Source organism: Salmo salar, chromosome 01 (assembly GCF_965601325.2).
Source record: "Salmo salar chromosome 01, fSalSal1, whole genome shotgun sequence".
Lineage (NCBI taxonomy): Eukaryota > Metazoa > Chordata > Actinopteri > Salmoniformes > Salmonidae > Salmo > Salmo salar.
This window is the reverse complement of record NC_138291.1, coordinates 72873559-73450274: the sequence shown is the minus strand read 5'-3', so window position 1 is coordinate 73450274 and position 576716 is coordinate 72873559. Positions and strand designations below refer to the sequence as shown.

Here is a 576716-nt window from a genome sequence, read left to right as displayed (position 1 = left end):
TTTTTTAAGCCCATAACCATGTGTGTGAGGTGTATACTTTTGTTTCAAGCAGATTTGTTTGACTACCAAGAAACACTGTGTGACCCTGATTTAGTCCACTGCAGTAAAAGGTTAAATTGTTTTTCCCCCTCACCCATCTACACACCATACCCCTTAATGACAAAGTGAAAACATGTTTTTAGACATGTTTGCTAATTAATTGAAAATTAAATACAGAAATATCTCATTTACAGAAGTATTCACAATTACAACCCTGTGTCAATACTTCGTAGAAGCACCTTTGGCAGAGATTACAGCTGCAAGTCTTTCTGGGTAAGTCTAAGTGTGACATTAGTGCTAGTACGAACTCAGACCCAGGAGCAGAGAAACACAGCAGGCAGAGGTAAGGGTAAATCCAGAATATTTTCTTAAGGTCTTCATAGCAAAACAACAAATCAAGGGCACACGAGAACACTGCCCAAAACATGAGACCTGAGCAACTGGCCCAGTCCAGAGGAACCTAAATAGTCATCCAGCAGGTGATCCCAATAAGCCCAATCAGGGTCACCTGGATACTAGAAGTAACCCAAGGGTGCTCTCCAGTGGCAACCTCAGGTACTACACTCCAGGGAGAAAACCTGACCTGTGACACTAAGAGCTTTCCACACCTGGATTGTGCAACACTTGCCCATAATATTTTTGAGAATTCTTCAAGCTCTGTCAAATTGGTTGTTGATCATTGCTAGACAACCATTTTCAGGTCTTGCCATAGATTTTAAAGTAGATTTAAGTCAAAACTGTAACTCGGCCACTCAAGAACATTCACTGTCTTCTTGGGTTATTGTCATGCTGAAAGGTGAATTAATCTCCCAGTGTCTGGTGGAAAGCAGACTGAACCAGGTTTTCCTCTAGGATTTTGCCTGTGCTTAGCTCCATCCGTTTATTTTTTATCCTGGAAAAACTCCCCAGTCCTTAACGATTACAAGCATACCCATAACATGATGCAGCTACCACTAGTCTCGAAAATATGGAGAGTGGTACTCAGTAATGTGTTGTATTGGATTTGCCCCAAACACAACACGTTGTATTCAGGACAAAAAGTGTACATCTTTATTACTTTAGTGCCTTGTTGCAAACAGGATGCATGTTTGGAATGTCTTTATTCTGTACAGGCTTCCTTCTTTTCACTCTGTCAATTAGGTTAGTATCATGTAGTAACTACAATGTTGTTGATCCATCCTCAGTTTTCTCCTATCGCAGCCATTAAACTCTGTAATTGTTTAAATTCACCCTGAGCGGTTTCCTTCCTCTCCAGTAACTGAGTTAGGAAGGATACCTGCATCTTTGTAGTGACTGGGATACACCATCCAAAGTGTAAGTAATAACTTCATTATGCTCAAAGGGATATTCATTGTCTGCAATTTTGTTATCCATTTACCCTTATTTGCGAGGCATTCAAAAACCGCCCTTGGCTTTATGGTTGAATCTGTGTTTGAAATGTACTGCTCGGCTGAGGGAGCTTATAGATAATTGTATGTGTGGAGTACATAGATGAGGTAATCATTCAAAAAGCATGTTAATCACTATTATTGCACACAAAGTGAGTCGATGCAACTTATTATGTGACTGGTTAAAGGTAATTCAACACATCAGGTATCCACTTCCTGTCAGAAAATGTCTCAGGGTTTTGCCTGCCAAATGAGTTCTGTTATACTCACAGACACCATTCAAACAGTTTTAGAAACTTTAGGGTGTTTTCTATCCATATATAATAAGTATATGCATATTCTAGTTACTGGGTAGGATTAGTAACCAGATTAAATCGGGTACGTTTTTTTATCCAGCCGTGAAAATACTGCCCCCTAGCCCCAACAGGTTAAGCATATTTTTACGCCTGAACTTATTTAGGCTTGCCATAACAAAGGGGTTGACTACTTATTGACTTAAAACATTTAAGCTCTTCATCTATTATTCATTTGTAAAAATTGGGAAAAACATAATTCCGCTTTGACATTATGGGTAAACCAGTGAAGAAAAAAATATATATTTAATCAATTTTAAATTCCGGCTGTAACACAACAAAATGTGGAAAAAGTCAAGGAGTGTGAATACTTTCTGAAGGCACTGTAACCCTGATTGTATGTCTGACGCTCTACAAATGGCTAAAACTGGCCACATGGCCCGAATATATATATATATATATATATACATACACTGCTCCAAAAAATAAAGGGAACACTTAAACAACACAATGTAACTCCAAGTCAATCACACTTCTGTGAAATCAAACTGTCCACTTAGGAAGCAACACTGATTGACAATACATTTCACATGCTGTTGTGCAAATGGAATAGACAACAGGTGGAAATTATAGGCAATTAGCAAGACACCCCCAATAAAGGAGTGGTTCTGCGGGTGGGGACCACAGACCACTTCTCAGTTCCTATGCTTCCTGGCTGATGTTTTGGTCACTTTTGAATGCTGGCGGTGCTTTCACTCTAGTGGTAGCATGAGACGGAGTCTACAACCCACACAAGTGGCTCAGGTAGTGCAGCTCATCCAGGATGGCACATCAATGCGAGCTGTGGCAAGAAGGTTTGCTGTGTCTGTCAGCGTAGTGTCCAGAGCATGGAGGCGCTACCAGGAGACAGGCCAGTACATCAGGAGACGTGGAGGAGGCCGTAGGAGGGAAACAACCCAGCAGCAGGACCGCTACCTCCGCCTTTGTGCAAGGAGGAGCAGGAGAAGCACTGCCAGAGCCCTGCAAAATGACCTCCAGCAGGCCACAAATGTGCATGTGTCTGCTCAAACGGTCAGAAACAGACTCCATGAGGGTGGTATGAGGGCCCGACGTCCACAGGTGGGGGTTGTGCTTACAGCCCAACACCGTGCAGGACGTTTGGCATTTGCCAGAGAACACCAAGATTGGCAAATTCGCCACTGGCGCCCTGTGCTCTTCACAGATGAAAGCAGGTTCACACTGAGCACGTGACAGACATGACAGAGTCTGGAGACGCCGTGGAGAACGTTCTGCTGCCTGCAACATCCTCCAGCATGACCGGTTTGGCGGTGGGTCAGTCATGGTGTGGGGTGGCATTTCTTTGGGGGGCCGCACAGCCCTCCATGTGCTCGCCAGAGGTAGCCTGACTGCCATTAGGTACCGAGATGAGATCCTCAGACCCCTTGTGAGACCATATGCTGGTGTGGTTGGCCCTGGGTTCCTCCTAATGCAAGACAATGCTAGACCTCATGTGGCTGGAGTGTGTCAGCAGTTCCTGCAAGAGGAAGGCATTGATGCTATGGACTGGCCCGCCCGTTCCCCAGACCTGAATCCAATTGAGCACATCTGGGACATCATGTCTCGCTCCATCCACCAACGCCACGTTGCACCACAGACTGTCCAGGAGTTGGTGGATGCTTTAGTCCAGGTCTGGGAGGAGATCCCTCAGGAGACCATCCGACCACCTCATCAGGAGCATGCCCAGGCGTTGTAGGGAGGTCATACAGGCACGTGGAGGCCACACACACTACTGAGCCTCATTTTGACTTGTTTTAAGGACATTACATCAAAGTTGGATCAGCCTGTAGTGTGGTTTTCCACTTTCATTTTGAGTGTGACTCCAAATCCAGACCTCCATGGGTTGATAAATTGGATTTCCATTGATTATTTTTGTGTGATTTTGTTGTCAGCACATTCAACTATGTAAAGAAAAAAGTATTTAATAAGATTATTTCTTTCATTCAGATCTACGATGTGTTGTTTAAGTGTTCCCTTTATTTTTTTGAGCAGTATATATATGTGTGTGTGTGTGTGTGTGTGTGTGTGTGTGTGTGTGTGTGTGTGTGTGTGTGTGTATATATATATATATATATATATATACCAAGACCACTAGCCCCACTTCAAGTTCCTGAAGGTTTTACTATGTGTGTTGGTTGTGCATTGGTGGGATTGATGGGGTGGGGGTTCTTGGTCTTGTTGTGGTTCTTTGTCATGGTGCCAGATGGAAAGCCTGATACCACGGTTCGGTACAGAACAGGACATTTGTCACAAAACAGGAAATGTGTCCTCCATGTGCAGTAGCCTGAATCCACCTTGTGATTGCTTCTCTTTCTTTCTTTCTTTCTTTCTTTCTTTCTTTCTTTCTTTCTTTCTTTCTTTCTTTCTTTCTTTCTTTCTTTCTTTCTTTCTTTCTTTCTTTCTTTCTTTCTTTCTTTCTTCTCTCTCTCTCTCTCTCTCTCTCTCTCACTGCATGAGGGTTATTCTGGGGATACCAACCACAGAGAGAACCCTCCCCTTTCCCTCCACCCACGCATTTGCCCCCATATTGGAAACTTCTGCAGAACACACGCAACCCACATGTGAGGATGCACAAAAACACAACAACAGATACAGAAAAAAAGAGACTCAATAGGGCTGTCAAAAGAACTCTGTTTTCTGAGGTGAACAAAATAATGCTTCATACCAACTATTGTTTTCTTTCCATTTTGAGCAGTTAATGCTTTTGTTGACATTCTAAACATATTACACCAAATAGAAAATAAATGGAGTTCGGTCAGCTCTGAATTTAAATATAGTCATCTACATACATAATGTATTACATATACTATGTGATGAGTTGGTTTGGAGCTAACCTATCACTTCTATCGGCTTTATGGAAACGTTCCACATAATGAAAAGTGCTTCAAATCAACTATTGTGCTTGAGCAGGGAGTACAAAAGGCTACCTCTAGAATGACTGTCAGAACCTTTTACTTTTCAGTTGGAAATACAACTGAGAAAATTATATCTTCCAATGTCAATCACATCCAATGCATATGTATACGCATACAGTACCAGTCACATGTTTGGACACACCTACCCATTCAAGGGTTTTTCTTTATTTTTTACCCCATTTTGGGGTAAATATATATATATTATTTTATACATATATTTGTTTAATATATTTTCCTTCTTTATTATTTTCTCCTAACCCTGACACCCCTCCCCTAATTGGAATAAACTAATGGACAACAATATTTAGGCTTCTACTTCCAGTTCATACATACACTATATACATTTTAAGGACACAGTATATTTGGTTTGTTTTTAGTCCCAGTTTTCAGCTACACTCAACCCCTCCCATCTATCTCTGAAGACCATCCAGTTTGATTTATATTTGCCATATATTTTTCCACTGTGCTGTGATGTTTCACAAAAGTTCTGAACCTTTCTATTTTCATAGTTTCTATAGATTGCAAATTAAGGATAAACATTTTTGGTAAGAGTATTATTATATTATTGATCGATTGACTATGACTTTTCAAATCACACAGCAGTGTTTTTGCAGAGTTAACTCCAGGTAAATGTTGCAATTTTTCAGCCATTCCTGAACCTGCAACCAAAAACAAGCTACATATGGGCAGTACCATCTAATAATTCTGTCTCTTTGCAGCAAAATCTGCAGAGCTGGGATGGTTGTACCCCCCATATAATATAAATATAATAATATTTCAAATAACTGAAACTGAGAGGTTGTAATCTGAATGAAGGGAAAAAGGCCATTCTTGAACACGAGGTGAGCCATTCTTACTAATCTGCTAGAGAACAAGTTCGGATATACAGTAGCAGTCAAAAGTTTGGACACACCTACTCATTCCAGGGTTTTTCTTTTTCTACATTGTAGAATAATAGTGAAGACATCAACACTATGAAAAAACTATGGAATTGCACATATGGAATCATGTAGTACCCAAAAAAGTGTTAAACAAATCAAAATATATTTTATATTTGAGATTTTTCAAAGTAGCCACCCTTTGCCTTGATGACTTTTACGTCTGGATGATGTCACTCTGTGTAGCTGAAACCAGAGGCATCGTTCATATATTCATGCTGTGTTTGTAGTGAGAAGTGGGCATTTACCATCATAGAGTTGGATAGAGGACTGTAGATGGATAAAATCTGTTTTGGGATAGACATTAGTGATGTGAGTTTTGCAAATGATTAATTTCTTTTGAATTACTCTTTACTGACTTCATGATATGATTTTCTGAATGACTCGTTCATTTTAGTCTTTCGTTTGATCTGCTAGTGCTGCCCGCAATGAGTCCTACAGCAGGATTATTACACGCTCCTCCGGTTCAGCGGCTCCAGAGAGGTGCTCCGACCACCAACGGTCTGTCATATGAATGCAGGAAAATAAATTAATAGCATAAAGAAGAACTCATAATTGATTGCATGGTGTCTGCAATTACTTGATTATTGAATGTTATGATGGACACAGCTTCGTAGAACAAAAGCACACAGCCTCTGCTCAACAAACTCAAACTCGAGAATGAATCATTTTGGGGGCTGTAGTTCGCGATTGACTGTGCTTACCACCTTGCCTAGCTACCCAGACTACTTGCTACGGCCAAACATTACACCCCCGGACGTTATTTCCTTCTTCGCAATTAAAAGTATGTGGCAAATGACAGCGCAGCGGAAGAGTCAAGCAATGCATTACACCAAGCGTAGTTCACAATCTAGTCTGGTTGCAGCCTCAACTAGACCTCGTTTTAAATGTATCAAGAAATAATGTAATTTGTATGTCTAGCAATCAACAAATGTAAATTGTTTAAAGCACATGTTTGCAAGTCTCAATCACAAATGACAACTCCAAACTCCAATGGTGTACAACATATGAACGAGAGGCTTACAAAAACAACTCTTTCGAGTTTTCAGAGATCTCATGATTCCATCCGGGTCATCACGAGGGATCAGCCAATTAATTATACTTGTGAGCAAACATTCCATAACTGTAGCTGGCAGTAAATAAATCGGCATCCTTGGATGTATATCTGTTCAAACAACACACTCTAGATGACAGTATGAACCATTTAGTTTGTTTGCTAACTCATAGAAGTAGTAGAAGAAAATGTACTACTTCAAAATGGGGATGGCCTCAATGGTGCTGTAGGTGCTCTCGTCGACGCCATAATGGGACACATATAAAGATGATATCTCTATCAATCTCTATGTTTACCACATACGACTGGGGAACAAATCTATTTTAATGGCCCTCCAACTGTTAATTACTAATGGGAAACTCATCTTTTATCCTTGATTATTGACAAAATGAATGACTAAACTTAATGACTAATATTTTTAAGCCCACGGTTTATCATAATTATTTATTAAAAGATCTGTCAGCGTTATTTTGCGAAGGGGGCACACTGACTGGACCAGCCAAAGAGTAGGCCCTACCCTGCTCTGATCTCCCTAAAATCAAATCAAATCAAATTTTATTTGTCACATGCGTACAACAGGTGTAGGCCTTACAGTGAAATGCTTACTTACGAGCCCTTAACCAACAATGCTTTAAGAAGTTAATAAAATAAATAAGTGTTAAGTAAAAAAATAGATAAGGCCGGACACAGTTGAATTACTGTTTATCGGATGCCCCGCCTAACTTTTCTCCACACACCGAATAATTTTTTTTATCAGATATGTTATTTTTTGGCCAATATATGCGGCTCTTTGTTTATTATGCACTGTCTGCTCTCCCTTGAGGCTTTTCCCAAGTTCACGCCCAAGAGACCAAACAGCCTCAGATCACCTGCTCAGATCATGTTCAAGCCTCAGATTGGACAGTGAAACACACACGCTCGCACCTGCAGGCGACGTGCAGATCTTTCGTTTCTCTCTCAGGCATTCATGGCTGACACGGAACCCAAACCGGCTGTGCGCGTGCGGCATCGTGCGCTATCTTGCATGAATTTATTTTGTCCCCCTACACCAAACGCGATTACGACACACAGGTTAAAATATCAAAACAAACTAATGACATTAATTTGGGGACAGGTCGAAAAGCATTAAACATGTATGGCAATTTAGCTAGTTAGCTTGCATTTGGTAGCTAATTTGTCCTATTTAGCTAGCTTGCTGTTGCTAGCTAATTTGTCCTGGAATATAAACATTGAGTTGTTATTTTACCTGAAATGCACAAGGTCCTCTACTCCGACAAATAATCCACACATAAACTGTCAACCGAATCATTTCTAGTCATCTCTCCTCCTTCCAGACTTTTTCATCTTTGAACTTATATGGTGATTGGCATCTACACTTTCATAGTATTACCACGACAACCAGCAAAACAGTTCGTCTTTCAATCACCCACGTGGGTATAACCAATGAGGACATGGCACGTGGGTACCTGCTTCTATAAACCAATGAGGAGATGGAAGAGGCAGGACTTGCAGCACGATCTGCGTCAGAAATAGAAAGGAGTTCTATTTTAGCCCTTGGCATCGCAGACGCTCATTGGCGCACGCGAGCAGTGTGGGTGCAATGATTGAATAACATGGATTTCTAAATGTATTTTGCAACGCTCGCGCACACGACGGGTCCGGTCTGGTCAGCATGTTAAGCTGATTCATCTATTAGAAGTGATTAATAGATTAATAGACGAAACAACAATGTCATTTAACCAATTGACTGGCCAGAGATCAGGACATTCATCAGCGAAGACGCAGTGCAAGCTGATAGTATTTTGGACAACCAAATTAAACTCACAATGATTGATGAAATCGAAGTGTGTCAGCTGTATGGTGATTTACGATTTATAATTTACATTTTACTGGTACTACCAGTAGTAGTAGGCCAACCGATAACACCACGACGGAATGTGTTTGAAGTAATGATGCTCCGCCGAGAAGAGCTAGCATGTCCAGCAAAGTACATCGGCAGTGGCACGCACACACATAGTGCAGATCAGCAGGTGGGGGCTTTTCGTGGCAGCCAGACGAGACAATCGAAGGAGGTTGCTGTGAGCAAAGTTACAGGGCTTGAATTTAGTCACGCTTGCTCTATATAGATTGATGCTTCTAATTGTGCATGTTGTAAACAACAACAAAAAAATGTATGACTAAAGGTTATACTCTATGGCTGGATTTATGTATTTTTTCCCAATGCTACATTCATTTGTCAGACCTAACTTGATTGACCCTCTTTCTACAAGGCCTAGTCTATGAGAGGCCTAATCATATTTGTATGAATATTTTGTTAACGCCTAGGCTTTAGGGATGCTTTCAGGTAATTAACTCTTTATTATGCATCAACATTTTAATTTGATTAAAATTATTTATTGTCAATCATTTTTGAATTTGTTAGGCTATACAATTAAGTAGATTAATGAACTGATAATACATTCATGCATTACTTTTTATATTTTTGAAAATAACTTTTGAATATGATAGAATTTTGCATTCTATTATACATCCTATGTGAATAATGTTCATTAATGTTAATTTGTGTATTAATAATAATAATCAGAAAATCAGTCTGAAATGTTATATTTCGCCTATTGGACAATGTGGTAAAGTACTGTTATTCCTTATATATATATATATATATATATATATATATATATATATATATTATATATATATATATATATATATTTGTATTTTTTTCACTCTCACGCCTCACTTTTCTGGGGGGGAAATCCGTTAAACAGTGAGTCAATTTTGTCTGGCCTAAGTAAAAAATTGAAAATAAAAGTAACAAATAATTAAACAGTAGCAGTAAAATAACAATAGCGGGGCTATATACAGGGGGTACCGGTACAAAGTCAATGTGCGGGGGGGCACCGGTTAGTTGAGGTAATTGAGGTAATATGTACATGTAGGTAGAGTTAAAATGACTATGCATAGATTATAAACAGAGAGTAGCAGCAGCAGCATAAAAGAGGGCTCTGGGTAGCCCTTTGATTAGCTGTTCAGGAGTCTTATGGCTTGGGGGTAGAAGCTGTTAAGAAGCCTTTTGGACATCGACTTGGCACTGCGGTACCACTTGCCGTGCGGTAGCAGAGAGAACAGTCTATGACTAGGGTGGCTGGAGTCTTTGACAATTTTTGGGGTCTTCCTCTGACACTGCATGGTATAGAAGTCCTGATGGCAGAAAGCTTGGCCCCAGTGATGTACTGGGCCGTACGCACTACCCTCTGTAGTGCCTTGCGGTCGGAGGCCGAGCAGTTGCTATAGCAGGCAGTGATGCAACCAGTCAGGATGCTCTTGATGTTGCAGCTGTAGAACCTTTTTTGGATCTGAGGACCCATGCCAAATCTTTTCAGTATCCTGAAGGGGAATGGGCTTTGTCGTGCCCTCTTCACGACTGTCTTAGTGTGTTTGGTCCATGATAGTTTGTTGGTGATGTGGACACCAAGGACCTTGAAGCTCTCAACCTGTTCCACTACAGCCCTGTCGCTGAGAATGGGGGCATGCTCTGTCCTTCTTTTCCTGTAGTCCAACAAATCAAATTATATTTTAGATTTGAGATTCTTCAAAGTAGCCACCCTTTGCTTTGATGATAGTTTTGCACACTCTTGGCATTCTTCATGAGGTAGTCACCTGGAATGCATTTTAATATATAGGTGTTCCTTTGTTAAAAGTTAATTTGTGGAATTTCGTTCCTTCTTAATGCCTTTGAGCAATAAAGAATTTATATTACAGTATGTTAGACTTTAAATTTACAGACAGTCTCAGCTTGGTCACCAAATAATGATATATATATTTTTTAAATCTAGTATTGTATGCATTTCAATCCAACAGTCTTATTGTAACCTGTCACATTGTTGGCAAGCATGGCCATTACGACAAAAGCCAGTGCCAACGTCAAAAGGCATTCTTACTAGGGCTTTGAACATGATTATCATAGTTCACCTCATGTGGCATGTAATTCATGGAACTACACTGTGTGGCACATATGATCCTGGGGTAAAATTCCGTTACTCTGAACTGAATGCTTAATATCATAAAATACAGACAAGGAGGCTGATATCAATCATTGAACCAACTTTAATTAACATTCTTAAGTGCAGTGGTATAAAAACAAGGATTACAAGATGTGTATAAAGAATCTAACATGAAGTATATCATGTCTACTCTATCTCATGTCACACTTTCACAAAATGCCCTGGAATGGCTGCAGTGTAAGACAGTCAAGTGGAGTAACAAGTGTCACACCACCAAATTCCTCATTGTCTATGTCAGTTTAGCTACTGCATACCAGCTCTCCTGCCTGTTGGGGTTGAACTTTCCTAATCTGTCAGTGTTTCCCTTGAATCCTGTCTCAGTTCAGTCAGTGCTCATCCTGTCTGCTATCTACTTGCAGTACAGGTCATACTTCAGTTTAGCCCCCAGTTTAGTCCCTGCCAGGTGCTTCTCAAATGCTGTATCCATCTCCTGGCTTTGGGCTGGGCTGAAATGGTTCTTCCAGTCTCCTACTTCACCTGGGGAGGAAATACCCATTAAACACACATGAGCAAGACTAAAACACGTGATCAATGTAGAGCAAGTACATAACATAAGTTATCTTTAGATTACAGTTATTCATAGATTACAGTTGTTCATAACATAAATGATCTTTATATTACAGTTATTCATAGATTACAGTTGACCTAGTCTTTTAGGTAGTGTGAGGTAACCAACATATTATAAAATATAACTTTGCTTGATGATAAGATTACCTCAACCTCACACCTAAGACATGCAGTATACTGTAGTGAATGTGCATGGCGAGTATGAAACATACAGTATAATTACACAAATGTAACCCAGAAATCCCAGTCCACCAAGTTTAACGTTGGTGGTGTGATAATCATGTATGAAACTAACTAAACAAGTGTGCAACAGGCTTTTAGGAATGTGTATGGAGTGTGCTCTGCTATTATTATCCATTGTGATCAGTGGACAAAGCTGACATATGATTGCATTATATAACTAGCAGTCAATTAGATTAGCAAGTGGGAATGTTTTTTTATTTTTATATTTACACATTTGCGATCTCAATTAATCCTAATACACAATGGATAATATTATAAGTTGTAAAAAAAAAAAACTGTATTTGTATCCCTTAATAAGTTTCAGTGTGCTCAATATCACATATGCTGTAGAGGGCCATATATGACCCTTGGCCTGCTATACATGCGTGAATATCACGTATAAGCTGTTAAACTACCGGCCTAATGTTCAAAGACATGCCCAGCATGAGGCTGTCTGTTCAGCACAGGCATGTTAAGGTTGTGTGAGGTCATGTAGAAAGAGAGAAAGAGAGAAAGAGAGAGAGAGAGAGAGAGAGAGAGAGAGAGAGAGAGAGAGAGAGAGAGAGAGAGAGAGAGAGAGAGAGAGAGATATGTTCTCCTATGCTACCTATATCATACCTCTGCAGAGTGAAACAACACAAGTCAATGAACGACAGACTATATACTGCACTGTATTTAGGGGTAACAGTCATGGTTTGTTAGGCAGACAGACAGTAATTGATTAATGCATTCATCTTATAGGAGGTTACCAAAGGTTATTAGCTTTCTCTCCCTGAAAAGGACAAGGGTTGTTTTAGGAGGACCAGGAGACCTGAGACACGAGTCTGTATTTAAAGTTGACAGACATCATATATAGTGCCACATTTTCTGTCTCAGGTGGGTGGGATTAAACAAACACAGTCACTCTGGAACAAAGCTCCCTCATACAGCCCTCTCTCTCTCTCTCTCTCTCTCTCTCTCTCTCTCTCTCTCTCTCTCTCTCTCTCTCTCTCTCTCTCTCTCTCTCACTCTCTCTCTCCTCTCTCTCTCAACACAAACACCTTTCCTGAACAAGACGTTGCCCATCTGGCCGTGTGAGTCATTGGAGCTCTCCTTCATAGCGTTGAAGGTGCTCTTCTCTGCGATGGCCTGGATCTGAGGATCACTGAGACTGAAACCAAAGAACTCAGAGACCCTTCGCACACCTTCACTCAGGTCCTGGGTGGGTTACAATTAACAAGACAGAATGTAAATGACAAAAAGCAAACCTATCAAAAATATGGTCTGTATCCAAAACACAAGGAATGTTTGATACCTGTTTTAACTCCTCAAAGGTGACTATTATCACGTTAGGGTCATCCATTCTCTTCTCCCAGCCAAGTACATGGTCGAAATATGAACCCCAGGGAACTAGGAATAGGCACATACTATTCTGGTGAGGCTTTGTAATGTATAGATAGATACATCTCTTACTGTAATACCAATGACTCAAGTTGTATTTTTATATAAAGCAAACCCCAAAATATAAACCCAATGTTCATAAGGGCTCTTCAGACTATATACTGCACTGTATTTAGTTCATAAGGGCTCTTTATGTACCTTTTCCACTCATAAACTCTGAGAAGAAGCGGTCCCAGGACTCGGCAGTGGGTAGAAATGGGTTTTTGTTGGAGAAGTGATAGAAGGAAACCACTGTGTCTTTCGGGTTCCTGAATATCACCAGCATCTGTTTTTGATCAACAGAAGACCATAACATAATAATAATAACAGTGTATTTTTAGACTGATCCAGGCAGCCTGGTCTCATAGACTAGACGCAACATAGTAAACAAACATCACTCAAATATGTATGATATGTTATGTTTGGTGCGGTTACATAACACAAAGGTTAATATATACTGCTCAAAAAATAAAGGGAACACTTAAACAACACAATGTAACTCCAAGTCAATCACACTTCTGTGAAATCAAACTGTCCACTTAGGAAGCAACACTGATTGACAATAAATTTCACATGCTGTTGTGCAAATGGAATAGACAACAGGTGGAAATTATAGGCAATTAGCAAGACACCCCCAATAAAGGAGTGGTTCTGCGGGTGGTAACCACAGACCACTTCTCAGTTACTATGCTTCCTGGCTGATGTTTTGGTCACTTTTGAATGCTGGCGGTGCTTTCACTCTAGTGGTAGCATGAGACGGAGTCTACAACCCACACAAGTGGCTCAGGTAGTGCAGCTCATCCAGGATGGCACATCAATGCGAGCTGTGGCAAGAAGGTTTGCTGTGTCTATCAGCGTAGTGTCCAGAGCATGGAGGCGCTACCAGGAGACAGGCCAGTACATCAGGAGACATGGAGGAGGCCGTAGGAGGGCAACAACCCAGCAGCAGGACCGCTACCTCCGCCTTTGTGCAAGGAGGAGCAGGAGGAGCACTGCCAGAGCCCTGCAAAATGACCTCCAGCAGGCCACAAATGTGCATGTGTCTGCTCAAACGGTCAGAAACAGACTCCATGAGGGTGGTATGAGGGCCCGACGTCAACAGGTGGGGGTTGTGCTTACAGCCCAACACCGTGCAGGACGTTTGGCATTTGCAAGAGAACACCAAGATTGTCAAATTCGCCACTGGCGCCCTGTGCTCTTCACAGATGAAAGCAGGTTCACACTGAGCACATGTGACAGACGTAACAGTCTGGAGACGCCGTGGAGAACGTTCTGCTGCCTGCAACATCCTCCAGCATGACCGGTTTGGCGGTGGGTCAGTCATGGTGTGGGGTGGCATTTCTTTGGGGGGCCGCACAGCCCTCCATGTGCTCGCCAGAGGTAGCCTGACTGCCATTAGGTACCGAGATGAGATCCTCAGACCCCTTGTGAGACCATATGCTGGTGCGGTTGGCCCTGGGTTCCTCCTAATGCTAGACAATGCTAGACCTCATGTGGCTGGAGTGTGTCAGCAGTTCCTGCAAAAGGAAGGCATTGATGCTATGGACTGGCCTGCCCGTTCCCCAGACCTGAATCCAATTGAGCACATCTGGGACATCATGTCTCGCTCCATCCACCAACGCCACGTTGCACCACAGACTGTCCAGGAGTTGGCGGATGCTTTAGACCAGGTCTGGGAGGAGATCCCTCAGGAGACCATCCGCCACCTCATCAGGAGCATGCCCAGGCGTTGTAGGGAGGTCATACAGGCACGTGGAGGCCACACACACTACTGAGCCTCATTTTGACTTGTTTTAAGGACATTACATCAAAGTTGGATCAGCCTGTAGTGTGGTTTTCCACTTTAATTTTGAGTGTGACTCCAAATCCAGACCTCCATGGGTTGATAAATTGGATTTCCATTGATTATTTTTGTGTGATTTTGTTGTCAGCACATTCAACTATGTAAAGAAAAAAGTATTTAATAAGATTATTTCATTCATTCAGATCTAGGATGTGTTATTTTAGTGTTCCCTTTATTTTTTTGAGCAGTGTATATATATTTTTTATATATATACTGTGTATATAATTTTTTCAAGGGGTAGATCAGCTTTAATATTGCAGATAGATTGTAGCTTCCATCAATGTAATTGTCTGCATAATTTCCAATTCCCCATATCTTTTTTTTGTAAATATATACACTACTGTTCAAAAGTTTGGGGTCACTTAGTAATGTCCTTGTTTTTGAAAGAAAAGTAAACAATTTGGTCTATTAAAATAACATCAAATTGATCAGAAATACAGTGTAGACATTGTTAATGTGGTAAATGACTACTGTATCTGGAAACGACAGATTTTTTTATGGAATATCTACATAGGCGTACAGAGGCCCATTATCAGCAACCATCACTCCTGTGTTCCAATGGCACGTTGTGTTAGCTAATCCAAGTTTATAATTTTAAAAGGCTAATTGATCATTAGAAAACCCTTTTGCAATTATGTTAGCACAACTGAAAACTGTTGTGCTGATTAAAGAAGCAATTCAACGGGCCTTCTTTAGACCAGTTGAGTGTCTGGAGCATCAGAATTTGTGGGTTCGATTACAGGCTCAAAATGGCCAGAAACAAAGACCTTTCTTCTGAAACTCGTCAGTCTATTCTTGTTCTGAGAAACGAAGGCTATTCCATGCGAGAAATTGACTGGCGGTTGGATTGGGGATGGAATCCGGAGGATAGGCTGGCCGACGACCCAATAAAAGTGCAGAACGCCTTCCAGAGCTGAGACAAGAACTGAGGACCACGGTCGGAGACAATGTCCTCTGGGAGTCCATGGATCCGGAAGACGTGCTGCACCATGAGCTGATCCGTCTCCTTGGCAGAGGGTAGTTTGGGGAGAGGGATGAAATGGGCGGCCTTGGAGAACCGATCCACTAACGTCATATTGACGGTTGCAATCAGAAGGAGGGAGCCCAGTGACAAAGTCCAGAGAGGTATGGGACCAGGGATGATGAGGGACAGGTACTGGCTGAAGGAAGCCAGAAGGAGCTTGCCGTGGAGTCTTGTTCTGAGCACACACAGTGCACGCGGCGACAAAGGCAGAGACGTCAGGAACCATTTTGGGCAACCAGAAATGTTGTCGGAGGAAGGCTAGGGTTCGATGGGAACCTGGATGACAGGTCAGCCTGGCGGAATGAGCCCATTCCAGGACCCGGGACCGGACTGAGTTTGGGACAAACAACCAGTCAGTCAGGCCCCCTTCAGGTTCAGGCTGGGAGCATTGTGCCTTGCGAACCAGGGTTTCAATACCCCAACCCACTGAAGCCGCAAGGCATATGAGGTAGGGAGAATGGTTTCGGAGACCGAGGGAGTGGCAGAGGAACTGTATAGGTGGGAGAGGGTGTCAGGCTTCATATTTTTGGACCCTGGGCGGTAGGAAATAGTGAAGTTGAATCTTGTAAATAACAAAGCCCACCGGGCCTGCCTGGACCAGGCGCTTGGCTGTACGGAGATATTCAAAAAAATGTATGGCCAGTTCAAACAAAAAAAGTCTGTTCTGCTCCTTCCAACCAGTGCCTCCACTCTTCCAGGGCCATCTTGACAGCCAGAAGTTCTCGGTTGCCTACGTCGTAGTTCCTTTCTGCCGGATTGGGACGATGGGACAGGAAGGCACAGGGATGGAGCTGGTCCTGGGCAGATCGCTGGGACAGGATTACCCCCACTCCAACATCAGAAGCATCAACCTCTACCACAAATTGACGACACGGGTCCGGATGGACAAGGATGGGTGCAGTGGTGAACCGATGCTTCAGGTCCACAAAGGCTCTGTCAACAGCTGGAGACCATGTGAAAGGTACTTTGGGAGAGGTGAGTGCAGAGAGGGGGGCCGCCAGGGTGCTGTAGCCCCGAATGAAACGATGGTAGAAGTTGGCGAACCCCAGGAAACGTTGTAACTGCACCCTGGACGTAGGTTGAGGCCAATCTACCACTGCTTTCACCTTTTCAGAATCCATTTGGACATTTCCATCAGCAATGCCATATCCCAGAAAGGAGATTGTAGAGCGGTGGAACTCACAAACAACTGGTTCTCCAGGAGGCGCTGAAGGACTTGTCTGAGATGGAGAATGTGTTCTTGGGCAGACTGGGAAAAATCTGGATGTCGTCAAGGTAGACGAACACAAAACAATTTAGCATGTCCCGGAGCACATCGTTTACCAGGGCCTGGAAGACAGTGGGGGAGTTTGTGAGTCCAAACGGCATGACCTGATACTCATAATGTCTGCTGGCTGTGTTAAATGCTGTCTTCCACTCATCTCCTTCGCATATCCGAACCAGGTGGTAGGCATTCCGAAGGTCCAGCTTGGAAAAAATGGTGGCCCGCTGGAGAGGTTCAAAAGCCGAGGAGAGGAGTGGTAGGGGGTAACGATTCTTGATCGTTATATCATTAAGACCCCGGTAGTCAATACACGGCCGCATGGTCTTGTCCTTCTTCTCCACAAAGAAAACCCTGCACCGGCAGGAGATGCAGACGGACGGATGCCTCCAGTAGCCAGATAATCCTCAATGTACTCCTCCATGGCCTTGGTCTCCGGACCGGATTGAGGATATAGCCGACCATGTGGTGGTGTGGTGCTGGGGAAGAAATCAATGGCACAATCATAAGGACGGTGCGGGGGAAGATAAGTAGCACGTGCCTTATTGAATACCTCCAGGAGGTCATGGTACTCAGTGGGAACAGCAGAGACATCCAAAGCTTTGCTTATGCTCTGAAGAGGACATCTCGGGGACGGCTGTGCCGCTTTAAGGCAATGGGAATGACAAAACGGGAGCTTGTGGTCCAGTCAATAACAGGGTTGTGTTTTTGGAGCCAAGAAAATCCCAGAACAACAGGAGCATGGGGTGAATCGATGAGGAGGAACTGTATGGTCTCACTGTGGTTTCCTGAAACCCTTATCTGAATGGGCACTGTGCTATGGGTGACTCTTCCAATTGAATTTCCGTCCAGTGCCCTTGCATCCATGGAGACAGAGAGAGGTTGAGTGGGAATACCTAATTCAGAAACCATGGTAGCATCCATAAAACTTTCATCAGCCCCAGAGTCAATGAGCACCCGGAGAGACTTAGACTGGTCTCCCCACAGCAGAATCACAAAAAAAGGTGTACGGGTGATGGGAATTAGGGAACTCCCAGTCTGGCTCACCAGAGTACTTGTACCCACTAGAGAAAAGGGTTTCTTGACAGGGCAGGTGGCTATATAATGTCCCACACCTCCACAGTACAGACAACAGTTAGAACTCAGCCTACGTGAGTGTTCCCCAACCGATAATCTAGCTCTTCCCAGTTGCATGGGCTCTGGAGTATCCATCTCACCTGTCGCCAATGATTCTCGAGGAACCTCGGGTGTTTTCGGCTGTCCTCGGAAATACACACTTTGGGCATTTCCGGATTCCTTAGGGCAGACGAGTGTTCCCGATGAACAAGAGTTCCCGAGGACCAACCTCTTCTCACACCGGTGTTCTCATAAGCGAGCTCATCCTTTATCACCTCCGAGAGCCCGTGGAGGAAGGTGTCTAACAGAGCCTCCGGATTCCAGGAACTCTCGGCGGCCAATGTGCGGAAATCTACTGCGTAGTCTGCCACACTACCGGAGTTCTGACGTACCTGCAGTAGTTTTCGAGCCGCCTCCCTCCTGGGCACCTGGAAAATCGAAAACCTTCCTCACCTCTGCCATAAATTCCTCCAGGCTATGGCACACAGTGGATTGCTGCTTCCACACAGCTGTCGCCCAGGAGAGCGCTCTTCCGAACATTAGCGTGATTAAATACGCTATCTTCGATCGGTCCGCTGGGAACAAAGAGGGCTAGAGTTCGAAAATGAGGGAGCACTGGGAAAGGAATGCCCTGCAGGTACCAGGATCACCTGCATAACGCTCCGGAGGAGGTAAGCAGGGTTCTCAGGGAGCCGGGTAGGTTGAAACAATCCACAACTAGTAGAAAGGTTACTGGGTGGTTGGGAGGTCTCAGATGTGGCGTGCTGCCTATGAGCTACTTCACGGATTTGCTCCATTATCGCCTTAAACCCTTGGTCGTGCCGTTCCGTCAGGGAACGAAGCCCTTCCAAAAGGTGCCGAAGTAGCTCCTCATGCCTCCCAATGGTGGCTCCCTGCAGGGAGACAACATGACCGAGCTGATCCAAGTCTGCTGGGTCTGTCATGGCCAGTTCGTACTATAAGGGCACAAGGCGAGACCCAAATGCAGACACAGGAGGCAGATGGTTGCGCTCCAATATTTATTATGACAAAAGGGGTAGGCAAAAGGCAGGTGAGAATTCAGGCGAGAATTCAGAAACCAGGTCAGAGTCCAAACAGTACCAGGCTCGAGGTCTGGAGCAGGCAGTGTGATCAGGCAGGCGGTCTCAGATTCAGGACAGGCAAGGGTCAAAACCAGGAGAGAGAGAAATGAGAGACTGGGAAAGCAGGAACTGAGAAACAAGAACGCTGGTTGACTTTACAAACAAGACGAACTGGCACAGAGAGACAGGAAACACAGGGATAAATACACCAGGGAAAATAAGCAACACCTGGAGGGGGTGGAGACAAGCACAAGGACAGTTGAAACAGATCAGGGCGTGACAATTGGAGTAAACTAATGAACAACAACACTTAGGCTTCTACTTCCAGCTTATACGTACTATAAACATTTTACACAATCTATTTTACAATAATTATCTTTTGTTTGTTTGTACTCCAATCCTTCCGCTACCCTCAACCCCTCCGATCTATTTCTGAAAACCATCCAGTTTGATGGTTCTATTTGCCATATATTTTTAACTGTGCTGTTTCACAAAAGTTCCGAGCCTTTTTTACGGACACGGTATATTTTATAGAATATTACTTTAAGGCAAAACCAAAAGGAAGGTGGTTGGATGGGTAAGCATATAACGCGAACATTTAGAAATCCAAAGGTTGCATGTTACTACTTTTTAGCTACTTTGCAACTACTTAGCATGTTAGCTAACCCTTCCCCTAACCATAACCTTAACCCTTTAACCTAACTTCTAACTTCTAACTTCTAACCCTAACCTTAACCCCTTTCCCCTAGCCTAGCTAACGTTTGCCACAACAGATTGTAATTTGTAACATATCATACGAATTGTATTTTTTTGTTGTTGAGTTGAGTGGAGTGTGATTGTCTGCTGAATATTGTCCTACGTGTGTATGTTTTGTGCTTTGCTCTGTCTACCATGTTCTCTGTACAGTTTGTTCTTTGCAGTGTATATATTTATGTCTGTGTGGTACTCTGTCTGCAGAGAAACACTAGCTCTCACACTGCACAGGAAAAGCTTTGACTCTTACATAACAAGGGAATTACAAGTTGTTGTTTGGAGGAAGTTGTGGTAGAATTTCATATCACTCATATCAAAAGAGGAAGTTCTGTGGGCCCGAAGCATAAAAACACTGCTGGAAAAATAAACATGGTAATCGTGAGTTCCATCACAACAACACTTAGATACCAGGTTGAAAGTACATACCTTTGTTTTCTTTGTGGTGAAGGATGCAGGAATGTTATCTGGGTGCATGTGTGTCCCTAGAAATCTGGGGGACGGTGCTTTGTGAATAACCTGCAAGTTAGACAAGGCGTCCATTTAACGCTACATGAGCCACGGAATGCTTTTGCTCTTACGGTCATATACTGAACAGACACTGTGCATACAGGCATGTTATGTTGTTTTAGGCATAGGGGATCACAGGGAACCAATGTAAGAACAGTTACACACTCTTCAATCCTGACACAGCTGGCCATACAAAACACTGTTATATTATACCATCTCACTATATCCTCCATGTTAATTGCATTCGGTGTGAGAATCATGGGTGTATACTGTATACCACTCTTGTTGGATGAAGTTTAAGGTCTAGCTGTGCTAACATTTCCACACACAAGGGCTCATGAGGGCGTTCATTGGAGGCCACTCACAGCACGTGTTTGTAATTCACTAACATTCACTCATGGGCCTTAGTGGATCACAGCATGATTGCAACACATGCATCTAATTATTGTGACTAGTTACAGAACAGTAAAATGACATTATTGTTTGCCTGTGTAACAGATGGGGATCTGTGAAACTCACTCCTCAGCCTGAAGTGTCTCCACTTGCGCTGGTGAAGAGAAAGCGTTTCGGTGGCGCGACCTGTGTAAGATGCTTCAGGGGCGCAATCACATGTGTTTGCAAGGCAGAGGTCCTGGGTTGGAGCCTCTGTATGAGCCGAATCATTAGGAGCAGTACTTGCTAAGCAAGCAGCGTGATATCCTTTACACCTGACTGTTTGTGACATAAGTAGCATAGAGAACAGTGTCCTGACCTGACGTTGTGTCATGAAAACCTACTTTATGGACCTAAAGTGGGCTAAAAACTTCCCAATATAACTACAGCACCTCTTTATGCTACAGGGAATGTGTGCATTTGTGAACCATACAACCCCACACAACACATACACAGCATACCCAATTATTACACACAAAGCATATTCCATTATTTACACATTTTATTTATTTGAGGCAGACAAACCTGCAGTGTTGCTAAAACTACAGGGGAGTCAAGCAGTATAACACACCTGCTGCATTTCTGGCCCAAAGAACTCCATCAATGGAGGGATTTGGGACTCTGCTTTCTCACCAGTTGCTGCTGCCAGTATTTTACGAAGCACCGCCACCATCCAATTAAAACCTGCCAGAGACAGTGAACATTCAGGTCCATTAACATTTGAGCATAAGAGAAAGTTTTTCAATTTACACAAAGGGATCAGGAATAGAAAGGGTTAGTGTCCTTTGATATTCTTAAAAATGTTTCCCCACATTTCACAATTAGGCAAGAGTGAGTTCTAAGTTATTATCCCAAATATTTGTCATGTGAGTGGCAATCCGCTAAGGAGCAGTTTCCCAGAGACAGATTAAGTCTTGTCTTGGTATAAAAACCATTCTCAATTGAGAATCTCCATTGAAAGTTAATTTTAGTACAGAACTAGGCTTATTCTGGGTCTGGAAAACCAGCCCTTAGTGTTTTGTAATATCCATAAAATGGTTTCATGGACTGTGAAAGATACAGCTAAAAAAGAAACAGGGCTAACATCAATGAGGCCGTTTGAGGCTAAAAGGGGAGACAAGGTAAAGGGTGGGACACACCTTCAAAATCAGGATTTGAAATATACTCAGAGTGCTCTTTGCACTTTCTAAATTGCCCTTTACAATTTGCATTTTCCTTACAAGATTCTTTGAACGGTAGGCTATGTATGCTTTGAACTGTTTGAACTGTGTACTGAAGATTCCAAAAGGACCAAAGTAAAAGATATACCTTTTTTATACACCAAATTAACAATGTATAGGGCAGGCAGAGCCACGGGAGGTAGTGGTGCTTGGGGGTGCAGTAGCACCCCCTGTAGTGAAATGGTGAAATGACACCACTCCCTGCAGAAGAGGTGTAACAATTTGTGTTGTTGCAATGAAAACGACAAAACTATTTTTCCTTTGCACTATTGCTATAAATTATACTAGGATTGGGGTAAGGGAGAGAGAAAAAACATGGGATATTTATATAGGGACCCCATTCTTAGGGGTGCTCCCGAGTGGTGCATCAATCTAAAGCGATGCATCTCAGTGCTAGAGGCATCACTAAAGACGCTGGTTTGATTCCAGGCTGTATCACAACTGGCCATGATTGGGAGTCCCATAGGGCAGCACACAATTGGCCCAGCGTCATCCAGGTTATGGTCATTGTAAATAAGAATTTGTTCTTAACTCACTTGCCTAGTTAAATAAAGGTTAAATAAAATAACATCTCTGCATGGAAAGCTCTCAGCTCTGTTTTGTAAGTGGTGTGTTCATGATCTTATCTATTCTGTTGTGGGGGTTTGGAGTCGGAAACACGCTCTTCTGTACAACAGACAGTTTAGTTTGAGTTGAGTCGGGTTTCTCTCTCTCCCTCTGTTCCTCTCTCATCTTTTGCTCCCTCTTCTTTTCTCTCCCCCTTGTGGTGGATATTAAGTGATCTGGAGCATGCTCACAATAGTTTTCCACTTATATTTTCTATTAGTTTACAATTCTAAACTTGGCTAAAATGGGAACAATATAAAAAAAGGAGGATGAATTGCATAGCTGTCCATTTGTGCTCAGTTTAAATTGTAACAATCTTGTTTTTACTAATTTAGTTACAAAACCCATCTAATTTTCTCTCTCTCTCACTCTCGTTGTAATTATGCACTACAAAGACATGTACGGTCTGTTCACAACAGTCTATTTTGTTTTGCAAAAAGTCATGAGGTAAATTAACTTAGGCTGTAGTGAATACTGTTACCGAATATTGTCGGTAACTATGATTAGGCTACTCGTCACATTAGGAATCGTATACTATTGTTAGCCTGCAAGCGCTTTATTATAAAGGTGATTTTTTAAAAGATGATTTGGAGATAAAGTTTGGAAATGAAGGTCTCTTCAACCACATAAAATATGCACCCAAGCCAAGCTGAAATCTTATCAGAAACACGTTGGGTCTTTTTCACAGCTTTCTATTTCCTTACAACCAGTCAAATTGATGTACATTTTTAATTTTGCACAGAAAATCTTTCCCATCATTTTTTTTGTCATTCCATTTTCTCCCAGGTCCCTAAACGTCTTTGCTCCACGCAAGAAGCAGACATGACAGAGAAAACTTTACCAATGTCAACTAGATTGAAGTATTCATTCTATAATTTATGACATTATTCTTTATTTAGTCTAGGGAAACATATAATAACAGTAGAGAAGCTGCATGTATATGTATTATATACAAGTTGACTAACAAATAGCTTACCAAAATGTTGGAAATTATGAGCAGAAACATATAAAATGTAGTCAATTTTTATTTTTGCATCCCCTGTCAAAAAATCATGCCGCCATCTCTGACTAGCCTACAGCGCATTTTCTGTATATGTGGGTTAGGGTCAGGTGTGGACTTAAGATTTTCACTTCATCAGTTGCGGATGGGTTATTAGCAATTGCGGGCTGTTGAACAAACAGCTGACCCGCACACCACTAGTGTGTGTGTTATTTTGTCACGTCACTACGTGTACCTGTGTGTGTGTGCAATGTGCATTTGTGTGTTTGTAATACACATTGAGTCTGTATGTGTGGGTATATACCAGTATGTGTATTACGGTTAAATTAAAGATATATAATACATTCATAACACCTTTATTAAACTATTCATAACCCGCTTTGTGAATGTTGCAGTATCATTTATAACAACCTGTATAACACATTTATACAATATCATTCATAAGGAACCTTCAAAAGAAAAGTATTTCTTTCATTACAGCATTACAATTTATTTTATTAGAAATATATTGTGGGGGTGAGCTGGACAGTTGCTGGTGTTACTGCCTGTGTTAGACCTGCTGAGCTAAAGCCAAGTCATTAGCTTGTGGAGCTAATGCAAGTCTCAGGCAAGGTTGCTCGACATATTACAATGACACCAATTGCACTGGTGCCCTCCAGACCTGGGTTTATATAGTATTTGAAATCTTTCCAGTACTTTGAGGGTTTGCCTGGAGTGCCAGAAGAATTCGCACTTTTGGCACTATTCCATTGGTTCCATTGCGCCAGGAAAGCACAATCATCAAGTACATTGAGTTAAAGCATTTGAAATATAGGGCGAACAATTTACACCCACGTCTGGCTTCATTGTGGACTTGAGCCAGGCATATAAACCCAAGGAATATATACTGAACAAAAATACTGTATGAACTCAACATGCAACAATTTCAATTATTTTACTGAGTTACAGTAAAATCATTAAACTGAAATAAATTCATTAGTCCCTGATCTATGGATTTCACATGACTGGGCAGGGGTGCAGCCATGGGTGGGCTTGGGAGGGCATAGGCCCACCCACTTGGGAGACAGGCCCAGGCAATCAGAATTCGTTTTTCCCCATAAAAGGGTGCACTGAAACGATCCCACAGGTGAATAAGTCGAATGTGGAGGTCCTGGGCTGGCATGGTTACACGTGGTCGGCGGTTGTGAGGCCGATTAGACGTACCGTTAAATTTTCTAAAACAACATTGGATGCGGCTTATGATAGAGAAATTAACATTCAATTCTCTGGCAACAACCCTGGTGGACATTCCTGCAGTCAGCATGCCAATTGCACACTCCCTCAAAACGTGATACATCTTTGGCGTTGTGTTGTGTGACAAAACGGCATATTTTAGAGTGGCCTTTTATTGTATCCAGCACAAGGTGCACCTGTGTAAAGATCGTGCTTAACACTTTTTTGGTTACTACATGATTCCATATGTGTTATTTCATAGTTTTGATGTCTTCACTATTATTCTACAATGTAGAAAATAGTTAAAATAAGAAAGACCCTTGAATGTATCACATTTTAGGGAGGACCCAGATGCAGACAGTGTCAAAGTAACACAAGTTTATTACTAGATCAGGGGCAGGCAAAACGACAAGTCAAGGGCAGGCAGAGGTCAGTACTCCAGATCAGAGTCAAAAGGTACAGAACGGCAGGCAATCTCAGGGGCAGGCAGAGGACAATAATCCAGGGCGGTGTGACAAGGTACAGAACCACAGGCAGGCTCAGGGTAGGCAGAATGGCCAAACCGTGAAAACTAGAAAACAAGAACTATAGAAAAAGACAGGAGCAAGGGGAAAACCGCTGGTAGACTTGACGGACAAAACAAACTGGCAACAGACAAACAGAGAACACAGGTATAAATACACTGGTGATAATTGGGAAGATGGGCGACATCTGGAGGGGGGTGGAGACAAGCACAAAGACAGGTGAAACAGATCAGGGTGTGACAGAATGAGTAGGTGTGTCCAAACTTTTGACTGGTACTGTAGACCTTCTCCCTGTGCACACCCTCCATGAATATTGCAACACCAACGTTTGATTGAACATACATTTTGTGAGAAACGTAATCATAGTAATGTTTGTTTGTTTGTGAGAGAAATCTGATATTGCTGCTAACAACTGAAGTTTGTCTTGAAGGACAGATGTGTGGAGCTCTTAGACCTTAAGATGTTGTTTGGAAATGATGTAAGCCTATGGAGATTGTGCTATTTTTGTGGCTCTGAAACTAAAATAAATTGTTGCATCGCTTCAGTTGTCTGTCCTTGATGCAAAGAACCTGTGCTTAGTTTAGTCCCAAGGACCTCACCTTGTGTATAAAAAGGTGGCGTATTGTCTGCTAGTACAGGAATAGATATGTGTAAATCTCCCATGTTAGATTGGGAGTAGCGTGATTGAAGTCTGGACTTTGCCTGTGCCTCTCAAGGACTTTCACATTCTTATTCTGAAGCCATTCCAGTGTTGCTTTGGCTGGATGCTTGGGGTTATTGTCCTGTTGGAATGTACATCTTTGCCCCAGTCTAAGGTTGTTTGCCCTCTGCAGTAGGTTCTCATTAAGGATTTGCCTATATTTGACTCTATTAATTGTTCCCTCTATCCTTACTAGTCTCCCAGTCTCTGCTGCTGAAAAGCATCCCCATTGCATGGTGCTACCACCACCATGCTTCACGGTAGGGATGGTGTTAGACAGGTGATGATCTGTGCTGGGTTTTCTCCAGACATAGTGCTTTGCATTCAGGCCAAAGAGTTCAATTTGTCTCATCAGACCACAGAATCTTTTGCCTTATGATGTCAGAGTCTGTCACTTGCCTTTTTTCAAACACCAGGCGTGCTGTCATGTGCCTTTTTCTCAGGAGTGGCTTCCGTCTGGCGACTCTCCCATAAAGCACAGATTGGTGAAGTGCTCTAGACACTGTTGTCCTTCTGGCAGGTTCTCCCATCTCAGCCAAGGAACTCTGTAGCTCTGTCAGAGTGGTCATTGGGTTCTTGGTCACCTCCCTGTGCCTGACTAAGGTCCTTCTTGCCCAGTTGCTCACTTTGGTCGGACGGCCAGCTCTAGGCAGTGTCTAGGTAGTTCCATATTTTTTCAATATCCCAATGATGGAGACCACTGTGCTCTTGGAATCTTTCATCACTCTAGAAATTGTTTTATACCTTTCCCAGATACTGTCAGAGTTCCAAAAGTATTCGAAAGTGACTATACAATGAAGTTCAAGGAACTGTCCTTAGATCTCCGAGATAGAATTGTATCTCAGAGATCTACGGACAGATCCTTGGACTTTGTGGTATAGTTTCTGCTCTGACATGAACTGTCAACTGTGGGACCGTATATAGACAGGTATGTTTCTTTCTAAATCCTGTCCAAACAATTGGATTGGCCACACGTAGACTCCAATAAAGTTGTAGCGACATCTCAAGGATGATCAAAGGAAATTGGATGCACCTGAGCTCAATTTGGAGTTTCATAGCAAAAGGGTGTTATATACTTAGTGCCATGCAAAAGTATTCATCCCCCTTGGCGTTTTTCCTATTTTGTTGCATTACAACCTGTAATTTAAATCGTTTTTTTATTTGGATTTCATGTAATGGACATACACAAAATAGTACAAATTGTTGAAGTGAAATTTAAAAAATCACTTGTTTCAAAAAAAATTTTTTATAATAATGGAAAAGTGGTGCGTGCATATGTATTCACCCCCTTTGCTATGAAGCCCCTAAATAAGATCTGGTGCAACCAATTACCTTCAGAAGTCACATAATTAGTTAAATAAAGTCCACCTGTGTGCAATCTAAGTGTCACATGATCTGTCACATGATCACAGTATACATTCACCTGTTCTGAAAGGCCCCAGAGTCTGCAACACCACTGAGCACCACCAAGCAAGCGCATGAAGACCAAGGAGCTCTCCAAACAGGTCAGGGACAAAGTTGTGGAGAAGTACAGATCAGGGTTGGGTTATAAAAAAATATCTGAAACTCTGAACATCCTACGGAGCATCATTAAATCTATTATTAAAAAATTGAAAGAATATGGCACCACAACAAACCTGCCAAGAGAGGGCCGCCCACCAAAACTCACGGACCAGGCAAGGAGGGCATTAATTAGAGAGGCAACAAAGAGACCGAAGATAACCCTGAAGGAGCTGCAAAGCTCCACAGCGGAGATTGGAGTATCTGTCCATAGGACCACTTTAAGCCGCACACTCCACAGAGTTGGGCTTTACGGAAGAGTGGCAGAAAAAAAGCCATTGCATAAAGAAACAAATAAGCAAACACGTTTGGTGTTCGCCAAAAGGCATGTGGGAGACTCCCCAAACATATGGAAGAAGGTACTCTGGTCAGATGAGACTAAAATTGAGCTTTTTGGCCATCAAGGAAAACTCTATGTCTGGCGCAAACCCAACATCTCTCATCTCCACGAGAACACCATCCACAGTGAAGCATGGTGGTGGCAGCATCATGCTGTGGGGATATTTTTCATCGGCAGGGACTGGGAAACTGGTCAGATTTGAAGGAATGATGGATGGCGCTAAATACAGGGAAATTCTTGAGGGAAACCTGTTTCAGTATTCCCGAGATTTGAGACTGGGACGGAGGTTCACCTTCCAGCGAGACAATGACCCTAAGCATACTGCTAAAGCAACACTCGTGTGGTTTAAGGGGAAACATTTAAATGTCTTGGAATGACCTAGTCAAAGCCCAGACCTCAGTCCAATTGAGAATCTGTGGTATGACTTAAAGATTGCTGTACACCAGCGGAACCCATCCAACTTGACGGAGCTGGAGCAGTTTTGCCTTGAAGAATGGGCAAAAATCCCAGTGGCTAGATGTGCCAAGCTTATAGAGACATACCCCAAGAGACTTGCAGCTGTAATTGCTGCAAAAGGTGGCTCTACAAAGTATTGACTGTGGGGGGGGGGGGGTGAAGATTTATGCACGCTCAAGTTTTCAGTTTTTTTGTCTTATTTCTTGTTTGTTTCACAATGAAAAAATATTTTGCATTTCAAAGTGGTAGGCATGTTGTGTAAATCAAATGATACAAACCCCCCCAAAATCTCTATTAATTCCAGGTTGTAAGGCAACAAAATAGGAAAAATGCCAAGGGGGTTGAATACTTTCGCAAGCCACTGTAAATAAGATATTTCTGTATTTAATTTTCAATACATTTCAAAAGATTTCTCCAAAAAAAATTCACTTTGTCATTATGGGGTATTGTGTGGATAATAAAATCATATTTAATCCATTTCGAAATCAGGCTGTAACACAACACAATGTGGAATAAGTCATGGGGTATGACTACTTTCCAAAGGCATTGTATATATGTGGTTAGTTGTTATATTGAGTAGTGTCAAATAAGTGCATATATTTGTCCTATAATGAAGTTGCATGTTCACAACAGAGAATACAGCACTCCTTCTCTCCATATGAAGTTCCTAGTCAGACTCTTCTTTCACTTGTTATTAGTAACCTTTATTCATGTAGTTAAACTCATCTGTTTCTCTATGACCGTGTAGAAGTGGGAACATGACCATCTCAGTAGATGGCAAGGTGTAGGTGTATTCAAAGAACATCTGGATTCTGTGTCTTGATATTGTGGCATCTGGATCAAAATGATCCTATTCCGATCCTTTAAAAAAAACTGTCTCAAAATCGGATAAAAAAAGGGGATTACACAATCCAGATCATTATTATCCAGAATAAATATTTTTAAGACTAGGCCCTGAGGCTTACCCGGTGCTCCCAGACTGTTGCATAAATCGTGTGTCAGGGGGTTGGGTACCGTGGCAGCAAAAATACAAACTTCCTTTGTAATTATAAATAAAGAGCTATTCAAAGGATGTTTTATTTTGAAAGTTCCTTACGAATGATTTTGAATAAATTTGTAATAACGGTTGTTATGAATGATATTGCAACACTCATAAAGGTGTTATAACTGGTGTCATAAAGATGTGTCGTGTCTTTGGCTATGGCGGATTAAGTGATATGACATGCTATTCTATAAAATCATTTCTTTGTAATTAATATTACCTGATTCAGCTAATCATGTAAATGTAATTATCTAGAAAGTCGGGGCACCACGAAAGAGTGTTTATAGAGCTGTTATCTTTCGAATAAACTCTTAAAGACCTAGTAATATTTTACATCAATAGCAGTCAATATTAATCGTCACCTTATTTCAGTCTCATCTGAAAGTTGTAAATTCTTGGTTATCTCCACGAACCCTGGCTAACAAGTTGAATCAGCAATACAAAATTGGGTTTAATTATTTATTTACTAAATACCTAACTAATCACATAGAATTACATATACACAGAATGCAAATTATGTTATACAGAAAACGTCCCTGGTGGATGGAACCTGTATGACGGCTGGTTACACAAAGAGTCCAGTGTGGCTCAGTTGGTAGAGCATGGTGTTTGCAACACCAGGGTTGTGGGTTTGATTCCCACGGGGTACCAGTACGGAGAAAAAATTTATGAAATGTATGCATTCACTACTGTAAGTCACTCTGGATAAGAGCGTCTGCTAAATGACTAAAATGTAAATGTAGGCTTGAATGAAAGAGCGGGAAGACTGAGGAACAAAGGGAGAAGCTATGCTATCGTAAATACAGTATGCATTCTAAATTACCGCCCATTTGGAAAAGGAAAATGCAATAAATATTTACTCTGAGCTGCGCTTCGGTAAGCTGGCCATGTTGGCCAACAGATATCTTCCTGTCCTCGGGAAGAATGTCACTGGTGGTAAATTGGATACGTTGTAGTATCGTCGTTGTGTGTTAGACTGGGTAGGTCGTCCGTCCTTTCCTAGCCCACGTTTACAGTGGCCGCTGCTAACTCAACGACTAGGAGGTATCACTTCTGTAGTGAATAAGAGTTCAAAGTTCATACCATTCACAACCAAAGCTCACGCTGAGGTTGGCTTCGTTCTGTAGTTATTATCTGAATCCTTCTGACATCGGACCGTCGCCCTAATGTACCCGGAACAGAAAGTTATTCGCCCTTTTAACGCAGAGGCTGCAGGCCTCGCGTACTCGGAACAGAAGGTGACATTTTCGTCAAGGGCTTATATAGTGGAGGGAGAGAAGGGTGTGTTTCATAGTTTATAACCAATGTCTCTTCACAGGGGCGGGCCACTGATTGAGCAGAGCTCTAACCATATGAAAACTCAATTCTCTCATTTGGAAGCTAAAATTACATTTAATCTTTTCACAAATAGTGTCATATTTAAACATTTAAATTGCACAACATTTCCATGTGAATCTGATAACTAGAATGTGTAGACTTTCCCAGATACAGTTTATGTCGTCCTTTCATCAGTCAGAATGTCTCAGATGACAACCGAACTGATATCATATTCATTAAGTACCAACACATATTTTCAACTGGTTCTATTACCGAAATGTGGTTCCTTTCCCCCCACTTGTTTGATGTTCCCAGACTCTCTGTGTTTAACAAAGGCTATTCAAGAGTCCTTCAGTAGAGTCAGAGAGAGAGGGAAGGGAGAAAGGTATTTATGGGGGGGTCATAAACCTTACCCACAGGCCAATGTCATGATAGTTGTTATGTATACCCCCTTCATATAAAGTGTTACCTGTGCTTCTGTGTGTGTGTGTGTGTGTGTGTGTCTGTGTGTCTGTCAATGTGTGCTTGTGCGTGTGTGTGTAAGAGAGCGCATTGGTTTGTGTGTGTATTTTCAATAGGTGGAGAGTGGTATGTGCATTCAAATAAGGGAAATGATACATACCATTTTTTATTTTAGTACGGTATAAGATGATCGGTTGTACATACTTTGGCTATTAATCCAAAAAGTTGTTACATGGTATTACATTAACCGGTTTTATTACATTATAAATATTAAAGTTATTACATGAACCGTTGTTACAAGGGGGCCTCTATGTCTGCAGCATGTAGAGTGGCCTGTGTTAAATTCAACATTCATCAACACTGATTGCTTATCTTAAATCGCTCTATAGTGTGCAGAGGAAAGAACTGACAAAGCGAGCAAAACTGGCTGCAAATTTGGGTTTTAATAGCAAGGTTAAAACCAGAAACAGACTTTATTGCAACCAATTTTGCCTGCCGGGGAGGCCCTACCCCAAAGCACACAGATCATATTCTGAAAGTCCAAATGCTCAGAGGCCCATCCATTGTGAAATTGAATTATAGGTCACTTTTGTAAGAGAATACCCCAAACCCACTCAGCAAATCAAAAACCTTTTGTATGACTTTGAATACACGCTGCAATAAAATGGCATACACTATGAGCTATGAGTAAGACAACACTATAAGATGAATTGTCCCAATTGTATAATGAACTTGAATTTTGAACCTTATGTAGGTAAGGCCATAGAGTAGACAACTGAAGACCAAGAGGAACACTCCTTATTTTACTGATTAAACTTGATATAATAGTAAAATCAAATCAGAAATCGAATCATATTGTATCTGTCACATGTTTCGTAGACAACAGGTGTAGACTAACAGTGAAATGTTACTGACGGGTCTTTTTCCAACAATGCAGAGTTAAAGATTAAAAGATAAGATACAAAATAAAAATGTAAATAGTGACACTGTGAATAACGAGTAAAAATAACATGGCTATATAGTGAATGACTACTAGAAAAGGTAAATGCTTAATCAATATGCCCATTGCCCAAGGGTGACCATCTAAATGTTTAACAGTATTTTCACATTCAAATATTTTTGACTTACCACATTTGGGATATGCAACTAACATTACATCATCTGCTCTTGCTTCCAGCCTTTCCATAGCCTTCAGGTTCTCCACTGGACTCATGATGACAGGGTACAGCACTCCATTATATCTGTACAACTTATCCTCCTCCTTCATATCTTTAGCCAGTTCCATTTTGGCTGAGAAAGAGCTACTCATTTTGGATAATACTGCAGAAAATCTCAAGGTAAAGAAAATTCAGTTTCCACCGCTAACAGGCATCCAGTGTATTTGTGCAGCTGGACGGCCACGAGCTCCGCTCTGTGTATGAGTGTGGGTGTGTGAATGTGGGTGTGTGTGTGTGTGAGAGAGAGAGAGAGAGAGAGAGTACAGTAGGAGGAGAAGGAGGCATGTCCTTCAAAGATAGCGCTTGTGTGAGAAGCAGGAGTTTCCTGGTTTCTGTAGGGGAGCATGGAAAATCTGGTGTCCTGTGTGATTGATGGGGAGATGCCTGTGCAATACAAACCAGATGGGAGGGACTGCTAGAGCTAAGACTACAGTAGATCATTGAATGGAAGGAACTATTTGGGTAGGGTATCCAAAGACAGCTGGCCAATATCTGTCCAATGTTGCATGGAAGTAAACTATTTCTATTACATAATTTTCTTTCCTAAGCGTCTAAACAACACCGTTCTATCTGACAGTGAACATACTGTAAATGAATCACTTTGAGAGAATGCTGTGTATCCCTTGCTACACATTTTTGCCATTATGTAAATAGGGAGTGTTTGAAATATCTCAGATGTTGAAATGTCCTGCCACAAGTGTTTTTTATAAACAATACCTATGTGGATGTATTTCCCTTAGAATCTAGTGGCCCCTATAGCTTCATCCACTCAAAGGCAAAAGTAAAAACTGTTGCCTCATTCACATTTTTTACTGTCACTTGATTAACCGTTTCTGTACAATGTGACTATTCATGCCTATAGAAATAAGCAAATAAGCTTCCTCTCTGGCCTCCCTCTCGGTTTCACTGCAAAGTGTATCATGCTGTAATCTCAGTATGCATACATCATTAATTATCCCTTTTAGGTTGTTGTTGTTGGACTATTCTTTACTGAGACATCCATACAGGGAAAATAAAGACACCCGATCAACCCATAAAAGCCCAAAACAGGCCTAGTTTATTTAGGCCTAGTTGTATGCGGTACAGGCTTAGTGGTGAAAGTGTGCATTGGATGAGATTTGAACATGATGTGATATGTTATGACTGTGGTTATTCTGACCCTGCTGATGTACCATCGACAGGACCGATACTCTTTTTCTGGATGACTTAGACAGGTTACATACTGTATACCACCCACCCACCCACTCACACAGAGCACTATAATGAAACGACTCAAGTGCACATAACGGTGTTTTATCACCAAAAGCTGCACAGCACCCAGACTCTAACTCACCTTGACACATGTCAAAGCCTATTGGAGAGAAAGCGGTGACTGCGTTTCAAAAGATGAGGTCCTCCTTTCCAAGCAGCCAGTCAGGAGATGTGCCCTGTGCTAAACATAAGAAGCTCTAGCAGGCCTCCAGTCTCTCCAAGTGACTACAGGACTTACAACGGCTGGATGACCAAGTGAATCCAGTGAGTGCGGATGTGAATCTGAACAGAAACAACACAGCCTTCTCCCATAGCTCTGCAGTGTTGTAGCAAGCACATAACACTGTGATAACCTGGGGAGAAATAATGTAAACCGACTGTATGAGGTGCCGAGATACAGAGTGAAATACAGAGTAACAGTAGAACCAAACTGAACCATCACTGGCATGCAATTGTTCAAGTTCATGGATCACTCAAAATTGTCTCCCACTGCTGACAAGTGTTTGGCAGTCAAGTTAGCCTTGATTCACTGTGAAAGCCCATTTGTGTGGGACTGTATTATGTAAAGACAGTAAAAGAGAGATACATTGTCTGTATGAGGGAGTCAAAGGTTTAAGGATCTGCTAATATTGCTCTTGTATTAGACAAGAGCTGTTGTCACCCAGCTGAATCACATAGCCTGCTGTTGAATAATCATTCAGCACTTTGCTTTGTGTTATGTGTATTATTTGTATTATTATTTTAAGTCTTTGTAGCTGCAGAATAATGCTTACACCCACACTATGTGTTTCCAATTATACAACAAGTTAAGTTGCTGGTCACACGCAACGTGATTATATCTTCTATTTTATTACTGCAGAATCCGAAGAATGTAGTAGGCACATGACTATTGTGGTGGTCAACCAAGAAAAAAGGGGTGTGAGCAGATCTGGGTCCAGATTTACTGGGCTTTTGCACCTGTTCAACTTTTCTTTGATATTATTTCTAGAATCAATAATTAAAAAAAAATAACAATTAAGGATGAAAGACTCATATAAACACAGTTTCATGTTTGTTTGTTTTTCATTGTTATCTACTTGGTTGGTCACATATTTTGCTAACTATTTGTGTAAACTAAATACTATATAGTACTGTTTTTTTATGTTTGTGGAAACTATAGAGTCCATGAGCAATATCTACAGCTATTTAACTATTGACTATGTAATGGTGTTGATAACAAGTGGGTTGGGCCAGGTGGTAAAACACTGACAGACCAGTTAGGCAGCTTGTTGAGATATACACTGAGTATACAAAACATTCAGATGAGGTCCATAGTGCAGTGGCATATACTTAAAAGGGCTTCAGTTTGTGCTTAACAATCCAATCTACTGTTATGTTTTGTATATCCCCACGGTATATAATACGGTTTACAGAGAAAGTACACAAACACCAAAAAAGTATACTGTTTTTGTTTTAAGTAAGGTGATCTCCTTCTCATGTCATACCACAGTGTAATTACTTAACACTAACTTTCCTTGTTGTCTTATCAAATAGCATAGTAGCATCTGAACCTTTGTTGAAGTGTTTTTCATTTACTGCCCATGTGGATATGCCTTGTTTGACACTGTTTCCGCATATGAATGAGGGAGTTCGACTAAGCTGAACCGGTGTGCACCGGGCTATGGCTCATGACATGAATGGGCGATTTGTTGTGGCCTGTTCCACCTGTGCCCAACGCAAGTCCTCACGACAGCAATTGGCTGGGTTGCTCCAACCTCTGCCCATCCCCAGCCGGCCCTGGTCCCACCTGTCCGTAGACTTTATCACAGGATTACTTCCATTCCAAGGGCTTACTACTATCCTGGTGGCCGTTGATCAGTTCTCCAAGGCAGCCCATTTCATTGCCTTACCCAAGTTGCCCTCAGCGAAGGAGACTGCTGATCTCATGATTACCCATGTCTTTCGACTATACAGACTTCCCCACGACATCGTCTCGGATCGTGGGCCCCAGTTCATCGCACGGTATTGGAAAGCCTTCTGCTCCCTGTTGGGGGCGTTAATGAGTCTCTCCTCGGGATTCCACCCACCCGCCAAACGGAGCGGGCCAACAAGGAGGTTCTGGTTTGCGGGCCGGGAGTCCGTACCTTTGGGGGGGGGGTACTGTCACGCCCTGACCTGAGAGAGACGGTTTATTTCTCTATTTTGTTAGGTAAGGGTGTGGGGTGGGCATTCTATGGTTTATATTTCTATGTTTTGGCCAGGTATGGTTTCCAATCAGAGGCAGCTGCCTATCGTTGTCTCTGATTGGGAACCATACTTAGGCAGCCCTTTTTCCCTCCTTGAGTTGTGGGATCTTATTTTTGTACTGCTTTGTAAAGCCTGCAAGACGTGATGGTCGTTTTCCATTGTTTATTATTTTGTTTAAGTGTTCAGAGTTAAAATAAATATCAAGATGAACACATACCACGCTGCACCTTGGTCTACTCCTTTGGACAACCGTTACATAACCACTGATTCCTCGTCTGGTCTCTTCTCTGCACCTGGGTCCAACCTTACCACGTCACACTTTCCTGATGCCTATTAATCATTTTATAAAAATGTTTATTTTCCATCATTCACACTATGAAAATAGATACTTGATACAAATAGGCTATCCAATATCATAGCTTAGGCTACATGCTATTGCATAAACACACAGACAATAGGTCATACATTGGTTACTGACATGATAGAAAAGTCCCTAGTGGGCTAAGCCGATATGACGTCTTGGTAGACAAAGGAAAGAGGGTGGGGACAGCTCAAGAGCGGGAAACTCAGAGAGTATTCACTGTAATACAGTTGATAAGTACACTCCTGAAATGCTAATATTTTTAACATGAACAGCCTCTCATTCGAAAATAAATAGCAATTTACATATCTACGAGTGTATGCCTTTGTTGTCCCTCTCTGTGATCACTGGTCCGTCTGCTGGATAGTCAGTCGACAGAAAGCCTCTGAAAAGCGCTCCTCTCTGTTCTCATGGGGAAGTTCAGAACTAGATTTGTTTTCTGCTTTGGTGGCCTCGTACAGTGTTGCACATAGTCATGACCCCCCCCGCCCCCCCCCCGCCCCCCCCCCCCCCCCCCCCGCCACAATGAGGCTCACCATGGGTCTGGGCTAGTATTCCCCCCTTTTGTGTCTCGTGACCCCCCCCCCCCCACCAGCGGTTGGTGTTGGAATCCAAGGCACAAAGGAAAAGGTCGGACCCTATGTACGAGTTGTCAGCGGCCGCGTTGTTATGAGAATGGCTGTAACCTTTCAACCAAATCTCCTGGTGTTTGTGCTTCAAAACGCTCAGTGGCTGTCGAGGCTTGTCATCACAGCGTCTGCGTGTGACAACCTCTTCAGTACCTGCGAACTGAGACGAGGATATCTGTCTGTGATATCGCAAAGTGTTTCACCAGTGGGAGTCATCGGGTCAGTTGCTGGACTGATGCCATTAGTATCATTGTAAGGGCTGACAGTCCCCCACAAAGTGGAAGATGTATCATCGGAAGCAGAGTACACTCTGCACGTCGATGATTTACTTGCTGAGACGGCCGCACTGCTTGCGGAAGTGTCTGAAGGGCAAGAGAAGTTCATCTCAACTTCAGTATTGCATGACTTCAAGGAGGAGGGAAGTTGCTCAATCACAGAGATTGCTGGCTCTAAAGCATGAAAATAATGGACAATCAGGTTTGCTGATTGAATGTGTCAAGATATCTTAATATCTCCTTGGATCGGATTCTGCACCAAGAGGTTTTGAAACGTCTTTTTCCCAAGGGGTGCTTTCGACAGATACCCCTTGTGGATGACTGCGTTGCATTTAGCATTGGGGGAAGACAGTGTGGTTAGTGAGGAAGGCACTGTGACCTGTGAACATACATGGTTGGTTTTCCAATCCATCAGTGGGAGTAACCGATCCATCAAGTCTGCACCGAGCAGCAGGATTTCAGATTTGAGACTGATTCGAGTCTATAGACAAAGCTTGTGGGCTTGTTCCTTGATCGAGCAGGCCCTGGATAGGGTGTTAATTCCTGCAGACCTGGTGTCTGGCAATTCCCTGTCTGGTCCTTGTGACTTATCTTTTACCCTTTTCTCAAATTTTTCTCGCTTTAGTTCTTCACGTAGTGGAACTTCTAAAGAACATTGGTCTACCTTTTGATCATCCTTTAACCCTTTGTTACCCTTGCGCTCTAACACTTGGTGTGTGTTGGGTGCAGGAACATAGCGAACATGTCCATTGTAGCGGAAGTTTTTTCGATGGAAACGTACTTTACAGTTATTTCGACCGCGGTGGTTATTGGAGTCACGGTTTTGCGGTAGAAAACGTTGTTGTGCGTCATCTCTCAATGCTGCAATACCTGATAATGCACCCTCTAACCGGAGTAAGTGCTCCTGGTCAAACTTCAAAACCGAGTTGTCAGGGCTTAGCGTGGCGAGCTTTTGATGCCTCAAAAGCTGTGCTTGCAAGCTCTCTGAGTTGTAAGATAGGCAAGCCAACATGGGCTGTAGGGCCCAAGTAGTCAATGAAGGTGGGATACATGTTTGGCAGAAACATTTGTTTGAATTGTAACAGCTCTTCCATTCCTGTTTTAGTGAGTAGGCCAAAGTAAGCTGAACGAAGCCTATGATTGTAAGCTTGTGGGTGTTCATTCCGAACTTGTTTGGCCATGTTGGCCAGTGAGCTATTGTGTTTTTGAGTCGCAGAACCACTGAATTCTAATTTCAAAGCTGTGGCAAGTTTAGCATAGTCGTTTAGCATGTGTTGCTGTTGTAGATGAATGAACCTCGTCACGTGTCTATTCGACGTTCACTTCAACAGGTAAACCAACGTCAGAACTCGTAGTGTTCGGGTAGCTATGCAATGCATCCTCTATGTCAGTTAGGAATGTCTCAGTATCGTTTGGCTGACCTGGAACGGGGTCAAAGGTGGGGAAATTTTGGCGAGTTTGTCAAGACATTTCGCGCCAAGCGGGTGGAGAGGGTTGGCTTCATCCTGTGGGGAAATCGGGGCCGAAAGGCCAAGAGGAGAAGCCAAGCTTTGTCTTTGTTGGCGAAGAGGCGCCATATTACTCAGTGCCGAATGGCCAAGAGGAGAAGACTGAGGGACACATGAGGGAGGCAAAGTCTGAAACCTTTTATCGTCTTCACTCATTTGAGCACCGGGCTCCGGTTGCTTGGTTGGGTTGTCACGCTGTAGCGTGTGACCGTTCTGGAATTCCACCAGATTGTACCTAAGGGTGGTATTCTGCTGCATTGCAGAGTCTACTTGAGTCCTGATATTGGACACGTGAGTGTCGCACTTGCCCCTTTCGGTCTCCTACTCATATGTCATGGTTTGCAGATAGAGGTCTTGAGTATGGAGCGAGAGATTCAGTGATGATATTTCCTCCGCTTGGTTAGAAATCAATATTTCCATCTTTATCACCTGAGTTCTCTCATCATTCATTTGGTCAGCGACTTCAATGAGTTCTGCTGATCTGTCATCCAACTTAGTCATTGTGTTCATTAACTGATCGGCTTTGGTCTGCAGCATTTGCAGTAGAACATTGTTACTTTGAGTAACGTTCAACAAAACTGCATGCATGTTATCAAGTTGCACGGTTCTGTTTGTAGATAACTCATCAGATTTATCTAGTTTGGCCTGGACATCGTCCTATTTAGTTTTGGCTAAATCGAGTTCTTCCTGTAGAATATGATTTTGTTCCAGTAGAAGACAATTTGGTTGAAGAGTTTGCGCTTGTTCGTCATCATAAGCTTTTGCAATTACATTTAATTGTTCAGTTTTCTTTGCTAAGTTACCGGAACTCGTGGTAATTTTAGACAACAGATACGCCTATGGCCTAGCCACGCTGTCTAAGCGTGGTAGACGGAGATGATTATCGCTGGGTCAGCTAATATCTCCTCAAATTTCAATCGGCTGGCCCTATGTCCTTGCTTGAGAAATGAATAATGACCGAGTCTACCCGCTTCTGAAACACGAGAAACAGAAATAGCACGTTTGGCCCAACGCATCTATTTGTCAAATTTCTATAATTAGCTGGATCGTGTCCTAGCACTAGAAATGTAATGTAACCCTACACTGACTATGTCAGAGAAACAACACGGAGGCAACCTCCTAGTATTGTTCAAATGTCAACACACGCAACCAAAAATTCCTGTCTACAACTCCGATGTTGTATAACATAATCTGGGTGCATAATGCAATCTGCTTTCCAATTTTATATAGACTGAATCAAAATAAATGCCTCATTCTATCTTAGATTCCTCGCACGATTCCAGCGCGCCATCCGCAGTCAGAAGGAGCAGGCGGATTGCCAGTGAAGAGACGACGCCAGGATGCTGGCCTTCTAGGCAGAGTTCCTCTGTCCAGTGTCTGTGTTCTTTTTGTTCTTTTGCCTATCTCAATCTTTTCTTTTTTATTGGTCAGTCTGAGATATGGCTTTTTCTTTGCAATTCTGCCTAGAAGGCCAGCATCCCGGAGTCGCCTCTTCACTGTTGACGTTGAGACTGGTGTTTTGCGGGTACTATTTAATGAAGCTGCCAGTTGAGGACTTGTGAGGCATCTGTTTCTCAAACTAGACACTCTAATGTACATGTCCTCTTGCTCAGTTGTGCACCGGGGCCTTCCACTCCTCTTTCTATTCTGGCTAGAGACAGTTTGCGCTGTTCTGTGAAGGGAGTAGTACACCGCGTTGTACGAGATCTTCAGTTTCTTGGCAATTTCTTGCATGGAATAGCCATCATTTCTCAGAACAAGAACAGTTTGTGGGCACTGCTTGTCACTGTTATAGTGCAATTAATGTATTGTTTAGTGTTGTTTAGTGTCTTTGCTGGCATGCATCTAAAAAAAATGTTTGGAAGTTTGCCCCACCAAGATTTACATGTTAAAAACGCCACTGGGTATATGGCCAATATACCATGGCTAAGGGCTGTTGTTAGGCAGACGCAACACCCAGAGGTGCCTTTTTGCTATTATAAACTGGTTACCAACATAATTATAGCAGTGAAAATAAATGTTTTGTCATACCTGTGGGATAGGTCTGATATACATCGCCTGCCAGCCAAAGACCAATTTTTTAATACTGTTTACATGTGAACGCAAGTACGTTGAAATTATGTTTTCAAATCGTTGAAATGACCTGAAACGTCTTTTCAACGAAAACCGAACGTAGACGGACATCTTTGTAGTCGTCTTTTAAATGACATAAAATATACTGTCTTTTCAACTTTCAACCAAAACCGACTGTAGATTGGACTTCGGGCATAGTCTTTTCAAGGACATTTTGCTAGGTAATTGTATGTGTCGTGTACAGTTCATGGATCATAAAAAGCCCTAACAATTTTCAAATGTCAACTTTAATCACGATTTTCTCAACAAAAAAAGACAGACTTGGTCAAAAAATATATAATTGCTACATTTCCAACATTGATCGCAACTATGTTGGAAATGTGTATGTCAATTTTTCTTATCAACCACCAACATAACTACAATTTTCTTTCTAACAGAAAGTGGGCTTTCAATTTATCATTCAGAGATCTGTGATTTAATTAAATTAGCGTTTTTGTTTGCCACAAACTGTATTTTCTCGACTTCCGTTGTATTACGCGCTGAAATCACTGACTTCTAAGCGTTGTAAACAATCTTCTTTTGGCATAGCCAAGAGCTAACGTTACATCACGATTATATTATTTACAGATCTGTGCATTTGCGCAGGCTTTCGACAGTTCAATCGATTCATTTTGTGGCTGAAGAGAAAAAAAATGGCGATGGACGGTGGCATGTCCACGTCTCCATCAGGACTATCGTATCACAATGTTGGGGACTTTTACCCCAGGAAATTCGGTTCCAAGCCGGACGTGGTGCCATCCGGGGTGACCGAGAGGAAAGTTGGTCCCCTTGATAAACCTGACATGGTGGCGGTGGACGTTGTCAACATCAACGACTCAGGTAGCTGCTAAAGTTACCGGTAGCTAGCTAGCTAGTTATGTTATGCTAGCTAGCCAGTGCAATGCAATTTAGTTGGGGTAACTAGCTAGCTGCCTAGGCACGTTTAGCTAGCCCCATATACAGCTGTGAAGCCTCTTTCCACAACTGTGTGTCGCTACTAGAGAACTAGCTAAATCTTCACTTTAGCTAGTGTATTGTTATTCATTGCCAAGACAATACTTGCTCTAGAGTTTACCTGAAGTCCGGGGCAAGGCTAACTAACGTTAACGTATCTAGCTAACGTTAGCAATGTTCTATCATCTAACGAATGCTATGTAACATTGTCCTTTGTATATTTTTTATATATACTTGTGTACTTTTTGTATTGATTTGTTGATAATAATAAAAAGTACAATAAGACAAATAGATATATATATAGATAGATATATCTCAAATTTTAAAAGTTTAGCTAGGCCAGGAAACCAAAGCAAAGATGGTGGATAAATTAAGATGTCCCACTCAGGCCGTTTACCATAGGAAAAAAAGGGTAAGTTCTGGTCTGGTTAATAACCTGTTTGCTCTCACATAGGCACAATTCCATTAGAATCTGCGTCTGGTCAGAGAGGGTCCACTCCTGTCAAAATCTACTCACGTAGGAATACGGCGATTCTGCTTATTCCCGCAGTTGGGACAACAACTCCCATTGTTAGGGTGGCGAGAAGACCATCTCGTCATTATATACACTATCTTTGGTCTGCTTAGTTCATTGACTGTATGTGAACCAGAAAAAATGAGGGAGTGGGATGTCTCGCTTCCTCTTTCGTCTCTGACCGAAGCAGATATACAGTTGAAGTCGGAAGTTACATACGCTTACATACGAGTCATTAAAACTAGTTTTTCAACCACTCCACACAGTTCTTGTTAACAAACTATAGCTTTGGCAAGTCGGTTAGGACATCTACTTTGTGCATGACACAAGTAATTTTTCCCAAAATTGTTTGCAGACAGATTATTTCACTATATCACAATTTCAGTGGGTCAGAAGTTAACATACACTAAGTTGACTGTGCCTTTAAACAGCTTGGAAAATTCCAGAAAACGATGTCATGGCGTTAGAAGATTCTTATAGGCTAATTGACATAATTTGAGTCAATTGGAGGTGTACCTGTGGATGTATTTCAAGGCATACCTTCAAACTCAGTGTCTCTTTGCGTGACATCATGGGAAAATCAAAAGAAATCAGCAAAGACCTCAGAAAGAAAATTGTAGACCTCCACAAGTCTGGTTCATCCTTGGGAGCAATTTCCAAACGCCTGAAGGTACCACGTTCATCTGTACAAACAATAGTATGCAAGTATAAACACCATGGGACCGTGCAGCCGTCATACCGCTCAGGAAGGAGACGCGTTCTGTCTCCTAGAGAAGAACACCGTCCCAACCATGAAGCACAAAATGGCAGCATCATGTTGTGGGGGTGCTTTGCTACAGGAGGGACTGGTGCACTTCACAAAATAGATGGCTCCATGAGGAAGGAAAATTATGTGGATATATTGAAGCAACATCTCAATACATCAGTCAGGAAGTTAAATCTTGGTCGCAAATGGGTCTTTCAAATGGACAATGACCCCAAGCGTACTTCCAATGTTGTGGCAAAATGGCTTAAGGACAACAAAGGCTAGGTACTGGAGTGGCCATCAAAAAGCCCTGACCTCAATCCCATGGAACATTTCTGGGCAGAACTGTAAAAGCGTGTGCGAGCAAGGAGGCCTACAAAACTGACTCAGTTACACCAGCTCTGTCAGGAGGAATGGGCTAAAATTCACCCAACTTATCGTGAGAAGCTTGTGGAAGGCTACCTGAAACGTTTGACCCAAGTTAAACAATTTAAAGGCAATGCTACCAAATACTAATTGAGTGTATGTAAACTTCTGACCCACTGGGAATGTGATGATAGAAATAAAAGCTGAAATAAATCATTCTCTCTACTATTATTCTGATATTTCACATTCTTAAAATAAAGTGGTGATCATAACTGACCTAAGACAGGGAATGTTTACTAGGATTACATTTCAGGTATTGTGAAAAATTGAGTTTAAATGTATTTGGCCAAGGTGTATGTAAACTTCAGACTTCAACTGTAGCTAGCTAGGTGCCTTCAGTTTTTAAACCTTTTCCATCTGCATCCATTTTGCACGTTAATGTTACGACACGAAGGAGAGAATTCCCTTACAGTCGTAACGTTATGGCTAAAGCTAGGCATGCATTAGACACACAAATCTTTACATCGGGGGGCACTTATGCAAATTGTCTTCATAATCTTTTCATCCTGACGTCTATGACTGGTGTGCTCACATTACACAAGTTTTCTCACATTGTGACCTGTCAATCAAAATGATATAATAACACAAGGAATAAATACACAATGAGTAACGATAACTTGGCTATATAGGCCTACACTGGGTACTAGTAACCGAGTCTGTGTGCAGGTGCAAGGGGTAATTGAGATTAGATATGTAACTGTAGGTAGGGATAAAGTGACTAGGCAACAGGATGGATAAAAAAAAAACAGTAGCTGCAGCATATGTGATGAGACAAGAGTTAGTGAAAAAGGGTCAATGCAAATATTACTGGTAGCTATTTGGTTAACTATTTAAGTAACTATTTAGAAGTTTTATGGCTTGGTGGTAGAAGTTGTTCAGGATCCTGTTGGTTCCAGACTTGGTGCATCTGTACCATTTTCCATGCGATTGCACAGAGAACAGTCTATGACTTGGGTGGTTAGAGTCTTTGACAATTTTTTGGGCCTTCCTCTGACACTGCCTGGTATAGTTCATTGATGGCAGGGAGCTTGTCCCCAGTGATGTACTGGGCCATATGCACTACCCTCTGTTAAAGGTCGACCGATTTTATGATTTTTCAACGCCGATGCCGATTATTGGAGGACCAAAAAAAGCTGATTTTTATTTATTTCTTTGTAATAATGACAATTACAACAGTACTGAATGAACACTTATTTTAACTTAATATAATACATCAATAAAATCAATTTAGCCTCAAGTAAATAATGAAACATGTTCAATTTGGTTTAAATAATGCAAAAACAAAGTAGTGGAGAAGAAAGTAAAAGTGCAATATGTGCCATGTAAAAAAGCTAACATTTAAGTTCCTTGCTCAGAACATGAGAACATATGAAAGCTGGTGGTTCCTTTGAACATGAGTCTTCAATTTTCCCAGGTAAGAAGTTTTAGGTTGTAGTTATTATAGGACTATTTCTCTCAATACCATTTGTATTTCATATACCTTTGACTATTGGATGTTCTTATAGGCACTTTAATATTGCCAGTGTAACAGTATAGCTTCCGTCCCTCTCCTCGCTCCTACCTGGGCTTGAACCAGGAACACATCGACAACAGCCACCCTCGAAGCAGCGTTACCCATGTAGAGCAAGGGGAACAACCACTCCCAAGTCTCAGAGCGAGTGACGTTTGAAACCCTATTAGCGCGCACCTGCTAACTAGCTAGCCATTTCACATGGGTTACACCAGCCTAATCTCGGGGGTTGATAGGCTTGAAGTCATAAACAGCGCAATGCTTGAAGAATTGCGAAGAGCTGCTGGCAAAGCGCACAAAGGTGCTGTTTGAATGAATGCTTACGAGCCTGCCTGCTGCCTACCATCGCTCAGTCAGACTGCTCTATCAAATATCAAATCATAGACTTAATTATAATATAATAACACACAGAAATACGAGCCTTTGGTCATTAATATGGTCGAATCCGGAAACTATCATTTCGAAAACGAAAAGTTTATTTCAGTGATATACGGAACTGTTCCGTATTTTATCTAACGGGTGGCATCCCTAAGTCTAAATATTCCTGTTACATTGCACAACCTTCAATGTTATGTCATAATTATGTACAATTCTGGCAAATTTAATTACGGCCTTTGTTAGGAATAAATGGTCTTCACACAGTTCGCAATGAGCCAGGCGGCCCAAACTGCTGTATATACCTTGAATGTTAGCAGGCAATATTAACTAAATATGCAGGTTTAAAAATATATAGTTGTGTATTGATTTTAAAGAAAGGCATTGATGTTTATGGTTAGGTACATTGGTGCAACGACAGTGCTTTTTTCGCAAATGCTCTTGTTAAATCATCACCCGTTTGTCGAAGTAGGCTGTGATTCGATGAGAAATTAACAGGCACCGCATCGATTATATGCAACGCAGGACACGTTAGATAACTACACATGGTTGATGATATTACTAGTTTAACTAGTGATTATGTTAAGATAGTTTTTTATAAGATAAGTTTAATGCTAGCTAGCAACTTACCTTGGCTTCTTGCTCCCCTCGCGTAACAGGTAGTCAGCCTGCCATGCTGGCTCCTCGTGGAGTGCAATGTAAGGCGTTGGAGCGTTGGACTAGTAACCGGAAGGTTGCAAAAACGAATCCCCGACTCCCCCCCTGAACAAAGCAGTTAACCCCCGTTCCTAGGCCGTCATTGAAAATAAGCATGTGTTCTTAATCTGACTTGCCTAGTTAAATAAAGCTGTAAAAAAAAAAATTGGGGGGGGGGGGGGCAAATCGGTGGCCAAAAATACCGATTACCGATTGTTATGAAAACTTGAAATCGGCCCTAATTAATCGGACATTCCGATTAATCGGTCGACCTCTACCCTCTGTAGCACCTTGTGGTCGGATGCCTAGCAGTTGCCATATAGTCAGCGGTGATGCAGCCAGTCAAGATACTCTCAATGGTGCAGCTGTATAACTTTTTGAGGATCTAAGGGCCCATGCCACATTTTTTTCAGCATCTTGAGTGGGGAAAGGCGTTTTCATGCCTTCTTCACGACTGTGTTGGTGTGTGTGGATCATTATAATTCCTTAGTGATGTGAACACAGAGGAACTTGAAGCTCTCGACGCGCTCCACTACTGCCCTGTGGTTGGGGGCGTGCTTGGCCCATCGTTTCCTGTAGTCCACGATCATCAGTTCCTTTGTTTTGCTGATGTTGAGGGAGAGGTTGTTGTCCTGGTTTGTGGTGGTAAATCGACAGTTACAAAAAATATAGATGATGAACTCGCTCGGTAAATAGTATTGTCTGCAGCTTATTATGAGGGATTCTAACTCAGGCGAGCAAAACCCCAAGACTTCCTTAAATTTACAGATCACGCCCCAGCAGACACACACCTCCCCCTTAACTTTACCCGTTGCTGCCGTTCGGTCTAGACGATGTATAGAAAAACCATCTAGATGTGTATTATCCATGTTCTTGTTCAACCATGACTCCGAGAAACATAGGATATTACAAGTCTTCAGGTCCCGTTGATAGGATAATCTCCAACGGAACTCGTCCAGTTCTCTAGTGATTGTACGTTCGCCAATAGAAAGGAAGGTAGAAGCGGTTTATTTAGTTGCTGATGTAGTCTCGTCAGACAGCCCGCTCGTTTGCCTCTCTTGTGCTATGTCTTCCTCTTTCAAGTGCAGGGGATTAGGCCCTAGTCCAGAAGGAGCACGTCCAGAGATGCTGACTCATTGAAGTAGAAATATTCATCCAAATTGAGGTTAGTGATCGCTGTTGTGATGTCCAGAAGCTAGTCATATGAAATTATGGCGGAAATATGATGTAAAAATGACAATCAGCTTAAAAAAACATTCAAAATGGAAGAATTGGTCAGGAGCCCGTAATACTGCAGCTATCTACTGCAGCTTCATCTTCCATTGTCGCATCGTAGCACCCCCTCGCTGCACAAGATACGACCGGAAATTTCTGGCATGCCAGAGAAATAATCGGGACTTAAGATACGGATCGGCAGAGCGCGAGTCCCATAATTGCACGTCTTTCACTTGCTCACATTATGCGACCTACGACATCTTGGTTGTAGCCTACGACGTTAGGATGTACCTGCAGTCCCCGGAATTTGTTGTGGATCCCAAACTGGCTCCTCAGTCGCGACATCCCGCTAGCTGTCTAGAGGATATTGGACTGTTAGCTTATTCTGCCAATTGACCTGGACCCCTTTTACCATACGAAGCCCTGCTGATCCACGATGACTGGTCTGCAGACGTAACAGCACGAGGGGGCTACAACAGACTTTCTACCATCGCAACGTCCCTCTAAGGCCCTTCTGTTAGCTTGCTATCCCCGGCCCGCTAGCTGCCTGAATCACCGTGTCTCCGGCCCGAGCCACTCACTGGACTCCTGTGGTTCCTCGGCTACGCATGCCTCTCCCTAATGTCAATATGCCTTGTCCATTGCTGTTTTGGTTAGTGATTATTGCCTTATTTCACTGTAGAGCCTCTAGCCTTGCTCAATACACCTTAGTTAACCCTTTAATTCCAACTCCCACACATGCGGTGACCTCGCCTGGTTTAAATTATGTTTAGAGAGACAATATCTCTCTCATCGTCACTCAGTGCATAGGTTTACCTCCACTGTATTCACATCCTACCATACCTTTGTCTGTACATTATGCCTTGAATCTATTATATCGCGCCCAGAAACCTGCTCCTTTTACTCTCTGTTCCGAAAATACTAGACGACCAGTTCTTATAGCCTTTAGCCGTACCCTTATCCTACTCCCCCTCTGCTCCTCTGGTGATGTAGAGGTTAATCCAGGCCCTGCAGTGCCTAGCTCCACTCCCATTCCCCAGGTGCTCTCATTTATTGACTTCTGTAACCGTAAAAGCCTTGGTTTCATGCATGTTAACATTAGAAGCCTCCTCCCTAAGTTTGTTTTATTCACTGCTTTAGCACACTCTGCCAACCCGGATGGCCTAGCTGTGTCTGAATCCTGGCTTAGGAAGACCACCAAAAACCCTGACATTTCCATCCATAACTATAACATTTTCCGACAAGATAGAACTGCCAAAGGGGGCGGAGTTAGCCTGCAGAGTTCTCCTACTATCCAGGTCTGTGCCCAAACAATTTGAGCGCCTACTTTTAAAAATCCACCTTTCCAGAAACAAGTCTCTCACTTTTGCCGCTTGCTATAGACCCCCTTCTGCCCCCTGCTGTGCCCTGGACACCATATGTGAATTGATTGCCCCCCCATCTTTCTTCAGAGCTCGTGCTGTTAGGTGACCTAAACTGGGACATGCTTAACACCCCGGCCATCCTACAATCTAAGCTTGATGCTCTCAATCTCACACAAACTATCAATGAACCTCCCAGGTACAACCCCAAATCCGTAAACACGGGCACCCTCATAGATATCATCTTAACCAACCTGCCCTCCAAATACACCTCTGCTGTCTTCAACCAGGATCTCAGCGATCACTGCCTGTGTCCGTAACGGGTCTGCGGTCAAACGACCACCCCTCATCACTGTCAAACGCTCCCTAAAACACTTCAGCGAGCAGGCCTTTCTAATCGACCTGGCCCGGGTATCCTGGAAGGACATTGACCTCATTCCGTCAGTAGAGGATGCCTGGTTATTCTTTAAAAGTGCTTTCCTCACCATCTTAAATAAGCATGCCCCATTAAAAAAATGTAGAACCACGAACAGATATAGCCCCTGGTTCACTCCAGAGCTGACTGCCCTTGACCAGCACAAAAACATCCTGTGGCGTACTGCATTAGCATCGAATAGCCCCCACGATATGCAACTTTTCAGGGAAGTTAGGAACCAATATACACAGTCAGTTAGGAAAGCAAAGGCTAGCTTTTTCAGACAGAAATTTGCATCCTGTAGCACAAACTCCAAAAAGTTCTGGGACACTGTAAAGTCCATGGAGAATAAGAGCACCTCCTCCCAGCTGCCCACTGCACTGAGGCTAGGAAACACTGTCACCACCGATTTTAAATCCGCGATAATTGAGAATTATAATAAGCATTTTTCTACGGCTGGCCACGCTTTCCACCTGGCTACCCCTACCCCAGTCAACAGCCCTGCACCCCCCACAGCAACTTGCCCAAGCCTCCCCATTTCCCCTTCACCCAAATTCAGATAGCTGATGTTCTGAAAGAGCTGCAAAATTTGGACCCCTTACAAATCAGCCGGGCTAGACAATCTGGACACTCTCTTTCTAAAATTATCAGCCAAAATTGTTGCAACCCCTATTACTAGCCTGTTCAACCTTTCTTTCGTAATGTCTGAGATCCCCAAAGATTGGAAAGCTGCCGCGGTCATCCCCCTCTTCAAAGAGGGAGACACTCTAGATCCAAACTGCTACACACCTATATCTATCCTACCCTGCCTTTCTAAGGTCTTCGAAAGCCAAGTTATCAAACAGATCACCGACCATTTCAAATCCCACCGTACCTTCTCCGCTATGCAATCTGGTTTATGAGCTGGTCATGGGTGCACCTCAGCCACGCTCAAGGTCCTAAACGATATCATAACCGCCATCGATAAGAGACATTACTGTGCAGCTGTATTCATCGACCTGGCCAAGGCTTTCGACTCTGTCAATCACCACATTCTTATCGGCAGACTCAACAGCCTTGGTTTCTCAAATGATTGCCTCGCCTGGTTTACCAACTACTTCTCAGGCAGAGTTCAGTGTGTCAAATCGGAGGGCCTGTTGTCCGGACCTCTGGCAGTCTCTATGGGGTGTGCCACATGGTTCAATCCTCGGGCCGACTCTTTTCTCTGTATACATCAATGATGTCGCTCTTGCTGCTGGTGACACTCTGATCCACCTCTATGCAGACGACACCATTCTGTATACTTCTGGCCCTTCTTTGGACACTGTGTTAACTAACCTCCAGACGAGCTTCAATGCCATACAACACTCCTTCCGTGGCCTCCAACTGCTCTTAAATGCAAGTAAAACTAAATGCATGCTCTTCAACCGATCGCTGCCCACACCTGCCCGCCCAGCATCACTACTTTGGACGGTTCTGACTTAGAATATATGGACAATTACAAATACCTTGGTGTCTGGTTAGACTAACCTTTCCTTCCAGACTCACATTAAGCATCTCCAATCCAAAATTAAATCTAGAATCAGCTTCCTATTTCATAACAAAGCATCCTTCACTCATGCTGCCAAACATACCCTCGTAAAACTGACTATCCTATCGATTCTTGACTTCGGCGATGTCATTTACAAAATAGCCTCCAACACTCTACTCAGCATATTGGATGCAGTCTATCACAGTGCCATCCGTTTTGTCACCAATGCCCCATATACTACCCACCATTGCGACCTGTATGCTCTCGTTGGCTGGCCCTTGCTTCATATTCGTCGCCAAACCCACTGGCTCCAGGTCATCTATAAGTCTTTGCTAGGTAAAGCCCAGCCTTGTCACCACAGCAACACCCACCCGTAGCACACGCTCCAGCAGGTATATTTCACTGGTCACCCCCAAAGCCTATTTCTCCTTTGGCCGCCTTTCTTTCCAGTTCTCTGCTGCCAATGACTGGAACAAACTGCAAAAATCACTGAAGCTGGAGACTCATATCTCCCTCACTAACTTTAAGCACCAGCTGTCAGAGCAGCTCATAGATCACTGCACCTGTACATAGCCCATCTGTAATTAGCCTATCCAACTACCTCATCCCCATACTGTTATCTATTTTGTTTATTTTGCTCCTTTGCACCAGTATCTCTACTTGTACACTCATCTTCTGCACATCTATCACTCCAGTGTTTAATTGCTATATTGTAATTATTTCACCACTTTGGCCTATGTATTGCCATACCTCTGTTATCCTACCTCATTTGCACACACTTTATACAGACTTTTTTTTCTATTGTATTTTTGACTGCATGTTTGTTTATTCCATGTGTAACTCTGTGTTGTTGTTTGTGTTGCACTGCTTTGCTTTATCTTGGCCAGGTCGCAGTTGTAAATGAGAACTTGTTCTCAACTTACCTACCTGGTTAAATAAATAAAAATCATGGCAAAATCGCAGTTAAACTGTCTAATGTATGGCCAGTTTAAACTAGACTAACCAGATTATTGGTGACATTTTGAAACCCATGCATAATCAGACATGCGTCGTCCTGGTATCTTGAAAATAAAGTTAGATTAAACTTCACTTTATATACAGTCCATATCAGTCATCTGTTGTTTTTCATAACCACATACTTTCTTTGCAGATATCCCAATCCACAGAAAAAAGCAAGAAACTGACACGTATTTGCTGGTAAGTTTTCCTTTTTCAAGACACCAGTTGGTAGGGTCTAAAGCAGGGATGTCGAACTCGTTTTGCCACATTTGGTCTTTAACGGGGTCCGGAGGGCCTTACTGAAAAAATGTGAGAAAAAAATGTCCTCCATCCATTATTTTTGGCATTTCTGATGCTCCCTGACTTTATAGCTTTCATTTAGGTGATTTATTAGCGAGCTGTACACGGTCAAGAACATTTCCACACAACTCAGTTTTGATTTGGTTTCAGTCGTAAAGTATATTGAGTATGTCTCCCCCCCCCCCAAAAAAAATGGCATATGTTTGACACCCCTGGTCTAAAGCAGAATTTTGTTTTACAGGCAGCCTACTGTAGCTAAATACGAAGGATACACACTAGATGGTGGTGCTTCTCTCTGAGTCCTTAATCTCACATCCTTCCATTTGACTGTGTGTTTGTGTGGTACCCACAGGGCACTATACACCCATTCCGGAAGTCGCACAGATCCTTCTTTGGGAAACTCTCTCAAGAATTCCGCTTGGTGACTTCAGACAGACGGGTAAGGAATTAGTAAGGGGTGTGTGCATGCGTGTACATTAACATGCCACAGAGACAACTGTCCCACAGTGCTCTTTGTTTTGGAATTCCCCATCCCTGTAAAATGACCCTTACTTTATTATTGCATTATTCTGGTAAGCTGTTTACAGTGGTGGAAAAAAGTATTTGATCCCCTGCTGATTTTGTGCGTTTGCCCACTTACAAAGAAATGATCAGTCTATAATTTTAATGGTAGGTTTATTTGAACAGTGAGAGACAGAATAACAACAAAAAAATCCAGAAAAACGCATATCATAAATGTTATAAAATGATTTGCATTTTAATGAGGGAAATAAGTATTTGACCCCTCTGCAAAACATGACTTAGTACTTGGTGGCAAAACCCTTGTTGGCAATTACAGAGGTCAGACGTTTCTTGTAGTTGGCCACCAGGTTTGCACACATCTCAGGAGGGATTTTGTCCCACTCCTTTTGCAGATCTTCTTCAAGTCATTAAGGTTTCGAGGCTGACGTTTGGCAACTCGAACCTTCAGCTCCCTCCACAGATTTTCTATGGGATTAAAGTCTGGAGACTGGCTAGGCCACTCCAGGACCTTAATGTGCTTCTTCTTGAGCCACTCCTTTGTTGCCTTGGCCGTGTGTTTTGGGTCATTGTCATGCTGGAATACCCATCCACGACCCATTTTCAATACCCTGGCTGAGGGACGGAGGTTCTCACCCAAGATTTGACGGTACATGGCCCCGTCAAATGATGCGGTGAAGTTGTCCTGTCCCCTTAGCAGAAAAACACCCCCAAAGCATAATGTTTCCACCTCCATGTTTGACGGTGTTCTTGGGGTCATAGATGGTGTTCTTGGGGTCATAGGCAGCATTCCTCCTCCAAGCACGGCGAGTTGAGTTGAAGCCAAAGAGCTCCATTTTGGTCTCATCTGACCACAACACTTTCACCAGTTGTCCTCTGAATCATTCAGATGTTCATTGGCAAACTTCAGACGGGCATGTATATGTATTCTTGAGCAGGGGGACCTTGCAGGCGCTGCAGGATTTCAGTCCTTCACGGCGTAGTGAAGGTGACTATGGTCCCAGCTGCCTTGAGATCATTGACAGATCCTCCCGTGTCGTTCTGGGCTGATTCCTCACCGTTCTCATGATCATTGCAAGTCCATGAGGTGAGATCTTGCATGGAGCCCCAGGCCGAGGGAGATTGACTGTTCTTTTGTGTTTCTTCCATTTGCGAATAATCGCACCATCTGTTGTCACCTTCTCACCAAGCTGCTTGGCGATGTTCTTGTAGCCCATTTCAGCTTTGTGTAGGTCTACAATCTTGTCCCTGACATCCTTGGAGAGTTTGGAATCTGATTGATTGATTGCTTCTGTGGACAGGTGTCTTTTTTATACAGGTAACAAGCTGCGGTTAGGAGCACTCCCTTTAAGAGTGTGCTCCTAATCTCAGCTCGTTACCTGTATAAAAGACACCTGGAAGCTAGAAATCTTTCTGATTGAGAGGGGGTCAAATACTTATTTCCCTCATTAAAATGCTAATCAATTTATAAAATTTTTGACATGCGTTTTTCTGGATTTTTTGTTGTTGTTGTTCTGTCTCTCACTGTTCAAATAAACCTACCATTAAAATGATAGACTGATCATTTCTTTGTCAGTGGGCAAACATACAAAATCAGCAGGGGATCAAATACTTTTTTCCCTCACTGTATGCATAGTCACTTTACCTCTACCTACATATACATATTACCTCGACTAACCTGTGGTTCTGCACATTGACTCTGTTCCGGTACCCCCCCCCCCCGTATATAGCCTCGTTATTGTTATTTTATTATTGCTCTTTAATTATTTGTTATTTTTCTATTTTCTTAAATTATTTTATTTTTATTAATTCATTTGTTTACTTCAGTTTATTTAGTTAATACTTTCATAACACCTATTTTCTTTCTTGAAACTGCATTGTTGGTTAAGGGCTTGTAAGCACTGTAAGGTTTATCTACACCTGTTGTATTCGGCGTATGTGACAAACAAAACTTGATTTGATTTGTGGAGACTGCTCTCCCTAGAAGCTGTATGGAAGAGACTGGGTTAGATTCTATAGGACCAGAGAGACTGATCGAGGTAGAGCCAACGGAGTTCACTTCACATGCATGGAGAGGAGACTAAGTTTTCCGAAAAGAAAGTTCCTTTGGCAGAGAAAGTGGAGAGTGGTGTCTTTCTTCATAAGAGTGTGATGATGTGTGATTATTTATGTTAGGCTCACTGTGGCTTGATGCTGGGTGTCTGCTCCATCCATGCACTAGGCAGTGGGAGTCTTCCAGACTGATGCTGCTGTTGACCTGGCAGTAAAACTCTTCTCTCCTTCTGTGCTGCTGAGTAGCCCTCTATACGTCTGGATTAAAGCTGATGAAGTACTTGACGTAGGCATATTATCTACAGATGATATTTCAGCGACAGTATTCTGTGACTCAGGGAGGCTGATGTTCCTGAAGGTGTTTGCGAGTGTCACTCCAATGTAAGATTTAACCTAGATATGTGATTTCTAAAGAACAACCCTCAGGAAAAAGATGTGCAGACATGTTTACTTGCAATACTTCCTTCACCCAGAGGGTGGCAGTGACATTTCATGGTTCCCTGCTTTCCCAGAAAGCGTGTGTGTGTGGGGGGGGGTGGATGTGTTGGGCAGCATGCTGTTGCTCTGTTTGCACACAGACACAGGCACAGCAATCTACAGGGCCCTGAAGCTGCAACAGGCCCACACACACACACACACACACACACACACACACACACTTCAGCTCCCATCTCTATCCCTGGCTCTGGCTGTCACAAGACGCCCTAGCCCTGTCATAACACGGTGCACTGCAGTAATTGTAGATTTCACAGCACTCCAAGGACAGCCACTGACTCCAACACGAAGTGACAGACAAAGACGTGGTGGATAGCCTTGAGTTTGTACCGTCCTCACATTTTTGCTTTCCGTCTTGTACGTGGTTTGTCTGCAACAAAGCCTTCCCTAAATTGGCAAATTAACAATACAATATTATTACATTAGCCCAACTGACAGTTAGGTTAGGCAATGCCATAACATAACCTAACATCCACCTGCATTAGCTATTAATACACCACTCCAAGCAATCCTATAGATCTAAATGAATTCATTGGTTTAGAAAGCTCTGGTTAATGTTCTGTTTGTGTTTTAGTCATGGAGAATCCTGGTGTTCGGGATGCTGAATGTTCTTTGTACTGGCTGCCTGCTGATGTGGTGCAGCTCCACCAACAGTATGGGTGAGTACTCATCTACATGACACAGTGTTCCACACAGCCAGCCAGGCAGAGTTAGCCTAGAGGTTAGAGGGCCCACTGAGTAAACAAGGACATCTATGGACTACAGCTTTGGATACTACGTAGTAGAGTACATCAGTGAGAACACTATGTACTGACATTGTTCTGATACTGTGCTCAGACATAATTCTGTTCTCCCTTAAGTTCTTCACCTAGGGCCCTTGCAGTTCCCACCATTATAGTGATTATTCTCCAGCTTCCTAGATCCACTCATGATGTCACGTATCCAGAGCGAGAGAGATCCCATATTACAGAGTCCTGCTGACCCATAGGAATAGTAATTAATCTACTATGTTCTGACCTCCCACCCCCACGCAGATTAGATCTCTGCAGGTGTCGCAGTGTTATTGTGATAGTGTGTTCAGGGCTCTAAAGTGCGACCATTTTGGTCACATATGCTCCTAAATATTTTGCTATGCGGCTTGGAATTTTAATTTGGGAGGACCAGTGTGCCTAAAAAGAAAATCATCTAGATGTAATGATGCAGAAAACAGGATCTGTCAGAGTCTAGGTGATGTGGGTAAGGCAGAGTCGCAGGACACAGAGATGAGTAATAATAGTAACTTTACTCAAAAATAATCCTGCAACAAGGAGAAAGAAAATCCAGAATCACATAAATGAGACAACTGACAACAATAAACACTCACAAAACCATGATGGCTCCAGAGGGTTAAATAGGGAAATAATTAAAACGAAATGGGAGCCGCTACCTGACCAAAGCCCCGGAAAAACCTCTGGTAGTAGTTGGCAAACCCTAAAAACCGCTGCACCTCCTTTACTGTGGTTGGATTCGGCCAATTACGCACGGCTGAAATGCGGTCCTTCTCCATCTCCACCCCTGTCGCGGACAGGCGGTACCCTAGGAAGGAGACGGACTGTTGGAAGAACAGACATTTCTCAACCTTGACGTACAGGTCATGCTTCAACAGTCGACCAAGCACCCTGTGCACCAGGGACACATGCTTGGCGCGTGTAGCGGAGTATATTAGAATGTCATCTATATACACCACTACAGGTCCCTGAAAATCTCGTCTACAAAGGATTGAAAGACTGAAGGAGCATTCATCAACCCGCACGGCATGACAAGGTACTCATAGTGCCCAGAGGTGGTACTAAATGCCGTCTTCCACTCATCCCCCTCCCGGATACCCACCAGGTTGTCAGCGCTCCTGAGATCCAATTTTGTGAAGAAGCGCGCCCCGTGCAATGACTCTGTCACACTGGCTATGAGAGGCAGCGGGTAACTGTACTTCACTGTGATCTGATTTATACCCCGATAGTCAATACACAGGCGTAAACCTCCATCCTTCTTCTTCACAAAAAAGAAACTCGAGGAGGCAGGTGAAGTGGAAGGCCGACTGTATCCCTGTCCCAGAGATTCGGCGACATGTGTTTCCATAGCCGCCGTCTCCTCCTGTGACAAAGGATACACGTGACTCCTGGGAAGTGCTGCGTCTACCATGAGATTTATCGCACAATCCCCCCCGTCGATGGGGTGGTAATTGAGTCACCTTCTTTTTACAGAAGGCGAGAGCCAAATCGGCATATTCAGGGGGGATGTGTATGGTGGAGACCTGGTTTGGACTCTCCACCGTAGTTGCACCTATGGAAACACCTACACGCCTCCCCGAGCACTGACGTGACCATCCCTTGAGAGCCCCCTGTTTCCACGAAATAGTGGGGTCATGATTGGCCAACCAGGGATGCCCTAACACCACAGGAAACGCAGGTGAATCGATCAGAAAGAGACTAATTCTCTCCTTATGATCCCCCTGCGTTATCATACATAGTGCAGCTGTGACCTCCCTGATCAGCCCTGACCCTAAAGGACGACTATCTAAGGCATGTACAGGGAAGGGCAGATCAGCAGGAACAATGGGGATCCCTAATCTAATTGCAAATGAACGATCAATAAAATTCCCAGCGGCACCTGAATCTACTAGCGCCTTATGCTGGGAATGCGAAACAGGAAGCTCTGGGTGAGTAGGGTGCCCTCTGCAGCCGGGAATGCCCCCCCCGGTCCCCCTCATAGCAGCACCTCCTAGCTCCATCGGCGTCGGATCTGAGGTGCTGGAAGATGGAACTGATGAACCCCGATCCAGACGTCCGCGGGAGGCCAACAGGTTATCCAGTCTGATGGATAGGTCTACCAGCTGGTCAAAGGTAAGGGTGGTGTCCCTACAGGCTAGCTCCCTACGAACGTCCTCGCGTAGACCACACCTGTAGTGGTTGATCAGGGCCCGCTCATTTCATCCTGCCCCAGTGGCCAGATTTCGAAAGTCCAGAGCGACGTCTTGTGCGCTCCTCATCCTCTGTCTGAGATGATACAAGCGTTCCCCCGCCGCTCTCCCTTCAGGTGGATGATCGAAAAAAGCCCGAAAGTGGCGGGTAAAATCCTCCTAATTGTCCAACGTCGGTCCTTCCCTTCCCCAGACTGCGTTGGCCCATTCGTGTGCTCTACCAGTCAGACAGGAGATGAGGGCGTTTACACTCTCGCGTCCCAAAGGAGCTGGGTGAACTGTTGCCAGGTAGAGCCCAAGCTGGAGTAGGAACCCCTGGCACCCAGCAGCCGTTCCATCGTATACCCTCGGGAGCGCGAGCCGAATCCCACTGGATCCAGATGGAGGGATGGACAGCGGTGTGGGTTGTTGTGGGAGCTGGGGTGATGATGATGGGGTTGCTGGAAAAACCCCTCTCTCCCAACGCTCCATGGTTTGCAGCACGCGATCCATGGCTGTGACGAGACTTTGCAACATAGTCGCGTGCTGCTGGACGTGCTCCTCCATAGGTAGAGGAGGGCTGTGTGCACCTGCTGACTCCATTGAAGGTGCGTGTTTCTGTCAGAGTCTAGGTGATGTGGGTAAGGTGGAGTCAGGCGCAGGACACATGAGTAATAATAGTAACTTTACTCAAAAATAATCCTCCAACAAGGAGAAAGAAAATCCAGAATCACATAAACGAAACTGACAACAACAAACATGCACAAAACCATGATGGCTCCAGAGGGTTAAATAGGGAAATAATTCAAACGAAATGGGAACCAGGTGTGTACAATACAGACAAAACAAATGGAAAAAGAAATGTAGATCGGTGGATGCTAGAAAGCCGGTGACGTCGACCGCCGAACGCCGCCCGAACAAGGAGAGGCACCAACTTCGGTGGAAGTCGTGACAGGATCCCTCATTCAAATCAAATGTTATTTGTCACATACGCCGAATACAACAGGTATTTACCTTTACGTGAAATGATTACTTACAAACCCTTAACCAACAATGCAGTTTTAAGAAAAATAAGTGTTAAGTAAAAAATAACATAGTTAAAGAGCAGCAATGAAATAAGACTAGCGAGGCTATATACAGGGGGTACCAGTACAATGTGCGGGGGCACAGGTTCGGAATCTTATGGCTAGGGGGTAGCAGTTGTTAAAAAGCCTTTTGGACCTAGACATGGTGCTCCGGTACACTTGCCGTGCGGTAGCAGAGAGAACAGTCTATGACTAGGGTGGCTGAAGTCTGACAATTGTTAGGGCCTTCCTCTGACATTGCCTGGTATAGAGGTCCTGGATGGCAGGAAGCTTGGCCCCAGTGATGTACTGGGCTGTACGCACTACCCTCTGTAGTGCCTTGCGGTCGGAGGCTGTTGCCATACCAGGCAGTGATGCAACCAGTCAGGATCCTCTAGATGGTGCAGCTGTATAACTTTTTGAGGATCTGAGGACCCATGCCAAATCTTTTCAGTCTCCTGAGAGAGAATAGGCTTTGTCGTACCCTCTTCGTGACTGTCTTGGTGTGTTTGGACCATGATAGTTTGTTGGTGATGTGGACACCAAGGAACTTGAAGCTCTCAACCTGCTCAACTACAGCACCATTGCTCGGTCCTCCTTTTCCTGTATTCCACAATCCTCTCCTTTGTCTTTGTCACGTTGAGGGAGAGGTTGTTATCCTGGCACCACACGGCCAGGTCTCTGACCTCCTCCCTATAGGCTGTCTCATCGTTGTCGGTGAGCAGGCCTACAACTGTTGTGTCGTCGGCAAACTTAATGATGGTGTTAAGTGACTGCTGCTACTCGCTGTTTGTTTGTTACCTATGCATAGTCACTTCCCCTCCACCTACATATACAGATTACCACACCTGATGTGGTGTACTCCTCAATGTCATCGGACGAATCCCTGGAACATATTTCAGTCTGTGCTAGCAAAACAGTCCTGTAGCTTAGCTTGAATGGAAAAATTGAAATCTTTGTGTAAAACAAACACAATTTGAAAACAACCATGGTACCAATAATTGCTTCTAATACACCAAATGTATGTCCTTGAACTCATTTTATTTTAAAATCACACAAAGAAGAAGATAAGGATAATATAGTTGCTAATGGCAGCCTGCAGTACCCCGGTCGGCCTTCAACTTGACTACGTCACTTCCTGAAGTAAACTGTTATGTCAAATTGTTATGTCTCCATGAAATACAATCTTAACCAATTTAATATGGCTTCAATGCGCTATTGAGTCTTCACATTGTAATGAATGGTGTCACGTGATCAATGGCTTTGTCCATTCATATATACAGTCATTGGTGTGTGGTGCTCGAATGTCTAGTAGGGCTGGGCGAAATGGCCAAAATATCCTATCACAATATTTTTTATGTTTTATGTTCAAAATATGCTTCATGAGTAGTGCATGACCCTAATGTGGCAACAAATACATTCTAAGTGGTTTTAATGGGACTTTCTCTCTGCTGATAGTTTTATACTGTTCAATCAAAATGTTCAGCATTTTCATCCATTTCTGCATTTCCTTCACTCATTTATCATTTCCACACTGGACCACATTTGTTTTGTCTTTGTATGCCTCTAATTTGTAAAAAAGTAACTTAATCAGAATAATTACTGTGTGTACGTTGTAGAAGCTTGTGGATGTTGTTTTCGCTGTGGGATGTCTGGTTGGTGCTCAGACCGGAGCAATTCTGTAGTGGGCTGGAGCGTTATTATAGTGTGGCAGTGGGGCAAATTACATTGAACCAAAATATAAATGTAATGTGTTGGTTTCATGAGCTGAATTAAAGATCCCAGCACAAAAACTTATTTCTCTAAAATGTTATGCACAAATTTGTTTACATCCCTGTTGGTGAGCATTTCTCTTTTGCCAAGATAATCCATCCATACGACAAGTGTGGCATATCAAGAAGCTGATTAAACAGCACGATCATTACACAGGTGCACCTTGTGCTGGGGACAAAAGGCCACTCTAAGGCCACTTCTCAGGGAAGCTCATCTGTGTGCTTGTCATCCTCACCAGGGTCTTGACCTGACTGCAGTGCAACATCGTAACCGACTTCAGTGGGCAAATGCTCACCTTCGATGGCTACTGGCACGCTGGAGAAGTGTGCTCTTCACAGATGAATCCCATTTTCAACTGTACTGGGCAGATGTGTGGGCTAGAGGTTTGCTGATGTCAGCGTTGTGAACAGAGTGCTCCATGGTGGAGGTGGGGATATGGAATTGGCAGGCATAAGCTATGGACAAAGAACACAATTGCTTTTTAACTTTGGCAATTTGAATGCACAGAGAGACAATGATGAGATCCTGAGGCCCATTGTCGTGCCATTCACCCGCCGCCATCACCTCATGTTTCAGCATGATCATGCACGACCCCATATCGTAAGGATCTGTACACAATTCCTGGAAGCTGAAAATGTCACAGTTCTTCCATGGCCTGCATACTCACCACACGTCACCCTTTGAGCATGTTTGGGATGCTCTGGATCGACGTGTACGACAGCGTGTTCCAGTTCCCGCCAATATCCAGCAACTTTGCACAACCATTGAAGAGGGGTGGGACAACATTCCACAGGCCAGAATCAACAACCTGATCAACTCTATGTGAAGGAGATATGTTGCACTGCATGAGGCAAATGCTGGTCACACCAGATACTGACTGGTTTTCTGATCCACACCTAGGATTGTTGCGGTGACCATATTACCGCCACACACCGGCCATCACAAGTCATGGAGGCAGTCAAATTCCACATGACCGTTTAGTCACGGTAGTTGGGCATCTCCAATCTCTGATGCTGCTGATGGTCATTAGTAGTCTACCAAACTTGCTAACTGCCTGGTACTCAGCACTCTATTGTCCCTCTAATCACTCTGACATCAATGCAAATATAAGAGAAAATCTAATCAAACACTTCATGAGAGCTCATGTTGCGCAACATTTCTATAGGCTATCCAATTGCCGCTAATAGAAAGAGGATTCCATCAGGTTTCTTTAGGCTAGGCCTACTATATTAAGCACATTGATTATATTTACAACAGGAGAATAGCCTACCTTGCTGGCATGAAAATAAACCCCCCCGGGAAAATCGTCCTCAATTTGCTATTTAAGTGCAGGATGACATGTATTTTTTCAGGTGCGTGATAATGGTCCATTCTAAATCAAAACAGATGTCACACATATATTATTTAGTATATTTAAAGACAATATTAAATCAAGAATTGTCTGAATAGCCAATTTTACCCTATCACTTGTGAATTACATATAACTTGTGAATGATTCCCAGTATAAGAAACAATGCCTTTTTTTTGTTGCAACTTGTTCAACTAATAGTCACACACCTCATGTAGCCTAGCCCATAGGCCTGTATGTTTTGATAAGGTTTGTATAACTTCTTAAAATTAAAGCACATTAATCTGCTTTACAAGGGGTGTAGTCTAACTGGCATGTATAAGCAGCACGTGAGTTTGAAGTTTGGGGAAGATCATATTCACCATAAAAATGCACCTTTATAATAAAAGCATTACGTGCGTAATTGCATTTGCGGTCACCTTTGATAACCTTGTTTTCTGCTAATGGAACATTCGTGCTTATAACCTACTACCATGTGTGCATTTCTACGCTTATAATGTGAAGAAATTACCTCATAGTTAATCAATATTTTAAGCTAAATGTTCTGTTACGTCAGCCACATTGCATAAAAATGTTTTTTTTTTAATGCTAATAGTTGTATTAATTTGGGATCTATCGCATCCCACAACTTTCCCAGACTGTTTGGAATATTTATTTCTCACACAGAATAGAATAGGTTGAGTGAGAGAAGCTTTGGATTGCGCAGCACACTCAGGGAGAAGGGCACAACGCAGCACTCCGGGCCTCAAAAGGCATGGATTATTTTAGGGTGCATTATGGCCACGAAGGGTATGCGGCTGTGAAGTTCAAGTAATTATCAAGTGCTGGTGAAATTGTGAATGACAGACTATTGGAGTGTGTACAGCCTGCGCAAAAAAACAAAGCAGAGCTCATGCCTTTCAAGCAACTTTTTTCAAATCATCATTAGTCACATCGTGCACCCTTACAATGTATTAAACATCAAAACATATAGCCCAACGTTTGTAGAACAACTAAAGTTACATTAATAACTCTAAATTAAGCATGTAGGAGTACCTATTTCTTTGTTAACTGCTCATCACAGAAAAGCTGCATGTGTGGACTCCCTCAAATCGTTTTGAGAAAATGTATTTTTTTTATTCAGCTTTGTTCAATTGTATTCTTCATACTATAAAATAATGCAATGGAATTCTAAGCAAATATTGTCTGATAAATTAACTAGTGTAGCTCACAGCCATTTGGCATAGCCACATCAGGACCTAACATAAGGACAACTCGGAGTATGCTGTTCTTCTGAAATAGACATTTTCTTCATATCATGCTTCTTTAGACCGGTCTACAATAAATTATGGATTTATTGTGAAGGTGTAGCCTGTATTACATGGATTTATTAGACTTATTAAAATGGCTTGAAGGTTACAGTATGTGTGGAAGCCAGGAGATGCTAAATGTGTTTATGTTAATTAACGGTCAATTACCGTGAGACTGTCTGTTATTTGCTTGACAATCACCGGCCGACAAAATTCTGTGACCGCCACAGCCCTATCCCTACCCCTACCTTTTTAAAAACAAATCTGTGACCAACATATGCATATTTGTAAGCCCAGTCATGTGAAATCCATAGATTAGGACCTAATTCATTTATTTCAATTGACAGATTTTTCTTTAATGACCTGTATCTCAGTAAAATCTTAAATTGTTGCATTTTTATTTTTGTTCAGTGTAGCTCTCTTCCACATCTCAAGATGTTTTCCAGTCATTGCATAAAGACCCTGATGTGGCGCTCTGCGCGTTTGGTTTCTGGTTCATTAGATTCCCTTCCCCTCCTGTCCTCTCTTTCCATCCCTCCCACTTCATAGTAAACAATGCCACCATTACAGCAAAGCTACACTACCTCCAGCTGCTGCTGCAAAGGAGATGTACGTTTGTCATACTTGCGCTGTACTGCCTCTGGTGCCTTGGGTGGACTTTAATTATTCCAGGAGAGTGTAATAATCATGACCTGAGGGACGGTGTGATTACGAGAATCTCTAATTGCGTTTTATATGATAATACACCAAGGCCATGCAGCAGGGAACCACAGAATGCGGGGTTTGCATAATCAGGCCATCATTTATCCTGTCAGCGGCTATATAGTCACAGGGAGAGGAAGAGTGAGGGAGGGCTGTTAGCCTGGTCTGAGAACAAGTCTGAAGTCCCCATCAGCAGCACTGAGCCTCGTCACTGTGACTGGTCTTAGCTGTGAATGTAGCTGCTTGGTTGTGAGACAGCGGCTTACTGAAGAGATCTCCCGTTGTAAACTTGAGCAGGATCTGTGTTTCCATTACAAATTCCTTGCAGATTGGCTAGAATCAATGTTCACTCCACAGAGTTTGATGCAAACCGGAGGGTGACGCGGCCTTCACTGATCTGTAAAGTTCAAGCTCAGGGTTTGTCGTTAAGCGAGATAATGATTAACTAAGATAAAATGATCTCATTGTTCCACTTTCCAATTCAGTGACACCCTCTCTCTGACTTTTAGGTATACTTAAAGTACATTTCATAAAGCGGTTGTTAAACAAGCGTTCACAACGTTACTTGGAAGAGAACACACAATTAACAGTGACATTGCAGGCTATTACTTGGCTTACCATGTATGGTGAATAGAATACATCTAGGCCCTGCAATAAACTAGTGCCCTCTCCAGCTGCCTCACATTACAGAAACAGGAGATGGGGCAGGAGCCTATGTGCTGTTCTGGCTCGGGTGAGGCTACTTACTTATTTAGGTCACATTTTTTTTATATCGAGTGTCTGGATGAATCGAGAACACCATAAATTGAAAAGGTGGCCTATCCCTTTAAGATGCCATTACCAAGAAGTCTTGAAAATTCGAAAGGAAGACAATGCACTGCAACCAATTTTCAGTTTGTTTCTCATCTGAAAAAAAAAGAGCGCTTGATCTCTTTGATCTCATTATCCTCAGCAGCTAGCCTAATAGCTATGAAAAATAGTGAGAAGATATTAGCTTGTAATTTACTGAATTGTTGCCAATTTTGGAAGAATAACATATGCTTTTTACTGAGACTTTTATAAGGTAGCTACCAGAAATATTTGTACATGTTTTGACCCGACGAAGATCTTCTGGATCAAAATGAGATTAAATGGGGAAAATATTTGGCATCAAACAGTGTGTAGGCCTTTGTTCTTTTCATGTATGTACCATTAGCCCAGCACCTAAGTTTCTTGATGGATGTGCGTATTACCACAACCATTTCTTCAGCTGAAAATGTTCCCATTCGATAGCAAAGTATTAGATTCGATTTTTCATTGTCGGATTTTCACAGAAATGTCCTTTACATACAAGAAAATGCACTGTGATATGGTGAAAGACATGGCATAGGCCAGGCATAACATCAAACATTCACAATAATAATGACCGCTTATGTCATGGTTTTAGAAGCTTTTGATAGGCTAATTGACATCATTTGAGTCAATTGGAGGTGTACCTGTGGATGTATTTCAAGGCCTACCTTCAAACTCAGGGCCTCTTTGCTTGACATTATGGGAAAATCAAAAGATATCAGCCAAGACCTCAGAAAAACAATTGTAGACCTCCACAAGTCTGGTTCATCCTTGAGAGCAATTTCCAAATGCCTGAAGGTACCACATTCATCTGTACAAACAATAGTTCACAAGTATAAACATCATGGGACCACGCAGCTGTCATACCGCTCAGGAAGGAGACGCGTTCTGTCTCCTAGAGATGAACGTACTTTGGTGCGAAAAGTGCAAATCAATCCCAGAACAACAGCAAAGGACATTGAAGATGCTGGAGGAAACAGGTACAAAGTATCTATATCCACAGTAAAACGAGTCCTATATTGACATAACCTGAAAGGCCGCTCGGCAAGGAAGAAGCCACTGCTCCAAAACCGCCATCAAAAAGCCAGACTACGGTTTGCAACAGCACATGGGGACAAAGATTGTACTTTTTGGAGAAATGTCCTCTGGTCTGATGAAACATAAATAGAACTGTTTGGCAATATGACCATTGTTATGTTTGGAGGAAAAAGGGGGAAGCTTGCAAGCCGAAGAACACCATCCCAACTGTGAAGCACGGGGGTGGCAGCATCATGTTGTGGCGGTGCTTTGCTGCAGGAGGGACTGGTGCAATACACAAAATAGATGACAACACGAGGAATGAAAATTATGTGGATATATTGAAGCAACATCTCAAGACATCAGTCAGGAAATTAAAGCTTGGTCGCAAATGGGTCTTCCAAATGGACAATGACTCCAAGCATTCTTCCAAAGTTGTGGCAAAATGGCTTAAGGACAACAAAGTCAAGGTATTGGAGTGGCCATCACAAAGGCCTGACCTCAAACCTATAGAAAATGTGTGGGCAGAACTGAAAAAGTGTGTGTGAGCAAGGAGGCCAACAAGCCTGACTCAGTTACACCAGCTCTGTCAGGAGGAATGGGCCAAAATTCACCCAACTTATTGTGGGATGCTTGTGGAAGGCTACCTGAAACGTTTGACCTAATTTTTAAAGGCAAATACTACCAAATACTCATTGAGCGTATGTAAACTTCTGACCCACTGGGAAAGTGATGAAAGAAATAAAAGCTGAAATAAATAATTCTCTCTGCTATTATTCTCTTCAAATAAAGTGGTGATCTTAACTAACCTAAAATGGGGAATTTTTACTAGGATTAAATGTCAGGAATTGTGAAAAACTGAGAGTAAATGTATTTGGCCAAGGTATATGTAAACTTCCAACTTCAACTGTATGTAAGTAGCACAGGAATCCTCTTACATTTGGGAACTTTACATTCCTATTGATCAAACAACCATGAAAAGGTAGGCTATCTCTCCCTCAGTTATGCACATCAACAATATCAACAACTAATGCTTGCCACAGCAAGATGAGCTAAAATCTAACAAAGGAACATTTAGATAACCCCTCAAACCTTTTCAGTTAGTTGAATGTCAAAATTGCACTGATAAACGATGGGGAATTGTAGCTTATTTGTCCTTCTGCAGCTTGCCTGCCAATGCATGCTCGTCCCAACCAAGCACGCAAGCTATCTGGCTAATATTGGCTAGCTAGCTACTTCCAGAAACAAATGAGAGAACACCTCACTGACCATTTTACCCTGACAGAGCTGGTTAGGCTGTTTACATGTTATCTAGAGTGTTCATGACTAACTTTTACTTTTTCTGCCTACGTTTACTGACAACGGTCATATTGAGCTGGTTTTGCGCTTGCGTCACTTCATTAGTTATTCTGTGCTCTGGAACACAGACGAGTGTGCTCTGAAATTGGGGTAGATAGCCAGAGTGAATTTGCAAATGAAAGAGATGCTAACTGGATAACAGTTGTTCAAGTTCTTGCTAGATACCCAAATTACCACTGATAAAAAACGATATGAGGGGGAAAAAGTCACTCACCCACTCCTCCAATGACATGACATTCTCCTAGCAGCTAGCTAACTAACGGTAGGCGCCGTGTTTTTAGCTTGCTACATAAATAAATACGCTAGCCTATTAGCCATGTTATGACTGACTGGTGATCATTGCCCTTCGTAGTTTGATTGTATTGACATTCTAAGTCATTGAAAGTGAAACAGTCCATCCCGAATGGAGGCAACAAACAATGTGCCAGGCCAACTGCGATTTACAACCTGATAGTCCCAAAATATTGCTGTCAAGAAATGTATTGGTGAATTATATTAATCATGCATTAAACTGATTCAATTTTTTCTGCCAACAATGCCTTTGTGTATGTCATGGAATGTTGAGTCAAATATTTATTTTTGAGGCAGTTTTCAGCAGACTTGTTAGCCTGGCTTTTGCCAATACCGTGACACTGTTGTACCAAGCAGTGATGCACTCTGGATAGTGGAGAAGAACAAGTTCAGGATTTCTGAGCTTGCCCCAAAAGACCTCAGCCTGCAAAGAAAGTACATGCATTGTTGCACCTTAGCACACATAGTCCACATGGACACTCCATCTCAGGTCATGGTCAACATGTACTCCCAGATATTTATACGAGTCGACGTGCTGGATCTGTTCACTGTGAATGATGACCTGGTTCCGGTCAGCCACTGACGTGGGGTCAAAGATGACGACCTGTGTTTTCATCTTGACCAACTGAGTTCCGTCACTGAGAAATGAGTGATCGAAGTGAATGAGGTGTTGGTTAATGTCCAGTTCTTTCATTTTGGCTAGTAGAAGGTGTGGTTGCATGGTGTTAAAGGCAGAGGAAAAATATATAAAGAGTGCTCTGGTGTAGGTTTTTGGTTGGTCAAGGTGTTTCTGGATCAGGTGTGTGAGGGTGGTCACTGCCTCCTCTGTACTGCGCCCATTTCTATAGGCAAACTGGTAGGCGTCCACATCCCTATCCGCAGAGATTTTTAAGTACCGAACCACTATTCTCTCCGGAGATTTGATGAGCACTGAGGTTAGGGCCACTGGTCAGTAGTCATTGTGCTCCATGGGGCATGGCTTTTTTGGGATGGGGATGATGTGAGATGTTTTCCAGGTCTGTGGTATTGTGTGTGAGTCGAGGGATAACTGGGAGATGGATTGCCAGACTGGGCCAAGCTCCTCAGCGGTCTTGAGGAGGAGTGGGCTCACATTATCTGGTCCTGAGGCCTTCCTTGGGTTCAGCTGTTTAAAAACCGTTGTCACCTGCTCTGTGGTAATTATGATTTCCACTGCGTCAGAGGTAGGGACAGTCTGTAGGACTACAAAGTAGGCATTTGTGTGATTTTTGGATGTCGCCGAGCAGCGCACGGCAAGTATCCGATAATGGTGTCTTAAAGGGTGGTGTTGGGAGGTTTCCAGAGGGGAATCTAAATTGTATTTCCTTGATTCTTAGCATCCTCTGCTCGCCTCTTCCTCAAATACATTGTGTGTGTGTGTGTGTGTGTGTGTGTGTGTGTGTGTGTGTGTGTGTGTGTGTGTGTGTGTGTGTGTGTGTGTGTGTGTAACTTATCCTAAAGTGGTGAGCTGTTCCGTAGCCTTTCAGAATAAAACAATTGAGTCTACAGGATGCTGTTTGGTGTTGTCAGCTGGTCCAGATCAAATTTTGCACCGGTAGGCTAGATACAATTTCAAGCTGTTGAAAAATGCTTTCATTTGATATGCACATTCCTCTTTTGTCAACACTTCTTTTAGCTGGATCAATACTCGCTGGGGAATGTGGGTTGTGTAGGTCATTACAGACAAACACAAACTGACTGCACAAAGTTATTGTTTTCAAGGCCAATGATCCTCTAAGTTTATTCCCTTCTTATACTGTGTTTGTTTACTATGCCAATTATTCTGCTAAATTGATACGGGGGATTATACTGGAGGATTATAGAGGGTTACTTTTAAGCATTTTTAATGGTCCTTTGTGATTTCTGGAAATTCAGGACTTTTCTGCGTTGATGGTGTTATGGAACATGGACACACACACACACACACACACACACACACACACACACACACACACACAGAGGTTAGTTGATCAGTGTGAGTGTGTTTTCATGTGGTAGGTTATGTTTGTTTTTGTGTTAGTTGGTGCATCTGATGTCTTTCTGCTCCTTTTATATCAGACAGCCTCCTGTCAGAAGCACTAGTCTCTGGGACTGTGTGTTCCCGCTGTACACCGTATTTCTACAGCTGGGGGAAGCCAAGCGAAAGGAGGTCAAGTGCCTGTTCTGCAGGCTTATAAACACCCCTCCTCCTCCCTTATCCTCCCCATCTCCATCCTTCCTCCTGCTCAGGGAGCGAGAGAGCTGAATGAAAGGGTTTACCCTGTCGGACAACCCCCCTAGTCTGAGCTGCTGGCCCAGTGTGGCTCTCAGGAGACTGGCATGGTGGCAAACTCTATGCAGATGCCTCCCAAAAAAATATGTGGGTAAGAGAGTGTGACTGACAGTGATGGAAAAAGAGAATGTGTGTGGCACTTGAGACTGAGCTTGTCCTCGCTAGGCTCTTGCAGCATGTGTGTGTCCAACTGTCCATGAGTTTGTTTGTTTGTCAGTGTGTGTTTGTTTGTCAGTGTGTGTTTGTTTGTCAGTGTGTGTTTGTTTGTGTACATGTGCGGCTGTGTGTAAGTGTGTGTTTTCGGTGAAGGGAGAGTTGGTTAGTCCCCAGGCCCCTCCTGTTCTTCCACGTTAGAGCACAGCTGGTGAAGCCATTGAGTCCCACAGGGCTATGAGTAAAGGGAACAGTCCTACATTCAGATTCACTGTCTGTTCCAAATGATTCTCAGCTTTGCCTATAATGAACTCACTTACTTTATTCCCCAAACGACCACATCAGGAAGATCACATCTGCTTTACTTAGAATGTGTCTAAGTTAAGCACACCGTGATTTAAAGGTAATAATCACTCCATGGGGTTAGCTTTTTTCATAGACATGTAGCTAATAGGCAAGAACTAGGTGATGTCGACAGTACAGTCGTGGCCAGAAGTTTTGAGAATGACACATGTTAATTTCCACAAAGTTTGCTGCTTCAGAGTCTTTAGATATTTTTGTCAGATGTTACTATGGAATACTGAAGTATAATTACAAGCATTTCATAAGTGTCAAAGGCTTTTATTGACAATTACATGAAGTTGATGCAAAGAGTCAATATTTGCAGTGTTGACCCTTCTTTTTCAAGACCTCTGCAATCCACCCTGGCATGCTGTCAATTAACTTCTGGGCCACATCCTGACTGATGGCAGCCCATTCTTGCATAATCAATGCTTGGAGTTTGTCAGAATTTGTGGGTTTTTGTTTGTCCACCTGCCTCTTGAGGATTGACCACAAGTTCTCAATTGGATTAAGGTCTGGGGAGTTTCCTAGCCATGGAACCAAAATATTGATGTTTTGTTCCCCGAGCCACTTAGTATCACGTTTGCCTTATGGCAAGGTGCTCCATCATGCTGGAAAAGGCATTGTTCATCACCAAACTGTTCCTGGATGGTTGGGAGGAGTTGGTCTCGGAGGATGTGTTGGTACCATTCTTTATTCATGGCTGTGTTCTTAGGCAAAATTGTGAGTGAGCCCACTCCCTTGGCTGAGAAGCAACCCCACACATGAATGGTCTCAGGATGCTTTACTGTTGGCATGACACGGGACTGATGGTAGCGCTCATCTTGTCTTCTCCGGACAATCTTTTTTCCGGATGCCCCAAACAATCGGAAAGGGGATTCATCAGAGAAAATGACTTTACCCCAGTCCTCAGCAGTCCAATCCCTGTACCTTTTGCAGAATATCAGTCTGTCCCTGATGTTTTTCCTGGAGAGAAGTGGCTTCTTTACTGCCCTTCTTGACACCAGGTTATCCTCCAAAAGTCTTTGGCTCACTGTGTGTGCAGATGCACTCACACCTGCCTGCTGCCATTCCTGAGCAAGCTCTGTACTGGTGGTGCCCCGATCCCGTAGCTGAATCAACTTTAGGAGACGGTCCTGGCGCTTGCTGGACTTTCTTGGGTGCCCTGAAGCCTTCTTCACAACAATTGAACCGCTCTCCTTGAAGTTCTTGATGATTTGATAAATGGTTGATTTAGGTGCAATCTTACTGGCAGCAATATCCTTGCCTGTGAAGCCCTTTTTTGTGCAAAGCAATGATGACGGCACGTGTTTCCTTGTAAGTAATCATGGTTGACAGAGGAAGAACAATGATTCCAAGCACCAGCCTCCTTTTGAAGCTTCCAGTCTGTTATTTGAACTCAATCAGCATAACAGAGTGATCTCCAGCCTTGTCCTCTTCAACACTCACACCTGTGTTAACGAGAGTATCACTGACATGATGTCAGCTGGTCTTTTTGTGGCAGGGCTGAAGTGCAGTGGAAATGTTTTTGGGGGATTCAGTTAATTTGCATGGCAAAGAGGGACTTTGCAATGAATTGCAATTCATCTGATCACTCTTCATAACATTCTGGAGTATATGCAAATTGCCATCATACAAACTGAGGCAGCAGACTTTGTGAAAATTAATATTTGTGTCATTCTCAAAACTTTTGGCCATGACTGTATGTTCAGTACAGCTAATGTATGTCCTCATCTGCCTCATCTTATGTCATCTCTTTAGAGCTACCATCCGTCCGAATGAGTTAATCTAATAGCGGCGTCCGGTTTTGTTGCTGTTAAATAAAGAGGAGACTGTAGTAAGACACCTAAGACATTCCACTGACTGAGATCCACCCTGACAACAGAAGCCTATCCAAGCCAAGTCTGGCCAGAGATAGTGTATTCAGCTCAGGGTTGGAGCAGGGAGCTCGCTCTCCTGTCTCCAGGGCAGGGGACGACATCACTACAAGCTGGTGTGAAGCTCCTCAGGGGCCTGTCCTTGTACCCCTATTCATTTCTGACAGCCTACTTAAAGTATAGAGTTCCAGTCTCCATCTGTAGCCTCGCGTTACACAAGCCTATTCCTTATTGGAAAAAAAGATGTGCTGCTCACCCATGTCTTCCTATTCACAGAGGGCTACATCCTACTAGCCTCATCCATCAGGATTCAGTGTAGCCTGTCACTCTGACAACAGTAGGGCCACCTTGTATATGGGGTGCTCAATTACACTAAACTTTGGAATAGGTGAGAATTGACGGGCTAGGTAGTTATTTTATATTCTTGATGGCAACTAGAAATGTCTTTAGGCTCTGCGCTGTGAAACACCAACTGTCAAGAGTGAACAAGTGAGAAATCTTTACATAGAACCTGAAAGCAGCTTTTTAAAGTTGTGGTTAAAACAATAAAAATACAATCTCATTACAATTCTGTGGTTACAACCTTGACCATTATCAGAACACTATCCTCCTAAATCAGTCGTGTACCCATCTTCACTTTGTTTCCACTGAATGGTGAATAAAAATGTTGATCTCAGAGGTTTTCTTTCAAGCAGTTACTCCATTTATTTAGTGGTCTGGTGAAAGTTTCTTAGTGAGAGCTGGTAGTCACAGCTAGCTTCAGGTTTTGGTTACTGATGGGTCAAGTTTGATGGTCAACTCTCTCTCATCAACAGTTGTGTTTTTATATATATGTGTATGTATGTATGTATGTATGTATGTATGTATGTAATATATATATATATATATATATATATATATATACATACATACATACACACACACACACACACACACACACACACACACACACACACACACACACACACACACACACACACACACACACACACACACACACACACACGTGTGTTTGTGTGCAAAACTATATGTGGTGTGTTGTGACACACTTCTCCCCCCTGGGCCACTAAGGTGTGTGTTTGTGAAAGTTTAAACAAAATTAGGATTGTTAACGTTTATAAGTAAATTAATAAATTGTTTAGGGATAAAGTTATTTTTTTTACAAATACCTAATACAATACTGTAATGTTAGTAGGAGGTGATATGCATCTTTCAAGTTATTTGCCACGGATATAAAGTGCTCCACACGTCATTGTCATTATTAACAGAAAAATGGCAGAGTGAGACAGGGAAGCGACAGCAGCTTATAAGACAATAAGTTCAATAAGAAGGTGGTGAAATACAAACTTTGCAATTGAGTTACGGTGTCAGTACAGGTGCAATGCTTAACCATCTGGAAGGGAGGCACCGTGAGCCCCAAACCGTTGCTGGCAGCAGCGCAAACCCCCAACAACAGACATTAGACAGGCTCTTCACACAAAAGTACGATAAGGGATGGAGTGAGAAAATCACAGTGCTGATTACAGAAATTATTACATTTATGTAGCCATTGTCAATGGTAGAGGATGTCGGCTTCAATGCCCTGAGGGCATATCTAGAACCAGGCTACCAGATGCCATGTCGAAAAACTGTGTGGAGAAATAGTACAATGATTGCTCTGCAAGTCCAAAGTGCGAGCTCTCAAACCACATACGTGGCGTTAACAGATTGTTGGACGTCTATGAACACAATGTCATACATCGCTGCAACGAGCCATCACATCGATGAGAAGTGTGACATGAAGTCCCATGTACTGACCACTGTGATCATGGAGGAGAGGCACACAGCAGGGAACCTAAAAACGGCATTAACTACCATTGTTACTGAGTGGGTGGGGGACAGCATTAAGGTGAGTGCCGTCTGGTAGACATGACTGCGGTACATTGAACTACGTTGCCCCCTAGCTGTCACATGCAGGACCATATCTGCATTTTGAATTCACCATCGAAATCACCAGTAGATGGTGATAGCGCAGACGTCATCCACGTATTCCTCTGGAAAAACCCCGATGGCGCATGAAGACGGAAGTATTTGAATTTGAAGCACGTCCTATTGCTGGAGGCCAAAACGTCCATCCATTTTTTGGTGTTGCTTGGCCGTTCTGGCGATTTGGTAATTTATCATTTATATAGGCTTTCTAGGGTAGACCAGGGCTTGACTTCATGCTCCAGATCGAATTGTGGGGGCCCTGGAATTCACATCATGTCATGATTTTTTTTCTTATCAATTAAATTATAAAAAAGGGTAGTTTAAACATTTAATAAAAATCAAATTTTTCACATCCCGTGTGTGTGTGTGTGTGCGTGCTCTCAACGCTATGTAGCAGGAAGCCCTGAGTGTGTTTCCCTGGTCAGACCAGCAGCAGCTTCCTTTGCACGGCTCCCGTTTCCCCTGCCAGGTGTTTCTATGTAGTAAGTCAATAAAGCTTTTAGTTTACATATGGAGCGATTTATTGTTGTTTTAATGTGCCGCGTCGACAGACACCCGAGATGCCCCGGTCGATGCGTGTTTCTCTGCACAATTACAGTCCACACAGTTGCAGTTAGCAAATCTCTCCTATCTGAGATACTGTGTGTGTGTGTGTGCGCTATGGGTGTATACTAAGGTTGAATATTTTCCAGATATTTTACAAATGTTCCATCCCAAGAAAAATCACTTTTCTCCGGGTTAACCTGGTATTTCCCGCCCAAACCGGAAGTTTCACTTTAAAGCATATAAATAGGCTTTGATCGAAAATTCAAGTCTGATGAGCCATACATTAAATACATTTTATGAGCCCTACATTAAAGCTTTTTTATGAGCCCAAGCCCAAATGATTGTTCCATTATCCAAGAGAGCATATAGCTACATCTATGGGCTTTGATGTTTTTCTGTCAGTGTACTGCACATTATGCACGACAGAAAAACATAAAAGCCCATAGATGTAGCTAGCTATATGCTCTCTTGGGTAAAGCTCCAGTGGGCTAATCTTTTTGAGTGTGAATTGTATTATCTGGACTGGATTTACGCACCTCTTTCAAACCATGATAAAGCTGAGAGAACATGCAATTCTGGTGCAGGACATGTGGCCTACAAGTTACAAGTAGAGGTCGACCGATTTATAATTTTTCAATGCCGATACCGATTTATTGGCTGATTTTTTTATTTTTTTTATTTTATTATTTATTTATTTATTTTGGGGATTTTTTTTGTATTTATTTTATTTTTACATTTTTATTTATTATTATTATTATTATAAAAATTTTTGTAATAATGACAATTACAACAATACTGAATGAACACTTTTATTTTAACTTAATATAATACATCAATAAAATCAATTTAGCCTCATAAGTAATGAAACCTGTTCAATTTGGTTTAAATAATGCAAAAACAAAGTGTTGGAGAAGAAAGTAAAAGTGCAATATGTGCCATGTAAAAAAGCTAACGTTTAAGTTCCTTGCTCAGAACATGAGAACATATGAAAGCTGGTGGTTCCTTTTAACACGAGTCTTTAATATTCCCAGGTAAGAAGTTTTAGGTTGTAGTTATTATAGGAATTATAGGACTATTTCTCTCTATACCATTTGTATTTCATATACCTTTGACTATTGGATGTTTTTACAGGCACTTTAGTATTGCCAGTGTAACAGTATAGCTTCCGTCCCTCTCCTCGCCCCTAACTGGGCTCGAACCAGGGACATATCGACAACACCCTCGAAGCACCCTCGAAGCATCTTTACCCATCGCTCCACAAAAGCGAGCAGAGCAAGGGGAACAACTACTTCAAGGTCTCAGAGCGAGTGAAGTCACCGATTTGAAACGCTATTAGCGCACACCCTGCTAACTAACTAGCCATTTCACATCGGTTACACCAGCCTAATCTCGGGAGTTGATAGGCTTGAAGTCATAAACAGCTCAATGCTTGAAGCACAGCGAAGAGCTGCTGGCAAGTGCAGGAAAGTTTGAATGAATGTTTACGAGCCTGCTGCTGCCTACCATCGCTCAGTTTGACTGCTCTATCAAATATCAAATCATAGACTTAATTATAACATAAGAACACACAAAAATACGAGCCTTAGGTCATTAATATGGTCAAATCCGGAAACTATCATTTCGAAAACTAAACGTTTATTCTTTCAGTGAAATACAGAACCGTTCCGTATTTTATCTAACGGGTGACATCCCTAAGTCTAAATATTGCTGTTACATTGCACAACTTTCAATGTTATGTCATAATTATGTACAAGTCTGGCAAATTAATTACGGTCTTTGTTAGGAAGAAATGGTCTTCACACAGTTCGCAACGAGCCAGGCAGCCCAAACTGCTGCATATACCCTGACTCTGTTTGCACGGAGCACAAGAGAAGTGACACAATTTCCCTAGTTAAAAGAAATTCATGTTAGCAGGAAATATTAACTAAATATGCAGGTTTAAAAATATATACTTGTGTATTGATTTTAAAGAAGGGCATTGATGTTTATGGTTAGGTACACATTGGTGCAACGACAGTGCTTTTTCCGTGAATGCGCTTGTTAAATCATCACCCGTTTGGCGAAGGGTGATGTGATTCGATGAGAAATTACAGGCACCGCATCGATTATATGCAACACAGGACAAGCTAGATAACTACACATGGTTGATGATATTACTAGTTTAACTAGTGATTATGTGAAGATGTGAAGAGTTTTTTTATAAGATATGTTTAATGCTAGCTAGCAACTTACCTTGGCTTCTTGCTGCACTCACGTAACAGGTAGTCAGCCTGCCACGCAGTCTCCTCGTGGAGTGCAATGTAATCGGCCACAATCGGTGTCCAAAAATGCCGATTACCGATTGTTATGAAAACTTGAAATCGGCCCTAACTAATCGGCCATTCCGATTAATCGGTCGACCTCTAGTTACAAATGTAGGCTAGCGAATTTGATTTTAATTTGGAAATATAATTTGGCCTATTGTTAGCCTACTAATTATGAAGCAGATATGCCTTTCATAATATTTCCCCTAATGTTATTAGCCTACCTCTTTCTCTCTCTATTGTTGCTTCATTGCTTTCTCGCTTTCAACAGTTAAGTGAAATACGTTTCATTGTCTTTATTTTCATCATTCTAATGACATGCTTGAAAAATATAGGACTAGAATTAGATGCAGACGGCTTTCACTTCTCTTCATGGCCTTCCGAGTGGCGCAGCGGCCTAAGGCACTGCATTGCAGTGCTAGAGGCATCACTACAGACCATGGTTCATTCGCAGGCTGTGTCACAACCGGTCGTGATCGGGAGTCCCATAGGGCGGCGCACAATTAGCCCAACGTCGTCTGGGTTAGGGGAGGGTTTGGCTGGAGGGGTAGGCCGTCATTGTAAATAAGAATTTGTTCTTTACTGACTTGCCTAGTTAAATAAAATTGACGATTGAATGGTTATGTGCCTGGATAAATAACTGCTATAGCCTACCGCTATCGCGCGTTTGCTCTTCTTTCAAACTACCCGTGAGTTCTATTGGCTGCTGTATTTAACATTCAGAAAACAAGAGCTAGCGTCCCTCTTCAAATAGTCTATTGGTAAAAGAAATGCTACAAAAAAGAAATGTCCAGCAAGCTATTCTAGTCTAGCTTTTCCTGCATGGGACTCCAAGAGCTAAGGAGTGTTTTATTTTATTTTTTTAGGAAGAGAGGCCAACGGAACATAGGTAAATGCATATTGCGCAATAGAGAAGCTATGTTAGAAACGTATGCATAACCCATTAGTCATTAGCTGAATATAAGGCTAATACTGCATTTAATTTATTACCTGAAAGAGGTATATAGGACATCTAGATAAATCCTGTTCAAGATATCTATCTATTTTGGATGCAATTAGAATGGAATTGATGCAGAGAGAGAGAGAGACTGCTCACTCGTGCTCTGATTTAAAGCAATAATATTTGAGTGATATGCTGTTTTTAAAATGTAGGCCTACCTGTCACAAGAAAAAAAGTTACCATGATGAGATGATAGGTTTACATCCATTGTAAACTGCACTCCCAACTGAGATGGGCTGTCTGTCCCCACCATGAGCATTGATGATTTGATCATGCAGACTAGTTTTGGGCGGTTGATCTTGGAAACCGGGTTCCCGCCATTCAACCCTAGTGTATACCTGTATGAAACTGTGTCTATGCGCCAAGGCAGTTAGGACCCAACATGGCCTGGCCGAGAGAAAGGTAATACACAACAATGGTCCAAAGGCCCCTTTTAACTTTTGCTTATCCTCCGATAACCAGGCAGCACTTAATGCCGTTAATGGATTTTGTTCCCTGGGGTGGGTGCGACTGATGGGCTGGGGCTAGGGGGTGAGGATGGGGCTGGGATTGAGCTGGGGCTGGGATGGCAGAAAGGCATGGGGCACAGTCAGCCGATCAGACTTGTTTGGGCTTCTGCTCTGCAGACATCATTAAATATGCAGCTCCCGGGTCATATTCCTCCACTCTGCTTCTTCCCTTTTATCTCCCATTGATCAGGTCTACAAACATACACAAATGACCTTTAATCTGGACACGTTATGCTTCACATATTGGGTTCAGCTCCGGAGGGAGCCGAAGTTATGACTAATGTACTTGTGCTGCATGATACCAGACAAGTGTTTTGAGTGCCAGTGTTTGTATCCATGATATTTGGAGGGAAGTCTATTTTAAAACAAAAGAGACCAGAGACAGTCAGGTGGGTCAGTGTATAAACCGCTTAGCGTTAAACTCATTCAGACAATTGGGTAGGATATGTGTCCTAACGGACGCAGTGTGTCGTGAATAGAACACTGTGTGATGGATGTAAAGTACATTGTAAAGGCGCTGAGCTGATATGGCCGGAAGAAAATCTCACCCTCTATTGTTTTATTAAACATGGTCCGTCTTCTAATCATTGAGTGAATAGCCCATGCCTAGCACCAGGGCTCATCCAATTGGATAATTTATTTACCAATAGGCAAATCTAGCCTATGTCCTTCCTGATGTTCTAGTACATTCACATGATTAAAACCTAATGTTAAAATGCCTGCACCACAGTGGATTTTATAGGATCGGGCTACAGTTGCAAAGCCATATGGGATGATACCCTATTTGAGGTGATCTCATATACCTGTTTGCTCTGGCAGTGACACAGTGTTGAGCCGTCACTGTGGCAGCGTGGCCTGGACAGAACAAGCAAAGCTCAGTCAGTCCGATAGATCCACTGGGTGAACGGATAATGGATTACGTCAACTCAATTTAGTCAACATGGTAGAGCAGTGTGAAAACAAAATGTTCCTCTCCATGCAAAGCTTTGCTAATCTCTCCATCATATTCGGCTTACATAAAGCCGGGTTTGCAGGCTGGCGGATATCACTCTGCCTCCACCTCTGTCTCCTACTCGTCATCCATCATACTGCTTCTCTACAGCGCCCCCTAGGACCAGGGAGTTTACTCCCAGTGTTTTTTTAAAGTCTAGACACATTGGGGAGCAGTAGGAGGCTGGAGACTGGTTAAGGCCTGTTCACTGAGTCTATTCACAATTACTGGCTGTGTCTATGTGCATGCGTGGGAGTTGGCATTTTAACTTAGACACCACAGCTACACTGTCATCTCTACTGGATGGGAATAACACCGTTTTTGTCAACCAAAGGATATTAATGTTTGTGTGTCCGTGAAATGGCTGGAACACTAAGGGTGTTACGACTGATGTATCATTATACAACATTTGTCTTGTTGATTGACAGTATATATTTCTGTTTCTCACCAAAATAGGCTATATTCTTTCAACTGGTGTATTGCAGCTACCAGCTTCATACTTAAACGTGTTGCAATAGCTTTTACAGAGCAAAAAAGTATTTCCTTGATTTCTATTACAATAATTTCAAGTAAAATATAGCACTCACTGATCATCTGTTTCTCTTTCATTTCAGCCTTAACTGCATTCACGTACCTCACCATCTTCGATCTCTTCAGGTGAGTAAGTGGGAATCCCGGGGTTCATTATGTTTTGTCAGCGCTGTCTGAAGAAGTTTTACACTAAGCTAAATTGTGTACCTAACATTTGTGTTGAGCTCTTTTTACTGCTGTGCAACTGCTTGTGTTGAGCTATTGTTGTTAGTCATGATGACTTATGTGTGTGTGTGTGTGTGTACCTGTTGGCCCACAGTCTGATCACCTGTTTGCTGAGCTCTTGGGTGGCAATGAAGAAGCCTAGTCAGCTCTTCTCTTTTGGGTAAGTCCATTAGCACACTGATTCTACAGTAGCCCCCACTGTTAATCTTTATTTTAAAAATGTAGTCATTAGATGATCGTGTTTCCATTGGCCTGTATTGATTATTAATAATATGTGGTGTTCTTTTGTGGTGTGTATGCATTAATGCATGTGATACAACACTTACATACCAACACACAGCTTAGGTTGTTTAAGCCCCTGGGGGTACGACGACTACTATGGATCTGTCTCCGTCTGTTCGCACATTAGTTTACAAAATAACTCTGATTGGCCCAAGGGATGCTGTAGTAATCGACTGAAATTCCAAAATTTGAACAAGCATATCTCCTGTCCCATTTGAGCTATTGTCATGAAATGTTGTACACCTATTCATCCTCTCATGAGCAGCAAGTTTCCCGTTAGGACCTATAAACTCCGGCAATTAGATTTTCTGGCAAATTATACTTTTTGTCCCCCACAATTGTGGGGAATAGATTTAAAAAATATATTATGCTGTTGCTCTTCCTTCCTATATGATTTGATGACACTACATAACCGCCTGGTATTTTGTCACAAAACTTTGCACAATGTGCAAATGTCGCTATGGCTTGCCTGGCCCCCAGAATTGCTGCTTTTAGATATATTTTTTATAACTGATATTCAGATTTATAACACCATTTTGCAACAGCTCTGACATATCTGCCTGTTCACTTCTTTTCGTTGTTATGAAATCAGAAACCTTGGTTAATTTTTAAAGACTAACTAAAAATGTCTTGACTGGCGTTAGGCAAATTAACATAAATGTGCATGCATTAGATATTCTCAACTTATGTTTTTTTGCGAGTACTTGATAATAATTTAAAGTGAGTACTCACAGTGAAATGATTTAAAATGTCCTAGGAGTGTCTTACATGCCTAGTGTATAGAGACCGTTTACACTTATGCAAACGATCTACAACAGTGGATCGATGTGAATATTTCAGTCAATTCATTGACATGGGGCCATTCTGTTACTTTCAGTTTAGTCTAGCGAGACTACTATCAGTATAACTGTCTCTCGTCTGCCCATAAAAATAAATGCTGTTTTATATCAATGCTTCTTCCTATCAAGCAGTGGAGTCCGTTCTCTGACATCCCGTCCATTTTGAGCTATCAAGTTTTGATTTCCAGTGAGGGGAAAAAATATTGAATTGTTTTTTGTCTCTCTCTCATTAATCCATGCAACATACATTTTAATAATTGTCACTAATTGGGGGCGCAGGACAACATGTTTACTGTTGCCTTGATGGGGTACGACAGTTGAACTAAGCTCATGAGGCATTTATAAGTTATTTTCTTCAGTAATCAGTGGGTACATATAAGTCAAAAAAAATTATGTAGCAACTGCTGATTGCCCCTTTACAGCTGGAAAGGCTTTGACATTGGTATAAATGTACAAGGGTATATGATCACATACTGAGATATGGAATTTGAGATGTATTTTTCCGTGCCTTTACTTTCAAAATGTTAACCCACCAAATTTTGTGAAACAGAAAGTAGAATATTTTATAACTGAAAATACAAAGCTGATCCCAGTTGTAATTTGGGGTTTTTGGTTAACATTATTCAGAATGATTTTGAATATATAGGAAAAGCGTATTCATCATTTGTTTGTGGCCGTTTTGTTCCCACAGTTTTTGGTCAGGTTTAGGATGAGATCATTGATATGGATTTCCCTCCCAGTGAGTTAATGGGTTCACGAAGCTCTCTGCTCAGCCCCTAACAGCAGTACACTTCTCTGCAGCTCCCTGACATCCAGGGGACCCCCATTTGATTTAGTTAGTTATAATTTTAACATGGCATAAATCATGGCAGAATGTGTAGAATTTCATGAAATTCGCTTTAAAACAGCAAATGTTTCTCTCCACCCCATGGCAAGATGTGTAGAATTGCAGGAAATTAACTTTAATTTTAGGGTGGGGGGGCAACCAAATCTTGCTTAGGCCCCCCCAAAAGGCTCACAGTAGTACAGTACTGGGAGCCACGCTCCACTTCTCTCTCTGCTCAGCCCCTAATGCAGTATTTAGCATTTTATTTGGATCCCCATTAGCTGCTGCAAAGGCAGCCGCTACTTTTCCTGTCGTCCAAACAGGAACAAAACAATATATCGCAACAAAACAATAGTCTACACTTCTCTGTGAACTTGGCTAGGCTTAGCGCGTGGAGCTGGGGGGGGGGGGTCAATATCGAGCCTTTGTTTTACAGGGGTGTGTTTGGGTTCAACTAGAGGGTCTGTTTGCAGTTCTGGCAAACACCAGAGTGACCCAGTGACATTTGGATGTTGGCTTGACGGCCCCACAGAATGGGACATGGCACTCTGTTGCCCAAAACAACCCATTAGGCTTCATTTTAGGGATATGTGATGCCTCGCCCTCTTTGTGTTCTGCTTTTTGTGGCCAGTGTTTTGGTGTGTTAGCAAAACAGAAGTTGGGTATGCAACATTTTACACATATGAGTTTTAATCTGACATTCTAGTTGCCAGTAGACATCAACCCAACTTATGTACATTAGTATTGTGGTTTGTCTTTCGGTTTTGGGCAGACCACTGAGACTGAAGATGGCGTACTGGTTTGTATCCCGGTCAGGGGAACAGTTTTTGAAGATGAATGGACATTTGTTATCTAGGATTAAAATGATACAGTAGCACTTTCATTAAGGCTTACAGGGAATTGTCCTGTGCGTCATATCACCCAGTCCCAAAACCCATACGTTGTATGTTGCTTTATTTATGGACATCTGTTGTTGTTTCACAGAATGTTTATATTTACCTCTCTGTTGAGGTTTTCATAAGACACAATGAGATCAGTGACAAATGTTTTTTTTTTAATCTATTTCCAAGGATTTTACTAGTCTTTCAGTAGTTTAAATGAAAATGCATGGTACAAAGCACCTTCTCTGATGTCAGTCATGTGTATTTTCAGTTATGTCGGTTTGCTTGATTGCTCATGTGTTGTGTGTTTTCTGTGTTGGTGTGTGTTCGGTAACACTTTATTTGGATAGTCAGGATAGTCCATCTGTAGATGCTATACAGATGGTTATCAGACCCAGTGCCAGGATAAAGTCACTAACCGGGGTAGTTGAAATCGGCGAGGGGGCAAATTTTTTTGGGCTTCTTGCATTGGAATTATATTGAATTCTGCTTATATTATCATGCTACACCACAATCAACGTAACATTCAAATGCCAAGACTCCGAGATCATTGAGTGCTTTTGAAAGCTGTAGCTTATCTCTGCTGCGCTGTATCAGAACAATGGACAGCGCCCTACAGCTAGGCCGTTTAGGTAATGAATATAGGCTACAAGATAGATAGGGTAATTCACCTATTACAAACAGCATATTTGAATGCAGCTGTACACACAGCTGTCTTACCAAAATAATGAAAACTAGAATACTGACAACTGCGAATGCAAACCGAACAAAACAGCGGTGCCAAGTAGTAGGCCTAGTAACAAAATATCAGATCAAAAAGGCATGGCAATCTATATTTAGGCTAGTTACATTAACAGTAAACAAACGCAGTAAACAAAAGGTGAAGGGAGATCCAAATAACCAAAACAGCCTACAGCCTACTACAGTGAGATGCAGCCAGTAGGGCTGGGTGGTATACTTTATTTTACTATCTACAGTGGCTTGCAAAAGTATTCACCCCCCCTTGGCATTTTTTCTATTTTGTTGCCTTACAACCTGGAAATAAAATTGATTTTTGGGGGGTTTGCAATCATTTGATTTACACAACATGCCTACCACTTTGAAGTTGCAAAATATTTTTTGTGAAATGAACAAGAAATAAAACAACACAAACTGAAAACTTGAGCGTGCATAAATCTTCACCCCCCCCCCCAAAGTCAATACTTTGTAGAGCCACCTTTTGCAGCAATACCAGCTGCAAGTCTCTTGGGGTATGTCTCTATAAGCTTGGCACATCTAGCCACTGGGATTTTTGCCCATTCTTCAAGGCAAAACTGCTCCAGCTCCTTCAATTTGGATGGGTCCCTGCTGGTGTATAGCAATCTTTAAGTCATACCACAAATTCTCAATTGGATAGAGGTCTTGGCTTTGACTAGGCCATTCCAAGACATTTAAATGTTTCCCCTTAAACCATTTGAGTGTTGCTTTAGCAGTATGCTTTGGGTCATTGTCCTGCTGGAAGGTGAACCTCCATCCCAGTCTCAAATCTCTGGAAGACAAACAGGTTTCCCTCAAGAATTTCCCTGTATTTAGCGCCATCCATTATTCTTTCAATTCTGACCAGTTTCCCAGTCCCTACCAATGGAAAAACATCCCCACAGCATGATGCTGCCACCACCATGTGGGGATGGTGATGAGGGGTTGGGTTTGCGCCAGACATTGCGTTTTCCTTGATGGCCAAAAAGCTCAATTTTAGTCTCATCTGACCAGAGTACCTTCTTCCAAATGTTTGGGGAGTCTCCCACATGCCTTTTTGGCAAACACCAAATGTGTTTGCTTATTTTTTTCCTTTAAGCAATGGCTTTTTTCTGGCCACTATTCCGTAAAGGCCAGTTCTGTGGAGTGTATGGCTTAAAGTGCTCCTATGGACAGATACTCCAATCTCCGCTGTGGAGCTTTGCAGCTCCTTCAGGGTTATCTTTGGTCTCTTTGTTGCCTCTCTGATTAATGCCCTCCTTGCCTGGCCCATGAGTTTTTGGTGGGCGGCCTTCTCTTGGCAGGTTTGTTGTGGTGCCATATTCTTTCAATTTTTTAATAATGGATTTAATGGTGCTCCATGGGATGTTCAAAGTTTCTGATATATTTTTATAACCTATCCCTGATCTGTACTTCTCCACAACTTTGTCCCTGACCTGTTTGGAGAGCTCCTTGGTCTTCATAGTGCCGCTTGCTTGGTGGTGCCCCTTGCTTAGTGGTATTGCAGACTCTGGGGCCTTTCAGAACAGGTGTGTGTGCATGCGTGCCTCCCTCCCTCCCTCCACTGGGGCCCCCCACAGGTTGGGAAACGCACAGTATTAAATAGAGCCATGACTACATGGAACTCTCTGCCACGCCAGGTAACTCAAGCTAGCAATAAAACCAGTTTTAAAAAAGAGATAAAAGAACACCTTACTGCACAAAGGGGAGTGTGAAGGGGGACAGCCATTTTATATCAATCATATTCAATCAAATTCATTTATAAAGCCCTTTTTACATCAGCAGATGTCACAAAGTGTTTATACAGAAACCCAGCCTAAAACCCCAAACAGCAGGCAGTGTAGAAGCACAGTGGCTAGGAAAAACTCCCTAGAAAGGCAGGAACCTAGGAAGAAACGTAGAGAGGAACCTGGATCTGAGGGGTGGCCAGTCCTCTTCTGGCTGTGCCGGGTGGAGATTATAAGAGTACATGGCCATTTATGGCCAGATTGTTCTTCAGGATGTTCATAGATTACCAGCAGGGTCAAATAATAATCACAGTGGTTGTAGAGGGTACAACAGGTCAGCACCTCAGGAGTAAATGTCAGTTGGCTTTTCATAGCCGATCATTCAGAGGTCAAGACAGTAGGTGCAGTAGAGAGAGGGAGAGTAAAACAGCAGGTCTGGGACAAGGTAGCATGTCCGGTGAACAGGTCAGGGTTCCATAGCCGCAGGGTTCCATAGCCGCAGGCAGAACAGTTTGAAACTGGAGCAGCAGCACAACCATGTGGACTGGGGACAGCCAGGAGTCATCAGGCCAGGTAGTCCTATGGCATGGTCCTAGGGCTCAGGTCCTCCGGTAGGGGAGAAAGAGAGAGAGAATTAGAGGGAGCATACTTTAGATAGGACAGGAGAATTACACGAGATACAACAGATTGACCCTAGCCCCCCGGTACATAGACTATTGCAGAATAGATACTGGAGGCGGAGACAGAGGTGGACCCCCAGACAGCCCCCACACCACTAGAGGGATATCAACAGACCACCAACTTACTGCCCTGACACAAGGCTGAGTATAGCCCAGAAAGATCTCCTCCACCGCACGAGCCCGAGGGGGCGCAAAACCGGAAAGGAAGATCACGTCAGTGACTCAACCCACTCAAGTGACGCACCCCTCCTAGGAACGGCATGGAAGAGAACTAGTAAGCCAGTGACTCAGAACCCGTAATAGGGTCAGAGGCAGAGAATCCCAGTGGAGAGAGGGGAGCCAGCCAGGCAGAGACAGCAAGGGCAGTTCGTCCTTGCCGTTCACCTTCACACCCCTGGGCCAGACTACACTCAATCATAGGACCTACTGAAGAGATCTTCGGTAAAGACTTAAAGGTCGGGACCGAGTCTGTGTGTCTCACATTGATAGGCAGACCATTCCATAAAAAATCAGCTCTATAGGAGAAAGCCCTTCCTCCAGCTGTTTGCTTAGAAATTCTAGGGACAATAAGGAGGCCTGCGTCTTATGACCATAGTGTACGTGTAGGTATGAAAGCCAGGACCAAATCGGAAATATGGGTAGGAGCAAGTCCATGTAATGCTTTGTAGTTTAGCAGTAAAACCTTTAAATCAGCCCTAACCTTAACAGGATTCTAGTGTAGAGAGGCTTGCACTGGAGTAATATGATAAAATAGTATGGTTCTAGTCAAGATTCTAGCAGCCGTGATGATCACTAACGGAAGTTTATTTAGTGCTTTATCCGGGTAGCCGTAGAGCATTGCAGTAATTTAATTGAGAAGTGACAAAAGGATTGATTGACTTTTATGCATCAATTTGGACAAAGAGTTTCTGATTTTTCAGAAATCAGAAACGAAGATGGAAAATAGCTGGCCTTGAAATATTCTTGATATGTTCGTCAAAAGAGAGATCAGGGTCCAGAGTAATGCCGAGATCCGTCAGTTTTATTTGAGACGACTATACAACCATCAAGATTAATTGTCAGATCCAACAGCAGATCTTTTTGTTTCTTGGGACCTAGAACTAGCATCTCTGTTTTGTCCAAGTTTTAAAGTAAACATTTGCAGCCATCCACTTCCTTATATCTAAAATACAGGCTTGCAGTGTAGGCCATTTTGGGGCTTCACCATGTTTTATTGAAATGTACAGCTGTGTGTCGTTCGCATAGCAGTGAAAGTTGACATTTCATTTCCGAATGACATCACTAAGAGGTAGAATATTTAGTGAAAACAATAGTCGTCCTAAAACAGAACCTTGAGGAACTCCGAAACGTACAATTGATTTGACAGAGGACAAACCATACACAGACACTGACTGATATCTCTCAGACAGATAACTAAACCAGGCAAGAACTTGTCCGTGTAAACCAAATGGGGTTTCCAATCTCTCCAAAAGAATGTGGTGATCGATGGTGTAAAACACTGCACTAAGGACTAGGAACATAAGGACAGATGCAGAGTCTTGGTCTGACGCCATTAAAAGGTAATTTACCCCCTTCACGAGTGCAGTCTCAGTACTATGATGGGGTATAAAACCAGACTGAAGCATTTCGTATACATGATTTGTCTTCGGGAAGGCAGTGAGTTGATACACAATAGCTTTTTCAAAAAATATTGAGACTAATGGGAGATTCGATATAGGCCAATAGTTTTTTACATTGTCCAGGTCAAGGTTTGGCTTTTTCAAGAGAGGCTTTATTACTGACACTTTTAGTGAGTTTGGTACACATCCGGAGGTTATGGAGCCATTTATTATGTTCAACATAGGAGCGCCAAGCACAGGAAGGAGCTCTTTCAGTAGTTTAGTTGGAATAGGGTACAGTAAGCAACTGGAAGGTTTAGAGGCCATGACTATTTTCGTGAATGTGTCAAGATGCAGGATTAAAAAAAACTTGAGTGTCTCAATTAATCCTAGGTCCTGGCAGTTCTGTGCAGACTCTGGACAACTGAGCTTTGCATGTATATCAGATTCAAAGAGGAGTCCGTAGTTTGCTTTCTAACGATCATGATCTTTTCGTTGAAGAAGTTCATGAATTCATTACTGCTGAAGTGAAAGCCATCCTCTCTTGGGGAATGCTGCTTTTTAGTTAGCTTTGCGACAGTATCAAAAATAAAAGTTAGGTTGTTCTTATTCTCCTTAATTAGGTTGGAAAAATAGGCTGATCGCACAGCAGTGAGGGCTCTTCGATATTGCACGGTACTGTCTTTCCTAGACAGTGTCATTTCCATAAACATTTTCTGGAAGATTGCTTCAGGGCTTGGGTATTTTCTGTATACCATGGAGCTAATATCTTATGACAAATGTTTTTAAAGGTGCGACTGCATCTTGGGTATTGCGCAAGGTTAAATTTAGATCCTCAGTTAGGTGGTTAACAGATTTTTGTGCTCCAACGTCCTTGGGTAGGTGGAGGCAGTCTGGAAGGGCATCTAGGAATCTTTGGGTTGTCAGAGAATTTATAGCATGGCTTTTGATCATCTTTGGTTGGGGTCTGAGCAGAATATTTGTTGCGTTTGCAAACGTAATAGGATGGTGGTCCGATAGTCCAGGATTATGAGGAAAAACATTTTTATCCAAAATATGTATTCCTCTGGACAAAACTAGATCCAGGGTATGTCTGTCACAATGCGTAGGTCCGGAGACATGTTAGACAAAATCCACTGAGTCTGATGGCTGCGAAAGCCTTTTGGAGTGGGTCTGTCGACTTTTCCATGTGGATATTGAAGTCACCAAAAATTATTATCAGCCTTGACTACAAGGTCCAATAGGAATATTCAGGAACTCAGTGAGGAACGCTGTATATTTGTATTTTTTTATTTTTTTTATTTCACCTTTATTTAACCAGGTAGGCAAGTTGAGAACAAGTTCTCATTTACAACTGCGACCTGGCCAAGATAAAGCAAAGCAGTTCGACACATAACAACACAGAGTTACACATGGAGTAAAACAAACATACAGTCAATGATACAATAGAAAAATAAGTCTATACACAATGTGAGCAAATGAGGTGAGATAGGGAGGTAAAGGCAATACATTTGCCATGGTGGCGAAGTAAATACATATAGCAATTAAAACACTGGAATGGTAGATTTGACAGTAGATGAGTGTACAAAGTAGAAATACTGGGGTGCAAAGGAGCAAAATAAATACAGTAGGGGAAGAGGGAGTTGTTTGGGCTATTTATAGATGGGCTATGTACAGGTGCAGTGATCTTTGAGCTGCTCTGACAGCTGGTGCTTAAAGCTAGTGAGGGAGATGTGTTTCCAGTTTCAGAGATTTTTGTAGTTCGTTCCAGCCATTGGCAGCAGAAGCATATGGCCCAGAAGGCCTGTAAACTGTGACAATAAAACGTGATTGAGAAGGCTGCATAGATTTCATGACTAGAAGCTCAAAAGACGCAGTCATTTTTTGGGGTTGGTAAATTTTGTTGTCAGAAATGTTAGCAACACCTCCGCCTTTGCGGGATGCATGGGGAATATGGTCACTAGTGTAACCAGGAGGAGAGGCCTCATCAGGCTTGAGCCATGTTTGTCAGGCCAATCACATCAAGGTTATGATCAGTGATTAGTTCATTGACTATAACTGCCTTGGAAGTGAAGGATCTAACATTAAGTAGCCCTATTTTGAGATGAGATATCAGAATTTCTTTCATTAATGAAAGGAATGGAGGAGGTCTTTATTCCAGTGAGATTGCTAAGGCAAACACCGCCATGTTTACTTTTGCCCAACCTAGATCAAGTCACACAGATGCTGTTTTAATGGGGGATAACTGAGCTGACTGCACTGACTATGCTAGTGGCAAACTCCACTAAACTGGCAGGCTAGCTAACAACCTGCAGCCTGGCCTGCACCCTATCTCATTGTGGAGCTAGAGGATTTAGAGCCCTGTCTATGTTGATAGTTAAGATGGAAGCACCCCTCCAGCTAGGATGGAGTCCGTCACTCCTCAGCATGTCATGCTTGGTCCTGTTTGTGGGTGAGTCCCAGAAAGAGGGCCAATTATCTACAAATTCAATCTTTTGAGAGGGGCAGAAAACAGTTTTAAACCACCGATTGAGTTGTGAGACTTCTGTAGGGCTCATCACTCCCCCTAACTGGGAGGGGAGAGGGGGGGGGCAGAAACAATTACTTAATGCCAACACATCTTTCTAGCTAATTTACACGCTGAAGCTATGTTGCGCTTGGTGATCTGACTGTTTCATTCTAACATCATTGGTGCCGACGTGGATAACGATCCCTATACAATCTACACTTGCAATTTTGGACTCAGCCAGCAATCGCTTCAGATTAGCCTTTACCACGGTAACCCTGCCCCCATGATCGCTGAATGTTTGTTTTTATGTCTAATATTGTGGGTATTGGAGTCGCCCAATGACCTAGGGTTTTCAATTTGCCAGAACCAATGGTGGGAGGCTTTGGCGACTCAGACCCCGTAACCGGGGGAGGGGAGACCTGAGAAGGCTCGGCCTCTGATTCTAACTCGTTGCTTAATGGGGAGAACAGGTTGAAAGTTTCTATCAGCTAAATGAGCGACTCCGGTTGAGCATGCCGACAGCATTTCTTTCCAGTAGCCTTGAGAAAATTGTCAGACTGCGTGGACTGTGCGGGGGGGATCTATACTACTATCTGTACTTACTGGTGGCTTAGACGTTGCGTCTTCCTTTCCTACACTTAAATTACCCTTACCCTCAGACTGCGTGGACTGTGCGGGGGGATCTATACTACTATCTGTACTTACTGGTGGCTTAGACGTTGCGTCTTCCTTTCCTACACTTAAATTACCCTTGCCTAACGATTGCGTCTGAAGCTGGGCTTCCAGCTCGGCTATCCTCGCCATAAGGCGGTAGTTCTCCTGCATATTATGAGTACAGCGTCTGCAAGTAGATGGCATAGCGTTAATGTTATTACTTCGCTTTTTCGGCTGGTGGAGGTTCTGTAGAACCATGACCAGATAAAGCGTCCGGGGTGAAAAAGTTGAGCGAGCAAAAAACTAAGACGTTGGTAAATGTGTTAAATGCAGAGTTTTGATTAAACTGTTAATATAAGTAATAAAAAAAATAAAAAAAAACATTTGTCAGGTAACCAAGTAGCAACAAATAGCACAGCAGCACGGATACAATCCGGAAGTGTGACATTTTGTAATTTGCACTATACTATGTATTAGACCTAGATATTGTGTGTATGTATTGATATGTAGGCTATGTGTGACGTTTTAAATGTATGTATTTCAGTCCTTGACTAATAATGTTTCATGTGGACCCCATGAAGAGTAGCAGATGCTTTTGCAATGGGAATCCTAATAAATACCAAAGCATATTTAGAACTTGTATTATTCAAAAACATTCAAAACCATCATACCGTCAATAATGTGAAAAATATTGTGATATGATATTTTGGCCATTACGCCCAGCCCTAGCAGCCATGTACAGCTCTCTTGCCAAATAAATAGGCCTATACAGGCCCGCTTCAAGCATGGAAAATCATGCCACTCGCTCATGAGTTCAGCAACACGTTGTGATATGGCACAATACACTTCTGTGAATCAAATTTGACCTACATAATCAATTAAGCAATGCCACCCTACCATAGAAACGTTTCCATTATATACAGTTCAATTTACAGAAACGGAAACCAATAGGCTATCAAGAAAACCATAATATCATCTGCAGTAACCAAGTGTTCCAGCCACACTCTTCCTATGAACCAGTTGCTATAAATGAACATTTTTGGATAGAACCTGCGGCTGGGGTAGGATTCTAAGCTAACCTGGGCCTTATTCACTTAGCCTACCACCGAGATGAGAGATAAGAAGCGTTTTTTCATGATTTTTGTGGAAACCCAAAGGAGTCCTACCTAACCGCCCAGTGGCTTTCCGTAGCCCCCCTACACACACCACGGCACGTCCTGTCCATTGTGCTGACACAGCGCAGAGGAGATGCAGAATTTTTTTGCGCCAACCTGTCACTCATTTTAACTGTTTTGCTATTTTTATAAAGGGACATAAAACTAAACCGAGGAGGCTGTGCCCCCTTTAGCACCCTCGTGGAACTGGGCCCAATGGTCATACGATTAACAAACTATCTGTTGATAAGCAATTGCTTGTTATGGTTATGGCTAGGGTTAGAATAAGGGTAAAAGTTAAGTTTAGGGGTAGGATAAGGGTTAGGGCTACGGTTAGTAGTTAGTTAGTTAGTTAGTTAGTTAGTTAGTTAGTTAGTTAGTTAGTTCATTGAAATGTTACTGATAGTCTTTAGACTGCCTACAGATGGACAATCCAAATAAAGTGTTATCGTGTGTTCCTCCAGATTTGAGCGGCTGGAGGTCCTAGCTGTGTTTTCCTCCACGGTGCTGGTGCAGCTGGGAGCTCTGTTCATCCTGAAGGAGAGGTGGGTGGAACCAGGGTTTACCCCTGTTTGTGACAGGGGATGGAGTGGGGTGGGGGACTGGGGCTTCTGAATATTTCAGAGCTGTGGGAATGTCTCCTCCTGCCTGTGCCCACACCTAGGCCCAAGCGCCCAGAATCAGGGTTTATCCAGCGGTCACGGCTCAGGCAGGGAAGGGGTGAGGAGGGGAGTGAGTGCTGCCAACTAGTACATCAACCATGTGTGTGTGGCCCTTAATTCCAATAGCATAGAGAGTAAGAGCGAGCGAGAAAGAAACAGACTGAGTGGGGTTGTATGAGGAGAAGATGTATGTTTGTGTTGATGTGTGTAGGACATATTTCAGAGCTGTGGTCATGTTTGCTCCTGCATATGTCCACACCTTAGCCTGAAGCACACATTATAGAAGACATGGTTTATCTAAAGGTCACGTTTCTGGAAGGGGAGGGGAAGGATGATGATGTTACACCGTCACACAAGCATGTGTGTAACAAGGCTTCCAGTATTCAGAGAGAAACGGAGGGGGAGGGGAGGGCAATATGAGAGAATACATACTGTGTATTTGTGGTAAATGTATGGTAAATATAGACTGGCTGCATGCCTTCTTCCCTCCATGCCACCATGAATACTGGACACAGGTTTTGATCGTCCACCTTAAAAGCGTGAAGTTGATGTTGTCATGTTTACATGTCGGAATTTATCCTGTTGAAATATGCAAAAACACTTCTGTATAGCCTTGAGGGGTGTTTCTGATGGCTGTTGTCACGGTGAGTGGTACTAGTGTCACTATCAGACTTAATCAGCCATTTAGCTCCCAGCGTGTCCTGGCCGTCTATTATATCACTCTGCTTTAACATCTCAGCACAGGCAACAGTTTTTCCCGGTCAGGTCACGTGGTACTTTAAAAAAATATATATTGTTTTGTTTATTTACTTGTCCCATATTGCCCCATGTTTCTGTGTGACAGTTTTTCTTCCCTTCTGTTATTTTGCCAGTCTGGAGAGATTTGTGGAGCAGCCGGAGGTGCACACGTAAGTAGGCCCCGGTCCAAACACGCACGCCCACGCACCCCTGTTCCACACACACACTCCAGGGAGAACATCAGCCCAAACAAACATCACAGCTGGGTCTGGGTCCAGATAGAATTAGCCTACCGTTCCTCTCATCCCTCTAAACTGAACGCAATGGGATTCTCAACTAATCAGTTTGCCGTCCCTCGCTGCAGCTGCACCATCCTGGGTCGCCATTATGAAACAAAGATTAGTAGTTTGATGAAAACATGACCGACTTAAACCCGTCTTCGTTGACGAGATTACCTTTCAAAGCAGTGGAACATTGGAGATGTGATGTTGAGTGTAATGCAGGGCAATATCACTAAAACAACAGATTATTATCAGTGCTGGGCAGCAGGTGCCAGCCAGGCAAGTTCTAGGTACCAGAACACTTCATCTAGTGGAGAACATCCATTTACACTGCAGCACCAACTGAATTCCTCCAGCATTAAAATCTGCCTCTATTTGGATGTTTATGTGGATGTTTGTGTTTTGGAAACGTTTACACGTATTTGTTTTCCATTATGATTCACTTATTTCACTTCATTGGGAAAGTGTCATGTATTCCAAATAAATGTTAGCAATAATATTGAAGTCAACGGAGACTACTGTACAAGCCATGGAGAGTATGTGCTGTGTTTGACATGTTACAAGTAAGTATACATCTATGTTGTACTGATAATGGTCCTCTGTGTGTGTAGGGGTCGTCTGTTGGTGGGGACCTTTGTAGCGCTGTTCTTCAACCTGTTAACTCTGCTCTCTGTGAAGAACAAGCCATTTGTCTATGTCTCAGAAGGTAGGTCAACTCTGACTCTCCTCACCTCTCACTGCCTAGTATGCCTGAGGTTATAATAAACTGCTATACTAACTTACTGTGTGTAAAAAGAGGTTGACAATATTAGTGTCAATAATAATATATAATAATATATGCCAATTATAATGCATCATTATTGTGGTTCATTCTGGGATACTGTCAGGTTTTCAGCTGTTTTTGTTAGTAATGGATTCCACGCGGTCATTGATAATCAATTATAGCTGTAGTACATGCCAGTCCTAGTACCATGGTGCCTCTCACTGTCCCTGGTCCTGCTGTATGTGGCTCTGTCTGCTGCAGTCTGGCTGTAATTCCCTGAGCTGCCAGCAGGGGGCCTGGCGCTACACGATGCCTGTGGCTGCAGTGCTCCATTAAGCAGGGCCCAAGCTGTCATGGCTCACTGTTTGTTTGTAAATCCTCATTGACACAGTTATGGACTCTAGGACAATCCAGACCCCAGACTAGTTGACCCTCTAAATCTGTCTGCCTGAAATCCAATGAGACTTTTAATGTTATACACCGTGTACACACAGCCCTGGGCACATCATTTGCACTGTCTCTACTCTTGCCCAAGATTGAACCAAGTATTCAGAGAAAAAGTTTGCTAGGGGGGATGCGGTAAGGCGAGAGAAAGAGATGAGAATGGCCATAGAAGAGAGCCAGAATGAATGAATGGAGGGAGACGGGAGGAAAACACAATATCTGGAGATCACACAGTCAGCACTTGACCTAGTAGAGGCCAGCATAGAAAGCTGTCCTTCCTGTCTTTGTTTGTTTGTTTTGAGCCCAATGTTTACGACACAAGCAAAATGTTGTCTGTGTCCCCTTCGCCTATGGTTTGTGCTGTATTAGTGTCAGCTCCGATTTGCCCAATGTTTTTGATTGGTCCAGATGTGGTCCATTTGGTCCATGGCCTCTTAGAGACTGTATAGCTTTGCTCTTATGTAATTAAGGGCTTTAATTGAGCAGTATGCTCGATTAGGAGCACTACGACTGTCTTGCCTTACTCCTTTGCCTTTCATTGGAATGACCTAATCTGCTCGAGAAACATTATTAGGACTCGAGACAAGACTCAGATCATGGACGACTTGTCTTCTCTGTCAGCCTGTCTGTCACCCAGTCACATGCCACAGAGAAGAGCTCTGAATGGCTCTGGTTGTACCTCTCTCCACCAGTCCTCTCCTTGGTTTGGAAGGATTTCTTCCTGTGTTTTGTAGTGCACCGTGACTGATGGTTTTCATGTTAGTATGCACATTTAGATTGTGCTGTTTGTGATTGATTAGTTGTGGTGAAGCTGTACATTGGGTAAATTTTGTCTGGGTCATTCACTTTACCCCACACTCAAATAAACAAGGCTAAATTAACAGGCTAACTTCATTTAACATCTCATTGCCAGGAGTGCATTAGTCAGGCTAAAGGCACACACACACACACACACACACAGTGAGTGCAAAATTGTATTATATAAGCATGTTCCAGACGGCAGAGCCCTGAGGCAGCCAGACAGGCTGCCATATCATAAATAAGTCACTCTGCTAAAATGGTTCATTCATGGAGTAGGCCCAGCAAAATTACCCTTCCTGTGGCTTTACTCAACACCGTCCCCAGAATGGGGGGTGGGTTTCATGTGTTACTCTGACTGTTTTTGTACACTAAGATGGTTTGCATTATGATTATGAATCATTGTTTTTATTCATAATGATTAGTCATTTATTATTCAAATGAATGTTTATAGACATAAACACCTTTATAATGCTGTAACGGAAATGGGGCTATGGACAGTAAACTTGAGAGGATTGCTTATCTGTTGGTTAGCGAGCAGACTTTCTAGGACTATTCCTGTCTCCATCACAAGCACCTCAGACTCATATCCTTAAGAAGCGGTACATGATACTAGGGTTGGGGTATTTTACGATTGGATCGTCTATAGAACTTTTCAACTGTCACATCTATAACACGTTCTACGCTACATAACCAAAAGTATGTGGACACCTGCTCATCAAATATCTCATTCCAAAATCATGGACATTAATATGGAGTTGGTCCCCCCTTTGCTGCTATAACAGCCTCCACTCTTCTGGGAAGTCTTTCCACTAGATGTTGGAACACTAGATGCTGTGGGGACTTGCTTCCAATCAGCCACAAGAACATTAGTGAGGTCGGGCACTGATGTTGGGCAATTAGTGTTCCAATTCATCCCAAAGGTGTTCGATGGGGTTGAGGTTAGGGCTCTTTGCAGGCCAGTCAAGTTCTCCCACACTGATTTTGACAAACCATTTCTGTATGGACCTCGCTTTGTGCATGGTGGCATTGTCCTGCTGAAACAGCAAAGGGCCTTCCCCAAATTGTTGCCTCAAAGTTAGAAGCACAGAATGGTCTAGAATGTCATTGTATGCTGTAGCGTTAAGATTTCCCTTCACTGGAACTAAGGGGCCTGAACCATGAAAAACAGCCCAAGACCATTATTCTTCCTCCACCAAACTTTACAGTTGGCACTATGCATTGGTGCAGGTAGTGTTCTCCTGGCATCCGCCAACCCAGATTTGTCCATCGGATTGCCAAATGGTGAATTGTGATTCATCACTCCAGACTCTTGGCGCATGGGGATAGGCTTGTATGTGGCTGTTCGGCCATAGAAATCATTTCATGAAGCTCCTGACGAACAGTTCTTGTGCTGACGTTGCTTCAAGAGGCAGTTTGGAACTCGGTAGTGAGTGTTGCAACTGAGGACAGATTGTTACACTACCCGGAAAAAATCTGAATCCACTAATTTCAAGTGGTGTCCACATACTTTTGGGGGTCAATGGAGAATGTTTGTTTTCCCCAATTTGTGGCCATGGTCACGGGAAGTCCTTCTTATGATATGAAAAGCAACTCGGAGTATGAACAATGTTTGACAGCCATCACCAATGGTGACGACATTGTGATGTCACAAACAATGGTTTAGCATATTTGAATTTGACTGCAACTCCTGATGAAACTGAGTATTTTTGTCTGTAATAAAGCACTTTTGTGGGGGAAAAACTCATTCTGATTGGCCTATGCCCTCCTAGGCCCGCCCATGGCTGCGCACCTGCCCAGTCATGTGAAATCCATGGATTAGGGCCAAATTAATTTATTTCAGTTGACTGATTTCCTTATGTGAACTGTAACTCAGTAAAATTGTTGCATTTCTATTTTTGTTCAGTAGAGGGTAGAAAGAGCAGAGAGCACCAAAGCAGAGCAAAACGTCAGATAGGGTCTAACATGTTTTATTCCATCCTCTCCAATGTCGAATTATCATGGGCCTTTTGCAGCAGCTTATTGTTTTAAAATCTTAATTTCCCTTTATCTCCCCAATCTCCAGTCGATTTTAATGTGACTTGTTGGCCTAGGCATACCCTACTCTTTCATGATCAACCATCTCAGAAAGTTGTTTAGTAATAATGAGAGAGATAACAAACAATTTCAAGATAGACTTAACAAACCTGGTACGTTTCTGCTTTAGTTGAAGTGTAGGCAAATAAATTGTGCCCTTGGAAAATCCCTCCTTGCAAACCAAACAGCCAGTAATATAGGCCTACGTATAGGCTACTGTCAATAAAAGTTGCAGTAAATGTTTATTTCACAAATTAAACAATATAAACTCATTTTTCTAATATTGTCGAAGTGTTTATTAATGTCCTTGAATTGCTCAATGGACAATCGGCATAAGCTCCCATAACGCTTTTAAATAGAATTTTCAATAGCTTACACATTTTGCATTTACAGTGCATTCAGAAAGTATTCAGACCCCTTGACTTCATCCACATTTGTTACGTTACAGCCTTATTCTAAAATGGATTTTAAAAAATGTTCCTCATCAATCTACACACAATACTCTATAATGACAAAGCTAAAACAGGTTTTGGGATTTTTTTGTTGCATATTTATTAAAAATAATAAACAAATACCTTATTTACATAAGTATTCAGACCCTTTGCTATGAGACTTGAAATTGAGCTCAGGTGCATCCTGTTTACATTGATCATCCTTGAGATGTTTCTATGACTTGGTGCAAGTCCACCTGTGGTAAATTCAATTGATTGGACATGATTTGGAAAGGCACACACCTGTCTATATAAGGTCCCACAGTTGACAGTGCATTTCAGAGCAAAAAACAAGCCTTGAGATCAAAGTAATTGTCTGTAGAGATCCGAGACAGGGTTGTGTCGAGGCACAGATCTGGGGATTGTCTGGAGCATTGAAGGTCACCAAGAATCAAATCAAATGTTATTTGTCAGGTGTAGACCTTACCGTGAAATGCTTACTTACAAGCCCTTAACCAACAATGCAGTTCAAGAAAGAGTTAAGAAAATATTTACAAAATAAACAAATGTAAAAAAAAATAAAAAATCTAATCAAATCAAAAAGTAACACAAGAAAATTCCATAACAATAATAAGGTTATATACATGGGGTACCGGTACCAAGTCAATGTGCGGGGGTACAGGTTAGTTGGAGGTAATTTGTAAAGTGACTGTGTGTAATGTGACTATCGGTGTAAAAACAGAGGATGGGGGGGGGTCCATGTCAATAGTGCGGGTGGCCATTTGATTAATTGTTCAGCAGTCTTATGGCTTGGGAATAGAAGTTGTTAAGGAGCCTTTTGGTCCTAGACTTGGCGCTCCGGTACCGCTTGCCGTGCGGTAGCAGAGAGAACAGTCTATGACTTCGGTGACTGGAGTCTTTGACAATTTTTTGGGGGCCTTCCTCTGACACCGCCTAGCTTGGCCCCAGTGATGTACTGGGCCGTGCACACTACCCTCTGTAGCGCCTTACGGTCAGATGCCGAGTAGTTTCCATACCAGGCGGTGATGCAACCGGTCAGGATGCTCTCGATGGTGCAGCTGTTGAACTTTTTGAGTATCCGGGGACCTATGACAAACCTTTTCAGTCTCCTGAGGGAGAAAAGGTGTTGCCGTGCCCTCTTCACAACTGTCTTGGTGTGTTTGGACCATGATAGTTTGTTGGTGATGTGGACACCAAGGAACTTGAAACTCTCGACCCACTCCACTTCGATGTCAATGGGGGCCTGTTTGGCCCTCTCTTTCCTGTAGTCCACGATCAGCTCCTTTGTCTTGCTCACATTGAGGGAGAGATTGTTGTCCTGGCTCCACACTGCCAGGTCTCTGACCTCCTCCCTATAGGCTGTCTCATCGTTGTAGGTGATCAGGCCTACCACTGTTGTCATCAGCAAACTTAATGATGGTGTTGGAGTCGTGTTTGGCCACGCAATCGTGGGTGAACAGGGAGTACAGGAGGGGCCCAAGTGTTGAGCATCAGCTTGGCAGATGTGTTGTTGTCTACCCTTACCACCTGGGGTCGGCCCATCAGGAAGTCCAGGATCCAGTTGCAGAGGGGAGTGTTTACTCCCAGGGTCCTTAGCTTAGTGATGAGCTTTGTGGGCACTATGTTGTTGAATGCTGAGATGTAGTCAGTGAACGCAGTGACCTCCATCATTCTTAAATGGATGAAGTTTGGAACCGCCAAGACTCTTCCTAGAGCTGGCCGCCCGGCCAAACTGAGCAATCGGGGGAGAAGGGCCTTGGTCAGGAAGGTGACAAAGAACCCAATGGTCACTGACAGAGCTCCAGAATTCCTCTGTGGAGATGGGAGAACCTTCCAGAAGGACAACCATCTCTGCAACACTCCACCAATCAGGCCTTTATGGTAGAGTGGCAGACAGAAGCCACTCAGTAAAAGGCACATGACAGCCCTCTTGCAGTTTGCCAAAAGGCTCCTAAAGGACTCTCAGACCATGAGAAAAAATATTCTCTGGTCTGATGTAACCAAGCGTCACGTCTGGAGGAAACCTGCCACCATCCCTACGGTGAAGCATGGTGGTGGAAGCATCATGCTGTGGGGATGCTTTTCAGCGGCAGTGACTGGGAGACTAGTCAGGATCGAGGGAAAGAGGTACGGAGCAAAGTACAGAGAGATACTTGATGAAAACCTACTTCAGAGTGCTCAGGACCTCAGACTGGGGCAAAGGTTCATCTTCCAACAGGACAATGACCCTAAGCAGACAGCCAAGACACCGCAGGAGTGGCTTTGGGACAAGTCTCTGAATGTCCTTGAGTGACCCAGCCAGAGCCCGGACTTGAACCCGATCGAACATCTCTGGAGAGACCTGAAAATAGCTGTGCAGCGATGCTCCCCATCCAACCTGACAGAGCTTGAGAGGATCTGCAGTGAAGAATGGGGGAAACTCCCCAAATACAGGTGTGCCAAGCTTGTACGGTAGTGTCATACCCAAGAAGACTCTAGGCTGTAATCGCTGCCAAAGGTCCTTCAACAAAGTACTGAGTAAGGGTCTGAATACTTATGTAAATGTGATATTTCAGTAAAAGAAATAAAACCTGTTTTTGCTTTGTCATTATGGGGTATTGTGTATAGATTAATGGGATGGGGGGACACACAATTTAATCAGTTTTAGAATAAGGCTGTGACGTAATAAAATGTGGAAAAAGTCAAGGGGTCAACAACAATCAGATAAAAATGTATTATTTCGCCTAGAACATACTTTATGATACTTTATTAACTAATAGGCCCATTATCCTTAAGCTATATGCCTTTTGCCTATCGAACTGTAAAAATCCTAAATATATAAACCGATAAAGCAAATTAGTATTTATAACATTCTTTATAGCCTAACACATGAAAACAAATGAACATTCGCTTATGCATTCGCTTAAAACTAACAGGCCTATTTGGGTATGCCTTTTTCCTATCGAACTGTACAAATTTTAAATACAGGCCTGCAAGTTATAAAATACATTAATTAAGTTGTGTAAACAAAATACGAAACAACCTAAATTAGTTTAAAAAATATATTTTTAAGCTTTGATGGAACATTTTTGCCTTGTCTTTCGAATAAGATGCATGCATCTGGATTTGAATATAGGCTACATTTTAAAATTAAATCATAAAGTGCAACAAGGAACCATTAGGTCTAGTTGTTTTTTACCATGTCTTAGGCCTTCCGAATATCATAGCCACAAGAACTAAGGGTGCTGATGATGTTGCAATTGGGAAAAAATATAATTTAAAAAAATGACTTGGTGTACTAGGCCCTTTTATTACTCCTGTATGAGCGGAGAAAAATACTCCTCAGCAGAGTGGAGAAAAATACTCCTCAGCAGAGTGGAGAAAAATACTCCTCAGCAGAGTGGAGAAAAATACTCCTCAGCAGAGCGGAGAAAAAAAGCAATAGCTTTGGATTGCACATTTGCAACTGTTTGTTATCAATTTATTAACGTTTTGTGTTTTTGCGCATGTACATGATTTATCAGTACAAATTAATTAGAGCATAAGACTATAAGACTATGTCCTGTCCCTTTTGCCACACCAGAGTCCCTTTCAGAGAATTTTGTCGTACAAAATCTGGACCAAACATTTAGCTTTGCTTTGCAAATTTGGATGTTCTGTGTCCTGTCATCTCAGAGTCAGGGAGAGACATGTTCAAGGAGAGCAAACACGCATACACAAACACCCCAAAACTCCTGGTGTGGTCAGGCTTATGTGGGGGAGTGAAAATTGGATTTGGGGAAGGTTTTTTTGTAGTCTCTCTCAATGCCTCTCTCACTTATCTGCCTAAACCACAGTAAACTAGCCAATATGGGCTGAGAGGTTTGCTCTGTAACCATTTGTGTTTAAACATCACAGATGGCGGTGGGATACTCTAAAATCATATATGTGCCCTCCCCTGGTCAGTCGTCTGTGATTGTAACCCATCCTGCGGGATGGACAGCTGAGGACACACTCTGCTTGCTGATCAAATGGCACTCGGCTCCTGTTACCGCCACAACAATGGCCGCTGTGGAGGAAGATATATGGGAACAGACTGCAGATAAGGGCTGCTAGAGTGATGCTCTTTCACTGTGTTGATGTGTGTAATTCTGACCCCTGTCTTCTGTCTTCTCTCTTTTTTTCCTCCATCCCTCATTCTCTCCCCCCCGCACCATCCTCCCAACAGCTGCCAGCACCAGTTGGCTCCAGGAGCATGTCGCAGACCTGAGTCGAAGGTAAGATCCTCTTTCAATGAGTCATCCTGCTGTATTGATCCTCCTTGTTTTCCCCCTGTAGTCCAGAAGTGGACAGTTTCCCTCCCAAGCATCCCTCAGGAAATGTATGCACCACAGTGTATGTGTGTAATGTGATTAGCAGTCTGTCCCAATCAAACTGAGGCTAAAGGGTAAATAGACACACAGAACTACCCTACGCCTTGACCCTTTTTCTCTCCAGATGAAATCCTGCGACTAGTGAGGTCCGGTCACCCGACAACCTGTCCGCTCAACCCCATCCCCTCCTCCCTTCTCCATACCATCTCTGGAGACCTTCTCACTTCCCTCATCAACTCATCCCTGACCACTGACTGCGTCCCCTCTGACTACAAAATGGCCCGAATCACTCCCCTCCTAAACTAACACTTGACTCCTGACGTCAAAAACTACAGACCTTCTTTATTTTCTTTCCAAAACACTTGAGCGTACTGTCTCTGACCAACTCTCTTGCTATCTTTCTCAGAATGATCTTCTTGACCCTAACCAGTCAGACTTCAAGACGGGTCCCTCAACCGAGACTGCTCTTCTCTGTGTTACGGAGGCTCTCCGCACTGCCAAAGCTGACTCTCTCTTCTCTGTTCTCATCCTCCTAGATCTATCCGCTGCCTTCGACACCGTAAACCGTCAGATCCTCCTCTTCACTCTCTCAGGGCTGGGCATCTCAGGCTCTGCACACTCTTGGATTGCATCGTACCTGGCAGGCCAATCCTACCAGGTGACGTGGAGACGATCTATGTCTGCACCACGTACTCTCACTACTGGTGTCCCCCAAGGCTCAGTTCTAGGCCCTCTCTATACACCAAGTCACTCGGCTCTGTCATCCTCACATGGTCTCTGCTATCATTGCTATTTGGATGACACTCAACTACTTTTCTCCTTCCCCCTTCTGACACCCAGGTGGCGACACGCATCTCTGCGTGCCTGGCATATATCTCCGCTTGGATGTCGGCCCACCACCTCAAGCACAACAACACAGAGCTACACTTCCTCCCGTAGAATGCCTGCCCGCTTCAAGACCTCTCCATCACGGTTGACAACTCCATGGTGTCCCCCTCCCAGAGTACAAAGAACCTTGGACAACACTGTTGTTCTCTGAAAACATCAAAGCAGTGACTTCTGCAGGTTCATGCTCTACAACATCCGTAGATTATGATCCTACCTCACACAGTAAGCGGTGCAGGTCCGAATCCAGGCACTTGTCATCTCCTGTCTGGACTACTGCATCTCGCTGTTGGCTGGGCTCTCCGCTTGTGCTCTCCGCTTTGTCTTGCTCACATTGAGGGAGAGATTGTTGTCCTGGCTCCACACTGCCAGGTCTCTGACCTCCTCCCTATAGGCTGTCTCATCGTTGTAGGTGATCAGGCCTACCACTGTTGTCGTCAGCAAACTTAATGATGGTGTTGGAGTCGTGTTTGGCCACGCAATCGTGGGTGAACAGGGAGTACAGGAAGGGCCCAAGTGTTGAGGATCAGCTTGGCAGATGTGTTGTTGTCTACCCTTACCACCTGGGGTCAGTCCTCCTGTCTGGACTACTGCATCTCGCTGTTGGCTGGGCTCTCCGCTTGTGCCATCTGCAACTTATCCAGAACGCTGCAGCCCGCCTGGTGTTTAAGCTCTCTCATGTCACCCCGCTCCTCCACACACTCCACTGGCTTCCAGTCGAAGCTCGCATCCACTACAAGACCATGGAACTTTCCTACGGAGCAGCAAGAGGGACTACCCCTTCCTACCTTCAGGCTATACTCAAACCCTACACCCCAACCCAAGCACTCCATTCTGCCACCTCTGGTCTCTTGGCCCTCCCACCCCTACGGGAGGGCAGCTCCCACAGCCCAGTCCAAGCTCTTCTCTGTCCTGGCATGCCAATGGTGGGACCAGCTTCCCCCTGAAGCCAGGACAGCAGAGTCCCCGCCTATCTTCCAAAAACATCTGAAACCCTACCTCTTCAAATAGTATTTTAAATAATCCCTCAGCATCCCCCTTGCACCCACTTTCGTGAACTAACACTCGCACTTGTCTCCCCCCCTTTACTAGCGCTGACTTTGCTGATAGCTACTTTATTGAGGAAAAATGTGCTTACTATGAATGTGATATGTGGGTGTCCGTCCCACTTAGCTGTCTTAAGATGAATGCACTCTGTAAGTCGCTCTGGATAAGAGCGTCTGCTAAATGACTAAAACATTTCAAAATGTATGTAAAACATGACATGGGGTGTAGTAGTATATTTTTTTCAGCAAGATGTTAGGGAGTGGCTTTTTCAGGGAAACATATTGGCTTAATCGATTGAGCTTCTTGGAATTATTGTAAGGTATCTGGACAGCAAGGGCCGGTCTCATGTCTTTTCCAATGGATTACAATGACCCCCTCTGGCGAAACCTGCCTGTAGAGGTCAGATGTGAAACTCTTATCTTTCCTTTCACCTCCTCCATATTGTGCTGTGTGTCCTTGCCCTGGGGTTAAGACCTGATGGATACTCTCAGGTCAGCCACTTCCTGGCCCTCACCCCTGGAGACCCTGTGCAGGGCTGGGGAGAGGCTTGACAGTGAAACTCCACCCCCTACACCTTTCCGCCCTCATATACTAGCTTCCAGGATGATGAATCGCCTCACTTGTTTTGTCTGAATAATGGATGTTGGTGGGTTTTGTTTCAGTCCAGAGTGTTGAGATCATTTTGCACCTCTACTTTCTCTGCTGGTGCCCCGGTCTGGATTATGTCACTCAGGAAGTGGAAAATGACAAAAGGCTGAGTCATGTTTGGAGTTGGCGGACTCATTGAAAAATAACCCTCCCTTACCTCCTAATGGGTTAGGTGAATGAGCAGCGGAGGGTCATGTGAAACAAGCCTCTAACTCATTGCAGGTCCAGATATATTTTGCTTTCCATTATGCAGGTGTTCCCTCATAGCTATAACACCCTGATCTCCAATAATATACCAGTAGCACTCTATGAAACAAAACTAGGCCTAAATAAGATAGATTATGAGAATCAATCTAAAACCCCAAATATTATTGAAGTGGCTTTCTGTCGCATTCTATCCTGAATAGTAAAAGGCACATACAATCCCACCCACTCTCCAGGTTACTTAGGGCAAAAGCACCTAATATACATTTTAACAAATTTATTGAGAATTCATTACAGAAATATATAATTTACATAACTATCCACACCCCTGAATCAATACATGTTAGAATCACCTTTGGCAGCCATTACAGCTGTGAGTCTTTCTGGGTAAGTCTGGAAGAGCTTTGCACACCTGTATTGTACATTATTTGCACATTCTTTTTAAAATTCTTAAAGCTCTGTCAAGGTGGTTGTTGTTAGTTGCTAGACAGCCATTTTCAGGTCTTGCCATAGATTTCTCAAGCCGATTTGAAGTCAAAACTGTAATTAGGCCACTTATGAACATTCAATGTCGTCTTGGTAAGCAACTCCAGTGTATATTTGGCCTTGTGTTTTAGGTTATTGTCCTGCTGAAAGGTGAATTTGTCTCCCACTGTCTGTTGGAAAGCAGACTGAACCAGGTTTTCCTCTAGGATTTTGCCTGTGCTTGGCTCTATTCCGTTTCTTTTTATCCCCCAAAAAACTCCCTAGTTCTTGCTGATGACCTGTATACCCAAAACATGATGCAGCCACCACCAAGCTTTAAAATATGAAGAGTGGTACTCAGTGATATGTTGTGTTCGATTTTCCCTAAACATAACGCTTTTTATTCAGGACATGAAAGTTAATTTATTTGCCAAGTGTTTTGCAGCTTTACTTTAGTGTACTATTGCAAACAGGATGCATTGAATATTTTTATTCTGTACAGGCTTCTTTCTGTGCACACTGTAATTTAGGTTAGTATTGTGGAGTAACTACAATGTTGTTGATCCATCCTCAGTTTTCTCCTCTCACAGCCATTGAACTCTGTAACTGTTTTAAAGTCACCATTGGCTTCTGAAATCTCTGAGCGGTTTTCCTTCCTCTCCAACAACTGAGTTAGGAAAGATTTGAGGAGTTTCTCCCATTCTTCTCTGCAGAACCTCTCAAGCTCTGTCAGGTTGGATCGGGAGTGTTGCTGCACAGTTATTTTCATGTCTCTCCAGAGATGTTCGATCAGGTTCAAGTCAAGGCTCTGGCCAAGCCACTCAAGGACATTCCGAGACTTGTCCCGAAGCCACTCCTACGTTGTCTTGGCTGTGTGCTTAGGGTCGTTGTACTGTTGGATGGTGAACCTTCGCCCCAGTCTGAGGTCCTGAGTGCTCTGGAGCAGGTTTTCATCAAGGATCTCTGTACTTTGCTCCGTTCATCTTTCCCTCAATCCTGACTAGTCTCCCAGTCCCTGCCGCTGAAAAACATGCCACACCATAATACTCTCTCCACCATGCTTCACCGTAGGGATGATGCCAGGTGTCTTCCAGATGTGACTCTTGGCATTCAGACTAAAGAGTTTAATCTTAGTTTCATCAGACCAGAGAATCATATTTCTCATGGTCTGAGAGTCCTGTAGGTGCCTTTTGGCAAACTCCAAGAGGGCTGTCATGTGCCTTTTACTGAGTAGTGTTTTTTGTCTGGTCACTCTACTATAAAGGCCTGATTGGTGGAGTGCTGCAGAGATGGTTGTCCTTCTGGAAGATTCTCCCATCTCCACAGAGGAACTCTGGAGCTCTGTCAGAGTGACCACTGGGTTCTTTGTCACCTCCCTGATCAAGGCCCTTCTCCCCCGATTGCTCAGTTTGGCCGGGTGGCCAGATCTAGGGAGAGTCTTGGTCCCGTGTGGCTCAGTTGGTAGTGCATGGTGTTTGCAACGCCAGGGTTGTGGGTTCGATTCCCACGGGGGACCAGTACGCGGGAAAAAAATTATGAAATATATGTATTCTACTGTAAGTCGCTCTGGATAAGAGCGTCTGCTAAATTACTAAAATGTAAAAATGTAATGTAAATGTTGGTTGTTCCAAATGTCTTCCATTTAAGAATGATGGTCACTGTGTTCTTGGGCATCTTCAATGCTGCACAAATATTTTGGTACCTTTCCCCAGATCTTTGCCAAAATCCTGTCTCGGAGCTCTACGGACAATTATTTCACCTCATGGCTTGTTTTTTTTTTCTCTAATATGCACTGCCAACTGTGCGACCTTTATATAGACAGGTGTGTGCCTTTCCAAATCATGTCCAATCAATTCAGTTTACCACAGGTAGAATCCAATCAAGTTGTAGAAACATCTCAAGGATGATCAATGGAAACAGGATGCACCTGAGCTCAATTTTGAGTCTCATAGCAAAGGGTCTGAATACTTATGTAAATAAACTATTTCTGTTTTTTGTTTTTATAAATTTGCAAACATTTCTAAAAACATGTTTTCGCTTTTGTCATTATGGGGTATTGTGTGTAGATTGATGAGGGAAAGGAATATTTTAATACATTTTAAAGGTAAGGCTGTAATGTAACAAAATGTGGAAAAGTCAAGGAGTCTGAATACTTTCCGAATGCACTGTACACCATCCCAAAGTGTAATTAACTTCACCATTCTCAAAGGGATATTCAATGTCTGCTTTTTTATTTTTACCCGTCTACCAATAGGTGCCCTTCTTTGCGAGGCATTGGAAAATGTCTCTGTTCTTTGTTCTTGAATCCGTTTTTGAAGTTCACTGCTTGACTGAGGGACCTTAAAGATAATTGAACGGAGATGAAGTAGTCATTAAAAAATCCTGTTAAACACTTATTGCACACAGTGAGTCCATGAAACTTATGTGATTTAAAGCACATTTTTACTCCTGAACTTATTTAGGTTTGACATAACAAAGGAATTGAATACGTATTGATACTATTATTAATAAAATATTTTTTTTATTCATTTGTAAAAATGTATAAAAACAATTCCACTTTGACATTATGGGGTACGTTGTGTATGCCAGTGACACAAAATCTAAATTTAATCACTTTTAAATTCAGGCTGTGTTACACAACAAAATGTGGGAAAAATCAAGGGATGTGGATACTTTCTGAAGGCGCTGTATAACAGAGTAAAGTTATGATTGTTCTGAATAGAAAGCACAGTGGACAGGATGTCCCGGACTGATTTGAGTCATTGTTTCATTATCTGCTGTAATCTTGTCATCCGTGTCTCTGGGCCTCACCACCCTCCCTGGTGTTTGGTGGGTAGACATTATATAACCCTCAGAGCTAGTCCACTGTGTACTATTATTTGGGCAACAGCGTTTAGCCTGTATTTATAGCCGACCGACATCATATCAAGTGTTTGTTTGTCTCACCGTAATCCCACAATTTCTGTCTCCAGTGGGTGGGATTATACAAACTGTCACTCTGGAACAAAGCTCCCTCTATCCACACAGTGTTCTCTCTCTCTCTCTCGCTCTCGCTCTCGCTCTCGCTCTGCAGTGCCGGACGCACAGACTGTGCAGACAGACGGCCGTGGAATCACACGACCCTGTCCCTAGTACTCAATTATATCAATGCAGCAGGGAGATTTAGGAGATTATTGGGATTGTAAATCCTGCTTCGCACTCACCCCCCCCCCCCCCCCCCCCCCCCCCCCAAATGTTGGCTTCAAATTAAGTGACCGGAGGTCGAGCTTCTTTAGGTTAATGGGTTTTCTTTTCTTTTTTAAAGATAATGCCTAGTTTTTTTTTTATTGTGTCCATGTTGGACACCAGTGGACTAGTATCCATGCATGTTTAATAAGAGGTTGACACTGGACAGGGATGCAGTTTAAAAACACTATATAGAATTCATCTTCTCAGTATTTATCTAATCATGACCTATTTCAAATAATATTATGCTAAGATCTGAATACATCACTGCAAATAAAAAAAAATAAAAAAACGGGCTAAATGTCAGTGCATGATTTCACACTGGCTAAATGTGAGTGAACTCATTGCCCTCTACTCCCCCTACTGATGCTGATGAGTATGATGTGTGGTCTCAGAGACTGCGATCCCCAGTGTTGGCAGCACTCATCTGTCTGAGGAGGACATCACTTCATATCATATCATCACGCCTACTCTGATGGTTACACCTCCTAATGCACTGCATTAACATCTCTGATTAAACACAAATAACTGATCTGTAAAGCATGCACATTGCCTCATCACCACACAACTGTAAGATCTGAGGTGGTTCCACTCACTATAGGGATCTCGTTTTTATTTTTGTGGAATGAGAGCAATGCTGAAAAGCGACACACATGAATGCTTAATTGTACATGAATTGTATCACAACGGCATAATGAACGGCTAGCCATTTGAATTAGATCAGACATTGGTCATTTATGAACAGGACGAAGCACATCCCAAAAAGAAAATATAATCTGATCCAAAAACACACCACATAGAGAGAACACAGGATGAATGCATCCATCCATCTGTCTGTAAAATAATACATTGAAGAGTTGGGTCCCAAGAATATACACTACATGGTCAAAGTATGTGGACACCTGCTCAACAAACATCTCATTCTAAAATCATGGCCATTAATATGGAGTTGGTCCCCCCTTTGCTGCTATAACAGCCTCAACTCTTCAGGGAAGGCTTTCCACTAGATGTTGGGGACTTGCTTCCATTTAGCCACGAGCATTAGTGAGGTCGGGCACTGATGTTGGGCGATTACGCCAGTCGGCGTTTCAATTCATCCCAAAGGTGTTTGATGGGGTTCAGGTCAGGGCTCTGTGCAGGCCAGTCAAGTTATTCCACACCGATCTCAACAAACCATTTCTGTATGGACCTCGCTTTGTCCACAGGGGCATTGTCTTGCTGAAACAAAGATTTCCCTTAACTGGAACTAAGGGGCCTAGCCCGAACCATGAAAAACAGCCCCAGACCATTATTCCTCATCCACCAAACTTTACAGTTGGCACTATGCATTGGGGCAGGTAGCGTTCTCCTGGCATCCGCCAACCCAGATTTGTCCATTGGATTGCCAGATGGTGAAGCGTGATTCATCACTCCAGAGAACTCCTTTCCACTGCTCCAGAGTCCAATGGCGGCGAGCTTTACACCACACCAGCCGACGCTTGGCATTGTGCATGGTGATCTTAGGCTTGTGTGCGGCTGCTCGGCCATGGAAACCCATTTCATGAAGCTCCCGGCGAACAGTTATTTTGCTGATGTTGTTTTCAGAGGTAGTTTGGAACTCGGTAGTGAGTGTTGCAACCGAGGACAGAAGTTTACGCACTCGGCAGTCCCGTTCTGTGAGCTTGTGTGGCTTACCACTTCACAGCTGATCCGCGGCAGCTCTTGCAGGGCAGAAATTTGCCGAACTGACTTGTTGTAAAGTTGGCATCCTATGACGGTGCCACGTTGAAAGTCACTGAGCTCTTCAGTAAGGCCATTCTACTGTCAATGTTTGTCTATGGAGATCGCATGGCTGTGTGCACGATTTTATACACCTGTGAGAAACGGGTGTGGTTGAAATAACCGAATCCACTAATTTGACGGCGTGTCCACATACTTTTGTGTATGTATATTGTATATTACTGTTTCATATTTCATAAATTCTAACATCAGTAAAAAAAAATGTTTCTTCCACTTTTACATTAGAGTATTTTGTGTAGATTGTTGACGAAAAATGGCAATCATTTTAATCCCACTTTGTAACACAACAAAATGTGGAAAAAGTCAAGAGGTGTGAATACTTTCTGAACACACATTGAACAACACAGCAGCTTTTCAGCATGTTTTGTTATTTCCTTATAACCAGAAGTCGATGAAGAACGTTTGTTTTCCAAAATTTGTGGTCGAGGGGAATTCTTTCGTATGACATGAATTCCCGACTCGGAGTATCAACAATGTTTGACAGCCATCGTCGATGGTGACAGCATCGTAATGTTACAAATAATGGTTTAGCAATGGTTTAGTACAAGCATTTCGCTACACTCGCAATAACATCTGCTGACCATGTGTATGTGACCAATAACATTTGATTTGTTTTGAGCATATTTCAATTTGACTGCACCTCTGGAGTCTGGCACTGCAGTGAGCACACCAGCCACCTGGACATCTGATGAAACTGAGGAGTATTTCTGGCTGTAAAAGCCTTTTGTGGGGAAAAACTCATTCTGATTGGCTGTGCCTGGCTCCCCAGTGGGTGGCTCCCCAAGTGGGGCTATGCCCTCCTAGGCCCACCCATGGCTGCGCCCCTGCCCGGTCATGTGAAATCCATAGATTAGGGCCTAATGAATTTGTTTCAATTGACTGATTTCCTTATATGAACTGTAACTCAGTAAAATAGTTGAAATGTCTTGCATTTTGCATTTATATTTGTGTCTAGTAGATTGTAGAAGAATATTAATCACTTAGTCTCAGCATTATTAATATTTTAACTTTTAAGAAGATGTGTATATTACAGGTGCTTTCTGTGAGTCCCTGTCTTGGATTGTTTGTGTGATTTCTTTGGTTGCCCTTTGGTAATGTGTGTTGTCACTTTGGTAATGTGTGTTGTCACAGTAACTCTAACAAGTTTAGACACGTTTGGAGCATCACCGCAGGGTTGAATGGCTCAGTATAGTAATTTTATTTTTGTGTTTGTATGTTTTCAGCCTGTGTGGGATTATCCCTGGTCTCAGCAGTGTCCTTCTGCCTCGTATGAATCCCTTTGTCTTAATCAACGTGGCCGGAGCGCTCTCACTCTGCATCACCTACATGCTCATTGAGATCAAGTAAGTCCTCCCCTCCGACATGGTGTAATGGAATTAGTTAGTGGATTCGGGGAAGTTATAAATCAGTATTGTTGAGGATTCTGGGAAGTTATAAATCAGTATTGTTGAGGATTCGGGGAAGTTATAAATCAGTATTGTTGAGGAATAATGTGTACTCTGAATTGTGTTTCCACAAAGCCCTCATTATCGACACCGACCACTTATCGTGGGCATTTGCTGATATCACTCATAATGATAAGTTGCCTATACTAGAGAAATGTAAAGTTTTGAAATGAAGTAAGTCTGCTTGTATGTAAATAGCCTTGCACGAGCCGCTCATAGGGCAGGACCCTGAGGCAGCTTAATGTACATGTACACACCCTGGATAGAAAGCTAGTCTATCGCACGGCCTTACCCTCAATCTATCTCCTTAATGCTGCAGGTATTAAGGACTGTGGGCTGCAGGGGCTCAGGGGCGGCAGGTAGCTTAGTGGTTAGAGCGTTGGGCCAGTAACCGAAAGGTTGCTGGATCGAATCCTGAGCTGACAAGGTAAAAATCTGTCGTTGTGCCCCTGAACATGCAGTTAACCCACTGTTCCCTGGTAGGCCGTCATTGTTAATAAGAATTTGTTCTTAAAACCTCTCTAGGCTAGGTGGGACGGTAGCGTCCCACCTGACCAACATCCAGTGGAAATGCAGGGCGCCAAATTCAAACTACAGAATTGTAAATATTTAACATTCTTGAAAATACACATGCAATGTGTCAAAATAAAGCTTAACTTCTTGTTAATCCAGCCGCGGTGTCAGATTTCAAAAAGTCTTTATGGCGAAAGCAAACCATGCGATTATCTGAGGACGGCGCCCCATCATACAAATGCACAATCATTTTCAACCAGGCAGGTGGCGACACAGAAGTCAGAAATAACGATATAATTCATGCCTTACCTTTGAAGATCTTCTTCTGTTGGCACTCCAATATGCCCCAGAAACATCACAAATGGTCCTTTTGTTCGATAAATTCCTTGTTTATATCCCCAAAATGTCAATTTCTTTTGCCGCGTTTGATTCAGAAAAACACCGGTTCCAACTCGCACAACATGACTACAAGTTATCTGTAAACTTGGTCCAAACATTTCAAACAACTTTCCTAATCCAACCTTAGGTATGCTAAAACGTAAATAATCGATAACATTTAAGACGGAATATACTGTGTTCAATAGCGGATAAAATCAATGTGGAGCGAGCTACAGGTCGCGCGCCGCAAACACGAGTCCACTTGGCTTTACACTCATTCTGAATCGCCGTACTTCTTCATTTCTCAAAGGAAAAACATCAACCAATTTCTAAAGACTGTTGACATCTAGTGGAAGCCATAGGAACTGCAACCAGGTGCCTCATAAATCTAGTTTCCCATAGAAAACCAATTGAAAACACTGAACTCAACAAAAAAGAATCCTGGATGGTTTGTCCTCTGGGTTTCGCCTGCCAAATAAGTTCTGTTATACTCACAGACGTAATTTTAACAGTTTTAGAAACTTTGGAGTGTTTTCTATCCAATTATATGCATATCCTAGCTTCTGGGCTTGAGTAGCAGGCAGTTTACTTTGGGCACGCTTTTCATCCGGACGTCAAAATACCGCCCCCTATCCCAAAGAGCTTAACTGACTTGCCTAGTTAAATAAAGGTTAAATAAAAATAAATTTAAAAAATGCTGAGTGCTAAGCAGAGACTCATCAGGTTTTTACAGTCTTTAGTATGACTCGGCCGGGGATCGAACTCACAGCCTTCCAATCTCAAGGTGGACACTAACCACAAGACTACAGTACTGAGTTATATGGATGATTGTGAGTAATGGTGGTATACATGAATGTTATAAACGTATCGTTATCATGATAATTCAGTCAGTTTATCGTGATATGGATTTTTGTCCATGTCACCCAGCTCTATCCTGACAGCTATATGCTCCTAACTTAATAACGTACTAATATTATCTATTATGAAGTACCTGATGATTTTCTCTCTCTCTCTCTCTAGTAATTACAATGCTGTGGACACAGTTTCGGCGGTGGCCATCGGCCTCATGATCTTTGGCACCATGTATCCTATGAGTGTGTACAGCGGGAAGGTGCTCCTTCAGGTAGGCTATTCAAACATGTCCACAGTCTAAATTGAACTGGATCATTGATTCTGTGTAGGATGTGATGTGGATCGCACAACTTTACTGTAACTCAACACAGTAAACTCTTGGAATGATTGAGTTATGTTCTGTCCGGATTATGTTTGGCTTACAGTGGTTCTTCCTTTAAAAGTTGCAGCACGTCATTTAAGTGTCAGCCATTGATGCTATAATGACGCAATTTACCACAATCTGCCACCATCTACCACAAACGGTTGTGGCATAAGCTCAAAACTTTTAAAGGAAGAAGCACTGTACACTGTTGGGGCGGCAGGTAGCCTAGTGGTTAGAGAGTTGGGCCAGTAACCGAAAGGTTGCTGGATCAAATCCCCGAGCTGACAAGGTAAACAGCTGTCGTTCTGCTGCTGAACAAGGCAGTTCACTGTTCCCCGGTAGGCCGTTATTGTACATAAGAATTTGTTCTTAACTGACTTGCCTAGTGGTTAAAGGTTAAATAAATAAATTAAAGAGAGCATGTTCTTTGATGGACCTTAGCTCATTACTCATTAAAGGGAAAATCCACTCAAAATTATATTTTGAGATGTTTTTTCTCATTAGTCAGTCCATTGTTGATACAGTCCCAAAATATTTTGCATGTCAGCAGTCAAGTTTTCAAGATATTGGACTTTTAAGAAGCAAAGGCCACATCATCATGATGATGCAGAATGCAGGAGACATTTTGGGACTGCATCAACAGTGGACTAATGAAATAAATACTAAAAGAGTTTTTCTCTGGATTTTCTGGAGCGCTGTGTTTTGAACAGAGACACTCTGGTGACTCACACCCGGCTGTGTTCTGCTCTGTCCTCTTTAGACCACTCCCTCCCATGTCATCGGACAGCTTGACAAACTGCTCAGAGAGGTAAGAACACTCAAGTGGGGGTGATGTTTTTGTTGTTTAATTAACTATTGAAATCGGATGGGATGTCAATTAAGGACGGTTTTAACTAGGTGGTATACAGCTACGGAAGTTACTTTTTTGTAGCTGGTTAGGAGAACTTAGGCAGCGGGTTTGAAGAATTAACGTAGCAGGTTAGGTGAATTAGGAAAAGGGTTAGCTAAAATGCTCTCCTAACCTGCTACAAAAAGTAACTTCTGGTCATAGTTGTACACCATCTAGACAAAAGCAATGAGGATAACTCTAGTGAATTGTGGAGAGGAGATAATCCTAACAATAAAGGGAAAGAGGAATACCTAGTCAGTTGTACAACTGAATGCGTTCAACTGAAAGGTGTCTTCCGCTTTTAACCCAACCCCTCTGAATCAGAGAGGTGCTGGGGGCTGCCATAATCGACATCCACGTCATCAGCACAACAAAGCGTAATGTCATGTCCAAATGGAGCTAAAGTTAGACATGAAATACAATGTTAATACCGAGGCATATGAGGTGGAATACATGTAAATTATTTACATAATACAGGATATTTACACAGTGATCAAACCGTTTACAGAAAACATTTAAAAAATGTTTTTTTTCCCCCACCATTTTTGATGGTCCAACAACTCTTGAGTTGTTTAGTGCCATGGTTGTGGAGGGCAAAGTGCTGAAAGCGAATGGGAACATCTCATCTTTGCTCCTAATGGCAATCAGTGATGTGTTTGCTGAGGGTTGTCCTCTTTTGACCTCTTTCCTATTTTTCAAGCCTGTTGCACTTGCTAAATAAGGCAGTTGAAATGTGTTGCGTGTACCATGTGTATTGAAGCCAATTTTTGTCTCTGCTTTGTATGTATTTATTATTGAAGTGTATTTCACGGTGTGCAACAACTTGCAATGATTCCCTACCATGTTTTAAAATATATTGTGCCCCTTGGGATCCTATTGTGCCACTCTATCAATATTATAACTAGAGCCAGTTATAGTTTTTTCAGACCATGCGAGTTGATTGGGACTGGTCATACGATCAGGTTAAACTGGTCCCCTCATGGCAGAGACTCTGTTAGACCCCTACAGAGATTGTGGCGCGGTCTGCATTTTCCTTGATGCGGTCAGATCCCGCAGATTATTTGGAAACAGACGTCTTTCTGCTTTATATGCCTTCCTATTGTATTAAAAGCACCTCTTTGTCGCGTTATTCACACACCCTCAGAATTTCACTGCTTCAAGTTCAGTAGCCTTCCTCTCCTAGTTGGGTGTGCGAGATCATGTGCGCCAGCCTTATGTGTGGTTTCAGTGAAGTAGAGTAGGTACTGATCACCCAATTGTCCCGCTCCTTAAAGGTAGGCTATAAAATGTAGCTCAAGAGAAAGTGCAAGTGTCCACTCTGCTCTCTTCAAACTACATCTAGCCTATTGGTTGATATAGCCCAGTAATACCTACCGATAGCCAAATATAATGGGCCATGTGACGTACGAATCTTAGGTATTTTTGCACATTTTGATACTGCCTATAGGGTGCAGAATGTCAGGGACCATGGCTGGAAAGTAAGCTGCGTCACATACGCCTAAAATAACATTGCGGGACTGCGGTTGGGTTCGGGACCAGTTATTGCGGGAGCGGGTGGGAGTCAGACAGAAAGCCAGTGGGAGCAGGCACGAGCAGACCTCTAGACTGTATGTACTGCTGTATGTGTGTAACACTGTACTTGTCTTCCATCAGGTCTCCACTCTGGATGGGGTCCTGGAGGTCCGTAATGAACACTTCTGGACGGTGGGCTTTGGCTCTCTGGTACGTCATCATTGTTCTGTCCCTGCTGTCTCCTCATTATACCCAGCAGACTCCCAGCGTAATGCGTCATGCTCTGTTAGCTCTGCCTCTAGGAGAAGCAAGGCCATGTTCTTTGATTCCCATTGTGAAGACAGAGTAGTCACACAAAAAGACGACAGTAGTCACGTCGTACTCCAATACAGGGAATATGGCATAAAGACAGAAATTGAGTCATTCTGGTTTCATTGAAACGCCTGAGCTGTGAATTATTAATGTTGTTTCACGTAGAATAACTTAAATACAGATTCTGTCTGGACTGCTGCAACGTTAAATCTAATTCAATGAAATAACACTTATTTGCACTCTGCATAATAGCAGTATAATGCAATGGTAACATTACGCATTTACAGCATCACTGCTGTCATATCGATAAATAGGCCAGCTTCCTGGCTGCACTTGTAGATTCCTGTGTAGACTAAGTTTATACAGTGGTGTTGCTGCTGTGCTCAGTTGTTGTCACACAGTTCTGGGTTGTTCTCACACTGTTCTCTCCAGACTGTATGGCCTAGCGTACTGCCAGTAGAGCTAGAGGGAGAGAAAGGGAGAGAGAGAATGTGGTGTAAACACACAGACTCACGCTTTAACTCCTTGTCTCCTCCACTGGCTTTGTGTGCAGGCTGGCTCTGTCCATGTCCGAATACGCCGGGATGCCAACGAGCAGATGGTGCTGGCCCATGTGACCAACCGTCTCTTCCCCCTCGTGTCCACGCTGACGGTTCAGATTTTCAAGGATGACTGGATCCGGCCTTCCCTCATGGCCGGAGTGCTCCCAGCCAGCACACTCAGCCCCTCTGACCACGGGGGCCTGTCCAGCTTTGTCCCCCCTCCCCCCAAATCCTCTGAGGACATGGACCGGCTCACCTCCACCCCATCCAAACCCAGCAGCCCACCGCCAGAGTTCTCCTTCAACACCCCGGGGAGGCATGTCCAGCCCCTGGTGCTTCCCAGCACCCAGCACCAGAGGCCCTACAGCATGGGCCTCAACTACGGAGCCTCCCCCTACACCAACATGCTCAACCAAAACCTAGCCCGGCCGGGGAGTGGGATGGGTATGAACCTGGGAATGGGTGTAGGGATGCCTTCATCACAACAAGGTTTCAGAACTGCCTTAGGCGCAGCGCCACAGCGATTTGGAATCAACCCTCTCCCATCACAGTACAGCCAGTACAGACCCTGATGTTTAGAACATGAGGTATAGAAGTGGGATATTCAGAGAGAGAATATATTATGGTATTTATTTTGATGGGACCTGGACATACATTCTGACCTTTGGTGGATTTTCTATCTTTCTATATTTTTTTGTACTATTCTTCAAAAAGCAAATGAGTTGAAATGAACTGTAGGCATGTGTTCTGTATATGATATGCCAGTTAACATGTTTCTTCTGATTGGGAATCGTGGTGGAGCTCTATGGCTTTTGTGTGCTTTAAACCATTCATTGACTTTCACGCTCATAGGACTTGTTTGATTACATTAACTATTATTCCCTTGGTAAATGGTCATCACAAGATGGTCAGCTCAGCCGTTCCTACCTGGAGTAATATTTGTAGGTAGAAAACGGTGACCTAATGCGGGGGCAATACATAATGGGGTAATTAGACTCTTTATTATGTTTTGCCACATAACTGCTGCATTAATGGCATCAATTTGTTACACTAATGTTTCTTAATGCCAACCTCATTGTGAAGAAGTGGTCTGTATTATGCCTTTTCACCTTTAATGGAAAACAAAAACTGTTATTTTCCGTATAGTCTGCAATAAATTAAACGCAAATGTACTGTACTTGCCCTATTATTTGTCACTTACTCTAACTTTCTAAGTCAATGTCCATTGAAAGACTCTCCAATGAGTTTGGCGACTCAGCGTGGGACGTGAATTATCCTAGGCATATAGGTCTGTCTGGATTGGAGTTTGGGTATAGGAAATGAGGTAGGCCTACATAAATGTTCCAACATAATATCCTGACCGAAGCTTTAAGACGTTGAGTAAAAAAAGACCCACCCTGGGCTACCTTTTGAGTGTTGTTGAGAGTGAATAGGACCATAAAGAAAATGTAAGTGTGGGATGAAAGTTTGGCGTTTAATTTAAAACAAATCTGTTTTGTATTTCTCTTTTTGTTTTAATTCATGTTAACAGTAATTCATACAAAGTGTGTTAAACTAATTTGGACATTTTAATTTATTGGCAAATGGTTAAATAAAATCAGAGCATAAGACCATAACTAAAGAAATGGTAATTTTCCATATGGAAAAATTGTGACTTGCAAGAAGTTAAAACTTTTGATTGAGATGTTGAGAGTGAATGTTGAATAGTGAAGAGGCCCATAAAGAAAATGTAAGTGTGAGATGAGTCTGTTTAATTTAAAAATCTGATTGTATTTCTCTTTTTGTTATAATTCATGTTAGTAGTAATTCATGCCTCCCAGGTGGCGCAGCGGTCTAAGGCACTGCATCGCCGTGCTAGAGCGTCACTACAGACCCGGGTTCGATCACGTGCTGTGTCACAATTGGCCCAGCGTCGTCCAGATTAGGGGAGGGTTTGACTGGGGTGGGGGGTGGGCTTTACTTGGCCCATCGCGCTCTAGAGACTCCTTGTGGCGGACTGGGCGCCTGCAGGCTGACCTCTGTCAGGTGGACGGTGTTTCCTCCAACACATTGGTGTGGCTGACTTCCGGGTTAAGCAGGCGGGTGTTAAGAAGCGCGGTTTGGTGGGTCATGTTTCAAAGGACGCATGACTTGATCTTTGCCTCCTGAGCACGTTGGGGAGTTGCAGAAATGAGGCAATATCAAAATTGGGGAGAAAGAGGGTAAAATACTACTACAACAAAAAATACATACATACATACATACATACATACATACATACAGTACCAGTCAAACGTTCGAACACCTACTCATTCAAGGGTTTTTATTTTTACTATTTTCTACATTGTATAATATATCTTAGATTCTTCGAAGTACCCACCCTTTTCCCCCGATGACAGCTTTGCACACTCTTGGCATTCTTTCAACCAGCTTCACCTTGAAGGAGTTCCCTCATATGCTGAGCTCTTGTTGGCTGCTTTTCCTTCACTCTGCGGTCCAACTCATCCCAAACCATCTCAATTGGGTTGAGGTCAGGTGATTGTGGAGGCCAGGTCATCTGATGCAGAACTACATCACTCCTTCTTGGTCAAATAGCCCTTCCACAGCCTGGAGGTGTGTTGGGTCATTATCAAATGATAGTCCCACTAAGCGCAAACCAGATGGGATGGCGTATTGCTGCAGAATGCTATGGTAGCCATGCTGGTTAAGTGTGCCTTCAATTCTAAATAAATCACTGACAGTGTCACCAGCAAAGCACCCCCACACCATCTCACCACCTCTTCCATGCTTCACGGTGGCAACCACATATGCAGAGATCGTCCGTCTCACAAAGACACGGCGGTTAGAACCAAAAATCTCAAATTTGGACTCACCAGACCAAAGGACAGATTTCCACCTGTCTAATGTCCATTGCTCGTTTTTCTTTGCCCAATCAAGTCTCTTATTGGTGTCCTTTAGTAGTGGTTTCTTTGCAGCAATTTGACCATGAAGGCCTGATTCACGCAGTCTCCTATGAACAGTTGATGTTGAGGTGCCTGTTACTTGAACTCTGTGAAGCATTTTTTGGTGGGCTGTAATTTCTGAGGCTGGTAACACTGCTGAAGAGGACAAGTTCATTAGAAGTAACACTGGGTCTTCCTTTCCTTTAGCGGTCCTCATGAGAGCCAGTTTCATCATAGCTCTTGAAGGTTTTTGCGACAGTACTTGAAGAAACTTTAAAAGTTCTTGACATTTTCCAGATTGACTGACCTTCATGTCTAAAAGTAATGATGGACTGTCATTTCTCTTTGCTTATTTGAGCTGTTCTTGCCATAACATGGACTTGGTCTTTTACCAAATAGGTCTATCTTCTGTATACCATCCCTACCTTGTCACAATGCAACTTATTGGCTCAAACACATTCAAAAGGAAAGAAATTCCACAAATTAACTTTTTACAAGGCACACCTTTTAATTGAAATGCATTCCAGGTGACTACCTCATGAAGCTGGTTGAGAAAATGCCAAGAGTGTGCAAAGCTGTCATCAAGGCAAAGGGTGGCTACTTTGAAGAATCTCATATCAAATATATTTTGATTTGTTTACTAAATGATTCCATTTGTGTTATTTCATAGTTTTGATGTCTTCACTATTATTCTATAATGTAGAAAATTGTAAAAATAAAGACCCTGGAATGACTGGTTGTGTATGTGTGCATGTATGTACAGTTGAAGTCGGAAGTTAACTTACACTTAGGTTGGAGTCATTAAAACTCATTTTTCAACCACTCCACAAATTTCTTGTTAACGAACTATAGTTTTGGCAAGTCGGTTAGGACATCTACTTTGTGCATGACACAAGTAATTTTTCCAACAATTGTTTACAGATTATTTCACTTATAACTCACTGTATCACAATTTCAGTGGGTCAGAAGTTTACATACAATAAGTTGACTGTGCCTTTAAACAGCTTGGAAAATTCCAGAAAATGCTGTCATGGCTTTAGAAGATTCTGATAGGCTAATTGACATCATTTGAGTCAATTGCAGGTGTACATGTGGATGTATTTCAAGGCCTACCTTCAAACTCAGTGCCTCTTTGCTTGACATCATGGGAAAATCAAAAGATATCAGCCAAGACTTCCACAAGTCTGGTTCATCCTTGGGAGCAATTTCCAAACACCTGAAGGTACCACGTTCATCTGTACAAACAATAGTATGCAAGTATAAACACCATGGGACCACGCAGCCGTCATACCGCTCAGGAAGGAGACGCGTTCTGTCTCCAAGAGATGAACGTACTTTGGTGTGAAAAGTGCAAATAAATCCCAGAGCAACCGCAAAGGACCTTGTGAAGATGCTGGAGGAAACAGGTACAAAAGTATCTATACCCACAGTAAAACGAGTCCTATATCGTCATAACCTGAAAGGTCCCTCAGCAAGGAAGAAGCCACTGCTCCAAAACGGCATAAAAAAGCCAGACCATGGTTTATAACTGCACAAGGGGACAAAGATTGTACTTTTTGGAGAAATGTTCTCTGGTCTAATGAAACAAAAATAGAACTGCTTGGCCATAATGACCATTGTTATGTTTGGAGGAAAAAAGGGGAGGCTTGCAAGCCAAGGAACACTATCTCAACCGTGAGGCACGGGGTGGCAGCATCATGTTGTGGGGGTGCTTTGCTGCAGGAGGGACTGGTGCACTTTATAAAATAGATGGCATCATAAGGGAGGAAAATTACATGGATATATTGAAGCAACATCTTAAGACATCAGTCAGGAACTTAATGCTTGGTCGCAAATGGGTCTTCCAAATGGAAATAACCCCAAGCATACTTCCAAAGTTGTGGCAAAATGGCTTAAGGACAACAAAGTCAAGGTATTGGAATGGCCATCACAAAGCCCTGACCTCAATCCTATAGAAAATTTGTGGGCCGAACTGAAAAAGTGTGTGCGAGCAAGGAGGCCTACAAACCTGACTCAGTTACACCAGCTCTGTCAGTAGGAATGGGTCAAAATGCACCCAACTTATTGTGGGAAGCTTGTGGAAGGCTACCCGAAACATTTGACCCAAGTTAAACAATTTAAAGGCAATGCTACCAAATACTAATTGAGTGTATGTAAACTTCTGACCCACTGGGAATGTGATGAAAGAAATAAAAGCTGAAAGAAATAATTCTCTCTACTATTGTTCTGACATTTCACATTCTTAAAATAAAGTGGTGATCCTAACTGACCTAAGACGGAATTTTTACTAGGATTAAATGTCAGGAATTGTGAAAAACTGGCTAAGGTGTATGTAAACTTCCGACTTTAACTGTATATATATATATAAAATACTATGCCTTCGGAAAGTATTCAGACCACTTTACTTTTTTGTTGGCTTTGTGTATTGTCTTTCATTCCAGTATATATGAACACACTTGATTAGTTGAATCAGGTATGTTAGTAGGCTTAGACAGGGGGCGTAGGAAGGCCTCTGACATGTTTAAAAACGGTTAGTTTCTAGTGACTTTTGAGAAAAGAATATAGACAAATCTTAACTTACAAATCAGCAAATTTACAAGGCTAAGGGGGGCCTTGCTGAGGTTGTACTATGAACACACCTGCTTCAACGAATCAGCCTGCCCTTGATTAGTTGGGCTGGAAAAATAAAGCCTGCATGCCCTGGGGGTTCCAGGGATCAGGATTGTAGAAAATTGCTCTAGATAACATTCCAGTAGAGTGATGGCTAACATTACCTTGGTTCTTGAGGAAACCCCTTAGTTAATAAAGGCAGCCAAATTCTGCTATATTTTTTAATTTACCAATAAAATTAGCACTGAAAAAGATCTGATGCGAAACGATCTGGTGTGATTGGTCAAAAGACTGATTAGTAGAAAAAATATTACAGTTGGGCTTCCTGTGTAAACACACCCTTAGACCACTTAGAACCACTTACTCAGACTGTAGTTTTATCCTAAAATCTCCTTCTTGGATGACTCATTCAGGTGCTAAACAATACTGGAAGTTATATCCTCAGTGCTGCTTGAAAAGCAACTGACTGGGTTGTTTTCCAATGCATCATTTGCACAGTTTTAAAGTGATTATTCTGTCAGGCCAGAATACAGACCATATACAGAGCATCCTCGAAGCAGCAACACCTAAGGCTACATTTATTTTGCTCTAAATGCCTGGCTCTGGTTGCTTGAGGTGGCAGGTTGCCTAGCGGTTAGAGCATTGGGCCAGTAACAAAACGGTTGCTGATTTGAATACCCGAGCCGACAAGGTGAAAAATCTGTCCATATGCCCTTGAGCAAGGCACTTGACTCTAATTTGCTACAGTGGTGCCATACTACTATGGCTGACCCTGTAAAACAACACATTTCACTGTACCTATCCAGTGTACACTGGGCGTACAAAACATTAAGAACACCTTACTAATATTGAGTTGCACCCCCCCCCCCCTTTTTCCCCCTCAGAACAGCCTCAATTCATCAGGGCATAGACTCTATAAGGTGTCGAAAGCATTCCACAGGGATGCTGGCCCATGTTGACTCCAATGCTTCCCACAGTTGTGTGAAGTTGGCTGGAAGTCCTTTGGGTGATGGACCATTCTTGATACACACGGGAAACTGTTAATTAAGCGTGAAACACCCAGCAGCGGTGCAGTTCTTCGCAAAAAACTGCGCCTGGCACCTACAACTACTATACCATACCCCGTTCAAAGGCACTTAAATATTTTGTCTTGCCCATTCACCCTCTGAATGGCACACATACACAATCCATGTCTCATCTGTCTCGAGGCTTAATAATCCTTCTTTAACCTTCCTCTTCCCCTTCATCTACACTGATTGAAGTGGATTTAACAAGTGACATCAATAAGGGATCATAACTTTCACCTGGTCAGTCTGTCATGGAAAGAGCACGCGCGTTCATAATTTTTGTACACTCAGTGTATGTGACAATAAATATTTGTCATGTGTGAAAACTCAAAATTATAGCGTGAATATTTCATAGGTCTCATATGTTTTGTTTTTATACCAGTGTTTATGAAATCGCATTAAAATAGTATCTTGGTTTATCAGATCAATTTCTCACACATAATGCCTTCAGTTGCAATGATTTTTATAAGAGTGCTTTTTAATTTGAGGTCATTTCTGGTAATGGGTCTTTGGTATATTGTCTGGGGATGTGTGGTTGTCCATATTCATTATGTATTTCTGAATTGTCATTATCTACTTCACACTTATCAGTGCAATTTGCACTTCACGTCTGTTAAGTATAAATTGTTTAGGCCACTGCAGCTCTCAACTGGCACAGATCGACTGAATAACTATATAGATTATTTATTCTGTTCTGTGCCATTTCTGTTTAGTAGCAGTATTTATTGGGATCCCCAATTAGCTGCTGCCTTTCCTGGGGTCCAAACAGGAAACAAAACAAAAATACATAATACTACATCATCTCCTGCTGCCTCTGCCTCACGAAAGAGGAGATGGCTCCTGCCCTATGAGCCGTTCTGGTTCGCACAAGCCAAGGGTTTGTGCAAGGCCACCCACCTACATAATACAATAAATACATAAGTACAATACAAAATATATAAAAATGGCTGTCTGCACAGTCCTCGCTGTGCCGTAAGGTGTTCTTTTATCCGTTTTTTTATCTGTTTTTATTGCTAGCATGAGTTACCTAGGGTAGCAGAGAGTTCCATGTAGTCATGGCTGTCTTTTAATACTGTGCATTTCCCAGCCTCTGTTCTGGACCTGGGGACTGTGAAGAGTCCTCTGATTGCATGTCTTGTGTTGTGTCCAAACTGTGTGCCAGCTGCTTGAATGGTTCCAAATCCGAATACAATTTGTCAGCGAATGTCTGACATCTAAATACAGTGTTGAAGAGATTTTCGATGTATTGATTCCATGGCACATGGTGGGTTGAGTGGTTTGCTGATGTCAACGTTGTGAACAGAGTGCCCCATGGTGGGGTTATGGTATGGGCAGGCATAAGCTAAGGACAACGAACCCAATTGCATTTTATTAATGGCAATTTGAATGCACAGAGATACCGTGACGAGATCCTGAGGCACATTGTCGTACCATTCATCTGCCGCCATCACCTCATGTTTCAGCATGATAATGCACGGCCCCATGTTGCAAGGATCTGTACACAATTCCTGGAAGCTGAAAATGTCACAGTTCTTCCATGACCTTCATACTCTCCAGACATGTCACCCACTGAGCATGTTTGGGATGTTCTGGATCGACATGTACAACAGCATGTTCCAATTCCCGCCAATTTCCAGCAACTTCGCTTCGCACAGCCACTGAAGAGGAGTGGGACAACATTCCACAGGCCAATCAACTGCCTGATCAACTCTATGTGAAGGAGATGAATTGTGCTGCATTAGGCAAATGGTGGTCACACCAGATACTGACTGGTTTTCTGATCTATGCACCTACTTGTTTTTAAAGGTATCTGTTGCATCCTAAGATGCTGGGTTCTTTTACTGAAGACTCCAAAGCGTACTTATAACAAACGGAACAGATTTATTTAATGTTCTCCTTAACACATTACAGTCGTCTACAGTACTCTCTACAGTGTCTTCAGCCCAACTCTCCAGTACATCACTGAACTTGTACTTCCCTTGCATCTCGTAATCCAATCACTTCAATGCAAGAACAGAAACCCCATTATCATTTGTTAATTCAAATAACTCAACCCCTGCATACAAATCCCATTGGCTATTTGCAACCATTTCACCTCTAAACTCATTAACACATAATACATTTCTCAATACACCACACTCCCTGGAAATTCTCACTTCCTTTGAAAACATCCTTAATGAACATCATGGGTTTTCCAAAACAGTTTTTCACTTACCAACTCATATACAACCTGTTTACAGGCCTTCTGACCCTTTTTGGCCTCTCATTACGCTCTGGGCCCTCAGGCCCCGGGCCTGGCACAATCTGTGTCTCTGTATGCGTGCCTGTCACGGTCGTAGTTCCCAAGTCCCAATCAGAAATGTTCCACTCTGACACATTCAGGTCTTCTCTTTCATTGTGTTGCATCATCATTTGATCCACATGCTTCTTACACAATTTTCCCTCAGTCTGCACTAAGTAGGTTACAGGACCAAGTACCCTTTTCACAACCCCGGGTACCCATTTCTCTCTCCTCCCCGGTAATCTCGAACAACACTGTTTGCTCCTACTGAAACAAACGAAGACGCTTGCACACCCCGTTGTCCTGTATCTTACACGGAACCCAAACCGGCTGCAAGCGTGCGCCATCGTGCATAAATGTATTTTGTCCCCCCCACACCAAACAGGATCACGACACGCAGGTTAAAATATCAAAACAAACTCTGAACCAATTACATTAATTTGGGGACAGGTTGAAATGCATTAAACATTTACGGCAATTTATCTAGCTAGCTTGCACTTGCTAGCTAATTTGTCCTATTTAGCTAGCTTGCTGTTGCTAGCTAATTTGTCCTGGGATATAAACATTGAGTTGTTATTTTACCTGAAATGCACAAGGTCCTCTACTCCGACAATCCATACATAAAACGGTCAACCGAATCATTTCTAGTCATCTTTTCTTCTCTTGACTTTATATTGCGATTGGCAACTTTCATAAATTAGGTGCATTACCGCCACTGACCTCGTTCGTCTTTCAGTCACCCACGTGAGTATAACCAATGAGGAGATGGCATGTGGGTACCTGCTTCTATAAACCAATGAGGAGATGGGAGAGGCAGGACTTGCAGCACGATCTGCGTCACAAATAGAACTGACTTCTATTTTAGCCCTTGGCAACGCAGACGCTCGTTGGCACTCGGGAGCAGTGTGGGTGTAATAATTTAATAATATAGATTTCTACATTTATTTTGCAACGCGAGGACAAGCGACGCGAGCGGTGTAGTCAGCCTGTTAGACTGCATGTCAGCTGAAAAGCTGGGTTTAACCAGTGATAACCTTGTTCTAAACTGTCGTTTTAGGAACAACTCTGCTGGAGTTTTTCCAGTTGTGGCATGTGGCGTATTCCTGTAGGCAAACAGTAAGTTGTCCACACTATACTGTACAGACCGTCCTGATGACTTGTCCTTCTCTAGAGCCTGTTTCAGATTCTGTACAAGTCGCTCTGCTGCGCCATTTGAAGCTGCATGATACGGAGCCGACTTGATGTGTTTCACCCCATTCAACTGGAAGAATGTCTCCATCTCTTTTGACACAAGCTGTGGCCCATTGTCTGAAACACACCCCTCAACTAACCCATAGGCTGAGAACATTCCTCCGGAGTGTCTCTACCGTGACTGTAGCTGAAGTATTACTAATACACTTTACTTCTGGCCAGCGTGAGTTTGCATCCATAACTACTAAGAACTGGTGCTTTCCCATTTGAGCAACATCTATATGGATGCGCTGCCAGGGCCTCTCAGGCCATTTCCAAGGATGCACTGGTGCAAGGTTTGGCATATGTCTCTTAGACTGACACACCTGGCATCTTCTTACCATGTCTTCTATGTCTGAGTCTATCCTGGGCCACCAAAAGTGTCTCCGTGCAAGAGCTTTCATTTTTGCCATGCCCCAGTGGTTTTCATGTAGCTCCTTCAGTAGATCCCTCTGTAGAGTAGCTGGCACGACCGCTCTCATACCCAATAACACACAATCACTTTCTACAGTAAGCTCATCCCTTCTCCCCCAATAAGGCTTTAGTTCAGGATCAGTAACATGGTTAGGCCACCCTGTAAGTGTGAAGTGCTTCACTTTTGCCAAACCCTTGTCCTTCGCAGTTTCCCTGGCTATGTCCTTAGCTAAAATGGGAAGTACATCTAAAAATGACACTCGATAGTTTGGATTGCTCTCTGCCCCCCCCCCCCCACCCTCTATCTTTCTGTAAGAGCTCTGTCATAGGTTTGTTGGGAGTAGAGAGATTCTTCATGAACTTGCCATAGTAGGTAAGTAAAGCCAGATATACTCTGAGCTCTGTCACGTTTGTTGGCACTGGAGCCTTTGCTATGGCTTCAGTCTTGTCCTGCACTGGATGTAGCCCCTGTTCGTCTATCCTGTGACCTAAGCAACACTAGACTGAAAAAATGCAGACTTGTCCCTGTTTACTCTTAACCCAAGCTCTTGCAGCTCTTTAACACTGCTTCTACGTTCTGTAAGTGGTCCTGCGACGATTTCCCTGTGATAAGAATGTTATCTATAAAGCACACAACCCCAGGTAAACCCTGTATTACGTTGGTCCATAATACGTTGGAATATAGCTGGAGCGCTTAGTACTCCATAAGGCAGTCTATTCATCTGGTATAAACCCTTCAATGTGTTTTTAGTCAGGAAATGCTTTGACTCTTGAGCTACCTCCACTTGCTGGTAGGCCCGTGTAAGGTCTAACTTTGAACTGTTTACCCCCGGCTAGAGTATCAAACAAGTCCTGCGTCTTTGGTAAGGAGTATTGGTCTTCTCCACCCATGCATTTACAGTCACCTTGTAATCATGACATATTCTGATACCCCCGTTTGTCTTTGGAACACAAACTATAGGTGCTGCCCATTCACTGTATTCCATGGGTGTGATCACTCCTTGTTTTTCTAGCTCTGTAAGCTGTTTGTCTACTGCCTCTCTGAGTGCATAAGGCACAGGTCTAACCTTACAAAACTTTGGAACAGTTTTCTGACACTTGAATGTTGGTTTTAACTCCTTTTACCACACCCAGTTCATCACTAAACACCTCTGCATATTTATCACACAGCTGCTGCAACTGGGTCTTCTGACACATTGTTCACTCTTAACCAATCTAATTTGAGGTGCTGAATCCAGTTCCTCCCCATTAGCGTAGGACCCTTCCCGTTTGACACTAATAGAGGTAGTGCTAACAGCTGAGCACCACATTTCACTTTAAACTCCAACTGTCCCAATAACTGAATTGGCTGAGCTGAGTAAGTTCTCAAAACAACATCACATGGTTGCAGTTTATGCTTCTTAAATCTGCTGTTGTACAGCTTCTCTGAGATAATAGACATGGCAGCCCCAGTATCTACCTCCGACTTGATCTTTTCCCGTTACATCTCACCATGACCATGTAAGGTTTCACGTACTCACAGTCACGATCACTACACACAGTAAAAAGTCCCAAGTCCTTTTCTGACTGGTGATTTCTGACTGTGCTGGAGCCTGCAGGCAATAGCAGTTCGGCCTCCTCAACTTGATCTGTTGTCAAGTAGCGTGTTCCCTTCACTGGACTAGAGTGTGCTGTTTGAGAGCGTTGCTTAGAAAATGTGCTGCTCCCCGCAGATACTCTCCCCCTCCTAACCCTTTCAAGATGTCCGGTCTTCTGGCACGCTCTGCATTGGAACTCCTTGTAACGGCAGGTCTGCTGTGTATGTCCTGTCCCCAAACAACGAAAACAGGGCTTTGACGTCTCCCCCCTCTGGTCTGACATCCACTGTTTCTCCCTGTCAGATCCGGGTCGATGCCCCTCCCGTTTTGTGGTCAACTGATCGGTTCTCAACTGAGTCGGTGTCTGCTGGAATTTCTGCATACTCTGGGCTGTGCACTCGAAGTTGTTGACAATGTCCAATACTTTTGCCCATGTTCAATTCTCCCCGTATGCTGCGCAGCTCTCATCTTGCCCTCAGCTCCTTACTGGCAACTCCATAAACTAGCTGGTCCCTCAGCTGCTCCTCTAGTGCAGCCCCAAACTCACATGTAGCCGCCAGTCCGTTTAGCGATGCTATATACTCAGCTAACGTCTCTCCCGCTCAACACGTTCCGTTTTGGCGCATAAAAGTCTCTCAGAGCTGAAATTAGCTCCTGGAAGCTAGCCTGTCCCGGCTTCTTCAGCGCTACCAAATCTTTCAGCAGCGTAAACGTCTTTGAACCCACGACTGATAGAAACACCGCTCTTCTGTGGTCGTCAGCTATCTCGTTGGCCTCCAAAAACTGCAAAAATCGCTCCTCATATGTGCTGAAGTTCTCGTTAGCCTCATGTAAACACAAACCGGTCTCACTACTGAAAAGTGCCATAACTCTCATTAGCCCACGCGCCGTTTCTTCCCAGCTAACCAGTTAATTTACTAACGGTAGTACTAGCTAACTTTCTAGCTCGTTCACTCAGTTGGTCATCAGTAGTCTGAGGATTTTGCCTTAGAATTCCGTTATCCTCGTCGCCAGTTGTTGCATCCTAAGATGCTGGGTTCTTTTACTGAAGACTCCGAAGCGTACTTATAACAGACGGAACAGATGTATTTAATGTTCCCCTTAACACATTATAGTCGAACACTCTCTACAGTGTCTTCAGCCCAACTCTCCAATACATCATTCAACTTTTACCGCCCTTGCACCTCATAATCCAATCACTTCATTGCAAGAACGGAAACTCATTGTCATTTGTTATTTCAAATAATTCAATCCCTGCATACAAATCCAATTTGGCTATTTGCAACCATTTTACATCTAAACTCATTAACACATAATACATTTCTCAATACACCACAGTATCTGTGACCAATAGATGCATATCTGTACTCCCAGTCATGTGAAATCCATAGATAAGGGCCTAATTGACTTAAATTGACTGATTTCCTTATATGAACTGTAAAATCTTTTAAATTGTTGCATGTTACATTTATATTTTTGTTCAGTGTAAGTGCAACACGTGCTGCTCTGTTCTGGATCAACTGCAATTTCCATATGTCCCTCTTTATGGTGACTACACAACTGGGCAGTAGTCAAGTTGCGACAAAACTAGGGCCTGATGGACCTGTCTGGTCGACTGAGATGTCAAGAAAGCAGAGAAACACCTTATCATGGACCGATCTCTTCCTATTTTAGTAATCTTTGAGTCAATATGTTTTGACCATGACAGCTTGCTATCTAGGGTTAAAACCAGCAGTTTAGTCTCCTCAACTTGCTTTGACAGAATGTCATCCAAATCAGTTTAGCTCTTGTGGATGTTTTTTTTTAAATAGCAAGGTGTTATTATTTGAATAGAGCTGTGCTTCCTGAAATGTCTACGCTACCTTGAGGTGCACTAACAAGTGGTGAAAGAAGCTCTTGGTGGGGTGTTAAAAGGGCCACAGCTGGTGTGAAAACTGTTGCTAGCCCTAAGCGAACAACCCACGCCTCAGATATGCTATGAAAGCTTAGCTGTCACATTGGATGAAGGGGGGAAAAGCTACACAATACACTGTGAACCAATCCCAGGGAGGGAGTAATTGTGATGCCAACAAATGTTATCACCTTTCACCCCAATGCCCATGGAAATGGTGAAAAAAAAGAAAGCTTTTCTGCAGAAAATGTATTGTCGGAATTCCCGTTGCTTCCTCTCTTACTCATTATTTTAGGCACTTTCATCCAAGCAACTTGTTATCATGTGACTCCCAACCCCTAACTGTATTGCTTTACTCTCAATGTGTATTGGAATAGACCAATTGATATCATAATCTGATTGCCTGCCAGTACGTAAGAGAAGTGGACAATGCCACCACTGTGTTGGACACACTTGACCTTTTTACTCAAGTTCACTCTGAATAACTTTACATCATGTCTTGCTGCCCGACTGCATCTCCATCTAATGCATTTGTGAAGATAAAATAGCGCATTCCACAAACTGGGAACTTACAATTATCCAACAAAATTATTGTATTTTTCTAAGCTATACATTCCCTTCATTAGACAACATCTGCCTGTTTTGTCAGAAGTTTTACGCAAATGACTTTTCCCACTTGTGACTCAATAGAGATCTCAGTGTTTGGTTCCAAATCTGAATACAATTTGTCAGCGAATGTCTGACGTCTAAATACAGTGTGGAAGAGAATTTCGATGTATTGATTCCAAGGCACATGGTTTATGAACTGGCACAAAAAAACAACACTTGATTCAACACTTTCAGTTTATCAATTGAAATTATTATACAAAATTATTGCCACCAACAGAGTGCTATATATATGGGGTATACAACAATCTCAGCTCTGTACATTTTGCTGCGAAGTAACAGAACCACTAGATCATTTATTCTGGTATTGCCCCTATGTAGATTGTTTCTGGTCACAGGTAAAATGAACCTTACAAATAGCAGTGTTGGGCCATTTGGAGAGCCATACTCCGTCAATAAATAATATAATAATACTCGTAGGAAAGGTTTTCATCTTTAGCTCACAATCTGTGGATACTATATGATTAAAAAGGTTCAAAATATATGTAAAACATCACAGGACAATTGAAAAATATATGGCACATAGAAACCAAACGAGGATGGTCTATGGTGATAGGTGGGATGGGCTGAGAGTGGCTGAGGGGTGGGATTAAGAGTTTATGTTTGGTAATGTATTATTGTTATGTGATTGCTTTATATAAAAGTACCATGTATGCAAAATGTATATGTAAAATGTATGTATATGTAGCAGAAAAAGGGTAGATGGGTTAATAAAAATGGAAACAAATAGTGTTAGAGAGTCGGTCCAAGGTCAAAAAGAAGAGGTTTAATGATGAACCAGCACCACTCTCCTGCTCACAGTTCTCATTCAAGAAAAATGAATCCTCTACAGACAAGACAGAATGCTAGTTCATTTTAACTGTGGGATTTGACTAATGGGAGATGAGATCAGAATTTTGTACCTGCAGTCACTGCCCAGGTGTTTTGACTGCACCTGCACCCATTGGCTGTGCCCACTCTAGTCTACATGTCTCTTTTAGACGGTTTATTGTCTTTGAGCATTAGATCACGGAACAGGAGGGTGGTTGGAAAACGTTCCGGGACATTTCCTCCACCAAACCTGATCCACAGGAAGCAGAATCCTTATCCCCATAGTTTAGGATAAAAAAATTACCAATGGATGAGAGCCAGTGAAAAGGCCCCTTTTGACACCACCCTGTTCTGGATTGCCACTAAAGCAGTGTGCCGCAAACCCAGTTCAGCCCGTATGCTGTGCCTGTCCAGGAATGTGACAGGAGGGGAGTGTTTCCATGATGGCTGCTGGTGGAGCCTGAAAACTCCTAGCTCTGTTAGGGGTTCCTCCTCTCAACCTGAACAGACACAGGGCACTAAAAGCCCCCAGCCAAGCCCTCTTCTCAGTGTGTTCTCCACGCCTGCCTTCCACACAATGCAAACTGCCCACCCCTACTGGTGCAGAGACAGTGTGTCTGTTACTCGCTGCCACTAATGACCTCCTGGGTGCGCTCAGATCAGGGTCACCAGCTCGCTGAAGCAGAACCATGCATGTCAAGAATGCAGAGGCCTCAGCTCCATAAACCTACTCATGTAGGGACCCCTCTCCCTGTCCTCACTGTACACATGTACATCCCTTTAGTGTCTCCCATACAGCCCCCCACAGTGCACTTAACGAACAATCAAGAATGCTGAATAGATTTCCGTGATACGTGGGATTTGGTAATTCATGTACGTTTGGTTTTGCGTTATTAGCAAAGACTGCATGCAATTTTCAATATTAATGCATGCATTTGATGCATTGCACTACATTCAGTGCAAGCTTAATATTTAGTGCAAGCTTATTTATCTATAGTCCCTGGTTACAACATGCAAGGTAGTAACCCCTAGCCGTGTGTTTGTTTGTGTGGATAGTGCTGGCAGATGTGAAGATTTGACTGAGCGTTTGTGTAACATGATGTTGGCTCATGGATATGGCATCGAGTTGGTTTATAACACATGATATGGGCTAATGACTACATGTACAAGTCTGTGCTGATATGGCAGAACTTTTGCATGGAGGATGATGCCAGTCAGTGACTTACTAGCTCTTGACAAAAATGTTAAATCTGTTAACCTCTTCCTTTTATACATTCTATTAGCAATAAAGCGTTATATCTGCAGCCTTTAAGTCATTGCCGAAATGTTCACAAAGAGAGATTGTCACAGTGTAACAATTTTTGTTTCTTGATATACAACAAAAGTCACATACATAAACTTGCCATTTCTGGTTGTATTTCAAAGTAGCCTACTCCCTGGAGCTGGCTTGGTTACCCCTAGGGTACCAGACCAGTATAGCATGTGAAAACATTGATGTAGGTTGATATGACAACATACTCTGAGGGGGGAGGCAGCCTGGTGTAAGGGAGAGTACCATTTAAATGTCTTCCCTACAAGTTGTAAATGTTACATAACAAGGATTAACCTACTTGGAGGCTATAAATATAAGTGTACACTCTGTACAGACATTTTAGATCAGTGCATCTGTGATGGTTGAGATATGTCCGTACGGTCCTAATGCTTTATTGGATTCAAATTAAAATATTTGAAAAATCCTCTCTCCTGTTTAGGTTGTCTTTTCGCTTCAGATCTGGTTAGAATCAAGAGTTTGTGGATCAGAGTCTGGTTCAGTGGGTAAAACTTAACTCTGGATAGACTGGAGCCATATACTTCCCTGCATGAGCCCTACGCACTTCAACTCTGTCTCTTTTCTTCTGCTCCTATCCTGTCATAAAAATAAAATAAAAAAACGTAAGGATTTATGAATTCTGTTCTCCTACTATATATATATATATATATATATATATATATATATCAAGAGTTTGATCCAGACAGGACTTGACGTGCTACTGTAAAGGTCAAATGCAGAGTGGATTAACCATTAAGAATACAATTAATTCGGAAAGTATTCAGACCCCTTGACTTTTTCCATATTTTGTTACGTTACAGCCTTATTCTAAAATGTGTTAAATATTTTTTTTTCCCTCATCAATCTACACACAATACCCCATAATGACAAAGCAAAAACAGGTTTTTAGACATTTTTGCAAATCTATAAAAATAAACTGAAATATCACATTTACCTAAGTATTCAGACCCTTTACTCAGTAATTTGTTGAAGCACCTTTGGCAGCGATTACAACGTTGAGTCTTCTTCGGGTATGACTCTGCAAGCTTGGCACACCTGTATTTGGGGAGTTTCTCCCATTCTTCTCTGCAGATCCTCTCAAGCTCTGTCAGGTTGGATGGGGAGAGTCGCTGCACAGCTATTTTCAGGTCTCTCCAGAGACGTTCGATCGGGTTCAAGTCTGGGCTCTGGCTGGGCCACTCAATGACATTCATTCCACATGGAGTGGCTTGTCCCGAAGCGACTCCAGCGTTGTCCTGACTGTGTGCCTGGTTTGTTGTCCTGTTAGAAGGTGCTGCTGAAAAACATCCCCACAGCATGATGCTGCCACCACCATGCTTCACTGTAGGGATGGTGCCAGGTTTCCTCCAGATGTGACACTTGGCATTCAGGCCAAAGAGTTCAATTTTGGTTTCCTCAGACCAGAGAATCTTGTTTATCATGGTCTGAGAGTCCTTTAGGTGCCTTTTGGAAAACTCCAAGAGGGCTGTCATGTGCCATTTACTGAGGAGTGGCTTCCGTCTGGCCACTCTACCATGAAGGCATGATTGGTGGAGTTCTGCAGAGATGGATGTCCTTCTGAAAGGTTTTCCCATCTCCACAGAGGAACTCTGGAGCTCTGTCAGAGTGACCACCGGGTTCTTGGTCATCTCCCTGACCAAGGCCCTTCTCCCCCGATTGCTCAGTTTGGTCAGGTGGCCAGCTCTTGGTGGTTCCAAACTTCTTCCATTGAAGAATGATGGAGGCCACTGTATTCTTGGGGACCTTCAATGCTGCAGAAATGTTTTGGTACCCTTCCGCAGATCTGTGCCTTAACACAATCCTGTACCGGAGCTCTACGGACAATTCCTTCAACCTCATGGCTTGGTTTTTGCTCTGACATGCACTGTCAACTGTGGGACCTTACATAGACAGGTGTCTGCCTTTCCAAATCATGTGCAATCAGTTACATTTACCACACATGGACACACATCAAGTTGTAGAAACATCTCAAAGATCATCAATGGAAACAGGATACACCGGAGCTCAACTTCGAGTCTTATAGCAAAGGGTCTGAATACTTACAGTTAAAGTCAGAAGTCTACATACACCTTAGCCAAATACATTTAAACTCAGTTTTTCACAATTCCTGACATTTAATCCTAGTAAAAATTCCTTGTCTTAGGTCAGTTAGGATCACCACTTTATTTTAAGAATGTGAAATGTCAGAATAATAGTAGAGAGTGATTTATTTCAGATTTATTTTCAGAATTCCCAGTGGGTCAGACGTTTACATACACTCAATTAGTATTTGGTAGCAATGCCTTTAAATTGTTTAACTTGGGTCAAACGTTTCAGGTAGCCTTCCACAAGCTTCCCACAATAAGTTGGGTGCATTTTGGCCCATTCCTCCTGACAGAGCTGGTGTAACTGAGTCAGGTTTGTAGGCCTCCTTGCTCGCACACGCTTTTTCAGTTCTGCCCATAATTTTCTATAGGATTGTGGTCAGGGCTTTGTGATGGCCATTCCAATACCTTGACTTTGTTGTCCTTAAGCCATTTTGCCACAACTTTGTAAGTATGCTTGGGTTCATTGTCTATTTGGAAGACCCATTTGCGACCAAGATTTGACTTCCTGACTGATGTCTTGAGATGTTGCTTCACTATATACACATAATTTTCCTCCCTGATGATGCCATCTATTTTGTGAAGTGCACCAGTCCCTCCTGCAGCAAAGCACCCCCACAACATGATGCTGCCACCCCCGTGCTTCACGGTTGGGATGGTGTTCTTCGGCTTGCAAGCCTCCCCCTTTTTCCTCCAAACATAACAATGGTCATTATGGCCAAACAGTTGTTGTTTCATCAGACCAGAGGACATTTCTCCAAAAAGTACAATCTTTGACCCCATGTGCAGTTGCAAACTGTGGTCTGGCTTTTTTATGGCGGTTTTAGAGCAGTGGCTTCTTCCTTGCTGAGCGTCCTTTCAGGTTATTTCGATATAGGACTCGTTTTACTGTGGATATAGATACTTTGTACCTGTTTCCTCCAGCATCTTCACAAGGTCCTTTGCTGTTGTTTTGGGATTGATTTGCACTTTTCGCACCAACGTACGTTCATCTCTAGGAAACACAACGCTTTTAAAGGCACAGTCAACTTAGTGTATATAAACTTCTGACCCACTGGAATTGTGATACATAAGTGAAATAATCTGTCTGTAAACAATATGTTTTAAAATGACTTGTGTCATGCACAAAGTAGATGTCCTAACTTTCCAAAACTATAGTTTAACAAGAAATGTGTGGAGTGTTTGAAAAACAAGTTTTAATGACTCCAACCTAAGTGTATTTAAACTTCTGACTTCAACTGTATGTAAAGAAGGTGTTTGTTTTTTATTCGTAATAAATGTGCAAACATTTTTAAAAACCTGTTTTTGCTTTGTCATTATGGGGTATTATGTGTAGATTGATGAGGGAAATAAATGTATTTAATCCATTTTAGAATAAGGCTCTAACGTAACAAAATGTAGAAAGTCAAGAGGTCTGAATACTTTCCGAATGCACTGTACATTGTGTGTTGACAGACTCTTCATTGTGCTTAGTTATGAATTGCAGTATGGCTCACATTTTGATGCTTTTAAAATATATGATTTAATAGAAAGTAGTTATCTGTAAACTATGATATTCTTTAGATTCAAACCATTTCATCTTAAGTCATTACGGTAGGGCTCATTCCAAATCTTGACAGATTTACCTCGAGGGACTCTATCTTGAATTATGAAACGAGAGGATGTGAGGTTGTGTCCTCTCATTCCGAACTCCAGTGCCTCTCCTCTCTGTCTGGTTGACTGGGCATGTGAGCCTTATGCTCTGTGTCAGAGTGGAGCCACCAGGTCGCCCAGTGGGACGCTACAGGACCCAAGTCAACCCTGTCTGACTGACTGCCTGGCAGTGTTTGGCTGTGCCTCTTTCCCCTAACCCACCACAAGACCGTAGATAACCCATCAGCTCAGCTCTCACCACTTTTGTGCCTATCAGTTTCTGGGATGAGAGGTGCTCTTACCAAAAGAGAAGGAACTATGTGACATGATATTGGATTGGCTGACGTGTGAAATCGAGGGCCTCATGGCTATGCTGAGGCAGTGTCATGACGACACAGGCATTAGTGAGAGGAGCCTGAACCCTGTGAGTACAGTTCACATACTTTCCCATAGTTTGGTTTCTACTTGTTTCACTTCAGGTGTTGGCTTATATCACTCACCTGTTTAAATGCTTGGTATGGACATGAACAAGTTAATGTACAGTGGGGGAACAAAATGCAGATTTGACCATGTACTTTCTTGCGGCCATGTATTTATACATTGTACAAATACAGCGGATATAAAAAGTCTGCACACCCCTGTTAAAATGCCAGGTTTTTGTGATGTAAAAGAATGAGACAAAGATAAATCATGTCAGAACTTTTTCTACTGTTAATGTGACCTATAATGTGAACAATTCAATTGAAAAACAAACTGAAATCTTCGAGGGGGAAAAATGAAAAATAAAAACCTTACAATAACCTGGTTGCATAAGTGTGCACACCCTCTTATAACTGGGGATGTGGCTGTGTTCAGAATTAACCAATCACATTCAAACTCGTTTTGTCCAGCAAACGTTTTGTCCAGCAAACATCATAAAATATTAAAGTATTCCGCTGATGATGTTTGCTGTGCTGTCAGAAAGCACATTAGTGTCTGGTTTGGAGTGTTGTCCAATACTCTACTCTTGTATAAGTGGTGTTTATGGATGGTAATTAGTACGATGGAGTTTAGGGATTGACCTAAGCATGGGGCCTAAACTTGTGACGGTGTGGGGTGTCCTTTCAACTGAGCATTTGGCAATCTCCACTTAACCTCCAAAGCCTCTCAGTACTTTAGCTAGTTGCTAAATGATTATTACAACAGACACAAGTAGACAGAAACATGCATCCAAACTCAGGCTGAGATGACAATGATAGAATACATTTCTGAAATAAAATGTTTTGAAACATACCTGAGCAGATTGTAGTGGTGTGGGGTCAGTAAAGAGCACTCTCGCCTCCGGACAAAACGAGTAGAAGACCTAATGGCCCAATACATTGACAGCCATGACACTGCTCAAATCAAATTTTATTGGTCACATATGTAACCGATGTGAAAACGTTAGTTAGTTAGCGGTGGTGCGCGCTAATAGCATTTCAATCAGTGACGTCACTCGCTCTGAGACTTGAAGTAGGGTTTCCTCTTGCGTTGCAAGGGCCGCGGCTTTTGTGGCGCGATGGGTAACGATGCTTCGTGGGGTGTCAGTTGTTGATGTGTGCAAGGGTCCCTGGTTGGAGCCCGGGTTGGGGCGAAGAGAGGGATGGAACCTACACTGTTACACATACACACGGTTAGCAGATGCTATTGCAAATGTGGTGAAATCCGACAGTGCAGTAATATCTAACAAGTAATCTAACAATTCCACAACAATTACCTAATACACACAAATCTAAGTAAAGGGATGGAATAAGAATATACAGTTGAAGTCGGAAGTTTACATACACCTTAGCCAAATACATTGAAACTTAGTTTTTCACAATTCCTGACATTTAATCCTAGTAAAGATTCCCTGTCTTAGGTCAGTTAGGATCACCACTTTATTTTAAGAATGTGAAATGTCAGAATAATAGCAGAGAGAATTATTTATTTCAGCTTCTTTTTCTTTCATCACATTCCCAGTGGGTCAGACGTTTACATACACTCAATTAGTATTTGGTAGCATTGCCTTTAAATTGTTTAACTTGGGTCAAATGTTTCGGGTAGCCTTCCACAAGCTTCCCACAATAAGTTGGCTGTATTTTGGCCCATTCCTCCTGACAGAGCTGGTGTAGCTGAGTCAGGTTTGTAGGCCTCCTTGCTCGCACATGCTTTTTCAATTCTGCCCAAAAATGTCTATATGATTGAGGTCAGGGCTTTGTGATGGCCACTCCAATACCTTTGTTGTCCTTAAGCCATTTTGCCACAACTTTGGAAGTATGCTTGGGGTCATTGTCCATTTGGAAGACCCATTTGCGACCAAGATTTGACTTCCTGACTGATGTCTTGAGATGTTGCTTCAATATATCCACATCATTTTCCCCCCTGATGATGCCATCTATTTTGTGAAGTGCACCAGTCCCTCCTGCAGCAAAGCACCCCCACAACATGATGCTGCCACCCCCTTGCTTCATGATTGGGATGGTGTTCTTCGGCTTGCAGGCCTCCCCCTTTTTCCTCCAAACATAACAATGGTCATTATGCCCAAACTGTTCTATTTTTGTTTCATCAGACCAGAGGACCTTTCTCTAAAAAGTACGATCTTTGTCCCCATGTGCAGTTGCAAACCGTGTGCAGTTGCAAAAGGCGAGAAATCGGCAAGAAACTGAAGATCTCTTACAATGCTGTATACTACTCCCTTCACAGAACAGCGCAAACTGGCTCTAACCAGAATACAAGAGGAGTGGGAGGCCACGGTGTACTACTGAGCAAGAGGACAAGTACATTAGAGTGTCTAGTTTGAGAAACAGACGCCTCACAAGTCCTCAACTGGCAGCTTCATTGAATAGTTCCCGCAAAACACCAGTCTCAACGTCAACAGTGAAGAGGCGACTCCAGGATGCTGGCCTTCTAGGCAGAGTTCCTCTGTCCAGTGTCTGTGTTCTTTTGCCCATCTTAATCTTTTCTTTTTATTGGCCAGTCTTAAATATGGCTTTTTCTTTGCAACTCTGCCTAGAAGGCCAGCATCCTGGAGTTGCCTCTTCACTGTTGACGTTGAGACTGGTGTTTTGCGGGTTCCATAACAAATCTGCCGTTTCCAGCTACAATAGTCATTTACAACATTAACAATGTCTACACTGGATTTCTGATCAATTTGATGTTATTTTAATGGAAAGAAAATGTGCTTTTCTTTCAAAAGCAAGGACATTTCTAAGTGGCCCCAAACTTTTGAACGGTAGTGTACATATGAGATGAATAATGCAAGATATGTAAACATTATTAAAGTGCCTAGTGATCCATTTATTAAAGTGCCAAGGATTTCAAGTCTGTATGTTGGCAGCAGCCTCTCTATGTTAGTGATGGCTGTTTAACAGTCTGATGGCCTTGAGATAGAAGCCTGTTCGATGGTTTGTCGGAGGGCATAGCGGGATTTCTTATAAGCATCCAGGGTAGAGTCCCGCTCCTTGAAAGCAGCAGCTCTACCCTTTAGCTCAGTGTGAAAGTTACCTGTAATCCATGGCTTCTGGTTGGGGTATGTACGTAGGGTCATTGATTTGCCAAATGGAGGTCGAGGCAGAGCTTTGTACTGTACGTGTCTCTGTGTATGGAGTAAAGGTGGTATCAAGATTTTTTCCTCTGGTTGCACGTGTAACATGCTGGTAGAAATGAGGTAAAACGGATTAAGTTTCCCTGCATTAAAGTCCCCGGCCACTTGGAGCACCGCCTCCTGTGTGAGCATTTTCTTGTTTGCTTATGGTTCTATACAGCTCGTTGAGTGCGGTCTTAGTGCCAGCATCGGTTTGTGGTGGTAAATAGACAGCTTATGAAAAATATAGATGAAAACTCTTGGTAAATACTGGGGTCTACAGCTTATCATGAGATACTCTACCTCAGGCGAGCAAAACCTTGAGACTTCCTTAATATTAGATTTTGTGCACCAGCTGTTATTTACAAATAGACACAGACTGTCACCCCTTGAGGCAGCTGTTTTATCTTGCAGATGCACAGAAAACCCAGCCAGCTGTATGTTATCCATGTTGTCGTTCAGCCACGGCCCGGGGAAAATTAAGATATTACAGTTTTTAATGTCCCGTTGGTAGGATAGTCTTGATCGGAGCTCATCCAGTTTATTATCCAATGATTGCACGTTGGCTAATAGGACTGATAGTAGAGGCGGATTACCCACTCGCCATCGGATCCTTACAAGGCTCTCTAACCTACGTCCCCAATATCTCTGTCTCTTCTTCATGCGAATTATGGGATTTGGGCCTTGTCCGGTGTCTGAAGTAAATCCTTCTCGTCCGACTCATTAAAGAAAAAATCTTCATCCAGTGCGAGGTGAGTAATCGCTGTCCTGATATCCAGAAGCTCTTTTCGGTCATAAGAGATAAAAGTTACAAATAATGCCAAAAAAACACACACAATAGCACAATTGGTTAGGAGCCCATAAACGGCAGCCATCTCCTCGGGCGCCAGTTACAACTGTCAATGTTTAATGCCCCTCTTTTACCCCATGTTCCATGGTATTCACATGGTTCAAGGGGTATAGCATTCTCCCCAGGGTGGGAGTGATACAGGTTATGGGCCCTGTTGGCAATTGGTGGTTGGTAGCGGAGTCGAGGGAACAAGCAGGGTTGGACACGACCATGCTATTATCCCACACACAGTCTGTGGTTCATCTGAACCCCCGAAATGAGCGGTCCTTCTCCAGCTCACCGCTTTTCATTCCTGGGAATTAGATTTGATTACGAAACGCCCCGGTCTGTTACCACAGATGGGGTTAGTTTTTTCAGAGTCCCATTCCAAGTTTGGTTAAAAAGTGCTTTGTTGCCAGTACCAATGACTGGTTGGTAGGTTAACCTCCATGATAAATAAAAAATAAAATAAAAATCCTGGTTCTATTTTTAATGTATGTGTTCTGTTGCTGAGTGCTAGCCGGTTACTTGAACGCATCTTACCAACTGAGTGAGGCGTGTTGTGACAACAGTTTCTTGTGCATCCCCCATGCTTCTGCAGCGTCATCACATCGACTTTTCCCAAGGCCTCAGTGCCTGTTTTGAGGGAGGAAATATCCTCCAGTCTCCAGAAGCAGGCAATCCTGTCAAAGATCCAGGGAGACTGTTACAGCCGGTATTTACTGGTTCCAAATAGGGACTGAATTTTGCATCCCATTCTAGACCTACAGTATGTGCCCTCAGCAAGCACCTCAGCGTCTACAAACAAATGCTCACGAGCCGCTGGCTTTTACAGCCGATTGGCTGGGGGCAGCGGTGTCAATGGGGCAAGAAGTGTTACACACAACCATGCTACTATCCCGTATTCAGTCTCTAGGCTTCAAAATAAACCAGAAAAATAGTTGTCTGACTCAGTCTCAGCGCATTTCGTTCCTGGGTCTCGAGCTAGGCTCACTCGTGTATTACAATTTTCTATCCCCCCGTAGGGTGTCCGGATTCTGGCTCTGCTTACCCAAATTTTGGCTGGGTCACACAGTGCATATTCACAATTTCCTACGTCCTCCTGTGGATGATGGCTTCAGTGATGGAAGTCATTCCCCTGGGTCTATTGTTGATGAAGCCCTTGCAGCACTGAGTGCTAGCCACTCACCTGGACACATCTCACAGCTAAGCTGGTCGCTTCGGGTGTCTCTGTCAGGTCCACAGGCCGTGGCCCAGTGGTGTGACCCTCTGCTATGGTCAGGGGGCTTCCAAGGGCTAAGTTGTATTCTGCAAGGTGGTCACAACAAACACATCCCCCCAAGGGTTGTGTACACTGTATGGAGGCAACTCGATTTGGGGGAATGGACACTGGTGCAGAGCACACAGCATATCAATTACCTGGAGCTCCTAAAGGTGTATCTGGTGCTCAGGCGCCTCCCCATGCTTTTGTCGGGCCGGCTTGTGCTGGTCAGAACGGACAATATGTCAGTGGTGGCGTGCATCAACAGACGGGGAGAGACTCTCTCTCCCTCCTAACCTTTGCTTGCTCCCTATTGCTGGGGAGCAGTGTGCACATGCTCTCGGTTCGGGCGACGCATGTCCCCGGTTGCCTCAACTGCAGATCTTTTATCGAGGTGGGACCCTCTCTCTCAGGAGTGGAGGCTGAGGCCTCCCGAGTGGCGCAGTGGTCTAAGGCACTGTAGCCTCACTACAGACCTAGGTTCCATCCTGGGCTGTGTTGCACCCCTTGGTTGTGCGATTCCTGAAGGGTGTACGTTGTCTCAGACCGGACTCTAAACCTATTGCACCTACATTGGACTTTGCACTGGTTTTGGAGGCCCCTTTGAGCCTCTGGAGTTGGTGCATCTGAAGACCTTCTCCTACAAAACCTCCCTGTTCATGGCTTTGGCCTCAGCTAAATATGTTAGGGACCTTCTTTTGCTTTGGAAGAGCAACGGAGGTTACATGCCCTGTGTCTGGTGCGAGCTTTACACACGTACATTGAAAGGACCCCGGGATTTCTGGTTTATGTGACCAGCTTTTTGTCTGTTTTGCTAATCCAGCTTGCGGCAGGGCGCTCCCTAAGCAGCGTCTCTCACATTGGAATGTGAAGGCACCCAACCAGGGGTCTTGCAGCGTCTTGGGCGTTTAACTATAAGAGATATTTGTGCTGCTGCAAGTTGGGCATCATGACACACTTTTGTGATGTTTTATCACGTGGATGTCACTGCTCCCAGTGTAGCCCACAGGGTTCTTACGGCTAGGACAGGGGAAAGTCACTAGACAGTGCGCCATGTGCTCCATACCCAGACTGCTGCATCTGTCGTAGTCAGGTCTGGGTAGTCTGCCATAGGCTGTTTTAATTTAGTATCCGTTGGGGTCAGCTGGGGGCGTGATTATATTTCCCCATATTATGTTATACCAAAGTTGACTAACTGAAAGGGAACGTAATGTTATGGCTGTAACTACTGTTCCCTGAAGGAGGGAATTGAGGTACCACACCTGTTTGGCCCCGCGCTGCCCGTTCCTGGGCTCGGTGAAGACCAGAGGAGCACGTAAGCCCCACTCTCTCTACTCTCTTCAACTCCAGAAATTGAAAATAGGAATGGGGTTGCCATAGCTCTGGGAGAACGCTAGAAAGCTTAATTCACCGGACGTTATGCATGCTAGCCGACGTTAACCAAGAGGGTCTTTAGTCTAAGCTAGGCTAGCTAGCCTTTGACCGCAGCACGATCAACCTAATTTTATCAAATTTGATTTAATTGATTTGATTTGATACCCAAGAAACTCCACCATGAGGAGGCAGGAATACCTAGTAGTAGCTAGCTCGCTATGCTAGCCTGATCTCCATCATTCTTAAACAGAAGAAGTTTGGAATCACCAAGACTCTTCCTAGAGCTGGCCGCCAAGCTGAGCAATCTGGGGAGAAGGGCCTTGGTCAGGGAGGTGACCAAGAACCCGATGGTCACTCTTACAAAGCTCCAGAGTTCCTCTGTGGGGATGAGAGAACCTTCCAGAAGGACAACCATCTCTGCAGTACTCCACCAATCAGGCATTTATGGTAGAGTGGCCAGACAGAAGCCACTCCTCAGTAAAAGGAACATGACAGCCCACTTGGAGTTTGCCAAAAGGCACCTAAAGACTCTGAGATCATGAGAAACAATATTCTCTGGTCTGATGAAACCAAGATTCAACTCTTTGGCCTGAATGCCAAGCATCATGTCTGGAGGAAACCTGGCACCATCCCTACGGTGAGTCATGGTGGTGGTAGCATCCTGCTGTGGGGATACTTTTCAGTGGCAGGGACTGGGAGACTAGTCAGGATCAAGGGAAAGATGAACGGAGCAAAGTACAGAGAGATCCTTGATGAAAACCTGCTCCAGAGCACTCAAGACCTCAGACTAGGGCAAAGGTTCACCTTTCAACAGGACAATGACCCTGAACACACATGAATGGCTTCAGGACAACGCATGAATGGCTTCGGAACAAGTCTCTGAATGTCCTTGAGTGGCCCAGCCAGAGCACAGACTTCAAGCTAATCGACATCTCTGAAGAGACCGGAAAATAGATGTGTAGCAACGCTTCCCATCCAAACTGACAGAACTTGAGAGGATTTGCAAAGAAGAATGGGAGAAACTCCCAAAAATACAGGTGTGCCAAGCTTGTAGCGTCATACCCAAGAAGACTCAAGGCTTGTAATCGCTGCCAAACATCTCTGAAGAGACGTGAAAATAGATGTGTAGCAACGCTCCCCATCCAACCTGACAGAGCTTAAGAGGATCTGCTAAGAAGAGTAAGAGAAACTCCCCAAATACAGGTGTGCCAAGCTTGTAGGGTCATACCCAAGAAGACTCAAGGCTGCAATCACTGCCAAAGGTGCTTCAACAAAGTACTGATTAAAGGGTTTGAATAGTTATGTAAATGTAATATTTCAGTTATTTATTTTTAATAAATGAACAACATTTCTAAAAACCTGGTTTTGCTTTGTCATTATGGGGTATTGTGTGTAGATTCATGAGGAAAAAAACCTATTTAATCAATTTTAGAATAAGGCTGTTACGTAACAAAATGTGGAAAAAGTCAAAGGGCCAGAATATTTTCCAAATACACTGTATGTTGTCTGCAGTGGTCTGGTGAGCCTCTCCGATAGAATAACAAAAACCAAATCTCATGAGTAATCAATAGGTCAGCTCTCTGAGGATGCTATCATTCATGGATGAGCTGACTCCCACCACCTACTGTAAAGTGCTAGATATGATTCATACACTGAGTATTCAAAACATTAGGAAGACCTTCCTAACAGGAAGTTACACCCACAATATGTAGACATATTGTGACAGTTTCATTTATTTGGTCAATTTTAATAAATGTGGCATGTATTTTAGGTGGAATTCAGTGTCTGTTGGTGCTGTTTAATATGAGGGAGGACGCTCATTTTTTTATGAGCACGGCCTTATTTCTATTACAGCATATTGGATAACTGTCAGTCATATTCCATTCACCCAGCTCAATGTAACATTGATAGGTATACTCAAATTTTCTCTATACCCATCATGAGGTTGCTACAACCTAGCCTATGAATGAAAGTTTACAACAGGTAGAGAGAAATTGGAGTAATCAAGGTGACAGACATTGACACATTCAATACCGCCTTGCACACTCTTGCCTGCATCTAGCTGATCTATGGTTATATCATTAGTTAAACAGTTGCAAACAAGTTTCTATTGGACAAATTCAGGTATGTTTATCCCCGTTTTGTTCTGTTCGTTTCCATTTAAGAAATGTTTTTCAACAGAATCGGCGGAATGAATGCACCCCTGATTACACGCAAACAAAGTTCTCTTTCATAGCAGCCACATACAAACAGCATGATCCCTTTGATCGTTGTATTCCTTCTCACATCTATGCTCTCCTCCTTTCACCTTTTCCCTTCGCTTGTGGACTTCAGTACGCAACAGATCAGCTTTCTGTGACCAGGTGAAAAAACCGCTACACACAGCCTTCATCGTTGTCACCATATTAACGTCATAGTCAACATAGCTACTAGAACTAACGCGTTAGTAAACCTGCTACAATCATGCAGTACAGCGTACAGTTAGCAGCAAGCAGTTTAGCAGTTACACCCCAGTGGCAATAAGTTAATAAAATCAAAAGCTTACCTTGACTTGGAAGAGTTCCAGTGTTGGATAGCCATGGTCAGCTAGCTAACATAGCACCCCTCTTTGTTTGAGTAGGCTAAACTAGTTAGCTGCATTCGCTAAGTAAGTGAAAAAAATGCTACAAAATCTCTCTCTCTCTCCCTTGCTTCTCCGTAATATTTCTTTCTCTTTGAGTCAACTACTCACCACATTTTATGCACTGCACTGCTAGCTAGCTGTAGCTTATGCTTTCTGTAATATATTTTCTCTGATAGTTTGTTTGGGTGGACAACATGTCACTTCATGCTTCAGGAACTCTGATAGGTTGAAGGATGTCTTCCGGAAGTTGTCATGATTACTGTGTGAGTCTATGGAAGGTGGTGAGCACCAGGAGCCTCCTAGGTTTTGTATTGAAGTCATTGTACACAGAGGAGGACGGAAACTAGCTATCCTCCTGCTACACCATGATGCTACCCTACAGAGTGCTGTTGAGGCTACTGTAGACCTTCATTGCAAAACCATATGTTTTAATCAATGATTAGGTAACATGAATACATTTAGTAGAGTTTTATTTTTACTGTTTCACTATTTTTATGAAATTCACTGAGGAGCATGGTCCTTCCCTTCCTCCTATGAGGACCCTCCACTGGTGTAATTGGGCTATGACCATTTTATAAACATGTTTACTAACAAAACGCCATTTATATCTTTGTGAATTCCATATTTGAAAGTTACAAATGAATAGGGTAATTCGGGCTCCCGAGTGGCACAGTAGTCTAAGGCACTGCATTTCAGTGCAAGAGGTGTTACTACAGTCCCTGGTTCGAATCCTGGCTGTATTGGAAGTCCCATAGCGAGGCGCACAATTGGACCAGCATCGTCCGGATTTGGCCGGGGTACGCCGTCATTGTCAATTTGTTCTGACTTGTCTAGTTAAATAAAGGTTACATTTAAAAAAAGAAAAAAATGGTATAGGTATTAAATAAATTGTAGCATATTGCTTTGAAATGAAGAAAGACTGTATAATTCACCTCTCAGAAACATGAAAATTGTAGGCCATGTCATCCCACGTCATTGATGCTTATGAACGGGAAATGCGGACATCGATCATTTCACTGCACTTGTATCAAATGCCATGCATATCGAACACTCCCCGGACATTGCACATTTTAAATGAATTTACATATGTTTAGACTATTTATTTATCTTTATTATTTATCTTTTATCCACAGAAATATAAATTGTTGAAGCGTAATTGCACCCAGAACAAATTACACTATTCTGCCTATTTCAATCATTTGAAAATAATTAATTAGGCTATTTGGGTTGATGGTCTTCACAGAAAAACACTTTACTGTGGTTTGCATTGAAATGTTTAATCTTTGTTTAGATGTTGCCCTTCATCTTGTTATATTCAATAACAATATCTGACTACTGGATAGGATATGGGATGCTGTTATGGTGTAGACTTTACTTTTCCATGTAGCTATAAAAATGTGTATTTGTTTCTGTTCATAAAACAAATATTTTGATATACTAGGCTACATACACTGAGGGTACAAAACTTTTCCCTCAGAACAGCCTCAATTTATCAGGGCATGGACTCTACAAGGTGTCGAAAGCATTCCACAGGGATGCTGGCCCATGTTGACTCCAATACTTCCCACAGTTGTGTCAAGTTGGCTGGATGTCCTTTTTGTGGTGAACCATTCTTGAAAAACCCAGCAGTATTGCAGTTCTTGACACAAACAGGTGTGCCTGTCACCTATTACCATACCCAGTTAAAAGGCACTTAAATCTTTTGTCTTGCTCATTCACTCTCTGAATGGCACACATACACAATCTATGTCTCAATTGTCCCAAGGCTTAGAAATCATTCTTTAACCTGTCTCCTCCCCTTTATCTACACTGATTGAAGTGAATTTAACAAGTGACATTAATAAGGGATCATACCTTTCATCTGGATTCACCTGGTCAGTCTGTCATGGAAAGAGCAAGTGTTCTTAATGTTTTGTATACTTAGTGTAAATGGAGGCTGCTGCTGAATTAGTTGAGATTGCAGTGCGTTTTCCTCCACAGTTGGTGCAATACTCCCTTTATACTGTGGAATGACTGGGCAAGCTTCAACAATCATACAGTACAGAGGTTAGGAAAATGGGATAGTGGATAGTAGTGATGGCGCTGTAGATACTCTAAAGGGTACATTCGGATACCTGAACACACCTGAAGAACACTCTTTGTCTTTTCACAATATTTGACCACATTCATCACTGTTCTATTGTTGTCGTGACCATCTTATCTGGAGGATTACATTGTATGTGTTTGTTGAAAGGAAAACATGCATTCCGAATATCCTGTACTCTCTGTTTATGTCTGCTTACAGTATGTTTACTCTCTGCTTATGTCTGCTTATGCCCAATTCATTGTATTGTTACAGTAACATGGGATAATGAAACTGTCTGTTTTCATTACAAAATTGTCCCGCTTTCACCAAATTCTGTTATCATCTAAATATATGATTACAATTGTGAAATAAATGTGCTAAATGTATGTAATATATAAGCTGCTTTTGGTTGTTTCATGATGTCAATGTCAACAGGGCAGTATAAATCCTGCAATTCTCATTTGTCAGCAGGATGTAAGTCTTAGTGTGTGTGTGTGTGTGTGTGTGTGTGTGTGTGTGTGTGTGTGTGTGTGTGTGTGTGTGTGTGTGTGTGTGTGTGTGTGTGTGTGTGTGTGTGTGTGTGTGTGTGTGTGTGTGTGTGTGTGTGTGTGCTGCCGATTCGAGCAATTTGGTATCCTACATAACATGAGACGCACTACATTCCTCTACACAGCACATGTAATCTATTGTTTATTGCTGTATAATATCAAGGCCTGTTATACTGCCAGACGGGTGCCAGTGCTGAACTGAAGAAAAGCCTGCACACACTGTATTGTAGCTCTAAACGAAAGCCAAAACCAAGTGCTTATAGAGACTTATCAGATAATGTACAGTACCAGTCAAAAGTTTGGACACACCTACTCATTCAAGAGTTTTCATTTATTTTTACTATTTTCTACAATGTAGAGTAATAGTGAAGACATCAAAACTATGAAATAACACAAATGGAATCAAGTAGTAACCAAAAAAGTGTTAAACAAATCAAAATATATTTTAGATTCTTCAAAGTAGCCACCCTTTGCCTTGATGAAAGGTTTGCACACTCTTGGCCTCCTCTCAACCAGCTTTACCTGGAATGCCCTTCCAGCAGTCTTGAAGGAGTTCCCACATATGTGTTGGGTCATTGTCCTTTTGAAAAACAAATGATAGTCCCACTAAGTGCAAACCAGATGGGATGGCGTATCGCTGCAGAATGCTATGGTAGCCATGCTGGTTAAGTGTGCCTTGAATTCTAAATAAATCACAGATAGTGTCCCCAGCAAAGCACCAACAACTAAAAATGTAATGAGTACGTGTGTCCCAAACTTTTGACTGGTAATGTATATGAAACTAGAGTGAATACGAAGCTTCATTAACAGTCTAGGATTTAAATGCCAGCCTTTGATGTTTATTTCAGGTAGTGTCGGACATGTACAGTTTGTTTTACAGAAAACTAATATTGGCAGAATGTAGTTCATATTTGTAGCATTTCTATATGATGAAGAGTCAGAGACTGTGTTTTTTTGTACCCCTGCTTATCGTATGAGTACATCTATCAGAATAGGTATTTAATTTCTGCAAGACCAGTTGAAAAGGATGTACACAAATGACGCTCATTAGACAGCTCAGCTGTAGAGACGGGGTTAAAGGAACGTTTTTTTAGCTTTTGTGATTTGATTATTCAGCCGTTGGTGGTAGCAGGCCACTAGCCGCACGCCATGCTAACCCAGCTGCCCGTCTGTGAATGGACAGTGCCAGGCTGAGTGAATGTATGTAATAAATGACAGTAACAGTATCAGGAGTCTAATCATGGCTCCACAAGCCAGTGTTACTGGACATCAGCTCAGCACCCTAATGGAGGTTGCACACCTAAAATGGCAGGTAGATCATGTGCTTCTTCTCTTCTCTCTTTTATGACTACAGTGATCCCTGTGTTCCAATGCAATTCACATTTTACATCCATAATTATAAATGTTCCCTCATTAGGCCTATAACCACATCTGTGCTATGATGTGCCTGCAAGTATTTATATGCTGTTATTTGTTGGACAGTGTTTTTTTCTCTGTTATGAGCTGTGTGTTCATCCTGTGCTGTGAATTTTTTCACAAGGGTGAAGGCACAGCTGTGTTTGTGTGTGTGTGCTTATGTGGGCAGTACTGTTTATTTGTGTATGTGTGTGTTTACAGTTTGTTTCTGTGAAACGGCATAATGTTACGGTACAGTGGAGTGTGTGTGTGTGTGTGTGTGTGTGTGTGTGTGTGTGTGTGTGTGTGTGTGTGTGTGTGTGTGTGTGGGTGTGTGTGTGTGTGTGTGTGTGTGTGTGTGTGTGTGTGTGTGTGTGTGTGTGTGTGTGTGTGTGTGTGTGTGTGCTCAGTCAATGTGTTCTCTGACTTGTGTTCACCTCTGTTCTGCAGACTGTTACGTTAGCCAGGGCTGTTTGCTATTCCCTAAGCAGAAAGACTTCCATTAGCTCTGATGATCACATGTATTATCACTGATTAGGAGGCAGGGGAAAAGGCTGTTTCCCCTTATTGCTTTTTCCTTCATTTATTTAGGCATATTCATCCTTTGATTGTCATGGATTGCAGATGTCCCAGAAAACGGAATTATGGTGATTTGATGGTGATTGTAAATAATAGTACTCCACTTGATCTTAAGTGTACTTTCTGTCTTACTATTTAGGGCAAATGTAAAGGCAGTGTACTGTCTCCTGCTTCCTACTGGAATGTAGTCTGAGAGGGTCACAAGAAATAGGACTAGACTGCAACTTCTACATTAGTACCACTGCCAAATGCCAAATTTGACCCTTTTTACCTAGAGTCAAGATCTTCAGTGACTAGTAAGCTAGGTCTAGAGGGGTACTGTATATCAGTAGCAGTGGTGTAGTGGAGGTTAAATGCACGTCAATGCCGTTTACTCACCTTTTTTATTTTGCTCGACCGTTTACGCACCTTTTGCAGAAAAATGCATTTAAAGTATAGGTAGCGTTACTTTTTCACAGTGACCGGCGATCAGAGTTTACCCATCATTTGTTTTACCACTACATAACTGATCAGTAACCAACCCATTGCCAAACTACAGGTGTGAAGACATTTGACAATCAAAAACAAATAGTGAAATCTCATAGTAACTTGGGTGCCTGCTTCACTGCTTTTTCGCTGTGTTGTGCTGGTTTTCTGGTTGGAATCAAGTCAAGAAAATGAGATAAGGGAAACTTTTGTTCTATTCAGGGGTCGATACCGCAATTGCGGAGGTCAATAGCAATCACAGTACCTGTGTACATAAATAAGGTCATGACATGCATAAGCCAGAGGGATTTTCTGAGGGAACATGCTCTATAATTACCAGAATGCCGGTACAAAATGCTTCGGGAAAACGTGTATGTTTATTTGGATTACAGAAAAACAGAATTCTGTCCTCCTGAGGGACATATAGGTTTAAAAGCTTACTTTGGTATATGTGATATTTTTGAAAGAGGGGTAACAAAAGCTCGGGTCACAGGGCACCTCCAGTCTCCCAGCCTAGGGAACTAAATGCACTTATCAAAAGAGAGAGAGAGAGAGAGGGGGTGGGTGTGTGTGTGTGTGTGTGTGTGTGTGTGTGTGTGTGTGTGTGTGTGTGTGTGTGTGTGTGTGTGTGTGTGTGTGTGTGTGTGTGTGTGTGTGTGTGTGTGTGTGTGTGTGTGTGTGTGTGTGTGTGTGTGTGTGTGTGTGTGTTTAAATAAATTATTTTAAATCCCAATGCCACAGTTTTGATGAGTGTTTACCCAAATTAGTACAACAGACTCTTCCAATAGGGGCTGAACTATAGAGAGATGTTGAGAGTGCCTTCGCTGCCTCAGAGGCAGATGGAATAGGTTACAGGGATGCACTGATCACAGGATCCTGTATGGCACTTTACCCGCACAAGGTTTGAAAACATTGAGAGAATTATATTTTACAAACAGACCATCAACGAACAGTGAAAGGTGAAGACACTTTTATGGAAATGAGTTTGAATGTATGTAGTAGAGGGGGGATAATGTTGCTGTTGAAAGCAAAAGGAGCAAGAAGGCTAAACTACCTTAGTTTCAGGTATTGATGTATCTGCGCATCATTATGTGATGGTCTGTAGCTAGTAATGCTAACTGGGAAGTTTCCATTGAAAACAGGCAATTATTCAGGAGAAATGACTTGAGAGTGTTGCAGCGGTTGTGTGGAGGACGAATCTGAACCCACAGGGCTTCTAATCTGATCCAGTAAGATTGCAAAGCCGTTTAGTCTTGAATTTGACTTGAAGGCGGCTTTGCAGTATGTCAAAACAAGCGCAAGTTGTACAAATAGACATTTCTGAGTGGTGTTTACACATAACAAATATGTCCTTGACCTTGTGTCATTGCCCTTACTTCAGGTGTGACAGTTCCCTGCTTATTTCTGAGTGAGAGGAGTAAACAAAACTTTCAAGAGGTTATCCTGAAGAGGTCACACATAACCTTAATCAGAATCGGTTGTCTTTACTAACTCCTGCTTAAACTATGGATCTATGGATTATTATGAAAGGTTCTTATTATTATTGTTTTGTGTGTGTATAAGTGTGTTTTTCATTGTAATACATATGCCCTTGACTTTGTTACGTCTTAGAAATCCCACATAGGCTTTCTGGATATTACATGGTGAAACATATAATCTTTATAATTCCAGATAATTTACAATTGAAACGTTATTTTATAAGGGGTTGAAATGCTTTTGTTTATAACAGCATGCCCTTCTGAGATTTCTATTGTCACATCTCTTATATGACGATGAACATCATGATCGCTTTGTCAAAGACCAGCCCTATAGTAATCATACAGCCAAGCCTGATCGAATGCATATGGATCTCTTCCTTAAGAGCCACAGAGGGTTGTGATGGCCTTTCCCTGTCATTATATCCCATTTATGGCCATTCATGTCTCTGCAGAGCACCAGGGAGTCTTAATCCGGGAAGTCCAGGCTTGTCCTCTCTTTACAAATGGAGGACATCAAAATGGACACCAATTAGGAAGGAATAAGGGGGCTAAATCCTGTGCAACACTGTATGCAAAACTTAAAAAACTACTCTCAATGAGTAGGTTAAGTACAGAACTGGAGAATACATTGTACTCATGTTGAGAACATTGTACAGGTCTGCGGTATATAATCTAATGGACATACAAATGACCTATATTTTGATTCACTGTGTGATGGCAATAAACTAGAGGTTCCCAAACTAGGGGTGGAAACCCCATTTGGTGTCGCCTGATATGTAAATGAGGTCGTGGGAGAATTCCCAAACACCACCCCCAGAATAATATATATGCAGTGCATTCGGATAGTTTTCAGACCCGTTGACCTTTTTCCACATTTTGTTATGTTACAGCCTTATCCTAAAATGCATTAAATTTGTTATTTTTATTATCAATACCATATAATAACAATGCGAAAACATGTTTTTACATTTTTGGGCAAATGTATTAAGTATTCAGACCCTTTGCTATGAAACTCGAAGTTGAGCTCAGGTGCATCCTGTTTCCATTGATCATCATTGAGATGTTTCTATAACTTGATTCGAGTCCACCTGTGGTAAATTCAATTGATTGTACATGATTTGGAAAGGCACACACCTGTCTATTTAAGTTCCCACAGTTGACAATGCATGTCAGAGCAAAAACCAAGCCATGAGGCCGAAGGAATTGTCCGTAAAGCTCAGAGACAGGATTGTGTCGAGGCACAGATCTGGGGAAGGGTACCAAAACATTTCTGCAGCATTGAAGGTCCCCAAGAACACAGTGGCCTCCATCATTCTTAAATTGAAGAAGTTTGGAACCACCAAGACTCTCCTAGAGCTGGCCACCCAGCCAAACTGAGCAATCTGGGGAGAAGGGCCTTGGTCAGGGAGGTGACCAAGAACCCGATGGTCACTCTGACAGAGCTCCAGAGTTCCTCTGTGGAGATGGGAGAATCTTCCGGAAGGACAACCATCTCTGCAGCACTCCACCAATCACGCATTTATGGTAGAATGGCCAGATGGAAGCCACTCCTTAGTAAAAGGCACATGACAGCCCACTTGGAGTTTGCCAAAAGGCACCTAAAGTCTCTGAGACCATGAAAAACAAAATTCTCTGGTCTGATGAAACCAAGATTGAACTGTTTGGCCTGAATGCCAAGCGTCACGTCTGGAGGACAGCTGGCACCATCCCTACGATGAAGCATGGTGGTGACAGCATCATGCTGTCGGGATATTTTTCAGCGGTAGGGACTGGGAGACTAGTCAGGATCGAGGGAAAACTGAACGGAGAAAAGTACAGAGAGATCCTTGATGAAAACCTGCTCCAGAGCACTCAGGACCTCAGCCTGGGGGTGAAGGTTTACCTTCCAACAGGACAACAACCCTAAGCACACAGCCAAAACAAAGCAGGAGTGGCTTCAGGACAAGTCTCTGAATGTCCTTGAGTGGCCCAGCCAGAGCCTGAACTTGAACCCGATCTAACATCTCTGGAGAGACCTGAAAATAGCTGTGCAGCAATGCTCCCCATCCAACCTGACAGAGCTTGAGAAGATCTGTAGAGAAGAATGGGAGAAACTCCCCAAATACAGGTGTCTCAAGCTTGTAGTGTCATACCCAAGAAGACTTGAGGCTGTAATCGCTGCCAAGGGTGCTTCAACAAAGTACTGAGTAAAAGGTCAGATTTGAAAAAGTAAAAATAAAAATTCTAAAACCCTGGTTTTACTTTGACATTATGGGGTATTGTGTATAGATTGATGAGGATTTTTTTTTCTCATCAATTTTAGAATAAGGCTGTAACGTAACAAAATGTGGAAAAGGGAAGGGGTCTGAATACTTTCCGAATGTACTGTATATACAGTAGCAGTCAAAGTTTGGACATACCTACTCATTCAAGGGTTTTAATTTATTTTTTACTATTTTCTACATTGTAGAATAATAGTGAAGACATCAAAACTATGAAATAACACATATGGAATCATGTAGTAACCAAAAAAGTGTTAAACAAATCAAAATATATTTTTGACATTAGATTGTCCAAAGTCGCCACCCTTTGCATTGATGACAGCTTTGCACACTCTTGGCATTCTCTCAACCAGTTTCATGAGGTAGTCACCTGGAATGCTTTTCCAACAGTCTTGAAGGAGTTTCCACATATGCTGAGCACTTGTTGGCTGCTTTTCCTTCACTCTGCGGTCACAGTCATTCCAAACCACCTCAATTGGGTTGAGGTCAGGTGATTGTGGACACCAGGTCATCTGATGCAGCACTCCATCACTCTCCTTATTGGTCAAATAGCCCTTAGACAGCCTGGAGGTGTGTAGGGTCATTGTCCTGTTGAAAAATAAATGATAGTCCCACTAAACGCAAACCAGATGGGATGGCATATCGCTGCAGAATGCTGTGGTAGCCATGCTGGTTAACCTCTTATCGCCAATATCCAATGGTAGCGCCTGGGGCGAAATACGAAAAACCTTAAAAATGCTATAATTTAAATTTCTCAAACATATGACTATTTTACACCATTTGAAAGATAAGACTCTCCTTTATCTAACCACATTGTCTGATTTCAAAAACGCTTTACAACGAAAGCAAAACATTAGATTATGTCAGCAGAGTACCCAGCCAGAAATAATCAGACATGTGGTTAGATTAACGAGAGTCTTGTCTTTAAAATGGTGTAAAATAGTCATATGTTTGAGAAATTGAAGTAATAGCATTTCTAAGGTATTTGAATAACGCGCCACAGGATTCCACTGGCTGTTACGTAGGTGAGACGATTTCGTCCCACTGGCCCTAGAGAAGTTATAGAAATTATAGACTTTAGTATTCTCTTTGTTTATTTGAGCTGTTCTTGCCATAATATGGACTTGGTCTTTTACCAAATAGAGCTGTATACCAACCCTATCTTGTCACAACAGAAGTGATTGGCTCAAACGCATTCAGAAGGAAAGAAATTCCACAAATGAACTTTTAACAAGGCACACCTGTTAATTGAAATGCATTCCAGGTGACTACCTCATGAAGCTGGTTGAGAGAATGCAAAGAGTGTGCAAAGCTGTCATCAAGGCAAAGGGTGGCTACTTTGAAGAATTTCAAATATAAAATATATTTTGAATTGTTTAACACTTTTTTGGTTACTACATGATTCCACGTTTTATTTAATAGTTTTGATGTCTTTCCTATTATTCTACAATGTAGAAAATAGTTAAAAATAAAGTAAAACCCTGGAATGATTAGGTGTGTCCAAACTTTTGACTGGTACTGTATATTATAATATTATCTTTGTATCTCAAATTCATTGTAATGTGGTTAACCTTAAAAATGCATATTATTCAAATCTAAAAGATAAAATTCAACCACACCCTTAGCTCATGGAAAAACTTCACCGTTGAACTTGAATCATTCCCTCAGGGAATGGCTAGGTCTGCTATGCTATGAAACCATAAACTACTGCAGAGACTTTGATATTATCGGCTGCAATTGATATGGTGAAAATCATTTTGGGAGAGGCAGAGGCACATAAACTCACATCAATACCTTTGTCAGATAACACTGTTAAACGAAGAACTTATGCTATTGCTAGCTATTAAGAGTGAACTCTGACTGAACAACTCAAACTCCCCAACTTATGCTCTCCAAATGGACGTTAGCTGTGAGCAGTGCTTAACTTGTGTCGAAGCTGTCCGGAATGCCGTACCGGCACTTCTATACTAAACAATAATATACACGCAAGATGTAGTGTTGTTGTTTCATGTTTCATGAGTTGAAATTTAAAAAAACACACAATTTTTCCATACACACAAAAATATTATTTATCTAAAATTTTGTGCACACATTTGTATCCATCACTGTTAGTGAGCATTTCTCCTTTGCCAAGATAATCTATCCACATGACAGGTGTGGCATATCAAGAAGCTAATTTAACAGCATGATCATTACACAGGTGCACCTTGTGCTGGGGACAATAAAAGGCTACTTTCAAATGTGCAGTTTTGTCACACAACACAATGCCACAGATGTCTCAAGTTTTGAGGGAGTGTGCAATTGGCATGCTGACAGCAGGAATGTCCTCCAGAGCTGTTGTCAGATAATTGAATGTTAATTTCTCTACCGTCAGCTGCCTCTTCCAACATTGTTTATTGAAAATTGATCAGTACCTCAAACCAGCCTCACAAACTAAGACCACGTATAACCACTCCAGCCCAGGACCTCCACATCTGGCTTTTTCACATATTCTGATTGGCAGGGCCTGGCTTCCCAGTGCGTGGGCCTGGTTGCCAAGAGGATGGGCCTATTCTCTCCCAGGCCCACCCATTGATGACTGCACACCTGCCCAGTCCTGTTAAATCCATAGGTTAGGGCCTAATGAATTTATTTAAATTGACGGATATACTTATATGAACTGTAACTCAGTAACATCTTTGAAATTGTTGCATTTATATTTTTGATCAGTATAATTTTGGGGGAATTGTGTACCAACTTCTATATAAAAACAAGGTAGCCTAGGGCAGCGGATACCCTGCCGGGTAGGAGCGTTGCGCCAGTTACTGAAAATTTGCTGGATCGAATCCCCGAGCTGACAAGGTAAACATCTGTCGTTCTGCCGCTGAGCAAGGCACTGTTCCCTGGGCGCCGATGACGTGGACGTCGATTTGAAGGCAGCCCTCCGCACCTCTCTGATTCAGAGGGGTTGGGTTAAATGCAGAAGACACATTTCAGTTGAATGCATTCAGTTGTACAACTGTATAGGTATCTCCTTTCCCTTTATATCGCTGGCCCAGATTCACACACCGAGGCAAACATGTCTGATCAAGCGGAATGAAGGAGGGATCTTCATTGAATAGCAATGTAGAGTGGCATTAATTTCCTGATTACGCATTTTTTCACGTTTATTTGCCGCTAGTCTGTGAATCACAGTAGATTGTTCGAGATTGCGCACATTGTAATTACTTTCATAATTGTTGATAATGTAATTAATGAAATCACACTTTTAAATATGATCAATCAATTAAAAAACGACATATCAGCTATGATCGGAATTACTCTTCAGTGCATGTCTGTGGTGCTGCGTGTGTGCCAGCATGAGTGGGCCTTTGCACCAGGAGAGAGAGAGCGCGACATTTCAGCTGCAGGTATAAAATGACAGAGAGACTAACTAGATCATCAATTCAAAACATAACTTGTTGTAGTTATATCGCTAGTTAACTATAGCTAACTAAGCATTAATTTCGTTGTTGCCTTTCCACGGGTACTGTAGAGCCTAAATAAATCGGCACCGTTGGAAAACTGGGATTCCCGTCTATTAAACAGTAGCCATGTAATTGCGACAACGTTAAAAATATTCTAATAGCCTAATTGACAAATAACTTGCTGTGCATAGATCTCCCCCGAAACAATATTTGAGCCTTATATATAAATATGTCAAGTTAGATACCTTGCTTTGAAGTAGCCTACCTTGTCCATTTGAACCTTGATTGTTTGAATGAGGGAATCCTTTTATAAAGACAAAAGTATTTGGTTGTAATGTTGAAAAAACCTGCACACCTAGGAGATCTTCAGATGGAGGGTTGACCACATGTTGACAACCTGTGACTAACAGTGCAGTTATATATATATTTTTTGAATTTTTATTTCACCTTTATTTAATCAGGTAGGCTAGTTGAAAACAAGTTCTATATATATATATACATTTTTTTAATTGAACCTTTATTTAACTAGGCAAGTCAGTTAAGAACAAATTCTTATTTACAATGTTATATGTGGGGGGCTAAATGCCTTGATCAAGCACACAACCGCAGGAGGTGGTAGGTCTACATGGGATCAGACACAGCAGTGTTTCACTGTCAATAATGCTTATGTTTTCATGTAGGCTATAATAATAGTCATGAAGATTTGGTCAAAAGTCATGGAGAAGTCATGGACAATGTGTATAAACCATTAACAGTGAATAATCAGAGGTTTCTATTGCATAATGTCATTTGCGAATTTCAGTGAACATAGTCTAATGGACCGACATGGGAAAAGTGCGCACTGTTGATCACGCCCTCCTGACTTTGATTAGCTCAGATGCGACTTGCATTAAGCACACCCATCTCATTAGTGGTGGTGAGTTAAGATACATGGTCAGACTCATTTGCAATTGACTGTCATAGCCCCACATGAAAAGTGATTGTGATTTGAGAAGTCAATCAGAAATAGCCTACTGTTAGTGTTTTTCAACTGACTGCCATAGCCCAAAATAAAAAAGTAAATGTTTGCTGTTAATTACATGGTAATTAAATAGTTGGAGTCACGAGAATTTTCAGATATCAAAATGGGGTCGTGGGCCCAAAAAAGTTTGGGAACCCCTGCTTTAAACTGTCACATGGCCAGCCATGCAGCACAGGCACAGCTAGACAAACTCCCAGTATCCTCAGAAAAACAATCATTATTTGATCAGTTTCAATTTACTTACTTGAATTGTGGGTATTAAATGCTGATGGCACACATCAGAGTCAAATACTTTCTAGAGAACAAACTTCACGTCAGGATAGGCAACCAAAATGAATAATTCATGTATATGTGTTATATTAAACATAGAGGAGGGAGTAAAATGTAGGCAAGCAATAAACATTTCAGAACAACTACTAGTCGAATAAGACATGGGAGAGATGACGAATTTTGGCAGAGATTTATTTATAGACTAATACACTTGAAACAAATAGCCAAACCGGAAACTGCAGACATTACTAGTGTCTCCCCGCGATCAAACCGACATAAAAATAAAAATAAACGCAGCCTAACATGATCACTGACAGCTGCCTTGAAGGACACAAATAAAACATGCTTTCTGCTACTAAGATCAGTGAAATGTTGGCTAAACTGACAACGGAGTGAAGAGCAGCAATCTCAACTAGCAAGCAAGTCGCAGCAATGAAGAATTGAGTGTGTGCGCGTTCACGCGGAGGAGAGGGGGGATTCTGACAGGGGTACATTTCGGCACCACACCAGTCTTGTGGTCTTGTCTATTTGGTCTCCTTCGCGACGCGTTCCCTGAAGTATCGCGATGTTGTGCCTCCGTCTGAAAACGTATTATATTCAACAAACAGTGAAAGGGGAAGAAACGTTCATGGAAATCGGTTTGAATATATTTAGTTAGAGGGGGGATAATGTCGCTGTTGAAAGCAAAAGGAGCAGAAAGGTAAACTAGTTTCAGGTCTTCTTGTATCTGTGCATCATTATGTGATGGTATAGCTAGTAATGCTAAATGGGAAGTTTCCATTGAAACATAAGGCAGGAGAAATGGCTTGAGAGCGTTGCGGTGGTTAACGTGACCAGCGGTTGTGTGGGGGACGAATCTGAACCTACAAAGCTTCTAATCTGATACAGTAAGATTGCAAAACTGTTTAGTCTTGAATTTTATCTTGACTTTAGGGCAGCTTTGCACTTTCTCAAAACAAGCGCAAGTTGTAAATAGACATTTATGAGTGGTGTTTACACAACAAATACACTACATTGCCAAAAGTATGTGGACACCTGCTCCTCTAAAATCTCATTCCAAAAGCATGAGCATTAATATGGAGTTGGTCCCCCTTTGCTGCTATAACAGCCTCAACTTTTCTGGGAAGGCTTTCCTCTATATGTTGGAACATTGCTGCGGGAACTTGCTTTCCATTCAGCCATAGAGAGCATTAGTGAGGTCGGGCACTGATGTTGGGCGATTGGACCTGGCTCTCAATCGGCATTCCAATTCATCCCAAAGGTGTTCGATGGGGTTGAGGTCAGGGCTCTGTGCAGGCCAGTCAAGTTCTTCCACACCGATGTATGGATTTCGCTTTGTGTACAGGGGCACTGTCATGCTGAAACAGGAAAGGGCCTTCCCCAAACTGTTGCCACAAAGTTGGAAGCACAGAAACGTCTAGAATGTCATTGTATGCTGTAGCGTTAAGATGTACCTTCACTGGAACTAAGGGGCCTAGCCCGAACAATGAAAAACAGCCTGACCATTATTCCTCCTCCACCAAACTTTAGAGTTGGCACTATGCATTGGGGAAGGTGGTGTCCTCCTGGCATCCGCCAAACAATGATTTGTCCATCGGACTGCCAGATGGCAAAGTGTGATTCATCACTCCAGAGAATGCGTTTCCACTGCTCCAGGCCAATGGCGGTCATCTCATGATCTCTTTGTCAAAGACCACTCCTATAGTTATCAGACAGACACCCTGATCAAATGCCTATGGATCTCTTCCTCAGGAGCCACAGAGGGTTGTGATGGCCTTTCCCTGTCATTATATCCCATTTATGGCCATTCATGTCTCTGCGGAGCACCAGGAAATCCAGGCTTGTCTTCTCTTTACAAATTGAGGATATCAGAACGGACACCAATTAGAAAGTAGATCGGAGATAAATCCTGTGCAACACAGAATGCAAAACTTAAAACACTTCTCTCAAGGAATAGGGTAAGTGCAGAATACATTGTGCTCATTTTGAATTTTTTTGTGAACTTTGTTCAAATTTAGTTACAGATTTGAAGGCCTGCGGTATATAATCTAATGGACATACAGTATGATTTATCTACATGTTGATTGTGTGTGATGGCATTAAACTGTCGCATGGCCAACTATGCAGCACAGGCACACCTAGACAACCTACCAGTTTCCTTAGGAAAAACAATTATTCTTTGGTCAATGTAAATTGACATACTTGAATGGTGATGAATAACATTATGGTTGCACCCTGTTTGGCTGACAGGACAGGCGGATTATTATCAAAGCCCATGGCTGTTTGCTTAACCTGCTCACCCACCCCCTGCTGAGGTCAAGGTGCCCAGCTACGCCCCGTCGTTACTACGATTAGATCACAAGTTGTCAAGCACACCAGGGGAGGTCTTCATGATGGGGAGGTTGTGTGACTCTGAACTGCGGAATCAGGGGCGGAAATCCCGGGGGGGACACGACCCCCCCATCCTGGGAAAAATATGATTTGTCTCCCCCAATATATCACTGAAACATAACTATGTAATTTAAATAATATTAGTAATACGCAATGAAAGCAATTGTGCTGATTATAGACACTTAATAGCGCGTTTTAAGTTTCAAAAGATTGCGACCCCCCCACCCTTTGCCTCACAATGGTTTGATCCACTGCCAGTTCCTTAGCTTGCTAGGTAATGTAGAGGTCATATCTACTGTCTGAAAGGCACTCAATGCACGTAACTGACGTGAGGTTAATCCAGTCAATCGCGTGCACACACTAGCTGAATATGCAGAGCTAGCGCGCAAATATTAACTATTAAGCTAGCTAGTACCTATTCCATTTATGTGGCGTCGTCAAAGATGGAATCTTTGCTATCGTCAATTTATTCCAAGATCAGCATGCATGTAAGTTAGTGCTTCAAAGTCCCTGTGATAAGGTTAGCGATAAACTGAACAGAACTACACTCTCTTCTACCATTGTTTTAAATATATTTAATGGTCTCGTTGCAAAAGCTAAATTGTCGCAAGGGAACTTTTATTTATATATTTTATTTCACCTTTATTTAACCCGGGTAGCAAAGATTATAGCAAACACCACTGAATTGGTGCTCGCTAGCTTTGCAAATTCAGCTATTGTTAGAAGCCAGCCAATATGAAACAAACTATTAAAATTACAAAAGGTTGCAGCATATGTTGTGTAAATGGTGAACTCATACAGCTGTCAACTCTTGTCACTGCAATCCGTTTCACATTTGATAGCTACTTTTTAGATCGAAGCCCATATAGAATGATAGAAGATAAGATGATAGAAGCCCATCTGCTACTGTAAATAACCTACATACTGTGTGTGTGTAGCCAACCAGGTAGAAAAATGGCAGAAAAATGGCAGAAAAAAGACGGACATCAGAGTATTTTTCAGTACACCAAAACGCAAAGTAAGAACCCTAGTAGCCTAATATCTCAAAGACTAGTTGATAAAATGTTCATAAGAAAGAAATGAAATTCTAATGGAAATGTTTCACAATGATGTCATTAGGCAGAGCAGGCAACAGATGGCACACAGACAGCAGAGTTGGGGACAGATATGCAGGGACAGACTGGCAGAGACAGGGAGTCTCAGGTAAGTTTGTTGAGTCTTTGTTTGGCAACATTATGAAAGGTTCTCAATTTTTTTTACTTGTAAAATAGGAACATAATTGGAAAATGCCATGGATACCCCCACTCCCTCGGTGACTGAACTAAGATTTGTTAAAGGCAATGGTATTGCTGTTGTGATTAGTTGTGTAGTTTTGGGTACCGGTAGTTAGGAGTACGGCAAACACCTTATTTCTTTGGTTCCTCAATATACATTTACCATATTAAACGTAGGCTATGTGTTACAGCACTACTTTTGGTGTCCCTTTCAGGAATTGCTCTTGAGAAAATGTAATGTAATTGTCCCCTCCAAAGTTGATATCAGATTTTCGCCCCTGTGCGGAATAGATTCTTTCTACCTGTGCTCAAGGAGCTACAGTATGTAAGGAGCTACAGTATGTGAGGCCCTGGCCAATTTGGTAAAGGGCTGTCTGCACTTGCAAAGTATTCAATTTGAACAATTACAGCATTCATCAGAGCTAATGAATCTCTGATTAAGGCCTTGAGGCTGAAATGTTAGCGATGAATGAAAGTGATACTTTACCAGCGCAGTGAGTGGAAGCTTAATTTCTTTTAATATAATTTCAACATGTCTGAGGCACATACTGAAACATCCTTCAGGTGTGCTAGTATATTTAATTTTCAACAGGTTATCCTAGCTAACAACAAATGTTCCCGCAACTTTAGACAACGTTCCCTTAAGGGTCTCATTAGGTAATTAACTAATGTTTACCTCGAAATGATCCTGTGATGTGCAAGTAATGTTTCCAAGAGACCATTCCCTTAATGTCAAATAGAACTTAGCCAGAACGTGGTACCATTTTCTCAGAATTTAAGATATTAATGTTCTAGACACGTTTCATGGGAACATTGCAAGAACATTCATGTGTCCAGTTTCAAATCAAATCAAATTTCATTGGTTTATTGGTTTTCTGTGGGTTAGGAGAATATTCCATCAACGTCCCCCCAAACATACACAGAACATAGATGTCATGTTCTCAGAACATAAGATATTAATGTTCTAGACACATTTCATGGGAACGTTGCAATAACTTTTGTGTCCAGTTTTCTGTGGGTTAGGAGAATATTCCATCAATGTCCCACCAAACATACACAGAACATAGATGCCATGTTCTCAGAACATAAGATATTAATGTTCTAGACACGTTTCATGGGAACGTTGCAATAACTTTTGTGTCCAGTTTTCTGAGGGTTAGGAGAATATTCCATCAATGTCCCACCAAACATACACAGAACATAGATGCCATGTTCTCAGAACATAAGATATTAATTTTCAAGAAACATTTCATGTGAACTTTGCAAGAACTTTTCTGTGTACCAAAAAAGCGTTCTTCCCCCAAATATGTGTTTCATTACACATCACGCCTTGTTACTTTTGCCGAGCCAATCAAGGCTCTGATTGGTGAACTACTGATCCATTCATAGCTTATTGTCACACACAGCGTTTTTAACATAGTGTTTTCACCTTAAATATCTGACACACTTTGATATACATGATTACACTGTGCATGTTCATTTATATAGTAATTACTATTCAACAGTCCTGACCTCAGATTTGAACTTACAACCTCTTGGTTAATGGTATGCCAATCTTCCTTCAACGGCACTATGTCCGTGTCCTGTATAAATTAATCGGACCATTGATTTGATTTACTTATTTCAGCAATTTAAGGGCTTTCAGTATAGTTGTCTAATGTTGGTGAGGCATGTTAATGACACCCCTGAATCACTGTGATCAATAAGTGGAATTTAGTGTAGTTTTAACAGAGCTGAGATTTACTTCAAAGTGCCAACATTAGACAACTATACAGAAAGCCCTTGAATTCTTGAAATAAGTAAATCAAATCAATGATGAGAATAGTCAGATTAACCAATACCTGACACGGACATGGTGACCTACCGGGAAGATGGGAGTACAGTGAACCAAGAGGTTAGGTTGTGAGTTCAAGTCCCAGAAGAGGACATGTTGAATAATAATTACTGTGTAAATGAACATGCACAATATAATCAAATATGTAAATTGAAAACATTACGTTAAAAGCACAGTGAGTCTGAGTATGAGTCTGAGTATCCCTAACCTCGCCAACAGACAAAGAGCTATGAATGAATCAGCGGTTCACCAATCAGGGCCATGATTGGCTCGGAAATAGTATCAAGGCATGGTGTTTAATTAAATATTTTTTTTGGGGAGAACGTTTCTTTGGAACAATCAGGCAACATCCTGACAACTGCAACGTTCCCATGAAACGTGTCTACAAGATTATTATCGTGACAACATGACAACCATGTTCTGTGTATGTTTGGGGGGACGTTGATGGAATATTCTCCTAACCCTCAGAAAACTGGACACATGAATGTTCTTGCAACGTTCCTATGAAAAGTGTCTACAACAATAATATTTGATGTTCTGAGAACATGAATATGTTATGTCCTGACAACATGGCAACCGTGTTCTGTATATGTTTGGTGGGATCATTGATGGAATATTCTCCTAACATTCAGAAGACTGGACACATTAATGTTTTTGCAATGTCCCATGAAGCGTGTCTAGAATATTAATACTGTAAATTCTGAGAACATGGCAACCACGTTTGACGTTAAGGGAATGTTCTCCTAACTTTAACGCCAAAACATGCTAAAAAAGGTTATCTGAAGGTTTTTGCTAACATAGATAGAATGTTCCCCCTAACTAATGGAAAACTGGACACTCAAACATTTGGGGAACATTATGGGTAACATTACAAAAATGTAGCTTGGGTGTTACAATGCATGCGCTGCCCTGAATGTTTTGTTTGTCTGTCCTAGTTTAGGAGCGCTAGTCTCGCAATACCAGACCTCAACACTATATTCTCGTTCAAGAATTGCAGACACCTAGAAGGCCTGGAGTCGAGGTGGCGAATTTGGCTCTCTGAAAACCTGACAATCCTGTCATTCTGCAGAGATACTGAAGGTGTATGTCTGTGATCTAGCTCTGTAAGATTGGACCATCTCTTCTTGTTGTTTTCAATAATTGGGTCAAGTATTTGACATCTGCGTTAAGCCACACCCCCAAAATAATGGCTTTGACTGCTAAAGTAATCCTAGGTATTTGTCCTACCATTCACCAAAGTATTAGCCTTAGAATCCTGTCTTACACGGAACCGTGCATAAATTAATTTTGTCCCCCCACACCAAATGCGATCACGACACGCAGGTTAAAATATCAAAACAAACTCTGAACCAATGATATTAATTTGGGGACAGGTCGAAAAGCATTACACATTTATGGCAATTTAGCTACTTAGCTTGCACTTGCTAGCTAATTTGTCCTATTTAGCTAGCTTGCTGTTAGTAGCTAATTTGTCCTGGGATTGTCACGTCCTGACCAGTAAGGGGGTTATTTGTTATTGTAGTTTGGTCAGGGCGTGGCAGGGGGTGTTTGTTTTATGTGTTTCGGGGTTTTTGGTTTATGTTCTATGTTAGTATATTTCTATGTTTGTTCTAGTGTGTCTATTTCTATGTTTAAGTTTCTTGGGTTGACCTTCAATTGGAGGCAGCTGTTCCTCGTTGTCTCTAATTGAAGGTCCTATTTAGTAGGGGTGTTTTTTCCTGTGTTTTGTGAGTGGTTGTTTCCTGTTTTGTCTATGTTGCACCTGACGGGACTGTTTACGGTCGTTTTGTTGTTTGTTTGATTTTGAGTTAAATAAAAGTAAATATGACCACGTCACACACCGCGTCTTGGTCCCCATTAGACGACAATCGTTACAGGGATATAAACATTAGGTTGTTATTTTACCTGAAATGCACAAGGTCCTCTACTCCGATAATTAATCCACACATAAAAACGTTCAACCGAATCGTTTCTAGTCATCTCTCCTCCTTCCAGGCTTTTTCATCGTTTAATTTATATGGTGATTGGCATCTAAACTTTCATAGTATTACCACGACAACCGGCAACAGTTCGTCTTTCAATCACCCACGTGGGTATAACCAATGAGGAGATGGCACGTGGGTACCTGCTTCTATAAACCAATGAGGAGATGGGAGAGGCAGGACTTGCAGCGCGATCTGCGTCAGAAATAGGAATGACTTCTATTTTATCCCTTGGCAACGCAGACACTCGTTGACGCACGCGAGCAGTGTGGGTGCAATAAATGAATAACATAGATTCCTAAAAAAAAAATGCACCGCGAGCGCATGCGACGCGAGCGGTGTAGTCAGGCTATTAGCACACTAAAATATAGCTATAAAATGTAGGAGCTACACATTTGCCGTTTTTTTTCAGCAAATAAATGTCTGAGCCCCATATAAGCCACTCGATGTAGCTCCAATTGTAGCCATTGGCCATATAAAATGTTGATACTTAGACATCAGTAAGTGTCTAACATCACATTCCATGTTTTGTCAAAAGGGAGTGTAGCATTAGCCCCCAGTGTTGCATCGGTTATTATTCACTGGAATATGTGGCCAACTGTAGTGTTGGCGAACATTATAATCCACAGAATTAAAGCCTCCTGTTATCTCCAATCATTATCCCTTCACGTGTGCCTAACATTAGTGACCTATGTAAGCCCCTATAGTGGCATTAAGTATCACCTCAGGTTAAGGAGTTGTGTCTAAGTAAACAGAATGTAGCTATGACTAGAATGGTTACAGCTGGCATGTGGGTAACATACATGCTAGGCTAAAGTAGACCCTTAGCTGAAGTATTAACTGTAAACACTTACTTTATCCTCTACAATCTGAACACCTGTCTTTTTGTGAGCATTGAACAATTAGAAACAAGTAGGCCTATAGATTGTTGTTTTCTTAGGGTAAATTACCCTATTTCATAGTTTTCTGAAATTATGATAATCGAAGTCACCTACAACCTCAGAGTATAAAGATTTATCACAGACATCATTTGACTTGTTTTTTCATAGGCAAAATAATAAATAAATAACATCGTGTTCAATTCGTCACCATTGTTTTTAGGTAAAAAGTGTTAATGGCAGTTGATAGCATTGGCAAGTATGCAAATTGACATTTTCTCTATTGATTGCAGGCCTATAATCAGTTAAGATAAATTGGCTAACATTTGAGTATATATGATCTGGAAATGTTGTAGGCCTGACTGCGTAGTTTAGCCTATGCATCTGCGGCAACAGTGATGAATAAACATAATTTTTTTCGTGGGCAATCCTTCACGTGTGATGTGCGCTCAGGAGGGCATCTAAAGTGCTTATTGTAGCTTTGAGTGGTTTGGAATTTTTATTTTACTGTAACGTGTCATTTTTTGGTAAACGCCTTAAATATTAAGTCAGTTAAGAACAAATTGAATAGCAAACAGTGTATACAGTATTTATGTAAGCTATATAATTGTGAATTCAAATCACATAAAGGTGTAATATTCCAAGGTCAGATTTTTTATCAGCATATATACAGTGTCTTCAGAAAGTATTCAGACCCTTTGACTTCTTCCACATTTTGTTTACGTTACAGCCATATTCTTAAAAAAAAAATGATTTAACCTTTATTGAACTAGGCAAGTCAGTTAGGAACAAATTCTTATTTTACAATGGCGGCCTACCCCAGCCAAACCCTCCCCTAACCCGGGCGACGCTGGGTCAATTGTGCGCGATACCCTATGGCACTCCCGATCACCCCCGGTTGTGATACAGCAACCAGGGTCTGTAGTGACGCCTCTAGCACTGAGAAGCAGTGCATTAATCCGCTGCGCCTCTCGGGATTCTAAAATGCATTACATTTAAAAAAATCCTCAGCAATCTACACGCAATATCCCATTATGACAGAGCAAAAACAGTTTTTTTACATTTTTGCACATTTATTAAAAGTAAAGAATAGAAATACCTTATTTACATAAGTATTCAGACCGTTTGCTATGAGACTCGAAATTGAGCTCTGGTGCAACCTGTTTCCATTGATCATCCTTGAGATGTTTCTACAACTTGATTGGAAACTCCCCAAAAACAGATGTGCCAAGCTTGTAGCGTCATACCCAAGAAGACTCGAGGCTGTAATCGCTGCCAAAGGTGCTTCAACAAAGTACTGAGTAAAGGGTCTGAATACTTTTACAAATGAAATATTGCAGTTTAATTTTTTTTATACATTTGCAAAAAATTCTAAAATCCTGTTTTTGCTTTGTCATTATTGGATATTGTGTGTAGATTGATGGGAAAAACCTAATTTAATCAATTTTATAATAAGGCTGTAACCGAACAAAAAACAAGTCAGAAGGCACTGTACATAGACTTACACAGTTCAGCAACCTACTTAAAAACAGCTGTGCAGTGCTTGGTTACGCAACTATCAACAAAAACATTTTAATGCTGAAGCATTAGTTTTTCATTGATGGAATTGTGTTTCTCTTTACTTCAAATGGCACCTTTCTTTCCCCAGGATGACGATGGGGGCAGACGACATGTTGTAGCTGAGACTGGTCGCATTCCCCTGCTCAGACATTGCGTGCATCAACCAATGGTTGTGTGCCACGTCATCGATTGTGTCATCAGCTGTGTCATCAGCTGCTGTAACATATGATGTGATTAGCTGATACTTAAAATACCTATCGTGACAGGTGTCAGCAACGCCTGGGCAGAGGAACACAGGCAGTATCTGTCATTCAGCTTGCCCTTAACCCTAACTGTTTCCCACACAGCTTTAGTGAGAATCCCAACTCTTCCGCATTTCATCTCCGCCCACATTCCTGCCCATCCACCTTCGCAGTGCCAGGGAGCATAACGGTCTCAGACATCACTGTTTGTATGCTAGAAAAGATCTCTACCGACACAGTGTCACGTCCTGACCAGTATAAGGGGTTATTTGTTATTGTAGTTTGGTCAGGACGTGGCAGGGCGTGTTTGTTTAGAGTGTTTCCTGGTTTGTTGTGCTATGTTCTGTTTTAAGAGGGGGTGTTTGTTTGGAGTGTTTCGGGGTTTGTTGGGCTATGTTCATATTTAAGAGTGGTGTTTGTTTAGAGTGTTTCGGGGTTTGTTGGGCTATGTTCTTTGTTAGTCTATTTCTATGTTCTAGTATATCTATTTCTATGTGGTGCTTGTTGGGTTGACCTTCAATTGGAAGCAGCTGCTCCTAGTTGCTTCTAATTGAAGGTCCTATTTAAGAGGTGTGTTTTCTATGGGATTTTGGTGGGTAGTTGTTCCTTGTTTAGTGTTTGTGCACCTGACAGGACTGTTTCGTTTTGTTCTTTTTTATATACGTATTTAGTTGTTTCTCCTTCTTCAAAATAAAAAGAAGATGAGTATACATATTCCCGCTGTGTTTTGGTCCAATCCATACAACACCCGTGACACACAGTTTAAGCTCTTTCAGCGGTTATGTACAATCTATAACATTATTACAGCTTATTGTGAAATAGACACAAATTACTTATTCGGGAATACTTCGTCTTTTTTTCCCGTGTGTATTACACACATTTTCTTCTGTACAACGCATTTCATGTACATTACACAGATTCCAATTTGTTGTGGCTAACGTTAGCTAGGCTAGCTAGGTGGCTAATGTTATCTAGGCTAGGGGTTAGGGTTAGATTTAGGGGTTAGGGGTAGGTAACATGCTGTTTAAGTAGTTAAAGAGTTAGATTAAAGGGTTCAGGTTAGGGTTAGAGGAAGGGTAACATGATAAATAGTTGCAAAGTATCTAAAAAGTAGTTAGTAGTTTTATTAATTAAATAAAATGCTAAAGTTGACCATGATGAGATTCGAACATGCAACCTTTTCAATAAGCAATTTGTGTTTATATCACAATCTGTGATACTGGGTTGACAATCTCATCAACTTTTCATTCCAGCTGTCAAGAGGTCAATGCTTTCATAACTACAAAAGCTTGGAGATTAGCCTTGAGTGAGCAAGATTTACCCATGACTTCAAGGCTTTAATGACTTTAAAGTTATCAATAAATTAACCAATGTAGAATAATAACAATAAGGCTGACGCTTAACAGACATTTGGAAAACTATAAGGAAAAAATGCAGGAAATGTGATGGTACAATAAAATATAATTGTTTGTGGCATTTTGAGGTTATAAGCAAATCAATGTTTCATTAACGTTATCTTCACCAACACTATGAAGCCATTAAAAAAAAATAAAAAAAAAATATGAAAGATTAAGAACTGTTGGCACTGAAAACGGGGTCCGGCAAAGAGTATGACTGCTTTACATCTGACAATTTGCGTGCCTAAACTCGAAGTACTTTAAAGAAGATGGGGTTTGTAAAAAACGAGGGAAATAAAAGCCTGCATACATAATAAACTGAAATGATGAGAAGAAGTAGCGTATCAGCCACCATTTGTTCGTGTAAATGCAGAACTCTAAACAAAGAAAGCTCAAATGGAGCGACGGGGAGGGCTTAGTCCAGAAAGTGGAGGCATCTCTGAAAACCATTAAGATTGGAGTTTTGAAAATAAAGCCAGTGGAAGATTGAAATAATTGTAATTAGAAAGGACTCTGTGTGCCAGTGATCCATGCTGACTATTAGTGTTGTCATGAAATGCTGCAGATGCTACTGCGCACTGGCACCCTTGCATCTTTGCCAGTTTAGGGAAGGTAATCTCGCCTGGGTGTACATGCTCCCAGAGCCAACAGTGGGTCTATGATTCTGCACGCAATCATTACCAGGGGCGGGGGGAAAGGTGTCTGTACATGGAGGTTTAAGCACATAGATTTCTGCTTGTTTGTTTCAAAATAATGCAGAAATGCCTCACAAAATCCAAGCTAATGTTGCAGGGTCACTGATGTTGTTAGTGATATAGACTGCGGGTTCAAGATGTTGACCTCAGCCAAAGCGCATTGAGTTTGTGCTAAAATGGCAGAGACCTTTGAAAGAAAATGGACAGTGAAATAGCATGGATTAGTAAGATTCTGGTGCTACAATTCCCGCACCCAAATCTTTTTAGTTATCCAAAGGCAATTAATTATATGATTTATGTTAGTAATTTAAACAATTATATAACAGTGGAATCACACTGATTCTCAATTAAGCTAAATGTTTTGACACAGTTCAAGGATATTTGATATTTTAAGTGTATCAAACATTGTAGTGACAGGAAGACAGACATCATATTACAAATCTTATTCATATGCCGTGTATACTAAGGCCCAAGCGGTTCAGTTTTATGTTGTCAGAATACTTTTCTGCGGTGACCATTGCATTCCCCACTGTGATATAGTGCTGGATAATATTGACCGAAATATAGTGGATAATATATTGTACAATATGTATGTTTCTTATAGAACCAAAAATATATGAAACCCCTAAACGTTTCTATAGAACCTGTTTATAGGGTTCTTTGATCAGAACCCGAAGGATTCTTCTTCACTGAACCAAAATGTGTTCCATTTAGAACCCTGTATAGTGCCATTTATGAATTATGGCTACTACTCATAATGTTTTTTGCTAAGAATATAATAAACAATTAAATAACGGACAAAATATTTTATTGTCATTATATGCAAGCATAGTTTGGAAATATGCACTGGTGGCCAGAGAGTCATCTCTTTGTTTGAATGATGGCCCACATCAATCTTGTTACCAACTCTGGCTGACTTCTTTATGGGACAGTACTGTATGGGTTGTGTCACGGTGTCGTAGGGATTGGACCAAAACGCAGCAGGAACGTGTAAACTCATCTTAAATAAGGAAAACAAAATAAATACGTATACAAAAACAATAAACGACACTAAACAGTCCCGCCAGGTGCACAAACTAAAAACAGGAAACAACTACCCACAAATCCCATAGAAAAAACACCCCTCTTAAATAGGACCTTCAATTAGAAGCAACAAGGAGCAGCTGCTCCCAATTGAAGGTCAACCCAATAAACACCACATAGAAATAGACATACTAGAACTAACATAGAAATAGACTAACATAGAACATAGCCCAACAAACCACGAAACACTCTAAACAAACATCCCCTGCCACTCCCTGACCAAACTACAATAACAAACAACCTCTTTTACTGGTCAGGACGTGACAGGTTGTTGCCTGGCAGGTTCCTGTATAAAGAGGAAAAAAGGAGCAAAAACATGAATTAATCTGCCAAAATGAATACAAAATACCATGCAGACATATAATTATTATGATGTAGATTAGAAGAACAATATACATGCTGTTGTTTCTGCCAGACTAAGCAAATCATAGTGTGTTAAAGTCATGTAATGATTAACTTGGCTATTGAATCACCAAGACTTATTATACATAATTTAGATACATACCACCTCTGTCAGCCCATCACCTGCATTCAACAGATGTTTATCTAGCCTAGCTATAGTTTGCCATATGACTTTTGGTTTTATATATTTAAATTAAATAATAAAGTTTGCTTACCTTAATAAATTGAAAAATAACATGCTTATTTGTAGGCTATTTGCAAGTTCAACTACCGTCCTGTTGCATCGCCATAATGGAATGGCAGTTGGGTTTTGAATCAGAATGGCAGTTAAAATTTGAATTGACCTGTTACGTTCGTGGTTTGAAGGATCGGACCAAAGTGCAGCGTGGTAGGCGTACATCTTTCTTTATTAAATGAACACCGAAACAAAACAAAATAAACGTAATGTTCAGTAGGGCTACACAGCACAGTACCAAAAACAAGATCCCACACCTAAAGGTGGAAAAAGGGCTGCCTAAGTATGATCCCCAATCAGAGACAACGATAGACAGCTGCCTCTGATTGGGAACCAAACCAGGCCAACAAAGAAATAGAAAAACTAGATTGCCCACCCTAGTCGCACCCTGACCTAACCAAATAGAGAATTAAAAGGATCTCTAAGGTCGTGACATGACATGACCAAAAGGTTCTATCTAGACACCCTTTATATCTATAAGTGTATGCTTTTATTAAACACATCCTTTCCTCTTGCTTCTAGCTAGCATTTAGTTTGCAACAGCACAGCTTTGTATGAACCTTGCAGTTTGCCAATCCGACATTGGCAGCAATGTTGCAAAATGCGAATTCGATCTCCCCCTGGCAAAGATAGTTAATGTGGTCAGATGTCAGCTAACCATTTTTCTGACCAGGTGAAATTATGCAGCATCATTAATGTGGACATGAATGTCAATGCAAAATAGCTCAAATAAATTTAAAGGGAGCTAGTTAACTGTAATTTCAGAGTTTGATTTGACTGTGTTAGCTTTTGTTAGCTGTTGTTTGCTAAAATCCACATTACATTCAAGGTTATTTGCCTTCACTGGGTATACAGTGTCTTCGGAAAGTATTCAGACCCCTTGACTTTTTACACATTTTGTTACGTTACAGCCTTATTCTAAAATGTATTAAATAAATAAAAATCCTCAACAATCTACACACAACACATCATTATGACAAAGCAAAAACAGGTTTTTACATAAGTTTTCAGAACCTTTGCTAAAACACTCGAAGTTGAGCTCAGGTGTATCCTGTTTCCATTGATCATCCTTGAGATGTTTCTACAATTTGATTTGTGTCCATGTGTGGTAAATTCAATTGATTGTACATGATTTGGAAAGGCAGACACCTGTCTATATAAGGTCCCACAGTTGACAGTGCATGTCAGAGCAAAAATCAAGCCATGAGGTTGAAGGAATTGTCCGTAGAGCTCCGAGACAGGATTGTGTTAAGGCACAGATCTGGGGAAGGGTACCAAAACAATTCTGCAGCATTGAAGGTCCCCAAGAACATAGTGGCCTCCATCATTCTTAAATGGAAGACGTTTGTAACCACCAAGACTAGAGCTGGCCACCGGGCCAAACTGAGCAATCGGGGGAGAAGGGCCTTGGTCAGGGAGATGACCAAGAACCCGATGGTCATTCTGACAGAGCTCCAGAGTTCCTCTGTGGAGATGGGAGAACCTTCCAGAAGGACAACCATCTCTGCAGCACTCCACCAATCAGTCCTTTATGGTAGAGTGGCCAGACGGAAGCCACTCCTCAGTAAAAGGCCCATGACAGCCCACTTGGAGTTTGCCAAAAGTCACCAAAAGACTCTCAGACCATGAGAAACAAGATTCTCTGGTCTGATGAAACCAACATTGAACTCTTTGGCCTGAATGCCAAGCATCATGTCTGGAGGAAACCTGGCACCATCCCTACGGTTAAGCATGGTGGTGGCAGGGACTGGGAGACTAGTCAGGATCGAGGCAAAGATGAACGAAGCAAAGTACAGAGAGCTCCTTGATGAAAACCTGCTCCAGAGCACTCAGAACCTCAGACTGGGGTGAAGGTTTACAACAACCCTAAGCACCCAGCCAAGACAACGCAGGAGTGGCTCCGGGACAAGTCTCTGAATGTCCTTGAGTGGCCCAGCCAGAGCCCAGACTTGAACCCGATCGAACATCTCTGGACAGACCTGAAAATAGCTATGCAGCAATCCTCCCCATCCAACCTTAAAGAGCATGAGAGGATTTGCAGAGAAGAATGGGAGAAACTCCCCAAATACACGTGTGCCAAACATGTAGTGTCATACCCAATTAGACTCGAGGCTGTAAGCGCTGCCAAAGGTGCTTCAACAAATTACAGAGTAAATGGCCTGAAAACAAAAATTACTAAAAACCTGTTTTGGCTTTGTCGCTATGGGGTATTGTGTGTAGATTGATGAGGGGGAAAAACAACTATTTATACAATTTTAGATTAAGGCTGTAACGTAAAAAAATGTGGAAAAAGAGGTCTGCATATTTTCCCGAAGGCAGAACCTTTTTTAGTTAAAGGGATCGTTAATCTCATCCAAAGAAGTAAAGGGTTCTATATAGAGCCTCAAATAAACCTTTTTTCTGAGAGTGCTGGGTAAGCAGGAAAATTATTATAATAGTATACAGTACAGCTATTAATATCATGGATAGTCAATACTGATCATGTATAAATGTTATAACTGACTAAATTAAGTTACTATTTTCTGACTCCTCTTCTTGAAATCAGTTTGATCAATAATGTTAGGATTTTCTTAACGTGTCTATATGTAGTGAATATTTTATTGTCTATTTTTCATTCATAACATTTATAAATAATGAAAAGAAATCTACTGATAAAAAGTATATATTCTTCAAAACAAACCCTATTCTGATGTATTTTTCTCTGAAATGTCTGTTTTAGAGAAATGTAAAGTATGTGTTGTTATTGCAGTTAGCTTTCTACCAATTTTGTATTTTCTTATTCATTGATTGGTTCACATGTACTATGGGAAGTAGAAAACATAAACAATACAACAAATATGTCATGTTGGTGGGTGGTTTTGGGTGTTGAAGAAAGTAGTTTTACACAATTTCAGGTATGTCTAACTTCTTTAAAACATGTATAAATCCACAAGGTATATACCCAAATGCATTACACCAAATGAAATGAAATGTTGCATGATTCAAAGAATATCCAATGTTTTCATTGGGTTAAACTACATTTTGAAACTATAGGCTATTTTTATGGTTATCAACATTAATTCCGTATCTTTCCTCATGTTTGTCTTTAAATTACTTCAGTAATGCACTCTAACTTCCATGTGTCTTAACATGCGCTTTCAAATGAATTGGACATGGACTTCGCGTTCATAAAGACAAACTTTGAGTCAGCAAGTTCATGTATCAACACATTGTATCAACACACCTATTTTTCAGGTATGTCAGTCCATGCTAGATGTAGACAATGTGTACTTATTTTGTGATGTATTGATGGATATCTGATGTGTGTCAGTTGCCTACAATTTTAGAGCAATACAAAAAGTCTCTCAGATGATATCCTGTAATACGTCTCCACTTCGACTCGCACTCTCTCCCTCCGCTGAGACATGACCATCAGTCCAGTAAAAAAAAATGTAAAAAGTCATTTCAATTTATGCTCCAATGTGCTTCACAAGTAATAGGCTACAACAACTGACCTATCACCAGTGTTATCATAGAGCATAGCTTTTTACTCAAGTTTTGAAATATAAGGGACTCTTCATTATTTATAATAAGTGGCAGGCCTGTATGGAGAGAATCTGAGCTCTCTTATTATATCTAGAAATAGGCAAATGCATGAAACAATATTTATTTCCAGTCAATGTAAATAGCCTGTCATTTTTTGGAATTGAATTTAATTGGAAATAGAACTTTGCCCTGTGCTTCTCCATCCATGCACTATAGTTATGCCCTATAGGCTATTGATAATGTAATTGATATCACACAATACATTGTACTTGATCTCCTGCACCCAGCAGAGAATTGCACTCGGCTTGCATTTTGACTCATAAAGAGATCTGGACTAAGAAAAGGTTGTTGACCACTGTTCTAGTCTATTGTGATTATTACTGTTATATCGGGGTATTATGTTCTAGTCTATATAGGCTATGGCTGCCTATTGTGATTATTACTGTTATATCAGGGTATTATGTTTTAGTCCCCTAGTCTATTAATTATATGCCTGTTGTTTATTATGTGTAGGTCTATGTGAGTTGCATGTTAAATGCAAGAGTCATGGACTATTTGGTCTGTAATGCGGAGTCACCTTTGTTGTGTGCGATTGATTATAGTAAGGTTTAGGGTAGGCGATGCTTTTATGATAATTTGGGCATTCAAATCATAGTTACATTTTGTCCCACCAACATTTTTGCTGGCCCTGCCATTAACGGATTTCTGCCCACACCACTGATTCAGTCGAATCTTTCTTGAATGTACACCCTTGGTTTCTAATAAGCCTATCGCCATGGATATTTGTCAAGATTTGTTACTGTTATAACATTTGTGCATAAGCCTACACCTGTTGTATTCGGCGCATGTGACAAATAAAATGTGATTTGATTTGAATAGGCAAGTTGTTTTTACTGAGTCGATCTAAGAAAGTCTTAAATGTGAACTCCATGCCATTGCATCATTTGTGGTAGCATTATGAATGACATTCACCATCATAGCTCAATATTGTTTGATTTACAAAGCTTGTTCCACTTTTATGATTTTTCACCTGCAGTAACCCTCCCCCTCAGTCCTCCAAAACCCAACCTAAGTAATGTTTAGGATGGAACTAGAAGCTACAGTGTTCCTTTAAATGTGAGAACAATTTCTTAGATGTCTAACTTCAAAGTCAGTATAGAACATTTTTGGAGAAATTCATATTTTCTGCTTTGTGTCCTTGAGTATTCGTGAATGTTTTTCATTCATTTAATTTGCATGCTACATATCACATTTCAGGTAGTCCGTCACAATTTATATTAAAAGAATGGATACCTAATCAAAATCACGTAATTTCATACTGCAAATGGGAAATTTGAAGAAACGGTTTTGTTTTACTGATTCACAAAAAGTGCATTCTTTAAAGGGCAATTCCGCCACTTTTCAACCTCATATTCATTATCGACTCCAGCACCACACTAGTGTGAAAACTTCGAGTTTATATGATCTGTGCTTAAAAAGATTAGAAGAAAATGCTTCTCTGACATCACAGGGTAGGATTCAAAGTAAGAAAAACGGTGATTTTCAAAACCTTCAATGAGTTTTAGCCAGAGAGAGGGTATTTTCTTGCTCCCTACGACCGAAAATCTCATAGCGTTTGAAAATCACTGTTTTTTAAAAATGTTTTAAATGTTGATGATGTCATCGGGTATAACTTTATATTTGTTTCTACAAAACATAGAAATGTGCTGTTTTCACATATGTAGACACTGGTATTGTGCTGGAGATAATGAAAATCAGTTTGAAAAGTGGTGGAATTCCCTTTAAGTGTTTGTTTTCAGAGTAAAACATTTTTCAATGGTAACTTCTAATACTTCATGTCTGTCTTAGTTCTTCAGAGTGTATAGTTTCTAAGTCTGATATCCCATTGATATGAAATGGCTGCTTAGGCTTCTCAGTCAGTCATGTGGAAAGTCTTAAGTGCCATGGTATGATTTTTTTTAACTATCCTATCAAACAGATGGTAGGTGGGTATACATTATGGTAGACAAAATATAGCGAAATATTGAGGGACGTCATTCAGTGTGGGGTTAGATCTTATCTTTAGCACTTTTATGTCTAAGAAAAAAACATGATTCTATCACTAACGAAAACAGTATGATGATCATTGTTGAGAAGTAGATGTTAACAGGCTAAAAGCGTTTTTAATGGACCAAAGATACCTGCAATCTGTTGTTGACGTCTAAAATAAATCACAGATATACAATGCCTTCAGAAAATGATCATACCCCTAGACTTATTTCACATTTTGTTGTGCTACAGCCTGAATAAAAAATTGGTTAAATATCAATTTTGTCTCACCTATCTACACAAAATACCCCATGATGACAAAGTGAAAACATGTTTTTAGAATTTTTAGCAAATCTATAGAAAATGAAATACAGATATATCTAATTTGCATAATAAGTATTCACACCCCTGTGTCAAAACATGTTTGCATCACCTTTAGCAGCGATTACAGCTGTGAGTCTTTCTGGGTAAGGCTCTAAGAGCTTTGCAAACCTGGATTGTACAATATTTGCACAATATTTAAAACATTCTTCAAGCTCTGTCAAGTTGGTTATTGATCATTGCTAGACAGACATTTTCAAGTCTTGCTATAGATTTTCAAGAATATTTTATGTCAAAACTGTAATTAGGCCACTCAGGAACACTCAACATCATTTTGGTAAGCAACTCCAGTGTATATTTGGTCTTGTGTTTTAGGTAATTTAGGTGAATTTGTCTCCCAGTGTCTGTTGGAAAGCAGACTGAACCAGGTTTTCCTCTAGGATTTGGCTTGGCCTGTGCTTAGCTTTATTCTGTATCTTTTAATCCTAAAAAAACTCCCTGTCCTTGCTGATGACAAGCATACCCATAACATGATGCAGCCACCACCATTCTTGAAAATATGAAGAGTGGTACTCAGTGATGTGTTGTGTTGGATTTGCCCCAAACATAACGTTTTGTATTCAGGACATAAATTACATTTCTTTGCCACATTTTTTGCAATTTTTCTTTAGTGCTTTATTGCAAACAGGGTGTATGTTTTGGAATATTTGCATTCTTTACAAGCTTCCTCCTTTTCACTCTGTCATTTATCTTAGTATTGTGGAGTAACTACGTACAATGTTGTGGATCCATCATCAGTTTTAGCCATTAAACTCTGTAACTGTTTTAAAGTCACCATTGGCCTAATGGTGAAATCTCTAAACGGTTTCCTTCCTCTCCGGCAATGGAGTTAGGAAGGACACCTGTATCTTTGTAGTGACTGGGTGTATTGATTCACCATCCAAAGTGTAATTATTAACTTCACCATGCTCAAAGGGATATTCAATATCTGCTTTATTTTTATCCATCTACCAATAGGTGCCTATCTTTTCAAGGCATTGGAAAACCTCCCTGGTCTTTGTGGTTGAATCTGTATTTGAAATTCACTGCTCGACCTAGGGATCTTACAGCTAATTGTCCGTGTAGGGTATACAGATAAGGTAGTCATTCAAAAATCATGTTAAACACTATTATTGCACACAGAGTGAGTCCCTGCAACTTATTATGTGACTTGTTAAGCAATTTTTTACTCCTGAACTTATTTAGGCTTACCATAAAGGGGTTGAATACTTATTGTGTCACGCCCTGATCTGTTTCACCTGTCTTTGTGATTGTCTCCACCCACCTCCAGGTGTCACCCGTCTTCCCCATTATTCCCAGGGTATTTATTCCTGTGTTCTCTGTTTGTCTATTGCCAGTTCGTCTTGTCATGTCAAGTCAACCAGCGTGTTTTTTCTGTGCTCCTGCTTTTTCCTTGTCTCTGTTTTTCTAGTCCTCCTGGTTTTGACCTTTTGCCTGACCTTTTGCCTGACACTAAGCCCAACTGCCTGACCATTTAGCCTGCCCTGACCTTGAGCCTGCCTGCCGCCCTGTATCGTTTGGAACTCTGTTTAATGAACTTTTGCCTGTCCTTGACCTGCCCCTTGTTGTTTAATAAATATCAGAGACTCGAACTATCTGCCTCCTGTGTCTGCATCTGGGTCTTGCCCTGTGTCGTTATAGTACGAACTGGCCATGACTGATCCAGCAGACTTGGACCAGCTCTGTCACGCTGTTTCCCTGCAGGGTGCCACCATTAAACAGAACCTTATGGAAGGGTTCCAATCTCTTGCGGAACGCCACAACCAGGAGTTCAAGGCGTTAATGGAGCAGTTCTGTGAATTTTCTCACAGGCAGTGAGACCAGTGGTGGGTTTTTTCAGCCTACCCCGGTTCCCAGAGAACCCCGCTTACATCCTCTGGAGCGATAGGCTGGGGATCCTGGAACCTGCCGGGCGTTTCTTTCCCAGTGCTCCCTTATTTTTGAGCTACAGCCATCTTCGTTCCTTTTGGATCGGTCGAAGATAGCGTATCTTATTATGCTAATGTCTGGAAGGGCGCTCTCCTGGGCTACAGCTGTTTGGGAGCAAGAATCCGTCGTTTGCGATGATCAGGAAGACTTTATGGTGGAGGTGAGGAAGGTGTCCGATTTTCCAGTGCCCGGGAGAGAGGCAGCCCGAAAACGACTGAAATTACATCAGAACTTCGCACCTTGACCGCCGAGAGTGCCTGTAATCCGGAGGCCATGTTCGATACCTTCCGTTACGGACTATCAGAGGAGATAAAAGACGAGCTAGCAGCTCGGGAGATACATTTGGACCTCGATTCCCTCATCGCCCTTACCATTATGATTGATGGGCGTCTACAGGAACACAGGAGTGAGAGGAGGTCGGGTCTCGGTAACACTCATTCATCGGCTGCTGCTTGCTCACCTCTGAAGGAAGCCGGAAGTCCCAAAAGGCTGCATTTCTGAGAAGATTTCGAAGCCACCCGAGTTCCCTCGAGAATCATCGGCGACGGGTGAGTTGGATACACTGGAACCTATTAAACTGTGCAGAGTTAGATTATCGCCTAGGTAACGTTCATGTAGGCTAAGCTCCAACGTCTGTATTGTGGTGCTGCGGGGCATTACATAGCCACCTGCCCAGTAAAGAGACCTGACTCATTAGTTGGTACGAGTACACTGGTGAGCCAGACTGGGAATTCTCTAATTCCCATTACCCCATACTCCTTTTTTGTGATCCTGCTGTGGGGAGACCAGTCTAAGTCTCTCCGGGGATTCATTGACTATGGGGCAGATGAGAGTTTTATGGACGCTACCCTGGTATCGGAACTAGGTATCCCCACTCAACTCCTCTCCGTTCCCATGGACGCCAGGGCACTGGACGGCCGCTCATTTGGAAGAGTCACACACAGCACAGTTTTCATTTAATATACGTGTATCTGGGAATCACGTTAGGTATCTGGAAATCACATTGAGTCTCCCCGCGTTCCTGTTGTTTTGGGATTTTCTTGGCTCCAGAAGCACAACCCCGATATTGACTGGATCACGGGTTCAATCCTGGGTTGGAGCCCATTCAGTCACTCACATTGCCTGAAGGTGATGCAGCCTCCCCCGGAACGTCCACCTCCAGGTTTAAGTACGGCCTCGGATTTCTCTGCCATTCCCGCAGAGTACCATGACCTGAAGGTTTTCAGCAAGGCTCGTGCTACCTCCCTTCCTCCACATCGTACTTACGATTGTGCTATTGATCTCCTCCCGGGCACCACAATGCCTCGAGGCCGGCTATATTCGGTGTCTGCCCCTGGGACCAAAAACATGGAGGAGTACATTGAGGACTCTGGCTGCTGGGAGCATTCACCCTTCTGCCGGCGCAGGGTTCTATTTGTGGGGAAGAAGGATAAGACCCTGTGTCCATGTATCGATTACCGGGGCCTCAATGACATCACGGTAAAGAATCGTTACCCTCTACCACTCCTCTCCTTGGCTTTCAAACCTCTCCAGGGGGCTACCATCTTTTCCAAACTGGACCTTCGGAATGCCTACCACCTTGTTCGGATATGCGAAGGAGACGAGTGGACGATGGCCTTCAACACTGCCAGTGGACACTATGAGTACCTGGTCATTCCGTTTGGACTCACCAACGCTCCCGCTGTTTTCCAGGCCCTGGTCAACGATGTGCTCCGAGACATATTGAATTGTTTTGTCTACCTCGACGACATCCTGGTTTTCTTTCGTTCTGCCCAAGAACATGTTCCCCGTGTTCGACAATTCCTTCAGCGCCTCCTGAAATTTCAGTTGTTTGTAAAAGCAGAGAAGTGCGAGTTCCACTGCTCCACTATCTCCTTTCTGGGATACGTCATCGCTGAAGGGAATGTCCAGATGGATCCGGAGAAGGTGAGAGCGGTGGTGGATTGGCCCAACCCACGTCCAGGGTGCAGCTACAACAGTTTCTGGGGTTTGTTCATTTCTACCACCGTTTCATTTGGGGCTACAGCACCCTGGCGGCTCCCCTCTCTGCACTCACCTCTCCAAAGGTACCGTTCACATGGTCCCCAGCAGCGGACAGAGCTTTTTTGGACCTTAAGCAGAAATTACCTACTGCCCTCATCCATTCGAATCTGACCCATCAGCTTGAGGTTGACGCTTCCAACATGGGAGTGGGGCCGTACTTTCCCAGCGATCAATCCAGGACCAAAAGCTTCCCTGTGCCTTCATGTCCCATCGTCTCAACTCTGCAGAAAGGAACTATGATGTTGGGAAATGGGAACTCCTGACTGTTAAGATGGCTCTGGAGGAGTGGAGGCACTGGGTGGAAGGGGCGGAACATCAATTTTTGGTGTGGACTGACTATAAAAATGTTGAATATCTCCGCACTGCCAAGCGCCTTAACTCTAGGCACCTCTTATTCACCAGGTTCAATTTCACCATCTCCTACCATCCAGGGTCCAACAAGCTTGCCTAGAGTCTCTCGCCTATACAGTTCCGCTGAGTCTCGCCTGTATAGACCATCCTCCCTGTCTCATGTCTTGCAGCTTCGGTTGTCTGGGGTATTGAGGCCCTGGTCCTCAAGGCCGGACCCTGGGGGGGCCCCGATTAACCAGATGTTCATCCCGGATTCGTCCCAGTCTCAGGTCCTGGAATTTGCTCACTCCTCCAGGCTTACCTGTCATCCTGGTGCCTGTTGAAACCTGGCTTTCCTCCTACAATACTTCTGGTGGCCCACCGTGGCTCCTGATGTCTCGGCCTTCATCACCACATGCATGGTGTGTGCTCAAAATAAGACTCTGCGGCAAGCTCCGTCTGGCCTCCTTCAGCCACTCCCTATTCCTCATCGCCCCTGGTCCCATATTTCCTTGGATTTTGTCCCTGGGCTTCCCCCGTCAGATGGCAACACCACCATCCTGACGGTGGTGGATAGGTTCTCCAAAGCTGCTCATTTCATCCCTCTCCCCAAGTTACCATCAGCCAAGGAGATTGCCCAGCTCATGGTGCAGCACGTCTTCCGAATCCATGGACTCCCGGTCGACATTGTCTCTGATCGGGGTCCTCGGTTCTCATCCCAATTCTGGAAGGCGTTTTGCACCCTTATCGGGTCGTCGGCCAGCCTGTCCTCCGGGTTTCATCCCCAATCCAATGACCAGCCAAAGAGAGCCAATCAAGACATGGAAACGACACTTCGGTGTCTCGTCTCTAGTAACCCCACCAGGTGGAGTATGCTAGGAACACTCTTCCCTGCTCGGCCACTGGACTCTCACCCCATGGTGCACTCGAAGGGAATCAACCCGGAGCAAGAAGTAGAAGTCAACATACCCTCAGCCCAGATGTTTGTCCGCCGCTGTCGGCGTACCTGGAAAAGAGCTCGGTCGCTCTTCTTAAGACCACCTCCAGGTACCGGCGACAAGCAGACCACCACCGGACTCCGGCTCCCCGCTATTGTCTCGGGCAAAGGGTAAGGCTGTCAACACAGGACCTGCCCCTCCGGGTGGCGTGCCGCAAACTCCCCCCCCCCCTTTTATTGGTCCTTTCCCCATCTCTAGAGTCCTTAGTCCCACTGCTGTTTGTCTGCTGTTACCCCGTACCCTCCATATACACCCTACTTTTCATGTGTCCAGGATTAAGCCCTAGTCAACCACGGGCAGGGGTTTCCAGTACCTGGTTGACTGGGAGGGTTATGGCCCGGAGGAGAGGTGCTGGGTTCCGGCTAAAGACATTCTGGACCCGGCCCTCATCGCCAACTGTCACCGCCAGCACCCTGGTCTGTTTCACATGTTTTTGTGATTGTCTCCACCCACCTCCAGGTGTCACCCGTCTTCCCCATTATTCCCAGGGTATTTATTCCTGTGTTCTCTGTCTGTTGCCAGTTCATCTTGTCATGTCAAGTCAACCAGCGTGTTTTTTCCATGCTCCTGATTTGTCCTTGTCTCTGTTTTTCTAGTCCTCCTGGTTTGGAACTTTTGCCTGCCCTGACACTAAGCCCACCTGCCTGACCATCAGCCGGCCCTGACCTTGAGCCTGCCTGCCGCCCTGTACCATTTGGAACGCTGACCTGTTTAATGAACTTTTGCCTGTCCTCGACCTGCCTCTTTGCCTGCCCGTTGTTGTTTTAATAAATATCAGAGACTCAAACCATCTGCCACCTGTGTCTGCATCTGGTTCTCGCCCTGTGTCGTTATATTTTGACTTAAAATATTTCAGCTTTTTGTTTTTAATTTATTCGGAAACATTTCTAAAAATACAATTCCACTTTTACATTATGGGGTATTGTGTATAAGCCAGTGACACATTCTCAATTTAATACATTTTAAATTCAGGCTGTAACACCTAATAGGTCTATAAACAATACTGTATTCATAAATGCTACTAATAGTCAGCTGGCATATGTAAATACAAGTTAAAATTCGTCATTCGTTTGAAATTCAACCTATTTTAGCCAAATATTGTTGTGAAATAGATGGGGCACAGTGGTCCAATGCATTCCAGGGCAATATTTCAGCATCCGAACTGACTCCGAAAGGATTAACATGATCTCGCTGAAGTTCAAATGATGTCTCCATTATACCAATTTCACATGAAATGCTGAGATGATATTAATTATATTATACATTGGGACTGTAAGTGAATATCACACACATGTACTGTGTATATATATGTGTATATATACAGTAGCCCATATATACTGTTTATGACAGCCCTATATATATGGTTCATTCTACAGAAGTGATTCAAATTACTGTCCACAATCAAATAAACTATTTTAAAAACACAGGAAAATAATTTGTTTTTATTGTCACATACATCAGATAGGTGCAGTGAAATGTATTGTTTTACAACGTCAGCCATAGTAGTATGGCACCCCTGGAGCAAATTAGGGTTAAGTGCCTTGCTCAAGGGCACATCAACAGATTTTTTGACCTTGTTGGCCCAGGTATTCGAACCAGGGACCATTTGGTTACTGGCCCAACACTCTAACCGCTAGCCCTTAATTAAAACATTAAAAGACTAGAATAAGGCACCATAGAACTGATTCCAATCCAAGTACCAATGCCGTTTGTCAAACTCCAGGCAGTGCTATTGTCAGATGCCATGAAGATATATCTCTTTGGCCACACACCCCAGTGGTGGTTTGAAAAAAACGTAAACATATGCAGAAAAGTACCTCATACCTAATGTAAAATATGGTGGTGGATCTTTGATGTTTTGGGGCAATGCTAACTTCCACAGGTCCTGGGGCCCTTGTTAACGTCAATGGCATCATGAACATTACCAAGTATTTAGACATTGTATGCAAAAACCTGGTTGCCTCTGGCAGGAGGCTGACACCTGGCAGCAAGTGGATCTTCCAGCAAGACGATAACCCCAAGTTTACTGAAACCATCCACTACGTGCAAAGCATTGAGCAACAGAGTTGAAGGAAAACTTACAGAAAGTCCAACAATAAACGGGCGTTTGGTTATATAACAGCAAAAACGTAATTTATACAGTTATGCTAACGTTAGCTAGCTAACCAAATGCATATGTTTATCTGAATCCCTCTAGAATCAACACAATGATTTTAGCTAATCAGAACAGAACTTCCATTCCATTTAGCTGTTTTTGCTGTAGTTTTCAGGTCAAAAAATTAAACAAATGGTCAAAAAGTAGCCTACTGTAGCAGCTTGTGACTAGTTCATGTTGAACATGTATAAGAAGTAAGCATAGGCTAGATCGAATAGTTACATTAGGTTTTATATCAGATCTGGCTGAGATGTTGTCTGAGAATATCGTTTTTTGTGTGATTTCTAACACTATAATAAAAATATATATTATACAACCTAATGGAATTTTAAATTAAAACATCTTATTTCTATTATTTTACATTTACATGTACAGTTTAGTAATTTAGCAGACGATCTTATCCAGAGTGACTTACAGTAGTGTGTGTATACATTTTCATACTCTCTGCATTGTTGGAGTAAGTAAGCGTTTCACTGTTAGTCTATACCTGTTTTTTATGAAGCATGTGACGAATAACATTTGATTTGATTTAATCTTTAATTAGGTTCAAATTTGAATTCATTATAAAATGGTGATTAATGGTAGTTAACTACAGACACATATTGTTATCGTTTGACACCAGGGTAACTCGAGTTAACTTTTTGTAATTTTAGTGCACTAATTTTTTTGCGCAATTAATTGCATTGTCTGAAAGCATTGAAAATAAAATACATAATCTATAGACTACGGTTAAAAAACAACGCCAAAACAAGTTGACATTGAGGTTAAAGAAAGTGTGCTTTATCAATATACCTGTTTTTGCATGACGTTAGCCTTACTTTGGACAAAATCCAAGAGGTCAATAATTATTGTAGGCTTCTTACATAAAATCGGCTCTCAAGTTGTTTCTGCAATGAATGCCTTCCTTCTTTGAGCCACTTGGTCCAATCTGTGTCGTCTACTGATGCAGGTGTGTTGTCTGTATTACAGACGCTTATTTAAGTAGGCAACTCAGTTAAGAACAATTGACCCGACTACGCTGGGTCAATTGTGCGCCGCCCTTTGGGACTCCCAATCACTTGTTATAGCCTGGATTCGAACCTGGGTGTCTGTAGTGACGCCTCGAGCACTGAAATGCAGTGCCTTAGACAGCTGCGCCACTCGGGAGCCCTCAGCATTCATCCAATGTTACATGACAAGTAATCGGGTAAATCCTTGCAGAACAATTGGTTTTACAATGTCTAACCCAGAGGCAATGTAAGATTCCCAAATATGAAGCTTATATTTCTACTTGTTTTGTCCTGTGGAGTGAGGCCTACTGAAGCCTCTATGTGCGAACTTCGGGGGAGTAGGGACAGCATTGATTTTCCGACTTTAAAACCATTTGAATTTTGTAGCCGACAATTTATATTGAAAAGCTTTTATCTGGCTATACGTTGTGTACTGTTTCTAGATATGTTTTAAGGCAAATAATTGTTTAAGGCAAAGCTATAGTCTGGAATATCTTCCTGATAAGCAGTTTGTTTGTTTTCTTCTTTAACTACTGTAGTAGCACTCACGTTTAGGCTGTGTCAATTGAATAACGGAGGAATTATTTCAACTGATCCATAATAATAATGTATCTAAAGTGTTTTGTGAACGTATCTAAAATGTTTGACCTTTCTCGAGAATATAGGAGCTTGGAACAGTTCCATTCTGATATCGTTAGCCTATACTTTAGTAGAAATGCAATAATGCATGTAAATTGCGGAGGAACATGACCAAAGTAGTCAACAATATTAGTTTTATCTAATGTGCTATATGAACAACAAACATAAGGATGATTACTCCAGGATAGAGGTATTTTCATGCACACTGGCAGTAGCCTAATCTTGCACGCGTTGTAGAACTAAAACAATTGCCTACTTCTATCAATGTGGTGCGCTAATTCTAGCCATATAATAGGGAAACATATTTGTATTGATACGGTGTAAGTGAATAAATCCTCAAAATAATAGTTATATTCACAGGTTCACACATGTTCGTGTAGCCATGTTCAGACAGCCCACACCATCAGCAGCATATTGCTTGACGCCAGAACAATGCATTCCTCACGGTCCAACTTGGTTATGTTTTGTAAAGTGCTAACGACATGGATATAAAATAATCCTGAACACAGGGAGAATATTATTGTTTCTATCCATTTTCTATAGCATATAAGACATAGATCCTACCCTTTGTGTGATGTCGTGCTGTTCTCGTCACATCAAAGTTCCAATGCATCATTCTGAGGGTTTATTTCATTTTATTTCCTAATATGGTTTCACTTTCTCTACGTTTTTGTCTTCAACAACCTTTCTGAACATTAGGGTACGAGCCCCCGAAACAGGCCTTCTCCCACATCTAGGTCCTGGCTACTCTTGAGTCTGTGTAGCCTATGCCTTTGCCATTAGGCCTATTTTTGGGGGGGACATAGTCCTAGAAATTAAATGAATGATTGAACGGAATGTTCGTTTTGAATAGTGTATGTAAAATAGGCCTACACTCTTAGAAAAAAAGGTGCTATCTAGGGTTTTCTGTCCACATAGAATAACCCTTTGAAGAACCCTTTTTGGTTCCAGGCAGAACCCCTTTGAGTTCCATGCAGAACCCTTTCCACAGAGGGTTCTACATGAAATCCAAAAGAGTTCTACCGGTTATCCTATAGGGACAGCCGAAGAACCCCTTCGGTACCCTTTTTTTTAAGAGTGTATATGTGGTCCAATCACACAAAGAAATGTGATCTGCACATATTAACCCAACACTTTCGGACTACTTTTGAGTCCATTATTACACTTTTATTTGTACCCTATATTTTACACTTTTTGTGTGAGGCTTGGGTTAGTTATAGACCTATTCGGTCCTTAAACGTGACATTAACCCTAAATCATCCCTGCCTTACCCTAAACCCTGCAGATTGGGTGGAATCATTGTAATATAGGCCAAAATTAATGACAACAAATCATGAATATGTCGCTTCTGTCCAAATGGTTGTATAACAAAACAGGCCTATAGCTCTACACTGTTGAGATATTGTGAGAGCTTCATTTATTTGGTAAATTTAATAAAAAAATGTGTCATGTATTTTGGGTGGAATTGGGCTATGCCATTTTGTACGATTTTGTTCTAACAAAACACAATGAATTTATGTTTATGTGAATAAAATATTTGAAAATTATAAATGAATAGGCATAGATATTAAATAAATTGTAGCATATTGCTTTGACATTAAGAATAGCTGTATACTTTGTCTCTCAGAAACACAAACTGTAAGCCATGTCACCTGACGTCATTGTTGTTAATGAATGGGAAATGGTACATCGATCCTTTCACTGCAGCTGAATCATATGCCATGGTAATCGAACGCTCTCCACACATTGCACATTTCAATTGAATTTACACATGTTTAGACTATTTATTATTTATCTTTATTATGTATATTTTATCCACAGAAATATAAATTATTGAAGCGTAATTGCACCCAGAACAAATTACCCTATCCTGCCTATTTCAATAATTTGAAAATAATTCATGAGGTTACTTGGGCTGATTGTCTTCACAGAAAAACACATTATTTGTTGTTGGGACAAGCATAACATATTATATTTATTTAGATTTAGCCCTTCACCTTGTTAGATTCAGCAGCAATATCGGACTATTGGATAGGATATGGGATGCTGTTATGGTGTAGACGCCCAATTTGATGTGAATTTGCACATTTTTCATGCAAGCATAAAAATGTGCTTATTTGTTTATGTTGATAAAACAAGGCTACATACATTACATACACCTTCCTAATATTAAATTGCACCCGTTTTTGCCTTTAGAACAGCCTCAATTCGTTGGGACATGGACTCTACAAGGTGTCGGAAACGTTCCACAGGGATACTGGCCCATGTTGACTCCAATGCTTCCCACAGTTGTGTCAAGTTGGTTGGATGTCCTTTGGGTGGTGGACCATTATTGTTGAGCCTGAAAAACCCAGCAGCATTGCAGTTCTTGACACATTCAAACCGGTGTGAATGGCAGCTATACTATTTCCCATTCAAAGACACTTAAATCCTTTGTCTTGCCCATTCACCCTCTGAATGGCATACGTACACGTCTCAATTGTCTCAAGGCTTAAATCCTTCTTTAACCTGTCTCCTCCCCTCCATTTACACTGACTAAAGTGGATTTAACAAGTTCCATCAATAAGGGATCATAGCTTTCACCTGGATTCACCTGGTCAGTCTGTCATGGAAAGAGCAGGTGTTCCTAATGTTTTGTACACTCAGTCTAGTTTTCCTCTGTCTATAGCGTGTCTGAATGTATAACAGTATGTCTACATTAGGTTTGTGTGGTACTTCTTTCATTCATGATAGCAAACTTATTGCAAACTTGTAATGTCTTACACTTTAATCAAGTTAATTTTTCATACAGCAACAAAAACAGACAATACTCACATTAGGTAGGCCTATTCTAACAACAAAAAGTGCAAAACTTTGAAATAACATTTACAAAAAAAATCGTCAACATCGAAAATATAACGTTAAACTATAGTATTCCCAGTAAAGGAACGAAATTTGTCAAATGTTAGGCCAAAATGTGTCAAATGTAGCCTAATTGTTATTTGTTGTGTTAATCAGCGCATTCTTCTCCAGTAGCCTATTAATAGGCTACCTTTTTGCTAGTAAATAGGTCTATTGGGTAATGAAAGCTTAACTGCTTATTACAATAACAACGCTGGATGTTATTTATTTGGATCAGCGTTTGCCAAACTGTGGTAGTGTAAGCCCACCCCAGTGTTACGCAATCCAGATTCAGGAAGTAGATTATCATTAATGAACTTGTTGTTGTATTTGTTTGAATAGACCTAGGCTAAGCTATATCAAACTATTTTTCTCAGAATGTGAGGTGGAATCCTAAGGTAGGCTAATTTACAGTTGAGTAAAGTCCTAATTTACAGAATAAAGTAGCACACAATAGCAAATGGTCAGAAGACATGTTTGTAATTTTGTCAGGGCAATAGCTATAGGACGCTGGTAGACCTTATACATCGTAATTTGGGTTTAATTATAAAAGGTAGACGTGACTAAGAAAACATTGGGAACCACTGATTTAGAAGTGAAATACTATATTGGTGCTGATATTATAGGCTACGCCGGTTTGCCAAATTTGTACTTGATGTAGCCTAATAAAACTAAATGATCAGACAATTAAAGGGATGTATTGCGGGCCTGAATAAGTAACCTATAACACCGTATCAAGCATGGCAAGTTTCAAGACAAGAGGAACTGGTTTTAACGAGAAACTGAAACGTCTAGTGCTTTATATGAAAGATGGAAACAAATGCGAACAAAGGGTCAGTCACAGGGCATGCTATTATAAGAGGAGACCTGCACTGTCATGCACTGTTGTATCTTATAATCTACATGCGCTCATTATGGCTCGATCAACAAAACAGAGGACAAAATAGGCTATAATTAACTTATGAGTACACACAAAACTCCACTTCTCTCTAAAATGTGTTGCATACATTACAGATATAGCGTTAGCCTAGATTGGAGTCTATAGATGGAGAACCTGAGAAGACATAACTTGTAGGCTTTTGTTTTATCCCGCGTGTTTTATTAACCCTGATCTTTATAAGGCGTTTTCCCCAAAAAACTATTTCTAAATTAATTATTATATGAATAATGAATAATGCTGTATGTTTTTTTCTTCAATACTGATGAATACACTGACAATAAAATGTAAATACAGTGTTTAATAAATAGCCTACCAAACATAAATAAACGATTCAAAGAATTACAATCTTTGTACAAGATATAAATAGCCCGAAATATAGTTACATTTGGCAAGTCTAGTTACAGTTTAAACCCCACAGGTAACGACTTTTGTCCCTTTAACGCAGAAAGAATACATCGTTGCACTTCAGGATACATAGCCTAATATGGCCATATTTGCTTTGACGAATTGTCGTTTCTGACCTAATTAGTGATCACTGTTCGTTTACCCCTATAATTGCCATTTCTATGGTGCTTTTATTTGTCCTTCCCATGTTGTAGTTGTGTCATCAATTTAAGAAAGCATTTGGAGTGACCCTCTTTTGATGTGACAACATTCCTGGAAACCCGCTAGAAACTCCCGGTGAAAAAGACGGTAGGGACGTTCTAAGTGAGTCCGAGAGCAGTGTTTGTGGGGAGCTCGTGGGTACACCGTAGCCTTGCGCGCTCTGCTGGAGATGCGGCGACTGATGCTGACTCCCTGAGACAAAGTAGCCACTCTGTCCGGATAATAGACTAGACGTGCTTACACCGTAACCGTTTGACAAGCCCAGAGCACCGACAGATCCACTTAGATGGCGGGTAAGGTCCCCATTAGTCAGCTGCTCCACCCCGGGGAGTAGGGACCCATACGCGTGCCCTTGGTTCAGAAATCCTGCTGATGATCCATTGTAGTGGGGATGGTGCAATGATAAAAACGGCGAGATTTGCCAATACAGAGGGTTGTTTGCCCTGTCGTTTATTCCCAAACCAAGAGGCGAGAAACGCATTCCACGTTTCATCGCCAACTTGCCCCTGGAGGTAGCAGAACGTCTCCGAAGTTTCCCGGTAGTTCCACCAATAAACACATCATCGCTCGAAGGGTCCAACATCCAGTAGTTCCCTTTGCCCGGGTCGTCGTAATGCCTTGGCACTTTCACAAAACACTTATTGAGGCTTAGGTTGTGTCGGATAGAGTTTTGCCAGCCTTGCTTGTGCTCCCGGTAATATGGAAAGTTCTTCATGATAAACTCATAGATACCGTTCAGAGTCAGTCTCTTCTCAGGACTTTGTCTGATAGCCATCATAATCAAGGCGTTGTAGCTGAATGGCGGTTTATCATATTTCCCATTTTTGCTAGGCTCTGTCGTCCGCAAGGTACCCTCGTCTTCCTCCTTTTGTTTCTCCCGGTCCAAAGGTGCAGATTCCATATCAGGATCCAGGGATTTTTCCGAATCAGACCCCGAAGAAGCAGTGTTTTTTTCCGGGAGCACAGAGTCCTGTTTGTCACATTTTGAGGGAAGCAGCAGACTCTTGATACTAAATGAAGTAGATCGGTGCACCATCGGCGGCTCTTTCTGATCTTCCATGCCGGACACTGACAAAAAAATGATTGGGCTTTGTGTTTAAAAAGGAAAAGGTAAGACGCAATCGGATCAGGACATTGCATGCATGAAGGAACTTGTAGGATAGAGAGTTAGCCGGGACTGGGATGTAGAAATGACTAATTAAGGAGGTTCCGTCTTATCACTAGGCTACAGGGGAGGAGCCTGTAACTTGCAGATTTTTATCCCTCTTTCCCATTCGATATCGTTGAAACACGAAATAGACTTTCAGTACACATATAGCCTATAGAAAAAACATTTTCGTAAGGATTTGACTGGACGGCTGTATCCGTTTACCCAATGGCGTAGTGCAGTTTTACGGCCCGTTCTAAAAGCTACTTTTCTGTCATTCTAAAAATAAAATTAAAGGATTATGACGTGTTAATATGCTAATAATATTTTATGTCAATGCTATGGCAAAAAAAAAATCGCTAGCTAGCTAACCAACAACTGTAACGATGTATTTAAGAGACAAGTGCTCATTGTGCAAATGTTAGCTATTTATGTTATTTTTTTAAATCAACATTAGACGAAATATAGAAATATATGTTGTCAACACTAAGCCAACCCCCTCTGTTTTGCCCCATAGTTGGGCATGCTCAGTTTTGTTGCTAAACAACCAACCCATCTGGGTCAAGATACAAATTTGCAGTTTTATAACTAACTTATCTCATGATATTTCACACATTTTGCCATGAGGCTGAGAGAAAATATTGCCGTTTAAGATAATTTCCTGTAAAATAAAAATAAATAAAAATGCATGGCTCATGACGTGTTCATATAGTCTAATATCTCGAACACAAAGCTACGCGTGTGTGTGGCGTACGTGCATGCTCGTGTGACTATTTCTGTCTATGTGTGGTGTGGTGTACGCGTCAAAGTGTTCGTCGTAGTGAGCCCTGTTGTATTGAGGACAATGGTGGTTTGCATAGGCTACAATGCATTTAATACTGCCTTGAGCATTGTGGATGCGATGCAATCATACTATTGTTCTGAGTACTGGACATGTCAGATGCACATCAAAGAGCCTACTCAGGCTGAACCCCGCTACTTGAGCGCCTCTAGTGTTCTGGGATGTTCCTGCATTGAGTGCGCACTATTTTAGCAGCTTGCAGGCCGGTTTTGTGACTAAATATAGGCTAATTGACTACAAACATAACATTTGGTGCTACTAACGAGCTGTGTAGCCCTATGAGTAACACGTTTGTTTTGGTCTATTCACTTAAAATAGAATTGCCTGTGATGCAGACTTGACTTGAACAAATAAGCAACAGCCTTCATTTGTTTTCGATCTCAGAAACTTTGTTTAGGACTGCGTAGATGCCGATACAACCAGGGTTAAAACTATAATTTTTATGGTTTGTTAATTTGTACTTGTATATACATTACAATTTAGGTAAATGTTATCTCCCATTCTGAATATTAATGCATTACATTAGATTTTAGTGACATTGTTAACTTAACGCAGACCTAATGATGGTATACAAAAACTAGTAAGGTTCGATGCCATTACTAATCATTACTAGTAGGCCTACTTTTGTTCATTGAATATTTGTGAACTTTTTAATAATTATCATAGGCCTACCATTAAAATAGTGCAATTTTATATGATTGTTATTATTAGTGTGTGTAGTAGTAGTAGTAGTAGTAGTAGTAGCTCAGTTGGAATAGTAGTCTTTTATTTTAGTTTTTTGAAGTATTGTTTGCACTAATAAAGTTTTGCCCTCATTGTAAAGTTTTCATAACCAAGATTATTATCATCCTTGTTATTATAAAAGTAATATGTACTATCATGGTACATTGAGGTGTCATTTTCACTTAGGAGATTTCTTTCAAATGTATTACCAACTTTAAATTACATTGAATTGGAAGTAATATTGGCTGTTAGGATTGATAGGATTGATGGTTCACCAGAGGTATTTTTTAAGAGGTATTTTAAATTATTAAATGTTGCGTTTGGGTAAATTAACCCCTTACCAATTACAGTGTCAAGGGCTTTGAAACCTGGTGAAGAACTACAATACAAAACATCTGAAATGCTGGGGTACTGTCTCTGTGCTTCCATTGTGTCCAACAATACCTTGATACTGTAAGTGATGCGGCTCCACTAGTAGGCCTTTGAGGTAAGAATGAATAACAAAACAGGCCAAGGACTAGAGGTTGTCTGAAATGATTGTGAACAGGTTTGGGTGTTATGTAAAATAACACATTTCCTGTCTATATTTAAGAAGTTTAGATATCAATTCAATGTTTCTTTTTATTTAAAAAGATACATTGTGGAGATTATATTACGTTATTGAAACTATAATACATGTTTACTGTATTATAAATATATTGTACCTATCATTTGTGTAATTAAACTTTCCTTTTGAGGAAAAACACTATGGGATATACTTCCGTACATTTTGTATCACTGAGGTAGGCCTAAGGCTTTTGATTACATTGCAATTGGGAGTAATATGTGTTGATTTTTAGTTCATGCAGACATTGTTTGTGCTGTATGACAGCTGAGACAAAATCCTCCATTTAACAAATCTCAAACACAGACCCCAACAAATCTAATCTTAAGTGATGAGAAGCCGATATTGCCCCCTTTGTTTAGGCCTGTCAAACAGCAGCAGGTGTTATAAGGCTACACTTACTCAGTCTAAAGGACTGTTATCTAACAGAAAGGCTGAAGGTAATAATACCTATATTCACTCCATGTTGGTCTTTGAGGCGGCAGGTAGCCTAGTGGTTAGAGTGTTGGGTCAGTAACTGAAAGGTTGCTAGATCGAATCCCTGAGCCGACCAGGTAAAAATCTGTCATTCTGCCCCTGAACAAGGCACTGTTCCTAGGCTGTTATTGTAAATTAGAATTTGTTCTTAACTGACTTGCGGTACTGTTTTTGAAGCAATGGGCCTCAGAATCTTGCAATTGTGTTCGTTGTCCGTAGCTTATGTGTGCCCATACCATAATTCCACCGCCACCATGCAGGTACTCTGACAACGATGACATCAGCAAACTGCTCGCCCACACGACACCATACACACTGTCTGTCATCTGCCCGGTACAGTTGAAACTGTGATTCATCCTTGAAGAGCACAGCGTGCCAGTGGCCATCAAAGGTGAGCAGGTGAAGAAGCCGGATGTGGAGGACCTGGACTGGCGTGGTTACATGAATGCCCACTCTCTATTGCTATTCAATGAAAATTCTGACTTCCTTCGCCTTTTTTGCCTTGGTGTGTGAATCTGGGCCAGCAACAGGCTACTTTGTTTTTATAGAGGAGCTGGTACTTAATTCCCCAGGTGAAGAAGCCGGATGTGGAGGTCCTGGGCTGGAGTGGTTTCACGTGGTCTGTTGTGAGGCAGGATTGACGTACTGCCAAATGACGTTGGAGGAGGTAGTTTATGGTACAGAAATTAACATTCAGTTCTCTGGCAACAGCTCTGGTGGACATTCCTGCAGTCAGCATGCCAGTTGCACACTCCCTCAAAACTTGAGACATCTGTAGCATTGTGTTGTGTGACAAAACTGCACATTTTAAAGTTACCTTTTATTGTCCCCAGCACAAGGTGCACCTGTGTAATGATCATGCTGTTTAATCAGCTTCTTGATATGCCACACCTGTCAGGTGTATGGATTATCTTGGCAAAGAGGAAATGCTCTCTAACAGGGATGTAAACAAATGTGTGCATAAAATGTCAGAGAAATAAGATTTTTGTGCGTATGGGACATTTCTGGGATATTATATTTCAGCTCATGAAACATGGGACCAACACTTTACATGTTGTGTTTATATTTTGGTTCAGTGTATAATCACTCTGGTTTTAAATAGAGATACGTCTATTTTAGAAAAATAATTTGACATTAACCTCAGTCAAGTCACTACATTACCATTGTTCTGTAGGGAAACACCTAAATGTTTCACTGTAATATCTCTACTACCACACCCTACATCAGTGTGTTACCACAGACTGTCAATTGACAAATGTTGGATAAAGTCAAGAAATCATTTCCATTTTCCCCAGCAATCAATTATTCCCCAGCTGCACAGATTAAAGCAGTATTGCTACAGTACTATTTAAGAGCAAGTTTTAAGTGCGAGATTAATATTTTTTGGTGTCACTAAACATGAACTTTGCTGGCACTCCTCTCATCCACTTTAAATCATGTGTTCACAAGAGATGGAGAGTGAGGACTTTGGAATAAAGTCATGTATGAGAGTCCGGTCAGAGAGGTTATTTTCTTCACACTTAGTGTTTTATACTAATTTGTGCTATTTCATTTATTGGATCCAATGTCCCCTTTACAAATCCTGGGAGTTCTGTCCTTTTGTGTAAAAAATTGGGGTGGTAGCAGAGTTTTACAGGTCTTTTAGATTTTATTGTTTTGAGTGAATTTAAAAAACATTGCATTCTCTAACTTTTCAAGTGGCTTCACAAACCTGTGACCCGTCAACCTTTTAAAGTGAATATGAGAATGTCCTATCATAATGCCACATTCACTACATAGAAACAAATTCTGGCATTGTCAGTCGGAAAAGTTCAAACAAGTTCAAACACAGCTTTACTAGATTGCAAGGATAGTCTTGATGGACATGAAAGAAAAAGACTCTCTGTCAAAACATTAGTCTGGCCCATCAAACAGGACATCTGTGTGCCAGAGCACCCCCTAGGGATTCTTGGAGGATCTACCATTAAATACTCTTAAAGCCTAACCTAACACACCAACGCCAAATTAAATCAGGTTGAATCGCCAGCAGTTTCGGGGTCATTCTAAGTTTACTGCTATTTATAGAGCCGAGGTAAGGAGCCTTTTCCAGGGCTATGATGGTAACGCCCCTACACAGCTTGCCTGATTACTTTAGCTCCATCAGGGCTGGAAGAGACACAACGCAACAAACCAGGATGTTCCCACAGGGAAGTTATAGCTACCGTACACAGAACATCCCATTGTGGGCTTTCTCCTGCTCTAAATCCGGTCTGTGTTGTCACACTTGCTCACATGAATGGGTTTTGTGTGTGAGTGTGTGCACAGATTTCACAGCAACACCCCACACATAGTCGTACACACACACACACACACACACACACACACACACACACACACACACACACACACACACACACACACACACACACACACACACACACACACACACACACACACACACACACACACACACACACACGCTGATAGAAGATGTTGTGGGAGTTTATATTGGCAGATAAAGTAGAAGTGTGTCTCAGCAGTAACAAGGCTTCAAGCTTAGGTTAATTGTCTGGAACGCCTCTAATAGAACATGAGGCTAGGTCATTTTAGGTCGGGGAAGCTATTGTTTAATCACCTCTGATTGAGGTTGGTTCCAGGGCTACCGCAGTGTTGCTCTAGCTTATTGAAGAAACAGCTAAAGTTTTACTCCATTTATTGTGGTCTGTTTAGAACTAATATTTGTGATTGTGTTGATGTTGGTGATTGGCAGGTTCTCTATCCTGGGTTAGAGGTTAATAGGTCAGTTTGATGAAGTTCAGAGGCTTCATAAAGGTTCATATTACGTTCCTGGCTAACTGCCCTATTTAAGGTATGTTCAGGAGATCGTTCTTGGAAGTAATTACTGATACGAGTCACTCTGATAGTTTTAATGTTTATGCATAACTCATTATAAATACTTGTAAATGCTTTATTAATTATTACATGTGATAGATAAATGCATATGAGTTGTAATGCTTATAGCTGTAAATGTTTACAAATGATTAAATACTTAATTACAAATTATTTATAAATCACATTTTTATTCATAAAAATTATTATGAAGGAATATTTAACAATTAATTCACAAATTACCTCTTTTAACCCAATTGCAGCATGTTTACATTGAAGTCCAGCTTATCTAATTGTTCCTGTTCTGTTTGTTGATGGAGAGTTAGCTTAGCTGTATTACCAGACAAAATGTTCCTCTTGTCATATTGATTATGCAGACACATTTAGCTAGGACTGGTGTGGCTGGGGAAAGCGCCTCTGAAGCCAGCCGTATACCCTGATGTAGCCTGGGGGCTATGGGAGCAGGGGCCGCTTCCAAGTCAATTGTCCTCCCTGCTGTAAGTCAATGCCAATGGGTGCATACAAGTCTTCATTAAAGACCATACGCACTGTATTACATAAAAAAAATGGCTATGATGAATCATGCAACTAGGCCAACTATTAAGCCTATAGCTAATTTACATAATCACTGTAATGGATTTAATTTAATTAATGTATTGTTTATTGAACGAGGATAGTCCACTCAATAACAATCACAAGTGTTTTTCACGGAATCCTTGGATCCAACTGAACTGTATCTCTCTCTACATTAGTCAAGGCAAACAAGACTGAAGATAAGAGATGTGTACTCCAACGCTGCGCCATTCACATGAGTTACTCACTGCTTTAAAACAGAATCCATACTAAGGCCATGTTTAGACAGGCAGCCCAATTCTGTTATGCACTAATTCATCATTTGACCAATCACATCAACTCTGAAAAAGATCTGATGTGAAAAGATCTGATGGGATTGGCCTGTCTAAACGCAGCTTAAGCAACATAGACAGAGGCAAAGTTCAGAAGCATTATTCTCAGAGCACTTCAGCAACTACTGTACATAGTAAATCCTGCGTTACTGTATGTGTTCAATATATCTGACAGTGAGGAAATACAAACAATCCTCAATATAGAAATAATCCCTATTATGTTTGGATTCAATGGAATACAGTTTATGGGATATACTCTTTGGGGTTTTATGTGATACCTTAGTGGAGGACCATTACACCACATTACACCAGTTTAGCTTTATATCATTGCAGAGGATCAAAAGATGGATTAGAACATGGATAGACTACTTTCACATATATGTGTGTGTTTGAAGCATTGTGGCTTTTTACTGGTACTCCAAACATACAGTCTATGACAAAATCTATCATAACATGTTATTGCACAATTTACAGTACCAGTCAAAAGTTTAGACATACCTGCTCATTCAAGGGTTTTTCTTTATTTTGACTATTTTCTACATTATAGAATAAAATCAAAGACATCAAAACACATATGGAATCATGTAGTAACCAACAAATCAAAATGTACTTTATTTTTGAGATTCTTCAAAGTATCCACCCTTTGCCTTGATGACAGCTTTGCACACTCTTGGCATTCTCTCAACCAGCTTCACCTGGAATGCTTTTCCAGCAGTCTTGAAGCAGTTCCCACATATGCTGAGCAATTGTTGGCAGCTTTGCCTTCACTCTGCGGTCCAACTCATCCCAAATCATCTCACTTGGGTTGAGGTTGGATGATTGTGGAGGCCAGGTCATCTGATGCAGCACTCCAACACTCTCCTTCTTAGTCAAATAGCTCTTACACAGCCTAGAGGTGTGGTACGTCATTGTCATGTTGAAATACAAATGATGATCCCACTAAGTGCAGACCAGATGGGATGGTGTATCGCTGCAGAATGCTGTGGTAGCCATGCTGGTTAAGTGTGCCTTGAATTCTAAATAAATCACAGACAGTGTCACCAGCAAAGCACCCCCACACCATCACACCTCTTCCTCCATGCTTCATGGTGGGAACCACACATGCAGAGATCATCCATTTACCTAGTCTGCGTCTCACAAAGACACAGAGGTTGGAACCAAAAATCTCAAATTTGGACTCATCAGATCAAAGGACAGATTTCCACCGGTCTAATGTCCATTGCGAGTCTCTCCTTCTTATTGGTGTCCTTTAGTAGTGGTTCCTTTGCAGAAATTTTACCAAAAAGGCCTGATTCACGCAGTCTCCTCTGAACAGTTGATATTGAGATGTGTCTGTTACTTGAACTCTGTGAAGCATTTATTTGAGCCGCAATTTCTGAGGCTGGTAACTCTAATGAACGTATCCTCTGCAGTAGAGGTAACTCTGGGTCTTCCTTTCCTGTGGTGGTCCTCATGAGAGCCAGTTTCATCATAGCGCTTGATGGTTTTTGCGACTGCACTTGAAGAAACTTCAAAAGTTCTTGACATTTCCCAGATTGACTGACCTTCATGTCTTAAAGTAATGAGGGACTGTCATTTCTCTTTGCTTATTTGAGCTGTTCTTGCCATAATATGGACTTGGTCTTTTACCAAATAGGGCTATCTTCTCTTTACCACCCCTACCTTATCACAACACAACTGATTGTCTCAAACGCATTAAGAAGGAAAGAAATTCCACAAAGTAACTTTAACAAGACATGTTAATTTAAATGCATTCCAGGTGACTACCTCATGAAGCTGGTTGAGAGAATGCCAAGAGTGTGCAAAGCTGTCATCAAGGCAAAGGGTGGCTACTTTGAAGAATCTCAAATATAAAATATATTTTGATTTGTTTAACACTTTTTTGCTTACTACATGATTCCATATGTGTTATTTCATAGTTTTGATGTATTCGCTATTATTCTACAATGTAGAAAATAGTCAAAATAAAGTTTGTGTCCAAACTTTTGATTGGTACTGTATATTTCATCATTGGGAAACATAAATGTTCTCGCTCTGTGTCCAGTTGAGTTTATTCAAGAAGACAATGCAGTGCAATGCAATCAGTATGATTTCAATCATAAAATGGTTAATGGAAACACCTGAGAGTATTGACAATTGTTAAATACAGATTCTGGTTTTGAATAATATGTGATATGTACGTTTGTTGACAAGATGGAAGTGGTTTTGTGATTTTAGCCTATACACAATCCACCCACAATTATATCCACCACAAACCCAGCGACAGCATTTTTTTACTACGACCTAACGTAGCATAATGTCCTAGTCTGAACAGTCAGTACCATTGAAAGACTTTGAACTGCTGCAGGTGTCTTTTGACAAGTCCGTTGCTGTTCATGGATGTGCCCTAATTCTCTCCTCCCCCTTGGGTTTGTGTACACTAGCGCCTAGTGTTCCCGTGTCCTTTACAAAGGTCAATTTGGCTGCTTTGGTTGGCCACACACTTCCTCCCTAACCAGCCTCAACCCCAGCCTGAGCGATCATCAGACACATCAGGGAGCAGGCTCCCGACCAGGGCCAACTGCATATCATGTATTTAATGGAGCTCTATTTCCTTATCCTTTGTTATGTAAAGTCATTGATGTGTGTGCGTGCGCCGGTGTCAGTGTGCATTTTTGGTTTGTGTGTGTGTATTCGTGTGTTTGTATGTACTGTGTGTGCGTGCGTGGATGCACAGGGAGGGGAGATGGACTCTGGCCACGGATGCATTCTGTTGGATGATATTACTAAAACGAGCCGACATGTTACACAGCAGACATGGCGTAGCTTTGCCTTTCAGCTCAGCTCTCTGCCCCCGTGCCTGACAAGGCTTCAGGGATCACCCCAGTCCACAGCGAGGCGCAGAATAGCACTCGACATCTTTCACAGACGCTGCAAAGAACACTGCGACCTAAAAACCCAGCTCACAGAAAACCCTGCATTCCAAACAGAAGAGTCATCCATGTGTGAACACAGTGAACACACACTGAAATTCGATTATATCACCACTCTCCAATAATTTAGCAAGACTGTAAAATTGTTCCCTGTCGCCTGCAATGTGATGAGGGGGGGGGGGGGGGGGGGTTGTTATGGAACAGTAGAGTAAATATTTCGATAGGAGCGATCATCGTTGTTTCATGTGACGATCCTCAGCTGTCAGTTCTGCTGCTCGTCTGTCTCTTTCTCTCTTTATCTGTGGGTGGTAGGATGTCTGTGTCTGTTTGCCTGTGCATTGGTGTGTATGTGCACGCCTGCCTGTCCAGTGGTATGTGTCTGCGCACGCGGGTCTGTGTGTATGTGTGTATGTGTGTTTGTTTGTATTCCAGCCTCTTTCATTTTGTGCTTATGGTAATTATGCTCTGGACTTAGTCACAAAATAGCTCGTTTGTAGAGGCTAATTAGATGAATATCAGATGCAATCTTGGTAGCTAACCACCACAACCCTGCAGCTGTTTGCTAACTTTAAGCTTCATCTATACCTGCAGCTGTCTAGCACTTGTCTGAGACTACCTGATATACCTGCTAACATGAGGCTACCTATCTGAGCTATCGGTAACTACAATACAGCGTTAACCTGGGGCTAAATGATAACTAGGGCTCTCTGCCAACCTGGGGCCCCTTAGCTATGACCTGCAGCTACCTGCTGACTCAGAAACATGAGGAGAACTGGACTCCTGACTGATCTTTGCCTGCAGCGTCAACCTCACATTGACTTTGAGGTCAAAAGTATAAATAGCACAAATATGCCGTTCCTAAACCTTGGAATGAATTTCCATTCCAGATCCCAGAAAATAAATCCTCCCACCCACATTGACTCACATTTCCAAACCCAGTCAATACGCCATTATATTCTAAACTATTGATACTCTCCGGTTTAGAAAAGTGAACCTCCTTCTTTAACCTGTCTCCTCCCCTTCATCTACACTGATTGAAGTGGATTTAACAAGTGACATCAATAAGCGATCATAGCTTTCACCTGGATTCACCTGGTCAGTGTATGTCATGGAAAGAGCAAGTGTTCTTAATGTTTTGTATAGTCAGTGTATATAACACACAGAGCCTTTAAGACAGATCAGCGATGGGAGGGGATGATTGGCACGGCATTCTGTTCACTTTTAGAAAGGGTTGAAAATGGTTAGAACATTTTCAAAGTCCATATTTCAATGCAAAATAAGACTGTTGTTCCTACTGCCTTACATTTTCTTCTTTCACTCTGTGGAGCTTTTACTGTGTTCAGAGCCTTGGTTAGCATGGAGTGTTTTTTCAATGCAGTAGATAGGGGTGTAGGACTTACATCTCACAGATCATGTCTGCAGGCCCCTGTACCTGGCCGACCACAGTGCCCTTGTTGGTGTTCTTCACCCAGCCACACAGACCCAATCTCAGACCCTCCTTTTCTGTGTACTGTAGAGAAGATGAGAGAGAGAGAGACAGCAATGAACACGATTCATACAGTCATGAGTGATATCACTAGGCACTATACTGTTGATTTTTTTTATTATTATTTTTATTTCACCTTTATTTAACCAGGTAAGCTAGTTGAGAACAAGTTCTCATTTACAACTGCGACCTTGCCAAGATAAAGCAAAGCAGTGCGACAGAAACAACAACACAGAGTTACACATGGAATAAACAAGTTGGCATCTCCTCTATGAAAGTGCGAGGGGTGGGCACTTAATTTAGCAGAGTAGAATTGTTATTCTTTTCATTTGACTGAAATTCAGTTATAGGGTCTTGTAGGAGAAACGTACCATTCTGAAACAGACCCCTACAAGAAACAGAGAAAACGTGATTACTGACAAATATAATAGGCTATATCACTTATTAGCTTAAACAGTTGACTGAGTCTTCACTTATGATGATAGGTTCCATATTGACTGTACTAAGAATTCTGTGGGTGTAAACAAATAACTAACTGCAGGATTGTAAACAAAATGTGGGTGTAATAATGCAGCAGCAAGCTCTTAGGTTGTTAGAACATGTAGGCTATGTGTCATTGAAGGCAAGTGTAAATCAGAGACTCTTAACAAGCAAGTGTTACTTTGCTTATTTAGTGAAGTGCACTACGCTTAAAAATACACAGAGCAATGGACACTTGCAAGAACCTAAATTAAGAAACGCAGATCATTTAACAGTATGGTCACTCACGACGGGAATACTGTGCAATGAATAATTACAAGCAACTTGAAGACACCAACCTTGGACATGACCAAATATCTCAAAATCTACGGAACACAATTTTGCACCAGCTGCGTCATTGGACATGGTGAATTTAACAGTTGTCCAGAATAATGTCAGGAGGAACTGGCAACAGAAAAGCTTGAGCCACTTTGTCCACTAGATGGCAGACATACCATCCTGTCTCATTTGGCCCACAACTCTATTGCTGTTTTTAGGCATATTTCCTATAACACTCATATCTTGGATAACCATGGTAAATGCCAGCCGTCGTAAAAAAAAAGCACACAAGAAAAACAACGTCAATTGCCAAAGTCTGTATTAGTGAGGATGTTAGTGTTGAAAAAGAGCATTTGGGTGAAGGTTCAGCAAATGACTGGCTGGATGGAAACAAGAGTTGATTTGATAGATCCCCCCGGGTCTGAAATGACATACAAACAAACATAACCTACTTAACCTGTAAAATACAGTCCAGAGCGGCAATATACCCAACACATACAAACAAATACATCAGATGCACACACACAACAAACACACAGATATTGATACACATCAGAACAGCAAAACAGTAAAAACTCATATTCTTTTCAGAAAACATCAACACACACACACACTCAATGCCATCAATCATGTTGGATCACTTAAACCCATGCAGTGAAGGGCTTTGGAGCAGTCTTGTCTCAGCTTCCTCCATTGACCAGCTACTCTACATCTGGGTGAGCTTGTTTGCTTTTGCAGAATTTGGCCACTGAAAATGTTAAGCTGTTGGATTTCAACAGACAGACTTGGATTCGGAGTGGCAGGGTCCAAGATGTGTTTCAGTGAGCCAATGTGTACAGACAGGAAAACACCAAGCGATCAGCAGATGATGTCCCCTAAGCTTCTAATGCCAGTCCAGAACACACAGTAATCCACAGAGAGCTCGTTCTATCAACACATACATGCACAGCTGGCCGGTCCCCCCCCCCACCCCACCCACCACCCCACCCACCCCTCCGGTACTGTGGCAATTAGCCAGGCAGAACCTGGATCCGTCAGTAATGTAATACCATATCCCAATGATGCAATAACGATTGTGGAAACATAACGTGATTTAAATAGAAAGCTTTATCAAATCAGATAACATGTTCAAATTTTTGTCCAGCACATGTTGGGCACAATGCCCATCTGATTCAAAGGGATAGGAGAAATGTAAACACATTAACACAGAATAAGAGCAAATGACCTAAGCAGGCTACTGTATCCGTTGGCAAATGCAGTACTGAATAAAATAGATCATTGTGGACTGTGAACCTAAGGATGGTATTTGCTGTAGGGAGAGACAAGTGGATGTTCTGGGTTTGAGCATAAAGATTCACTTTTCTAAACCAGAAACTATCAGTTATAGTTTAGAATATAATGGGGCAATATTTATGCAATGCATTTTTAATACTGGAGATGTTGTACAGTATATGAGCTTTTATTTGAATTTGGAGGTAGTAGTAAATATGAATATACTGTATTTGAATGGAAATATATTCCCTTGGATATGTGACATGAGTATTGACTGGGTTTGGAAATGTGAGTCAATGTGGGTGGGGAGATTTATTTTCTGGGATCTGGATTGGAAATTCATTCCAAGGGTTAGGAACGGCACATTTGTGCAATTTATACTTTTGCCCTCAAAGTCAGTGTGGTGTTGATGCTGCAGGCAAAGATCAGTCAGGAGTCCAGTTCAGCTCAGCTCATGTTTCTGAGTCAGCAGGTAGCTGTAGGTCATAGTGCATTCGGAAAGTATCCAGACCCCTTCACTTTTTCCACATTTTGTTACATTACAGCCTTATTATAAAATGTGTTTTTATTCTCATCAATCTACACACAATACCCCATAATGACAAAGCAAAACCATTTAATAAAAAAAAACAGAAATACCTTTATTTACATAAATATTCAGACCCTTTGCTATGAGACTCGAATTTGAGCTCAGGTGCATCCTGTTTCTATTGATCCCCCTTGAGATATTTCTACAACTTAATTGGAGTCCACCTGTGATAAATTAAATTGATTGGACATGATTTGGAAAGGCACACACCTGTCTATGTAAGGTCCCAAAGTTGGCAGTGCATGTCAGAGCAAGAACCAAGCCATGAGGTCGAAGGAATTGTCCGTAGAGCTCCGAGAGGATTATGTAGAGGCACAGATCTGGGTAAGGGTACCAAAATAGTTTTTTCAGCGTTGAAGGTCCCCAAGAACACAGTAGCCTCCATCATTCTTAAATGGAAGAAGTTTGGAACCACCAAGACTCTTCCTAGAGCTGGCCCCCGACCAAACTGAACAATCGGGGGAGAAGGGCCTTGGTCAGGGAGGTGAGCAAGAACCCGATGGTCACTCTGACAGAGCTCCAGAGTTCATCTGTGGAGATAGGAAAACCTTCCAGAAGGAAAACCATCTCTGCAACACTCCACCATTCAGGCCTGACAGTAGCCAGACAGAAGCCACTCCTCAGTAAAAGGCACATGACAGCCCGCATGGAGTATGCCAGTAGGCACCTGAAGGACTATCAGACCATGAGAAACAAGATTCTCTGGTCTGATGAAAGATTGAACTATTTGGCCTGAATGCCAAGCGCCACGTCTGGAGGAAACCTGGAACCATCCCTACGGTGAAGAATGATGGTGAGAGCATCATGCTGTTGGGATGTTTTTCAGGAACGGGGACTGGGAGACTAGTCAAGATTGAGGAAAAGATGAATGGAGCAAAGTATAGATCCTTGATGAAAAGCTGCCCCAGAGCGCTCAGGACCTCGGTTCACCTTCCAACAGGACAACAACCCTAAGCACACAGCCAAGACAACGCAGGAGTGACTTTAAGACAAGTCTCTGAATGTCCTTGTGTAGCCCAGCCAGAGTCTGGACTTGAACCCGATCTAACATCTCTGGAAAGACCTGAAAACAGCTGTGCAGCGACGCTGTGCAGCAACATAATTGCTGACAAAGGTGCTGAGTAAAAAAAGGGTCTGAATACTTATGTAAATATGATATTTCAGTTTTTTATTTTAATACATGTTTTTACTTTGTCATTATGGGATATTGTGTGTAGATTGATGAAGGGAAAAAAATTATATAATCCATTTTAGAATAAGGCTGTCATGTAACAAAATGAGGAAAAATTAAAGGTGTCTGAATACTTTCCGAATGCACTGTAGCTAAGGGGCCCCAGGTTGGCAGAGAACAGTAGTTATCATTAAGCCCCAGGTTAACACTGTATTTTAGTTACCGATAGCTCAGATAGGTATCCCCATGTTATCCGTTTATCAATATCAGGCAAGTGCTAGACAGCTGCAGGTCTGTAGGAAACTTAAAGTTAGCAAACAGCTGCAGGGTTGTGGTGGTTAGCTAGCAAGGTTGCATGGGTCATTTATCTAATAAGCCTCTACAAACAAGCTATTTTGTGACTAAGCATTCTTTTCAGACGTTTTCTGAATATAATATGAGTTTTACTGCTGTGCTGTTCTGATGTGTATCAGTATTTATCTGTGTGTTTGTTGTGTGTGTGCATCTGATTTACACGTGTTTGTATTTCTTTGTGTGTGTTGGGTATATAGCCGCTCTGCACTGTATTTTACAGGTTAAGTAGGTTATGTTTGTTTGTATGTCATTTCAGACCCGGGGGGGATCTATCAAATCAACTTGTTTCCATCAGATAATGCCAGTCATTTGCTGAACCTTCACCTAAATGTTATTTTTCATCCTCACTAATACAGACAATTGACTGTGTTTTGCTTGGGTGCTTTTTTTCCAATGGCTGGCATTTACCATGGTTATCCAAGATATGAGTGTTATAGGAAATATGCCTAAAAACAGCAATAGAGCTGTGGGCCAAATGAGACAGGATGGTTTGTCTGCCATCTAGTGGACAAAGTGGCTCAAGCTTTTCTGTTGCCAGTTCCTCCTGACATTATTCTGGACAACTGTTAAATTCACCATGTCCAATGACGCAGCTGGTGCAAAATTGTGTTCCGTAGATTTTGAGATATTTGGTCATGTCCAAGGTTGGTGTCTTCAAGTTTCTTGTAATTATTAATTGCACAGTATTCCCGTCGTGAGTGACCATACTGTTAAATGATCTGCGTTTCTTAATTTAGGTTAATTTCTTGCAAGTGTCCATTGCTCTGTGTATTTTTAAGCGTAGTGCACTTCACTAAATAAGCAAAGTAACACTTGCTTGTTAAGAGTCTCTGATTTACACTTGCCTTCAAATCAAATCACATTTTATTGGTCACATACACATATTTAGCAGATGTTATTGCGGGTGTAGCGAAATACTTGTGTTTCTAGCTCCAACAGTGCAGTAATATCTAACAATTCACAACAAAACACACAAATATAAAAGTTAATTCCATTATTTAAGAAATATATAAATATTAGTACAAGCAATTGACTAAAATACAGTAGAGTACAGTATATACATATGAAATGAGTAAAACAATATGTAAACATTATTAAAGTGACTAGTGTTCCATTATTAAAGTGACCAGTGATTCCAAGTCTATGTATATAGGGCAGCAGCCTCTAAGGTGCAGGTTTGAGTAACCGGGTGGGAGCTGGCTAGTGATGGCTATTTAACAGTCTGATGGCCTTGAGATAGAAGCTGTTTTTCAGTCTCTCATCCCAGCTTTGATGCACCTGTACTGACCTTGCCTTCTGGATGATAGCGGGGTGAACAGGCCGTGGCTCGGTGCTTGATGTCCTTGATGTTCTTTTTGGCCTTCCTGTGACATCGGGTGCTGTAGATGTCCTGGAGGGCAGGCAGTGTGCCCTTGGTGATGCATTGGGCAGACCGTACCACTCTCTGGAAAGCCCTGCGGTTGCAGGCGGCGCAGTTGTCATACCAGGCGGTGATACCGCCCGACAGGATGCTCTCAATTATACATCTGTAAAAGTTTGTGAGGGTCTTAGGGGCCAAGCCAAATTTCTTCAGCCTCCTGAAGTTGAAGAGGCGATAATGCACCTTCGTCACCACACTGTCTGTGTGGGTGGACCATTTCAGATGATCAGTGATGGGTACGCTGAGTAACTTGAAGCTTTTCACCTTCTCCACTGCGGTCCCGTCAATGTGAATAAGGGTGTGCTCTCTATGTTGTCTCCTGAAGTCCATGATCAGCTCCTTCATTTTGTTGACGTTGAGGGAGAGGTTATTTTCTTGGTACCACTCCGCCAGGGCCCTCACCTCCTCCCTGTAGGCTGTCTCGTCATTGTTGGTAATCAGGCCTACTACTGTTGTGTCATCTGCAAACTTCATGATTGAGTTGGAGGCGTGCGTGGCCAAGCAATCAAGGGTGAACAGGGAGTACAGGAGGGGGCTGAGCACGCACCCTTGTGAGGCCCCTGTGTTGTACCTTCACCACCTGGGGACGGCCGTCAGGAAGTCCAGGACCCAGTTGCACAGGGCTGGGTTCAGACCCAGGGCCCAGAGCTTAATGATGAGCTTAGAAGGTACTATGGTGTTGAAGGCTGAGCTAAAGTCAATTAACAGAATTCTTACATAGGTATTTCTCTTGTCCAAATGGGATAGGGCAGTGTGCAGTGCAATGGCGATTGCATCATCTGTGGGTCTATTGGGGCGGTATGCAAATTGAAGTGGGTCTAGGGTGTCTTCCCGGATCCTTAACTAGCCTCTCAAAGCACTTCATGATGACAGAAGTGAGTGCCACGGAGCGATAGTAATTTAGTTCAGTAACCTTGCCTTCTTAGGTACAGGAACAATGGTGGACATCTTGAAGCAAGTGGGGACAGCAGACAGGGATAGGGAGAGATTGAGGACGCGGCTAGGAATGCCGTCTGGACCCGCAGCCTTGAGGGTTAGCACACTTAAATGTCTTACTCACGTTGGCCACAGAGAACTAGAGCCCACAGTCCTTGGGAGCAGACCGTGTCAGTGGCACTGTGTTATCCTCAAAGCGGGTGAAGAAGGTGTTTAGCTTGTCCGGGAGCAAGATGTCGGTGTCTGCGACGTGGCTGGTTTACCCTTTGTAATCCGTGATTATCTGTAGACCCTGCCACATACGTCTCGTGTCTGAGCCGTTGAATCGCGTCTCCACTTTGTCTCTGTACTGACATTTTGCCTGTTTGATTGTCTTATGGATGGAATAATTACACTGTTTGTATGTGACCATATTCCCAGTCACCTTGCCGTGGTTAAATGCGGTGGTTAGCGCTTTCAGTTTTATGCGAATGCTGTCATCTATCCATGTTTTTTGGTTTGGGTAGGTTTTAATAGTCACAGTGGGAACAACATCCCGTATACACTTTCTGATGAACTCAGTCACCGTGTCCGTGTATATATCAATGTTATTCTCAGAGGCTACCCGGAACATATCCCAGTCCGCGTGATCAAAACAATCTTGAAGTATGGATTTTGATTGGTCAGACCAGCGTTGAATAGACCTTAGCACGGGTACTTCCTGTTTGAGTTTCTGCTTATAGGAAGGGAAAAGCAGAATGGAGTCATGATCTGATTTGCCGAAGGGAGGGCGGGGGAGGGCCTTGTAGCCATCCCGGAAGGGAGAGTAACAATGGTTGAGTTCTTGTAGTGCGAGTACTACAGTCAAAGTGTTGATAGAAATCCTCAGCCACAATAAATGCAACCTCAGTGTTAGGTACATCTCTAGGAAGAGGGGACGCAACACCCTGCTACAACTCAACTCCCCGTGGAGTGAAATAGGTATGGGACTGTAGGTGCGAGTAAGGATGACGAAGGCAGAGAATTTACCGTTTACTGGGAATTTATTCCGTCACACGGTAATTTTGGGGAAAAGGGGCTGAACGGAACCAAAGCAAAGAAAGTAAATATCAAAGCCCCCTCTCCTACCTTACCTGCCTACCCACTATTTACCTAACTAGCACCACCTGGTGCACTAACCAAAATACAAGGGGATGGTCCACCCAGGTCTTACCTAGTGTATATAGACAGTAAATACTACGGGTTATGTATGCCCGCAGGCCTCTTTCCTAAGCACTCCCTAGGTGCCTTCCCCTTCCCCCCTGGGAACAAATGAAACAGAATAATACAAACAAGTTCAACAATCAAAACAGACCTTTGGACATAAACACACCTCCGCAGGACAGCTACAAAATACTTCACAAAAAAAAACTCTGAGAAACAACTAACTCAGGACATTAAAGAAGCTCTCTCTCTGAGCAACAAACACAGAACATAACCAAACGCTCTCTCTCAGCAACAACCAACACAGGACATATCAATCATCAGCTCTTCTCTCTGCAACAACCAACATAGGACATACTAATCATCTCCCTTCTGAGCAACAGAACACTGGCTTATATAGCTGGATAAGGAGTCTGTAATGGGATACAGCTGTATCCTGACAAGGGGGCAGTGTCAGCTCCAATTAGCAATGGGGCCGACCAATCAGCTGCTTGGGGGAATTTCAGGAAGCCATCCTGAAACACACATACAAACAAAACCACAACACAGAAACTGGGGAACGTAACACTCAGGAAATGTGGTTTCCACTTTGTCCAGTGTAGTTCCTTGAGGGCCGTCGTGGTATCAGCTTGAGGGGGAATATACACAGCTATGACTATAACTGAAGAGAATTCTCTTGCGAGGTAATAAGGTTGACATTTCATTGTGAGATATTCTAGGTCGGGTGAACAAAAGGACTTGAGCTCCTCTACGTTATCACAATCACACCATGAGTAGTTAATTATGAAACATACACCACCGCCTTTCTTCTTCCCGGAGAGTTCTTTATTCCTGTCTGCACGATGTACTGAGAACCCAGCTGGATGTATGGACAGGGACACATAGCATAATGATTCTAACAACCTAAGAGCTTGTTGCTGCGTTATTACACCCACTGTGAACCTACGGATGGTATTTGCTGTAGGAGGAAGCACATGGATGTTCTGGGCTTGAGCATAAAGGTTCACTTTTCTAAACCGGAAAGTATCAGTTCATGTTTAGAATATAATGGGGTAATACTTATGCAAATACAATTTTTCTACTGGATATTTTGTACAAGAATTGTATTTTAATTTGAAAGTGGTAGTAAATATGAATATATTTTAAAGTAACTGTATTCCCTTGGATAAGTAATATGAGTATTGCCTGGGTTGTGAGTCAATGTGGGTGGCAGGATTTATTTTCTGGGATCTGGAGTGGAAATTCATTCCACAGGTTAAGAAATTGCACATTTGTGCTATTTATACTTTTGCCCTCAAAGTCAGTATGGTGTTGATGCTGCAGGCAAAGTTCAATCAGGAGTCCAGTTCTCCTCATGTTTCTGAGTCAGCAGGTAGCTGCAGGTCATAGCTAAGGGGCCCCAGGTTGGCAGAGAGCTCTAGTTATCATTTAGCCCCAGGTTAACACTGTATTCTAGTTACTGGTAGCTCAGATAGGTAGCTACATGTTAGCCGGTATATCAGCCTGAGACATGCGCTAGACAGCTGCAGGTATAGATGAAGCTTAAAGTTAGCAAACAGCTGCAGGGTTGTGGTGGTTAGCTACCAAGATTGCATGGGTCATTTATCTAATAAGCCTCTACAAACAAGCTATTTTGTGACTAAGCATTCTTTTCAGATTTTTTCTGAATATAATATGAGTTTTACTGCTGTGCTGTTCTGATGTGCATCAGTATCTCTGTGCTTGCTGTGTGTGTGTGTGTGTGTGTGTGTGTGTGTGTGTGTGTGTGTGTGTGTGTGTGTGTGTGTGTGGTGTGTGTGTGTGTGTGTGTGTGTGTGTGTGTGTGTGTGTGTGTGTGTGTGCATGTGTGTGCATTCATCTGATTTACACGTGTATTTATTTGTATGTGTTGGGTATATAGCCGCTCTGCACTGTATTTTACAGGTTAAGTAGGTTATGTTTGTTTGTATGTCATTTCAGACCCGGGGGGATCTATCAAATCAACTTGTTTCCATCAGATAATGCCAGTCATTTGCTGAACCTTCACCTAAATGTTATTTTTCATCCTCACTAATACAGACAATTGACTGTGTTTTGCTTGGGTGCTTTTTTTCCAATGGCTGGCATTTACCATGGTTATCCAAGATATGAGTGTTTTAGGAAATATGCCTAAAAACAGCAATAGAGTTGTGGGCCAAATGAGACAGGATGGTTTGTCTGCCATCTAGTGGACAAAGTGGCTCAAGCTTTTCTGTTGCCAGTTCCTCCTGACATTATTCTGGACAACTGTTAAATTCACCATGTCCAATGACGCAGCTGGTGCAAAATTGTGTTCCGTAGATTTTGAGATATTTGGTCATGTCCAAGGTTGGTGTCTTCAAGTTGCTTGTAATTATTAATTGCACAGTATTCCCGTCGTGAGTGACCATACTGTTAAATGATCTGCGTTTCTTAATTTAGGTTCTTGCAAGTGTCCATTGCTCTGTGTATTTTTAAGCGTAGTGCACTTCACTAAATAAGCAAAGTAACACTTGCTTGTTAAGAGTCTCTGATTTACACTTGCCTTCAATGACACATAGCCTACATGTTCTAACAACCTAAGAGCTTGCTGCTGCATTATTACACCCACATTTTGTTTACAATCCTGCAGTTAGTTATTTGTTTACACCCACAGAATTCTTAGTACAGTCAATATGGAACCTATCATCATAAGTGAAGACTCAGTCAACTGTTTAAGCTAATAAGTGATATAGCCTATTATATTTGTCAGTAATCACGTTTTCTCTGTTTCTTGTAGGGGTCTGTTTCAGAATGGTACGTTTCTCCTACAAGACCCTATAACTGAATTTCAGTCAAATGAAAAGAATAACAATTCTACTCTGCTAAATTAAGTGCCCACCCCTCGCACTTTCATAGAGGAGATGCCAACTTGTTTATTCCATGTGTAACTCTGTGTTGTTGTTTCTGTCGCACTGCTTTGCTTTATCTTGGCAAGGTCGCAGTTGTAAATGAGAACTTGTTCTCAACTAGCTTACCTGGTTAAATAAAGGTGAAATAAAAATAATAATAAAAAAAATCAACAGTATAGTGCCTAGTGATATCACTCATGACTGTATGAATCGTGTTCATTGCTGTCTCTCTCTCTCTCATCTTCTCTACAGTACACAGAAAAGGAGGGTCTGAGATTGGGTCTGTGTGGCTGGGTGAAGAACACCAACAAGGGCACTGTGGTCGGCCAGGTACAGGGGCCTGCAGACATGATCTGTGAGATGTAAGTCCTACACCCCTATCTACTGCATTGAAAAAACACTCCATGCTAACCAAGGCTCTGAACACAGTAAAAGCTCCACAGAGTGAAAGAAGAAAATGTAAGGCAGTAGGAACAACAGTCTTATTTTGCATTGAAATATGGACTTTGAAAATGTTCTAACCATTTTCAACCCTTTCTAAAAGTGAACAGAATGCCGTGCCAATCATCCCCTCCCATCGCTGATCTGTCTTAAAGGCTCTGTGTTTTATATACACTGACTATACAAAACATTAAGAACACTTGCTCTTTCCATGACATACACTGACCAGGTGAATCCAGGTGAAAGCTATGATCGCTTATTGATGTCACTTGTTAAATCCACTTCAATCAGTGTAGATGAAGGGGAGGAGACAGGTTAAAGAAGGATTTTTAAGGCTCGAGACAATTGAGACATGGATTGTGTATGTGTGCCATTCAGAGGGTGAATGGGCAAGAAAAAAGTTTTAAGTGCCTTTGAACGGGGTATGGTAGTAGGTGCCAGGCGCACCGGTTTGTGTCAAGAACTGCACCGCTGCTGGGTTTTCCACGGTCAACAGTTTCCTGTGTGTATCAAGAATAGTTCACCACCCAAAGGACATCCAGCCAACTTGATACAACTTGTCACATGCGATGACGCTGGAGAGACGAAGCAGGTATGGGAAGTAAAACATTTAATAAAGATGGGCATGTAACGAGACAAAAAGACAAAAACAATACAGCAGCGGGGAACAGAACTGGGGAACTGACAAATATAGGGGAGGAAATGAACAGGGGATAAGTGAGTCCAGGTGAGTCCACTAACGCTAATGCGCGTGACGAGTGAAGGCAGGTGTGCGTGATGGATGGCAGGAGTGTGTGACGAAGGCCAACCTGGCAACCTCAAGCGCCAAGGGGAGGAAAGAGCGGAAGCAGACGTGACACAACTGTGGTAAGCATCGGAGACAACATGGGCCAGCATCCCTGTGGAACGCAACTCAATATTAGGAGAGTTTCTAATGTTTGGTATACTCAGTATATATTTCCACACTATGAGGTTGGAATAATACTGTGAAATTGAGAAAATTATGATAATGCCATTTTGGCGTAAGAGCTATTTGAAAAGAATACCTGAAATTTCAGCCTGTTTTGGTAAAAAAAAAAAATTCTACAATTTATTTATATAGCTCTTCTTACATCAGCTGATATCTCAAAGTGCTGTACAGAAACCCAGCCTAAAACCCCAAACAGCAAGCAATGCAGGTGTAGAAGCACGGTGGCTAGGAAAAACTCCCTAGAAAGGCCAAAACCTAGGAAGAAACCTAGAGAGGAACCAGGCTATGAGGGGTGGCCAGTCCTCTTCTGGCTGTGCCGGGTGGAGATTATAACAGAACATGGCCAAGATGTTCAAATGTTCATAAATGACCAGAATGGTCAAATAATAATAATCATAGTAGTTGTCGAGGGTGCAACAAGTCAGCAACTCAAGAGTAAGTGTCAGTTGGCTTTTTCATAGCCGATCTTTGAGAGTATCTCTACCGCTCCTGCTGTCTCTAGAGAGTTGAAAACAGCAGGTCTGGGACAGGTAGCACGTCCAGTGAACAGGTCAGGGTTCCAGCAGGTCTGGGACAGCAGGTCTGGGACAGGTAGCACATCCGGTGAACAGGTCAGGGTTCCAGCAGCACGGCCAGGTGGACTGGGGACAGCAAGGAGTCATCATGCCAGGTAGTCCTGAGGCATGGTCCTAGGGCTCAGGTCCTCCGAGAGAGAGAAAGAAATAAAGAAAGAGAGAAAGAGAGAATTAGAGAGAGCATATTTAAATTCACACAGGACACCGGAAAAGACAAGAGAAATACTCCAGATGTAACAGACTGACCCTAGCCCCCCGACACATAAACTACTGCAGCATAAATACTGGAGGCTGAGACAGGAGGGGTCAGGAGACACTGTGGCCCCATCCGATGAAACCCCCGGACAGGGCCAAACAGGCAGGATATAACCCCACCTACTTTGCCAAAGCACAGCCCCCACACCACTGGAGGGATATTTCCAACCACCAACTTACCATCCTGAGACAAGGCCGAGTATAGCCCACAGAGATCTCCGCCACGGCACAACCCAAGGGGGGGCGCCAACCCAGACAGGAAGACCACGTCAGTGACTCAACCCACTCAAGTGCCGCACCGGGTAGCCGGAAAGTAGAGCATTGCAGTAGTCCAACCTAGAAGTAACAAAAGCATGGATTAATTTTTCTGCATCATTTTTGGACAGAACGTTTCTGATTTTTGCAATGTTACGTAGATGGAAAAAAGCTGTCCTTGAAACAGTCTTGATATGTTCTTCAAAAGAGAGATCAGGGTCCAGAGTAACGCCGAGGTCCTTCACAGTGTTATTTGAGACGACTGTACAACCATCCAGATGAATTGTCAGATTCAACAGAAGATCTCTTTGTTTCTTGGGACCTAGAACAAGCATCTCTGTTTTGTCCGAGTTTAAAAGTATAAAGTTTGCAGCCATCCACTTCCTTATGTCTGAAACACAGGCTTCTAGCGAGGGCAATTTTGCGGGCTTCACCATGTTTCATTGAAATGTACAGCTGTGTGTCATCCGCATAGCAGTGAAATTTAACATTATGTTTTCGAATGACATCCCCAAGAGGTAAAATATATAGTGAAAACTATAGTGGTCCTAAAACGGAACCTTGAGGAACACCGAAATTTACAGTTGATTTGTCAGAGGACAAACCATTCACAGAGACAAACTGATATCTTTCTGACAGATAAGATCTAAACCAGGCCAGAACTTGTCCATGTAGACCAATTTGGGTTTCCAATCTCTCCAAAAGAATGTGGTGATCGATGGTATCAAAAGCAGCACTAAGATCTAGGAGCACGAGGACAGATGCAGAGCCTCGGTCTGACGTCATTAAAAGGTCATTTACCACCTTCACAAGTGCAGTCTCAGTGCTATGATGGGGTCTAAAACCAGACTGAAGCATTTCGTATACATTGTTTGTCTTCAGGAAGGAAGTGAGTTGCTGCGCAACAGCTTTTTCAATTTTTTTGAGAGGAATGGAAGATTCGATATAGGCCGATAGTTTTTTATAATTTCTGGGTCAGGATTTGGCTTTTTCAAGAGAGGCTTTATTACTGTCACTTTTAGTGACTTTGGTACACATCCGGTGGATAGAGAGCCGTTTATTATGTTCAACATAGGAGGGCCAAGCACAGGAAGCAGCTCTTTCAGTAGTTTAGTTGGAATAGGGTTCAGTATGCAGCTTGAAGGTTTAGAGGCCATGATTATTTTCATCATTGTGTCAAGAGATATAGTACTAAAACACTTTAGTGTCTCCCTTGATCCTAGGTCCTGGCAGAGTTGTGCAGACTCAGGACAACGGAGCTTTGGAGGAATACGCAGATTTAAAGAGGAGTCCGTAATTTGCTTTCTAATGATCATGATCTTTTCCTCAAAGAAGTTCATGATTTCATTACTGCTGAAGTGAAAGCCATCCTCTCTTGGGGAATGCTGCTTTTTAGTTAGCTTTGCGACAGTATCAAAAATAAATTTCGGATTGTTCTTATTTTCCTCAATTAAGTTGGAAAAATAGGATGATCGAGCAGCAGTGAGGGCTCTTCGACACTGCACGGTACTGTCTTTCCAAGCTAGTCGGAAGACTTCCAGTTTGGTGTGGCGCCATTTCCGTTCCAATTTTCTGGAAGCTTGCTTCAGAGCTTGTGTATTTTCTGTATACCAGGGAGCTAGTTTCTTATGACAAATGTTTTTAGTTTTTAGGGGTGCAACCGCATCTAGGGTATTGCGCAAGGTTAAATTGAGTTCCTCAGTTAGGTGGTTAACTGATTTTTGTCCTCTGACGTCCTTGGGCAGGCAGAGGGATTCTGGAAGGGCATCAAGGAATCTTTTGGTTGTCTGAGAATTTATAGCACGACTTTTAATGCTCCTTGTTTGGGGTCTGAGCAGATTATTTGTTGCGATTGCAAATGTAATAAAATGGTGGTCCGATAGTCCTGGATTATGAGGAAAAACATTAAGATCCACAACATTTATTCCATGGGACAAAAGTAGGTCCAGAGTATGACTGTGGCAGTGAATAGGTCCAGAGACATTTTACATTTACATTTTAGTCATTTAGCAGACACTCTTATCCAGAGCGACTTACACTAGTGAATGCATACATTTCATACAATTTCATACATTTCTTTTTTTTTTTTTTTTTGTACTGGCCCCCCGTGGGAATCAAACCCACAACCCTGGCGTTGCAAACACCATGCTCTACCAACTGAGCTACAGGGAAGGCTATGTTGGACAAAACCCACTGAGTCGATGATGGCTCCGAAAGCCTTTTGGAGTGTGTCTGTGGACTTTTCCATGTGAATATTAAAGTCACAAAAAATTAGAATATTATCTGCGATGACTACAAGGTCCGATAGGAATTCAGGGAACTCAGTGAGGAACGCTGCATATGGCCCAGGAGGCCTGTAAACAGTAGTTATAAAAAGTGATTGAGTAGGCTGCATAGATTTCATGACTAGAAGCTCAAAAGATGAAAACGTCGTTGTTTGTTTTTGTAAATTGAAATTTGCTATCGTAAATGTTAGCAACACTTCCGCCATTGCGGGATGCACGGGGGATATGGTCACTTGTGTAACCAGGGGGTGAGGCCTCATTTAACACAGTAAATTCATCAGGCTTAAGCCATGTTTCAGTCAGGCCAATCACATCAAGATTATGATTAGTGATTAGTTCATTGATTATAACTGCCTTGGAAGTGAGGGATCTAACATTAAGTAGCCCTATTTTGAGATGTGAGGTATCTCAATCTCTTTCAATAATGGCAGGGATGGAGGAGGTCTTTATTCTAGTGAGATTGCTAAGGCGAACACCGCCATCTTTAATTTTGCCCAACCTAGGTCGAGGCACAGACACGGTCTCAATGGGGATAGCTGAGCTGACTACACTGACTGTGCTAGTGGCAGACTCCACTAAGCTGGCAGGCTGGCTAACAGCCTGCTGCCTGGCCTGCACCCTATTTCATTGTGGAGCTAGAGGAGTTAGAGCCCTGTCTATGTTCATAGATAAGATGAGAGCACCCCTCCAGCTAGGATGGAGGGGAGCACCCCTCCAGGCCAGGCTTGGGCCTGTTTGTGGGTGAGTCCCAGAAAGAGGGCCAATTATCTACAAATTCTATCTTTTGGGAGGGGCAGAAAACCGTTTTCAACCAGCGATTGAGTTGTGAGACTCTGTTGTAGAGCTCATCACTCCCCCTAACTGGGAGGGGGGCAGAGACAATTAATTGATGCTGACACATCTTTCTAGCTGATTTACACGCTGAAGCTATGTTGTGCTTGGTGACCTCTGACTGTTTCATCCTAACATCGTTGGTGCCGACGTTTTGGTGGGATGGAGTTGTAGCCTGTCTGGCGACATCACCAGGCGGTATAAGTTAATATACCAATAATAAAGACAGTTTCAAACCTCTGCCAATAACAGATAGGGATCTGTAACCTGAAAACTCCCATTAGGCTCATCCAATTAGGCCCCTAACTCAGACCACTCCCAGACAGTCCTAGCAAAATTGTTGCTTGAGAAATTGCTATTTGCTAAGACCATTTTGACCATTTTAATTGAACAAAATAACAGTAAGGTACTTAATTGTTATCCAGAAATAATTTGATATTGAGATAAAAACGGCTGCATTGGGCCTTTAATAAGGGCTTAACTTGGGCAGGAGCTCACTTGAGCTTTTCTACTGCTTGAGCTCCTATTTCACTTATAGAATATTAGCTCAAAAGTATTGTGTAGCTCCTGCACCTAAATGTAAACAGTACCAGCACCCAAAATGAATACCGGCACGTATTTCAGTCCAAGTCAAGCACTGCCTTTAATGTTTTTCTGTTATTATACCAGCAGGTGGCACTATTACCCTATATAGACCAGTTCCAGCATTCCATAGTCGTGTTATAGCGGAAGCTAAACTCAATAGAATTTAGACTTTTTGGAGTCACACTTCACTCAGTGATTGTTTTTACAATCCTCACAATCCTCGAGTCTGTCTTGCCCCATAGATATGATTGGCTTTATTTTCCTCTGTTCTGGTGGGCAGGGCAATCACAGACCACTGCCTGCACATTCTGTAATGATGAGATACCGTTTTGGCATAGCCTTCCACTAGAACGTCCTGATACATTCAGTTTCTCTGGGAGAGAAATATCACACTATTCAAACTGCATTTTCCTTCCAAGTTAAGTGCTATTATCCAGACCTATTATTTTGACTGATCTTTGTGTGTTGGTGTGATATGAGCTGTTAATTGTTGTTGTTGTTGGTGTTGGCTCACACGTAAGGTGATTACTATGGCTAATGTGTTTCTTATTGTCAGAGTTTGTCACAAATGTTCCCTTTGAGAGTCCGTTTGGGGAGGTGATGGAAACCTGCGACTGTCTGCTCTATTTCTCTTTTTCTACATTTTCTTCCTTCTCCTCTCTCAACACTGCTCTTTCGTTCTCTTGCTCTCTCTCGTTATCGCTCTCTCTTGCTCTCTCGCTCTTTCTCTCATCGATTGGCCAGGGAGTGAGTTTCTTGGTAGAGATAATCTCACCGACAGGACTGGGGTCCGGGGGTTGGTCTCTCATCCAGATGTGAATCTGATGTCATCGGGGTGGAGGCAGGTCACAGAGATGACCTCATAATCTCAAGTGTGTTCCACAGAGAGCTATGAGAAGCTGCTCCACACACCCACCCAGCCGCACACCCTCTCTAATGCTTACTGTATCTCATCACTACGCCCAGAAATTCTTGTGACTAAACACACACACATACACACACACGTTGTTGATATACTGTAGGAGACAAAGTTTTCACAGATCAAAATGATTTTAGTTTTTAGTTAACTTCCGTCTTTCAAGACCTCTGTCAATGTGAGCCAAAACCGAGCTTTACATCTTTTCTCTTTAATTGGTGTAGAGCACGCTCTTTGGAAATGCCAAGCCTTCACAGATCACACCTCCCCTTTCATGAGGGATACACATTGCTGTGTGCGTGCGTGCAGGTGTTTGTGTGTTGTTTTCTTTTACGACAAGTACATGAGTGTAACAGCTGATCCTGTTTCTCCACAGACAGTTGAAGCAGAAAAAAACAGAACAGTGTCTTTGGGACTCAGCAGGGGTCATCTCTTCCTGAGCTCAGCTCTGTTGAGTGTTCTGGGATCAGTGACAATGCAAACGAAACCCAAGTGCCTACTCACAAGGTCCAGCTGTGCATGCTGCTATGGTAACAGTGTCATTCCTGGGCCATAAAACCTCTATTTAAAGAGCCCTAAAGGAATTATCCCCAATTTACGCTGTCTGGTGAGGAGAGAGAGAGTGGTTTGGCCAGTATCAGTCAGCTTTTGTGTTCCCTAATATGACATGATTTCCTTCCTAATTGTTATTTTAGGCCACAGAATTCTGGGTGGATGGATGAACTCGCCCTACTATTGTGCCCAGATCATATCTGCATGGCTGCTGCATCCATCCCTATTGAGATAATTCAATCAGCCATACAGCTACGATGTATTCTACTCAGATCATCAACAAGATTATTTCTTTAACAAGGTTGACAAATAATCATGTCTGAAGCTATTGGACAGTATGCAGCTGAGCTCTTGCCTTGAAATAGAGTGTTTTTGATTTTCTCTGAAGCTATACCCAGTATCCCCGGCGACAGGTAGCCTGGCGGTTGAGAGTGTTGGGCCGGTAACCAAATTGTCGCTGGGTCGAATCGCTGAGCTGACTAGGTGAAAAATCTTTCTGTGCTCCTCCTGTAAATCGCTCTGGATAAGAGCATTTGCAAAATGACTGAAATGTACCCACCCACGTACCTGCATTTGGCCTTTTTTCCCTCATTTTCCACTGCTCTTTCCCTATCCTACTCTGTTCTGTGTTTGGATCATATTGCTTATTGGTATGTCAAAAATAACTTATATGTATAGAACAGCAAAGCCACCACTGAAATCAAGCTAGAAGTAGGCTGTATCAGACAGGGAGTGGCATATTGTTTTTATGTGTCACACACAGGGTTCTCTCATCCTTAAAATCAATGAAAGTCATCACAGAAAGCACATGTGTTCCTGGGTGTGTTTTGTAGACTGCGAGAAAGTGGATGGTGTTTTCGCGCTCTGTATCAGTTGTACCATGTATGCAGCACTGTGGGACTGACCTGCTGCCTGCTATAACTAATATAGCTCTTCTCTCTCCTGAGTCGTGTGACCCAAATCAGAACAACTTCTGTGTAGGAAGAGACCTACAAACCACCACTAGGAGGGAGGGAGGGATGATTGTTCAAGAGAGGGAGGGAGAGTGACAGAGGGAGAGGAAATTAGAGAAAGCGAAAGGGAGAAACTGAAAGATGGATTAAGGGAGAGAGAGGGAGGGAGATTGAGTTCATCTATACGAGATGATGAGAGATGGGGATAGAATGAGAACAAGAGAGGGAGAAGCAGAGGGTGATGAGGGAGGATGATAAAGTAGTTAGATGGAGGAACAGGGCAGTGGAGGGGTGTGGCTGTAGGTGCCACTGTTTTCCCCAAGGTCTCTGTCCATGGCGGCTGAGATCGCTGGTCAGCGAGTGGCACGGCGGGGACACAGATGGTCTGGATTCTGGCTCATTTAATCCCTCTTAGCCCTGTTTTGATGGAGCCCCAACTAAAGCCTTAGTCCTCTCTAAAGCTCTCTATAGGAATGCCACTACGCCCCCTATTCACTGCAGCTATGTGTAATGCACTGCATGCAGCTGTTGGGCTGATGACTGTTTGGGGACAGGGGTTTTCAGCCTGTTATGAAGCTCAGACTGGCCCAGATGTTTCATTTTGACCTCCTCCTGCTCCAATGGTAAGATTTCCTCTGGAAGGGTTTTGGATAAAGCTGCTGTTTAGGATGCTTTATCTCTTAGTGAACAAACATCCATCAGTCAGTAAGGAATCGATGTTGGCACAATTCTAGAACTGACACTGCTCATCTCATACCCTCTTCACATTCATCACTCAGAGAACACACACTTCCCTTAGAAAACACACACACCCTACCATACCTAAGCTCTCGCATGAGGAATTCCTCTGTATATGAATTCAGAAGTTACAGAGGGGCGATATTGTGCTTGTATGAACAGTACATATGAGGTCAGTATATCCCCTCCTGCTAGAGCTCCCTCCCCCTGCGCTCTCCTCCCATAAGCTCAGGGACTTTCAAGCGTTCATACTGGGAGCATGTTGACATCAGGGATGTGGCTGTGTTCAGAGTATCAGCCACTCCCACAGATGGCTAACTCTCACTTACATCAAATGTACATTCCATAATATTTCCTGCTGCTTATTGCTCTTTTTAAATCCTGAAATGTAAAGTATTTTACCAATTGGAAGACTAGGCTACAATTGAAGGGTACAGTTCGAATCAGCCATCCCACATTATAATCCATACATATTAACATAACATAGTTTGTTTTATTTTACTGTGTCACCCTGGATCTTTTAAGCAGGAAATGTTCTAGCTGGCCTGGCACTGTTAGTTTTTAATCGCTTTGGTACTGTTTTGAATCTCTTTGGTACTCTTCACAAGTATGTGGTACATTTTCACAAAATTCCACCCTGGTCACACTTGTAAAGCATCCATTCTTCTCATTACATTTCACAATACACATATATTTTGACTCAATGGTTGTGTGGTGAGAGATATTTACAATCAAAATGAATAAACAATGACCGGTTTTGAGTGAAACATTGGTTTAATCACCAAACTACAACATGACATCTTTTCAATTTAGTAATTTTAATTACCAGTTAATCCAATAGCAAACAATTCAATATGTGTTTCAAATCAGCCTTAAAAGTACTATGCTACAGTACTGTAAATTACAGTAGATTACAGTTCACATTAAGCAATACACTTACAGTGCCATCGGAAAGTATTCAGACCCTTTGACTTTTTCCACATTTTGTTAGGTTACAGTCTTATTCTAAGATTATATCATTTTCCCGCCTCATCAATCTACACACAATACCCCATAATGACAAAGCAAAAACAATTTTTTAGAAATGTTTGCTAATTTATAAAAACTACGAAACTGAAATATCCTAATTTACATAAGTACTCAGACCCTTTATGCAGTACTTTGTTGAAGCACCTTTGGCAGAGATTGCAATCGAATCTTCTTGGGTATGACGCTACAAGTTTGGCACACCTGTATTTGGGGAGTTTCTCCAATTCTTCTCTGTAGATCCTCTCAAGCTATTTCAGGTTGGATGGGGAGCTTTGCTGCACAGCTATTTTCAGGTCTCTCCAGAGATGTTCGATCGGGTTCAAGTCCGGGCTCTGGCTGTGCCACTCAAGGACATTCAGAGACTTGTCCCGGAGCCACTTGTGTGTTGTCTTGGCTGGGTGCTTAGGGTTGTTGTAAACCTTCACCCCAGTCTGAGTTCCTGAGTGCTCTGGAGCAGGTTTTCATCAAGGAGCTCTCGGTACTTTGCTCTGTTCATCTTTGCCTCGATCCTGACTAGTCTCCCAGTCCCTGCCACCACCATGCTTCACCATAGGGATGATGCCAGGTTCCCTCCAGACATGATGCTTGGTATTCAGGCCAAAGAGTTCAATGTTGGTTTCATCAGACCAGAGAATCTTGTTTCTCATGGTCTGAGAGTCTTTTGGTGCCTTTTGGCATTCTCCAAGTGGGCTGTCATGTGCCTTTTACTGAGGAGTGGCTTCTGTCTGGCCCCTCTACCATAAAGGCCTGATTGGTGGAGTGCTGCAGAGATGGTTATCCTTCTGGAAGGTTCTCCCATCTCCACAGAGGAACTCTGGAGCTCTGTCATAGTGACCATCAGGTTCTTGGTCATCTCCCTGACCAAGGCCCTTCTCCCCCGATTGCTCAGTTTGGCCGGGCGGCCAGCTCTAGTCTTGGTGGTTACAAACTACTTCAATTTAAGAATGATGGAGGCCACTGTGTTTTTGGGGACCTTCAATGCTGCAGAAATCTTTTGGTACCCTTCCCCAGATCCGTGCCTCAACACAATCTCGGAGCTCTATGTCTCGGAGCTCTACGGACAATTCCTTCGACCTCATGGCTTGGTTTTTGCTCTGACATGCACTGTTAACTGTGGGACCTTATATAGACAGGTATCTGCCTTTCTAGATCATGTACAATCAATTAAATGTAACACACATGGACACAAATCAAGTTGTAGAAACATCTCAAGAATGATCAATGGAAACAGGATGCACCTGAGCTCAACTTCGAGTCTTTTAGTAAAGGGTCTGAATACTTACAGTAAAGAAGGTGTTTTTAAAAACCTGTTTTTGCTTTGTCATAATGGTGTGTTGTGTGTAGATTGTTGAGGATTTTTATTCCCTGTAGCTCAGTTGGTAGAGCATGGTGTTTGCAACGCCAGGGTTGTGGGTTCGATTCCCACGGGGGGCCAGCACAGAGAAAAAATAAAGAAACAAAATGTATGAAATGAAATGTATGAAATGTATGCATTCACTACTGTAAGTCGCTCTGGATAAGAGCGTCTGCTAAATGACTAAAATGTAAATGTAAAATGTATTTAATACATTTTAGAATAAGGCTGTAACGTAACAAAATGTGTAAAAAGTCAAGGGGTCTGAATACTTTCCGAAGACACTGTATACCCAGTGAAGGCAAATAACCTTGAATGTAATGTGGATTTTAGCAAACAACAGCTAACAAAAGCTAACACAGTCAAATCAAACTCTGAAATTACAGTTAACTAGCTCCCTTTAAATTCATTTTAGCTATTTTGCATTGACATTCATGTCCACATTAATGATGCTGCATAATTTCACCTGGTCAGAAAAATGGTTAGCTGACATCTGACCACATTAACTATCTTTGCCAGGGGGAGATCGAATTCGCATTTTGCAACATTGCTGCCAATGTCGGATTGGCAAACTGCAAGGTTCATACAAAGCTGTGCTGTTGCAAACTAAATGCTAGCTAGAAGCAAGAGGAAATGATGTGTTTAATAAAAGCATACACTCATAGATATAAAGGGTCTCTAGATTTAACTGCCATTCTGATTCAAAACCAAACTGCCATTCCATTATGGCGATGCAACAGGACGGTAGTTGAACTTGCAAATAGCCTACCAATAAGCATGTTATTTTTCAATTTATTAAGGTAAGCAAACTTTATTATTTAATTTAAATATATAAAACCAAAAGTCATATGGCAAACTATAGCTAGGCTAGATAACAAAGTTGTATTAGAATTTGAGCACCATTTGTAAGGTAAGCTAACTTTGCCCTCTAGCTGCCTAGCAAGACAGGAAAAAGTTAGGCTACTTTAATTAGCCACTTTACAAGATAGCTAACAAATAAACATTTTTTATTATGGAATATGCCAAATAGAGCTAGCTACAGACCCAGCCTGACATTAGCTAATTGTTACTTTTATTTCAGTTGCAACGTAGGTGTACTGTCTAATCAAATGTCCGAAATTAAATTCAACAAATTAAATTTAAATAAAACCTAACATTTAGCACACATTCATTTGCATCAAATCTGTCTTGAGCATTTGGCCATAAATTCTCATCCACATCAAAGTGAACGTTGTTCATGCACCGTGTGAAAAAGCTTTTGTCATGGCGAATCCAAGCTTGACATTGGTCTGCATTGATGTCGTCGTATGCCTCATCCATGGCCAGAAGGAGGGTGGCAAACTCATGGGGATGGCAATTGTATACCTTCCACCTCCAATTCCTCAAGTGGGTTAAGGAAAGGAGACTATGGAGGCAGGTGAAGGGTCACGAATCAGGGATGGGCCCGAAACCATGCTTGAACCACCTCTGCATGGTGGAATCTGACATTGTCGCACACAATGACATCGGTGACCCCTTCACCTTGACAGGTCTGATCAATTTCATTGAGAAACTGTCACGTTCTGACCTTAGTATGAGGTCATTTTTCCATAGTAGATTGGTCAGGGCGTGACAGGGGGGTGTTTTTGTCTATGTATTTTGGGTTTTCTGTTTTCTATGTGGGTTGTCTAGATTGTCGTTCTATGTTGTATTTTATATGTTGTGGCCGGGTATGGTTTCCAATCAGAGGCAGGTGTTTTTCGTTGTCTCTGATTGGAAGCCATACTTAGGCAGCCTGTTTTTCATGGGGTTTTGTGGGTGGTTATTTTCCGTTTCGTTGTTTGTATCGTTGTTTGTACCTGACGGGACTGTTGTTGGTCGCTTTGTTATTTTGCTGTGTTTTCATTAAGTGTTTTCATTAAAAGTAATATGAGCACTTCACACGCCGCATTTTGGTCTCCTTTAGACGACCCTTATTACAGAAACAATGAGGTGTGCAGCTTTGTAGGATCCAAGTAATGGCCTATGTCCTACCACACCATCTTCAGAGATAGCTGCGCACATGGAGATGTTTCCCCACGTTGTCCAGGCACTTGAACGGTCGCCCGTTGGCGGATGAGGCTCATCATTGAGGCTCATCATTTCCACCACTGCCGGTCGGTTCACACACGGCCACATCCATGGGGTCTTGTCAATCCTGAGGGTAGAACAGTGTATACTGTCAATAGATCATACTGTAACATGTTTTGTGAATTTACATGCATTACAATGTCATTTACTGTACATGTAATTAGAAAGCATAGTGCATATCCTGCAGACTTACCTGTTTTCTTGACGAAATGTTCTCATGATCAAATTGACAATTGATCTTCTCAGATTGGGGTGAACTAATCGGGCCTCTGCCATGGTAAGGCCTCTGTTTACCATATGATCAACAACGATGGCCCGGACTTTATTAGATACAACAGTTCCCGCCGTCTGCTTCCCTCTCTCTGATGTCCACCTCTCTGAGGGGCCCCTTGTCCACGAGCCATTTGATTTCTTCCTCTCCCTTGCTGTCTATCCTGCTCCATGTTGAAAGAAAGTGCAAGTGTTTACACACACCCTTCTATATGGTGACCAATTGTGGTTGCCCCTATGTGAAATCAATTAGCAATAACAAGTGGTTATTATCTATGGCTATCATGTATCATACATGTCATTTTATTTTATTTATTTTTATCGAACCTTTATTTAACTAGGCAAGTCAGTTAAGAACAAATTCTTATTTACAATGACGGCCTACCCCGGCCATACCCTAACCCGGGCCAGTGATTAACCATTAAGCGCAATTGGATTAAGTGATGGTCAAATGTATTTAAACAAATGAGAAGAGAATCATATGAAATGTATTGTGAGCATTGCATTGTGAAAAGTATTTCTAGATGAAATGACTAATTAGGTTTGGTGAAAAAGTTACTGTGGGATTTTTTGTGTTTTACTTAGTCAATTGAAAATATGCTTAAAGTTTTGATGATCTGTTTTGAGTTTTGTACTAAGAGTTGTTCAATTTTACCACATACTTGTGAAAATAGTACCAAAGCGATAAAAAAAAAATTGTAACCTTGGCAGAGTATTGGAAGTCCAACTTCATTATAAACCATACACAGCCATTAGCCAGCCAGGCCCAGTTAAGATTGCTCCAGATTGCTCTCCAGGAACAATGCAATGCCTTAGTTTATTCTGCAGCAGAACATTTTTTTTAAACACATTGAATTCCTTCTCATCCATTGGTCTATGTTATCTCATTTCCTCAAGTGTGTGGGAAAAAGGAAATGTCCTTTCCTCTAGAGGCCTGGTCAGTCAGGCAGTCAGGCAGAGTGGATGCAGTGGGTGGTGCTCACTCAGAGACCAGGCCATTATTATCAACCCACCATCACATGGTCAACGTTAGGTCTTGTTATAGCAGCAAATACAGTCATTGCTCTCTCGTCGCTCTCGCTCTGTCTTTCTCTCTCTCTGAAACACACCACATTGTTTTCTTCTCATGTGCTTATTAGATCAGTTCACACAGTCATGTGCTTCTAAATTGGGATAATTCACTTATTAGGGGGTGGACTGGCGGGTAGCTTTGCTTGAGAGGTTCAACCTACGAGTCAAAAACATCAAAGTCCATCTATTACCAGGACAAGAAGAGCAAATGCTTTGAACAAGGAAATAGCCACAGACACATCATATAGTAGATAGACAACCCTCCTTATGCTCATACTCTTTTGGGTTCAATCCTCCATTTTATTTTGCAGAGTGAAGTCAGTGGAGATGAATATTTACCTGATGCAACGGGCGACTTAGAGCTAACCTCTAAGCCCTGTGATTGCTGTCAAATCAGCAGTCTGTGGGCTGTGTGCGACACTAGAGCAGAGCGGAGCAGAGCGGAGCAGAGAATGCAGATGGAGATGTTGCCTCATCCCTCTCTCTCTCCCTCATCTCGCTCTCTGTCATTGAGGCAGCTGTCGGTCAGCCGGCACGCTATGGGCAGCTATTGCGTTGTGTCTCTGTGATCTGACTGAACTCCCGTCGCACCAGACCGTGCTTCAGGATGACCACATGTGGTGCACTGATCCTCTACAATCTCTCCACTAATCTACACAGACTAGGAAATAATGTAGCCCATATTGGCCATGCAGCGACTTGAGTGACAGGGCCTCAGTCTCCAGGGCTTGACCTACATGCTGTAGAGTAAGCTCGCTGCCTGTTGCTCCTCACTGAGGCATGTCTCATGGTCAACTGAGGTTTAGACTTAAGACAGTGCTGAGTTATATAATTCAATTTACTTGATTATGTTTGTGTTGTGCTTTTCCCAAAGTCATTTGTCATAGAGAACACTAGAGATGGTGCCAAGAAAAACTGCCTCCTATGCACTGTACCGAGGCTGGCTGGGGCTTGGACTCAGGCTATAGCTGAATCATTTGTCTTTGCTGACAGAGGTTAGGATCATGTTGCTGAACCATTTTTACCAGTCGGCTGAAACAGAGGTTGAAGTTTTAGTGAATGCCCACAGCTGTTAACAGATGACAAAAATCCCAGTTTTGCAAGGGATAGGAGGGACTATATTATAGTGGATACAGTCGTTCTAGTGTCACCCCCATGGGTTGGCTTTCTTAGAAAGCCTGCATTGCCTGTGTCCATCTGACATGTGACAAGCCTTATTTGGCCTAGGCACTGTTTGCTGAACAGAGGGGTCTCCAGAAAACCTCAGACTCCCTGCTGTCTAGAGCGTGTTCAAACTCTCAAATTTCATTTTAGCAATGGAATGTATGTTCCCAAGCTATAGAGAACATGGTTAGCTGTTGAGATGAGAAACATGTAGTAGCTTATGTTAGAGCAAATAGCCAACACAAGAACAGAGCAGAGTGATCATTCCTTATGGGAAACAGAAGCAGTGTGTTGCCTCAAAAAATGACCATCATTGACATGAGGGTGGTGGATAACAGAACGTCTCTTTCTTTCCCTTCTCTATCTTCCTAATTGCACAGGAAGGTGTGGCTGAGTAAGGAGGGGAGTCCCAGCTGTCGCATCACCCGAGCCTCGTTCTCCAATGAGAGATCCATTGACAAGGTGGAGCTCTTTGGCTTCAAGACACGCTTCTGAGGAACTCCCTTCATCCAACACCATACTAACCACACCCTCTCCAGTGCTTTTCCCACATCAATGTTACCTACTGTCTCTGTGGGTACAGTAGTATCCTTACCCATACCACCTTATGTTTCTACATGTATTGTTTCATTCCCAACCTTTCTGAAAAATACATAAAAAAATGTCAAGATTTTTTGAGATGCCAAAATATATTATGCAGACAGTTTGGAATTGTGTGACAATGTTTTAAGTAGAAGCTCATCCAAAAGTTGTCTTTTTCTCATAAATGCATTCCCCGTCTGAACATTTTGAATGTTACATTCAGGCTGGCAGAGCAGCATATATTGTCAGGCAGCTTTGTGCTTTGCAGATTCTCAATGCTTTTCTTCTAAACATGTAATGCAATAAATAAAACCATTCAAGCTCGATGTTATTGGAATTCAATACAAATGCACTATTAAATAGTTAATACAAGGGACACATTTTTTTTTTTGTCCCTTTAAGATAGCGCCTACCTGGTCTCCTCTGGTCCTGAATAATGTTGTGTAAGGTCACGTGATTGTTTACCTAATCCAATTAAACACAGAGAAATCCAGCCAGTCAGACTGCACCATCACGCTGAGTTGCCAAGACACAACTGGCCAAGTCAGGAGTATTGAATAACCCATTAGAGTTTGTGTGTGTGCGTGTCTGCTAACGTGCATGTGTATCAGTGGAGGTTGCTGAGGGGAGGACAGCTCATAATAATGGCTGGAATGGATTAAATGGAATGGGATCAAATACATGGAAACGTGTTTGATACCACTCCATTCCATTCACTCCATTCCAGCCATTATTATGAGCCGTCCTCCCCTCAGCAACCGCAACTGGTGTGCATGCTTGTGTGTGTGTATGTGCGTGAGTGCGCGTGCGTGAGTGCGCGTGCATGCGTCTGCATGATTTTCGGTTCATCAGTATTTATCTCCATGGCTCTTGCACTTTCTTTCTCTCGCCCAAATCATCTCTCTCTCGACACTATGTTGTTGACTACCAGCTGCCCCTACCCTGACCCCTCTCTACCTTGCCTTGTGCCAACACCATCTTGTCATCACCCAGTCAAGTCTACCTGAGTAACATCCATTCAGGTCTGCTTTTTGCCCAGCATGCAGTATGGTGGTAAATCCCCCATGTGAGCAGGAGCAGGGCAAAATCCTCTTACCTGACAGAGAAACTTGATTTAACCCAAGGGCTTATGATCCAATATTGAGCCCAGAGTCTCCTACTGCTCTGCATGGGAATACAGTCTCAGAGAGAGAGAAGCATACTGTACCTGAGCCTCTCTACACAGCAGGACCCCTCCAGGGATAATGATGCTTGTTATAGATTTAGCGTTATCTAATTATGGTGTAGGGGCAGTGCGTTATCTAATTATGATATATGGGCAGTGCTTTATCTAATTATGATATATGGGCAGTGCTTTATCTAATTATGATATATGGGCAGTGCTTTATCTAATTATGATATGGGCAGTGCTTTATCTAATTATGATATAGGGGCAGTGCTTTATCTAATTATGGTGTAGGGGCAGTGCTTTATCTAATTATGGTGTAGGGGCAGTGCTTTATCTAATTATGATGTATGGGCAGTGCTTTATCTAATTATGATGTATGGGCAGTGCTTTATGTAATTATGATGTATGGGCAGTGCTTTATCTAATTAGGATGTATGGGCAGTGCTTTATCTAATTATGATGTATGGGCAGTGCTTTATCTAATTATGATATAGGGGCAGTGCTTTATCTAATTATGATATAGGGGCAGTGCTTTATCTAATTATGATATATGGGCAGTGCTTTATCTAATTATGATATATGGGCAGTGCTTTATCTAATTATAATATATGGGCAGTGCTTTATCTAATTATGATATATGGGCAGTGCTTTATCTAATTATGGTGTAGGGGCAGTGCTTTATCTAATTATGATATATGGGCAGTGCTTTATCTAATTATGGTGTAGGGGCAGTGCTTTATCTAATTATGGTGTAGGGGCAGTGCTTTATCTAATTATGATATATGGGCAGTGCTTTATCTAATTATGATATATGGGCAGTGCTTTATCTAATTATGATATATGGGCAGTGCTTTATCTAATTATGATATATGGGCAGTGCTTTATCTAATTACGATATATGGGCAGTGCTTTATCTAATTACAATATATGGGCAGTGCTTTATCTAATTATGATATTTGGGCAGTGCTTTATCTAATTATGATATATGGGCAGTGCTTTATCTAATTATGATATATGGGCAGTGCTGTTTAATGTCATAGACAGACAGACAGGTTTAGAAAGTGGGGGCTTCTTGGTCAATGACTAAGTGTTTAAGTGCCCTTTGAAGCCTCATGTGAAGGTTTTTTCCTGGTCTCAGATGATTGGATAAAAGCCTTTAGTCTCCCCCACGCCCCACACCCCACCCTTCAGACAGAATCTCATATAGTAAAGATCAGTGGCACACTTAAAGTGACCAGGTATCCTAAGCAGTCCCATTTCCTCCAGTCCATTAGTACACTTGGGAACGGGGGTGTAATGGCCACTTAACAACAGGATGGGATGGAGAGACTGACCAAGGTAACTTCTTGATACAGCAGTATGATAACCCCACCAGTGCACACACATCACACCCACACAAGTCTCACTCATGCTTCAATGTTCAGTCACAATATGCTCTCCATCCACTCATAACAGTATGTTATACACTGAGTGTCCAAAACATTAGACTTTCCATGACATAGACTGACCAGATGAATCCAGGTGAAAGCTATGATCCCTTATTGATGTCACTTACTACATCCACTTCAGTCATTGTAGATGAAGGGGAGGAGACAAGTTAAATAAGCATTTTTAAGCCTTGAGACAAGTGAGACGGATTGTTTTTGTGTGCCATTCAGAGGGTGAATGGGCAAGACAAAATATTTAAGTGCCTTTCAACGGGGTATGGCAGTTGGTGCTAGGACAGGTCCACCGATTTGTGTCAAGAACTGCACTGCTGCTGGGGTTTTCATGCTCAACAGTTTCATGTGTGTATCAAGAATGGTCCACCACCCAAAGGACATACAGTCAACTTGACACAACTGTGGGAAGCGTTGGAGTCAACATGGGCCAGCATCCCTGTGGAACGTTTGACACCTTGTAGAGTCCATGCCCCGACGATTTCAGGCTGTTCTGATGACAAAAGGCGGTCCAACTCAATATTAGGAAGGTGTTCCTATTGTTTTGTACACTCAGTGTATAACTCCTCAGTCTAAAGAGCTGTCTGTCCATCGTTTTTTACGGTACAGTGTTTGTGCCTGATATATTGCAATGCTCAGTAAATCATTCCTAACTGTGTCCAGTCCAAAACACACCACCTTTATGATATTCTCAGTACCCTCTCTCCCAGTGTGAGTAGGCTGGGTGCGATACGGAGTGTGTTGCCATGCCACCCATTCCCAGGACCTTTCTCACTGGAGCCTCTGCAAGGACAAAGGAGGAGGCCCTGTGATTGGAGGCGGCCAAAAGCAGTGGATTTATGTCCCCATGTGAATAGGACATGCACCACTAGAGAACCACTCATTTAGGCCCCAATCCGCTACAGTTACATAACCTATGCAATCCCCCATTCAACGCGGTCTTCAGCCTTTGTCTGTATGGTGTGGTATTTATCCCAGTCCTGGCGTTTCCATGACAATGAGTCAGCGGTGTGTCATTGATTCACAGGCTGTGGATTGTAACTGTACGTTAATAGCCACCAGTGGTGCTCCCACATGGAAACAGTACAGTGGCAACTCTCCTCTCTGGAAAAAGCTATCCATCACTAATGGGGAGAAAAGGGCACATTGCTGCTTGTGTCGTGGCTACAGTGTAGGAGTACACACTTCCCATCCACACACACACACTAAATAGGACTGTGAACATACCCGCTCTCACATACAGTACATACAAAAACAAAAAAGCCCACACATCCTCCTACTCACATACTATAAAATGTGACAAAACACTATTATATAACAAAAGCTATACAAGGGACAAGGGGACAGTCTGTAGCCCATCAGGTAGGATATCAACTTGTTGCATATGTTTATAGTAACAGCCCTATATCCCCTCACCATGGAGAAACCCTCTGTAGTTCGGTAGTGTCTGACTGTGTGCATTGTTCAGTGTTTGGCTTTCATGCTTATTAGTCTCCCACAGTCTGTGCCATCACTGACACAAAGCCATGCTGCCTGAGGGCCAGTATTTCATTACCAGTCATTCTGTCAAAGGTCCTCACTGAAAGCCCCCCATCTGATTGCATCAACATAGAACCAGCTCCAACATAGAACCAGTAATTATGTTATATTCAGCCAAATATCTTAGTTATATTGTAAGTAAATGTATCGACCATCATCTTGTTTCTATTTTTGAGTAATGCAGTGATATTCCACTATCATGCCATCAAATGCCCGCTGGCTTGAAGCCAAGCGCAGGCGGATGGAGGCAGAGAGAGAAAAGAGGAGAGGAGTGATCAGAGTGGATCAACACCGTGCACCCAGACCACCCACTCTCTTCACTCAGCGCTGCGCCACGTCTGAAATCAGGCGTAGAATATCTGCCCCCTCGACCTCTTCTCTCTGCTCTTCTCTTCTCTCTTCCTCTTCTTTCTCCTCCTCCACTTCACACACAGGCCACTTCCACGGCAACCAACAGAGCCAACTCGCACCAGTGGCCATGGTAACCAAACCATGTGGAAGGGTTTCAGAGAAACTAGAAGTGCTGAGGCCTTTTCCATCCTGTCTCTCTATCTCCTAGCACTCCATACAAAATGGCTTCGCAATCAGCTACTACATAATAAAGGAGCTAGGATCTGATGAATATCTCACAAAGAATTATATTGATCATATTGTTGTGTGGGTAAACTCAATGGCAATGCAGACTCTTAATTGGAAAACTGTGCTAAATCTTTTTAAGCGGTAGAAGAAATCAAATCAAAGCAAATGTTATTTGTCACGTGTCGTAAACAACAGGTGTAGACCTTACCGTGAAATGCTTACTTACCAGCCTTAACCAACAATGCAGTTTTAAGAAAATATTAGCTAAGAAAATATTTACTCATTAAACTAAAGTTAAAAAAAAGTAACACAACAAAAGAACAATAATGAGGCTATATCCAGGGGGAACCGGTACCGAGTCAATATGCGGAGGTACAGGTTAGTCGAGGTAATTGAGGTAACATGTACATGTAGGTAGGGGTAAAGTGACTATGCATAGATAATGAACAGCGAGTAGCAGCAGTGTCAGCAGGGGCGTCAATGCAAATAGTCTGGGTAGCCAGTCTTATGGCTTGTGAGTAGAAGCTGTTAAGGAGCCTTTTGGACCTAGACTTGGCGCTCCGGCACCGCTTGCCATGCGGTAGCAGAGAGAACAGTCTATGACTTGGGTGGCTGGAGTCTTTGAGCCTTCCTCTGACACCGCTTAGTATAAAGGTCCTGTTACCCTCTGTAGTTGCCATACCAGGCGGTGATGCAACCGGTCAGGATGCTGTCGATGGTGCAGCTGTAAAACTTTTTGAGGTCCTGGGGACCCATGCCAAATCTTTTCAGTCTCCTGAGGGTGAATAGGCGTTGTCATGCCCTCTTCATGACTGTGTTGGTGTCTGTGGACCAGGGTAATTCATTAGTAATGTGGACACCAAGGAACTTGAAGCTCTCGACCAGCTCCACTACTGCCCCGTCGATGTGAATGGGGGCGTGTTCAGCCCTCCTTTTCCTGTAGTCCACGATCAGCTCTTTTCTCTTGCTCACGTTGAGGGAGGTTATTGTCCTGGCACCACACGACCAGGTCTCTGACATCCTCCCTATAGGCTGTTGGTGGTCAGGCCTACCACCGTTTTGTCATCAGAAAACGTAATGATGGTGTTGGAGTCGTGCTTGTGTAACAGTATAGCTTCCGTCCCCCTTCTCGCCCCTACCTGGGCTCAAACCAGGGACCCTCTGCACACATCAACAACTGACACCCATGAAGCATCGTTACCCATCGCGCCACAAAACCCGCGGCCCTTGCAGAGCAAGGGGAACAACTACTTCAAGGTCTCAGAGCGAGTGACGTCACCGATTGAAACGCTATTAGCGCGCACCCCGCTAACTAGCTAGCCATTTCACATCGGTTACACTTGGCCACGCAGTCGTGGGTGAACAGGGAGGACAGGAAGGGACAAAGCACATGAAAGCAGGGCATCACTTAGTGGTGTCAAAACATTGAGAAAGTTCCCCCTCACTCTGTACTGTTTGTACACTGCTCTGATTCATTGCTTATGGAATGAGTCCGATTTATGCCAGACTTTCCAACCAAATCCCATTATTTCACTGCTTTGGCTGACAGAAGCGCAACATGACCACAAAAACACTGTCCTTTCTCGCTCTCTATGGGTCCCTCATTACCAGTGACCGAACATTTTCAGTGCCTCCACAGTAAGCTCAAAATGACACCAATTATTATCCATCCTTACCATCTATGTTTTTACCTTTCTCTCTATATTACCATACATCGGGGGCGGACATCGTCAACACATCACTTCACCTGTCGTCAAGAGTGTGCTGAGAGGAAACGGTTGCTAGGCAACTTACAAAAGTTCCCGGCTAAGGCCAACTTTCTTGTATCAACAGTTTACAGGGATTTCATTGTGGGGGCGGTATTAGTAAAGCTGAGAATATATATTGTCACCTTGCTTGAGCTATCATTTGAATATACAGTATTTTGCTTCATCTAAGTCTATTGTGCAAAAACAAAGCTGGGAGCAATTACTGAACATTTTCTATGCTGTAAACTATGTGGAAAATGGAGTAGGCCTTTGTTCTCTCTCAAGTCTGACCTAAGGCAAAGTAATTTTCTAGTAATGTGGTTCAGACTAAAGAAAGGCATAACCAGCCCCATGTTAGCTTGGTTTGATTGATTGCTTTGACATGGGTGATGTTTAATTCCTATTCACTCCTATTTGCTGTTGGACAGAAGACAGACCTCTGGCCTTCTCACAGTCTCTCGTTTCATAACAAACATGGCGGTGCCTGTTCACTATGGTGTCTGGTGTCTGAATGGAAATACTCTATGTCATCATGAACGCTGCTGCCTCCTTAAGCTGACCAGATCCAATTCAGCCAGAGAGAATTCTGGAATTCAAGGTCATCCAGAAAAGTTATCTTGAGAAATAACTTGACATGGTTCTAACTACATACTGTAAGAAGGAACAGTGGTAATCTCTTCAAATACAATATCTATCTACAGTACATTAAAAACAGTTTAAACATTGTTCCGCTATCAGATTTTCTTCAGAAAGTATTCAGACCCCTTGACTTTTTCCACATTTGGTTTCGTTACAGCCTTATCCTAAAATATTTTCCTTATCAATCTACACACAATACCACATAATGACAATGCAAAAACTTTTTGGGGTGCAAATATATTAAACATTTAGAACTGAAATAACTTATTTACATAAGTATTCAGACCCTTTGCTATGAGACTCGAAATTGAGCTCAAGTGCATCCTGTTTCCATTGATCATTCTTGAGATGTTTCTACAACTTCATTGGAGTCCACCTGTGGTCAATTCAACTGATTGGACATGATTCTGAAAGGCACAGACCTGTCTATATAAGGTCCCACAGTTGACAGTGCATGTCAGAGCAAAAACCAAGCCATGAGATCAAAGTAATTGTCAGTAGAGCTCCGAGACAGGATTGTGTCGGGGCACCGATCTGGGAAAGAACGCAGTGGCCTCCATCATTCTTAAATGGAAGAAGTTTGGAACCACCAAGACTCTTCCTGCTGGCCGCCAGACCAGACTGAGCAATCGGGGGAGAAGAGCTTTGGTCATGGAAGTGACCAAGATCCCGATGGTCACTCTGACAGAGCTCCAGAGTTCCTCTGTGGAGATGGGAGAACCTTCCAGAAGGGTAACCATCTCTGCAGCACTCCACCAAGCAGGCCTTTATGGTAGAGTGGCCAGACGGAAGCCACTCTAGTAAAAGTAAAAGGCACATGACCGCCCGCCAAAATGCACCTAAAGGAGTCTCAGACCATGAGAAATAAGCTTCTCTGGTCTGATGAAACCTAGATTGAACTCTTTGGCCTGAATGCCAAGTGTCACATCTGGAGGAAACCTGGCACCATCCCGACGGTGAAGCATGGTGGTGGAAGCAGGGACTGGGAGACTAGTCAGGGTCGAGAGAAAGATGAACGGAGCAAAGTACAGATAGATTCGTTGATGAAAACCTGGGCGAAGGTTCACCTTCCAACAGGACAACGACCCTAAGCACACAGCCAAGACAACGCAGGAGTGGCTTCAGGACAAGTCTTTGAATGTCCTTGAGTGGCCCAGCCAGACCCCGGACTTGAACATCTCTGGAGAGACCTCAAAATAGTGGTGCAGCAATGCTCCCCATCCAACCTGAAGAGCTTGAGAGGATCTGCAGACAAGAATGGGAGAAACTCCCCAAATACAGGTGTGCCAAGCCTTTAGCATCATACCCAAGAAGATTCGAGGCTGTAATCGCTGCCAAAGGTGCTTCAACAACTTACTGAGTAAAGAGTCGGAATACTTATGTAAATGTGATATTTCAGTCATTATGGGGGTATTGTGTGTAGATTGATGAGGGTAAAAAAACGTTAATACATTTTAGAATAAGGCTGTAACGTAACAAAATGTTGAAAAAGTCAAGGGGTCTGAATACTTTCCGAATGCACTGTACAAAAAAAGTGTCAAAAAAATAGAAATCTCAAGGAGACTCATTTCTAAACATGACATCACTATCCTTTTTGTATTAACCAAGTGGCAAGGTATAGCAACAACAACAAAGCAGTGGTCCTCAAATGGACTTAAGCATGGACTTGTCTGGTAGCAATTACTGCATTGTTTTGTGATCCAGCTGTGAGGCCATAGGACTAGAATTACTCATACTTCCACAGTGAGCGCAACATCCACCACAGAGCAACAATGGCTTGTCTGTCTGAGTGTTGCTGTCACTGACTCCACAGCAGGAGGGACGATATACTGCCTGCTGGACAGTTCCAGGACTACAGCCAAGATGGCTTTTCCTGGTAAACACATTGTCATGACAACCATACTTCGATCTAGCCCAGAGATGAGTTACAAATGTTACCTTTCCTTCTGTATTCATTGAAAGCATAGTACGCCTACTGTAAATGATGTGAAAATACTTTACATGCATAATGAGCAGGACAATGTCTGAATAAGTTACTGCAGAGACGGAAAGGCACGTTAACAGACTACATATAATTCACTCCATGTAAAGAGGTTGGACCCTGTCCACTCAGACCCTTCAGCGTGCACATGCACGCACACGCCCCATGTGAGGAAATGGGATGTCCTGACCCAAGCTTGTCTCACTTTCTCAACTCCAGATGTTGGAAGCAGAGCATGCTTATCAGAACCAGAGACGTGAGAAAATGGTGGTCCAGAGCTATACCTCATACGGAGCATTAACAAACACACACCTCTCCTGCTGTAATACCTCCAGCTGACACCAGGCCTATGGCCCTGTGTGTCACAGTACCACTGACTCTGCAGTGGACTCATTTGTTGAGTTGTTATACTTTTGTATGACTATTTTTAACAGTTTTCTATATACAGTATTTGTGATATACAAAACACATACGGTGGGAATCTTGAAAGCTTCTTGTGACCGTGTCAGAGTTGCTTCACGTACAGTGTTTCCTGTCATCAAATCAAAAAAATCGAATCCAAATCAAATGTATTGGTCATATACACGTGTTTAGCAGATGTTTTTGCAGGTGTAGCGAAATGCTTGTGCTTCTCGCTCCAATAGTGCAGTAATATCTAACAAGTAATATCTAACAGTTTCACAACATATACCCAAAATACACATACATCTAAGTAAAGAATGGATTAAGAATATATATACATATATGTCAGAGCGGCATTGAACTAAGATACAGTGGCATAGTATAGAACATAGTATATACATATGAGATGGGTAATGCAATATTTACACACAATTAAAGTGACTAAGATACCGTAGAATAGTATATAGTACAGTTTCTACATATGAGATGAGTAATCCAAGATACGGAGACATTATTAAAGTGGCTAGTGTTTAATTTCCTTAAACAGATTCTGAGATACAGTCCATTAATTTACAGTACCTGTACCTCATTCACATGTTTAGGATTTCAGTGTTCTCGCTATAACCCTTTAATGCACTAAAATGATGGCTAAACATTCGCTAATATTTTTTATGTCTCTCTATTTTGATGGAGAATAAACAAGGAAGCTATTTCCTAGAGACATAATTGGATTTATTTTTTGGAAATCTTTCTTCTGGGCTGCTGTCATGACTCCTACCGTAGGTAGCTCCCCCTCCTGTTCGGGTGGTGCTCGGCGGTCGTCGTCACCGGCCTACTAGCTGCCACTGATTCCCTTTTCCCCCTTTCCGTTTATTGTGTGCACCTGTTTTTGTTTTGGGCTGATTAGCCCGGCTATTTTAGCCAGGAGGCCCGCCTGCTCTGTGTGCGGGATTATTTGATCGTTGTATAGTTTGTGAAGGCACGCTCATTGTGGTTTGAGGTGCGAGTGCGTATTTTGCGCCGACCTGTTTTGTCCCATGTGTTTGGGCACTTTGTGTGCGCTCTAGTTCGCTGTTGGGGCGGATTGTGTTTTGCCGTTGTGTGTTTAATAAATAACACCACCCTGCATTCTCTGCTTCCTGCTCCTGACTCTGCACCCACTACGCCCAAGCATTACAGCTGCCTGTATTTCCTTTGGGGTTTTTCTATAACACGCCGTTTTAAAATCTGTCTATAAAACATAATCTACATCTGAATTTATCATTAAACCATGGAATCTTCCAAGAATTTCCACAATTATTTCCAATGTGTAGGCCCCTTTAGGTTCCATGGGTCGACTCTGGTGACTCTTTAGTACTCACACGATTTTCTTTGGCTTGAGCTTTTACCAGTCCTGATTTAATTTAGTTGAATCATTCTCAGCTGGTATAAATGTATGTAACATGATACATTTAATTAACCCTTCCCTTTAAACATGTCAATTTCACCCGCAACTGAGTTTTTAATCACTAAAATACTATTTAACAACATTTTTCCCACCATGACCCTTCATCGAGTCCTCTAGGTATGGGTAATAACCTTGTAAAATGACATAACAACAACAATAAAACACTACTCTGTACTTCACCTGTAGTTGACTTGTATTTGACATGCAATTTGTCCTTTGACCTTGACCTTTGTGCTAGAGATGAATGGTTTTCTGTGCAGTAAAGGTCTAACCACTATGATCACAAGGATATAAGTATGTTATCCTTGTGATGTTCAGAGGCCGAGGGACAGATCTGAAGTTTGGCTAAACTTTTGCTAAAAATTTCATTTCATTAAATGTCATCATTTGATTGATTTACGACTTTGGTAATCAAACATTTTGATCAACATTTTGGGTCAGTTGGGTCTAAAAACGAAGGGTTAAAAAGCCTATGAAAGAGGACATTCCCGGCACAGGAGGTTGGTGGCATGTAATTGGGGAGGATGGGCTCATAGTAATGGCTGGAGCGGAATATGTTTGGCTTCCATGTGTTTGATGCCATTCCATTTACTCCCTTCCAGCCATTATTATGGGCTGCCCTCCCCCCAGCAGCTTCCTGTGATTCCCAGCTACTGGAAAATACATTTTGGGAGGTTAAAACCATATATTTATGATCTTGGTGTACTTACTGTACTTACTATATGGGTCAAATTGATCAGTGGTCAATACTTTAATGTACTACTTAAGTCGTTTTTGGGGGTATCTGTACTTTACTATTTATATTTTTGACAACTTTTACTTTTGGAACCCTTTTTTATAAGTGTAGTAAAGGGTTCTTCGGCTCTCCCCATAGGCAAACCCTTTTTGGTTCCAGGCAGTTGGTTCCCTTTCTGGATCCAGGAAGAACCCTTTTGGGTTAGATGTAGATCCCTCTGTAGAACGGGCTCTACGTAGAACCCAAAAGGGTTATTCAAATGGTTCTCCTAAGGGGACAGCTGAAGAATCCTTCTAGGTTCTAGATAGCACCCTTTTTTCTGAGTGCACTTTTTACTCCATACAATTTCCCTGACAGCCAAAAGTACTGGTTACGTTTTGAATGCTTAGCAGGAGAGGAAAATGGTCCAATTCATGCACTTATCAAGAGAACATCCCTGGTCATCCCAACTGCCTATGATTTGGCAGACAACTAAACAGACATGTTCGTTTGTAAATTATGTCTGAGTGTTGGAGTGTACAAAACAAACAATGGTGCCGTTTGGTTTGCTTAATATAAGTGTGAAATGATTTATACTTTTACTTTTGATAGTTAAGTATATTTTAGCAATTGCATTTACTTTTGATACATAAGTATATTTAAAACCAAATACTTTTAGACTTTTACTCAAGTAGTATTTTACGTGGTGACTTTTACTTGAGTCATTTTCTTTTAAATTACAGTATCATTACTTTTACTCAAGTATGACAATTTTCTACCTTTTCCACCACTGAAATTGACCCGGAACATAACTCGTGTGGCATATAGCTTTTTCGAACATAAGGGCAGTGTTGAATTTCAGTGGCAGCACAGCGATAAAGATCGCAATAAATCCTACTTTTATTTTCAAACAGCTCAATTATATACCCTAAATGACGCCTGTGGAGAGATGTTGACAAGTAGCGTTGCGTAGAACCCACTTGGAGTGTGAATGAGACCTTGCGGGCGAAATCTCCGCCCCTTGTTGAGATTGTGCTGCAGTTGGCAGTGCTGTTGCAGCAAAGGAGGTGGAGAGGATTCTTCCATCAGGATTCTACGTTTTTGTCCTCGAGTCTCTGGCTTCGTGCTGTTTGCAGGCTTCTCCGCGGTGAAGTTCATTGCGAATTTCTTGATTGGTAAGTTTGATTATTTTATTGAGATAGGCTATTGGTTTGGTGCTCTTCTCGTTAATCTAAACTATGCGCAGATTAGGGTGCGAATAATTGTTTGATTGTATCTAGCATCAGTTGCAAAGATATGGAAACCGGACAGAATTGATTTTATATCAACGTTGCTAGGGATGCAATCATACGTTGAAGTTGGTTCCTGTTCTTCTATTTACCCCGTAGAAGTTGTTTTTGCTTGGAACGCTATCAGATTTCTATTGTATTTGTGCAGCATAGTGTTTTTGAAAAGGCCATTCAGAGCTTGAATCAGTTAGCCACTTCGCAATCACAGAAGTGCGTCATGTTAATATGGAGGGTTAAGAGTGTATAGATAACGTTATACACACAGGAGCCTACTGCCTTTTGAAGAGACGCAGGCGTAGTCGCCCTGTATGTAGACAGATTGCAACGCTAATTTCAAACCAAACTGAAATTGTGACATTCAAAGCAAAATCATAGAATGTATTATATTAACTGTGCGTAATGATATTGAATTGGCGCCTAGATGTCATTATATCTGTATAACTTGAATCCATTATGTATAAGATATTATAGGCGATATGTATCCCTCACTGTAGGCATATGTCACATCTTAATCAGTGCTCTACGCTACATGCGTCTCGAGGCTACCCTTTTATGTTGTGTCGAGTTAAAAACATTCAGCGACTTCATGTCATTTGCACAATTTAAATCACACCCGAACTGCTAAAACGACCAGTTGGTGGCAAAATCACCCATTTGCCTCACGTCTTCACAGTTTGGTGCCAAACGGGGTTGTCTCTATATTGAGCGAAGTGGGCTTTGAGGCCTTTTAATTGGTTACGAACGCCTTGTGATTATGAGACATCAATGGGCTTTGCTCGCCCGAGTTGCACTGACTGTCGTGATGCAGTTCGGTCGTAAATCATTGCTCTGCTGCAGCATCACTATTGCGAGTAAGCGGGCCTCTTGCTATTGAATATTATTATTTACCACACCATTTCACAAACCCGTTATACCCATTTAGAGTATGGGATACTGCTCCATTAAGCCATCCAAGAGAAAACAGTAATGCGCATAGGCTACAAGTCAATAGGTCTCTGCTCAGTTGTTAGGACGGCTAGCATCATAGGCCATTGGCCTACTTGTGAATCATTGGTGATAGTTTATGGTTCGCTGTGCTCTAGTATGAGTATGACTGTGATTAGAATGATCAAAGAGTGTATCTCTCCATTTATCTCTCTCTGTCTTTGCCTCCGTCTTCTCTCTTTTTCTACCTATGAACCAGAGCAGTATGTGTTGCAACAGTATTTAGTGCAGACACTGGGTAGTGCAGTTTCTTTGGACTTCGGACCCCCCTGCCAAAAAAATGTAATAAAATTGAATACATCAGCCCGACAGCCACTCAAAGTATAGACTACTGATCACTGTCCATGGTGCTGAAATTGCGACATGTCTATGCGACTACTTATCAAATCGATGATGGGCTTTCTGTGGTGCCAGGGCATGTACCCTATAGCTTTGCTTTAGCTAATGGATAAATGTTTATTGGTAGGCCTATTGGGTGATTATTTTCTCATGTTAAGCCTAACGTTTCACAAAACTATAGTGCCTCAAGGCTGCGTTTTAGACTGCTGTCTGGTGGCAATAATGTAATAATTTGTTCATAATTAAACCTGGAATTTCAAACATTGCAGATTGTAAAATGTATTTTTGATACAAAAGCATACTAATCAGCAACCAATAGATTAAAAATATATATATACAACTGTCCTGTATAGCCTACCTAAACCTGCATTACATAAGTCGTTCTTGCACGCTCTCCCAGCTTGGATAGAAAGTTGTTGTGCATAAAACCAGTTTATTATTGCCAAATAAAACACTAGCTTACTAGGGATTGTTTCATTATGCAGTGTAACCTACTATCTATAGTGCCTTCAAAGTATTCACACCCTTCAACTTTTTCCATATTTTGTTGTGTTGTGCCGGAATTTAAAATGGATTACATTTAGATTTTTGTCACTGACCTACACACAATACCCCATAATGTCAAAGTTGAAATGTTTTTTTAATATATTTTACAAATGAATTAAAAATGAAAAGCTGAAATGTCTTCAGTCAATAAGTATTCAACCCCTTTGTTATGGCAAGGCTAAACAAGTTCAGCAGTAAACATTTGCTTAACATGTCACATTATACGTCGTATTTAATACATTGTATTTAACATGATTTTTGAATGACTACCCCATCTCTGTACCCCACACATACAATTATCTGGTCCCTCAGTCGAGCAGTGCATTTCAAACACATATTCAACCACAAAGACCAGGGAGGTTTTCCAATGCCTTGCATAGAAGGGCACCTATTGGTAGATTGGTATAAAAAAAAGCAGACATAGAATATCCCTTTGAGCATGGTGAAGTTATTAAATACACTTTGGATGGTGTATCAATACACCCAGTCACTACAACGATATATGCATCCTTCCTAACTCATTTGCCAGAGAGGAAGGAAACCACTCAGGGATTTCACCATGAAGCCAATGGTGACTTTAAAACAGTTACAGAGTTGAATGGCTGTGATAGGAGGAAACTGAGGATGGATCAACAACATTGTTGGTCTCATGTTTCATGAGCTGAAATTAAAGATCCCAGACATTTTCCATACACATAAAAAGCTTATTTCTCTCAAATGTTGTGCACAAATTTGTTACATCCCTGTTAGTGAGAAGTTCTCCTTTGCCAAGATAATCCATCCACCTTACAGATGTGGCATTTCAAGAAGCTGATTAAACAACATAATCATTACACAGGTGCACCTTGTGCAGGGGACAAAAAAGGCCACTCTAAAATGTGCCGTTATGTCACACAACACAATGGCACTGCTGTCTCAAGTTTTGAGGAAACGTGCAATTGGCTTGCTGACTGCACAATTCTCCACTAGAGCTGTTGCCAGATAATTTAATGTGAAATTCTCTACCATAATCCATCTCCAATGTTGTTTTAGAGAATTTGGCAGTACGTCCAACTGGCCTCACAACCGCAGAGCATGTGTATGGCGTCGTGTGAGCGAGCGGTTTGCTCAGTTCAACTTTGTGAACTGAGAGCCCCATGGTGGCAGTGGGGTTATGGTATGGGCAGGCATGAGCTTCGGACAGTGAACACAATTGTATTTTATCAATGGCAATTTGAATGCACAGAGACACCATGACGAGATCTTGAGGCCCATTGTCGTGCTATTCATCCGCCACCATGTTTCAGCATGTCGCAAGGATCTGTACACAATTCCTGGAGGCTGAAAATGTCCCAGTTTTTCCATGGCCTGCATACTCACCAGACATGTCACCCATTGAGCATGTTTTGGATGCTCTAGATCAACGTGTATGACAGCGTGTTCCAGTTCCCGCCAATATCCAGAAACTTCGCACAGCCATTGAAGAGGAGTGGATCAACACTTGAACCCGATCAAACATCTCTGGAGAGACCTGAAAATAGTTGTGCAGCGACACTCCCCATCCAACCTCACAGAGCTTGAGAGGATCTGCAAAGAGGAATGGGAGAAACTTCCCATATTCAGGTGTGCCAAGCTTGAAGTGTCATACCCAAGAAGACTCTGGGCTGTAATTGCTGCCAAAGGTGCTTCAACAAAGTACTGGGTAAAGGGTCTAAATACTTATGTAATTTTATTTATTTTTTTATACATTTGCAAAAATCTCTAAACCTGTTTTTGCTTTGTTATTATGCGGTGTTGTGTGTTGATTGATGAGGAAAAATACGACTTCATCTATTTTAGAATAAGGCTGTAATGTAACAAAATGTGGAAAAAGTCAAGGGGTCTGAATACTTTCTGAATGCACTGTACATCTCCACATATCTCCTTTAAAGTCAATCCAACACAGAATTTCCCTGTGAGTGGGTTTGGTTTCCCCATTAGTGGGTCAGGACTGACTTGTATAGCCACACTCTAGCCTCTCCATCTATGGGACCCCTGGTCAGCTGTGCTGTGCAGCCCAGGCTGAGTGCTCTCCTCTGGGTGAGAATGGCTGTGAAGGCTGGCATGACCTTGCCTCGTGGGATCCTCTCTGGCTCTTCATCCACAATTCTGTAAGTGGGTTCGAGCCCCATCGGGGAGGGGAAAGGAGGCATGTGCTGGAAAGCTGCCAGCAGATAAGAAATGGAATAGTGCGACAGAGAACTAGTGCGTTTGCCCAACAGCACAGCCCTGGCTAAATATAGACCACTCTGTTTCAGCCGGGAAGGTATTCAGCATCGCCCCCACCTTTTCTCTCCCTTTTTCTGCCCTTCCTTATTGGACATTTTTGTTAATTCGATGGAGTCTCTCTCTCTCTCTCTCTCTCTCTCTCCTCTTGTCGACTTGTCTGTATAAATGGAGAGATCGGAATTAATGGTTGAAAGCGTTCTCAATGTTCTTTTCCTCTGTACCTTTTACCTCCCTTTCTTCTCCTGTCCTTTACATCAGGCTCTTTGGCATCCATTTAAGTAGTTTAATTCCCAGGCCGCCACCACCTTTTTTATCACACAAGAGAGGACATTTTCCTCTTTCTGTTAACACTGTGCCGGACCCAGAACCTAAGTGAGGCATGTAAAACATGTCCAGTGCTGATCTTGCTTTGCCTCAAGTTCTAATCACAGAGAGTTATGAGAGGTCCAGGGATGACCTCAGCTTGGGTCAGTCTGTGTTCTCTTACTTTACTACAGCTGTGCCCTGGGTGTCATCTAATATAAACAACCTGTTGGCAGTGGAAGATTATGCAGCATCACTGTGTGTGTGTGATTTATGGGTTGTATGGAATCAGAAGGGAGTTGAATGAAGATAATGGTGTTGTGGTGGTGTTTTAGTGGGTAGTGGTAGTGTGTAGAGAGGCCTGGGCTGTGGAATGTGTGATGTTTGACAGGATGGGGGGGGGTGTTTATCAGTGGCTGGACAGGAGCTTGGTGCTGGGCCAAATTTGTCTCTACTCCTCAATTAAAAACAGCTATTGTCTTTCAATTGGTTTGGGTCTGAATGTAAAACATCACAGTCATGTGTATTCACTTATGGACCCAGGCAGTTTGTGTGAATACATTTTGTGTGCACACACAAGGGCCCATGTGTGCATGGCCCTAGGCCTAGGATTCAATCGGTATCGCCGACGTTCCACGTCTTGTAGCCCGATTGACATTTAAAGGCAATGTTCCTGTGTTAGCAGAGACTGCATTCACGGCAAACGCTGCGTATGTCGGCTCTATTGGAAATTACCTTTTAAATTTCAAGTGCGCTACAACACTGAACTTTGGCGATACTGATTGAATCCAGCCCTTATATTAAGAAGCGAAGTGCAATACAGCATCATTCTGTTGAATCTTACAGCAAGTAGGAGGAACTGCGCTGCTTGAGAGACAGAGGGCAAGGCTTGGTGTGTCTGGCAAGAGCCAGAGGAGAGAAGTGACAGAGGAAACTATAAAAACAAACAGCTGAGTGGCGTTTGAAAATAATGCATGCCGTATCGATATTGCACATGCTACGATTTTTATATGAATTTCATTAAACACTCACTCTGGGATCTTAAGCACAAAAAATTCATGACATATTGCACAAATACAATTTGTAACATACCACACGAATTGCAAAATTGGTATGATATCACACGAAATGGATGATGTAGTACACAAAAAAATGGGTAGCTGTTTTGGCTCATGAGCCCCACTTTCAAAACTACTGGCTGAAATTATACAAACGTCTGAGAATGCATCTTTAACTGCCCTATTTGTTGTGAATGTTTTGCGTTAACCTTCAGGCTATTGCCTTCTGCCTTTTGCTGATGGGAAACGATTTGCTTAGAGACGGAGAAAGAGAGATGCGACATGACCTTCACTGGGATTACTTTAATTTGATTTTCATGTGGCCAAAGGCGTGTCTGTTACATACAACATTAGCTGAAACGCTACAAAATCCCAGATGTAGCAGCTCTGGGATAATGGTATAGAGTGGGAGTAAAACACAGAGACATACACTCTTTGTTAATCTGTTCTATCTCTAAAGAATCATTCTGCAAACACCCCCACATAATGTCAACATAAGGAAATGAAAATTAAGCACTAATATACATTTGTTTCTTTTGAATTTTTGAGCTCATGAGATGTTTCGACACAGTTACATTTAAACAGAGTCCAAACCCCTCTGCTTAGAATTCAGAGGCTTTGAGAGAGGGTGACATGAAAGAGCTAATGATACAGTCAATGTGAAACCCAGTGTTTGCTCAGTACCTCTTTTAGAGTGGCAAGAAAAATTACCTGGATTTCTGCATAAATTGGTCATCAAATTTGATCTGATCTTCATCTAAGTCACAACAATAGACAAACACAGTGTGCTTAAACTAATAACACACAAATTACTGTATTTTCTTGTCTATATTGAATACATAATTTAAACATTCACAGTTTAGGTTGGAAAAAGTATCTGAACCCCTAGGCTAATGACTTCTCTAAAAGCTAATTAGTGTCAGGAGTCCGATAACCTGGAGTCCAACCAATGAGACGAGATTGGAGATGTTGGTTAGAGCTGTCCTGCCCTATAAAAAACACTCACAAAATTTGAGTTTGCTATTCATAAGAAGCATTGCCTGATGTGAACCATGCCCCGAACAAAAGTGATCTCAGAAGACCTAAGATTAAGGATTGTTGACTTGCATGAAGTTGGAAAGGATTACAAAAGTATCTCTAAAAGCCTTAGTGTGCATCAGTCCACAGTAAAACAAATTGTCTATAAATGGAGAAAGTTCAGCACTGTTGCTACTCTCCCTAGGAGTGGCCGTCCTGCAAAGATGACTGCAAAAGCACAGCGCAGAATGCTCAATGAGGTTAAGAAGAATCCTAGAGTGTCAGCTAAAGACTTGCAGAAATCTCTGGAACATGCTAACATCTCTGTTGATGAGTCTACGATACATAAAACACTAAACAAGAATGGTGTTCATAGGAGGACACCACGGAAGAAGCCACTGCTGTCCAAAAACAACATTGCTGCACGTCTGAAGTTTGCAAATTGTACCTGGATGTTCCACAGCGCTACTGGCAGAATATTCTGTGGACAGATGAAACTACAGTTGAGTTGTTTGGAACGAACACGCTACACTTTGTGTGGAGAAAAAAAGGCACAGCACACCAACATCAAAACCTCATCCCAACTGTAAAGTATGGTGGAGGGAGCATCATGGTTTGGGGCTGCTATGCTGCCTCAGGGCCTGGACAGCTTGCTATCATCAACGGAAAAATGAATTCCCAAGTTTATCAAGACATTTGCAGGAGAATGTTAGGCTATCTGTCCGCCAATTGAAGCACAACAGAAGTTGGGTGATGCAACAGGACAATGACCCAAAACACAGAAGTAAATCAACAACAGAATTGCTTCAACAGAAGAAAATACGCCTTCTGGAGTGGCCCAGTCAGAGTCCTGACCTCAACCCGATTGAGATACTGTGGCATGACCTCGAGAGCTGTTCACACCAGACATCCCAAGAATACTGCTGAACTGAAACAGTTTTGTAAAGAGGAATGGTCCAAAATTCCTCCTGACCGTTGAGCAGGTCTGATCCACAACTACAGAAAACATTTGGTTGAGGTTATTGTTGCCAAAGGAGGGTCAACCAGTTATTAAATCCAAGGGTTCACATACTTTTTCCACTCTGCACTGTGAATGTTTACACGGTGTGTTCAATAAAGACATCAAAACGTAGAATTCTTTGTGTGTTATTAGTTTAAGCAGACTGTGTTTGTCTATTGTTGTGACATAGATAAAGAACAGATCAAATTTTATGACCAATTTATTCAGAAATCCAGGTATTTCCAAAGGGTTCACATACTTTTCTTGCCACTGTAGATAGAGCAGCTTTAGGAGGTTGTTGTGGATATTAGCTGTACAGGCGGAGCCCCAGAATGAATCTACGGAAATGAGCGATTAGACGTCCCCCTGGGATAAGGCGAGGGTCTTAAACTCTGCTGCAGCTGGACTGGGGTTGTTCCTTTCCCTTTTTATCTGCCTTTTCTTCTCCTTTATTCACAGTAACAATATGTGAATGTCCCTGTCTTGCTGGATGTTTATGAAGTAATCTTGGGTCAGTTCAACCTTTCTCTACTATCTGTCCCTAGCTGTGGTGTGAAGCATTGTGAGTTAACCTTTGTCTTTCAGGGGTAAGAAAAACGGTTTACTATCAAGGAGTCATGCTGAGATTTGCTCTAATGGACCTGTTCCCCTCAGAGCCTAGTCCCCCTGTAGTGTGTGTGATGTGTGTACTTGTCGTTGTGAGCTTTGAAGTTGTGCCAGTCTCACCCTTAGGATCACAGGATCAGCCAAGTACTTGTTGGGCCTCGCCATTCAATAATATACTGTTATAATGACAAAGCAGCTGATGGCCTCAACACACAGGCTGTCTGGATCCTGTCAAGCCCTGTCTCCTCTACAGCCTTAGGGCTAGAGGTCCCTGGAATAACTGCATATGTTGATCAGCATAATGGCAGAAGCTTTTCCAAAATAATATTGTACTGTAATATCCTACTACAGTGCTGCATCCAGATACTCCTTCATATGACGTGTTTGTTTGGAGATCTGTGTGCTTGTTTTTCAATGTGCCTGTGTTTGTGGATGATTGTGTGCCTGGTGAGAGTTAAACATTTTTTTACGAAGGCTGGGGGCTCTGTGGGATTTGGGGGGTTGGGGGATGAGCTATGCCGAGGGAGTGTTGAGGAGATTTTCCCCTGGAGTATTATTTTCCCAAAGATACACTTGGCATGTTGGGAAAAAAGTGGGGGCCACTGGCAAAGCCCTCGGAGAGTGTCCTTGTACACATCATTCACATGGCTCACAGTGGCCACCCAGAATTGATTGCCCAGGAGACAGGAGGGATTGTTTGATTGGCTGACCTGCCAATAATGTCACAGCAGGAGATTGACATCAGAGCTGAGAGTAACGAGAACTGGGGATTCCCAAGGACTACCCGTTTCATGGTCTTGGTTTCCACTGTGATGCTGGATACTGACCACTGGATAGCCCAGCTGAGTTCCCATGCAGCTCTGCTCTAATAACAGAGTGATGTGAGCATGCCCAGAGACTCACGTATATAATCTAAATAGAGTAATATGACATCCCACAATGCACTGGGGGGGGACCTACTCAGTGCTCAGCTATGACCCTCCTAGATTTATGGAGGAGTTACAGCACGTACTGTAGGGAGGGTGGAGTTCAGGGGAGTGTTCTTCCTGTTCTCTGCTCTGTACGTAGCTGCGGAAGGTGGTAATGTAATGGGAGACGTGCTGCAGAAAGCCTGTGTAAATCCATTGTGGATATATAACAGATATGGCAGGGGATTGGAGGAATTTTGGAATGCGTTGGCTCCCACTGGTGCTGCCAAAAGTGTACTTTATACCTTGAGCATACCAAACATTAGGTGCCCCCCCCCATTTGCCCTCAGATCAGCCTCAATTAGTCGGGGCATGGACTCCAATGCTTCCCACAGTTGTGTCAAGTTGGCTGGATATCCTTTGGGTGATGGACCGTTCTTGATCCACACAGAACTGTTGAGTGGGGAAAACCCAATTGCAGTTCTTGGCACCTACTACCATGCCCCGTTCAAAGACACTTAAATATTTTGTCCTGTAAATGGCACACATACACAATCCATGTCTCAATTGTCTCAAGGCTTAATAATCCTTCTATATCCTGTTTCCTCCCCTTCAACTACACTGATTGAAGTGGATTTAACATGTGACATCAATAAGGGATCATAGCTTTCACCTGGATTCACCTGGTCAGTCAATGTCATGGAAAGAGCAGCTGTTGTTAATGTTTTGTATATTCAGTGTATAGTCCTTATATACTAAGCTCCTTCGATAATTTCAGATTTTATAAAGTGACTTATAGTATATTCAACATGATTGATTTATGGGGGAAAAACTATTTTTCTTTAGCCCATTTTCCATCTGTTTTATACAATCAATGGAATGCATTACTGTATAAACATATATGAATAAAATAATCGGTGCCCTGCAGTATTCAGATACCTGCTGACCAGTAACAGCCTAGATTTGAACACAGAAGAAATATATTACTAATAGATGGCTACAGATAGCTTGTGTAGTCTCAGGGATGCTAGAAATGGTTTAGGAGTATAGATTTTAGTAAAGGATAAGTGATGAGAGTTGCTGAACAGATGCTGAACTTTCTGGAAGCCACACCAAGCAGGTAATCAATCATGGGATCTTGTTCCTCCTCCCCTTTCCTTGGCTGTGCACCAATACTGTCCCACCCTGGTCTGAGATGGGAACAACCTGTGCTGTCTGCAGTGCAAATGTCTGAGATAAGCTTCAAAAGCCAAGAAAATGTAATCAAGACAGAGAGAACTGCTAGATAGGTTTTAATAACACTCCCACGCTGCACCTGAGGTCTAATCCAAAATATGGCCTCCCTGTGGCCGGTCAAACTCAGGTGAAGTTAAGCACTGTAGATAAATATTTGTTTTCCCAAAAAGTAGGACTTGTGGTTTATGGAGACAGTGGGTAAGTGTTATGACTGCTCATAAGAAACCAAAAGATGAAAGGGGGGACACTCTCTACCTGTGATTCCATATGTGAACATTTGTCAACCTTGACTTGCAAGCCTACATGTAGTTCATTGTTGGCTGGGTTGTCCTGCTATATATTGACTTATGTTTAGGATGTCCTGGTGCATCCATATCAGCTTGCATTGGATGAAGTTAGCCACATTACCTTTCCTCATTTAGGTGGGGAGGGAGATAAGAGATCTTGAGCCCTGAGGGGTCCTCTTGACTCTTTGTTTCAAGTGCTTCCTGCCCATCTCAGAGGAATGGCAATTTGCACCCTTCACTTCCTGACTAAGGTGGTGAGAAATTTGAAGAATCCCTTTTCCATGCAAGACAATGAGTGTTATTTCAGTGACTGTCGTTAAAGTAGCATTAACAACTGTATTTTTCATTGTTATGGATAGAATTGCTGACAGTTTGTGGTTTACAACGAGTTTAGACAGACTTGTAGCTTCAACACAACATTGTTTCTCTCCCCAGATATATCTCCCAGGAGTCCTTTCCCTTGCTCTTGTCCCAACCGGTCTCTCAGCAAAGCTCCTGTTCAGCGTGGTGCACTGTTCCGCTTCAGTGGAGCCAGATGAAGCAGCCAAGATCCCGAACACAATTCAGATGCTCATTAGGAGCTTCCTGTAAACGTGTTTTCACTTTCCACATGAACATTCAGCAGCCCATTATGCAATGCGCTGAGCCCTTCCGTGTGCTATCAGAGACCGGATTTATGTGTGAAGTGTATTTTGCTGAGGAGGATTCACTGTTTATTTACATTGTGGATATCCTCTTGCTGTGTGCGTGTGGCTAAGCTACAATGTTAAGCTGGAAAAAAAGAGGATATTCAAAACAAGACCGCCCATCCGAAATCCTCCATTTTAAACGTCCCATCACTGGCCCTTACTCCCATTAACCACAAAATGTCCGCCCCACTTTGGGAGTTGTGTATGGCGGGCTTGGCTAGTCCCCAAGGACAGCCAAAGTGCTTATGAGGGTGTCCATGGTGACATATTTGACATAAAATGCAGGGCAGGGCTCCAGTCCTCTGGGTCTGTATGGGCTGAACTGTCTGGATGCCTTATTCATTTGAGATTAGTTGATGTATGGTTTTGATTACTGCATAATTCTGCCTCTCCCTAGTACCCAACACTCTCTGTTACACTTTGGTTTGGCTTCTTGTTTGTTATTAAGGCTAGACAGCAGTAGTTTAAGCTGTACAAACAGTATTTCTATGTTTTTTTTACTACTTTTCATATCATTGACATCATGCTATCGCTATTGTTGTTCATAGTTGCCATTCTGACTTTGGCGCTACGTTTCTGCCCAGTGTTTTGGCATTCCTCTGCTGGACTGAAGGACTGTACCAAAGGAGAGATGCCTTGGGTCATCAGTCTTATTTCTCTTGGGCCTTATTTTCTCCCAAATTATAGTTTTATTTCATGTACTTTTTTTCAGTCCAAGCCCATGAGCAGCAATGAATTTAATTCCGGTTATGCTGCACAACCTTGTGAAATGTGCTGTGAATCGAACCGTCTGTAAAGCGCAAAACTGTCGATGGTTCTATTCTCCTGTGCTGGGGAATGGGAATTATTTGGAGGACTAATTCTCTATCAGATTTGTGCAAATGTAAATATTTGGGAAACTTCAACTAGATCTGCCTGCGTTACCTGGCTGGAGGGATATGAGGTCATCTTGGTTTCTTCATGTCGGATCTCTTTCACTAGGGATTTTGTCCAGGCCTTAATTGCTTTTAAAATTGTTACATTTGACCAGGGAACTGCTATAGAATATTTCCTTTCTTTGTTTGATCAGACGAAGAACTGATATATATTTTTTGTGCTGTATGTAACCTTGTTCTTCAATTAAACATATTTGGCATTGGCTTCTTTAAACTTTTATTATTAAGGACAGGGAAGCGCTCTTCTGAAATGAAATATCCACAGTGCATTTGGCAAAGTCTCAGTTACCCGGCTCAGTGGTGTGAAAGTTACCCAGCTGTTCATCTTGCCTGATATCGGACCAGAAGCCAACTGGAAGACGTATGGTCGCTTTTAATGCCTGGTTTATTTACTGTACCACGAGGTGTGTCTGTTAGGGGGATTATCCTCTCATTTTTTAAACCTGGGTTAATGGCATACAAGGCGTACCATGAAAGTGGCCGAGATCCACAAAAATACGTAGTCGTCAAGTGTTGAGAGATGTGAGCGGTGCTGGTGGGCTGGAGGAGTGCCCGCCCTGAGCTTCCCTCTTTTTCTCCCTTCTGCTACACCACCTAAACGGACTCCTGGATGGGAGGTTTTACTAAGGTATGCTTTGATACTGACTAGTGCTGTAGACACCTTGCCTGTCAAACAGCTAGCAGGGAGCAGAAGTATAGCATAAGGGAGATATCATATCCTTCTGTCTTTTGTTTGCTTGGCATTCTCTGTCCTCCTACCCTTCCTCTATTGTCCTCTCAGCTGCGCCTGTGGACATTAACAGTTAATGACTTTGCCCTCTAAGCACAGATCCAAACTGTCTGGTTATATTATTTAGGCTCTAGGTTCAGAGACCCTCGATCCCTAAAGCCTGTGGCCCGCCGCCAGCCTCCACCCATGCATGGAGAGGAGTGGCTGTTTTTGGGACAGAGGGAGAAGAGATTTTTGGCAACAGGGCATTGAGGGAGTTAACATTTCAGTGTTTGTACTCTGAGAGGAGAGTGGGTGGGAGAGTAATGGTATCCAGACCATTGTGTGCCTGGAATATGCACTGTTTCTGCCTGTGCACTGGCTAGGGTTATGTAGTTTTTGGCTTTCAATAGGGGTGCATCAATATATTGGCAACCTTTCTGATTAAAGAGACTTTCCCGGAACTTTGGCAACTACACAAGTATTTTTTAAACCTCTCGGTTTGGGCTGGATGTGTCAATGTGTACTTCATACATGCATAATCTATGAGCAGAAATACTGTCTTACCTCAATTACCCATGAAATCCCTAGATTGAAAGTGACTGTTTTCTGGAAGCTGTGTGGTGCCAATTTGAGTACTGCAAGCTTGGCCCAGATGGGCCAGCCCTCTAGCAATTCGAGTACCAGCCAATAAACTTCAGGCCCTCACCATTTTGAGTGACAGCAAAGATTGTCTATTATATTGACAATATAGTCAAGTGACTGCTCTAACAATGGAAATACTTATTCAAAGATTGAAGGGAGGAGGCGAGATCAGGTGGGACCATTCTAGCCAATGAGAGGGCAGATACAGTGCCTTGCAAAAGTATTCATCCCCATTGTTTTTTTTCCTATTTTGTTGCATTACAACCTGTAATTTAAATAGATTTTTATTTGGATTTCATGTAATGGACATACACAAAATAGTCCAAATTGATGAAGTGAAATGAAAAAAATAACTTGTTTGAAAAAAATTATAAAAATGGAAAAGTGGTGCATGCATACAGTGGGGGGATAAAAGTATTTGATCCCCTGCTGATTTTGTACGTTTGCCCACTGATAAAGAAAGGATCAGTCAATAATTTTAATGGTAGGTTTATTTGAACAGTGAGAGACAGAATAACAACAATAACAACAAAAATATCCAGAAAAACGCATGTCAAAAATGTTATAAATTGATTTGCATTTTAATGAGGGAAATAAGTATTTGACCCCCTCTCAATCAGAAAGATTTCTGGCTCCCAGGTGTCTTTTATACAGGTAACGAGCTGAGATTAGGAGCACACTCTTAAAGGGAGTGCTCCAAACCGCAGCTTGTTACCTGTAAAAAAGACACCTGTCCACAGAAACAATCAATCAATCAGATTCCAAACTCTCCACTATGGCCAAGACCAAAGAGCTCTCCAAGGATGTCAGGGACAAGATTGTAGACCTACACAAGGCTGGAATGGGCTACAAGACCATCGCCAAGCAGCTTGGTGAGAAGGTGACAACATTTGGTGCAATTATTCGCAAATGGAAGAAACACAAAAGAACTGTCAATATCCCTCGGCCTGGGGCTCCATGCAAGTTCTCACCTCGTGGGGTTGCAATGATCATGAGAACGGTGAGGAATCAGCCCAGAAATACACGGGAGGATCTTGTCAATGATCTCAAGGCAGCTGGGACCATAGTCACCAAGAAAACAATTGGTAACACACTACGCCGTGAAGGACTGAAATCCTGCAGCGCCCACAAGGTCCCCCTGCTCAAGAAAGCACATATACATGCCCGTCTGAAGTTTGCCAATGAACATCTGAATGATTCAGAGGACAACTAGGTGAAAGTGTTGTGGTCAGATGAGACCAAAATGGAGCTCTTTGGCATCAACTCAACTCGCTGTGTTTGGAGGAGGAGGAATGCTGCCTATGACCCCAAGAACACCATCTCCACCGTCAAACATGGAGGTGGAAAAATTATGCTTTGGGGGTGTTTTTCTGCTAAGGGGACAGGACAACTTCACCGCATCAAAGGGACGATGGACGGGGCCATGTAACGTCAAATCTTGGGTGAGAACATCCTTCCCTCAGCCACGGCATTGAAAATGGGTCGTGGATGGGTATTCCAGCATGACAATGACCCAAAACACACGGCCAAGGCAACAAAGGAGTGGCTCAAGAAGAAGCACATTAAGGTCCTGGAGTGGCCTAGCCAGTCTCCAGACCTTAATCCCATAGAAAATCTGTGGAGGGAGCTGAAGGTTCGAGTTGCCAAACGTCAGCCTCGAAACCTTAATGACTTGGAGAAGATCTGCAAAGAGGAGTGGGACAAAATCCCTCCTGAGATGTGTGCAAACCTGGTGGCCAACTACAAGAAATGTCTGACCTCTGTGATTGCCAACAAGGGTTTTGCCACCAAGTACTAAGTCATGTTTTGCAGAGGGGTCAAATACTTATTTCCCTCATTAAAATGCAAATCAATTTATAACATTTTTGACATTTGTTTTTTTTTTTAAATTTTTTTTATTCTGTCTCTCACTGTTCAAATAAACCTACCATTAAAATTATAGACTGATCATTTCTTTGTAAGTGGGCAAACGTACAAAATCAGCAGGGGATCAAATACTTTTTTCCCCCACTGTATGTATTCACCCACTTTGCTATGAAGCCACTAAATAAGATCTGGTGCAACCAATTACCTTCAGAAGTCACATAATTAGTTAGATTGCACTCAACTGGACTTTATTTAAGTGTCACATGATCTGTCACATGATCTCAGTATAAATACACCTGTTCTGAAAGGCCCCAGAGTCTGCAACACCACTAAGCAAGGGGCACCACCAAGCAAGCGGCACCATGAAGACCAAGGAGCTCTCCATACAGGTCAGGGACAAAGTTGTGGAGAAGTACAGATCAGGGTTGGGTTATAAAAAAATATCTGAAACTTTGAACATCCCACGGAGCACCATTAAATCCATTATTTAGAAATGGAAAGAATAAGCTCCACAGCGGAGATTGGAGCGGAGATATCGGAGATATCTCTCCATAGGACCCCCTTAAGTTGTACACTCCACAGAGCTCGGCTTTATAGAAGAGTTGCAAGAAAAAAGTCATTGCTTAAAGAAGAAAATAAGCAAACACATTTGGTGTTCGCCAAAAACAATTCGGAAGATTCCCCAAACATATGGAAGAAGGTACTCTGGTCAGATGAGACTAAAATTTAGCTTTTTGGCCATCAAGGAAAACACTATGTCTGGCGCAAACCCAACACCTCTCATCACCCTGAGAATACCATCCCCACAGTGAAGCATGGTGTTGGCAGCATCATGCTGTGGGGATGTTTTTCATTGTCAGGGACTGGGAAACTGGTCAGAATTGAAGAAATGATGGATGGTGCTAAATACAGGGTAATTCTTGAGGGAAACCTGTTTCAGTCTTCCAGAGATTTGAGACCGGGACTGAGATTCACCTTCCAGCAGAACGATGACCCTAAGCATACTGCTAAAACAACATTTGAGTGGTTTAAGGGGAAACATTTAAATGTCTTGGAATGGCCTAGTCAAAGCCCAGACCTCAATCCAATTGAGAATCTGTGGTATGACTTAAAGATTGCTGTACACCAGCGGAACCCATCCAACTTGAAGGAGCTGGAGCAGTTTTGCCTTGAAGAATGGGCAAAAATCCCAGTGGCTAGATGTGCCAAGCTTATCGAGACATACCCCAAGAGACTTGTAAATGTAATTTCTGCAAAAGGTGGCTCTACAAAGTATTGACTTTTGGGGGTGAATAGTTATGCACACTCAAGTGTTATTTCTTGTTTGTTTCACAATAAAAAAATATTTTGCATCTTCAAAGTGGTAGGCATGTTGTGTAAATCAAATGATACAAACCCACAAAAAAACAATTTTAATTCCAGGTTGTAAGGCAACAAAATAGAAAAAATGCCAAGGGGGGTAAATACTTTCACAAGCCACTGTATGTGTGTGAACAAAAGGCTATAGAGATAGATAGAGGATTCATCTTTGTATCTGCACAATTATCGCATCTGTGACTGCATGGGCAGTGACATTGAGGCTCTCCATTTTAAAGTAGTCAATTTCATTAGAATCCTCACCCAGTTTACTTTTTTTAAATGGTGGAAGGACTCAGTGGCAATGTTCATGCTAAAACAGGTTATAACCATGAGGGGCTATATCCAACAGGAAAACTGGGGTGGCAGGTAGCCTAGTGGTTAGAGCGTTGGACTAATAACCGAAAGGTTGCAAGATCGAAACCCTGAGCTGACAAGGTAAAAAAAAAGCTGTCATTTTGCCCCTAAACAAAGCCACTGTTCCTAGGCCATCATTGAAAATAAGAATTTGTTCTTAACTGACTTGCCTAGTTAAATAAAAATACATTTAAAAAAACTCAGATATAAGGTTGTTTTCTTCAAAGTTTCCAAAATGCCACTTGTATCAGTGCATTTGTAACAACCTAACCATTACAAAACTTCTATTCAATAAAATAAGCACCATGTAGAAAATTAGCAATACAAAATGTGTTGACCAAATTTGACAATCTCTCATTGACCTCCATACAAAAATTCCTCACTTCGTGGCCTTATTTTCGTGGACAGATTTTGTGCGGAGTAAAACCTCTCACTTCACCTCTTCCTCCCAGGTGACAGCTAGCAAGATGCACATTGACGAGTTGCACAATGAAAGAAGAAAGTTAGCCCAGGTCTCGCCAGCATTATCCCATGAGGTAGCCCAACGGCTCAGTAACACAGCAGAGAGCGAGAGAGCAATCACTTATTACACATATCTGCACATATATGATGTAGTACGCAATTTTCGGGGACCCATTTTGGCTCTTGACCTCTACCGTAATTTCCGGACTATTGAGCGCACCTGAATATAAGCCGCACCCACTGAATTAAAAAAAAATATATATATTTTGAACATAAATAAGCCGCACATGTCTATAAGCCGCAGGTGCCTACCGGTACATTGAAACAAATGAACTTTACACTGGCTTTAACGAAACACGGCTTGTAACAACAAAAAATAAAAAATTTGCAGTAAACAGTAGCCTACCAAGAAAGTCATTGCTCCAGACCAAGCTCCCATGCAGCAGCTCTATTTCCTTTTCCAACAGCCAGATCAATCGCCTTCAACTTGAAAGCTGCATCATATGCATTTCTCCGTGTCTTTGCCATGATGAAGGTGACAAAATGACTACCGTAATCAGATTGATGGGAAGTTTGAGCGCTCTCGATTTAATCTAAACAGTAAACAAAAAAGTTGCTTGACCTTAACCCGTTCGGCAATTTCATTGGTCTAATGAAAGCTTCATGCTGCCAAAAAACTGAGCGGGAAAAATCCATATATTAGCCGCGTCATTGTTTAAGCCGCGAGGTTCAAAGCGTGGGAAAAAAGTAGCGGCTTATAGTCCGGAAATTACTGTACTTTGAGAACTACTGGCTAAAAAGTATGCTAATCTTCCAGAAAGTCTATTTAAATGTGGTAGACTATTGCTGCCCTCATGAACTTGCACACAAGGTACCAACATGCCCATCAGCATCGATAATGGTACTGAAAATAACTGCTATGGTTTGGAAAGTACTGGTTTGATACTGCTGTACTTATAAAATCTATAGGCCGATGTATTTCTGCCTGTTATAGTCACTTGCTGTCCTTTAGGTCAGTGTTGATGAAACTCATTTTATTAATGGAAAAGAGTTAATTTATTTCACTATTGCTGTTTATGAGAAGGGTTTTCCTCTACCATCACCCCCACAGTGAAGCCCAGTAAGCTGTGACTAGAGGCTTTGGCTGATCCAATAGTGTGACATCTCTCTTCCTCTGAATAAAGCCTACTGTGTTACTACGGATGAAGGGAGGTCAGAGAGCGGTTTTCCTCAGTGCACGCTTACTATTGATCATGAGAGACGCACACATCCCCACCCCCACATACACTCAGGCCTTTATTCATAATTCATCCACACAGCAGGAGTGTATTTGCCAGGAGACTACTGTAATATTGCTAGTGCTGTTGACCAACATGAGTGCTATCTGAACTGAACATGAATGAACACGATGGAGACCGGCACAACCAAATATTTTCTGTGCATTCATCTGATTTGCACAAACACACTAACATCAACAGATGTTGTTAATGGTAACACACTTCGGGTTCATATGATTGGCTGAGCCCTCGTCAGGTGAGAATCTCCCTCTACTTAGGATCGGTAAGACCGTAGCCTTGGTTGGTTAAGAGGCCTCTCCAGGCTGACTGTCACAGTTGGGCTGGCTAGACTGAAGATATTAGAATCATCTGGGCACCATCCATTGAAGTACATATGTATATACCCAGCTATTTTAAAAAACACCCACTCGTCATATTTGGCATGCCAGAGAACTCCCTTGAGTAGGTTTATCACGGCTCCAACACACATCCCATATATCACTGAATCATTAGTCACAGCCCTGTAGGCTCCTCAGGGCCCTCGGTCTAATGAGGTGATGACGTGTGGCCCCCTCGATTCCACTCCACTGGTCCCACTGTGGCCCTCGCTGCACTCTCACTGTCTCACTGCCACATGTTCTCATCTCTTGGAATCCTCATATGAAGAAGGGAGGAGGGAGAGAGTGGAAAATCAGTCTCCATATTTCATTTCATTAGCAGAGGGAATGTATGAATCAATGCATTCAATGAGGACTGTATTGTGCAATTTGATGTTTATATTGTCCAGAAAGACTTTATAATATATTTTGTATTATTACCACCAAAGGCAAATACTGCAGCAGAGTTTGTCTGGTCAATGATGTCATTTTCAGAGTGACAATACTGCACAATGCACTTCCAATGATTGGCGTCTGGAACTATTGAGAAGTGTGCACTTTCTTTTATTGGCTGTTGGATGTACTTTGGATTACCTCCATTTCCAAAGGCATGGGCACACCCCCTCTCCCTTCTCCCCTCTCGGCCGGGACAGTCACTGCCGGGACAGTCACACACTGTGTGTGTGTGTGTCTGACATTCTTTTACGGCACATGACATTGCAGAGGTGTCCGGAAGCCAGTGAATGACTGACTTGATTCCAGCCAGGCTCTGGTTTGACTCTGCGGGGCCACAAAGGGAGGCTGTTATCAGTCCCCTGATGCCAGCACCATGGGATCACCATGGGAGCTGTGGAGAGTGAATAATCGCCATGCAGAGGCATACTAGGTCACTGAAGGACTGCCCGCTCAGTCGCCCAGACAGAATTCCTAATCACTCTTAGTGGTTGAGATGATGCCTGTTAAGAATCATGAGTATGAGTGTCCCCTGAGGGTTCTTAGTTTGACACAATTATTGGCTCGTAAATATAAACACTTTAAACATTGTTCCGCTATCAGATTTTCTTCTGAAAGTATTCAGACCCCTTGACTTTTTCCATATTTTGTTACATTACAGCCTTATTCTAAAATGGATTAAATAAATAAAAAATCCTCAGCGATCTACACACAATACCCCAAAATGACAAAGCGTAAACAGGTTTAGACATTTTTGTATATGTATTAAATATAAAAAACAGACACCTTATTTACATATGTATTCAGATCCTTTGCTATGAGTCTCGAAATTGAGCTCAGGTGCATCCTGTTTCCATTGATCATCCTTGAGATGTTTCTACAACTTGATTTGAGTCCACCTGTGGTATATTCAATTGATTGGACATGATTTGGAAAGATTTGGAAAGATACACCTGTCTTTATAAGGTCCCACAGTTGACAGTGCATGTCAGAGCAAGAACCAAGCCATTGTCAGTAGAGCTCAGAGACTGGATTATGTGGAGGCATAGATCTGGGTACCAAAACATTTCTGCAGGCTTGAAGGTCCCCAAGAACGCAGCATCATTCTTAAATGGAAGAAGTTTAGAACCACCAAGACTCTTCCTAGAGCAGGCCGGCCGGCCAAACTGAGCAATCGGGGGAGAAGGACCTTGGTTAGGGAGGTGACCAAGAACCTGATGGTCACTCTGATAGAGCTCCAGAGTTCCTCTGTGGAGATGGGAGAACCTTCCAGAAGGACAACCATCTCTGCAGCACTCCACCAATCAGGCCTTTATGGCAGTGGCCAGACGGAAGTCTCTCCTCAGTAAAAGGCACATGACAGCCAGCTGGGAGTTTGCCAAAAGGCACCTAAAAACTCTCAGACCATGAGAAACAAGATACTCTGGTCTGATGAAACAAATATTGAACTCTTTGGCCTCAATGCCAATCGTCACGTCTGGAGGAAACCTGGCACCATCCCTATGGTGAAGCATGGTGGTGGCAGGATGTTTTTCAGCGGCAGGGACTGGGAGACTAGTCAGGATCAAGGCAAAGATGAACGGAGCAAAGTACAGAAAGATCCTTGATGAAAAACCTGCTCCAGAGGGCTCAGGACCTCAGACTGGGGTGAAGGTTCACCTTCTAACAGGACAACGACTCTAAGCAACCAGCCAAGACAACGCAGGAGTGGCTTCGGGACGAGTCTCTGAATGTCCTTGCCAGAGCCCGGACTTGAACCCGATCGAACATCTCTGGAGAGACCTGAAAATAGCTGCAGAGAAGGGGAGAAACTCCCCAAATACAGGTGTGCCAAGCTTGTAGTGTCATACCCAAGAAGACTCAAGGCTGTAATCGCTGCCAAAGGTGCTTCAACAAAGTACTGAGTAAAGGGTCTGAATACATTTTACATTTACATTTTAGTCATTTAGCAGACGCTCTTATCCAGAGCGACTTACAGTAGTGAATGCATACATTTCATAATATTTTTTATTTTTTTTGTACTGGCCCCCGTGGGAATCGAACCCACAACCCTGGCGTTGCACACACCATGCTGGCGTTGCAAACACCATGCTCTACCAACTGAGCCACAGGGAATGACCTGTGGCTCAGTTATGTAAATGTGATATTTGCTCAAATAAAAAAAACTGTTTTTGCTTTGTCATTATGGGGCATTGTGTGTAGACTAATGTAACCTAACAAAATGTGGAAAAAGTCAAGGGGTCTGTATACTTTCCGAAGGCACTGTATGACACATGAACATTCTATGTCAACGTGTTTCGATAGGAGTTAAGAAAAGGACATTTATCTCCATCTTGCTTATAGTTATCCATAAGTGACTACTATTCCTTGGTGAATTCTGTTATTGTGCCTACATAAGCCTCAGAGTAGACATTCAGCTCTCAGACAGAAACGGACATGTATTTTAGACTTTATCACAAAAGACATAGCAACTGCTTAAGACATTAGCTGTCCATTTATTGGATAACCTAATAACCAGGCTGGAATGTTTGACATGGAAAACCCCCAAAATATCTTGTGACCGAGGTTTAGGTATTTTATTGGTGTCATTATGTTATTCTCTTCAGTGTCTGACCGTCTGGTGTAATTCTCCTTCACACCATAGTCCTATATCCCAGATGTTATTGTGGCCGTAGGGTCACCAGTTTGGACCTTATCAAAGAATGCATATTATGGTCTGGATAGATTTTTTAGTAAATCGACTGGAGGCATTCCACAGTGGATCCTGGAACTTGACCAGAATAGGTAATGTCCTGAAGTTAGCCTCCCTTATCTGGGCACTGGTGTAGGGTAGGCTTCACCTTCAAAAATATTACAGGAGTGGCTTATAGCTTGGATAGAATAGCCCCACAAGCCTGAATGATGTGTCCACAACTGACTTTAGAAATTCCCTGTCTCTCAGGAGCGAAGGGTAACAGTCTTCATTTTGTCATACTATGAAGTGAAGGGTTAGCGTGCTGCGCGAAGAATGTTGACACTCTGTTCCAGAGACTCTGTCACTTCAAAGTGCTGTTTGTGTACCTTGGCGACCTTAGACTGTCTTTCTCCAAGCGATCTCGATGAAACTCAACAGCTGTCCAACATAGCCCAGATGCTGTAGATAGAACCAGTCACTGAATCATTCTGAAAAGCTCTGGACAGTTTTCCTCTTCTGTCAGAATGAATGGGAAAGTCTCATTTGACTAGATTGTGCCAAAGCAGGTGACAAGCATGACCCACATATTTAGTCAGTGTTTTACTGTAGGGCAGTTCCACGGTAACAAAATTACGCTGAGACTCACAATTTTCACTTTAAAAGTATGACAAACAAAAAGCCCTGATTGCAAAGTTACATTTTTTTAAATCAATTTTCAAAAACACATTTACTCGAAGAACAGTGCAGAAGTAAATTTTGGTAAGAAACGGACAGTAAAATGTTCCACAGTTTATGTGACCACGTTTTACAAAAAAACGGTTAAATATCTACTCTGAATTAAGATTTAAAGATGTCTGCAGAAAGAATGGGGTGTCAGCTATGATATGAAATCTCTTTTGGTTATATAAAAAGTGAAGTGGATTAACACCTGGTAACAGGACGATAGTAACAGAATGACATCATGGGTCCCTAATCTGTACTATACACAAATGCATAATTCTGAAAGTCATTCTCTTCACGGTGATGTATGCTGAATAGGTACACAAAGGTAGAAAAATGTAATATCATTCTTTGCATGTTTGGGTATTATTGTACATACTGGCTATTATTCTAATGAGCTCCAACCCTCAAACAAGACCAAATTTGGTACTAATCATAGATGTCTCTGTTTCACAAGTTTAGACATCATCAAATTATACTGTACTCTACTTTAGTGTACTGTACTAAACTCTACTCTACATTACTGTATTGTACTGATCTATGCTCTACTGTTCTTTACTGTGCTAAACTCTACTGTACTGTTTTTTTGTACTGACCTCTACTTTACTGTGCTGTCCAAACTTGTGAAACAGACGTCTTTGATTGGTTCAGATTTGGACTGACCAAATTTCAACTACTTTTGGAAGTCCGGTGCTCAGTGGGTGAGCGGGCTGGTTATGGGAGGGAGGGAGAGTAATTATGTTTTTAGAAATATTTACAAATTAATAAAAAATGTTAAGCTGAAATGTCTTGAGTCAGTAAGTATTCAACCCCTTTGCTATGGCAAGCCTAAATACACATAAGAAGTTGCAATAATAGTGTTTAACATGATTTTTTAATGACTGCTTCATCTCTGTACCCCATACATACAATTAAGGTCCCTCGGTCGAGCAGTGAATTTCAAAGAGATTCAGCCACAAAGACCAGGGAGGTTTTCCAATGCCTCGCAAATAAGGGCACCTATTGGTAGATGGGTAAAAAAAAAGACATTGAATAACCCTTTGAGCATAGTGACGTTATTAATTACATTTTGGATGGTTTATCAATATACCCAGTCACTACAAAGATACAGGCATCCTTAGCAAACTCAGTTGCCGGAGAGGAAGGAAGCCGCTCAGGGATTTCACCATGAGGCCAATGGTGACTTTAAAACAGTTACAGAGTTTAATGGCTGTGATAGGAGAAAACTGAGGATGGATCAAAAACATTGTAGATGTATTATTTTTTATTTAACCTTTTATTTAACTAGGCAAGTCGGTTAAGAACAAAATGTTATTTACAATGACGGCCTACTTACAATGACGGCCTAGTTACTCCACAATACAAACCTAAATGACAGAGTGAAAAGAAGGAAGCCTGTACATGCATCCTGTTACCAATAAGGCGCTAAAGTAAAACTGAAATAAATTTGACGAAGAAATTAACTTTATGTCCTGAATACGAAGCGTTATGTTTGGGGCAAATCCAACACAAAAAATCAATGAGTTACCCCTCTTCATATTTTCAAGCATGGTGATGTCTGCATCATGTTATGGGTATGTTTGTCATTGGAAAGGACCAAGGAGTTTTTTGGAGGGGGATAAAAAGAAACGGAATAGAGCTCAGCACAAGCAAAATCCCAGACAGACACTGGGAGACACATTTATCTTTCAGCAGGACAATAAGCTAAAAAACAAGGCCAAATATACACTGGAGTTGCTTACCAAGATGATATTGAATGTTCCTGAGTGGCCTAGTTACAATTTTGACTTAAATTGGCTTTAAAATCTATGACAAGACTTAAAAATGGCTGTCTAGCGATGATCAACAACCAACTTTTCAGAGCTTGAAGAATTTGAAAAAGAAAGAAGAAGTAAAAGAAAAGACTCATAGCTGTAATTGCTGCCAAAGGTGATTCTAACATTTATTGACTCGGGGGTGTGAATACTTATGTAAATTTGATATTTCTGTACTTCATTTAATTTGCAACATTTTCTAAACATGTTTTCTCTTTGTCAGTATGGGTTTTGTGTGTAAATGAGTGAAAAAATGTTTTAATAAATTCAGGCTGTAACACAACAAAATTATGAATAAGTCAAGGGGTATGAATACTTTATGAAGGAACTGTATAACTATATAGCCTACAGTATATAGCTGCATTTCTCAAAAATATAGACACTTAGCTTTCATTTGACCCCAAATTTGATGTGCTCTTATGAACTTCTTCACATGTTAGTGCTCATGGAGCTTTTTACATGGAAATCCCCTGTAGTAGCTATGTAGAGAGAGGAAGTGAGGTAAAATTTGTTGTATGATCTAAAGCTTGAAGGACTGTACTGGATGTGTTTGTGTGGGCGATATGTGCTAGTGAATTTATTTGCTTAAGCTTCTAATGATGCGCTTTCAGACTTTACGCATATACGTGTGGGTGTCTCCCCTAGGAATAGGAGTAAAAATGATAAAAGAACTCAAAAGCAAAATCCTATGTGCGTGAATGTGAAAACTTTAAATGTATACGTGTGACTAAGTAGAGCTGTCATAATCTATAAAGTAAAATCCAGTGTTCAGTGAGGATGTTTGAGTGGGCGTAGTGAATGATCCATCCAGCTGTGTCCCTCAGGGCAGGTAATAATGTATGGTATTGTTAAGGCAGATTGTGTGGGTGCAGCATACTATCCTGTGCCTGGCTTTTCTAAAGCATCAGGAATACTCAAGCTTTAAGTGAGGCTGACTGTAGCTAGGTTTCCATCCAATTGGCAACAGATTTTCATGTGAATATTCTAAAATCTGCATAAAACAATTTACACATTTTTCCACCATCAAGTGTATTGCAGAAAAAAGTCTGTGCGTGATGACGTAGTGCACATACAAATAACTTTTGCGGTTAAATGACCATGTACTGAATAAAAAATACAAGTTAAATGGGTTTCCATTGCATTTTCAACTCTAGTGATGGTTTTGTCACAAATGTGACCACTCTGGTCTTGGCAGGTGCGCTCTTGCCAACAGCTCGCAGATACATTGCGGGTAGTCTACCTACATGATGAGATTATTATGGATAAGAGCGAGATTATTTTCATTTGTCAAACGGCAGCCAATCATCATGTCACCAGAATAAGACCCTCGATATTTATTGGAAAGGAGCGTCAAACTCCTTTGTTTGTGTGTGTGTGTGTGTGTGTGTGTGCACTTTCACCACCCTGTGAAGTTAATCATTTATTTAATCTGTAGTCTAATAAACTGCATGCTTTCCCGAGACGTAGTGGGAGGACTACACAACATATCATCGCGTGAGTACAAATTTACTCAAATATGATGGTTATTAGGAATATTTTCCACCGCCATTTCCACCGCCACGTAATTAATTTTAGAGACACAAAAAGATCACTCCATGTCGAACAAACAACGTCTGTCGGCATTTATAAATATGTTCCAGCATTTCCTGTTTCCATCAGCCTGGTCGTGACTTTTTTGATGCGTCAGGTAATTCATCCGCATGAAATGGTTGAATGGAAACCTGGTTAGTGTGGATGATGTCAGAGAGGTTGCAGTGAGAGAGCTTTCTGAGCCTGCTATTGGGTTTGACAGAGAAGGCAACTGGAGAAATTCCGGAAACTGCAACCAGTGTCTCTTCAAGGTATACAGTGCTGAATGGGGAGCGTTGCTGCATAGCTATTTTCAGGTCTCTCCAGAGTTGTTCGGTCGGATTCAAGTCTGGGCTCTGGTTGGGCCACTAAAGAAAATTCAGAGGCTTGTCCCAAAGCCACTCCTGCATTGTCTTGGCTTGGCTATGTGCTTAGGGTCGTTGTCCTGTTGGAAGGTGAACCTTCCATTCTGAGGTCCTGAGCACTCTGGAGCAGGTTTTCATGAAGGATCTCTCTGTACTTTGCTCTGTTCATCTTTGCCTCGATCCTGACTAGTCTCCCAGTCCATGCTGCTGAAAAACATCCCCACAGCATGATGCTGCCACTACCATGCTTCACCGTAAGGATGGTGCCAGGTTTCCTCCAGACGTGACGATTGACATTGAGGCCAAAGAGTTCAATCTTGGTTTCATCAGACCAGAGTATCTTGTTTCTCATGGTCTGAGAGTTTTTAGGTGCCTTTTGGCAAACTCCCAGCTGGCTGTCATGTGCCTTTTACTGAGGAGTGGCTTCCGTCTGGCCACTGCCATAAAGGCCTGATTGGTGGAGTGCTACGGAGATGGTTGTCTTTCTGGAAGGTTCTCGCATCTCCACAGAGGAGCTCTGTCAGTGACCATTGGGTTCTTGGTCACCTCCCTGACCAAGGCCCTTCTCCTCCGATTGCTCAGTTTGGCCAGGCGGCCAGCTCTACGAAGAGTCTTGGTGGTTCCAAACATCTTCCATTTAAGAATGATTGAGGCCACTGTGTTCTTGGGGACCTTCAATGCTGCAGGAATGTTGTGTTACACTTCCCTAGATCTGTGCCCGACACAATCCTTTCTCGGAGCTCTACGGACAATTCCTTTGACCTCATGGCTTGGTTTTGATCTGACATGCACTGTCAACTGTGGGACCTTATATAGACAGTTTTGTGCCTTTCCAAATCATGTCCAATCAATTGAATTTACCACAGGTGGACTGCAATCAAATTGTATGAAAGGATGATCAATGGAAACACGATGCACCTGAGCTCAATTTCGAGTCTCATAGCAAAGGGGCTGAATACTTATGCAATTTCTTTTTAATTAGCGAAAATTTCTGAAAACCTGTTTTCGTTTTGTCATTATGGGGTATTGTGTGTAATATAGAGTTTAAAAAAATAAAATACATTTTAGCATAAGGGGTCTGAATACTTTCTGAAAGCACTGTAGATCCGATCCCTGTTTTCAGAGGTTCAGGCTGTGACGATGATATATTTACAAATGAATAGCAAACTAAGTTAATATAAGTGCTCTAGTCTAGAGTATAGTATAGAACTACAAATCGTCTGCTGTTTCACAAAACCCTTTGACTGAAAATGTTAGTTTTTAACCCTTCATTGGTTTTCAATTCCTATGTGAACTATCACTGTTTTTCTTTTCCTATCTCTTGATCATGTATATTGTAAAATAAGAACAGTCTTCCCTGTGGCTCAGTTGGTAGAGCATGGAGTGTGCAACGCCAGGGTTGTGGGTTCGATTCCCACAGGGGGCCAGTACAAAAAAAGAAATTGCATGAAATATATGTATTCATTACTGTAAGTCGCTCTGGATAAGAGCGTCTGCTAAATGACTAAAATGTAAATGTAAGAATGTTTTGGACTTGCCTTTGTGTTATGCTTGGCAGCCTTGTGGAGTAGGCCGAGCTGGAACACTGTACCATTTTCAGTTTGCAACAAAGGCTTTTGTCTGTTTTGGTTTCCATGGAGATCTTTAGTTCGATCTCGATAAAGGCCCTTTTCAATACAGTCACTGAAATGTTTCTATGTACGAGACTGGAGAGAGAAATGGCGCAAAACAAAAATGTATATAAAGCGCTGGATCAAAAGAGAAAACATGAAAGGGTGAAGGAGAAATCAAACATAATTTAGAGAAAGGCAGCACAAGATTGAAAACGAGAGCCGGAGTGGATCCAATACAGCTGTAACTAAATGGCAATAAGTTATTGTAAATTATTACTGATCTGTGTTTGGCCGCACATGCAGCTTTAAGAAAAATATTGAGAAAGTGGGCCCTTTTTTACCCTGCTCTTAAGTAGCATTGGGGTCAATGTAAAATGCTAAGCATATTCTGATGATGCAATCATCCCTATGCCAGCGTTCTGCTTTCTAGGCTCATATTGACCCAACGGTGACCTCTTTTAAAAAAAAATGTATGTATCGATCAGTTTATTTGACCCCTGATGTGCTCGTGTTGAGCCTGTGCTCAGGGAAGGCACAATGTGTGTCGCTCTTAGGATAGGAGAGGAGAATGATGAAATTACCCTCCTCAAGAAGAGAGGCTTTGAAAGTGAAATGAGTCAGCAGTTGGTTTAGATTAGGATTTTGGATTAGCCCTGATTTAAAGGATGGAATGTTGCTCTATTGTTTGTTTGTGAATGTTTGATTTTTGTGTATGACGTCATCTCTGCATGTCAGTGTCAGTACCATCAATGTCTGTATGTTGTGTGTCTGTGTTCAGTGCACTGTCATGGATAATGAATACATCCTCTGTAGACCTGTCAGATGGGTGATATTTGCAGTCTGTAATAGGATGATGGATGGATACAAGCCGAGGTACAATTTGTTGAAAGTCGTCCATAGATAGATATTGAGAGGGGGACCCGAATTTAATGCATTCTCATCTTCCCTTTATCCTCTCCTCCTCTCCTCCCTCTTTCTGTCTCTCTTGTGAGGTGCTCACCTTCCTCTACCACACAGGCTAAAAATATATCTGTTCGACCTGTTATCCATCTACTGCCTTATGTGCGTGCGTGCACAAACACACACACACACACACACACACACACACACACACACACACACACACACACACACACACATCAGCATCTAGATTCCGTATCTTATCCCGGCCCTTTATAGCCTACAGTCACAGCAGACCAACCTTCTTTCTTCTCTCTCTCTCCATCTCTCTGTCTTACCCAACACACAGTGGGTGAACACTGCATCTCCCTGCGTAATCAGAGTGACAGGATGGGAGGATGTCGGTGGGAGGAGAATGGTGGGGGTGTGAGGATGATGCGTTGGTGGGGCTGAGCCTCAGGTTTAGAATTAGAGTGTCCAGACATACTGCCCCTGAGCCAAACCCATTACATACTGCAGACGCTCTCATGCAATCTAGCAAATGTGGAGAACAACATTGCTCACTGTATGGAAGAATGATTTGTAAAATCCATAGCCCTTATTCCACACCAGTGATCCCGGTCATGGTTCGATAGCTCTCAACCATCGATAGTGGTTGGTTCCCCAGGTGGTCTGGTTAAGTACTGCAAGACAGGTGCTGTTGGTATTCAGCATAATTTACAGTGTGCTGTTTTCACCACTAGATACCATTCTGCTGTGCTGTCTCTGAGTCTTCGTGTTAATCTCTTCCACTGCCACTGCTGGTCACCACTATGCAGTCTCCTCCCCTCCTAAGTCCATGTCCTGACACACTTTCAGACGTGTGTGTGTGTGTGTGTGTGTGTGTGTGTGGGTGTGCGCACAGGCACATTGCTGTATCTATGGGTGCTCAGGCTGTGTTAACCCACGCCAGCAGTAACACTCCGTCCCAGAGGCAACGCATTTTTAGCCTAGCAACACAAGCTCTAGTTTTAGTGGTTGGTAGCGTGGAGGCGGATGGAACGGCTCTGTCTCCATGTCGTCCCTTCTTCATAATGACCGTACACTCAGTCAACCCTCTCACGCTGTCCTGCAGCACATACACATCCGCAAAATGGAAAGGGGAGAAAAAAACTTTTTCCAATGTCATGTCTCTATGTAGGAAGGTGATGTGATATTTAACTTGATTAATAAAAAGGTAAAAACATACATAATGCAAACCTTAATGTAAATGTGTAAGTCTCTTGTGTGTGCAGCATGCATGTTTTTGCCATGCGTCGTGTGAATGTGTGTGTTTCTCTATGATTGCGGCTCTGTTGGCCCTCAGTCTACACTAGCCAGAGCACCATTGTCCAATGTTTGCTGACTGTTGGTGTTCAGATAGACTTCTCCTCTAGACGATTTGCTGAGTTCATCAGGCAAACACTGGCCTGTCCCATTTGAAATGAGCTGAGCTGATTCACTTAGTCTGGCCAATGACTGTCTGACTGCAGAAGAACACAGGGGCTAGCAGAGGGAGAGCAGGACAGGCTAAGGCTGTAATGAGCATGTTTTTGGGTGGATCGTACTAAAGATGGTGGTGGGTACTGGGTACTAGAGTGGAGAGGCTTTTAGATATGGTGTGTATACTATTTGCAAGATTTGTATATTTTTGTGGTGCAGCAGGACTTTTCATTGGACTGTAGCAAGGTATCCCGTCAAACATGATTTCTTTTTACAGCCATACTCTGATTTTATCTGTATGAAATGTTGCTGAGGAATATTTCAAGTTTACCAGCATAGTTTAGAAAATGCTGTGTGTGCTGTGTCCTACAATAGTGTTGTTGGCCAGATTGTGTTAAACTCTTTTGTCTAACTTTGTTTTATAGGTGCTCTGAAAGCCAACTTGAGTTTAATGAGCCTAATATGCAAACCTCTGCGGCCACGTTGCATGCGCAAGCTTACAGTTGACTGGGGCAGCTCTAGCAGGGCAGAAATATTACGAACTAACTTATTGGTAAGGTGGCATCCTATGACTATGCCACGTTGAAAGTCAGTCAGCTCTTCAGTAAGGCCATATTACTGCCAATGTTTGTCTATGGAGATTTCATGGCTGTGTGCTCGATTTTTATACAGCTGTCAGCAACGGGTGTGGCTGAAACAGCCGAATCCACCAAGTGGTTAGAATGGATCACTGTTTAATTAAATGTCTCGATTTGTAGCTAACTTTAAAATAATTGACCATGGGGATCGTACTTGATCATAATAAACTAATTTTAGAGCCCAAAACAGCCATCAATAATGATTATTTTTGGCCGCTCTGGTGATCGAATTTACATAGGCTTTTTAGGACAGACCATGGCTTTTGGCACCGCTAGGTTGTTATGCAGTAGAACACCAACATAGTTTGTGACTTCACGCTCCAGACCGGACCCTGGGGGCCTGGTGTGGATGGACAAAGTCAACATGCACGCGATGGTGCATGAGGACACGCGATGGTGCATGTGGACACGCGTGTGGCCGGTGTAGTCATCATGTAATGGAGACTCACAGTTGCTGCCACTGCCAACAGATGTAGAATTCAGCTGTCTTCTATGTGTTGGAGTAGTTACATTTTATCACCAGGAGGTGGTACTGTAAACAAGCTTTACAAATTCACACAAGCTGTCTGAGACATTAGGGGGAGACAACTTACTTCTAATTTGGTCAGAATCTCTACAACCAGTACAATATAATCATTGAAGATTAGGGCTTTGAGATTAAAGACTAATGTCAGGATGTAGTTGGAAAATCAATGTACATTTGCTTGATTTAACACACCCTTGGTTGATTATGTAAAATCATCATACGCCTGATCATTTCCCTAAACACATCATCTCCTCTGTGTCCACAGGGCTTCAGGAGAAGTGGCCGATGTGTGGCAGTGTGACAGTTGAAGGGTCAGGATGACATCTGTAGCCGCCGATTACGACCACATGGAGATCCAGCAGCAGCAGCAGCAGCAGCAGCAGCAGCAGTACACCAGCGACATTGTCAACAACCGCTGGGATGCTGACGAGTGGGACAACGAAAACAGCTCGGCCAGGCTGTTTGAACGCTCCCGCATCAAGGCCTTGGCAGGTAGGCACCAGAACTACAACACTACTGGGTCTGAGGACCATCTTACACATGGATATACTGTATTACATTGTCCTTTCCAGCACAGTTCAAGCATCTACAGTGGATACGCAAACAACTTTGTCCCCTGCTCCAACCCGACTGTCTGGTCATAGACTAACTAAACACTAGGGGCCAACTCTGGCCCCAACTGACACAGCACAAGCTTCTTCTATTGCATAAATGGGTTCCAAATGTCACAGTGATGTATACTTCATCATGGGGTCAGGCTGGATTCAGGCTATCATTTGGCTACCCTTGAACCAACTCTCCAGCTACTCTCTTGATCTAATCAGATTTAAGTTTCTGTGCTACATAGGATTAAGCTGTATTGCTTGTTAATTGGGATCATTAGGCTTTAATGTCATTGAGGTGGGTGTGTCCACTGTCTCTGGACTGCATAAGGTACTTCTGTGAAGATTAACAGGGGATTAGTGGACACAGAGTTACAGAATAGCCGTTAACGAGGAATAATTAATTATGGAAAATGAGGATTAACTCTGGGGGCAGGTAATCTATGTTGTACAGAAAATAAATATACTAACGTACAGTAAGTGGCCAAAGCCCTGTGTTATTGTAGAAAACGTATACACACACAGGCTGTTACTGCCTCCTTTTAAGATGAAGCATTGTAGCTAGAATGTAAAAAAAAGAAAAGAAAAGCCATATCCTCCTGTCCTAGGGTCTATGTGGCACTGTTGTTGTTCCATAATGCCCTTCTTACATCTTAATACAATGTGGTATTTGGGCTCACCCAGACAATGAAAAGAGACCACCTACTGTACCCCCCTACAGTGCAGAATGTGTCTCTGCTGAGGTGTTCCCCTTTTACCCCCAGTAGTGTATTTGTAGCTGTAGGCCTGTTTTTGGGCTCCATAGTTCACTGGTTTCTAGGCTAATATGCTAGTGTTCCACGTAACTAAATAATTCACCTGCCTCTTAAATATGCAGGAGTTGTTGGGGACTACAGCACCACAACATGGCTTCTCCGGCTCTTTGACTTTCAGTTATTTGATCTTTCATTCATGATAATGGCTGTATTCTTGTTATTGGGCCATATGTATTGTAAATCCTGCTTTTCTCTTATCCCCATAGAGTAGCTTGTGTGACTGTCTGAGTTGCTTTTTGTAGACTATGTACAGTGCCTTCGGAAAATATTCAAACCCCTTGACTTTTTACACATTTTGTTGCATTACAGACTTATTCTAAAATGGATGAAATATTTTTAAAAATCTGCAGCAATCTACACGCAATACCCATAGTGACAAAGCGAAAACAGGTTTTTAGACAATTTTGCAAGTATTCAGCCCCTTTGCTATGAGACTCAAAATTGAGCTCAGGTGCATCCTGTTTCCATTGATAATCCTTGAGATGTTTCTACAACTTGATTGGAGTCCACATGTGGTAAATTCAATTGATTGGACATGATTTGGAAAGGCGCACACAAACCTGTCTATATAAGGTCCCACAGATGTCAGAGCAAAAACCAAGCCATGATGTCAAAGGAATTGCCTGTAGTGCTCCGAGACAGGATGGTGTTGAGGCACAGATCTGTGGAAGGGTACCAAAACATTTATGCAGCATTGAAGGTCCCCAGGAACACAGTGGCCTCCATCATTCTTAAATGGAAGACGTTTGGAACCTCTAAGACCCTTCCTAGAGCTGACCGCCTGGCCAAACTAAGTACTGGGGGGGAGAAGGGCCTTGGTCAGGGAGGTGACCAAGAACCCGATGGTCACTCTGACAGAGCTCCAGAATTCCTCTGTGGAGATAGGAGAACCTTCCAGAAGTACAACCATCTCTGCAACACTCCACCAATCACGCCTTTATGGTAGAGTGGCCAGACGGAAGCCACTCCTCAGTAAAAGGCACATGACCGCCCGCTTGGAGTTTGCTAAAAGGCACCTAAAGACTCTCAAACCATGAGAAACAACATTTTCTGGTCTGATGAAACAAAGATTGAACACTTTGGCCTCAATGCCAAGCATCACATCTGGAGGAAACCTGGCACCATCCCTACTATGAAGCATGGTGATGGCAACATCATGCTGTGGGGATGTTTTTCAGCGGCAGTGACTGGGAGACTAGTCAGGATCAAGGCAAAGATTAACGGAGCAAAGTACAGAGCGATCTTTCGTGAAAGCCTGCTCCAGAGTGTTCAGGACCTCAGACTGGGACAAAGGTTCACCTTCCAACAGGACAACGACCCTAAGCACACAGCCAAGACAATGCAGGAGTGGCTTCGGGACAAGTCTCCGAATGTCCTTGACTGGCCCAACCAGAGCCCAGACTTGAACCCGATCAAACATCTCTGGAGAGACCTGAAAATAGCTGTGCAGTAATGCTCCCCATCCAACTTGACAGAGCTTGAGAGGCTCTGCAGAGAAGAATGAAATAAACTCCCCAAATACAGGTGTGCCAAGCTTGTAGGGTCATACCCAAGAAGACTCGATGCTGTTATCGCAAACAATAGTAGTGAATTTCCAGTGTAACTTGATAACCTCTCTTGCGCTGCTCAACAGTGGATTGTCACATCATTAAACTTCAGTTTGCTTGCTCTGTGTGCTCTTTTGTGAATACGTTTTTTTGGGGTGGGTGGAAAATCATACCGTGGGTATTTCAAAATACCCTGGTTTATGGAATATACAGTATTCCGCCCAAGCCTAATCAGTTGCATTTTTTTTCATATCAATATCATATATTAAAAAAAAATATATATATCACATCGTAACGTGGTTTCAGTTCCTTATGAGCCACCATAGTTGTTGTCATGTGATGAGAGCTCGAACTGCTCCAAATTTGAACATCAAACTGACTGGCTAGCTTGCTAGACCTAAATTGGAGTAAACTAATTTAGCTGTACCGCTATACCAAATCTGGAGCAAAATTTCTAGCTATACATTTTGTGCCCATTCCGTCTTTGTCCGATTAGCAAAACATTTGATCTGTAGGAGAGTTGAGCTGGTAGACCACTGATTTGGCCAGCTCATCCTTCTTTAGGCCGCTGGTTGGCCAGGTCATCATCCTTAGCGAGATGACATCATGTTCTATGAGGAAATAGAACATTTTTTTTTTATGTTCTGTTTGAGATACAAGTTTGAGTTGTTTTTTTTTTATTATATTTTTCTCCAATTAATGCTTTGGCCACGTACCAGTATAGAACGAGTCAACAAATTTCTTTGGATATGAGTTAAAAGAATATTAACTTTTAAAAGTGAGATTTTTACTGGGCAGTTACTTTCAACTACACATAATGCAAATAATATATGTATGGTACAAATATCCATATGTCTTACCAAGTGCTAGCTGGCTATTTTGTCGGGTGGGTTCCACCACTGATTTGTGGGCTAGTCACCTAACGTTAGCTAACGTAAATTCACCCCATTCCGTACAAATGTGTGCAACCGCGACATTCAAACAAGGCTGCAAAGAAAACTAATGAGACTGTAGCGACTGTGTTGACTTCAAAATCTGGGGTGTGAACTACGTTTCTATTCAAGCATTGATCGACATGCTAATGGCTCTATAGTATTGGAGAAAAGTTGAAAAAACGGACCCTCCGTTACATCGTGACGTGTCATGCCGTAACGTACAGCACGCATAAAGCAACTATTTCTGTCTTACAATCTCTCTCCACCAGGTGTAGCACTTCTCTCATCGTTTAAAAACAAGAAATGGACAGTGACGGGGGTAAAGGGGGGATACCTAGTCATTTTTTGCGTCATCACTGTAAGTGATCATGACTCTCAAAGCCGGTGTTTACTACAGAATATGAAACATGAAATACATTGTGGACCAAAGTATTTATTGTCTTGCCTATTTTGACAACCTTTTTGTTGTATTAAAGTTAGTGAGCTGGTCTCATTGGTGAACCCATGCTATGTCTTTGCTTTGCTAGCTATCCGCCGAGTGCGGCAGCAAATGCCGGTGCGTTGTTTTTTTTACAAAAGAGTGTAGAAAGCGGGTAAAATAAGTATTAAACGATATCACGACATGCCTCAGTCATATCGATATCAAACGATATTGATATCATATAGAATTATCGATATTGGTGCCCACTACTAGTAACCAGTTTATAATACCAATAAGGAACCTCTGGGGTTTGTTGTATATGGCCATTATACCATGACTAAAGGCTGTACCCAGGCACTCCGCTTTGGGTCGTGCGTAAGAACAGCCCTTAGAAATGGTATATTGGCCATTATAAACTGGGTGGCTCGAGCTCTGAAATGCTGATTGGCTGACAGCCGTGGTATACCACGGGTATGGCAAAACATTTATTTTTAATGCTCTAATTACGTTGGTAACCAGTTTATAACAGCAATAAGGCACCTCGGGTTTGTGGTATATGGCCAATATAGCACGGCTGTCGTGCATAATAACAGCACTTAGCTGTGGTATATTGGCCATATACCACACGCCCTTGGGCCTTATTGCTTAAATATACCACACCCCCTGGGGCCTTATTGCTTAAATACTGTATATAGCATAATTTGTATTGTTAGGTCTGAGGTATATTGTTCGTGTATCACCGGTTATCATGTAGCGTGGTATTATTACTTTCCCCTATTTTCGAATGAATCCGATCTGATTTCATTGATTACTGCACCATTCATGCATTCATGTAATCTATCTCTATACTGACCTGAAGTTTGTGCAGTACAAACCCTTTCTCTCCGCCCTACCCTCTCTTGCTTTTTTCTCTCTTTCGTTCACTCTCTCTCCCTCCCTCTTAGCGTTGGCCAGATGTGAGTTTAACGCTGCAGTGGCGATGGAATTCTGCTCCTCTGGCGTCACTTAATGGAGGTGACTGCGCTTACATCACTCACACACGCATGCCCCTTTTTTTCAGAGGCGTTCATCATCAGTTAGGGAGCCAAGCAGTGTGGTTATGCCTACGTCAGCAGTTTAATATGGAATATTGCCATTTTCTCACATTATTAGTTGTGGAGAGCTCACCATTGTGGTGAAACATGTATTTATAGGCATTATTTAGGATAATTGTAACTATCCATACTGTAAAATCTTCAATTCAGAATCACCTCTCAAAATGTTGCCTAACAGTTCCAGTCAAGGTTAGCTGTACAGTGTAGGGCAGGGTACGGTTGGCCCAGCGTCGTCCAGGTTAGGGGAGGGTTTGGCCGGGGTAGGCTGTCATTGTAAAATAAGAACTTGTTCTTAACTGACCTGCCTAGTTAAATAAATAAATAAATAAATAAATAAATAAATAAATAAATACATGACATAGTGCACCCCGCCACCACACTAAACCATGCTGTTCAAGGATACAGAATGACTTAGGAGGTGCCAGGTCCTGTGTTTGATCAAACTAATATGTCTGTGTAAACCAATCAAGTCTATCGTGTAAACTGATGCCCCTTCCTGAGGCACAGGCTAGTTTTCTCCTGAACAGTGCGTAAAGCCTGGTGTGTTTCACCTCCACAGTGTGCATATGATAGGTAGGCAACTCTAAAACCACTTGGGGCTAACTGCACTGATCCCTTTAGAAACAGATCTGTATCTCCTTACACTGAAGGAAGGAGCGAGGGAGTGTGTATGTATGGCTAACAGTACATATTCAGTTTGGAGCTAATCCCAAGTTAGGATAAGGTATGTACAGTAGCGTACAGTATGAGAATACGCCCAACAGCCAAGAGGTTTGTGTGTGAATGTCTGTCTGCGATGGTAAATAATGTCATGAAGAACCCCCTGCATTTGCTAAGACAGTCTGCACTGCGGGATGCTGGTTTCCAGTAAGAGTGTTTGTGTGTTTTTTTTATACCCTTTCAATTTGTGTGTATTGACCTGTTTATAACCTTGGCAGTATCCCTGCTGTGTTTCTGGTAAACGTTGCTCTGCTTGACCCTGGAAGGTCCAGGAATAACCAGTGCGGAGGTCACAGGAATGGCTGTGGAGTTGAGGAGAGGAGCTCTTAAAAGCAATCGCCACATTCTGCCGAGACGTGTAAATAAATAACACTAGCCATGGCTGAAGGCTGTGCAAGCAGGGCCAGGTTTCTTAGCAACCCACTGGCTTCGTACCACCTCCACCTGTCATAGCTGTCTCATGGCTGTCCCCATGTAGCTTCTAATCTAGATTATGTAGAGTGCCTGTATTTTTGAGTCTGTGTCTTAGCAGGTCTCTGGTGTACCATCTTTAAGGCAGCATTTAGTTATCAGAAAAGCAAAAGGAAGGCTCTTATCGAGTAACACATTGGTTGATTGACTTTGTGGCATCTTTAATGAAGCATAATGAGTTTCTTTTGTCGCAGCTTGTACGCCATTGTTTCCCCTTTTGTCCTTGTGGATTACAGTACAATGGCTGGAGAGGCATGGCTTCTCTCTCCTGGTTAGTGGGTTATGACTAAGACCACATGGTCGCCCCCCCCCCCCCCCCCCCCCACCGTGAATCTTAAACCACAGGACCTTCTTTGTGAAAAGCATTTGCAACATCCTCATGGAAAATGGTTGTAAGTAGTGAGATATTGCTTTTGCATGCGTTAATTAGATAAAATAGAAACTGTTTCAGATGAGGGTTCTGCTATTTAAGTGAGGGAGTATTTAAGTTAAACAGGGGAGTCGAGAGGGATGTTTTTTGAACTGAATGTTCCACTCAAACACACTATTCAGAAGAGGAGCTCCAGAGGGGATTCACGAGGAGGCCTTGTGATTTGTGCTCCGAACATACAGGAAATTGGGGCAGTTCATATTGGTTTTTCATTTGGTCCATACTCTTTTCCCTTCAGACATTCAGGTTTTTTCACTTCACTATTGACTACTATAAACAGCCCCCTTTCACTGCTCATGTTTACCTTGCTCATTCAGCTATCACCGTGCATTTACCTCCCACACTCATTCTTTACAGCACAGAGTTACCTCACTCACCCAACTTTCAAAGGGTTTGTATATAAAACCTAATCTGGGAGCACCTCCCCCGCCATGCTATGCCAGGCTGGCTCGGCCCAAACCTGGAATGGTTTTCAGTGCGTATAATCACATTAGACTGACTGCCCTGTGAAAACACACAGCAATGTTAAGATATGTTACAGTATAAATACGTTGCCAGGAGTAATGGGCCCAGCGGGGTTGAATTCACATGGGGTTTGGGAAGTAGAAACCTTTTATCCCCTAAAAACCATGCCTTCCATTTAAAGCTAGTGAAGAAATTCCATACCATAAAATGCCTGGAATGTAAGAAAGACCAGCTTTGAAATGGTGTAAAACGGGGGCTTTCCGGCAAAGGGTTTTCAGATGGGTGGGAATATTGTGCTGTTGGACTTGTCTAACTACTGTAAATGTTTAAGAGCGCTTTCTTGTCAGGAAAAACAGAGTAAATGGGGATTCATTGTTTTTCTGATCAATAAAAGGCTTATTTTGTGCTCTGTGAATATATAATAACCCCTCGCTTCAAGCGGTGGGTCGGGTGGACTACATGGCTAAATAATGAAGAGGAGAGGAAAGGAGAGAAGACTGGGGAGACTTGCCTGCACTTTGGGTTTGGTTCACTGTCTAGGATATTATTACACAGAGCTCACTATGAGAGCTCCTTATTCTTCTGGCTTTGTCTGGCCATTCAAAAGCCAGTGCATTTTTGTCAGGCCCACACACTAATGTGAAGCGGTGAGGGTGGGGGGGCTAGCAGTGAACTCTAACAGGACGTGCTGGTAAAACACAGTCAGGAAGTTCGTTTTTTGTGTGCATGAGCATGTCTACGCATCAGTGAAATATTAGGGGATGTTTTGTCTCTTAAAATAACAAATGTACTTAGAAATGGGGAAGGTCATGGCCAAGTCTCCCCCTCCCCCTTTGCATTTCCATTTGGTACAGCCCACCACTCCCCTCTGCTCCTCCCTCCCACTCCCCTTTTTGGTAATGAGGCTGTGACATCACCACTGAACACAAGGACTGTGAGTGGCTGCTGAAGGAATTCCAGGTTGCTGGCTCCTCCCCCCCTCCCCCTCCATAAGGTTTGTAAAAGGTGTGCAGTGTTTGAGCAGCCCTCCGCTCATTGCAGGAGTACAGAGTCCAGCGTGCTTTCTCTACTTCCCTCTCTCTCACTCTCTCTCCCTCTCTCCCTGTGGCTTTTACCATATTGGAACGCAGCACATTATCGTTCTCACTGTGCGTGTTAGTGTCAGCAAGCTGCTTGTGCTGTGTGAAGATGGGGGGATGATAGAGGAGGGGAGGACAGAAGACTGAGACGAGTATGATGCTGCGGTGCTGAGCCAGCGTTTCACCTCGGGGCTAACTGCTGCACCATCACCCAGAGAGGGACTCTCCCAGCTAACCTCTTACAGGGACCACCACTGGACATTCTTTTTTTAGAAGGAGGGGGACCAGCGAACCCTTCTCTCCAGCCCTTTATTTTCAACTGGACTGATGGAGCTACAGAGGGCGACCAGCATGCCTGGCCCCTTGTCCCCAGGGCCTATCTTTCCAGGGTCCCACTCCCCAGGGCCCCTGTCCCCTTCCTCTGGGCCTGGCCCCTCTCTTGCCTCCAGCCCCGGCCCTGATCCGGGCTACTCTGCTAAACAGGCTGCCTTCAACTACAACCAACTCGAGGGCCGTTTTAAGCAGCTGCAAGGTAAGATAAGTAGGGAGGAAGGCAGAGCAGAGCCCATGGCTTTGTTTACCAGCGTTGCTATGCACGCTAAAGCTAGCGGATGATAGCTGACAATCGGAAGTGTCTGTAGTATCCGGTTCATAAAGACATGCGATTTCATGGTGTTGGGAAGCAGTTGTGAATCTTAGGATGCCTGGGGATGTAAGGTCTTTCCCGTCTTTGTTTTGCATTGTCTGTCAGTGATAGGAGAGGGTCGCAGCATCCTCTAATTCCTACGAGGGAGAGGGCTGGGGGATTATGAGGCAATGACAGACGCCATCCATCACCTAATGAAATATTGATGAAGTAGTGCAGGGTGGGAAAAGAGGAAGACTGGATATCAGCTACACGTGTAGAGAGACACCTTTTTAGGGAGACGACGGGGTAAAAGGAAAGAGACATTTTAAAATGTACCTTTCAGACCAGACAGCATGGCTGCAGCTGACTGGCTGTTTCAAGACGACAATAGCAGGAGAAGAGAAGTGGGAGGGGCGGTGTTCTCCTGTGTTGCTTTGTAAGCAGCATGGTGCTAGAGGAGGAGAGCCCTGGCATTGCTCCTTGTTAGACGGTGTGTTGTGGAGTTGTTAACCAGACAGGATGAGTCTCACGTTGTCTTGTTTCGCAGCACATTAGAGGATGAAAGAGGGCTGTGATGGAGCACGCTCCACTGAGCATGCTCCGAACAGCAGGAAGAGCACTTGAGCCCCTCTCTGTCCCGTGTAGTCTGCCTGCATTCCACAGCCCTGCCTGCTCATTGAGGTGTGTGTATGTTTGGGTCTGTCAGTGCTGCTCTCGTTCCCTTTCTCATGGGTAAAACCTAAAGAACAAACACTCCCCATCTATGCTGAGACAGAAGTCATGTCTCACTCTACGTTACAAACAAAGCCTTGTATGGCCTCCGATCATTTGTTGACATCTGTTATTTCTGTGGGCAAGATGCTGTTTGTTGACTGGGATCCTGTGGGGGTTGGTTGTTGTCTTGTGCTCAGAGCTGTGAAATACAAGGAGGTCACAACTGGAGCACGAGGGCTGGGTTGAAGCAGGGGGCACACAATCTCATGCAAACAGCATTATACAGTACGTGTACACACAGACAGGTACATCGCAGGCGCCAGGAATAAATGAGTGTGTTGACTTATGATATTGAGATATTGAGGTACTTTATTAGCTTGCATAATGAAATATCTTTGAGATGAGGTATTAGTGAATGATGATACGTTTTCCTGGCAGTCTCCTCTGTGGTTTCATTAGCAGGCTAGTGTCAGAGGCCTCTGAACCTCTTCAGACACCCTATGGAACCCATGACTCCAGAGGAGGCTCTGTTATCGTTACTCATTGTGTGTTTATTCCTCATGTTACTATTTTTCTCTTATTTCTCTATTTTCCTCTCTGCATTGTTGGGAAGGGTCCGTAAACAGTTCACCTGTTGTTTACGAAGCATGTGACGAGTAATTTGTTGCGAGCCAATGTCACTGTGAGACTGAGTCTCCCCTGATTTAATATGAATCACTGCAGCCCTGACAGCACAGCACTTCCACACAGACACATGGGACAGGGAGGGATACCGCCCAAGTATTGTGGCATCGCTGAGATAATGTAGTGTTGAAACGTGGCAGATTGGGCTGTCGCTTATTGGTCTTCTGCATTAGCTTTCTCTGTACAGAGAAGTGTGCCAGAGAAAGGTGCTGACCCAATGAACTATTGTCCCATTCAGCTACATATTTCTGTCTGGGTCCAGCATGGAGAACACTAGCTTATGATAAGCTCTCCGTGTGCACCCACTTTGGTGTTTAGTACCGGACATGAAGGCACCGATAAATTCACAGACAATTCCAATCTTTATTGTTTTGGGTCTGGTTTCTGAGGCCAGTCCATTTGGCTATGGGTCAGCTCTAGCGCCTAACTGTTGCTTGGTGCAAGACAGTTATCAGCCTCGTAAGACCACTGACAGACTCTTCCTGCACTGCCCCTGTGTGCTGTAGGGGCCATGATGAATGAATAAACAACTCTTCTAAAATAGACAGGGTGAAAGAGGAAGGAAGTTGGCATCTTTATGAAAGGGCCAGTCATTGCTGCATTCCCAGTGCAATTCAATCAATGACTCAGTGGAAAACCATACCTGTTGTGCTGCTTTGATTGTACTGGGTATCGAATAGTTGCAGAGGGAAGAGGAGGCTCTTGGTTCCAAGTCTGGCTGAATGTGTTTCTGATTTGTGCCGCAATGATACTATAATGAAAAACAGAACATCTGTCAAGTGACGTGTGTTTAACTCGTGGTAGTACATCTTTCACAGGTGGTAGTATGTCTTCAGACTTCACACTACATTATATGTCCATCTGGGTGGATGTGTAGGGTTGGAATGTCTGGGAGGCCATAGTGACTCAGTTCTTTATGCTCCCTGGACTCGAGATGGTGTAACATGAGCTCGGTGGAAAGTGTAAATCTTGCGTTTCCTGGAGCTGTGCTGAAGGTTAAGGAGGGCCAGAGAAAGAGCTAGAGGGAAAGAGGGGGAGACTATACCAACCTGATGAAATGGGCAGTCCTTGTGTCTGGCCTCCCACCGGCCTTAGAATGATTGATTGGTCAGAGAATAGGAGGACTCCGGTCTTTGGCACTCTTTGGCACTCCATTAAAAAATGGCCACCAGCACATCCATAAATAACCTAGACCATTACAGCGATGATGGAGGCCCTGGTTAGCAAACATGAGGTAGAAGAAAATCACATGTGGTAAAAAGAAAAACACTATGCTGCTGATGCTTGCATTGAATTCTTACCTCATCTTTCTATCTATCATATTACCTCAGAAGTCTATCTGGCAATGAAAGTACTGGCACTAGGGGAAATGACAGACCTTGGCAGCAGACGAAGTTAGTGTGGATAGTGATGTCTTCTGGGAGGGAAGAAAGACATAAAATGCTCTAAAGGGCTGTAGACTGTATGGATATCAAACATAATGTCACCATATGGGTGTGATGGAGACATAGCCACACAGTTCAGGCCATCAGGTTCAGGTTAGCGTAGCTACAGTGTGCAGGCCTACATGTTCAGGTTGGCATAGCTACACAGTACAGGCCAACATGTTTAGTTTAGGTATAGGTATCAGATAAATGTAGCCTACCTGGGTAGTTTTGGATGGCCAATGGTGCCGTTTTGGACTCCCTCCTCTTGTCCGCAGAGACAAACTTGAGCTATTTTAAAGCTAGTTTCCTGCAATTGTACACATTTTGTCTTGGGGCTGAGAAAAAAAAAAGCAGTTTCAAAGCTAATGTCCTGCAATTCTACACATTTTGACATGGGGGGGAGAACATTTTACAGTTTTAAAGCTAGTTTCCTACAATTATTATTTTTTAAACGTAATGAAGTCAAGATGAGAATTGCAATTTCAAAGCTAATTTCCTGCAATTCTACACATTTTGCCATGGCTTATGCCATGTTCTTATGTTATCTGAGTGACTCAAACATTATAAAAAAATCAGTGGGAGCCCCATGCCATGTCATTTTTGGACTTTTAGATTCTCAGTCTTTATTTTTGGTGATTGTTGCTCCATTATATTTTCGACATCGTTTATATCTAGTTTTAGTGGTTTAAGTTTACGCTGAAAATGTTTTACCATCCCGATTTAAAAATGTTTTATAATTTTTTTTTTGCAGTGGTGGCCACAATTTAGCTAAATGCATATAGGGGAAACATTGCCTCTGTTCCGCTCTTGGTTCCAATTCACAACTATCTGATTGGAGAAAGTCCACAGGGTGAGACAATGGTTGAAATGGGTGATAGGCCATGTCTGCCTTGTAGGAAACTGACTTTACACCCCTTGAGCCACGCTGCATGGAACCCCCTAAAACCCATCAGGGGCCTCCGGATCCCTCCGACAAAGGAGGTTGTATCAGCCTATCAACTCCAGGCCAATGCAGTGTGGCCCAGACTGTTATGAATGAGGAGTGGAGTGACAGAGACTGGGAATGCTGAGATGACAGGCAGCCTCTTTCATCCAGCTATCAAGAGGGAAAACGACCCAGGCAGCAGAAAAGAAGCCAAGCTCATTGGATAGTATCAGTATTGTCAAATGTAATTGGTTGTGAAAGGCCTGCTTGGCCCTGAGTGTGTTTTGGAGCGGATGGGTATGGACAGTAGGGTGTCCCGGTCCCAGTTTAAACGTGCTGGTTTTCAGACCCGTGTAAATTCTCACACTCTCTCTGAGGTTTCAAAATGAACTCTGTCTTTGCATAACTTAAGAGTTTCTTTGGTTATTTGCACCAATGCTACATTCAATTTGGCATTGTGAAATGTAAATGAACTTGCAATGGTACATTGTGTGTTACATGTTCTTGTTCATTCTGCTAACAAGAAGATTTTACAGTAAAACACTGAAAGTGGTCAGCATTTGTTAAGATAAAGCATTGCCAGGAGATGAATAGTAGGTACACACTGGGCTTGCCTGTTCTCTTACAGGGCGGTCAGAGAACAAACAGACTTTTATTTTCTTCCTTTAAAACAAAGGTCAGCTTCACCAATCAACTGAAATGTTGCTACATGTGCAGGGCACCTCTTTCAGATCGCAACAGTTGGCCAGTCAAGGGTAAACCTCTACTCCAGCAGAGCAGAGCGAGGCAGGCTGATCAGCTGAGTAGCCCTGGTAGGCAAAGGCAGCTTTGTTACAGCCATAGAAGAGGTTTGTCTCAACATGACCTTCTGTATCAAGAACCTTGTCGTTTAGTGTTGTGAAGAAAATAAACAAATTTAGTAGTGTTGAGTCTTGGTACATGTGTAGGCAAGGCATCCACACTATCAGTACAGGGAACGTCATGGTAAGTACTGGGGCGTGAGCCCACATTCCACCCTGGTGAAAGGCACGGAAGCATGGGATTTGGGTCCGGATGCGTTGGGAATGTGAGTTTAGATATGTTATACGATCCAGGTCAAATGGCCCAAAGCCCTGTTTGTGTTAGTCTTCATAACAGTCATGCGAGAGTGAACAGAGTTTGGCTAAAGCCAACCAGGCTGGTCTGTCTTTGTCTGTCCGCATGTCTCCCCAATACGCTACAGGGTGTGGCTGGAAGAGAGAGAGCGTCAGTTGCATGTGTGTCTGACATAAGAGGGTCTCAGAAAGCTTCTTGTTTTCGAAGCATATCACCAACCTTCCCCCCTCTATCTACCCCCCTCTATCTACCCCTCTCTCTCTCCCCCATCTCTCTCTCCCCCATCTCTTATTAAAGACAGATGTTTGATATAATGAGCTTTTCTATCTCCAGGCTTGTGGGCTCTACCCCTCCTAGAATAGCACCTACACACCAACCCTTATGTCACAGCCTTGGCCTCTGTATAAGGGGAAACATGGTTTCTTGTAAGACTTCATTTCATACCTGGATTATGTTTATTATCAGTAATACTGCCAAGAAATGGAGTGGCCCTTTTTAGTGGAAGTCCATAGCATTAGGTTGTAAGTCAGAATGAGCTCCAGTTCCAATATGTGAAACCTATCGTCCTAATGTAATATCCAAAGCAGCAGACTGAACTATATATATATATATATATATATATATATATATATACTGTTTTTGTTCACTGTAAAAGGTGATATAGATCAGGTCTTAAAAGCCTCTTGGTCCTTCCTAAAGAGGTTGAGATGAGGACTGAAAGCTTCTCTTTAACGCTCAGTGAATTTGTTTGCTTTGGAGTTTCTTCTCTATGCCTAAAGCAACAGAGAGAATGACTAGCATGTGCCTTGCACCTCTCCTCTCCGTATGACTTCATGACTCCGCTGTGGTTGACTCTGCCTGCCATTTCCTCACTACACCCAGGCTGATTCGTTAAACAGAATAACAGCTCCAATATCTCCTGAACAGCTCATGTTCCACATGATTGCAGGATTTCAGAGCTTCTTAAAACACAAGAATGGAAAAAGTTGACATATCTGAGCTATTATGTAGCAGTTTAAATATTTAGAAGTTTGATTAATTCATTGCGCGTAGTATTTATTGTCACACAGAGGATTGCGCCGGATTCCCTGTGAACAGCATCATGTTTGTCTTGTCTTACTCTTAGCGACTACCTAGTATACAGTCTTCTGTGTGACTGTTTGATCAAACACATACAGGTCACTGCCAAAATAAGGGAAACCCCAATATAAAGTGTCTTAATAGGGCGTTGGGCCACCAGAACAGCTTCAATGCGCCTTGGCATAGATTCTACAAGGGTCTGGAACTCTATTGGTGAGATGCGACACCATTCTTCCACGAGAAATTACATAATTTGGTATTTTGCTGATTGTGGTAGAAAACACTGTCTCATGCGACGGTCTAGAATCTCCTATAAGTGTTCAATTGGGTTGAGATCTGGTGAATGATACAAACACACTCCCTTTAGACCCCCTAAACTCCTTTGAGACCCCTCTTTCAAAGTCACTGAGATCTCTTCTAGCCATGGTAGCCAAAATAATGGGCAACTGAGCATTTTTATTCATGACCTCACCTCTTATGGGATGTTAATTACTTAATTGTCTCAAGAACCACACCTGTGTGGAGGCACCTGCTTTCAATATACGTTGTATCCCTCATTTACTCAAGTGTTTCCTTTATTTTGGCAGTTACCTGAAGCTTTACATAAGCAAATCATATACTCTTTGTGCTCTCAGAAAATCATATCTGTAACTGTAGGTTCTTCTCTGAATGAGTGAGTGAATAGTCATCTCTAGAAACAGGCTGCAAAAATTATGAACAAAGTTCACATTCACAGATGTGGTTATGGATGATTATACAGGAAACACATCATACAGTTTCATTTTTCAACTGGGTTTCCGAGTGTATGACTTGAGTAATAAACTAACATGAAAGATATCTCCCTTGTGAGGCCACACAGCTGTAGCTCTCTCTCTGTAACTCTCCCCTTGGCTCTGTACTAATACAATGAAGGGAAACATACTGCTCGACCAGCCTTGACATAACCCGATAGGAAAATGTTTTCTGGCTTTTTATTTTTTTTGGTGGGTGTTTTTATGTCCCTGTTCAGTAAATTAGGGTACTGTTGAGGTGCCTGTCTGTTCGACACAGTGTGCCAGCTATTATGTGTGGGCCCATAAGAAAGGGCACTGGCACTGTGGCAGCCATTTTCCTCCTTGTTCGTCCTTCAACCGCTCTCTCCCTCTCTCGCAGGTATTGGGTGTGCACCTTGCACTGAGCAGGAAGTTGAGAAATTACAGATTTATAAGTGAAACAACGTGGCCTACATTTTAGAGGGAGGCAGGGTGGAAACATTTGGGAGGACAACCCCAGGGGTGAGTGGTTGTATACTTGGTCTGCATGCAGGGGCACACAGCTGTGTCCTGACTGGAGAGTGAAGCGATGTGTAAATCTGCGCTCCCTGGACAAGCAGGGTTGTGTATACATACAAATCATCTGTCTGTGTATGCTTTAGCTGGAGTCATCTGAAGCCTTTCATCCACCTTGTCATTTGCACAGCTATCTTCAACAGGACAGTGCCACACATAATTCCCAACTGTACATGCCGTTTTTCCACACACACACATACTGTACAGTACATGTAGACTTTGTGTTGGTAGCTGAACAGTTGGATGACCTGCAGTCCACATCTCTTTCAATTACCGCCCCAGCCATCATAGGGTGAGGCAACTGTGAATGACATCAGCCACCAAAGGCCTCAAACAGAATTTCATTTTGTTGAATGTCTCACCGTATTGTAATGTTTATTTTGGTGCATGGTATTTATGTGTTTTTTATGAATTGTCTCCAGGAAAAAGTCCAAATTCCTCCCAACCAGATGTAGATATAATTAAACTGCAGTTTGCTAACAACAATCTGGGACATGTGGCATTGGGGTGCTGCGCCACAACCAGCGTGAAATTGTTAGGCTGCTGCTAGCCTGATTTACCGTCACTGCCACCTCTTTATTTTTCTGTTCATCCTTTCACCCTTCCCTCTCTCCATCATTCCTCTCTCACTCTGGATCTCAGCTGAATGGGACACAAATAGGCTATAGTTCTCTTTGCCTCAGGATTAAGGTGTTAACACACCTAGAGAAAGAGTTAATTCTAGGATACAGATGCTGATTTTGCCAGCTCATTTCAAAGGCATTGGAATCATTTTTCAGAAAAGGTCATAAAGGGACATTACATTGGGCTGTAGTAGCCTACAGACTGTTGTTATACAGTAGGTTTATTTGAACAGTGAGAGACAGAATAACAACATAAAAATCCCGAAAAACGCATGTCAAAAATGTTATAAAATGATTTGCATTTTAATGAGGGAAATAAGTATTTGACCCCTCTGCAAAACATGACTTAGTACTTGGTGGCAAAACCCTTGTTGGCAATCACAGAGGTCAGATGTTTCTTGTAGCTGGCCACCAGGTTTGCACACATCTCAGGAGGGATTTTGTCCCACTCCTCTTTGCAGATCTTCTCCAAGACATTAAGGTTTCAAGGCTGACGTTTGGCAACTCAAACCTTCAGCTCCCTCCACAGATTTTCTATGGGATTAAGGTCTGGAGACTGGCTAGGCCACTCCAGGACCTTAATGTGCTTCTTCTTGAGCCACTTCTTTGTTGCCTTGGCCATGTGTTTTGGGTCATTGTCATGCTGGAATACCCATCCACGACCCATTTTCAATGCTCTGGCTGAGGGAAGGAGGTTCTCACCCAAGATTTGACGGTACATGGCCCCATCCATTGTCCCTTTGATACAGTGAAGTTGTCCTGTCCCCTTAGCAGAAAAACACCCCCAAAGCATAATGTTTCCACCTCCATGTTTGACGGTGGGGATGGTGTTCTTGGGGTCATCGGCAGCATTCCTCCTCCTCCAAACACGACGAGTTGAGTTGATGCCAAAGAGCTCCATTTTGGTCTCATCTGACCACAACACTTTCACCCAGTTGTCCTCTGAATCATTCAGATGTTCATTGGTAAACTTCAGACGGGCATGTATATGTGCTTTCTTGAGCAGGGGGACCTTGCGGGCGCTGCAGGATTTCAGTCCTTCACGGCGTAGTGTGTTACCAATTGTTTTCTTGGTGACTATGGTCCCAGCTGCCTTGCGATCATTGACAAGATCCTCCCGTGTAGTTCTGGGCTGATTCCTCACCGTTCTCATGATCATTGCAACTCCACGAGGTGAGATCTTGCATGGAGCCCCAGGCTGATGGAGATTGACAGTTCTTTTGTGTTTCTTCCATTTGCGAATAATCGCACCATCTGTTGTCACCTTCTCACCAAGCTGCTTGGCGATGGTCTTGTAGCCCATTCCAGCCTTGTGTAGGTCTACAATCTTGTCCCGGACATCCTTGGAGCGCTCTTTTGGTCTTGGCCATGGTGGAGAGTTTGGAATCTGATTGATTGATTGCTTCTGTGGACAGGTGTCTTTTATACAGGTAACAAGCTGAGATTAGGAGCACTCCCTTTAAGAGTGTGCTCCTAATCTCAGCTCGTTACCTGTATAAAAGACACCTGGGAACCAGAAATCTTTCTGATTGAGAGGGGGTCAAATACTTATTTCCCTCATTAAAATGCAAATCAATTTATAACATTTTTGACATGCGTTTTTCTGGATTTTTGTTGTTGTTATTCTGTCTCTCACTGTTAAAAAAAACCTACCATTAAAATTATAGACTGATCATTTCATTGTCAGTGGGCAAACGTACAAAATCAGCAGGGGATCAAATACTTTTCCCCCTCACTGTATGAAACAATGCCGTGTTGATTAGCTCTGTATTCTGGTGAGTAAGACACAATGTGACAGTGTTTTCCTGTGACTAGGTTAGCCGGCGGTCACCGATGGCCTGGTTGTCCCCAAACACACAGCTGCAGAGAGCTGCCCTGGGCGTCAGTATCATTGGACGGTTTTTCTTTATTTCTACTATTTTCTACATTGTAGAATAATAGTGAAGACATCAAAACTATGAAATAGCACATATGGTATCATGTAGTAGACAAAAAGTTTATTCAAAGTAGCCACCCTTTGCCTTGATGACAGCTTTGCACACTCTTGGCATTCTCCAATTTTCAAATTTTTGCTAAAAAGGTTCCAGTAGTTAGCTACAACGCTGGATTGCAAAAAGTTAACTACTGAAAAGCTACTGCTAAATGTAGTTAAATTACTAGTTGAACTACATGTAGTTCAGTACTCCCAACACTGATCAAATTTTATTGGTCACATAATAACATCTAAATATGTGTATCAAAATGCTTGTGTTCCTAGCTCCAACAGTGCTGTAGTATCTAACAATGCACAACAATACACAAATCTAAAATTTTAATAATGAAGTTAAGAAATATATAAATATTGGACGAGCAATGTCGCAGTGGCATTGACTAAAGTAGAATAGAATACAGTATAAACAAATGAAATGAGTAAAGCAGTATGTAAACTTTATTAAAGTGTCTAGTGTTCCATGTCTACAGTATGTATAGAGGACAGCAGCCTTTAAGGTGCAGGTTTGAGTAACCAGGTGGTAGCCGGCTAGTGATGGATATTTAACAGACTGATGGCCTTGAGATAGAAACTGTTTTTCAGTCTCTCGGCCCCAGCTTTGGAGGGCAGGCAGTGTGCCCCCGGTGATGCGTTGGGCAGACCGCACCACCCTCTGGGTAGTCCTGTGGTTGCGGGCGGTGCAGTTGCGGTACCAGGCGGTGATACAGCCCGACAAGATGCTCACAATTGTGCATCTGTAAAAGTTTGTGAGGGTCTTAGGGGCCAAGCCACATTTCTTCAGCCTCCTGAGGTTGAAGAGGTTGGCTTTAAAGTTTACATCAAGTCACATGTAGAGTATATAGTACAGTATAGAGTTACTGTGTGGGCAGAACAGTCACAGAGGGGAGGGGGTTAGCTACTAGCTAGATATCCTGGCCAAGTCTCTGTTTCAGCCATGTGGCCACACCCCAGCCCAGCCAGTATAGCCAGAGGCAACCTTTGTTCCCCACACCGGGGTCAAGGTCGACCTCTAATATGCATGACTGTGTCTGTGAGCTTTCGTATTGACCCAAAGAGGACCCCGCATATCAATGTGCTGCTTTAAATGGGGCTGCCCCTACACACACACACACACACACACACACACACACACACACACACACACACACACAGTGTGTTACAGCCACTCTGGAAATAGCCCCGCTGTTGGTTCAGCATTATTGATAAGCCACTGAGTAATTTAAGACTCCTCTCCTCTACCTAGCAGAATGAAAGTATTTGTAGCCAATCAGCACAGTGGGCTAGCCTGTTCTATCACTGCCTCTACAAACAGGCTTATACACAAAGCGTGTCATTTATTTTAGAATGCATTGTTTTGAATTATAATGACCCAATCGAAGCCGGGCGGGCTTATTATCCGCTTTGACGCCTCGCTCAATTTGAACTTTTCTCTATGTTTGTGTTTTATTGCAGGCGCTGTACTCACACAAAACAATAAAAATGTTGTCATAATTCTTTTTTTTTGGAGCTCATTTGAATTGGAAGAGGTAGCTAAGGGTTGAGGCTTTACCATAAATTAGACCAATTCATCCACTTATGGAAACACAACATCGCTATCAACAAAGATGATTGTAGATATGGACTATCCTCCTAGTATAGTCACTGCTCTGCCTGTTCCATCCTTTCCACCCGACTTGCTCTGCATGCTCCGCCCGCCCGCTTCTGTAGGGTGTTTCGCTTTCATCTCATTCCCAGAGGTCTGTGCTCTTTAATTTGTCACTTACAGCTTTTTATCTTTAGCTTCCAAAAAAACATTTATATTTTCTCCCACTGCAGTGTCTTTATCTCTTCTTAGCTCACTGACTTTACATTGAATCTGTTCAGACTCCTCTTCTTCACTAATGTATGAGCTCCATCTTAGCTGTGTAACATCCTCCCTCCTCTAAAATCACCTTAGTTTTGCTCCACTGAGCTCTGAGAGCAGGGAGTAAGTCCTGTCCTCGTATGACCGGGTGCAGTCTGCTAAATGTCACTGGGATTAAATCTATTGCTCTGCCTTTGGCTCAGATGACTGGTTATTTGAGCCATGACCATCCAAGCCATCGCCCCTCCCAAACATATCCAAACTCATCCAGTGTCTCAGAAGTACGTGTCATCAAACGGTCCTGTTCTGTCTGCCTTGTCTCTCTTTATTTGACACCGGTTTGGAAATGGGGACCTTGGACTTAAACGTCCTTTCCTTGTCCAACTCACAACTCTTTTGTTAATTACCTCAGTCCATTTTGGAGCCGTTTCACAGAAATGCTCAACATTCACACTTAAGGTCCTGCAGACGCCTGTGAAAACTAGTGTGCCTCCTTTACATTCGGTGTCTGTGTGAGTGCACTGGCTGGCTCACACTAATTCCAGAATCCTCTACTGAGGAGCCAGAGAGAGGATGTGACAACATCCATCTCTGTCATTTTTTCTTTTTGTCTTTTATCTCACCGTCAAACTTTATCTCTCTTTCCTAGTTCCTTCTTAACCTTGGCTCTGTTACCTGAGAGGCCAAGTCATGTACTACCAGGCCTGATTATAGTTTGACGTTGCATTGTATTGCTATTACATAATATTCTTAACACTTTTATACAGTGTACATTACTACTGTATTACTGCTTTTGACTTTTTAACTTAACACTGCCTTTCAACAGTCACACATAGTAAAACAACTCTGGTCTTGGCAGACTAATAGGATGCTTAGCATTTAACTTTTAGGTATTTTTGATGTAAGGAGTTGACATTGATTGCACACAGTTCAGTGATCAGGACACCATGCACAGCATAGCGGCTGTCCACAGATTGTGGTCTGGTCATTTGGTAGACTTGTGGTTTGTGGGTCTTGATCAGTGGTCTGTGATTGTGGTCTGTGACTGCTTGTCGGGATTGTGGTACGAGGGGGTTACTGTTTGTACTCTGCAGAGCCAGAGAGCTGCAGGTTGAGATAAGTAGTTCTTGTTTGTATGTATGTGTGTGTGTGTGTGTGTGTATGCGAGCGTGTGTATATCTGTTGACCGAGGGTTTCCCTTTCCTGGGCTCTGCTGTGAGGGCCAGATGCTCTCCCCTGCAGGAAACCCTGTTTACAGACACTCAGGACATGTCCAGCTCCACCCATATCCTCCATCCGTCTCTATCTCAGCTTTAGAACGCACATTTATTTTAGACATTTGATGCCCTTTTGAACTGCAGCTGATTGTGTCAACAAGTAATTGGAACCTTGAACAGCACACCGGGTCATGTGTCACAAAGCAAAATGTATATTGTGAATGGACTATTTCACTTTACTGTTTTGTTATTGAAGCTACCTTTTGATTCTGTTCCTTTTTTTTGGTATCTTATGTGCTGCTAAGCATATCCAGCCCCATCCTGATTTCCAAAGCCTTTTTCCTGATTCCCAAAGTCATGACTAACCTAGCGCCCCTGAGGCCACACAGGCATGATCTAACCATGCAGCCCGTGTCACAGTGAAGGAGCTGAATGTTACTTAGTCTAGTCAGTGATAAGGCCTGATGCCGTCTGATGCTGCTTTGCGTGGTATGATGGAGAGCAGAGAACACTGGCCTCATTGTCTCTGTGCTGCTCTGACTGGGCCCCCACAGAGGGGCACACAGCTCCCTCTGTCTCGCCGCCTCCGTCTGCCTCTGCCCTGGGCACTGGGACTCATAAAGGCCACTATCTACTATCTCTGGGACCCGGCTGTCAGGCTGTTGGACAGTGTGCTGTTTGGTACCTACATGATATCACACAGTCATGCTGCTGCTTTATTAGCAGTCTGGTCACGCTGTGATGTCGCAACGTCCTCTGAGCTAACGGCTGGGCTGGAGCTGGAAGGGAAAGTGCATCGGTGCACTTTGTTAACGGGTGTCATCTCTCACAGTCTGCGAGACAGAGAGTGACCCACCCTGATGGAGGGAGGTTGTGAAACTTCCTCTCAAAGCCAGATTTCCATGGAAACAGGCTTTGAGTTCATATGAGGAATACCTTGTGAAGCGGAGACGTTAGTTGGCACACTTTTGGTGTGTGTGTGTGTGTGTGTGTGTGTGTGTGTGTGTGTGTGTGTGTGTGTGTGTGTGTGTGTGTGTGTGTGTGTGTGTGTGTGGACATGCTTAACTATACCAGAAGTCCCCACAAAAATAGTTAACAAACAAAAAAATGAGACCAACTGGGGACATTTTGCCGGCCCCCACAAGGAAAAAGGATATTTCTAGGGGGTTTAGGGATTAGGGAAAATAGGATTTTGAATGGGAATCAATTGTGTGTCCCCACAAGGTTAGTAAAACAAGACTGTTTGTGTGTGTGTGTGTGTGTGTCATAATGACGCAGAATGCAGCAGATACAGTATGGGCTGACCGGAGCAGCTGGTTCTCTTGGACCTGGCTCCTGTACTACATTGTGGCTGATGTTTATTGGGTCTGCAGTAGGATGAGAAGCCTGGGCCAGACCACCTGCCTTACCCTTACAAAAAAAAGATTTCAGTCAGAGTGCAGTATAACTGCAGTATGCTGAAAATACTGCGTCCAAAATGCCACACTCGACTGCAGTAATTTGTCAGTGTAACTAAAATTAGAGTGCGGTATAACTTCAGTTCAACTACAGTACACTGCAATTACTGCGTCCAAAATACCACACTCGACTGCAGTTACTGCACTTTTACTGCAGTTTCAAAACGCCAATCTTTTTCTGTAAGGGTGCTTTGGAACACTACATTAGAACAACCCTGTGAGAACATGACCAGCTAACAACACTAGCAGCAGCTAGCTTGCATGAATAGCATGTACAGTAGACGGGTGACCAGCGCAAATATAACTTGGCCTACAGTATGTGCCGAAGACTATCTGGCAGCAAGACCAATATGTTAGGAATATAGTCGTTCTGTGAGAATAACTCCAGCTATGCTAACAACATTGAGCTTGTGCAAACAAGACTGGCTATTTAAAGATGGTGTATACGAATAAGACTGTTTCAGACAACAATTGTAATAAACATATTGGGCATTCAAGTATGTTTACTAAGAACCCACCTGGCCTGTGAAATGTTGATATTTACAGTACTCTGTTGCTGTGAAAGAGAAGTCAGCTAGCTCGCTAGCTACGGTGGCTACATTGTACTTCTTAGACAGAGGAAGCTACACCCTACACAGTTCTTCCAAGAACAATGACGGCCTTGGTGTATGTTTTCAACAGAAGATGAACAGTAACAAAGGCCAACAACCCTCCGCCCAGGAAAGCGAGGGACACCTGGCATAAACAGGAAGGATGAGTGGAATGTGCTGTTTCTGATGAGGCCTGCAAACCCTCACGTTCTACTCTGTTAGCTGCACAGCTGGAGTGTTAGCTTTGTAGCCTATATTGTGCCGCTGTTCTTCTGAGTGCCCAGAACTTAATCATAGCAGGATGTTGGGTGGGTGTGTGTCAGTCTCTGAAGAAGAGCACATGTTAGTTGAACTGTAAAATACGTTACACACCTTCTACCCCCAGATGATAACCTGGTGAATGTTACCATTATAGAATACAGAAGTAAAACTTAACCCCTGATCTCTCTCTCTCTCTGCTCCTCCCTGTAGATGAGCGTGAAGCAGTGCAGAAGAAGACCTTCACCAAGTGGGTCAACTCCCACCTAGCCAGAGTGTCCTGCAGGATCACTGACCTCTATATGGACCTGAGAGATGGACGCATGCTCATCAAACTACTGGAGGTTCTCTCTGGGGAGAAACTGGTACGTAGACAGACCGTCAGACTGGTTTACATGGCACGTGCTGTATATGTTTCACTTGGATTTCCAGGTCACAAATAGAGTAATAATTCACCTTAAACAAACTTCAAATGTTAAAATGCTGTTCCCCCTGGTTCTAAACCTACAGTATATGTAATTATTTATACATTTATACATTAGGCCCATGCATAGCTCATTTTCTTCACTGATTTTCCAGGGCACACATACAGGCCAAATAAAGGAAACAACAACATAAAGTGTCTTAATAAGAGGTTAATAGGGCGTTGGGACACTACGAGCCAGAACAGCTTCAATGCACCTTGGCATAGATTCTACAAGTGTTTGGAACTCTATCGGAGGGATGCGACACCATTCTTCCACGAGAAATTCCATAATTTGGTGTTTTATTGGTGGTGGAAAACTCTGTCTCAGGCGTCGCTCCAGAATGTCCCATAAGTGTTCAATTGGGTTGAGATCTGGTGACTGAGACTGCCATGGCATATGGTTTACTTTGTTTTCATGTTCATCAAACCGTTGTGATCACTCGTGCCCTATGGATGGGAGCATTGTCATCCTATGTTGGCATAGCCATGGTCGCCAAAATTATGACAAAAATAATGGCCTGCCCAGCATTTTTGTACATGACTCTAAGCGTGATAGGATATAAATTGCCTAATTAACTCAGGAACCACACCTGTGTGGAAGCACCTGCTTTCAATATACTTTGTATTCCTAATTTTCCCCAAGTGTTTCCATTACCTGTATTTTTCAACTTGAAAGAGTTTATTTGTAGCCATAGCTGTTTCTTTTACTACAATTGTATTTGTGCTTTGCATGATAAATCAGCAGTTGGGGAAGATATCCTATCATAGTTTACCAAACTATCAACTACATAACAACGAAAGAAGTTAAGCTACCCTTAAGAAAAATATAGTTTACTTAACTAAAGATGAAAAAATATATAATTCTTGCCTACTTCACCCATATTTTGTTTTATATTAGCGGACAAAAGTAGGGTGTAGTTCTAGGAGTTAGCTAAACGCTACATGGCAAAAAAGTAATTAACTACTCAAAACACTACCTAGATTTTTATTTAGTTCAACTACCACAGAGCTTCTGCCAAATTTAGTTTAATTACTAGTTGAACTTGGACTGTAAATCTTCCTCGCACAAACAAGAATGTTGATTATAATTTAATTTCAATTTACTCTACCAGTTAGTTGTCTGTTCGGTTTGTCCTTTTGTGAGTAGGAATTTGAGAAAATCCACAGCCATCTGTTTCTCCGACCAACTGTGTGTAACAGAAGAACGCCACAGTGTTGTAACTGAAAGATACTGTCGGCTGCAACTGTGTTAAAACAGATACAGTAATTGTATATTTAGCATTTGTGAAATTATTTTGATGTGATATGAAAGTAGAGGGCTTTGTTTCTAGAACAGTATGGCAACAGAATCCATTCCCGTTTATCTGTATTTAGCTGTTTTGCCTGCCAGAGCCTATTCGCTTTTGAACATAACATGTAAGGTCCTCGGACCAAAAAGTACGTTCTTGGGCTCGTACTACCGTTGAGATTTTTATCATCTGGCACATGCGCAAAACCATGTAAACACCTGCAAGACTTCGGCTGCAAGACTATGCGTGCATGTACTTCCGTCTCGTGCGCGTGCTTCAGGTGATGAGCGAATGAAGTGTGAAAGCCAAACAGAGACCTGCTTTTTGAAGTCTGTTTAATTACTAGTTTTATAGGTTTTCGTCAATACAAATTAACGTGGCTATGTTGTCTAAGGGACAGCATAGGAATGTCGGGGCTAATCTGTGCTATGTTTGTGGTTCAGCAGTATAGACTGACAACTTCATGAAAATGATTCGTGCGCATCAATGTGTCCGGAAGGTGTGCATTGTTATGATTCTGAAAGGTCAGATAGCTAGCATCAGTGACAAGAAGCTGCCTTGTGGGGAATCAGAAGTAGGACTTTTCAGCTTGTTTTATCTTGTTGTTGATACCATGTCTTGTTTTGAGTTGTTTTGACTGATGTCATGTCTATGCGAATATGGCTAAAATTCTCTAGCTAGTTAACTGTAACTATGTATTTTAGAGACAACAAGTGCTCATTGTGCAAATGTATTTGTTTTCATTAAGCATTTGAAGATGAAATATAGCTTACATGTTATCAACAATCTAAGCCAACCCAGTCTGTTTTGCCCCATAGTTGCCCACGCGTCGGTTTTGTTGCTAACCACAAACCCATCTATCTCACTCAACTCTCACCCACTCTGATGTATGTAGCTATGTTACACGCTATATACAGATAACTCCCTTGTCATATCTTACAGAGTCAACATTTATAAAACCAGACACACCTTAACTACTCTCTCCACCTCTGGGACAGAATGTATTCAAAGCAGCCCTGGTAAAGTCATGGTCTTTATCTGTATACTATGGAGAGGTTATGAGCAGTTCAGTTGAGGACAGAGCAGAGAAAGATATAAGGGCGAAGTGGATAGTAGTAGTGTGTCTTATTGGTTTAAGCTCTGCTAGAGTTTCAGACTGGGTCACATATTGGGTTACAGGGATCCTGTTGTCTCTCATGGAAACATCATGGAAATATACACTACCAGACACAATCACAAATGTACACTGAGCCAGGCATCTAACAAACACAGAAATACACATTTTAAAACCTACATGTACCACAAACACACTAACGCAGATCCAATTATACAGTCAATGCACCGAGCAAGTTGCAGTAAAGCATGTGGTTACACTGACAGGCCGAGTGCTTACAGAATGCTAGAGGCCAAGCTAGGTTAGGAGACCTTATGCCCAGACTGGCGTCAAAGAGATTAAGGCAAAACCAAAACATAATTACTGACTATAGTAGTAGTAGTAGTAGTAGTACGCATGTGACGTCAGAGAGCAAACTTCATACTGAACTTTTCCATCTTAGCAGCTGTGCTGAAGGAGGGGAGAGAAGTAATTATCATGGCAGGATTGCCGCAAAAAGAGAGGTTTAGCAAAATTAGTTAATCAAACCCATCAGCACTATGTCTCAATTTAGCTCATGCACCCCTCCTCACCCCTCCCTTCACCATCAGTGGCTTTTGAAAGGCAGCTCTCTGATGGACTCATCCAGACAGCTCTGGAATCAAAACTCAATTAAGGCCGATTACAGCCCCTACCACTTTAATCCCTCCATCACCCCCGCCTTGTGACTTCCAGTGGAACGTGCCAAGATCTCCATTGAGGGAGCTCACAGGGCTTCGCTGTGAGAAAGATCTGACCACAGCTTCAACTCACTCCCAGTGAATGCAGTCTACTGTGGTCCCTTCAAAATATGAGTCCTTTGTCCTTCCCTCTCTTTTGGCTGTTTCGAGGAAGTAAGGCAAAAAAACTACAACAAAATGGAAAAATGTCATTTGATTTTCTATGATGGAGGAAAGGAAGGCAGAAATGATCAATGAGATCTTTGAGAGCGAAACAGTGGGGAAGTGACCAACATCCTGCTAAATGATCTCAAGTCAGACGATTGAATTCAAGCCAGCCGCCATTTCTCAACTGTTTCATGAAGCGTAGGAATTCCATGTTAGAGTTCACTCCACAGAACACTACATTAAAGTGCCAGATGGGTATCTCTCTGGTTTGGTGTTATTGTGTTGGGCAGAGGAGATATCCACTGGTATTCTCCAGCTGTCCCAACAAGTTCAGGCCCTGGGTACTTCCTAGGTCATGACCCATGGAGAATGGGCTCTAACCCTGGGAAAGCTTTAGATGACCTGTCTCTGGACATACAGTGCCTTCAGAAAGTATTCATACCCCTTGACTTATTCTACATTTTGTTGTGTTACAGCCTGAATTCGAAATTGATTAAAAAACATTTTTCTCACCCATCTACACACAATAACCCATAATGACAAAGTGAAAATATGTTTTTAGAAAACATTGCACAATTATTGAAAATTAAATACAGAAATATCTAATTTCCATAAGTATTCACACCCCTGAGTCAATACATGTTAGAATCACCTTTGGCAGTGACTACAGCTGTGAGTTGTTCTGGGTAAGTCTCTAAGAGCTTTGCACACCTGGATTGTACAATATTTGCCCATTCATTCTTTTCAAAAGACTTAAACCTCTGTCAAATTGGTTGTTGATCTTCGCTTGACAACCATTTTCAAGTCAAAACTGTAACTCGGCCACTCAGGAACATTCACTGTCTTCATGGTGAGCAACTCCACTGTATATTTGGCCTTGTGTTTTAGTTTGTCCTGCTGAAAGGTGAATTTATCTCCCAGTTTCTGGTGGAAAGCAGACTGAACCAGGTTTTTTCTCTGGGATTTTGCCTGTGCTTAGCTCCATTCCATTTCTTTCTCATCCTGAAAAGCTCCCCAGTTCTTTAAGATTACATGCATACCCATAACATGAAGCAGCTACCGCTATGCTTGAAAATATGGAGAGTGGTGCTCATTAATGCAGGGGTCTCCAACAGATTGATCGCAAGCTACCAGTAGCTCGCAGCCTACCTATGAGTAGCTCGCCAAACAATTCTGAAAGTACAAACAATTTTCAGATGTTCCATCGCAAACTGTCATAAACACATCTCACAAGTATCAGACAGTGCAAGCTCTCAGCTACTATCTAATCAACGCCACATTGACATTATCCCACCCCTGGTTAGCCATTATTGGCTTAAAAAGCCAAACCTAACACAATATCTGCCAATTAATATCCAGCAATATTGCCCATCTGTCTGTCTGTCTGTGGTGGGTGCGTTTGTCAATCACCCCATGTCTAGCAAGTTGATGTGAATACTGTCTTGTGGCTTGACAGAAATACTTTCCCCAAATCCTTCTCAATTAAATGTTACCTGCAAAGTAGGCTTACCTGGCAGATTAGCGTATATCATGAGTAAGTATATCATTTGTATCTATTATTTGTTATTTGCAAACTTTGCCATGAAATGAGCAGCAACAGTACAGAACCATTGCTAGACCGGCACGTTAGCACATTCCTCACTTGCTAGATGTGCAATTAAAGGGCCAGATGCACAATTAAAGGTGAATTACATTAAATATAAAATGTTTAGTTTTCTTCCAGACCCCAAAAAATGAACAATTTAAATTTTGAGAGTGAAAACCAAAAAAATATAAAAGCAGGAAAGATGAACATAGTTTGGGAAAATACAAAACATAATTTTGGCGGGGAAAATCACAGATTTTATAGGACCCCCTTAGAGTTGTTTATTAACCATTATTTTACCGGGTATATTGATGGAAAACAAAGTAGTGCACTATATCTTGTACACCAAGACCCAGGAAAGAGTTGCGGGGGAGAGAAGAGAAAAATGTGCCTATTTGAAAGCAAGAAAAAAATGAGTAGCCCTGTATCTTTGTTGAGACTGGATGTATTGATACATCATCCAAAGTGTAATGAATATCTTCACCATGCTCAAAAGGATATTCAATGTCCGGTTAGAAAAAAAACAATCTATCAACAGGTTCCTTCCTTTGCAAGGCATTGGAAAACCTCCCTGGACTTTGTGGTTAAATCTATGTTTGAAATTCACTGCTCGACTGGGGGACCTTTACGATAATTGTATATGTGGGATACAGAGATGAGGTAGTCATGAAATAATTATGTTAAATACAATTATTGCACACAGAGTCCATGCAACTTATTATGTGACTTAAAAGCACATTTGTACTCCCGAACTTATTTAGGCTTGCCATAACAAAGGGGGTGAATACTTGACTGAAGACATTTCAGCTTTTCATTTTTAATTAATTTGTACAAATTCTGAAAAACGTAATTCCACTTTTACATTATGGGGTATTTGATGTATTATGATCCCCATTAACAGACGCCAATGACGACAGCCAGTCTTACTGGGGTCCGACACATAACGAAAAATACATTACAGATGAAATACTTTACAATTTACATACATTTAAAAACATGTACGTGTAGTGTGCGTGTGTACATCGATCAGTTCCACATATATCAGTACATAAACACAACAAGTAGATCACATGGGGAGAGGCATTGTGCTTATTTGTTTTTTCAAACCAGGTTTGCTGTTCACTTGCCCTATATGATATGGAAGGGTGTTCCACGCACTCATGGCTTTGTATAATACTGTACGTTTACTTTAATTTGTTGGCCCTGGGGACTATGAAAAGACCCCTGGTGGCATGGCTGGTGGGGGAAGTGTTTGTGTCAGTGCTGTGTAAGTTGACTATCCAAACAATTTGGGATTTTCCAACACGTTGTTTCTTATAAAAACAAGAAGTGATTCCGTCAGTCTTTCCTCAACTTTTAGCCAAGAGAGACTGGCATGCATAGTTTTCATGTTAGCCCTCTGATTACAATGAAGAGTAAGACGTGCCGCTCTGTTTTGGGCCAGCTGCAGCTTAACTAGGTCTTTCTTTGGATAATAATCAAGATAAGATCAAACTAGAGCCTGCAGGACTTGCTTTGTGGAGTGTGTTGTCAAAAAAGCAGAGCTTCTCTTTACTATGGACAGACTTCTCCCCATCTTTACAACCATAGAATCTAAATGTTTACACCATGACAGTTTACAATCTAAGGTAACACCAAGTAATTTAGTCTCCTCAACAGCCACACCATTCACTGATGTCCCATAGATATGTCCATGTATATAATGTACATTATTATATTGTTGTTGTGTAATAGACACATGAAAATCCTAAATCTGCCTACCTCAAGGAGTAAAGAAGTCTGCTAAGTAGGTCATCAGCCCAGGGAGTCCTGCCTCAAGTTACAATACACAAAACCAAACAGTTTAGATTGTTGGCAGTAGAATATCAGTTACATGAAGAGTTTGAGTGACACTAATGTAATTTGTCTGTGTTAATACCATCTATCCCACTCTTTCTTTCCCCTCTGCAGCCCAAGCCCACTAAGGGGCGCATGCGTATCCACTGCCTGGAGAACGTGGACAAGGCCCTGCAGTTCCTCAAGGAGCAGAGGGTCCACCTAGAAAACATGGGCTCCCATGACATCGTCGATGGCAACCACCGCCTCACCCTTGGCCTCATCTGGACCATCATCCTCCGCTTCCAGGTCAGCTGACCACCCAGTACACTCTCTTTTCTCGCATGCACGCTTTCACTCTCTCTCTTTCAATAAAGTATTTTGCATGTGCTAATCAGGTCTGGGCTTAAATACATGTGTATTTGGGTATCTGGTATTTAAAATACTTTTTTCAACAAGTATTTTATTTGAGCGTTTGAATGGTTATTTGTAAAAAACTAAATTGTATAATGTGAGAGTGCACAGTTGGTAAAGGGATTTCATTTTATAAGCTGTGTGGATTAAACACCTTTTTTTGTCTACTTAAATCCACAGATGTGGTTGAGTAGTTGGCTTTAGTTGTTTATTTGTGTAGCTCTCTCTTCTGAGGGACCGGAGTTCATATCAGTTTGGACCGAGTATCTAGGTGTGTGGCAATAATAAACTATATGGTCTGTAAGCAGACAGCATGTGAAAAGCAGTGTGGACTGGGCGGGCCTAACCATTAATAAAATAGTGCAGTGCCTCCACCTAATAGGTGTTATTAACTGGGTGGTTCAAACCCTGAATGCCGATTGGCTGACAGCTGTGGTATCAGACCGTATACCATGGGTATGACAAAACATTTATTTTTACAGCTCTAATTACATTGGTAGCCAGTTTATAATAGCAATAAGGCACCTCAGGGGTTTGTAGTACAGTATATGGCCAAAATATACCACGGCTAAGGGCTATGTCCAGGCACTCCATGGTGCGTTGTGCGTAAGAACAGCCCTTAGCCGTGATATATTGACCAAATACCATGCAAACAGGAAAACACCCACCCAGAGGCAGCACTGCTAGTGGCCGGGGACTTTAATGCAGGAAAACTGAAATCAGTCTTACCTAATTTCTATCAGCATGTTAACTGTGCAACCAGAGGAAAAACAACTCTAGACCACCTTTACACCACGCACAGAAACGCATACAAAACTCTCCCTTGCCCCCTCCCCCCCAATTTGTAAAATCTGACCATAATTCCATCCTCCTGATTCCTGCCTACAAGCAAGAACTAAAGCAGGAAGCACCAATGACTCGGTTAATAAAGAAGTGGTCAGTTGACGCAGATGCTAAGCTACAGGACTGTTTTGCTAGCACAGACTGGAATATGTTCCGGGATTCCTCTGATGGCATTGAGAAGTACACCACATCAGTCACTGGCTTCTACAATAAGTGCATCGACGATGTCGTCCCCACAGTGACTGTACGTACATTCCCCAACCAGAAACCATGGATTACAGGCAACATCCGCACTAAGCTAAATGGTAGAACTGCCCCATTCAAGGAGCGGGACTCTAACACGGACGCTTATAAGAAATCACACTACGCCCTCAGACGAACCATCAAACAGGCAAAGCGCCAATACAGGACTAAGATTGAATCGTACTACACCGGCTCCGACGTTCGTCAGATGTGGCAGGGCCTGCAAACTATTACAGACTACAAAGGGAAGCACAGCCGCGCGCTGCCCAGTGACACGAGCCTACCAGATGAGCTAAATCACTTCTATGCTCGCTTTGAGGAAAGCAACACTGAAGCAACATCTACGTGAAAATGCTATTCATTGACTACAGCTCAGCGTTCAACACCACTAAACAACTCCCTCTGCAACTGGATCCTGGACTTCCTGACTGGCCGCCCCCAGGTGGTAAGGGTAGGTGACAACACATCTGCCACGCTGATCCTCAACACTGGAGCCCCTTAGGGGTGAGTGCTCAGTCCCCTGTTCTCCCTGTTCACCCACAACTGCATGACCAGGCACGACTCCAACACCATCATTAAGTTTGTAGACGACACAACAGTGGTAGGCCTGATCACTGACAATGATGAGACAGTCTATAGGGAGGAGGTCAGAGACCTGGCCGGGTGGTGCCAGAATAACAACCTATCCCTCAACGTAATCAAGAAAAAGGAGATGATTGTGGACTACAGGAAAAGGAGGACCGAGCACGCCCCCATTCTCATCGACGGGGCTGTAGCGGAGCAGGTTGAGAGCTTCAAGTTCGTTGGTCTCCACATCACCAACAAACTAACATGGTCCAAACACACCAAGACAGTCGTGAAGAAGGCATGACAAAGCCTATTCCCTCTCAGGAAACTAAAAAGATTTGGCATGGATCCTCAGATCCTCAAAAGGTTCTACAGCTGCAGCATCGAGAGCATCCTAACTGGTTGCATCACTGCCTGGTACGGCAACTTCTCAACCTCCGACCGCAAGGCACTACAGAGGGTAGTGCGTACGGCCCAGTATATCACTGGGGCTAAGCTGCCCGTCCAGGACCTCTATACCAGGCGGTGTCAGAGGAAGGCCCTAAAAATTGTCGAAGACTCCAGCCAGCTCTCTGCTACCGCATGGCAAGCAGTACCGGAGCGCCAAGTCTTGGAATAAAAGGCTTCTCACCAGCTTTTACCTCCAAGCCATAAGACTCCTGAACAGCTAATCAAATGGCTACCCGGACTTTGCAGCGTGCAAATGGAAACCACTAGTCAATGGACTAATGGCTGTCCCAATGAAACACACTGATACGGCTCGACACAATTCCTTTTTATGAAAACCACAAAAAACAAAACAGTCCTCTTCAGTTAAAATGGGACAGCTCAAATTAAAAAAAAAAGTATGTGACACCTGCTAGTCAAACATCTCATTCCATAATCATGGGCATAAACATGGAATTGGTCCACCCTTTGCTGCTATAACAGCCTCCACTCTTCTGGGAAGGTTTTCCACTAGATGTTGGAACATTGTTACGGGGACTTGCTTCCATTCAGCCACAAGTATTAGTGAGGTCGGGGACTAATGTTGTGCGATTAGGCCTGGCTCACAGTTGGCGTTCCAATTCATCCCAAAAGTGTTTGATGGGGTTGAGGTCAGGGCTCTTTACAGGCCAGTCAAGTTCTTCCACACCAATCTCAACAAACCATTTCTGTGTGGACCTCGCTTGAGGGCATGGTCATGTTGAAACAGGAAAGGGCCTTCCCCAAACTGTTGCCACATATTTGGAAACACAGAATTGTCTACAATGTCATTGTATGCTGTAGCGTTAAGATTTCCCTTCACTGGAACTAAGGAGCCTGAACCATGAAAAACAGCCCAGATCATTATTCTTCCTCCACCAAACTTTACAGATGGCACGATGCATTAGGGCATGTAGCGTTCTTCTGGCATCTGCCAAACCCAGATTTATCCGTCTGACTGCCAGATGGTGAAGCGTGATTCATCACTCCAGAGAACACGTTTCCACTGCTCCAGAGTCCAATGCAGGCGAGCTTTACACCACTCCAGCCGACGCTTGGCGTTGCACATGGTGATCTTAGGCTTGTGTGCGGCTGCTCGGATATGGAAACCCATTTCATGAAGTTTCTGATGAACAGTTCTTGTGCTGACGTTGCTTCCAGAGGCAGTTTGGTGTTTGTTGCAACCGAGGACAGACAATTTTTACAGGCTTCAGCACTCGACGATCCCATTTATTGAGCTTGTGTGACCTACCACTTCGCGGCTGAGCCGTTGTTGCTCCTAGCCATTTCCACTTCACAATAACAGCGCTTACAGTTGACCAGGGCAGCTCTAGCAGGGCAGAAGTTTTACAAACTGACTTGTTGGAAAGGTGGCATCCTATGACCGTGCCACATTAAAAGTTACTGAGCTCTTAAGTACAAGCCATTCTACTGCCAATGTTTGTCTATGGAGATTGCAGGGCTGTGTGCTCAATTTTTATACACCTGTTAGCAACAGGTGTGGCTAAATTGCAGAATCCACTAATTTGAATGGGTGTCCACATACTGGTGTACTTTTATATACTACATTTATTTGCACTGGTGAGCGAGTTACACAACTGTAACTCCTTGAAGGAACTAGTTAGCAAATGTTGATTGTTTGTAGTTTTTGTGAGTCTTCTCTCAAGCGCATCGCACTGTTGGCTAGCAACCAGTCCATCTCACAAATGTGTCCCACATGCAACAATGTCAGCACACAGTAAATAATACAGTCCGTGCTAAAAAAAAAAAAAAGTAACCAGGGGGTTACATACACCCCTCACAAAATAAACTTCCCAACAAGTCCCTACACCTTTGACCTCAAAAGTATGAAATAGGTTAATATATACACAGAATTGTCAGTATGTCAGAGCTTGACATTGTAAAAGTACACAGATACACATGTAAACATAGACAATGTTTCATCCAAGGAAAAATAAAATAAAACTTCAAAAAGGATGCTTCTCAAAACATCAGCAGTACTTATACCTTTGTTACCCTTTTCATACCAAAGATGCTGCAAAATACCCATATACCTCAGTGTACTACAGTAGTGTTGTGAGGTGTACCTAACTCATCACAAGACTGCTTAACTACTGGCAGTTCTGGGATGGCCCGAGTGTCCACTGTGGACCTGGAGGGCAGGACAGTTTCCTCCTTCAGGATCACTCTCCAGTTCATCTCATGTGGCTCCTTTAGGTTTTGGGGCGAAAACTGTAGCCTCTGGATTTAGAAACTGCCTGGTGAGGTCCTCTGAATTGCTTTCCTCTGCCTCAGATCCATCCGACAGCAAGGGGATGGGGACTGGATAGCAATGCTCCCTGTGGGCTGTTCGGTTCTCCTCCTCCTGTGACTCAGTGTTTGGACTGGATTGGCTGGCAGAGTCTCCTCTTTATCAGTGTGCTCCACTATCTGGCTAATGGGCAGCAGGTGGTTCCTGTGCAGGGTTTTCACTGGTCCACGGCCATTTTTCGGCTTTACCTGGTAAGTGGCTAGGCCTGGGAGCTTCTTTGAGATGAGGTATGGCTCAGTCTTCCATCAGTTGGCTATCTTGTGCTTTCCGGGCACGCCAAAGTTTTGGAGGAGGACTCCAGGCTGGAGGTCTTAATGCTTCACCTTCTTGTCCACATGAGCCTTCTTTGCAGCATTTTTCCACCCTGCAGCACTTCACGCAAGGTTGTACGCCTCATGTAGCTGGTCTTTGAGCTTGACTGTGTACTGCAGTTCGTCACTTGAAGGGCTTCCATCAGGGCTCACTCCAAAACACAGGTCGACTGGTAGCCTAAACTCTCTCCCAAACAAACATGAGGTGGTATGGTGAGAAACCAGTGGAGTCGTTCTTCGTTCTGTTGTAGGCGTGCACAAGGTGAGCTGTATGCTGGCTCCAGGTGGACTTCTGCTTGGACCCAGAGTGCCAAGCATGTTAAGCAGCATAGGGTTGAAGTGTTCCACCTTTGCGTTCCCTTGAGGATGATAGGGAGAGGTTATTGACTTCTTTACCCCCACAAGGGTTAGCATTTTGTGGATCAGTCGGCTCTCGAAGTATCTTCCTTGATAGTAGTGGACCCCTGTTGGTAGTTTATAGTGTACAAAGAACTTCTCCCACAAGTCTTTGGCCACTGTGCTTACAAGCTGGTCCTTGGTAGGGTATGCCTGGGCATAGTGGGTGAAGTGGTCTGTAATGATGAGGATGTTGCTGATGTTTCTGCTGTCATTCTCCACTGTCAGGAAGTCGATGCAGACCAGCTCCATGGGTGATGTTGACTAGCTCAGCAGCCCATTGGTGTAGGGTCTTCCGATGGATACACCTTGCACAGTTCATGCAGTGTTGCTCAATGTCGCGAGACATGCGAGGCCAGTAAAATCTTGCCTGGGCCAGTCCCATATCATCATGCAGTGACTTCATGACAGCATGGTGGTACTCTTGGGGCAGGACCAGCTATCTCTGTCAAACTGAATGGGAGTTCTTGGGGTTCCTGTACAGCACTCCATCTCTGTGTGAGCATGTCCCATGACCCCAGGAGAATGGCTCCTTTCTTAACCCCAGGGCCTGGCTGACGTTGGATATCACTGGGCGTTTTATCGCGGGGCTGTACTCACACAAAACAATAAAAATGTTGTCATGTTGTCATTAACTTTCAAGCTCATTTGAATTGGAAAAGGTAACTAATGGTTGAGGCTTTACCAGAAATTAGACCAATTCATCCACTTATGGAAGATGTTTGGAGATATGGACTATCCTGCTAGCATACAGTCACTGCTCTGCCTGTCCTGTCCTTTCCACCCGCCTCGCTCTGCATGCTCCGCCCGCCCGCTTCTGTAGAGTTTTTTGCTCTCATCTCATTCCCAGAGGTCTGTGCTCCTTAATTTGTCTCTTACAGCTTTTTATCTTTCGCTTCCAAAAAACATTTATATTTTCGCCCACTGCGGTTTCTTTATCTCTTCTTCGCTCACTGACTTTACGTTGAATCTGTTCAGACTCCTCTTCTTCACTAATGTATGAGCTCCATCTTAGCTGTGTAACATCCTCCCTCCTCTAAAATCACCTTAGTTTTGCTCCACTGAGCTCTGAGAGCAGGGAGTAAGTCTTGTCCTTGTATGACCGGGTGCAGTCTGCTAAATGTCACTGGGATTAACTCTATGGCTCTGCCATTGGCTCAGATGACTGATTATTCGAGCCATCGCCATCCAAGCCATCACCCCTCCAAAACATATCCAAACTCATCCAGTTTCTCAGAAGTACATGTCATCAAATGTTCCTGTTCTGTCTGCCTTGTCTCCCTTTATTTGGCACCTGTTTGTAATTGGGGACCATGGACTTAAACATCCTTTCCTTGTACAGCATGTTCCATGACCTCAGGAGAAAGGCTTCTTCTGGGTTTGTGTTTCTGCTTAGGAAGTGTTCCTTTCTTAACCCCAGGGCCTGGCTGACGGTGAATATCACTGGGTCCCAGAGCTGTGCGCATCGCAGATCCTCAGGAGTCAGGCAGGATAGTCCATCCATCTTCAGAGCAGTGAATTTCACGAAGGGTTCAGGGACAGCCTCGGGCGGGGCTCCTATGTTCACAGTTGCCCTCTCAGAGATACTGTCTGAAGAGACGTTGGCAGTCATTACTCGGCAAATGGCTCTGACTCCCTTGATGAGGGGATTTCAACCCAGTCTCCATCCTCTTCAGCACTGACGTGTGAGCGTCCTGATAGGGCGTCGGCATCAATGTTCACTCGCCCTGGCCTGTACTGCAACTTGAACTCGTAGTTGGTGAGTGGCCATCCACCTCTGGCCTGTGGCATTCAGCTTGGCGGTGGTTTGCACGTTGGTGAGGTGGTTATTGTCCGTGCGCACATGGAGCTTTGCTCCGTACAGTAACTTCTGGACAGCGTATCCTTTCACAAACCTCCGGTAGTATTCGCAGAACCTAGAAATGACTGGAGGGCCTTGAGTTTTTCTGGTCCAGGACCTTCATCAGCCTTTCGTTATGTTCCTCCAAGGTTTTCCCAAACACAATGAGGTGGTCCAGGTAGACCAGCACACAAGGAGGTTCATGTAGCCGACAGCCTTCTCCATTAATAGTTGGAAAGATGCTGGGGCTCCAGTGACTCCTTGAGGCATCCTCTCTAATTGGTAGAAACCAAGAGGGCAGATCAACACTGTCTTCTCCTTGTCGGCCTTGCGCATGGGGATCTGGTAATAGCCACTGCGATGGTTGAGGATGGAGAACTACTTGATTCCTGACAGACAGACAGTCCATCAACTCTCTCAAGTGTTTCCGAACATCTTCTACATCCGTGGGCGCCATACTTCTGAACCTCTCGCTCAATGGTTGTTCATTGGTGAGTCTGAGCATGTGTTCCACTCCACTTGCACAGCCCACCTCCTATTAATTTAAAGAAAACACTATGGCCCATTCCTTCAGTCACCTTTGCAACCGTTCTTTCCATTGTGGGGGAACGGGAGAGTTGCCGAAGTCAAGGAGGTCAGGGTTGAGGGTTTCTTCTTTGCTTCTGTGTGACTTCTGTGTGGGTTATGTGAGCTACTGGATGCAGTTTGGCCATCTTGAGATCGGGTTGTAGTGTGACTGCCTGAGTGCTTTCATTCTTCACCCTTAGAGTTATGCTGCTGCCATCTTCAGCAGGAACAGTAACCATACTGCTGGTTATCAGGACAGAAGCTGGCAGCTCACTCCTCTCAGCTGGTTCCACTAGCACAGTGTAGGGCCTCTCAGCAGAGTTGAACTTAAACCTCGATGTTGCCTTCAGCCAGGGTCACCTTCATTGCTGCTATGGCAGACTTCAGTTCTTCCTCCTGTCTGCAGAGAACTTTGATTTCGGCCCCAGCCAAAATGTTGTTGGCTCTTTCTGAGGTTGGACTTGGGATACTGGGATTCTATGAGAGTGCTTCTCTTCTTCCCTCAGCTTTTGCAGTCGAACTGGAAATGTGGGCGGCCTCTCTCTTCTCTCTCTGTTGAAGATGCACCAGGATTTCAGTGTTGTACATCACTCCTTTGGTAATCTTGTTAACTTGTGCGACGTCGACCCTGGACTCATGCCTCTTTTCACTCTGACGTTCTGTGACGACTTTTCTAGTCAAAGCAGGAAATCAGAGATCTTCTCTCCCAGGTTTCTGTTGCAGGCCCTCAAACTTGTAGTAGAGGTCCTCCCCTGAGTCTGCTGTGCCGTATGTGTGCTCCAGTATGTTCAATTAGTCCTCTACCAATGCATTTTTGTGGTTAGCTCTTAGTGCTCTAGCCACACTCAGGGCTAAACTCTTGATAAGTCTCTTTCTCTTCTGGTTGGAGTATTGCCACTCAGGCAACATCTGGTTTACTTGTTCCATCCAGGAGTCTATGTCCTCTTCCCCAAGGGGCATTTACACTGTGCCATTGAAAATCTGCAGTCTTTTGTACAGACTGGTCTCATAGTGAGATGTCATAGCTTCCTTCAGAACCTTCCCCATGGCTTCAATGATGTATTCAGGTCTTGAGGCTGTGGCTTGGGGTTTGACAAGGTTCTTCAGCTTGCTATCTGAGATCCACTCTCTCATCATGAAGGCCTGTAGTTTGTTTTTACTACGGGGCGCTGACATGGGGAGAATTTGGTGGTGGGTATTTTCTCAGGAGAGGGAGGGGCTACATTTCCTAGACAGATAAACTGCCAGTTGATGCCCTTTTCTTCATCTTCAACCAGAGTTGGCACACACTATGCTGTGAGATCCACAAACGTCTTAACTAAAACACTGGCCCACTTGGTTTGAGGATGTTGCATACATTTGTTCACTTTAAGCAGTCCAGACAACTCGAAGGCATCCAAAGCCCCTTCAATATCTGATGCTCCTTCTCCACTCCCATAACCATTAATGCCCTGATAGGATCAGTGTCCCCCCACTGGCTCAACTGTGTCAGCTTCTCCATATTCATCTCCATTCTCTTTCCCTCTGATCTATTGGAACTCGCTGTTAAAATGAGAGGGTTCCCAAATGGCTTGATATCACCACTAATAGTTGGCCTTATGATAGGGGGATAGTCTTTTCACTGTTTTATGTTCACTGCACTGCCTTCATGTACAGTCCTGTTGTTTAATCATTGCTCATCCATTATCTCAGGATCTCCTGTTAACCATCTCAGCAGTGCCTCCATTTGTAGCCCTCTCTTCTGAGGGACTGGAGTTCATGTCAGTTTGGACCTACAGTAGTATCTAGGTGTGTGGCAATAATATATTATGTGGTCTGTAAGCAGGCAGCATGTGAAAATGAGTGTGTGGACTGGGTGGGCCTAACCATAAATAAAATGGTCCAATGCTTCCACCTAGTAGGTAATATACCCCTGAAGAATATATAGTTTACCCAGTAGGAAATATAATACAGTGCCTTCAGAAAGTATCCACACCCCTTGACTTTTTCCACATTTTGTTGTGCTACAGCCTGAATGTAAAATGTATTACATTTAGATTTTGTGACACTGGCCAACACACAATACCCCATAATGTCAAAGTGGAATTATGTTTTTAGATTTCTTTACAAATTAATAAAAAAGGAACATTTTAAATGTCTTGAGTCAATAAGTATTCAACCCCTTTGTTATGGCATGCCTAAACAAGTTGTGTGCAATAATAGTGTTTAACAGGATTTTTGAATGACTACCTCATCTCTGTACCACAGACATACAATTATGTGTCAAGCAGTCAAGCAGTGAATTTCAAAAACAGATTTGACCACAAAGACCAGGGAGGTTTTCCAATGCCTCACAAAGAAGGGCACCTATTGGTAGATGGGTAAAACAAAAGCAGACATTGATTATCCATTTGAGCATGGTGAAGTTATTCATTAAACTTTGGATGGTGTATCAATTACACCCAGTTACTACAAAGTTACAGGCGTCCTTCCTAACTCAGTTACTGAAGAGGAAGGATGGTGACAATGGTGACTTTTTAAAACAGTTTACAGTTTAATGGCTGTGATAGAAGAAAGCTGAAGATGGATCAACAACATTGTAATTACTCCAGAGTACTAACCTAAATGACATAGTGCAGAGAAGGAAGCCTGTACAGAATAAAAATATCCCAAAACATGCATCCTGTTTGCAATAAGGCACTAAAGTAAAACTGCAAAATAAATTAGGACTAGGGAGTTTTTTTGGGGGGGGGGATAAAAAACGGAATAGAGCTAAGCAAAATTCTAGAGGGAAACCTGGTTCCGTCTGCTTTCAAACAGACACTGGGAGACAAATTCACCTTTCAGCTGGACAATAACCTAAAACACAAGGCCAAATATACACTGGAGTTGCTTAAACAACATTGAATGTTCCTGAGTGGTCTAGTTACAGTTCTGACTTAAATCGTCTTCAAGACATGAAAATCACTGTCTAGCAATGATCAACAACCAACTTGACAGTACTTGACATTTTTTTGTAATAATGTGTAAATGATGCACAATCCAGGTGTGCAAAGATCTTAGAGACTTACTAAAAAAGACTCACAGCTGTATTTGCTGCAACATGTGATTCTAACATATCAGGGGTGTGAATACTTATGTAAATGAGGTATTTCATTTTCAATATTTGCAAAAATGTCTAAAAACACGCGAGCGGTGTGGTCAGCATTTTAGCATAAGGTCGAGAGGCAGAAAGAGCAGCCTGTTGATTACAGTTGACCCTCTCAGTCAGAGAAAGTTTATATTTTGTATTTATTTTATTTAACCTTTATTTTGTCAGGGAGTCTTACTGAGAACAACGTCTCTTACAGCCCTGGATGACAGATTACCCAGATTACCCAGCCCTGAATGACAGATTACAGAAAATACACATCAAAATGCAAGCAAAAAGAAAAACACGGTCATCAAAATCAAACACATTCATCAGTAATAAGGTCCTCAATCAGCTTTCTGAATTACACTAGAGGCACCAGAATATCAAATGTAAGATAAGTTTTAAGATTGTTCCACAAATAAGGTGCAAGAAAACTAAAAGCTGATTTACCTAACTCAGTAGAGATCAAAGGAATTTACAGAGTTAGCCATCCCTGAGACCAGCTGTTGGAACTCGTATGTCTAAAGTTTAGTAATGATGTTAGGTACAGTGGGACTTTTTGTAAAAGAGCTTTTTAAATGAAAACATAGCAATGTATCAACCTGCGTGACATCAAAGAGGGCCAAACAACTTTCTGGTAGAGAATGCAGTGACGAGTACAAAAATTGTCACCCGTAATGAAGAGCAGTGCGCTTTGATAAACTGCATCTAACGGCTTTAATGAAGTGGCAGCTGTTCATATAGATGATGTAGCCGTAGTCTAGGACCGATAGGAACGTCGACTGAATAATCTGCTTTCTACTTTTTCGCGAGAGGCTTTCCACAAGTACAAGCAATAAATCCCTCGCTATCCTCACTGTGATCGGTGATGCTCAACTAAATGTTCATCATATACAGTTGAAGTCGGAAGTTTACATACACTTAGGTTCGAATAATTAAAACTCGTTTTTCAACCACTCCACAAATTTCTTGTGAACAAACTATAGTTTTGGCAAGTCGGTTAGGACATCTACTTTGTGCGTGACACAAGTAATGTTTCCAACAATTGTTTACAGACAGGTTATTTCACGTATAATTCATTGTATCACAATTCCAGTGGTTCAGAAGTTTACATACACTAAGTTGACTGTGCCTTTAAACAGCTCGGAAAATTCCAGAAAATGATGTCATGGCTTTAGAAGCTTCTGATAGGCTAATTGACATAATTTGAGTCAAATGGAGGTGTACCTGTGGATGTATTTCAAGGCCTACCTTCAAACGCAGTGCCTCTTTGCTTGACATCATGGAAAAATCAAAAGAAATCAGCCAAGACCTCAGAAGAAAATTGTAGACCTCCACAACTCTGGTTCATCCATGGGAGCAATTTCCAAGCTCCTGAAGGTACCACGTTCAACTGTACAAACAATAGTACGCAAGTATAAACACCATGGGACCACACAGCCATCATACCGCTCAGGAAGGAGACACCTTCTGTCTCCTAGAGATGAAGGTACTTTGGTGCGAAAAGTGCAAATCAATCCCAGAACAACTGCAAAGGACCTTGTGAAGATGCTGGAGGAAACGGGTACAAAAGTATCTATATCCACAGTAAAACGAGTCCTATATCAACATAACCTGAAAGGCCGCTCAGCAAGGAAGAAGCCACTGCTCCAAAACCTACAGTTTGCTACAGTTTGCAACTACAGTTTGCAACTGCACATGGGGACAAAGATAGTACTTTTTGGAGAAATGTCCTCTGGTCTGATAAAACAAAAATAGAACTGTTTGGCCATAATGACCATCCTTATGTTTGGAGGAAAAAGGGTGAGGTTTGCAAGCTGAAGAACACCATCCCAACCATGAATCACGGGGGTGGGAGCATCATGTTGTGAGGGTGCTTTGCTGTATGAGGGACTGGTGCATTTCACAAAATAGATGGCTCCATGAGGAAGGAAAATTATGTGGATATATTGAAGCAACATCTCAAGATATCAGTCAGGAAGTTAAATCTTGGTCGCAAATGGGTCTTCCAAATGGACAATGACCCCAAGCATACTCCCAAAGTTTTGGCAAAATGGCTTAAGGACAACGAAGTCAAGGTATTGGAGTGGCCATCACAAAGCCCTGACCTCAATCCTATAGAAAATGTGTGGGCAGAACTGAAAAAGCGTGTGTGAGCAAGGAGGCCTACAAACCTGACTCAGTTACACCAGCTCTGTCAGGAGGAATGGGCCAAAATTCACCCAATTTATTGTGGGAAGCTTGTGGAAGGCTACCCAAAAGGTTTGACCCAAGTAAAACAATTTAAAGGCAATGCTACCAAATACTAATTGAGTGTATGTCAACTTCTGACCCACTGGGAATGTGATGAAAGAAATAAAAGCTGAAAGAAATATTTCTCTACTATTATTGACATTTCACATTCTTAAAATAAAGTGGTGATCCTAACTGACCTAAGACAGGGAATTTTTACTTAGATTAAATGTCAGGAATGTGAAAAACTGACTTTAAATGTATTTGGCTAAGGTGTATGTAAACTTCCGACTTCAACTGTATACTACATTCATTTGCACTGGTGAGCGAGTTACACAACTATAAACTGCTTGAAACAACTAGTTAGCAAACGTTGATAGCTTGTAGTTTTCATGAGTCTTCTCTCACACTTTTTACACTGTTGCCTAGCAACTGGTCAGTCTCCCAAATATGACCAACATGCAACAATGTCAGCACACAGTAAATAATACAGTCCCTGTTAAAAAATAAAAAAGTAACCAGAGGGTTACATTTGTACATCAAGAAAGTGCTAAGTGGTGTTTATGTCTATGTTACTCAATGCAGGTGGGTGCATTCCTGTGTGTGTGTGTGTGTGTGTGTGTGTGTGTGTGTGTGTGTGTGTGTGTGTGTGTGTGTGTGTGTGTGTGCGCACGTGTTTGTTCTGTGCGTGTGTGTGTGTGCACGTATTTGTTGTGTGTGAATAGTGGTTGTATCAGTCTTTGGGTCCTGCTGATGGCTGGCGTTGTGACCATATTCTTTGGTATGTGCTTGACAGATCCAGGACATCAGAGTGGAGACGGAGGATAACAAGGAGAAGAAGTCGGCTAAAGATGCTCTGCTGCTCTGGTGCCAGATGAAGACCGCAGGGTGAGTGTCTACACCACCACCAGCCTGAGGCCTACTGTATTCTACTATAGCGCAAAGTTTGCAGAAACATCCTGGTGGGTTTTCCAGAAACATGGTTTAACAAATTCAAGATTCCCTGAACATATCCAACTTCTCTTAACCAGATAAGTGAGTCTGGGATTTCTTCCAGTTGCAAAAAATCGCAAAGCAATACATAGCATTTGCATAGCGGTCAAAGGGAAACTGTGTTGGGTTACATTGCTACAGGCTAAGTTGACTAGATACATGATTGATTGAAGAAAAAAAAAAGATAACGTTCCAAAATAAGATCTTCAGAATGATCTAAAAGATCAATTCGAGGTCCAGTAATTCATCCCATTTGTAATGCACAGCAAACAATGCAGGCTCCTATGTCAACTGGATTTTCCGTAAAGGGACCAGTCATGGTGTTGGACAAGAATCTGATTGGCAGAGAATCCCTGTCTTTATCCACCAGGACAGGCTAAAATCAAGTTAACCTAGGAGGTAACAAGTTTGCTTCAGAGCATTCAATGCCATGGTGTCTGATCAGGCTAAACGTCAAGCTCTCTTTCTGGAACTGTAAATTCTGAGTTAGCCAGATCTGTCAAATCAGAATTTGAGCAAACTCAATAATGCGTTTTTCTGGAACATCCATCTGGTCAACAGCTTATGGTCTACACTTTGTGATAGAAAATGTCAACATCATCAAGGGTATACGTATGTGAGAAACATACACTATATATACAAAAGTATGTGGACACCCCTTAGTGGATTCGGCTTTTTCAGCCACACCCGTTGAGGGCAGGTGTATAATATCGAGCACACAGCCATGCAATCTCCATTGACAAACATTGCCAGTAGAATGGCCTTACTGAAGAGCTCAGTGACTTTCAACATGTCACCGTCATAGGATGCCACCTTTCCAACAAGTCAGTTCATCGGATTTCTGCCCTGCTAGAGCTGCCCTGGTCCAATGTAAGTGCTGTTATTGTGAAGTGGGAATGTCTAGGAGCAACAACGGCTCAGCCGCGAAGTGGTAGGCAATGCAACCTCACAGAACAGGACCACTGAGTGCTGAAGCGCTTTAAAATCGTCTGTCCTCGGTTGCCACACCCACTACTGAGTTCCAAACTGCCTCTGGAAGCAACGTCAGCACACAAACTGTTCTTCGAGGAGCTTCATGAAATGGGTTTCCATGGCCGAGTAGCCACCAAGCGTCGACTGGAGTAGTGTAAAACTCGCCGCCATTGGAGCAGTGGAAGCGCGTTCTCTGGAGTGATGAATCACGCCTCACCATCTGGCAGTTCAACGGACGAATGTGGGTTTGACGGATGCCAGAAGAACGCTACCTGCCCCAATGCATAGTGTCAACTGTAAAGTTTGGTGGACGAGGAATAATGGTCTGGTGATGGTTCAGAAAAAATTGCAATTGTAGTCGCTTGCATTATTTAGCATAAAATAGTGTGAAAGTACCAGGTTTTGACCACTAGATGCTGCTGTTCTTGCTACTTTCACACTGTTTTAGCCATTCTGCTGGTCTCTTGTGTTTATTAAATAGATAGATTTGGCTCATTAGATTTGGCTCTTTATGAAAATAAATAGTGTGGTCATCAAGTTAGTCATCCATGAAAGCAATTCAGTTTGTCCTTCTCTTAGCAACCTAATGCTTCAACCCAACTCTCCTTGAATAGTCCAACAAGTGGCCGCTTTCTAAAAGGGCTATCTCTAGGGACTATCACTAGGGATAAACATTTTGTGACAACTCTGATAAAATAATTGCATGGCAGTCTTATTTTTTAAAATACAAGTTTCAGGAAACTGCTCTATATGTATTGTGGTTAGTGACATTTACCATTAAACCCAACACAACTCAATATCAATTGTAAAATACTATGCAGTGTGTGTTATTTACCACGTATGGGACAAAGTGGTAAAAACCCTAAGCAAGTCTCAAGTCTTAACTTTCGAGTCTCATGTCAAGTCACAAGTAATAAAGGGCAATTATCAAGTAAAGTCCCATGTTCCACAAGTGTTTTATCACAATTTCGTAGCATTTCAATACAGCAGTGATTTTGGACCCACATGTTTTACAAACTGCATCACCCCCCCACATAGTGGGATGCAACGATTTTTAGGACCGATGATGCCCTGATGCAGAGGTGGCACCACAGGTCCCAAAGTGGTGTGGCAAATTTATTTTCCCTGGTGCCCGGAGCCTCTCCTAATCTGAAAACCTAACCAAGTATAAAACAGGACCCTATATGGTCTGACAGTGATTAGTTAGTAGTTGTAAAAAGGTATTTATATGGGCAATGATGGGAGTGGGACCAGATTGACATTTGAGTCATTTAGCAGATGCTCTTATCCAGAGCAATTCAGGTTAAGTGCCTTGCTCAAGGGCACATCTGCAGATTTTTTCACCTAGTCAGCTCGGGGATTCAACCATTGACCTTTCAGTTAATGGCCCAACGCTCTGTTAGGGCTAGGGGGCAGTATTTACACGGCCGGATAAAAAACGTACCCGATTTAATCTGGTTATTACTACTGCCTAGAAACTAGAATATGCATATAATTATTGGCTTTGGATAGAAAACACCCTAAAGTTTCTAAAACTGTTTGAATGGTGTCTGTGAGTATAACAGAACTCATATGGCAGGCAAAAACCTGAGAAGATTCTGTACAGGAAGTGCCCTCTCTGACCATTCCTTGGGCTTCTTGACTCTCTTTATTGAAAACGTAGGATCTTTGCTGTAACGTGACACTTCCTACGGCTCCCATAGGCTCTCAGAACCCGGGAAAAAGCTGAATGATGTCTTTGCAGCCCCTGGCTGAAAAACATTAGCGCCTTTGGTAAGTGGTCTATCAGAGGACAATGAGACTGAGGCGCGTGCACGAGGCGACCCCATGTTTTTATTTTCTCTCTCTTTGAACTAAAACACGGTTTCCCGGTCGGAATATTATCGCTTTTTTACGAGAAAAATGGCATAAAAATTGATTTTAAACAGCGGGTGACATGCTTCGAAGTACGGTAATGGAATATTTAGATTTTTTTTGTCACGAAACGCGTCTTCTTTACCCTTTCGGATAGTGTCTTGAACGCACGAACAAAACAGAGGATATTTGAACATAACTATGGATTATTTTTAACCCAACCAACATTTGTTATTGAAGTAGAAGTCCTGGGAGAGCATTCTGACGAAGAACAGCAAAGGTAATAACATTTTTCTTATAGTAAATCTGACTTTGGTGAGGGCTAAACTTGGTGCGTGTCTAAATAGCTAGCCCTGTGATGCCGGGCTATCTACTCAGAATATTGCAAAATGTGCTTTCACCGAAAAGCTATTTTAAAATCGGACATAGCGAGTGCATAAAGGAGTTCTGTATCTATAATTCTTAAAATAATTCTTATGTTTTATGTGAACGTTTATCGTGAGTAATTTAGTAAATTCACCGGAAGTTTGCGGGGGGTATGCTAGTTCTGAACGTCACATGCTAATGTAAAAAGCTGGTTTTTGATATAAATATGAACTTGATTGAACAAAACATGCATGTATTGTATAACATAATGTCCTAGGATTGTCATCTGATGAAGATCATCAAAGGTTAGTGCTGCATTTAGCTGTGGTTTGGGTTTATGTGACATTATATGCTAGCTTGAAAAATGTGTGTCTGATTATTTCTGGCTGGGTACTCTGCTGACATAATCTAATGTTTTGCTTTCGTTGTAAAGCCTTTTTGAAATCGGACAGTGTGGTTAGATTAACGAGAGTCTTGTCTTTAAAATGGTGTAAAATAGTCATATGTTTGAGAAATTGAAGTAATAGCATTTCTAAGGTATTTGAATATCGCGCCACGGGATTCCACTGGCTGTTGCGTAGGTGGGACGATTTCGTCCCACCTAGCCCAGAGAGGTTTTAACTACTAGGCTACCTGCTGCCTAGGTATACAGATATGTTCTAAACAGGTTACGTTGTTTTTAAGAAATTCTGGAAAAACTCCTGGCCCTAGGGAGGATGAAAACCCTGTCAAACTGCAGCAACCTTGTACTTGTTAATATGAATTATATTTTAAAACGACACTTTCCTTTACACAGACACAACCACTGCAATTGGACAATAGAACTCACAGGGCAGAGCTTGCTTTATGCAGGTTTTCATCATATAGGCCTATGCAACTGCAATTCAAAAGTAACTCAGTGTGTTTATATAATCAGTATTGTGTTTGATTACTTTCAGTTAATAATTTTGGATTATAAAGGTCAGCCTAGCCAGCCAGCCAGCCCTAGTTTGAATACAGTCTTCCCTGTAGCTCAGTTGGTAGAGCATGGTGTTTGCAACACCAGGGTTGTGGGTTCGATTCCCACGGGGGGCCAGCACAGAAAAATAAAAAATAAAAATGTATGAAATTGTATGAAATGTATGCATTCACTACTGTAAGTCGCTCTGGATAAGAGCGTCTGCTAAATGACTAAAATGTAAAAAAATGTAATATAGCCTAAACCAAGTTTGATCACATTTTCTCCTAACACAAATAAACGGGCTATAAATTGGCTAGATAACAGTACCATTTTGTTTACCCTGGCCAGAGTGCAAGACGTTACAGGGCGCATTGGCTGTAGCCTATGCAGCTGCAGTAGTTATCAGTAGCCTAGTTGATCAGACTGAGAAATCTACTTGTTTTCTTCGCATACAGTTTAGGTGTAGGGCAGCGGCAACATTTCTGTGAAGAGTTCTTGCTTGTGTATATCGGGAGTGATGTGTTATCACCTTTGCTAAATAAATACCTGAGGTCAGTGGAGCATCACACGCTTTGCTAGACCTGTGATTTCTGTGAATCTGATTGGTCAAGACACAGAACAGAACGCACAGAACCTACAGCACTCGTATATAAAGGACAGAAATGCTTACATAGTGCACAAGACGACAAATCAAGTCTCGAGTTATGCAGTTCAAGTCCAAGATAAGTCATGAGTCATAGATGCTGAAGTCAAAGTCAAGTGGCAAGTGTTTTTTCTTTTAGCCAAGTCGTGTCTCAGGTCACAAAATGTGTCACGTGACTCGAGTCAACACCTCTGGTTTTTACCATTGAAGACCATTAGAGACCATAATATTGGAACCATTAAAACTGATGTAGCCTTGTAGTTTTCTTGTTCACCATGAATGGTCCAATATAAACTAATACAGACCTTTTTTGAAGGGAATAAACCACACGCAAAGGGGCCATTTCCTTGACACAAATTACACGTGAAAGAAGGACAAACTGATTTGCTTTCATGGAGGACTGGACAATGACCTGAATTGTTATGATGACCACACAAGGTCTTTTCATCATGACACGAATCTATTGGTTTTCTACCAAAAATTGCAAAGGAAATGTTGTGACATAAGAAAGCAGGAAAATGTATAAAAGAGTGTGGCGGTATATCAAGAACAGCAGCATCTAGTGGTCAAAACCTGGTACTTTCACAATATTTTATGGTAAATAATGCAAGTGACTTCAATAACAAATTTCTCTGAAAAGGGGGGAAAAAAACATCACCAGATTCACAGGTAATACATTATATAGTATGGAGAAGCAATACTCCAAGCTGAAGCTTCAAACTACTTGTCAAACATATAGAACCTATACAGTATATTGGTTGCTGGGGTGGGATTGGCATGGGGTGTCTGTGGTCCGTAGGTAGCTTTGACAATTTCTGGGGATTCCTCACGTCTTATAGACTGACAACTCGCACTACATTCTTCCACTGCTCTGTCGTTCGCTGCATACTTTAGTCTGAGACTGCCATCATTGAAGTTGTTTGTGGTGATGAGGGGTGTTATACAAAACAAAGTTTGTCTTCTCTAACCAACCAGAGTATCAAACCCGATGGCACATTTTCAAACTGCCGCTTTACCCACGTGTTCTGGCCCAACCCATCGGTTTCTGGACCAATCAGACAGCCCCGAATGTGTTCGCATTCGGTGAAGTGTCAGGGAGGTACTCGAATCCAGACCCATTGTGGAGAACAAACTAACGTCCGTGGGTGTGGCGTAGCGTTTGGCCGGAGCAAGTAGTCTGGCAGCCAGGCAACATGTCTTACTCATTGGTAGGAAGAAGTTTGGTCCAAATCGGATGTTGGGAACTATAACTATTGAATATTATCTGAATCCTATAAATTAAAATGGCCTATTTGGGTGCAATAAATTAGCTTAATTTCTCAGAGAACAAAATAATGTTTCAGGAATGCCAGTCTTAACTGTTTCTAACTATAGAAACCATTTCAGAACAATCTGAGATGGTGGGTGTCATGGCTTGGTGAAATGACATGGAACGACGCTGAAATCACAGCGAGGGTGTCACATCAGACATCACGGCCTAAATGTCAGGCTGTTTAAAACATCAGCAGCACGAACAGCCCCTGGGCTACATGCTGAATAAGTCAATTCACTCATTAACAAAACCAACACTGCTAATGCCCAGCTTCAAATAGAACATGACACATCAGGGTAAAATCACTTTAGTTAAACAGATGCTTAATAAAGAGAGGCATTGTGTTTGGTGTCAGTTGGAACATATTTGGAACATACGGTAGGTGGAACACATTTTCAAAAGCCATCTGTTTCATTGATGAGGGAGTTGGATGCAGAAGATTTGATTAGATTATTATTAGATGTTTGAAGAACAACAAAGTTCTCTCCAAATTTCCATCAAAGACTTATGTTGTCGGACAATGTGAGTTTGTCGTTTAGTCAACAGTAGGCTCATACACAAGCAACATAGAGAGCAATAGTAATAGAGTCTTTTTGTTGGCATTAACTCCATCATGGTTCGTTGCCCAAAGTCTATGGGCAAATGCATGGAGTTTCTGTAGGGTTTTTGATAAATGCAAAAATAAGGTCTGTGATAAACACACACTTAGGAGATCTTATACTGAACAAAAATATAAATGCAACATGCAACAATTTCAAAGAATTTACTGAGTTAGTTCATTTAAGGAAATTAGTTAATTTTAATTAATTAATTAAGCCCCAATCTATAGATTTCACATGACTGGGCAGAGGCGCAGCCACGAGTGAGCCTGGGAGGGCATAGGCCACCCACTGGAGAGCCAGGCCCAGCCAATCAGAATTAGTTTTTGCCCACAAAAGGGCTTTATTACAGACAGAAATACGCCTCAGCACCACATCAGACGATCCCACAGGCGAAGAAGCCTGATGTGGAGGTCCTGGGCTGGCGTGGTTACACGTGGTCTGTGGTTGTGAAGCCAGTGGAACACACTGCCAAATTCTTTAAAATGACGTTGGAGGCGGCTTATTGTAGAGAAACAAACATTCAATTCTCTGGCAACAGCTTTGGTGGACATTCCTGCAGTCAGCATGCCAATTGCATGCTCCCACAACTTGAGACATCTGCACATTTTAGAGTGGCCTTTTATTGCCTCCACCACAAGGTGCACCTGTGTAATGATCATGCTGTTTAATTAACTTCTTGATACCTGTCAGGTGGATGGATTATCTTGGCAAAGGAGAAGTGCTCACTAACAGGGATGTAAACAAATTTGTGCTCAATTTTAGACAAATAATATTTTTGTTAGTATGGACAATTTCTGGGATCTTTTATTTCAGCTCATAAAGCATGGGACCGACACTTTACATGTTGCGTTTATGTTTTTGTTCAGTGTATATGTTTTCTTCTATGAGATCGGCTAACGTAACTTTTTGTGAATTTTGAAGCATTTATGTAATTTAAAAAAATCACAGTGCACATAAGTCTTCATAATTCATAAAGGTCATGTTAACTGGCTGATCTTATACGTTTTGTTCTATGAGATAATATCTCCTAAACCTGTGTTAACCTCAGACCTTATTTTTCGGCGTTTATCCCAAAACTGTATTCTATTCCCCCCATAGGAATGGCTGAACGAACCAGAGGTAACTCATTTAGGTTTTTTAGGACTTCAAGCTGGCGAGCTCTATTTCCCTAACCTAGGTTTTCTGTCTGTTTTCCAGATATCCCAATGTAAACATTCACAACTTCAGCACCAGCTGGAGGGATGGCATGGCTTTCAACGCCATCCTCCACAAACACAGACCTGACCTGATAGACTTTGACAAGCTGAAAAAGTCAAATGCCCACCACAACCTGCAGAATGCCTTCAACCTGGCAGAGCAACACCTGGGCCTCCACAAGCTACTGGACGTGGAGGGTTAGTACAGAGTACACACATGGAAACATGAACACACGCATACTTCATTTGCATTACACACTCTGAATATACTCATCGGCGCATGACTCTGTACTGTTTTACATAGTCATGGAATTCCATAGTCTGGTGAAAACATCACATACCGTGTACACAACAGCAGGAGGGTGGAGGAGCTGCTTACACTGCTGAAGCATACTGTACTCTAGCCCTGCCTCTCGTGCATCTGCCAGTGTTTTATGCCATTATCACAGTACATTTATACCCAGACATTATCACCCTTAAAGAATGTCATATTATCCCGGTATGAATACATAGAAACCTGACAACTGTTACTACTGTACAACACTTACAGAATCCATATCGTGTAGTTTGACAGGCCGCTACTTCTGGGTCGCGTCTTTAATGTAGTTCAACGGGTGGCTGACAGACCCATTATAGGAGGGTGACAGGTACAAACAGAAAGGCAATGTTCACCGCTGGAGCTCTTTCTTTTTAAGCGTGGCAGAGTAATGGCTGTGTTAAATATTTAGTAAGCGGTGGTTCTGAGATCTCAGCATGCTTTCTCAGAGGTCTGCAGTATGGGGAAGAAAGAGACACAGGCATGAGAACGCTTCCGAGCATAGCAGCCCCTCTACCCCGACCGCCTCTGTCTAAACATAGCTACTAAATCAATTTTCCCTCAAATAAATTCAATTTTTCTCAGCAGAGCAGCGCGGAAGCCAAGCCCTCTGTTGATGTCTGTAGATTAGGGAAACATGGGGCAGTCGAAGCCATTTATGTCTGACTCTTATTGTGTGTGTGTGTGTGTGTGTGTGTGTGTGTGTGTGTGTGTGTGTGTGTGTGTGTGCGTGTGTGTGTGCGTGTGCGTGTGTGTGTGCGCGCGTGTGTTTGTTACCTCTACAGATATCAGCGTGGACCACCCTGATGAGAAGTCCATCATCACCTATGTTGTGACCTACTACCACTACTTCTCCAAGATGAAGGCCCTGAAGGTGGAGGGCAAACGGATTGGGAAGGTGAGGGGTCAGAGTTCGCATCTTCCACAACCTGGATCACAAGAGAACAAAGTATCTTGTCCCTGTACTTCTTCAAGCACAATCATTCCCTTTACTTTATGACAAGGCCTTATATTTGAACTTTCCCACCGATGTAGCTATAATCAGTATATAATGTATGTACTGTTATACTGATTCACCACCTTCATCTCCCAGGTGCTGGACAATGCCATTGAGACTGATAACATGATTCAGAAATATGAGAGTCTGGCCTCTGACCTCCTGGAATGGATTGAACAGACCATCATCATCCTCAACAACCGCAGGTTTGCCAACTCCCTAGTGGGGGTGCAGCAACAGCTTCAGGCCTTCAACACCTACCGTACCGTGGAAAAGCCCCCTAAGTGAGTCACACACACACACACACACACACACACACACACACACACACACACACACACACACATACATACATACATACATACATACATACATACATACATACATACATACATACATACATACATACATACATACATACATACACACACACACACATAGCGAAATTAAAAAGTCTTACACCATATCCTCCACCTATTTTCCACACAGCAGCTTGTAATTTACTGTAACATTACAGTATCAATTGGCAGAATTGACTCACCAAGGACTAAACTGAAACTGTCAGGGATTCTAGATGTGTACCCTATTACTGATATACAGTTGTATCAGATTCATGGTGAACTAACTCCTCTTGGCACACTGCTCTTGCTAGTATCACTTTTTTTATTCAAGCTTCGTGTCGGCATTCGTCAGAGCTTTTTTCAGAATTACATTTTTTTATTCTGAGAACTGGCCAAAAGTAAAGCTTGCTTAGACAGATGTTTCAGCCTGTTGAAATGGACTCTGACACCATTTCCACAGAGGCAACAATGTCACCCCTACTGCTGACAAAATACCTCTCCCTCTGTGGACTACTGGCCTTGGACTACGGGCAGAAAAAATAATGCTGATCTTTATGTTGACAGATGGAGCTGGTTGGCTCAACGCAAAAGTCAAAAAGCCACCAGCCATTAGGGAGATTAGCCAAATTCCACTCAGTTTCTCCTCGGTAAGGTTTACGCTCAACATTCAAATTGTTTCTGTTTCTGTCAGGTTCACTGAGAAAGGCAACCTGGAGGTTCTCCTCTTCACCATCCAGAGCAAGATGAGGGCCAACAATCAGAAGGTCTACATCCCGCGGGACGGCAAACTCATCTCAGACATCAACAAGGTGAGACCTATTGCTCTTTAAAGAACAGGCTTATTTATCTCTTATCTTATCTCGAAACATACACTCAGAAACCCATTATGTGGTGTCCTCAATTAGAATGGATTAAGGTGATTGACAGACAGTTTAAGGGCGGTAAGCTGATCGACAGTGGGTTGAAATAGATTTAATAGATAGACATGGTTTCTGTAAGTTTGGTATAGTTGATGACAGGAAGATTTACTTTGCTTTGTGCTAGGTGGATTTAGTTGCTAGGTGGATTTAGTTGGTGCAGTTGCTAGCTGGGTTTAGTTGTTTGATGGTGTGGTAAGACCATAAGACAAGTTAAAACAGGTTTAGTACAGTGGATATATTAGGTCCATATATTGTACGCCGCACCTGTGTGACCGTTACTCGATCGTGTGTGTGTGTGTGTATGTCAGGCCTGGGAGAGGCTGGAGAAGTCAGAGCATGAGAGGGAGCTGGCGCTAAGGACGGAGCTGATTCGTCAGGAGAAACTGGAGCAGCTGGCCCGCCGCTTTGACCGCAAAGCCGCCATGAGAGAGACCTGGCTGAGTGAGAACCAACGGCTCGTCTCACAGGTAACACACACACATACACTCATGAAAACACTAATGCCGCACGCTCATTGATACACGCACACTATTGGTACACACTAACAATGACGCCACTCCTACTGTATTGTCTACATTAACTCTATTGGTTCATAGCATACCCTTGTGGTCATACAGAGTAATGTACAATGAAGTCATTTACTGATTCATCCTCATGATCTTGACCCATTTAATATCCCTGCTAGTTCTAAAAACATAAACTGGCTGTTATTATGGCGATTATGCCACTGCTTAGCAGTTAGATACAAACCTGTAACTCTCCTCACTCCTTATTCCTCTCCCCCTCTTCCGCCCTCCCTCAGGACAACTTTGGCTTCGACCTGCAGGCGGTGGAGGCCGCCACCAAGAAGCACGAGGCCATCGAGACGGACATCGGCGCCTACGAGGAGCGTGTGCAGGCAGTGCTCTCCGTGGCCAAGGAGCTGGAGGCAGAGAACTACCATGACATCAAGCGCGTGACTGCGAGGAAGGACAACGTGCTGCGTCTGTGGGAGTACCTGTTGGAGCTGCTGAAGGCCCGGCGCATCCGGCTGGAGATGAACCTGGGCCTGCAGAGGGTTTTCCAGGAGATGCTTTACATCATGGACTGGATGGATGAGATGAAGGTGAGGAAGATGATGATGATGATGATGGAGGGATAGATTGGGGACTTTGGTTGGATGGTGGGGTAACAATTGTTTTGATACAGTAGCTTACTCAGTGACATATTTGTGATGTAAGAGCTATTGCCTATTTCTTAGTTACATTACCCACTATTGACCCCAGTGACCTGTGGCCTTCCTGACCCTGGAGATGTGTCCTGTATCTTCAGATGCTGCTGCTGTCTCAGGACTATGGGAAACACCTGCTGGGAGTGGAGGACCTGCTGCAGAAGCACACTCTGGTGGAGGCTGATATTGCCATCCAGGCCGACCGCGTCAAAGCCGTCAACAACAACGCTCAGAAGTTCGCCATTGATGCAGAGGGTGAGTAACATGTTCTGGGATTACAGTCGTTTGTGGGTGGTAGGTGATTATGCTCTCTCTGTGGGTAATACCTGTAGGCTATAAAAGAGATGTGAGATGAATTGTATCCTGAAAGGGTAAAGCTATACAGCCTGTTGTAAAGTCCTAGCCAATGCTGCCACTTGTCCGCAAAATAAGTCATTGATCTTTGTCTGGTAAAGCCTGTATTCTCAGTTTAAATGATAAAAGTGTGCTAATTGTGATGTGTTCCTGTCCCCTCTTTAGGCTATAAGCCCTGTGACCCCCAGGTGATCCGGGACCGAGTGGCCCACATGGACTTCTGTTACGCAGAGCTGAGCCAGCTGGCCGCCGAGCGCTGCGCCCGCCTGGAGGAGTCCCGCCGCCTCTGGAAGTTCTTCTGGGAGATGGCCGAGGAGGAGGGCTGGATCCGGGAGAAAGAGCAGATCCTGTCCTCGGAGGACTGCGGTAAGGATCTGACGGGCACCGTGCGTCTGCTGAGCCAGCACCGCGCCTTCGAGGATGAGATGATCGGCCGCGCCGGCCACCTGCAACAGACCATCAAACAGGGAGAGGAGCTGGTGGCCGCCGACCACTTCGGAGCCGACAAGATCCGTGAGCGCATCCAAGACATCCAGGAGCAGTGGGCGGCCTTGGAGAGGCTATCTGCCGTTAGGAAGGCCCGGCTGGAGGAGGCCTGCAACCTGCACCAGTTCCAGGCTGACGCCGACGACATCGACACCTGGATGCTGGATGTTCTCCGCATTGTGTCCAGTGCCGACGTGGGCCACGACGAGTTCTCCACCCAGGCCCTGGTCAAGAAGCACAAGGATGTGGCCGAGGAGATTGCCGGCTACCGACCTGTCATCGACGCCCTGCACGAGCAGTCCAAAACCCTGCCCGGGGAACAGACTGGCTCAGAGGAGGTGCAGGGGCGCCTGTCAGGCATCGAGGAGCGCTATAAGGAGGTGGCTGAGCTGACCCGGCTGAGGAAGCAGGCCCTACAGGATGCCCTGGCCCTCTACAAGATGTTCAGCGAGGCGGACGCCTGTGAGGTGTGGATCGATGAGAAGGAGCAGTGGCTCAACAGTATGGAGATACCAGAGAAACTGGAGGATCTGGAGGTGGTTCAGCACAGGTAAAGACACCCAGCCTAACCATGCTTATTCAGTCCAGATGCATTATGTCAGTTGATATATTTGGAGATTTGCTGTTATCATTTCAGGACAACCCATTCTCTTGAGGCAGACTGTGTAGACGTATAACTCCCTCAGTGAAACCACTTTGCAAAGGAAATGAGTTGTAAGAATATTTCCCATCATGTTTGCAGTAACTTTGTATGTTTTTCACAGCCAGAATGAAATGAATGTTCTCCCGGCGGTTTGATTGGGCATTGGAATGTAGCACAGTGAAAGGGATCTGTGAAACTAACACCTTTTTATGCAAGCACGGGTGGGCCGCTAGTGTAATGTGTGGGAGCTAGACTCCCATAATTCACTTTCCACTTAACAACAGAGCCCACAATGTTTTAAAGCCAATCATTCTAAAGTCTTCCCACACAGAAGAAACAGGCACTTGTCCTCAGTTCGCTAAGTGTTTTGGACAGCGGTTCAATGGCTTGTTTACTCCAATGTGTGTCTTTGGTCTGAAATGATCTCTCCCCCTCCACACTGTTTACTCACAGTGCACCGCATGGAATCATTCCCAGACTCCTGTTTCATTGGCTTTGCTTCTGTGTGATATACTGGCAACTGGAACATGACATTATAGTTCAGCTGGAAACAAAGCATGTTAACAGGATTCACATTAAGATAACATTGTTTCCATATGTTTATGTACAGTACACTCATTCCCTCTGCCACCTCTACCATTTCTACCTCTACTCCTCTACCTCTCCCTCTCTAACTCCCCCTCTCTACACCATCATCCACCCTCTCCCTCTATTCCTTCCCTTCCTCTTCCTTCCCCTTTTCTACCCCCTCTTCCCCCGCAGGTTTGAGAGTCTGGAGCCAGAGATGAACAACCAAGCTTCCCGCGTTGCCGTGGTGAACCAGATTGCTAGGCAACTCATCCACAGTGGTCACCCCAGTGAAAAGGAGATCAAAGCCCAACAGGACAAACTCAACACCAGGTATAGTAACACCCTACATCAACCTCAACACCAACTACAGTTAACCTCAGTTAATAACCTCTAGTGGAAAAGTACTGTTCCCTGACTGTGTGTGTGTTTCTACATCTCTCTAGATGGAGCCAGTTCCGTGACCTAGTTGACCTGAAGAAAGACTCCCTCAACTCAGCTCTGGGTGTACAGAACTACCACCTGGAGTGTAACGAGACCAAGTCGTGGATTCGCGAGAAGACCAAGGTGATCGAGTCCACCCAGGAGCTGGGCAACGACCTGGCCGGGGTCATGGCCCTGCAGCGCAAACTCACCGGCATGGAGCGCGACCTGACCGCTATCGAGGACAAGCTAGGAGAACTGGGGAAGGAGGGGGAGCGCCTTGCAGCCGAGCACCCCGACCAAGCCCAGGGCATCATGGGTCGTCTGGGGGAGATCACAGGAGTGTGGGACGAGATGAAGGGCACCCTGAAGAACCGCGAGGAGTCCCTGGGCGAAGCCAGCAAGCTGCAGCAGTTCCTCCGGGAGCTGGATGACTTCCAGTCATGGCTGTCCAAGACCCAGACGGCCATCGCTTCAGAAGACATGCCCAACACACTGACGGAGGCCGAAAAGCTGCTGGCGCAGCACGAGGGCATCAAGAACGAGATCTGCAACTATGAAGTGGACTACCAGAAGATGAGGGACATGGGGGAAATGGTGACCCAGGGCCAGACGGACGCCCAGTACATGTTCCTGAGGCAGAGGCTGCAGGCCCTGGACACAGGCTGGAACGAGCTGCACAAGATGTGGGAGAACCGTCAGAACCTGCTGTCCCAGTCCCATGCCCACCAGCTGTTCCTCAGGGATACCAAGCAGGCTGAAGCCTTCCTCAACAACCAGGTAACATCACATTATATTACACAGTACAGTCTCCATTTGGCTCACACAAATGTTAGTAAGAACTAAGCAAAATAATATGTCGGATAGACTGGGTGGCACAGTGTCCAAGGCGACTTCTGAAAGCGCGAACCACCGCATTTAACCATAGCAAGGTGACTGGGAATATTGTTGAATACAAACAGTGTAGTTATTCCCTCCGTAAGGCAATCAAACAGACAAAATGTCAGTATAGAGACAAAGTGAAGTTGCAATTCAACGGCTCAGATACGAGACTTATATGGCAGGATCTACAGACAATCACGGATTAAAAGGGAAAACCAGCCACGTCACGGACACCAACGTCTTGCTCCCAGACAAGCTAAACACCTTCTTCGCCCGTTTTGAGGATAGCATAGTGCCACCGACGCGGCCCGCTCCCAAGGACTGTGGGCTCTCGTTCTCCAAGGCCAGCGTGAGTAAGACATTTAAGCGTGTTAACCCTTGCAAAGCTGCCGGCCCAGACGGCATCCATAGCCACGTCCTCAGAGCATGCACAGACCAGCTGCCTGGAGTGTTTACAGGCATATTCAATCTCTCCCTATCCCAGTCTGCTGTCCCCACTTGCTTCACAATGTCCACCATTGTACCTGTACGCAAGAAAGCAAAGGTAACTGAACTAAATGACTATCGCCCCCTAGGCACTCACTTCTGTCATCATGAAGTGCTTTGAGAGGCTAGTTAAGGATCATATCATCTCCACCTTACCTGAGACCCTAGACCCACTGCAATTTGCTTACCGCCCCAATAGAGCCACCGATGATGCAATCACCATCGCACCGCACACTGCCGTATCCCATCTGGACAAGAGGAATACCTACGTCAGAATGCTGTTCATTGACTATAGCTCAGCCTTCAAAACCATAGTACCCTCCAAGCTTATCATTAAGCTCAGGGCCCTGGGTCTGAAACCGCCCTGTGCAACTGGGTCCTGGACTTCCTGATGGGCTGCCTAAAGGTGGTGAAGGTAGGAAACTACACCTCCATCCTCAACACAGGGGCCCCACAAGGGTGCAGGCTCAGCCCTATCCTGTACTCCCTGTTCAGCCATAACTGCGTGGCCATGCACGCCTCCAACTCAATCATCAAGTTTGCAGACACAACAGTAGTAGGCCTGATTACCAACAATGACGAGACAGCCTAAAGGGAGGAGGTGAGGGCCCTGGCGGAGTGGTGCCAGGAAAATAACCTCTCCCTCAATGTCAACAAAATGCCCCTATCCACGTTGACGGGACCGCAGTAGAGAAAGTAGAAAGCTTCAAGATCCTCGGCGTACACATCAGTGACGATCTGAAATGGCCCACCCACACAGACAGTGTGCTGAAGAAGGCACAACAGCACCTTTTCAAACTCAGGAGGCTGAAGAAATTTGGCTTGGCCCCTAAGACCCTCAGAAACATTTACAGATGTACAATTGAGAGCATTCTGTCGGGCTGTATTACCCACCGCCAGGTACGACAACTGCACCGCACGCAACCGCAGGGCTCTCCAGAGGGTGGTAGGGTCTGCCTAACTCGTCACCGGGGGCAAACTACCTGCCCTCCAGGACACCTACAGTACCAGATGTCACAGGAAGGCCAAAAAGATCATCAAGGCCATCAACCACCCAAGCCACAGCCTGTTCACCCCGCTCTCAGCCAGAAGGCGAGGTCAGTACAGGTGCGTCAAAGCTGGGACGAGAGACAGAAGCTGTTTTTCAATCTCAAGGCCATCAGACTGTTAAATAGCCATCACTAGCCGGCTACCACCCGGCTACTCAACCCTGAACCTTAGAGGCTGCTGCCCTATGTACATAGACATGGAATCACTGGTCACTTTAATAATGTTTACATAATGCTTTACTCATCTCATATACAGTTGAAGTCGGAAGTTTACATACACTTAGGTTGGAGTCATTAAAACTCGTTTTTCAACCACTCCACAAATTTCTTGTTAACAAACTATAGTTTTTGCAAGTCGGTTAGGACATCTACTTTGTGCATGACACAAGTAATTTTTCCAACAATTGTTTACAGACAGATTATTTCACTTATAATTCACTGTATCACAATTCCAGTGGGTCAGAAGATTACATACACTAAATTGACTGTGCCTTTAAACAGCTCGGAACATTCCAGAAAATGATGTCATGGCTTTAGAAGCTTCGGATAAGCTAATTGATATAATTTGAGTCAATTGAAGGTGTACCTGTGGATGTATTTCAAGGCCTACCTTCAAACTCAGTGCCTCTTTGCTTGACATCTTGGGAAAGTCAATAGACCTCCACAAGTCTGGTTCATCCTTGGGAGCAATTTCCAAACGCCTGAAGGTACCACGTTCATCTGTACAAACTATAGTACGCAAGTATAAACACCATGGGACCACGCAGCCGTCATACCGCTCAGGAAGGAGACGCGTTCTGTCTCCTAGAGATGAACGTACTTTGGTGCGAAAAGTGCAAATCAATCCCAGAACAACAGCAAAGGACCTTGTGAAGATGCTGGAGGAAACGGGTACAAAGGTATCTATATCCACAGTAAAACGAGTCCTATATCGACTTAACCTGAAAGGCCACTCAGCAAGGAAGAAGCCACTGCTCCAAAACCGCCATAAAAAAGCCATACCACGGTTTGCAACTGCACATGGGGACAAAGATGGTACTTTTTGGAGAAATGTCCTCTGGTCTGATGAAACAAAAATGGCCATAATGACCATCGTTATGTTTGGAGGAAAAAGGGTGAGGCTCGCAAGCCGAAGAATACCATCCCAACCGTGAAGCATGGGGGGGCAGCATCATGTTGTGGGGGTGCTTTGCTGCAGGAGGGACTGGTGCACTTCAAAATAGATGGCATCATGAGGTAGGAAAATTATGTGGATATATCGAAGCAACATCTCAAGACATCAGTCAGGAAGTTAAATCTTGGTCGCAAATGGGTCTTCCAAATGGACAATGACCCCAAGCATACTTCCAGAGTTATGGCAAAATGGCTTAAGGACAACAAGGTCAATGTATTGTAGTGGCCATCGCAAAGCCCTGACCTCAATCCTGTAGAAAATGTGTGGGCAGAACTGAAAAAGCATGTGTGAGCAAGGAGTCCTACAAACCTGACTCAGTTACACCAGCTCTGTTAGGAGCAATGGGCCAAAATTCACCCAACTTATTGTGGGAAGCTTGTGGAAGGCTACCCAGAAACGTTTGACCCAAGTATAACAATTTAAAGGCAATGCTATCAAATAGTAGTTGAGTGTATGTAAACTTCTGACCAACTGGGAATGTGATGAAAGAAATAAAAGCTGAAATAAATCATCCTTTCTACTATTATTCTGACATTTCACATTCTTAAAATAAAGTGGTGATCCTAACTGACCTAAAACAGGGAATTTTTACTAGGGTTAAATGTCAGGAATTGTGAAAAACTGAGTTTAAATGTATTTGGCTAAGGTATGTAAACTTCCGACTTCAACTGTATGTATATACTGTATTTTAGTCAATGTCACTCCGACATTGCTTGTCCTAATATTTATATATTTCTTTATTCCATTCTTTTACTTTTTACTTTGTGTATTGTTGTGAATTGTTCGATATTACTGCACTGTTGGAGCTAGGAATACAAGCATTTTGCTACACCCGCAATAACATTTGCTAAATATGTGTATGTGACCAATAGCATTTGATTTGATTTATACTGCGACTAGCAACTGCATCACATGCATCACACTGTTGGAGTTTACTCAACTTTGGTGAAATAATGTCCTCCTTCTCATGCAACTGGTTAAAGAAAGTAGGTGTGTGTGCGTTCCTGTGTGGTCTAGCCGAGGGATTGAACCCCGCTCTCATTATTAGTGTGATGCTAACAGATGCAGACGGCTGTATTAGTCTGATCAGTGTCTGACTGGACATCACTGCCCTGTTCAGCACCGCCGCTCACATCAGAGCCAATCAGACGCACACACCCTCTGTGGGCTCAGTCCTCTGGAAGGATTTCTGAGAGAAACACCATGTCAGCTGTTACTATGCTACAAGTAGGCTACAGTATACGAGAGTCACCTGCTTGTTCTTCATCAAGTGTCGAATGGCACACTCACTAACACCTCTACTACCCTCTCCTTCTCTCCCTCCCTCTCTCCCTCCTCTCTCTCCCACCTCTCTCTCTCTCAGGAGTACGTGCTGGCCCACACTGAGATGCCCACGACTCTGGAGGGGGCAGAGGGCGCCATTAAGAAGCAGGAGGACTTCATGACCACCATGGATGCCAACGAGGAGAAGATCAATGCCGTGGTGGACACCGGACGCAGACTGGTCAGTGACAAAAACATCAACGCTGACCGCATCCAGGAGAAAGTGGACTCTATCGATGAGAGGTATTGAATGCTTTGTAAAAAGCGCTATACAATTTGATTTATTCTGTATTTGGAGAACTGGGGCCGATTTTTGTGGTAGCCATCTTGTGAATGTGTTTTACTCCAGTGATAACTATGGCAGCGATGTTACGTGCATAGATTCAACTGAATTACATGCATAAAATGAAGATTTACATGCATATAATAAATTGTATATATAGCACTTTTGCTTAACATTATCTAGATGTTTAATATTACCAATACACTTACCAATACACCAAAAATATGTTTCTGAGCCATTACTCTCTAAATCCATCACGTGTTAACCCCTGTCCTTCTGTTTGTGTAGACATAAGAAGAACCGCTTGGCGGCCAGTGAGCTTCTCTGTAAGCTGAAGGATAACAGAGACCTACAGAAGTTCCTTCAGGACTGCCAAGAGGTGAGCTGCCACCTGCCCCCTACCAAACCCTTACAACACACCCCTCACTTACTCCCCCCAGCCCCCCACTGCACAACACCCATATCTGCCAGCTAGGGCTACCCCCGCACTTCATTCACACACAAGGAAACCCGAACACCCACTGATTCCTCCTACCAGCTCTATAGAGTACAGTACTGTAGGTGGAATTTATAAGTAATTGTGGATGGTGCCAAGCTGTGGTTGTGTGGATGAGTCTGTGTGTGTCCGTCTGTCTCACTGATTGGCTCTCTGGTGTGTGCAGCTGTCCCTGTGGATCAATGAGAAGATGCTCACGGCTCAGGACATGTCGTACGATGAAGCCAGGAACCTCCACAGCAAATGGCTCAAACACCAGGCCTTCATGGCCGAGCTGCAGTCCAACAAGGAGTGGCTGGACAAGATCGAGAAGGTCAGTGACTAAATGATGGGTGTCTGATCTTTTTGCCAATTTCGTTGCATGTCTTCTCCCTGTTTATGTTTCGTGTGTGTGCGTGGCCCTTAAGCTCTGTGTGTGGGTGTGTTTTTACCCTGTGTAAGATGCTTATGCCCCCCAAAACACTCCAGTCTGATAAGCACAGCCCTCTCCTGTGGATATTTTAGTCCTAAATGCAGAGAGATTAAGTCATAACAACCACGTTGGCTATTATTATATTCGTATTCAGTGGAATTAATTGCAATACAAGCTTTCAGCAGAATCAGCACAATAGCTCTGCAGACTAGAACTAGTAGTTTGAAAGTTTAGTATTGATGCTTGTTTACATGAGTGATTGTGGGCAGAGTCACATTGCTCAGGTCAGATTGAAAGAATTTCCAGTGTCTTCCTTTCTGAATGATATTAGTGTAGATCTATTTATCTCCATAATGTCCTAACATGGTTTTCTCCCACCAAATCCCAGGACGGGATGCTGCTGATAGCTGAGAAGCCGGAGACCGAGGCCATGGTGAAGGAAAAGCTGGCAGCACTCCATAAGATGTGGGATGACCTTGAGTCCACCACCCAGACTAAGGCCAAGTGTCTGTTTGACGCCAACAAGGCCGAGCTGTTCACCCAGAGCTGTGCCGACCTGGACAAGTGGCTGGTGGGAGTGGATGGACAGATCCAATCAGACGACTACGGCAAAGATCTGACCAGCGTCAACATCCTGCTCAAGAAACAACAGGTATTGTACTTTTATTTTTTATGTAACCTTTATTTAACTAGGCAAGTCAGTTAAGAACAAATTCTTATTTACAATGACGGCCTACCAAAACAGTGATCACTAAGGTCATTACAGAAAACACCAGACTGATACCTATCAGGATTATTTGTGAGGATAACATTGATGAGATTAGCATTTTCTGGGTGTTTGGAGTCATACCCTGTGGGATTGGTGATAATCTGAGAAGGATTTAGGGAGTCCCATTGCTTTAGGACTTGGTCAGGTGGTTTAAGCATGTCCCAGTTTAGGTCACCTAGCAGGACAAATTCAGACTTAGCGTAAGGGGCCAGGAGAGAGATTAGGGCATGTAGGGTACAGGCAGGTGCTGATGGAGGACGATAGCACCCAGCAACAGTCAACAAAAAGCTATTTGAAAGTTTAATGCTTAAAACCAGCAAATCAAATTGTTTGGGGAAAGACTTGGTGGAGACAACCGAGCACTGAAGGTGATCCTTGGTAAAGATTGCCACTCCCCCACCTTTGGAAGATCTGTCTTGCAGAAAAAGGTTATAACCAGAAAGGTTAACATCAGTATTCAAAACACTCTTCCTTATCACGTCTCAGTAATGACCAACACATCTGGATTGGAGCTGTGAACCCACACTTTTAATTGATCCATTTTAGATAATAAGCTTCTAGTGTTAACATGCAGAAAACCCAGGCTTTTAGGAGAGCAGAAATCAGTGAAGCAGATATCAGAGCACATGTCAGAATGGTGCTAGCAACTGTAGATGGACCAGGGTGTACATGCACATTTCCAGATATCATCAACAGTAATACAATCAAGGCACGGCATAGTACAGGGAAAGCTCATAGGACAGAGAGCTCTGCAGAGCTGATTTATGACATCTGAATGTGCATCAGATGGCAACAAGATCATATTGTACAGCAATTTCATCAGGTAACATGAATACAAAGACGGTGAGAGGTGGTCTGAATAGGATGGGAGGCCAAAAGTCTGTGTAACCAATAGAGAGTCAGAGTCCAGAGTGTTGGAACAAACAGTCTGTGGTTGGGTAAAGAAAGTTTGTAGTCAACAAAGTATGCAGGAGTCATGAGGCAAACAGCAAAATGCACAATAATTGTTTAAAATATATAACGACTTGGGGCTAGCCATTTTAAGTTCAGAGTCACTCGCCCAACAGTGCGTGTGTGCTGGAGGTGAGTGAAAGCTCGGGAGAGAGGGGGGAGTGTGGTGGAGGTACCTGTACCAGACAGGGGGAGACAACCAGGGCAGACGGTGAACAGAGAGGGGTGAGTGTGGTGGAGGTACCTGTACCAGACAGGGGGAGACAACCAGGGCAGACGGTGAACAGAGAGGGGTGAGTGTGGTGGAGGTACCTGTACCAGACAGGGGGAGACAACCAGGGCAGACGGTGAACAGAGAGGGGTGAGTGTGGTGGAGGTACCTGTACCAGACAGGGGGAGACAACCAGGGCAGACGGTGAACAGAGAGGGGTGAGTGTGGTGGAGGTAGGGGGGAGACAACCAGGGCAGACAGTGAACAGAGAGGGGTGAGTGTGGTGGAGGTAGGGGGGAGACAACCAAGGCAGACGGTGAACAGAGAGGGGTGAGTGTGGTGGAGGTAGGGGGGAGACAACCAGGGCAGACAGTGAACAGATCTCCAGGTGGAATCCAAGCAGCAGTGCAGCAGGCAAAGGGAGTAGGTGTCAGACCCACTTGGGAGAAGCTTTTATTTCTGGAGGCAGATTTCTTGTAGAAAATGCCAGTGAATGGTCTTTGAACTGCAGGAGGGGGCTTCAGAGGACGCTTGTTGGGCCAAAAGCCCTTTTACTTCACACATTAGTGCTAATTGAATTTGTATCTGGTCTGTCCTTTCAAGCCTGGGAGCTCAGTTCCAGGTTGGAATGGTGTCCTCAGGTCTCTGCTGTTTGTTTGCTAGAACACCCTCTGTATAGCTTGGTACTGCTGGAGCTTGACATATTGTAATGTCTCCCACGGTTATGTTATGTCACCATATAGGACTGCGCTCTTTTCCTCTCCCTTTGATTGGTGTGTAGGTAAATGGTACATTTCTGTACAATTTTACATCATGGTTTCATATTAGGTGAAAGTATAATATCAGTAATTGACCTGAGGATAAATTCACTTGCATAGCCAAACTATGAGCGAAATGTTAAGCCTGATATTAGGTTTTCTCTTTTCCTTTAATTAGGAAAATTGCAGCATAAGCTACACCGCACACATATGCCGTGTTGGCTCATAGTTTATTATGCAGATAGTTTATTCATACTAGCGAGTGGCGCTGTAGTGAGCAGACAAACCACGTTATGTAACAGCCCATGCTTCTCACATTCACTCCCCCACCCCATTATGTTATCTCTCCCTCGCCATGATGTGTGGAGGAGCCAACTCGCTGTCTTATTGGTTAACTGTGTAATTAAATATTGTGTACCCATGGTATCCTTTGTGTAACCCAGACCTAAAATGTGTGCATGTGAGAGAGGAAGTGCATTTCCACTGTTTGTTCGATCGGAAACTCCTAGAGCACAAACGAGACGGAGAACTCTGGAACGCATGCTAGGGGGTTGACCAGAGAGGGAGCTAGAGAGAGCATGCTATGACTGTCTCTCTCCTCTCCACTCCTCCTGGTGTGGCATCCTTAGATGCTGGAGAGCCAGGTGGAGGTGCGTCAGAAGGAGGTGGAGGAGCTGCAGAGCCAGGCCCAGGTCCTCAGCCAGGAGGGGAAGGACACGGACGAGGTGGACGGCCAGCGCCGCATCGTGGAGAAGAAGTTCCAGCAGCTGCTGGACCCACTGAAGAAGAGGAAGGGAAACCTCATGGCCTCCCGCGAGATCCACCAGTTCAACAGAGACGTGGAGGACGAGATCGTAAGTACATTAAACCTTTCATCTAGCCACGTCGTCTGTCTGATTCTGTCTGATTCTGTGATCCATTTCTGTGTGTGTGTGGCTGTCTGTGTGGCTGTCTGTGTGGCTGTCTGTGTGGCTGTCTGTGTGGCTGTCTGTGTGGCTGTCTGTGTGGCTGTCTGTCTGCCTGTGTGTCTGCCTGTCTGTGTCTGCCTGTGTGTCTGTCTGTCTCAGTGTGGGTGTGTGCATGTGTGTTTCAGAGAACGAGTAAAAGAGATTATGTACTGTATGCCTACTTGTGCAAATGTTAATTGTATTTTTATGCAAATGTGTATAGGATACAGTATGTTTGTTTGTGCTTGTGTGAAATCCCTGCCCTATGGTAGTGTGGAATAGCAGCAGAAGCTGAACAGCAGAGCAGTTCTCTTGTGTCTGAAGTGATTTAAGTGATAAAAATCACTATTTTAAGTCTTTTTTTCTCCTCTTTTGAGGGAAGGCACCCACTAAGAGTAGCAGCAGGTGCATGCTTTCATAGCTGTGCGGGTCTCTTCATTATTGTAATGACTGTATTGACTCCTTTCATACAGGCAAGAAGGAGCAGGCCACGTGTTTTGAAATGAATGGGTTGGGTCTCTGAATGGAACTGATGTGTCTCATCTGTGTATGTCATCAACTGCATTTAAAATGCTTACCAAAAAAAACGCTTTGCCCAAATCATGCTTTTCAAGTGGTTAGTTGTTGTTAAGTTTAATTTCTGTCATTGCATTTGCTACATCAATGTATCAGTCTTCCAAAAATGATTCCTACCTATTTCTGTGTTTTCCTCTTAGCTCTGGGTTGAAGAGAGAATGCCACTGGCAACATCTACAGACCACGGAAACAACCTGCAAACAGTCCAGTTACTCATCAAGAAAAACCAGGTAAGAAACAAACTCCATCAGTTTGAACCTTGAACAGTATTTCCATCCATAGAATATGAGCTCTTAGCATTTACAGTACTACCATTAGAATCCAGTGACAGATCTATTTCTGTACCAGATAACCACTGTACTTTTAAAGCAGCTGACATCATTCTGACCTGCTGCCCTTTGACCTCTCCCCCACCAGACCCTGCAAAAGGAGATCCAGGGCCACCAGCCGCGCTGTGACGACATCTTTGAGCGGAGTCAGCAGGTGCTGAAGGATGACGACAACAGCCCCAGCGGCGAGGGGATCCGCCAGCGGCTGGCCGACCTGCGGCGCCTGTGGGCCCAGATCCTGGAGGAGACGGGCAAACGCCATGGACGCCTGGAGGAGGCCCACAAGGCCCAGCAGTACTACTTTGATGCTGCCGAGGCTGAGGCCTGGATGAGCGAGCAGGAGCTCTACATGATGTCAGAGGAGAAAGCCAAGGTGAGGGGTGCAGTGGGTCAGAAAGCTAAAATTGCTATTCATAAGCAATCAGAATGGGGTTTGAATGTGAAGTAGGATGGTGATTGGACCTGATAGGATGAGTAGCAAGCCGTTAGAGATACAAAGTGGCTTTTGGTTAGGACTGGTGGGTTGCACTCCAGTATTTTGTTGGGATGGGTCATTAGTAGGGGCAAAGTTGAATAGGAAATTGTGTTTGGTTACAGGGCAAGCTGCTTTTTTGTAACAGGGCAAAGCTGCTGGATAGGAGGGCTGGTTGATACTGTACCAGGGGTATTGCTGCACTTGGTAGAGTTAGGTCTATGACCATTACCCAGTTAGTGGTTGGTTTACCAGGCAGAAGTGGGTCATTGTCACGAGGAGAAATGAGGAAGTCAGTAGAGGGTGAAAGACAAGGGCAGTGACTTGGGCAAACAGGCTGATCCCAATTCTTCCCCTTTTCCTTGATGCTCTGCCCTCCATTTGCGTAAGTGTCCCAAAACTGAAGGAGTGAAAAATATAGAGGGTATAGGAGCTAATTAAGACCTCCGATAGCCTCTTCGACCAAGCCAGCAAGGTTGCAGGCTCCAGAGCTGTCCCATCAAAATACAAAATAGTTGAGAGGCATGCCTAATTATATGACACATGCGTTTGTTTGTGTCTGATTACAAGACTTGACACATAAAACAAACAAAATACCTCCCAAATGAAATGTTCAACTGTTAGAGAGATTTGTTCATTTGAATGTCATGCTTGTTTTGTTATTTAAAAGTGGAACATGAATTGCATCATTCAAGTCAGGAGTGTGTCCTGAAGTTGATGGGTTTATTGCGCGTGACAACGGAGGGACGTCTGAGCGAGTTGGTAAGGGCGAGGGGATGATTTGAGATTCAGCGAGGGCTGTGTGGTATTGGATGTGAAAGGTGAGTAGGCAGAGAGAAGTCTTCCAGGCCATCATTTCATTTGTCCTTGACTCCTTAACATTCTCCTTCTACAGGACTGGATCTCTGTGAGACTAGTCTATTTCTAGTTGATACTGTGTTCTCTACACTGATTGTATGTGCCTGTTCACACTCACTGTCTGCGTCTGTACCTTGACTCTGTCACTCTCTCTGTGTAGGATGAGCAGAGCTCCGTGGCCATGCTGAAGAAGCACCAGATCCTGGAGCAGGCTGTGGAGGACTACGCTGAGACTGTCCACCAGCTCTCCAAGACCAGCAGGGGCCTGACGGCCGCCGGACACCCAGAAAGGTGAGGGGTCTCAGGGGCTCATCCTCAGGGTAACAATCCCCTCCAGTGAAAATTGGAAGTTGAAACCATGATCCTATTCACCAATTTCAGACTAAAGAACGTTAAAGGGATAGTTCAGGATTTTGGCAATAACTCGTGAATGCCATTTTTATGTCTCTGCGTCCAGTATGAAGGAAGTTAGAGGTAGTTTTGCAAGCCAATCCTAACTTGCATTAGCGCAATGACTGAAAGTTTACAGGAGCTGTTCCCATTGACTTCCAGTTATTGCTCTTATGCTAGTTAGCAATTGCGTTAACGTTAGTTGGCAACTTCCTTCAAACTGTGCACTGAGACATAAAAATGGTACCCACGAGTTCATCTGACTCTAGGGAAGTAGATAAAGGGCTGCATTGCCAAAATCCCTAACTATCCCTTTAAGGGCTTAAACCCAGAGTGGTCAGTCAGTACCAGACAACTAACATTAGATCAGTGTAAGGTTAAGCTCCACTCCTGCTGAGTTGAAGTAGGATTTAACCACCCAGAGGTTTAACACTTGACAGTTTAGCATCCCAGAAGAGAGTGAGGATAGGATAGTTGTAGTTCCTATATCCTAACCCCCTCCCTCTCTGCCTCCTCCTCCCTCCTCCTGCTGTGTAGTGAACGGATCGGCATGCGTCAGTCCCAGGTGGATAAGCTGTACGCGGGGCTCAAGGACCTGTCGGAGGAGAGGAGGGGGAAGCTGGACGAGAGGTTCCGTCTGTTCCAGCTCAATAGGGAGGTGGATGACCTGGAGCAGTGGATCGCTGAAAGGGAGGTGGTGGCTGGGTCACATGAGCTGGGACAGGACTATGAACATGTCACGGTATGTAGTGCCGCCCTGCCACCCATGTTCCCCTGTTGCCAGAGTATCTTGCGGAATATGTCCATTCGGACTTTGCTGTGATAATCTCCCTCTACAGATGCTGCAGGAGCGTTTCCGTGAGTTTGCTCGCGACACGGGCAACATCGGTCAAGAGCGTGTGGACACTGTCAACCAGCTGGCGGACGAGCTCATCAACTCGGGCCACGCGGACGCGGCTACCATCGCCGAGTGGAAGGACGGGCTGAATGAGGCATGGGCCGACCTGCTGGAGCTGATTGACACACGCACGCAGATCCTGGCGGCGTCCTTCGAGCTGCACAAGTTCTACCACGACGCCAAGGAGATCCTCAACCGCATCCTGGACAAACACAAGAAGCTGCCTGAGGAGCTGGGCCGAGACCAGAACACAGTGGAGACCCTGCAGAGGATGCACACCACCTTCGAACATGACATCCAAGCCCTGGGGACACAGGTATGACAATGACACCAGAGAGACGGAGCCAGAAAGCCAAAATGCCTAAAACAGAGGTTAGACTACAGCCTTAACCTCTCTTAACCAAAATGTGCAGCTATAAGGTGAATCTCTCACAGGTCATAGACAAGATTTCTCAACATTTAGTATCTGCCTACCCATATTTCTCCCTTTTCCTCCCCAGGTGAGGATGTTGCAGGAGGATGCTGTGCGCCTGCAGTCTGCCTATGCCGGAGATAAGGCTGATGACATCCAAAAGAGAGAGGGTGAGGTTTTGGAGGCCTGGAGAACACTGCTGGAGGCCTGTGACGGCCGCAGGGTCAGACTGCTCGACACCGGCGACAAGTTCCGTTTCTTCAGCATGGTCCGAGACCTCATGCTCTGGATGGAGGACGTCATCCGCCTAATCGAGGCTCAGGAGAAGCCCAGGTACTGTGAACCTGATGGGAAGCGGTTTTGCCTCAGGCTGGTTCTTTTAATAGTTTGGCATTATTGCAGTACACATTTTTGTTTTTCCTACCGACTCCCCAACAAATGCCAGAAAAGAAGGTGTGAGTAATCTCTGTAGTTTTCTGTAAGCAGCTTTTGGTCGGCAGCTTACGCTGTAATCACACTTTCTCAGGTCTGGATTTATGTATCTAATCCTCAATGTTCTGATTGTTGTGATTTACAAAGTTATCCTCACTAGCTCACCCTAAACAACCCTCTGTATGACTACTGTAGCTCTGGCACTGTGGTGTAGCTCAGGTTTTCAACTGAAGGCTCAGCTGAATGTATTGCCACCCACGGATGGTCCTTTTTATAACCACTGAAGATGCAGCTGCAGAAAATGGTGAATACTCAATGTATCAATACTCAATTAATGTCCCAGGATGTCTTCTCCTCTCAGGGAGACAGCAGCACACCAAGCCCTTATCTGGCTCTGGTTTCAGCTGTAATTGTGATAATCACCAGGGTCGACAAGGCCTTCATTATCTGCGCCTCTCAGCTGAGTCTCAGCCAGCAGCTTACCATGGAGACGGATGAAGAGGGAGAGAGGAAGAGAGAGGGGGAGAGAGATAGGAGGAGACAGAAATAGAAAAGATAAGAGAAAGACAGACAGACATAGGGGGCTAATGATGATGTAAGGGGAAGTGGAAAAAAGATACTGGAGGAAAAGAAAGGGGGGAAGAAAGATGGATGGCTAATGGGGTGAAGGAGGAAAAAAACGGGTGGGCAAGGGGAATTGAGAGAGAGAGACTTGGTTTGTGTCAGTAATTGCATGGCTCTGTTTCCACTGTCTGAGAGAATGACACCCTATCCTGACTAGAGTAGGCTAGTGCTTAGTTTGATAACAGCATGATCCCAGGTACTCACCCTGGAACATCATTATGTTGAAGGCTTTAGTCCACTGAAATACGCTGGGTGTCAGCATCCTGTCTGGACTCTATGTACATGTGGTTTTAGAAAACATATGCTAGCATCGTAAGTAGCAACGTAAGCAGCATTTCTTGGGTAATTGAAACCCCAGGTAACCTAACTAAAGGACATTAGGACCTTGGTGTGTTCAGTGTGTGTAACTGGGTTATTGTTGTGTCTTCAGGGATGTGTCGTCTGTGGAGCTCCTGATGAACAACCACCAGGGCATCAAGGCTGAGATTGACGCCCGTAACGACAGCTTCACCAACTGCATCGAGCTGGGCAAGTCCCTGTTGGCACGGAAACACTACGCATTAGAGGAGGTGAGGGGCCAACAATTTCATAACACCCTCACAGATTCGTACCTCCTTCTCTCCTCCGTTCTCTGTTTCTTTCTTCACCCCCATTCTCCTCCTTTCAGTCTCCGGATGGAAATGTGGCTCCCTCTGGTTTTGTGTTGCGTCATTAAATGTATGGTGTTTTTAGACTCATTTAACTTAATTTCCTTCCATTTTCAGATCAAAGAGAAGTTACTACAGTTGACGGACAAGAGGAAAGACATGATTGACAAGTGGGAGGACAGATGGGAGTGGCTTAGATTGGGTAATTCTATCAAATCGTTTTCAGTCTGTTGCACAGTATTAGCTAAGAGTAGTGCCTTGGGGCTCACCGAGCATTGTCCCACAGTCCCTTGGTATTTCCAGAGGTATCACCGTTACTTTATACTGCCGTGGTGTGTGACTAGCTGTGTTTCTGCCCAGTTCTGGAGGTGCACCAATTTGGAAGGGACGCGGGTGTGGCCGAGTCGTGGCTGCTGGGACAGGAGCCGTACCTGTCCAGCAGGGAGATGGGTCAGAACGTGGATGAAGTGGAGAAACTCATCAAGAGACACGAGGCCTTTGAGAAGTCAGCTGCCACCTGGGAAGAGCGGTTCTCTGCGCTGGAACGGCTGACTACGGTGAGAGGACGGGGGGTGTTCACAACTCACTGGGCTGTCAGTTAAACCATTCATCCAATAACTCAATCAATATTGTTTTTAATTAGATTAGACATCCATCTGCAATGCTCTCATCCTATTTGTTTGTCAGTCAAATCGTGACGTAAAGTTCCAATGCAATGAAGTACCTTGCTGTGATTGTTTTCAATAAAAATTGTAAAAAAACAAACAAAAATAGCTTCTTAGCAAAAATGCAATTTCTCAAGCAAGGATTTTGCTAGGACTGTGGGAGTGTTCTGAGAGAGGAGCCGAATGAGAAGGATGTGTAACCTGAACTAGCTGTTTGTCAGAGAGGAGGGCAAACTGGTCTATGAACGTATACTGCTGCTGGTGATGTCACCAGGCAATCCAAAAAACCCACCCAGCCAAACAAGCTGAAATTTCAGGCGACCTTTTCAAACAGCTCTTACACTAAAAGGGAATTATCATCATTTTCACATTTTCACAGTATTATTCTAACCTCATAGTGCGGAAATATATATAAAACACAGAAAAATCATGTTTTTGACTGCACCTTTAATGAAATTACTTAAATGTTTACATTTCAATTGGACAAATTCTGTTGGTCATTAATGATGTGTGTCTGTTCGTGATGCAGATGGAATTACTGGAAGTGAGAAGACAGCAAGAGGAGGAGGAGAGGAGGAGAAATCCCCCACCTGCAGAGACTCAGACGGACACTGCATCGCCACAGCAGAAGTAAGATATGAGTCTGGAGCACCATACTGAAATAATGTGTTTGGTCTGCTTGTGTGTATGCTCTGTGTCTGTGTTTAGACTGAGCAGGCATTCTGTATTCTGGGGTTATGACTATCCCAGTGTGTTTTATAAAGACTTAACTACGGTGTTTGAGGCTAACCGTTTTCTGTGTGTGTTTATAGATACTGCAGTACAGCGTTGGAGACTGACTGTTGTCTCTATACTGTATGTTACGACTGTCCCAGTGTGTTTATCCTGCACTATGTTTGAGACTTACTGTTGTGTCTCTGTGTGTTGTCCCTACAGGGAGGGTGAGCAAGTGTCTCTGAATGGACTGCCATCGGACCAGGACTCCCCTCGGGTTAGTTACCGCTCCCCAGCCTACCAAAAGTACACCAGCTTTCAAACCCGCAGGACTGGGACTGGGCGAGAAAGGCGGGCGGGCTGGACCGTGACCCCCCAATGCCTCCCTTGCCCTTTGAACCCCCTGCCCCCACCACAGGGAGAGGACTGTACACCCCTCTACCCCTGACCCCCCACCACCACCAATGGTTCTGACAGTTAGTTAGTCACACTTATTCCTCATTTACCATTTAGCCGTATCCTAATTCCATTACAGGAGACTATACTAATTCTACCTTGATTATTCCTTTTTATTTTTTATTTGCATAATGCATTTTAATGGAAATTAGCTTTGCTGACTGCAGTTTCATTTATTGTCGTTTTTATTCACCTAGTCTTATTTTATCACAAGGATGTTGCAGGACTGAACATAGATGAACAGTAGCAGGGTACTAGATTTTGTTTTTTGTTGGCCAACCGTATAGTTATTTATGCTTTCATCTTTATACATTCATATTCCTTCAAACCGACTGGTACCTTTATTGATACTGATCGAACACTCCGCTGAGGACGGCTGATAAATGCTAGCTGCAGCTCACAGGAGGCTGGTGGCACCTTCATTTGGAAGAACGGGATCATGGTAATGACTGGAGCGGAATCAGTGGAATGGTATCAAATACATCAAACATATGGTTTCCAGGTGTTTGATGCCATTCCATTTGCTCCGTTCTGGCCTTTATTATGAGCCGTTCTCCCCTCAGCAGCCTCCATTGCTGCAGCTAAATACTGTAGTGTTTACTGATTAGATGTAAGCTGGGCCGAGATCAAATGAGAAAGTAGAAAGAAGATTAAACCGTTTTTGAGTTAGGCAACCCTATTTCAAAAGCAGTACAACATTTCCAAAATGAACATTTTGAGATTTGAGCAAAAGGTCCAAAAAAGAAGTTATTTAATTGTATTCACAGTAGATTGACATGATCTATTGACCTATTGACCTCAGAGAAAGGCATAACGGGACACAGAAGCACTACAGCACTACGTAGTCTAGAATGAGCACAGTGTGTGTGTGTGGGTGTGTATGTACGTGTGTGTCCGTGGGAACAAAGAAGAACACGCCCTACTTGCCCCCCCTCGTATCTTTTCTTTATATCAAACTTTTTTTTCCCTCTATCAGGTTTTAGTCTTTTATTCCCTATTTTTCCTTTCCCCTCTTTCTCTCTCCCTTCTCTCTTCTATCCCTGTTTTTCTTCTTCTCTCTTCCGCCTCTCAGCCCGACACTCCTCTCCTCCCATCTCCATCCCTGATGATATTACTCTTTGTGTACGTTATTTTTTTCAAACTTACCATGTGGAACCTGAATAACTGACAGACAAAATTCATGGCTTAATCGTTGCCTCAGTAATGCAGTTAAATCATCTTCTTTAGTCTCAGGTTTCAAGTTGCCCCAGATCAAATCAACCAGGTCTGTTGCAAACTAGATTTTATCTCAATTACTTGCCTGAATAAATAAAGGTTAAATAAAATCCAAGAGAATAGGAAATCAAAAGTAGTAAGTGCCCCATCTGCCCCAGATGTCCATCCATTTACATGACCTGCACATCCATACCACACATGTCATACCACTGTCAGGCAGTACCATCTCAAATACCATTTCACTATGTATGATTCATTTCACTATGCTTCACCGTCGTAATTCTGTTTGTAGGGTTGTTCCAGTCATGGCGTGTGCGTGTGTGTGTAGAGGGGTGTAAGCACATTCCAATTTATTCCGGTCATTGGGTCTCAGTAGTTCTGTGGTACCTACCTGCTTGTTCTCATATCATTCTTCATGTTAGCTCTGTGCATCAGATCTTCATTTTATTCCTGGTTATGTTGCATGTTGAATCATTTCAGCATCCCCAACCCACTAACGCACATTCCCCAATAAAACATTGTTAGAGTCAATCACTCCCCATGTATGTCCGGTTTTTGTTGTCCTTGTGCCGTCTACAAAATAACACTATTTTTGTCCTCATGTCTTATGTTGGGGTATATTGTTTTGCATGTCATTAACATGTTGTTAATCACCTTTCACTTTCAGTGCCCACTGTTTTTGTGTGTTTCTCTGTGTGTATTTCTATGTTTTCATCCCAGGGTGGTTTTATACACATTGATGTACAATACTTTTTCAAAGATTTTTCAGTAACACTTTACGTGATACCCAGCGTCATAATCATGTCATAATATGTCATAACAGCTTATGTCAGCTGTGGTTATGGTTATGACCATGACCAACTATTTTTTTTAATTTAATTGTCTTGTAGATATAATTTATCCAGTAGACTTCTGACAATAAATCTAGGTAGGTATTTTGCTTTGGTGTAAAAAGGCACCCATCCAAACCGAGAGATCAATGTTTGAGCAATTCTAAGTTTAGTGTTTGTAGTTCTGCATAAGGATAATTTCTAAAATAACTACAGTTACTTCTATCAAAGTGATCCTCCTTCAGGGTAATCAAACTTTGAGGTGATCAGACTTCTTTACGTATTTATGTGGAGGTAACTGGATTCATATTAAAAGCTTGGAGAGTATATTTGAGATAAAATGAGGGTGCAGATGTGACCATTGATAACATGATTACCTATATGAGTGTCAGCCCAAGCGAAAACTATTTTAGCTTTACCCTGAACATTTAACAAAGAGGTGGTGAGAAATATCAGTCCCATGTTGCACCAATCGAACGGTGCAAAACCTGGCAGCGATGCAGTTCTTCGTGTCCAGTATTGGTGGTCCAGCCAATGGCAGGATCTCTGTATAAGCATCCAGGATTTGTCCATCGCCTGGCAAGCTCTCAATAAAAGTGTCCACGATTGGTCCAGCCTTGAAGAGCTCAGTAATGGGTAATAAGTGACAAATTGGAGTGGGTGTGTTGTGATAAAATCTTTTAACTGGCCAATTTTGCATTTCCCTTCACTTTACAATAATGTTACCGTAAAATGAATAATGAGTTCAAGCAATTGTGTTAATTGTTTGGGATTTTATTTTGGACTTTATCTCCCTTTCGCTGGCTTTCTCTTTCTCTCCAACAATATTTTGTGTGGGTGTGGCAATGTGGTGTGCATGTCTTAACCCCTGATCTGTGCATGTCTTTGACATTTTCTCTCTCGCTGTCTCGGCTGGACTCCGGTCCCATTTTAACCAATCCCATAAACCCAAGCTCTTCTAAATCTGTAGGATCCCAGCTTTTCTCAGAATCTATATAAATTGATTTTTACTGCATCTGCAAATTCTCCGCCTAACCATGCTTAGATGGGTCGGAATCTGAGTTAGTCAAACAGTGAGTTAGTATAAGTGAGAGTGAATCCAACTGTGAGTTAGTGTAAGTGAGTCATTTTAGAGGCTGTTCGTCTCAAGATTCAGATGGAGTCAGAGAGGTTCATGATGAATCAGTCGGATTGAGTCGTTTGACCAGAGTCAAGTTAGTGTAGAAGTCACAAAAATCAACTGTCCCAAGGAGAGGGCACTCAGTGTTGGAAAGATGGAGTGAGAGGTTAGAGATAGGAGTCAGAAAGATGGAGTTAAACACTTGAGATGGAGTTAAACACTTGATAAGTTTCACCCCAGGCACTGAACCTTAAGACCTGAGACACTGTGGGTGACACAGAGATTGAGACACGATGTAAGAATAGCACAAACACTCAATTCTGGGGTTCAGTGTGTGCCGTTCATCTTATGATGAAGCTGGGCTATAATTGTGAAATTGAGGCACATTTAAAAATTTGAGGCTGGTGTAATGGCATCGTTTTGATTAATGGCATCGTTTTGATTTATACAAATACCTACCCAGAGGCTCTTTTACTCATCAAATGGAAATGAGGAAACATATTGTGATGAAAATATTTATTTTGGTATCATTTACAGTAGAGTAGGCCTTGTCGTATAGAATACCCCTTTCTACTTAACTTTACTTGTCTTAAAGCCATTGTGATATAATATAGCAATCAAAGGGAAAGTACTGAATGTTTCTACACAGCCTCTGATCCTGCTATGCATGAAGCCAACTCTCTGATTTCCAGCGCCACTGTGTGTTTTGTCTACCAAGCCCCAGCTTTCTCTAATACCAGTTTCTGTCTACCTCAGGACAATGGGGAGGGAAGTGACATTGTAAATGGGGTGGCGGAGCCCAGCCCAGGCGGGTCACCCAGTGCAGCACGCAAGGGCAAACCCAGCCAGGCTGCCACGCTCCCGGCAAAGTCCCTGGACTCAACCCCAGCCAACCAGATGGAAGGCATCCTGCACCGCAAACATGAGTGGGAGGGTCACAACAAGAAGGCATCCAGCAGGTACACACACAATTCACACACACTCCCCTTAGTATTTATTTGGACAGCGAAGCTAAATCTTTTAATTTGGCTCTATGCTCCAGCATTTTGGATTTGAGAGGCGACAATACAGAATGCCACCTTTTATTTGAGGGTATTTTCATATCTGTTTCACGGTTTAGAAATGAAAGCACTTCATGTATCTAGTCCCCCCATTTGAGGAGGATACATAGTCAAATTCACTTATAGTGTATTAAATGTAGTCAAAGTGTAGTATTTCGTCCCATATTCCTAGCACGCAATGACTACATTGAGCTTGTGACTCTACAAACTTGTTGGATGCATTTGCAGTTTGTTTTGGTTGTGTTTCAGATGTTTTGTCCAGTAGAAATGACTGGTAAATAATGTATTGTGTAATTTTGGAGTCGCTTATTGTAAATAAGAATAGAATATGTTTCGGAGCACTTCTACATTAATGCGGATGCTACCATGGGGGCATGATCTTTGTGCATCTGTAACTTTGTCACTCATCATTATTCACGATTCATTCATGATTATCCATAATCATGGTAGCATCCACATTAATGTAGAAGTGTTCAGAAACAAATTGTTTTCTTATTTACAATGACATTTGCAATACATTATTTACCATTCATTTGTATTGGGCACGACATAATCCGAAACACAACCAAAACAAACTGCAAATGCATCCAACAAGTTTGTAGAGTCACAAGCTTGATGTCATTGTGTGCTAGGAATATGGGAATAAATACCAAACTTTTGACTAAATTTAATACACTATAAGTGCATTTGTCCAAATACTTATGCACCTTCAAATGAGGGAACTAGTTACATAAAGTGCTTTCATTTCTAAACAGATATGAAAACACCCTTAAATAAAAGGTGACATTCTGTACTGTCGCCTCATAAAGCATTTGATCTCAAATCCAAGACGCTGGAGTATAGAGCTAAATTAAAAGTTTTAGCTTCGCTGTCCAAATAAATACATAGGGGAGTGAACATGTATGCTTACTGGACATATTCATGCAAGTTGGAGCATGCAGCCAAATACTTTCCCCTTACAATAATGCCAACATTTTATTTAGCTGAACAGACTCTGATAACTGTGTTTCCTATGGTTTCAGATCCTGGCACAATGTGTATTGTGTGATCAACAACTGGGAAATGGGCTTCTACAAAGACATTAAGAGTGCCAGCCAGGGCATCCCCTATCACAACCAGATCCCCATCAGCCTGAAGGATGCTGCATGTGAGATCGCCCTCGACTACAAGAAGAAGAAGCATGTGTTCAAACTGAAGTAAGCACTATTTGCTGTATAGCTCCCTATGTGTCTTGTATTATCAGGAGAGGATCTTGCATACAGTACAGTAGTTAGCTTGACTTATTACTCAAGTTTTTATTTTCCTTTTACAGAGCTACAGATGGGAATGAGTATCTCTTCCAAGCCAAAGATGACGTAAGCTTGCTTAGCTTTTAATTTGTACATTGTGCATGAATGACTGACTATCTTCCTCCTGTGAATGTTGTGTATCCTTTGCTGTCTTTAGTCCCTGTCTCTTATGAGGATAGCGTGGGTGTCTGAGTGTTGATGTATTGGTGTGATCTGTGTTGTGTGTCCTGATAAATCCTCGTCTGGGTCGCAGGAGGAGATGAACTCGTGGATGCAGGCCATCTCCAGTGCTGCGTGCTCTGATAAGACCGAGATGACCCCCAGCAGCCATAGCACCCCCGCCTCCAGCCGAGCCCAGACCTTGCCCGCCTCTGTTGCCCTGGCAACCGAATCCAGCCCAGGCAAGCGCGAGAAAGACAAAGAAAAACGCTTCAGCCTTTTCAGCAAAAAGAAGTAGATCCTCCTCCCCAGCCCCTTCAATGCCATTCCTCTTCTCTCTTCTCTCCCCTGCTCCTGTTCCTCTTAAAGCGAGACTCCAGCATGCAAGCTCAGAGCCAAAACTCCACACTCTGTGCCTAACAATCCAACAGCCGGGCTCAGAGGTCAACCACAGTATGGTGTTTTCTTTTTTAAGATAAGGAACAAAAAAAAAGACAAACAATTATGTTAAGGTAGATTTGATGCTTTGGGCTGCTGCCATTGTAAACCATCCTGAAGTCGCTGCTGAAAAACAGGATAGGGTTTCCAGTTAAGATTTCTTTGTATTTTCTCTCTTTTCCTGCTTTCATCTCTGCTTTTCACTTGTTGCTTTTGTTGTTTTTTCCCAGTTCTTTTTGTAATTCTATGTAGTTTCTAGGGTCTGTCCTCAGTTTTGTGAGGCTATCTTTGAAAGATGACTTGCATTCTTCTGCGGTTGAAAAGCAAAGTCAGTGGTGCTTTGAACTGTGTGTATAACTTGTGTATAACAAACTATTAAAAAACAGTTTAATTTCACTTACTAATAACAAGCCCTACAACCATTATAAGCTTCAATATAGTCTAACATTTTTCCCGAAAATGGAGTATGACATTAATTTGAATGAAAAGATCATAATATTGTAAGATGTAATCCTATACCTACTCGGGCTCAAGAAATTACTTAAACCAGTCAGAATGTTGGATATCCATGAAGAACTACAACACAGATTAAGGTTTATTTCTGTAATTTTTCAAAACATTATTAAACATTTGTTTTCCTATGTATTTGAGTTGCATTATAATGTATGTTTAAAATATATTTAGTACAAAGTATAAAAATTAGATGTACAAAACAATAAACACTTTAAGCATTGTTGTTCAGTAGAAAAGTGGATTCTAAGGCAAATACTGGAATAAGGTTGCTTGCTTGTTGGCTATAGCACCGCATATTATCATTTTGCTACATTCTCTAGCTATTTGATAAATAGTGTGCATTTCTCTGTCACTGTAACTATTGTAATGAAATATTTCTTCATATTGCACAATCAACAATGCCACGATGGGAGAAAGCTTGTTTGCCATAGCGACGCCTCTAGGTATGTAGTTTAATATGGACCATTGTCACAGGTAGATGGATCTGCACCCGTAGACTTTTGCCCTCTCTGTTAAATATGTGCAAATCCATTAAATTGCTTTTAAGATGACGTCTGTCTCTGTGTTTTCAGTACTACAGCTTCACACCAAATCAGCAACAATTCCTCATGTCATTACTGCTTCTATAAGATCATGCCTCATTCAGTGCAAGCACTATGTTCTCATTCATTACAAAAAACAACACTATTACCAAGCAATTACAGAGCTATTACTATGTAACAATGAAATTAATGGCAGAATAAATCCTCTGTCCTTTCACTTCATTTAGGCAACAGATTTTTGATTGCCCCTAAATGTGGGCACCATCTAGTGGCGTTATGGAGATATTGCAGCCAGTTTTGAACATTTCTGCAGAACGCGCATCTCGTTCCCAGACACCTTGCGCCTGGGTAAGAGGCTAGCAGAAAACTAAACAATATATCACTGGAAGAATACAAATACGCCATTTTAATTTGTTCTAATATGAGACGAAAGAACATTATGGGCAACAATTTGGTAAAATGGCTTAGCGTGCCGAGTTTGATTTTCGGGTATGTTAAAACTCAAAATGGCATAGATTATAGAGATTACAGGTGGCCTGTTTATTTGACCACTTCTATCCCCTCTAGAAACATTAGGATTTAGGTTTGTCAATTTTTTGGGATATGGGTGAAGCTTGCCTCTGTAACAGTGTAGGTTCCGTCCCTCTCTTCGCCCCAACCCGGGCTCCTTGCACACATCAACAACTGACACCCCACGAAGCATCGTTACCCATCGCGCCACAAAAGCCGCGGCCCTTGCAACGCAAGGGGCAACCCTACTTCAAGTCTCAGAGCGAGTGACGTCACCGATTGAAACGCTATTAGCGCGCACCACCGCTAACTAACTAGCCATTTCACATCGGTTACACTCACCCCCCCTTTGACCTCCTCCTTTTCCGCAGCAACCAATGATCCGGGTCACGGCACCAATGTAACAGTGTAGGTTCCGTCCCTCTCTTCGCCCCAACCCGGGCTCGAACCAGGGACCCTTGCATTTCACATCGGTTACACCTCTAAACGAATGTGAGAATACCGTGTTTAACCTTGCAAGACTATCTAGGGTGAGGCTTGAGAATCCTCTATGATAAAAACTGAGAGTAAAAGAATTGGACCATAGTTCTTAACCATTTTGCTTTAATTTAGAAATCCTTTCTTAGCAATGACCATGAAGGAAAGGAGACCACAAAGAAGACTCAGTGTTTACAGATTATAATTTGGCTACTAAACATCAAAGTAACCCCATTGGCAGAGTATTCTATCACCTCTGAGTAATCTAACAGCCAACCTGAGGGGACAGGAGTATGGGATATATATATATATATATATATATATAATATTTGTTTGTTATTTAGATGAACAATTTGACTATGCTCCCATATCTCTCGTTTTGGGAGAGAGCAGTGATGTTCCGTCAGCACTTCTATCACAAGAGGGCGCAAGAGTACTAGTAAACTGAGAACTCAGACTGCCCTTCACACAAGGACATTATACACTGAGTGTACAAAACATTAGGAACTATTCTTTCCACGACAGACTGACCAGGTGAATCCAGGTGGAAGCTAAGATCCTTTATTAATGTCACCTGTTAAATCCACTTCAATCAGTGTAGATGAAGGGGAGGAGACAGGTTAAAGAATACGTTTTATGCTTTGAGACAATTGAGACTTGGATTGTGTATGTATGCCATTCAGAGGGTGAATGGGCAAGACAAAAGATTGAAGTGGCTTTGAACATGGTATGGTAGTAGGTGCCAGGTGCATCGGTCAACAGTTTCCCATGTGTATCGAGAATGGTCCACCATCTAAAGGACTTCCAGCCAACTTGACACAACTGTGGGAAGCATTGCAGTCAACATGGGCCAGCATCCCTGTGGAACGCTTTCAACACCTTGTAAAGTCCATGCCCCAACGAATTGAGGCTGTTCTGAGGGCAAAAGGGGCTGCAAATCAATATTAGCAAGGTGTTCCTAATGTTTTGTACACTGTGTAGGTTGGTCTATTCTATCAACCCTGACAACCAGGTTTCTCATGTCAATCAAAAACCTTGCACTGCAAGAATACACATTTGGATTCATGTGCTCAACAAATCAATACAGTTTAAACTAGTTATCCACTGCATCAATTCAAACAGTGACTTGCAATTACTTTGTGAATCTGTAGTATTTTTATTTTACTGGTCACAAGGAATATGTGGCAGGATTCAAGACAGTAGTCTTGTCTAATACTTAATTAGATGCTTGATTGCACACAAACAGTGCATGAAATAAACCACAAACATAGAACATCTCTTATTTTTACAGACTCACCCAGCATGCCCTGGTTAGAGGAGTGAGGGAGGGGATTATGTATTATAACAAAGTAACATTAGGCCATCAACCAAATTATAAACCATAAGGAAGTATAACAAGTGCTTTGTCTCCCTCCCAGCACCATGACTACGTGAACAGTTGTCATCGTTAGATTAGGCTTGGCAGTGATATAGAAGCTTATTCTGTTGCTATGGTCAGGCTGGTTGGGGCATAGTATGGTATACAGTCAGATCAAATTATTGGCACCCTTGATAAAGCTGAGAAAAAAGACTGTTTAAAATGAATAATAGCAATTGTATTAGTATAAAATAATATAATTGTACCTTTTTTTAGCATACAATATAGCTCAGTATTTGTATTATAATTATTTTATAGTATATTTTGCTCATCTTTATCAAGGGTGCCAATAATGGACCTTACTGTATATAGGGTATAGCCAGTTCCATTTGTGCTTTATCCAATGCCTCTATCAATAATTATCATACCATCCATGCTTGATGGCGTGCATGGCAACAAATGTCAGAGGAGTTGGCTAAGCACAAGCAGATCTTGGGTTGGGTGGAGCAGTAATACAAACCTCGAGCAGTTGCTATGTTGAGGAATCGGTAGACTGCTAGAGTCCCATGGGAGTTGTCAGTCAAGGTCTTTGTGAACATGACTGTTAGCGTGCTAGAATAATATTAATTCAGCCAACTCCTCTCACTCGCAACATATTCACAGAGAGCCCTATATGAGGCCCTAAGAATGGCATGGTAGATTGCGCTGGCTCTCCAGTAAAGTCTGTCACCGTTCAGTGCTGTCTACGGGGCTGGCAATGGTATGCTCTACTTAGCATTTGAGAACAATCTACATAACATCCATTCCAAGAGTCCACTTTCCATCTAGAAAGACCTCTTGTTCCATATATAAACATGTAAGGGATTAAAAAAAAAAAAACTTTATTTAACTAGGCAAGTCAGTTAAGAACAAATTCTTATTTACAATGACGGCCTACTGGGGAACAGTGGGTTAACTGCCTTGTTTAGGGGCAGAATTACAGATTTTTACCTTGTCAGCTCGGGGATTCAATCCAGCAGCCTTTCTGTTACTGGGCCAACACTCTAACCACAAGGTTACCTGCAGCCCCAGTCAAAGATCGGCATATTAATAATAAGTAAGGGGTTATGGTTGTTAAACCTTTTACAGAAAATGTTGCATAGGCTACTGGTGTTCAGTTTGGAGAGCCATGGATTCAAGAGATATTCCGTTCTAGAATGCATCTGTGTATGATCTGAAGTATCACATGTGAGTTGAGGACTCCCTTTGGTTCAACTCTCTCCATTTGATAAATCCTGATATTCATATTATTCAGGCTAGATTATTACATCCAATTTAGATTCCTATTCGCGATTGAACTCCAATATCATCTACTATCCAACTTGTTACAAAAACATTTATCAGTTGCTATTCGATTCAGTCAGTTCCTATTCAGTGTAATGCCTTTATTTTAATTAGGGCCTAAAATGTTCAGGATTAAATCAAAGTAAATTTCTATCATATCAATTTACTCAATTATTGCTGATCGCAGAAGCTGCCATTCTGTTTTCATAGCTAACCGACGTCTTGTTGTAGCTTTAGGTCTTCAGGACCTTGGATAGCGCTTTAGCACTGCTGACTGGTAGTTGTAGTTTTCAATGTTTTGGACCAATGAGAGAGGGGATGCCACAGACATAAATACATCAATACCCATAAACCTGTGTAGCTGGCCGCTTAACGTCGGCGGCAGGGCAGGGGTGGCTCACAGAGCGACGTGGTAATAGCATTTCGAAAATAGAGAGGGGCTGTTCTGAAAAATATTACCTTAATACTTGATGGGGAAAGTCTCCATTACGTTACTACATTAATATTAATACGAAATGAATAACACAGTACTAGACCTCTGCTCAGTTTTCCACCCCGGTTTATCATAGGCGTCGCCTGTCATTCGCCCATGTGAGTAATAGGCTTCTGTCGCTTGCCGCCCGGAATCCCTATTTTCATCAATCCATTTGAGATGCGGGAGATGCGACGGAGTCGCGCGGTGAGCGACTGTGTTTTGAAACCCATAGATTGTTTGCCTCTGCACGGAAGTTATCATATAATTTGCATTTTGGGACGCCTTCACTCTGACAGCGGCGAACCAGCTGTGGCTGTCAGACAGTTTGCACTCTGTCGGAGTGATTTGCAGTGAAAATCCGTAATTCCTCACAATACTTCGACTCTTGGATTTACTTAAACCAGATTTGTCAATTGACGACAGACAGATTGCATGTTCGCCCTATTTTCTACGTGTTTGTTTGATTGAAATGTTTAGTTGTTTGTTATTGTCTTGGGAATTGTATAAAACCGTAGTAACTATGGCTGGTGTTACAGTTGAGGATTAGTGTCCGGATTATATTTCAGCAGCAGCCGAGTCCTCTAGCAGTTGTGTTCATTTGCTGTTTGTTTATTTGGCCAGTTCTTCTGTTTTCGTTGTCATTTGAAAAGGAACCCATTTTAAATACATACAAAACAGCATTTAATGTGGAGTAAATTAACTTTAGTAAGACATAATGGTAAGAGCGAAAAAATATTTTTGGGATTATGAAAATAATGCATTAATTGACAGTCTCTAAGAGTAGCCTAACATAGTAACCATTCAGGCAACACAGTTTTTAAAAACCAAAATTATGAATAGATCTGAGGTGTGTGGTGTCGTGTCCTTGCTGGTGTTTCTTCAAAACGCAATGTGCACATCTGCTGTAGAATGCGGGAATTAATTTTAAGATCGATAGCCTAGACTACAGGAAAATGTCATCTGTTAGGATTTTTCAAATTTTATCAGTGAGTTTTCCATAAACTTTGCATATGCATGTCTGCGGTCCGTGTTGTCGTGTAGCCTACTTTAGAGTGGAATAATTCACAAAACAAACAAGTTGTCAAATATAATGGCGGATCGGACTGCTCCGCGTTGCCAATTGAGATTAGAATGGATCTACGGGTACAGAGGGCATCAATGCCGAAACAACCTGTACTATACCGCTGGGAAAGAAGTGGTCTATTTCGTGGCTGGAGTCGGCGTGGTTTACAATACCAGAGAACACACTCAGAAGTTCTACCTGGGTCACAACGATGACATTATAAGGTGAGTGTTACTTGGAATATATCTCTTTAACTACAGCCTAACAACACCAACAAGTATGTCGTAGAGTGCGTACAAAATCCGCACAAGTGTAAAATATGTATAATTTCAAATCAAAGTTTATTTTTCTCATACACAGATTTGCAGATGTTATCGCAGGTGCAGCTAAATGCTTCTAGCACCAACAGTGCAGTAATGCATAGCAATACAAAACAATACACACATAATCAAAAAAGTAAAAAGAAAGAAATTAAGAAATATTAGAATGAGCAATGTCAGTGTCCAGAATAAAAATATAGTCCTATATATATATATAATGGTGTGTATAGACAGTATGGACATTATATGAATAGAAAAGGTGTGTACAGCATTAGTTATATAGGAGGATCCATGACTAGAATACAGTATATACATATAAAGTGGGTAAAACAGTATGTAAACATTATTAAAATGACCAGTGTTCATTGACTATGTACATAGGGCAGCAGTCTCTAAGGTGCAGGGTAGAGTACCTGGTGGTTGCTAAGTGACTACGGTTCACATAGCCCATCAACTTTAAAGCATAACATTTCCTCTGTCCCTCTCTTAGCTAGTTATCAAAATCACATCACAAAATCATTATCAAAATCACATTTTATTTAATCTGTGGATCTCAATGAATAGCTTAATTAAAGCAATAAATTGACTCATGGCATCACTCCAGTGTTGCGCTGTCCAGTGGCCATGTGAGCCGTCACTGTGCAGATGTAATGTGTAGCCTCGCCTGTCCAGAGAGCCTATAACCCGAGGGAGTCATTGCAAGAATTCTATTCTGAGATCATACTATTTGTACTATGACTTTCCTTAGATCTCTCATCACGTCTACCTATGTCAAAATAGCCATTTCAGTGCCACCAGTTGGTGGACAGCTCCTTGCTTTTTGAGTCAGCAACCATGATGATTTGAAAGCATGGTGCTGGCCCACAGTTCCTCACTCCAATAGTTATTCAAGAGCCAAAAAGGCCCTTAAAAGCTCTTGTCTCCCTTGGATGCCTGCAACTCTGGCAGCAGTGCCCCCTGTAAAAGCACACACTGGAGAGGGGTTGAGGCTGGGGGATGTGTGAAATGTATAGTTCTTGGTTCTGTATGCAAATATAGTATTTTTTTGAGAGCATGAGCTGGCAGTGCAGATGGTCTTTGTTGTGGTTCAGCGATAGCAAGCCAAGCTGGTGCCAGCAAACCACAGTAACAATCCAAACACAAACATGAATAGCCCTGGTCTGTAGTTGTCCTCAGTCATGCTTGAAACTACAAGGCTCTCTGCAAAGCCACTGTTCATAGCTAGTCAATGCAAAGTCCTCCTCAGGTCACAGAGCACAATCAAACTGGTTGAGGCCTAGAGTGCTGGTGAGATTGTACACCAATCCATCCTCATCTCCTTTGGTAACAATAACATTTGAGTCATTTAGCAGACTTACAGAAGCAATCAGGGTTAAGTGCCTTGCTCAAGGGCACTTCGACATATTTTTCACCAAGTCGGCTCATGGATTCTAAATAGCGACCTTTCGGTTACTGGCCCAACGCTCCTAACCGCTAGGCTACCAGCCTTGTTGAAAGGGTTTTAAATAGTGCACTGTTATTGCTCTCCACTCTGTCAGGGAATCATTCTACTGCAGACACTTTATCACAGTCGTTGTATTGATGGATTAGGTCTGTAATTGCGCCAGTCATATTGATTAATTAAATCCATGTTGGGCCTATAATTTCTGAAAAAAGGCCTTTTCAGTGGACACTCCCTGCTGTTGAACAGTTATTACAAGTCTCCATGGCCAGAACTGAAGAAAAAAAAACGTGATTTGTAACACAATTGGGCCTACTCCCCTTCAGACATATATAGATCTAGATATAGTGGATTTGTTTAGTGATGCACTTTTATTGAATAGTTCATTAAAACATGTTTATGCCTGTTACACATTCTCTAGTCATACACTCAATATTGAGGGTAGCTGGAGCACTGGACCCAGATGTTCTGGGAAACCATTGAAACAGCCAGAACCTGAACTTGGAGAGACCCCATTTGCATGATCAATGGATGTGATTAATTAGAATGTCCAGTATACAGATCAGCTTTATCTACATAGAAGTGTTGGTACCTTTCCCATGTTTCGGAAAGAGCTGGAAAGCCTATTTCGATGTACCATGTTAAATGTGCTACTTTATGTTATTTCCATGTAGCCTAAAATACTGTAAGTTTTATCTCAAAATCTGTGAGTGATATACAAGTATTGCGGATTTCTCCAAACGGGTCCTCACGAGTGGCGCAGCGGTCTAAGGCACTGCTTGAGGCATGAGGCATCACTACCGACCCGGGTTCGATCCCAGGCTATGACACAACCGGCCGTGACCGGGAGTCCCATAGGGCGGCACACAATTGGCCCAGCTTCGTCCGGGTTAGGGGAGGGTTTGGCCGGGGGGGGCTTTATTTGGCTCATCGTGCTCTAGTGACTCCTTGTGGTGGGCCGTGCGCCTGCAGGCTGACTTCAGTTTTAAACAGGTTGTCCTTGGTGTTACTTTGCTAAGACATCCTCAAGATCAACATCCTCTTTAGAATCATGAAATGAGGACCCAGAGTGAGTTAAGATGTCATTAAATCAGACCTACTTTGTGCCACAGCTCCATGAAGGCTGAAGGGGTTTACACAGTCACAAGTTTCCGGAGTTTGACTATCTTGAACTCACACAGGGTGCAGTTATTTTAAAAGAACCCTCTGGCATCATCTCAACAGAGGCAGAAGTCTCCCCACTGACTTTGATTGCGTTCAACTATGAATATGAAGAGGAAGAGAAAGCATTGAGCTTATATGATTGACATGTACAGGTAAATGAGTGTTATTATCCTGTGGGACCATGGTCTTGAAACAGGCCTTAATGGCCTCTTAAATCTCCACCTAATACAGCCAGAAGACGACTGGCCACCCCTCGGTGCCTGGTTCCTCTCTAGGTTTCTTCCTAGGTACCTGCCTTCTAAGGAGTTTTTCCAAGCCACTGTGCTTCTACATCTGCATTGTTTGTTCTTTGGGGTCTGAGGCTGGGTATTGGTAAAGCACTTTGTGACATCTGCTGATGTAAAAAGGACATCAAATAAATTTGATTTATTGATTGACCAGTTTGCATTGAGTGCATCTGAAAGTGAAATGTGTCAGTCTGTTAAAAATATGGCTTGTGGGTGGGGGGTGATGAGGTTCATGTATGTGTGTCCCTGTGTCATTGTCTATGTATGTGCATGCATATGGTGTCTATACTCCTGCCTGTGTTTCCACATCTGTGCATTTGTGTGTGTCCATGCAGGCAGATACGTTTTTGCAGAGGGATGGTTAGGGAGTCATTATAGGAATACCAATAATGTACCCCCTGCTCCATGGCTTGTACACGTCACATGCATTTTCAATATCACAGTACATACCTTAAGGTCGTTTCCATTTTCCAATTTGAGCTCAACATTATTATTTCTTGGCGTAGGGATGTGCTGCTGTCTGTCTGCTGCCTACTCTAATTGAAGTTGAATTGAAGTCTGGTCCTCACGCTGTGATTGGCTATGTGGTCTCAAGTTAACCCTACCTTAGGACTCTTCTTTTCAAGAGGACACACTCCAGTGTCCTCTATGAGAGGCTTTAGAATTACCCAGCCACTTTCAGTACTATTTCAGACCTAATCTCCTTTTTTCCATGTACCCTTGCAACAAAATAGTCACCATTGTAGTTGCCTTTATCCAAATCTCTCGTGGACAGACTACATAAACACATCTGACCAAATTATGCCCGATTTTAGTTCTGGGTTAACCGAGATTACCTTTACCCTAATGCTGTGGTACTGTGATGTGACACAGAGACACCCAGTGTTGGAGTCAGTGAAGGGCACAGTACAAAATGATGTGTAATTACAGTGGTTTTAAGGACAACAGGTTCTTGAATGCTCTCCATCTAAACAGCTGTATCCTTAAGGTAATACCAACGTATGGAGATCAAATCAAAGTTTATTTGTCACGTGCGCCAAATACAACAGGTGTAGACCTTACAGTGAAATGCTTACTTACAGGCTCTAACCAATAGTGCATAAAAGGTATTAGGTGAACAATAGGTAGGTAAAGAAATAAAACAACAGTAAAAAGACAGGCTATGTACAGCAGTGAGGCTATAAAAGTAGCGAGGCTACATACAGACATGCATGCCCTTAGCAGATACAAAAGAGCAATCAAAAAAGGGAAGAAAAAAAGCTCTTGCTAAACTCACAGGTTCAGTTGTGAGTTATTCTTATGTGTCTTTCTGTCTGGAAGTGACTGGTGCTTGTGGCCCCGGCTGGTGTGTTTCACAGTGCCGTACCCTTGGCTGGCGTCCCCTGCCTGGCCCCGGACGGGCTGTGCCACTGCTTCCTCTCATGCTCTGGTTCTCTGTCCTCCCTCTGCTGTCCCATTTCCGTCAGTGCTGCAGGGCAGAACCCGGCTCCGGATGCATCTGTCACTGCCAGCCAGACAGAAGTAGGAAGAACCGGGTCACAACCACACTTTCATACAGCCCTTTCATGCTCAGACAAGCAAGTTGTCACGCCCTGACCATAGAGAGCCCTTGGTTCTCTATGGTATAGTAGGTCAGGGCATGACTGGGGGTGTTCTATGTTGTTTATTTCTATGTTGGTGTGCTTGGTATGGTTCCCAATCAGAGGCAGCTGTTTAGCGTTGTCTCTGATTGGGGATCATATTTAGGCAGCCATTTCCCCACTGTGTTTTGGTGGGATCTTGTTTCTGTGTAGGTGCCTGTTTGCACTTCACTGTCTTCACGTTTTGTTTGATCATTTATTGTTTTTGTATTTTGCTAAAGTTTCACGTTATAATAAAGATGTGGAACGCTACTCACGCTGCGCCTTGGTCCAATCATTACGACGATCGTGACACAAGTCTTTAAACTAGACCTTTACAGTCTACTGTCACATTCACACTCCACAGTCTAGTCTTGAAGGGTGGCTGGTAGCCTAGCGGTTAGAGTGTTGGGCCAGTAACCAAAGGGTTGCTGGTTCAACTATCTGAGCCGACATGGTGAAAAATCTGCCGATGTGCCCTTGAGCAAGGCACTTAACCCTAATTTGCTACAGGTGTGCTGTACTACTATGGCTGAACCTGTAAAACAAACACATTTCATTGCATCTATCTGGTGTATGTGACAATCATTATTGACATTTTTTTTATTTTTATTGCCAAATCTTTATATAGCCTAGTCACAAGCTATTACAACTATTTTACTACTTATCAACCAGCTGGAATCTTACACCAGGATGTCATTCAATTACGCTAGTGCAATGACATGGTTGATTATATTTGTTTTATGTAGTATCGCTGATTGAAAAGGCTAGTAGTGAAAATACAAAGGCCCTGTCAACCTCTCCCCAGCACTGCCCCATCCTGTCTCCTCCTCATGACCTTTGCATACATTACTGGGGCTGACTGGGACACCACAATATCAGCTTTATTAGAAAAAGCACGCTGAGACTGGGAGATGGGCACGGATTGCCGATGGTGTGTGTCTTTGTGTGTGGGAGGGGGTGGGGGGGTGGCTGGTGTCATTAATCAGGGTTAATGACTGGATCAGAGGCGGATGGATAGCTGCTCCCATGATGCTCCATTAACACCAGGCTGGGCTCTAAGTGCTCCTGATTTCACGGAGCTGAAGACTTCAAATGAGCCGCTGACCTTTACTGGCTCACCTCTCTGCCTCTCTAGAATATGGAGTCCTTTGAAAAATAGATGGGTGGATAGGGAAAGAAAATGTGTAGTCATAGAATTTTCTCTCAGTGGTAATGCATGTTTTCTTTTATGTTAATTGGACTTGATAATGATTGGTAATGTTACAGTATATTAAAACAGGATTTAATAAAAGGTGCTGGGATATTCCATTGGTTGTCTGTGTAGCTGGGCCCAGCTGTCTCACAAACACACATTGTAACTGCATGGGTGGTTATGACAACATATTGATTACGTTGATGACACATCGATTATATACTTTGTTGACACACTGCTCCGCCAAGACACACATTCATATCATATGGCTACAGGTTCAACTGCCTCACCTAATGCCCATTCTTGTGGGAAGCTGCTATAGACCACCAAGTGCTAACAGTCAGTATCAGGATAACATGTTTGATAATGTATGTGATATCAACATAGAGGTATATTTTCTGGATGATTTAAATATTGACTGGCTTTCATCAAGCTGCCCACTAAAGAAAAAGCTTCAAACTGTAACCAGTGCCTGCAACCTGGTTCAGGTTATCAGTCAACCTACCAGGGTAGGTACAAACAGCACAGAAATGAAATCATCAACATGTATTGATCACATCTTTACAAATGCTGCAGAAATATGCTTGAAAGCAGTATCCAGATCCATTGGATGTAGTGATCACAATATAGTAGCCATATCTAGGAAAACCAATGTTTCAAAGGCTGGGCCTAATATAGTGTATAAGAGGTCATACAATAAGTTTTCTAGTGATTCCTATGTTGTTGATGTAAAGAATATGTGTTGGTCCGTGGTACGTAATGAGGAGCAAACAGACGTTGCACGACACATTTATAAAATTGTTATCCCAGTTACTAATAAACATGTACCCATTAAGAAAATGACTGTAAAAACTGTTAAATCCCCTTGGATTGATGAGGAATTGAAAAAATGTTATGGTTGAGAGGGATGGGGCAAAAGGAATGACAAATAAGTCTGGATGCACAACCAATTGGCAAATGTACTGCAAATTGAGAAATCATGTGACTAAACTGAATAAAAAGAAGAAACTACACTATGAAACAAAGATAATTACATAAAGAATTATAGTAAAAAGCTTTGGAGCACCTTCAATGAAATTTTGGGGAAAAAAGGCAAACTCAGCTCCATCATTCAATGAAACAGATGGCTCATTCATTACAAAACTGACTGATATTGCCAACAACTTTAATAATTTTTTCATTTCCAAGTTTATCAAACTTAGGTATGACATGCCATCAACAAACGCTGACACCACACATCCAAGTACTGTATATCTGACCAAATTATGAAAGACAAGAATTGTAATTTTGAATTCCGTAATGTGAGTGTGGAAGAGGTGAAAACATTATTGTTGTTTATCAACAATGACAAGCCACCGGGGTCTGACAACTTGGACGGACGATATTGCCACTCCTATTTGCCATATCTTCAATTTAAGCCAACTAGAAAGTGCGTTCTCTCAGGCCTGGAGGGAAGCAAAAGTCATTCCGCAATGTAAGAATAGTAACGCCCCCTTTACTAGCTCAAATAGCCGACCAATCAGCCTGTCACCAACCCTTAGTAAAGTTTTGGAAAAAAGTGTGGTTGACCAGATACAATGTTATTTTACAGTAAACAAATTGACAACAGACTTTCAGCGCTGTCACGGATCCCCCCTGTACTGCTGCTCATTCGGTTCACCAGTACCGGAGGTCGACGTCACCGGCCTTCTTGCCTGCACTGAACTGTGATATTATACACACCTAGTTCCAATTCCTCAATGATTGTAATTGTATAAATGTGCCCTCTGTTTCCCCATTGGGCTGTCGATTATTGTTCCCATGTCCTTTAGTCGTGTGAGTACCTATACGTTGTCTCAGCCTGTGCTGCGTGTTTTGTGCTTTGTGTATTACGGGTCTCGTCCCTTGTCATTCTATGAGGTTTACCCTTGCTCTTTTGTTTGGGTACATCCCAGTGTTTTGTATACATTTGTTTTGGGTGTATTAAAAACCAAGATGATGTATCCCTGCACCTGTCTCCAAAACCTTTATACCAGCGTGACAAGCATGCTTATAGGAAAGGACATTCAACAAGCACAGCACTTACACAAATTACTGATAATTGGCTGAGAAATTGATGCTAAAAATATTTTGGGTGCTGTTTTGTTAGACTTCAGTGCGACTTTTGACATTATCGATCATAGTCTGCTGCTGGAAAAACATGTGTTATGGCTTTACACCCCCTGCTATATTGTGGATAAAGAGTTACCTGTAACAGAACAGAGGGTGTTCTTTAATGGAAGCCTCTCCAACATAATCCAGGTAGAATCAGGAATTCTCCAGGGCAGCTGTCTAGGTCCCTTACTTTTTTCAATTTTTACTAACGACATGCCACTGGCTTTGAGTAAAGCCAGTGTGTCTATGTATGCTGATGACTCAACACTATACACGTCAGCTACTACAGCAACTGAAATTACTGCAACACTTAACACAGAGCTGCAGTTTATTTCAGAATGGGTGGCAAGGAATAAGTTAGTCCTAAATATTTCAAAAACTAAAAGCATTGCATTTGGGACAAATCATTCACTAAACCCTAGCCCTCAACTAAATCGTGTAATAAATAATGTGGAAATTGAGCAAGTTGAGGTGAATAAACTGCTTGGAGTAACCCTGGATTCTAAACTGTCATGGTCAAAAATATTGATACAACAGTAGCTAAGATGGGGAGAAGTCTGTCCATAATAAAGCGCTGCACTACCTTAACAGCACTATCAACAAGGCAGGTCCTACAGGCTCTAGTTGTCGCACCTGGACTACTGTTCAGTCGTGTGATCAAGTGCCACAAAGAGTGACAGGAAAATTGCAATTGGCTCAGAACAGGGCAGCACATAATATACATGTCAATCTCTCCTGGCTGAAAGTAGAGGAGAGACTGACTTCATCACTACTTGTATTTGTGAGAAGTGTTGACATGTTGAAAGCACAGAGCTGTCTGTTTAAATGACTAGCACACAGCTGAGACACCCATGCATATCCCACAAGACAGGCCACCAGAGGTCTCTTCACAGTCCCCAAGTCCAGAACAGACTATGGGAGGCACACAGTACTACAGACATATTCATACACACGCACTATACATACACATCCGTAATAAATACAAATATCATATCCTGTTCAATATTTGAAGAGTTTATTAGCAAAACACTATATCCACCAATTTTTCACATTTGTGTTTTTTCATCAGAAATTATTGCTTATGGGTACCTTCATGTATGTAAAATATTACTGTTCTCAGATTTTTAATTCATGGATTTTACAAAATGTGTTTTTTTTTTCAAAACGCTAATATCCCTGAAATTATATATTTAAACAAATACATGTCTTTCGTTGAACAACCCTTTGAAATGATTAGATAGTGAAATAACACACCGATCTCTTTCATAATTTCTTTAAACAAATAAAGCTAATTTACCAACATTTCTGAAAATGGATATATAGCGATTTGTAATGAAACTCTTAATTTGCATGCTCATGCACCATCTCAGACAGGCTTACTGTAGATCATGTCACTGCAGTGCCTTCAGAAAGTATTCACACCCCTTGACTTTTTTTGTGATTATTTTTTTTTTTGTCACTGGCCTAAACACAATACCCCATAATGTCAAAGTGGAATTATGTTTTTCAAAATTTTTACAAATGAATAAAAATGAAAAGCTGAAATGTATTGAGTCAATAAGCATTCAACCCCTTTGTTATGGCAAGCAGAAATAAATTGAGGAGTAAACATTTGCTTAACAAGTCACATAAATTGCATGGACTCTCTGTGTGCAATTGTTTTGAATGACTACCTCATCTCTGTACCACACCCAGTTTCCGGGAAGGAAACCGCTAAGGGATTTCACCATGAATGTCTATGATAGAAGAAAACTGATGATGGATCAACAACATTGTAGTTACTCCACAATACTAACCTAATTGACAGAGTGAAAAGAAGGAAACGTGCAGAATAAAAATATTCCAAAACATGCATCCTGTTTGCAACCAGGCACTAAAGCAATATGGTAAAAAATGTGGCAAAGCAATTAACTATATGTCCTGAATTCAACGTCTTATGTTTGGGGCAAATCCAATACAACAAATTACTGATTACCACTCTCCATATTTTCAAGCATAGTGGTGGCTGCATCATATTATCAATATGCTTGTAATTATAAGAACTGGGGAGTTTCAAGATAAAAAAATAAATAAAATGGAGCTAAGCACAGGCAAAATCCTAAAGAGAAAACCTGGGAAATTCTGCTTTCCACCAGACATTGGGAGATTAATTCACCTTTCAGTAGAACAATAACCTAAAACACAAGGCCAAATCTAAACCTGGAGTTGCTTACCAAGAAGACAGTGAATGTTCCTAAGTGGGAGAGTTACAGTTTTGACTTAAACCTACTTGAAAATCTATGGCAAGACCTGAAAATGGTTGTCTAGCAATGATCAAACAACCAATTTCACAGAATTTGAAGAATTTTGAAAAGAATAACAGCAAATGTTGCACCATCCAGGTATGGGATGCTCTTAGAGACTTACCCAGAAAGAATCACAGCTGTGATGGCCTCCCAAGTAGCGCAGTGGTCTATGGCACTGCATCTCAGTGCTAGAGGCGTCACTACAGACCCTGGTTCAATTCCAGGCTGTATCCCAACCGGCTGTGATTGGGAGTCACATAGTGCAGCGCACAATTGGCCCAGTGTGGTTAGGGTTTGGCCGGGGTAGGCCGTCATTGTAAATAAGAATTTGTTCTTAACTGACTTGCCTAGTTAAATAAAAAATGGCTGCCAAAGGTGTTTCTACAAAGCATTGACTCAGGGGTGTGAATACTTTTGTGAATGAGATATTTCTAAAACCATGTTTCACTTTTATTATGGGGTATTGTGTATAGATGGATGGTGGAAAACATTTATTTAATCTATTTTGAATTCAGGCTGTAACACAAGTCAAGGGCTGTGAACACCTTCTGAAGGCTCTGTATCGCTCAGTGATTTCATGGTGTTTGCCCTGTTTTTTATTGACTGTATGAAGGGAATTCTTCCTGACCACATGACCCAGGAAAATCTCAGGGCCCTAATTACAATTTGTCCTGGGCAGGTCACAAGGTCAGCAATATCCCTGAGCCCCTCTAGGCCCTAGATATTAGAACAGTAGGCCTTGGATGGTTATTAGAGAGTGGTCTGTCAGGGGGCATACTAGTGACCATCCTACTAGCACTTCAGTTCTCTCACACCCTGAGAAAGGACCATGCTGAGATAATGAAGTACTGCATATAGAAGCTCTGGCTTATCTAAAGGCATTCACGTGTGTAAGATGCGTGTTCACGGTTGAGAGAAGCTGTAGGATGTTGAGGAAACTGAACTTTTGATTAACTTAAGTGCCTCTGAGGTCAAGCCATGGACATAGTCATCTTTTTTAATAGTGTTGAAGTATGTAGGATTTCATTAGGTACTGTAACAGGATGTCAAAAGCCCTATTCAAGCATGTAGTCTGATCAGCCTTGTGATTACCTGTCACAGGATAATGACCAGAGGAAATTAAGTTAAGGTCAGAATATGGCGTATCTGTAGACACAACTCTGTCACACCTTCATTTATTTGATCTCCACACCAAACGAGTAGTGGGTGAATAGCATGCTAATCTCATGCTTAAGTTCAAGGTCAAAATTTGTGTAGCGAGAGAAAGTGCATAAAAGGGAAATCCAGACAGTAGGTGAATATATCTAAGTGAGTGTCTGAGGAGTAGCTTGGGTTCCAGTTGGTTTGTACATGGCAAATCTTGTCGTTGACATTCCCAGCAAACTACGGCACAGACCATCTAAGTAGGTCTTTGATCATGAAAATCCTAATGTGTCTGTTCTTCCCTGAGCACTCTGACAGAGATGCTTATCTCGCTGTGCTGTGCTGAAATTGCACAGAATAATAGGCTTTACAGGACTGTATTTCCATCAGGAATTTTCCACTAGTACTAGAATATTCACTGGATACCTTAGGTGTGGCATCTAATAGGGAATCCTATCCACTTTGCAGGTGGTGTGATCCATTCATTATAAACGTCTGTAACATGCCAGTCATTACAGCCCAGGCTTTTTCCATAGATACTGTAATCACATACAGTATTGAGATGAATGTTTTCTGAGAGTCTTGTTAGAATGACGGATCCTCTGTTTTCCTTTGCTCTGTCTAACTTGACAGCTCTATGATATCAGTGTAATTACAGTACTCCTTCCAACACTGTCTGGTGGCAGACACTTATTGTTCTATTATTCATTAAGTGATTTAAAATGTTCGAAGGAGGAATTGCGCTCATTATAGATTAACTGAGAATATGAATGTTTTAGATTATGCCCCTTATTGCAGAATTTCAATTGATAATCGGTTCTATTTCCTGCTCCTCGTATAAAATAGGCTGTATCAAATCAAATCAAGCTTTATTTTTACAGCACATTTCAGACATGGAATGCAACTCAATGTGCTTCACAGAAAGAAAAACGAATAAAAAAAATGAAAATAAAAGCTGAAATATTTACTACACAACAAACATAAGATAATAAACAAAATACTGACAAAAACAATACGACAAAAAAAAAAAACCTACGGAAAAGCATGGCGTGTTTTAATGTCTCTTTTAAATGATATATCCCCCCCCCCCAGGTTCTCTGGCAGGCTATTCCAGAGGCTGGGGGCATAGTAACTAAAGGCTGTCTCTCCATGACTCTTGGTCCTAGGCTTTGGGATAGTTAAAAGGCCAGTGCCAGAGGACCTAAGGGACCTACTGGGTACATAACTTACAAGCATGTCTGACATGTATTGGGATGCACAATCGTGGATTGATTTAAAAACCAATAGAAACTCACAGGCAGCCAGTGCAAAGACCTTAAAAGCGGTGTAATGAGTGCTCTCCGTCTGGTCTTGGTCAGTACCCGTGCAGCAGCATTCGTTATTATGTAGACATTAGTACAGTGCTCAACGAATGACGCTCAATGAATACCTTTCCACTATGAGTTTGTCTAGCTATGTTTCTTGAGTCTTTTTGTCTCTTGACTGAGCTATCGCTGTAAGGCAAACATCTTCCTCAGGAGCAGAGGGATGTATTGAATCTTCTGAGGCAACACAAACAAAGCATCATTTCATTTTCTTCTGTTTATCTCCCCTCTGCCCTCCAAACCCTATTGAATCATTTATAAATGGGGTTATTGCTTTTTACCGTGAAAACCAGCCTCTTGGCGGAGTCCCTTTCTGCTGTTTTTAGCCTGAGCTGATTTTGTGGCAGCTATGAATAGCCGGGGTGATATTGCTATCGTTTTAGTGGAGCAGATGGTGGTTGTCCCGAGGACACAGGCTTCCAGGAGAGGAACTCACACTAATTATGAGAGGGCAAGATTACAGGAGAGTCAGACTGACATCATGAGCAGGGTGGGGGGTCAGGGAAGGGTCAGGGGAAAGAAGGAGTGGTACGGTTGTAGAGTGGATGGGTAATGCATTAGCAGTGTAGGTTGGATGAGTGTTAAGGTGAATGCTAAGTAGACCTAGGTGCCTGTTAGAGGGGGGGTGAGCGGTTGCAGTGAGATGTAGGGTTATTGTTTAGGTCATTAAGAGATTGTAGGTTATCACATCAGTGAAAATTGAAGAGCTTATACGCAAATTTTAACATTTGCATTCGTTCATCTGAAATGAATGCTCATTGGTCATTTTCTATGTTTATAAATCATGTTCTCATACTTTTAAAACATTTGACTTTAGATGTGCTTTAAAATGTGTGTTTTTTTTGGTTTTTAAAAGTGATATCCGACACTTGTTTCATACTAAAATGCACTATATCCAGAGCCATGTATTTAGAGGGTTGGGCTATTGAGGTTTCTGCATTATGATACATTTACATGACACTGCAACATTCTATGGCTGTTCAATTTGTAAGTTTCTCTAAATATTTTTTCCACACTTAGGAACGTAATCAGATCCTTATTTTATTCATTTAACCCCTGGCTTAGTCAGCCGGATGTGTTGATTGACAGCTGCCACTCTCAGCTGTTTGCGCTGTGTTAGGCTTTGTGCGCTTGTGTGTCGGGGACCTTTTGAATATGGATCCTTTTGACAGTTTATTGGAGCCTGTGATATCTGTTCCTGTTGGACTAAAGAGGAACAATTCTAAACAAGGAGAGATCCAGCGACACTCAGGTGAAGGAAAACAACCTAAGCTAATAGCCTACCAGCTGCAAACATACAGCGGGCTGTCACTCCAACAATAGGAATAAATCCATCCTTGACCGGCAAATTAATTCTGACAGACTTTCAATATCCTTATTAGTCCTTAAATCATTCCCTAAAGTGTATATAGTCAAACTCAAAAAGCTCCCTTGATTTATCCTAACAGAAAACCTGTAACCCCCCCATAAAATTGTTCCAAAAATTGCTTAAATTACCAAAAAGAAAACATTTTATACACTGCTCACCCTCTGCATAGGCTGCAATACATTGGCTATGTGATATTTGCACAATAATGTTGATCAAATTGAATATTTGTATAATTATTTATGTATCGATACTTTATCACATGTAACTGTTTAAAACCGAAATGGGAGACTTTTTAAATTGTAGTTCTGTTGTTTGAAGTGGCAAAACACGATTATTTGTCTCTCTAAAATAAAAGGATCTTGCAATATATTTCTAACAAAATTATGTCTGTTTTTTCACTAGCCCATGTCATGGTAAGATTAAAAAATAATAGCTCTATATCTCTTTCACAATATCATTTTTTTATTCATGTCAATTTACCAACATTTCTGAAAATGTTTATATCTCGTTTTTGAATGAAAATCTTCACATTTTTGTATTTGTATTTCTCTGTTAGAACTGGTTGGATCTGTGGTGTGGTACAACCAAATAAAGATGCAAGTTGGAACCAAATAAGTTTCTTGAGAGCGATGCCATAGGGGAACCATTTTAGGGTATCTGAAGAACCATAAAGGGGATGGTTCTTTGAAGAACCATACAAAAATTCTAAACCGGAAATGTTTAGGCCCTCCAGGACTGGAATTGAATAGCCCTGCTGTAGGGTTTTAAGCCTTATTTGTATATTTCCCAGGGTGCCTTTTGAGTGGATTTTAGAGTTACCAGTACCACCCATGACTGTGTTTGCTAGTGACAGAGACATGGTTGTTGCATTCATTCATTTTTGGTCCTGTTGCCTTCAACAAGTGAGGTCCTGAGTGAATATATTGTCATTACAATTACATTATTTAAGACAATACAATACATATTTCATAAGGTCTTCTTTTGATGCGGCCTAGTTTTACCCTAATACAGTGGCCTGAAACTCATAGTTTTCAGGCCTGCAAGTCACATTATGCTGCCTTGCAAAGTGATGTGTAGTCTCTTTTTACACCACTGAGTGTTAATTTAACTCTCGAATCAACACTAGAAATGTTAGACTGAAAAATCAACACTAGTTAACACGGGCCCATTTGCTGTGTGCTATGAAAGGGACACATCTGCAGGTCTTATATGTTTCAAGAACCTTTTAGAATTCTGAAAACCCGGAGATGCCACAGCAACCACTTGACTATATTATTGCCTCTTTCCATAATGTACAGAGCCTTCAGAAAGTATTCATACCCCTTGACCTATTCTACATTTTGTTGTGTTACTGCCTGAATTCAAAATTGATTAAATATACCTTTTTTTCTCACCCATCTACACACAATACCTGGCTACCCCTAACCCGGTCAACTGCCCTGCACCCCCCACAGCAACTCGCCCAAGCCTCCCCATTTCTCCTTCACCCAAATCCAGATAGCTGATGTTCTTAAAGAGCTGCAAAATCTGGACCCCTACAAATCAGCCGGGATAGACAATCTGGACCCTCTCTTTCTAAAATGATCTGCCGAAATTGTTGCAACCCCTATTACTAACCTGTTCAACCTCTCTTTCGTATCGTCTGAGATCCCCAAAGATTGGAAAGCTGCTGCGGTCATCCCCCTCTTCAAAGGGGGAGACACTCTAGACCCAAACTGCTACAGACCTATATCTATCCTACCCTGCCTTTCCAAGGTCTCCGAAAGCCAAGTTAACAAACAGATCACCAACCATTTCGAATCCCACCGTACCTTCAATGCTATGCAATCTGGCTTCCGAGCTGGTTATGGGTGCACCTCAGCCACGCTCAAGGTCCTAAACGATATAACTGCCATCGATAAGAGACAATACTGTGCAGCCGTATTCATTGACCTGGCCAAGGCTTTCGACTCTGTTAATCACCACATTCTTATCGGCAGACTCAACAGCGTTGGTTTCTCAAATGACTGCATCGCCTGGTTCAACAACTACTTCTCTGATAGAGTTCAGTGTGTCAAATCGGAGGGCCTGTTGTCCGGACCTCTGGCAGTCTCTATGGGGGTGCCACAGGGTTCAATTCTCAGGCCGACTCTCTTCTCTGTATACATCAATGATGTTGCTCTTGCTGCTGCTGATTCTCTGATCCACCTCTACGCAGACGACACCATTCTGTATACTTCTGGCCCTTCTTTGGACACTGTGCTAACTAACCTCCAGATGAGCTTCAATGCCATACAACTCTCCTTCCGTGGCCTCCAACTGCTCTTAAAGGCAAGTAAAACTAAATGCATGCTCTTCAACCGATCACTGCCGTACCTGCCCGCCCGTCCAGCATCACTACTCTGGACGGTTCTGACCTAGAATATGTGGACAACTACAAATACCTAGGTGTCTGGTTAGACTGTAAACTCTCCGTCCAGACCGACATTAAGCATCTCCAATCCAAAATTAAATCTAGAATTGCCTATTTTGCAACAAAGCATCCTTCACTCATGCTGCCAAACATACCCTCGTAAAACTGACTATCCTACCTAGCCTCGACTTAGGCGATGTCATTTACAAAATAACCTCCAACACCCTACTCAACAAATTGGATGCAGTCTATCACAGTGCCATCCGTTTTGTCACCAAAGCCCCATATACTACCCACCACTGCGACCTGTACGCTCTCGTTGGCTTGCCCTCACTTCATACTCGTCGCCAAACCCACTGGCTCCAGGTCATCTACAAGTCTTTGCTAAGTAAAGCCCCACCTTATCTCAGTTCACTGGTCCCCATAGCAGCACCCACCAGCAGCACATGCTCCAGCAGGTATATTTCACTGGTCACCCCCAGGGCCAATTCCTCGTTTGGTCGTCTTTCCTTCCAGTTCTCTGCTGCCAATGACTGGAACGAACTACAAAAATCGCTGAAGCTGGAGACTCTTATCTCCCTCACTAACCTCAAGCACCAGCTGTCAGAGCAGCTCACAGATCATTGCACCTGTGTGTAGCCCATCTGTAAATAGCCCATCCAACTACCTTACCTCCCTTACCTCATTTGCACACACTGTATATATACTTTGCTTTCTACTGTATTATTGACTGTATGTTTGTTTATTCCATGTGTAACTCTGTGTTGTTGTATGTGTCGAACTGCTTTGCTTTTTCTTGGCCAGGTCGCAGTTGTAAATGAGAACTTGTTCTCAACTGGCCTACCTAGTGAAATAAAGGTGAAATAAATAAAAAATACCCCATAATGACAATGTGAGCACATTATTCGATTTTTTTCTCTCAAATATATTGAAAATAAAATACAGAAATATCTGATTTACATAAGTATTTCCACCCATTTGCTATGACACTTCAAGTTGAGCTCAAGTGCATCCAATTTCCTTTGATCGTCCTTGAGATGTCACTACAATTTCATTAGAGTCCATCTGTGGCCAATTCAATTGTTTGGACATGATTTAGAAAGAAACATACATGCCTATATAACGTCCCACAGTTGACAGTGCATGTCCAAGCAGAAACTATACCATGAAGTCCAAGGAACTGTCTGTAGGTCTCCTAGATAGAATTGTGATAAAGCATATATCTGGGGAGGGGTATAAAACAATTTCTAGAGTGTTTCCAAGAGCATAGTGGTCTCCATCATTGGGAAATTGAAAAAATATGTAACTGCCCAGACTCTGCCTAGAGCTGGCCATCCGACCAAACTGAGCAACTGGGCAAGAAGGACCTTGGTCAGGGAGTTGACCAAGAACCGAATGGCCACTCTGACAGAACTACAGAGTTCCTTGGCTGAGATGGGAGAACCTGCCAGAAGGACAACCGTCGACAACAGCACTTAACCAATCTGGGCTTTATGGGAGAGTGGCCAGATGGCAGCCACTCCTGAGAAAAAGGCACATGACAGCAAGCCTGGAGTTTGCAAAAGGGCACATGAAAAACCTGAGATCATAAGGCAAAAGATTCTGTGGTCTGATGAGACAAAAATGTAACATTTTGGCCTGAATGCGAAGTGCTATGTCTGGAGAAAACCAGGCACAGCTCATTACCCGTCTAGCACCATCACTACCATAAAAGCATGGTAGTGGCAGCATCATGTTATGGGGATGCTTTTCAGCGGAAGGGACTGGGAGACTGGTAAGGATAGAGAGAACAACGAATGGAGCCAAATACATACACATCTTTGAGAACCTGCTTTAGAATGCAAACAACCTTAGACTTGGGGCGAAGATTTACGTTCCAACAGGACAATGACCCCAAGCATACAGCCAAAGCAACGCTGGAAAGTCCTCGAGTGGCCCAGCCAAAGCCCAGATTTGAATCCCATTGAAAATCTGTGAAAAGACGAAGGTTTTGTTCACCGACACTCTCCCATCTAACTTAACAGAGCTTGAGAAAATCTGCAAGGAAGAAACTGACAAATGCAGATGTGCAAAACTGATACAGACATACCCAAGATGATTCAAAGCTGTAGTCACAGCCAAAGGTGCTTCTACAAAGTATTGAGATTTATGAGATATTTCTGAATTTCATTTTCAATACATTTGCACAGATTTCTAAAAACATGTTCTCACTTTGTCATTATGAGGTATTGTGTGTAGATAGGTGAAAAAAAATATGTAATCCATTTTGAATTCAGGGTGTAACACAACAAAATGTGGAATAAGTGAAGGGGTATGAATACCTTCTGAAGGCACTCTACCCTTCTTCAATTTATCACAATATTGTGTTCTTAACAGAAAGCAGTATGCTACATAAGGATATATTTTGTAGGACATTTTGTTGGTTGAGGATGGTTTGCTCATGTGTAGGTGAGGTTTGTTGTGTATGTTTGCTGATATTTCACCTCTAGTTAGACTTTCAGTCTTAATCTTGATTCCTGTGTCCTTGGCTGTCCAGTTGTCAAGGCAACCATGCTGTCAGCAGGTTGGTTGTTGTTAGTGAATTGTGTGTTAGATCAGACATATTGGCTCACATTAGCTCATACTGTTCACATATGGCGCCGGCGGGCAGTGGACTTTTTTTTTTTACACGTTTATTGAAAATGAAATACAGAAATATGACATTTACGTACATAGATTGCATTACGAAAGTATTCAGACCCCTTGACTTTTTCCATTTTGTTACGTTACAGCCTTATTCTAAAATTGATTAAATATTTCTTTCCTCATCAATCTACACATAATACCCCATAACGACAAAGCAAAAACAGGTTTATAAAGTTTTCAGCAAATGTATAACAAAACAGCAACCCAGAAATACCTTATTTACGTAAGTATTCAGACCCTTTGCTATGCAATTCGAAATTGAGCTCCTGTTTCCATTGATCATCCTTGAGATGTTTCTACAACTTGATTAGAGTAAGTTAAATTGATTGGACATGATTTGGAAAGGCACACACCTATCTATATAAGGTCCCACAGTTGACAGTGCATGTCAGAGCAGAAACCAAGCCATGAGGTTGAAGGAATTGTCCATAGAGCTCCGAGACAGGATTGTGTCGAGGCACAGATCTGGGGAAGGGTACCAAAAATGTCTACAGCATTGAAGGTCCCCAAGAACATAGTGGCTTCCATCATTCTTAAATTGAAGAACTTTCGAAACCACCAAGACTCTTCCTAGAGCTTGCCGCCCAAACTGCGAAATCGGGGGAGAAGGGCCTTGGTCAGGGAGGTGACCAAGAACCTGATGGCCACTCCGACAGAGTTCCAGAGTTCCTCTGTGGAGATGGGAGAACCTTCCAGAAGGACAGCCATCTCTGCAGCGCTCCACCAATCAGGCCTTTATGGTAGAGTGGCCAGACGGAAGCCTCTCCTCAGTAAAAGGCACATGACAGCCCGCTTGGAGTTTGTCAAAAGGCACCTAAAAGGCTTTCAGACCATGATAAACAAGATTCTATGTCTGATGAAACCAAGATCGAACTCTTTGGCATGAATGCCAAGCGTTACGTCTGGAGGAAACCTGGCTCCATCCATACGGTGAAGCATGGTGGTGGCAGCATCATGCTGTGGGAATATTTTTCAGCTGCAGGGACTTGGAGACTAGTCAGGATCAAGGGAAAGATTAATGGAGCAATGTACAGAGAGATCCTTGATGAAAACCTGCTCCAGAGCATTCAGGACCTAAGACTTGGGCGAAGGTTCACATTCCAACAGGACAACGACCCTAAGCACACAGCCAAGACAAGGTAGGAGAGGCTTCAAGACAAGTCTCTGAATGTCCTTGAGTGGCCCAGTCAGAGCCCAGACTTGAACCCGATCTAACATCTCTGGAGAGACCTGAAAATAGCTGTGCAGCGACACTCCCCATCTAACCTGACAGAGCTTGAGAGGATCTGCAGAGAATAATTGGAGAAACTCTTCATATACAGGTGTGCCAAGCTCGTAGTGTCATACCCAAGAAGACTTGAGGCTGTAATCGCTGCCAAAGGTGCTTCAACAAAGTACTGAGGGAAGGGTCTGAATACTTATGTAAATTCAATATTTTTTTTATTTTTAATACATTTGCTAAAATTTCTAAAAACCTCTTTTGGCTTTATCGTTATGGGGTATTGTGTTTAGATTAATGAGGGGGGAAAAACGATTTAATCAATTTTAGAGTAAGACTGTAACGTAACAAAATGTGGAAAAAGTCAAGGGGTCTGAATACTTTCCGAATGCACTGTAACCATTTACACCGCTTTCTGGGTACGTTTCTCGGAGCTTTCCACACCTGGATTTTGCAAGATTTTCCCATTATTCATTTCAAAGTTCTTCAATCTCTGTTACATGGGTTGTTGATCATTGGTGGACAACCATTTTAAGGTCTTGCCGTAGATTTTCAAGTAGATTTAAGTCAAAACTGTAACTCTGCATCTTAGGAACATTCACTGTCTTCTTGGTTTGCAACTCCAGTGTAGATTTGGCCTTGTGTTTTAGGTTACGGTCCTGCTGAAAGGTAAATTCGTCTCCCAGTGTCTGGTGGAAAGCCAACTGAAGCAGGTTTTCCTCTAGAATTTTGCCTTTGCTTAGCCAACACAATGACCAAACATAACACTTTGTATTCAGGACATAAAGTTAATTGCTTTGCCTCATTTTTTTAAATATCACTTTATTGTGGCAGCAGTGATGCCTGGCTCTGATTTCCTTCCCCTGGGGAATTCCCTATGCCACTCTGCAGAGGAGAGGAGTGTCACATTACTGTTTGTTTGTGTGACGGGAGTCCGATACTGCAGTCCGGTCCCACTGGGACTGACTCTGTGTCCTTCACTAGCATTTTGTCTATGAATAATGCATTAGTACAATAAATGATCTCATCAATTATATAATTTGTATGCATAATGATTTTACATCTGTTATTTTATGGAGTGAAAAAAAGACAAGTTGGTTTCTCTTTAAAATACATATTTTTCTTTCTGGCTCATGTTGTTTATGTAATCTAACCACTGGTTAAAGCATAGTGTACATACTTATCAAAGAATGTCTTGAAAACCGCACAGTACTGTATGCATAACATTAAATAACCCCAACACATTCATCATGATTGTAGCTGTCAATAAATCAGAAGGTTCATCCATCAGTGACAGTACAGTCACAGTACAGTGAGTTCCTCTCAGGCTGGCTGGGCTGCCATCACACACTGCATGAATGGAGCATCTTCTGATGCATCTCTTCACGTGCAGTCCCTCTGCTCCTGCTCCTGACCCTGGCAACCCAACAGCCCATTGAAACACATGAGCCAGCAAATCTGCCCTCATGTCGTAGTCTCTCCATCAGCTAGCTTTGCACTTCTGCTCATCCCCATGTGCTATGTTAGGGCCAGCTGGGATGTTGACTGTCTGGGAATGCATGCTTCCATACTGTGTGGGAAACCTCCCAACAGTCAGCTGAGCAGAGCTGAGCTCTCTCTCTCATTAGGTCTTTCTCTCACTCAAATTGCATGAGGGTTTCTCCATTTCTCCCAATACCTCCATTCCTTTTCTCACAGCCTTTATTTATCCCTTCTTCCTCCCTCTCTACTTCCTCATTCTCTCCTCTGCGGAGTCTCAGCTCCAGGCAGAGCTCCAAGCCCAGATTTACAGCCATGAGCTTCATGCAGAAAGTAGCTTTGAGATGAAAGAGTCTGAGACAGTCAGACTGAGCACAGAGAGAAAGATATTCATGGACTGAGAAAGCGTTGAAAGAGAAAGAGAAAGCAAGACATGCAAATGTGCTTTGCAGTGTGCACTACCGTGTCTGCTTTGTAGTGTGTACTACCATGTCTGCTTTGTAGTGTGTACTACCATGTCTGCTTTGTAGTGTCAGGCTATTTCTCTTGATAGAAATTGTAATTTTACACACATTTTTACGATTGGACTATTTTCAATGCCAAGGCTCGGTTTGGTAGGCTACCGCTTGTCCTCTGTGCGGTGTCCATGGTCAAGGTCACAGAGGACTCACCGTGTTGAGCGGAACTGAGCACGGTATTCTCCCCAGTCCATTGGTGGTGTGATGATCCCTGACCCTGTGTGGCTGATGCTACTAACACACTAATGTCTGGCGCTCGGGCAGGCCCCAGTAATGATGCCATTAACCTCATGTATTTATAGAACACCGGGGCACCTTTCATAAAGGAGCACAATGACCTGTGGGTACTCTTCAGCAGGACTCTTCCCACCCTAGAGAGAGAAAGAGAGATAAAGATATAAAGAGATAGGGGTGGCAGAGAGAGAAAGGGGGAAAGAGAGAGGGGAGATAGAGAGATAATGAGGAAAATGTGGAGAGAGGAAAGGATAGAGAGAAAGATGGAGAAAGGGAACGAGGGAGGCAGGTTGGCGCCTGGAGCTACCAATGACCCACTGTGGCATCTGTAACCTATGAGTTTCAGATTGTAGAACATAAGGCTGAAAATGGTTATTGACAAAGTATCAAGCACTGTGTATACTGACATGGTTATTAATGTCAACAATGAGTCAAGCACATGGTTTAACCAGAAAGAGCAACAGGTTATATACATATTTAATCCACATTTCTTTCGTTGGTATTTCCTGTTATGTCTCCTCTCCTGTTTCTCCAGCCTTGCCCTTCATCCTGAGAGGTCTCTGGTGGCAACAGGTCAGGTGGGGAAGGAGCCCTACATCTGTGTGTGGGACACCTTCAGTGTACAGACCATCTCTATCCTGAAGGACGGACACTCCCATGGGGTGGCCTGCCTGGCTTTCAGCGCAGATGGACAGGTGAGACACACACCCGCACACACCACCTCATGCCAGCTAGCATGCACACAAGCAGACGTACACACACACACACACACACACACACACACCACACACACACACACACACACACACACAGCCAAGCACGCACCACTTCACACACACACTTCACCTCTCGCATACAGGCACACATGTACACCTCTCATCCACCTTTACTCTGAGTGGATGGGTTCCTGTACAATCACACTGTTACCAAGGCAAATCTGTTTGATGATCGGAGTCTGACTGAAAAACAACAATGCTCTGACACACAGCAATGTGAATGCGCCATCATTTGCGAGATTGAAGGGTCATAATTCATAGATTTCTCCCAATTATATCATATGTAAATGTGCCTTATATCTCACATAGCCTATAGCCATGGGAATGGTATTGTGGTGGTGGGTTGCTGAGAAGTGAAGCCTGCTGGGTAACTGTGCAGGCTGGGGATGATATACGGCTCTGCCATGAATCATGATGGCCCATGTTTACTGGGGTGAATGCTGGGACAGCACCAGTCTCCTATGACCTTTAACTTGATGTATGGGGCTCCATGAGATTCTCCTACAGCAGCAGCAGCCTGTTGACGTCCCCCATACAAGACCAGTAGGCTACACCCAGGAAAGAGGGAAGGGGAAAGGGAGGGGATGGAGGGAGGGAAGGAAGGAAGGATGGCTGCTGTTGTCGTTGCCTTCATTGTGATTTTGGAGTTGACAAATGCAATGTCACGTCAGAGGAGGCTGCGGCTGGTGAAGAATGTGTATGGGATGGAGAGGGAGGGGGAGAAAGAGGAAGGGTGGGTGAGGAGAGCCAGGGCTAATGCTACCAGGGCTAATGCAACAAGTCTTATCACCTCCTGCCACTGGCCACCAGTCTACATTACTGCTACACTGTAATGGAGACCAACCAGGGAGGGGCAGTAAACAAGGTTTACCTCAGACCCTTAGTCAATCATAAAGACATTTAGGCCTTATCATTTTATTAGCTCCATTCTGAAATGCATTAGATGGCTGTTTTCTTGGAAACCCCTGTGGCCAGAGCGGGTAAACAACTCTGGGTGATGTCATATAACACAGATGGATGTCTTGTTTGGTTGGGATTTAAATGGGTTTGTGGATGAATCGTTGTGGCAAACCACAAATATGACAAAACATGTTTTCCTGAAGAAAAGAGAATGTATTCTCTATGACTGAAAGGTATTGATTAATGGACACACTCATTACCGTTTCATTGGAAAGTCAACAGCACATTAGGTCAACTAACATTTGGCATTCATCTCCTCTCTTTTGTACTCAGTAGAATGGCCGTACTCATTTTATATTGGAGCATCAAATCTGAAATATCCCTACATTTAGGTCTCATTTATTTTCTATCTAATGTTTCATTGTCATCCCAATATTCACCCGGAGACAGTTGTCCAAATATTCCTAAAGACCTAGCTCCTTTGTCTAAGTCATAAAATGGGTAATTAACAATTAACTCGCTGAATGGTAATTGACGCCAGACTAATTGGAAACAATTTGCATTCCTTTCCTTTCTACAGCCAGTGTGATGAAATACAGAAGGCTTGTTAAATAGTGCTGTTTAAGGTCTTACTGTATTATCTGCACTGCCTGTGAACTGCGTCTCTGCAGCTGTCACATAGAACAATTCTGTCATATGTCCCGTCATAGAAAGGAATTGATTAGGAAAATATGACTATTTGCCTCCATTTACAGTACATTAATTCAGATTTATTCATTCTCCTCCATTGAATAGAAACAGTCTCTCTCCTTTATTTTCAGATTAATGAATAGTTTCCCCTTTTTCTAATTTTCAGCGGCTAGCTTCTGTGGGGCTGGATGCCAAAAATACAGTGTCTGTTTGGGACTGGAAGAAAGGAAAGGTTCTGGCCACTGCGACAGGACATTCAGACAGGGTAGGCTTTTGTGTGTGCCGTGCGCATGTTGGCATTTGCGTGTGTGTGTGTTGTGTATTGATTCAGTTGTAGTGAGTACACATGTGAGTACACAGTGTGTGAAGGAGAGGAAATGTATGTGTGTTAATGGCTTGGCTCTCTTTCAGATCTTTGATATATCTTGGGATCCCTTTCAGCAGAACCGGCTGGTGAGCTGTGGGGTAAAGCACATAAAGGTGAGCTACACAATAACAACACAGTATGCTCCGTGCTGTCCAGTCAGTCCATACATTACCTTTGAGCCAAGTTCAAAAATAACATATGTGGAGCTATCAATGTTGAGATGGGTTACCCTGACCCAGTGCAGCCGGCATCAGTCTATTCAAGGTATTTAACATGTAATAGGTTTACGGTTGTTGTTAAAAGCTGCTTTTGGAACAACCTCATAAACAATATGACATGTTGTCAGTGGAGTAAATAGGCGCTATCAGATATTCTAGCAGTAGAATGAGAAAGTGGTGTTAGGGGGACTGGGGCATATTGTTTTCAATGGGTACGCGTGAAGAGCAGTTGGAGGACGCCAGTTTCTATTCAGTCAAAAGCAGTAATCTGTTCTGTCATTCCCCTCCGGAAGGGCTGTCTCCTACTGTACACACATGCACACAAACACACACACACACGCACGCACAAAAAAACACACAAGAAGAGCCCTCAGTTTACAATAAATATGTAAATACATACAGTGAGGGAAAAATGTATTTGATCCGCTGCTGATTTTGTACGTTTGGCCACTGACAAAGAAATGATCAGTCTATAATTTTAACGGTAGGTTTATTTGAACAGTGAGAAACAGAATAACAACAACAAAAATCCAGAAAAACGCATGTCAAAAATGTTATAAAATTATTTGCATTTTAATGAGGGAAATAAGTATTTGACCCCTCTGCAAAACATAACTTAGTACTTGGTGGCAAAACCCTTGTTGGCAATCACAGAGGTCAGACGTTTCTTGTAGTTGGCCACCAGGTTTGCACACATCTCAGGAGGGATTTTGTCGCACTCCTCTTTGCAGATCTTCTCCAAGTCATTAAGGTTTCGAGGCTGACGTTTGGCAACTCGAACCTTCAGCTCCCTCCACAGATTTTCTATGGGATTAAGATCTGGAGACTGGCTAGGCCACTCCAGGACCTTAATGTGCTTCTTCTTGGGCCACTCCTTTGTTGCCTTGGCCGTGTGTTTTGGGTCATTGTCATACTGGAATACCCATCCACGAACCATTTTCAATGACCTGGCTGAGGGAAGGAGGTTCTCACCCAAGATTTGACAGTACATGGCCCCGTCCATCGTCCCTTTGATGCGGTGAAGTTGTCCTGTCCCCTTAGCAGAAAAACACCCCCAAAGTATAATGTTTCCACCTCCATGTTTGACGGTGGGGATAGTGTTCTTGGGGTCATAGGCAGCATTCCTCCTCCTCCAAACACGGCGAGTTGAGTTGATGCCAAAGAGCTCCATTTTGGTCTCATCTGACCACAACACTTTCACCCAGTTGTCCTCTGAATCATTCAGATGTTCATTGGCAAACTTCAGACAGGCATGTATATGTGCTTTCTTGAGCAGGGGGACCTTGCGGGCGCTGCAGGATTTCAGTCCTTCACAGCGTAGTGTGTTACCAATAGTTTTCTTGGTGACTATAGTCCCAGCTGCCTTGAGATCATTGACAAGATCCTCCCGTGTAGTTCTGGGCTGATTCCTCACCATTCTCATGATCATTGCAACTCCACAAGGTGAGATCTTGCATGGAGCCCCAGGCCGAGGGAGATTGACAGTTCTTTTGTGTTTCTTCCATTTGCGAATAATCTGTTGTCACCTTCTCACCAAGCTGCTTGGCGATGGTCTTGTAGCCCATTCCAGCCTTGTGTAGGTCTACAATCTTGTCCCTGACATCCTTGGAGAGCTCTTTGGTCTTGGCCATGGTGGAGAGTTTGGAATCTGATTGATTGATTGCTTCTGTGGACAGGTGTCTTTTATACAGGTAACAAACTGAGATTAGGAGCACTCCACAGCTCGTTACCTGTATAAAAGACACCTGGGAGCCAGAAATCTTTCTGATTGAGAGCGGGTCAAATACTTATTTCCCTCATTAAAATGCAAATCAATTTATAACATTTTTGGCATGCGTTTTTCTGGATTTTTTGTTGTTGTTATTCTGTCTCTCACTGTTCAAATAAACATACCATTAAAATGATAGACTGATAATTTCTTTGTCAGTGGGCAAACGTACAAAATCAGCAGGGGATCAAATACTTTTTTCCCTCACTGTATGCCTCACAAACAGTAGCAATGGACAATTGGTTTTCTTGTTGTTTTGTTTGTATATATATCAATATATTTATATATATACAGTTATGGTATGAGAAATATATAGTTCAGCCTATGGTGCCTTTTGGCCATAAAACAGCTTTCATGGACAGGGAATCTTCTTAACTGACCGCTGTGAGCTTTATTAGAAATAAGCCCCATGCTATCTACCCTGAGGTGATCAGGCTGGCAAATGAACAGTCGTGATTCAGAGCAACGGCTCTCCAAACGCACTGTGACAGCAGCTGATCTCTGAGCTCATGTTCTCTCTCTCTACCCTCTATCCTTTCCTGTCATTATCCACCTTATGTTATTTTTTCTTTCCTCTCTCTACCTCTCCTCCCATTGCCTTTTTTATCCACCTTTCTCTTCACCTCTCTAATTATCTTGCTTCGCCTTTCCTTCCCCTACCTATGCCTACTTGTACATCTCTCTCATTTCCTGTCTCATCTCTCCTTCTTCTTTCACTCGCTTCCCCCTCTCCATGTCTCTAGTTCTGGGCTCTCTGTGGCAATGCGTTGACGCCCAAACGGGGGATATTCGGGAAGACGGGGGATCTACAGACCATTTTGTGTGTGGCATCGGCTAAAGATGATGTAACATACTCTGGGGCGTTGAATGGGGATATCTACGTGTGGAAAGGACTGAACCTTTTACGTACGGTGCAAGCCGCTCATGGAGTGAGTGAAATACGTCACTCTAATTCTCAAGACCCATTGATTGTGCACTTCCAGACATCCAAACACCCGCTCCAGCTAAACCCCATCCCTCTCATGCCTATAATCGCTTACACGCCTACACTGAAGCAACTCAATTCCCCTTCCCTCCCTCTGCATCCCAACCCTGAAACCTTCTTTGTAAATCTCTAAGGCCTTTAAAAGCATTGAAAATAATGATTTTGCCCCCTTTTTGTGTCTCCAATACAGAAATAGACTTTTGACCCACATTCCTATTGAAATCATATTCCTTCCAAGTACCTTTTTCTATGCACAGAACAGTTTGATAATCCCCCTGCCTATGACTAAAGTTGACTGCACTGTGTGTAGGCTGGGATCTTCAGCATGTATGCCTGTGAGGAGGGCTTCGCCACGGGGGGACGTGACGGTTGTGTCAGGCTTTGGGATCTGGACTTCAAGCCTATCACCAAGATCGACCTTCGGGAGGCTGAGCAGGGGTATAAAGGTAGGCCTCAGGAACCTGGTTTAACTACCAGCTCTTGGTGATAATATATAATGTTTCTAATTATAAAGCCAATTGCATAAGCTAATGATGCTAAAGTTAGTGCAAGACTTATATCCCCAAGTCACACTTCTGATCATCCCAAACAATGAGGCTTTAAAGTCAACGGCCTCATGAAAAGTTGCAATTTGTTTGGGGTATTTCTTTCGGGTATTCACCTCTTTGTTTGCATGCTTGTCAAAATGTGGTTATGCAGTTTGTAACCCCGACTGCATACAGATGAAATTTGATATGTCCATGTTGGTTCTCTCTACCTGTGATGTATGATCGTACAGTAACATATCACAATATTATTTTGGACGATATTATACTGAACAAAAATATAAACACAACATGTAAAGTGTTTCATGAGTTGAAATAAAAGAACGCAGAAATTTTCCAAACGCACAAATAGTTTATTTCTCTCAAATGGTATGCATAAATTTGTTTCCATCCCTGTTAGTGAGCATTTTTCCTTTGCCAAGATTATCCATCCACCTGACAGGTGTGGCATATCAAGACGCTGATTAAACAGCATGATCATTAAACATGTGCCACTTGTGCTGGGGACAATAAAAGGCCACTCTAAAATGTGCGGTTTTGTCACACAACACAATGCCACAGATGTCTCAAGTTTTGAGCGAGCGTGCAATTGCCATGCTGACTGCAGGAATGTCCACTAGAGATGTTGCCAGAAAATGTAATGTTCATTTCTCTACCATAAGCTGCCTCCAACGTCGCTTTAGAGAATTTGGCAGTACATCCAACCAGCCTCACAACTGCTAAACCATGTGTAACCATGCCAGCCCAGGACCTCCACATCAGCCATCTTCATCTGTGGGATGGTCCGAGAGCAGCCACTCAGAAATCTGATGAAACTGTGGGTTTACACAACCAAATACTTTCTGCACAAACTATCAGAAACCATCTAAGGGAAGCTCATCTGCATGCCTCATCGTCCTCACCAGGGTCTTGACCTGACTGCAGTTTGGCATCGTAACTGACGTCAGTGGGCAAATACACACCTTCAATGGCCACTGGCACGCTGGAGAAGTGTACTCTTCACGGATGAATCCCAGTTTCAACTGTACCAGGCAGATGGCAGGCGTTGTGTATGGCGTTGTGTGGGTGAGCGGTTTACTGTTGTCATAGTTCTGGGGTTATGGTATGGGCAGGTATAAGCTACGGCCAACGAACACAATTATAGAATCGAAAGAATCGCAATATATATCGTATCGGCAGCTATGTATCGTGATAATATCGTATCGTGAGGTCCCTGGCAATTCCCAGCCCTATTCTGTATTCGATACTTTAATTTATACAGACAGGAGCAGGTGTGAAGGTAGCATGGGGCTAAATGGCTGGTGAGTGTTAGCCCTCTCATCAATTAAACATCACAGTCAAAGCTGTGTGCATTTGCAGGCAGGCCCTTCACAGGCTCGTGGGGGACGTCAGAGTAACACGGGGCCACAGGCTGATCAAACCATGTCATAGTCTGCATGTTTGTGCTTGTCCCTGGGGTATCATGGGTAATTAGGGTAGCTGGGTGATGGAGAGATAGAGGATGAGAGGCGCGTCCTTATGAGGAGATCCATCTAAGCACACAGGGTTGTGTGTGCACTGTGCTGTCTATGGATTTAAGGGTCAGAGTCCAAGCTTCTGTTGCAGAGGTGTGTGAGTAGGTCGATCCAGACACTGATGTATTTGTACAGGGGTTAACATACTGTAACCAGGGATAATGTGTAGGTCACTTCAGTCAGTGTGTGTGTGTGCTGCCTAATAGAGGCCGATGTGTGTTTAGCTCATTGAGAGCCCTGCCATGATGATTTATTAGCCTGTCCCTGTGGATGTATCATTGACATCTGTTGACTGTGAACAGATACAGAGGACAGAGAGAGACCGACAGAGAGAGAGACCGCTAAGATCAAATATGCCACTCATCCATTTCCATTAATCTAAGCCAGAGCAGGCCATGTTAGTCCAATCAGACAGAGAAACAAAATATGGTTATATTCTAGGGGCCTGAGAGAGTTTGACTGTGAGGTATGGATAAAACAGAATAGAGAAGTTAAGATAACAAACAAAAAACTCTAAACCTTTGACAGATGACATTTAGTAAACTTTTCATAGCATTATCATGTGGATTCCTTTTGCTCTATGCCTCCTGCTAAATTGAGGAAACCATCAGTGGCACTCATGTATTATCAATGAGGGTCTTCTCTCTTCTCTTCCTCTGCTCCTCTGTTCTCCTCTCATCCTCTGTTCTGAACGGTGGCTGCCTGGCTGTCTGTGGTTAAAGCAGAGAAAAGCTCTGTGTCCCCAGCCAGCCCCAGGGGTGGGGAATAATAATATCTGAAAGCCCCACAGACACCGGGTACACCCTGGGATTAGACAATGGCATTGCTGGGTGTTTGTTGGTCGGTCAAAGTATTGTAACCAGTGGCAATTTGGTGCAAAAACATTTTTTTAAAGCCACTACACAACACAACACTAAACAATACACTACTCTCTGTTCATCATATATGCATAGTCACTTTAACCATATATACATGATCATACTACCTCAATCAGCCTGACTAACCGGTGTCTGTATGTAGCCTCGCTACTTTTATAGCCTCGCTACTGTATATAGCCTGTCTTTTTACTGTTGTTTTATTTCTTTACCTACCTATTGTTCACCTAATACCTTTTTTGCACTATTGGTTAGAGCCTGTAAGTAAGCATTTCACTATAAGGAATACCTGTTGTATTCATCGCACGTGACTAATAAACTTTGATTTGATTTGATTAATTTCACTATATCGGTGCCCAAAAACTGTTAGAGCCTACATAAAGCTGTCCCAACAGCAGAGCCCCAACAGCAGTCCCAACACCTTACCACTGCTACACCTGGCTATCAGTGGAGCCTTGTCTGGCAGCGAAACATTCAGCCTCATTTACTGCCTTTTAAAAAAACATTTCTGATATGGCTGACTTGCTTAAACAAAATGTGGTTTCTACTGACAATTGAGATGTACAAATTATGGCAGAAGGGAACGACGAGCAGATAAGAGGCAATACGTAATTTCGATTAAGACATTAATGAGCGTGCTAGGACAGACGTAGTCAATACAACAATTTGGTATTTGGATCCCCATTAGTTGTTGCAAAAGCAGCAGCTACTCTTCCTGGGGTCCACACAAAACATGAAACATAATACAGAATGAGTAATACAGAACATCAATAGACAAGAACAGCTCAAGGACAGAACTACATACATTAAAAAGGCACATGTAGTCTACATATCACTGCATACACACAAACTATCTAGGTCAAATGCCACGAGGTGTTGCTTTATCTGTTTTTTTTTTACCCGGTTTGCTGTTAATTTGAGCAATATGAGATAGAAGGAAGTTCCATGCAATTAGGGCTCTATATAATACTGTGCTCTTTCTTGAATTTGTTCTGGATTTGGGGACTGTGAAAGGACCCCTGGTGGCATGTCTGGTGGGATAAGTGTGTGTGTCAGAGCTGTGTGTAAGTTGACTATGCAAACAATTTGGGATTTTCGACACATTAATGTTTCTTATAAAAAGAAGAAGGGATGCAGTCAGTCTCTCCTCAACTCTTAGCGAAGAGAGACTGGCATGCATAGTATTTATATGAACCCTCTGATTACAATTAAGAGCAAAATGTGCCGCTCTATTTGTTCAGCACTTTGAAATGTACAGCGACAGAATTCAGAACAATGTCCGTTCTTACAGTATTCTCTCTGTACATCAAGTCAGAACCGTAGGATAAATAAAGGGGGCATATAAGCAGACAATGATGATTACAATATTCAATGATTACATTTCTCTAAAACAGGCTATAGGCTACATGTGCACCACCAAGTCAGAACAGCAGGCGAAATTAAGAGGGGAAAGGGACCAAATTATTAGGGTGAGGCACATGGGCTACTAACAGCTTACTACACAACATACACGTAGTATTACTTTCTTAGCTACAATATACATATCTCCCTGCCATATTGCATCATTTATGCAGCAGCATACAAGACATTTTTGGACTCACCTTGTTGTGCTCACTTGAACAGGAAGGTGGCGCGGCGGTCCTTCGTGGGCAAATTTTGTCATCAAAATCTGGCATTCTCTGGATTTATGGTGCTTTCAAGACAACTGGGAACTCAGGAAAAAAACAAGGTTGAATCATGATGAAGTCAGTGATCTTCAGGTCAGAGCTCTAGAAAGAGGCCCGAGTTCCCGACTTGCAATTCCGAGTTGGATGACCGTTCAAAACATATTTTCTGAGTTCCCAGTTGTCTTGAACTCACTGAAGTCAGATTTCTAATTTCTGAGTTTCCAGTTGTTTTGAGCATGGCAGAAGTCATGCTGGATTGACAGCATGGCCAATGTTCAATGTTTTTAAGCTTTTTCAGACTTGGGACCACACACCTACTCCACTGAATAGCAGACCAGTGATTGCTTTGCGATGCTTGCAGTTAGCAACTGATTCCTTCTAAATTACTCACTGTTGAATTTGCGATTTCCAACTTGTTGTGTAGTGTTTATGTCCAATGGCCAATGAGCATCGCTAGATTTCTCTTCATTATTTCTCTTCATATGACAAGGATTAAAAAGCATTTGCCAGTAGATTGTCTACGTGATTCATGATGACTTTTGAAAGTATGATGTTGATTTGAACAGTCCAATCAAAGCTGCTGTAGATATAACATGATTTGACATCATTTTATCTGTGGCAAATGACCTTGAGACTTCTTGGATGGGCACTTCTAATGTAACTCTATGGTAGCACCTAAGGGGCTTCAATTTTCGAGCTCTACCCTTAGATTTGCCGGGGACATAGTGTCCCCATGGGTGACAGAACACTGAGCCAATCACGGCGCAACTAGAGAACATTACTCAATCACGGCGCAACTAGAGAACATTACCAACCGCTATGCTCCGTATTTTCCGCTGGCTGCCCCACCACCACAGAAATCACTGAGCTAGGCTGAAACACCTGCATTTTGGAGCTGCCTTACTCAAGAAAGCAAAAAAGACCAAGTTTGTACGCAGCTTTATTAACTCTATTATTATTATTTATTTATTTACATTGTTTGCAAAGTGATATGTGACCCGTATTAATGTCAAAATAACATACAAAACAAGCAGCCCATCGTTTCTAAAAACACGAGTCAATCAAATGTCTTTATAATGCCCTTTTTACAGTGCTACACAGAAACCTAGCCTAAAACCCCAAACAGCAAGCAATGCAAATGTAGCTGCACGGTGGCTAGGAAAAACTCCCTAGAAAGGCAGGAACCTAGTAAGAAACCTAGAGAGGAACCAGGCTCTGAGGGGTGGCCAGTCCTCTTCTGGCTGTGCCGGGTAGAAATTATAAGAGTACATGGCCATTTAAGGCCAGATTGTTCTTCAAGATGTTCAAACGTTCATAGATGACCAGCAGGGTCAGTACCTCAGGAGTAAATGTCTGTTGGCTTTTCATAGCCGAGCATTCAGAGGTCAAGACAGCAGATGCGGTAAAGACAGAGAGAAAGTCAAAAACAGCAGGTCCGGGACACGGAAGCACGTCCGGTGAACAGGTCAGGGTTCCCTAGCCGCAGTCTGAACAGTTGAAACTGGAGCAGCAGCACGACCAGGTGGACTGGGGACAGACAGGAGTCATCAGGCCAGGTAGTCCTGAGGCATGATCCTAGGGCTCAGGTCCTCCGGGAGGGAGAAAGGGAGAGAGAGAGAATTACATTCACACAGGACACCTGATAAGACAGGAGAATGACACCAGATGTAACAGACTGACCCTAGCCCTCCGGCACAGACTATTGCAGCATAGAAACTGAGACAGGGGTGGGTTGGGGGGACACTGTGGCCCCATCCGACGATACCCCCGGACAGGGCAAACCAGGCAGGATATAACCCCACCCACTTTGCCAAAGCACAGCCTCCACACCACTAGAGGGATATCAACAGACCACCAACTTACTACCTGGAGACAAGGCTGAGTATATCCCATGAAGATCTCCTCCACCGGATAGGCAGATCATTCCATAAAAATTGAGCTCTATAGGAGAAAGCCTAGATATTAGCTTAGATATTCTAGGGACAATAAGAAGGCCTGCGTCTTGTGACCGTAGTGTACGTGTAGGTATGTACAGCAGGACTAAATCTGAGAAATTAGTAGACATGCCAAAAACCTTCGTAACAGCTTGTGGCTCTAGATTAGAAAGTGCTCCCAATGATTTTTGTATCCTCCATATTAAGGGATTTCCTACTTCTGTTCTTGAATGTTTTGAGTCCCAGTGAAGGTTTGATTCCTAACTATGGATCAGTTTTAGTGAGAGGAAATCTGAGATAAGAATCCACATTAATTACTTTTTAGAAATGGTTATTCCCCCAGGGTGTCAAAGCTGAAGTGTATTGTGCAGCCAATTAACTCTAGTTCATGTTACTCCGGTTGCCAGGGATTCTGTCCAGATGTAGGATCTTCATTTGATCACTTTTGTAGTGTATTTGAGTTTTAAAAAGGCTTCTAAAATTTGTAATTACCATTTTGAAATTTCAGACTTGATTTGCCCAAACAAAACATTTATCAACCCCTACAAAAATGTACATTAATTATAATTCACATAATAATTCACATTTCCTGTTGCTACAGGATTATTTTCCTGCTGTAGCAAACTGGCTAAAATTAAGATCCTTCATCTGTATATTGGCTGTAGCTGGTTTCTGGTTGCCATGTATTTTTATATATATTTTTCATATCGTGTGATGTTAGTGAGGTGTTGTTTTAGGAAGAGCCTGAGGATTTGTAGCTGTGCTTTTCCTGACTGAGTTAGAGACTATTTAGTATTAATGAGGGGCATTGGGTGATTTCTTGCATTGGGTGATGTCTTGCTGATGTCTTGTTGCTTGACATGCCTTCAGTGTAGCAGCTCAATCTGTTCCTCCCTCTAGAGTTGTCTACTTCATTTCTCTCTCCTGAAATGAAAGTCTACCTGTATTAGTCACACATCACTCTGTGAAAAACTTTCCACCTGAAAGTTGTCTGAACGTAATAGTTTCTATCTCTGGATTGAAGTGTAATACACAAGGAAATGGATTAGATGCTACCCTTCATCACCTGCTGAAGAAGGGCTGTGATTGTATTCAATCTCCTTCTTTTGTTATACATGACAGAGCATTCATTATTTGCGGTGTCTTTCTCATCCGCTGTCTCTCTCTATCCCTCTTTCTTTTTTCTCTCCCTCCATCCCTCCCCCTCCCTCCTCCCTCTCTTTCTCTCTAAGGGCTGTCTATTCGTAGTGTGTGTTGGAGGGCAGACCGTATCCTGGCGGGGACGCAGGACAGTGAGATCTTTGAGGTGATGGTTCGGGACAGAGACAAGCCTCTGCTCATCATGCAGGGTCACTGTGAGGGAGAGCTCTGGGCTCTGGACGTCCACCCCAAGAAACCGCTAGCTGTGACCGGCAGTGATGACCGATCTGTACGGTCAGTCTTAACTCCAGCTGTAATTTAGCTCGTACATCAGCTCCCTCAGAAGCATCTTTACACTAGCATCTTTATAGACCCAGTAGTTATCATCAGAGCTTTCTTCCCTAATTTATCCTTTCTCAGTTTACCCAGGCCACCATCCCTGTTCATTCTATTTTAATGTACCACTTCATCCAGACTTTTCATCTTAATTACATAAACTCAGTGAACCCTGACCAGCAGTACTACTCGTCCTGCTTGGTTCACTGGTTCTCCTCTCCTTCAGACAGCCCTTAGTTTGTCAGACACTGTTCTACACATTTCTAACCGGGACAGTTCTAGCCCAGAGTTCAGCGCTAGCTATAGAAAGGTCACAGTGCCAGCCTGTGCAGGGGACAGATACTTGATAATGAAGCCACACAACCCCTTTCTACCAGGAGTAACAGAGTTCTCTGTGGGCCTGGTAACACTTTATTTTAACAGTCCCTAATAAACCATTCATTAATCATTACGCCCACATTTATAAACCATCTATTGATCATAAGTAAAGTATTTTTGCAGTCCCTAATCTAAAGTGAGCGCTATCTAACCCTAACCCTTAACATAACCTAACCCAACCATAACCGTTATGCAATCTTTTTGTAAATGCTTTATAAATGGTTTATTACGGACTGTTAAAATATAGTCTAACCCTTAATTCAAGCCCTCACCCTGCAGCAGTAACTAGCTCATTAAAACATCTGTCTTAGTCACTTAGCTGCTACTGATATCTTCTTCACTTAATACTTTCTAATGGGTGTGGCTACAGAAGCCATGTTCATAGCTAAAACTGTGCTGATTGGTTATGACTGTGTGTGTGTTTGTGCGTGCGTGTGTGTGTGTGTGTGTGTGGTGTTCTCAGGTTGTGGAGCCTGGCGGACCATGCCCTGATAGCTCGCTGTAACATGGAGGAGGCAGTCCGCAGTGTGGCCTTCAGCAACGATGGCTCTCAGCTCGCTCTGGGCATGAAGGACGGCTCCTTCACCGTGCTCCGAGTCAGGTACTGCTAAAATGTACCTTCACTGCCTACCTTTAGTCCCTAGAGTCAGTTAAACTGACACCCACTCACTCACACACTTGTAGCTCACAGTTACAGAAAACATCCACAAACAAACACTTTTAGGTCCTAGTGTCAGGTACAACAAACTCCCACCTTCCATATCACTGCCTATCTTTAGTCCCTAGAGGCAAGTGCAGTACAGAACGCACTGTCTGCACATTTGGTTCCCAAATACAGGCACCACTTACCACACCTGTAGTCCCTAGACTAATCTTTAGCACAGCAAGCACTCCTTTCACAATCTGCTTTAGAGCTCAGTGTTCAGTACAGACTCTCCTATCGGGTATAGGACCTTCACCTCCCCCCTTTACTGCTAAAAGTTCCCGCATCTCCTATTACCCACCTTAAAGGTTACTACAAGCTTCACTCCGTTGATCTAGTGCGTAGGTGCGCGTGGGTGGAGTGGGATTTTTGGAGCAGCGGACACCTTTTGGTAACATAATTTCCTCACCAGTCCCACTCCCATTCACAAGGGGGTGATAGGTGATAGCATATTATTTACATATTTAACTTTTTTTATTCTGTGATAGCAAGGAAAAGTCATCTTCCCTTGCTAGTAGTAGCTAGCTGGCAGCCTGGCTAGCAGGCTTTAACCTGTCTAAAAACATAGCAAGCTAGCTAGCTTTTTTAGCTTCCCACATCTGCATGTGAAATAATCTGATTTATAATTTTCAAAAATATATATACACTACCGTTCAAAGGTTTTAGAACACCTACTCATTCAAGGGTTTTTCTTAATTTTGTTACTATTTTCTACATTGTAGAATAAATGTGAAGACATCAAAACTATGAAATAACACATATGGAATCATGTAGTAACCAAAAAAGTGTTAAACAAATCAAAATATATTTTATATTTCAGATTCTTCAAAGTTGCCATCTTTTGCCTCGATGACAGCTTTGCACACTCTTTGCGTTCTCTCCAAGAATCTTGAAGGGAGTTCCCACATATGCTGAGCACTTGTTGGCTGCTTTTCCTTCACTCTGCGGTCCGACTCATCCCAAACCATCTCAATTTGGTTGAGGTTGGGGGATTGTGGATGCCAGGTCATCTGATGCAGCACTCCATCACGCTCCTTCTTGGTAAAATAGCCCTTACACAGCCTGGAGGTGTGTTGGGTCATTGTCCTGTTTAAAAACAAATGATAGTCCCACTAAGCCCAAACCAGATGGAATGGCGTATTGCTGCAGAATGCTATGGTAGCCATGCTGGTTAAGTGTGCCTTGAATTCTAAGTAAATCACAGACAATGTCACCAGCAAAGCACCCCCACACCATAACACCTCCTCCTCCATGTTTTACGGTGGGAAATACACATGCGGAGATCATCCATTCACCCTCACAAAGACACGGCGGTTGGAACCAAAAATCTCAAATTTGGACTCCAGACCAAAGAACAAATGTCCACCAGTCTAATGTCCATTGCTCATGTTTCTTGGCCCAAGCAAGTCTCTTCTTCTTATTGGTGTCCTTTAGTAGTGGTTTCTTTGCAGCAATTGGACCATGAAGGCCTGATTCACACAGTCTCCTCTAAACAGTTGATGTTGAGATGTGTCTGTTACTTGAACTCTGTGAAGGATTTATTTAGGCTGCCATTTCTGAGGCTGGTAACTCTTAATGAACTTATCCTCTGCAGCAGAAGCTAACTCTTGGTCTTTCATTACTCTGGTCCTCATGAGAACCAGTTTCCTCATAGCACTTGATGGTTTTTGCAACTGCACTTGAAGAAACTTTCAAAGTTCTTGACATTTTCCATGTTGACTGAGCTTCAAGTCTTAAAGTAATGATCGTTTCTCTTTGCTTATTTGAGCTGTTCTTGCCATAATATGGACTTGGTCTTTTACGAAATAGGGCTGTCTTTTGTATACCCCCCTACCTTGTCACAACACAACTGATTGACCCAAACGCATTAAGAAGGAAATAAATTCCACAAATTTAATTTTAAAAAGACACACCTGTTAACCTCTTGCATCTAGACGTTCCGCTAGCGGCACCCCGTTGCGCCAGCGGAACCCCTAGCCAACAGCCAATGGGATCGCATGGCGCAAAATACAAAAACAACTAAAATACCACAATTCAATGTTCTCAAACATACGACTATTTTACACCATTTGAAAGATAAACCTCTCCTGAATCCAGCCACGTTGTCCCATTTCAAAAAGGCTTTACAGCGAAAGCAAAACATTAGATTATGTTAGGATACAACCACAGCAAATAACAACAACACAGCCATTTTCAAAGCAAGGTTAGCCGTCCAAAAGCACAAAACCAGCTAAAATTATGCACTAACCTTTGACGATCTTCATCAGATGACACTCCTAGGACATTATGTTAGACAATACATGCATTTTTTGTTCCATCAAGTTCATATTTATATTAAAAAAAAAACATTTTACATTGTCGCGTGACGTTCAGAAAATGTATTCACCCCAAAATTGCCGGTGAATTTACAAAACTACTCATCATAAACGTTGACAAAATACATAACAATTATTTTAAGAATTATAGATACAGTACTCTTTTATGCACCAGCTGTGTCAGATTTCAAAATAACTTTACATAGTATGCACATTGTTCTATATTCTGAGTACTGAGCACCATGCTATTCAGTTAGCCGTCCTGCCACGGCATCCCCAAAACGCTGAAATATGTTAAAAATATTATCTTACCTTTGCTGATCTTCGGCTGAATGCACTCGGAAGGTCTCCCACTTCCACAAGAAATTTTCATTTGTTCGATAAAGTCCATAATATATGTCGAAATAAATCCGTTTTGATGGCGCGTCCAGATCCCCATTCCAAAATGCATCTATCCACCGTCGACGAAAAGTTATAAAGTTCCCTCAGCGTTTGTAGAAACATGTCAAACCATGTTCACAATCAATCTTTAGGGTGTTATAATCGTAGAATTGTGATAATATTCCAACCGGACAATAGCAGATTCATTACAAAAGAAAAAGAAAAATGGCTAATCCTTCATGAGTGCGCGTGAGGTAAGGCAATGACCCCAGCCAGAACACTTACTCTTCCGGGTATTATTCAATCAAATTGCATTGTAGAAGCCTCAAACGAGGTTCTAATGACTGTTGACATCTAGTGGAAGCCTTAGGAAGTGTAATATGACATCACAGACACTGTAGTTTAGATAGAAAATCCTTTGAAATGACTACAGCCATCTGAGGTCAAACTTCCTGTTTGGATTTTTCTCAGGTTTTTGCTTGCCATATGAGTTCTGTTATACTCACAGACATCATTCAAAAAGTTTTATAAACTTCAGAGTGTTTTCTATCCAAATATACTAATAATATGCATGTTCTAGTTCCTGGGCCCGAGTAGTAGGCCGTTTAATTTGGGTATGTTTTTCATCCGGCCGTGATAATACTGCCCCCTATAGTGAAGAGGTTAATTGAAATGCATTCCAGGTGACTACCGCATGAAGCTGGTTGAGAGAATGCCAAGAGCATGCAAAGATGTCATTAAGGCAAAGGGTGGCTACTTTGAAGAATCTGAAATATAAAATAAATTTTGATTTGTTTAACACTTTTTTTGGTTACTACATGATTCCATATGTGTTATTTCATAGTTTTGATGTCTTCACTATTATTCTACAATGTAGAAACTAGTAAAAATAAAGACAAACCCTTGAATGAGTAGGTGTTCTAAAACTTTTGACCGGTGGTGTATATTCTTATACTTGCTGGTGTAACCTAAAACAGTATCCCAGTTTGATATGCTGCTGTTGTATTCATTATGATATCAGCTAAAAATAGAACATCATGTTTTGGTCATGGAGAAAAAGCACATGGCTAGCTAGTTGGCTACAGCATTTTCTACTATTTCACAATAGCCTGGAATCACTTTTTATCACCTATAAACAAAATACCCTTTTGGGTGGATTTGTGTTGTTTGGTTTACTGTTTGAACAGTCGCTGAGAATTTTTACATTTGGTTATCAATGCAAAATAGGCTACTTTGATGAATAGCCTATATAGCCTATAGATCAGATCAAGGAACGAAGCGACTATATTTCCCCCCACGGCTGCGGAAGGAATGATACGGGGCATCTCAATTTTCAGGTAATACAAAAGTTTGTTGAGTCCCGGAGCGTATTACAAGGAGCTGCCCATTTTGTGACAAAAAATGACATTGCAACACTAGCGTGTGAATTTAGCTTAAGTGCTTTTTTTCCCCAGTGGAAGCTCACGGATCGGTCGAATGGCCATTTAGGAAAATAATTTAATTTTGGAAAATTAAGGAACATTTTTACTTTGGTTAGTTAGCTTTCATAAGTACTTGCATTATAGCAAAGCTGGCAAAAGTATTTCCAGCATCAAACTCTTCAGATACATCTCGTAAAGAAGGGCCATAAAGTTATGCAACCTAGCCTACAGTGCCGCCATGGGCCAAAACCTCTGGTTTTAACAGCCTTCAAATGAGATGCTGAATTCATCACTTAAAGCCTGACTGAAGGCCCCAGTTTAATTTACTCCCCAGCAGATTCAGTTGGTATGCTGGCACTTTCCATTAGGTTATAGTAAATTGGTCCGCAGTGCTGTTAATCAATACGTTTTGAAGTGGCTAATCCTCACGCTGCACTTTGAAGTGAACAGTGCTCCTGATTTGCATTTAGTCTATGGGAAAAGAACGGGCTTTACAGCATTAGGGGCAGCTTTTTATGATTGGATGAATTTATGTTGCCTGGGGCTGTGTTGTGTTGTGCTGTAGGATTCTGACTGAGAGCTGGTGCGTTTAAAAGGGTTTGACTTGTTACATTGACTTTTTATCTGCCTCCTCGTTGGATATAGCTGTTTGAGACACACTGCACTGTATACATTGATATTCCCCATAGGTTATTCCCTATGATTACTGTTCACCATATCTAATCGTTAGGAATTTGTCAGGATAAGGGACAAACATCACTGGCATTATGATTCACAATTACAGCACATCATAAGAATACGAAGCCACACTGTCTATACGTCCTGTGATTACATACTTCCTTCCCCCTTTTGTGATCGTACCAACATTAACATTACCAGGGAGCAATTTAGACAGAAAAGCATAATTATGTCCCCATCTAAAATTACTCATGAAAAATTAGTTAATCAAGTCTGGGCCGGCGGAATTGCTTTTGGGTGAGCGCAGCAGGTGTGATAAGACTGTGGTGGTTCATTGTAATGCGTCCTCCTCAGAGAGAGACAGCAGGAAGATGAGTTTAGTGGCGAGGCTCCCTCTCAGTGTTTCAGCTGGCCTCAGAGTCATTATGACAATGAATGGGCCCAGTCCATCTGCTGCTGCTCACTGTTGGTTAGATAGATGAGCTAGCCAGCCAGCCTCCTGCCTAGAGCCAAGGGATTCACTCTTCCTTTCTCTCTCTCCCCCCTCCATCTCTGTTCCCTCCCTCCCTCCCTCCCTCCTCTCTCCCTTCCAGGGACATGACGGAGGTCGTGCACATTAAAGACAGGAAGGAGGTGATCCATGAGATGAAGTTCTCTCCGGATGGCAGCTACCTGGCCGTGGGCTCCAATGACGGCCTGGTGGATGTATATGCTGTGGCGCAGCGCTACAAGAAAGTGGGCGAGTGCAACAAGTCCTCCAGCTTCATCACCCACCTGGACTGGTCCATCGACAGCAAGTTCCTCCAGAGCAACGACGGTGCGGGAGAACGCCTCTTCTACAGGATGCCAAGTGAGTGAATCACCGCCACCAGCCGCCACCACGTTTTGGCAACGTTGTGACAATGTTGTGTTTTGGCAGCTTGGCTTTGCTTTTGACAGATTCTGCTGTCACTTTGAGAGTGACTCACTTTGCAGAAAAGCAACGCTTCATAATGACTTAAAATTGTCCCCGTGTCTCTCTGAACTAGGCCATGATAACCATGGTATAACTCCTATTATCTCAGCTTACTGGGAACACTATCTGTGATTGAATCTGATGTAGCTGTTTCTTGTTTCCTTGTTGGGAGAAGGCATGTAAACAGATCACACAGCAATCAGCTTGACAGTAAACAGTAATTAGGCCCATGAATCGAAGGTGGATCACAGCTAGCTTAGCGCCACGCCAAACAAGCCCTTGTTACACACACACCAGCAGCAGCAATCATCACATCACATCCGGCTTTAACATCGATGTGGTTATGCAGTGGTTTCTTCTTATTTGTCTCTTCTGCCTGTCACACAGGCAAGGGTCTTCCTAGGCAAGGCTGCTTTCTAGGTGGCACTGTCTAAACTCTAGACAGCTGCACAAGCCTCCCAGTCACTACATAACCACTGTCTACACACACACACACACACACACACACACACACACACACACACACACACACACACACACACACACACACAAACGCGCACGCGTGCGCACAAACACACACACACACACGCGCACAAACACACACACACACTCACACACACACGCACACGCACACGCACAAACACACACACCTCTCTCTCTCAAACTACACTATGTTTTTGGAGAGCTCTGTGTGAAAAGCCCTGTCAGAGTGAGTGACTCAGCGTTGCTCCAGGGTGTTTAGTGTCAGCAGACAGACTGTCTAGACTGACAGTCAGGAGGACAACAGGTGATGCTGCAGAGAAGACAGAGGGGAAAATAGTTTGGTTGCTACATTTTCCAATTATTTATTAGGGAACATATTTGACATCAATGGGTACTTTCTTACATTTACCTCAAACATATTACCTCAATATGTTTGTTTATTTGTGTTTCCTGCTTCACTTATCTGTCTTTTTAACATTGCATTATTTTGCAATTATAAAAGCCAAGGGAATATTCTCTTAGAAAGTCAATTAATTACGATAATAGAATGACGTCAATCGAGTGTTGAAGCATGGTAGATTTTCTCATTTCACTTGTCCCATAGGGATTCTAGATAGCTCCCTCTTCCCTGGGGGGTTAGACTAACAAACCACGCGCATGCACACGCACTGACACACACACACACACACACACGCGCGCGCACATACACAAATATTCATGCTGAGGACCCTAATTAAAAAAGGAGCTCCACAAGTGATGCAAGCTTCGGACAGAAAGGGGCTCCCGGCTCTAGGCTTTGTTTACGTTGCTATTTGGTTTATTTCTTGCACCAATTAAACCCCTCATTAACACAGGAACAGGGTGTTTGTGTGTTAACACCTTCAGTCTCATGTTTATGTAACCTTTACCTACTTGTTGAGTAAACTTATTGCCTTTTAGTTCTAGCTAAGAACCTTAGCAGCTAGGTTAGTAGAGTTGTAACATAGTCAACATTATTTAAAGGTGCTATTATTTACGCACAACAAGCTGGTTTTACAAGATACATGCATTCTGCCCATGTTTGTCTTCCATCCTGTTTTTCTCCCCTGAAGTTGGGAAGCACCTGACCACCAAGGAGGAGGTAAAAGGGATCCACTGGAGCTCGTGGACAAGTGTGATTGGTCCAGAGGTGAGTGGGATCTGGCCCAAGTACACCAACATCAGTGACGTCAACTCTGTGGACGCCAACTACAGCAGTGCTGTGCTGGTTACTGGAGACGACTTTGGTCTGGTCAAACTGTTCCGCTTCCCCTGCCTAAAGAAAGGTCAGTAAATGTCTTTGTTCTGAATATGCAACATGCAATTTTTACTTTGGAGTCATTACAATAAAAAATACATGTGTACCCATGCAAATATAGAATGATGAGATAGGGAATTATGTTGAACACACTCCCCTTCCCTCATTTAATTTTGACTAGTTTTTCTTTCCCTGATGTTGTGAACAGGGGCAAAATTCAAGAAGTACATTGGCCACTCAGCCCACGTGACCAACGTGCACTGGTCTCACGACCTGCAGTGGGTGTTGACCACCGGCGGGGCTGACCACTCTGTGTTCCAGTGGAAGTTCCTGCCTGAGGGCGTCATGAACGGAGGACTGGAGACCAATATACCACAAGGTACAGTATTTAGCCTGAGGAACCTGGGGGTTTGATTTAAGAATGTATTGTATGGTTCTAATGAGAGACCCCATATTGTCATGTTGAGCTGGTGCTGAAGTGTTCTTGGGTAGATTTGTGTATGAAATATTATTTCATATGATTAATCTACCTTAGAGTGACTACAGTACACAATGTCCATGCTCTTGTCAGAAACCAATGTAATGACTATGTGAGTGATTGTTGCAGCAGTGAAATCAGTTTGCCTGCTGCCACTGTCTCCTGGTATCGGTTCCCTCTAGATGGCCATGCAGACTCCAACAGTGAGGAGTCTGACTCTGATGTGTCTGATGTCCCGGAGCTGGACTCTGATATTGAGCAGGAGACACAGATCAACTACGACCGACAGGTGGGTGTGTGGAGCCTACAGACAGTGGAGGGAGTCCTATATGGCTCAGACAGAAAGTGGGTATTAATAATAAAATAATAAAAAAGTTATAATTTCTTATTGGAAATATGTTTTGATAGACTAGTTTAGTTGTGAGATCTAGTGAGGAAAAGAGAACTGTGGGTTTTTAGTGAATTTATGGAAATTACGAGGCTCATTTGAATTTCCTGCGGCACAGGGAAATGATCTGCGACAACAGGGTAAACAAATGAAGATACTATATCTATATATGAGAATGACAGTTGAATGAGATGAGAGGAGAATATGCCCCATTTAAACTGGTGTCCAAAAGAAAAACATGAGAGACAAGAGAACACACTATTCAAGGCTTAAACAATACCCTGTTTAAATACCCTACAGTAGACGAGGCAGAGAGAGAATCAATTGTTAGAACAACCCACATTAGTCAGTGTTATCTGAATTGGAATGGCCCGTTGTTAGTCAGAATGCCTCCAGCCATATACGAGGATCCTGAGGCATCCTGAAAGTCAATGAAGGTGCCGAGTGGAGATATTCTGATATTGATTGATGTTAGCAGAGAGAGGCTGCGAGGCGGACGGAAGGGGAGATAATATATTCAAATAGCAGAGTGCTCCTATCAGCGGCTTTGTATGGGATCAACGCTGACTGAGACTCTATTTGTCGGAAAACGCCTGGGTTGCCATGGCATCCATCACATGCCTTATCTCCACTGGCAGCTGGATCTGCATTTGTTGCCGTGACGATGCGGGTTGGTGCCACACAGAGCGCTGCCATGTGTGCTCTGGAGATATATTGCCGGCTGTGCCAACACTGCTTCATGACAGATCAATGAGTTGCCTGTTCAAAGTTTCATGTGTGGGGTAAAAATATTATTGTCCCTGCTTCTCTTAAGACTTAATTTTTGTCCTCATGCAACACTTTGCATTTGTTGATGTTTGTTATCGGTAGTATTTCATATCATGGTTCAGTAAAGCATATGATGTGTCGTAGGAGGATGAAGTCAACATGATCACCATTCATGTTATTTAGTCAACCTTAGCTGCCAGCAAAAAAAATTATGAAATTGTATGAAATGTATGCATTCACTACTGTAAGTCGCTCTGGATAAGAGCGTCTGCTAAATGACGTTAATGTAATGTAATGTAATGCTTGTGATTGTGGGGAAAGTGGATGAAAGCAGGTTGACATGATGTACAATATGAAGGACTGTTGTTGTTACAGGTGTAGAAGGACGACTGTGTGTGTTTGTTTCAGGTGTATAAGGAGGACCTTCCCCAGCTGAGGCAGCAGAGCAGAGAGAAGAAGCAGCAGGTTGGCTCCCTAAAGCGCCAGAGAGGCCCAGATGAAGGTCTTCGTCTAAAGTTTGTCCACGGGTAATGGGTTCTTATGACAGGTCTTATGGGTCTCATTTTGACTGTGTTACTGAGTGTTCATCAGAAAAATACTCACACGTGTGTTTTAGGTGTCATCTTTTCAATGTCAAATTGGTTGAGATGACACTCCACCATTTGAAATGACGTGATAAGGACAGATGTCTTGTCTTGAATTGATTGGAAATTGTGTGTTTCCATCGCGATGAAACAATCTCTCTCTCTCTGAAATTGGCCTGTCTGTGTCAGCTGTTGGAATATGCAAATCCCTTTTCAAAGCTGTAGTATTTAAATCATTTTTGCTAAAAATTTTCAAGATGTGTGAAGCAGTTAACATTACTGATTCAGCACGAGCAGCCATTAAATACTTCCCTGTAGCAGCTCTAATACTCCCTCAGTGTCCTTTCCTTTTTGTAAAACTTAAAGACCTCACAGTGGGGGAGGCAGGACTCTTTCAGTGTTTGAGCGATGAAATAAATGCCGCACATTTGATTAAAATTCCCCACGCGGGGTTTATTAGACACTCTTATATAGGCCATGTAGGGCAGAGACAGCATATGAACTGTGATTTTATTTGGAGTACCTTTTAGATAAGGATCATACCTTCACAGTTTCAGAAAAATAGCCGTCTTATGTCATTTTCCCTAGTCAGATTTACAGAAACACCCAGGCACTCAGTCAAGGAATGAATTGACATTTTTGTTTCAGTATACAGTCCATTCCGGAAAGTATTCAGACCCCTTGACTTTTTTCCACATTTTGTAACGTTACAGCCTTATTCTAAAATGGAATACGTCTACACACAATACCCCATAATGACAAGCAAAAACAGGTTTTTGCAAATGTATAAAAAAAAAAACTGAAATATCACATTTACAAAAGTTTTCAGACCCTCTACTCAGTACTTTGTTGAAGCACCTTTGGCAGCGATTACAGCCTCAAGTCTTCTTAGGTATGATGCTACAAGCTTGGCACACCTTTATTGTCCCATTCTTCTCTGCAGATCCTCTCAAGCTATGTCAGGTTGGTAGGGAGTGTCGCTGCTTAGCTATTTTCAGGTTTCTCCAGAGCTGTTAGATCGGGTTCAAGTCCGGGCTCTGGCTGGGCCACTCAAGGACATTCAGAGACTTGTCCCGAAGCCATTCCTACATTGTCTTGGCTGTGAGCTTCAAATCAAATCAAATCACATTTTTATTGGTCACATACACATGGTTAGCAGATGTTATTGCGAGTGTAGCGAAATGCTTGTGTGCTTGTGCTTCTAGTTCCGACAGTGCATCAATATCTAACAAGTAATCGAACAATTCCACAACAACTACCTAATACACACAAATCTAAGTAATGGGATGGAATAAGAATATGTACATATAAATATAAAATACAGTATATACATCTGGGATGAGTAGTGCAAGATATGAAAACATCATTATTAAAGTGGCATAAATAAAGTCCATTTGTTAGTGGCCAATGATTTCAAGTCTGTATATAGGCAGCAGCCTCTCTGTGTTAGTGATGGCTGTTTAACAGTTTGATGGCCTTAAGATAGAAGCTATTTTTCAGTCTCTCGGTCCCAGCTTTGATGCACTGACCTCGCCTTCTGGATGGTAGCGGGGTGAACAGGCAGTGGCTCGGGTGGATGTTGTCCTTGATGATCTTTTTGGCGAGTGAGAGGTTGTTTTCCTCACAACACACTCCGAGAGCCCTCACCTCCTACCTATAGGCTGTCTTGTTGTTGTTGGTAATCAAGCCTACTACTGTTGTGTTGTCTGCAAACTTGAAAATTGAGTTGGAGGCGTGCATAGCCACGCAGTCGTGGGTGAACAGGGAGTACAGGAGGGGGCGGAGCACGCACCCTTGTGGGCCCCAGTGTTGAGGATCAGCGAAGTGTAGATGTTGTATCCTACCTTCACCACCTGGGGGCGGCCCGTCAGGAAGTCCAGGACCCAATCGCACAGGGCGGGGTTGAGACCCAGGGCCTCAAGCTTAATGATGAGCTTGGAGGGTACTATGGTGTTGAATGCTGAGCTGTAGTCAATGAACAGCATTCTTACATAGGTATTCCTCTTGTCCAGATGGGATATGGCAGTGTGATTGCGATTGCATCGTCTGTGGACCTATTGGGGCGGGTGACATGTAAGGTGGAGGTGATTATGATCCTTGACTAGTCTCTCAAAGTACTTCATGATGACAGAAGTGAGTGCTACGGGGCGATAGTCATTTAGTTCAGTTACCTTTGCCTTCTTGGGTACAGGAACAATGGTGGCCATCTTGAAGCATGTGGGGACAGCAGACTGGGATAGGGAGGGATTGAATATGTCCGTAAACACACCAGCCAGCTGGTCTGCGCATGATCTGAGGACGCGGCTAGGGATACTTAGGGTCGTTGTCCTGTTGGAAGGTGAACTTTTGCCCCAGTCTGAGGTACTGAGCGCTCTGGAGCCCATTTTCATCAAGTATCTCTCTGTACTTTGCTCCGTTCATCTTTTCCTCTATCCTGACTAGTTTTCCAGTCTCTGCTGCTGAAAAATATTCCCACAGCGTGATGCTGCCAACACCATGCTTCACCGTAGGGATGGTGTCATGTTTCCTCCAGACGTGACGCTGGGCATTCAGGCCAAAGAGTTCAGTTTTGGTTTCATCAGACCAGAGAATCTTGTTTCTCATGGTCTGAGAGTCCTTTAGGTGCCTTTTGGCAAACACCAAGCGGGCTGTCATGTGACTTTTACTGAGGAGTGGCTTCCGTTTGGCCACTCTACCATAAAGGCCTGATTGCTGGAGTGCTGCAGAGATGGTTGTCCTTCTGGAAGGTTCTCCCATCTCCACAGAGGAACTCTGGAGCTCTGTCAGAGTGACCATCGGGTTCTGGGTCACCTCCCTGACCAAGGCCCTTCTCCCCCGATTGCTCAGTTTGGCCGGGCGGCCAGCTCTAGTCTTGGTTGTTACAAACTTCTTCCATTTAAGAATGATGGAGGCCACTGTGTTCTTGGGTACCTTCAATTCTGCAGAAATGTTTTGGTACCCTTCCCCAGATCTGTGCCTCGACACAATCCTGTCTCAGAGATCTACGTGCAATTCCTTCGACCTCATAGCTTCGTTTTTGCACTGTCAACTGTGAGACCTTATATAGACAGGTGTGTGACTTTCCAAATCATGTCCTACCAATTAAATTTACCACAGGTGGACTCCAATCAAGTTTCAGAAACATCTCAAGGATGATCAATGGAAACAGGATGTACCTGAGCTCAATTTCCAGTCTCATAGCATAGAGTCTGAATATTTATGTAAATAAGGTATTTCAGTTTGTAATTTTTTATTTAAAAAAAATCTGTTTTCAGTTTGTCATTATGGGGTTTTGTGTGTAGATTGATGAGGAAAAACATTTCTTTAATACATTTTAGAATAAGGCTGTAACATAACAAAATGTGGTAAAGGGGAAGGGTTCTAAATACTTTCCGAATGCACTGTAAGTGGCTTTCACTTCCCTTAATATAGTAGAATTATGTGTGTGTGTGTGTGTGTGTGTGTGTGTGTGTGTGTGTGTGTGTGTGTGTGTGTGTGTGTGTGTGTGTGTGTGTGTGTGTGTGCGCGCGTGTGTAGGTACCGCGGCTACGACTGCAGAAACAACCTGTTCTACACCCAGGCAGGGGAGGTGGTGTACCATGTGGCGGCGGTGGGCGTGGTCTACAACAGAGAGCAACACAGTCAGAGGTTTTACCTGGGCCACGATGATGACATCATCAGCCTGACCGTACACCCTCTGAAAGACTATGCAGCCACTGGACAGGTACACATGTACAATCACGCTCTCCCTCCCTCCCTCCCTTCTCGCTCTCTCTTTCTCTCTCTGTCTCTCTCACACACTGATCTTAATCACCTCTTTGTGAATGAATCCAGGTTGGCAGGGACCCAGCCATCCATGTGTGGGACATCCAAACCCTGAAGTGCTTCTCCCTGCTCAAGGGCTTTCACCAGAAAGGAGTTTGTGCCCTTGATTTCTCTGGTATGGCTATGTATTTTCCTGGGCATGTAACTTATGTCATTATCAGAATGTAATATCAATACCAGCCTATTGAATGATCAAAGCCCATAATGCTTCCTAATATTTTGTATATGTGTTGTCCATGGGTGTTCTGTCCCTATGTCTGTTAAGATGTCAAACTAAGAGTAGCTTGTTGTTTCTGTGCAGCGGATGGGAAGAGCCTGGTCTCAGTGGGCATTGATGAACACCACTCTATCATTGTGTGGGATTGGAGGAAGGGGGAGAAGCTGGCCACGGCAAGGTACTAAAAGCTTTTTCACACCGGCTGATAGCTACTATTTGTGTGATCAGTGGGGGTGTGCATTTAGACATTTCGAGTTATTAAAATAACAGGGTTCTATAGAATAGTTCAGCTAAGCTGGGTTAAAATTGTATTTTTTTCTTTCAAATACTTTAGCTGTGCTTGATTGAGCTTACCTGGCACAATGGAACTTATGGTATAGTCCTAAAAGTCTGACAATCCAGGCAGGCTCAATCAAGTGCTCAAAGTATTTGAAAGAAATCAAATTCTACTTGGACTCAGGTTTGTTGTCTTGATGATAACACATTTGTAGAACCAGTTAGGAGTTTTTTCCTGACCACATTACATGACCAGGAAAAACTTAGGGCTCTATGTATTTGAGCTGACAGAATGTGAAGTGGATATTCCGTTTCTGTTATTCCCAGGGGACACAAAGACAAGCTGTTTGTGGTGAAGTGTAATCCTATCCTCATGGACAAGCTGGTCACAGTGGGAATCAAACACATCAAGTTCTGGCAGCATACAGGTGTGCCCTCCTGTTCTCCCTGACTGTCTCTCTTATACCATCAGCAGTGTTGGGGAAGCTACTCTGAAAATACAGTTTACCAAGCTACCAATTGCTTCACACTAGAAAAAATTCAGCTACACTAAATCAAATAAAATGTATTTATATAGCCCTTCTTACATCAGCTGATATCTCAAAGTGCTGTACAGAAACCCAGCCTAAAACCCCAAACAGCAAGCAATGCAGGTGTAGAAGCACTAAAGCTAACCTTAAGAAAAATATAGTTCCATGGGTGTTTTCACACAATTATTTTATCTTTAGGAAAGTGTTCCACCCTGTAATTCTTCTTATGAACAACTATTTAGCTTGTCAGGCATTGTACGTTTATTGAAATCAATTAATGTATGCCTGAGTTTCTAATGGTGTGCTGTCTCTAAAGGTGGGGGCCTTATGTTCAAGCGAGGCATCTTTGGGAGCCTGGGGAAGCTGGAGACGATGATGTCCGTGTGTTATGGTCGGACAGACGAGCTGGTGTTCTCTGGAGCCGCCACAGGGGACATATATGTCTGGAAGGAACCCATGCTGCTGAAGACCATCAAGGCCCACGACGGACCTGTGTTCGCCATGTACTCCCTGGACAAGGTTCTCATCATCTTTATTGCATGGTCTTTTTGACCAATGACAATTGGGAACGGCTCTATTTTGTACTCAGTGGCTTCCCAACACCCACTTAGTGTAAATATTTCAGCCGGTGTCTATTCCACAAGTTACCACCGGCTAAATCTATGACGTTAAAATGCCTATTTACTGTTCCATCTGATGGTGCAATCCACTGTCTCATCAGCCCAGCCAGGCAATTTATAAACTTGATCTCCACTATAAAAAGCATCTAGACATTATCTCACATTTCAATAATAGTGATAATGCCCTCGAAGCCGGTGTTTTGAGGATACATTGGCACGGTTTCCTGGCCCATGACTTTGTCTCTGGCCTAACATGCCAATATATCCTCCAAACACCGGCTTCAAGGGCATTATCACTTAAATACAACAGGTTACCAACATATTCAAATAATGATTAACATATTTTCATTAAAAACATTATTTTGATGAATTTATATATACTATTTCATCCTTCCACAAGATACAGTCCCAACACAGATCTAGGGTTGCTAGCCAAGCCGGCTGGTCGTTCGTTCTACTGGTTCGGTTGACAGAGACGTGACCCAGTCGTTCAGTCTTTTTGTTCTGTATCTATGGACGCCAGCCAGTCGTTCGTTCTAAATGTTCCATAGCCATACTGGCTGGTAATGTTCTTATCCCTTGCTTGCTAGCGAGCCAACTACGGCCAACTTACAGTCAAGTCAGCATTTGCGTTTGTTTAAGCTGTTTTCTAGTGGCATTTATTTGGGGACATCCATGACATTGAGCTAATGATGTGCGATTTTGCCTGGTGTAGAAAATATTGATACAATATTGTAAATGTCATAGAGACAGACAGTTCAGCATAGCTATCTAGCTAGCAAAACGATTCTCATTTCTTGCTAGCTAACCAAATGACACCTGCATCTCTAGCTGTAGCCACCGAAAAACAATGAGGGTAAAAAGTTGATCACTCACCTACTCCTCCAATGACATGACATCCTCCCAGCAGCTAGCTAGCTAACGGTAGGCTCTGTGTTTTTAGCTTACATTTACATTTACATCATTTAGCAGACGCTCTTATCCAGAGCAACTTACAAATTGGTGCATTCACCTTATGATATCCAGTGGAACAACCACTTTACAATAGTACATCTATATCTTTTTTGGGGGGGGGTGGGTTAGAAGGATTACTTTATCCTATCCCAGGTATTCCTTAAAGAGGTGGGGTTTCCGGTGTCTCCAGAAGGTGGTGATTGACTCCGCTGTCCTGGCGTCGTGAGGGAGCTTGTTCCACCATTGGGGTGCCAGAGCAGCGAACAGTTTTGACTGGGCTGAGCGGGAACTGTGCTTCCGCAGAGGTAGGGAGGCGAGCAGGCCAGAGGTGGATGAACGCAGTGCCCTTCTTTGGGTGTAGGGACTGATCAGAGCCTGAAGGTACGGAGGTGCCGTTCCCCTCACAGCTCCATAGGCAAGCACCATGGTCTTGTAGCAGATGCGAGCTTCAACTGGAAGCCAGTGGAGTGTGCGGAGGAGCGGGGTGACGTCAGAGAACTTGGGAAGGTTGAACACCAGACGGGCTGCGGCGTTCTGGATGAGTTGTAGGGGTTTAATGGCACAGGCAGGGAGCCCCGCCAACAGCGAGTTGCAGTAATCCAGACGGGAGATGACAAGTGCCTGGATTAGAACCTGCGCCGCTTCCTGTGTGAGGCAGGGTCGTACTCTGCGAATGTTGTAGAGCATGTACCTACAGGATCGGGTCACCGCCTTGATGTTAGCGGAGAACGACAGGGTGTTGTCCAGGGTCACGCCAAGGCTCTTAGCACTCTGGGAGGAGGACACAATGGAGTTGTCAACTGTGATGGAGAGATCATGGAACGGACAGTCCTTCCCCGGGAGGAAGAGCAGCTCCGTCTTGCCGAGGTTCAGCTTGAGGTGGTGATCTGTCATCCACACTGATATGTCTGCCAGACATGCAGAGATGCGATTCGCCACCTGGTTATCAGAAGGGGGAAAGGAGAAGATTAATTGTGTGTCGTCTGCGTAGCAATGATAGGAGAGACCATGTGAGGATATGACAGAGCCAAGTGACTTGGCGAGAATAGGAGAGGGCCTAGAACTGAGCCCTGGGGGACACCAGTGGTGAGAGCACGTGGTGCGGAGACGGATTCTCGCCACGCCACCTGGTAGGAGCAACCTGTCAGGTAGGATGCAATCCAAGAGTGAGCCGCGCCGGAGATGCCCAACTCGGAGAGGGTGGAGAGGAGGATCTGATGGTTCACAGTATCAAAGGCAGCAGATAGGTCTAGAAGGATGAGAGCAGAGGAGAGAGAGTTAGCTTTAGCAGTGCGGAGAGCCTCCGTGACAGAGAGAAGAGCAGTCTCAGTTGAATGCCCAGTCTTGAAACCTGACTGATTTGGATCAAGAAGGTCATTCTGAGAGAGATAGCAAGAGAGCTGGCCAAGGACGGCACGCTCAAGAAATTTGGAGAGAAAAGAAAGAAGGGATACTGGTCTGTAGTTGTTGACATCGGAGGGATCGAGTGTAGGTTTTTTGAGAAGGGGTGCAACTCTCGCTCTCTTGAAGACGGAAGGGACGTAGCCAGTGGTCAAGGATGAGTTGATGAGCGGGGTGAGGTAAGGGAGAAGGTCTCCGGAAATGGTCTGGAGAATAGAGGAGGGGATAGGGTCAAGCGGGCAGGTTGTTGGGCGGCCGGCCGTCACAAGTCGCAAAATTTCATCTGGAGAGAGAGGGGAGAAAGAGGTCAAAGCATAGGGTAGGGCAATGTGAGCAGGACCAGCGTTGTTGTTTGACTTAACAAACGAGGATCGGATGTCGTCAACCTTCTTTTCAAAATGGTTGACAAAGTCATCCGCAGAGAGGGAGGAGGATTCAGGAGGGAGGAGAAGGTGGCAAAGAGCTTCCTAGGGTTAGAGGCAGATGCTTGGAATTTAGAGTGGTAGAAAGTGGCTTTAGCAGCAGAAACGGAGGAAGAAAATGTGGAGAGGAGTGAGTGAAAAGATGCCAGGTCCGCAGGGAGGCTAGTTTTCCTCCATTTCCGCTCGGCTGCCCGGAGCCCTGTTTTGTGAGCTCGCAATGAGTCGTCAAGCCACGGAGCAGGAGGGGAGGACCGAGCCGGCCGGGAGGATAGGGGACATAGAGAGTCAAAGGATGCAGAAAGGGAGGAGAGGAGGGTTGAGGAGGCAGAATCAGGAGATTGGTTGGAGAAGGATTGAGCAGAGGGAAGAGATGATAGGATGGAAGAGGAGAGAGTAGCAGGAGAGAGAGAGCGAAGGTTGCGACGGCGCAATACCATCTGAGTAGGGGCAGAGTGAGTAGTGTTGGAGGAGAGCGAGAGGGAAAAGGATACAAGGTAGTGGTCGGAGACTTGGAGGAGAGTTGCAGTGAGATTAGTAGAAGAACAGCATCTAGTAAAGATGAGGTCAAGCGTATTGCCTGCCTTGTGAGTAGGGGGGGACGGTGAGAGGGTGAGGTCAAAAGAGGAGAGGAGTAGAAAGAAGAAGGCAGAGAGAAATGAGTCAAAGGTAGACGTAGGGAGGTTAAAGTCACCCAGAATTGTGAGGGGTGAGCCATCCTCAGGAAAGGAACTTATCAAGGCGTCAAGCTCATTGATGAACTCTCCAATGGAACCTGGAGGGCGATAAATGATAAGGATGTTAAGCTTGAATGGGCTAGTGACTGTGACAGCATGGAATTCAAAGGAGGAGATAGACAGATGGGTCAGGGGAGAAAGAGAGAATGTCCACTTGGGAGAGATGAGGATTCCAGTGCCACCACCCCGCTGACCAGATGCTCTCGGGGTATGCGAGAACACGTGGTCAGACGAGGAGAGAGCAGTAGGAGTAGCAGTGTTTTCTGTGGTAATCCATGTTTCTGTCAGCGCCATGAAGTCGAGGGACTGGAGGGTAGCATAGGCTGAGATGAACTCTGCCTTGTTGGCCGCAAACCGGCAGTTCCAGAGGCTGCCGGAGACCTGGAACTCCACGTGGGTCGTGCGTGCTGGGACCACCAGGTTAGAGTGGCAGCCGCCATGCGGTGTGAAGCGTTTGTGTGGCCTGTGCAGAGAGGAGAGAACAGGGATAGACAGACACATAGTTGACAGGCTACAGGAGAGGCTACGCTAATGCAAAGGAGATTGGAATGAAAATTAACTAAACAACTGGGGAAGCGAGAGAGCAGGGCCTCCCTCACTAACCATTCACTGAAACACTCAAATATAACTTTTCCAACTTCCACTTTAGAAATTATAATTGATGTAAACTACAGTGGTTCAATGTTTCCAGGAATAGGCTCAAACTTAGTTTATTCAGCTAGATAACTTGGTACAGTATTCTTCCGTGAAACCCACCCAGTGCACCGTGTCCTATGACGCCGTAGCTAACTAGCATGCTAGCATCCAATAACACACGGTTAGCACCAATACACAATGTTAGCACCAATACTTGGTTACAAGAAACTACCAATGGATCATTCGTGTCCGTGTCTAGTCCCTTTCATAACGCAGAAGTAATTAAACGTTGGCTAGCTAACACAAAGTCAGTCCTGCTAGCTACACAAGTGGACTACACAACTCGAAAGTTCAGAAAGCTTACGTTGCAAAAATCTTATTGACTAAAAATGATACAGTATGGCTAGCTGGTAGAGTTGGCTAGCTATCGGTGGCTGCGTTTACCTTTATCTTTTATCTTTGATACAGAGACAACTATGTAGCTAGCTAACATTACACTAATCAAATCGTTCCGTTGTAATGTATTTAGTTTCTACAGTACTGCTAGTTGCTAAAGTTGGCTAGCTAGCAGTGGCTGTGGTGTTTTGGTGTTGACGCCGTTTGGAAAACGGCGCGAACGAACGAATACAGCTGGCTAGCTAACCTTGTTAGTTTCTCAAAGCTACACCTATACCTTTAGCTACACCTTTATCCTTGATGCAAAGACAACTATGTAGCTAGCTAGCTAACATTACACTAATCAAATCGTTCCGTTGTAATGTAATGTAATGAAATGAAATGTAATATTACCCGCGGAGCGAAGTACAGCACGACTACTCACTCCTTGCTAAATAAATAGCTACATAAATAGATACACTAACCTATTAGCCAGGTTATGAGCATGACTGACTTGTGATCATTTTTTAAATATATATATATATGACCTTTGTTTAACCAGGTAGGCAAGTTGAGAACAAGTTCCCATTTACAACTGCGACCTGGCCAAGATAAGGCAAAGCAGTTTGACACATACAACAACACAGAGTTACACATGGAATAAAACAAACATACAGTCAATAATACAGTTCAAAAACAAGTCTATATACAATGTGAGCAAATGAGGTGAGATAAGGGAGGTAAAGGCAATAAAAAGGCCACGGTGGCGAAGTAAATACAATATAGCAATTAAAAACACTGGAATTGTAGATTTGCAGTAGGTGAATGTGCAAAGTAGAAATTCTGGGGTGCAAGGGAGAAAAATAAATAAATAAATATAGTAGAGGATGAGGTAATTGTTTGGGCTATTTATCGATGGGCTATGTACAGGTGCTGTGAGCTGCTCTGACAGCTGGTGCTTAAAGCTGGTGAGGGAGATAAGTGTTTTCAGTTTCAGAGATTTTTGTAGTTCGTTCCAGTCATTGGCAGCAGAGAACTGGAAGGAGAGGCGGCCAAAGGAGGAATTGGCCCTGGGGGTGACCAGTGAAATACACCTGCTGGAGTGCGTGCTACAGGTGGGTGCTGCTATGGTGACCAGCGAGCTGAGATAAGGCGGGACTTTACCTAGCAGGGTCTTGTAGATGACCTGGAACCAGTGGGTTTGGCGACGAGTATGAAGCGAGGGCCAGCCAATGAGAGCGTACAGGTCGCAGTGGTGGGTAGCATATGCGGCTTTGGTGACGAAACGGATGGCACTGTGATAGACTGCATCCAATTTGTTGAGTAAGGTGTTGGAGGCTATTTTGTAAATGACATCGCCAAAGTCGAGGCTAGGTAGGATGGTCAGTTTTACGAGGGTATGTTTGGCAGCATGAGTGAAGGATGCTTTGTTTCGATATAGGAAGCCAATTCAAGATTTAACTTTGGATTGGAGATGTTTGATGTGAGTCTGGAAGGAGAGTTTACAGTCTAACCAGACACCTAGGTATTTGTAGTTGTCCACATATTCTAAGTCAGAACCGTCCAGAGTAGTGATGCTGGGTGGGCGGGCAGGTGTAGGCAGCGATCGGTTGAAGGGCATGCATTTAGTTTTACTTGTATTTAAGAGCAGTTGGAGGCTACGGAAGGAGAGTTGTATGGCATTGAAGCTCGTCTGGAGGGTAGTTAACACAGTGTCCAAAGAAGGGCCAGAAGTATACAGAATGGTGTCGTCTGCGTAGGGGTGGATCAGAGACTCACCAGCAGCAAGAGCAACATCATTGATGTATAGAGAGAAAAGAGATGGCCCAAGAACTGAACCCTGTGGCACCCCCATACAGAGGCCCGGACAACAGGCCGTCCGATTTGACACACTGAACTCTATCGGAAAAGTAGTTGGTGAACCAGACAAGGCAATCATTTGAGAAACCGAGGCTGTTGAGTCTGCTGATGAAGATGTGGTGATTGACAGAGTCGAAAGCCTTGGCCAGGTCAATGAATACGGCTGCCCAGTATTGTTTCTTATCGGTGGCGGTTAAGATATCGTTTAGGACCTTGAGCATGGCTGAGGTACACCCATGACCAGCTCTGAAACCCGATTGCATAATGGAGAAGGTACGGTGGGATTCGAAATGGTCAGTGATCTGTTTGTTAACTTAGCTTTTGAAGACCTTAGAAAGGCAGGTAGGATAGTTATAGGTCTGTAGCAGTTTGGGTCAAGAGTGTCCCCCCCTTTGTAGAGGGGGATGACCGCAGCTGCTTTCCAATCTTTGGAAATCTCAGACGACACGAAAGAGAGGTTGAACAGGCTAGTAATAGGGGTTGCAACAATTTCGGCAGATAATTTTAGATAGAAAGGGTCCAGATTGTCTAGCCCGGCTGATTTGTAGGGGTCCAGATTTTGCAGCTCTTTCAGAACATCAGCTGACTGGATTTGGGAGAAGGAGAAATGGGGAAGGCTTGGGTGAGTTGCTGTAGGGGGTGCAGTGCTGTTGACCGGGGTAGGGGTAGTCAGGTGGAAAGCATGGCCAGCCGTAGAGAAATGCTTATTGAAATTCTTAATTATAGTAGATTTATCGGTGGTGACAGAGTTTCCTATCCTCAGTGCAGTGGGCAGCTGGGAGGAGGTGCTCTTATTCTCCATGGACTTTAGTGTCCCAGAACTTTTTGAGTTTGTGTTGCAGGAAGCAAATTTCTGCTTGAAAAAGCTAGCCTTGGCTTTTCTAACTGCCTGTGTATATTGGTTTCTAACTTCCCTGAAAAGTTGCATATCACGGGGGCTGTTCGATGCTAATGCAGAAGGATGTTTTTGTGCTGGTTAAGGGCAGTCAGGTCTGGAGTGAACCAAGGGCTATATCTGTTCATGGTTCTACATTTTTTGAATGGGGCATGCTTATTTAAGATGGTGAGGAAGGCATTTTTAAAGAATAACCAGGCACCTCTACTGACGGGATGAGGTCAATATCCTTCCAGGATACCCGGGCCAGGTCGATTAGAAAGGCCTGCTCGCTGAAGTGTTTCAGGGAGCGTTTGACAGTGATGAGGGGTGGTCGTTTGGTCGCAGAGCCATTGCGGATACAGGCAATGATGCAGTGATCGCTGAGATCTTGGTTGAAAACAGCAGAGGTGTATTTAGAGGGCAAGTTGGTTAGGATGATATCTGTTTACGGCTTTGGGGTTGTACCTGGTAGGTTCATTGATAGTTTGTGTGAGATTGAGGGCAACGAGCTTAGATTGTAGGATGGCCGTGGTGTTAAGCATGTCCCAGTTTAGGTCACCTAGCAGCACGAACTCTGAAGATAGATGGGGGGCAATCAGTTCACATATGGTGTCCAGAGCACAGCTGGGGGCAGAGGGTGGTCTATAGCAAGCGGCAACGGTGAGAGACTTGTTTTTAGAGAGGTGGATTTTTAAAAGTAGAAGTTCAAGTTGTTTGGGTACAGACCTGGATAGTAGGACAGAACTCTGCGAGTTCTCTACAGTAGATTGCAACATCGCCCCCTTTGGCTGTTCTATCTTGTCTGAAAATGTTGTAGTTAGGGATGGAGATTTCAGAGTTTTTGGTGGTCTTCCTAAGCCAGGATTCAGACACGGCTAGGACATCCGGGTTGGCAGAGTTTGCTAAAGCAGTGAATAAAACAAACTTAGGGAGGAGGCTTCTAATGTTAACATGCATGAAGGCTTTTACGGTTACAGAAGTCAACAAAAGAGAGCGCCTGGGGAATAGGAGTGGAGCTAGGCACTGCAGGGCCTGGATTAACCTCTACATCGCCAGAGGAACAGAGGAAGAGTCCTTGCCCTTGCTAGTTTGATTGTATTGACATTCTCAGCCTTAGTTACATTGGTCCAATTTTTGTCTAAAATATTGAGTCATTTCAAACTGAAACAATGCATCCCGAATAGGTGGAGGGGCCCCAGTGGAGGCTGCTGAGGGGAGAAAGGCTCATAATAATGACCGGAATGGAGAAAATGGAATCAAACACCTGGAAACCATCTGTTTGACCAAGAGTGTCACGGGTGTCGTAGGGTTTAGACCAAGACGCAGCGGGAAAATGTATACTCATCTTCTTTTATTATAGTGAAGAAGGAAAACACATACAACGCATACAAAACAAAACGAACTTGACAGTCTTGTCAGGCAAAACAGCTAAACAAGAACAATCTCCCACAAAAACCCATGAAAAACAAACTCCTAATTATAGGACCCTCAATCAGAGGCAACAATAACCAGCTGCCTCCAATTGAAGGTCCAACCCCAATTAACTAAACATAGAAATACAAAAGACTAGATATGTTCTAGATATGTTCTATGTTAGTATATTTCTAACAAACCCTGGACTAATAAATCAAATACCCCTCTACCTAAACACATACACAAAACACACCCTGAACCACATAAAACAAACACCCCCTGCCACGTCCTGACCAAACTACAATAACAAATAACCCCTCTACTGGTCAGGACGTGACAAAGAGAGACTGGCATGCATAGTATTTACCTCAGCCCTCTGATTACAATGAAGAGCAAGATGTGCCTCTCTGTTTGGGCCAGCTACAGCTTAACCCGTTTTTTTGGAGTGTGGTGTCAAAAAAGCATAGCATCTCTTTATGACGGACAGACTTCTCCCTGTCTTTACAACCACTGAATCTATATGTTTTGACCATGAAGTTTACAATCTAAGGTAACGCCAAGTAATATAGTCTCCTCAACTTGTTCAACAGCCACACCATTCATTACCAGATTCAGCTGAGGTCTAGAACTTAGGGAATTATTTGTACCAAATACAATGCTCTTAGTTTTAGAGATGTTCAGGACCAGTTTATTACTGGCCACCCATTCCAAAACAGACCTCAACTCTTTGTTAAGGGTTTCAGTGACTTCATTAATTGTGGTTGCTGATGCGTATATGGTTGAATCATCAGCATACATGAACACACATGCTTTGTTTAATGCCAGTGGCAGGTCATTGGTAAAAATAGAAAAGAGTAGAAGACCTAGAGAGCTGCCCTGCGGAACACCACACTTTACATGTTTGACATTAGAGAAGCTTCATTTAATGAAACCCCTTTGAGTTCTATTAGATAGATAGCTCAGAATCCACGATATGGCAGAGGTTGAAAAGCCATAACACATGCATTTCTTCAACAACAGGTAATGGTCAATAATATCAAAGGCTGTTTGATCACAAAGACAACAGAAGCTGCCTTCACTATGCCAGCACCATTTCAACTTCAACATTTCAACATCATCAAATCACCTCTGCTTAGTCTAATACAGGGACAACTTAAAGATACAAAAAACAATTTAGTCCAACCAACGTAAGCTAAATATCATGTGGCTGTCCATGGTTCTGATTTCTGTGTGTGTGTGTGTGTGTGTGTGTGTGTGTGTGTGTGTGTGTGTGTGTGTGTGTGTGTGTGTGTGTGTGTGTGTGTGTGTGTGTGTGTGTGTGTGTGCGTTCGTGCATGTAGAATAACATGTTGACTCACCCTACTTGTAGAGAAACGCCAAAGCCATCCTCTTCTCTTTCATGTTGACGAAAAAGTCTATCACTCTGTCATACTATACACGCTTTTATTTTTTGTTGTCTTAGGCTACCTGGCTAAAATGCTTGCTCGCTAGCCTAACTTCCATTCATGGGCAGCGTTAGCTAGTTAACATTATCTTTCTACATCTAGCTACATATTGAACTTCCATCCTCTCAGGCCAGGGGCACAACAATGTATGAATTCATGGTTGGATCAGAATCGCTGTTATAATCATTGGCCAGTATGGAGAATTAAGTAAAATCATTAGTCCAAATCTCTATCTCCATCTAATTTAGGAAAGGGATGATTTTAGCTAGCAAGGCACCGGAGGACAACAACACAAAGAGATGCAACAATTCAAGTTTTTCTGTCAATGATGTATGCTCTCAATGGGATTTGATAGGAGTGACGCCAAAATCCAAACTGGCTCCCTTGGCACTTTTTTTGTTGGCTGCTTTTCCAGCCAACAAGTGCTCAGCATATGTGGGGACTTCTTCAAGACTGTTGGAAAAGCATTGCTTGTGAAGCTGGTTGAGTGAATGCCAAGAGTGTGCAAAGCTGTCATCAAGGCAAAGGGTGGCTAATTTGAAGAATATACAATATAAAATATATTTTGATTTGTTAAACACTATTTTGGTTACTACTTGATTCCATATGTGTTATTTCATAGTTTTGATGTCTTCACTATTATTCTACAATGTAGAAATTTGTAAAAAATAAAGAAAAGCCCTTAAATGAGTAGGTGTGTCCAAACCTTTGACTGGTACTGTATATGTGATGCTTTTACTGAAACCTTTCATCAGAGAAGTAGCCTTAAGGCGGATGTGGGAGGCCATTCCTGGTAGAGACCTCCGCTGAATTCCTGATGTGTTGTTGTTGTTGCTGCTGCTTCAAATCCTTGACAGGCCCTGCCTGCTAATAGAATAGTAATTGTAATTCCCAGCTGCTTCTGTGTGTTGGGAAAGATGTCAGAGAAAGACAGTATTTTTCATTTGTCTTCCCTCCATCCATACTTTTCTCATGCACTTCATCACCCAACACTACATTCTCAGTTTCAAGACAAACTGACCCCCTAGCATACTGCAGCAGTTCAGACAGACCTCTTGAGAAGATGTCAGGCAGAAGATTAGTGTAGGTCAGAGCCCCTGTCTCATCCGACCCTCATCACTGAAAGTTTTCCTCAGTGTGGTTGTCAGAGTTGGAGTACACTGGGTGACGTCCCTCTGCTGTTGTTCCCTCCAGGGCTTTGTGACAGGTGGGAAGGACGGAGTGGTGGAGTTGTGGGACGACATGTTTGAGAGGTGCCTAAAGACCTACGCCATCAAGAGAGCAGCCCTCTCCCCGGGATCTAAAGGTAGGATAACACTCTCTGCCCTACAGTAACTGAAAGAGTCTATGACAGATACAGAAACACTGTCTGAGAAGTGCTGTAGTTCTCTCTTGAAGCTCACACTGACCATGTAAAGCACATACCTGTATCAGGAAGCATAATGTGTTTGAAATTTGACCATAAACATTCAATAGATACTGTAACCATCATTGACCACTTTTGCCTCCTACATTTAGTGTTGCTATCTCTTGGCCTCATGTGGAATTGCAGTTATATTTCACATGGATCTGCTGCTATCGATCTGAGAGGATTTAGCACTGTAAGTCTTTACAGTGCTATTTGTGTGCGTCCCCCAGGGCTACTCCTGGAGGACAACCCCTCCATCCGTGCCATAACTCTGGGACATGGACACATCCTGGTGGGAACCAAGAACGGAGAAATACTTGAAATTGACAAGAGTGGACCCATGACCTTGCTGGTCCAGGTGTGTGTGTGTTTGTTTGTGTGTGTATCTGTGGGCCTGTGCCTGTGTGTGTGCATACAGCTGAAACACCTAGGGTGGTGTGTTTTACTTATTCTACTTGGTTTTCCCAATTTGGGTTAGAGACATTTTTACAGCAGCATCCTGCAGTAAAACAGCAGCCCTCAAGTGTTGTCTGTTCTCCACCTACTCAGGCTTCTGGATCTGTTAGCTTCTTCCCTATTTCCTGTGTTCTCCACTCAGGGACTGCAGTCAGAAATATATCTTTGCATATCTGAGGCAGGCTTTAACAGTTTGCCACTTGGCTGGCTCCGAAAAGCTCTGTGTTCCCCCTCTGGATTATCCAGCCCAGTTGAGGAATAGTTCATAGCTTAATATCTCAATACCTTCTTCCTTATTATTGTCAAACCTGTCACGGTTTTTCCTCTCCTGTGTGCACAAGGCTTGCATATGGCCTCTGTAGTAGTAATGTGCAGTTTGCGAACAATTAGTTTTACTGACTAGAGAGTCATGATTCGTTTTTCTGAGCGAATCATTCGTTTTAGTCGTTCGTTTGACTTGCTGGCCGCAATTAATTCTACAGCAGGGTTAATACACAGTCCTCCGGCTCAGCGGCTCAGGAGACCTGCTCCAACCAACAACCCAAGAATGGTGCTGCAATGGATACCTGCTGTTTTACTGGCTCCTGACCATTTTGTGTGTTTTTTGCACTGATCTTAACTTTTTTTGTGCATAATGTTTCCACTATTGTTTCCTATGACCGAAAAACACTTCTGGACATCAGAGCAGTGATCACTAACTTCGATTTGGATTAGTATTTCTACATCAACGAGTCGGCGGCGCAGGACATACTGCTCACCCTGGACCAGGGCCTAATCCCAGAGACTCGGAAAAGGAAAAGACGGCGTAAGAGAGGCAAATAAATAATCTGCCTCTACCCTCCTATAAGGGCACGAGGCGAGACCCAGGTGCAGACACAGGAGACAGATGGTTAGAGTCTTTGTTTATTAATATCCAAAAGGAGTACGCAAGACAATGGTCGTGGACAGGCAAAAGGTCAAAACCAGATTCTGAGTCCACAAGAGGTAAAGAGTGGCAGACAGGCTCGATGTCAGGGCAGGCAGAAGGGTCAGGCAGGTGGGTACGGAGTCCAGAAAAACAGGCAAGGGTCAAAACCGGGAAGACTACAAAAAGAGAATAGAAAACACGAGCACGGGAAAAACACGCTGGTTGACTTGAAAACATACAAGACGAACTGGCAGAGAGACAGGAAACACAGGGATAAATACACCAGGGAAAGTAAGCAACACCTGGAGGGGGTGGAGAGACAATCACAAGGAAAGATGAAACAGATCAGAGCGTGACACCTCCGTTCTATTGGCGAACGTACAATCACTAGAGAAAGAACTGGACGAGCTCCGTTCAAGACTATCCTATCAACGGGACCAGAAGAAAAGTAATATCCTATGTTTTGTGGCTGAACAAGAACATGGATAATATACATCTAGCTGGTTTTTCTATGCATAGTCAAGACTTTATGGCAGCGTTGGGTAAGGTTAGGGGGGAGGGGTGTGTCTGTTTACGACAGCTGTTGCACAATCTCTAATATTAAGGACGTCTCGAGGTTCTGCTCGCCTGAGTTAGAATACCTCATGGTAAGTTGTAGACTATACTATTTACCAAGAGAGTTTTCATCTGTATTTTTTGTAGCTGTCTATTTACCACCACAAACCAATGCTGGCACTTTTATTATTACGTGTTTTACTTTTCAATTTTTTTTCTATTTTCTGTCTCTCTGCATTGTTGTGAAGGGCCTGTAAGTAAGCATTTCACTATTAGTCTACACCTGTTGTTTACGAAGCATGTGACCAATAAGATTTTATTTTATTTGAACTGTCTGTCATATGCGCGCAGGAAAATAGATTGCTGCAGGCAGCCTAGAGGAGAAAAAGACAAGTTTAGAACTGTTAATTGATCACATGGTGCAATAATGAATGCAATCAATTGATTATTAAATGTTATGATGGACACAGCTTCGTAGATCCAAAACATACACACAGCCTCTGCTCAACAAACTCCAACTCAAGAACAAATTATTTGGGGTGCTGCCTGGGGGCTGTTTGGGTGCTGCAGTTCGCAAACGATATTGTGCTTATCACCCTCACGGCAGTCAAGCAATGCATTCTGCTAAGATCTCGTTCACAATCTAGTCCAGTTGCGGCCACAACTAGACCTCGTTTCAAATGTATCATCAAGAAATGATCTTGTTTGTATGCCTAGCAATCAACAAATGTACAGTCTCAGTCACAAATGACAGCTTGTAGAATCATGACTCTTTCGAGTTTTCAGTTCATCGTTCGCAGGTAGGGGGTCCTGCGTGCTCTGGGCATTACAGACTCAAATGAACAAAATGAGTCGAAAGATTTGTTATTTTGACTGAACAAGACGAAAAGATCTGATTCAGTAAAAAGAGGCGAACTTCCCATCTCTGCATTGTAGATGACAGTTACTGTAGTTTGTATAATGACTGTGTGTGTGTGTGTGTGTGTGTGTGTGTGTGTGTGTGTGTGTGTGTGTGTGTGTGTGTGTGTGTGTGTGTGTGTGTGTGTGTGTGTGTGTGTGTGTGTGTGTGTGTGTGTGTGTGTGTGTGTATGCTTGCTTGCTTTCTCTGTGGTAGTTCCCTCCTATGGGTGCAGCCCAACTCTTAAAGCTCAGAGTCAGAACCTTCCAGACTCCCTAGCGGTCAGGTACCTGTGCTCTGTTGCCATGGTGAACAGAGCTGATAGGGATGGGTTATGAAGGATCAGTATGGATGTGTTGTTGGGTAAAATGACTGCAGCTATCTGAGATGTGATCGATTGGGCTTTTGTTTTGTCTCAAAAGTACCGTCTCTCGCTCAAACCCCACTTCAATATGAGCACGATGTATTGTCCTGAGAAAAATGGCGAGTGATTTTGTGGGTGACAGGTGTGTCAAATGGATTAGGTGTAGGTCAGGGCATGTCAACTGACTGACTGACAGCTGTGTGTGTCCGTCTGTTGCTATGGTTACAGGGTCACATGGAAGGCGAGGTGTGGGGTCTCGCTGCTCACCCCCTGCTCCCCATATGTGCCACAGTGAGTGACGACAAAACCCTGCGGATATGGGAGCTCTCCACCAACCACCGCATGGTGGCCGTTCGCAAACTTAAAAAAGGTACTGCTGAATGTTGATATCTTCATCAACTAATGAGTCATTAAGCGAGTCATTAATTCCCATGATCATCAACAGACATAAGGCACTCCAGTGTCACCTTCTGTTTCTGTGTCTGTCAGTCTATGTCTGTATCTCCATTTTGGAAGTGTATAAGTGTGTGTTGTGTTGTGTTGTGTGTGTGTATCAGGTGGAAGATGCTGTGCCTTCTCCCCTGATGGGAAAGCCTTAGCAGTGGGCCTCAACGATGGTAGTTTCCTGGTGGTGAACTCTGACACCCTGGAGGACCTGGTGTCCTTCCATCACAGGAAGGAGTCCATCTCTGACGTCAGGTTTTCACAAGGTAACCTTTGACAACTGACTTATCATTGAAATGTACATTCATTGTTGTCTGTATTTCATAACACTGCTAATATGCATAGGTATTTTATTAGTAAGGTTCATTTGAGTTAAACTTTTCCTAAAACATGAAGTGAGGTTTCACAGAATAGCATTTTCGCCCACCTGGCTGAGGTATTAATTATTTGTTCTATGGCTTCCTCCTCAGATGCTGGTAAATACCTTGCAGTGGCCTCTCATGATAACTTTGTGGATATCTACAATGTGCTGTCCAGCAAGAGGGTGGGAATCTGTAAAGGAGCTTCCAGCTATATCACTCATATAGACTGGGACTCTCGTGGTGAGTTTATGGTGTAATTGGAAGCAGAGCATGGATTCCCATAAGTATTCTGTAGATACAAGCTCAAATTTTGTCTTTTGATTCTGAGATTGTTCTTTTTTCTATAGGTAAATTGCTGCAAGTAAATTCAGGTGCCAAAGAGCAATTATTCTTTGAAGCCCCAAGAGGCAAGAGACAAACCATACGAAATGCTGAGGTAAGAGACCCAACTGAGATTGCAATTTTCTTGTAATTTTTCCCAGCTAGACCACAAATATTAATGGACACCCCATAAAAGCATGAGGCAGTGTTTAACTGTGTGTGTGTGTGTGTGTGTGTGTGTGTGTGTGTGTGTGTGTGTGTGTGTGTGTGTGTGTGTGTGTGTGTGTGTGTGTGTGTGTGTGTGTGTGTGTGTGTGTGTGTGTGTGTGTGTGTGTGTGTGTGTGTGTGTGTGTGTGTGTGTGTGTGTGTGTGTGTGTGCGTGCGTGCATTCATGTTTCCGCCTGTCAGATAGAGAAGATGGAGTGGGCTACCTGGACGTGTGTCCTGGGCCCCACCTGTGAGGGGATCTGGCCCACCCACAGTGACATCACAGACGTCAACGCCGCCTCACTGACCAAAGACAAGAAGCTGCTTGCTACCGGAGATGACTTTGGCTTCCTCAAGCTCTTCAGCTATCCAGCCAGGGTGAGACAGGCACTAGATGTTCAATTCAATTTTACTCTCTTGAACTGAAATGGAATTGACCCCAACGCTGGTACATGACTCTGTTGTTGATTCAAGTCAAATGTTGTCTCTTGTTTTTTCGTGGGCTCTGTCTGCTCCCTCCTCAGGGTCAGTATGCACGCTTCAAGAAGTACATGGGTCACAGTGCCCATGTAACCAATGTTCGATGGGGACAAGATGATGCCATGCTACTGACGCTCGGCGGAGCTGACACAGCGCTGATGATCTGGGCCCTGGAGAGAACCGGAGAGGGTCACAGGGAGAACCCTGTGGACAGTGAGGAGTCAGACGATGACATTGAGGAGGACGGAGGTAAACGCCGGCCTTTAGACTACTGATCCATACAGTACAATCTTCTCTCAAAACTCGAATACATTCTCAACAAACATCTTGATCAAATCCTACTTTTCACAAACTGCTCTAATTGGTAAAGTCTATCCCTGTGGGCGTGTCTGTAGGGTATGACAGTGATGTGGCGAGGGAGAAGAGCATTGACTACACCACTAAGATCTATGCTGTCAGCATCCGGGACATGTGTGGCATCAAACCCCACCAGCAACTGAAGGAGGTGTCGGCAGAGGAAAGGTACACCCCCATGCCAGCTTCTGTGTTTGGACTGGTTGTTGTCACTCAAAGTGATAGAGCTTAAACATTAGAGAGTGTCTTGGCTCCTGACTGTTGTGTTGAGTGTGTATATTTAAAACAATTGAAAAAGTCTGAAGCAGTGACAATTTAAAAAACGGTCAAGTTTTAGCTGTTGTTTTAGGCCTCAAAAGACTGTATTAACGTCTTGATCCTAATCAGGCTACCATCAGCAGCCAACACTATGATTATCTCAAATTAGAAACTGGGTGGTTCAAGCCCTGAATGCTGATTGGCTGATAGCTGTGATATATCAGACCAAATACCATGGGTATGATGAAACATTTATTTTTACTGCTCTAATTACGTTGGTGACCAGTTTATATATTTTTATTTATTTCACCATTATTTAACTAGGCAAGTCAGTTAAGAACAAATTCTTATCTACAATGACGGCCTACCCCGGCCAAACCCTAACGATGCTGGGCCAATTGTGTGCCGACCTATGGGACTCCAAATCACGGCCGGTTGTGATACAGCCTGGAATCGAACCAGGGTCTGTAGTGACACCTTTAGCACTGAGATGCAATGCCTTAGACCACTGCGCCACTCGGGAGCCCTAAAATAATACAATAACAATAAGGCACATCGGGGGTTTGTTGTATATAGCCAATATACCACGGCTAAGGGCTGTGTCCAGGCACTCTTCGTTGTGTCGTGCATAAAGAACAGCCCGTAGCCGTGGTATATTGGCCACATACCACACCTCCTCAGGCCTTATTGCTTAAAGGAATGCTTATAGAGCCCTCTGGTGTCAGAAACAGAAACTGCACCTGTCTTTTTTGTCATTTGATACAACTTTAGTTACCTCCTACCTATCAATATACATCTTGGTGTTGTTTGAGTATAACTGACATCTACTGTATTTATCCTTTTGTAAAGCCTGAGAGGTGGTCATTGTAGGATTGACATGGATATAGAATTTGGTCTTGCGTTTTATGATACAGAGTGAGTTGACTTTTTAGTGCTTAGCTGACATCATTTGCAGAGTAAGGGAAGGCTGCTTGGGGTGTTTTTTCATGTTAGGCTATTTCAAATGGAGTATGAGGCCTGATTTAATCATTTGATAGACATTATAGGCTACTCTTTACCTATCTGTACAACTTAACCCCTAAAAAGGATTTACAAAAAGAGACATAATTCTATGCTCATATAAAGATCTTTATCACCATTTCCATGTAATGTCTTTCTGCACTGTATGAGTGTATGTGTGTCCTCTCTCTCCAATACCCTCTCTATATTAGTCAGCTCTGTTGCTATGATACGATGGATTGTCCTGGGCATGTATTGTGGGTGTAACCCGTTGATATTGTATGCTGTGTGCATGTTTTATATGTTGTCCATCTATTTGTGGATTGTTGGATGTATGTGTTTGGGTCATAATCTGTGTGGTTTTACAGTATGAGATTGCATGTATTTGTGGCTTGTGTAGGAATCTAGTCAATGTATTGCATAATGTTATGTGCATGTATAGCAGGTGTGCTCTCTGGCACTTCTGTGTGATATATGTTGCTATGATACCGATATGTGGTCTATACATAACAGTATCATTGGTATGATCTCAGTTGCTTTGAGACTGTATAGAGTATATACTCTACTGTGTGTGTGTGTGTGTGTGTGTGTGTGTGTGTGTGTGTGTGTGTGTGTGTGTGTGTGTGTGTGTGTGTGTGTGTGTGTGTGTGTGGTATGTACAATAAGTAGAAGTATTGTTGTGAAAAATCCAATGCAGTATACACCGTGCATGATTTACAATAAAATGGTATGATTATTTTATCAATCCCTTTATGATTTGTGTACACTTAATTCAGCAATTTGCATGTTTGCACAGTACTAACCCCATTAAGCAGTACTGTAGCTAGATATTCTCTCTCTAGCCACCAATAAACAGTGATTGCAGTTACTACAAACCCTGATATTATAGCTAATAGGGTCAATTGTTGCCCTATGGCCTCCATTGTCTACTACACCATTAAAGTTGAGTGTTCAGTTTTGCGCTCCTAGTCCTTGATGAATGTATAACAGACTGTATTCTCTGGGGTTAGTCAGCTCCATGGTAACATGCTGATTTGTCCCCCCAACCTTACTATCTGTGATCCCCATGACTCTGGGGCACACTTCTGTCTGCAGAAACACCTAATATCTCTATTGTGTTTTAACTTGCATTCCTTTGGAGGCAGGGCATTGTCAAGTAAGTATGATCTAATGCATACATTCTGTGCTAAATATGGGATGTGGATGTGGGTGGTATTCCCATACATTAAGTCCCATTTATACCTGGTGCTAACACGCGTCCTTTGTCCTGATCTTGTCCACATTCTGATTGTGCCCACATTGTTAGACTGGTGTAGATGATTACAAGATACATTGTGATCTGATTGTAAAGTGTAAACGGACAAGATCAGGACAAGAGCAGGACGAAGGAAGCATATTAGAACCAGGCTTATAAACAGGGCTTTAGATGTGCAGGACAAGGATAGTAGTAGAGTGGGCAGAAGATAGAATATCTAACATTCAATAGAGTATGGTGTTGTTATTTCAACAGAATGGAACAAACAAATCTGTGTTTATTATTCCTTTTTAACCTGTACCTGTAATTTGAAAAGTGTTTGTTTATTCATTCATGTCCTATAATGGTACTACAGGAGGCAGGTCTGAAACATTTTCTAGTCATCTATTTATTTGAACTATGGGCATAACCTCCCATAGCCTATGGGTCCTAATATCACTCAGCTTGCTTAAACTCCTCAAATTCTGAGTAACATGAAGTCATGGGAATTGCATGAGTAACACATTTTATTTCAGATTCTCATTTTTGTGTCATTTGTATCATAATAATATATTTTGTTTTTGGGTGTAGAGAGCACTAAGAGTACAGAATTGATCTACCAAGTGGTGCTGGAGGAGACCTTTCTATCTGTTTCTGTCTCTCCCCCTCTCTCTTCCTCACTCCCTCTTGTGGGGCCCCAGACATTGCAGGACCTTGTTTTCCCATAACCCCTTGGGTGATGAGATAGAGGCACTGACGCATTTCTCTCTCCCTGCGCCCCTCCTCCTCCCCCCTCTCATAGGAGTACTATTGCACAGTTTGCACAGGGACCCCAGGGTATGACCCCCTCCCCTTATTGCTCTTTAGACTGGGACACTCTCTCATTCCACACCTCTCCTCTGAGCAGTCTCTCTTTCTGGCATGCTGACAGTATGCTAACAGTCAGAGCATGGTTTGCAGCAGGCAAAAATGACAGCCTAATAGCTCTCCAGGTTGCTTGTTGCATGAGCCTTATAGCTATACTGTAGTATAGTGAGTCCCCTCGGGCTCCGACCTGTGTCCTCTAAACCTCTCACTTGGTTCTGTCCACTGCTCTCAAGGGGATCCAGGTAAAGTGAGCTACTTGTGTCTATCACACTGTGTGTAAACTGTGGCTCCAGGTCCAAGTGTGTCTCTGTTTCTCTGTGATGTTCTGTTGTTCTGTATGTTTGTCCTGCATGGTGACAGTCGGCTCATCTCGTTCCCATCTGATCACAACTGCATCTTTGCATCCAGACTGCAGAGTTTCACACCCAGGGGGCGGATCCTTCTTTTCATCTTCTTTTTTCTGTTCAGATAGAGACATGGAATTAGACAACGTCCCAGACTCCCAGTCCATGTCACTGTATGATCATACAATCCTGGCTCAGCATGAAAAATGTTGCAGTCAGTCTGCAGGAGTTAATTACTACACTTGTACAGATATTCAATCTGTGGTGTTATGTGTAGCAACGCTACACTCTGATATGCTGATTGAACTTATTTCAGAGCACGTAGACACCGTCACCAAAAATATTGTTAAAACATATGTGGAAGAGGGAGTCTGATTTCAGAATGAAACAGGAGAAAGTAAATGATGGAAATATTAACTCCCTGTCATGCAAGGTCATCCAGACAATGCTTATAAAGTGCTGTTCAGACCAACAGAGAAGAACGGTAGTGTCTGTCAGCTGTGTAAACTATGTATGTGATCACAGCTATCACCTTTGGGCTATAGTGCTTTACCAGTGACCTGGAACCTTGTCTTGTGCAACCGTTTGACACGGTTGTAGTTATACAAGGCAACTGTGTGAAGAGACCCCTGGTGGCATGTCTTGTGGGGTACGCATGGGTGTCTGAGCTGTGTGCTAGTCATTTAAATAGACAGCTCGGTGGTTTAAACATATCAATACCTCTTGGCAGCAGCTAATGTGGATCCTTAATAAATAAATCAAATAAAAAATGCTCACAGTGGTGGTGCTGTATTACTAATCCTGCTGCATCATCATTGCACTGTTCAACCTCCTGTGGGATTTTAATCTCAAGGTCTACTTTCATATGTGTTTCTCTGTTCATTTGTAGACTCTCTGTCTGTGCGCACGGAAGCATGTTCAGATTTCCGTGAACCTATGTTTAGGAGCAATAACTTCTATTCTTCCTCTAATGGCCCTGTGTTTTTGTGTCAGATATCAATAGTATTGCTAGTTTTTATTTGACCTTCATTTAACTAGGCAAGTCAGTTAAGAACAAATTCTTATTTTCAATGACCACCTAGGAACAGTGGGTGAACTGCCTTGTTCAGGAGCAGAATGACAGATTTTTACCTTGTCAGCTCAGGGATTCAATCTTGCAACCTTTTGGTTATTAGTCCAACGCTCTAACCACTAGGCTACCTGCCGCCCCAATATAAGTCAGATGTTTAACAAGATCAGTCTGTTAAACCCTAAGTGTGACCATGGACCTCAGGTCTCAGCAAGGCCACATCACTGTGGTAACCAACACCATCTAGGAAATCTAATTTTACAACACATCCCATAACTTCATTTTTAAGGAGGGTGGAATTCCACTCACCTTAAAGGCCCAGTGCAGTCAACCAAGTGATTTTCCTGTTTTCTATATACTGTATTTCCACACTATGAGACTGGAATAATATTGTGAAAATTATGTTAATGCCCTTTCTGTGTTTGAAAAACCACCTGAATGTTTAAGCCTGTTGTGTTGGGATGGAGTTTTGGCCTGCCAGGTGACATCACCAGTTGGTAAATTAGTTAATAGACCAATAAGAAAGAGTTCCAAACCTCTCTGCCAGTAACAGCTAGTTTCCAGTTTTCAATCACAGTAAGGGGGGAGACAGAGAGAGGGAAATACAGGGAAGCCTCACCGAGAGGCAGATGTACATGTGCTGCAGGCGGCAGTGCAGAGCTCCTAGACTGACTGAGTGGAATTTCATTCTGTGGCTCATTGCCATACATGTTAAGTGTAACCTCAGCCAACTGGTGTGATGTGTCATTATTGGTGTGATCCTTATGTGAAAGTTGACGCTTGTTGATGTTGTGAATGTGATGTGTCACCTTGGTGATATGTGTGTGTGTGCAGCGGCTGGCCAAAGTTCATAAATGTGGAAAATGTAATGGGACAATTTCATTTGATGTATGCAATTTATTCCATTATGTGGCACTGAATCTGTCTATAGACATTGTGTAGTATCAATAGTGTCATGGGGCACACTGAATGTTTGTGTATTTATAAACAGTAAGGCCTATTGTGAGTGATGAACAAGCAATGATATACTGTAGCAATGCTTAACAATGTTTCTATTCAGAGTGATATGACTGATTGTTCTCTCTGAGTTGCTCAAGCTGCAGTTTACTCCATAGGTCTATTCTTTCTCACGTGCCCTCTTTTATATTTCTTCATCTTTTTATTTCTATCTACCTCATGTCAGACCAGACAGCCTCTTTAGAACTTGGCCTACTCTATCCTTTATGTGCCATTGCTGTGTCCTATAATGAAATTGTTCTGAGAAAACATGACTTGTTTTTTTTTTTTAAAGTTCTGTGGTAAACATGTTAATATATTTGTCCAATATATCAGCTGTGTGAGGCAGTTCTACCTGTTTACTCTCTGCAGGCCTCCTGTTAGCCGAGCTGCTCCCCAACCAGAGAAGCTACAGAAGAACAATATCACCAAAAAGAAGAAGCTTGTTGAGGTTTGTCTCACAGTGGCGTTAAAGTGAACTCTGAATAACTCTGACGTCGTACTCAACCCTATTTTGCATGTTCATGTTACATTTTCACTGTTTGTAATGAACCAGTGTTGGGCCAGTTTTGGTGCACAGCGGGATGTGATTGGTCGGTGATGTGTGTACTTTCAGGACCTGGTGCTGGACCACGTGTTTGGGTTCAGGGGCTTTGATTGTCGCAACAACCTTCACTACCTCAACGACGGCGCCGACATTGTCTTCCACACAGCAGCCACGGCTATGGTGCACAGCCTCACCACCGGTAGAGCTACATGGCCACACTTTTGGATACCCTACTCAACATTAACTTCAGGGCTTGTAATATATAGGAATGTACATGATAAGATGAAGATGAACTCTGTGTTTAATGCTATTTCTCCTCAGGGACTCAGAGTTTCTACTTGGAACATACAGATGATATCCTCTGTTTGACCGTCAATCAACATCCAAAATACAAAAATATAATCGCTACAGGACAGATTGGTATGTCCTGTACTGCCGTGAATGAACGTGTTTAATTTTATTTTGATTGTGGTTGTGTTTATATGTACTTTGCATGTACTTATTCGTAGCATTCGTGCATGGGCTGAATGTGTGCACATGAGAGAAAGAGCTTAATATTGAATGCCTTATCATCTTTTAATTTTTCGGGGCCATTTTTGGTGAACGGTTCAGTCTCCATTGGCACATTTTCATTTTGTTTGGTGCTAGAATTAGTTGTATCGGTGCTTTATATCATAATGTCCTCAGCAGCATCTGAAAAAGCACTCACTTTAGATTTCAATTGTTATTTTGCTGCCTAATTTCCCATCGCTCACACACCACAGGTGAAGTGACAGACCTACCAGGTAAAACACCTTCCAGATTGCCCCTTGTACTGATGTGTTCTACAGTTTTACCCTATAGGTTTACCCTTTCCTTGCTGTTCTCCTACAGTTTTCCCAGTGGGCTGTCCTCTGTTTTCTATCCTTAGTTTGTCCAGTAATTATCCCTCTGTATTGTTCCATATTGCTTCAACCTAGACTCTGCCGAGACATTCTATCTACTACAGACAATTATTTGGCCTTTATTGCTCCATGCTGCATTCCTGTATACTTGATCAGAGTATGATCTTTTTCTCTGTACTGCAGGCACCACCCCCTCCATCCACGTGTGGGACGCAATGAGTAAACAGACACTGTCCATCCTGCGCTGCTCTCACACTAAGGGGGTGGGCTACGTCAACTTCAGCGCCACAGGCAAGCTGCTGCTCTCTGTGGGGGTGGAGCCTGAACACACCATCACTGTGTGGCGCTGGCAGGAAGGTGAGACATTCTGACCCTGGTAATATACAGTGAGATGGTGGTCTGTGATAAGTGGATTTTTGTGATAATTAATCGTAACAATGTTGTTAGATATCATTCAGTAAACTGTAAATAGCAGGTCTTAGAAGTGTGTTTTTGCTTGTGTGTGTGTGTTCCCGTCCAGGTGCTAAAGTGACCAGTAAAGGTGGCCATCCAGACAGGATCTTCGTAGTGGAGTTCCGGCCAGACTCTGATTCTCAGTTTGTGTCTGTTGGCATCAAACACATCAAGTTCTGGACACTGGCTGGAGGCTCTCTTATGTATAAAAAGGGAGTGGTGGGCTCAGTGGAGGACGGCAGGATGCAGACCATGCTATCTGTGGCCTTCGGTGCTGTGAGTATTGACAGAATTTTTTACTAAACTCTTTAATCTGCCTTATTGGATTTGATTAACCCTAGACTAATATAATCTACCATGTTTTCTGTGATTCATTTGAGATACATTTGAAGTTTTGTGATCATACCTGTGTGGTTTCTCTTCCTCCAGAATAACCTAACATTCACAGGTGCCATAAACGGGGATGTGTACGTGTGGAGAGATCACTTCCTGCTTCGTGTCGTGGCTAAAGCCCACACCGGGCCAGTGTTCACCATGTACACCACACTGAGAGACGGCCTCATCGTCACAGGGGGCAAGGAGAGGCCGTGAGTACCGCACTGCTGCACGACCACTGAGGATCAACTCAATGATCCTCTTATAACACCATTCCTTATCAAACCAAAACAACAACACACAATAGCACCAAAACCACATCTGGAATTCCACTGGCTAACACTCTCCTCTTGTGTCCATGATGATGATGATGATGATACAGTTGAAGTTGGAAGTTTACATACACCTTAGCCAAATACATTTAAACTCAGTTTTTCACAATTCTTGACATTTAATCCTAGTAGAAATTCCCTGTCTTAGGTCAGTTAGGATCACCACTTTATTTTAAGAATGGGAAATGTCAGAATAATAGTAGAGAGAATGATTTATTTCAGCTTTTATTTCATCACATTCCCAGTGGGTCAGAAGTTTACATACCCTCAAATAGTGTTTGGTAGCATTGCCTATAAATTGTTGTGTCAAACGTTTCGGGTAGCATTCCACAAGCTTCCCACAATAAGTTGGGTGAATTTTGGCCCATTCCTCCTGACAGAGCTGGTGTAACTGAGTCAGGTTTGTAGGCCTCCTTGCTCGTACACGCTTTATCAGTTCTGCCCACAAATGTTCTATAGGATTGAGGTCAGGGCTTTGTGATGGCCACTCCAATACCATGACTTTGTTGTCCTGAAGTCATTTTGCCACAACTTTGGAAGTATGCTTGGGGTCATTGTCCATTTGGAAGACCCATTTGCGACCAAGCTTTAACTTCTTGACCGATGTCTTGAGATGTTGCTTCAATATATCTGCATAATTTTCTTTCCTCATGATGTCATCTATTTTGTGAAGTGCACCAGTCCCTCCTGCAGCAAAGCACCCCCACAACATGATGCTGCCACCCCCATGCTTCATGGTTGGGATGGTGTTCTTCGGCTTGCAAGCCTCCCCCTTTTTCCTCCAAACATAACAATGGTCATTATGGCCAAACAGTTCTATTTTTGTTTCATCAGACCAGAGGACATTTCTCCAAAAAGTACAATCTTTGTCCCCATGTGCAGTTGCAAACCATAGTCTGGCTTTTTTATGGCGGTTTTGGAGCAGTGGCTTCTTCGTTGCTGAGTGGCCTTTCAGGTTATGTCGATATAGGACTCGTTTTACTGTTTCCTCCAGCATCTTCACAAGGTCCTTTGCTGTTGTTCTGGGAACGATTTGCACTTTTCACACCAAAGTACGTTCATCTCTAGGAGACAGAACGCATCTCCTTCCTGAGCGGTGTGACGGCTGCGTGGTCCCATGGTGTTTATACTTGTGTACTATTGTTTGTACAGATAAACGTGGTACCTTCAGGCATTTGGAAATTGCTCCCAAGGATGAACCAGACTTGTGGAGGTCTACAATTTTTTTCTGAGGTCCTGGCTGATTTCTTTTGATTTTCCCATGATGTCAAGCAAAGAGGCACTGAGTTTGTAGGTAGGCCTTGAAATACATCCACAGGTATACCTCCAATTGACTCAAATGATGCAAATTAGCCTATCAGAAACTTCTAAAGCCATGACATCATTTTCTGGAATTTTCCAAGCTGTTTAGAAGCACAGTCAACTTAGTGTATGTAAACTTCTGACCCACTGGAATTGTGATACAGTGAATTATAAGTGAAATAATCTGTCTGTAAACAATTGTTGGAAACATTACTAGTGTCATGCACAAAGTAGATGTCCTAACCGACTTGTCAAAACTATAGTTTATTAACAAGAAATTTGTGGAGTGGTTGAAAAACGAGTTTTAATGACTCCAACCTAAGTGTATGTAAACTTCCGACTTCAACTGTATATTCCGTGGCATGTCCAGAACATTTTGAATGGAGTGGCCAAGTTGGGACACAGACCCAGTTTAGGTTTAGGGAAAATAGGATTTTGAACGGGAATCAACAAGGTTAGTAAAGTGTGTGTGTGTGTGTGTGTGTGTGTGTGTGTGTGTGTGTGTGTGTGTGTGTGTGTGTGTGTGTGTGTGTGTGTGTGTGTGTGCGTGCGTGCGTGCGTGCGTGCGTGCGTGCGTGCGTGCGTGCGTGCGTGCGTGCGTGCGTGCGTGCGTGCGTGCGTGCGTGCGTGCGTGCGTGCGTGCGTGCGTGCGTGCGTGCGTGCGTGCGTGCGTGCGTGCGTGCGTGCGTGCGTGCGTGCGTGCGTGCGTGCGTGCGTGCGTGCGTGCGTGCGTGCGTGCGTGCGTGCGTGCGTGCGTGCGTGCGTGCGTGCGTGCGTGCGTGCGTGCGTGCGTGCGTGCGTGCGTGCGTGCGTGCGTGCGTGCGTGCGTGCGTGCGTGCGTGCGTGCGTGCGTGCGTGCGTGCGTGCGTGCGTGCGTGCGTGCGTGCGTGCGTGCGTGCGTGCGTGCGTGCGTGCGTGCGTGCGTGCGTGCGTGCGTGCGTGCGTGCGTGCGTGCGTGCGTGCGTGCGTGCGTGCGTGCGTGCGTGCGTGCGTGCGTGCGTGCGTGCGTGCGTGCGTGCGTGCGTGCGTGCGTGCGTGCGTGCGTGCGGCACATGCTTTCTCAGTACAAAGGAGGGCGGTGCAGTGAAACTGTGGGACCAGGAGATGAAACGTTGCCGAGCGTTCCAGCTCGAGACGGGACAGACTGTTGAGTGTGTGAGGTCCGTTTGTCGAGGCAAGGTGAGTTCAGCACAGCCAGCACACACCCCAGTGGGAAAGACTATAAGCAAGCGTACAGCAAATGTTAAACCTGAAAATAACTCCCTCAAAGTTCCCTTTGGAAATAAATATACAGTACACTAGCTAGCTATATTATTTAAAAAACAGAATTCATTGTATTTTAATTTGATATCATAAAAACATTTTAGGTACCTTCTCATCTGCAGCTACAAATATCTTCTCATTGGATAGACTAATGATTAGACATTAGATAAGACTTGGTTTTGAGTCAGAATTTTGGGGCCTTTATAACTGCACAATCTATTTGGTGCTCTTTCATACACACTTGCTCCTTGTTGGGATATTGAAGTTCAGAGAAGGTAATAATGCAGCGAATAAAATCCCTTATTTTTTCAATCGAAAAAAGATAGCTGAGTCATTTGTTTGGAATTGGCTTTGCTGGTGTTCTTCCCATACTGTGGCAACCTTCAGAAGCTCATAGCCTACCCAGCAGCTTTAGCCACCTTTACAGTAGTAGTATGGGAGATGTGACATGTTGTTTGAACCAGTCTTTCACGTCAAGTTTTTACGTTTATTTTACGTCTATAGCTTCAACTAGGGTTCTGAAGGGTCAAAAACAGTAACCTTCTTGTGTGCCTGTCTACCAGGGTAAGATATTGGTAGGCACAAAGGATGGTGAGATCATTGAGGTGGGGGAGAAGAACGCTGCGTCCAACATCCTGATCAACAGTCACATGCAGGGCGAGATATGGGGCCTGGCCACCCACCCCTCTAAAGACCTGTTCATCTCCGCCAGTGACGACGGAACCATCCGGATATGGGACCTGGCCGACAAGGTACAACACAGAGAAATACTATGGTCTGCTGAGTGAAGTTGCATTTGCACTTACATTGAATGTCTTTCATCATTTATTCGCTGAAACAACTTTTTTGAATCTCAAATTACAGTTTAGTTGTGTTCTTAGTTTCCTTTGCACCTGTATTTAGTTAGGACGGTATGTGGCCATTCTAAGGCTATGTCTCATGTTTTGTCTGTTTCCTTGATAGAAACTGCTGAACAAAGTGAGCCTGGGCCACCCAGCCAAGTGTGCCAGCTACAGTCCTGATGGGGAGATGGTGTCTGTGGGCATGAAGAATGGGGAGTTCATCATCCTCCTCACCAACTCACTTAAGATGTGGGCCAAGAAACGAGACCGCAGTGCTGCCATACAGGACATCAGGCAAGAACTGAGGAGAGATAGGAGCCACCTGGAGCTGGGCTCTTGCACTTTGACTAGACAATTGTCTACTTCCTGGCTCAACCCTAACCCTGAACCAGATACCTATCCCTAGCTTCATGTCCACATCCTAGCAGTAACCCTAACATCAAACACAACTCTAACCCTAACCCTAGCTTCATGTCCACATCCATGTTCAAACCTAGCCTCAACCACAACCCTGACCATGCTTAATGTACTCATCCCAGTTGAACCCTAGCCTCAACCACAACCTTAATTAACCCTATTTCATGTCCACATCCCGGTTCACTTGAGAAATAATAGGAGAGCCGCACACTAGGAGCTCAGATGAAATAATTGAATTACCTAATAACCAAAGTTTCAACAGACAAGCTGTCTTCATCAGGGTATAATGACAAACACTGCGGGTCACTAGTTTATATAGTGTCAAAGGACACGCATAGGTGTTTGGAAACGTTGAGACTGAGGGGAGCAAGGGTCTTTAAATTAAAGATCCAGGCAGCCTCTCGTTTTTAACAATAAATTGTCGAGGTCACCCCCTCTCCTAGGTTTAACCTTAACCTTTGCCTCAGCCACAACCCTGATTTGGCATAACCCTAAGCTTAGTCTTGGCATAACTCAAACCATAGATTTTTGGTTAACCCTGGCTCAACCCAAATATGACTCCCCCCACCACTGAATTACCCTTGGTTACAACCAAGGAAAAAACTAAGCAACATTAAAGGGATTTTTCAAATTCTGATTTCACTAAAAAGGGGAAGTAAACTCATTTGAAATGACATTGGTTCAGTTAAAGGCCAGTCAATGACCATTGAACTCTGAGGATGTCTGTCTATATATATATATATATTATGTCTATTGTGTGACCCTCTCAGGTTCAGTCCAGACAAACACCTCCTGGCAGTGGGCTCAGTGGAGAGTACGGTTGACCTCTACGACCTTACCTTGGGCCCCTCGCTAAACCGTGTGGGCTACTGTAAGGACATCTCCAGCTTTGTTATCCAGATGGACTTCTCTGCAGACAGCATGTTCATTGAGGTATGCTACACTGACCGTGATGGTTTAAAAACAGGCTGAATATGATAATTCACTTGAGAGCTGTTGTTGTTAAATAAACGATAGACACTATATATGTCCTAAAACCACACAAAATAGATAGTGGAATGAGTTAAATGTTATTTTGCTGTCAAGGTCATTATGTTCGAAAGGTGAAAAAATCTAAATATTATTTGATTATTGTGGAAACCAATTGAGCTAAATCTACAACCTATGTTGTGTTTAATACAGCACTCTTGACCATTTGATCATGTTGCACAGTGTGTTCTCACCATGATGGACAGTCATATATCCATTTCAAAGCATACTGAATGTGGAAAAACCTATATTTACACACACACATGTATGGCAGGCAGGCAGGTCATAATCGTTTATAGCCAAGTGAAGGTACTACACATAGGATTATTTTTTAAATTGTTACATTTTAATTTTTGAAAATGTCCATAATATATCTGCCCTAAATAGTGGAATGACAGTGTTTCACAGTATTACTTACCAGTCAGTGTTGTGATTGGCTGTCATATTCACCTATGGATTTCTCCCGCCGGAGCAGCATCTGTTGTCAAACTGGGATACCTGTTCTGACTTTGTGGCTTTGTTATCTAGTGGAAATCGCTCCTGTTTGCAAAAATTCTACAGTTTTTTCACTTCAATAGTGTAGGAAATCATTGTATCATCTAAATCGCTGTGAAATATATTTTCAATAACAAAATATAGTTTTTACAGCTGTTTGAAGCTGATGGACCAAAACTGCTGTTTGAGGCTGGTGGACCAAAACTGCTGTTTGAGGCTGGTGGACCAAAACTGCTGTTTGAGGCTGGTGGACCAAAACTGCCGTTTGAGGCTGGTGGACCAAAACTGCCGTTTGAGGCTGGTGGACCAAAACTGCCGTTTGAGGCTGGTGGACCAAAACTGCCGTTTGAGGCTGGTGGACCAAAACTGCCGTTTGAGGCTGGTGGACCAAAACTGCCGTTTGAGGCTGGTGGACCAAAACTGCCGTTTGAGGCTGGTGGACCAAAACTGCCGTTTGAGGCTGGTGGACCAAAACTGCCGTTTGAGGCTGGTGGACCAAAACTGCCGTTTGAGGCTGGTGGACCAAAACTGCCGTTTGAGGCTGGTGGACCAAAACTGCCGTTTGAGGCTGGTGGACCAAAACTGCCGTTTGAGGCTGGTGGACCAAAACTGCCGTTTGAGGCTGGTGGACCAAAACTGCCGTTTGAGGCTGATGGACCAAAACTGCCGTTTGAGGCTGGTGGACCAAAACTGCCGTTTGAGACTGGTGGACCAAAACTGCCGTTTGCGGCTGGTGGACCAAAACTGCTGTTTGAGGCTGGTGGACCAAAACTGCTGTTTGAGGCTGGTGGACCAAAACTGCTGTTTGAGGCTGGTGGACCAAAACTGCTGTTTGAGCCTGGTGGACCAAAACTGCTGTTTGAGGCTGATGGACCAAAACTGCTGTTTGAGGCTGGTGGACCAAAACTGCTGTTTGAGGCTGGTGGACCAAAACTGCTGTTTGAGGCTGGTGGACCAAAACTGCTGTTTGAGGCTGGTGGACCAAAACTGCTGTTTGAGGCTGGTGGACCAAAACTGCTGTTTGAGGCTGGTGGACCAAAACTGCTGTTTGAGGCTGGTGGACCAAAACTGCTGTTTGAGGCTGGTGGACCAAAACTGCTGTTTGAGGCTGGTGGACCAAAACTGCTGTTTGAGGCTGGTGGACCAAAACTGCTGTTTGAGGCTGGTGGACCAAAACTGCTGTTTGAGGCTGGTGGACCAAAACTGCTGTTTGAGGCTGATGGACCAAAACCGGAAGTATCTTTTGTTTTGGTCCACCAGGTTCAAATAGCTTTAAAACAATATTTTTTGCTATAGAAAATATATTTCACAGCGATTTAGATGGTACGATGATTCCCTAAACAATTCAATGCTTGTTTTCTCATATAAACTGAAATTGAGCGAATTTTAGCAAGCAGGAATTGACAGAGCGATTTCCACTAGATAACACAACCACAAAGTCAGAACTGCTTTCCCAGTTTGACAACAGATGCCGCTCTGGCGGGAGAAAAAAAGTGACGAATATCACAGCCAATCACAACACTGGTGGGTAAGTAATACTGTGAAACACTATCATTCTACTATTAGCGGCAGATATATTATGGACATTTTCTGAAAAACAATGCAACAAAAAAAGACTCAAACCTGTGAGTAGCACCTTTAACAGTAGTCTGGAGCTGCTCTAGAGTAACCTCACGCTTCAGTATGCTACAAAGTAACCCTATCTGAGGTATTTCTATAGACTCATTCCTTGCTGTTATGGAGACCCTTGCACCTTTTCTGAAATGTTGATGTGACTGGCACATGGTCAGAAACCGGGTAAGATGGTGACTTGGCCTGCTAAATTTAACCTGACCTCAGCGTACAAGTACAAATGTGTCTGTGGCTTGAAGGGACAGAGGGAGGACACAGAAGGGGAGGGACCAGTATAGTTGGCCAAGGTCCTCCCAGTCCATTTGAAGTTATATAATGGACTAAGCTCATTACGATTTCATTGTAAGGCCGGGATTCAATCCGACTGTGGGTTTTCGACAATGCGGCAATGTCCCCGCGTTCGCAGAGATTTTACAGTAAACCCTGCATCTGTCGGCTCAATCGTTAATTGCCTTTAAAAGCCACATTGTCGACAACCCACGGTCTGATTGAATCACAGCCTAAATCCATGTTTTGGTTGATCTAAAGCATAAAATAGTAATGAGGCTTCTATGTCTTGAACAAATTTGTATATGGAAAATTATGTCATACATTTTTTTCCCTAGCTGTGTAGACTGAGCTGGTAGATAGATGACTGATGGATTTTAGAGTGATATAATATGACGACATCTGATAAAGGTTGTGTGTGCATATGTATGAGTGTGTGTTCTGACGTGTCACTGGCTGTGTGTCTACAGGTGTCCACAGGAAACTATAAGCGCCAGGTGCATGAGATGCCTTCTGGGAAAATTGTGACAGAACAGACTGTGATTGACAGGATCACCTGGGCCACCTGGACCAGGTAGAAAGATTAGTTATAGTCACTGGAATTCAATCAAACCCACATACTCTCTAAAATCAAAACAGAGGTCCATGTTCAGTAAAGAACGCAAGCACTGCACGGTAGCACTATTGAGATATTGCGTCAACAATGGGAGCTACACATAACAGCTCACTCTGGTAGGGACATTGCAATATGGCAAGCCAAAGCAATACAAATACATTGCTGGTTCAACTTGTTTGAGCTTTAGGCTCGTTGAAGCCATCTGGGCACGTTTGTGTACAGATGTTTAGTGTGCACACCCAGACATGTTGTGTTTGGGTGTCTGTTATTGATCAATGGAATAATAGAGGTCAATCAATACTGTCTGCAGCACAGCTGTCACTGTCCACTTCTCATGAATAGACCCCAAACTCCCTCTAACATCAGTCTTCCCAAGGTTAATGGGTTAAAAATCGATTCTGCATATCAGCAGTAGCATACTTATTAGGCAGCCTGGTCTCAGAGCCATACGAAACATACTTTACGTATTTCTGAGCACATCCAAGACGTATGATATCTACTAATAGTATAGTTACTTTAGACAGAAACAAAAGTAGGGGGATTGGTTGGAGAGGATGGATGGGCGTAATCCGCGACCGTCTAGCAATCCAAAGGCTATTCGTTCCGAGTTGCATCGGGGACAACTGTAGCATTTTAGCTAACCATTCCCCTAACCCTTATTCTAAACTTAACCCAATTCACCTAACCTGCTACGTAAATTCTAACATTTTATGGAAGTTATCCTAACCTTTGTCATTAGTTCCCCTAACCTCCATAATGTAACGTAATATATCATAATAAGTCTCACCGTTTTACGTACATTATAATACGAATTACCCTGAGACCACGTTGTAATGGGAAATAAACTAATGTCTGGTTGAGATCTTTAGTAGTATGCAGGAATCCTTTTTTTTCTTTCTATAGTATACATATGTTTTACTACTGAGGCGAGAAATTTACTATAGTAATTCAATTGACTTGGATGAAACTCAAAGAATGGCTATTCTGTGGTGGAACAATGTCATCTCAGTATTTTACCGGCAGGTCTGTGGTTTTGTTCAGTATATTCTGCAGTCTGAGCATGGCTCCTCTCCCTCATTTCTTCTCAGTATCCTGGGAGATGAGGTGCTGGGTATCTGGCCACGGAATGCTGATAAGGCTGACGTCAACTGTGCCTGTGTCTCCCACACCGGACTCAACGTGGTCACCGGGGACGACTTTGGGTTGGTCAAGCTCTTTGACTTCCCATGCACTGAGAAATTTGTGAGTGCTTCACTTCCTCTCAACAATATCACTGTGATATATTTTTTAAGCTATGTAGATACTGAATCCATAGAGCAGACATTGTTGGCTGTGGCTGCTCCAAATATTTAATACTTCTTTTGATCCTCTGCAGGCCAAACACAAGCGTTACTTTGGGCACTCGGCACACGTGACCAACATTCGCTTCTCCTATGATGATAAATATGTGATCAGCACTGGAGGACATGACTCCAGGTATGCAGAGCTTGTGTTAAGGCTTAACCACATGTCAAATGAATTACGTTATACAGTTGAAGTCAGAGGTTTACATACACTTAGGTTGGAGTCATTAAAACTCGTTTTTCAACCACTCCACAAATTTCTTGTTAACAAACTATAGTTTTGACAAGTCGGTTAGGACATCTACTTTGTGCATGACACAAGTAATTTTTACAACAATTGTTTACAGAGAGATTATTTCACTTATAATTCACTGTATCACAATTCCAGTGGGTCAGAAGTTTACATACACTAAGTTGACTGTGCCTTTAAACAGCTTGGAAAATTCCAGAAAAGGATGTTATGGCTTTAGAAGCTTCTGACATCATTTGAGTCAATTGGAGGTGTACCTGTGGATGTATTTCAAGGCCTACTTTCAAACTCAGTGCCTCTTTGCTTGACATCATGGGAAAATCAAAAGAAATCAGCCAAGACCTCAGAAAAACAATTGTAGACCTCCACAAGTCTGGTTCATCCTTGGGAGCAATTTCCAAATGACTGAAGGTACCACTTTCATCTGTACAAACAATAGTACGCAAATATAAACACCATGGGACCACGCAGCCATCATACCGCTCAGGAAGAATATGCGTTCTGTCTCCTAGAGATGAACGTACTTTGGTGCGAAAAGTGCAAATCGTTCCCAGAACAACAGCAAAGGACCTTGTGAAGATGCTGGAGGAAACAACAGCTACAAAAGTATCTATATCCACAGTAAAACGAGTCCTATATCGACGTAACCTGAAGAAGCCACTGCTCCAAAACCGCCATGAAAAAGCCAGACAACGGTTTGCAACTGCACATGGGGACAAAGATAGTACTTTTTGGAGAAATGTCCTCTGGTCTGATGAAACAAAAATAGAACTGTTTGGCCATAATGACCATTGTTATGTTTGGAGGAAAAAGGGGGACGCTTGCAAGCCGAAGAACACCATCCCAACCATGAAGCACGGGGGTGGCAGCATCATGTTGTGGGGGTGCTTTGCTGCAGGAGGGACTGGTGCACTTCTCAAAATAGATGGCATCATCAGGAAAGAAAATGATGTAGATATATTGAAGCAACATCTCAAGACATCGGTCAGGAAGTTAAAGCTTGGTCGCAAATGGGTCTTCCAAATGGACAATGACCCCAAGCATACTTCCAAAGTTGTGGCAAAATGACTTAAGGACAACAAAGTCAAGGTATTGGAGTGGCCATCACAAAGCCCTGACCTCAATCCTATAGAAAATGTGTGGGCAGAACTGAAAAAGTGTGTGCGAGCAAGGAGGTCTACAAACCTGACTAAGTTACAGTTACTCAGTTACTCTCTGTCAGGAAGAATGGGCCAAAATACGCCAAACTTATTGTGAAAAGCTTGTGGAAGGCTACCCAAAACGTTTGACCCAAGTTAAACAATTTAAATGCCATGCTACCAAATACTAATTTAGTGTATGTAAACTTCTGACCCACTGAGAATGTGATGAAAGAAAGAAATAATTCTCTCTACTATTATTCTGACAGTTCACATTCTTAAAATAAAGTGGTGATCCTAACTGACCTAAGACAGGGAATTTTTACTAGGATTAAATGTCAGGAATTGTGAAAAACTGAGTTTAAATGTATTTGGCTAAGGTGTATGTAAACTTCAGACTTCAACTGTAGATACTCTACAATGAGTAGTAGCATTAAAAAGTGATTTCAGACAGGTCTGATTCAGAGTTATGATTTTTTGTTTTACTGATTGCTGTATTGTCTTCCTCTTTTTCAGTGTCTTTGTGTGGAAATGCCTATAAACCAGAGTCTTTTCTCCACAACCATGCATTCAGACTCCTTAGCCTAACGCAGTAAGTCTTGGATTCTGACAAGTATGCAGCCAGGATCCCAACGCCTCAAGTGTCTGGCTACGGTCAATCTTTTGCCTGACATGCTGCAACTATGTCTCCCCATCTACCTGTGGGGGAGAATGGGGTGCAATACGCTAATCACTGTACTATTAATTCAAGTCTAAGCATTAGGCAGAGCAGGTAGCTCCTTTTCTAACAGGAAATTACTTTGAAGCAGATTTTTTGCCACTTGAAAATGGTGGATTTTCTGTCCAAACAAGAAATTACCATTTGTGTTTACATTCTCATCTGCTTGTAATGAAGGACACATGAAAACAGGTTGCCACGCCAGCTATTGATTTATATTTAAACCATTAAATAATGGCTGGGATTCAATCCGGAAATTGTAGGCAAAGGGTTACAATATGCATTGTCAACAGCGCTTCAAGAATTGAATCCCAGCCAATGTAGAGCAAAAAAGTTGTTTTCCCATAATTTATTTGAAAGAGCCATTTCCATTGTTGAACATTATCAAACTTAAGTGCCTTTATGAATATTTCTACTGGTCTTATATTTTTTTGCAATTTCAGTTGAAATAATTTTGTACATGTCTGGTGCTATTAGATTGTAAAGTTTTACTCATTCAATATGCAGAAAAGGGCATTGCTTTGCTGCGGTTTAAGTTAATGCATAAACATCCAAAGTATGATATGTAATATAGTATGTTAATAGCTCGAATGAAAATATTTAAACGTTACTCAGTGATCTAAGGTTCAATTTTCAGCTTGTGAACGTCACAGAAATGGCAGTGAGCATTCTTATGTCAAAATGTTACTTACACTTTGTGGAATATCTTGGTGAAATGTTTTAAGTAACCATAGTGAAAAGATTAAATGAAAAGAATGTTCACAGATCTAATACACTGAAAAATACTGTTTTGTTTTAATCAAGAGTCACTTCCAGTAAGGGATTTCAGTGGTACTTCAAGGGATGGCTTTAAGGTGAAGTGAAATTAGACCGTCTAGGAGTGACCTGTCACACCAAAGCCAACTATGCAGTCTTACTCAAGCCCTGGTCATCTTTCCATTCTTGTGTTTGTCTGCTGTTGAACTCTTTGCCTCACCTTGCTGTATTTAGTCAGTCAATCTCACTAACTTTAGCTAGTAGTGTGGCAGCAATATCATTACCAAGTATGGATTCCTGTTCCCAGTTAAGTCATTTCCTTTTTGTACAAGACTGATTGTCTAGATATTGTTTCATATTATTTGTATCATATTGTAAATTACTAAAATATGCTCAAATGCATGATTTTATTTTTTAATCAAAATTACATCTTTGTAGAGTGAGGCAAGATTATTGTATGAATGACAATCATGGTTGTTTTATACCAATTTATTGTAAGTGATGATTGTGTGCCAACGTAGATGTACAAATGTTACGTATATGTAAAGATTAAATGAAAATGTATACAAAAATCGTAGTCATTTGTCCAATGAAAGTTGAATAATTAGACCTCAAATGGTTAAAAGAAGGGGGTATCACTCAAAAGGCATATTGAGCTTATCTGCCCCCGTTGAGAACTTTCGGTGGTGGTTCAGACTTCGTCATTTTGCTTTTATCTTAAGATGAATGCACGGACTAAGTCACTGAATAAGACCATCCGCTAAAAATCACAAAATGTAATTTCAGACAATGACAAATCTTATACTTCATTATGTACTGTTGGTATTCACAATGTACTAACATTCCTACATGCTAGTTAGAAAAGCATTGAGTATACAGTAAATTCCTATTCAACAAAGGTTTAGTGACATCCAGGCATTTAAAACATGCCCTGGACAGGAGCAAGGGGTTGTGTTCAGGCAGAGCTATAGTTTCTGCAAGTGTTTGCTTTTTAACTTTTCTATACCCTCCATCTTGCCTACTGAGAAATAAACACAGTAATTCATCTAGAAGCTTTATTGTAATTGTTTATATTTCACAATGCATTCCACAAACAGAAGAGTTCATTACAATTGTATGAAGTAACATTCACAATTACTTGCATAACAAACAATGCTTGAAGTTACATAATTTTGCAGCTTTAGATATTGGGTCCACAGACAGTGTTTCATTTTTTTCGTCTTAAGTTGTTTGTAAACGTGTTAGAGTTTAACTAGGCAGCTGCATGAGGTGAAATGATCATTAAATGCTTTAATTTTTTTAAGTTCTAAATGTTCCTAACTAGAAATACTCAGAATTATGAAGTGCTATGGAGTAGCGCCCTGCTGGTATTAGACCATCGCCAAGCACAATGACACACATCGCATCAAGCACACTCAAGAGTCACTGAAGAGGGCTAGAAGCTTTGTGAAACTACACAGTCAATCAATAAAACAGTCAAATCAAACACCACTAACTTAAAAAAACAACACTCAGGTTTCCAAAGTTCTCCCTCTTACAAAAAAAGAGAAAGACAAAGCAATTCCAATTGTCTGAACACTGCGTCAAAGAACAAATGAACCAGCCCATGGAACACAATTTCCTTTCAACATCCATCACTGGTCATGTCCAAGTGCAAGATATTTTATTTTTTTTGTACATATTCCAACTATCATTTTGAGCCAGATAGCATGGTACGGTCAAATTAGATAATCAAAAGGTGGCAATACTTGAGCTATAGAATACTGATAATCCAGGGTGTTTCAGGGAACACAAGGAATTCTGAAATGAAGAGATTGTGAAAATAACAGTGCTGCATAACACCTTACACACACCACCCCCGCCCAGTGCCTCCCACCCTCTCAAAGGACTTCAGGGACTGACCGGCATTTCTTTCTTCAGTCAGCCTTCACACGCTTCAGTCCAGGGACTTTGGCCTGGACCCTGAAAGTGGAAAGAGGCACAAAGCTTTAGTTAAACCATGTTGATATGATGCTTAAAAAAATAAAAATAAATAATAAAAAACATACTAAAATGAAAGAGCTCATTCTGAGTAAAACACCCTTCTACAAACACCTCAATTCAACATAGGGCCTACTTTATCATACAAGGGTCAATTATGTAGGCAGGAGTGCAAGACGCGTAAAAATAACACATGACAGTCACAACACCAATAGTTTTTTAAAAAAACAACGTAATAATACAAATCCAGCCAAAGGTTCCTAGAAGATATTACAAAGTACATAAATACAAATATAAAGTGGCTATGTGTTTGGGTAATTAAATTCTGGTTCTGAATGAAAATGAATTCTGAATACAAGGGGTGGGTTCTACCTTTTGATATACCAATCAAGAGGGAGAAAATTAACATGTAAACACTTCAGACTACATCGGTCAGGTGGAAAAGTTGCTGTGTGCATGTTATGTAAATTATTTCTAATACAATTGAATTCTTGCAGAACCTTTTAATGGTAAAATGATGCAATATGTTCTGATAAAAATGTGAATAAAATGTTTAAATCAGTGGTATAACAGAGGGATTTCATGAATTTCATCAATTGGAGATTCACATTTTTTCAAAACTTCATTTCCTTGCTTTGTTGGCACAGGATTTTAAAAACGATCAAGTCAGATTAGTCTGCTATACAGTGCATTCGGAAGTATTGAGACCCCCTTCCCCACATTGTTACAGTCCATCTAAAATGGATTCAATTAATGTTTCCTTAATCTACACACAATACACCCCATAATGACAAAGCAAAAACAGTTAGAAAATGTATCTAATTTACTTTTTAAAAATGTAACACCTTTACATAAGTATTCAGACCCTTTGCCATGAGACTTGAAATTGAGCTTAAGTGCATCCTGTTTCCATTCTAGCCATGCCCCAAACTTTCCCTGTGACTGCACCACTGACTCGGTGCTAGTTCTAGCCTGTCCTAAGGAACTACTGCACTCACTGGGAGTCTGGGCTGCGTCACCACTTATGCGGCACAGAAGTTAACACACTTGAATAATGCCACACGGCATGTAGAAATTTTAAAACGTAATAACTGTTTGCAAAATAATGTCCATTACAGGTTAGAACACTTTACAATGCAAGAAGATACCGGTAGAACCTTGCTTGAAATCATAATGAAAAATATTGTCAATTTCAAAGCGGACTGTCACCAAAAATGAATTAACTTAGTCTACCCCGCCTCATCTCTCCCAGTCTAGATATTTCCTTGAGCGGTGTGTGTAAATGTCATGGGTCTTAAAAAGAGACAGCGTACACATTTATAAAAAGACTAATGCTATTCTATGCAAATGTTGAGTATAATAAAATAAGTCCAAAACGGAAGGGAAACATTCTGTCGCCCCATGAAAATCAACCAAAACAAGCTAAATAACTCCATGCATGCACATCCTATTGAATATACATTCACCTGTATTGTGAATATACCTAGGCTACATTCATTTACCCAGTTTATCAATAGAGATATACCATTCAAATAAATCATTGTCATATAGATTAATTGTAATTAATCCATTATACAATCAATTTGGCTTTGGTAAAAAACAATTGAACTTTAAAAAGGCCTGTCTGGATCAAGTGCCATTGTGACTTTGGCTAATATGCTTTTTTTGACGTAGTATCTGGGGTGACATTGAATTGAACAGTATAAAAAAAATCTGAATGGTGAAAGACCCATTGAAATCACTTAGAATGTATGCGTTGCCACCCTAGGGCCATGAACTACTCAAAGCAAATTCATAACCTATTATTCCAAAACAAAAAAAAAAACGGTCAAATTTGAAAACTAGGTGGATATGTAAAATATGCGTTTTCATTTCTGTATTTTTCTGATGGCCAGAGAGACATTGGAACTTAACAGCTCATGCCAAACACTGTCCCATTCCGAACACATACACCATGTATACAAAAGTTGTGGACACCCCTTCAGATTAGTGGATTTGGCTGTCAGCCACACCTGTTAGCACACTCATAGAATGCCACCTTTCCAACCAGTCAGTTTGTCAAATTTGTGCCCTGCTAGAGCTGCCCCGGTCATCTGTAAGTGCTGTTACTGTTCAATTTTAAAACGTCTAGAAGCAACAACGGCTCAGCCACAAAGTGGTAGGCCACACAAGCTCACAGAACTGGCTCGCCAATTTCTGAAGTGCGTAAAAAAAAAAATCACGTCCTACATTGCAACACTCACTACTAAGTTCCAAACCGCCTCTTGAAGCAAAGTCAGTTCTTGTGCTGTTTGTTGGGAGCTTCATGAAATGGGTTTCTGTGGCCGAGCGGCCGCACACAAGCCTAAGATCACCATGTGCAACACCAAGAGTCGGTTGGAGTGGTGTAAAGCTCGCTGACAATGGAGAAGTGGAAACGCGTTCTCTGGAGTGATGAATCATCCTTCACCATCTGAAATTCCGACAGACGAATCTGGGTTGGGCGAATACCAGAATGCTACCTGCCCGAATACATAGTTCCAACTGTAAAGTTTGGCGGAGGAGGGATAATGGTCTGGGGCTGTTTTTCATGGTTCGGGCTCTCGACGTCCATACCTCACTTTTTGGTACCCTTCCCCAGATTTGTGCCTCGACACAATGCCGTCTCGGAGATCTACGGACGACCTCATGACTTGGTTTTTGCTCTGACATTCAATGTCACCTGTGGGACCACATAGACAGGTGTGTGCCTTTCCAAATCATGCCCAATCAATTGAATCTACCACAGGTGGACTCCAATCAAGTTGTAGAAACATCAAGGATGATCAATGGAAACAGGATGCGCCTGTGCTCAATTTCAAGTCTCATAGCAAAGGGTCTGAATATTTATTATTAAATTTGCAAAAATGTCCGAAAACCTATTTTCGGTTTGTCATTATGGGGTAGTGTGTGTAGATTGATGAGGGATTTTTTTTAATCCATTTTAGAATAAGAAAATGTGGAAAATGGGAAGGGGTCTGAATACTTTCCGAATGCCCTGTGCTTTTGAATGTTTTACTTATTTTACCTTTATTTAACTAGGTCAGTTAAGAACATATTCTTATTTTCAATGACGGCCTAGGAACAGTGGGTTAACTGCCTTGTTCAGGGGCAGAACAGATTTTTACCTTGTCAGCTCGGGATTCGATCTTGCAACCTTTGGGTTACTAGTCCAACGCTCTAACCACTAGGCTACCTGCCGCGCACAAATATTTGGAAGATGCATCTCTCATTACATCACTGCCAAGATATTTCAATTTCATCCACCACAATTTACTTTTCAACACCTTTTTAGGACAGCAATTGACCTGGTTGTTCAAAGAGTTTTTTGGATACCTACTTCCTATACATTTTTCCTTCGCATTACAACACTGCCAAGATATTCACATTTTGGCAACCAGTATTTACTTACGTTGCAATAATGTCTTTGACCTGCTTGTTGGCCATCCCCACATAATGGTCAATCTGTACCTAAAATACACAAAACAAAAATCATTCTAGTGAAAAGCGTAGGTACAATATTAAACTTCCACTTGGCTTTGAAGTCAATTGATCAACATTTCAGTAGAGGTGTGAATGTTCTATGATTCCCTCGTCAGATAAACATATTTTTCATACATTTATCAGCAAATAACAGCTCATACCTTGTACTTCTCATAGATGATGGGGAAGCTGAACATTCCAACCAGACCTGGAGAGAGGGGGAGAAGGTTGACACCTCTGTCAGCCACTATGTCTGTATACAGACCAGAGCATGCGAGCAGAGCGCCCAATTTGACTGGAGCGAAATTCCCAAAGGCTGGAGGGTCTGCCTTCTCGCACGCTCCAATTTCGCTCCAGTAGTGCTCACGTCACGAGATCAGGGTAACCCAGCCCAGCATGCATTTGTAGTGTACTTGTGTGCTGCTATAGCCCCTTGCTTTACCTGCTGTCATAGAGTTAGCTAAATATTTTTTATAAATTAACTGATAAAACACGTGCTAAATCAAGGTGACTTACAAAGATATGGACCAAGAGGGAGTGCAGTGATGTAGTGTCCACAACTAAAGAATAATTGTGGAATCTGGAAAGACACGTATCCCAAAAGCATGATTGTGTACTTACTGTGTGCACATGCTAAAGAAGGGAACAAGGTGGGTCGGTGTGTCATGGTAGCAGAGTATTAAGAAACTAAAAGTCTGATCTTAAACGTTGTTAATTTATTTCTTGATTAAGCCCAATATGCCTGGCATATCCCCATATTCAAGGAGCTTTTCGTTTTGATTGGGTTATTGCCTAAACCTAAGCCTACCCATGAAGATTTTTTTTAATTTTTTTTACTGCATCTCTGCCCAGGCAAGAGTGGAAGTGAAGTGTCAAAAATGTCACAAAAAGCCTTTATGCTTAAGTTTCCAATGATCAACTTAAAAAAAAAAAAAAGTATCTCACCTAGAATAAGGAGTGTAAGTCCGTTGAACAAGGCACCAACATAGGTGAGAATCCACATCAGCACAGCAAACTGGATGGGAGAAGAATGACAGGTTTTTATTTCAGTCTGTTCAAAACATTAGGTCTATTCATGGGTTGCATGTTGTCACAATATTGTTTTGAACATTCGTTTTAAGACCGATTACCAGCTGACCATACTACTCAAGTCTCAATTTGGTGCCGATTAAGATTATCTGAAGTGCATTACTTTGGCTTGGAAACACAATGACATTTCAAAATGTAGGCAAATAATTAGTAGGACAAGCTTCTGTAATCATTGTAATGTCTCCAGAGACTTTAGATGCAGTACAACTTCAGCTAAGATTGAGGGGAGAGCGCCGACATTTCACCTAGCTAATGTTGGTATTGTTAGCCATTTCTGACGAACTCTGCTAGCTCATGGCAACATTGCCATCTCTATCGTAAACTTAACGACATCATGATGGCAAAGTTGTTTTCTACTAATTAGTCTACTTTAGCAATGTCAACGTATTTACAGGCCATTCACGTAGATTTGACCAAGTCATAAGCCACTGTTCTGAAAGATGTGGCATTAACCATCTGTCAGACATCAATATGCTGAGGCATCTGTAGAACGTTGAGAACTATGGCAACGACGCGACCGAGTGACAGAGGTGCAATCATGAGCATGTAAGAGGCTATCCTTCTATATATTGATTAGCAAAGCCGTTCTGACAATTTCACTCAAAATGTTGCATAAGCCTTCCTACGGAGCTTAGGCATGTTAACTTCTTATGGATGGTTGCAGTATTGAGTAGCTTGGATGACTGACGTTCCCAGAGTAAACTGCCTGCTACTCACACCCAGAAGCTAAGATATGCATATTATTAGTAGATTTGGATAGAAAACACTCTGAAGTTTCTAAAACTGTTTGAATGATGTCTGTGAGTATAACAGAACTCATATGGCAGGCAAAAACCGGAGAAAAAAAATCCAACCAGGAAGTGGTTTGTAGTTTTTCAAGTGATTGCCTATCCAAACTACAATGTCTGTGGGGTCATTTTGCACTTCCTAAGGCTTCCACTAGATGTCAACAGTCTTTAGAACCTTGTTTGAGGCTTCTACCGTGAAGTGGGGGAGAATAAGAGCTCATTGAGTGAGAGGACTGCTAGCAGGGCATGCGCCTCGGCCATGCGCGCTCACATGAGAGGTAGCTCAGTTCCATTGCATTTCTGAAGACAAAGGATTTCTCCGGTTGAAACTTTATTGCAGATTTAAGATAAAAACATCCTAAAGATTGATTCTATACATCGTTTGACATGTTTCTACGAACTGTAATGGAATTTGAGTCTGACCTGCGCGTCGTGAACTTGGATTTGTGAACTGAAGGCGAACAAAAAGGAGATATTTGGACATAAAGGATGGACTTTATCGAACAAAAAACATTTGTGAAACTGGGATTCCTGGGAGTGCATTCTGATGAAGATCATCAAAGGTAAGTGAATATTTATAATGCTATTTCTGACTATTGTTTACTCCAACATGGCGGATATATTGTATGGCATGTTGTGTCTGAGCGCCGTACTCAGATTATTGCTTTTTTGGTAAAGCTTCTTTGAAATCTGACACAGCGGTTGCATTAAGGAGAAGTTTGTCTAAAGTTCCATGCATAACACTTGTATTTTCATCAACATTTATGATGAGTAATTCTGTAAATTGATGTGGCTCTCTGCAAAAATCACCAGATGTTTTGGAGGCAAAAGATTACTGAACATAACACGCCAATGTAAACTGAGATTTTTGGATATAAATATGAAATTTGACGAACAAAACATACATGCATTGTGTAACATGAAGTCCTATGAGTGTCACCTGATGAAGATCAAAAGGTTAGTGATTAATTTTCTCTATTTCTGCTTTATGTGACTCCTCTCTTTGGCTGGAAAATGGCTGTGTTTTTTTGTGTATAGGCACTGACCTAACATAATCATATGGTTGCTTTCGCCGTAAAGCCTTTCTGAAATCAGACTGTGGCCGAATTAACAAGAAGTAAAGCTTTAAAATGGTGTATAATACTTGTATGTTTGAGGAATTTTAATTATGAGATTTTTGTTGTTTTGAATTTGGCGCCCTGCAATTTCACTGGCTATTGTCATATCGATCCCGCTAACGGGATTCCAGCCATAAGAAGTTAACATGTTAGGCACGCCGCAGCTGTAATCCAGGATCACATGCATCCTTATACAGTGATATCCAAGGTGGACAGACAATTATCAATTAGTAAAGACACTGAGAATCTGACCTGGAATCAAAATATCAACAACCATTTTTAGCCTTGTCCCAAATGAATAAATAAGGCAATGGTGGTGCAGCCAAAGGGATTTGGTTTATTTACGACATTTGGCATAAGTTCACCAGGTCACCATTTCACTCTGCCCACAGGGCACAGACTAAATAGATGACACTCTTGATGAATCTTAATAATCGTAAATCAATGTTGCTGATGGCTCTTGAACGGGCAGAGGTCTAATTTATTGTACCCTTTAACAAAAGAGGCCAGGCTAGAACCACAAAGGGAGGGGAGAGAGAGAGGGGCCAGGACATGCAGGGAGGAGGGGTCTGGAGGGGCCTTAGCAATAGACAGGGCAGAGGTTGAACTGGAAGGTGTTGACAGACATGTAGAAACTTCATAGCGCTCAACAGCTGCTCTTCTCTACAAGGCTGTTTCCCCCTTAAGACAATGAGGGCCTGACTGTACATGGACAAAATGAAAGGAAAAGCTCAAACGTTTTACACGTGAACGCAACCATAGAATTAAGAGCACATGTTTTCAGTAGCTATTAGAGGGTTGAACATGAACATTCCCGTAAGGTTAACAGTCAAATTCCCCCTAGACTGAGTAATAGCAACTAAAAATATATAATACCAAAATATTTAGCCTAGTCCTAAACAAGCAACATATTTCCGTGCAGAGGCTAGCCTACATGCTTAAAATCTTCATTTGCATTCTTACCTTGAGGGAATCCACCAGGTCTTCAACAAGAAAGAGGCGACGCAGCTCTATGACTGTTGTGTTGAACCGTGCCAGAGCACAGTCGCTGTACTTATGGACAGTTTCCTTTGACAGACCCACATCCTGATTCAGGTACAGCCTGCAACACCACAAAACATGAGCCTATGTATATTGCAAGTCAAATCCTGAATCTAAACAGGGTGTGTTATCATTCAACAATGGAGTTAACCCACATACGTATAAACTGTTGTCATGACTGTCCTGTGAGGATCCAAATAGGTCAGATCAGCTTTGCAATAAACAATTCCAAACAGACCCCCTCTCAGCCACATATGGGGGGGGTTAACACCTCACACCCTGTTGTAAATCAATTAGAGAACTTTCAGCATCTCCCCCTCCAATTTTCACCACAGGAATGAGCCTGTTTCAGACCTTTTCCAGAGGAAACTAAACACATTCTAAAGCGAATACTGGAACAATATTTCTAACATAGAACATGGGGAATGGTCAGAGGTGATCTGGAGAACACTGGTGACGTTTCAGTTATTTTGTGATGTCATTAAAAATGTTAAAGAAAATACTGTAACTGGAAAAGTATACACTGAAGTGTCCATCCTGTGTTGTGCATAAAATATGAAAAATGTGTGTTTGTTGAGGGACATGATTTTAGGAGCCATAGAGCTTTACATCAACTTTGCAGTGACTAGCCACGCCCATGAGATGTCAGAGAACGTGTCAGCTGACATACCCGCCCTTTTGAATGAATTGTATAAAATGGGTTAAGAATTTACACATCAGACCAGAGAGACGTGGCGCTGCAGCTCACATTTAAAGTGGTTGGAACTCAATCTCAACACAAGGTAGAGACGATAAAGTCACCTCCCGGACAATCACTGGTACGGCTGATTAGCTGTCCTCAGTAAAGTATCTAGAAAAGCAATTTTAAGTGGGACCATTCCATTACTGTGTTCAAATCATCGTATTACACTACTCTCCTCACCCCACTGGAACCATCTTCAAAGAAACATCTTCCAGAGCAAATGGAAGTAGAATAAAATCTGTAGTGCTGTTCAGGATTACACGACAAGTCACCGGATATCGGACGACTGCAGAAGACTGTCCGAAAGGGGTCCCCACCAATCAGAGCCTTACAAGCAAAGAGGTCCAACATCCTTTCCAAGAAGGCCCTGTCTACCGAGAGAAACCAAAGATTCACGTAAATACATTCATGATTTCTTACTCCAAGCGGGTGGGGTTGTGTGCAAAGTATAAGTGAGAGTAGTTTCTAAATGTACCAACGTTAAATGTCTGTCCCTCTCTCGCCCTCCATGTCTTTTGTAACAAGCAGCCATTTTGTTGTCAGTCTGCTAGGGACCTGTTTCAAATGTATTAAGTGTGTATGTTTATCCTGTGTTACCATTTAGTTAAATAATTAAACCAATGTGTAGTACTGAATCATAAGTAAGGCTGGGGTTTTTGCAGATGCAAGGTTACTACTGTTCAGAATATGATACGAGGTTATGATAAGTTTACCTATCACATCCATGAACAGTTAAGACCTTTAGAGTTTAATTCGGGAGATGGTAACTCTTTAAAGAACCGCTCCCGTGGTGCCCCAAATCCTAATGAGTTAATTGTTACATTATTAATTTAACCGGGTAACAATTAAACAGTTGATTAGATAAATCATCAGATTAATGAAAGTAAAGTCACAACACTATTCTAGTCAAGGCTCATCCTAAACTACTGCTGTACACCTTTTTTCTACTCATATAGTGTCCATAATGTCTACACACCATCATATACATTCCATTCTGACATTGCTTGTTCTAATATTTCTACTTTTTTTATTTGCATGTATTATTACTGCACTGTTAAAGCTAGGAACATAAGTGTTTTGCCATACCTGCAACATCTGCAAAATATGTACGCAACAAATACAATGAAATTGTTTCTTAGTGTCGAGGTTATTCACAAAACATGGGCGAGGGGTCTACAATACCCTCTGAAGCCTAGAGGTTGTCGAGAAGAATGGTTGGCCTTTTTGCACGTCAGATTGATTTCTTAGAACGCAAAGCCAAGAACCACGATTGACCGGCATAGTTATGATTTTCTGAGCACCAGTCACATTCCCTGTAATCTTAAACCAAGATAATTCAATGTTAATGAGTGGTTGGTGAGAATTCATAAGGCTTTAGGCCACTGCCAGGAATGGGGATAACCAGAGTAGCAGCTCTGTGCGACAGTGCCACAATGTTTACTCTCAAATAAGAGACATATCCCTTTCTCCCTCCTTGGCTGAGAATACATCTACTTCTGCAACCCAATCGTCTAATCAGGCCAATATTTTACTCCAACTATAAATTAGCCAGTAGCTGGATAATCATGTTCAAATTGCATGATTCATAAAACATGTGTAGTTTCAATTCAGTCATTCATCTTCAATTCAATTCCTGAAGTGACTAAATGGAATAATCCCAAAAAAGAGGCACTCTTCAGGAACACTGCCTTGGAACAGTGATCACTGTTCCATGGCCTTACATTCTTCTACTGGCCCACATGGCTGGGGTATTGGAAATGGATGTGAGATGCCAAGGTTACCCTGCTGCATAGGAATCTTAATCTGCGATTTTGGAACAAGAGATAGTCCAGATAGCAGCTGAGGCTAATGCATGCATGATGTATATAATAGAATACATGGATGTTTTCTGCAATACATCATCATGGTGTATGTTGAGCAGTGGTGTAAAGTACTTAAGCAAAAATACCACTTTAGTAGTTTAAAGTATCTGTATTTTACATTTGACAACTTTTACTTCACTACATTCTTAAAGAAAATAATGTACTTTTTACTCCATAAATTTTCCCTGACAGCCAAAAGTACTTCCTACATTCTGAATGCTTGAGAGGACAGAAATGGTCCAATTCACACACGTTTAGCAAGAGAAGACCACTTGTCATCCATACCGCCTCTGATTTGGCAGACTCACAAAACACAAATGCTTAATTTGTAAATGATGTCTGAGTGTTGGAGGTTGCCCTTGACTCAAAAAAAAGAAAATTGTGCCGTTTGGTTTGACATTTATACTTTAGTATATTTTTGCAATTACAATATATTGGATTAAGTATATTTAAACCCAAATACTTTCATAATTTTACTCAAGTAGTACTTTACTTGGTGACTGTCACATAACTCATTTTCTATTAAGGTATATTTACTTTTACTCAAGTATGACAATTGGGTACTTTTTTCACCACTGATGTTAAGTGGGTTACTAACTTGAATGGGTGCCCTTCATCAGACTTCTGGATGGCCTGCAGGATCCCCTTGTATATCCTGAAGCAAATGGTGACAGAGAGGAGCGCCAGAGTGATGTAGGATGAGACGCTGACGATGCTGCAAAGTGTCAGGGAGAGCAGCAGAGAGAGGCCAGCGCCAAACACCACGCCAGAAGTCTTGACATCGCGCCAGTACAGGAGCTCTACCACTGCAGGAGAGCGAGAGAGCACAGGGTCAGATAGCTGCAGGACACAAAAACTAAGTGTGCTTCTTTTCAACACATTAAAATAAGAGATTATGGTGGTGATGTGGAGGTGGAATGAGAAGGGGTAAATTATGAAAAAATGAGCACCCGATTTCATTTGCTTAATTATTTGTCTGCAGATAATTAGCTACTAGCCACACTACTTCACTAAAAGGGAATCCCTGGTGTTCCCTACAGCTGACATGTTTCGTTTACTGTTGGAATACCAGTATACCACTGCAGGTAATGCACCTAATCCAGGTCCATTCATAGCCATGGCATAGGCTTAAAACCTGTTAATTTTTAAGATTGTTAGCCAACCCCCACCCGGTCACTCAGACAGCTAGGGGCAGGACAGACCCATGCTTGTGTTTCACCAGGAATTCCTAGCACGTCAGTGTACAATAGTAGATGTGAAAGACATCCATTTCCTACTGGCAGACGAATTTCAAAACGTAGGCTAGCCAGCAAGCGGGCATTGCTCGAGTCTTCAATGTGCAATGGTTTGGCAGGCTACCAGATTTCAAATTGCTTAACAAGTAATGAATGAGCTTATAGTTAACCCAGATTTTACAGGTTTCTGCCAAATAGATAATCATATCAAGCGCTTCACACCAAAGCAACGACTGATGAATTCATGCGACTGAATTGATGATATAGCTAACAAGTAAAATGCCTAAAGGCACCGCAGGAGCAGAATCAAAAGAAGCATCAGCAGTTTTAGCCAGCCTAGGGACACTTCACTGTCAAATCACAAGAATGCTTCTCGTGAGGAATCATGTCAGACCCTGTATGGACCACGCTCGTGGGGTCTTTTTAGGCGGTGACGCTAAGCTTTTAATTTCTCCCAAACGCAAATGTTAGCTGCTAGCTTAACTGGATAGCTCGACTACATCTCGTTTAAATATAGCTAGCATATTAGCCAGTTACTAGTAGCTAGCGCCAACATTTGCGTCACCAGAACCCTTTGTTTAGAATGTTGCTAGCAATAATAGCTAACGTGCAACCGTGAAGTGGGGGGGGGGGGGGGGGGGGGGGGGGGTCGTCGTCCTTTCAGTCGGTCTACCGTACATATGGTAAGCATGAACTAGCATGTGGGGGAACTAAAAATAGCCCAGGCATATCAACTGCGCTAATCTCATCATATAGCTAGCTAATAACATGCCATGTTTTAATCATGTCCTTCCGTATACATCTCCTTCATGTAAACACTTCTTTAATATCCACGGGGGGAGATGGATAAACAGGAAAATGACTGAATCGTACATGAGTCTGACGCCATGTCGTTCTCAGCGTAGCCCCATCACGATAAAATGTCCAGTTTGACCTAGCTGGGACTCTGCATAGCGCCATGCACAGCTCAATTCCTACCCATTTCCCCTCCCACCGTGGCGTCGGTAAGGCAAATTGGTTAATTCAACGGCGATACAATCGAATATAAATGTGATATGTAAAGGCAGCATCGTTCACACGAGAATGACAGCACTTACCCCGTTCGGCATCCATCTTGAGCCTCCTAGCATCCAGCACTAGCTCAGCAGCGCGAGAGGGTGTTCACTTCCTGCTAGGTACATTTGAGATCCACTCATTATGCGCAGCGCCTCAGCCCTTTAATTATGTTTAAGTTTCAATACGTGCCCAATGCAAATATGTGAATGAGCTTTTCTACTATACGTGGGACGACTGGTAGAGTGTTGTAGTAATAGTAATTTGGTTTCAAAACGGAATGAAAATATTGGAAATGGGGGAGTAGGTGGCGTGGAAAATGTTAGTCTTAACTGCAAATGTTGACCAGCTTTATCAATATAACACAACAGTGCATCATATGACCGACAACTGGTCAAATCTAAAATCAGGAGTTTATTACAAAGACATTTTTGTAAATACAAATTCTAACAAATGTAAAAACTGATCAACGCAGGCAATTTGCAATGTATTGGAAGCCTTTTATACAGCCATGTGAAGTTGTAGGTCAATATTTAACCAATACAATGGTCTGGTAGTGAGTTCATAGCCTTAATGCCCTAGCCAGAAAGAGTCCTCTTCAAGCTCTTACATCAGAACACGTCAGATGGAAATCCATGCACCATATCCAGTTTTAGAATCTAACAATATGCTTACCCATTAAAACTAATTATGGGGCACACCAGAAAACATCCTACTTCATCTTCATTGCCCAGCTATACATTTCCCCCCCCCCCCCCTCTTTGTTAGTGTTATGTCACTGCCATCTGCCCCTCCTTTAATCCTGTAATCTTTTAATACATAAATGTTACAGACTAATGTAGACAGTTTCTCAGCCCAATACTGCTTAGTCACTGGAGTGACTCAGGCTGGTAGTCTACTACACCCTATCCAAGTGCCTGTGCCTGTCATGCTCAACTGAACACTCAGCCAGATGGTAGTTGCTAAAATGGATGACATACCATTTAGTCAAATAGAGTTGACAGAGGCCCTTTGAGCACAATGCCCTTTCTGTTGCAATGTGTGCAAATTGCCATGCTGCATCCCAGAATGATGCAACGGCAGTAGCACACATGACAAAAATCTGCAGGACATGAGCAGAGTGCCATTGTGAGGCAACAAATGTCCCGTCTGAGCTGAAAGCAGATGGCTACAACTGGGCCTGGAAAACACCAGAAGACCTCTTCTGCCATAAGCCACATGGCTCCTCTTGTGCTTGCCATATAGGCTAAGAGTGATCACATACATACACAAAAGTTTGTAATTTAGCAGATACGCTTATCCAGAGCGATTTATAGGAGCAACTAGGGTTAAGTGACTTACTAAAGGGCACAGATTTTTCACCTAGTCAATTCAGGGATACAAACCAGCGACCTTTCGGTTACTCGCCCAACGCTCTTAACCACTATGCACACACTTCTTTTTGCACATGCTGAACAATGGACTTATACACCTTTATAAAGCCTAGTCAGCAGACTGTAGGGCTGAAGGCTGGTCCTGCATTCAGCAGTATTTGTCACAGGGGTTAGAGACCCCTGGTGCACTGGACCAGGCAGTCGCGAGTCAACTCCAGGCAGCATGGAATCATTAGACAACTATTACACTTGTCACTTTAGCCCAACACCCCTCCCACCATGCATCTTTGGACAGACTTCATCCTGTCAGTGCTACCCTTACCAAAGGTTCTGCTAGGATAGTATATTACACATTAGAAATCCAGAGAAACTTGTAGATTTTTTTGTGTCATTAACAGTTCCACTGGTTACCAACAATCTTATTTACGGATGGCTACACATTCAGAGCAAATGGCATGCATGGCTGGATGGGACAAGCAATATCAAAACCCACTCAACTACCAGAGTGATTACCAATTACATACTACGAATGTCCACAATACCTGTGCATTGTTTAATAACCACCCTCTAAAAACAAATGGACTACTTTTAATTTCACATAGATCTAGAGAACCCAGCAATAACTACAAAAAATATCTCTATATAATATTCAGGAAAGGTTACTGCAACAGTAAAATAAGAGGGATACCCTTGTCTTTCCACTGTGGAGGCTGGGTGTCTCCATTTTCCGTTTTCCCGTTTTCCATGATAGAGCCGCTGTGTAGGTATCAGCAGGTCATTCCAGACAGCATGCGGTGTGTTGGGCTGGAGGCGGGTGGGGTGCGGGGACCGAGGTGGAAGATAGGGGACAACCAAACCTTCCTCCTGTGAGAGGACTGCAGTACTACTGCTCTCGCTCTACCTCCCTCCCCCTTTTCTCTTCCTCTCAGGCTGTCGGACTGAGGTCAGCTGACTGTCTGCTGGCACCTAGAACGCCTAACGCACTGACGCAGCAACTTCCCCATCTAACTCACTCCCCCTACCTCCCAGTCTGATACTCTCCCTCCCCTTGCGCAAATGTACATGTGCTTTTCCCCTCTCTCTCATCCCCACGTGGATGACAAAGCAGCGAGTAGGTGACTCCACCCAACGGTCTCTGTAGGGACTACAAGTACAGACTATCTCACTACCTTTAAAATGACACTAGTGTGTACTGTGACTTAATTTTAAATGCCCTCTGAATTGCCTTCAAAAGTTGGGAAGTAACATTAAAACAAAAACCTCAAATCTAACCTCATGCTCTGGAAAGCAGCAGACATCCAATCGGACCATTACTGCACTTATATTATGAATGTAATATTATTCTGTTGATCAGAGTCAAAGTCCATCTTCACAAATGGTGTACCATATCAAAATCAGCCAAACAATTATGATTTGGTTGTCACCATATCAACCCTCATCAGTAGTCAGTCTTAAATCACATAAGAAAAATGGTGATTGTTGTATTAGTCCACTAGAGGGCACCTCACTAATTTCACTTAAGTCTGCCTAGGTTTCCTCATTCTTGTTTCAAATAATTTATATTGCGCTAGTATTTTCAGCAAGTCTTTTAGAGAGTTGACAAAAGTATATTCACTCAGAATTTGAATCCCATTTAAATAAATGGGAGGTACCGTGCAAGGTACATTTTGCAGCATATGGGTGTAGTCCTACTGAAGACTATGGGTGACTAATTAATTATACAGTGGTCGGTTACTACAGTTCTGTGGATTCAAAACAACCTGCAATCTCACTAAGGGGGTTTTGCGAATGAGATAGGGCAGGGGTGATGTTTGATGGTATTGCATTTCGAGTCAAACAAATAAGGGAACACTTGCTGACAAGCTCCATTCTTCATCGGCTGCTGTCGCAATGCAGGCAGAGCCTTTTTATTGGGCGATTCCTCACACACTGTCTGGGTGTCTGCCAGCCCTGCTCAAAGCAATGTCCCAATCAGATAAATACATATCTGCACTCTAGTGATGTGCCTCGGTGTGAATAACCAGCAAGGTAAAACTAAGCCATTCATTGTAAAAAAATACTTAAGATGAAAGCAAAGCCTTTAACCTAACAGCAGTCATGCAAAAATAAAACATTAAATCAGAAAGCCACTGCCCCAGTGCAGTAAGCCTTCCAAACATATGGCCATTTTTTGCTACAACACTGCCCTTTTCACTGAGCTGGGCAAGGTTTATCTGGACATGGGAGCTCAAAAGGCAAATGGGGCCTACAAGGCGGTGTACAGTTTCATAACTCTGGTTGTTATTTTCAGCATGGCCTAAAACCAGACAGTAGAGTTTAGTGATATCAATGACACACGATCAGGGTTTCCCAAACTTCCTGGGTGCATGTATTTTTTTTGCCCTAGCACTACACAGCTGATTCAATTAATCAAAAGCTTGATGAGCTGGTTAATTGAGTCAGCTGTGTAGTGCTAGGATTTCTTTTAACAAAAAAATAAAAAATGGACCCAGGGAGGGGAAGGGAAGAGATGTATATATATACACATATATACACACACAGTTTTTGCCACATTCACTCCATTAGACAATGCATATTTGTAAATAGTACACTGCTCAAAAAAATAAAGGGAACACTAAAATAACACATCCTAGATCTGAATGAATGAAATAATCTCAAATACTTTTTTCTTTACATAGTTGAATGTGCTGACAACAAAATCACACAAAAAAAAATCTATGGAAATCCAATTTATCAACCCATGGAGGTCTGGATTTGGAGTCACACTCAAAATTAAAGTGGAAAACCACACTACAGGCTGATCCAACTTTGATGTAATGTCCTTAAAACAAGTCAAAATGAGGCTCAGTAGTGTGTGTGGCCTCCACGTGCCTGTATGACCTCCCTACAACGCCTGGGCATGCTCCTGATGAGGTGGCGGATGGTCTCCTGAGGGATCTCCTCCCAGACCTGGACTAAAGCATCCGCCAACTCCTGGACAGTCTGTGGTGCAATGTGGCGTTGGTGGATGGAGCAAGACATGATGTCCCAGATGTGCTCAATTGGATTCAGGTCTGGGGAACGGGCGGGCCAGTCCATAGCATCAATGCCTTCCTCTTGCAGGAACTGCTGACACACTCCAGCCACATGAGGTCTAGCATCGTCTTGCATTAGGAGGAACCCAGGGCCAACCGCACCAGCATATGGTCTCACAAGGGGTCTGAGGATCTCATCTCGGTACCTAATGGCAGTCAGGCTACCTCTGGTGAGCACATGGAGGGTTGTGCGGCCCCCCAAAGAAATGCCACACCGTGACTGACCCACCGCCAAACCGGTCATGCTGGAGGATGTTGCAGGCAGCAGAACGTTCTCCACGGCGTCTCCAGACTCTGTCACGTCTGTCACATGTGCTCAGTGTGAACCTGCTTTCATCTGTGAAGAGCACAGGGCGCCAGTGACGAATTTGCCAATCTTGGTGTTCTCTGGCAAATGCCAAACGTCCTGCACGGTGTTGGGCTGTAAGCACAACCCCCACCTGTGGAGGTCGGGCCCTCATACCACCCTCATGGAGTCTGTTTCTGACCGTTTGAGCAGACACATGCACATTTGTGGCCTGCTGGAGGTCATTTTACAGGGCTCTGGCAGTGCTCCTCCTGCTCCTCCTTGCACAAAGGCGGAGGTAGCGGTCCTGCTGCTGGGTTGTTGCCCTCCTACGGCCTCCTCCACGTCTCCTGATGTACTGGCCTGTCTCCTGGTAGCGCCTCCATGCTCTGGACACTACACTGACAGACACAGCAAACCTTCTTGCCACAGCTCGCATTGATGTGCCATCCTGGATGAGCTGCACTACCTGAGCCACTTGTGTGGGTTGTAGACTCCGTTTCATGCTACCACTAGAGTGAAAGCACCGCCAGCATTCAAAAGTGACCAAAACATCAGCCAGGAAGCATAAGAACTGAGAAGTGGTCTGTGGTCACCACCTGCAGAACCACTCCTTTATTAAGGGTGTCTTGCTAATTGCCTATAATTTCCACCTGTTGTCTATTCCATTTGCACAACAGCATGTGAAATTTGTCAATCCGTGTTGCTTCCTAAGTAAACTGTTTGATTTCACAGAAGTGTGATTGACTTGGAGTTAAATTGTGTTGTTTAAGTGTTCCCTTTATTTTTTTGAGCAGTGTATATTAAAACATTTTCCTTAAAGTATAATTTTGAAAGATCTAAATGTTTGGCATGGGTCCTCAAAAGGTTCTTCAGGTGCACCATCGAGAGCATTCCTGACTGGTTGCAGCTCTGCCTGGTATGGCAACTGCTCAGCCTCCGACCACAAGGCACTACAGAGGGTAGAGCGTATGGCCCAGTACATCACTGGGGCCAAGCTTCCTGCTATCCAGGACCTCTATACAAGGCAGTTTCAGAGGAAGGCCCTAACAATTGTCAAAGACTCCAGCCACCCTAGTCATAGACTGTTCTCTCTGCTACCGCACAGCAATCGGTACCGGAGCACCAAGTCTAGGTCCAAGAGGCTTCTAAACAGCTTCTACCCCCAAGCCATATGACTCCTGAACATCTAATAAAATGGCTACCCAGAATATTTGCATTGCCCCCCCCCCCCAAGGTCTACACCGGTTGTATTCAGCACGTGACAAATTCAATTTGATTTACTGTCCCCACTTAAATACATGTAATTTTGTCCTTGAAATACTGTAGAATTACATTAATTCCTATTGAGGAATGTTTCTTCTGGGGAGTGCCAATATGGCCGACTGGTGGCTTCAAAGCCTCTCATTGGCCAACACACAGCATCAGCGATCCAGTTTACAGATAAACTAATTCCACAGAGAAAAACTCTGGGCAAACTAAAATCACTGTGGGTGTAAGCAACACAGTCAGGCCTGCTAACTGCCACACTGTTCCCATGGGAGGCAGTTCTTACCAGGCCCTGTGGTACCATTCAAACCAATTGGCAAGAATGAAACATTTTAATTGTAGATCAGCTCATTTCCTAACGAGGCGTATTTTTGAATATTTATTTTCTTTACAGGATTCCTTCTTGTCGCTGTCAATTAGGTTAGTATTGTGGAGTAAACACAATGTTGTCGATCCATCCTCATCACTGTTCTCATGTTGAAATCCCTGAGTGGTTTTGTTCATCTCCGGCAACGGAGGTAGGAAGGATACCTGTATCTTTATAGTGACTGGGTGTATTGCTACACCATCCAAAGTGTAATTAATAACTTCACCATGGTCAAGGGGATATTCAATGTCTGCTTTTTATTTTCACCCATCTACCAATAGGTACACTTCTATGCGAGGCATGTGAAAACCTCCCTGGTCTTTATGGTTGAATCTGTGTGAAATTCCCTGCTCGGCAGAGGGACTTTACAGATCATTGTATGTATGGGGTACAGAGAGAAGGTAGTCATTCAAAAATCATGTTAAACACGCAACTTAAGCAAAATAGTACTCCTGAACTTATTTAAGCTTGACATAAAAGGGATGATTACTTATTGACTCAAGATATTTCAGCCTAATTTTCTATGGGTAAGTATACATTTCAAAAAGCATAATTCCACTTTGACATTATGGGTCATTGTGTGTAGGTCAGTGACAAAAAAATAATCTCCCTTTAAATTGTTTATTCAGGCTGTAACAAAATGTGGAAAAAGTAAAGGCGTGTGAATACTTTGAAGGCACTGTATATCTTAATGAGGGAGGGGATTATACACTGCTAGGTCACTTCCTATAAATGGATTGTGTGGTATCAATGGATTTTTAACATAATCTCTGTAACACCATTGCACATTTTTATTCTGTTTCTGCACAGAGAAGTCACGAGAAATTCATTACTTACTACATCAGGAAGATGGATTCAGAAACACAAATACAAGAATTATGAAAGAAAATATGAAAACCAAGATCATGAAAAACAAAATCATGCCAACACATGCACCCAACTGTAAATGTTAATTTATTTTTTTTAAATGCTAAAAAAAAAAAAAGGGGGACAATGCAGAGGAGAAAGGTGATGAAAAAGTGAAAACTTATGGGGGAAAAAAGGGAAATGACAACCAATAAAACCAAAAAAAAATAACTGGTGGTGAACTTCCATGTGGGAATTACCTGCTTCAGCACTCAGGTCTGGCATCTGATCCATTTTGGGGCCCTCTGTGTCCTTAGCGAACAACTCCGGTTTGCGAACAGGCGAGTGGATGAGAGGGGCCTTTGAAGCGGGACCTTTGGTATCATCCTTCTCCAGGTCTGACTTAACCTTCTGGGTGAGTAGGAGGTAAGAGCTCTGACTAGGAGATTCTTCCTGAACTTCTGGGACTATATTTGCAGATGCCACATCCGTCAGCCCAAAGCGCATGTCATCTTCATCCATGCTAAACTCTGTTGCCTTAGCAAACTTGGAGCTATCTAATGCTTCTAGAAACTCATCGATTACACCCCTGAGGGGCCTTTCGATGAACTCAAACTCTTCAGAGGACACTTCCGGCTCAGAGATATCCTCTGCTGCCTCTGGCTCTTCCACTTTCATGTCATTCTTCTCAGACTCCACCTGGAAACTTGCAGGATTCTTGGCCATTGCCTCCAGAACAGGGGACAGAGAGTCTGCTGACGGACTCTCGGAATCAGAATCTTCAGGGGTCTTTCTAGTCTGGAAATTAAGAGGCTCTAATTTGTTCACAATTTGGGGTGAATCTTGACTGGAAAACATCCAATCTTTTTGTTCTATCTGGACAGGTGCTTTGCTATGGGGTGTAGGCTCTGCCTCCTTTACGAGGTCAAAGGCACTAAAGCCTTCATCTTCAGTCTTCGCCTTCACAGCTAGTCTTGCTTCAGTCTCCTCAGTCAGCTCCTTCAGCAGTAAAGCTTTGGAATCGAAAGCAAAGGGATTTGTGGTTGACAGAGGGACAGGGACAGTGGGTGACTCAACCATCTTCCGGATAGGAGCAGGGCTCGGCTCAGTGCTTCCTTCGGAAGAGCCAGAGTCCACTTTGTCAGGGTTCAGAGGGAAGGGCTTTAAGATATCTGGAAGAGATGGAAGTGTAGAGTCCTCGCTCTCTTTTGGGGTGGTTGAGAACTGATTGAGTGGCTCCATGAGCGAGTCCGCAGCCATCTTGACAGACTCATACGTTTTTATTTCATCATAATATGATGGTGGGCTGCCATCTTGTGAGTCTTCAGCCCGGCCATACTGGACCAGGTCTGGGGTGGGACTCTCAGACATTTTAGCTGCCTGGCTGTCAGAGGTCATATCCCCAAGATGGGAGAACCCAGCATCTGCTACAGGGGAGAAGCCCTGGAATGGATTCTTCTTCACCTCAAACATTAAGTCATCATCTGATTGGCTAAGCATATCTGGCTCATACCCAGAGGAGCCTCTGGAGGCTGAGTCTTTGGTAAACGTATCCATGGAGGCCCTGGGGTTGTCTTGAGAAGCTAAGAATGGAGAATCCCAGTGCTCTGTTGGGTTAGAGGAGGCAGGTGTAATGTCAGATTCAGGAGTCATCAGGGGATTATTGGAGGACTGGGAAGGAGTAGTAGACCTGACTGAGCTACAAAGCTGCTCTTCAGGAGAGACCACTCCACTGTCTCCACACAGAGACTTGGACCCTACATCACTCTCGGGGCAATTTTTTGTATGTTTACTTTGAGTGTAGGTAGCAGTTTCTAACCCTTTCACAATATCCTCATCACTCTTACTAAATCCTAATCTGGCGTTACCCTCTTCATCCCAAGGCATATCCTTGGTCAGTATTTTGGGGGGCTCAGTAGAAGGCCAAGAAGAGAAGCCCAATGGAGCAGATGTTGGATTTGGACTCTCTGACAAAGAGAGGTCTTCCAGAGAGTCAGGAGAGTGAAGGCGAGAGAGAGGGGAGATGGGAGCAGGGGAATCACCCTTCTGCTCAAGCTCTTGAGTAAAGAGGGAAAAATGCAATACATCAAGACATGCTCCATTCCTTCAGCGCTAGCAAGCCATGCCTGGCATGCCCTGCCAGCAGTCTGCAGAGTTGAGGTGGTGTTTCCCATCAGTGATCTCAAAGTTATCAACTGGCATGCCAAAAGACCCAAAACCAGTTATGGGAGATTTGTTTAAACATAGGAGCAATCTGAGGGGAATCACCACCTAAACTTTTAACTGTAAAGTTAGTGTCTTCCATCTTCTCTACTGTAAGTGGACTTGTCACAGGGATTCACATTATAGGATCATACAAACAATGTTAGTCTTTCATTTAAAATACTTAAATGCAAATTCTATGTAAAATATTATTAAAAGGCCAAGTGCAGTTATCCTGTGTTTTATATCATATTGTACAATAGCTGATAAAAGTTACCACTGTAAAAGTGAACACATTTGATCAGTGTTATTCCCTGAGTTGCTGGTTGAAAATACGATTTACACAGGAACTTCTAATCATGGGTGGAATTTCAGCTTGCCTGGTGACATCCCCAGGTAGTAAATGTAGCTAAAAAAGACAATTGGTTTCTTTTTTTACAATTGGAAACTATTACAGTAAGGTACATATAATTGCTACTAAGAAATTTGACATTACTATAAAAACAGCTGCATTTGGGCCTTTAACAAACTTCACATTCATATCAGTCAAAATGTAATTAAGGTATAAAAGGCATGAAATGAAAAAGATGCAGGAGGGCAAAGGCAGCCAGGAAAAATAACTTGCCTTTTGGGAATTGCATCAGAGGTTGAAGCGCAGCAGGAGGAAGAAAATTGTCATCTGAAAAAGAGACAGTAGCACAGTGTAAAGTGGACAATGCCAGCAGCTGAGAGGACAGAAAACAATTAACACTACAATAGTGTGAAACACACCCTAACATGGGGCCTCTACACTACTTTGACAACAAACTAGGTCCAGGAGAGATACTTCTTTAGTGGAAATAAATGGCTCTAGATTCAAATCTCTTTAAGAGATCTGCCACACAACCACCGGAGATAGTGTGGGAAACATCTACACCACATAGTGGGGTCTGAAACTATTGATACCTTTGACAAAGATGAACAAAAATGACTAATATAAATAATTCAAATACGGAGCTATATTGTATGCTAAAAGGGAAAGTATGTTTGTATACTAGTACAGAGAAAGAGGTTGTGTTTAAGAAGTCATTTTTTCCTCAAAAAAAGGTAGGCGTCAAAATTATTCACAACCCTATTATTAATACCTCACCTTCCAAGGACAATTGCACAGCCTTAAAAAAAAAAATACAAAAATTTATGAGTTGGAGAACACATTGGGAATGATCTTAGACCATTCCTCCCTACAGAACCCTTAGTCTACGCTTAGACTAGAGGTCGACCGATTTTTCCTTTGAATGGCCGATTAATTAGAGCCGATTTCAAGTTTTCATAACAATCGGTATTTTTGGCCACCATTTTATTTTTTTATTTTTTTTTATAATATTTTTTAACTAGGCAAGTCAGTTAACCTGTCAAGGTATAGGGGGCAGTATTTTCAATTTCGGATGAAAAGCGTGCCCAGAGTAAACTGCCTAATACTCGGGCCTAGAGTCAAATATTTGCATATTATTAGTAGATTTGGATAGAAAACACTGAAGTTTCTAAAACTGTTTGAATGATGTCTGTGAGTATAACAGAACTCATATGGCAGGCAAAAACCTGAGAAAAATCCAACCAGGGAGTGGGATATCTGATGCTTGTAGGCTTTTGAAGTCATTGCCTATCTAACACAGTGACTTAGGGTTCATTTTGCACTTCCTAAGGCTTCCACTAGATGTCAACAGTCTTTAGAACCTTGTTTCAGGCTTTTGCAGTGAACAGAGAGCGAACAAGAAGGCCGGGAAGTTGGTGACTCAGAAAATGACAAGAGTTCATTGGCACGCATTCACGTGATGTGGTAGCTATGTTCCATAACGTTTTTCAAGACATTGGAATCGTCCGGTTGGAATATTATTGAAGTTTTATGTTAAAAAGGCCCTAAAGATTGATGCTATACAATGTTTGACATGTTTCAACGAATGTAAATAGAACTTTTTGTGGTGAAATTTTCGGCGCGCTTCTCACATTTGGAGTAGCTTACTGAACGTGCAAACAACAAGGAGGTATTTGGACATAATTTATGGACTTTATCCAACAACAAAAACATTTGTGGACCTGGGATTCCTGGAAGTGCCTTCTGATGAAGATCAAAGGTAAGTGAATATTTATAATGCTATTTATGATTTTAGATGACTCCAAAATGGCGGGTATCTGTATGGTATGATGTATTTTTCTGAGTGCCGTACTCAGATTATTGCAGTGTGCTTTCCCCGTGAAGCTTTTTTGAAATCTGTCACAGCGGTTGCATTCAGGAGATGTTTATCTATAATTCTTTGAATAACAGTTTAATATTTTATCAACGTTTATGATGAGTATTTTTGTAAATTGTTGTGCTGATTCACCGGCAGTTTGAGGAAAAATATTTTCTGAACATCACACGCAAATGTAAAAAAATAAAAAATGGGGTTTTGGATATAAATATGAACTTTATCGAACAAAACATACATGTATTGTGTAACAATGTCCTAGGAGTGTCATCGTGAAGATCGTCAAAGGTTAGTGCTTAAGAACGCATTCTTATTTTCAATGACAGCCTAGGAACGGTGGGTTAACTGCCTTGTTCAGGGGCAGAACGGCAGATTTTTACCTTGTCAGCTTGGGGATTCAATCTTGCAACCTTACGGTTAAACTGGTCCAACGCTCTAACCACCTACTTTACATTGCACTCCACGAGGAGCCTCCCTGTTACGCGAATGCAGTAAGAAGCCAAGGTAAGTTGCTAGCTAGCATTAAATTTATCTTATATAAAAAATAAAAAAAAATCACTAGTTATCGTCAACCATGTGTAGTTATTACTAGTTTATCTAGCCTGTCCTGCGTTGCATATAATCGACGCGGTGCGCATTAGCGAAAAAGGACTGTCGTTGCGCCAACGTGTACCTAACCATAAACATCAATGTCTTTCTTAAAATCAATACACAAGTATATATTTTTAAACCTGCATATTTAGTTAATATTGCCTGCTAACAATTTCTTTTAACTAGGGAAAATGTGTCACCTCTGCAACAGAGTCAGGGTATATGCAGCAGTTTGGGCCGCCTGGCTCGTTGAGAACTGTGTGAATACTGTTTCTTCCTAACAAAGACAGCCAACTTGGCCAAACGGGGGATGATTTAACAAAAGCGCATTTGCGAAAAAGCACAATCGTTGCACGACTGTACCTAACCATAAACATCAATGCCTTTCTTAAAATCAATACACAGAAGTATACATCTTTAAACCTGCATATTTAGCTAAAAGAAATCCAGGTTAGAAGGCAATATTAACCAGGTGAAAGTTTGTCATTTCTCTTGCGTTCATTGCACGCAGAGTCAGGGTATATGCAACAGTTTGGGCCGCCTGGCTCGTTGCGAACTAATTTGCCAGAATTTTACGTAATTATGACATAACATTGAAGCTTGTGCAATGTAACAGGAATATTTTGATTTAGGGATTCCACCCGTTAGATAAAATAAGGAACGGTTCCGTATTTCACTGAAAAAATAAACGTTTTGTTTTCGAGATGAGTTTCCGGATTCTACCATATTAATGACCTAAGGCTCATATTTGTGTGTTTATTATATTATAATTAAGCCTATGATTTGATAGAGCAGTCTGACTGAGCAGTGGTAGGCACCAGCAGGCTCGTAAGCATTCATTCAAACAGCACTTTCGTCCGTTTTGCCAGCAGCCCTTCGCAATTCTTCAAGCATTGCGCTGTTTGACTTCAAGCATATCAACTCCCAAGATTAGGCTGATGTAACAGATGTGAAATGGCTAGCTAGTTAGTGGGTGCGCGCTACTAGCGTTTCAAACGTCACTCGCTCTGAGACTTGGAGTAGTTGTTCCCCTTGCTCTGCATGGGTAACGCTGCTTCGAGGGTGGCTGTTGTTGATGTGTTCCTGGTTCGAGCCCAGGTAGGAGCGAGGAGAGGGACAGAAGCTATACTGTTACACTGGCAATACTAAAGTGCCTATAAGAACATCCAATAGTCAAAGGTATATGAAATACAAATCGTATAGAGAGAAATAGTCCTATAATAACTACAACCTAAAACTTCTTACCAGGTAATATTGAAGACTCATGTTAAAAGGAACCACCAGCTTTCATATATTCTCATGTTCTGAGCAAGGAACTTAAACATTAGCTTTATTACATGGCACATATTGCACTTCTACTTTCTTCTCCAACACTTTGTTTTTGCATCATTTAAACCAAATTGAACATGTTTCATTATTTATTTGAGGCTAAATTGATAGTATTTATGTATTATATTAAGTTAAAATAAGTGTCCATTCAGTATTGTTGTAATTGTCATTAATAAATATTACAAAATATATATTTTTTTTTAATTCGGCCGATTATTCGGTATCGGCTTTTTTTGGGTCCTCCAATAGTCGGTATCGGTGTTGAAAAATAATAAAATCGGTCGACCTCTAGCTTAGACTGCCCTCTTCAATTCAAGGAAAGCCCCAAAATATGTCAATTGACTCCAGCCACCCAAGTCAGACTGCTCTCTGCTACGTAGGCAAGCGGTACCGATGGACCAAGTCTGGAACCAACAGGAGCCTGAACGATCTCCCGAGCCATAAGACTTCTAAATTGTTAGTCAGCCAAATAGCTACCCGGACTATCTGCATTGACATCTTACGTAGAAATAGAATGAAACAAACAGGCATTCTATTTTTGCTCTATTATAGTGGCCACTATGCACAAAGCTACATGTGCACAAGGCTACATGTGTCCATAAATAACATTCACTGAGTAAAAAAGATAATAATCCCCCCTCACACACACACACACATTACTGGCAAGTTCAACACAACAAAAGCAATATCTTTGGGCTACACTGCACATTATTACATTGTACACTTTCTGCCTGTGGACATCTGTTCCACAATGTGCCAGCAGAGCATGATACGCTTTGTTGGCATAATTGATCTCTTTCTGGCAGAGAGAACACCTGGCATACCCCTTTTATTCACTGTATTGAAAAGGTGAGAGAGGGAAAGTGTGTGGTGTTCCTTTCACTTCTATAGTGGCATCCAGCTTAAGCCAAGCCAAGCCCAGCTCCAGCAACACTTAACTGTTTAACAAGCAACGCCTCATTTTCACCTAGTTTTCTCATTCTGAAAAATAACCACACACTGTAGAGGGAAAACATTAGCTCACAGATAGTTCGTTAGAGAGTTAACATTTTACACAGATTGCCAGGGTCCAGTAAGCAACTAACATGTTATAACTTGAGGAACAGCAAGGAGTCATAACGTTACCAGTTAATACAATAGCGAATTGGTTAGGTTACTAATGTTAGCGCATCTGATGTTGTAAGGTTAGCTAACTGACTTTATTAGCCAGCTGATTTTCACACCATAAACTAAATTATTTGATCAGATAAGTTGGCATAGTGACTCAACATTTCTCTGGCTAGCTACCGGAGAATTCGAGCCAGCCAGTAAGATCCTTAAGAATACTTGTTCCACCACCCTCACCTCAAACTTTCCAAATGCCAGTTGTTGTTTTTCCAGTTACAGATCATGTAGTACGCTTCATCACCTTCTCACACCCGTCACCGTGGTCAGGCGTCTCACCTACCTCTTCGTTATCGTTCAGGGGAAGCGCAAACTGCCTTTCCACTCTCCCGTCGTCTTCTCAGAGCGTGCGCTGATGACGTAACTAGCAAATTGGTTGTCTCTTCGCTCTTCAGTCGCGTGCTGCTTTTGTTATGTGAACGATTGGCTGAGCCTTGGATACAGCCAGTATTGCGCCAAATGCGAATCACTCGTTCGCTTACAGCCAGCAGTGATCCAAAGTCGTCGCCCCCCCCCCCCAATTTTTTTTGTATACAATATAGCTCTGCATTTTAATTATTCAGTTGTCATTTTTGCTTAGCTTTATATCTGGACAAACTACACCTCTTCGGACTGGGAGATCTGGGGCTTAATCAAGTGCCTACTGCGCCGGCCAATCGGATAGCTCAAATCGCTGTGAGTACAGCTTCCACTACCCCGGCCACAGCAAAGTTTGATACCAGCCTACCTGAGATTTCATAACTTTTAAAACCCTGACCAGAGTGAGACTGTCAAAGAATACAGCAAAGAGTTGCTGTTTTTAGGAGTGTGTCCATGTATTCATGTTCACGTATTGATGCCCTGCGTTTTTATTGTTAGTAGCTTGTCGTGTCCATTTTAATATCAAATCATTTTCTCAGGTCATGGAAACAACATGAATCTGTGCATGAGGCAGGTGGAAGACAGTCCCCCCCCCGTCAGTCTCACCAGGGGAAAGGAATGAGAGAGCAGGGACTGTGAGATGGAAAGCTCTGCTGCCCTCTCCCTTGGCTGAGACTAATGGCGTGTTCAAAATAACTGGGAACTTGGAAATTGTTGACTTCCGACTTCTGAGCTCGAGTTCCTTGAATGCACCGATTTTCCAACCTGAAGATCATGATTTGACCTATCCCTTCCCTCCCCCCTCTGAGAGGTAGATCTCTGCTTTCTTTTTGACTGCAAAAGTGATCGACTGAAAATGTTGGTGCCCGTTGTATTATGGTATGCTAATAGCTGCACCCATAGCTAAGGCTAGCGTAAACAGAAAAGTTGCAAATCTGATGTTATCACTAGACCTATTTTACTAATGTAAATCCACCCAGTGTGCAACATTGCTGACACCCTCTAAAGACAGGCAGTTTATAGCATACAAGATGGGAAAAGTTTACAGGCATGCAACAAAGTCTGGGAAAAAGGTCATTACTGTCAGAATGACTGAAGATTTTCCTTTTTAATGTAGCAACATGAAGATCAGCCTTTAAAAGGCAAAATAACTGATACAATTAGGCATAGCAGTCATTTTCTGATCCAAGTTACTGAAAACGAAATAAATCAATAATTCCAATTCGCAACAGGTTAAGCAGAAAAAATTTGGTTCAGGCTCTTATCTAAGATATAATAGCCTAGACAACATATTTGAAAACAATCCTTGATTCCAGCTTTTGTGCCTAACTGGTTGAGACATATGCTTGACAGACACCCAAGCAGAGCATTAGGGGAGAAAGAAAGAGCACAAAGAGCACAAATTCAAATCAAGACCATCTAAACAAAATGGGAAAGGTTTAATTGCAAAAATCTCCCAATTTGAATACTATGAGCGCCATTTTAGCCAAATCACCAAAATGTTTTAATATTCTCAATAACCTGTAGATTAAGATGTCTTGGAATATTTCAATAGGACAGAAGCAAAATATATTATCAATGATTAAGAATACAACAAATGAAAATCAAAAGTTGTCATCAACGTACAATGGTTCTGAATACCATTGTCCAGTCATACAACAAAAAAGAGATCAAGCATCCACTCATCAAAAGCCAGGAAATATCACGTTACAAATGTATTTTGTTTTGCATTTATTACCGTAATGAATATTCAGATTAGACCAGTTTAAAGACCGGTTACTTCTCTAGTCTAGGTTCCAGCGTTGAAGTATATCTAAAATTGAACCATAGACAATTAACATTAGCTATAATGAAATCCATGTTGCTTGAATTCTGTCCACCTGTTCTGCATAGGCTAGTAGTCAATAACTTTGCTTGAACACTTTTGTGGAACCTAAAATATAGGCCAACACCTGCCCCACTGACCATGAAAGAGCTGCATCGTGAAATGTCAAATGTCTGAGAGGAGGCAAAGAAAGCTAATGGCACAGACCGCAATGAACGCCATGTTAACTCTAGTCACAAGTCAATATGAAACATGAGGGGTCATTCTAAGACATTATAGTTGTGCAGTTATTAACTAGAGCAGCGTACAGTATTGTAGGTGTAACATTAACGACAGTCAGTGTGGCACATGATTGAAAAACGGAGGCCTAGTTAACCGGACACCATATAGCAACTACAGCACTGTGTTAACGTTCCAATTTGAAAAGTAGACCAACACAAAGTCAGAAGTGATTCAGTGCACTAGTAACAGCTAAATCCAGCTGTGATGGTATTGATACACGCTTAAGCATGTTCATCTAGCCCTTCCTAGGATAGCGAGAATACATATCACAGCAAAAACAGACCGAGCAAACCCACAAGGCCCGTCAGAGCCAGTAGGACCATTTCCTTTACGTTGTTAGCATTTATCCTGCAGTAAGAAGCTATTCCAAATTATAGCAGGAAACCGAAGTAGAATATAAAGCATGTCTGCCCTTCCAAAATGACAAGTATGCTTATATTAGTCCTTAGGCAATAGTCGGGTCTAAAGCGATTAAATGGAATGACACTCAACCAGGTCTTTGTAATGGTCTCCCAACCCCACCCTGCCCTGCCCGTCTGGCCTCGCATGTCTGGGAAAGTGCATAGCTATTCTAACAGAAAAGAGAACATTTTCAATTAAATTCGCGTGCACTAACCAAGTTACACAATAACAATGCTCCCAAACAATGTCTGACTTCACCCGAATGAGATAAAAACACATCATTATCCAAAAGCGTGAATGGTTGACAGATCGGGAGATTGGAGGGGTGAAAACCCAATTTCTCGTGCGATGAAAAATGTTAGCCATCATAAGAAATTGCTTGCTTCCAGTAGGTAGCTACCGTTCACTTAAAGTATTTTGGGATAAACAACTAAAACAGGGGAGTGGACGACTTTAGATGAGATTCCTTTGTTGTGACTAATCCAAGCCATCTTGAGCTTGCGCAACCACAAACCAGGTCGGAACATGACAGTCAGAATTATTCTAGTATGAGCCAATTTGTTAGTTTCTTGGATAAAAAAAATAAAAAACTATAGTATTACATGTTATGTAATAATCAGCACTGATGCATCCGTTTAAATAAATGGTACAATTCTGCCAGTTCACTATATTAACTAGCTTCTTGCTGATGTGTCAAGTAGGTGGTCTGCATCATCTTTACAAAGCCAGCTATCTAGTTATCATTATTGCCAATTAAGTTAGCAAGCAAGTACTGAAATGTCTATTTTAATAACGCTTTACAAAGACAGATTTAAAAACCAGATGAGCCTTAAAAATGATTGACTACTCACGGGATGGTGCTGGAGGAGCCGCAATCGCTTCTTTCTCTGGAGCTGCTTCTCGTACTGGACCTGCTTCTTTTGCCGAGGGATATGGTCTGATGAGTTCTGGCAAAGAGTCTGCATCCAAACAATTGAGAATCACTGGTGCTGGAATTATTTCTGCCAACTCTTCCTCTGATGGAGTTGAATCTGGAATCACCTCGTCGTGTGTCAGTTGTCCCGTGGCACGCTCTGTGGTGGTGGTCAGTAGCGCTTCCTCGTCCTTCGTAAATTTGATTATATCCTCGGGGTACGAAGCCTTGTGCCTCTCAATAGCATCATGTGCTCCGCCAACTAAGTCTACAATATCATCGTCGCCAAATGTAGCTGTGGCCTCGTTGTTGCCATAATGATTACCGAATTGACTGTATCTACTCATTTCGTCTTCGGATAAAGTTTGTACTTTGCAGGGCACGTTCACTGAATAACTACGAACACTCAAAATACGTTCGTTGAATTCTGTCAGGCTTTTTGGGTCCGAATAAACTACTGTTACAGAAGAACGACTCCACCACTGCCACGGAACAACTGAATAGCTCGTGTGAGTCGCCTACTACACATAGCCCCTTCACCAGAATGTTGAAATAGATAAGCAAGCGTTGAGTGACCAATAACTACCGAATACCCCTGAGCGATGCCACCTGTGACCAATAAGGTGTTGGGGAATCGCTGCATTTGTTAACACCCCTTTCACAAACCTGGCACAGTGAGGGGATTCGATTATCTGGCCCGGGTTATGTGTGTGAGGAGTTTATTCTGGGTGGAAAGTGTACGCATTCGTTTTGGAACTTGGCTGCCTCCCAGGCGTGAGCCAGGAGCCCCATTTAAAGCCCACAGCGAAAATAAAAATATGTGAAGCACTTAAGAGATTGTTGCCTTGCCTTCTATTTTGCAGGCAACGTTTCTTCTCCGCAATGAGCCTGGGGGCCCTTTCCTATGCTTATTGCTTACACATGACAGATCTTACAACACCTGTGTAGGCTAACTACATAATACGTTATAGCAATTTGTAATTCATGACAATTAGAACTAATTACGAACTACTTTTTTATTATTAATATATATATTTTCCCTGATTTTTCAGGGGGCGCTGCAGCACCCTTCTTACGCTTCGAACACACCGACTGTGTTATAGCGTTTCGATACACCAGAAGTACATTAATTTCCAATAGAACGCTGCGTTTGCCTTGCAGCATTGCGTTGCAGAGGCAGTTGCCGTGCGTTCTGTGTGGTGCATACGTTCGATTTATCGAACGTATGCATCAAATTGTATGCGTTGACTTGACAGAAAGTAGCAAAATGTGAATGTTTAATTTTTGTTGCACACATATCCAGTAAACAAACGTGGGATTACATAATAAAAACAGTTTGACTGGAGAATTTCTTTACATTTTTTTATTCATTTATTTGCCAAGTATATTATTTACTCGATGACATCCACAAATTAATTGTGAGAGCCTATAATATAATTTCCCTCCAAAATGCAGCTTTGGAGCGAAATGCATAATAGTCAAGATAGCAGAGTCGGCTCTTTCAACAATGAGACCAACGTTGAGGAAGGTGGTCTTGATCACGCTGTTGGGCCAGGACCAGCCCCACCGAAAGCGCAGGTCTGTGTGGGTCCAGAGATGGTTAAAGTCCCGAAAGCAGGCAGGGGAGTTCCACCGTCTCATTCAAGAGCTTCGACTGCTTGGAGAGGAATTCAGAAGTTACTTTCGTCTGGACCGAAGCCAGTTTGATCACCTGTTTCAGATGGTTGGAGCCAGGATCATACGGATGGATACCAACTACCGGGAGTCCATCAGCCCAGTTGAACGCCTGCCGATTTGTCTCCGGAAAGCTACATTCTAGTACATTTTTAAAGCCTTTGATACCATAATTGATTGATATTTGATACATTGTTTTTATGTGCAACCTAGCTAGCTAGCTAGCTAAAGGGCTCTCTAGTTAATAGTCCCTATTTGACATCAGATGTACTTTTACAGAATGTTCATTAGGACTATAACTTTTCCCAAAGTTGGTTTAGAATCATTTTTTAATTATGCAATGTTACCAAATGAAAAGAAAATTGGGGTGCCTTCTGCTCTGATGAAGGTAGGCTAGTCTTCTCCACGACCCATTGTTGTGGGTCACGTTAACTAGCCACATCTGGCACATGCCCACTACTAAACTGACCTGGCAATCCTACTATCGTGGACACTTGTCTCCAAGCAGAATTTTTTGTGTTTATTTCCCTGTAGCTGTCAGCAGTTGTGTCAAAAAGACACGGTTTTGAGGATACTGCGAAAATGATTCTCTCCTCCATGTGTCCAACCGCATGCGACCATCTGCAAAAGATACCTGCATCAGTATAGTTGCCTAGCTGCGCAAAATGTTACGTAGCAGTGATGCAAAGACTCAGTCGGTGTGTTCGAAGCGTTACGCTTTGAACACACCGACAGCGTCATTGCATTTTGGTACACCAGAATTACATTAATTTCCAATGAAACGCTGCGTTTGCCTTGCAGCATTGCGTAGCAGAAGCAGTTGCAGTGCGTTCGGTGTGGTGCATACGTTGATTTATCGAACGTATTGTAGCGACCTGCACAGACAAATATGTGTAGTGTGTTATACTATTAGTTGGTTGTGTTGTACTTACCAATACCTAGTGTTCGCGGGGTCCGGCATGCCAATCAACCTGCTATCTGCCAGTCACGGGAATGCCTGGAATGTTCTGATGCCGGGCATCCTGGTGGTTGGCGGAGTGACGTGGGGGATTGAGCATTGCAAATTAAGACCATATTTAGCCGTTGTTCTCTCTCTTGAAGGGAAATGGAGTCCCTAGAGAAAGCAAGAGCAAGATGGGTGTCAGGAGTGGGGCAGCAGTATTATCTTAAGGAGACGTATACTTGGAAAACGGAGGAGGAATGGAGGGAGAAGAAGTCTAAGAGAGAGGGAAGAAGAGGGTGAGTTGAAGAAGAATGGTAGAAAGTGTAAGCAGAGGGAGCTGAAGAACCGAGGTAAAGTCAGTTTCAGGTTGGATATTCGACGGATATTCGCCTGTAGTCTTCTTTAAGTCCACAAACAGCAGTTAGGGACCATCAACATAGTGGCAAATCAAATTTTTCAAAATTCAATAGCCATATTTTAATTTTCAAAAAGAGGACGTATGGTCACCCTAGTTAATTTACCTGACGAACTCTCTCCTTTAGCTGCAATTTTGTGTTTTGCAGAGCTTGTGTGGGCTTCTAGGTCGCTAGCACCTTTATTTGACACTGACACGTACGTGCCAGCTTTGCAGGTCATGCATTCTGCTTCACACGGATCCCGACCAAGACGTAAGCACAGGATTTTCTCTGTAATTCATCTGTGAATTTACCTTTTTGTTTTGGCATTTTTCCGCTGTTCTGGAGCCATGTGCCACTGTTGACAAGCAAGCTGCTGCTCTGTCTCTTGGCTGTTGCCATGGTGAGGGTAATGATTGAGATGCAGTTTGACCAGTGTTTGCATAGGCCTACATGACCCACCAATGGTGGCGTGTGAGAAGGCGGGACCTAAAGAGAAAGTTCAAAGCAATGCAAAACCCCCAAAACGCACACAATGAATGGCGACTGTAGAAAGCAAAAGCCAAATCCCGGACATTTTGGGCGATTTAGAAATCCCGGGCCGGACGCATTTTTTTAGGTCCAAAAAGAGGACATGTCCGGGAAAAAGAGGACGTATGGTCACCCTAATTTAACCATTACTCCTAAAACTTTCAAAACTGGTTCTAGCTAACCCGATGGCATAGACACACATTGCACGCATTTATTTTTTGTTGATTTACATCTCACACTATTTTAAATTCTTTATTTACATTTTTGAATTTCAATAGCTCATTGGTCATATGACCTACAGGACTCAAACAAGGTCCAGAATGTCCACTGACTACCCTTCTATGTTGCACACCCTTTAGTTTGTCAATTTTCATCTCACAAGATTGTACATGAATTTAATAAAATGTATAATTTCAATAGCTCCTTGGTCATGTGACCTAATGACTTCAAACAAGATTCAGAATGTCCACTGAGTGGGCCTACACGTTGCACACACTTTAGTTAGTCTATTTTCATCTCACATGATTTTACATTCATTTTTCAAAATGTAAAAATTCAATAGCTCCTTGGTCATGTGACCTAATGACTTCAAACAAGGTTGTGATATAAGTTTCAGTAAGATTGGATTTTTAACATTTATAGCAATGGTTATCAATTATACTGCAGGGATGGATTGGAAGTCTCAGAAAATTGAGGTTGTGGTAGCAGCTGCAAAGAGGTATTTGGGTTTGCGAGACTTGACATCAGAAGAGTTACAGGGGGGGTTAAGTGGTGATGTCCCATCCTTTTCAGGATGATGGCATGAGGTAGGAATAAATACATTTAATTTGTGGAGTAGGGTGGTGTTAATTTTATTTTATATAATTTTGAAATTAGTGAGTGTTGTGTTAGATCGTACAGTATGTACTCCAGTCTAATAGGTGGCGGTAATGCAACAAATTGGATGCCAACCGCCGTTAAACCTCATAGAAGAAGAAGTTCTCTCTCTTAAGTCTGGTCTTCACAAGTGAAGGTCATGGTTGTTCTATAGGGTATATTTCATTTATTTTGTTTGGGCTACGGCCAAACAATAGCCTGTGTGGAGTTGGGTTAATAAACCATAAATTCGCAAACTCAATCCTCTGTCTGGACAATTGTTCCTTTATGATCTAGCCAGGTCCTTACATTGGTGTCAGAAGTAAAAACATAGAAAAAAGTTAGCCAGCTAACTAGCTGACTACTGTGGCTATCTAACGTACGTGAGAATGGGGGTTGAAAATGCTTTGAAGGAATCCGAATGTGAAGGTGGGGGTAGGGGACGATTATCGCCAAGGAGGTGTGTGTGCATGGACGTCGGAGGATCTGGCTGAGGAGATGGCCAGGGCATTGGATCACAGAGGCCGCTTGAGGGAGGCCGCTAGAATGATGGCGGCTGAAGCGGGCATGAGTGCCTCATCGATTGTGCTTCGCTCGGATTCTGGTGGGCGGACCGAAGGGGTGACGTTGACGCTGCGGGACGAGGAATCTGCGGCTCAGGATGTAAACAAATATGGCGGCGCCCAGTTCCCGAATGTGTCTGTTAAGACCCCGAAGTACTCCGGTAAGGCAGATTGGGAAGCCTTTCATGCTCAGTTTGAACTGTTAGCTCATTTTGGGGGGTGGTCGAATGAATACAGGGCGCTGCAGTTGGCTTTGTGCCTCACGGATGATGCTCTGTCCTGTTTGATATTGATTATCCCAGAGGACAGATGTGATTATGGGGCTTTAGTGGGAGCACTGAGGAGGCGCTTTGGACAGTGTACAGACAGGGCTGCTGTGCTCCGAACTGAGTAATAGACGAAGGAAGCCTGGAGAGCCACTACGGGCGCTAGCTAATGACATTGAGAGCCTCTCTCGGTGGGCATATGCTCACATGCCCCCCTCCGTGTAGAGCGAGCTAGCACGGGACCAGTTCATACAGGCGCTCTCTCCTACAGACCTGCGCATACAGACCCAGCTGGCTCATGAGTCATTGCAGATAGCCTTGGAGATGGCTTTGGAGAGGGAGTTCGTGTGGGCTGGGGCTTCAGCTGGAGCTTCAGTGGTGGTGCAAGGAGACAGACCCACTGTGCGGGCTGGGGGGCAGAGCAGCCCAGAGCTGGAAAGCCTGCATGGGTGGCTGAAATGACTGAACTCATTTGTGCTGTGTCGCTACAGGCGGTACAGAACACACGCCCTGGTCCCAGGGTCTGCTGGGGATGTGGACAGCCAGGCCATCTGTGCCAGGCTTGCCCCATGTCCCCCAGAGCTCAGGGAATCAGATCGGGGTCCGCATAGACGGGGCAGTGTGGACCCCTGGCTCTCTTTCAAGCGGATGGAGCCTGTTGTCGTGGTGGGCCGGACCTGTGTTCGAGACTTTTGTCATGCCCCTGTCACTGTGGAGGGGGTGCCCTGCTCTGTCCTGGTGGACACTGGGTCCACAGTAACCCTGGTGAGACCGGATATTGTGCCAGGTTGGACTCAGTTTGAGCCCACAATTGTGCAGCTCCGCACAGACACAGGTGAGCTGGCACCCATGAAAGGGAAGGGAACAATGCCTCTGACAGTAGGGGGCAGGACTTTGCGTCACCCTGTGTGGGTGGCGGCTGTGCAGGACCCTTGTATCCTGGGGTTGGACTTTCTTAGGAGCACAGGCTGCCAGTTAGACCTAAATGGGGGCACACTGAGCTTCCAGGGAGGGCTGGCAGTCACCATGGCCAACCCTAATGTCACATTCACTCAACCCAACAACCCCTTTACTCCAACAGTTAAAGCAGCAGAGACTCATGGCTGCCACGACACATCCCTCCGTGAGCCCGGGCCATGCCCCCCCAGCCCAGCTACCCCAGATGGGAGAGGACACTGTCTGCAGTGAGGGAGATATGGGGGAGGAACTGTGTTGGTCTTGACCCCGAGCAGCAGGAACGGTTGTGGCAGTTGCTGTTTGAATTCAGAGACAGCCTTGCGCTGAGTGAGGAAGAGGTGGGTCAGACTCATCTGGTGCAGCATGAGATCGACACAGGTGATGCTCGGCCCATCAAGATGCGTCCCTGCCATGTCCCGCTGGCACGCCAGCAGGCGGCAGACAAGGCTGTGTTGGAGATGCAGCGGGCAGACTTCCTCGAGCTTTCAGGCAGCCCCTGGGCGGTGCCAGTCATCATGGTTCCTTAGAAGGGGGCAAGCTGAGGTTCTGTGAGGACTACAGGCAGCTGAATGAGGTAACCAGGAAGGAATCATACCACATATCGATGAATCGCTGGACCTGGTTAGGGGGTCCTCCTGGTTCTCCTCATTAGACCTCCACAGTGGCTACTGGCAGGTGCCCCTCTCCCCAGAGGCCAGCGCCAAAACTGTGTTCTCTACTAACAGAGAACACTGGCAGTTCAAGGTCCTGTGCTTTGACCTGTGCAACGCTCCATCTACTTTGAGCATTTGATGGATAGGGTGATGGATGGCATCCCCCGGCAGCAGTGTCTGATATACCTCAACAACATCCTGGCCCATGGCAGCTCCTTCCAGTCAGCCCTGGTGGAGCTACGGTGTGAGCTGGAGAGGGTGGCTGCCGCAGGCCTGAAGCTCCACCCCGAGAAGTGCCACTTCATGAGGAGAGAGGTGTCCTTCTTGGGCCACCAAGTGGGGAAGGAGGGTATCAGCACCATGGAGGACAAGGTAGGGGCTGTCCGAGACTGGCCCACCCCCACCAACCAGCATCAGCTGAAGAGCTTCCTGGGCCTGGCCTCGTATTACAGGAGGTTTGTACGGGGCTTCTCAAGCGTCACTGCTCCCCTGAACCGCCTGCTACCGAAGAACAAGGCCTTCACTTGGACAGTGGAGTGCGAGGAGGCCTTCAACACCCTCAAACGTGCACTGATTGAGGCCCCCGTGCTTGCCCCCCCTGACCTCATCTTGCCCTTTATCTTGGACACAGATGCAAGCTCCTTGCTGTTGTGGCTTCCATCAAAAACTTCAAGTATTACCTGGGTGGCCTGCCCTTTACTGTAAGGACTGACCACTCTGCTCTCCAGTGGCTCATGTCTTTCAGAGAGCCAGAGGGGCAGGTGGCACGCTGGTTGGAGGAGCTTCAGCCTTACGACTTCACAGTGGTGCACAGGGCAGGGGCACACCACTCCAACGCCATGTCCCATCGGTCCTGTTCTGCAGACGGGTGTGAGCGGAGAGAGGGCCCGTGAGATAGAGCTGTGTGCAGAGGAGGGGGTCTGTGCCACAGTGTTTTGGGGCGAGCGGGCCTGTCTGCTGTGAGCTGCAGACTGTCGGTGGCTGAATGGGGGCAGCAGCAGGGATGGGACACAGACCTACAGACATTGGAAACCGCTGGGTGCTCACGGCCATGGACTATTTCACAAAATGGCCCGAGGCCTATGCTCTGCCTAACCAGGAGGCAGAGACCATGGTCAACGCCCTGACAGCGTGGGTGTTCAGTAGGTTTGGAGCTGCGGAGTCCATCCACAGCGACCAAGGCAGAAACTTTGAGTCCCGTGTGTTCGCCACCATGTGTGAGAGGCTGGGTATGCACAAGACCCGCACTACTCCTCTCCATCCTCAAAGTGATGGCCTTGTGGAGCGCTTCAACAAAACGCTTGGACAGCAGCTGGCTATCGTCTCTTCCAAACACCAGTGTGACTGGGACAAGCACCTGCCTATGGTCCTCATGGCATGCCGCTCTACTGGCCAAGACTCCACCTCCTGCATGCCTGCCCTCCTCATGCTGGGGAGAGACATCCGCACCCCTGTGGAGATGACGTTTGGTCAGCCCCTGCCTGGATAGCCCTCCTGTTCCCCTGGAGCCGGAGTATGCTCGGAGACTCCAGGACCTCCTGGAGATAGCCCACACCTTCACCAGAGAGCAGCTGGTGAATGCAGGTGTGAGGCAGAGGAGGAACTATGATGTGCACACCCGGGGAAGGCACTTTGTGGCTGGGGAGCTGGTCTGGGTCTACAGTCCCCTAAGAAAGAAAGGCAGATGCCCCAAGTTGGACAGTCACTGGGTGGGGCCCTGCAGCATCCTGGAGAGGGTAGAGGAGGTTGTTTACCAGGTGCAGCTTTCTTCCAGGGGGAGAAAGGTGGCACTGCACCGGGACACGTTAGCTCCATACAGAGGGGCCTCTTCTCCCCAAACCCCGGGGACCCCCACAATTCCCCTCTCTGGCAATGACATTCTCTAGGCACCCACCCCCATGCGCCGCAGACAAGGCTCCAGACAGCCCATCATTCCCCCAGTCTCCCTCACTGTGTCACCGCGTGGTTCCCTGGAGCTACGGACTGTATTCCCCCGTTCCCGCATCCTTGTCCCACATATCCCTGCCTTCATCCCCTGGGCCCCAGAAGGGCAGCCCCCTGCCACGGACTGAACCCCCCTGTTTCACATCTGGACACTGTGCGACCATCACTGTCACGCAGGTAAAGAAGACCTCCGGGTCGCTTCAGAGACGGGGACGAGGGATGTTGTAGTGGGGGGGCTGTGTAGCAACCTGCACAGACAGCTGTGTGTTCTGTGTTATGCTATTGGTTGTGTTGTATTTACCAGTACCCAGTGTTTGCGGGGTCCGACATGCCAATCAACCTGCTATCAGCCAATCATGGGAATGCCTGGAATGTTCCGATGCCGGGTATCCTGGTGGTTGGTGGAGTGGCGTGGGTGGGTGGGGGAGCGTTGCAAGTTGGGGCGGCAGGTAGCCTAGTGGTTAGAGCATTGGACTTGTAACCGAAAGGTTGCAAGATTGAATCCCCGAGCTGACAACTTAAAAATCTGTCGTTGTATCCCTGAACAAGGCTGTTAACCCACTGTTCCTAGGCCCTCATTGAAAAGAAGAATTTGTTCTTAACTGACTTGCCTAGTTAAATAAAAGTAAAATAAAAATAAAAGTTAAGACCATGTTTAGCCTTTGTTCTCTCTCTTACGTCTGGTCTTCACAAGATAAGGTCACAGTTGTTTTATAGGGTATCTTTAATTTATTTGGCTTGGGCTAAGGCCAAACAGTAGCCTGTGTGGAGTTGGGTTAATAAACTGTAAATTCGTAAACTCAAACCTCTGTCTGGACAATTGTTCCTTTATGATTTAGCCAGGTCATTACAGTATGCATCAAACTGTATGCGTAGACGCATTGACAGAAATGGTAGCAGAAGGTGAATGTTAAACTTTTGTTGCATATATATCCAGATGATGCTGTGTACTATTTACAGCGTCATTGCATTTTGGTACACCAGAATTACATTCATTTCCAATGAAATGCTGTGTTTGCCTCGCAGCATTGTGTTGCAGTGTGTTCAGTGTGGTGCGTCAAACTGTATGCGTAGAAGGCTTGACAGAAATGGTAGCAGAAAGTGAATGTTGAACTTTTGTTGCATACAGTGAAGGAAAAAAGTATTTGATCCCCTGCTGATTTTGTACATTTGCCCACTGACAAAGAAATGATCAGTCTATAATTTTAATAGTAGGTTTATTTGAACATTGAGAGACAGAATAACAACAACAAAATCCAGAAAAACAAATGTCAAAAATGTTATAAATTGATTTGCATTTTAATAAGGGAAATAAGTATTTGACCCCCGCTCAATCAGAAAAATTTCAGGCTCCCAGGTGTCTTTTATACAGGTAACGAGCTGAGATTAGGAGCACACTCTTAAAGGGAGTGCTCCTAATCTCAGTTTGTTACCTGTATAAAAGACACCTGTCCACAGAAGCAATCAATCAGATTCCAAACTCTCCACCATGGCCAAGACCAAAGAGCTCTCCAAGGATGTCAGGGACAAGATTGTAGACCTACACAAGGCTGGAATGGGCTACAAGACCATCGCCAAGCAGCTTGGTGTTAAGGTGACAACAGATGGTGCGATTATTCGCAAATGGAAGAAACACAAAAGAACTGTCAATCTCCCTCGGCCTGGGACTCCATGCAAGATCTCACCTCATGGACTTGCAATGATCATGAGAACGGTGAGGAATCAGCCCAGAACTACACAGGAGGATCTTGTCAATGATCTCAAGGCAGCTGGGACCATAGTCACCAAGAAAACAATTGGTAACACACTACGCCATGAAGGACTGAAATCCTGCAGCGCCCGCAAGGTCCCCCTGCTCAAGAAAGCACATATACATGCCCGTCTGAAGTTTGCCAATGAACATCTGAATGATTCAGAGGACAACTGGGTGAAAGTGTTGTGGTCAGATGAGACCAAAATGGAGCTCTTTGGCATCAACTCAACTCGCCGTGTTTGGAGGAGGAGGAATGCTGCCTATGACCCCAAGAACACCATCCACACCGTCAAACATGGAGGTGGAAACATTATGCTTTGGGGGTGTTTTTCTGCTAAGGGGACAGGACAACTTCACCGCATCATAGGGACGATGGATGGGGCCATGTTCCGTCAAATCTTGGTTGAGAACCTCCTTCCCTCAGCCAGGGCATTGAAAATGGGTTGTGGATGGGTATTCCAGCATGACAATGGCCCAAAACACACGGCCAAGGCAACAAAGGAGTGGCTCAAGAAGAAGCACATTAAGGTCCTGGAGTGGCCTAGCCAGTCTCCAGACCTTAATCCCATAGAAAATCTGTGGAGGGAGCTGAAGGTTCGAGTTGCCAAACGTCAGCCTCGAAACCTTAATGACTTGGAGAAGATCTGCAAAGAGGAGTGGGACAAAATCCCTCCTGAGATGTGTGCAAACCTGGTGGCCAACTACAAGAAACGTCTGACCTCTGTGTTTGCCAACAAGGGTTTTGCCACCAAGTACTAAGTCATGTTTTGCAGAGGGGTCAAATACTTATTTCCCTCATTAAAATGCAAATCATTTTATAACATTTTTGACATGCGCTTTTCTGGATTTTCTGGATTTTTTTGTTGTTATTCTGTCTCTCACTGTTCAAATAAACCTACCATTAAAATTATAGACTGACCATTTCTTTGTCAGTGGGCAAACGAACAAAATCAGCAGGGGATACTTTTTTCCCTCACTGTACATATCCAGATGATGCTGCAAACTATTTTGCTCAACGACGCTGTCGGTGTGTTCGAAGCATCAAGAACAGAATAACGCTTTGAACACACCGACAGCGTCGTTCCGCAAAATAGTATTCAGCATCATCTAGATATGTATGCAACAAAAGTTCAACATTCACTTTTTGTTACGTTTTCTGTATACCCCAACAGTTTTTGTGACAAAACCATCAGTAGAGTTGAAAATGCGATGGAAACCCATTTAACTTGTATTTTTCATTAGGTACATGGGAATTTAACAGTAAAAGTTATTTTTATGTGCACTATGTCATCACGCACAGCTTTTAATCCACAAAAAAAGTATGTTTGATGGAAACATCTCTGGTGGGAAAATGCACATATTGTTTTATGCAGATTTTTTTTTAAATATTTGCATGGAAATCTGTAAAAATTGGATAGAAACCGAGTTTGTGACAAAACAAGCAAGTATAGTGTAGAGAATCATTGTACCATCTAAATTGCTGTGGAATATATTTTACATAACCACAAATATTATATTTTCAGCTGTTTGAAGCTGGTGTACAAAACCCAAAGTAAAAGACAAAAAAACGAAACGTAAGAATGGGAAGCATAGAAATATGCACATAGAATAGATCTACCGCTTCTTAGACTTGCTTTCAATGAAAATGATAATCTATAAAACACATTTCTATGTTAATATGGTCTGGTCGCCCAAAAATTTACATATTGCAGCTTTAACATAATTCAGCATCTTACGCTGCTTACAGCAGTGATTGAAAATGTGCCCTCAGTAGCTAGGTTTCCATCCAATTGGCGACAGATTTTCATGTGAATATTCGGAAATCTGCATCAATAAACAATGCACATTTTCCCACTAGTGGTATGTTTCTACCAAATGGACTAGGTGCGAATAAAAATCAATGCGTGATGACAGTGCACACACAAAGTAATTTTTCGTTAAAGTTTTTTATGTACCGAATAAAGTTCAATGTGTTTCCACTCCACTGATAGTTTTGTCACAAAAACTGTTGCGTTTAACCTGTTGGGGATAGGGGGCAGTATTTGCACGGCCGGATAAAAAACGTACCCGATTTTAATCTGGTTATTACTACTGCCCAGAAACTAGAATATGCATATAATTGGCTTTGGATAGAAAACACCCTTTGGATAGAAAACACCCTAAAGTTTCTAAAACTGTTTGAATGGTGTCTGTGAGTATAACAGAACTCATATGGCAGGCAAAAACCTGAGAAGATTCCTTACAGGAAGTGGCCTGTCTGACCATTTCTTGGGCTTCTACACTCTCTTTATTGAAAACTGAGGATCTCTGCTGTAACGTGATACTTCCTACGGCTCCCATAGGCTCTCAGAAGGCGGCAAACCGGTGAATGATGTCTTTGGAGCCCCTGGCTGAAAAACACTATTTGGATAGTGGTCGATCAGAGGACAATGAGACTGAGGCGCGTGCACGAGGCGACACCATGTTTTTATTTTCTCTGTCTTTGAACGTAAAATAATTTCCCGGTCGGAATATTATCGCTTTTTTGAGAGAAAAATCGCATAAAAATTGATTTTAAGCAGCAGTTGACATGCTTCGAAGTACGGTAATGGAATATTTAGAATTTTTTTGTCACGAAACGCATCGGGCGCGTCACCCTTCGGATAGTGTCTTGAACGCACGAACAAAACAGAGGATATTTCAACATAACTATGGATTATTTGGAACCAAACCAACATTTGTTATTGAAGTAGAAGTCCTGGGAGTGCATTCTGACGAAGAACAGCAAAGGTAATCCAATTTTTCTTATAGTAAATCTGACTTTGGTGAGGGCTAAACTTGGTGGGTGTCTAAATAGCTAGCCCGTGATGGCTGGGCTATCTACTCAGAATATTGCAAAATGTGCTTTCACCGAAAAGCTATTTTAAAATCGGACATAGCGATTGCATAAAGGAGTTCTGTATCTATAATTCTTAAAATAATTGTTATGTTTTTTGTGAACGTTTATCGTGAGTAATTTAGTAAATTCACCGGAAGTTTGCGGTGGGTACGCTAGTTCTGAACGTCACATGCGAATGTAAAAAGCTGGTTTTTGATATAAATATGAACTTGATTGAACAAAACATGCATGTATTGTATAACATAATGTCCTAGGATTGTCATCTGATGAAGATCATCAAAGGTTAGTGCTGCATTTAGCTGTGGCTTGGGTTTATGTGCCATTATATGCTAGCTTGAAAAATGGGGCTGCGGCTGGCTCGCGACTTCATGTTGCTCGGGCCTTGCGGCGTGGGAGCGGGTCTGCTGGGAGCATAGGAGTGGGCTCAAGGTGCGCGCCACGGGTTCCACTGGCTGTTGAGTAGGTGGGACGATTTCGTCCCACCTACCCTAGAGAGGTTTTAATAGTAAATGTGCCTACTCTGGTCTTGGCACGTGCTCTAGCCAACAACAGATACAGTGCAGGTAGGCTAGTCTACATGAGATTATTATGGATAAGAACGATTCATATTTTTACTTGTCAAACAGCAGTCAAGCATCGATTATCATGTCAGCAGAATAAGACCCTCAATATTTATACACTGCTCAAAAAAATAAAGGGAACACTAAAATAACACATCCTAGATCTTTAAGTCTTTACTGAAGACTTATCTCTTCAGTAGGTCCTATGATTAAGTATAGTCTGGCCCAGGAGTGTGAAGGTGAACGGAAAGGCTGGAGCAACGAACCGCCCTTGCCGTCTCTGCCTTGACGGTTCCCCTATCTCCACTGGGATTCTCTGCCTCTAACCCTATTACAGGGGCTGAGTCACTGGCTTACTGGTGTTCTTCCATGCCGTCCATGGGAGGGGTGCGTCACTTGAGTGGGTTGAGTCACTGACGTGGTCTTCCTGTCTGGGTTGGCGCCCCCACCCCCCCCTTGGGTTGTGCCGTGGCGGAGATCTTTGTGGGCTATACTCGGCCTTGTCTTAGGACGGTAAGTTGGTGGTTGGAGACATCCCTCTAGTGGTGTGGGGGCTGTGCTTTGGCAAAGTGGGTGGGGTTATATACTGCCTGTTTGGTCCTGTCCGGGGGTATCATCGGATGGGGCCACAGTGTCTTCTGATCCCTCCTGTCTCAGCCTCCAGTATTTATGCTGCAGTAGTTTATGTGTCGGGGGGCTAGGGTCAGTCTGTTACATCTGGAGTATTTCTCTTGTCTTATCCGGTGTCCTGTGTGAATTTAATATGCTCTCTCTAATTCTCTCTTTCTCTCTTTCTTTCTTTTTCTCGGAGGACCTGAGCCCTAGGACCATGCCTCAGGACTACCTGGCATGATGACTCCTTGCTGTTCCCAGTCCACCTGGCCGTGCTGCTGCTCCAGTTTCAACTGTTCTGCCTGCGGCTATGGAACCCTGACCTGTTCACCGGACGTGCTTGTTGCACCCTCGACAACTACTATGATGATTATTATTTGACCATGCTGGTCATTTATGAACATTTTAACATCTTGACCATGTTCTGTTATAATATCCACCCGGCACAGCCAGAAGAGGACTGGCCACCCCTCATAGCCTGGTTCCTCTCTAGGTTTCTTCCTAGGTTTTTGGCCTTTCTGGGGAGTTTTTCCTAGGGAGTTTTTCCTAGCCACCGTGCTTCTTTTACATGCATTGCTTGCTGTTTGGGGTTTTAGGCTGGGTTTCTGTACAGCACTTTGAGATATCAGCTGATGTATGAAGGGCTATATAAATACATTTGAATCTGAATGAATGAAATAATCTCATTAAATACTTTTTTCTTTACATAGTTGAATGTGCTGACAACAAAATCACACAAAAATAATCAATGGAAATCCAATTTATCAACCCATGGAGGTCTGGATTTGGAGTCACACTCAAAATTAAAGTGGAAAACCACACTACAGGCTGATCCAACTTTGATGTAATGTCATTAAAACAAGTCAAAATGAGGCTCAGTAGTGTGTGTGACCTCCACGTGCCTGTATGACCTCCCTACAACGCCTGGGCATGCTCCTGATGAGGTGGCGGATGTTCTCCTGAGGGATATCCTCCCAGACCTGGACTAAAGCATCCTCCAACTCCTGGACAGTCTGTGGTGTAACGTGGCATTGGTGGATGGAGCGAGACATGATGTCCCAGATGTGCTCAATTGGATTCAGGTCTGGGGAATGGGCGGGCCAGTCCATAGCATCAATGCCTTCCTCTTGCAGGAACTGCTGACACACTCCAGCCACATGAGGTCTAGCATTGTCTTGCATTAGGAGGAACCCAGGGCCAACCGCACCAGCATATGGTCTCACAAGGGGTCTGAGGATCTCATCTCGGTACCTAATGGCAGTCAGGCTACCTCTGGCGAGCACATGGAGGGCTGTGCGGCCCCCCAAAGAAATGCCACCCCACACCATGACTGACCCACCGCCAAACCGGTCATGCTGGAGGATGTTGCAGGCAGCAGAACGTTCTCCACGGCGTCTCCAGACTCTGTCACGTCTGTCACATGTGCTCAGTGTGAACCTGCTTTCATCTGTGAAGAGCACAGGGCGCCAGTGGCGAATTTGCTAATCTTGGTGTTCTCTGGCAAATGCCAAACGTCCTGCACGATGTTGGGCTGTAAGCACAACCCACACCTGTGGACGTCGGGCCCTCATACCACCCTCATGGAGTCTGTTTCTGACCGTTTGAGCAGACACATGCACATTTGTGGCCTGCTGGAGGTCATTTTGCAGGGCTCTGGCAGTGCTCCTCCTGCTCCTCCTTGCACAAAGGCGGAGGTAGCGGTCCTGCTGCTGGGTTGTTGCCCTCCTACGGCCTCCTCCACGTCTCCTGATGTACTGGCCTGTCTCCTGGTAGCACCTCCATGCTCTGGACACTACGCTGACAGACACAGCAAACCTTGCCACAGCTCGCATTGATGTGCCATCCTGGATGAGCTGCACTACCTGAGCCACTTGTGTGGGTTGTAGACTCCGTCTCATGCTACCACTAGAGTGAAAGCACCGCCAGCATTCAAAAGTGACAAAAACATCAGCCAGGAAGCATAGGAACTGAGAAGTGGTCTGTGGTCCCCACCTGCAGAACCACTCCTTTATTGGGGGTGTCTTGCTAATTGCCTATAATTTCTACCTGTTGTCTATTCCATTTGCACAACAGCATGTGAAATGTATTGTCAATCAGTGTTGCTTCCTAAGTGGACAGTTTGATTTCACAGAAGTGTAATTGACTTGGAGTTACATTGTGTTGTTTAAGTGTACATTGTGTTGTTTAAGTGTTCATCACCTGACTCCAAGTTTAATTTCATATTATGGTTATTATACCAGTATTTGCACATCAAGCTTTTCCACCACCGTTTCAAGACATAAATCATTTTACAGACACAAAAAAGATCCCACCATGTCGAACGAACAATTATCTGTCAATATTTGTCAAATTGAACCGAAACTTCCAATTTCCATCATAGCTGTCGTGATTTTTTTTGATAGGTATGACTATACTCACATAACAACAATGGAATGGAAACATGGTTATAGTGTGTTGATAAGATATTTATTTTTAAGTGGTAACTTCATGTAGCCAGTGCTAGTTTGCTATATAGTATAAGGTCTGGCAGGTGCAGAAGCCGGATGTGGAGGTCCTGGGCTGGCGTGGTTACACGTGGTCTGCGGTTGTGAGGCCAGTTGGACATACTGCCAAATTCTCTAAAATTCCATTGGTAGCGAAATTAGGATTTAATTCTCTGGCAACTGCTCTGGTGGACATAACTGCAGTCAGCATGACAATTGCACACCCCCTCAAAACTTGAGACATCTGTGGTGTTGTGTTGCGAGACAAAACTGGACATTTTAGAGTGGCCTTTTATTGTCCCCAGCACAAGGTTCTAGATATGCCACACCTGTCAGGTGAATGGATTATCTTGGTCAAGGAGAAATGCTCACTAAAAGGGAATTAAAAACAAATTTGTGCACAACATTTTAGAGAAATAAGCTTGTTGTGCATATGGAAAAGTTCTGGGATCTTTTATATTAGCTCATGAAACTTGGGACCAACACTATACATATTGCATTTATATTTTTGTTCAGTATATTTTGTCAATTCAGTAGTTATAAATCTCATTTGTGACATTCCCTAATCCTTACAATGGATTTTCGATGTGTTTAGGATGACAATTCCCTGCTGGCCTGCGGAGGCCAGACGTATATAGGGTTGAATTACTGCAACATGTAGATCTAGCTCTCGTTACAGTCAGTCTCCTCTGGTAACAAATATATACAGCACAGCACCCTACACAGACTGGAAAGAGAACAGAGTTAGGGGGAAATCACTTTTACATTATTTGTTTGACTAAAATTACATTTTACATTAGATTTCTGTGTTGCTTTCGACAGTAACATAGCATGGCCTTGTTAGTGCCCATTGATATCCCCTCTCCTTTAGGAATTTCAGCTGTGCACTTGATGGAAGATGGACTTAAGTCTTTACTGTGACATTGAATTTTCTCTCTTGCCATAGCTTTGCGTGTGTGTGTGTGTGTGTGTGTGTGTGTGTGTGTGTGTGTGTGTGTGTGTGTGTGTGTGTGTGTGTGTGTGTGTGTGTGTGTGTGTGTGTGTGTGTGGGAGAGAGAGAGAGAGTGAAAATGTACAGTCAAAGATATTTATAACTAAAATCTCATTGTTATATCTATGGTACAGTATCTTTGTCACTGGATGTGTACTGGAGGCGAAGTCAGGTGCAGGAGAGCAGAGTGAAGTGAACAGGCGCACACTTTATTCCAGTAAAATATCACAAGCACAAACAACATGCCCAAAACACAGAACATAGACAAATGTCTGCCGCGTAACAAAATTTCCAATAGACAAAATACACGTAACACAAACAATCTTACACAAAAACATGATGGGGAACAGAGGAATAAATACATGTAGATTGATTGGGGAATGAAAACCAGGTGTGCAGGGAACAAGACAAAACAAATGGATACATAAAAAATGGAGCGGCGATGGCTAGAAAGCCGGTGACGTCGACTGCCGAACGCCGCCCGAACAAGGAGAGGAGCCGACTTCGGCGGAAGTCGTGACAATCTTGCTGTAACTTAAATCTCGCTGGATTGATTGTTTTCATTTAACTCCTGCGACTCTTTCATACTCCTGCTCATTTTTTCCCGTTAACTTTATGAACCCGGAAATGTTTGTAAAGACCTGTCAAAAACACTCCAGTAATGGCTGAAATGGCCTCAATGGAATACAAACGGCTCGTTTGAGTGGTAAGGCGAAATAAACGACTCTAAACAAAAATTGATGAGTGAAGAAGACTGGGGAGGTGCATCTGCGACAGCCGAAAGTCAGATTGATGTGCTTTTCCTCATTGCAACATGGCAGTTTTTCCATTGTTTATCAAAGTTTTTCTTTATAATTTCAAAATAAGCAAGTCTCCAACCCCCATATCACACACTTACAAACTGAAAATATGTGTGTACATTGTACAATAAATTGGTGAGAGAGACTCAAATATCACACTAATTTGTACATATCCACTGTATACATGAATTGTGGCAAAAGTATTTAGACCCTTTGCTATCAGACTCGAAATTGAGCTCATGTACATCCTGTTTCTATTGATCATCCTTGAGATGTTTCTACAACTTGATTGGAGTCCACCTGTGGTAAATTCAATTGATTGGCCATGATTTGGAAAGGCACACACCTGTCTATAGAAGGTCCCACAGTTGACAGTGCATGTCAGAGCAAAAACCAAGCCATGAGGTCACAGGAATTGTTTGTAGAGCCCCGAGACAGGCTTGTGTTGAGGCAAAGATCTGGGGAAGGGTACCAAAACATTTCTCCGTCATTGAAGGTCCCCAAGAACACAGTGGCATCCATCATTCTTAAATGGAAGATGTTTGGAACCACCAAGACTCTTCCATGGCTTAACCCAATGAGAGAAGGTCACAAGTGTTTCCCTAAAAGCTGTCTGGGTTTAAACATCTTCAATTGTACAGAAAGTGAATGGCTTAATCAATTGATAGTGACGGAATTAGATTACTTCAATTTTTTTGTCTTCTCGGCTATAGAAGGTCGTAGCTTTTGTAGGTCGTAGTATTTTGCAGCTTGTTTCTAGCTTAAAGCATCACGGCAAAGCGCTGTTATATTTTCTTCAATCTTAAACTATCAAGGGGTAGGGTAGGCCTGTGCTTTTAGCTATTTTCTTTCATTAAAGGTAGACCTATGGTATACCCCCTCAATTCGAGTCTTGTTTTTAACTCAACAGCCCTTCACTGACACTGGAGGTAGGCTATTTCAAGAGTACATGGGGGGGTGTAGGAATTGACAAATCTTTGGATATTGCAGCCTGTGGCCTCATTTCGTCTGTCAAACAGGTAGCCTACCTCTTATTTCTTAAATAGGAAGAAATAGGTTCCAACACTAAGCCCTCTTGTTCATTGTAAAGTCTAATTAAGACTGTTGAAATGAATTATGCCTACTCGAATTTGCCTACTTTCAGTACCATGAGCTGTCCGTTTTCATTGATTGTGCCGCTTCAAGTTTCAGCACCACAATGTAAGTCACTCGAATCTGGCTTATTGTACAGCCAATAAATCTGATAAATACATCATGGGCAAGAAACCTATTTGTTTTTAATAAAATCAATAATAGTAGTAGCAAGCTATCAAAGTTGACCTTCGGTCCTCCTTCTCATCTTCAAGCTCTCCTTCTCAAACTGAACAGAACATCGGCTATAGGCTAGTCTGCACGCAATATTTTTTTGGACTAGGCCTAATCAACAACAACACAAATTCGGAAGAAGCCTTTGACTCTCCTCCTGAACTGCCACCGTAGGCCTACACAGCACAGCCATTGGTTAGGCACCACACAAAAAACGTTTTCGATAAGCAAGAGCAGAGCTGGCCGGGGCTCAGGGTTGGAATATCCATTGCAGTGTGTAATGCAGCCAAGTTGTATTTACACCATTCCAGCAGCTATCTTAGAAATATAACTTTGCTCTGTGCTTCTCTGAGCATGCACTTCGTAGCCTATGATGTATAGGCTATGGATCATTTGATTGAGACCACACCATATAGCCTATAGGCACACTTAGTATTGCAAAGGGTCGGAAACTTTGCGGTAAATTTCCGGAACTTTTCCATGGGAAGTTAAAACAGGGAATTTGGGGGATTTTGCTTAAATTCATTAAAAAAGTTAGCTTATAACAGTTAACCTTTTTTGTGGGCTACACATAAGGCAATTCTAGGTCTTGTGGCATGTTTTGGTTAAACTATCCCCAATTCAATGGAATTGCAACCCTCTGCATGCACAGTGCATTCTTCCATCGCATGTACAGCTGATTCTCAAGATCTTGCACACTAATGAGATGCTATTGAGCCCACACTACTACACTGACTGAGCCAAGGACTACATGCTTTTTGGTACGTTTTGATTACAATTCTGGGTGGGGTGAATATATTTTATATGACATACATGATTTTTTTGTTAACTAGTAAATAGTAGCCTACAGCAAAGTGTGTTTAAATAATTTCTACGTTTTTGCTACCATGTGGGTTTTAGCTTGCTTGAGCCTGCTAACTGAGGAGTGTTAATTCACCTGTTTCCATACATGTTTCATTTTAAAACATTTATCTTACAAAGCAGTTGTTTAATCTAACTGCTTAACTATTTATCTGTACATGGAATTGTATTTGGTTTAAAAAAAAAAAATTCTAATCTTTACAGGAAAATGCCACGGGCACTATCTGATGTGTGGAGACATTTCACTGCAGCTAATGTAGAAGGTGCAGAATCATCTGGCCAAGTGCATAAAGTTCCCTCAGCGCTCACAACAAGCAACCTCTGACAAAAGTCCCTCTACTTCTATTTGAGGTGGAAATGATGAATCAGACACCCTATCAATAGCAACAGCTCATGGTCCTCCTGGAATCAGAAGTTTTTTGACTCAATGGAGGAATGTGGTCAGAGAAATGCTGATGAATGTCTTGCTTGAGCTGTGTGTGCAACTGGTTCACCTCTGATGCTTACAGGCAATGTGTATTGGAAGAGATTTCTGAATGTTTTTCACCCTTCCAACCAGACATGCTTGATGTACTCATTTGCTGCATGCAGAGTTCAACAGAGTTCAAGTGAAGGTCAAGCAAATCATAGACAAAGCAGACTGTATTGCAATCATTTCTGATGGGTGGTCGAATATTCGTGGGCAAGGAAAAATTAACTACATCATCTCCACCCCTCAGCCAGTATTCTGAAAGAACACAGACACAAGGGACAACAGACACACCGGTCTCTACATTGCAGATGAGCTGAAGGTAGTCATCAATGACCTTGGACCACAGAAGGTATTTGCACTGGTGACAGACAATGCTGTGAACATAAAGGCTGCTTGATCTAAAGTGGAGGAGTCCTACCCTCACTTCACACCCATTGGCTGTGATGCTTGTGCATTGAATCTGCTCCTCAAGGACATCATGGCACTGAAAACAATGGATACACTCAACAAGAGAGCCAAGGAAATGGTTAGGTATGTGAAGGGTCATCAAGTTATAGCAGCCATCTACCTCACCAAGCAAAGTGAGAAGAATAAGAGCACCACATTGAAGCTTCCCAGCAACACCCGTTGGGGTGGTGTTGTCATCATGTGTGTCTCCTGGAGGGGAAGGAGTCTCTCCAAGAAATGCCCATATCACAGTCTGCTGATATGGACAGCCCCATCAAGAGGATCCTCCTGGATGATGTATTTTGGGAGAGAGTGGTAAGCAGCCTGAAACTCCTGGAACCTATAGCAGTAACCATTGCACGGATTGAGGGAGACAATGCCATCCTGTCTGATGTTCAGACTCTGCATGCAGATGTAATAGAAGAAATCCGTACTACCCTGCCCACTTCACTGTTGCTCCAAGCAGAGGAAAATGCAGTTTTGAAATACATCAACAAACGTGAAGACTTCTGCCTGAAGCCCATACACGCCGCAGCATACATGTTGGACCCCAGCAGGACCCCCTGCTGGAGGTCATTTTGCAGGGCTCTGGCAGTGCTCCTCCTGCTCCTCCTTGCACAAATGCGGAGGTAGCGGTCCTGCTGCTGGGTTGTTGCCCTCCTACGGCCTCCTCCACGTTTCCTGATGTACTGGCCTGTCTTCTGGTAGTGCCTCCATGCTCTGGACACTACGCTAACAGACACAGCAAACCTTCTTGCCACAGCTCGCATTGATGTGCCATCCTGGATGAGCTGCACTACCTGAGCCACTTGTGTGGGTTGTAGACTCCGTCTCATGCTACCACTAGAGTGAAAGCACCGACAGCATTCAAAAGTGACCAAAACATCAGCCAGGAAGCATAGGAACTGAGAAGTGGTCTGTGGTCACCACCTGCCGAACCACTTCTTTATTGGGGGTGTCTTGCTAAGTGCCTATAATTTCCACCTGTTGTCTATTCCATTTGCACAACAGCATGTGCAATTTATTGTCAATCAGTGTTGCTTCCTAAGTGGACAGTTTGATTTCACAGAAGTGTGATTGACTTGGAGTTACATTGTGTTGTTTAAGTGTTCCCTTTATTTTTTTGAGCAGTATATATATATTTTCCGTGCTATAATATAGGACAAAAAATACAAAAATGCTTCAAGGACAAAATTACAAGTATTTAACTGAAATACTGTAGAATTCCATTCATTCCTATGGAAGATTGCTCCTACCGGGGAGTGCCAATATGGCCAACCGGTGGTTTCAAAGCCTCTCAAGGTACAATACATGACGTCAGCAATCCAGGGTTTATATACATCATTGAATTTAACGCACCGTCTCGACACTAAAGCGGGGTGTACACTACACGATTTTGGCCCTGATTTAGCTGTCTCAGTCAAGTGTCTGAGATCGGAGACAAAATCCCCATATCCTTGCCTACTCAGGGCACACGGCCATCACCGACGCTCGCTTAATGTGAGCGGTTCAGAGATGCAATCTGAGGGCTACCGATCTCGTCTTTGAGCAGTCCCAGATGGCCCGATATTTCTAAACATTTGAGATTTTATCGGCACAAAATCTGCAATGCTTTTGTAGTATGAAATGTGCAATGACAAGTTTTGAGAACGGTGATCAGCAATAGCCAATGAGAGGTCATCAGAGAACAATCAAGTGAGATGATCACGTTATTTCGCAACACCTAGATTGTGTAGACGTGGCCGTGATAGAAAAAGTTGGCGGAAGCGGACGCTGATGGCGATCTTGAATCTAACAGTGGTGGAATCAAGGAGAATTGGACTAATGTCCAAAAGATTGGAAAACGGAGAAAAGTAGCATACAGTGCTAAGAATGTCCCTTCTTTTCTTGTAGGAGTATGGTTTGTTAATGAGGAACAGCTGATCTTATTATCAATCTTGAAGAATCCATTTGTGACATCCAAACTGGTGGAGAGTGCTGGGTAACAATAAATTGAAGGCTGTGAGGATCACGAGCGGTGGGCTTGTTTTTATTTTTTTGATGATCAGAAGGAATGTGTGTTAATATCTGGCATCTCATGGGAAGTCGATGTTGCAGAGATTAAAAATATTTATGCACCTCGGATGAATTGTGTGGTGAATGAAGAAAAATTTTCTGTTTTTTTGTTTTTTATATGGAGTCTCTCCCTAATCAAGTGCAGTTGGGGTATATAAACTACAGAGTCAGAGTATTTATCCCAAGACCAATGCAGTGTGATCACTGTAAAGGGTTTGGAGGTTTCAAGTGTTTGCAGAAGGGAGAAGCCGAGATGTCCAAGCTGTGGAAAATATCAGATGTGTTTTAAAAGTGATTAAAATGTGACATGTTGCAATTGTGGTGGGAACCATGAAGCCACGTCTTTGGAATGCCTGACAAGGGTGAAAGAGAATGAGGTGGCCAAAGTCAGGGCTGTCAAGAGCCTTTCATATGCAGTGGCTGTTAAAAGTGTTGAGGGTTTGAATGGTGATCCTGAAGAGTCCATGGTGGTGGATAGGCCTTCACCGCAGGCTGCAGCGGTTACCTTTCATCAGCAGGACTCAGATATTTTAAGAATGTGGACTTTGTGGCCTTTATAGCTATAGTGATTAATGGCACTGCCAAGGTGGAGATGAAGTCCAGGAAAATAGATTTTGTTCCGTCTCTGTCAAATTCTATTGGTCACACACACATGGTCAGCAGATGTTAATGCGAGTGTAGCGAAATGCTTGTGCTTCTAGGTCTGACAGTGCAGTAATATCTAACAAGTGATCTAACAAATTCACTATGACTACACACAAATGTAAAGGGGTGAATGAGAATATGTACATATAAATATACTGCTCAAAAAAATAAAGGGAACACTTAAACAACACATCCTAGATCTGAATGAATGAAATAATCTTATTAAATACTTTTTTCTTTACATAGTTGAATGTGCTGACAACAAAATCACACAAAAATAATCAATGGAAATCCAATTTATCAACCCATGGAGGTCTGGATTTGGAGTCACACTCAAAATTAAAGTGGAAAACCACACTACAGGCTGATCCAACTTTGATGTAATGTCCTTAAAACAAGTCAAAATGAGGCTCAGTAGTGTGTGTGGCCTCCAAGTGCCTGTATGACCTCCCTACAATGCCTGGGCATGCTCCTGATGAGGTGGCAGATGGTCTCCTGAGGGATCTCCTCCCAGACCTGGACTAAAGCATCCGCCAACTCCTGGACAGTCTGTGGTGCAGCGTGGCGTTGGTGGATGGAGCGAGACATGATGTCCCAGATGTGCTCAATTGGATTCAGGTCTGGGGAACGGGCGGGCCAGTCCATAGCATCAATGCCTTCCTCTTGCAGGAACTGCTGACACACTCCAGCCACATGATGTCTAGCATTGTCTTGCATTAGGAGGAACCCAGGGCCAACCGCACCAGCATATGGTCTCACAAGGGGTCTGAGGATCTCATCTCGGTACCTAATGGCAGTCAGGATACCTCTGGCGAGCACATGGAGGGCTGTGCGGCCCCCCAAAGAAATGCCACCTCACACCATGACTGACCCACCGCCAAACTGGTCATGCTGGAGGATGTTGCAGGCAGCAGAACGTTCTCCACGGCGTCTCCAGACTCTGTCACGTCTGTCACATGTGCTCAGTGTGAACCTGCTTTCATCTGTGAAGAGCACAGGGCGCCAGTGGCGAATTTGCCAATCTTGGTGTTCTCTGGCAAATGCCAAACGTCCTGCACGGTGTTGGGCTGTAAGCACAACCCCCACCTGTGGACGTCGGGCCCTCATACCACCCTCATGGAGTCTGTTTCTGACCGTTTGAGCAGACACATGCACATTTGTGGCCTGCTGGAGGTCATTTTGCAGGGCTCTGGCAGTGCTTCTCCTGCTCCTCCTTGCACAAAGGCGGAGGTAGCGGTCCTGCTGCTGGGTTGTTGCCCTCCTACGGCCTCCTCCACGTCTCCTGATGTACTGGCCTGTCTCCTGGTAGCGCCTCCATGCTCTGGACACTACGCTGACAGACACAGCAAACCTTCTTGCCACAGCTCGCATTGATGTGCCATCCTGGATGAGCTGCACTACCTGAGCCACTTGTGTGGGTTGTAGACTCTGTCTCATGCTACCACTAGAGTGAAAGCACCGCCAGCATTCAAAAGTGACCAAAACATCAGCCAGGAAGCATAGGAACTGAGAAGTGGTCTGTGGTCCCCACCTGCAGAACCACTCCTTTATTGGGGGTGTCTTGCTAATTTCCTATAATTTCCACCTGTTGTCTATTCCATTTGCACAACAGCATGTGAAATGTATTGTCAATCAGTGTTGCTTCCTAAGTGGACAGTTTGATTTCACAGAAGTGTGATTGACTTGGAGTTACATTGTGTTGTTTAAGTGTTCCCTTTATTTTTTTGAGCAGTGTATATGGATGAGCAATGGCCAATCGGCATAGGCAAGGTGCAATAGATACAGTATATACATATGATATGAGTAATGTAAGATATGTAAACATTATTAAAGTGGCATTAGTTTAAGTGACATTGTTTAAAGTGACTAGTGATCCATTTATTAAAGTGGCCAGTGATTGGGTCTCAATGTTAGCAGCAGCCCCTCTGAGTTAGTGACGGCTGTTTAGCAGTCTGATGGCCTTGAGATAGAAGCTGTTTTTCAGTGTCTCGGTCCCAGCTTTGATGCACCTGTACTGACCTCGCCTTCTGGATGGTAGCGGTGTGAGCAGGCAGTGGCTCGGGTGGTTGTTGTCCTTGATGATCTTTGCCTTCCTGTGACCTTGGGTGCTGTAGGTGTCATGGAGGGCAGGTAGTATGCCCACGGTGATGCGTTGTGCAGACTGCACCACCCTCTGGAGAGCCTTGCGGTTGAGGGCGGTGCAGTTGCCGTACCAGGCTGTGATACAGCCCGACAAGATGCTCTCGATTGTGCATCTGTAAAAGTTTGTCAGGGTTTTGGGTGACAAGCCAAATTTCTACAGCCTCCTGAGCTTGAAGAGGCGCTGTTGCGCCTTCTTCACCACACTGTCTATGTGGGTGGACCATTTCAGTTTGTCTGTGATGTGTACGCTGAGGAACTTAAAACCTTCCACCTTCTCCACTGTTGTCCCTTCGATGTGGTTAGGGGGGGTGCTCCCTCTGCTGTTTCCTGGAGTTCACGATCATCTCCTTTGTTTAGTTGACGTTGAGAGGTTGTTTTCCTGACACCACACTCTGAGTGCCCTCACCTCTTCCCTGTAGGCTGTCTCGTTGTTGTTGGTAATCAAGCCCACTACTGTTGTGTTGTCTGCAAACTTGATGATTGTGTTGGAGGTGTGCATGGCCATGTTGTCGTGGGTGAACAGGGAGTACAGGAGGGGGCTGAGCACGCACCCTTGTGAGGCCCCAGTGTTGAGGGTCAGCGAAGTGGAGATGTTGTTTCCTACCTTCACCACCTGGAGGCGACCCGGCAGAAAGTCCAGGACCCAATTGCACAGGGTGGGGTCGAGACCCAGGGCCTCCAGCTTGATGATGAGCTTGGAGTGTACTATGGTGTTGAATGCTGAGCTGTAGTCAATGAACAGCATTCTTACATAGGTATTCCTCTTGTCCAGATTGGATAATGCAATCGCCATCACACTGCCCTATCTGTGGACCTGTCGGGGCGGTATGCAAACTGAAGTGGGTCTAGGGTGGCCGGTAAGGTGGAGGTGATATGATCCTTGACTAGTCTCTCAAAGCACTTCATGATGACAGAAGTGAGTGCTACGGCGCGGTTGTCATTTAGTTCAGTTATCTTTGCCTTCTTGGGTACAGGAACAATGGTGGCCATCTTGAAGCATGTGGGGACAGCAGACTGGGATAGGGAGCGATTGAATATGTCCGTAAACACACCAGCCAGCTGGTCTGCGCATGCTCTGTGGACGCAGCTAGGGATGCCGTCTGGGCCAGCAGCCTTGCGAGGGGTTAACATGTTTAAATGTTTTACTCACGTAGGCCACGGAGAAGGAGAGAGTGCAGTCCTTGTTAGTGGGCCGCGACGGTGGCCCTGTATTATCCTCAAAGAGGGCAAAGAAGGTGTTTAGTTTGTCTGGAAGCGTGACGTCATTGTCCGAGACGTTGCTGGTTTTCTTTTTGTAGTCCGTGATTTCCTGTAGACCCTGCCACATACGTCTTATGTCTGAGCCGTTGAATTGGGACTCTACTTTGTCCCTGTACTGGCATTTCGCTTGTTTGATTGCCTTGCGGAGGAAATAACTACACTGTTTATATTCAGCCATATTCCCAGACCTTTTCCAGTGTTAAATGCGGTGGTTCACGCTTTCAGTTTTGCGCAAATGCCACCATCCATCCACGGTTTCTGGTTAGGGTAGGTTTTAATAGTCACAGTGGGTACAACATCTCCAATGCATTTCTTTATAAACTCAGTCACCGAGTCAGGGTGTAGATCGATGTTTCCTGAGGCTGACCGGAACATGTCCCAGTCCACGTGATCAAAACAATCTTAAAGCGTGGATTCCGATTGGTCAGACCAGCATTGAATAGTTCTAGTCACTGGTACATCGTATTTGAGTTTCTGCCTATTAGAACGTAGGAGCAAGATGGCGTCGTGGTCGGATTTGCCGACGGGAGGGAGGGGGAGGGCTTTATATGCATCGCGGAAGTTAGAGTAGCAGTGATCGAGTGTATTACACCGTGCATAATGCTATCATTATGCTGATAGAATTTAGGTAGCCTTGTTCTCAAATTTGCTTTGTTAAAATCCCCAGCTACAATAAATGCAGCCTCTGGATATATGGTTTACAGTTTACATAGAGTCCAGTGAAGTTCCTTGAGGGCCATCTTGGTGTCTGCTTGAGGGGGAATGTACACCGCTGTGTCGATAACTGACAAGAATTCTCTTGGGAGATAATATGGCCAGCATGTGATTGTAAGGAATTCTAGGTCGGGTGAGCAGAAGGACTTGAGCTCCTGTATGTTGTTATGATTAAACCATGATTCATACCCCCCTGCCCTTCCTTTTCCCAGAGAGGAGTTTATCTCTGTCGGCGCTATGCATGGAGAAGCCCGGTAGCTGAACCAATTCCAACAACATATCCCGAGAGAGCCATGTTTCTGTGAAACAGAGAATGATGTCTCTCTCTGGAAGGCAACCCTTGCTTGAATATCATCTACATTGTTGTCAAGAGACTGGACATTGGCGAGTAGTATACTTGGGAGTGGTGGGCGATGTGCACGTCTACGGAGCCTGACAAGGAGGCTGCTCTGTCTGCCCCTTCTGCAGCGCAATTGTTTTGGGTCGGCTTCTGGGATTATGTCCATTGTCCTGGGTGGTGGTCCAAACAGAGGATCCGCTTCGGGAAAGTCGTATTCCTGGTCGTAATGTTGGTAAGTTGATGTCGCTCTTATATCCAATAGTTCTTTCTGGCTGTATGTAATAAGACTTAAGATTTCCTGGGGTAACAATGTAAGAAATAATACATAAAACAAAACTAAATACTGCATAGTTTCCTAAGGACTCAAAGCGAGGCAACCATCTCTGTTGGCGCCATCTTGAAAGACTTCTCGGCAGCGAAGTATGATGGAGTATTGTCACAAGCTGTACCACCCTCTCAGGCCCTAGAGCCTTAGAAGGGTGAAATGGAGAGTTGAATGAAGAAGTGGGAGTTTTGTTTTTAGTTTTTCTATTTGGGTGGATTAAGTTAGGGAAACTATCACGTACAGATGTTTTACTGTTTTTTTCAAACCGTCCAGTTGGTGGTGGCAATAGACCTTTTTGGGTTGTAGTCCGCCATAAATCCCACAGAAGAAGCAAAGAAGAATGTGTAGATTCCTGGGCAGGAGCAATGACTACTACTAGTATGCGTTTTCTACTTGCCTTTAACCAAAGCATCAAATCGTTACAGCTCTGAAGTTCACAAGCAATGTTATTAAATTCTAAATGTTGGCTAGATATTTCAACTCTGTATGGCAAGCATGAATGTCTGATGGAAAACGTTTGAGGCTGCTTTGAGCCACAGTTTGTTGTGGCTGTTTTCATGAGACAGCGTGGTATCGAGAATCCTCAAGACCAAGTGAATAATCTTGTAGTGTGTGTCCCATCCATTTACTGTGTGCACCACTGCGTTGCACTACAGGAAAGATGGTATTTTAATGTGAGACTTAGCGATGTTAGGATTTTGAAAGTCATGTAGCGTACACCCGGCTTAACAGTGCCTTCAGAAAGTATTCACACCCCATGACTTTTTAAAATTGATTAAATTTGAGTACATTTTTTGTGACTGGCAATTACCCTATAATGTCAAAGTGGAATTATGTTTTTCAAATGTTTTAGTAATTAATTAAAAATGAAAACCAGAAATGCCTTGAGTCAATAAGAATTTAACCCCTTTGTTATGGCCAGCCTAAATAAGTTCAGGACAAAAAAATTGCTTAACAAGTCACAATAATGCATGTACTCTAATAGTGGCAATAATGGTGTTCAACATGATTTGTGAATGACTACCTCATCTCTGTGCCCCACACATACAATGATCTGTAAGATCCCTTAGACGAGCAGTTAATTTTAAACACAGATTCAACCACAAAGACCAGCATGATTTTCCAATGCCTCACAAAGAAGGGCATCTATTGGTAGATGGGTAAAAATAAAAAGCAGACATTAAATATCCCTTTGAGCATGGTGAAGTTATTAATTACATGTTGGTTGGTGTATCAATACACCCAGTCACTACAAAGATACAGGCGTCCTTCCTAATGCAGTTGCCGAAGGGGAAGGAAACCATTCAGGGATTTCACTATGAGCCCAATGGTGACTTTAATACAGTTACAGAGTTTAATTGCTGTCATAGGAGAAAACTGAGCATGGATCAACAACATTGTAGTTACTCCACAAAGCAGTTAACTTTTTTGTCCTGAATACAAAGTGTTATGTTTGGGGCAAATCCAACACAACAAATTACTAAGTACCACTGTCCTTCTTTTCAAGCATATTGGTGGCTGCTTGTCTGCTTGTAATCTTTAAGGATTGGGGAGTTTTTCAGGATAAAAAACGAAGGGAATGGAGCTACGCACAGGAAAAAACTAGAGGAAAATCTGGTTCAGTCGGCTTTCCACCAGTCAGCAAGACAATAACCTAAAAAACAAGGCCAAATCTACACTGGAGTTGCTTACCATGAAGACTGTGATTGTTCTTGAGTGGCCAAGTTACAGTTTTGACTTACAGTGCATTTGGAAAGTATTCAAACCCCTTGACTTTTTCCACATTTTGTTACGTTACACACTTATTCTAAAATGGATTCGATAGTTTTTTCCCCTCATCAATCCACACACAATACCCCATAATGAAAAAGCAAAAACAGGTTTTTAGAAATATTCGCAAATCTCTTTAAAATAAAAAACGGATATCACATTTACATAAGTATACAAACCCTTTACTCAATACTTTGTTGAAGCACCTTTGGCAATAATTACAGCCTTGACTCTTCTTGGGTATGACGCTGCAAGCTTGGCACACCTGTATTTGGGGAGTTCCTCCCATTCTTCTCTGCAGATGCTCTCAAGCTCTGTAAGGTTGGATGGGTAGTGTTGCTGCATAGCTATTTTCAGGTGTCTCCAGAGATGTTCATTCGGGTTCATGTCCAGGCTCTGGCTGGGCCACTCAAGGACATTCAGAGACTTGTCCTTGAAGCCACTCCTGTGTTGTCTTGGCTGTGTGCCTAGGGTTGTTGTCCTGTTGGAAGGTGAACCTTCGCCCCAGTCTGAGGTTCTGAGCTCTGTGGAGCAGGTTTTCATCAAGGACCTCTCTGTACTTTGCTCCGTTCCTTTCCCTAAGGAGTGGCTTCCGTCTGGCCACTCTACCATAAAGGCCTGATTGGTGGAGTGCTGCAGAGATGGTTGTCCTTCTGGAAGGTTCTCCCATCTCCACAGAGGAACTCTGGAGTTCTGTCAGAGTGGCCATCGGGTTCTTGGTCACCTCCCTGAATAAGGCCCTTCTCCCCTGATTGCTCAATTTGGCTGGGCGGCCAGCTCTAGGAAGAGTCATGGTGGTTCCAAACTTCTTCCATTTAAGAATGATGGAGGCCACTGTGTTCTTTGGGACCTTCAATGCCGCAGAAATGTTTTGGTACACTTCCCCAGATCTGTGCCTCGACACAATCCTGTCTCGGAGCTCTACGGGCAATTCCTCCGACCCCATGGCTTGGTTTTTTTCTCTGACATGCACTGTCAACTGTGGGACTTTATATAGACAGGTCTGTGCTTTGCCAAGTCATGTCCAATGAATTGAATTTACCACAGGTGGACTCCAACCAAGTTGTAAAAAAAGGGTCCTGAAAAAGGGACGTTTCTGTCTTTCAAAGATAATTCGTAAAAATCCAAATAACTTCACAGATCTTCATTGTAATGGGTTTAAACACTGTTTCCCATGCTTGATCAATGAACCATAAACAATTAATGAACATGCACCTGTGGAACGGTCGTTAAGACACTAACAGCTTACAGACGGTAGGCAATTAAGTTCACAGTTATGAAAACTTAGGACACTAAAGAGGCCTTTTTACTGACTCTGGAAGAACAGCAAAAGAAAGATGCCCCGGGTGCCTGCTCATCTGCGTGATCGTGCCTTAGGCAAGCTTCAAGGAGGCATGAGGACTGCAGATGTGGCCAGGGCAATGAATTGCAATGTCTGTTCTGTGAGACCCCTAAGACATCGCTACAGGGAGACAGGATGTACAGCTAATTGTCCTCGCAGTGGCAGACCACATGTAACAACACCTTCACAGGATCGGTACATCCGAACATCACACCTGCGGACAGGTACAGGATGGCAACAACAACTGCCCGAGTTACACCAGGAACGCACAATCCCTCCATCAGTGCTCAGACAGGCTGAGAGAGGCTGGACTGAGGGCTTGTAGGCCTGTTGTAAGACAGGTCCTCACCAGACATCACCGGCAACAACGTCGCCTATGGGCACAAACCCACCATCGCTGGACCAGACAGGACTGGCAAAAAGTGCTCTTCACTGATGAGTCGCGCTTTTGTCTCACCAGGGGTGATGGTCGGATTCGTGTTTATCGTCGAAGGAATGAGCGTTACATCGAGGCCTGTACTCTGGAGCGGGATCGATTTTGGAGGTGGAGGGTCCGTCGTGGTCTGGGGCGGTGTGTCACAGCATCATCGGACTGAGCTTGTTGTCATTGCAGGCAATCTCAATGCTGTGCGTTACAGGGAAGACATCCTCCTCCCTCATGTGGTACCCTTCCTGCAGGCTCATCCTGACATGACCCTCCAGCATGACAATGCCACCAGCTATACTGCTCATTCTGTGCGTGATTTCCTGTAAGACAGGAATGTCAGTGTTCTGCCATGGCCAGTGAAGAGCCCGGATCTCACCCCTGGGACCTGTTGGATTGGATTGGAGGGTGAGGGCTAGCGCTATTCCCCCCCAGAAATGTCCAGAAACTTGCAGGTGCCTTGGTGGAAGAGTGGGGTAACATCTCACAGCAAGAACTGGCAAATCTGGTGCAGTCCATGAGGAGATGCACTGCAGTACTTAATGCAGCTGGTGGCCACACCAGATACTGACTGCTACTTTGGATTTTGACGTGATACGCCATGTATAACGTCCTTTTTTATTGTTTAGTTTGCTAGTTGAGTCATCTGCCCGCTCTCTCTTTCTCTCTCTCCAAGCCGCTTTCCACATAGACCTAGCACCGCCCCTGTCACTCAAGTTGACCACGAGACACTTGCGTTCAGTCTGCATGGTCAATGTAGAACATGCAATAATGTTGATGACAACGATGCTGTTTTCACTGTGCTTCGTAATATAAATCCACTGGAGTTATATAATTACACAATTAGCTTGTGTTTCTTACATCTGCAAACAGCTAGTTTGTCTTTCCTTAGCAAGTTGGGTTTAAATCTTGTTAGCCGCTAATACTAATCGCTAGCTAGCTAATAAATGTACTGATTCAGAGCAAACGTAATTATCTATTCAGCCTGGTAATGCCAGTGATGGTGTAGACCTAAATCAGCATGTTTGTGCAACAGTATCTTGTAAAGAATAATGTTGGATACTTAAAGTAAGAATGTTAGCTACATGTAGCTAAGAGAAACATTCAATGTAGCCAAAGATTATAGGGTCCCCCAGGAAGCACAATAACTCCTCCCTGGCATTTTCATTCGTTGTCATGTCAAACAACACTGTATTCCGAGTGCCAACTATTATATTCTAACTGTAGAATTTGAATAATCATTCTATTTCAATGATTCCAACAGCTTACCCAAGTCAAATCACAATTTCAACATTTGGTTAAAAATAAGGCCTAGATTGTTAGCCCTCATCATGCAGCCCTATATGGCAGTGTGGAAATGATCTCAAATGATATATATATTTTTAACAATCAGAATGGAGAAAGACCCATTGAAATCACTTAGAATGTATGTGTTGCCACCCTAGGGTCACACACTAGGGTGGCAGTGTGGTCAGTGGAGACAACACGGTTACTTGTGACCATACTTTTTTCTAATCCATTAGTGGGATCAAACGATCCATCAAGTCTGCTCCGAGTAGCAGGTGTTCAGTTTCGAGGCTGGTCACATACACAGGGTGAACAAGCGATATGTCTTGGAAGTGTAGTTTCAGCATGAGTCACATAGTGAGAGGTGAGGTAATCTGAGTGAAACCTTAAAGTGTAGTGTCGCATCGTTCTGTTTTAACCAACGTTTAGCAGGGTTCACAGCCCTTTTGAGATCATTGAAAAACGTTGGAGAGATGAGCGATATTGTTGAGCCTGAATCAATTAGCGCATCACGGGTTAAGCAGTCCTCCAGCACTGTTTCCAGGTAGCAACTTTCAGAGGTGCGTTTTGTGGTCATATTCCCCACAGAGAAGAGTGATTGTTTGCAACAAAGTGATTTGTTATTTCTGTTCATGGTGGAAACAGATTGACTTATCGGAGTTTGAGTGGAATTGGCTATTGCGATGTTATTTACCTTGTCAGTCGCAACATTTGTATCTGAGTCTATAGTCAAAGCCCGGGGGCTTGTTTCTTGATCAAGTGGGCCCTGGATAGGGTTTTGAGTGAGAGCGGGAGCAATTGGATTGTTTACGTCCTCACTAATGGAGTTCATTTTGGCGGACCTGTTCTTTGGCAATTCCACGACTAGTCATGGTGACTTATCTTTATCCTCTTTCTCAATTTTTTTTTAGCTTTTGTACTTCTCTTAGCTGAACTTTTAGAGAACATCGGTCAACAATTTGATCGTAATTGAAGCCTTTGTTACCCTTGTGCCCTGACACCTTGAGTCGGTTGGGTGCAGGAACGTAGCAATCAGGTTGATTGTAGCAGTACCTGTGTGGTTGGCCACGCTCTTTATAGTTATTTTGACCGCAGTGGTTATTGGTATCGTGGTTTCGTAGATACCGTTTTTGTGCGTCATCTCTCAATGCTCCTATCCCTGATAACGCACCCTCTAACTGCAGTGAGTGTTCCTGTTCGCTATTGAAAACCGAGATGTCAGGGCTCTTAGCACGGCTCACTTTTGATTCCTCAAAAGCTGTGCTCGCAAGCTCTCTGAATTCTGAGATTGGCAAACCAACGTGGGCTGAAGGGCCCAAGTAGTTAATGATGTTCGACGGAAACATTTGTTTGAATGGTTAGTAGCTCTTCTATCCTGTTTCAGTGAGTAGGCCAAAGTAAGTTGAACGAAGACTATGATAGTATTCTTGTGGCTGTTCATTCCGAGCTTGTTTGACAGTGTTAGCCAGCAAGCTGTTGTGTTTGTGAGTCGAAGAACCACTGAATTCTATTTACAAAGCTGTGGTAAGTTTCGTGTAGTTGTTTTGCACTTGTTGCTGTTGTAGATGGATGAATCTTGTCAGGAGTCTATTCGACGTTCACTTCAACAGGTAAAGCCTGTCAGTACCCATAGCGTTCTGGTAGCTATCATAGGCGTCCTCTGTCTGCTAAGAACGTCTCAGTGTCGTTTGGCTTCCCTGGAACGGTGTCAAAGGTGCGGAAGTTTTTGACGATTTTGTCAAGGTGTTCCGTGCCAAGTGTGCGGAGAGGGTTGGCTTCATCCTTTTTTGGGTCGAATGAGATTTTGGGCAGAATGAGATTTTGGGCTGAATGGCCAAGAGGAAAAGATTGAGGGACACCTGAGAGTGGTAAAGTCTGAAACGTTCTGTCTTCACTCCTTTGTGTACCGAGCTCTGGTTGCGTGCTTGGTTGCATAGTCACGCTGTAGCTCGTGACTGTTCTGGAGTTCCTCCAGATGGTAACTAAGGGTGGTATTCTGCTGCATCACGGAGTCCACTTGGGCGCTTAGAGTACTTATACTTATCTGTCATGGTTTGCAGGTAGAGGTCTTGAGTGCAAAGCAAGAGATTCAGTTATTAGATTTCCTCCGCTTGCTTAGAGATAATTTTGTCCATATTCATCACCTGGGTTCTCTCATCATTCATTTAGTCAGCGACTTCAATGAGTTCCTCTGTTATGTCATCCAACTTGGTCATTGTGTTCATTAACTGATCGTCTTTGATCTGCAGCATTTTGACTAGAACATTATTGCTTTGAGTGTTGTTTTTGGCTAAATCGAGTTCCTGTAGAAGACAATTTTGTTCCTGTAGAACATTTGTTCACTAACTTTTTATAGTCCCGTACCCCTTCAACATTCAGCTGTGTACCCCCTCTAGCACCAGGGTCAGCGCACTCTCAAATGTTGTTTTTTGTCATCATTGTAAGCCTGCCACACACACACTATACAATACATTTATTAAACATAAGAATGAGTGTGAGTTTTTGTCACAACCCGGCTCGTGGGAAGTGACAACGAGCTCTTATAGGACCAGGGCACAAACAATGATATAATAATAATAATCAATATTTTTGCCCTTTATTTAACCCCTTCTTATTAATGGTATCTGTTGCTTTTATACATGTCTTACTATTCGAAAGTCATCTAAATTCTCGCTCAAACTCTCGTGGCTTATTTTTCAAATTGGCATGTTTTGTTTCTAAATGTCTGCGCAAGAGTTGTGATAGTACTTTTGCACATATAAAACACTGTAGCTGGGGAAAGGCACTACTCCCAATATACGCTACCGTTCAAAAGTTTGGGGTCACTTAGAAATGTCCTTGTTTTTGAAAGAAAAGCACATTTTTTGGTCCATTAAAATAACATCAAATTGATCAGAAATACAATGTAGGCATTGTTAATGTTGTAAATGACTATTGTAGCTGGAAACGGCTGATTTCTTTTTTGAATGGAATATCTACATAGGCGTACAGAGGCCCATTATCAGCAACCATCACTCCTGTGTTCCAATGGCACTTTGTGTTAGCTAATCCAAGTTTATCATTTGAAAAGGCTAATTGATCATTAGAAAACCATTTTGCAATTGTTAACACAGCTGAAAACTGTTCTACTGATTAAAGAAGCAATAAAACTGACCTTCTTTAGACTAGTTGAGTATCTGGAGCATCAGCATTTGTGGGTTCGATTACAGGCTCAAAATGGCTAGACACATACCTTTTTTTCTGAAACTCGTCAGACTATTCTTGTTCTGAGAAATGAAGACTATTCCATGCGAGAAATTGCCAAGAAACTGAAGATCTCATACAACGCTGTGTACTACTCCCTTCACAGAACAGCACAAACTGGCTCTAACCAGAATAGAAAGAGGAGTGGGAGGCCCCGGTGCACAACTGAGCAAGAGGACAAGTACATTAGAGTGTCTAGTTTGAGAAACACATGCCTCACAAGTCCTCAACTGGCAGCTTCATTAAATAGTACCCTCAAAACACCAGTCTCAACGTCAACAGTGAAGAGGTCGGGATGCTGGCCTTCTAGGCAGAGTTCCTCTGTCCAGTGTCTGTGTTCTTGTGCTCATCTTAATCTTTTATTTTTATCGGCCAGTCTGAGATATAGCTTTTTCTTTGCAACACTGCCTAGAAGGCCAGCATCCCGGAGTCGCTATTTCATAGTTGACGTTGAGACTGGTGTTCTGCGGGTACTATATAATGAAGCTGCCAGTTGAGGACTTGTGAGGCGTCCGGCTTCACATTCTTGGACCCTGGGCGGTAGGAGATGGTGAAGTTGAATCTGGTGAATAACAGAGCCCAACGGGCCTGCCTAGAGTTAAGGCGCTTGGCTGTGCGGAGAAATTCCAAATTTTGTGCAGAGAAAGGAGCCGCCAGGGAGCTGTTGCCCCGAATGAAACGTCTGTAGAAATTAGCAAACCCCAGGAATCGTTGCAGCTGCACCCTGGATGTGGTTTGGGGCCAATTCACCACCGCTCTCATCTTTTCAGGATCAATCTGAACATTCCCCTCAGCGATGACATATCCCAGAAAGGAGATAGTAGAGCGGTGAAACTCGTACTTCTCTGCTTTCACGAACAACTGGTTCTCCAGGAGGCGCTGAAGGACTTGTCGGACATGTGTCATATATTTCATCATGTGTCATATTTCATACACAAGGTAGAGGATGGAGACTTCGTACCTGTAGTGTATATACTTTTCAAGTTACATTATTTCCTTTAACATTTTTAATGACATCACAAAATAACAACCGAAATGACATTGTTCTTTAGATCGCCTCTGACCATTCCCCACATTCTATGTTATAAATATTGTTCCAGTATTCGCTTTAGAACGTGTTAGAGTTTCGGCGGAAAAATGTATGTGAAAAAAAGGCACATTCCTGCGTGAATTTGGAGAGGGGGATAGCTGAAAGTTCTAATCCGTGATTTACAACAGGGTGTGAGCTGTCAACCCCACACCAGCTCCCTTCTCCCCGCTTTGCGGGTGAGAGGGGGTCTGTCTGAAGTAATTCATTCCAAAGCTGATCCGACCCATCTGGATCCTCACAGGACAGTCATGACACTACTCATAAAGAACATTTTTTACATTTATATCATTCAAAAACATAAAATACCGTCGTACCGTCAATTTGTTTTTTTAAAATATTGTGATATGATATTTTGGCCATCCTTTATGTTAATTTAGTCATATTTGCAAATACACAAGTATATGTGCCTAATTTGCATAAATACACATCACATAAGTACACTGTGTATTACACATGGTGTATTTATGCAAATTAGGCACATATAATACTTTATTTTAAACAAAAAATATAAACAAATCGCTGATATAAGAAAATGTATATATGAGTGCATTCTAAGAAAAAAAAAGTGAAATTTGATATTGAAAACCTGAATTCCCACCAAAAGCCCTGAATTCCATTATTTGTCCGTGCCAGTAAAATGTTTTATATGCTATAATTCAGTCAACATCTGATGTAGTATAACAATTCTAGAAGTTTGGAGTGTCTTCATCCATTGTCCAACTTTGCATTTATTATAATTTATTTTAAAACCTTTTAACAATTTCAATGACCTTTGCTAGCTACTCCCACTTCCATGTAACATAGCCCATGCTACAATATTTTAAACCACCCTTCCCACTACTTACAACAGTCCTGGGCTTCAACAAGTTTCTGACCTTTCTTTAATTGTGTGACAGATCCCAAAAACGACAAACTTTCCCAGCAAGATTGTGCACAGTCATAAAGTGTGATGAAGTAGCTTCTTCATTAGTCAATGCATCAAACAACAAGAGGTGCTAAAATACAGACATAAACCACGATCTTGTGAAGCAAACTGCAATAATAATGTGGTAATGTCCTGTCACATTGGTAATTTGGCACAGAATGGTTGAATAAATCCTCTCTCTTTCCAGTCTGGCGGCGAGAGTGAATAGGTGGCAGATCCTGTATGGCGGTGAGAGTGAATAGGTGGAGGTCCATGCCAGGGCTCATTCATGTACAGTTCCTTCAGAAAGTATTCATACTCTTTAACTTATTCCACATTTTGTTCTGTTACAGCCTGAGTTCAAAATTGATTAAATACAGTGCATTCGGAAAGATTTCAGACCCCTTCCCTTTTTCCACATTTTGTTACGTTACAGCCTTATTCTAAAACGTATTACATTTGTTTTTCCTCATCAATCTACACACAATACCCCATAATGACAAAGTGAAAACATGTTTTTAGACATTTTTGCAAATGTTTTGAAAATGAAATACAGAAATATCTCATTTACATAAGTATTCACATCCCTGAGTCAATACATGTTAGAATCACCTTTGGCAGCTGTGAGTCTTTCTAGGTAAGTCTCAAAGAGCTTTGCACATGTGGATTGTACAATATTTGCACATTATTCTTTTTACAATTCTTTGAGCTCCGTCAACTTGGTTGTTGATCGTTGCCAGACAGCCATTATCACGTCTTGCCAAACAAATTCAAGCCTTTGCCGATTTAAGTCAAAACTGTAACTAACCCACTCAGGAAAATTCAATGTCATCATGGTAAGCAACTCCAGTATATATTTGGCCTTGTGTTTTAGGTTATTGTCCTGTTGAAAGGTAAATTTGTCTCCCAGTGTCATTGGAAAACAGACTGAACCAGGTTTTCCTCTAGGATTTTGCCTATGCTTAGCTCTATCTCGTTTCTTTTTATCATAAAAAAAACTCCCTTGTCCTTGCAGATGACAAGAACACACAGAACATGATGCAGCCACCACCATGCTTGAAAATATGAAGAGTGGTACTCGGTGATGTGTTGGATTTGCCCCAAACATAACGCTTTGTATTCAGGATATATTGCAAACAGCTTTATTGCAAACATGATACATGTTTCTGAATACTTTTATTCTCTACAGGTTTCCTTCTTTTCACTCTGTCATTAAGGTTAGTATTGCGGAGTAACTAAAATGTTGTTTATCCATCCTCAGTTTTCTCCTATCGCAGCCATTAAACTGTGTAAATGTTTTAGTCACCATTGGCCTCATGGCAAAATCCCTGAGTGGTTTCCTTCCTCTCCAGCAACTGCGTTAGGAAGGACGCCTGTATCTTCGTCATGACTGGGTGTATTGATACACCATCCAAAGTCTAATGAATAACTTCACCATGCTCAAATGGATATTCAATGTCTGCTTGTTTTATTTTACCCATCTACCAATAGGTGCCCTTCTTTGCGAGGCATTGGAAAACCTCCCTGGTCTTTGTGGTTTAATCTGTGTTTGAAATGTGTTAAACAATATTATTGCACACAGAATGAGTGCATGCAACTTATTATGTGACATGTTAAGTACATTTTCACTCCTGAACTTGCCATAACTAAGTGTTTGAATATTGAACACGTTTTACTAATTTATAAAACAAATCTACAAACATAATTCCACTTTGACATTATGTGTTGGCCAGTGACACAAAATCGGAATTTAATCAATTTAAAATTAAATCTGTAAAAACAGTCAAGGGGTGTGAATACTTTCTGGAGGCACTGCATGTGGAATATGTAATTATGCCTCAAGGCAGGGCAAACATAAATCATTTACTCTTGAATATGACCCTGCCCTGTGATATGGCCATTTGCCAGAGTAGTAATGTGTAGAGTCATGGCAGGGCAAGCATACAGGCATGGAGGGTGAAGAGGGGCATTGCCCTGGCATAGCAGCATGAGGATGCATCCTCAATAGAACAGGTGTGAGAGAGAAGGGTGCCAGCATCATTGGCATGGCTAGACTTGAGTCTTGTTATTAAATGGGACAGGCATGTGGCAACTCATTTCATCCAATAAACTCTGGGATATGCAGGACTAAGGTGGCAAACTTTCATTCAAAATGAGAGATCATTTACAACTAAAAGGTTCGTTTAATCCATAGCTGTATTCAAGTAATGTAAATAGAAAAGGGAACACAGTGGCACAGTTGTTGTTAGTACCTGGCACTGAAACGTTGGTTGTTATTCTCATTGGACTTGCCGGGGGTGATGGCAGTTGCTCTGCTTAGTGGTGTTGCCTGGTAACCACTTAGCTTGTTGGACATGTGTTTGTGGTTTCAAGATACCTTTATCTGGTGGGACTCCATCTCTTGTGAATGTCTTTGTTACAGTATTTTACCTCATTGTTATAAACTATGGCCTGGAGCGGCTTTAGAGGTGAAGTCATCAGCAGACTCAGACAGCTTAGTCATACCTCCCTGATAGACATCTTGGAGCCTGACCATGAATATTACAGAAATAAAACACAGAGAAAATAAATAATATGACATTTAAACAGCTCAAGGTGAATAAGTACAAGTATATTAGTAACACAATCGGATGTGTTAGACTGGAAAGAGAGGAGATTTAAGAAAATTATTGCAGTCAGAGTGCAGTATAACTATGCAATCTTTTTTGTAAGGGATTAGACACCAGCTCAATATAATACATAATGTATACTCATGAAAGTAGTGTTTGAGTAGATTAATGAAAGGCACTGTGCAACACTTTCACTGTTGTTTTGGTCTGGTACAGGATCATGGCACAGACGGTGTTGTTGTCGGTCTCTGCTCCAGCTGGAGCGCTATAGTAACACCACCATGTTGTTTTATTGATGAGTCGGCTGAAGTGGCTCACATAACAGGCCTGATTTAGAATAGCTCAATTTCTTATCACATGGCTTCGCTACAGGAGGGAGAACAGGATTCGCCACATTGTAAGGCTCCTTGGTTCAGAACCAGGAATAACTCTGACACAGTTACAGTACTGCATCAGAAATGTTCTCCTATTATAGCTTCTTCAATGGCATCTGATACATTTGAATAATCTGTGTTAGTTGTCTTTTTAAAACGTCAAAGGGATTTTATTTTGCGTTTGTCAATATGTGGTATGATTATATGATTCAAAGCAGACACAATAAGAGGAGAGCTTTGCTTGAATAATGTTTCACTCCAGAATATTTTCTTTGATAGTGATGAATTTGACCCTGTTTCCTGTTGCAGTTCATGTTAGACAGTTTTCCGTTTCTGTTCTCAGCAATGAGACAGACTCTACAGCCTCGTCATGTAGGTTTGTGAGAGAGAGTGAGAGAAAGACAGAAGAGGGGCGGTGGTATTAATCCTCTAGAAGTGTGAAATAAAGGCTGATCGCATCAGACAGCAAATATAACAGAACGCTATGTTCGTTACAGAGGAAGTGACTGACGATTGTGTGTGTCTGTGTGAACAAGGGACTGAAGGTCAGTGGTGAATACCTTGAATTGCCTCATCAATAATTCAGATGTTTCTTGGCCTACACTTTGTCTCTCTCCAAGCAAAATGCGGAATACACCTAATTCCATGAACTCTGGCTGCTGCATTGAGCAGGCTGCTGGCCAAGTGAAACCTGCGATAGGATGCAATAAATAGTCTTCCAATCATCTGTGGCACCAACAGGCAGACCAGTGATTATACATCAGTAAAATGACCAGTATAACCACCTGTATGACCAGGTGGTAGAACCTATTTTCTACATTATGAATGATCTTAAATCCCTATAGAGAATACCCAGATAGCACAACTTTTTGAGAATCATATGTTTCTTAGAGTTTAGTGAGAGCGTGGTTGTCCTATGGTTATTTAGCATATAACCTTCCCACAACTTTCTGGGAATGGTGCAGGATAGTTGCTTGGCTTTGGAACTTTCTCAGAACATTTAAGGAGCTTGACAAAAACACAATTTGCTTGGTATTTCATTACTTTAACAGAACGTTTCCTAAAGGTGTTCTAGGAACGTTCTCCAACTGGTTTGACATTGGGAATGTTCTCAAATAGTTCAGAGAACATTAAGAAACAATGTTATTCTGTGGGAATTTCAGTACTTCAGCATAACGTTTCCAACAGGTTTCCTCATGGTTCATTAGTCATGTTCTCAAATTGTTAAGAGAACTTTCCATAAAAAACAATTGAACTTTTGTAATATTTTAAGAAGGTTATTTAAAAACATACATTCCTTTCTCAAACTCAAAATTCTCTCTATCTTCTACTTTAACCACACCTGGTCTTAAGGAGTGCTTGTTTCCTTAGAAATGGGGTGTGTGTGAATAGAGTAAAATTAACAGCTTTGTATTCTAGCTTCATCCTGGTGGTGTAGTGGACTTATTCCAACGTGACAGATATACTGTCCTAAAAGCATCCTGTTCTTGTTTTGACTGGAGTAGACCACTGGAGAAAAAGCAACGGCCTCTTCTGCGACATAAAACAAAGCCTACCTCGTGTTTAATTGGGAGTCGTCGTCGTCGTCCCCCCCCCCCCCCCCGCCCCCCGAATTGGAGATTGGCATATATGAGTCATGACAATTCCTCACATCTTTGTTATAAAACATTTTTGGTGTGGTATACCTGTCAAAGCCCTCTCCACACAAAAAGTGAGGATTAATTGCATATTGTCTTTGAAGCCATGGGGCCATTTTACTTCTGTAGCACAGAAGTTGGCTGTCATTCCCCTGAGATTAAACCCAGAATGTAATTACAAGGCAGATAGCTCTCTGTTCTCTCTAAACACAGAAACCCAGCCTCACTCTGATGGAGAAAAGATGTTTCAGCTGTTAAACAGACTGGGAGAAGGAGTTGACGTTAAGAGAAAGATCAGAGAACAGAAAGTTCCAGAGCTGGCAGCAGACAACATTTTAACAATCCAAGAGAGTCTCATCAGTGATATGGCAAAATGAGATATTCCCTCCTGATCCTATACCAAACAGTGTTTTTATTTTATGTGAATGACCACTCTCTGACCCCAGTCTGTTTACTGTGTGTCACATAAGCTAACCCTGGAGAGGAGATACAGTTGAAGTCTGAAGTTTACATACACTTAGGTTGGAGTAAGTAAAACTTTTTTTTTCAACCACTCCACAAATTTCTTGTTAACAAACTGTAGTTTTGGCAAGTCGGTTAGGACATCTACTTTGTGCATGACACAAGTAATTTTTCCAACAATTGTTTACAGACAGATTATTTCACTTATAATTCACTGTATCACAATACCAGTGGGTCAGAAGTTTACATACACTAAGTTGACTGTGCCTTTAAACAGCTTGGAAAATACCAGAAAATGATGTCATGGCTTTAAAAGCTTCTGATAAGTTAATTCAAATCAAATCAAATGTATTTATAAAGCCCTTCTTCCATCAGCTCATATCTCAAACTGCTGTACAGAAACCCAGCCTAAAACCCCAAACAGCAAGCAATGCAGGTGTAGAAGCAATTGACATCACTTGAGTCAATTGGAGTACCTGTGGATGTATTTCAAGGCCTACCTTCAAACTCACTGTCTCTTTGCTTGACATGGGAAAATCAAAAGAAATCAGCCAAGACCTCAGAATTTTTTTTGTAGACTTCTACAAGTCTGGTTCATCCTTGGGAGCAATTTCCAAACGCCTGAAGGTACCACGTTCATCTGTACAAACAATAGTACGCAAGTATAAACACCATGGGAACACGCAGCCGTCATACCACTCAGGAAGGAGACGCGTTGTCTCCTAGAGATGAACTTACTTTGGTGCGAAAAGTGCAAATCATTCCAAGAACAACAGCAAAGGACCTTGTGAAGATGCTGGAGGAAACCGGTACAAAAGTATCTATATCCACAGTAAAACGAGTCCTATATCGACATAACCTGAAAGGCCACTCAGCAAGGAAGAAGCCACTGCTCCAAAACCACCATAAAAAAAGCCAGACTATGGTTTGCAACTTCACATGGGGACAAAGGTCGTACTTTTTGGAGAAATGTCCTCTGGTCTGATGAAACCAAAATATAACTGTTTGGCCATAATGACCATCGTTATGTTTGGAGGAAAAAGGGGGAGGCTTGCAAACCGAAGAACACAATCCCAACCGTTAAGCACGGGGGTGGCAGCATCATGTTGTGGGGGTGCTTTGCTGCAGGAGGGACTGATGCACTTCACAAAATAGAATAGGAAGGAAAATGATGTGGATATATTGAAGCAACATCTCAAGATATCAGTCAGGAAGTTAAAGCTTGTTCACAAATGGGTCTTCCAAATGGACAATGACCCCAAGCATACTTCCAAAGTTGTGGCAAAATGCCTTAAAGTCAAGGTATTGGAGTGGCCATCACAAAGCTCTGACCTCAATCCTATAGAAACTTTGTGGGCAGAACTGAAAAAGCGTGTGCGAGCAAAGAGGCCTACAAACCTGACTCAGTTACACCAGCTCTGTCAGGAGGAATGGGCCAAAATACATCCAACTTATTATGGGAAGCTTGTGGAAACAATTTAAAGGCAATGCTACCAAATACTGATTGAGTGTATGTAAACATCTGACCCACTGGGAATGTGATGAAAGAAATAAAAGCTGAAATAAATCATTCTCTCTACTATTATTCTGACATTTCACATTCTTAGCACAAAGTGGTGATTCTAACGGACCTAAGACAGGGAATCTTTACTAGGATTAAACGTCAGGAATTGTGAAAAACTGAGTTTAAATGTATTTGGCTAAGGTGTATGTAACTTCCGACTTACTGTATTTGCTGCCAATATAATAATGACAGCTGCACAACAAAGCACTCCCTCTACCCATGTGCCATACTGGAAATCAATTAACTATTTTCCATTCCCATTGCAAATCTAATGTGGCACTACTTTAATCCATGGAAATCTCAACAAAATGGACAGGACACAACCACAGTGAATAAATATACTATCAAACCAGGAGACATCAATACGAAGTGCATGAGCTGTGCTGTATAACCCAGAGATTCCCCTTCCCACCACAGTACAAATGTGCATAAATCTGCTGTCACAGCTCAGAAATAGAAGGCTTGACAAAGGTATTTATTAAGGACCACATTCCTTCCAAAACCGTAGCCACATCCCACGTGATAGCATTAAAGCAGGGTCAAACGCTCTATCAAACAAAAGCCTGGAAGTGAGTCAAACCTCTATGGACATTGTCTGGACGAAAGCATGTGAGACATTAGGGCCAACGCCCCCCTCGCTTTTTTTCTCTGTTAGTCTGCTGCACTTAGCTCTATCTAGACCAGAGGCTGTGTGTGCTAGACACTGCTGTCAGTTTACATAACGCTGCCGGACTGAGGAGAGGGCCGATATCTGTGCCACACTCTGGGAGACGAGAAACACACTGGAGCTGGAATACAGAGAGAGGGAAAACCTTGAGCTGTTAAACAGGTTCTGACAGGCAGGCTGGAGCAGGGAAATACCTCCTCTTTAAAGGGCCATTAAATACAGTGTGATACTACACTGGTGTTTTTTTCTGTACTAGTAAAGCTACCATCAATATTTTAACATTCTAAAAGTGCTATCCAAGGACACTACATGCATCCTTTTATAAACTGGACTAATAGGCAGTTTGCAAAACACAACTATTGATTGCATCGCTTTGGGAAGATGGATTGCAATGCTTTTTCTTGTTGATAATAGTTTTAGCATAGAAAACAAGAGATGTGAGAGAAGGCAGAACTCAACACCCTTTTCACCCTTTACCGTTTATGAACACAAAGACAGAAGGTTATACAGCACCCTTTGACACAGAGACCCAGGGCTGTGGTAGTCCTCAGGGCAGGACACTGGGCTGCTCTGTGAGCTGTGGAGTAAGGGGGCAGGGAGGTAGAGTCTCTGGGGAGCTGCGTCGGGGCCATCAGCCGGCCAGGCCAGCTCCAGCTCCAGCTCCTCTTACTGCAGGAGATCAATAACCGCAGGAGGGGTGGAGCCATGCTGCGCTGATTCAGCATAATCTCTCACTCCCCCGCTACCATTTCTGCCTTTCACAGTCTCCTTCGCTCGCTCTTTGTTTCTCTTTTTCATTGCACACTGTCTCTTTGTTCCTTACTCTCTGTAATAGAAATGCTATATCAGCATCTTAATCTTACTCTCTCTCCATCTTTGCCTCACATATTGTCAACCCACTCGTTTCTCCTCTCTCCATCTCGCCAGCAAAATGTCTCCCTTGGATACCAGCTGCCCCCACAATCTGCAGTCTGACAACACAGTGTGCTAGCGTCATTGTTCTAACACTACAATTATTGATGTTCAAAGACATCACAGACAGCACAGATTGTGGGGGCTAAACTGCTCTGGTGCCTGGAGAGCAACCAGCATCAATTGATAATCACAACACTGATGCGAAATGTTGCATGGGTGATATTTGTGGCAAATACGAATAAAAGTCTCTATAAGAGCCCTGTTTTACATATCATAGTTGATCCGCTCTGGGTTTAAATTGGTAAGACATACAAGCCCATCAACTACACACGGCCATTCACTAACCCATTAACGGATCAAACAGATATACAGTGGCGGAAAAAAGTATTTGATCCACTGCTGATTTTGTACGTTTGCCCAATTACAAAGAAATGATCAGTCTATAATTTTAATGGTAGGTTTATTTGAACAGTGAGAGACAGAATAACAACAACAAAAATCCAGAAAAACACATGTCAAAAATGTTATAAAATGATTTGCATTTTAATGAGGGAAATAAGTATTTGGCCCCTCTGCAAAACATGACTTAGTACTTGGTGGCAAAACCCTTGTTAGCAATCACAGAGGTCAGACGTTTCTTGTAGTTGGCCACCAGGTTTGCACACATCTCAGGAGGGATTTTGTCCCACTCCTCTTTGCGGATCTTCTCCAAGTCATTAAGGTTTCGAGGCTGACGTTTGGCAACTCGAACCTTCAGCTCCCTCCACAGATTGTCTATGGGATTAAGGTCTGGAGACTGGCTAGGCCACTCCAGGACCTTAATGTGCTTCTTCTTGAGCCACTCCTTTGTTGCCTTGGCCGTGTGTTTTGGGTCATTGTCATGCTGGAATACCCATCCACGACCCATTTTCAATGCCCTGGCTGAGGGAAGGAGGTTCTCACCCAAGATTTGACGGTACATGGCCCCATCCATCGTCCCTTTGATGCGGTGAAGTTGTCCTGTCCCCTTAGCAGAGAAACACCCCCAAAGCATAATGTTTCCACCTCCATGTTTGACGGTGGGGATGGTGTTCTTGGGGTCATAGGCAGCATTCCTCTTCTTCCAAACACGGCGAGTTGAGTTGATGCCAAAGAGCTCTATTTTGGTCTCATCTGACCACAACACTTTCACCAGTTGTCCTCTGAATCATTCAGATGTTCATTGGCAAACTTCAGACGGGCATGTATATGTATTCTTGAGCAGGGGGACCTTGCGGGTGCTGCAGGATTTCAGTCCTTCACGGCGTAGTGTGTTACCAATTGTTTTCTTGGTGACTATGGTCCCAGTTGCCTTGAGATCATTGACAAGATCCTCCTGTGTAGTTCTGGGCTGATTCCTCACCATTCTCATGATCATTGCAACCCCACGAGGTGAGATCTTGCACGGAGCCCCAGGACGTGGGATATTAACAGTTCTTTTGTGTTTCTTCCAATTGCGAATAATCGCACCAAATGTTGTCACCTTCTCACCAGGCTGCTTGGCGATGGTCTTGTAGCCCATTCCAGCCTTGTGTAGGTCTACAATCTTGTCCCTGACATCCTTGGAGAGCTCTTTGGTCTTTTCGATGGTAGAGAGTTTGGAATCTTATTGATTGATTGCTTCTGTGGACAGGTGCCTTTTTTTACAGGTAACAAGCTGTGGTTAGGAGTACTCCCTTTAAGAGTGTGCTCCTAATATCAGCTTGTTACCTGTATAAAAGACACCTGGGAGCCAGAAATCTTTCTGATTGAGAGGGGGTCAAATACTTATTTCCCTCATTAAAATGCAAATCAATTTATAACATGCATTTTTCTGGATATTTTTGTTGTTATTCTGTCTCTCACTGTTCAAATAAACCTACCATTAAAATTATAGACTGATCCTTTCTTTATCAGTGGGCAAACGTACAAAATCAGCAGGGGATCAAATACTTTTTCCCCCCACTGTACACAGCAATGCCCCAAAAGACATGAGCAGAATTGATTAACTGTGGGGATCATAGACACACAGCTCAGTGTGGCTTCATGACTCTAAGGCGGCAGCAAAGAAAACTGGACACTGTGTTTATTGATGGTGGGCGTTGTTTGTGCTGTGTGGAAGGTTCACTCACTCTAATATGGCTGGGTGACTGAGACTGGCCCTGCACTAGGACAATAGTCCCACTGTGTGAGGGGGAGGCCGCTGAGATGCCTGCTATCTGCCATTGTGTCTTCTTCATATTTCTGTTGACATAATTGTGCGCCACTCAGGGAGTGGCCATCATTTCTCCTCTCTGTGGGGATAATGACAAATCAAATCAAATTATACTTGTCACATGCGCCGAATACAACCGGTGTAGACCTTACAGTGAAATGCTTACTTACAAGCCCTTAAACAACAACAATTTACATATAAAAATATAAAAAATACCTAAAAAAAATAAGAATAAGAAATAAAATTAGCAAATAATTAAAGAGTAGCAGTAAAAAAAATAACAATAGCAAGGCTATATACAGGGGGTACCGGTAAAGAGTCAATGTGCGGGGTCACAAGTAATATGTACATGTAGGTAGAGTTATTGAAGTGACTATGCATAGATAATAACAGAGAGAAGCAGCAGCGTAAAAGTGGTGTGGGGGGTGGAGGGGCAATGAAAATAGTCATGGTAGCCATTTGATTAGATGTTCAGGAGTCTTATGGCTTGGGGGTAGAAGCTGTTTAGAAGTCTCTTGGACCTAGACTTGGCACTCCGGTACTGCTTGCCATGCGGTAGCAGAGAGAACAGTCTATTTGTATTTATTATGGATTCCCATTAGCTGCTGCCAAAGCAGCAGCTACTCTTCCTGGGGTTCAGCAAAATTAAGGCAGTTTAGAAAATTTTACAAACATTACAATACATTCACAGATTTCACAACACACTGTGTGCCCTCAGGCCCCAACTCCACCACTACCACATATCTACAGGACTAAATCCATGTGTATGTATAGTGCGTATGTTATCGTATGTGTGTATGCACATGTCTGTGCCAATGTTTGTGTTTCTTCACAGTCCCCGCTGTTCCATAAGGTGTTTTTTAATGTGGTTTTTTAAAATCTAATTTTACTGCTTGTGTCAGTTACTTGATGTGGAATAGAGTTTCATGTAGTCATGGCTCTATGTAGTACTGTGTGCCTCCCATAGTCTGTTCTGGACTTGGTGATTGTGAAGAGACCTTTGGTGGCATGTCTTGTGGGGTATGCGTGGGTGTCCGAGCTGTGTGCCAGTAGTTTAAACAGACAGCTCGGTGCATTCAACATGTCAATACCTTTCATAAATAAAAGTAGTGATGAAGTCAATCTCTCCACTTTCAGCCAGGAGAGATTGACATGCATATTATTAATATTAGCGACAAAACTAGGGCCTGTAGGACCCGCCTTGTTGATAGTGTTGTTAAGAAGGCAGAGCATCGCTTTATTATAGACAGACTTCTCCCCATCTTAGCTAGTACTGCATCAATATGTTTTGACCATGACAGTTTACAATCTAGGGTTACTCCAAGCAGTTTAGTCACCTCAACTTGCTCAATTTCCACATTATTTATTACAAGATTTATTTGAGGTTTAGGGTTTAGTGAGTGTTTTGTCCCAAATACAATGCTTTTAGTTTTAGAAATATTTAGGGCTAACTTATTCCTTGCCACCCACTCTGAAATGAACTGCATCTCTTTGTTGAGTGTTGCAGTCATTTCAGTCGCTGTAGTAGCTGACGTGCATAGTGTTGAGTCATCCGCATACATAGACACTCTGGCTTTACTCAAAGTCAGTGGCATGTCGTTAGTAAAAATTGAAAAAAGCAAGGGGCCTAAACAGCTACCCTGGGGAATTCCTGATTCTAACTGGATTATATTTGAGAGGGTTCCATTAAAGAACACCCTCTGTGTTCTGTTAGACAAGTAACTCTTTATCCACATTATAGCAGGGGCTGTAAAGCCATAACACATGTTTTTCCAACAGCAGACTATAATCGATAATGTCAAAAGCTGCACTGAAGTCTAACAAGAGAGCCCCCACAATCATTTTATCATCAATTTCTCTCAGCCAATCATCAGTCATTTGTGTAAGTGCTGTGCTTGTTGAGTGTCCTTCCCTATAAGCATGCTGAAATTCTGTTGTCAATTTGTTTACTGTGAAATAGCATTGTATTTGGTCAAACACAATTTTTTCCAGAAGTTTGCTAACTTCTGGAAGGTTAGTTGGTAACAGGCTGATCGGTCGGCTATTTGAGCCAGTAAAGGAGACTTTACTATTCTTGGGTAATGGAATGACTTTAGCTTCCATCCAGGCCTGAGGGCACATGCTCTCTAGTAGGCTGAAATTGAAGATGTGGCAAATAGGAGTGGCAATATCATCTGATATTATCCTCAGTAATTTTCCATCCAGATTGTCAGACCCCGGTGGCTTGTCATTGTTGATAGACAACAATCATTTTTTTCACCTCTTCCACACTGACTTCACGGAATTCACAAGTACAATTCTTGTCTTTTCATAATTTGGTCCGATATACTTGGATGTGTAGTGTCAGCGTTTGTTGCTGGCATGTCATCCCTAAGTTTGCTTATCTTGCCAATGAAAAAGTCATTCAAGTAGTTTGCAATATCAGTGGGGTTTGTGCCATCTGATTCAATGAATGAAGGAGCCGAGTTGGCTTTTTTCCCCAAAATTTAATTTAAGGTGCCCCAAAGCTTTTTACTATCATTCTTTATAGAATGTATCTTTGTTTCATAGTGTAGTCTATTTTTATTTAGTTTAGTCACATGATTTCTTAATTTGCAGTAGGTTTGCCAATCGGTTGGGCAGCCAGACTTAATTGCCATACCTTTTGCCTCATCCCTCTCAACCATACAATTTTTCAATTCCTCATTAATCCAAGGGGATTTAACAGATTTTACAGTCATTTTCTTAATGGGTGCGTGCTTATTAGTAACTGGAATAAGTAGTTTTATAAATGCATCAAGTGCAGCGTCTGGTTGCTCCTCATTACACACCACAGACCAGCAAATATTCTTTACATCATCAACATATGAATCACTACAAAACTTATTGTATGACCTCTTATACACTATATTAGGCCCAGCCTTTGGAACTTTGGTTTTCCTAGATATGGCTACTATATTGTGATCACTATATTCTTTGGATTTGGATACTGCTTTAAAGCAAATATCTGCAGCATTAGTAAAGATGTGATCAATACATGTTGATGATTTAATCCCTGTACTGTTTGTAACTACCCTGTTAGGTTGACTGACAACCTGATCCAGGTTGCAGGCACTGGTTACAGTTTGAAGCTTTTTCCTGAGTGGGCAGCTTGATGATAGCCAGTCAATGTTTAAATCACCCAGAAAATATACTTCTCTGTTGATATCACATACATTATCAAGCATTTCACACATATTATCCAGATACTGACTGTTAGCACTTGGTGGTCTATAGCAGCTTCCCACAAGAATGGGCTTTAGGTGAGGCAGATGAACCTGTAATCATATTATTTCAACAGTATTTAGCATTAGATCGTCTCTAAGCTTTACAGGAATGTGGTTCTGCATATAGACCGCAACACCGGCATTTCTGTCTTTTCGGTAGATGTTCTAACCATGTATTGCTACCACTGTATCAAAGGTATTATCTAAGTGAGTTTCAGAATATGAATGTCATCTGTTACAAACAAGTTATTGACTTCATGGACCTTGTTTCTTAGGCTACATATGTTAATATGGGCTATTTTAGCACTTTTCTGGGTTGCTTGATTGTTTTTAATGCTTTACTGGGAAGCTTATCAGATGTAGACTTAACTCATGTTATTTACATGTGAGCTGATTATGCAGCTCACCCTGCACTAAGTGTTCTTCCTACTATTGCACACCGCCTCAGTGCTAACAGTGTAACTATGGTTTATAGGCTCATGATTACTGCTTAGAATAGCTGTAGGATAAACAGATGCATTCGGTGCATTTAGGGGTACATAAATGAAATTACTTACATTGTGTTTGCCAATGCCCCTAAGAACATGTACATTTGATGCAGCATTATGACGACTCATTGTCACAATGGTAGGGATTAACTGAGCTGGTCTTGGATCATTTACCAGTCATTGTTTCAACGCAGCCTTGAAATGCGTGGACAGAGTCCAGGATCCAAGATGATTTGGACTCTGTCATTCCTGTAGAGTATCTTCTGTTTCCAGAAGGTGTCAAAGTTATCAATAAAAGTGACTCCAGTAGAGCTACAGGAGTCTTTTAGCGAGATGTGTAATGCCAGCAGTCTGCTGAATCTTTCACACCCATGGCCCAACGATGGTACTGGATCTGAAATTATTGGCCGTTTTTTGGAGTCTTTTAATGCTAAAATCAGTTCTTTTAAAATCTATTTTCAAATGTTCCGAGATATGACTAGGGTGGCTGGAGTCTTTGACAATTTTAGGGCCTTCGTCTGACACTGCCTGGTATAGAGGTGCTGGATGGCAGGAAGCTTGGCCCCAGTGATGTACTGGGCCGTACGCACTACCCTCTATAGTGCCATACCACGCAGTGATGCAACCAGTCAGGATGCTCTCAATGGTGCAGCTGTAGAACCTTTTGGGGATCTGAGGACCCATGCCAAATCAAGTCTCCTGAGGGGGAATAGGTTTTGCCCTCTTCACTAATACCACCAAGGGTTGGTCAGTGGTGTTCTGGAGACAGGAAACAGGAAATCTATTAAAAGAAAGTGCAATATTCTGCAGAGCTTTTCACCATTAATGATTTGGGATGTAGTAGATCCCATTGATCCAAATCTAAATGTGTAGTACGTAGTGATGATTTTCAATTTTGAAGTTGTTTCATCGTATTGTTTGAGTCCAGTTAAGACTAAATTATATTGAGGAATAACTAAAACTGATAAATCAACTATTAGGTGACATGTGATGTCAATTTATTAACGTTGCACTGCTTTCTAATAAAGATGGAACTTGTCACTTGTGATCAATGGCGACCCGTCATTCAGGCAGGTGGGGCAGAAGCCCACCTGTTTTGAGCCCCACATTGTTAGCTTAAAAAAAATATATAGATATATATATATACAGTAGAGGTCGACCGATTAATCGGCGTAGCCGATAAATTAGGGCCGATTTCAAGTTTTCGTAACGATCGGTAATCGGCATTTTTTTATGCCGATTATGGCCGATTACATTGCATTCCACGAGAAAACTGCGTGGCAGACTGACCACCTGTTACGCGAGTGCAGCAAGGAGCCAAGGTAAGTTGCTAGCTAGCATTAAACTTATGAAAAACAATCAATCTTCACATAATCACTAGTTAACTACACATGGTTGATGATATTACTAGGTTAACTAGCTTGTCCTGCATTGCATATAACCAATGCGGTGCCTGTTAATTTATCATCGAATCACAGCCTACTTTGCCAAACGGTTGATGATTTAACAGAAGCACAATCGTTGCACGAATGTACCTAACCATAAACATCAATGCCTTTCTTAAAATCAATACACAGAAGTATGTTTTTTTAAACCTGCATATTTAGTTAAAAGAAATTCATGTTAGCAGGCAATATTAACTAGGGAAATTGGGTCACTTCTCTTGCGTTCATTGCACGCAGAGTCAGGGTTTATGTAACAGTTTGGGCCGCCTGGCTCGTTGCGAACTAATTTGCCAGAATTGTACCTAATTATGACATGACATTGAAGGTTGTGCAATGTAACAGCAATATTTAGACTTAGGGTTGCCACCCGTTTGATAAAATACAGAACGGTTCCGTATTTCACTGAAAGAATAAATGTTTTGTTTTCGAAATGATAGTTTCCGGATTTTACCATATTAATGACCATATTAATGACCAAAGGCTCGTATTTCAGCAGCGCTGTTTATGACTTCAAGCCTATCAACTCCTGAGATTAGGCTGGCAATACTAAAGTGCCTATTATCAAATCAAATCAAATTTATTTGTCACATACACATGGTTAGCAGGTGTTAATGCAAGTGTAGCGAAATGCTTGTGCTTCTAGTTCCGACCATGCAGTAATATCTAACAAGTAATCTACCAATTCCACAACAACTACCTTGTGTACACACAAGTGTAAAGGAATGAATACGAATATGTACATAAAAATATATAAATGAGTGATGGCCGAACGGCATAGGCAAGATGTATGGAGTACAGTATATACATATGAGATGAGTATTGTAGGGTATGAAAACATATAAAGCAGCATTGTTTAAGGTGGCTAGTGATACATTACATCAGGATGGCAAGATGCAGTAGATGGTATAGAGTACAGTATATACATATGAGATGAATAATGTAGGTTATGTAAACATTATCTAATATAAATAATATAAAGTGGCAAGTGATGAATTGATTACATCAATTTTCCCATTATTAAAGTGGCTTGAGTTGAGTCAGTATGTTGGCAGCAGCCACTCAATGTTAGTGAAGGCTGTTTAACAGTCTGATGGCCTTGAGATAGAAGCTGTTTTTCAGTCTCTCGGTTCCAGCTTTGATGCACCTGTACTGACCTCGTCTTCTGGATGTTAGCGGGGTGAACAGGCTGTGGCTCAGGTGGTTGCTGTCCTTGATGATCTTTATGGCCTTCCTGTGACATCGGCTGTTGTAGGTGTCCTGGAGGGCAGGTAGTTTGCACCCGGTGATGCGTTGTGCAGACCTCACTACCCTTTGAAGAGCCTTTCCGGTTATGGGCGGAGCAGCTGCCATACCAGGCGGTGATACAGCCCGACAGGATGCTCTCGATTGTGCATCTGTAAAAGTTTGAGTGTTTTTGGTGACAAGCCAAATTTCTTCACCCTTCTGAGGTTATTAGAACATCCAATTAGCAAAGGTATATGAATTACAAATGGTATAGAGAGAAATAGTCGACGCGTCATAATTCCTATAATAACTACAACCTAAAACTTCTTAACTGGGAATATTGAAGAACTGGGAATATTGAACCACCAGCTTTCATATGTTCTGAGCAAGGAACTTAAATGTTAGCTTTTTTACCTGGCACATATTGCACTTTTACTTTCTTCTCCAACACTGTGATTTTGCATTATTTAAACCAAATTGAGCATGTTTATTTATTTGAGACTACATAGATTTTATTTATGTATTATATTAAGTTAAAATAAAGTGTTCATTAAGTATATAATCGGTATCGGCGTTAAAAATGCATAATCGGGCAACCTCTAATATACAGTGCCTTCGGGAAATTATTCAGATCCCTTGACTTTTTCCACATTTTGTTATGTTACAGCCTTAATCTAAAATGGATTACATAAAAACATTCCTCAGCAATCTACACACAATACCCCATAATGACAAAGCGAAAACAGGTTTTTAGATTTTTTGGAAATGTATCAAAACCAAAAAACATACCTTATTTACATAAGTATTCAGACCCTTTGCTATGAGACTTGAAATTGAGCTCAGGTGCATCGTGTTTCCATTGATCATCCTTGAGATGTTTCTACAACTCGATTGGAGTCCACCTGTGGTAAATTCAATTGATTGGGCATGATTTGGAAAGGCACACACCTGTCTATATAAGGCCCAACAGTTAACAGTGCATGTCAGAGCAAAAGACAAGCCATGAGGTCGAAGGAAATGTCCGTAGAGCTCCGAGACAGGATTGTGTCAAGGCACAGATCTGCGGAAGGGTACCAAAAATGTCTGCAGCATTGAGGGTCTCCAAGAACACAGGGCCTCCATCATTCTTAAATGGAAGAGGTTTGGAACCAAAAATATTCTTTCCAGAGCTGGCTGCCTTGCCAAATTGAGCAATCGGGGGAGAAGGGCCTTGGTATGGGAGGTGACCATGAACCGTAGGGTCACTCTGACGGAGCTCCAGAGTTCCTCTGTGGAGATGGGAGAACCTTCCAGAAGCACAAACATCTAAGCGGCACTCCACCAATCAGGGATTTATGGTAGAGTGGCCAGACGGAAGCCACTCTTCAGAAAAGGCACATGAAAGCCCGCTTGGAGTTTGCCAAAAGGCAACTAAAGACTCCCAGACCATGAGAAACAAGATTCTCTGGTCTGATGAAACCAAGATTAAACTATTTGGCCTGAATGCCAAGCGTCACGTCTGGAGGAAACCTGGCACCATCCCTAAGGTGAAGCATGGTGGTGGCAACATCATGCTGTGGGGATATTTTTCAGCAGCAGGGACTGGGAGACTAGTCAGGATCGAGGCAAAGATGAACGGAGCAAAGTACAGAGAGATCCTTGATGAAAACCTGCTCCAGAATGTTCAGGATCTCAGACTGGGGCAGTGGTTCACCCTCCAACAGGCTTTGGGACAAGTCTCTGAATGTCCTTGAGTGGCACAGCCAGAACCCGGACTTGAACCCGATCGAACATCTCTGGAGAAACCTCAAAATAGCTGTGCAGCGGAGCTCCCCATCCAACCTGACAGAGCTTGAGAGGATCTGTAGAGAAGAATGGGAGAAATTTCCCAAGCACAGGTGTGTCAAGCTTGTAGAGTCATATCCAAGAAAAAAAAAACAATTTAATACATTTAGAATAAGGCTGGTAACCTAACAAAATTTGGAAAAAGTCAAGGTCTGAATACTTTCCGAAGACACTGTATATACAGTACCAGTCAAAAGTTTTGGACACACCTACTCATTCAAGAGTTTTTCTTTATTTTTACTGTTTTCTACATTGTAGAATAATAGTGAAGACAAACTATGAAATAACACATATGGAATCATGTAGTAACCAAATATGTGTTAAACAAATCAAAATATATTTTAGATTGTTCAAAGTAGCCACCCTTTGCGTTGATGACAGCTTTACACACTCTTGGCATTCTCTCAACCAGCTTCACCTGGAATGTTTTTCCAACAGTCTTGAAGGAGTTCCCACATATGCTGAGCACTTGTTGGCTGCTTTTCCTTCACTCTGCAGTCTAACTCATCCCAAACCATCTCAATTGGGTTGAGGTTGGGTGATTGTGGAGGCCAGGTCATCTGATGCAGCACTCCATCACTCTCCTTGGTCAAATAGCCCTTACACAGCCTGGAGGTGTGTTGGGTCATTGTCCTGTTCAAAAACAAATAATGGTCCCACTAAGCGCAAACCAGATGTGGTGGCGTATCGCTGCAGAACTGCGGTAGCCATGCTGGTTAAGTGTGCCTTGAATTCTAAATAAATCACGACAGTGTCACCAGCAAAGCACCCCCACACCATCACCTCCATGCTTCGTGGTGGGAACCACACATGCGGAGATCATCCGTTCACCTACTCTGCATCTCACAAAGATACGGCGGCTGGAACCAAAAATCTCACATTTGGACCAAAGGACAGATTTCCACTGGTTTCCACTGGTGTAATGTGTTTCTTGGCCCAAGCAAGTCTCTTATTATTATTGGTATCCTTTAATTGTGGTTTCTTTACAGCAATTCGACCATGAAGGCCTGATTCAAGCAGTCTCCTCTGAACTGTTGATGTGTCTGTTACTTGAACTCTGAAGTATTTATTTAGGCTGCAATTTCTGAGGCTGGTAACTCTACCGAACTTATCCTCTGCAGCTGAGGTACAGTGCCTTGCGAAAGTATTCGGCCCCCTTGAACTTTTCGACCTTTTGCCACATTTCAGGCTTCAAACATAAAGATATAAAACTGTAATTTTTTTGTGAAGAATCAACAACAAGTGGGACACAATCATGAAGTGGAACGAAATTTATTGGATATTTCAAACTTTTTTAACAAATAAAAAACGGAAAAATTGGGCGTGCAAAATTATTCAGCCCCCTTAAGTTAATACTTTGTAGCGCCACCTTTTGCTGCGATTACAGCTGTAAGTCGCTTGGGGTATGTCTCTATCAGTTTTGCACATCGAGAGACTGAAATTTTTGCCCATTCCTCCTTGCAAAACAGCTCGAGCTCAGTGAGGTTGGATGGAGAGCGTTTGTGAACAGCAGTTTTCAGTTCTTTCCACAGATTCTCGATTGGATTCAGGTCTGGACTTTGACTTGGCCATTCTAACACCTGGATATGTTTATTTGTGAACCATTCCATTGTAGATTTTGCTTTATGTTTTGGATCATTGTCTTGTTGGAAGACAAATCTCCGTCCCAGTCTCAGGTCTTTTGCAGACTCCATCAGGTTTTCTTCCAGAATGGTCCTGTATTTGGCTCCATCCATCTTCCCATCAATTTTAACCATCTTCAATGCCCCTGCTGAAGAAAAGCAGGCCCAAACCATGATGCTGCCACCACCATGTTTGACAGTTTTGCATTGTTGCCAATTTTGGTTTCATTTGACCAGAGCACCTTCTTCCACATGTTTGGTGTGTCTCTTAGGTGGCTAGTGGCAAACTTTAAACAACACTTTTTATGGATATCTTTAAGAAATGGCTTTCTTCTTGCCACTCTTCCATAAAGGCCAGATTTGTGCAGTATACGACTGATTGTTGCCCTTTTGACAGAGTCTCCCACCTCAGCTGTAGATCTCTGCAGTTCATCCAGAGTGATCATGGGCCTCTTGGCTGCATCTCTGATCAGTCTTCTCCTTGTATGAGCTGAAAGTTTAGAGGGACGGCCGGGTCTTCGTAGATTTGCAGTGGTCTGATACTCCTTCCATTTCAATATTATCGCTTGCACAGTGCTCCTTGGGATGTTTAAAGCTTGGGAAATCTTTTTGTATCCAAATCCGGCTTTAAACTTCTCCACAACAGTATCTCGGACCTGCCTGGTATGTTCCTTGTTCTTCATGATGCTCTCTGCGCTTTAAACGGACCTCTGAGACTATCACAGAGCAGGTGCATTTATACGGAGACTTGATTACACACAGGTGGATTCTATTTATCATCATTAGTCATTTAGGTCAACATTGGATCATTCAGAGATCCTCACTGAACTTCTGGAGAGAGTTTGCTGCACTGAAAGTAAAGGGGCTGAATAATTTTGCACGGCCAATTTTTCAGTTTTTTATTTGTTAAAAAAGTTTGAAATATCCAATAAATTTCGTTCCACTTCATGATTGTGTCCCACTTGTTGTTGATTCTTCACAAAAAAATACAGTTTTATATCTTTATGTTTGAAGCCTGAAATGTGGCAAAAGGTCGAAAAGTTCAAGGGGGCCGAATACTTTCGCAAGGCACTGTATCTCTGGGTCTTCCTGTCCTTTCGCGGTCCTCATGAGAGCCAGTTTCATCATAGTGCATGATGGTTTTTGCGACTGCACTTGAAGAAACTTTCAAAGTTCTTTACATTTTCCGGATTAAAGTAATGACGGACTGTCGTTTCTCTTTGCTTATTTGAGTTGTTCTTGCCATAATATGGACTTGGTCTTTTATGAAATAGGGTTATCTTCTGTATGCCACCCCTACCTTGTCACAACACAACTGATTGGCTCAAATGCATTAAGAAGGAAAGAAATTCCACAAATTAACTTTAAACAAGGCACACCTGTTAAGTGATAAAATGATGTCAAATCACGTTATATCTACAGTAGCTTTGATTGGACTGATCATGTCAACATCATACTTTCAAAATCTTAGCTAGCAAGCTAGCAGTTATCATCATGAATCAAGTCCACAATCTTCTGACAAATCCTTTTAAACCCTTGTCATATGAAGAGAAATAATGAAGAGAAATTATAGATAAAACGTATCGGTGCTCATTGGTCATCATTGGACATAAACATAACACAACAAGTTGGAAATCGCAAATTCAACAATGGGTGGTTTGGAAGGAATCAGTGGCTAACTGCTGTTGCGAAGCAATCACTAGCCTGCTATTCAGTGGAGTGAATGTGTGGTCCCAAGTCTGGGTTTAATGTTCTCCTTTCCATGCTTAAAAGGATAAACATTCAACATTAGCCATGTTGTCGATCCAGCATGACTTCTGCCGCACTCAAAACAACTGGAAACTCAGGACTGGGAAATCTGACTTCAGTGTTTTCAAGACAACTGGGAACTCTGGGGGGGGAAAAAAGGAGCTCCGACTGGAAAAATATGTTTTGAATGGTCATCCAACTTGGAATTGCAAGTTGGGAACTCGGGCCTCTTTCTAGAGCTCCGACCTGAAGATCACTGACGTCATCATGATTCGACCTGAGTTCCCAGTTGTCTTGAAAGAACCATAAATCCAGAGAATGCCAGATTTTGATGATAAAGTTTGATGACAAAATCTGGCCGCCGCGCCACCTTCCTGTTCAAGTGAGCACAGCACAACAAGGTGACTCCAAAAATGTCTTGTATGCTGCTGCATAAATTATGTTATATGCTAGGGAGATATGTCTACTGTAGCTAAGAAAGTAATACTAAGTGTATGTTGTGTAGTAAGCTGTTAGTAGACCATGTGCCTCACCCTAATAATTTGGTCCCTTCCCCCTCTTAATTTCGCCTACTGTTCTGAGTTGGTGGTGCACATGTAGCCTATAGCCTGTTTTAGAGAAATGTAATCATTGAATATTGTAATCATCATTGTCTGCTTATATGCCCCCTTTATTTATCCTACGGTTCTGACTTGGTGTGCAGAGAGAATACTGTAAGAACAGCTCATGTTCTGAATTCTGTCATTGTACATTTCAAGTGCCGAACAAATAGTTATCTTGACTACGTCCGTCCTAGCTCGCTCATTAATGTCTTAATTGAAATTACGGATTGCCCTTATGCCATAGTTTGTACATCTAAATTGCCAGTAGAAACCACATTTGTTTAAGCAAGTCAGCCATATCAGCTATGTTTTTTTAAAGGCAGTCAATGAGGCTGAATGAACTGTTTCGCTGTCAGACAAGGCTCAGCTGATAGCCATGTGTAGCAGTGGTAAGGTGTTGGGACAGCTTTATGTAGGCCCTAACAGTTTGTGGGTGCCGTTTGTCACCGTTATAGTGCAATTCATGTATTGTTTAGTGTTGTGTTGTGTACTGTAGTGGCTTTAAAAAAAAGTGTGTAGTGGCTTTGATGGCATATATCTTTTTAAGTGTTTGCCCACCGAATATTTACATGCTAAAATCGCCACTGCTTGTGATCATAATCCAAGTGAAATTACATTCAAATGATTTAATGATTTGGACTCTGAAGGACCTGTGTGAATGACTGTGCAACTCTCTGTGTGCACTGAGCAGTATGACACAGTGAGTTATAAATGGAGTTGCTTTGCTGTGAGGCCTCTTGGATTGGCTCAGATCAGTCCCATGGGCACCCTCTGGTGGCTGTCTTTCTACATGAACACGTGCTCCATCATCCTGGAGCTCTCTATGCCAGGGGAAAGGTACATGGCCCCTGACTGAGACAGCAGGATGAAGAGGATCTCCTGGGCCAGCAGGGTCCCTTTGTTCTGGCAACAGCAACCTGCTATCTCACCCCAGTTCACTGCAGAACACCCAGTATCATCCAGAATAACCTTCTCCATAGTACCTGAACATCACAGCAGCACAGGTCAGCTCAACTAGTGCGTGTGTGTGTGACCATGTCTACTTGCCCTGATGACTGGTGCTTATAGCCTACCTATTTGTATATATTATGGATCCCTATTAACTGCTGCGAAGGCAGCAGTTACTCTTCCTGGGGTCCAGCGAAATTAAGGCAGTTACGCATTTTAAAAACATTACAATACATTGATAACACATTTTACACCATTAAGTGTGTGCCCTCGGGCCTCTACTATATTACCACATATCTATAACACAAAATCCATGTGTACATGTGTGTATAGTGCGTATGTTATCGTTTGTTTGTATGCATGTGTCTATGTGTTGCTTCACAGTCCCCGCTGTTTCATAAGGTGTGTTTTTATCTGTTTTTTTTAATCAAATTTTACTGCTAGGATGAGTTACTTGATGTGGAATAGAGTTCCATGTAGTCACGGCTCTATATAGTAGTGTGCCTCCCATAGTCTGTTCTGGACTTGGGGACTGTGAAGAGACCTCTGGTGGCATGTCTTGTGGGGTATGCATGGGTTTCCGGTGCATTCAACATGTCAATACCTCTCACAAATAAAGTAGTGATGAAGTCAATCTCTCCTCCACTTTGAGTCAGGAGAGATTGACATGCATATTATTAATGTTAGCTCTCTGTGTACATCCAAGGGCCAGCCGTGCTGCCCTGTTCTGAGCCAATTGCAATTTTCCTAAGTCCCTCATTGTGGCACCTGGCCACACGACTCAACAGTACATCCACGTGCGATAAAACTAGGGCCTGTAGGACCTGCCTTGTTGATAGTGCTTTTAAGAATGCAGAGCAGTGTTTTATAATAGACAGACTTCTCCCCATCCTAGCTACTGTTTTATCAATATGTTTTGACCATGACAGTTTACAATCTAGGGTTACTCCAAACAATTTAGTCTCCTCAACTTGCTCCATTTCCACATTATTCATTACAAGATTTAGTTGAGGTTTAGGGTTTAGTGAATTTGTCCCAAATACAATGCTTTTAGTTTTTGAAATATTTAGGACTAACTTATTCCTTGCCACCCACTCTGAAACTAACTGCAGCTCTTTGTTAAGTGTTGCTGTCATTTCTGTCGCTGTGGTAGCTGACATGTATAGTGTTGAGTCATCCTCATACATAGACACACTGACTTTACTCAAAGCCAGTGGCATGTCGTTAGTAAAGATTGAAAAAAGTAAGGGCCTAGACAGCTGTCCTGGGGAATTCCTGATTCTACCTGGATTTTGTTGGAGAGGCTTCCATTAAAGAACACTCTCTGTGTTCTGTTAGACGGGTAAGTCTTTATCCACAAAATAGCAGGGGGTGTAAAGCCATAACAAAAGTTTTTCCAGGGACAGACAATGTTCGATAATGTCAAAAGCCACACTGAAGTCTAACAAAACAGCACCCACAACCTTTTGATCATCAATTTCTCTCAGCCAATCACCTATCTTGCCCACTTGAATGCATTTTCTCCACCATCTGCAGTGCCAGGTCCTCCAGATCAGAGTTGAGCAGAGCATGGCAGGCAAAGCCCAGAGAAATCATTGAATGCTGACCCTGATATTCCTTAGTCAATGTCTGGAGCAGAGCCAAACTGGGACAGCCAAACAGACAGTCATCTGCACACAAACATACAGAGAACAATACACATTTACTTAAATACACACACTGAGTCACTCACACATACACTACATAGGATGTGTGTGAATAGTATCTGTAAATGAGTGAAAGTGTGTTCCCCACCTGCAGTAAAGCCTTTGCTTCGATAGATTAACTCCATAGCATCGCAAAACATGCCTCTCTTGCACATGCTCAATGTGGCCTTCTTGAGCAAGCTGCAGGCCTTGTAGACGATGTGAGCCAGAGCCATGCGTGATGACATGAGTAGGTGTGTCCAAACTTCTGACTGGTACTGTATATTGTATTTATATTCAAGAAAGCTGTTCCCAAGTATTCCCATGCATAATAGAGAGACACGTGATCGTATACAAATGTAAGCAAGGTTTGAAATAATATTTTTTTTGTCAAACATATCTGTTTGGGCTTCGTGCGGTCAATTTGCAGTCTACAAATGATTTGTAATTATGTTCTGGCCCCCCGACCAGCGGCTCAAGAAAAAAAACATCAACCCATGGCTGAATGTAGTTGATGATCTCTGTCTTATGGATACATTCGGAGAACCCTTTTAGGTTCTAGATAGCATCTTTTTTCTAAGAGTTTACCAATACTGTAGTTATTTTGATCATTCTATATTTGCTACAACCATGCCCAGCTATACCATTCAAACCCTACACCAAAAAGACTGATAACCCCTAACACTCATATTATACACAATTATATGCTAACATCTTCTGGGTGACCCAGTGTGTGACTAGCTCTACAAAGTTGTGCTGTATGGCACACCGGACCCCCTAGGGTCTCCACAGCCAGATGTTTCCAAGCATGCACTGATATCATGAAGACCTGGAAGAAAATGAGCAGAGGGGGCAGCTCCCCCTGGCACACTGTGACCTCTATAGGGGAAACAGAGATGGCATAGGCTGAAAACAGTTCATACAGGCGTATATGTGTTGTGTGCCTGTACAAGATGCAGAGTTACTTCATGGTTGAGACTTCACAATAACCAACATTATGTGTGTATAGGGACCACAACACTATATGACCTCTGTTTAAGATAGACAACAAAGAGATACACCTTTTAACCTTTCCATTGTCTCAAGACGACGAGACCGCAGTGGAGAAGTTCGATGTGGATATGGGGGTGCTCCCTCTGCTGTTTCCTGAAGTCCACGATCAGATCCTTTGTTTTGTTGATGTTGAGTGAGAGGTTATTTTCCTGGCACCACACTCCCAGGGCCCTGACCTCCTCCCTGTAGGCTGTCTCGTCATTGTTGGTAATCGGGCCTACTAATGTTGTGTCATCTGCAAACTTGATGATTGAGTTGGAGGCGTGCGTGTCCACGCAGTCATGGGTGAACAGGGAGTACAGGGGGGTGCTGAGCACGCACCGATGTGGGGCCTCTGTGTTGAGGATCAGCAAAGTGGAGGTGTTGTTTCCTACCTTCACCACCTGGGGGCGGCCCGTCATGAAGTCCAGGACCCAGTTACACAAGGTGGGGTTCAGACCCAGGGCCCTGAGCTTAACGATGAGCTTGGAGGGTACTATGGTGTTGAATGCTGAGCTGTAGTCAATGAACAGCATTCTTACATTGGTATTCCTCTTGTCCAGATGGGATAGGGCAGTGCGATGGCGATTGCATCGTCTGTGGATCTATTGGGGTGGTAAGCAAATTGAAGTGAGTCTAGGGTGTCATGTAAGGTAGAGGTGATATGATCCTTGACTAGTCTCTCAAAGCACTTCATGATGACAGAAATGAGTGCTACTGGGCAATAGTCATTTAGTTCAGTTACCTTTGCTTTCTTGGGTACAGGAACAATGGTGGACATCTTGAAGCATGTGGGGACAGCAGACTGGGATAGGGAGAGATTGAATATGTCTGTAAACACTCCAGGCAGCTGGTCTGCACATGCTCTGAGGACACGGCTAGGGATGCCGTCTGGGCCGGCAGCCTTGCGAGGGTTAACACACTTAAATGTCTTACTCAGATCGGCCACGGAGAGGGAGAGCCCACAGTCCTTGGTAGTGGGCCGCGTCGGTGGCGCTGTTATGCTCAAAGCAAGTGAAGAGTTTGTCCGGAAGCAAGACGAGGGTGTCCGCGACGTGGCTGGTTTTCCCTTTCTAGTCCGTGATTGTCTGTAGATCCTGCCACATACGGCAGGTAGCCTAGTGGTTAGAGTGTTGGACTAGTAACCAAAAGGTTGCAAGATCAAATCACCAGGTAAAAATCTGTCGTTCTGCTCCTGAACAAGGAAGTTAACCCACTGTTCCTAGGACTTCATTGAAAATAAGAATTTGTTCTTAACTGACTTGCCTAGTTAAATAAAGGTAAATAAAAAAAAGCATACGTCTTGTCTGGGCCATTGAATTGCAACTTTACCTTGTCTCAATACTGACGTTTTGCCTGTTTGATTGCGTTACGGAGGAAATAACTACACTGTTTGTATTCGGCCATATTCTTAGTCAGCTTGCCATGGTTAAATGATGGTTTGCACTTTCCATTTTGCGCGATTGCTGCCATCTATCCACGGTTTCTGGTTTGGGTAGGTTTTAATAGTCACAGTGGCTACAACATCTCCTATACACTTCCTGATAAACTAGTCACCATATCAGTGGTCAATGTTCTTCTCAGAGGCTACCCGGAATATTGAAGTGACTCCGTTGCCTTTCCTGAAGCTGGACAGCTCTTCTCTGACAATACATAAGGGAGGTGAGCTGGGCCACCATGGCCTTTAGTTTCCCATGCGCCAGCTTGGCATCACGGTCACTTCTTTATGGCACAGATGAACTCATCATACTCTTTCTTGGAGGTGAGAACAGTTTTTTTTGCAGTTGCATATGTAACAGTATAGCTTCCGTCCCTCTCCTCACCCCTACCTGGGCTCAAACCAGGGACCCTCTGCACACAGACAACAGTCACCCTCGAAGCATCATTACCCATCGCTCCACAAAAGCCGTGGCCCTTGCAGGGCAAGGGGAACAACTACTTCAAGGTCTCAGAGCGAGTGACGTCACCGATTGAAACACTATTAGCGCGTACCCAGCTAATTAGCTAGCCATTTCACATCGGTTACACATACTCAATTACCTGGTGAAAATCAAACAAGCAAGAGAAAGGCATAGCTAGTTATGCAACAAGCCCAGGCATTCTAAACAGGCAAGGTGTATAGGCCTACAAAAATGCTTGAGTGATGATGCTGAAAACAAGGCGAAAGGGTATGGTTCTTTATTTTGATACCAAATGCAGAACTGTAAAATATGTAACGTTGCTCATCAGTCCCTCATCTGGACACATCAGATGTTCCTTCTCACATGTATTCACCAAGAGATTCTAGGAAGTTATTGTCACTGGCAGATTTGATAGGTGGCAAGGTTCTTCTTCCAAATTCTTCTGTTGAGTGATGGAAGTTTCCAGCTCCAAACATAATTTTTTTATGTTTTTCACTCTCCTTTCTTGCACATGGTTTCATTAATCCAACACACATTAATCCAGACCACATTAATCCAACCGCCATCAATAAGAAACAATACTGTGCTGCCGTATTCATTGACCTGGCCAAGGCTTTCGACTCTGTCAATCACCACATCCTCATCGGCAGACTCAATAGCCTTGGTTTCTCAAATGATTGCCTCGCCTGGTTCACCAACTACTTCTCCGATAGAGTTCTGTGTGTCAAATCGGAGGGCCTGTTGTCCGGGCCTCTGGCAGCCTCTATGGGGGTGCCACAGGGTTTAATTCTTGGGCTGACTCTTTTCTCTGTATACATCAATGATGTCGCTCTTGCTGCTGGTGAGTCTCTGATCCACCTCTACGCAGACGACACCATTCTGTATACTTCTGGCCCTTCTTTGGACACTGTGTTAACTACCCTCCAGACGAGCTTCAATGCCATACAACTCTCCTTCCGTGGCCTCCAACTGCTCTTAAATACAAGTAAAACTAAATGCATGCTCTTCAACCGATCGCTGCCTGCACCTGCCCACCCGTCCAGCATCACTACTCTGGACGGTTCTGACCTAGAATATGTGGACAACTACAAATACCTAGGTGTCTGGTTAGACTGTAAACTCTCCTTCCAGACTCACATCAAACATCTCCAATCCAAAGTTAAATCTAGAATTGGCTTCCTATTTCGCAACAAAGCATCTTTCACTCATGCTGCCAAACATACCCTCGTAAAACTGACCATCCTAACGATCCTCGACTTCGGCAATGTAATTTACAAAATAGCCTCCAATACCCTACTCAATACATTGGATGCAGTCTATCACAGTGCCATCCGTTTTGTCAGCAAAGCCCCATATACTACCCACCACTGCGACCTGTACGCTCTCGCTGGCTGGCCCTCGCTTCATACTCGTCGCCATACCCACTGGCTCCAGGTCATCTACAAGACCCTGCTAGGTAAAGTTCCCCCTTATCTCAGCTCGCTGGTCACCATAGCAGCATCCACCTGTAGCACGCGCTCAAGCAGGTATATCTCTCTGGTCACCCCCAAAGCCAATTCCTCCTTCGGCCATCTCTCCTTCCAGTTCTCTGCTGCCAATGACTAGAACGAACTACAAAAATCTCTAAAACTGGAAACACATCTCCCTCACTAGCTTTAAGCACCAGCTGTCAGAGCAGCTCACAGATTACTGCACCTGTACATAGCCCATCTATAATTTAGATAGCCCAAACAACTACCACTTCCCCTACTGTATTTATTTAGCTCCTTTGCACCCCATTATTTCTATTTCTTCTTTGCACGTTCTTCCACTGCAAATCTACCATTCCAGTGTTTTACTTGCTATATTGTATTCACCATGGCCTTTTTTGCCTTTATCTCATTTATCTCACCTCATTTGCTCACTTTGTATATAGACTTATTTTTCTACTATATTATTGACTGTATGTTTGTTTTACTCCATGTGTAACTCTGTGTTGTATGTGTCAAACTGCTTGCTTTATCTTGGCAGGGTCGCAATTGTAAATGAGAACTTGTTCTCAACTTGACTACCTGGTTAAATAAAGGTGAAATAAATAAAAAAATAAATAAAAAGTGTGATGTATTATGCATTTTTCTGAGGGGTGTTTTTGAACAGGCATTTTATTTGACGCCTACTCCCTGCAGACGAGCCGAGAAAACCCCGTCGCACGCTTGGAAAGCCCTCTTCTCATGATCCGCCATTAGTAGGAGACCGGTGGTAAGATCGTGCTCTCCATTTTAAGCAATTATTTACCACAATAACGACATTGTAGATCGTGTTTTAGCTGATATAGTTGTACTTCCAACACTGTCGTTCTTGTGTGCAGGTGGATTGATCGCCAAGATGCAGATTTTCGTCAAAACCCTCACGGGGAAGACTATAACCCTCGAGGTAGGTACTTCGGATTTGGTGTAGTGCTTCCTGCCTCTAATAGCGGCGCATGCATTCTTTAGCAAACTAGCTGGCTAGGTAACACTTAAAATCAGCCTATAGTGCGGTATAGCAATTCACCAGGTATAAACACATTTGCAAGTTCCCTCATCTTTATTGGACAGTAGTTGTTAATAGCCTACCAGAACATGCCGACTTGGTTACCGGTCTTTTATTCTGAACTGCTAGCTAGTTGGCTACCAGTAGCTAACTACATTTTAGTAGCATGGCCCTGCGTATACACGTGTAAATGACCGGTACAGCTCGGCAACTTATCTTAGTTATATAATAATATCCTTCTGCATTAATGTAGATGTACTTATGAGTCATTTGTTATTGCCATTTGGCTGGTAGTTAGTTCATTGGGCTACTGTTTCAAGACAGGTTCTCTAATGTTATATGCAGGTTGAGCCTTCAGACACCATTGAAAATGTCAAGGCCAAAATCCAAGACAAAGAAGGTAATTGCACCTTTTTTCCCCCCTTGTCATCCTTGGAATTGCATGAAGTGGCTGCCTGAAAGATTGAACTCACCCTCTTGTCTCTCTCTCAAGGTATCCCTCCCGATCAGCAGAGGTTGATCTTCGCTGGTAAGCAGCTGGAGGATGGACGCACACTGTCCGACTACAACATTCAGAAGGTGAGCTGACAATTTCACCTTGGGAAACATTTGACAATACTACACTTTAGTAAATGTGTTGCAGGAAGTAGAATACATCACTGAAGTCCACAACACCATTCCTGTTGACCAGGAGTTCTCAGCCTTGCTTTCATCTTAAAATGTTTCAGATCATATCTAAAAGTAATGCATGCTGAATATTCGGTCCACGCATGATATTTCAGAATGTTTTAATGCAACATGTATTGCCATCAGAAATTATTGTTTGTGGTAGATTAGATACGGACACCATTGTTTCTCAGCAGGGTTTAATTTGACGTTTTAGTTTTTTAGCAGATGCTCTTATCCAGAGCTATTATGGTTAAGTGCCTTACTCAAGGGCACATCGCCATTTTTCACCTAGATGGCTTCGGTTACTGGCCCAACTTATTGTATTGCTATTTTCTCTTTTGGTTAATTCTGGGACAGCTGAATACTCATTAGGTTTATATTTTAATTTCTCTCTACAATCATACAGCCCAAATAAGTATTTATTCTTAGATTGTCATATGCAGCATTGACCACTGAAGCCATTGCCGTTTGTTGGTCTTTCTGGCTTAACTGAATTGCTTTTTCTTGCAGGAGTCCACTCTGCATTTGGTGCTGAGACTGCGTGGGGGTGCCAAGAAGAGGAAGAAGAAGTCCTACACCACTCCCAAAAAGAACAAGCACAAGAGGAAGAAGGTCAAGCTCGCAGTGCTCAAGTACTACAAGGTAAATGCGCTGGATCACAACCTGACCCATTTCCTTGATTGCTGATAACTAGTCTAATAGATAACAAAGGGGTCTGTCAATTTGGCTGTTTTCTGCCACTAGTCTCTAGTGCAGTGGATCTTAAACTTTTTCAGCTAGAGACCCAAATTAGAAATTGACCGGCCTCCCGTTACCCATATTTTCCTTCAATGACATTTAGTATTTTCATAACTCGACCCACCTCGCATGCCCAGGGCACACTTTGGGTCCTGACCCATTGTTTAAAAATCCTTGGTCTAGTGAATAGAGCCAGCATTTGTTTTGTAGACATTTTGTTACTGGCTCCAGAAGTAAATTTAAATATAACTATTTTTAAAAAATCTGGTATACGTAGGCCAGTGTTATTAGGCATAAACAAAGCTAGTTTGCAATGAATATCCTTACTGTGGTGTCAAATTTCTTGTCAATGAGGTTTGTGTTAAGAGGGAATTTGTTTTGTTGCAAAACATTTGCTGTTGTGCTCTACTTAAGTCACTGTCTCGTTTGTGTGCGTGTTCTGTTGCTATACTTATGGCTTCCATGGTGTCTCTTCAGGTTGATGAAAACGGCAAGATCCACCGTCTGCGTCGTGAGTGTCCAGCTGAAGAGTGTGGCGCTGGTGTGTTCATGGCCAGCCACTTCGATAGGCACTACTGTGGCAAGTGCTGCCTCACTTACTGCTTCAACAAGCCTGAGGACAAGTAAACTAATGGACTGGACTAAATAAAATGTTTTCACCAATCACTGATGGCTTGATTCCTATGTTTTCACACTGGATATGAATGAGATGGGTAAACCAATTATCACATTTCCGGAGGAATATTATTCGCAGGGCTACAAGTAGTTCTTGGTTTAAGCATTAGCATTTTCTAAATATGGGCTTGGTGTAGGCCTATTTTAAATTGAACCTTTGTTCTTAACTGACTTGCCTAGTTAAATCAATTCTTATTTACAATGATGGGTTAACTGCCTTGTTCAGGGGCAGAACGGAGGATATTTACAGCTCGGGAATTCGATCTAGCAACCTTTCAGTTACTGGCCCAACGCTCTAACCACTAGGCTACCTGCCACCACACTGTTTTTGAACAGAACTTTGTTATTTTTGAAGTACTGTGACTTCAGAAAGTATTCATAATCTACACATGGGTGAAGGGGCTCTAAGACACTGCATCTGTCCTACAGGTGTCACTACAGACCCTGGTTCGATTCCAGGCTATCACAATTGGCCCAGCGTCGTTAGGGGTAGGCCATCATTGTAAATTTTTCTTAACTGGCTTGTCTAGTTAAAACAGTAGTACCCCATAATGAAAAAGTGCTATTTTTAGGAATGTTTGCAGATGTAATTTACTTAAGTATTAACATCCTTTTGCTATGACACTAAATTGAGCTCTTGCGCATCCAATTTCATTTGATGTCGTTACAACTTGATTGGACATGATTTAAAGAGAAACACATAAGGTCCCAATGTTTACAGTACATGTCATAGCAGAAACTAGACAACGAAGTCCAAGGAACTGTCAGTTCTCAGAGAATAGTAATGGGGCATATCTGGGGAAGGGTATATAACAATTTCCAGATTGAAAGTTTCCAAGAGCACAGTGTTATCACTGGGAAATTGAAAAAAATATGGAAGTACCAAGATTGGTTAGAGCTGACCAAGAACCTCAAACGCTCTGACAGAACTACAGAGTTCCTTTGCTGAGATGGTTGAAACAAGCCAGAACGTATGACTAAGTTCCACTACATTGAGTTAGTGTTCCCAAGCGGCCATATCTCGATGTTACAGCGCTTGTTTACGGAAAACAGACTAGATGAGGCGACCACCTGTGCTAATTAGCTATCTAGCATGCTCCGAACACCTGTGTGTGTAAGTGCAACTTGGGAAGTGTAGTTTCGTTGGATGGAGGCACCTATAACGGGATGGAACTGTGAAAAAACTGATGAGTGATAAGGGCAAGGGCGCAACTTTGGTTTTAGAAGTGGGGGGACATAACCGTTTTTCTAAAGCTAATTTCCTGCATTTCTACCCAATCTAATATGGCCCTTCTAGCCGTGTCTATTTAGAACAACAAAAGCAAAAAATGCCCACAGTCATCAAGCAAGGTAAGAGATGATTAAATATGTTTTTTAAAATAGGTTACATGTCATATTAAACAGCATATAAACACCAAATAGGTCAGGAGCCAGACAGGGAGCCTAACACCATTCCCAAACCTGACTCGCTCACAAATAGATTTTGTCCCTCACACCAAACGCGTTCACGACATGCAGGTTGAAATATCAAAACAAACTCAACCAATTATATTAATTTGGGGACAGGTTGAAAAGCATTTAACATTTTGCCAATTTAGCTAGCTTGCAGTTGCTAACTAATTTGTCCTATTTGTCCTGGGATATACACATTGAGTTGTTATTTTACCTGAAATACAAGGTCCTCTACTCCGACAATTAATCCACAAATAAAACGGTCAACCAAATCATTTCTAATCTCTCCTCCTTCCAGGCTTTTATTCTTTAGACTTTATATGGCGATTGGCAACTAACTTTCATAAGGTGTATTATCAAATTGTATTAGTCACATGCGCCAAATACAACAGTGAAATGCTTACTTATGAGCCCTTAACCAACAATGCAGTTAAAAAAATACAAACAAGAAATAAAAGTAACAAGTAATTTAAAGAGCAGCAGTAAAATAACAATAGTGAGACTGGACTATTACCACAACCGACCTCCGTTCATCTTTCAATCGCCCACGTGGGTATAACCAATGAGGAGATGGCACGTGGGCATATGCTTCTAAGTGTATTCTACGCCACAAATAGAAGCAACTTCTATTGCCTGGCAACGCAAACGCTCATAGGCGCACGTGAGCAGTGTGGGTGCAATGATTGAATAACATGTATGTGTACATTTATTTTGCAACGCAAGCAGTGTGGTCAGCATGTAAGAAGGAACGAAAATGAATTATTCCAAGGCTATAGTCTACAAAGAAATACATTATGAAGCATTTGCGAGTGCAACACAATAGGCTGGTAGGGACATAAAGCCCTCAGCATTTAAACATTTCGTTGTATTAAATAATTATTGTCTATAAATTGCGCATATAGGCTGTGACTTAGAATTAAATACAAATTAAACGAACAATGACTCATTAGTGCCTTTGAATTCATTTTAAGAATTCATTTTTAGAAACACAAGTTTGGTCTGTGGCTTCAGGCTCATGTGATGGTGCCTGTTGAGCAGGCCAGCAGCGGAGAATACCCTCTCTACACTTGCAGAGCCACTGGGGATGCTTAACACCCTTTTGCCACTCTTGCCAGGCTGGGCAGAGATGCAGAGTTGTTTTTTAAAACATTTCTATAGGTAGGCCTAAAGGGTTTTAGGCAAAATAACCCAATCAAAACGGAAAGCTCATTGAACTTGGAAATATGCAAGGCCTATTGTATAGATAATAGAACAAAAATGAATTTAACGTTTAAGAGATCAGATTTTTCTGTTTTGAAATGCATTGCTACAATGACACAATTATCTACCCACCTTGTTCCTTTCTTTTAGCATGTGCACGTAGTACGTATCTTAAGTGGTGCAGCGTTCTAACACGGAACCCAAACCGGCTGCGCGCGTGCGCTATCGTGCATACATTTATTTTGTCACCCTACACCAAACGCGATCACGACACGCAGGTTAAAAATATCAAAACAAACTGAACCAATCACATTAATTTGGGGACAGGTCGAAAATCATTAAACATGTATAGCAATTTAGCTAGTTAGCTTGCACTTGCTAGCTAACTTGTCCTATTTAGCTAGCTGCCTGTTGCTACCTAATTTGTCCTGTGATATAAACCTTGAGTTGTTATTTTACCTGAAATGCACAAGCTCCTCTACTCCGCCAATTAATCCACACATAAAACGGCCAACCAAATAGTTTAGTTCTCTCCTCCTTCCAGGCTTTTTCATCTTTGAACTTATATGTTGATTGGCATCTAAACATTCATAGTATTACCACGACTATCGGCAAAACAGTTCGTCTTTCAATCACCCATGTGGGTATATCCAATAACCAAGGAGATGGCACGTGGGTACCTGCTTCTATAAACCAATGAGGAGATGGGAGAGGCAGGACTTTCAATCGCAGACGTTCGTTGGCGCGCGCGAGCAGTGTTGAATAACATGGATTTCTAAATGTATTTTGCGACGATCGCGCACACGACGTGTCCGGTTTGGGCAGCCTGTAAGGCACTGCTAGAAGTGTCACTACAGACCCGGGTTCGATCCCAGGCTGTATCACAACCGGCCGTGATCGGGAGTCCCATAGGGCGGTACACAAATGGTCCAGCGTCGTCCAGGTTAAGGGAGGGCTTGGCCGGGGTAGGCCGCTCCTTGTAAATAAGAATTTGCTCTTAACTGCCTTGCCTAGTAAAATAAAGAAGTATACCATCATGCCTTCGGGATACGTGTCTTTTCAGATTCCACAATGATTATTTAGTTGTGAACACTACATCACTGCACTCCCTCTATTGCTGATGTTGGGCGATTAGGCCTGGATCACAGTCGGCGTTCCAATTCATCCCAAAGGTGTTCGATGGGGTTGAGGTCAGGGCTCTGTGCAGGCCAGTCAAGTTCTTCCACACCGATCTTGTCAAAGCATTTCTGTATGGACCTCGCTTTGTGCATGAAGGCACAGAATCGTCAATCATCATGTTGCCACAATGTTGGAGGCACAGAATCATCTAGAATGTCATTATATGCTGTAGCGTTAAGATTTCCCTTCACTGGAACTAAGTGGCCTAGCCCGAACCATGAAAACCTTTACAGTTGGCACTATGCATTCGGGCAGGTAGCGTTCTCCTGGCATCCGCCATACCCAGATTCATCCGTTGGACTGCCAGATGGTGAAGCATGATTCATCACTCCAGAGAACACGTTTCCACTGCTCCAGAGTCCAATGGCAACGAGCTTTACACCACTCCAGCCGACACTTGTTATTGCGCATGATGATCTTAGGCTTGTGTGCGGCTGCTCGGCCATTCAAACCCATTTCATGAAGCTCCCGACGAACAGTCGGGACCGTTCTGACCGAGAACAGGCCATTTTTACGCGCTTGAGCACTCAGCGGTCCCGTTCTGTGAGCATGTGTGGCCTACCACTTCGGGGCTGAGTCGTTGTTGCTCCTAGACTTTCCACTTCACAATAACAACACTTACAGTTGACCGGCGCAGCTCTAGCAGAACAGAAATTTGACAAACTGACTAATTTGGAGTGGTGTCCACATACTTTCGTGTGTGTATATACAGTGCATTCGGAAAGTATTCAGACCGCTTGACTTTACATCAGCCTTATTCAAAAATGTATTAAATCGTTTTTTTCCTCATCAATCTACATACAATACCCCATAATGACAAAGCAAAAAAACTGAAATCACATTTACATAAGTATTCAGACCCTTTGCTCAGTACTTTGTTGAAGCACCTTTGGGAGAAATTACAGCCTAGAGTCTTTTTTGGTATGACGCTACAAGCTTGGCACACCTGTATTTGGGGAGTTTCTCCCATTCTTTTCTGCATATCCTCTCAAGCTCGTTGGATGAGTAGTGCCGCTGCACAGCTATTTTCAGGTCTCTCCAGAGCTGTTCGAAAGGGGTTCAAGTCCGGTCTCTGGCTGGCTGTGTCACTCAAGGACATTCAGAGACTTGTCCTGAAGCCACTCCTGCGTTGTCTTGGCTGTGTGCTTAGGGTCGTTGTCCTGTTGGAAGGTGAACCTTCGCCCCAGTCTGAGGTCCTGAGCGCTCTGGAGCTAGTTTTCATCAAGGATCTCTCTGTACTTTGCTCCGTTCATCTTTCCCTCAATCCTGACTAGTCTCCCATTCCCTGCTGCTGAATAACATCCCCACAGTATGATGCTGCCATCACCATGCTTCACCGTAGGGATGGTGCCAGGTTTCCTCCAGGCGTGACGCTTGGCATTCAAGCCAAAGAGTTCAATATTGGTTTCATGCGACCAGAGAATCTTGTTTCTCATAATCTGAGAATCCTTTAGGTGCCTTTTGGCAAACTCCAAGCGGGCTGTTGTGCCTTTTACTGAGGAGCTCTGTCAGTGACCATCGGGTTCTTGGTCACCTCCCTGACCAAGGCCCTTCTCCCCCAATTGATCAGTTTTGCCAGGCTGCCAGCTCCAGGAAGTCTTGGTGGTTCCAAATGTCTTCCATTTAAGAAGGATGGAGGCTGTGTTCTTGAGGACCTTCAATGCTGCAGAAATATTTTGGTTCCCTTCCTCAGATCTGTGCCTCGACACAATCCTGTCTCGGAGCTCTACGGACAATTCCTTCGACCTCATGGCTTGGTTTTTGATCTGACATGCAATGTCACCTGTGGGACCTTATATAGACAGGTGTGTGCCTTTCCAAATCATGTCCAATCAATTGAATTTACCCACAGGTGGACTCCAATCAAGTCGTAGAAACATCAAGGATGATCAATGGAAACAGGATGCACCTGAGCTCAATTTTGAGTCTCATAGCAAAGGGTTAGAATACTTAAGGAAATAAGGTATTTCTTTTTTCTTTTTATAAATTTGCAAACATTTCTAAAACCTGTTTTCGCTTTGTCATTATGGGGTATTGTGTGAAGATTGAGAAGAAAAAAAAATTCTAGGCAGAGTTGCAAAGAAAAAGCAATATCTCAGACTGGTCAATAAAAATAAAATATTAAAATAGGCAAAAGAACACTGGACAGAGGAACTCTGCCTAGAATCCCAGCATCCCAGAGTCACCTCTTCACTGTTGACGTTGAGACTGGTGTTTTGCGGGTACTATTTCATGAAGCTGCCAGTTGAGGACTTGTGAGGCATCTGTTTCTCAAACTAGACACTCTAATGTACTTGTCCTCTTCCTCAGTTGTGCACCAGGGGCCTCTTTCTATTCTGGTTAGAGACAGTATGCGTTGTTCTGTGAAGGGAGTAGTTCACAGCGTTGTTCGAGATCTTCATTTTCTTGGCAATTTCTCGCCTTCATTTCTCAGAACAAGAATAGACTGACGAGTTTCAGAAGAAAGTGCTTTGTTGCTGGCCATTTTGAACCTGTAATCGAACCCGCTGATGCTCCAGATACTCAACTAGCCTAAAGATGGCAAGTTTTATTGCTTCTTTAATGAGAACAACAGTTTTCAGCTGTGCTAACATAATTGCAAAAGGGTTTTCTAATGATCAATTAGCCTTTTAAAATGATAAACTTGGATTAGCTAACACAATGTACCATTGCAACACAGGAGTGATGGTTGCTGATAATGGGCCTCTGTACACCTATGTTTATATTCCATTCAAAATCAGCTGTTTCCAGCTACAATAGTCATTTACAACATTAACAATGTCTACACTGTATTTCTGATCAATTTGATGTTATTTTATTGGACAAAAAATGTGCTTTCTTTTAAAAACAAAGACATTTCTAAGTGACCCCAAACTTTTGAACGGTAGTGTATGTTCGTACAGTACCAGGCAAAAGTTTGGACATACCTACTCAGTCCAGGGTTTTTCTTCATTTGTACTATTTTCAACATTGTAGAATAATAGTTTAGACATCAGAACTATGAAATAACACATGGAATCATGTAGTAAACAAAGAAGTGTTAAACAAATCAAAAAATATTTTATATTTCAGATTCTTCAAAGTAGCCAGCCTTGATGACAGCTTTGCACACTCTTGGCACCTGGAATGTATTTCAATTAACAGGTGTGCCTCTTTTTCCTTAATACGTTTGAGACAATTAATTGTGACAAGGTAGGGTTGGTATACAGAAGATAGCCCTATTTGGTAAAAGGCCAAGTCCATATTATAGCAATAACAGCTCATATATACAAAGAGAAACGACAGTCCATCATTACGTTAAGACATGAAGGTCAGTCAATCTGGAAAATTTGAAGAACTTTGAAAGTTTCTTCAAGTGCAGCCGCAAAAACCATCAAGCGCTATGATGGTTTTGATTTGTTTAACCCTTTTTTGATTACTACATGATTCCATATGTGTTATTTCATAGTTTTGATGTCACTATTATTCTACAATGTAGAAAATAGTAAAAATAAAGAAAAACCCTGGAATGAGTAGGTGTGTCCAAACTTCTGACTTGTACTATATACAGTTGAGGTCGGAAGTTTACATACACCTTAGCCAAATACATTTAAACTCAGTTTTCACAATTCTTGACATTTAATCCTAGTAAAAATTCCCTGTCTTAGGTCAGTTAGGATCACAACTTTATTTTAAGAATGTGAAATGTCAGAATAATAGTAGAGAGAATTATTTATTTCAGCTTTTATTTCTTTCATCACGTTCCCAGTGGGTCAGAAGTTTACATACACTCAATTAGGTTTTGGTAGCATTGCCTTTAAATTGTTTAACTTGGGTCAAACGTTTCGGGTAGCCTTCCACAAGCTTCCCACAATAAGTTGGGTGAATTTTGGCCCATTCCTCCTGACAGAGCTGGTGTAACTGACTCAGGTTTGTAGGCCTCCTTGCTCACACACGCTTTATCAGTTCTGCACACACATTTCTATAGGATTGAGGTCAGGGCTTTGTGATGTCCACCCCAATACCTTGACTTTAGTTGTCCTTAACCTTTTAGGGTATGATGGCAGTATTTTTGATTTCGGATGAAAAGCGTGCCCAGAGTAAACTGCCTAGTACTCGGGCCCAGAGTCAAATATTTGCATATTATTATGTTTCTAAAACTGTTTGAATGATGTCTGTGAGTATAACAGACCTCATATGGCAGGCAAAAACGTGAGAAAAATCCAACCAGGAAGTGTGGAAATCTGAGAATTGTAGTTCTTCTTTTGAATCCCTATCGAAACTACAGTGTCTGTGGGGTCACGTTGCACTTCCTAAGGCTTCTATTGGCTGTCAACAGCCTTCAGAAAGTTCCATCCTTCTGCTGTTACTGGGCAGAGAATAGTAGCTCAGTCAATGAGTGGACTGCCTATGGACAAAGGACTTGGTGTGCGCGATCCCGTGAGTGCGCCCCTCCTTTTTCTTCTGTAATGAATACGCTATTGTCCGGTTGGAATATTATCGACGTCTTATGTTAAAAATACCCCAAGGATTGATTGTAAACAACGTTGACATGTTTCCACGACCAGTAATGGAACATTTTGACTTTTCGTCTCTGCTACTGCGCTCGCGCATTATGGCTTTGGATAGTGATCTGAACGCACGAACAAAACGGAGGTATTTGGACATAAATATGGAGTATTTCCAACAAAACAAACATTTCTTGTGGAAGTAGGAGTCCTCGGAGTGCATTCTGACGAAGATCAGCAAAGGTAAGAGAATATTTATAATACTAATTCAGAGTTTTGTTGATGCCAGAACTTGGCGGGTAGCTGTTTAGCATGCTTCGATGGCTGAGCTATGTACTCAGAATATTGAACAATGTGCTTTCTCCGTTATTTTGAAATCTGACAGAGCGGTTGCGTCAAGGAGTAGTGCATCTATAATTCTTTCAATAACTTGTAAATTTTATCAACGTTTATGATGAGTATTTTTGTAAATTGATGTGCACATTCACTGGGAGTTTTGGTGGGAATACATTTTCTGAACATCACGCGCCAATGTAAAATGCTGTTTTTGGATATAAATATGAACTTTATCGAGCAAAACATACATGTATTGTATAACATGAAGTCCTATGAGTGCCATCTGATGAAGATCATCAAAGGTTAGTGAATATTTTAGCTCTACTTTTGTTTTTTATGATGCATGTCCTTGCTTGGAAAATGGCTGTGTGGATTTTCTTGTGAAGTTTATGTCCTAACAATCTAATTCTATGCTTTCGCCATAAAGCCTTTTTGAAATCGGACAATGTGGTTAGATTAACGAGAGTCTTATCTTTAAAATGGTGACAAAATAGTTGATTGTTTGAGAAAAGTAAAATAAGAGATTTTTGCTGTTTTGCATTTCGCACCATGCTATTTCACTGGCTGTTGAATAGTGTGGGACGCTCACGTCCCAAAGCACCCCCACAACATGATGCTGCCACTACCATGTTTCACGGTTGGGATGGTGTTCTTCGGCTTGCAAGAATCCCCCTTTTTCCTCCAAACATAACAATGGTCATTATGGCCAAACAGTTCTATTTTTGTTTCATCAGACCAGAGGACATTTCTCCAGAAAGTACGATCTTTGTCCCCATGTGCAGTTGCAAACTGTAGTCTGGCTTTTTTATGGCGGTTTTGGAGCAGTGGATTCTTCCTTGCTGAGCAGCCTTTCAGGTTATGTTGATATAAGACTCGTTTTACTGTGGATATAGATACTTTTGCACCTGTTTCCTCCAGCATCTTCACAAGGTCCTTTGCTGTTGTTCTGGGATTGATTTGCACTTTTCGCACCAAAGTATGTTCATCTCTAGGAGACAGAACGCATCTTTTTCCTGAGTGGAATGACGGCTGATAGGTCCCATGGTGTTTATACTTGTGTACTATTGTTTGTACAGATGAACGTGGTACCTTCAGGCGTTTGGAAATGTCTCCCAAGGATGAACCAGACTTGTGGAGGTCTACAATTTTGTTCTGAGGGCTTGGCTGATTTATTTTGATTTTCCCATGATGTCAAGCAAAGAGGCACTGAGTTTGAAGGTAGGCCTTGAAATACATCCACAGGTACACCTTCAATTGACTCAAAGTATGTCAATTAGCCTATCAGAAGCTTTTAAAGCCATGACATCATTTTCTGGAATTTTCCAAGCTGTTTAACCTGTTTAGGATAGGGGGCAGTATTTTCACAGCCGGATAAAAAAACGTACCCGATTTAATCTGGTTATTACTCCTGTCCAGAAACTAGAATATGCATATAATTAGTAGATGTGGGTAGAAAACACCCTAAAGTTTCTAAAACTGTTTGAATGGTGTCTGAGTATAACAGAACTCATATGGCAGGCCAAAACCTGAGAAGATTCCAAACAGGAAGCGCCCTCTCTGACCATTTCTTGGCCTTCTTGATCATCTCTATCCAAAACAGGGGATCTCTGCTGTAACGTGACATTTTCTAACGCTCCCATAGGCTCTCAGAAGGCGCCAGAACGGGAAGTACGGTAATGGATTATTTTGAATTTTTTTGTCACTGGAAATGTAAAATGGACTCTTCACGTGCACGCGCGCACCCGTGTCATTGTTCTGAGATCGACCACTATCCAAATGCGCTACTGTTTTCCGCCCAGGGACTGCAGAGTCATCATTCCCCGTTCTGAAAAACATTTGTAGTAAAATGGCCTTACTGAAGAGCTCGTTGAATGACACTGAAGCGCGTAGCATGTGAAAATCTTCTGTCCTCGGTTGCAACACTCACTACAAAGTTCCAAACTGCTCTGGAAGCAACGTCAGCACAATAACTTTTTGTTGGGAGCTTCATGAAATGGGTTTCCATGGCCGAGCAGCCGCACACACGCCTAAGATCACCATGTGCAATGCCAAGCGTTGTCTGGAGTAGTGTAAAGCTCGCCGCTATTGGACCCTAGAGTAGTGGAAATTGGTTATTTGACTTCCCTTTGACACTGTGCTTAGATACATTTGCTTGAAGACTCTGCTCTTTGTCGATGTGGTCCTGAGCAACAACCATGGCTGTCTGAAGGTCTTTGGTCAGAGATACTACGTAGCTGTCATAAGTACTAATCTCTCGGTCATTCAGGATGTTTTTGAACAATGCATCATCAGAGAGATGTGGGACCCTACCATACATCAAATAAAATGGGGGATAACCAGTGGTCTCATTTACTGTACAGGTATACATGTACATCAAGGTCTGAAGGTATTGCGGCCAGTTGTGCTTCACATTAGACGGGAGAGCATGGATCATGTTTCCCAGCGTTCTGTTAAAACACTCAATGCTGCCGTTACACATGGGGTGATAAGGCGTTGTGGGACTTCTTGACACCAGCCACTTTCAAGAGCTGACTTATCAACTGAACCTCAAACGAAGCACCTTGGTCAGAATTCATTCTCTCAGGGAATCCATTAATGCAGAAGTTCTTGTCCCAAAGTTTCTTCGCCACTTGTTTTGCAGACTGATCATGGCAAGGGAATGCTTGGGCTAACCTGGTAAAATTATCTGTGACAACTAGTACATCAACTGACTTGTTTTGTTCTTAGAATCGTCTGCAGACCAGAAGTCAATGCACATAATCTCCTAAAGGCGCAGAGGTTTTCATACTCACTAAAGGGGCTCTTCCTTCAGGATCTGCTGTTTTACTGATGACATATTGGGGACACTGACGCATGTAGCCCTTGACATGTCTGTCGATGTGGGGCCAGACTCAAGCTCCTTAAATGCCCTTGATGACCTGCACTGTAATGGATGCCTTGTAAGACCTCAGACTTGAAGGAGTCAGGAACGACAACCTGGTGTCTCTTCTTAGAAATTTTATCTTTTGACAATTGATAGAGAATGTGTGAGGGATCAGCCGGATCAAGTGGTCCGACTGCGCCCTCTCCTGATGAGCTCACCTGAGGTCAATTGACAAATTTTGTTTGTGCTCTCTTAAGGACCGGACTTAAGGGGCAGAGGGAGGCTGAGTGATGAGCCAGAGGCTACAGCGAATTCCACAACAATATGATTCCCTGTTATATGTTCGGATCAAGCTGTTGGTTTTGCGTTTAGTACCAACTGGCGGTTATTTAAAAAAAAAGATTGTTCAGCCATTACCCTGGCCTTTGCTTGTACTGCCCCGGGGAGAGTTGAAAGAAAACCACCCAATACAGTTTATTTTTTATTTAAGTCAGATCTCTCCGTCTCATTTCGTGCTGTCCCGCTTAGGATTTTGTCCGTGAATAGGTACGGCCTTTCACACGTTGTCAGTTTCTCCCAGTGCTTGAGGTACCTGAGGACCATCACAGACTCCTTGACCTTTTCTCTTCTGGAGGGACGTCGGCCTCGCTCCACATAATAAAGCACCCTCGAGAGGACGGTGTCGCCCAGCTGTCCATTACGTAGCTCTCCCCATTAGGCATCACTAATTGGGGAAGGTGCTGTAGCACATCCATGGCACGTGACCTGGCACCGCACTCCCACAAACGGTGTGTCTCAAGGATTGCAGAGACCTCGTCTCTGGAGAAGGACTGTTTT

At 42.8% G+C, this 576716-nt stretch overlaps 8 protein-coding genes across 16 annotated transcripts; 5 read left to right on the top strand and 3 right to left on the bottom strand.

Annotated features, from left to right (window-relative positions):
- Nucleotides 1-10773: 10773 nt before the first annotated feature.
- Nucleotides 10774-32862, bottom strand: LOC106608097 (sulfotransferase 6B1). The gene is made up of 7 exons (XM_014205812.2): nucleotides 32542-32862; nucleotides 21546-21658; nucleotides 20462-20551; nucleotides 13116-13242; nucleotides 12832-12926; nucleotides 12578-12734; nucleotides 10774-11225 (listed from the first exon to the last, which is right to left on the bottom strand). Exons 1-7 carry the CDS (start codon nucleotides 32720-32722, stop codon nucleotides 11098-11100), a joined length of 891 nt encoding a protein of 296 aa, XP_014061287.1. The 5' UTR covers nucleotides 32723-32862; the 3' UTR covers nucleotides 10774-11097.
- Nucleotides 32863-41652: 8790 nt separating this feature from the next.
- Nucleotides 41653-119084, top strand: znt6 (Zinc transporter 6). Its single transcript, NM_001139824.1, is given in 15 exon segments — nucleotides 41653-41832; nucleotides 51864-51910; nucleotides 52365-52451; nucleotides 55653-55737; nucleotides 80281-80323; nucleotides 80517-80582; nucleotides 92772-92852; nucleotides 93842-93877; nucleotides 94600-94694; nucleotides 102708-102756; nucleotides 112329-112448; nucleotides 114462-114564; nucleotides 115418-115465; nucleotides 117200-117268; nucleotides 117924-119084. Coding segments are annotated over 15 exon segments (1659 nt in total). The 5' UTR covers nucleotides 41653-41663; the 3' UTR covers nucleotides 118485-119084.
- A 75632-nt stretch (nucleotides 119085-194716) lies between these two features.
- LOC106608074 (forkhead box protein G1-like) lies at nucleotides 194717-196325 on the bottom strand. Its single transcript, XM_014205759.3, has one exon. The coding sequence runs from the start codon at nucleotides 196097-196099 to the stop codon at nucleotides 195041-195043; it is 1059 nt and encodes a 352-aa protein (XP_014061234.1). The 5' UTR covers nucleotides 196100-196325; the 3' UTR covers nucleotides 194717-195040.
- Nucleotides 196326-216962: 20637 nt separating this feature from the next.
- Nucleotides 216963-234959, top strand: LOC106608078 (acylphosphatase-2). 2 transcript variants are annotated; one of them, XM_014205778.3, is made up of 4 exons: nucleotides 216963-217070; nucleotides 217501-217517; nucleotides 217865-217974; nucleotides 234346-234959. In XM_014205778.3, exons 1-4 carry the CDS (start codon nucleotides 217004-217006, stop codon nucleotides 234458-234460), a joined length of 309 nt encoding a protein of 102 aa, XP_014061253.1. In that variant the 5' UTR covers nucleotides 216963-217003; the 3' UTR covers nucleotides 234461-234959. The 2 variants fall into 2 exon arrangements, 1 of the variants encoding a protein (XP_014061253.1); XR_001329376.3 differs by lacking the exons at nucleotides 216963-217070; nucleotides 217501-217517; nucleotides 217865-217974 and adding an exon at nucleotides 229973-230151 and having other exon boundaries at nucleotides 234346-234433.
- Nucleotides 234960-247222: 12263 nt separating this feature from the next.
- On the top strand, nucleotides 247223-363829 carry LOC106608059 (spectrin beta chain, non-erythrocytic 1). 2 transcript variants are annotated; one of them, XM_014205747.3, is made up of 35 exons: nucleotides 247223-247379; nucleotides 279696-279922; nucleotides 304082-304233; nucleotides 311139-311312; nucleotides 325101-325192; nucleotides 333184-333380; nucleotides 334284-334396; nucleotides 334592-334779; nucleotides 335528-335645; nucleotides 336065-336223; nucleotides 336559-336861; nucleotides 337068-337221; nucleotides 337486-338356; nucleotides 339212-339349; nucleotides 339463-340219; nucleotides 344394-344596; nucleotides 344925-345015; nucleotides 345299-345445; nucleotides 345933-346196; nucleotides 348863-349087; nucleotides 349897-349986; nucleotides 350174-350458; nucleotides 351576-351706; nucleotides 352343-352547; nucleotides 352645-353019; nucleotides 353204-353448; nucleotides 354602-354740; nucleotides 354936-355020; nucleotides 355179-355375; nucleotides 356013-356113; nucleotides 356420-356474; nucleotides 360575-360777; nucleotides 361902-362075; nucleotides 362192-362234; nucleotides 362422-363829. In XM_014205747.3, exons 2-35 carry the CDS (start codon nucleotides 279748-279750, stop codon nucleotides 362623-362625), a joined length of 7053 nt encoding a protein of 2350 aa, XP_014061222.2. In that variant the 5' UTR covers nucleotides 247223-247379; nucleotides 279696-279747; the 3' UTR covers nucleotides 362626-363829. The 2 variants fall into 2 exon arrangements, with proteins under 2 accessions (XP_014061222.2, XP_014061214.2); XM_014205739.3 differs by lacking the exons at nucleotides 247223-247379; nucleotides 279696-279922 and adding an exon at nucleotides 287954-288541.
- A 4048-nt stretch (nucleotides 363830-367877) lies between these two features.
- Nucleotides 367878-460193, top strand: LOC106608004 (echinoderm microtubule-associated protein-like 6). Of its 2 annotated transcripts, XM_082976469.1 has the most exons (42): nucleotides 367878-369249; nucleotides 392408-392567; nucleotides 394405-394503; nucleotides 394650-394718; nucleotides 397335-397520; nucleotides 397887-398022; nucleotides 405344-405545; nucleotides 406429-406566; nucleotides 412057-412313; nucleotides 413993-414205; nucleotides 414386-414556; nucleotides 414838-414944; nucleotides 416220-416338; nucleotides 419933-420119; nucleotides 420230-420335; nucleotides 420522-420615; nucleotides 421041-421141; nucleotides 421560-421762; nucleotides 433175-433286; nucleotides 433619-433746; nucleotides 436797-436938; nucleotides 437126-437278; nucleotides 437483-437614; nucleotides 437722-437810; nucleotides 438104-438280; nucleotides 438427-438631; nucleotides 438778-438904; nucleotides 441135-441149; nucleotides 444876-444954; nucleotides 445120-445249; nucleotides 445372-445470; nucleotides 446118-446291; nucleotides 446455-446663; nucleotides 446817-446974; nucleotides 449461-449575; nucleotides 450223-450411; nucleotides 450623-450795; nucleotides 451689-451851; nucleotides 454812-454915; nucleotides 456046-456199; nucleotides 456333-456433; nucleotides 458206-460193. In XM_082976469.1, exons 1-42 carry the CDS (start codon nucleotides 369053-369055, stop codon nucleotides 458228-458230), a joined length of 5898 nt encoding a protein of 1965 aa, XP_082832595.1. In that variant the 5' UTR covers nucleotides 367878-369052; the 3' UTR covers nucleotides 458231-460193. The 2 variants fall into 2 exon arrangements, with proteins under 2 accessions (XP_082832595.1, XP_014061123.3); XM_014205648.3 differs by lacking the exon at nucleotides 441135-441149.
- A 19-nt stretch (nucleotides 460194-460212) lies between these two features.
- Nucleotides 460213-492623, bottom strand: rtn10 (reticulon 10). Of its 6 annotated transcripts, none has more exons than XM_014205670.3 (9): nucleotides 492019-492623; nucleotides 483615-483668; nucleotides 481048-482844; nucleotides 471883-472090; nucleotides 468603-468741; nucleotides 465590-465659; nucleotides 464806-464852; nucleotides 464574-464632; nucleotides 460213-461125 (listed from the first exon to the last, which is right to left on the bottom strand). In XM_014205670.3, the coding sequence occupies exons 1-9, from the start codon at nucleotides 492425-492427 to the stop codon at nucleotides 461080-461082; spliced, it is 2829 nt and encodes a 942-aa protein (XP_014061145.3). In that variant the 5' UTR covers nucleotides 492428-492623; the 3' UTR covers nucleotides 460213-461079. The 6 variants fall into 6 exon arrangements, with proteins under 6 accessions (XP_014061145.3, XP_014061156.3, XP_014061165.2 ...); XM_014205681.3 differs by having other exon boundaries at nucleotides 481048-482394; nucleotides 492019-492620; XM_014205690.3 differs by lacking the exon at nucleotides 481048-482844 and having other exon boundaries at nucleotides 492019-492611.
- A 69348-nt stretch (nucleotides 492624-561971) lies between these two features.
- LOC100194654 (ribosomal protein S27-3) lies at nucleotides 561972-564352 on the top strand. The gene is given in 6 exon segments (NM_001139738.1): nucleotides 561972-562007; nucleotides 562117-562181; nucleotides 562626-562680; nucleotides 562774-562859; nucleotides 563460-563591; nucleotides 564165-564352. Coding segments are annotated over 5 exon segments (471 nt in total). The 5' UTR covers nucleotides 561972-562007; nucleotides 562117-562133; the 3' UTR covers nucleotides 564315-564352.
- The last annotated feature ends 12364 nt before the right edge of the window (nucleotides 564353-576716 follow it).

Excerpts from the sequence above, each read along its gene's own strand:
- LOC106608097 (XM_014205812.2), bottom strand. The coding sequence starts at position 32,722 with ATGAGTAGCTCTTTCTCAGCCAAAATGGAACTGGCTAAAGATATGAAG. Across the intron at positions 13,243-20,461 it reads TCACCACAAAGAAAACAAAG|ATGCTGGTGATATTCAGGAA; the intron begins GTATGTACTTTC and ends GATCAAAAACAG. Across the intron at positions 12,735-12,831 it reads CCTTTGAGGAGTTAAAACAG|GACCTGAGTGAAGGTGTGCG; the intron begins GTATCAAACATT and ends TAACCCACCCAG.
- LOC106608074 (XM_014205759.3), bottom strand. The coding sequence starts at position 196,099 with ATGGAAGATCAGAAAGAGCCGCCGATGGTGCACCGATCTACTTCATTT.
- LOC106608078 (XM_014205778.3), top strand. The coding sequence starts at position 217,004 with ATGTCCAATGACGCAGCTGGTGCAAAATTGTGTTCCGTAGATTTTGAG. Across the intron at positions 217,975-234,345 it reads GCAGACATGATCTGTGAGAT|GAAGGTGTGGCTGAGTAAGG; the intron begins GTAAGTCCTACA and ends CTAATTGCACAG.
- LOC106608059 (XM_014205739.3), top strand. The coding sequence starts at position 288,337 with ATGGAGCTACAGAGGGCGACCAGCATGCCTGGCCCCTTGTCCCCAGGG. Across the intron at positions 334,397-334,591 it reads AGGGCAAACGGATTGGGAAG|GTGCTGGACAATGCCATTGA; the intron begins GTGAGGGGTCAG and ends TTCATCTCCCAG. Across the intron at positions 352,548-352,644 it reads AGGACTATGAACATGTCACG|ATGCTGCAGGAGCGTTTCCG; the intron begins GTATGTAGTGCC and ends CTCCCTCTACAG.
- LOC106608004 (XM_082976469.1), top strand. The coding sequence starts at position 369,053 with ATGGCGGATCGGACTGCTCCGCGTTGCCAATTGAGATTAGAATGGATC. Across the intron at positions 394,504-394,649 it reads CGACAGGACATTCAGACAGG|ATCTTTGATATATCTTGGGA; the intron begins GTAGGCTTTTGT and ends GCTCTCTTTCAG. Across the intron at positions 406,567-412,056 it reads TTCACCGTGCTCCGAGTCAG|GGACATGACGGAGGTCGTGC; the intron begins GTACTGCTAAAA and ends TCTCCCTTCCAG.
- rtn10 (XM_014205670.3), bottom strand. The coding sequence starts at position 492,427 with ATGAGTAGATACAGTCAATTCGGTAATCATTATGGCAACAACGAGGCC. Across the intron at positions 465,660-468,602 it reads ACCTGGTGGATTCCCTCAAG|TTTGCTGTGCTGATGTGGAT; the intron begins GTAAGAATGCAA and ends TCTCCCATCCAG. Across the intron at positions 464,853-465,589 it reads ACTTACACTCCTTATTCTAG|GTCTGGTTGGAATGTTCAGC; the intron begins GTGAGATACTTT and ends CCCTCTCTCCAG.